At 43.5% G+C, this 476,127-nt stretch overlaps 1 protein-coding gene and 1 pseudogene across 1 annotated transcript; one reads left to right on the forward strand and one right to left on the reverse strand.

Annotated features, from left to right (window-relative positions):
• The first annotated feature begins 96,407 nt into the window (after positions 1-96,407).
• On the forward strand, positions 96,408-392,320 carry LOC124721738 (dihydropyrimidine dehydrogenase [NADP(+)]). The gene is made up of 20 exons (XM_047246840.1): positions 96,408-96,471; positions 149,830-149,940; positions 176,056-176,226; positions 179,224-179,385; positions 186,520-186,701; positions 206,703-206,829; positions 229,002-229,152; positions 241,185-241,354; positions 257,015-257,225; positions 265,292-265,476; positions 265,981-266,196; positions 274,946-275,110; positions 277,653-277,805; positions 292,235-292,355; positions 294,852-295,114; positions 318,274-318,453; positions 332,819-333,049; positions 370,943-371,100; positions 385,362-385,470; positions 391,788-392,320. Exons 1-19 carry the CDS (start codon positions 96,433-96,435, stop codon positions 385,438-385,440), a joined length of 3,075 nt encoding a protein of 1,024 aa, XP_047102796.1. The 5' UTR covers positions 96,408-96,432; the 3' UTR covers positions 385,441-385,470; positions 391,788-392,320.
• Positions 171,762-171,879, reverse strand: LOC124723658 (annotated as a pseudogene).
• Positions 392,321-476,127: the final 83,807 nt, after the last annotated feature.

Raw genomic sequence — 476,127 nt, forward strand, 5'->3', positions numbered from 1 at the left:
CACGGAAAAATGTAGATAGAGAAGTTCAAATTGACACACATGCTTGGAATGACATGGGGTTTTCTTAGAACCAAAAAAGTTCAAAAAATTGTCCGACAGATGGCGCTTCATCTGATCAGAACAGCAATAATTAGCATAACAAACTAAGACAAAGCAAAGATGATGTTCTTTACAGGAAATGCTCAATATGTCCACCATCATTCCTCAACGATAGCTGTAGTCGAGGAATAATGTTGTGAACAGCACTGTAAAGCATGTCCGGAGTTATGGTGAGGCATTGGCGTCGGATGTTGTCTTTCAGCATCCCTAGAGATGTCGGTCAATCACGATACACTTGTGACTTCAGGTGACCCGAAAGCCAATAATCGCACGGACTGAGGTCTGGGGACCTGGGAGGCCAAGCATGACGAAAGTAGCGGCTGAGCACACGATCATCACCAAACGACCCGCGTAAGAGATCCTTCACGCGTCTAGCAATACTTCGTTTTTTTCTTTTGGTTCTAATAAAACCCCATGTCATTCCAAGCATGTGTGTCAATTTTTACCTCTCTATCTACTTTATTCGTTGGTTTATTAAGTTTTCAAATTTATACTGACATTTTGATCACCTGGTATATCAGAGACCTAAGTGTTTTTTATGTTATCTATACATAAAACTACATTTGCATCTACACTCTGCAAACCACTGTGAAGTGCATGTCGGTGAGTATATGCTGTTGTATCAGCTTTAAGGGTTTTTCCTTGTTCCATTCCCATATCGAGCATGGGAAGAATGACTGTTTAAATGGCTCTGTGCATGCTGTAGTTAGCACATCTAGAGGGTTGGATTCCCTCCTTCGAAGGCACAAGATTCCAGAGCCTGCGCTACCTTCAGGGTGTAATCTACCTCTTCAAAGTGCTAGTTGCTGTTGCTGTTACTGTTGCGTTTGGTGTCTATCTGTCCATCCGCCTGCCTGCCTGCTCGCCGTCCATCGTCGTCGCCGCTGCGTGCTGTCCGTCCATCTATTCGTCGCCGCCACTGCCTGCTGTCCATCTGTCGCCATCCAACTGCCATCGCACATCGTTGCCTCCACCTGCTGTCCGTCCGTCCGTCGCCGTTCGTCCACCACGAGCACTCCCACCTCCACTGTCATCTCATCTACACCTCCCCCTCCCCGTCTTCCACAGTCACTTCCTGGAGTGCCGCCCCTGGCCTTCCTCCTTACACCTCACCTCCCCTTCCCCCACTTACCCATTCCCCTATCTCCTCCCCTGCTGTATACCCACAGCTCTACACCCTTCCTCCAGCCTCCACACCCTCAACAGCTCCCATTACTACCCCCACCCACACATACGCCTCTATTGCCGCCTCTGCTACCACCCCTCAGGTGGTCGGCTTCCCCTCTCTCATCCACTCCGTCATTTCGTCGTCTGCATCTTCCGCGCGCGTCGCGTCGCGCCGAACCACCGTCGTCATCACTGAACCGGCTGCTTCTCCCGGCACCTCCTCTACGCCACAGGGATCTGCCACCCGCCACCTCCCTCTCCTCCCTGTCCCTCTCCCCTCCTCACAACCTCCGGTCTCCAAAAATCCCCAAAAGCGCGTCATTACCGACTCTGCTCCCGCCACTTCCCACAAAAAGTCAACACCACCTCCCCCTCCTCCTGTCGTCTCCACGGACACCACCCCTCCTCCAGCCACCCGTACCCAAGCCCCCACCCTCCACACCTTTGTCCTGTCAAACCCCGATCCTAAGTTCCTCGATGCCCGTACCCTCACAGTGGAGATACAAAAGTATTTACCTGGTGCTCCCATCTCCCAACTCATTCCTCGCAGGGACTCAAGTCTTTATCGAGTCCCTGTCCCCTCCTTTGACACGGACCTCCTCCATAAACTCCCATGAGTTATGTTTGGACCCCATGCATCTTTGACACCCTTCATTTCCTCTCCCACTCTTTGTCAGCCCCAGCCTCCCCCCCCCCCCCCCCACATGCACTGCTGTGTTCACCAAGCTTGCCTGGTGATCACGGAGGATGAGGTGTTGGCAGAACTAAATTCCCACCCAGACCTAGAAATCCATATCCACAATGCCTCTGGTCCCACCTACCTCATGCAGGTCTTCTCTGAGTTCAGCCCCTCCATTGACGATCTCCTCACCTAGGGTGCCTGATTTACCACTGTCGCTACCCTGTCGAATCCTCTAAATCCCCTCCCCAATCCTACCGCTGCAAGCGGTGCCTGATGTACAATGGCCACCTGAGCCCCAACTGCAAAAAGCCCCCCACCTGTCCCCATTGCAAGGCCTCCCACTTTCTTAAGATCTGCCTCAACCTCACTGCTCCTCCTTCCTATAACACCTGCAATGGCCCCATCCCACCTACTCCCACAAGTGTAAAGCCAAACCCCCTCCAGCCACCCCTGAGCTTACAGTCCCTGCCCATCCCGTTGAAACCCTGTCCACCCCAACAATTCCCTCCGTCCACCCTCCACAGCTATCATCCGTATCCTTACCATTGTACTCCAAAACATTGACCCTTTTCGGTGCCCCCACACCTTCCAACTAATCTCCCTTGCCGCTCGCTCTGTTTTCCACCTGAACACCTTTACCACTTACTCCCACAACCAAGCCCACTTCACCTTCACCTGCCTCAACACCCTAGTTTAAGCCTCTTCCCTTCCCTCTCTTCCCCCCCTCTCTCCCCGCCATGGCACGGCATGAGTATCGCATCCTCTTCCAGAACATTTGCTCCTTTTGCTCCAACAAATACCTACTCATGCACACCCTCTCCCACCACCAGGTCAACACCTTTCTCTTAAACCAAACCTTTCTCCAGCCCCACCATTCTATCCACACCTCTCCCTATATCCCCCACCACACTGAAGCTCCTGGTCCTTGTGCGCAGGGTGGAGTCGCGATTAGCCACCTTAAGTATATCCCCGTCCGGCCACAACCTCTCCTCAATGACCCCACTGAACACCTTATCCTCAGTGTCTTCTTCCCCTCCCTCATCATTACCTGTGCCACCATCTATGTCTGCTCCACAGCTCCTCTTCCTTATGAGTTCATCTTGCACATTGACCGCACCTTCTTCACCAATGTGATTGCCGCCGACCTCAACGTCCATAGCCGCACTCCTGCCGCCCTTTGGTGGTGGCATAAGTTTCTCTCCACGATCCAAGGTGACCTTGTTCCTCTTCCCCAGAACACCCGATCCGAAAGCGACACCACCCCAGATATTATCATTGCCTCCACCAACCTCCTTGGGCGTGTCACTGTTGCCATCCATTACCCCACAGGTAGCGATCACCTCCCATCCTTCTCACCATAATGTCTGCTAACCGCCCCCCCCCCCCGGCTCCCCACCCTGCACCCCTTCCCAAGGTCGTCCTGGACTACTACCGTGCCAACTGGGATGCCTACCGGGAACCCATCACCACTCAGGTCGAAAGCCACCCTCTTACCTATCGCCACCCTGACAACCTCATCCATGCCTCGTCCTTCATTCAGAAAGTCATTACTGACGCCGTGGAGGCCCATGTTCCTACTAAAACCATCCATCCCCACCATCCCACTCTCCCTCCATGGGCTGTCCTCCTCCTCCGTGAATCCCGCTGCCTCTATCGCTCCTTCCTGCGCACTCATAACAGGGATACACTCCAACGCCACCGGCAAATACAGCGACACGTACGGAACCTGATTACAGCAACGAAACGCCAATACTGGCGCCAGACCTGCACGTGACTCAATGCCACCCTCCCTATCAACTCCTCCAAGTACTGGTCCGCCTTCTAATGCCTTACTGTTTCCCTTTCCGCTCCTCACCACCCCCTCCTCCATAACGATCATCCCTCTCCTGACAACTTCAGTAAGGCCTACCACTTCGCTTCCCACCTTTCTGAGGTCTTCTCCATCCCCGATGATCCCCACTTTGATTATTCTCTTTTCCCCACTGTCATGGAACGTGCCGATACCTCGGTCGCTCCACTTGTTCCTAGTCTCCAGTACTTGGGGCAGTTGCCCCCCTCCGACATAAACACTCCCATCACAGCACAAGACATTAAACTTATCCTCTTGTCTAAATGCAACACGGCCCCTGATCACGACTGTGTCACCTACATCCACCTTTGAGAAAGCCCCTATTCCTTCCTGACTGTCCTCGCCCATATCTATAACATCATCCTCTCTACTGGCTTCTACCCTGACCTGTGGAAGACCCCCCGGGTCCTCATATTCCTCGAACCCAACAAACCCCCTTCTGCCACCTCTTCCTGTCGTCCCATCTGCCTCACCTCGATCTTCAGTAAAGTCTTCGAATCCATCCTCTCCCACCGTATCCATCAGCATCATATTCAAAACCACCTCCTCCCCCTTACCCAGTGTGGCTTCCGATCCTCCTTCTCCACTGAAGACCAACTCCTTAACCTTGTTCACCTTCTCTCCCTCCAGCTCAACTCCCGTCGCTCCGCCATTTTTGTTTCCCTTCACCTCCAAAATGCCTATGACCATGTATGGCATCCCGGTCTCCTCTTTAAACTCCAAACCTACGCCCTGCCTATCAATTTTCTGTGTCTGGTCCCTTTCTTCCTCTCGCACTGTCCTTCCTATGTCACCCTTCACAACACCAACTCCTGTATCTTTTATCCCACTGCTGGCGTCCCCCAGGGCTCTGTACTCTCTCCTCTCTCCTTTATCTCTTGTATACGGCTGATATGCCCAAGCCACCTCCACCTGCCCACGTTCTCCAGGTTGCTGATGACTCAGCCTTCCTGGCTCTCTATCCTACCCTTGAACAGTCCCAACTTACCCTCCAAACCCATCTTAACCAGTTCACCACTTGGTGTAACCAGTGGTTCCTCCGTCTCAATCCCTCCAAAACCCAGGCAATCATCATAGGCCACACCACACACTCCTTTTATCTCCACGATTCCTACCTCACCCTTTATTGTCGTCCCATCCACCTCACCCCCATCCTGCGATACGTTGGCCTCACCCTCGACTGTCACCTCACCTGGACCCCTCACCTCCAGACCATCCTGCAAAAAGCCCATTCCCGTCTCCGCCTCCTGAAACTCCTGTCTGGCCGGACATGGGGATTGCATCCTTCTACCATCCTCCACACCTACAAATCCCTCATCCGTCCTACCCTCTGTTATGCCAGCGTTGCCTGGATCTCCGCACCCATCCACTTTCACAAGTCCCTTCAAATCCTCGAACACCATGCGCTCTGCCTTGCCTTCTGTATCCGCCTTCCTTCCCCCACACAGCTCTTGCATGAACTCATCCCCTTCCCCCAACTCCTCCTGTTCCCCCAACATCTTCGCATCCTTTACATCGTCCGCAGGCTTGATCCCCCCCACCTGCTGATTTCCTCCTTCCTCTCCACCCCCCGCCTGTTGCTGCGCCTCTATCGCCGTATCCCTCCCTCTCTCCACCTCCACACCCTCCATCTCCTTCATCAGGGCAATTTCCAGCGCTTCCCCTTCTCAGATGATGAACTTCGCTGTGACATATACCCTTCCTTCCAACTATAACCTGGCCTTGTTCCCCCCCTCCCCAGGGCCCCCTTTTTCCTCTCCCCTCCTTCTCCCAGAATGGATTTTCCTCAGTCCCCCCCTGAGACCCTGCACCCCATCCTTGCCTCTTTCCTTTCCACATCCCTCACTACCTGGCCCTCTTTGGCGCGCCTCCCGCCCATCTCCCCCCCCCCCTCTCTTCCCCTCCCTCCCTCCCTTCTTCCGGTCTCTCTCATCTCCTTGCACCTAGCAGATCCTCCATTTTAATCATCGTCAGTGTGCCACGTCAGTGTTGTGTTTAGTGCTGTTTCTCCTGTGCGTCGAGAGGTGTGATTTTAATTGTATGCTGGCCTTGTACTTACATGTGTCACTGTCAGTGTTTGTTATGTGCTACGCCATCCGTCGATACTTTTATGCTTCAGTCATACAGTGCCTTGTATTCTTTTAACTGTCCCAGTGTGTGGTTTTTTGTGTGCGCTACTTTTTTATGGTTTTTATCTCCATTACAGTCGCCCCTTTTTTTGTCTATTGTCTTCCATGATGTTCCTCATTTTTTATATCTATGTTCACCATGTTTTCTCCTTTGTATATTTTTAAATGTCTTCTATTGATTGTTCTATGTCTTTCGGCTGAAGAGCATCGCATATGCTGCTGCCAGCCCGCCCCGATGGGGAACTGAAATATAATAAAGGAAAAAAAAGACTGTAGTTAGTCTGATCTTGTCCTTACGATCCCTAAGGGAGCGATGTGTAGGGATTTGTAGTATATTCCTAGCGTCTTCATTTGAAGCCACATCTTCAACTTTGTAGGTCGGCTTTCTCGGGGTAGTCTACACATATCTTCAGATATCTTTCAGTTCTATTATGTTAACATCTCAGTGAGACTCTCCCACAGGTCAAACAAACCTTTCACCACTTGTGCTATCCTTTCCTGTATACGTTTAGTATCCCCTGTGAGTCCTTTTGGGTTTGGGTCCCACACACTTGAGCAATATTCTAGAATGTGTCGCATTAGTGATTAGTAAGCACTTTGTAGCGTGATTGCATTTCCCCAGTATTCTGCTAAGAAATCGAAGTCTGCCACATGTCTTATCCATGATGGAGATTATGTGACCATTCCATAACACTAGGAAGAATGATTGTTTACCGATTCAAACTGTGACTCATTGATACTGCGGTCGTAGAATACTATGTTTTTTCGATTTGTGAAGAGCGCAGTTTTACATTTCTGAACACTTAAAGCAAGTTACCAGTCTGTGCACCACTTTCAATCCTAGCTATATCTGAACCGTTCTGGGAGACAGCCCAACAGCTAACACAAATTTAGGTAATGAGATATAATTAATACTTTCAGTAATGGAATTAAAGCATGAATTCTTGTTGGAACTAAATTTGGTGCCATGAACAGTCTTCCTCGCAGCGTATTACTGTATATATAATTTTCTGTGGTTGCCGATCATACAGGCTATCCACTAATTCTTGATAATTAGCGTATTAAGACGTCTTGCCGGATGGGAGAAATTACTGCCTCTTCTTATGACTGCAGGCGAAAGTCATGATTTTTTATCACACATATCATTTATTACACATATTGTTGATGCATAAGTAAAAATTACACGTCCTTTTTGTATGAGATCTAAAATCTGAGGCTACTGTTATTATTACCTCAAGGCTTTCAACACACTTCCTTGGGATGCACCTGATGTTACTTCTACATTTGTCGATGGTGCTCCATCCAAAATAATTTGCTGCGTCCTCGCTAACAAAAGATCAGCAATCCAGTCACAAATTTCACATGATTCCCCATACTATCGTACTTTTGATAACAAGTGTACGTACCGAGTCAAATGCTTTTCGGAAATCGAGAAATACTACATCTACCTGAATGGATTTATTCATTGTTTTCAGTATGCCATATGAGAAAAGTGCAAGTTGGGCTTTACGTGATCCACAGTTTCGAAACCCGTTCCGGTTGGCATGCACCAGGTCATTCTCTTCTAGATACCTCATTATGTTTGAGCTCACAGCGTGTTCTAATTTTCTACAACAAATGAATGGCAAGGATATTGGATGGTAGTTTTGTGATCACCTCTGCTATCCCTCCTTGTAGATGGGTGTGATCTACGCTTCCTTCCAGCTACAGAACACTGTTTTTTGTTCGAGGAATCTACGATAGATTATAGTTAACTGAGGGGTTAACTCAGCCACAAATTGGGTATACAATCTGATATGGATTCCATCGGGGATTGGGGCTTTGTTCAATTTTAACGAGTAAGTAAACCCTTTACTGGCTGAAAATGTTAAGCACACAATTTCTCGTAAGATTGATGGTATTGCTTCAAACCGAATTGTACAACAATTGCGTGGAATAACGTCTCCGGTTGTTTGTGTTACACTTCAGCATGGAAATAATCCGTTTGGATATAAGAAATGCAATTAACGCTAGATAATTAATATTCGTTTGAATGAGACAGTCATTTGGCTTCTATGAGGTCTGATTTCAACAAAGGTGGCAGTTTTCTCTTTCGATTTTCTACGAGTTACTTTCTGTTTTGATTACATTGCTGCTTACATATTTAGTAATATCTTCCAGATGTTTTAAGACGTAATATAAACTAACTGAATTCCAGTACTTATTACTGTACTGCACTTCATTTTTATGTAATACACGTCGTGTGTGAACATTAACATTTTTGTAAAAATATTTTAAATTTTGATGCAGTTTAGTTAGCAGCTATCTCTCTCCATGCTTCAGCCGTCTTCAAAATGTTATTATAATCTGGATTGCCTGTATCGTTCAAGAAGCTGCACTCCCTCACTTGTTCGATAAGTATTTGGTTTCCATCATTTGGACCGTGTGCACTACACGCAGGACTCCAATGCTGGCTGAGGCGTCAGTGTAAGAAATATGCCTTCAGTAGTACACAGCCATCGACCGTGGAGGCAGATCTGTATTTTGAGACGGACCGGCGCTCGCAGCAGCGGCTGGCCGGTTGCCGCCGCAACAAATCCGTCCTTTGTGTGAGCGACACGATGCAGTAACATTAATTTTCAATGACGTGCCCACGCCTTACGTCGACCGATTTAAACGTTTTCCACTGTGACCTGTGCTGCGAGAAGTATCGCCCTCAAACAGCTATATTAAATAACTAGCAGGTCTGTACAAACTGTATTACTAAACACAAGGAGAACTGTGTATCTGAGAGAAACACTGATACGTCCATTCACTCTAGAAGCATGTGCAGTTATAAGGCGGATTTCGTATTCCTGTAGAGGAAATAGATCCATTTTGGTAGGGTGTGGCGTGTTTTAATACTGTTGCAAAGATTGAATATGCAAGTGTAACTAAAAATTTAATTGGCATTAAAACTCCCATGTGTCTCTTTTCCATCCTTTTATTCAAAAATTCGTGAAGTTTTGTAGATCCCACCAGTAACTAGAACCTTTGGGGATACTGAACGAGGCATTAACGAAAGGAAAGCGCTTTTTCAAACATTACTTGTAAACTTGACGGGCAATGAATTGTTACTGTGCTGCACAATACAATTTGTGAATGAACCCTAGGAAATTAGCAGGAGGGATGAAGCTTTCAAACACAGTGCTGCCTGCTACCTCCTCCAACATGGTAAGTAACTACTTTTTATCTCCTTACATTTACATGAGTACAATGATATTTTAGAAGAAAATAGTCACCTGCATCTGAAACAGCAGTATTCAGTAACGTTCTACAAGAAATAGAAATCAGTAAGTCTTTGAATTCTCAGAATTCATTAGATTGCGGAACTGACATATTGATATTTGGCGTTTCCCATTGTTGTTGAGATCAGCTTCCATATGAGATGTGAAGTCTAAGTCGTGAAGTCGTGCAGCAGCCGGCAGTTGTGTATGCTGTTTCCCGACACACTTGCGACTTCGACATCAAAATGCTATACGGATAAGTGCAATGCTCGATAGATCAATTCAATAAATTAACAATAATCTCCAAAGCTTGGACATATATTCTGCAATGGAAACACCATCAGAACCAGACAACAAAATACACTACTCGCGATTAAAATTGGTACACCACGAAGATAACGTGCTACAGACGTGAAATTTAACCGACAGGAAGAAGATGCTGTGATATGCAAATGATTAACTTTTAAGAGCATTCACAGAAGGTTAGCGGCGGTGGCGACACCTACAGCATGCTGACACGAGGAAAGTTTCCAACCGATTTCTCAAACACAAACAGCAGTTGACTGGCGTTGCCTGGTGAAACATTGTTGTGATACCTCGTGTAAGGAGGAGAAATGCGTACCATCACGTTTACGACTTTGATACAGGTTGGACTGTAGCATATCACGACTGCGGTTTATCGTATCGCGACATTGCTGCTCGCGTTGGTCGAGAACCAATGACTGTTAGCAGAATATGGAATCGGTGGGTTCAGGAGGGTAATACAGAACGCTGTGCTGGATCCCAATGGCCTCGTATCACTAGCAGTCGAGATGACAGGCATCTTATCCGCATGGCTGTAACGGATCGTGCAGCCACATCTCAATCCCTGAGTCAACAGATGGGGACGTTTGCAAAAATGGTTCAAGTGGCTCTGAGCACTATGGGACTTAACATCTTAGGTCATCAGTCCCCTAGAACTTAAGAACCACTTAAACCTAACTAACCTAAGGACATCACACACATTCATGCCCGAGGCAGAATTCGATCCTGCAACCGTAGCAGTTGCGCGGTTCCGGACTGCAGCGCCTTGAACCGCATGGCCACCGCGGCTGGCCGGACGTTTGCAAGACAACAACCATCTGCAGGAACAGCTCGACGACATTTACAGCAGTATGGACTATCAGCTCGGAGATCATGGCTGCGGTTACCCTTGGCACTGCAGCACAGTCAGGAGCGCCTGTGATGGTGTACTCAACGACGAACCTGGGTGCACGAATGGTAAAACGCCATTTTTTCGGATGAATAAAGGTTCTGTTTACAGCATCATGATGGTCGCATCTGTGTTTGGTGACATCGCGGTGAACGCACATTGGAAGTGTGTATTCGTCATCGTCATACTGGCGTATCACCCGGCGTGATGGTATGGGGTGCCATTGGTTACACATCTCGGTCACCTCTTGTTCACATTAATGGCACTTTGAACAGTGGACGTTACATTTCAGATGTGTTATGACCCGTGCTACAGAAGAATGCTGAAGATAAGGTGGGTAGATCACGTAACTAATGAGGAGGTATTGAATAGGATTGGTGAGAAGAGACGTTTGTGGCACAACTTGACTAGAAGAAGGGATTGGTTGGTAGGACATGTTTTGAGGCATCAAGGGATCACAAATTTAGCATTGGAGGGCAGTGTGGAGGGTAAAAATCGTAGAGGGAGACCAAGAGACGAATACACCGAGCAGATTCAGAAGGATGTAGGTTGCAGTAGGTACTGGGAGATGAAGAAGCTTGCACAGGATAGAGTAGCATGGAGAGCTGCATCAAACCAGTCTCAGGACTGAAGACCACAACAACAACAACATGACCCGTGGCTCTACCCTTCATTCGATCCCTGCAAAACCCTACATTTCAGCAGGATAATGCATGACTGCATGTTGCAGGTCCTGTACGGGCCTTTCTGGTTACAGAAAATGTTCGATTGCTGCCCTGGCCAGCACATTCGCCAGATCTCTCACCAATTGAAAACGTCTGGTCAATGGTGGCCGAGCAACTGGCTCATCACAATACGTCAGTTCCTAGTCTTGATGAACTGTGGTATCATGTTCAAGCTGCATGGGCAGCTGTGCCTGTACATGCTATCCAAGCTCTGTTTGACTCAATGCTCGGGAGTATCACGCCCGTTATTACAGCCAGCGGTGGTTGTTCTCGGTACTGATTTCTCAGGATCTATGCACCCAAATTGCGTGAAAATGTAATCACATGTCAGTTCTAGTATAATATATTTGTCCAATCAATTCCCATTTATCATCTGCATTTCTTCTTGGTGTAGCAATTTTAATGGCTAGTAGTGTAGATATACAGAGAACTAACTATATTAGTTTTGTGTATTGTAGCAAGCCTAGATTTATTTCAGGAGGAAGTCGAGCGGTTACTACGACACACATAAAACATTAGTGATTTTTAGTAAAAGACCTTAAACTCTAATATTTAACTTTCATACATTCCCTGTCCTCTTGAATAACAATATATGTTTCCTTACTGTCGCCGAGTACAAGAATATTGTTCATGGCTTGATTAGTACAGAAGAACGGTTATTTATGAATTTGTCTTTAAACTCTGGTACGAAGGTCTGACTAATAAATCAAGCACTGCTGGATGTAAACTATGTTTGTGATACAGTCTTCACTGACGATCACAGACTGGGGCGAGCGGCGCTGCACTCTGACGCAAGTAGACTTCCGACGGCAGCGGCGACGTAGGGAACCTCTTAAGGGTGTGTCTCCATTGACATCCCTCATTTGCGGCTGCGTCTGGTGGCGACTGTCTCTGGCTTGCGGTGCTGTCGTGGTTACCAACTGTAACATGAGACCTCATTCTTCCGACTACATCACATTTATTATTTGAGGATCACCTAGTCAGGATTAGTTGTAGAGCAATCGAGCTTATAATTGCAAAGCAAATGTCTACTGGAAATTATCGATTTATTTTAATCAAAGTTCTATACAGGGTGGCCCATTGATCGTGACCGGGCCAAATATAAATAAGGGTCAAACGAAAAAACTACAAAGAATGAAACTTGTCTAGCTTGAAGGGGGGGCCAGATGGCTCTATGGTTGGCCCGCTAGATGTAAAGAAATATGAATGTTTGAGTTGGACCAGTTTTTTCGCTTTGTGATAGATGGCGCTGTAATAGCCACAAACACATGGCTCACAATTTTAGACGAACAGTTGGTAACAGGTAGGTTTCTTAAATTAAAATACAGAACATAGGTACGTTTGAACATTTTATTTCGGTTGTTCCAAAGTGATACATGTACCTTTGTGAACTTATCATTTCTGAGAACGCATGCTGTTACAGCGTGATTACCTGTAAATACCACATTCGTGCAATAAATGCTCAAAATGATGACCGTCAACCTCAATACATTGGGCAATATGTGTAACGACGTTCCTCTCAACAGTGAGTAGTTCGCCTTCAGTAATGTTTGCACATGAATTGACAATGCGCTGACGCATGTTGTCAGGTGTTGTCGGTGGATCACGATAGCAAATATCCTTCAAATTTCCCCACAGAAAGAAATCCGGGGACATCAGATCCTTTGAATGTGCGGGCCATGGTATGGTGTTTCGACGACCAATCCACCTGTCACGAAATATGCTTTTCAATACTGCTTCAACCGCATGCGAGTAATGTGCCGGACATTCATCATGTTGGAAGTACATCGCCATTCTGTCATGCAGTGAAACATCTTGTAGTAACATCGGTAGAAGATTTACGTAGGAAATCAGCATACATTGCACCATCCGTCCACGTCGCTGATGTTCCACTTGTCTCAGCCATCGTGGATTTTCCGTTGCCCAATAGTGCATATTATGCCGGTTTACGTTACCGCTGTTGGTGAATGACGCTTCGTCACTTAATAGAACGCGTGCAAGAAATCTGTCATCGTCCTGTAATTTCTCTTGTGCCCGGTGGCAGAACTGTACACGGCGTTCAAAGTCGTCGGCATGCAATTCCTAGTGCATAGAAATATGGTACGGGTGCAATCGATGTTGATGTAGCATTCTCAACACTGACGTTTTTGAGGTTCCCGATTCTCGCGCAATTTGTCTGCTACTGATGTGTGGATTAGCCGCGACAGCAGCTAAAATACCTACTTGGGCATCATAATTTGTTGCAGATCGTGGTTGACGTTTCACATGTGGCTGAACACTTCCTGTTTCCTTAAATAACATAACTATCCAGCGAACGGTCCGGACACTTGGATGATGTCATCCAGGATACCGAGCAACATACATAGCACATGCCCGTTGTGCATTTTGATCACAATAGCTATACATCAACACGAGTTCGACCTTTTCCGCAATTGGTAAACAGTCCATTTTAAGACGGGTAATGTATCACTAATCAAATACCGTCCACACTGGCGGAATCTTATGTGATACCACATACTACGTTTGTGATTATTACAGCGCCGTCTATCACAAAGCAAAAAAACTGGTCCAACTAATACCTTCCTATTTCTTTGCGTACTACACAAATATGTATTAAAAAATGGGGGTTCCTATTAAAAAAAAAGACGCAGTTGATATCAGTTTGACCTATGGCAGCACCATCTAGCGGGCCAACCATAGCGCTATCTGGTTTCCCCCTTCAAGCTAGACGAGTTTCGTTCTTTGAAGTTTTTTCGTTTGATGTTTATTTCGTGAGATATTTGTCCCGGTCACTATCAATGGACCACCCTGTATAAATCAGTGAAAATGACTGTTACGTAGTTACAATAATGCGAAAATCAGTTCTCTGCATATTAATAGCAAACAGTGGCTCACTAGAAGCTGGATTACATCGGAATGTGCCGCTAACACACTGGAGGATACCTCAAATCTAACTGGAAGAGTGCTTGGTAAGAGCTACAAGCCTTCGTAATCTGCACAGTTACCACATGCAACGTAAAGCAGTGCAAGGCTCACGAAGTAACACAATTAATAAAGCAACCCTCGTTATGCACCAAAGCCTACAAATTGTGAGCTGCTAAGTGAAATGACAGCGCTAAGGTGAAAAGCAAAACGTACTTAGAACTCAGCGCACATGCGCCACGACACGCAAGTCTGCATCGAATGAAAACGGCAGAGATGGCGGAAGAAAAGGCAGTCACAGTCGCTTCCTAGATCAGGACATATGGAGACGGCTTTTGCATGCCAAGTCCCGAAGCAGACCGTCCTCTCAACCTAACTCTCTACTTCTCGAAAAATTCAACATGGAGGGGTGGAGGGGAGGGTGGAGGTCTTTCAGGCAATGCCACACTGACCAGCGAGACTTTGCTGCGGCGCGGTTCCTTCCGTCCCTTTACGACGAACCTGCACCTACCTGTGAACATTGTCTCAGCATATCATCAATAGGGAAGCAAAACGAAACCTACTGTACTTCGACGTGAACCAGGCTGCAATTATAGTCACTAATCTCCGTTTCGGGAGAAAGTCTTCACACGAAATGAAAGGTTGGAAATTTTGTCCTTAATTAATATATTCTGAAACTTAGCTGAACAAGTATCACTGCCAAGCCCGTGCTAGTCTTAACACAGTCACTCACAATCCCTTAGCACGTTTATGGTGTTGCATTTCCCGAAAACGTAATAGCTACAAAAATACGGATTGTTTTTGATTGAGAATGCTCGCCAAATATTAAGTCTGTCGGTACCTAATGCAGTCCCAGTTTTTAGCCACCGACCTGCTCAATACGCCACGCGGAATTTACGTCTTTTCTCGTCACAAAATTCACTTAAAAATTCCGAATTTCTACAAACCAATCGGAATAATTATACCGTCACTTTACAACACTTTTGATGTATGAAGCACTGCTAGATCCGGCAACTTATCATTTCCATCGGAACTACTACTACACCTGCCCGAACTGTTTCATGGCTAGGCTCCGACTCTAGAGGTGGCAAAAAATAACGTAACTGATAGAAATAACCGGTTACAGAGAAGTAACGGTTACTGCGATAACCGTTCCTATGATACAAGCAGTTATTTCAAGAACTGTCTAACTCTAAAGGTACGTTTACACTGGGATACATGTATCGCGACATGTATGAGCGACATGTCAATTTGACATGTCGCGATACATCACCTCATACAAAAATTCACGGAACTTGTATGCGGACCCTCCAGCTCATACATGTCACGTATACATTTTGTATATCGCTTTTTGGCCATATACGCAACATGTATGAGCGACATTTGAAGAACTCGCGCATGCGCAGTACTATCATTTCCTGTCGTCTTCTCGACTGCCGCTTATTTCGACGATTAGCGCATGCGTAGTACCAGGCTCTTTGGCGGCTGTTTGAGTTTTGAAGGTGCCGACTGTCGTTTCGACGTTAATGTATCTGCATAGAATATCAAAAAGTGCCATATGCAACATTATTCTTCGTGTTTGCGAGGCCATTGTGCAAGTTTTATCCCAAGAAGTGAAGGTAAAAGGTTTATATATATCAGAGTATGTAATACATTATATAATTTTTTCATGCATCTGGCACGTATATCAATGTTTTGCTATTATTCCGACGGCCTCGCGTGATAATGTTGACAACGGATGCCGACAATCGTGTGTGAGACGTTGGCATTAGCAATCGCGCGACAATGCAAATGTTTTGTCATGAAATCTTCGTTTTACGAGGAATCCCCAGTGGCTAAAAAACGGAGTGTTACTGCCAACTGATCCTCTGGTGGAATCACTTCCCGAAAGTTTGTGTTGGTTTTGGACACAAGAGGAGCCACAAGTGATAACAAACCGCGGAAATCCTCCATACTCATCCTAACACAATTTCTAAAATACGCGCCATCCTCTAGCGTTAATTCGCGAGAAACTCTCAGTGCCACCATCTACGCTTCCTCCGCCTTTTCTTCCTATCATCTTCCAAAAGAGCAAGTGTATCAGCACATAAAAACGTGAAATCTTCCAAATCGTCGTCGGAAGCTATCGCACAGTGATACATATCAACCAGCGTAAACGCACGCTCATACATGTATGAGGTTGATACTTGTCAACTCATACAAGTCGCGATACATGTCGCAATGTCGCATATACATGTATCTCATACATGTGCCGATACAAATCGCAGTGTAAACGCACCTTAATGTCAACAGTGCGTCGCGCCATCTGTTGACCGAAGATCGTACTACGCTTTTCCGTCAAGTCATCGGAGATCTGGCTAGGAACGAAGGAGAGGGTAGACCATTTGGAAGGCGTTCTATAGGCCATGGGAATAACTGTGAGACTGCGCGCCATCTGTAGATAAGAACTGTGTACTATATCGTGCGCCTTCGTTACTTTTAGCACAAACAATTAAATAAAGTTAATGTCCGAGCGGTGGCTGATAGGAGCTGCAGTACAGGCATTAAAAAGTACGGTCGTCCCCTTGAGCCACCGCCTCATATGTCAATTTAGCTTGGACCCGTAGTATAAAGAGAGGCACCATAAGGAATTCGAGCGACTATGGAAATAACTGTCAGAGATCTGTATTTTCGTCTGGCAGTTATCCTTATTGGCTCACAGTTCTCGCACTCTGGCAGTTATTGGGCTTCCATTACAGGTAACCTGGAAGTTGGTAACGGAATAACTGTGTGTCTGTGTTCCTGACACAGTGACTCCAGTCGTTGACCCCGGTGATATTTCAGAGACGATAGTTACTGGAGCGAACAAATATTTACGTACTACTTCGGAAATAGCCGCTGGCCACCGCGAATGACAAATAACGTGTCTCAAAGTATAACATAATACAGTTGAATATAATAATTATTATCCTCATCATTTGTCAGGAGGTTGTCAAAATATGTGAATATATTACAGTAACTGCTAATATTTACAGAATTGATACACTGTCAGAATAAAACACAGTTACGCACTTTTAATAAATTTATCATACACAGAATACCCGATCTTGACTGCTGCAACCAAGTGCTGTCAAAACTGAAATATAGCGGAATTTTTACCTAAGCTGGTCTATCAGTCTTTGTTACGATATTCATGTACAGGGTAGAAGGAGGGGTCGATGGAAGCGTCCGATTCCACCCGTCTGCTTCAATGTACAGGTGTTGTGGTGCGTGAATGTCATTACGGCACGGTGTTTATGAGTTGGTTTTGTGTGTGTGGGGGGGGGGGGGGAGCTGGCCGATCTAGTTATTAGTGCCGGAATTTGCTGGTGGTCATTAATTTTTTTTTTCTAGCTGTGGTGTTTTGTGTATTTATGGAGTATTGAATGTAATTTAATTTATGTAGGGATGATTGATTTGTGGACTTTTGGGATTGTGGTTTTATTTTTCGCAGTTGTAGGTGTTGGTTTTTTCACATCAGTAGCTGTGGTGGAACTATATAGGTCACCGGAAATGACCGATTCCCATTTTCATAGTTGTACGTGTTGATGTTTTGGTATTGTCATCTGAGGTTGACCTATGTAGGTCAAGGGAAATGTCCGATTCCAATTTTCATACTTTTAGTTGTGGGTATTGGTATGGTCACCTATGGTTGACCTATATTGTTCAAGGGAAGTGTCCGATTCCTGCAGATTTTTGTTGGTGTAGCAGAATACTGCATTTCTTTTCTTTTTGTTCTTCATTTTGTGTTTTGGGATCATGGGGTTTTTTTTTTTTTTTGTTTTTTTTTTTTTTTTTTTTTTTTACTAGCTTGTCCTCACCCTAAAACCCCCAACTTCCCGTAGTTGTCACGTTGGTTTGATTGTATTTTTGGTGGGAGATGTTATTGTATTATTTATATGTATCTTCGTGTTTGTTGCCATGTGTATGTAGTGACGTCATAGACACACTTAAAATATCCATTTCCGGCATATTGACGATGGGTGGAATCAGACACTTCTGTATCAAAAAGTCTTTCAAACACACTGTAAAGCGTGCTTTATCTGTAACCAAGTTTTTAATGGTTGCTGACTTGCTGGCAGTGTATTGAAAATGCATGTTCCTAAATATTGGACCCCTTTTGGACCAAGGTAAGTGATTTTAGGTCTTTATGTAGATTGCTGTTCCTATTTCTAGTACTGATATTATGTATTGAGTTATTGATTGGAAATACTTGTAACAAATTTCATTAAGCAATAAATATACTAGGAAGCAGTGGTTAGAATACAAAGTTCCTTGAACAGGTTCCTACATGATGTTCTTCGATTTATACCACAAACGATTTTTATTTCACGCTTTTACATGCGAAAAACTTTTGCTACGTTTGATGAGTTACCACAGAATATGCTCCCTTATGAAATAATAGAGTGAAAAAATGTGGTATGCCCTTCCGAACTGAATTTATTATCGAGTTGTAGTCCCAGAAATGTAACACTGTCAACCTTTTCGATCTGCATGTCTTCATATGTTATAAACATGCTGTAGCTGGAGAAATCGAGCAGTTTCCAAATCTCACATAAAACTTGGATTAGCGTACTCACACATTGCCCAATAGGACTACCTTTTACAGCACAGGAGTAAACGAATGTCACATTACGTATATTTTTTGCTGTATTACAAGGCCGTACACTTTATTCTATTATGTGAGCAGCACAAGAAAATAAGCTTCGAATTTAACCTACAGTATTCAGTTTACATATTACTTCATACTTAAAAACGCACGTTGTTAACATTTTCTTAAACAGTGCTGTGGCGAAGTTCCGCGTACTTTCTGTTGCAGCTGCGAAGATAATATTTCTAATAGCGACCGATAACCTACAAACATATAATATGAAACACTAATAATCGTTCTAACATCAACTAAAATGTACCCGGAGTTAATAAGTTAAGGTTATGACACGATTCATACGACAGTCCTGCCATTTCACACTACTCGCAGTTATACTGATAACTTAACTGATGGATTCCAACTATGTCGTTATTTAACTGTAGCCCCTCGGAGTATTCGGTATTCGCTAACGAAAAATAACTTGGCAGTTATTAATAACCGTTAAAAATAACGGTTATCAAAGAATAACTGGAACTGTGATAACCGTTTGGCCCACCTATCCGTCTTCTCTCTAGAATGCTCTGTCTTCTCTACCAGCAGAGAAAGGCGCGCGAAGAATATTGCTTTACCACTGGTCAGTTTACTCAACAGCCAATAGTAAAACAACATTCTCCCGCATCAGTCCGTGCTTTTCATCAATAATCAATTGCAAAATAGTAAACCTAACGACTACTCTTTTTACAGATGTAATTATATAATATGCTGAAGATTTGTTTATGCGTAAAGTTATTTACTATTGTTATTTATACCTGAATTAACTTTCCCTTTACCATAGACTGACTTTACAAATCAGTTCTACAAAAATCCCTTTGTCTACATCCACACTTCTTCTAAATGTTCCCACACTATATCCCACTACATAACTCGTTTAACAATTATCTTCATATTAACCTTAAACCACACTCACGCATCATTCATACTGTTAAAACACATTTATAACATTTTACATACACAAAAAGACACAATAACACTTTATGAAAATATGAGAACAGTTTATGAAAACATTCTATTACTTTAGTGCACTCTAGTGGGCACAATCGAAACTAAACCACAGTCCCCTATCCAATACTGTCCTCTATCGGCTCATACATAAACTACGAGTGCGTCCAGTCTCGCGTCACCATCTGTCACTATCCAGCTCCGACACATCTCCCACCTAACCGCCTCCAAGGCAGGATCGGTATACGGCGCTACGCCTCAATTTCTGCTTACTTTTCCAGATTACAGGGAAACGGTGCACGGATTTCCCATACATAGATCATTGAATTCATTTTAATATGCAGAGGTTTGGCATCGGCTCTTAGCCAAGTTCCACACATTGCGCCGAAACACGGTGTCGGACAACATTCAAATGATTGGATAACAAGATTTTGGAGCGAAGGCAACGAATTTTTCCGTAGTGGGCTAGCGGTGCTGTTTCTGCCTCTTCTGCAATCTACGTACAAGAAGGTGATTTCGTCAGGCAGAGTTGCACTCTGGGCGTTCGTCGGCTGCTCCTATCAAAGGAGAAAACCGCATTGACAATCGAAGTAGATGACCAGGGGCGCAACGCACACGCTTACGAAAAAAGCAGTCACCACGACATCTACTTCCTTTCACCAGAGCCTTCGTGAGGAACCTCCTGTGCTCAAGCCAGAACTACTATTTGACCACCTGGCTCGCTCGCTTCCAACCAACGCAAACAGGTATCTTTCGCCACAACTAGCCAGCCTTGTGCTCTCCTCAAAAACAGCCAAAAATGATCAAATAAAATGATTAAACATCATAATGCGATATGTGACTGCAACATCGCAATACATGCTTGAAGTAGGTTTATTTTGTGTGTTCATCTGATTGCCGGCCGCGGTGGTCTCGCGGTTCTAGGCGCGCAGTCCGGAACCGCGCGACTGCTACGGTCGCAGGTTCGAATACTGCCTCGGGCATGGATGTGTGTGATGTCCTTAGGTTAGTTAGGTTTAAGTAGTTCTAAGTTCTAGGGGACTGATGACCACAGCTGTTAAGTCTCATAGTGCTCAGAACCATTTGTTCATCTGATTCCACCTGGTCAAGAAAGGACACAGCATCACGATTTTTCACTTCAAACGGAAGTGCAAAGATCCAAGCCGTTTTACACAAGTTTCCTCTGACTGCCCCTAACTAGTACGTTACAGCTCGTCGGCCTGGACTCCCCTTAAGGTTAAGTTCAAATGTAACGCATTTTGACGCACGTTGACTCACGATCGAATTTCAAAAGATGTCAGAGACGAATGGTATAGTGTGTTAGTTGCTGCATTACTCTATGCAGTCTATTTGGGGTTCAGATAACTTGGAAGCGGTTGTTCAATGACGGAGATAAACTATTCATATAAAATTCGCAAAATCTACTACATCTAGAATATGCAAAGTTATCTCGATGAAATTAAAAGATATTGTGACGCCGACAGCAGACGAACAAAAACAGATTGAAATATCTGAAGTGTTTGAATAGCACGCCAAGTTTCCTGACTGCATCAAAGCTCTCAACGGCAAAACTAAAAAAAGACACCGTCGGAACAGGCCATGAAGGCCCAACAGAACCGACCGGCTGCCGTGTCATCCTCGGCCCCTAGGCGTCACGATGTGGATGCAGAGGAGCATGTTGTGGTCAGCACTCCGCTCTCCCTGCCATTGTCAGTCTTCGTGACCGGTGCCCATACTTCCCTGTCGCGTCGCTCCTCAGTTGCCGTCACAAGGGCTGAGTGCAGCCCACTTGCCAACAGCACCCGGCAGACCGGGCGGTGACCCATCCAAGTGCTGGCCAAGCCCGATGGCGCTTAACTTGGTGATCTGACGGGACCGGTGTTACCACTACGGCCATGCCGTTGGCCTATGGTAAAAATACCAGGACACAAAATCTAGAACATTCAGGTTCCGTAGACTTAACTTACAAACAATTTCTTTACTCTAGTGCTGTTTGCTTTGTGTGACTGATTATCGCTGTATGCGGGTCGATATTAACACTTACGTGAAAGACAGACTGAGGAATTTTCGGAGATGCATTCTACATGAAAAACACACTGCAGAATCTTTTGATGAACTGAAATCAAGACGTGTAACAGAAAACCAGTATATGGCACTTCCTGACATGATCGTAGGTGATGAAGCGTTTGGGCTGATGAAAAATTTAATGAGACCCTATGGCAGGAAAAAGCTGATTTATGAAAAAAATTATTTATTTATCCGCTAATTTCAGCATGTAGATATGTTAAGTGCTCCTCAGGCGCAACGGGTAATAAATGGAAAATGTGCCAAACACAAAATCGATTGCACTACTTCCCAGGTATATTTGAATGAGAGATGCATTTAAACAAGAAGTCACCTTTGAATAAAATTTCAGATGTACAAATACTATCCACAATTGATGACCCATTTCATCAGTGGATAAATTTCAGGCTAAATACACCAACTATTTTGTTAATGAAGGTAGACTTCAATGTGCGTATTCAATGATATGAACGAAAGTGTACTTATTAACAATAAAGTTTTCCTTACGTATACTCTTACTTTTTTCTTGAATCATTTCCTTCACACAAGATCAAAATCTATTCTTCCCAAGCTCGCCGTCTCAAAATTTAATTTTTTTCCCAAATGTTTGGCCTTTCTTCCAACTTTCTCAGTTATCAGCTCGATTTCAATATTCTGGCCTTCGGTTTAACTCTTTTTCGCAACGTCCGCCAAAGAAAAAGAAAGAAAATAATAGCAGAATCACCCATTGGACACGGCGGAAACTCGCAGTCAACTGACCAGCATGCGGGTGCTATATACTTTTCTAACCACGCGGCAACACGCGTTCGTCTGCGTCTAGAGTTTTTTTTCCGCGAACGCAGCATTAACGAGCGTTTATATGACCAATTGCGAGTTGAATGTTAGATATCTAAACTCGCAATTTTGAAAAACGCGCGTCACATTTACCTCATTTGAACTTAGCCTAAGCGGCCGTTTAGTGACAAAAGGAACGTCTAGTCACAGATGTGATCCCGAAATCCAAGATGAAGGAATGCCCGTCATGTGCCTACGCATCATCAGTCGGGAAGAGACTGGTGAACGCAGGAGCCGACGCTGACGGTTTGCATATTTTGTTTTATCTTATTCATATACTGTAAATATGCTGTGTTGTTCATTGGTGTTCACAGTTCTGTTGACGATAACTTGACGCTTGACGCTAAGATATCCAGCAGTAAAGACAATTAATCTCATGGTGACGCTGCAAGTAGCTGCTCGCCAGTCGTTTCCAATCGAGTGTAGTGGTTGTTTCTCTGCCGACTAACAATAAGTTATCACTGTCACAATGCACCAAAAAGATAAATTATAAAAACGAAAAATCTTCATTTACGTAGAATCATACCACAGCATAAAACCTTTCACTCTTAAAATGGCATAGGCTGATATCGATTCCCATACTTGCTCTTTTGGGCATGAGATACAGAAAGTAGTAAGCAACGGAGCTCCGTTTGATCCAGAAATGCTTCAATCAATGCAGAACCCTAACCTACGGCCGAGTGCACTAACTTCGATTAAATGTTAACCGCGGTTAAGTCGGCATTTAACCCTGTTCAACGCAAAATCCTAGTGCACAAGTCTCGATCAAAGTTGAAGGAGAGAGTTGACAGCAGTTATATTTGAGCTGGCTCACATCCGGTTTTCTCGAGATGATCAGGGTTTTATAAGCGTAGGTTTTAAGATGGCGGCGAGGAAGAGTTATTATACCTTGACCATGTAAAACGTGACCGAAACTGTATTGGAGTGGTTATGGAAGGATTATGATGACGGGAAGTTGCGTTTGTGTGCGTGAGTCATGCAGGAAGTCCGTTTCGCACTGAGAGTGAGAGACCTACGCACCCCATTCGTCAACGGACAGGGGTTTGTGTATAGTGATTTGTTTAGCAGTAATGGAATCCTCCTGCCCTACGGAATCAATCAAATGATGCTCATCTAGAGGGTGTGACAAGCAGGCCGCTACAAAAGGCGCAGAAGCAGTTTGGTTGGTCGGTTGATTTGGGGGAAGGGATCAAACAGCGAGGTCCCATCGGATTAGGGAAGGATGGGGAAGGAAGTCGGCCGTGCCCTTTCAAAGAAACCATCCCAGCTTTTGCCTGCAGAGGGAAATCATGGAAAACCTAAATCAGGATGGCAGGATGCGGGTTTGAACCTTTGTCCTCCGGACTGCGAGTCCAATTTGCTAACCACTGCGCCACCTCGCTCGGTAGTGGTAGTTTGGGAATCTGAGACGACAGGAGATGTATCCAGTAGAGCCGGGGGAGACAAGTGGGATAGTCAAGCAGATTCCTTAACAGGCAGCCTGCATTATGGGAGAATCACCAGATGACTTATCAGTAACCACCCGATCTGGTGCAGAAACTCCCAAGGCGTCCTCGTCAACGAACTCAGATAGGAGAGGTGGGTCCTTCAGTGGAGGACTACCGAAAGGTCGAGCCAAGGGAGAAGGTTCGTCAACTGTCTCATCGTCCTCGATTCTGCGACGCTCGTGTCGAATAACCGGGGTCGGCATTGCAGGAGCGACGGCGAACATCCCTATGAGTGGTCAATGGGGGAAAATAACGACGGTTATCCCTCAAAGGTCCACTTTTATCCTCAGTAACCGGGGTCGGCTCAATTGCAGAATACTGTGGGAGAAGATCCGCTGTCCGCAAGCGGGTTTTAATACTATCATACGACGCGGACAGTTGGTATGGAGGTGGCCACTTTGATGACAAATAAAGCAGGTCCCTTCCTGGTCAGTACAATTAATACGAATGCGATAACCACATACCTGCAAGTGAGAGGGAATATTTTTGTTAATCATGCTTTTTACCGACCGAACACCTGTAAACGGTGCTGAAAAGACCAGCGTCCTTTTCGAATATGTAGTACATCCCCATAAAGGAGCAGCATGAATGTGAGGAAACTGTCGTCTATTACTGTTATCTACCTCGCACGGAAGATTAAAAACCCGAACATCTGTACAGACCACTTTTGCATTCGCCAAAAGAACCACACTAGTGGAACCGTCACGATGAGTAAAGGGGACCAGAGCACAATGACGTAATAATATCCTGTCAACCTGAAGCGTGTCAAGAAATTTAACACAAAACACGTACAAATACGAATGAAAGACGCAGAATGCTCCTAATCTGTAGTAACCTTCATTTTGTCCACCAGCCAGTCATGTATCTCTAAAGAGCCTCGCTGCGCATGCCACGTGGATTTTTCAAAACACGCTGACAATACCTGCACGAGGAACAGATGTGGGAAGCATGTTGCACAACACAGAGCGTCACAATGCCGCATAAAGGATTGCATAAACACCGACAGTAACAGCGATGTGACGTGCACAAGCACTCACGCGGCACTGAACGGAAACAAGGCAGGCACGTGACACTACGGTAAGTGGCGGAACTAGGGCAACCTACTACACCGATGTGCAAAGCGGGAATGACCACAGCTACGGAGGGGGCCTTCTGGAAGGAAACCGCATAGAACACTGTACCACGAAATATTCTAGCGAGCTGCTCCGGTGATGGGGTTCTTGTCAGCCATTAAAGGAATTCAGAGATGTTGTGTTATAGTCTTAAGAGATCGGGCTACATGAATATGTAACAGAGATAATCAAAGAAGTTATGTGGGGATCCTTTGAAGAAATTCGAGGTTGTTTTTGCGAAATACTGTGAGATGTATTTACAGAATTATTATTCGAGGCAGACTGCACAAAAGTTGTACTTTCTCTACCGTATATTTCTCGTAGCGATCACGAGAGTAAGTTGAGAGTGGTTATGGTGTGTACTTGAAACGGAAGAGTGAGTGGCTCATGTGGGTATGAAATATCCTCCGCTATGTGCTGTACAGCGGCTTACACGGCATTTATGTTCAACAGATAATTTATGAATTTGCACACTAGGGCGAACTGCATAAAATGAAAAGTTCCAGCCGGGGGAAAGTACCCTATACTCTCGAAGATATGGAAATGTTTACGTACTGGAAATGTGTAAATTTGTTAAAAGTAACATAACTAAATGCAGCGAAAATATCAGTGTCTTTAATCATAGAACAAGACAGAAAATGAAACTTTTGTGACGGTGTTCGTAGCGACAAGCAATTCGCTGTAGAAACGGCTTACGAAGTCACCGCCACACTTTTAATAGCGGGCCGACGGGTCCGCTGGAACAGTGAACAGAAAGATGAAAACCCAAACACTCTGATTAAATAAAAGTCGGTACTTATCTTTATTCACGAAGATACAGCAACACAATAGTGAACTCCGTGTCTACAGAAATCTGTCTAGTTCGAGTCGGAGCGGCTAGGTCAGCGTCGGCTGACGACAGACAACAACTCTGCTGCGATGAACACACAACTGACTAGCAAGTACACAATTCGGTGGCGAGTATACAACTGAGCGGCGAATCCAGAACTGTCCTAGCGCTCGCGACTCCAGCGCTTAAGAAGCCAGAAGCCAGCGGTGGCGCGCGCAGACTTGCGGCGATTTCCTGTATCGCTGGCGCTGCTTATGCGGACGGCGTCCGGACTTTGATGCTGCCAACCTTTTGGCAGCGGGCTCGGGTGGCATTACTGGCTAGGATATAACAGAAACTCCATGCTCAGGCAGTGAGTACCTCTACCTTTGAAACTTCATCGTTAACCATATTACTCAACCACTCAACACAACCTGCCAAGAGAGATTAAAGAAAAAAACATAAAGACGGTGTTTGTTTCATAGGAATATGAAAGCGTTCTTCTTTCATACTTGCGGTAGCTAAACATATGTCCATGTATATAAATAAGAAATCAAATTCTGGACAATTTTGTAAAAGGTACAAGAACTAACATAAAACCTGTGCATATAAATGTTTTATCTATATACCATCTGTAGCTACATCAATCTTGTATTTAAATTAGTGTGTGTGTGTGTGTGTGATGTTAAATTATAATAACATTGTAATAAATATTACTGTCTGTACTTCAACCACACTAGTTTCATGTTTTGTAAGTTTTGATCACATTTTTACGGGGCCAGTCTTCTCTGAAACAGTCCCCCAACATATTTTAGAATTTCGATTACTGATGTTGCATGTAATAATACTGACATCGAGATCCAATACCTCCTGTTCATTTTATTGTTTTCTCTCACTTCTCTTTTTTAGTACTGTGGAGGAACTGCACATTTTCCTACGGGCTGGCTAATGATAGGTAAGAATCCATTAAGATGAATTTGCTACCATAACAGTGTTCGAAAGCCGAAGCGAAGTCGCAACTGCAGGTAGGCAAATAAGAATTCAGTTCCGTCTCTCCAGGCAGGATTTGGCACAGTTGCCTTCTCTTGAAAACACATAGTGTTCTTCATAGAAGCCTTTCAGCACGATAAGAGAACTCCAGCCAAGAGTCGCCCCAGACGACCGTGCGATTTTTCGTTACGACACCTCGAAATAACGTTCGGTTTAAACTTTCAGAATCCAGAGTTCTGGTTGTTTCATACTATATTTTTTCGAAGAGAACGCAGTTTCTCCCCCCTGCCTACGTGCCAATCTTCTTGTACGCCATTTTTAATATTGTGCCATGTATGTATGTATGTATGTATGTTAACCGGGGACCCAGAAACGACGGAGAGGCTCCGTCCCCGCCGCAGCCGCAGTGGTCCACAACCTCACGACGACTACTGCAGGCCGGCCGAAGTGGCCGTGCGGTTAAAGGCGCTGCAGTCTGGAACCGCAAGACCGCTACGGTCGCAGGTTCGAATCCTGCCTCGGGCATGGATGTTTGTGATGTCCTTAGGTTAATTAGGTTTAACTAGTTCTAAGTTCTAGGGGACTAATGACCTCAGCAGTTGAGTCCCATAGTGCTCAGAGCCATTTGAACCATTTTTTGACTACTGCAGTCCACTTCACTCCTCCGCCGCCCCACACCGAACCCAGGGTTATTGTGCGGTTCGGCCCCCGGTGGACCCCCCCCCCAGGGAACGTCTCACACCAGACTAGTGTAACCACTATGTTTGCGTGGTAGAGTAATGGTGGTGTACGCGTACCTGGAGAACTTGTTTGCGCAGCAATCGCCGACATAGTGTAACTGAGGCGGAATAAGGGCAACCAGCCCGCATTCGCCGAAGCAGATGGAAAACCGCCTAAAAACCATCCACGGACTGGCCGGTTTACCTCCTCCCCGCCCGGAAAGCCGTGCGTTGGACCGCACGGCCAGCCGGGCGGGCGCTTGTGCCATGTACCACGAGAGATTCTATGGCGCCCTACCCACCTCAGAAGACTATTAATTGAAAATGGTAAAAATCTACAAAAGTGGGTGATTGTTTAACATCTTTACTTACATTTTATTGGACGGAACTGGCAATCTTTGCCATTATTGGCCGGCGAGTTCCTGCTCCGTCGAAAAAGCAACCAAATTACAGAGCGTCCTAAAAGAAAACACTTCTCGTAAGGGTTCTGGAGAGTGATGTGCAAGAGGCGATTATTGGGAGGGAGTAAGTGGAGTTGGTTCTGTGTCAGGATGCACTCTCACAGTTAGCTCCTTGCCAGCTTCCCTCGGAAGGATGGTAGTGACCTGTGGTAGCCGGTAGGCGCAGTGAAAGAAGATTCAGAATTAGTTACTTATTTCCATAGCAAAACAGGTAGCGTCTTGAGTCGTTGTTGGCATCGTCTGTCAATACCCGCTGAGGAATCGCGTCGAAAGCGACCTTCAGCCCGGGTAAGGCAGCTGACACCGCACACTTGGTTCCAGCCAGCTGCTGCAGTAGTGATTCGCCGCGGCACCGCCTGTATAACCGCGACACCGCGGCAGCGAGTGACGGCAGTGCGTGTATTGAACTTACACACGCCGACTTGGGATGTGCTCTGTCCTCTCCCGCCCACCACCCTTCTTCATGCGTCGTACCGCGATGACGATTGCTGGGTAGCCGTGAAGTTGAACGATAGCGGCCTGCCGTCCAGGTAGGCCCTAACCAGTCCGCCAGAAAGTCAGGAACGCTGGTGTCCTGATCCTGGTGGGAAGGAAAGACTTCCACGTCCTATTTGGGTTGGACGCCGACTGTGCTGCTGAACTCAGCGACTGGTGATTATGGCTGTTATTGTACGTAGGTGCAGGAAATGTACAACACAGACATCACTTCACTGCAATCAGGGAATCGAATGCGAACGTCATGTACGCCATCGACCCACGTGAATGACTGGCTTACTAGCTTAACTGCTGGGGTATTTATGGAGCGAAGTAGTAGCTAATGTTTTCCCGACGTCATTCGCCATGTTCGCATAGGGCTTGCAATCACGAAGGTATCTGTGGTATTCTTTGTCCAGTGCTTCCTTAACGAATTTGTTATAATATACACAACTGGACATTAAAATTGCTACACCACGAAGATGACGTGCTACAGACGCGAAATTTAACCGACAGGAATAAGATGCTGTGATATTCAAATGATTAGCTTTTCAGAGCATTCTCACAAGGTTGGCGCCGATGGCGACACCTACAACGTGCTGACATGAGGAAAGTCTCCAACCGATTTCTCATATACAAACAGCAGTTGACCGGCGTTGCCTGGTGAAACGTTGTTGTGATGCCTCGTGTAAGGAGGAGAAATGCGTACCATCACGTTTCCGACTTTGATAAAGGTCGGATTGTAGCCTATCGCGATTGCGGTTTATGGTGTCGCGACATTGCTGCTCGCGTTGGTCGAGATCCAATGACTGTTAGCAGAATATGGAATCGGTGGGTTCAGGAGGGTAATACGGAACACCGTGCTGGATTCCAACGGCCTCGTATCACTAGCAGTCGAGAAGACAGGCATCTTATCCGCATGGCTGTAACGGATCGTGCAGCCACGTCTCGATCCCTGAGTCAGCAGATGGGGACGTTCGCAAGACAACAACCATCTGCACGAACAGTTCGACGACGTTTGCAGCAGCATGAACTATCAGCTCGGAGACCATGGCTGCGGTTACCCTTGACGCTGCATCGCAGACAGGAGCGCCTGCGATGGTGTACTCAACGACGAACCTGGGTGCACGAATGGCAAAACGTCATTTTTGTCGGATGAATCCAGGTTCTGTTTACAGCATCATGATGGTCGCATCTGTGTTTGGCAACATCACGATGAACGCACATTGGAAGCGTGTATTCGTCATCGCAATACTGGCGTATCACCCGGCGTGATGGTATGGAGTGCCATTGGTTACACGTTCGGGCACCTCTTGTTCGCATTGACGGCAGTTTGAACAGTGGACGTTACATTTCAGATGTGTTACGACCCGTGGCTCTATCCTTCATTTGATCCCTGCGAAACCCTACATTTCAGCAGGATAATGCCCTGCCGCATGTTGCAGGTTCTGTACGGGCCTTTCTGGATACAGAAAATGTTCGACTGCTACCCTGGCCAGCACATTCTCCAGATCTCTCACCAATTAAAAACGTCTGGTCAATGGTGGCCGAGCAACTGGCTCGTGACACTACGCCAGTCACTACTCTTGATGAACTGTGGTATCGTGTTGAAGCTGCATGGGCAGCTGTACCTGTACACGCCATCCAAGCTCTGTTTGACTCAACGCCCGGGAGTATCAAGGCCGTTATTACGGCCAGAGTTGGTTGTTCTGGGTACTAATTTCTCAGGATCTATGCACCCAAATTTCGTGAAAAAGTAATCACATGTCAGTTCTAGTATAATATATTTGTCCAATGAATACCAGTTTATCATCTGCATTTCTTCTTGGTGTAGCAATTTTAATGGCCAGTAGTGTAGAACTGGTTCGTAAAAGCTCTTGACACCGTTTTTTGCATTCGTCTTAGCCTTTCTCTCGTCACAGAACGAAGGTTACGTGACCTTGTTTGGCTGCTCTGACCCACTACTGCTAAAGTCTGCTGCCTGGCTTGCTAGAAACGCCGATGTTGTGTTTTTCCCTGACTCAGTCTCGGTGGCGAAATGTTTTTATTGAGGCCACCTCATGTCGATATTTGCGTAAAGTAGGGGGATAGTTTCGCCCTGGGACTTTGAAAATTTTACCCGTTTTACTGACTTATATAAGATTTGCATGCGACAGATGACTTCACACTAGGCTACGAAAGAGTAACGATAGAGGTTGGTGAGTGACTTACGAGCCGAGCCTTGCGATCGCAGGGGACTATGTCTCCACCAGAGTACTGAAGGCAGAAAAAGAGCTGAACTCTGAATATACAGCGGCTACTGCGGCTGCCATCCGCATTAGGCTAACAGTATAGTAAGATGCACAATCCCAGTGATTGGCAATTCCGTGGGGAAGCGATACTAGCTTGCTGCCTTCAGGAGCCAGTTATAATCTGCTTTCAATGTGCGTTCTGGCGATCTCACTGGTGTTCGATTCTATTTTTCCGTATTCTTAGTGTAATTTACTAACCATGCTTACAGTCACTGGTCGTATTCGTGTGTTATCTGCATAACCTTACATATTACGTGCCCACCCACCTGTGCAAAGGTTACAGTTCGCTATTAGAATCCCCTTGTCCAGTTATTTAATGTTCAGTTGTTTATATCCGTGGGTAACTCATGTGTTTCATCTTACAGGAATAAATCCGACTGTTTAGTGACCTCTTGTTTCTGTTATAGATTAGACGGTTCCTCCTCTTATTAATATATTTATGTGTATGGTGTGGTATATATAGTATCATCTAATAATTTTCGGGTGTGCAGCCGGATCCCGTCAACCTTCTCCTTCCATATTTGGACCCAGAGACTTCTGGTCGTCATCATGTGAGTAGACAACTACTAAAGAGCTCCTTTTTTGTGGTAGATTGCGGCACAACGTCACCGGTGGATGGCGGTCTTTCTGTCTTGGTGTAGGGGTAAGGGACTTGAAGAAGTTCTTACTACCCTCCGACGGTGGAAGTTCAAGGTTGCGGGAAAGGGGTAACACAACTACATAAGTAGTGGTACAGGTGGCCGTACCATGGATGTCATATATACGAGTGGTCGTATGAAGACTGACACATTACTAATGGCGGTACCAGAGCTATCGTTAGCCATGGTTCGAATCTGATTCCTCGAGGAAGGTAAGAGGAACAGGGTGGCGGCGCCAGTACTGGGTAGGCGTACCGTGTGAACATTTGGAGCCTTCGCGGAGGGCCATTGCTCATCGCGACACATCGCGACAGTAGCACGTCAGTAGGCCATCCAACAAAGAAACTGGATAATAGTTGTCTGGAGGCGTGTAGTGCGATTCGACGAGCCGTCATAACAAATGGAGCAAAGTGTTGAGCATACGGACAGACCAGTGGAACGTTTAACCCTCGTCGAGTGGAGAGTGTAATTCGAGTCAGAGGCAGTTCTGTAACGTTTTGGCGGTGTTTTTCGTACCAGACTTGGGCCCAGTCACTCATGCTGCCGTGAACTTTCACCAAGACGCCTCTTTCAACATACTCGGTATCGAAGTGTTGGCCTTTGTTCTACATCTTCATGCCGAGTATGCTATGGACACTCCCGTCTTACAGGATGACCACAGCCACATTCACAGGGCTGCACGGACGCATTTCTAGTTTGGCGAAGAGTCAGATATGCTGTCGCACTTCGACAGGACCGTTAAATCTCCTGGTCTTAACCCCATAGGCGGTGTTACACGAAATTAGCGTGCTGTCTCCTAGGCATGACCACTACGCAGTTTGTATGCGGCCGTGCTATCTGCATGCTTCCTTGCTTTCAGTCCAATGAACGGGTCTCTCGCTATAAAACTTATCAGGAGGTACAGTGTACAGAACCATGTAACAACTAGATTTCTCTTGGGAGCAATATATAACTGAGAATCGATTGATCACACCCTAAATTTCGAATATATTGCTTCCCCCTACTTATACCTCCCGAGGAGATCACGAATGTAAAATTAGAGAGATTCTAGCGCGCACGGAGGCTTTTCGGCAGTCGTTCTTCCCGCGAATCATACGCGACTGGAACAGGAAAGGCAGGTAATGACAGTGGCACGTAAAGTGCCCTCCACCACACACCGTTGGGTGGCTTGCAGAGTATAAATGTAGATGTAGATGTAAATTTTGTTTCCGAAATGAATCTTCCACTATGCAGTGGAATGTATATCGTAACTAAAGACAATAAGTTCTGTTAGTCAAAGTTTCACTCTGCTCATAAACATCGCCTCTTCGTATTTCTATGCGTAGCGACATAACTAATTACGAGGCAACGTCATAAAATCTGACCTTCATCGTAAGTATTTCTAGTGTCCAGATCTTTATCACCTCCATATATCCATCTGATACTGAGTAAACACTTGAACACGAGCAAGTAATTACATAGCATTTCAGTGCTGATATAATCATTTTGTATCCTGCTGTTCGTGTCTCCAACGATATTCTACGTTTGTATTCTACAAATTGTTATAAATTACGTGGCCCTAAAAAGTCAATGTACCATCTACATGCATGGAGAATCACTCTCTTTGAAATGCGATAATTGCAAATCTTCACAGCTCCTACGATAGCAAGAAAAGAGTGCACTCAAATGTCATTCATTTCATGACTGTAAAAGTTTCTGGCAATTTTCTAAATAACTGTTCGTGAGGAAATCTGCACACAATTAGTCTGCCTGTTATTTTTTAGTTGGCTGCCAGATCAGGTTTTGCAAGTTTTTGTCATACTATCTCGAGATTCAAATATTTTATTTCTTCAGTTTCTTTTTCAGCAGATTTATTTCGTTACTCTCTAAATCAAAAGTAAGCAACAAAAAATATGAAAATATATATCAAAAAGCGGCCCATTAATGTATCGAATATTTCCCCATTTTATTTCGTTTCCGCGAACAGTAAATTATGTGGGTATTGTGGGAAAGTTTGGTAAATATTTGGAGAATTTGTAGATGTAGAGCGATGATAAAATTTAAAAAAGCTAATAAAATACGAACAGCATCATTTATTTTAGGAAACACACGTAAAAGTATGGCTTGCGCATTATATTACTTCCTTGTTTCTAAAACAAGGACAGTAACACCGAATAAGATGATTAGAAAATTTGTTATCAAGGAAAAGACGTATTATTGACAGAAATATAACTGTATATAAATGTAACCATTCACCTGCAAAATATTACTTTATTCCCGTGTATTGTTTTTGTATCATTCTAGGCCAGTCTTGAGATGAGGCATGCAGGAGCTTACGTGCTTACCATCGGAGCGTGATGTTGGCTACTGGAGGTTGATGACCTGTGTCAGGAACACAGGAAACATATTAATGTACACTGACGAGAAAAGACATTATCACTACCCGCTTAAGAATGTGTTGGTCCGCCTTTGGAACGCATTACAGCAGGAATAATGCGTGGCATGGATTCGGCAAGTCCTTGATAGGTTTCCGGATGTATGAGGCGTCTGATGCCAATGCAGAAATCATGCATTGCCCGTAAATCATAAATCACAGGCCAGTGGTTTGTGATTGCGGAACAGACGTCCGATAGCGTCCGAGATGTGTTCCATCTGGTTGAAGTCAGGTGAATTGGTGGCCACAGCATCAACGTGAGTTCACTATCATGTTCCTCAAACCACTGTACGACGATTGCGGCCTTTGATAGGTCAGTTATCCTGGTGGAAAATGCCATCACTGTCGGGGAAAACATCACTCACTAGGGGATACAGATGGTCCACAATAACGTTCATGTAGTCCACAACTATCATGGTGTTTCCAGTTACTTCCGCAGGTCCAGTGACATCTCAGGTGAATGTCTCCCATATCGCGATACTGCTGCCAACGGCTTCCTTCCGTGGCGCAGTTAATGTTTCGAGCAAAAAAAAAAAAAAAAAAAAAAAAAGCTCTGAGCACTATGGGACTTAACTTCTGAGGTCATCAGTCCCCTAGAACTTAGAACTACTTAAACCTAACTAACCTAAGGACATCACACACATCCATGCCCTAGGCAGGATTCGAACCTGTGACCATAGCGGCCGCGCGGTTCCAGACTGTAGCGCCTAGAACCGCTCGGCCACTCTGGGCCGGGCTTCGAGCAACAGTTCGCCTAGATGACGGCGTATGCAGATGCGGCTGTAGCCCTGGTCTAACGTGAAATGTGTTTCACCTGATCAGGCGACAAGTCTCCATTGCACCACAGGGATGATCCCATACCGATTGCAATCGTAACTGACGGTGTCATTGGGTCATCATGGCAACATGTAGCAGTCGCTGGCTGCAGAGCCCTATGTTCAACAAATTACCCTTAACGGTGTGCTCCGAAACAGTTGTGCGTACACCAATACTGTACTCTGACATCAGATTCGCCACATATCGACGTCTATTTTGTTCTATAGTACCTTCAAGCCTGCGAACTCGACTTCCTGGGATGAGGCGTTGACTTACAACACCTTGTCGCTTACTCGTGGTTTCGCCGTTTTTCAACCACTTTCCATTGATTCTGACGACAGTGGCACACAAACAATCGAAAAACTTATCCCTTTTCGAGTTGCACGTTGCCTGGTCCCAGACCATGACAATCTGCTCTTTGTCAAAGTTTTTTATATCAGTGAATTTCCCCATTTTCGGCCTGTATTATCGCTAAAATGATTCCCTATTCGTCCTTGTTCAGCTCCGATATATTCTCACAACACCACCAGGCGGTATTCAATCACGCGGTGGATAGAAGTTATAATGTTTCTGCTCATCAATGTATAACCTTAAGTGGTGAGTGTGTGGTGGTGGTTGAGCTGTTTAGCATAGCTCTAAGATGCTTCATTTCCGATCACTGGTGACCTGCAGGGATGGGGAGCTCCCCATAAAGTCACGCAAATTTGAAAGAAACAGGACGGAATAACATATAACGTCTTATTAAGTGAAAATTGCTAGGGGTAGCCGTATTAAGCATGGAAATGTGGGTATCACATCTCACACAGACGTCAAAGTACACGGGGAAACAAGTGGTCGATATAACAAGCTGGTTTAGTGCCAACAGACATCAAAAACATGACTTACCCACTGGATCAAAAGTATAAAAATTTAATAAACGACAAGGGATAAAAATATGGTTTATTTCCATAAGACATTAAAAACGATTTACCCGCTGAATCAGGAGTATACACATTTAATAAGTGAACAAGGGATGCCTTAGCACCAGTGGATGCATACATAAAAACCTAATCTAAAACTATGTCGTGAATAACGTCAATGGTTGCGAGAAAGTGATTTAAATAAAAGTTCCAGGAAAAGCATGAACGAACACCAGTACAGTAAGTGTGTGATGCGTGCAACTGCCTGGCTGTGAAAATTGGGTCTGCAAAATGAAACTCTGATGAAAATTAACTAATCTTGCACTTCCCTCATCTCTGTAGCTGCAACGACAGCGCATTCTTACCATTCTTAATGTTTGAGTGTAGAAGATGGCGGCAGCAGATGCTGAAAATTCTATCTTCATCTTGGCCTTTGGACTTTGCTCTAAGTCGGAGAAATCTCGTTCTGCAGCTCTCAGACCCATCGTACTGACTCAAGCCCTGGAGAAAGTGTGTTCTATGGCGAGCTAAGGCGAAGTGCGTTCGCATTTTACTCTCTGAAACTTAGGGAGTTCTGCCAGAGTCAGAATCTCAACAACCAACTGTAGCTGACCCTGCAAGTTCCAACAAATAATAATTTTATAAACAAGTTTAACTATTTCCTAATCTTGTGGATTTTGTCATGATTAACCAATAAGGTGCGGCACTAAGAAGACGGCAGAAAATCTCACCCACTAGATGACAGATTGTCAGTCGTGGACAACCAAAAGTCCTGCATGTATGCACGCAAGAGAGCTTGCCTCTTCTACCATGATAATTACTATCAGCGAACCAGAGAACCTCTTACTAGAATTTGAACGAACATTCCAGCAGGTCGCATCGGGGATTAATAGCTCCTCCCCTACCACGAAGGCTAGTGTTTTCACCTGGCCTTCAGATTCTTATTTTAGCTGAAAACGATTCCTTTTTGCTTCGTGCACAAAGCAGTTTTTATAGCGCACCGCACGGCCTCCTTGACGCTCGTGCTGCGCAGACATGGCGGACTGCCTTCCCCTACTCTTACTGTATGAAGAACAGCTTCCAGCATCAAACAACTTTACAACTCTTCTGTTCTCTTAAGACAATTTCCGTTTTAGGAGTCACCTAAAAACCCCCGAGGCTGCTGATGTAACAAGATTCCCTCACTGTATCAGGAGGGAGGAGAAATAGAAATAATTAGTAATGCAATCATTGGCAGTAATTTATATTGTATGCAGTTTTCATGTAGAATTAATGATCTGACTTGAGTGACTATTGGGCTCAGCATAGTAAATTATAAAATAGGTTATGAACAGTTTGGGAATAAACTGGCACATAACGTGGTTACTTGTTAAGATGTCCAAAAGTAGAATTTATTTCCTCAGTGAGATATTAAGGGTGATGTTGGCGTAAAATTCATCTCACTGGTAGCTGCCATTGATATTGCCTTTTAGTCGCAGTATGACATTCTCTTGTGCACCTGATGATAGGTATCTGTAGCTGTACACATAGGTTATAGCTACAAAGTGGCCTGCAATAGGCGCGACTTGCGATTACAAGCCAACTATCCACGAAGGTAGTGTTACGATGTTCTACAGATGTCGGAGGGCCAGCACTAACTTAGCGTCTTCTGCAGATGATTTTGTAATTCATTAGCCTGTTTCACAGAGAAAGCATAGATAGCTGAATCTTCTACATCTACTCTATACTGTCCAAACCACTCTAAAATGCGTGGAAGAGAGTACTTTATATTGTGCCATTTACTAGAAGGCTACTTCCTCTTCCATTCACGCATGGAGTGTGGGAAGAATGATTGTTTAAAAGACTCTGTGTGTACTGTAATGAGTCTCGTCTTATCTTCGCGATCCCTACAAAAGCTATACGTTGGGGATTGTTGTATATTCCTAGATTTCTCACTTAAAAAAATGTTGTGTGACGAGGGCCTCCCGTCGGGTAGACCGTTCGCCTGGTGCAAGTCTTTCGATTTGACGCCACTTCGGCGACTTGCGCGATGAAATGATGATGATTAGGACAACACAACACCCAGTCCCTGGGCGGAGAAAATCTCCGACCCAGCCGGGAATCGAACCCTGGCCCTTAGGATTGACATTCTGTCACGCTGACCACTCAACTACTAGGGGCGGACGATTTCTCACTTAAAGCTGGCCTTTGAAACTCTTTAAGTACCCTGGTGTGCAAAATTAAAGCAAAAAACCGCTATTTCCACGTCCCTGTCTAATTTATGACATAACCATACAAATTGTCGACGGATGTCTGTAGATCGTGTTCTGCACGGAAGATGGCATTTCGGTCATCGGGAAACCACGCCAACAATGACGTCATGGCACCTATCAAACGGACTAGTGTTTGCCGGGTAGTCCCACATCCACGATCGCTGTGTACACAGTCACAGACGATGCAGTATGGCACAGAGAAGACGCCTAGCAGACTCTCTGCGGTAGAGGGCCATGAGAAGAATGGAAGCAGGACAGTCGCAAACTGATGTGGCCCGATGGCTTAACGTGAATCTTTCTGTTGTTTCTCGGCGGTTGTGACAGTTTAGAGAGACCGAAACTGTATCCCGAATGAGACGGCAGGGCCCACCACGTGTGACGTCAGAAAGAGAGGACCGTTATTTGGCTGTAAGGGCACGACGGTACCGCCTTAGTACTACGTAGCAACTGGCATCTGACCTCGCAGCATCCACCGGACGTGTTGTATCGAGGCAAACGGTATAGAGAAGGCTTCGACAGAGTGGCCTTTATTGTCGGAGATCCGCTGTATGTGTGCCTCTGTCACGTCTTCACAGAAGGGAACGCCTGGATTGCAGTCGTTAACATGCCATCTGGACAATCGAAGAGTGGGTCAATGTTCTTTTCACGGATGAATCCCGATTTGGTCTGCAGAGTGATTCTCGACGGTTTCGCATCTGAAGGGAATGTGCAACACGATTTCGAGACCCGAACATTTTGCAAAGAGATCGATATCGAGGAGCATTCCTAATGGTGTGGGCAGGGATTATAATGAGCACTCGAACACCCCTTCATGAAATTGTACGGGTGAATTGGCATGGCTTAACTGCTGACTGGTATCGTGACGAAGGCTTGGGACCTTATGCACAGTTGTTGCGAGGTGCTGTACGCCCAGACTTCATACTGATGGACGATAGTGCTCGAGTTAATAGAGAACGAGTGGTCGATGTTTTCTTGGAAACAGAATATACTGCATGCATGGCGTGGCCTGCTCGCTCGCCCGATTTGAATCCCATAGAGCATGTCTGGGATGCACCAGGGAGACGGGTTGCATCACGTCAACATCCACTAACCACTCTCCAAAACTTGTGAGCAGCTCCTCAGGAAGAATGGGCGTTATTGACTCAACATGACGTTGATGACGTTATTCACAGTATGCTCCATTGTTTTCAGGCCTGTATTGCTGTCAGAGGTGTTCACACCCCATAGTGAACGCATTAACCAATTGTCGCAATGTGTGTGCAAATCTGTCTGCTGCTATGCATGTTGCAGTTGTTCACGTTCTGTATGTTCCACATTGTTTCTACTTTGTTGTCACCAGTTTATACTGTTTTGTGGCCAAATAAAAGCAACCTTGCCAAGTTTCCGTTTGTTGCTTTAATTTTGGACACAAGAGTAGGCTTTCACGGGATAGATTGCATCTACCTGCAAGCGGCTACCAGTTCAGCGTTTCCACAATCTCCGTGATACTCTCTCCTGGACATCACGAGCTGGGCGCGTCAGACGGGGGACGAGAACATCCATTAACATAGTGGTGGACTGGGCGCCAGCGACGTCATACCCAGTAGAGCTGTTATATAAGGATAAGGGCAGAAATAACATGGCAGCCAGTGACCACTTGACAGTGGCCGAGGAGCACCCAGCCAAATTCTCGTGGATTTATAATCACATGACACAGCTGTACGCCTTAGAAAATTTTATCCAGTCATATCGCCTTGGTATCATTTTTTAAATGAATGTAGGATTAATGTCTTACGATAAATACAGTGTCAGAATATTAAAGCTGTTATCCACTGAATGAGAAAAAGTCTTCGTAAGACATTGGATGTGATATTAGTAGTGGGCACACCTCCGTAAGTCCTCAAAGCTGCAGTAAAATGTTGCCGCGCGTATTCTACCAGGTGCTGAAATCGTCCTGGGGAGGTACTGATCCACGTATCTTGCAATGATAGCCATAATTGTTCTTGTACGCACATCAAAAAAAGTATTGCATCACCTCGGTTCCGAGAGTTACGGAACCTGTACAGAAAATTGGATTAGAGATCAACATAAACATCATTCCCGCCCTTTTGATTGCTCATGAAAACCACACATTACATGTTGTACCACCATACAGCGAGACCTTCAGAGGTGGTGGTCCAGATTGCTGTACACACCGTTACCTCTAATACCCACTAGCACGTCCTCTTGCATTGATGCATGCATGCATTCGTCGTGGCATACTGTCCACAAGTTCATCAAGGCGCTGTTGGTCCAGATTGACCCATTCCTCAACGGCGATTTGGCGTAGATCCTTCAAAGTGGTTAGTGGGTCACGTTGTCCATAAGCAGCCCTTTTCAATCTATCCCAGGCATGTTCTATAGGGTTCATGTCTGGAGAACATGCTGGCCACTCTAGTCGAGCGAAGTCGTTATCCTGAAGGAAGTCATTCGCAATATGTGCACGATGGGGGCGCGAATTGTCGTCCATGAAGACGAATGCCTCGCCACTATGCTGCTGATATGGTTGCACTATCGGTCAGAGGATGACATTCACGTATCGTACAGCCGTTACGGCGCCTTCCATGATTGCCAGCGGCGTACGTCAGCCCCACATAAAACCACCCCAAAACAGCAGGGAACCTCCACCTTGCTGTACTCACTGGATAGTGTGTGTAAGGCATTCAGCCTGACCGGGTTGCCTCCAAACACGTCTCCGACGATTGTATGGTTGAAGGCGACACTCATCGGTGAAGAGAACATGATGCCAATCCTGAGCGGTCTATTCGGCATGTTGTTGGGCCCATCTGTACCGCGCTGCATGGTGTCGTGCTTGCAAAGATGGACCTCGCCAAGGACGTTTGGAGTGAAATTGCTCATCATGCAGCCTATTGCGCACAGTTTGAGTCTTAACACGACGTCCGGCTGCACGAAAAGCATTATTCAACATGGTGGCATTGCTGTCAGTGCTCCTCCGAGCCATAATACGTAGGTAGCGCTCATACACAGTAGTAGTAGCCCTTGGGAGGCCTGAGCGAGGCATGTCATCGACAGTTCCTGTCTCTCTGTATCTCCTCCACGTCCGAACAACATCGCTTTGGTCCACACCGAGACGCCTGGACACTTCCCTTGTTGAGAGCCCTTCCTAGCACAAAGTAACAATGCGGACGCGATCGAACTGCGGTATAGACCGTCTAGGCATGGTTGAACTACAGATAACCAGATTCGTGTACCTCCTTCCTTGTGGAATGACTCGAACTGATCGGCTGTCGGAGCCCCTCCGTCTAATAGGTGCTGCTTTTGCGTGGTTGTTTACATCTATAGGTGGGTTTAGTGATATCTCTGAATAGTCAAAGGGACTGTTTCTGTGATACAATATCCACAGTCAACGTCTATCTTCAGAAGTTCTGGGAAACGGGGTGACGCAAAACTTTTTTTGATGTGTGTATATTTAGTGCTGTGTTCATCGAGCATACATGGAAGTCGTCAGCATCACATAGATGCTAGACTGGACTATGACCTGGTGGTCTGGTAAGGTAAGCAACGTTCGTAAATGTAGTTCAGGCTTTATCGCGCCACAAGCGTGCAACCAAAGACCGATGACATCTCACACTGCCATGTTGAAACATGGCATCTCCATAAGGGTCCTCTAATGCCGTAAAGCAAAAGGAAACGAAGGAAAATCAAAGTTTTACCTGCTGTCTACAGCGCGGTTATTAGTGACGGGCCGGCCGGTGTGGCCGTGCGGTTCTAGGCGCTTCAGTCTGGAACCGCGCGACCGCCACGGTCGCAGGTTCGAATCCTGCCTCGGGCATGGATGTGTGTGATGTCCTTAGGTTAGTTAGGTTTAAGTAGTTCTAAGTTCTAGGGGACTGATGACCACAGATATTAAGTCCCATAGTGCTCAGAGCCATTAGTGACGGAGCACAAGCTTAGATTGCAAAAGGATGGAGAAGGAAACCAGTGTGCCCTTTTCAAGGCAACCATCCCGGCACTTGCTTGTAGCGATTGAACGAAATCACGGAAAACCTAACTTTGAATGGCCGGATTGGGATTTTAACTGTCGGCCTCCCCAATGCACCCTTAAAGACATGCAGAGGCTCTCAAGAAAGTCTACGTAACCGACATCTCTCATGAATCTTGCACCCAGAAGGTAGGGCCTAATTGTGATCGTGTTAACTCAGTCCAGACCTCAACTGACTCATCTCCTGCCTGGATAGATGTTTGTTAAAATGCTGGATCCATATCATGATGGGGCATACACCGCACACTCACGCGCCCACCAGCTCAATACAGCTATAAATGGGTTCATGGGAGTGTGCTGCATGCCACCACTGTTTCGTAGACCACTGACGAATTTAATAAATCATTGTGACACATGTAACAAGTGTTACTCTGGTCGATGATTCCTCCAGTCATAGGTGAAGAACAGCTCTCCACAAGAGAAAGTCTGTAAGACCCAGCTTGTCTTTGTGGATATGTGACAGAAAAAAACGATACTACAAGTGATGCTTCACAGTGTTTGATCAGATCAAAATCAGAAAAAAATACATTTAGACCCGGAATCGAATTCGAGTATTGTAAAGCAAAATTCAACACACTGCAACATTTTAGCAGCAAGCTACACAGTCCTCAACCAAGACGATTTTCAGACATGTGATTACATTGTTACCAATTTTCCTTTCTTTAACTTCAAGTTTCTACCAAAAATATGCACGGGGTGATATTTCCTCAGATACAGTTTTTTAGTGTTGGTACGCAAGGAATCTTGCTGTGGCGTCCGACTGCGCGAATTTTGTTTCACCCTGTATATGGAGCATTCCTTCTTCACTACCTGATGATAGTCACGTGCTAGACGCCGAGAAAAGATACCTTCAGTTGTAACTCTTGACATTAAAAGGAACAGTTGCAGCAAGTTGAACAGTATACTATTCACTAAGTACTGACTTAAAACATTCCACTACGTTGTCTGAGGGGAATGATTTCGGATAAAAACACGGAATCCAGCAATGTCGCAACACAAAATACTGTTCTTTCAACGATATAACGATGCACGTGGATACAATGACAGAAACGACGCTCTTTCAAAAATTAACATTATGTTACTAATGCATTTTATTTCGACTCGTAATCGACTCCAACCATATAAATTATTCGAATATGCAAGAGCCATTCAGTGTGCTTAGTCCCATAGAAGAGAGAAAAATTCTTTGTTGTAGTACGCAATATTAATAGATTTACACATTTTTCTACATCTGCATCTATAACCTACGAACCACGGTGGAGTGAACCGCGAGGCCGCTACGGTCGCAGGTATGATGTCCTTAGGTTAGTTGCCGGCCGCGGTGGCCGTGCGGTTCTGGCGCTGCAGTCCGGAACCGCGAGGCTGCTACGGTCGCAGGTTCGAATCCTGCCTCGGGCATGGGTGTGTGTGATGTCCTTAGGTTAGTTAGGTTTAAGTAGTTCTAAGTTCTAGGGGACTTATGACCTAAGATGTTGAGTCCCATAGTGCTCAGAGCCATTTGAGCCATTTGAGCCTTAGGTTAGTTAGGTTTAACTAGGTCTAAGTTCTAGGGGCTAATGACCTCAGAAGTTGAGTCCCATAGTGCTCAGAGCCATTTTTGAACCACTGTGGATTGCATGGAAAAGGGTACGCCCCACTGCAGCAGTTATTAGGGCTTTTTCCCCTTCCATTCGCGTATGGAGAGCGGGAAAATTATTGTTTAAATGCCTCCGTGCCTGTGTGCTGTAATTAATCTAATCTTATCCTCACGATACCCATAGGAGCAAATATAGGGGGTAGGCCCCGGTAGTACTGACAAAACTCTACCATCTGGTGAGCAAGATGTATGAGGCAGGCGAAATTCCCTCAGACTTCAAGAAGAATATAATAATTCCAATCCCAAAGAAAGAAGGTGTTGACATATGTGAAAATTACCGAACTATCAGTTTAATAAGCCACAGCTGTAAAATACTAACGCGATTTATTTACAGACTAATGGAAAAACTGGTAGAAGCCGACGTCGGGGAAGATGACTTTGGATTCCGTGGAAATGTTGGAACACGTGAGGCAATACTGACCCTACGACTTATCTTAGAAAATAGATTAAGGAAAGGCAAGCCTACGTTTCTAGTATTTGTAGACTTAGAGAAAGCTTTTGACAATGTTGACTGGAATACTCTCTTTCAAATTCTACAGGTGGCAGGGGTAAAATACAGGGAGCGAAAGGCTATTTACAATTTGTACAGAAACCAGATGGCAGTTATAAGAGTCGAGGGAAATGAAAGGGAAGCAGTTGTTGGGAAGGGAGTGAGACAGGGTTGTAGCCTCTCCCCGATGTTATTCAATCTGTATATTGAGCAAACAGTAAAGGAAACAAAAGAAAAGTTTGGAGTAGGCATTAAAATCCATGGAGAAGAAATAAAAACTTTGAGGTTCGCCGACGACATTGCAATTCTGTCAGAGACAGCAAAGGACTTGGAAGAGCAGTTAAACGGAATTGACAGTGTCTTGAAAGGAGGGTATAAGATGAACATCAAGAAAAGCAAAACGAGGATAATGGAATGTAGTCGAATTAAATCAGGTGATGCTGAGGGAATTAGATTAGGAAATGAGACACTTAAAGTAGTAAAGGAGTTTTGCTATTTGGGGAGCAAAATAACTGATGATGGTCGAAGTAGAGAGGATATAAAACGTAGACTGGCAATGGCAAGGAAAGCATTTCTGAAGAAGAGAAATTTGTTAACACCGAGTATAGATTTAAGTGTCAGGAAGTCGTTTCTGAAAGTATTTGTATGGAGTGTAGCCATGTATGGAAGTGAAACATGGACGATAAATAGTTTAGACAAGAAGAGAATAGAAGCTTTCGAAATGTGGTGCTACAGAAGAATGCTGAAGATTAGATGGGTAGATCACATAACTAATGAGGAGGTATTGAATAGAATTGGGGAGGAGTTTGTGGCACAACTTGACTAGAAGAAGGGATCGGTTGGTAGAACATGTTCTGAGGCATCAAGGGATCACCAATTTAGTACTGGAGGGCAGCGTGGAGGGTAAAAATCGTAGAGGGAGACCAAGAGATGAATACACTAAGCAGATTCAGAAGGATGTAGGCTGCAGTAGGTACTGGGAGATGAAGAAGCTTGCACAGGATAGAGTAGCATGTAGAGCTGCATCAAACCAGTCTCAGAACTGAAGACCACAACAACAACAGTATGTTCCTAGAGTCACCATTTAGAGCTGGTTCTTGAAGCTCTGTCGGTAGACTGTCTCGGGATCCGTCTATCTGCCAGGTTAGGTCTCTCAGCATCTCAGTGACACCCTCGCGCGGGTAAAACGAACCTGTAACTATTTGTGTTGACCTTCTCTGTATACGTTCAATATCCCCTGCTAGTCCCATTTGGTGCCAGTCCCACACGCTTGAGGAAAATTCTAGGATGGGTCCCACGAGTGATTCGTAAGCAATTACCTTTCTGGACTGATTGTATTTCCCTAGTATTTAACCAATAAACCGAAGTCTGATACCTGCTTCACCAACGACTGAACCAGTGCGATTGTTCCTCTTCATGTTACACTCAAGTATTTGTATGAGTTTACAGATTCCAACTGTGATTCGCTAATACTATATTCATAGGTACTTGTTTTTTCGTTTTGTGAACTGCACGATTTTACATTTTTGACCATTTACAGCAAGGTGCCAACCATTGCACCACTCTGAAATCTTATCAAGGTTTGACACTATTTTTACAGCTTCGTTCAGACTGTACTTTGTTATGGACTACTGCATCATCTGCGAAAAGTCTGAGGTTACTATCAGTCTTGTCCGCAAGGTCAGTAATATACAATGTGAACAGCAAGTGACCCAGCACACTTCCCTGTGGTACATCGGAAGTTACTTCTACATATGCCGACCTATTGGCATTTATGATAACGTACTGCGTCCTTCCTACCAAGAAGTCCTCAATCCCGAGTGAGATCCCATATGACCGCACTACAGATGATAGGTTTATGCGTGATACTCTGTCAAATGCTTTTCGGAAATTGAGAAATACTGCATCTGTCTGACTGTCTTGATCATGGCTTTCAGGATGTCATGTGAAAAGCGTCTGATGTTTTTGAAATCCATGCTGTTTGGCATGGAGGACGTCGTTCTGCTCGAGGTATCTCATTATGATTGAGCCCAGAATATGTTCTAAGACTCTACAACAAATGGTTGTCAAGGATATTAGACGGTAGTTCTGTGAATCACTTCTGCTGCCTGTTTTGTAGACAGGAGTGGCAAGAGCTTTATTCAAACAACTAAGCACAGTTTTTTGTCCGAGGGATCTACGATAGATTATAGCTAGAAGAGGAGAAAAGTTGCGAGTTGGGTATAGTATCTGATAGGAATTTGATCGGGCCCTGGTGCATTGTTCAGTTTTAACGATTTCAGCTCTCATAAGGTGCACCAGACTGCTTTGTTTCCTATATTGTTGTCGGAAACAGGCTTGCGCAGCGACTCTGGAGCTTCACCTTCTTAAAACTGGCAAAATTCTATGCATTCGCTGGGTTGCATCTAGCTTTCGCATTATTTCTACATTGTGACAAGACTCTGAAACCTTCGTCCGTCACTTTCAGGAGGCAAAAGAAGACAGTAAAGGAAGCTAAACAGATTGCTGTTTTTATTGTGGTCTTTTGAGGGAAATTACGTCGCGCGAATCTGTTCCTTAGTTGGGCCTTACGCGTGATTCTCTCCAAGACGTTAGCGAACTAAGTCTACGTCTACAAGGGACAGTTATTTACTTGTACAAAGCACACAGGAGGATAATGAACACAGTCCAAACTTTTGAATTAAAATCTTGGTCCGTATTACAGTATCTCTGAGGAGACTATGAACGTCAAAAGGATTGAACTCCACAAAAATGAAAGACACAGACAGAGCTGCCGTTAGTTCATCTGAATTTTGTAAAAGTCTGAAAGAAGCTATTGGAAAGCGTCTGATTCAAGGGGATGATGTCGATTTACGAGTTAGTCTACAAATTTTGCTTAAATGAGAGAGAAGCAGTTCGTAGTTTCCGTGAATATCTACAAGAATATAAATACCCAGTGTTAAAAGCCTTCCGGAAATCCAGAAATACGGAATCTATTTGAAATCCCTTGTCAAAAGCACTCAGCACTTCGTGCGAGTAAAGAGCTACTTGTGTTTCATCGTGAGAATCAAGGAAATGCTGCGGATGATGCTGCCTGGAAGGTAAGAGCGCACGCAAAGTGAATCAAGAAACATGCTACTTCCTCCATTATGTTGAAAAGAACTAACTCATAGACCAAGCGCTGAGGATGAACAACGCCGTGTCATTCCTCACATAAGGAAAATCCACAGGTCGCTCATTGTGCTCGTTCAGGATATAGAGCGCATTCAGCAGTTTCATACGTATTCCACAGAAGTCTGCTCGTTGAGTCATCCGAGACATATCCATTCCTTATGTGTGTGTCTGGCGTGTTATGCAACAACGTTTGTGTTTCAGATCGCACAGGGTCCAACTGCTACGAGCACTTCATCACGTTGATAAAAAAACACGTGCAGAGTTTTGTGAATTTATTCTCTGCCTGAGGACGGAAAACAACATTCCATTCATGTTTAGTGTTCTGTGATGAGGGTATGTTCAGTTTAAAGCGAAAAGTGAACAGCCACACGATAAGAATGCAGTTAGAAAAGTAGGTACATACCACAGTCGAGCACGAGAGCTTCATGTGTTTTGGGCTATTTCCCGAGAAAGGATTCACGGCGCGTTCTAATTTGCGGAAATGATGGTTACAGGGATCACCGGGATATGTTGGAGGGATGACTTATTTCACAATCGAGAGAACATGCCAAAATTTTCATTTTTCGGCTGTAAGAAACGTATCACATTGTCACCTGCATGTGAAAGCATTTCTTAGAAATGAGGTGCCTCTATCAAGGACCGTACGGTTGGCGCATTACGCGGCCTCCAAGGATGCCTGAGCTCACGGTACTTGGTTTTGTGTGTGTGTGTGTGGGTGGGTGGATGGGTGAGAGAGAGAGAGAGAGAGAGAGAGAGAGAGAGAGAGAGAGAGTGCGCGTGCGTGTGAGGGGAGGGGGTTTCGTAAAGGGCTCCACCATCGTGCTTTTACCTCGAAAAGTTATGGGTGGACTGCGCCGCAACACCAGTGAATCCAGTAGCTCCAGAGATGCTAGCAAAAGAATGGGAAGAGTTTGACGATCGTTTGCATGTTTGTTGTGCATTCGGTGGAGAACACATTGAACATTTGTGAGATGTAAACGGAACTTTGATCCTAAACGAAATTGTAGCAGCGCCACAAGATTATATGCACTTCCATGTAGAATAGATACCATTGCTAAGCACGGTGATTAGTACTGTCCAGTGTTACTAGGTTACATGGATGTCGCCGCATTATTGTGATCCAGTTATCACGGCCATAGAGGCGGGTCCTTATGTTGTAAGTAGCCTGTTACTAGGGAGATCAGTAGACACGTTTATCTGTGTTTACCTACAGGGCAATAATATCTGGAAACACTAAGTGATTTCCGTGTACTTGTTTACCAGTGATGGAAAGCTGATAACAGGCGCCGCACCATCTTACTGAGAAACAGTCAGACAATCTTTGTAAACGTTATTACGAAGGCTATTCATAAACTGAGCTCTGACTGGTTATTATAAAAAGAAAAACAGCTACTTTTTTGTACAAGATGTGTCAAGAGGAAAGGTACATGCTTTGAAGGGTAATAGTATTAAGATTCCTGAACAAAAAACGACATATGAACATGTGTCCAGTTCATAAGTTTCCGTGGAAACGATGAAAACAGTGGGGAACACGACAAACGCCGGTGGTGATAAATGAAACATTGTGATCTAATGAGTTGTTTAATTGTGTATATTTCCTCACAAGAGATGTTCAAAAAGTCCACGGTCAATTGCAATGTATTTTGCAGCTCTTAGCTGCTGTATTGCTGACCTGAACTCATTCGGGAAGGTGAGCCTGTCCTGGATCGAATCCTCATTTACTGGAGCAAACGCATGTGAGAAGTTCCTCCTTTGATTTCATCCTGCACTTGCAGCCATCTCTAACAACAGTAATCTGATGGAGTAAGATCGGCTGACCTCGATGGCCAAGAAGTGGCTCCACGGTCTCGTCGTTAACACACGCGCAACTGAAGTGCACATAGAAATCCTCAATAAAGACAATATTACGCAGCCTAATGTCGCTTTGGGTGTATTCGCATGTAAGTGCTAGTGAAGGACATACGACTGACGCCAGTGATTTTCAAACTGCTGTATGTCGGACACGGTTAAGAAAATAACACATGTTAATTTGAAGTTCTTTATCAGAATCTCCAATACTGTAACCTCTAAAAGCACGTATTATCTATCCTCTTGGCTCACCCTCTATACAATCGTTACTTACAAGTTGACATTACTTGTCCGTATAGTCGCCACCCAAATTCAAATATTTGTCGTTCCACGAAACCTGTTTCCTTGCCATTCGTCAAGGAATGGCACCACCTGTTGCTTTAGCGACTTGTTGATGGCGTCCATGAGCTCACCGTCGGTCGTGAAGTGCTTAGAAGCCTAAGGCTTCATGTTGCGGAAGAGCTGAAAGTTGGTTGGTGCCACGTCCGGACTATATGGAGGATGTAACAATATTCTCACGCTTTATTCTCATGACTTCTGCTATCAAAATTGTTTTGCGATCCCAAAAAACTGTAGCCATAATTTGCGGTTTGACAGTGTCTGGTTGAAGGTTTTGGGCTTATTGGGAGAATGATTGTGCATCCCCTCTACATGGATTCGCCGAAGGAATGTCAAGGACGAAGGTGTATCCTGAGGAATGAGAGACGAGAGAACTCTCTTAGCAAGTTGTAAATCAGTGATCTACGTTTTATTTATATTTGAGAACAAACATAAATTTTATACATTGTGACGTATTTATTTTTTCCAATAAACTCGTTATTTAAAACTCAAAGTTCAGAGCTCTCTTCGCTCTTTAAAAATCTGACGTAACAAATAGGGGTTTTCATCAAATAAAACCAACTTTCAATTGACCTTCGATAATTACCTTTACGATCATTGTTATTGGGAATGGTAAGTGTCCGTATTACCACTAGAACCAATAGAACTAATAAGATATTTCCTTATTTGACCTTCATTGAACCTTGCTATTACCTTGAATGATGTATCATTTTATGCTTAAAATTTACCGTTCTTTTCAAATCAAACATTAGGGTCCCCATTAAAAAAAAATCACTTAAACTTCCAAAACACCACGAAAATCACGTTAAAGATGACGGCCATTAGCCCTTCGGTGGGCGCGGCTTTCGTACTTCCATGAGTGGGCGCGCTGCGGCTTTTGCACTGCAATTAGTTTTACATTTTTAACCTAAGGAAATATAATCATCCCATCAGTAATAAATAGGTAAAATGCATCAGTTTCTTTTTCCGTAATTTCAGCACTTGCTTTTGGACCTGGCAAATATTTTAGGATGCTCTGGGCCTTGGCTTTAGGAGAAGAAGGAAGTGGTTCACTTATCCAAATAGTTTCTTTATCTTTTCGTACGTACAATCGGCACTCCTCTGTTTGTTGTCTCCCCTCTTCAACCAGGTGGTCATCTGTTTCCTCTGTTGATTGTTCGGAGTCACTGCTGTGGTTTTCTTCTTCAATAACTTCCTCTTCCGACTCAGATTCACATGAATCTGACAATTCTTGTAATTCTTCTTCTGACAATTCTCGCAGTACTTTCTCATAGTCTTCAGGACGTACAATTAGACGATGCCTGTCAAACGCCTTCTTTTTCTCCATTTCCACGCTTTTGTGAGACCTAATGAAACACATGTTTTTGTAAAAGTAATATGCTGTAGCAAATCAATATCCAAGACTGTAAAAAGTAATGAAAATTGCATGTGGGAACTTTGATTCAATTCGAATATTCATTATATACTAATATAAAAGAAAGATTGCCTTGAGGCGAAATAAAAACACAAGTATAGAAAATACTTACATCACAAGGCCCGTAGCGGCAAACACACCGCAAACGCAACACTCACGTTTCAAACAACAATAGCGACCAAACTGCTGAAAGCATGACTAGCGCACATATAGTAAGTGGTAACATTCCGTTGAGAATAGCAAATACGTATCTGGACGTGGACGCAACTGTAACGCTATCTGTGATACTAACAGAAAACTAAATCTTGCGGCTATCTGCCACAGGCAAGTCCACCGAAGGGTTAATGTCAATGAATGACCCTTTTTGCAAGCTACATCTTATAATCTAAAATATTTTGCTATACCTCATCTCTACTGCAAGTTGTTCCCCGATATAGACTATAATGGTCCACATATATATGCCTATGTCGGGGTTGCACATAGTGCTAAGGTGGCTCACAGTCAGGTAGTACGCCGGCCGGAGTGGCCGAGCGGTTCTAGGCGCTACAGTCTGGAACCGCGCGACCGCTACGGTCGCAGGTTATACTCCTGCCTCGGGCATGGATGTGTGTGATGTCCTTAGGTTAGATAGGTTTAAGTAGTTCTAAGTTCTAGAGGACTGATGACCTCAGCAGTTAAGTCCCATCGTGCTAAGAGCCATTTGAACCATTTAGTCAGGTAGTACATTGGTAGATCTCAATTTCTTCTGCGGTGGATAGGGAAAAATGTGTGTATGTGTTACACTGAAGCGCCAAAGAAACTGGTATAACATGCGTGTTCAAATGCAGATATATACGAACAGGCAGAATACGTCGCTGCGGTCGGCAACGTCTATATCACACAACAAGTGTCTGATGCAGTTGTTAAATCTGTTACTGCTCCTACAACGGCAGGTTATCAAGACTTAAGTGAATTTGAACGTGGTGGTATAGTCGGCGCACGAGCGATCGGACAGAGCTTCTCCTAGGTAGCGATCAAGTGAGGATTTTCCCATACGACCATTTCACAATTGTACCGTAAATGTCAGGAATCCGATAAAACATCAAATCTCCGACGTCGCTGCGGCTAGAAAAAGATACTGCAAAAACGGGACCAACGACGACTCAATAGAATCGTTCAACGTGACAGAAGTGCAACCCTTCCGCAAATAGTTGCAGATTTCAGTGCTGGGCCCTCAACAAGTGTCAGAGTGCGAACCATTCAACGAACCATCATCGATATGGACTTTCGGAGCAGAAGGCCGACTTGTGTACCGTCGATGACTGCACGATACAAAGCTTTACGCCTCACCTGGGCCTGTCAACACCGATATTGGACTGTTGATGACTGGAAACATGTTGCCTGGTAGGACGAGTCTCGTTTCAAATTGTTTCGAGTCAATGTACGTGTACGGGTATGGAGACAACCTCAAGAATCCATGGCCCTTGCATGTCAGCAGAGGATAGTTCAAGCTGGTAGGGGCTATGTAATGGTATGGGCCTTGGAGTTGGAGGGATATGGGACCCCTGATACGTCTAGATACGACTCTGACAGGTGACACGTACGTAAGCATCATGTCTGATCACCTGCATCCATTCATGCCCATTGTGCATTCCGACGGACTTGGGCAAATCCAGCAGGACAGTGAGACACCCCACACGTCCAGGGTTGCTACAGAGTGGCACCAGGAATACTCTTCTGAGATTAAACACTTCTGCTTGCCACCAAACTACCCAGACATGAACGTTATTGAGCATACTACTGAAATGATAAATTCTAGTCTTAATATAACAATTTATTTGAATAAACCCTGTATGATGAACGTGAACAATAACTAACGTACACAACATCCAGCAGACACACACAAAAATGAAGTGACTCCAGTAAACTGATACTGACTACCTTCTACCTAATTCTGCCCAGTTGTGAACAACACGATATGAGATTCTCTACACGGAATGAATGACTTCGCTTCTGTACCGAAATACCAGATGAATCTACTCCACTCAGTTGACATGAAACCTCACGGCGTGCAGTGACGACTCTCGAAGTACCGTACGCTGCGAGCAAGGCTGCGGCTCCGTAATGTTTACAGTGCTTATTCCTAAATCCTCATACAGCAGGCTACTATCCAGAAACTGCTAAATCCAAGCTCTGTCAAAACAGCTTCACTGCTGACAACCAAAGTAAGACACGAGCCTCCGTCTGGAACCGCGCGACCGCCACGGTCGCAGGTTCGAATCCTGCCTCGGGCATGGGCGTGTGTGATGTCCTTAGGATAGTTAGGTTTAAGTAGTTCTAAGTTCTAGGGGACTGATGACCTCAGAAGTTAAGTCCCATAGTACTCAGAGCCATTTGCACCATTTTGAGCATGAGCCTCCAACCGGGGTAGCCGTGTGGTCTGAGGCGTCACGGTCCGAGCGGCTGCTCCCGTCGGAGGTTCGACTCCTCCCTCGGGCGTGGGTGTATGTGTTGTCCATAGTGTAAGTTAGTTTAAGTTAGATTAAGTAGTGTGTAAGCTTAGGGGCCGATGACCTAAGCAGTTCTGTCCCATATGATCTTATGACAAATTTACAAAAAAATAAGACATGAAATTTCAGCCAAAGAAACGAAATTCAGAAACATCTTAAACGAACAGCAAAGTTTTCTATACGCCCTACCACCTCTGACAGAAGTTCTATCCAGCTCAAGGGCTCTGTAAGAGCTTTGCCCAGCTCAGTAGCTCCAGAACTCTCTTTTCTAAAAACTGTTGGCTCTCCAGGTCATCTCTGGTTACCTCTCCCCTAAGTAGGAGCAGCCGAATCACGGTCATAGTATGCTCTGCTCATACTCCCACTCTCATCACTTCAAAAAGCTCCAAAAAATGTTCAAGTGTGTGTGAAATCTTATGGGACGTAACTACTAAGGTCATCAGTCCCTAAGCTTACACACTACTTACCTAAATTATCCTAAGGACAAACACACACGCCCATGCCCAAGGGAGGACTCGAGCCTCCGCCGGGACCAGCAGCACAGTCCATGAAAACAGCTCCGGCCAACAACAAACTAGACTTTGGTTTCTCCCATCGAACCTTTTAGAACCAATTTCCTCTTCCGTCGCTTCATAAAAATCTACCAACTGTAAAAGTCCGCGGTAAAATCGCGGGAAACGGTCTGGCGGATGTGACTGTCAGCGAACAGCTGGTGACATTGGTCCCTCTGCCCGACACATTCCCTACGGCTTCCGCATTGTCTAAAAAATTAGCTGGTCATCAGTGTATGCTGCTTGTAAGGTGCCTCTTATGTGAGGAAGACATTTTTACCAGTTTTAATAAATTATTGTCTCTCACTGATGTATTCACGAAAGTTAGGAAGTGCTGTAGTCCGTAGCCGGCCATCAATCGGAGAGCATTTCCCACGCTGGCGACCATATGTCGCGCTTAATAGGGTGGGGCTCGGCGCTGGACCTTAGCAACAAGCATTAGCCTGGGAAATATACGTGACGGGAAGTACCGCCATCTTGGCGCCAAAGTCACCGATTTTGTGTATTTATATTTAATAATTAAAGACATTTATGACAACATGAATACTAGGAGGAGCCTTTGGATGTTTAAAACTATTTATCATAATTTTGCCTCGTTAAAATTCACATCCGTTCATTAACAAATGCATATCTTAATAAGTACGAACTTGATCGGAAATACACGAACTGTGACGAAACTAGTAAGAGACACGGACTGCGCGCCAAAGTCGGCAGTTGGCGTTAAGAGCTCTTCCTGTCTTGTTCGATGGTAGCCATGCTCTCAGTTACGATTAGTTTGTGACATGAGTATTTCATTATTGATCTAATAGGAATAAAAGTGATATTACGGCAATCCGAATGTTAATTTCAAGTAAATACACTACTGGTCATTAAAATTGCTACACCAAGAAGAAATGCAGATGATAAACGAGTATTCATTGCACAAATATATTAGACTAGAACTGACATGTGATAACATTTTCACGCAATTTGGGCGCATAGATCCCGAGAAATCAGTACCCAGAACAACCAGCTCTGGCCGTAATAACGGCCTTGATACGCCTAGGCATTGAGTCAAACAGAGCATGGATGGCGAGTACAGATACAGCTGCCCATGCAGCTTCAACATGATACCACAGTTCATCAAGAGTAGTGACTGGCGTATTGTGACGAGCCAGTTGCTCGGCCACCATTAACCAGACGTTTTCAATTGCTAAGAGACCTGGGGAATGTGCTGGCCAGGGCAGCAGTCGAACATTTTCTGTATCCAGAAAGGCCCGTACAGGACCTGTAACATGCGGTCGTGCATTATCCTGCTGAAATGTAGGGGTTTGCTGGGATCGAATGAAGGGTAGAGCCACGGGTCGTAACACATCTGAAATGTAACGTCCACTGTTCAAAGTGCAGTCAATGCGAACAAGAGGTGACTGAGACGTGTAATCAATGGCATCCCATACCATCACGCCGGGTGATACGCCAGTATGGCGATGACGAATACACGCTTCCAATGTGCGCTCACCGCGATGTCGCCAAACACGGATACGACCGTCATGATGCTGTAAACAGAACCTGGATTCATCCGAAAAAATAACATTTTGCCATTCGTGGACCCAGGTTCGTCGTTGAATACACCATCGCAGGCGCTCCTGGCTGTGATGCAGCGTCAAGGGTAACCACAGCCATGGTCACCTAACTGATAGTCCATGCTGCTGCAAATGTCGTCGAAATGTTCTTGCAGATGGTTGTTGTCTTGTAAACGTCCCCATCTGTTGACTCAGGGATCGAGACGTGGCTGCACGATCCGTTACAGCCATGCGGATAAGATGGCTGTCATCTCGACTGCTAGTGATACGAGGCCATTGGGATCCAGCACGGTGTTCCGTATTACCCTCCTGAACCCACCGATTCCATATTCTACTAACAGTCATTGGAACTCGACCAACGCAAGCAGCAATGTCGCGATACGATAAACCGCAATCGCGATAGACTACAATCCGACCTTTATCAAAGTCTGAAACGTGATGGTACGCCTTTCTCCTCCTTACACGAGGCATCACAACAACGTTTCACCAGGCAATACCAGTCAACAGCTGTTTGTGTATGAGAAATCAGTTGGAAACTTTCCTCATGTCAGCATGTTGTTGGTGTCGCCCCGGCGCCAACCTTGTGTGAGTGCTCTGAAAAGCTAATCATTTGCATATCACAGCATCTTCTTCCTGTCGGTTAAATTTCGCATCTGTAGCACGTCATCTTTGTGGTGTAGCAATTTTAATGGCCAGTAGTGTAGATACCCCAAAGTTGACCGACAGCAATTTCAGATAATTAGCTTCCACCGACAGAGACATCCAATGCGCCAATGAAGAATCTGCACGGGACGACGTTTACGAGAGCTGCACCGCGCACAGGTAGGAGGAAATCCGACGACACGACCCACCAAGGCGGGTCAAGGAAGGTCCGACTTACGCTCGCAAATCCCGGGTGGAAATGCAGACCAGTCATACTGTACGTCACATATACCACCCTCTACGGACTAGCGGCTAAGCTGAGTAATAACAGTATCAGTTTAGAAGCGAGGGGATCTTGCATGCTTGTCCTAGCATTCCGTTCCGGCCGCATCCTCGTGTAAGCTGGCGCCATCAGTTTCTCTGGATCGGCGACCACTCGCTTACAATACCAATGTCACTGTTGCATCTTCAGACACCTCCTTTGTGTGCCCAGCTGTCAGCTGACTCCTCACTATCTTTCCTGTTTGCACTCCGGCCAAGGTGTCCTTGTCCTGTTCCTCCACTGAGTCTTTCAGTGCAATGCTACAGTTAAGTAAGTTAACTCAAGATGCAAGTGGGATTCAGCTACTAGTGCCAAGGTGTAGTAGTCGACGTCACTCATATTCTGTACTCGTAATAACGTTGACTTTCATGTCACAATGCGCTTCTAAAGCACTGTAAGGTGCAAAATCTTGCCGCCTACCAAATTTTGTTCTTGTATTTGTAGCCCTGCTATCTTCATGTCAACCTGATTCAGTCAACATAAACTGAAGAGCCAAAGAAACTGGTACACCTGCCTAATATCGTATAGGGCCCACGCGAGCATGCCGAAGTGCCCCAACATGACGTGGCATCGACTCGACTAATGTCTGATTAGTCCTGGAGGGAACTGATACCATGAATCTTGCAGGGCTGTCCATAAATCCGTAAGAGTACGAGGGGGTGGAGATATCTTCTGAGCAGCATGTTGCAAGGCATCCCAGATATACTGAATAATGTTCATGGTAGTGGCAAGTTCCTATGGGACCAAATTGCTGAGGTCATCGGTTAGTGTTCATGTCTAGGGAGTTTGGTGGCCAGCGGAAGTGTTTAAACTCAGAAGAGTGCTCCTGAAGCCACTCTGTAGCAATTCAGATGTGTGGGGTGTCGCATTGACGTGCTGGAATTTCCGAAGTCCGTCGTAATGAAGTATGGACATGAATGGACGCAGGTGATCAGACAGGATGCTCACGTACGTGTCACCTGTCAGAGTCGTATCTAGATGTATCAGCGGTCCCATTTCACTCCAACTGCATAAGCCCCACACCATTACAGAGCCTCCACCAGCTTGAACATCCCCAGCTGACATGCAGGGTCCATGGATTCATGAGGTTGACTCCATACCCGTACACAGACATCCGCTCGATACAATTTGAAACGAGACTCGTCCGTCCAGGCAATTACATTTCCAGTCATCAACAGTCCACTGTAGGTGTTGATGGGCTCAGGAAAGGCGTAAAGCTTAGTGTCGTGCAGTCATCAAGGGTACACGAGTGGGCCTTCGGCTCCGAAAGCTCATATCGATGATGTTTCGTTGAATGGTTGGTACACTGACACTTGTTGATGGCCCAGCATTGAAATGTGCGGCAGCATGGGGAAGGATTGCACTTCTGTCACGTTGAACGATGCTCTCCAATCGTCGTTGGTCCCGTTCTTGCAGGATATATTTCCGGCCGCAGCAATGTCGGTGATTTGATGTTTTACTGGATTCCTGGTATTCACGGTACTCTCGTGAAATGCTCGTACGGGAAAGTCCCCACTTCATCTCTACCTCGGTGATGATGTGTCCCATCACTCGTGCGCCGACTATAACATCACGTTCAAACTCACTTAAATCTTGATAACCTGCCATTGTAGCAGCAGTAACCGATCTAACAACTGCTCCAGACACTTGTCTTATAGAGGCGTTGCCGACCACAGCGCCGTATTATGCCTGTTTGTTTGTCTCTGTATTTGAATACGCATGCCTTTACCATTTTCTTTGGCGCTTCATTGTGTAATGGATAATTCGACTTATTAAATATTTGTGATTATGACATACTGCTTGGTTGACACAGTAACAATGAAATCATAAACCACCATTACAAAAGAAGCTGCCTGAGGTGATGTTGGGCAATGACGGGGAGATAGAAGAAGTGGTTGAGGGGTGACAGAAGATGTATGATGAAACTTTATGTTCGTTTAGTTAATGGTATGATGACAGCACTGATGGTAGCCATATTAGAGTTTTCCTGGCATGTCTTTATGCCTGTGTTGAAAATAAAGAATAAAGAAACATTAAGCAAATTTGAGCTTCATCATGTTTACGCAGTGCCATGAGTCATCCATTAAATTTCGGGCATGCAGCTGCATAAATTCTACTTCTTCTATTATTTCAGTTATATACCGTTCGGCTCTGTTCAACAGTTCTGGCTCTTGTGTTATCTGTGACCGCATGCAAAGTGGCCCAGTCTGTAGGTTAGAAGGACGAGGCGATTGCTTTAGTGTCAGTTTGTCGGCTCACTCTGAAGATGTCCGAAGTTTATACGACCGAAATATTAGGAGCACAACCGGAATTCACGCCGCTGCACGCCCAACATTTAATGGGTCGTTAATAGAGTTTTCCTCTGTTATTCAAACATTATTGCCTCTGACACAAATGAAGTTATGGACTGTAAACAAAAAGGTACCAACAAAGCTAAGTATACGATGAGAGTTGTGAAATTCCATATCTAATAATAGGGTGGATGGGTGGATGTCACAATATGCACTCATGAAGGAAAGCATTATGACCACTACTTTCAAAAGGGCCGCCCATGCTGCGTGCTATGTCGTCCGGAGAGGGCACCTCAGTCTTATGTGTGTGTGAGATCACCGTCGGCGCCCGCCACAAGCTCCAGTCTATTTAAGGCTAGCCGAGCTATGCTCAGCCTCAGGTCTCTATGTTTATTGCTGCAATTCTTTGTGTACGCAATTGGTACCTGCTGAATGTTACTTAAATGATGTGTTCAAGTTGCTAATGCTTCTGTGGGATAAAGTTGTGTTCAGTCTATTTTTGTTCTTTATTGTAATTTCATTCCCCTGCCCCATATGGGCAGGGGAGGGCTGGCAGTGGCACAGTTCACCGCTCTTCAGCTAATTGGCTTTACAAAAATACAGAAGGGTGATTACATAAAAAGGTGGGATAAAAAGGGAGACATAAAAAACACAGTAAATGGAGATGATGGGAGTAAAAATATACACTAAGATGGCGACATGCACTGGGGGACAGTTAAAAAGTCGACATAAAGTTAAAAAAAACATCTGTCAAACCAAAGTGCACTTAAAAAAACACTGGAGGCAAACACAAGTTAAAAGTTAGCCATAGGATACAAATCACACAGAGCACGACACTTAAAAAACCACTGGAAACGACAGAGCACTCACAAAAAGTAAAAAACCGCTGGTAGAGACCTGCTGAGGGACTGGAGGCTGGAGAGGAGGAAAAAGAGGGGAGGAAGGTGCGGTGGGGGGGCTAGGAAGTGGGAGGAGAGGAAAAAAAGGGGCCACGAGGCGGACCAAGGGTCAGGAGATGGGCAGGGCGGGAGATGAAGAGGGAAGACAAGGCAGGAGGAAGTGCAGAGACACTGAAGGGGGGCACAGGAGGGGGAGGGGTGTAGGAGGGGGAGAGCCACTCAGGAGAAGGGAGGGGGAGGAGAGGGAGCCCTGAGGAGGAGGCAGAAGGAAAGTGGGGTTGGAGTTGGTAGGAGGGGTAGATGTCAGGGCGAAGTTCACCATCCAGGAGGGGTAGGTGCTGGGAGTTGCATTGGGAAAGGAGGTGGGGGATGTGGAGATGGAGAGAGGGCGGGACACAACAGTAAAGGTGCGACAATGGGCTGTGGGTGGAGAGGAAGGGGGACACCAGGGGATGGGGGGATCGAGTTGGCGGGCAATATACAGGGTGCGGATGTGTTCAAGGAAAGGGAGAAGGGCCGGCCAGGGCAGCTGAGCGGTTCTATGCGCTACAGTCTGGAACAGTGCGACTGCTGCGGTCACAGGTTCGAATCCTGCCTCGGGCATGGATGTGTGTGATGTACTTAGGTTAGTTAGGTTTAAGTAGTTCTAAGTTCTAGGGGACTGATGACCTCAAAAGTTAAGTCCTATAGTGCTCAGAGCCATTTGAACCAAAGGGAGAAGGTGAGGAAATGGAGCGAGTTCATAGAGGATACGCGTGGGAGATGGAAGGCAGATACGGAAGGCAAGGCAGAGTGCATGGTGCTCGAGGATTTGGAGGGCGTTATAGAAGCTGGGAAGGGTGGAAATTCAAGCAACGCTGGCATAACAAAGGATGGGGTGGATCAAGGATTTGTAGGTGTTAAGGATGGTGGAAGGATGAAGTCTCCATGTCCAGCCAGACAGGAGTTTCAGGAGATGGAGTCTGTTGTGGGTTTTGTATTGGATTGTAAGGAGATGGGGAGTCCAGGTGAGGTGGCGGTCGAGGGTGAGGCCAAGGTATTAGAGGGTAGGAGTGAGATGGATAGGACAGCCATAAATTGTTAGGTAGAAATCATGGAGACAGAAGGAGCCTGTGGTGCGGCCTATGATGAGCGCCTGAGTCTTGGAGGGTTTGATACGAAGGAATCACTGGTTGCACCAAGTGGTGAACTCGTCATGGTGGGTTTGGAGGGTACGTTGGGACTGTTGAAGGGTAGGCAGGAAGGCAGGCAGACGAACAGGCAGACAGGCAGGCAGACCGACAGACGGACAGACAGCAACAGCAACAGGCGCTTTGAAAGCGTAGATTGCACCCTGAGGGTAGCCCAGGCTCTGTAATCTGTCGACTTCGAAGTGAGGGGATCCGACCCTCGAGATGCCGCTCGTGTTGTACTTATACCTAATTACAACATGATTGGCGAAGAGTGTGATCCTGTTCTCCACGCAGATTTCTACATTGGTTGGCCTCTTTTATCTTCACGATTGTTGATGGTGTTACGTGGCACATTTTACGTCGGTTGGTCGAAAAGCAAAAAGCATTCGCCACGGCGTTGCACCACCAATCACAAGCACTGGACAATCAAACTCAGGTACTTCAATCATTGGCTTCTGTTTCGTCTGGTCGACATACTCCTCAATCTGTGTCGCCTACTGTTTTGCCCTCCGCGGCCCCCACGATTTATCCGCCTCCATTTTCTACGAGGGTTGGAATTTTAATTGTGGCAAGTATTTATTTACATTTCGTGCAAAATAGATACGTCTTTCAAAGTTTTACTGACCTTCAAAGTAGTCACCAGCATTGTGTATAACACGTTGCCAACTATGTGGAAGTCGTAGGATACTCTTGGCAGAGAAGGGTTGTGTTGACTGTTCGAGCGGCGCGGTCTATTGCCCGACAAATTTGTAGCAGTTCTGAAGAGAATGCCGTGAAGTGTTTCCTTCAGTTTAGAAATGGAGCAGAACTTACGAGGGCTTAAGTCAGGGGAGCGCGGTAGGTGGTATAGCACTTAGCAGCCCCATCAGTCAAACAAATTAGTAACAGCTTGATCAGTTTCAGGTTTCTTTGTTTGTCTGAACATTTAAGCTGATTTTATCATACGAGAGTTCAGAGATGAACCCTTCGCCTGAAATAATTTTTAATTCAAACTCATCGACAAATTATCTCTGCTTACGCTAAAGAAGCGCAGCTATTGTGTGTGTGTGCAGTGCCTCGTTCTTTATTTACGTTTTCTCACCCTCCCTATTACTGTAACAAGCCGTTCTTGCCATTAACGTCGTGTGATTGAGAACATCCACAGATCCTTTCTTTATACGTCTTGGGCGTATGTATGACCTTGCCATTGGTATAATGTGTCCCCTCGTCGATCGAGAACTGTAGTGTACGACTCTTTACATGCTTGTTCTGTCGTTTGGACTTATTTTACCTGCGTCTTGTACCCATAAGCAAAGAATGAGATGCGTGATTCCTGTACAATAAATCTCATGACAGTTTCCAATGTTTAACTTGTTACCCAATTCCTACCGTGCAGTCCCTAAAATAAATGCTCATCACTGCTTCAAAAGCGCCACACTAACTAATCCATTTAATTTGTTGTTCTTATGGACAAGGAAGAATCATAGTGGTGAAATATATACAGCTGCTGTTAGCTTCATACATTATTCCTTGAAGCCACAATTTGCCTAATAGTGCCCTTTGTCAAGTTCTATTTAATTAAATTGGTCGGTAGCATGCATATCATCTCCACTTACCAGGATTTACTATGAACGAAACACGTAGGCTACAAGTATAGTTTTCTAATACACGCTTCGACAATGCTACTGTGTGATTTCTAATGTTAACTGCGCAGTTTTCAGTAGGATCGCGCCTGGTCTTCTCTTATAACTTGGAATCTAGCAAAAAGCGTTCTTAACCCATCCATCAGACATTCACATAGCTATATGTTTCGCCCAACTCCATTTCATTTTCGTTATAATTATAATTGTCTTCCACAGCATTCCCTCTTGATTAATTTTTTTTTTTCATTCCTGTTTCTCCTAGTAACTCTGACACGCCTCTCAACACATGGTTCAGATGGCTCTGAGCACTATGGGACTTAACATCTCAGGTCATGAGTCCCCTAGAACTTAGAACTACTTAAACCTAACTAACCTAAGGACATCACACACATCCATGCCCGAGGCAGGATTCGAACCTGCGACTGTAGCGGTCGCGCGGTTCCAGACTGAAGCGCCTAGAACCGCTCAGCCACCAGCGGCCAGCGCCTCTCAACACTGGATGCTAACCAGCCCTCTGGTTCTGAACTGTTATCTCGTTTAAGCCTCCCACTCACTGCTGTAATGTACACTGCGTAACAAGAAACGTGAAGCACCAGGAAAACGAAACGAAACTTCACTGGGTGAAACGTTATGTGGTGTTATTTAAGTGATTACAAATTCGAGCCAAACTTACAAAGAAGTTGTCAGTATGAGCCCACTTATCAGTATGGCGTTGTACCACCTCTGGTCTGGATGCACGCACTGATTGTTTTGGGAAGAGTGTCACAAAGCCATTGTATCCTCTCCTGAAGCAAGCAGGATAAAAACTGTCATTAATGGTCCTTGTTGTCGTGGATACTGGCACTGACGTAGCTGGCGTACTAGCTGACCCCACACATGTTCTGTCAGGGACAGATGTGGGGATCTTACCGGCCATATGGGTTCCTCAAAATCAAGCATATAGTTCAAAGAGACACATACCCCATTTGGAAAATGCCACCAGGATAATGTCGCGTTAGATGTAACGTATGAGGACGCAGGATGTCTGTGACATACCATTGTGCCGCCAGAGCTTGTTCAGTCACTACCAGCCGTAACCTGGAATTATATATGATAGCTACACGCATCATAAGTCGGAAGTGACACGGCTATGCCTCTCCAAAACATTATCAGAATGGGACTTTTCCTCAGGTCGCTACCAGACTCGCCAACGATGGTCATCTGGGGAAGTGCAGAACTGCGATTCATCACTGAAGACAGTATTCGTCGCCATTCATCAGCAGTCTGTGCGTCCAAGTCAATGCACCACTCCAAACGCAGCCGTCTGTGTTATGGTGTTAACAGCAGCCTGTTCAGTGGCCGGTAATTCCTGGTTCGGCTGCTGTTTGTCTCCAACCAATTTTGTGGGATGACACGGACGTTGCACGGAGTCCATTGCTTGTTCTAGGATGGCAGGCGCGGATGTGAAGGGGTTACAATGTGCTTGGTGTGCAGCATGACGATCCTCCATTTTGGTGGCTAGATATGGTCGACAGGAACGTTGGCGACGTGCATGCTTACCCTCACATTCCCATACAGTCCAAGATCGGGTCATTCGAATACCCAACAAATCTGGCTATTGCACGATTTGACTGGCTGGTCAAATGGAGACACATAGTGAGCCCCATTCCAAACTCTTGTCAGATGCTCGTAATAACGCAGTTTCACATTAGTACACTCCATCTCCGTGTCTTTCACAGTGGTCACTCAACATCTGACGCTGTTCAAGTCTCTTATATTCCCCGTCAGGCCTAGTAGCAACACTAAACACAAACAATACTAATACAGTCTGGAAGTTGTTCTATCCTTCACAGAGAATTGGAACTCTAACCATTTACATACCCATCGATGGTGTATACGTGTATGAAATTACACTGACTTTTGACCATATCTGCGGGGTGTTCAGCGTTTTTTTACCAGGCAGTGTAATATACACTAATGAAGTGAAACATGATGACCACCTTTGGAACGCAGTGTGGAGCAATTTTGCTTTGCGTCGATTCGATAAGTCCTTAGTAAGTTTCTGGAGGTATGTGGCACAGATACCTTTGAATTTTCTGCAAATTATTGGCCGATAGATTGTGGGGTGGAGCTAGCGACTGATAAAATCAGAAATCTGTTCCATCGGGTTCACGTCAAGAAAATTTGGTGGGTAATTGTAAGAAATCAATATTAGTTCACTTGCGAGGTGCCGGGGCTAGCAGTGTATTTAACACTAAATTCATCTAGAATCTTCATATGCTCTAAGCCCCCCCCCCCCCCCCTATTCTAACTCCGACTGTTGCTGTTGCACATGGATTACAAAGAAACGCGAGCTGACTGTAATCGACCCTAATTAAATAAAGGAAAGTTTCAGTAACATAGTGAGAAATGAAAGGGTTGTTCTACCGATTAACAGAATGAAAGTTCTGTCCAAAATAAGAATTTGATTTATTATGACTAAACTCAAAATAATAAACAAAACACATGAAACATTTACAATACATCAAATTGGATCAAATTGGATACCCAAATAAATGCTGTGAAGGTGAAGTTGCCCATAAACTAGATTGTGACATTTATGACGAAGTGGTATGTGGAGCCAGTTCCTTGCAACTCAAATCTTAAGAGAAACACACAGCCAACCCAACATTAATTGCTGCTACAGTAGTGAGAACTCAGACAATGAACACCCAAGACAGAACAAAGTTAGAAAATCCCTATCTGCCGGTGCTGCGGACATACATTACCAATCTGTCTTCTTAACTGCCAGAACACGATCTGGCGTACCGGAGGCGATGGCTGGTTGCTTCGACGTCGCGTCGTGGTGATGATAATGTCGCGAGTATGTCCTGGTATGGTTGTTCCAGACTAAAGACTTCCTAGCAATACAAATGTGCCTCTGAGGGAGACAAAGAAGGCTCCCCACACAATCACAGTGATTGATTTTAACAAGCGAAGTCACACAGTAACTCCGATACAGTCACCTTTAGCCAAAACTGCTCAAGACAGACAACATAGGCCGCTTGTACGCAGAACGCTCAATTGCCAACTGTACTCGGAAAGTTACGTTGAAGTCGAAACTTCAGCAACTTCGTCAAACAGTTACAATTAAATAAAAGTACATTAGACAGCCAACGGAAGGCAGACTGTTCAGAGCAGCGAGAGCTCAGTCTTGTAACCTACTCCGACCAAAAGGCGAGAGCTGACTACTACAAGAGCACCCGTACAAACCGAACACAGAACATTCCTGCCCCCACGACAGTGGCCGTGGTTAAACGTTCCAACCAGCAACTCGAAAACCGGCGGAAAATTCCGCTCTTTTGCCGAAGCACTACCATTTCACCAATGGAGATTCTTGGCTCCAATTTCTGCGCCGATTTTGCTACATCACGGAGCTATGCCCTGAGCAAGCCAATCACAGTTACGATTTTGCAGAAAACGCGGGAATTTGCCCGCCAAGACTGCTTGGGAACACAAGTCATTCCCACGCCTCGCTGGTAGCCAGCCAGAAAGTGTTTTCGCTAAGTTTCTGCGAAGTAACGGAATCTCTAGCCCAGTCGCTCCTTCAGGCCCCTGCGGACGTCTCTCCGCCGCTATTATATGTCGGCGTCTGGAAAGCATTCATTCGACTCTCTCACACCCGTCGGCTTAACCCTTTCAAGATCAGCAGAACCCGCCTGTCACCGGACCACCCGGGTGACGAGAGACGCTGCGTGGGAAGTCCGCGTGTGAAGGAATAGCAACTTTTCACCGCATGCAATTAGAGAGGAAAATCGAATTACTCAGTGTAAGATAGAAATATGAGAGGGGGCTTCTGCCACCTCTCACACTATCAACCTCCTAATCAGACTATAGCATCGTCTTGTAGTGGGGCATGTGTAGTTATCCTATGGAAGATGATGGGAAGACATCAAGCACGAGAGGATGCAGTGCTCCGCAATAATGTTCACTTAATCCATAGACGTCATGATACCTTCGATTACTACCACAGGTCCCACGGTAGGCCACGTGAATGTCCCGCCACAAGCGACCTGCGTGCTTTGCGCAGTGCATGTTTCAAGCAGCCGTTCGCACAGATGGTGGCGTATCCGGACATGAGCATCAACTTAGTGTAACAGGATTCATCCCACCAGGCGACACGCTTCCATCGATATATGGTCCATTCTCGGTGATACCGTGACAGCTGCGATCGTTATTTTCTGTGTCATTATGATCAACATGGGAACACGTACAAATCGTCTGCTCTGAAGTCCAATGTTCGCAGTGTTTGCTGAACGGTGTACCCTAAACACTTTTACCAGAATCAGCATTGTACTCAGTCATAATATCTGCCCAGATTACAGCCTATGCTACTTTGGAGAGTGGAAAAGCCTCCAAACTCCGCGTTCTGGGATGAGACGTGTACGTCCAACGGCTTGTCGCATAGTCGCGGTTTCACCGTTCTTCAACTACTTTCCATAGAATCTCACGACAGTAGCATGCCAACACACGACCGTCTTTTCCGTTTCTAACATGCTCGTTCCTAGACGCCAGTGCACAACAACCAACCCTTTGTCATAGTCACTTACACCAGTGGATTTCCCCATTTGCGGCCCATATTGTCGCTAAAACGATTCCCCATTTGTCTCTGCTCCGCTTATATACTTTCGTTACCGCGCCACACAACTGCAACGCCACCAGGTGACATTCAGTCTCGTGTGTGTTCTAATTAGGTAGAATTACAACACGACCAGTAGATTGAACCCAACTTTATTCCATGGAAGCATTAACAACTTCAACACAGTGTTTAAGTGACATTTAGCAGGACTCATTTACGTGCAAAAACAGTTGTAGCTATACCATAGGTCAGCTAGCCTCAAATAAGAGTGAGGCCCATGGCGTGCTTTGACGGTGATCTCTCTCTCTCTCTCTCTCTCTCTCTCTCTCTCTCTCTCTCACACACACACACACACACACACACACACAAACACACACACACACACACAGCCACGCGGTCTGAGGCGCCTTGTCACGGTCCGTGCGGCTCCCCCCATCGGAGGTTCGAGTCGTCCCTCGGGCATGGGTGTGGCTGTGTTGTCCATAGCGTAAGTTAGCTTAACTTAGATTAAGTAGTGTATAGGCTTAGGGAGTGATAACCACAGCAGTTTGGTACCATGAGACCTTACCACGAATTTCCAACTTTCCATTAGTTAACTGTCGTCGTCAAAAATCATAGCGTCTCTTGAAACAAATGTTACAAAAGAAAAGTGCCTTGGAAAACTTTTACAAAACATTCAGAAGAATAACAGCAAACGTAAAAACTAAGCGGGAATGGCAGCAATGGAAGCAAGTACACAGGCCAAACAAATTATATTTCAGATTCAAAATTGTATTATAAATAAACTGCAATTATTCAGAGTCTATGAATATAGATTGCTGGTTGCAATATGACGTTTAAATCACGTAGTTTCTTTTAATCTTTAAATTTATTATTGCTGAGAAAGCAGAGAATTTTGCACAGTCGTTTTAAACGTAGTGACTGCCCCGCTGACAGACAGAAATCATGCGAAATGAAAGGAGCTGTCAGAAGGACAATGAGAGATTCTTTTAACGAATTTGAAAGCAATATTTTATCTGCAGATTCTAAAAATAACTCCAAAAAATTTTGGTCGTACGTAAAATCTATGAACGCTACAAATAATTCAATACCTTCTCTTGCTGACAATACGGGTAATGTAAATGATAATGATAAACAGAAGGCCGAAATTCTAAACCTTGCTTTCAAAAACTCGTTTACGGTAGAGGACTGCAAACCATTCCCCCTTTCAATTATCGAACAAACGAAAAGACGGCTGACATAGTGTTTAGTGTATCTGGGATTGTAAAACAGGTAAGATCCTTAGACGCCAGGAAGGCATCTGACCCAGACGGTATCCCCGTAAGATTTTATGTTGACTATGCTACAAAAATAGCACCATTCTTATCCATCATCTATCAGAGATCATTGGAACAGCGGAAAGTTCCAAGGGACTGGAAGAAGGCCCAGGTCATAGCAATCTATAAAAAGGGTAGAAAATCGGATGCACATAATTACCGGCCAATTTCACTGACATCGATTTGTTGTAGAATCATGAAACATATTTTGTGTTAAGACATAATGACCTTTCTAGACTCTGAGAAGCTCATCTGCACAAACCAGTCCGCAGCTCGAGGTCGTGCGGTAGCGTTCTCGCTTCCCACGCCCGGGTTCCCGGGTTCGATTCCCGGCGGGTCAGGGATTTTCTCTGCCTCGTGATGACTGAGTGTTGTGTGATGTCCTTAGGTTAGTTAGGTTTAAGTAGTTCTAAGTTCTAGGGGACTGATGACCATAGATGTTAAGTCCCATAGTGCTCAGAGCCATTTTTTTTTTTTTTTTTTTTTTTTGCACAAACCAGCACGGTTTTAGGAAACAGCGCTCATGCGAGACACAGCTGGCCCTTTTTGTCCATGATATACAACAGGCTCTAGATACCGGCTCCCAGGTTGGTGCTATATTTCTCGACTTACGAAAGGCGTTCGATTCAGTTCGGCACTGTCGCTTGCTACAAAAAGTGCGCGCTTACGGTTTATCCGATGACATATGCGGTTGGATAGAAAGTTTTCCAACAGACAGGGAGCAGTATGTCGTCCTGAACTGGGTGACTTCAACAGAAACAAGCGTAACTTCTGGTGTGCCCCAGGGCAGCGTAATAGGTCCTCTGCTTTTTACGACTTACATAAACGATCTGGTTGATGGTATTGACAGCAACCTTAGACTGTTTGCCGATGGTGCTGTAATCTACAGGAAAGTAGTATCACACGAAAGTTGTGAACAAATCAATGAGGATTTGCAGAAAATAATGCTTGATGTAATGACTGGCAGTTATCTCTCAATATTAGTAAGTGTAACCAACTCCGTATAACAAGGCGAAAATCCCCATTAATGTACGAGTACAAAATAAATGCCCAGTCTTTGGAAGCGGTAACGTCCGTCAAGTTTCTGGGTGTGTCTATTCGAAATGATCCCAAATGGAATGATCAGATTACACAAGTAACGGGTAAGGCGAACTCTAGACTGCGGTTTGTTGGTAGAATCCTGAAGCGATGCAGTCCTTCAACAAAGGAAATAGCTTACAATTGTGCCCTCCGCCACACATCGCTTGGTGGCTAGCGAAGTATATATGTAGATGTAGATGCAGAAAATACGAGAGTTGGAAATTAAATAGTGGCAACTATTTATTCACAACCGATAGAAAAGAGTTACTTGTTTGCACCTGTTACTGTCCTTGAAAGTAGTTAAAAAATGGTTCAAATGGCTCTGAGCACTATGGGACTTAACATCTGAGGTCATCAGTCCCCTAGAACTTAGAAATACTTAAACCTAACTAACCTAAGGACATCACACACATCCATGCCCGAGGCAGGATTCGAACCTGCGGCCGTAGCGCTCGCGCGGTTCCAGACTGTAGCGCCTAGAACTGCTCGGCTACACCCGCCGGCTTGAAAGTAGTCACCAGCGTTGTGTAGAACCCGTTGCCAGCGATGTGGAAGGCGTAGTATACCGTTAGCAGAGCCTGTTCTGTTGATGGTGCGAATGGTGCGGTCTGCTGCCTGTCGAATCTCTGAAACAGTTCTGAAACGAATGCCACGAAGTGGTTCCTTCACCTTCGGAATAAAATCAAAGTCACAAGGACTTAATCCGGGGAGTATGGTGGATGGTACAGTACTTACCAGTCCCATCGACCGAACAGAGCAGCCACAGCTTGCGCTGTATGCGCCCGCCCATTGTCGTGTAAAATGATGGGTGGGTTGCGTAGAAAGTGTCGCCGCTTCTTTCGCAAAGCTGGTCGCAGGTGATCCTCCAAAAACTAACAGTAATACTGTGCATTGACGGTCTGCCGTGGAGGAACGTAATGCTTTAGCATAACACCATCACAGTCGTACACGAGAATCACCATAACTTTCACCATACTGGGGCTCTGACACACTTTCGACTTTCTCGGCGACCCATAATGACGCCATTCGTTGGATTGGAGTTTCAGTTTTGGCTCGTACGATGTGGCCCATGTCTCATCCAGTGTTATGATACAGCGTAAAAAAGCCTCTCATTCGCGCTCATAGCGCTCCAAGTGCTTCTGAGCAGCGTCGTAACGCATCAATTTCTGCATTTCCGTCAAGTGATGCGGAACCCATCGTGATACAATTTTTCGCATGCCCAGGCGTTCCTTCAGGTTGCGAAGCACGGTCGTATGCGTTAATCCGGTTTTGTGGGCGAGCTCACGAATCGTATGGCGTCGATCACTGTCCACTAACGCGGCAACAACATGCACTTCTTCTTCAGAGACGCTAGGACGACCTGCCCGATGCATGTCTGCCACAGTTTGCCGACCTTCGTTGAAAGCTTTTACCCAACGTGCCACTGTTCTGTACGGCAATGCCGATTCCCCGCACGCCTCTTGAAGACCTTGATGACACTGTCGTGCTGTACGACCTCTGGCAAATTCAATCTTGATCCAACTCCGTTGTTCCTGTTTCGAAAACAGTGACACCGCTACGTTAGAGCTCTCGCTCACAAGTTACTGTGTTTCCCCCGATTGTGCGCACGCCGGTGACGTGGGACGGGCGAGTCCATTTGCTGGAGGTTAGGTAGGTACGTCAACAACGTGTGCTATCAGCGACAATAGTAGATTCCATTGCATATTGTCTCCACAGCAGTGTTGCTACTATTTAAGTTCCAACCTACGTATTCTGTAGCATTTTAAAGAGAAGAGGAGACCCTGTGAAGCACATCTTCAGCCTGTCGCTCGTTTAACTGACCCAAAATCCACGTGGATCGTCAAACGAGGAAAGTGCCCCAGAACTTGTAAGCGTCCTGTCAGCCGTGAAAAGTGGATTATCTATGAAAGTAAACCCGAATATGCTCTGATTTAAGAAAAATTCCCCTCTTCATGATTAAAGTTTCAACTCATGAATCAGATTTACTGATGGGATCTGCCTACGAAGAATTACTCGAGAATTACCCTGACAGGGAAAATTTACTTTTTGTGGTGCAATGATTTACGGTAGGAATAGGAAAAGGAAAACTGAATTTCAGTGAACATGAGCAATCTTATCAGGTACCTCACCAAGTATAAAAGTTTTTAAGCAACGTGGCTTACAACCAATTGCAGTGCAAATGTGCATGTGGGCACCAAGCTGTTAGAATAATATGCAGTAACACTCTAAGACAAAAGAAACAACATACCACGAAGGCACTACCTGAATGTGACGGAAATCGGTAGATGTGATGTACATGTACATGTACAGACAAAGAAATGATTACAATTTCAGAAAAACTGGATAATTTAATCAAGAGAAATAGCTTCACAAATGAGCAAGTCAGTAACACGTTGACACCGTCTGGCCCGTATGCAAACAATTATTCGACTTGGAATTGACTGGTAGAGTTGTTGTATATCCTCCTGAGGGATATCTAGCCAAAATCTGTCCAACTGGCGAATTAGATCGTCAAAATCCCGAGACGGTTGGGTGGTGCTGCCAATAATGCTCCTAACGTTCTCAACTGGTGAAAGATCCGGCGACCTTGCTGGCCAAGATAGGCTTTGGCAAGCACGAAGACAAGAAGTAAAAATTGTCGCCGTGTGCGGGCTGGAGCTATCTTGCTGAAATGTAAGAGATCAGGAATATGCATTACACCAGGAGTTCTGCAATGCTAGCTTGTTTTATGAAACTGGCAGGATTTGAATGTAGCCACGAAGATTCCGCTTCATTGTAACAGTTTTTTCGTTTTTTTTTAAGAATCTGCCCAATGACTGTAAACAATGAGTCGTGTGAGAAGAAAATGATGGTATGATTACACCATAATCACGAGCCAGCTGAACTGTCTCTAAATTCTTGGTGTGTGTGCTATGTCCATCTAGTAAGAGCAACATTTGTTTCTGGTCCCTTTTTTCTAGTTTTGTACATTTTATGAAATGTTCTAGCCATCGGACAAGTCGATGTTATCTATCCATTGGTCAGAAAGGTTCGTGGTAATTGACGGAAAGTCGTCGAGTAAAGCATTAGTAATATCTGGCGTTCCACAAGGAAGTGTTATAGGCTCTCTGCTTTTTGCTGATGCTGCTGTCATTTACTGCCTTATTAAGTCATAAGACGGTCAAAGCAACTTGCAAAACGAGCCAGACACGATTCTTCATGGTGCGAATAATGGCAATTGACTCTACATATTGAAAAGTGTGAATTCATCCACATGAGTACCAAAAGGAAACCACTAAATTTCGGTTACCCGATAAATCACACAAATTAAATTCAACTAAATACTTAGGGATTACAATTAAGAGAAAAGTTGGAACGATCACTTGGGTAAAGCAAAGCAAAGACTACGGTTTATTGGTAGAACACTGAGAAAATGCAACAGGTCTACTGAAGAGATTGTCTATACTACGCTTAGACGTCCTCTTCTGAAGTATTGCTATGCAGTATGGGATCAGCATTAGAGAGGATCGGCGGATAAGATCGAAAAAGTTCAGAGGAGGGAGACTGGTTTTTTACTGTCGCGAAATAGGGAAGAGAGCGCCATGTATATAATACGTGAACTGGGATGGCAATCATAGAAACAAAGACGTTTTTCGTTGCAGCTGGATCATCTCATGAAATTTCAATCAACACCTTTCTCCTCAGAGTGTGAAAATATTTTGTTGGCGCCCATCAACATACGGACGAATGATCGTCATAATAAAATAAGAAAAATCAGAGCTCGCACGGAAACATTTAAGTGTTCGTTTTTCCCGCGCGCTGTTCGAGAGTGGAACGGCGGAGAAACAGCTTGAAGGTGGTTCGATGAACCCTATGCCAGGAACGTAATAGTGAATTGCAGAGTAATCATGTAGATGTAGATGCAGATGTCGAGCATCCAAATGCTGTGTTTTGGGGAGCTCCCTGTTTTGAGAAATAATTCATTCTGCTGCGCTTAAATATTAATTTGCTAGCTGTATTCATTGAGTATACACATGCCGTAAGACACATTTCTCCACTTGATGTTTGCGTATCCGGGAAATTACTTTACACGCTTTTTGATGTGTGGATAATGCGGTTTCATTCACGAAGGACAACGTGAGATGATCTTTGATAAGCGTGTTATATAACTTTTTACCGGCTTTTTTGTTTATCGAAGCAATGCGATAGTTGATATTTCTGTTAGCCGAGTTTCCTTAATTCAGTAAAAGTAACTCTGAAGAAATGTGCAGTGCTAATTCATCCTCCATCTCTGCTGTCATATCAGTACAGTTTCCAAATTTTTATGTTTTATGCAAACCCTTCAAATAACGACGCAGTGTAGGCTTTGTTGTATTGTGTTTTCTACATGTTTCATTAAATCCGACTTCAGCATTCCGATGTTGCAGTCAAGCTTCGTCTATATCCTCCTGCTTCCACTAATTGTGCGCTCTCTTCGTCATATTAATCAACTGAAACAAACAATTTTTAATTGTTATGTAATTTCCATCAACGCCTAAGTCGTACCGGTACGATTGACAAATTCTCCACAGGTACGACTTACGCAGTGAAACCTCTACCGTTTCAACCCAGAACTATGGGCATAACCTCATATTTTCTATCGCTCGATTATGCTTAAATGAATGACAGAGAAAATACACTCCTGGAAATTGAAATAAGAACACCGTGAATTCATTGTCCCAGGAAGGGGAAACTTTATTGACACATTCCTGGGGTCAGATACATCACATGATCACACTGACAGAACCACAGGCACATAGACACAGGCAACAGAGCATGCACAATGTCGGCACTAGTACAGTGTATATCCACCTTTCGCAGCAATGCAGGCTGCTATTCTCCCATGGAGACGATCGTAGAGATGCTGGATGTAGTCCTGTGGAACGGCTTGCCATGCCATTTCCACCTGGCGCCTCAGTTGGACCAGCGTTCGTGCTGGACGTGCAGACCGCGTGAGACGACGCTTCATCCAGTCCCAAACATGCTCAATGGGGGACAGATCCGGAGATCTTGCTGGCCAGGGTAGTTGACTTACACCTTCTAGAGCACGTTGGGTGGCACGGGATACATGCGGACGTGCATTGTCCTGTTGGAACAGCAAGTTCCCTTGCCGGTCTAGGAATGGTAGAACGATGGATTCGATGACGGTTTGGATGTACCGTGCACTATTCAGTGTCCCCTCGACGATCGCCAGTGGTGTACGGCCAGTGTAGGAGATCGCTCCCCACACCATGATGCCGGGTGTTGGCCCTGTGTGCCTCGGTCGTATGCAGTCCTGATTGTGGCGCTCACCTGCACGGCGCCAAACACGCATACGACCATCATTGGTACCAAGGCAGAAGCGACTCTCATCGCTGAAGACGACACGTCTCCATTCGTCCCTCCATTCACGCCTGTCGCGACACCACTGGAGGCGGGCTGCACGATGTTGGGGCGTGAGCGGAAGACGGCCTAACGGTGTGCGGGACCGTAGCCCAGCTTCATGGAGACGGTTGCGAATGGTCCTCGCCGATACCCCAGGATCAACAGTGTCCCTAATTTTCTGGGAAGTGGCGGTGCGGTCCCCTACGGCACTGCGTAGGATCCTACGGTCTTGGCGTGCATCCGTGCGTCGCTGCGGTCCGGTCCCAGGTCGACGGGCACGTGCACCTTCCGCCGACCACTGGCGACAACATCGATGTACTGTGGAGACCTCACGCCCCACGTGTTGAGCAATTCGGCGGTACGTCCACCCGGCCTCCCGCATGCCCATTATACGCCCTCGCTCAAAGTCCGTCAACTGCACATACGGTTCACGTCCACGCTGTCGCGGCATGCTACCAGTGTTAAAGACTGCGATGGAGCTCCGTATGCCACGGCAAACTGGCTGACACTGACGGCGGCGGTGCACAAATGCTGCGCAGCTAGCGCCATTCGACGGCCAACACCGCGGTTCCTGGTGTGTCCGCTGTGCCGTGCGTGTGATCATTGCTTGTACAGCCCTCTCGCAGTGTCCGGAGCAAATATGGTGGGTCTGACACACCGGTGTCAATGTGTTCTTTTTTCCATTTCCAGGAGTGTAGATGTATAGATATGAGTCAAAAAATTACTTTATCATCATATTCTTCTCCGAAATTGCTTACGAGCGAGGAAATGTAATAAAAACAGTCAGACAAAGTTACTTGTTTATTATTTTTCTGTCACGACAGCCAGCGATCCGCTCATTGGTTTTTGCTTACTCGCATGACTGTTTGGTTCTGTTTTACACCGCCTGATGTCACATTTTATAAACGTGGGCTCAGATATTATTGCAGTTCGAGTTACGCTGTGGGAAGACTAACGTAACCTTACACCAACTAATGCTTTCAAAGGGTATTAACGCTGAAGAAACGTGACAACAGTTTACACAGGCATTTAGTATGATTCACTACGTATCCTTCAAATTTTTCTGTGCCACTTTTTGTGAATGAAAACCACAATTTCGAATTTTCAGCCTTCTCTGTATGTTGATACCGTCGCCAAAATTCACCCCCACATAACTTTCGACCTCAAATTGCCTTTGTGCCAGAACACATCTCTGTTGTTTCGAGATACATTCAACCAACGTTAGCACAAGAATTTGACCGCAACTAATATTAAAAGTAAAAAGAAAAGCCCAAGTATCAGAATATGCCCTACGCTTTTGAGATGAATGATTGTTTAATGTTTTTACTTTGTTGAACAGCCGGCCGAAGTGGCCGTGCGGTTCTAGGCGCTGCAGTCTGGAACCGCAAGACCGCTCCGGTCGCAGGTTCGAATCCTGCCTCTGGCATGGATGTGTGTGATGTCCTTAGGTTACTTAGGTTTAAGTAGTTCTAAGTCCTAGGGGACTAATGACCTCAGAAGTTGAGTCCCATAGTGCTCAGAGCCATTTGAACCAGCCATTTGTTGAACACTATGTTTAATTTTGCGTCCCCCATAGACAAACGAAACACTAAAAGATCAAAAACACGTGGTTCACGTCCTTGTTAACATTACTAAACGATTTTCAAAGCCGAGATAGGCTACGTGGTCGAATACTTTTTACACTCAGTGCATGTGAAGACGGAGATAGTTAGGTAAAGAAAAAATTACGCAGGGCTTCTACAAAGAAAATTATTCTAATGCATATGATGCTTATGGCAGCATAATAAAAGGTTTTATCTCTAACGAACATATAAAATGAATTTCCACCCCAAGAAATAAGTAGCATGCTGTCGTTATTCAGTCGTAGCTGCACTAGAAAGTCTTGTGTTAACTGATTCTTCCGTCACTGCTTGGTAGAAGAACTTCATTAAATGATTCAAATGGCTCTGAGCACTATGCGACTTTTAACTTCTGAGGTCATAATTCGCCAAAACTTACAACTAATTAAACCTAATTAACCTAAGGACATCCATGCCCGAGGCAGGATTCGAACCTGTGACCGAAGCGGTCGCTCGGCTCCAGACTGTAGCGCCTAGAACCGCACGGCCACTCCGGCCGGCAGAACTTCATTATTACAAACGTACTCCACAAAATTGTGAATGTTTTACATTGAAGGAAAATTTGGAAATTTGTGGTAAGTTCGTATGGGACCAAACTGCTGAGATCATCGGCCCCTAGGCTTACACACTACTTAGTCTAACTTAAAGTAATTTACGCTAAGGACAACACACATACCCATGCCCAAGGAAGGACTCGAACCTCAAGGCGCCTTTGCATTGAAGGACTACCATTTGATGCTTCACTGCCTTGATATATTTCATGGTTGTTCAAATGGTGTATTATGTCCATTGTATTTCGGCTTTCGAAACTAATTCACAGAGAACAAATACGGCATCGCGTTTTACTTTCTGGGAAACATGTGAAATATCCACAGGCCCATGATTTCTTCTTCGTTGCCACAAATATGCAGCACAATATTCTGCTTCAGTCAATCCAAACGAATGATAGAACTCAAACTAAATGATGGAATTTTCCTCCTGTGACCAGGCTGCACCTACATTACTCACTGTGAACAGAAGGCTAGCTCTTAGCCGTACGTATTGATGTCCCTCCGCATGTTGTGTAATGTAATATGCAGACAACAGTGCTCAGGTTTTTGCTGCCGTACAGCCTTATTTTGAACAATTCGGTTTTATTTTTGGTTAACATCCATAATTAGTGTGGTAGCGAGTCTGTATGACAGACATTAAATTTTGAATTTCGAGAGAAACGGTGATGACAAGGGGGGGGGGGGGAGGGATAGAGAGAGAGAGAGAGAGAGAGAGAGAGAGAGAGGGCAGGAGAGTCAAAATAAAGTGCGCTGGTAATTATTTAGGGAGCGTTTCCGGATCCTATGTTAGCCGTTTACAAATTTAGGAAGATTAAGCTGCGATCTAAATTACTGCTGCTGCGTGAGATTAGGGGCATTGACTAAAGGAGACCAGCCTGTAAACAATGTCAAAATTCCATCTGGTAAGCATTTTTGAAAAATTAAAATTGTGGTCTTACTCCTACGTTCACTCGATCTGAACCCATGCAAAATTTAATGTGTTACACGCTGAAAGTACTGTACCGTTTAGCACTCGAGATCTCCCATTGGCAACACCACGACACTATGGTGGCACTGCAAAACGTATGGCTCAGAATTTAAACGTTGGTTTTCAGTTAATCCATCAAATCAGTTGCTGACCTCGTTTACCGGGCTTTTTTTACTTATTTCGGGAGAATGTCAATATGGCTCCTAAAAATGACTACATGCGATTTATTCATACTGCACATTGGCACGTTCAGTTTCTAACGACCTCGATATAGTTGGAAAGTTAATTACATTGCACTTTCGTGCTTGGAAGGACAGTTTGCAACCAACGTTAATCCATATGATTTATATTTTACAAAACTTCCTGGAACAGTTCAGATAGATTCCAGGATGGCCCCCGACAGCTTCACGCTGCATCTGGTCCCCTTGATGCTCACCTTGCCCCATACCAATTCTTACTCGTCTGACAAGGGAAGCACTTCAGTTTTACATCTATGTCTATACTTTGCACACCACTGCGAAGCTGGTGTAGGATCACAAACTTGAGCAATATTTTAGTTACGTAAGCAATCTCCTTTGTAAACGAGTTGCATTTCACCTGTATTCCTACCAATGAAACGAAGTCTACCACCTGTTTCGACTGTTTTACTTACGATTGAGCCTATACGATCATCCTGTTTCCTGTCCCTAAAAGCCCTTACATCCAGGTATTATTACGAGTTGACAGATTACAATAGCTGACATGGCCGCGAGAGCGGTGTACTGAATCCGTGCCCCTCCATTGCGCATCCAAATGATGCCATAAGACAGAGGATGAGCGGCAGTCTGTCAGCACTGGGTGGGCGGACGCGGATCTCGTACTGATTCCAGCTGTGGTTCATTGCTACTTTAATCATAAGCTGCAATGTTTCTGAATTTTGTAAATTGCAGAATTTTACATTTCTATACATTTAAGACAAGTTGCCAATTATCACACTGCTCTGAAGTCTTATCAAGATTGCACTGATTATCGATAACTGCTTCATCGACAAAAAAATCTGGGGCCACTATTAATACTGTCTGCCAGGCCATTAATATAGCATATGGCTATCAAAAGTCTCAACACATTTCCCTGTGGCATGTCTGGTGTTATTTATAAATCTATCGATGATTCTACTTCCAAGGGAACTTGCTGACTCCTCCCTATCAAGGAATCCTCAGTCCAGTCACAAATTCTTTTTGATACCAGCACAATCGTACTTTCGGTAATAAACATTAGTGAGCTACTGTTTCAAATGAAATTCTTTTCGGAAGTAAAGAAACACTTCACCTACATGATCGTCTTGATCCATGGCTTTAAGAACGTCATATTAGTAAACCACAAGATAATTTCGCATGACAAATGTTTTCAGGGTCCATACTGGGTGGCATAGAGGAGGTCATTCTTTTCGAAATCCCTCATTATACAGGGTGTACATTTTAAATTGACAAACCAGAATAACTCGAAAAATAAGCTTCACACGAAAAAATGAGTAGAATCCAAAGTTTATTTTCGAGGGGGACATCTGCTGGTGCTAAAATTAGCCTGCCACCCCAGACCCCGGGTGTGGGGCGGGAGGCAACTTTAAAATTTCAAATGGGAACCCCCATTTTTATTTGCAGAATCAGTGTCTTAAACATTTGTTTTGATTCTTGGTAGTTGGCGCTGTAATTCAAGAAAATCCATGTTCTCATTTTTGCGTGGAAAATGGTTACGGAGAAATAAAAAATACTTATTTGCTTCGTAAATTTTGATTCGCTAAAACTAAAACTTTTCCTCTCTCCCCATAGGGTGGGGTATGAGAAAGAGGAATTATAGTTTTACAAATGTTGACCAAAATATTATTTGTTTCTGCAGACTCGGGTAAGTTTTGTTTGTTTCGTGGTCAACATATGTAAAACTTCATCTAGGCTGTGGTACGAGAATTGAACTGTGGCACTACTGCTGGATTTTCCTTCCAAGAGGACCATTTCAAAGCTGAGTTCGGCATTTCCGCTTTTGCTTTTGAGTTCCTGTGTCATATACGAGTGTGTGGCCAATAACTGTGGTGCCACTGACAACCTTTACATACGACCAGTATTTGTTTGGACTGTGTGAGGAGTCTTTCGATAAGGTTCTGATAATACTAATCAGTTGAAAATCTCACGCTTTACGAGTCTGACAGCCCAAAACGTTTCATTTAGTATCTTGATATCTATACTCCTGTTGTTCGTTTTACATTTATTGTAAAGAAATTTGTTTACAGAGTTTGCAGATCATGGACGATCCCTACCAGCATACGTATCCGTTGCGCAATCAACTATTCTTAACGCGAGTCACGGTTCCTCTACATGTTCTTCCCACAGTTAAATGTTTCATGTACCTCTTTGAGACCTGAAACTACTACCGGTTTCTGAAGTTTGTTGCATGTCTAAATGTTTCTACTTGTGTTACTAACCATATGTAGGGTTGTAATCATAGTTTCTACAAACACCTCAAGGTATCTGATACCAGATTCAACGTGGAGATCCTCAAAGACGCCAGGTCTATTTCCTGACATTAGGTCTAATACACTGGTATGCAAAACTTAAGGACGAAGGTAACTTTCGCACAGTGTTTCATTGCCAAGTTAACATGCCTCCATGAAGCTTGGTCATACATAGAAAGAACTGCTGCTGTATAGTACAGAAGTAACTGAAAGAAATACACAGAACTGACACTTACATTCAAAGACAATAATTACACTGAAGTCTCAGTCGTTTGTGATGATTTCCTGAATATTGTAAAAGGCAAGAAATGGTTCTTAATAGGATGTATGATCACCACGGCCTGCAGTGCATGCCCTGATATGTGCTCCCATACTAGCATCACGGTTGGTAACGAGTTCTTGTGGAAGGGCGTTCCATACCTCCAGCAGCGTGGCTGGCAACTGCTGGGTGGTAGTTGGTGCTTGTGGGTGTGGGGAGACCAACGCATCCCACACTAGTTGGACGGGATTTAAGTCTAAGTAATGGGCAGGCAAGTCCATTCGCCGCATGTCCTCTCGTTCCATGACCTCCTCTACTTGCGCTGTTTGACGTGGTCGCGCATTGTCATAATTAAAATGAAGTAAGGGTCGAATGCGCCTCTGAAAAGACGCACATGAGGAATGTATACATTGTCGAAATAACATTGATCGTTGAGGGCACAGATCATCCCCGTTTTCAAGAAGGGACGACGAACAGATGTGCAGAACCATAGACCTATGTCTCTAACGACGATCAGAAGTAGAATTTTGGAACACGTATCATGTTCGAGTATAATGACTTTTCTGGAGACTAGAAATCTACTTTGTAGGAATCGGCATGGGTTTCGAAAAAGACGATCGTGTGAAACCCGGCCCGCGCTATTCGTCTACGAAACTCAGAGGGCCATTGACACGGGTTCCTAGGTAGATGCCGTGTTTCTTGACTTCCGAAAGGCGTTTGATACAGTTCCCCACAGTCGTTTAATGAACAAAGTAAGAGCATATGGACTATCGAACCAACTGTGTGATTGGATTGAAGAGTTGCTAGATAACAGAACGCAGCATGTCATTCTCAATGGAGAGAAGTCTTCCGAAGTAAGAGTGATTTCTGGTGTGCCGCAGGGGAGTGACGTAGGACCGTTGCTATTCACAATATATACATAAATGACCTTGTGGATGACATCGGAAGTTCACTGAGGCTTTTTGCGGATGATGCTGTAGTATATCGAGAGGTTGTAACAATGGAAAATTGTAATGAAATGCAGGAGGATCTGCAACGAATTGACGCATGGTGCAGGGAATGGCAATTGAATCTCAATGTAGACAAGTGTAATGTGCTGCGAATACATAGAAAGAAAGAGCCTTTGGCATTTACCTTGGGCCGGCCGAAGTGGCCGTGCGGTTAAAGGCGCTGCAGTCTGGAACCGCGAGACCGCTACGGTCGCAGGTTCGAATCCTGCCTCGGGCATGGATGTTTGTGATGTCCTTAGGTTAGTTAGGTTTAACTAGTTCTAAGTTCTAGGGGACTAATGACCTCAGCAGTTGAGTCCCATAGTGCTCAGAGCCATTTGAACCATTTTTTGCATTTACCTACAATATAGCAGGTCAGCAACTGGAAGCAGTTAATTCCATAAATTATCTTGGAGTAGGCATTAGGAGTGATTTAAAATGAAATGACCATATAAATTTAATCGTCGGTAAAGCAGATGACAGACTGAGATTCATTGGAAGAATCCTAAGGAAATGCACTCCGAAAACAAAGGAAGTAGGTTACAGTACACTTGTTCGCCCACTGCTTGAATACTGCTCAGCAGTGTGGGATCCGTACCAGATAGAGTCGATAGAAGAGAGAGAGATGATCCAACAGAGAGCAGCGCACTTCGTTACAGGATCATTTAGTAATCGCGAAAGCGTTACGGAGATGATAGATAAACTCCAGTGGAAGACTCTGCAAGAGAGACGCTCAGTAGCTCGGTACGGGCTTTTGTTGAAGTTTCAAGAACATACCTTCACCGAGGAGTCAAGGAGTATATTGCTCCCTCCTACGTTTATCTCGCGAAGAGACCATGAGGATAAAATCAGTGGGATTAGAGCCCACACAGAGGCATACCGCAAATCATTCTTTCCACGAACAATACGAGACTGGAATAGAAGGGAGAACCGTCAGGTGGCTTGCAGAGTATGGATGAAGATGTAGATACCGTGTTCAAAGATTTGGACGTCAGTACGCTCATGTAACGTAAGGCCTCCCCACACCATAACACTTGCACCACCAAAACTACCATGTTCGACAATTCTGGACGTATCCGCACATGGCGAGACGTGGGAATACGCAATGCACCTAGGAACATTGTCCAAAATGATCGCTTTGGTGGTCCAGGTGTCATGGTGTGGGTACACTCACCGGTGAACGTAATTTTGGCACGGTACTCCTTCCCGACGCGCATATTTTCAGGGGTACATTCGGCCTTCACTTGGTTTTCATGGATGGCAATGTGCGGCCGCATCTTACAGCGCAGTTGGAGCTCTTGGAACAAGAGGGTATTCGGTGAATGGACTGGCTTACCCGCTCCCCCGAGTTAAACTCCATAGAACACGGTATACACGCCAGCCAGCGTTACTGTAGCACAGTACTCCTTCCCTATGTGCGTCCTTTCGCAGGTGAATTCGGCCCTGACTTCGTATTACGCCGGTCTCCCGACTTAAATCCCATAGAGCACCTTGTGGGATGCGTTGGAGAAACGTCCACATGCACCAGCGACCATCTAGCAGATTTCAACCGCGTTGGTAGAGGAATGGAGCGCCCTACCACAAAAACTGCTCACCAACGCTATCGCTGGCAAGGAAGCACGTTGCAGAGCACGGATTGCCGTCCATGGTAAGCGCACACCCTATTATGAACGACGTCCCGCCTTTTGTAATATTCAGGGAACCATCATGAATCGCAATGACTTGAGCCTCATTGTTGTCTTAGAATAGACGTGTCATTTCTCTTCGTCTCATTGCGTATTTCTTTGAGTCATCTTTTGTATTATACTGTAGCAGTTCTTTCTGTGTATGGTCCAAATTTCATACAGCTTTGTTACTTGACAATGACACATCATACGAAAGTTACTTTCGTTTTTAAGTTTTGCACACCGGTGCATATTTAAATCATGATTTGGATTTAGAACTGTCTGCTCTATGCAGTTTTGAGAGAAGGCATTTTGTCTCGTTTCAGAGAATTTCTTATCGCGCACGCCAGTTACTAACGGGCTAGAGTTGAATTTTAAAATTCGGCAACGTGTTTTATCCACCGCAACTCAAGGTCAGTTATGTATAAAACACTGCATTTGTGTACAGAAAATGTTTGAAGACGAATGTTAAGATTAATCACAATTCGCTCAAGAAATAGTACGGTGTACCAGACAATAATGATCAGCAGATTCATAAGGGTCTTAAGTGATGTACTATTTGGGATATATCTAAACATTTGCTTGAAAGAATATCTGGTAACACATGCAGTGCTTACAGTTCCATATTTCCCAAAATAGAAGTTGCTGTACTGTCGCAGATTCTTGTGTTATTCGTCTCTGAAATGCCAATGTGAAGTTTTAGTAAAGCGTTTAAATCGCAGCGGAACGGAGCACTGTATACGAGATCTGCTCTAAAAATTCCGGGACATTCGTAATTTTGCGCCAATGGTGTGTTGGAACCAAATGTGGTTGGCATCCCTGCACACGCCTGTGTTTAATGTGCAACTGCCGGAAATTCCATTGCTCTATGTCTGTTACTTACGCTTCAGTGCTGTATTGAGTAGAAGGTTGTGTCGCACAGTTTGCGAATTTAGAGATAGCACGGTTAGAGGAGCAACTCGTCTGCATTAAATTTTGCGTGAAACTCAAGAAAAACTTTATAGGGATACACCAGATGATGCAGAAAGCCTACGGTGATGAGTGCTTCACCATATTCGGTGATACGGATGGTTCACACGGTTTAAAAACGGCTGCGCGGGAGTTAAACATGACCCTTGTTCAGGACGCACTTCGACGTCTACCGACGACTCTCATGTCAGGAACGTCAACAAAATTGTGCGCGCCAATCGAAGACTGACTGTCCGAGAGACTGCAGAGGAATGTAACATTTCAGTGGATCATTTCATGAAATCCTGACACAGCACCTTGGTACGCATCGTGTTGCCGCCGAGTTCGTCCCACGGCTCATGAGTCAGGACCAGAGAGACTTTCGCCTCGCAATCTGTGAAGAGCTTTTGGATCCCGCAAATGAGAACGCGATGTTCCTTAAGAGAATCATAACTGATAATGAAACTTCGGCCTACGGTTATGATGTTGAGACTAAGGTTCAATCTTCACAGTGTTTCGGGAAAGTTTCTCCAAGACCAAAAGAAGTTCGTCAGGTCAAGTCAAACGTCAAAGCAATGCCGATAGTTTTCTCTGACTTTTAAGAATTAGTTCATCATGAATTCGTGCCACAGGGACAAACTGTTAATCGATGGTACTATTGGGACGTGTTGCGAGGCCTGAGAGAAAATATGAAAAAGAAACGACCTGAAATGTGGTGAGACAATTCGTGGCTCTTGCATCGCGATAACGCACCCGCATATCCATCCCTGTTGGTTCGTGACAAGTGAAAAAAAAAAAATGAAATTACTGTGCTGCCTCAGCCTCGCGCGATCCGACAAGAGGCATACCAAGACTGTTTCCGGAAGTGGAAACGGCATTGGGGGCAGTATATCAATTACGGAGGAGGATATTTCGAAGGAGACCACGCACAATAAGTAAAAAAAAAAAGGTAAGCGTAGAAGAACTTTGAGGACAAGGTTTCGAAATTTTTTAACAGACCTCCTATACTTGAAAAGGGTAATTTATGGACATACTTTTCATTTACGCTGTATCTGTGCTGCAGTAGCCCAGTATTAAGATCCACCATGTTCACATTGTCCAGATGTTTACCACGAGCTGTTCCATTCTGCTACATTTTTATTACTTCATCGAAACTCTCATCTGCACTTCAATGACGGATAAGAGCGAAATGTGAGGCATAACAGCGACTTCAGTTTTGATAAAGACAACTTAGTAAGTATTAAACATACGGCTAGTCATTAAAGTTGCAAAATTGTGAAGGGAGCGTGTAACTGACGTCAAATGTGGCAGAAGTGTACCACAGGCTTGGATATACAAATAACTATCATTTCAGCACGACAGCACAAAGAAGGTAGGGGTTCAAGGATCTACATTCTGTGTACAAGGAACGATTACTCATCGGGTTTCTCATTCAGAAATTACATTAGAATGGTGGTTGTTGATGAGAAGATGGTGCTATGCCTCGTGTAAGAAGGAGGAACGCCTATCAGCATTAGTCGTTATTCGACAGCGGCAGAATCCTGGCCTTTCGAAACTGGGCTTTATCGTTCCGCAGTATTGTTGCTCACGTTGTTCAGGATCCCACGAGTATCATCCCAATATGGAATCTATGGGTTCAGGAGCGCCATACTGAACGCCTTGTGTGTCCCACGCTACTACCACTCAAATAATGAGCGGTCATATTATTAGCTCGGCAGCCGGGAGCAAGGCCGGCTGGAGGAGAGGGGGGGGGGGCGAAGGAGGGGAGGAGACGAACAATGCCACTACCCAGAGTGATTCCAAAAGGACGAATTAAACAAGACAATGAAAGTTTTGTATAAGTGAAGAAGAGTGACAATAAGCTGGAAATACAAATCATTCATAAAGTCTAGTGTCTTTCTAGAAATTGTCTACGGTATCGTGACACAGGCAACAAAGAAGGCACTTGAAAGCCCCTACAAAAGCGAAAAACTTTATAATAATGACATGACGATAAATCTCAGCATATGATGTCCTAAAAACTCCTGAAATACATGTAGGATTGTCGCTGAAAAAAACACTATGTATTAAATAGAGAAAGAATAAGCAAAATATGCAGTTCCCATTACATGCCGTAGTCTTTTGAACCCGAAATTCGTGAGTAAGGCGTCTTTTACACGTGGAAAGATGTATGGCATTCTTTCCCTCACCACTCCCTCTCCTTTGTATGTGCCATTAACACCATTCACATGGCTCATTTTCGTGTCACGCTTCTCTAAATTATTTCGAAAATGTCAAATTATCATCTTGAGCTGCTGGTAAAACACTTTATTTATACGCCCATTTTCAGTCGTGTGACCATCATCAAAGTAGTCACAGTATCATGTTAGGCGAAATATAAAACCCTCATCGTAAGATGATAAAAGCTTTAATCACTGAGTGTGGGACCCCACCTCTTGAAAATATATTCTCTAACTAATTTTATCTGCTTTGTCTGTATCTTCCTTCCAGTTTACCCTCATTGCCTTTTTTTCCCTCTGTGTTGAAGCCATAATCAATAGGTATTAACATTGAAGATGACGCGGGCAAAAACCTTTCAAACCTCAGTTTCGTCGTATTTCACAGTGTTTGCGTTCCAGTAACTTTATGTAGCATGTAACTGTTATTTTTCACTACAATAAACGAAAGTGCTTTCACAACTGCTTGTTTTGAGTTGTCGGAAAGGACACCTTCTCGATATTCGGCCATAGCTGGTTTTCCTTTATGTACCGTACTACAGACAAACCAAATAGACACTATATAACACTACTGTCCGCTACTGCTATACCATAGCCTTAAAGCTGGAGGCAGTTCGTACAATGGAATTATTTTTATTCAAGCAGTTATGGTATAGAGCAACAGAGCAGTGTTACCCTTTGAGAGGAATTTTGTTATGTTGACCGTGTTGTATCTAACGGAGGTGGCTTATCGGAAGCGAAAGTCAAAATTACGTAAATGTTTAAACAGTAACGAACAATGTTTTACCTATTAACACTGTTCAAAGAATAAAGGAAACGGTCGCCAGCCTAATTAAGCAAGAGAATGAGTAACCTTCTTATTCAAGAACTGAAAATAAGTATGAGTAACTTTAATGGACAAACACAACACTTTGCCAAACGCGGGTGCAATGGATTCTGGCACCTGAATACAGTACGTTCACGTTAATGTTGGAGCCACCAGATAAGAACAAACTATTTGCATAAATGTAACAGATAACAAAACACACTATTACCTTGAGGACTTAGTTAAACTGAATAGTCTCAATAATGTTACTATTAATATTCACTGCAGGATCGTAAATTGGGCATAGGCTCAATATTACTTTTCAAACATATTCCTTTCTGACATGAAATATGGATATGGTTCACAGCAAAATTAGCTATTGTGCATAGATTAAGTCTCTCAATACTAAACACCTTTCTGCTTAGAATGAAAATTAAATGGAGTTCACTAACAGATTACTTCTCACTGAATTTTGAATAAGAAAAAGTTACTGTTTTCATAGGTAGTGGTCTTTTTATTAATTGTTATTTATCATGAGCATAAAGGATAAACTGTGGATCCTGTTACGCTATTAATATGCACTTTCAATACACCATAGGAACCCAATATTGTACAGAATTAGACTTGAATAGGAAGAATAATTAAAACTTTCTGTAATTAAGTAACTTGGTGCATTTGTACTACTTTAATTGGAGGGGGGCCCTTAATCTTGACCACTGTAGCAGAGCAAACTAAACACACTTTCAATACTCTAGAGAAACAAGTACTTAACAAGCATGAACATATAACTCTCAACAGTTGCAGTTCTGAACTTTTACTTCAGTGAAACACAAATTTGAGATATCTGTAAGATCCTTTCAACAAACAATATTAAATTTAGCGCACTCTATTGCCATATTAATTTTAATATGCTTTCAATAAGGGGCACTCGGTAATCACTTTAGTTCAAACGGAGAGGAACCTGAGAATTGTTATGATAAGGAAAAAATCAAGGTAGGTACACAAATTCATTTATAAATTACCTTATATTTGAGTACACCATAACGTCCTATGAGCTGATCCTTCACTGTACATTACTGTAGTGTTCCATTACAGTGATTGGCAAAGTGGTGGCGATTGCATGTTGGTAGGTGGATTTGCAGGTAGAATTGCTGGGCTCTGTCATTTCTTGGTGGCGATGATAGATACAAATTTCAGAACAGTTCCGGCTCTTTATCCATCCATCCGAGGCATTGGAAAGCGTCAGGAAAAGCCCTTCTCGCAACCAGCACAATACACAACTTTTACACGAGTATTTGATAGTTTGGTAGCTCGTCCCCGACTGACTGTTTGTTCCACCTTTCTATCCATGCCAACCACATTTTGCGCGCGCTACTAAGTTCCATTCCGGAGGAGAACCACACCATCGTTTACATATAAAATAACTAAGAATCCTAAGTGAAGATCTGCAGTTTACATAACAGCAACCAAACATATCAAATAAAATAGAACATTTGCACATATGGGTAGTTCTACACAAACTTATTTAAATATAATTATTTAATTTTAAAGATAACCAAAGAGATTATATGACAAAGACAAAACATATAATTTGCTCATATTGTACATATTACAGAGATTACACTTCCTACACTCTAAAAGACATCAAAGTTTTACAAAGAAAGGAGTCTACAATTTTGTGTTATCGATTCAATCAAACACATTTACAGAAGCTCGACGATGTAACGTTAAATAAAACAAAAGGCAAAATAAATCAGTAGAGCATTAGAGCTATGGTGTTACAACTATTAACACACTTTTTTGCAACGAATGAAACATTTATTTGTAAGCCACTCTCTGTCCTATAACCTTCCACTTTGTACAGCAGAAGCGACGAGATACCGTCGACAATGTAGTATACAGCTGAGTTAGTTGCTACGCACGCCGCCTCTGCTCAGGGAACGAGAAGAAAACAAAAATGTTCAAATGTGTGTGAAATCTTATGGGACTTAATGCTAAGGTCATCAGTTCCTAAGCTTACACACTACTTAACCTAAATAATCCTAAGACAAACACACACACCCATGCCCGAGGGAGGACTCGAACCTCCGCCGGGACCAGCCGCACAGTCCATGACTGCAGCGCCTTAGCCCGAACGAGAAGAAGTGAACGGATTTTAGTTACATACTCTGGGAGTGACATAGTAGTTTTGGTTGCGTAAATAATGTTGAAGTTATAACTCAAAATGCGAGTATTTTACTCTCTATACGTTGCACTTCTGTTTCACTGACTGGTGACCCATACCTGGCTATGGGTTTAAATACGTATACACCTCAAGAAGACGCATGAGTAAGCGTAATGCGTGAAAAAAACGTCATAGATGAATGACATTGTGTAAAAGGCTGCCTTGGTCAGAAAATAAATTGGGGTAGGAGGACACTTGAAAATTCCTCACGGAGTGGCAAATCCCTGGAGCCGGGCCTTCTCAGCAGTGCAGCACTTTACATTCAGATAACGTACTTGCCTTGTTTGCAGCACGCTTTTCAAGTGTACTTAGTGCTCTGTTTCGCTGTGGCTTAATCACTTTACTGAAACGTCACATTTGTACGTCAAAGACGAATAAGACAGGAATGTACTGCAACACAGAAACTTGACGCCTGAAGCACCATGGATTGTCGGCACGACGACCACTGTTGTGCCTCCGTTCAAGCGGCAACAGGGAGAGATGGCGACTTTCTAGACGAGTCCCGGTACTACATACAGCATCACGATGGACTTATCCGCGTTTGGAGGTTTCGAGGAAAATAAACGTTGCCAGATTACATTTGTAATTTTCATGCGGACGCAGCACCATGCGCGTGGTATGCCTTGCCACTGGGTACGAACATGATCACCTGTGGTTCGCCTATCGGGAAACTTGGACAACGTGTGTTCGACTATTGCTCCAACCAGCAGCTTCTCCACATCTCTCACCCACTGAAGACATCTGGCCGCGGGTTGCTGAGACGCGCCACCACCGACCAGCCACTGTAGTTGGTGGGCTACTGCACAGTGTCGAAGCAGTATGGAATGGCGTACCCGTATCAGTCACCCAAGCTCAGTTCGAAATGGTGCAAATGGCTCTGACAAGGGAACTTCCCCATCACATCCCCCTCAGATTTAGTTATAAATTGACACAGTGGATAGGTCTTGAAAAACTGAACACAGATCAATCGAGAAAACAGGAAGAAGTTGTGTGGAACTATGAAAAAATAAGCAAAATATACAAACTGAGTAGTCCATGTGTAAGATAAGCAACATAAAGGACAATTATAGTCGATGAGCGCCGTGGTCTCGTGGTTGGAGTGAGCAACTGCGGGACGAAAGGTCCTTGGTTCAACTCCTCCCTCGAGCGAAAATTTTACTTTCTTTATTTTCGCAAAGTTACGATCTGTCCGTTCATTCATTGACGTCTCTGTTCACTGTAATAAGTTTAGTGTCTGTGTTTTGCGACCGCACCGCAAAACCGTGCGATTAGTAGACGAAAGGACCTGCCTCTCCAATAGGAACCGAAAACATTTGATCGCAAGGACGTAAGGTCAACCGATTCCTCCACAGGAAAACACGTCTGATATATTCTATACGACACTGGTGACGGCATGTGCGTCACATGACAGGAATATGTTGTCGACCCACCTAACTTGCACACTTGGCGAATGGGTAAAAAGATTCTTCTACCTTGCCCGATATAGGTTTTTTTGTGGATGTGATAATCACTCCAAAAAAAGTGATGAAAACATAAGAGTTTGTCACATAAACTGCATCAAATGAATGCAACAGTTTCAGAGTCGCATAGTTTTCCCTGTGCTCTGTCAAAACATATGTTTTTTTACGTTTTCAAATGTTTCCGTGCGTAGACCGTCAAATTCTCTATATGTCAAAGTAAATCTGAACATCTCCTGGAATTTTGGAGAGTGAAGTTGATTATGTGTGAGTGCCTGAACTTTGATAATTATCTGAAAATAAAAAATTAAAATTTTCATCCGATAGAAGACTTGAACCAAGGACCTGTTGTTCCACGGCTGCTCACGCTAACCACGGCACCACGGCGCCCATAAGATAACACTGTCCTTGATGGTTGCCTACCTTGCGCATGGACTACTCAGTTTGTATATTTTGCTTATTTTTCTCATAGTTCTACACAACTTCTTCCTGTTTTCTCGATTGATCCGTGTTCAGTTTTTCAAGGCCTATCCCTGTGCCAACTTATAACTAAATCTGAGGGGGGTGCGATGGCGATGTTCCCTTGTGAGCACTATGGGACTTAACTGCTGAGGTCATCAGTCCCCTAGAACTTAGAACTACTCAAACCTAACTAACCTAAGGACATCACACACATCCATGCCCGAGGCAGGATCCGAACCTGCGACAGTAGCAGTCGCGCGGTTCCGGACTGAAGCGCCTAGAAGCGCTCGGTCACCGCGGCCGGCGCTCAGTTCGACTCGATGGCTAGCCCGTACCCGCCAGGGTACGCCGGCCACGAATCGAGTCCGCCCGCTGGATTAACGACGAGTGTCGATGTGGTGGCCAGCCTGGATGCGGTTTTTAGGTTGTTTTCCACGTCGCGCTAGTTTAATACCGCGCTGGTTTCCATGCTTCTCCTGAGTGACAAGTTACGCAAACATTTAAGGCACTTTCTCACTCTTGCGCGCAGGATTTTCTCTATACACAGACAGAATCTGCACACTGCTTCTGTTCTGCAAAGTGAATAGGAGACAGATGACCTTAGCTGTGTAGTCTCCTTAAACACATACTCAACAGCAGCCTAACCGGGTTACAGCCGTTGCTGCTGCCAGCGGTGTCAGCCCTGTCTGCTAACTTTCGCACCGTGCATACTCCCAAATTGCGCACCAGTTTGATCACGTATTCTTCCTATTATACTGTGTACGTACAATACTTGAAGTTTATTTACTTCCCGTTATTTCCCATCCATCTTGGTATTGCAGCTTTAGTGGCTAGCAATGTATATTGCTACACGAACATGTTTAGCTTTTACAAAATAAAAGCCGGCCGAGGTGGCCGAGCGGTTCTAGGCGCTGCAGTCTGGAACCGCGCGACCGCTACGGTCGCAGGTTCGAATCCTGCCTCGGGCATGGATGTGTGTGATGTCCTTAGATTAGTTAGGTTTAAGTAGTTCTAAGCCCTAGGGTACTGATGACCTTAGAAGTTAAGTCCCATAGTGCTCAGAGCCATTTGAACCATTTGAACAAAATAAAACTTCATTTACGACTCTTGTGAAGTTTCCGGTCATAATTTTCTGTTACATGGTATTGTCTGTTACATGGTGTTGTCTGTTACATGGTATTGTCTTTTAGATTATAGTGTCTGTTACATGATATTGTCCCTCACATGGGTCTTCTTTATCAGCGACTTGTGCTTCTGGAGTCTTTACTTTTGTAAGCCTTCAAGCATCGAGTGTTCAAAGATGAGGAGTTTTATAGATAAATGACCAACACGGATTCAGAAAATATCGTTCTTGTGAAAAACAACTAGATCTTTATTCTCACGAAGTAATGAGTGCTATCGACAGGGGATGTCAAGTTGATTTCACATTTGTATATTTCCAGGAAGCTTTTGACACCACACCTCACAAGCGACTTCTACTCAAATTACGTGCCTATGGAATATCGTCTCAGTTGTGCGGCTGGATTCGTGATTTCCTTTCGGCAAGGTCACATTTCGTGGTAATTGACGGAAAGTCATCGAGCAAATCAGAAGTGATATCTGACGTTCCCCAAGGAAGTCTTATAGGGCCTCTGCTGTTCCTGACGTATGTAAACGATTTAGGAGGCAATCAGAGAAGCTCAGATTGTTTGCATATGATGCTATCATTTACCGTCTTGTAAAAATATCAGATGACCAAAACCAATTGTAAAATGATTTAGACAAAATATCTGTGTGGTGCGAAGAGTGACAATTCACTCTAAATTATGAAACGCGTGAAGGGATTCGCATGAGTATTAAAATGAAGCCACTAAATTTCGGTTATACGTTAAATCACGCAAATCTAAAGGCTATGAATTCAACTAAATACTTATGCATTACAGTTACGAATAGCTTATCTTGGAAAAATCACAGAGAAAATGTTGTTGGGAAAGTGAACCAAAGAGTGCGAATTTATTGGCAGGACACTCAGAAAATGCAACAGGTCTATTAAGGAGACTGGCTACACCAGCTCGTCCGTCCTCTTCTGGAATACTGCTGTGCGGTGTGGGATCCGCATCAAGTAATTAAGATTGGCGCACGACATCGAAAAAGTTCAATGAAGGGCAACTCTTTTCGTACTATCGCGAATTTGGCGAGAGGGTGTCTAGGATAGGATACGCGAATTGAGGTGGCAGTTATTAAAAGAGGTGTTTTTGAACTTTTTCCAGTTCATGGCGGGATGATACAGCAAACAGTGATAAATTTTCCGAAGATACCGACAGTCTCAGCTGCAAAACAGGCTTTATTATTTTATGTTTTGCCAATAACGCGTTTCCCCTTGTTTAAGGCATCTTCAGATTGGCTGGCACAACAGGTGTTAAACGCAGAAGCTGCCGTCGATGCGCTTCTGTAGGCCTGATCCCGTTTTTGGCATCTCTTGGACTGCGCTACATTCAGAGTGCAATGGCACCGCGCGAAGTCTCTTAAAACTCGACACAGAAGTGATTTCAGGCGTTCCCCAAGGTAGTTTATAGGCCCTTTGCTGTTCCTTGTCTATATAAACGATTTGGGAGACAATCTGAGCAACCGTCTTCGGTTTTTTGCAGATGACGCTGTAATTTATCGACTAATAAAGTCATCAGAAGATCAAAACAAACTGCAAAACGATTTAGAAAAAAGTATCTTAATAGTGCGAAAAATGGCAGTTGACCCTAAATAACGAAAAGTGTGAGGTCATCCACATGAGTACTAAAAGGAACTCGTTAAACTTCGGTTACACGATAAATCAGTCTAATCTAAAAGCCATAAATTCAACTAAATATCTAGGTATTACAGTTACGAACAACTTAAATTGGATAGAACACACAGAAAATGTTGTGGGGAAGGCTAACCAAAGGCTGCGTTTTATTGGCAGGACACTTAGAAAATGTAACAAACCTACTAAGGAGACTGCCTACACTACTCTTGTCCGTCCTCTTTTAGAATACTGCTGCGCGGTGTGGGATCCTTATCAGATAGGACTGACGGAGTGCATCGAAAAAGTTCAAAGAAAGGCAGCACGTTTTGCATTGTCGCGAAATATGGGAGAGAGTGGCACAGAAATGATACAGGATTTGGGCTGGGAATCATTAAAATAAAGGCGTTTTTCCTTGCGACGGAATCTTCTCACGAAATTCCAATCACCAATTTCCTCCTCCGAATGTGAAAATATTTTGTTGACACAGACCTACATAGGGAGGAACGATCACCACGATAAAATAAGGGGAATCAGAGCTCGTACGGAAAGATATAGGTGTTCATTCTTTTCGCGCGGTATACGAGATTGGAGTAATAGAGAATTGTGAAGGTGGTTCGATGAACCCTCTGCCAGGCACTTAAATGTGATTTGCAGAGTATACATGTAGATGTAGATGGAGATGCAGACAAGGGCAACTACCCACTGAGTCTTTTATGTACCAGGTGATCAAAAAGTAAGTATAAATTTGAAAACTGAATAAATCACGGAAGAATGTAGATAGAGAGGTACAAATTGACACACATGGTTGGAATGACATGGCGTTTTATTAGAACCAAAAAACTACAAAAGTTCAAAAAATGTCCTACAGATGGCGCTTCATCTGATCAGAATAGCAATAATTAGCATAACAAAGTAAGACAAAGTAAAGATGATATTCTTTACAGGAAATGCTCAATATGTCCACCATCATCCTCAACAATAGCTGTAATCGAGGAATAATGTTGTGAACAGCACTGTAAGGCATGTCCGGAGTTATGGTGAGGCATTGGCGTCGGGTGTTGTCTTTCAGCATCCCTAGAGATGTCGGTCGATCACGATACACTTGCGACTTCGGGTAACCCCCAGCCAATAATCGCACGGACTGAGGTCTGGGGACCTGTGAGGCCAAACATGACGAAAGTGGTGGCTGAGCACACGATCATCACCAAAGGAAGCGCATCGGCCGGACATTTTGTGAACTTTATTTATTTTTTTTTTGTTCTAATAAAACCCCATGTCATTCCAAGTATGTGTGTCAATTTTTTCCTCTCTATCTACATTATCCCGTGGTTTATTAAGTTTTCAAATTTATACTGACTTTTTGATCACCAGGTATTTTAAACGTGACTTCCGATGTACTCAACACTATTTTATATCAGGGCAATGTTCTTAAAACATTAGCAATGTTTTTCGGCTGTTAAGACATTTGCATGGAGTGCAGCCTATGTGTTTAACACCTGTTGTGCCAGCCAATCTGAAGATGCCTTGAACAAGGTGAAACGCGTTACTGGCAAAATATAAAATAATGATGAAGCGTGTTTCGCAGCCAAGACTGTTGCTCCTAAAGGCGTTTTTCGTTGCGGCCAGATTTTTTCACGATATTTCCGTCTCCAGTGTCCTCCTTCGAATGCGGAAGTGTTTTGTTGGCTCCCACCTACATAGGAAGAAATGATCATCGTAACGAAATAAGTGAAATCAGAATTCACACTGGAAGATTTAAGTGTTCGTGTTTCCCGCGCACTGCTCGAGAGCGGAATGGCAGAGAATTAGTTTCAAGTGGTTCAATGTAGCCTCTGACAGGCACTTGATTGGAGAGTAATCATGTGGATGTTAATGTAGACTAGTGGCACATCGGACACGTCTGCGTATCCTTATGTTATTTTTGCCGTTCTAGCTTGGGTACTTTTCTTGTGAATCATACTGAATCTCTAATGAGCACGATGTTGTCGGGATGTTTACCTCTAACTTTCACTTTACAAAGTCTAGAGTCTATCAGTCTCGTACCCTGACCGGACGAGGAATATTCGCATTAAGCGGCTCGCTCATCCGCTTCTTGAGTCAGCACCAACTCCATCCGGTCAAGCTAGAAGCTCTACTCGACAACGTGTTTAGACCGTGACTAGTTTCCTGTCGGCGTTTATCGGATGGTGTAATTTGGAGCTGTTCAAGGTGCGGGGGTTGGGAGGGGAGGAAGCGGGGAGGGGGGAGGGGGGGCACTATCGCGGCGGCTCCGGCTGTCGTGCCGGCAGTGAGCTGCGTGCAGCGTGCAGTGAGCAGTGCGCCGGAGACCATGGCGGCGGTCCTCTCCAGGGACTCTCGCGACATCGAGGTAGGTCGCCAGTCGCCAGCGCAGATAAGCCGCCGCTGCCCAGTTGCCGCTCTCAAGGTCGACTGTAATCGCTAGGGATATCTTTTAGGTCGCGAATCGCTACTAAAGTAGATCACCTGCTGCTGGTCGCCCTGGTGCTAAGTACAACGGCAAATGTCGTGGTTAATTTAACAACGATCTGAGGTATTCCACACCTGTATTCCCCTCACATCCTTCGACCAATCGATCGTAGCTTACGGCCACAAATCGGCACAGTTTTAGAAAGCATCGCTCGTGTGAAACTCAGCTTGCCCCTTTTGTCACGGGATATACTGCGAACTATGGATGAAGGGCAACAGACAGATTCCATATTGCAAGATTTCCCAAAAGTATTTGATACGGTACCACTGCAGGCTGTTGACGAAGGTACGAGCACGCGGAATAGGTTCCTTGACATGTGAGTGGCTCGAAGACTTCATCAGTAATAGAACCCAGTTTGATGTCCTCGATGGCGAGTGTTCAGAGAAAACGACATCGTCAGGAGTGCCACAGGAAAGTGTGATAGGACTGCTATTATTTTCTATACAGGGAAATGATATGGCCGACAAGATGAGCAGCAATCTATAGTTGTTTGCTGATGACGCTGCGGTGTACGGGAAGGTGTGACTGTACGATGACACAAAATAACTTAGGCAAAATTTCTAGTTGGTGTGATGAATGGTAGCTGGCTCTAAATGAAGAAAAATGTAAGTTAATGCGGATGAGTGGGAAAAACAAATCCGTAATGTCCGGATTCGGCAATAGTAATGTCTTGCTTGAGACAGTCACTTCGTTTAAATATCTGGGCCCAACGCTGGGAAGCGATATGAAATCGAACGAGCATGCGAGGATTGTGGTAGGGACTTTGTGGTGGGGACTTTGATTTATGGGGACAATTTTAGGGAAGTGTGGTTCATCTATAAAGAAGATCGCATATAGGACGGTATTGCGACGAGTTCTTCAACACTGTTCGAGTGTTTGGGATCCCCAGCAGGTGTGATTAAAGGAAGATAGCGAAGCAGTTCACAGACAGGTTGCTAGAGTTGTTGCCGGTAGGTTCGAACATCATGGAAGTCCTACGAAGATGCTTCGGAAACTCAAATGGAAATCACTTCAAGGATGGCGGCGTTATTTTTGAAGAACACTATTGAGAAAATTTAGAGAACCGATATTTGAAGCTGACTGCAGAACGATCCTACTGCCACCAACATACGTATTGCATAAGGACCACGAAGATAAAATATAAAGAGTTAGGTCTCATACGGAGGCATATAGACAGTGGTTTTTTCCTCATTCTACCTGCGAGTGGATCTGGAGAGATGTAGATATTAATGAGCGATGGTCGAACAGTTATTTCCTATACACTGGCCACCTCGAAACGGTAATGTGAACTTCAAATTCGTTATTAATGAGCTGACATCTATATTAGCGGCCGAGCACTGATATGTAAGCGTAATAATTTTGCCATGACGGGTGATAAAGCGTCTGCGACTGTACTACGGAATTTGGTTCGTTATGATGTTACCAGGAACCTAGTACTACATAATTTCTTGTTACCTATCCCTTTCGTTTAAAAAAACGTAGCACGTTTCAAGACTGAGCTCGGCTACAGATAACTATCCAGAGTAGGTTACCAAATAATTGAAAAAAAAATCTGATAAACTGTAATATCTTAAATTTAAAATATTCTGAAATATTCTTCTCTCTGTTTCGGCAATAAAACGTGCTACCATCTCGAGGTGACAGACTAATACAGAGCTGACAGCCTAGCGTGGTAGAAACATTGGAAAAGCATTTGAATTGGTTAAAAAGTTAATTTGCGAATTATTTAAGATCCATCGTTGCTTGCATAGAGGTAATGGTGCTGCGTTACGGCTGTAGGAAATGTCTCCAAGTCCGTAAAATAGAATTCTATCAACTACAGAAGTCTTGTGACTGCACGTGGTTATGTTTCGTCACGGTTCGCATCAAATCTGTGACTTTGTTAGACTCAGCACTCGTAACGGTTATACACATCCAATTGACTGACGACGTATTCTAAACTGCTGCCTGAAGCTGAACGTAGATTAAAAAGAAGCTGAGAAATTTTGCAAAGAAAAGGTACGTAGCATAAAACTGCTTTATAAACTGACTAGTACCAATATACATAACGATCCTGAATGTTTATATCCTGATGTAGAATTCACGTCATTGCCTGCTGCCTCTAAAGCCAAGGTGATATTCTTATGTATTTTACGCACGAAAAGGACGTATGATTAACAGATGCATATCAGCTCTTGACATAGACGATACAACATTACTGAATCGGAAAAGAAAAAAGTTTAAGGGTAGGGTTTGTAGCAGTTTGTATATTACAATGCAACCTGTTTAAAGTTTCGTAGAATTCTTGCTGACTGTATACGCCAGATTCTATAATGTATTTTCCCTGAATAACTAAGCGTTTCAATATTTTATTAAAAATTTATTGTAGCTGTCAATACAGAAGACCGGAACCTACGAATATTCTTAACCTCCTGACTTCTCACTAGTGCGGGTATTCTGTAGATAAAAATCGAAATAACAACAGCTTGCGCAGAGACATTCGATAAACACACACACTGAACACTGAGTTGTGGAGGACAGTTGTCGATGCAGTAGCGCAGGCTCCTTAGTGGAAGATCCCAGGTTCAGTCTACGAAGGCTATGGGAGATTCCAGTTAATTGTTGTTTCCAGCTTGAGTTCCAAGCGTTTCAGCGGGAATTGCGGGCTTACCACTCCGTATGTGAGTCTTCTGGGTGGGCACAAGCCCTACAAGAACGATGTATCATTTATCACTGATGTGTGCCATGCTGCTGACGTAGTACTCAGAGTATAATATCTGCAGAGCGCAATGAGTATAAATTCCTGCTTCCCATGCGTCGAAGCGACAACAGAAATACACAGGCTGTTTCTTTTTAATCTTTTCGGAAGAATATCTTGAGAAATATATTTCTTACATCAAAAATGTTTTCAGATAAAATTGTTGCAGACAAAGGGAGCCGCAAAATAACAGTATTAGATTCGTCCTAAGTTACACTACAAAGAGTGAAAATGCAGTCAACTTCATTTTTTAAATGGGAGCCCGCATTTTTATTGCGCATTACGATTCTATTCCACAAGCCTAAAGACTCTGTCAGAAACTTGTTCTCATAATCCCACTAGAGGGCGCTCTAATCAATGCTAATACACTACAATTTTTAATATGAACTACGAAGTTTGATTGTATGTGATGATTCTACAGAAAATATGTGCCCATAAAAAACAATCACGGAACTATACTTTAAAAATGTAAACTGTCGTCCTTACTTTGCACGATGTGCACCATGAGAATCTTGCTTGAGCGGCCATCATGTGGCGTTGATAAAACTCATTTGATTTTGACTATGTACCCTTCTTTGCAGCTAATACCTACCACACCCATTCTAAATGAAGGCTCTAAGCCACCCTTGCCTTACCTTCCCACTCATCTCCTGCCACCTATCACTTCGTTCCTACACAGACATCCAGCATCCTTTTCCACTTAAAATCGTCATCAACACATCTCCCATCCAAATCGCTGCTTACATTCCCAGGAGCTCCCATTATATCAGCCTCATAATGAACAAATTGTACGTCACATCACCATCATTGTGTCATAAACATCGCTTATTTCACTTCATTAATCTTTTTAAAAAAATGATTAGACTGTAAATTACACTGATCAGCCAGAACATTATGCCCACCTACCTAACAGCCGGTATGTCCACCTTTGGCACGGATAACAGCGGTGAGGCGTCGTGGCATGGAAGCAATGAGTTCTTGGTTGGTCGCTGGAAGGAGTTGGCACCACATCTGCACACACAACTCACCTAATTCCCGTAAATTCCGGGAAGGGGGGAGATGAGCTCTGAGGCCACGTTCAATTACATCTCAAATGTATTCGATCGGGTCCAGATCTGGTGAGCTGGGGAGTCAGCACGTCAATTGGAACTCGCCGCTGTGTTCTTTGAACGGCTCCATCACGTTCCTGATCTTGTCACATGACGCATTGTCATGCTGAAAAATGCCACTGCCGTCGGGAAACATGATCGTCATGAAGGGGTGTACGCGGTCTAAAACCAGTGCACGATACTCCTTGACCGTTATGGTGCCTTGCACTTGCTCCACTGGACCCATGGACGCCCAAGTGCACCTTTCCCAGAGCACGATGGAGCCGCCGCCAGCTTGTCACCGTCTCACAGTACATCTACATCTACATCCATACTCCGCAAGCCACCTGATGGTGTGTGGCGGCGGGTACATTGAGTACCTCTATCGGTTCTCCCTTCTATTCCAGTCTCGTATTGGTCGTGGAAAGAAGGATTGTCGGTATGCCTCTGTATATGCCTCTGTGTATTCGCAGCACATTACACTTGTCTACATTGAGATTCAATTGCCAGGTGTCAAGGAGCTGTTGCCTGGGAAGACGAAGTATTCGCGCCCTCCCATCGGCATGATGAAGAAGGATAGGGATTCATCAGATCATGCAACGCTCTGCCACTGCGAGAACGCCTAGTGCCAATGGTCATGTGCCCTTTCCGTCGTTGTTGCCGGTGTCGTGGTATTAACATTGACACATGCTTGGATCGTCGGCTGGGGAAGCCCGTTGTTAGGAATGTTCGGTGCGCTGTGTGTTCAGACAAAACTGTACTCTCCCCAGAATTAAACTCTGATGTCAGTTCCGCCACAATCCGCCGCCTGCCCTGTTTTACCAGTCTGCCCAGACTACGACGTCCGACATCTGTAACGAGGGGTGGCCGCCCAACCCCACGATGTCTGGGCGTGGTTTCACCTTGGTTTCGTCAGGTGTTGAAGAAACTCGACACAGCACTCCTCCAACACCCGCCAAGTGGTGCAATTTCTGAAATGCTCGTGCCGAGCCTCTGGGTCATCACAATCTGCCCTCGGTCAAATTCAGACAGATCGCGTGCCTCCCCACTCCACACTCGGACAGCACGCTCACTGTTACTATACATATATCGTGCGTGTGTCTAGCAGTCATTCCTCGCCAGAAGGCGCTGCTATTGCCTGGACGAGTTTCTAGCGATAGTAGGTCAGTGTTCATAATGTTCTGGCTAAGCAGTGTATATCATCCAGTGGTTGAAGAGAGGCAATTTGGCCGCTTCCAGTCCTATCCCAGTGTGTGGAATGTAAATAACAGTTAACTAAAAATATATAAATATGTGAGGTTTCGTCTACACACTGTTTCAAAGACGTTCAAAATTACAACGCTTTTCTGACAACGTAGTACAATCTTTTAGTTATTTGTAACATTGTAGGTTTTATAGGAGCACATATTCTTCTTAATCTTCTTCTGTAGTGGTCAATCCAAGGATTGGTTTGCAACAGCTACAATGGCAGCTTGTCTCCATTCTGTGCGTCTTTCAGCTTTTCTCTTCATTTCTTTATAGGTGTTACATCCCACATCTTTCACGATTTGATCCATGTACCTCAGTCGTGGTCTTCCTCTTGGTCTTTTTCCCTCGACATATCCCTCTATGATTGTGTTCAGGAGTCCTTTATGTCTTAATAGATGGCCTGTAAATTGCACTCTTCTTTTAACAATGAAACTCCAGAAGCTTCTCTTCTCACCTGCTCTTTCCAGAACCACTTCGTTTGTGACCTTGTCGATCCATTTTATTTTGAGCATGCGTCTATTGCACCACATTTCAAAAGAATTTAGCTTCTGCTGTTCCTCTGTCCCGAGAGTCCATGTTTCACACCCATAGCATGCCACACTCCACACATATGATTTCAAAAATCTTTTCCTGGTTTCAAGGCTGATGCTCTTAGATGTTAATATGTTTTTCTTCTTGTTAAAAGCAGCCTTTGCTTGAGCTATTCTACTTCTCACTTCTGCCTTGCTCCTTCCATCCCTGGGAATATTACTGCCCAGATAAGTAAATTTATCAACTTGTTCAAGCAGTTCATTGCCTACATGAACTTGGACTTTCACTTGATCTTCTTTGTCGCATGCCATTACTTTTGTTTTTGTTTTATTAATTCTCATATTATATTCTTCACCCATAACTTTATCCATTCTATTCAGTAGGACTACTAGATCTTCTTCACTTTCAACCAGGACAGCTATATCATCGGCATATCTTATCATATCTATTCGTTGGCCATGAATCACTACACCCGTCTGTGAATTTTCCCTTACTTTTTTCAGCGCCTCTTCAATGTATACGTTAAAGATAACAGGGGATAGTGCGCAACCTTGCCGGACACCTTTCCGTATCTGCACCTCTTCTTGTTTTGTCCGTCCACGGATAACTGTTGTCTCGTTTTTGTACAGGTTCCATATCATTTTTCTATCTTTATGGTCTATTCCTACTTTTTTGAGTACCTCAAACATCTTATCCCATTTAACATTATCAAAGGCTTTCTCTGCATCTACGAAAGCTATGTATGTTTTCAGGTTCTTATCTAGTCGTTTCTCTATTATTAGTTTTAGAGCAAATATTGCTTCTCTGGTTCCTCTATCTTTCCGGAATCCAAACTGGTCTTCGGAGAGTGTAGCTTCGACTTTTTGTTCTATGCGTTTTAGGATAATTGAGGTTAATATTTTAGAGGCGTGAGTAACTAGGCTGAGTGTCCTATAATTTTCACATCTTGTAGCATTTGCCTTTTTTGGAATGGGGACCATTCTTCGTAATAAGATTGTATTATTTAGCTGCGTGTTGTAGTGTGCAGACGAACGCTCACGCAGTCAAAAACTTCAAGGTCACATGATATTCAAAGATCGCTTGTGCTGCATAAAACTGATGCCAACAGTCCGCAGTTGAAACACGTGCAGATCCCTAAAAGTTTGTATTTAAGGATTTATTTTTATGTAAATAACAGCATGTAGTAACTACTATGACATGAAGATGTTCAAACTTGATCGAAACCGTTTACTAGTGCAAGCTAGTAGGACGTTAGACTGTAATTCAACTGTCGCGGGCTTCTCGACTTGTGAATATGTCGAGTCTTGAAATTACAATGAAATGAATACCCCTAGCTGCACACAGGCGTTGATATAAGTCAACGGGGACAGTTGAAAATGTGTGCCCCGACCGGGACTCGAACCCGGGATCTCCTGTTTACATGGCAGACGCTCTATTGCGCGTTCTGTATTAATGTTGGACCATGCGTCTTTAGGCAGTTTGTAGTTTTAGTGTGTTCCGAAGAAGGCGTGTTCATCCGCGCCGAAACCTAGGTCACTATCCGGTTTCAGTTTTGCAATCGGGGCGGATTTTTTATAATCATTAAATTATTCACGATTGCTGAGGCGCTGCAATGTTAAAAGTTCTTATGTTATGATTTAAGTAAGACACCTTGTACTATAGTTACACTCTTTACCTCTATTTCTTAAATATACGGGTTTGAATCTTTGTGTTACTTCTCTAACTTTACTCATGTGATTTTATAGGCAAAGAATCACCCGTCATGTAACTGTGATAGAGTTTTATCATGTATGCTGTTCAAAATATTTATATGCTTTGCTCACGAAAGGCAAGTATTTGGGTTCGGGTTCCAGGGTGGCATATTATTTTATGGATCAGAACAAGATGTGATAGCTCATATTCAGCATAATGAATCGAAGAAACAGAATGATTAGTGGGATATTAGGACGTGAATACCGTTAGTGAAAGGATGGTGGAAGGAATGAATCACAGAAGCAGGTCAGGCTTTTGCCTGCGCAAGGCAGAGTGTTGATACAGTAGGGTGAAATGTGGAGGAGATCTTGCACTGGGCAGGAGTGGAGAACTGTGTCAAACCAGCATAGGAGATGGCCATACTCACCCCTGGAATGAATGTTTCATTCTGCAGTTAGCTCTGGGGCATGCCTAAGTCATTTTTGTCGGTGTGTTAATCAGCATCTGCTGGGAACGGCTAAGAAGTTTCAGTAATACAGAGTTACTGGCACGCTCGAGTTCTCAGTTGGATCGGAAGAAATGGTCGGATGGTTCAAAAGGTAGAATAAAGATTCGGGTTCAGCTCCCAGCCCGCGGCAATCTTTAAAAATCAGAAATGTTGACGGTTTATGAAGTTGATGTTTATTTACAGGATGGAACGACAATGCGGAATTGTGCCGAATGCCTTCCAGAAATCAAGGGTCACTGTGTCAACCTGGGCACCGTTGTCCATGACGATTTAGATTCAATGGAGAAACAGAACGAACTGTTTCACAATATTACTGTTTGCTAAATCCTTGTTGACTTCGATTTTCGTTGTCCAAAAATGTCATAATTCGTGAGGATAAAATATGTTCCAACATTCTCCAGCAGATACAGGCTTATAATTATGTGCTTCCATCCGACGACGCTCCTTACAAACATGAATGAACTACACATTTTTTCCAATTGCTAGGTATGCTTCGTTGTTCCGGTGATGTCGTACCTCAGTTGCAGTTTCTGCGATTTCGGTGTTCCTAAGATGACTAAAAGAAAAAACCATATTACGTTCTTCCACGGTGAAACAATATCGGATGATCGAATTCAGTATTTTCACCTTCTCTCTATTATCTTACTATCTGGTGCAGTATGGTCACGAAGTGACTGAACAGATGATTTCAAACAGCTTACTGTTTTTAAGTAAGACCAAAATGTCTTGGGATTTTTAATCAGATCGATTGACAAAAGCTTGACTGCGAAAGAAAATCTTTCAATATTTTGATACTGACGCAGCGGAACGGTGAGGTCATTGACAGCACGCTGCAGTTAGCACCGGGAAGCCACACGCCTATGGATTGAATTGTTTGCTTGACATGTATCTACTAGAGTTTCTCGCTTGGGTTTTCGCTATGTCTTACAAGATGGCTAGGAGTAAGTGGGCACTATTTCCCGCTGGAATGCCAATCAGATTCTATACATATTCACGGCTGAAATAGCCTCCCTTTTAATCACAATATACTGTACATCCAGCTAATAAAAATCTGTGCCTAGTAGTTGTAAGAAGGAACAGGCCACAGCCGCTACAAGAAGAGCACCAGACTTGATCTATAAATCTACCGTCCAATTGCTGCGACGCCAATTTGTAGCACAATCTTAGAACATATTCTGAGCTCAAACGTAACGAGGTGTCTGTAATGAAATGACCCCTCCATACCTCCATGTCAACCTCTCTGTATCCCGAAAACATTCGCTTTTCTCACATGACTATCATGAAAACCACGGATTAAGGCAGTCAGACTAATGTAGCATTTCCTGAGTCACCGAAAAGCATTTGACTCAGTACCACATCGACTCTTCTTAACGAAGGTACTATCAAATGGGGTATCAAACGATATTGGTGACTGAACTGAGGACTTCTCGGTACAGAAGATACAGCATGTTGTCCTGGGAGGGAAGTCATTCACAGATGTAGAAGTAAGTTTAGTGTTACCACAGGTAAGTGTGTTAGGACCTTTGCTATTCATGTTGCACTCAACGATCACGTACGCTTCACCGTAGATAAAGTAATTGGCAGATTTCGGTCCATTGTTAAGATGTTAGAAAACGCAACCGGTCTGGAAAGAAAATTGCTTATACTACCCATCCTAGAATATTGCTTAAGTTCAAAAATGGCTCTGAGCACTATGGGACTTAACTGCTGTGGTCATCAGTCCCCTAGAACTTAGAACTACTTAAACCTAACTAACCTAAGGACAACACACACATCCATGCCGGAGGCAGGATTCGAACCTGCGACTGTCGCGGTCGCGCGGTTCCAGACTGTAGCGCCTAGTAGTTCTAAGTTCTAGGGGACTGATGGCCATAGATGTTAAGTCCCATAGTGCTCAGAGCCATTTGAACCATTTTTGATTCATGAAAGGTATAGGGTATTGTTAGTCAGGGCCATTCTTTTGTAGGGATTATTGAAAGTCAGATTGCGTTGCGCTAAAAATATTGTGTGGCGGTTTAGTGTTGATCAGAATAAGTAAGAGCTGTCTGAAAATCAAATAACGTAGAGGTTTACCAGCACAATAATTTATAATTTTCCAAAGGGGATGTTTCAGGCTATACGGAACGTACACAAAGAAGGGCCGCACGCATGGTTTTTCGACCCACGGGAGAGTGTCACGGAAATTGTGAAAAACCTTGAATTACAGACGCTTACAGATACACGCCAATAATACCGCGAAAGCCTACTTACAAATTTACGATCCAATGGGCCCACAGCTTTGAACATATCTCTTCCAGACACTATATAATGAAATCCAAACTGCTGCTGTGGGAATTTAGTGTTTTACTTTGATGGATCCATTTCGGCTAGATTGCCATCTTCAGAGCATGTCCATGTATCAGAAATGGTTGCTGTCACTCTGTATTCTATTACAGCATTTTGTAGATTTAGGACTGTTATGTCATAAGCTGTTTTGAGGTTTGATGCTTTTGTTAATCGCCCTGTCTCCCACTTTTCTATAACATGACGTAACATTATAGAAAATTGAGAGAAAGTACGAATAACAACAGCAGCAAACCACAACACAGCTTATAACAAAAGAGTTACAAATCTACACCATGCTGTAATAGAATACAGAGTGACAGTGACCACTGATGATATATGGACATGCTTTGAAGATGGCAGTCCAGCCGAAATGGATCCATCAAAATAAAACACTAAACTTGTACAGCAGCAATTTTGATTGCATTACGTACTGCCCTTCTTACAAAGTTTCGAGATCCAGCATTAAGCGACGGCCGGCCGGGGTGGCCGAGCGGTTCTAGGCGCTACAATCTGGAGCCGCGCGACCTCTACGGTCGCAGGTTCGAATCCTGCCTTGGGCATGGATGTGTTTGATGTCCTTAGGTTAGTTAGGTTTAAGTAGTTCTAATTTCTAGGGGACTGATGACCTCAGAAGTTAAGTCCGATAGTGCTCAGAGCCATTTGAACCATTAAGCGACGGATCTAGAAACATACTGCAACCTTTTAAGTATATCTCCTACAGAGACCGCAAAGATAAGATTAGACGAAATACATCGCGCGAAGAGGCATTTAAGCAATCACGCTTCGTACGCCTCATACGTGAATTGAACGGGAGCAGCTTTAATACGTGGTGCAACGCGAAGTACTCTCTGTCATGCAGTTCACAGGGGTTTTCAAAATATAGATGTATTCCGTTTTGTGCCGATAAGATGACATGGAAAGTATCGGCATCGCAATAAGGACCAGGTGTCGTGTAGTCAGCATCGCAGTAATGGCAATGGAAAAAGTTAAACGTTTCGTGGACTTCGAGGTCACCACTGAAAGAGCACCCCTCGGCTGCAGTTCGACGCAGCCTGCTTGGGAAACCATCTCGATAATCTGCTCTAGTGATCTGGGAATAGCCCGGAATAAGGGAATGAACTCGGCTGCTGCAGAGTCGATACACCGACCCCGCAGCCGTTGGCCAGACGCCGTTGTGCCAGCCAGGCGAAGCGAGCTATCGGAGCGAACGGCAGCAACCGCGACAAACAGCCGGCACGTGTGACTGCCCGCAGCTTATCTCCCAGATAGAAAACTTTATCTGCAGCTTTTAATCACTCATTTTTCTCCCAAGCTATTATTAGGCTTTCAGCCGATGTAATTCAATACGATGCGTCGTTTCCCTTTTACGTTATCAACCACATGGAAGGTCACAGAATAGCAGGCTGGATTGACGATTGTCCCTGTCTTTTACAGGTATCGCAAGATTTTTTATTTCGCTGCTTGTGGCCGACAAGATCACCTCCAGCCGACCGCTTATTAAAGTGTCAAAACAAGCTTTGATGCAGTTATTACAACACTCTGAGACTATACTCTATTAATGTATTCTTCTGTTTACTCGACGATGTTTTAGGAATGCAGCCGGTCGTGGTTGACTACCATGTACGATATTTCATTTGGCTGCCTGTCAGACATCTGTAAGTAAGCCCAAAAAGACTATGCAGATGTACGTGAGGTGTCAGAATGAAATACCGTGTGTGGTAGTGGCTTACTACGGCTGCATTCCTGAAAAATCATTGAGTACCCAGTACGCCGGGAAAATTTCAAGCTCCACATTCTTCGGTTTTGTTCTTCGGATTAATCTGCCCTCATTCGCAACACATTACGCACATATCCGGACCAATATTTAACATCGACAGAGATGCAACAGCGGCACTTATCCCTCATCAGAGCTTGTGCTCTATCTCTACATCTATATCCACGTGGATACTCTGCAAATCACATTTAAGTGCCTGGCAGAGGGTTCATCGAACCACCTTCACAGCTCTCTATTATTCCAATCTCGTATAGCGCGCGGAAAGAATGAACACCTATATCTTTCCGTACGAGCTCTGATTTCCCTTATTTTATCGTGGTTATCGTTCCTCCCTATTTAGGTCTGTGTCAAAAAAATTTTTCGCATTCGGAGGAGAAATTTGATTATTGGAATTTCGTGAGAAGATTCCGTCGCAACGAAAAACGCCTTTCTTTTAATGATGTCTAGCCCAAATCCTGTATCATTAATGTGACACTCTCTCCCATATTTCACGATAATGCAAAACGTTCTGCCTTTCTTTGAACTTTTTCGATGTACTCCGTCAGTCCTATCTGGTAAGGATCCCACACCGCGCAGCAGTATTCTAAAAGAGGAGGGACAAGCGTAGTGTAGGCAGTCTCCTTAGTAAGTCTGTTGCATTTTCTAAGTGTCCTGCCAATAAAACGCAGTCTTTGGTTAGCTTTCCCCACAACATTTTCTATGTGTTCCTTCCTATTTATGTTGTTCGTAACTGTAATACCTAGATATTTAGTTGAATTTACGGCTTTTAGATTAGACTGATTTATCGTGTAACCGAAGTTTAACGAGTTCCTTTTAGCACTCATATGGATGACCTCACACTTTTCGTTATTTAGGGTCAACTGCCACTTTTTGCACCATTCAGATATCTTTTCTAAATCGTTTTGCAGCTTGTTTTGATCTTCTGATGACTTTATCAGGCGATAAACGACAGCGTCATATGCAAACAACCGATGACGGCTGCTCAGATTGTCTCCCAAATCGTTTATATAGATAAGGAACAGCAAAGGGCCTATAACACTACCTAGGGGAATGCCAGAAATCATTTCTGTTTTACTTGATGACCTTCCGTCATCGAGACCTTCCCATCGATGGGCCAGTGAACGCTGTTTTTGTATCCTTCGTTCCTTCCTCGCTATTATGCAATTTCACAAACAGGAACGCTGTTGTTGGTCTTGCTACTGTTTGGATTTGTAACACATGTTCTACGTTCCTAGCACCAATTAATATTTTTTGTGGATGAGTAGCCTTCAGAATAAACAAAACCTGTTCTACGACTTCGTAAAGCAACACTAGTAGTCAATGGATAAAATAATTGCCAACTTACGATCCAATACTGATATACATGCTTTTAACACTGCGATTGGTTAACCAATAACAAATAAACTGGGAAAGAATCGGCCATTCTGGCAACTGCTTAACACTTGTGAGCCTGAGCTGCTCAATCACTCTCGCTTTCGCTCTCTCCCTCCCTCCCTCTCTCTCTCTCTCTCTCTCTCTCTCTCTCTCTCTCTCACACACACACACACACACACACACACACACACACACACACACACACACACACTGTCTCTCTCTCACTCAGTAACGTGCACACGTTCATTATTTAAGGAGTCTTCTAGAATCAAAAAATAAAATATTAAAAAGGTGGTAGTACAGTAAGATCAGTTAATCACAGCTACCTTTCGCTGGCTAATCACTAACACAGAAAAGTGGGAAAGAAAAAAAAGTTACAATTTTTGGCTTTACGACCTACGGAAGAATCGTGATAGCTCACATCATTTTAAAATCCGCACTCGTTCAATCGCCACGTAAAATGCTTCCTTTCAGCAAATAAAATAGAATCACTCGAAAGTCGATATTATTATCACCGAGACCGTAATTTGCATCAGTGTTTATTTAAATCACTGTCGGTCAACTATGGGTACATTTCCATTTTCACAAGAACCTAAGAAATTAAATCAAGTGGAACATACATTCTGTTTTTACAGAGCTTATGGTTGTTATAAATTTAAAGATTAAAAGAAACTACGTGATTTAAAAGTCATATTGCATCCAACAATCTATATTCATAGACTCTGAATAATTGCAGTTTATTTATAATACAATTTTGAATCTGAAATATAATTTGTTTGACGTGTGTATTTGCTTCCACTTGATTCACGCTTAGTTTTTACGTTTCCTGTTATTCTTCTGAATGTTTTGTAAAAGTTTTCCAAGGCACTTTTCTTTTGTAACATTTGTTTCAAGAGATGCTGTGATTTTTGACGACGACAGTTAACTAATGGAAAGTTGGAAATTTGTGGTAGGGTCTCATGGTACCAAACTGCTGAGGTCATCGGTCCCTAAGCCTGCACACTACTTAATCCAACTTAAACTAACTTACGCTATGGACAACACACACACTCATGCCCGAGGGAGGACTCGAACCACCGACCGCGACCGCTACGGTCGCAGACTCTAATCCTGCCTCGGGAATGGGTGTGTGTGATGTCCTTAGGTTAGTTAGGTTTAAGTAGTTCTAAGTTCTAGGGGACGGATGACCTCAGATGTTAAGTCCCATAGTGCTCAGAGTCATTTGAACCATTTTTTTGAACCTCCGACGTGGGGAGCCGCACGGACCGTGGCATGGCGCCTCACAAGGGAACCTCCCCATCGCACCCCCCTCAGATTTAGTTATAAGTTGGCTCAGTGGATAGGCCTTGAAAAACTGAACACAGATCAATTGAGAAAACAGGAAGAAGTTGTGTGGAACTGTGAAAAAATAAGCAAAATATACAAACTGAGTAGTTCAAGGCAAGATAGGCAACATTAAGGACGATGTCAACGTCGGAGCGCTGTGGTCTCGTGGTAACGTGAGCACCTTCGGAATGAGAGGTCCGTGGTTCAAACCTCGCTTCGAGTGAAAAGTTTAATTTTTTATTTTCAATTTATGTGACAAACTCTTTGTTTTCATCACTTTTTTGGGAGTGATTATTACATCCACAAGAAAACCTAAATCGGGCAAGGTAGAAGAATCTTTTTACCCATTCGCCAAGTGTACAAGTTAGGTGGGTCGACAACATATTCCTGTCATGTGACGCACATGCCGTCACCAGTGTCGTATAGAATATATCAGATGTGTTTTCCTGTGGAGGAATCGGTTGACCTATGGCCTTGCGATCAAATGTTTTCTGTTCCCATTGGAGAGGCACGTCCTTTCGTCTACTAATCGCACGGTTTTGCGATGCGGTCGCAAAACACAGACACTAAACTTATTACAGTGAACAGAGATGTCAATCAACGAACGGACAGATAATAACTATGCAAAAATAAAGAAAGTAAAATTTTCTATCAGGGGAAGACTTGAACCAAGGACCTCTTGCTCTGCGGCTGCTCACGCTACCACGAGACCACGGCGCACTTGTGCTCCCGTGCTCCATTATATTGCTTATGTGACCTATTGACTACTCAGTTTGTATATTTTGCTTATTTTTTCACAGTTCCACACAACTTCTTCCTGTTTTCTCAATTGATCTGTGTTCAGTTTATCAAGGCCTATCCACTGTGCCAACTTATAACTAAATCTGAGGGGGGTGCGATGGGGAGGTTCCCTTGTCAGTAACACATGTGTGATGACAGCCTTCTAAAACGAAAACACTTTAACAAGAAAGTAAATACAGGAAAACTGGCACAATTGTGTTTTTCATTTTTCAGTAGAAACTAGTATTCAGAACTTTAAATAAAAAAGAAAACAGAGTGGAAAACGGTTTAGTAGAGGCAGAATATCTGCAGTTTAATAACGATTTGAAGCTATGGAAATACATCGAATTTCCTGTACTGTGTACATATTGGGTGATTTAGGACTAAAACAGATACCTATCATTGTACAGACAATAACGAACTAAGTCCGTCATTAGTCACGGTCTGCATGAACACAACGTTGCACAGAGAAAGGCAAATATTGAATCACAATTTATAATTATTGAACCAAATTTTCTTTTAATGGTGTCAATACCAGAAGTTACCCCAGAAACAGCTATGTGAAATAAGTGTCAAGAGAAATACACGCACTTATTAAACTGAATGATTGTGAAAAACTGCGAAACAGGCGATAAGGGAATAATAATAAAAGTTTCGGTGCACTTTGTAACTCATCAACAATTTAATTGAGAAATTTCATGCTATTACATGTTACGAATAATATAACTGAAATGAATAAACACTACAAATTCTCAAGTATTTATTCCGGTATTGAGGAACGCATTTTGTGCTCAGTTATAGTGGCAGTCCTAACGGCTAGAAAAATGCCCCACTGGAATCGTTGCCGATTTCAGACTTAAGCACTGTGGAAGATTCCACTCGCGCTTTCGGATGGCTGTATAAAGCGACACTGACGCGTTTCTTGATGTCTCGAAAGCTTTCGACCGGAGCCATAATGAGAAGTTTAATGCAGAATTCTGTGCCTAACTAGTGCCAGATAAGCTGTTTGACTGAACTAGGAGAGCCAATTTTGTGAAGGAGAGTGAGTGGAAAGGCACTTACGTCGAGCGCATCTTAGGAAGTGTTCTCACTTCTACACACTGAAACGATTAACGTCGAAGCCTGCAAGCCTCGGCAACATATGTGATACCGGTAGTATGGCAATGCTAGAATGGTTTCCATTACTGAATTTCCTCAACTGAACGTTTATTACACGTTTGGATGTTGTCGGAATAGAACTGGAATAACGGCCTTTTGCGGGTCCAGTTGAGCCATCCAAACATTCCTCCCAGTCATAAATAATCGTAAATGCTTAACCTAACTAACGCTTAAATATTTTTAGTATTGGTTGCATGTAAATCCCATTTTACCATATACTATTATGTGACGTAATGATACAAACAGAACATTTGTCGGCTTCAGCGAAAGATGTTATTCCATGTATGCAGCGGAGTTATATGAAACTATACACGGTGAATCCGAACTCCAAAGACGACAACAAAATTTCAGTGTTTGTTCAGAGATATTTATTGAGAGTTTTGTATAAGAGACCCATGGTCTATGATGTCTCCTTACAGATTAGTTGCGTTTTGTTTGCATTCTTAACCGTATTTATCTTTGTATCTGTCAATCACTGAAAATATCCGCACAAGAGTGCATAGGTCTACGGTATGCAGTGAGTGTATTGTTAGGAACCGGAGTCCAAGACTTCCTTATACTAAGAGAAGCAGAAATTATCCTGAAAAAAACTCCAGAGTTTTTATCAGTAGGAGTTCGGGTTCACCATGTAGATGATAATGTTATGCAAAGTTGACCTCCGTCATCACACATGTAAATTTAATTATTATTCAAGAATGTTTGTCTTCTTTGTAAAATGAAATGGTTGGTAGATATTATTAAGTAGGACGACAGTGACAAAGAAAAGTCAAGTGACGCGACATACTATGTGGACTCGCTGGCCCAAGTGCTGGAAAGAGAGAGAAGGTCAGGGAGAAAGAGAGACAGAGAGATACGTGGTTTTGTATCGTACCAGAACGTGCTAGAATTATACACAGCGGCTAAGAAGACGTGCAGAACTTACGTTTAAGAAATACTACAAATTGTAGCCAGAAAGATGACTCCCTATTCGTAGAACTTTGCCCGACAAGTTTGGGCTAAGGAAACGCTGGTCATCACAATTTTTGTGCTAAGATTGGATGGCCTCGCGGAAAACATTACTTTCTGCAGATAACTAAAGCTATGTTTAAGGAAGGTGTCACATAATTACAACAATTATGTGTTTCAAAATAAAAAATGTGAGTTTCGCTGATTTGCGTTGTTATTTTTCGACTTCATCTACATCTACATACATACTCCGCAATCCAACATACGGTGCGGGGCGGAGGGTACCTCGTACCACAACTAGCATCTTCTCTCCCTGTTCCACTCCCAAACAGAACGAGGGAAAAATGACTACCTCTATGCCTCTGTACGAGCTCTAATCTCTCTTATCTCACCTTTGTGGTCTTTCCGCGAAATGTAAGTTGGCGGCAGTAAAATTGTACTGCAGTCAGCCTCAAATGCTGGTTCTCTAAATTTCCTCAGTAGCGATTCACGAAAAGAACGCCTCCTTTCCTCTAGAGACTCCCACCCGAGTTCCTGAAGCATTTCCGTAACACTCGCGTGATGATCAAACCTACCAGTAACAAATCTAGCAGCCCGCCTCTGAATTTCTTCTATGTCCTCCCTCAATCCGACCTGACAGGGATCCCAAACGCTCGAGCAGTACTCAATAATAGGTCGTATTAGTGTTTTATAAGCGGTCTCCTTTACAGATGAACCACATCTTCCCAAAATACTACCAATGAACCGAAGACGACTATCCGCCTTCCCCACAACTGCCATTACATGCTTATCCCACTTCATATCGCTCTGCAATGTTACGCCCAAATACTTAATCGACGTGACTGTGTCAAGCGCTACACTACTAATGGAGTATTCAAACATTACGGGATTCTTTTTCCTATTCATCTGCATTAATTTACATTTATCTATATTTAGAGTTAGCTGCCATTCTTTACACCAATCACAAATCCTGTCCAAGTCATCTTGTATCCTCCTACAGTCACTCAAAGACGACTCCTTCCCGTACACCACAGCATCATCAGCAAGCAGCCGCACATTGCTATCCACCCTATCCAAAAGATCATTTATGTAGATAGAAAACAACAGCGGACCTACCACACTTCCCTGGGGCACTCCAGATGATACTCTCACCTCCGATGAACACTCACCATCCAGAATAACGTACTGAGTTCTATTAATTAAGAAGTCTTCGAGCCACTCACATACTTGGGAACCAATCCCATATGCTCGTACCTTAGTTAGGAGTCTGCAGTGGAGCACCGAGTCAAACGCTTTTCGGAAGTCAAGGAATATGGCATCCGTCTGATACCTTTCATCCATGGTTCGCAAGATATCATGTGAAAAAAGGGCGAGTTGTGTTTTGCAGGAGCGATGCTTTCTAAAGCCGTGCTGATGCATGGACAGCAACTTCTCTGTCTCAAGGAAATTCATTATATTCGAACTGAGAATATGTTCGAGAATCCTACAACAAACCGATGTTAAGGATATTGGTCTGTAATTTTGAGGATCCGTCCTTCTATCCTTCTTATATACAGACATCATCTGTGCTTTGCCGGCCGAAGTGGCCGTGCGGTTAAAGGCGCTGCAGTCTGGAACCGCAAGACCGCTACGGTCGCAGGTTCGAATCCTGCCTCGGGCATGGATGTTTGTGATGTCCTTAGGTTAGTTAGGTTTAACTAGTTCTAAGTTCTAGGGGACTAATGACCACAGCGGTTGAGTCCCATAGTGCTACACCAAGAACATACGTACAACACTCTAATCTTACTCTGGTAATTACAATCAATCCCCTCTAATATTACAAGTGTCTAGTCCAAGGCCTAGGCCCATAAACAACAGAGAAATTGTGCATTTTCTGTTTTGAAGAAAACTGGTAACCTACATCTTAAAATAGTGGTATCCCGCCCTTTATATACTCACAAAGCCGCCGGCCGGTGTGGCCGTGCGGTTAAAGGCGCTTCAGTCTGGAACCGCGTGACCGCTACGGTCGCAGGTTCGAATCCTGCCTCGGGCATGGATGTGTGTGATGTCCTTAGGTTAGTTAGGTTTAATTAGCTCTAAGTTCTAGGCGACTGATGACCTCAGAAGTTAAGTCGCATAGTGCTCAGAGCCATTTGAACCATTTGAACTCACAAAGCCAAAACACACCACAATACGCTGTTTCGAGATTGCTAGCCAACGTTTCAGAGACGTTTCAAGCTCCTTGCCATCTCGTTTGTTTCTTCTTCTTTGGTTTCGATTTTTCTTATTTTCTTTTCTTGTTTTTCCGTTACTATAACATAACAATTATTTCAATATAAATTTATTATTAGTCTCATGCATTGCCATTTCAAAGCAACAAGCCATAAAAATAAAGAGCACATAACTGAAACTCCTTTGAATAATGATGGGATCACGTTGCCGGATAGGAAAACAAATAAAGATATCGGGAAAGACTGAACATATTTAATCTAAATGAAGAAATCATAAAATACAGGGGCAAATGAAAATAAAGCGAGAAATGATCGGATTGTGTCAGAATACCAAAAATAGCGATAAATCACAAAAAAATCATAATTAGGAATATTGTACACCAAAGAAAAGAATGTTCGACCAGGACATTTTAGGGAGAAAGGAACATGAAATTATTTATTCGTGGATGACTGTGGCATACATTGGCGTTTAGATTTCTTTATCATAAATCTTCCCAACTTTGAGAAAGTTATGTAAGATTACAAATATCAGCCTCCGAGGCAAAACAAGTGACACAGCCGCGGGGGAAATCTCTCAGTTGAGGACGTTGTCTTATCGTCAGAAGCTTAATGTAATTCGCACCTCGCAGCGATAAACTGATCCGTAAGAAGTTCGTTGTGCCATTGTCATGCAAATTTACCAACAGCGTTGTACCACTCACCGATTTAGTGCGAAGCATTTTTCTCTCAGTTTGTGTCACAGAAAATATAACGAGAAAGCCGGATGTGTATCAAAAGGCTCAGCCTGCAGTAAATTTATGATGGTTCCTTATTTGTTTCACGAGTGAAATTTTTCAGGCACCAAGACGCTGCTAGTTGTAGCGTCCTGTTGGCAATTATACGGCTTTGCGTAGTTCCTGACTGAGAACTAATAACAGGTAGTTAATCGTAAGAGGTGTACAATTTTAAATTGGGCCGAAACTCGGTGTGACTCTGCTTTCACATGTACGGAAAGTACTGTAGCAGGAGAAAAGTTAGCCGCGCTGGATCAGCCGAGCGGTCTTAGGCGTTGCAGTCATGGACTGTGCGGCTGGTCCCGGTGGAAGTTCGAGTCCTCCCTCGGGCATGTGTGTGTGTGTTTGTCCGTAGGATAATTTAGGTTAAGTAGTGTGTAAGCTTAGGGACTGATGACCTTAGCAGTTAAGTCCCGTAAGATTTCACACACATTTGAACATTTTGGAGAAAAGTTACAACAAAAACCTGGTGTCAATTCAACCATTTTGGGTGAATGAACTAAAAGTAGCATAAATGTACTAGCAGTGTTCTACATCCGCTTATTTTTCCTCCCATTGTGTAGGATTTTGTTTTCTTTGGACTTTACTATAAGCTGTTATAACTAATGAATGGACGAAAGACGTGGTGCAAGTCTTTTGCAGTTGGCAGTTTGCACATCAGATGGCATAAGGATACTTCCGTGTGAAGATAACTGCAGTGGACCGTGATGCTGGCAGAAGGGAGAGTGTGTCGGCACATAGCCTACTTTTCTCTAAAAACACCAACGGGGCCGCCAAGCTTCACATCCCCATTCGATGGACCGGTCACTATCAATTGTGTCGCATCCTCTCAGTCTATGAGACACTGCGGAGAAATTAGGAATTTAATTCAAGATTTTGGAGTGGGGTCTGGTGATCTGGAACTGTGCATCACTACCTCTCCTCCTTTTGTCGGCTAAATACCCGAAAATGTTTTCACCATCTGGATTCGAACTGGCCACCTCAGAGTTTAGCGCCAATGTCCCTGTTTACGTTAGTGCCCCCGGCTACACAGCCGTAACAGTAGGCATCACGTAATCAGGAAGTGTTGTGAACAGCCATCCACAAAAATGCAGTGCAATTCAGAGCATTAGATTGCCGAAGGACAAGTACATTACAACGCACAGCCATACCCATAGTGACCCTCGAATCAACGAACTATCGCTTAGCCGCAACTTGCCTTCGTGACTACAGTTATCTGGCCTTGAGAATTGCTTTCGCCGAGGAATTTGCTCGGCAGTGAGATGAGAGGAACGGCATACAGTTCCTGATCTCCAAGTGGCATGTCAGAGTGTCTTCAGTGGTAGCACCAAGTTACAACACATAGTGTCTTCCTTAACTCCTCCTTTCACATGAAACGTGTCACAGATATCTACATTGAACGTATGTGTTGCCGCTACTCCTGATATCATTACTGAACATGAATGAAATTGGCTACGTGGCGTGTATATGTTAGATTGAACATTCTCTCCAGAACAGGAGTAGACGTAGATTTCTTATGATTCGCCAACAGCGGCATCCGAGCTGCACTTCTGGCGACTCCTTGGCAACCTTCCCGAAACCGCAAAGTGTCACACGTGACTTAATTCTCTGTCAGTCATGACTGAGGGTCTCCTTTTATGTTAGCTAGACTCGCAGAGTTTGCTTGCACACATCCCAGTGAGCTACACTGTGCAGACACGCTTAAGAAACAAGACTCACATATTGCTACCATAGGCGTCCGCAAGAGCGTGGGGTGGGAGTTGTGTGTGTGGGAGGAAGGGGGGGGGGACAAGAAGGTGCAATTACCGTCCCTTCCCCTGGAATCTGGAGTACAGAGTTTTTTATTCATTACAAAATTCTCATGCACCGTGGACAACCATCATTTATTTGGTATATAATAAGCTTTTTGTGCCACCTACAAAATTTAGTTTCGTAGCATGACACGTCTCGAAACTAATCAACACATTTATGTCAAAAATGGCATATTTAGTCTCGTCCCAATGCCCCCACCTCCTGGATAAATTTTTGTGGAAGCCCATGATTTCTACGGAAAGGTGCCAATATCCGTGAAGCAACAAAGACTCTCTTAGTAGGCCGCGAAACAACTTATCGCCGTGCCCGCGGCAGCTACGTCATACAGATCTTCCTTGTTACTAGGGTTTTATTCTCATTGTAACGCCATAAGTGTAGGGAAGATCGAAAGAGAAATTTCCTCACACACTCCCGACACTCTGCGAGGCGCTTTTTGAGACTGGGTATGTTTAAATATGGGAAATCTACAACTAGGTCATTCCGCTCAGCAGTGCCGTAGTCATGACACAGTTCGATAAGTAACAAAACCAGTCTCACGAACCACGTCAACGCTTGGCGACGTTTCGCAGATTTAGATAAAACGAACGAGGCTTAAGTGATGACTGCAATCTGTAGATAAAACAGAACGAGGAGAAGCGCGTGTAGTATTGCGGTCCAAGCCCACTAGGTAACTGTCTGATCGCAATACTTACCGCTCAACTGGGAGGGACGACATGTTTTTCAGGGAAATGTTATTTCAGTATGGGAACTGCGTACGTGAATTAACATCGTTGGTAGTGGGTAGATCTACAAAATTGTACAGAACAGGAACAAGGTCGATGTGATGGAAGTAATTCAGTTATTGTCTTTCATACAAACAATCAAACACACACATACACACACACACAAAGAGAGAGAGGGGGGGAGAGAGAGAGAGAGAGAGAGAGAGAGAGAGAGAGAATATTTCGAAGTCGCATAACATGAAAAGAAAGCGAGCTCTTGACATGTACGGAGCAGTACAGTCCTGACCATTTTTTAGTGATCAACACATACTTTGTTGTTCAAGCGTTAACTGAAGACTGTTTCCCATCTTGCATACGTTGAGCGGTGTTACGAGTCAAGTGTGCTTCAACTGAGAAGCTAACTAAATAAATATAGAGCCCGTCCTGAAGTAATGTTAAAGCAGTGTTGTCTATCAGAAGCATCGAAGGTCATGAATGACTGGCTTTCATTTATCTTTTAATACTTACATAAATACGGCAAGTGGATAAAATTGACCACATGCTACTGTTATCGCACTTCAGATTGTGTAAAATAACGAGAGTTATAATAACATCAAACATTATAATAACATCAAACGGCCGGCCGAAGTGGCCGTGCGGTTAAAGGCGCTGCAGTCTGGAACCGCAAGACCGCTACGGTCGCAGGTTCGAATCCTGCCTCGGGCATGGATGTTTGTGATGTCCTTAGGTTAGTTAGGTTTAACTAGTTCTAAGTTCTAGGGGACTAATGACCTCAGCAGTTGAGTTCCATAGTGCTCAGAGCCATTTGAACCATTTGAACATCAAACGCATTAAACTGGCAATTGAATCAAAGAATTGTGCTACGGAGAATGAGGTCTTCTGAAGTTTGGTTCAAGAAAGGTTAGGACTCGTAAATATGTGCCTGTCATTTCAGCCAACTTACAAGCGATAAAGACATTTCACGCTTAATCGGCTCGTAGATGTTTCAAAATAGCTCCAGAGATGGCATGGATGTGTGTGCTGTCCTTAGGTTAGTTAGGTTCAAGTAGTTCTAAGTCTAGCGAACTGATGGCCTCAGATGTAAAGTCCCATAGTGCTCAGAGCGATTTGAACCATTTGAACCTCCAGACAAAATTTGTCTTTCCGTTTAAGACTGGAATTTAAGGTCCTGTCAGTGCTATTCGTGTCAAATTGTTTCTGAAATAATGTAACATCTAAATAAAGATAGGTGGATATGGATAGAAACCACGCTCAAACAGAATATGATTGCATTGCATTAACCACACGGCCGTTCAAGATTACGTTACATAGTAATCGTTTTGTTCATTGCTTTCTGGGAGTTCAGCCACTTAATTCAGTTTTAAAACATTTACCAAAAGTGTATTAATTAGACGAAATCTAGCTAAAAAATAGAAATACTGAGAAGAACATTAAATGGCAACTACCTAAACTTGTTCTTGGTGTGGGTAGCCGGGATGAATTTGACTTTCCTCTTGCCTGCTGCGCCATCTGCTAGATCCTACCAGCCCCCATTAGGTTTCACTTTGTCCATCGTCGACGAGACTATCTCGGAAGTCGCGAAGTCGAGAGTTGTAGAATTTTCTCTCGTAGAGTTCTCGAAACACCTTTCTACACCGATCGCTACATCTATACTCTGCAAATCACTGTCACGTGCATGCCAAAGTGTCCTTAACATTACACCACGTATTAAGGACTCTCGCTGTTCCATTCGCTTATGGAACAAAGAAAGAATGGCTGCTTAAATACATCTGTGAGTGCTGTAACTGGCCTCATCTTGTGTTCGTGGTTCCTACGGTGCGGTATTAGGAGCTGTAGAATATTCCTACATTCTTCACTTAATACGACTGTCTTCATAAACTTTCCTGGGTTGTGGGTGAGGGACACTGCTCTTAATTTTAAAGATACGATGCGGTCACTAGGCTTTGACTGTAAACTTAAATGGTTGCCATAACTTAAGGACCTGGAAAGACGGTTCCCAAAAGCACACCGTGTTCTAAAATGTCTTAGCCACAATTCATTGGTAGCAGACGGAACTTGTCTGCTCCAGTTTTACAGGACCTTCTTGCGATCTCGGCTTGATTATGGGCGCGCGGTGTATGGTTCTCTACAACCCTCTTATTTAAGAATATTGGACATAGTGCACCATGAAGGAATTTGACGGGTCGCTGAACCAGTCTTTGCACTGAAGCTAGCGAGCAGCCGCTTCACATGAGGCGACAACGCCTCATAGTGCGACAGGCCTATAAAACACTGCCCACGCCATACACACCTGCATACCACACCGTTTCTCCGACAACAATGGAAAAGCTTTTTCATAATCAACAATAAGCGATGAGGCATTGTGGGATTCGCGCGAAGGGTTGTCTTTTGGAGACGGCTTTGGCTGGTTTTAAACTTTTACACCAAGGTTGAAGTAGATTTCCATTATGTCTCCTACAGAGGTCTACAATTATAGACTTGACTCACTATAAGAAAGGTTGCACTCCAGACTTTGTATTTCAGTTTTTGCGTTTTAGTATTTTAGATAAGCACCATAATTGTAAATTTGTGTACACTGATAGCTCCACACAAGGGAACTCCCTTGGCCCTTCAGCAGGGGTCTCCGTTTTGCCCGTCAATACATTGTATTTCTTCCAGAACTTCACGCTATCCTAAAGGCACTCGAGTGGATGAGGCGTCTTCAGGGCAGATGGCTCCTCATGTGCTCGTATTCCTTTAGTGCCTACAATCACTGCAGCTCATATACCTAACGGAGAAACTGGTCCAGCTAATACATGGCCAAATAGACTTCCTTTAACGGTAGAGGAAACAGGTATCATTCTGCTGGGTACCGGGACACGAAGGAATTTGGAGAAATCAACAAGCAGACAGAGCCGCCAAGGAGACCTGCAGGAAACGTGATGTGACACAGTGTTCCATTCCCCTGTAAGCTGTCATTTCACTGTTGCGTTCGAGATCCATCCAATTCAGGGGAGAGGAATGGCTGGCAATGAGGACCAGTAAGCTGCCATCTGTGAAGCCGGCTATCCAGCCGTGGCATACCTCATGCTGCCCACTCAAGCGGAATGAAGTGAATCACCTCCGAATTGCCTGTGGTGTGCAAATCACTGTACGCCACATATTTAGTGTCAAATTTTTGCATAGTGATGAGAGGGCAGAAACAAATTTCGATGGGGACCTGCCCTCTATTTTAGCTGATGAAGAGACGAGTATGGCAAAGATTCACAAGTTTTGTGAAGTGTCGGCACTCCAACCTAATCTTACTTGGGGAACGTCCGATATCACTTCTGTTGCATTCGATGACTTTCCGTCGATTACTACGTACTGCCACCTTTTTGACAGGAAATCACGAACCCAGTCGCACAACTGAAGCGATGCCCCATAAGCACGCAATCTGATTGGAAGTCTTTTGAGAGGAACGGCGGCAAAAGCCTTCTGGAAATCTAGAAATATGGACTCAGATTGAGATCCACTGTCGACAGCACTCATAATTACGTGCGACTAAAGAGCTAGTTGTGTTCCACAAGAACGGTATTTTCTGAATCCGTGCCGATTATGTGTCAATAGACCGTTACCTGCAGGGTAATTCATTATGTTCGAACACATATAAATTCAAAAATCCTACTGCAAGTCGACATTAGTGACATTGGTCTGTAATTCAACGGACTACTCTACTTCCTTTCTTCAGTGCTGGTGTGACCTGTGCAGCCTTCCAGTCTTTGGGTAGAGTTCTTTCGTAGACCAAGCCCCTGTATATGATTAAGTAAAGAGGTGCTGTTGCAGCATACTCTGAGAGGACTTACCTTTATTAAGTGTTTTAAGCTGTTTTCCTACACCGAGGATATCTTCTTCTAAGTTAATCACGTTGGAAACAGTTCTTGATTCGGATTCTGAAATGCTTATTTCATCTTCATTGGTTAAGGAATTTCAGAAAATCATATATAGTAACTCCGCTTTCGTGGCATTGTCATAGCTAACATTACAATCGCTATCGTGCCGTAAAGGTATTGATTGTGTACTGCCACTGGAGTACTTCATATTCGGCCAGAATCTATTTGCATTTTCTGCAAGATTTCGAGACGGACTTTCGTTGTGGAAACTATTAAAAGTATCTCGCACTGTAGTTCGCACCAAATTGCGGGCTTCTATAAAACTTCCCCAATCTTGGGCATTTTTACGATATTTTAAATTTGGCATGCTGTTATCGTTGTTTCTGCAAGTGTCTTCTTATCTGTTTTGTGTCCCATGGGGGAGGGGGTTGAGGAGAGGGCCAGTCCCGTCTATTATTAATTTATTTGGTATAAACCCCTCTATTGTTATCGACAGTGTTCCCTTGAATTTAAACCACATACGGTCTACACTTTCGTAGCTAGTTCGGAAGGAATGGGGGCTGTGTCTTAGGACGGCGTCAAGCGAGCTTTTATCTGCTATTTTTATATAAATATATTTTGCGTTTGTTTTTGGTAGGTTTGGGTGTTATGTTTTTCAGTCTCGCTACAGCTACATTTTTCTCCCTAATCCCTGTATTCCTCATAACGCTACCTATTTGTTCGGGATTATTGGCTAAATGGCTCTGAGCACTATGGGACTTAACATCTATGGTCATCAGTCCCCTAGAACTTAGAACTACTTAAACCTAACTAACCTAAGGACATCACACACATCCATGCCCGAGGCAGGATTCGAACCTGCGACCGTAGGCATCGTGTGGATCGGCTACTCAAACCCAACCACATCCACCACCACCGTCACCACCACAACCAATTATTTATTACGTAGTGTTTACAATTTCTGGATGGTTCTTGAAATACCTTATGTCTTCATATTCTGGAATATTCGATGTTTGTCTGAATACCAGCATTCTGGAACATTTGTACTTCGTACAAACAGCTGCACTTTCCATGTAGGCGTTCAGTGCTGTTCTGGTTGTGCACTAGCATTAGTAACAAACCAGCTTTATATGTTAAGTGTTGTACTTCATTAACGACCTGCCTTCGGCTTTGGAATTGAAAGTGGTTTCGACGTAACAATGTACAACTGATTTCAAGCCCTTTGCTCAAAAAAGTGGTTCAGATGGCTCTGAGCACTATGGGACTTAACATCTGAGGTCATTAGTCCCCTAAAACTTAGAACTAATTAAATCTAACTAACCTAAGGACAACGCACACATCCATGCCCGAGGCAGGATTCGAACCTGCGACCGTAGCGGTCTCGTGAGTCCAGACTGAAGCGCCTAGAACCGCTCGGCCAAACCGGCCGGCTGTCTCTGATAGAACTACAGCGTCATCGGAATACTTTAACGTTTTACTTCTTCTCCGTGGGATACCGTAAAGATCTGGATAAGATCTCAGACCTTTCTACTGCATGTCGTGGAATGACGGCTTATGAGACCGTTCATCTCGGCTGTCACCATGGTACTATTCAAGTGGAGTAGGCTATATGCCGACATACGTTAATACAAGAGATGTTCGTTATAGGGGTTCATAAACATCTCACCACCCCCACCCTCCCAAAAAAATCAGTAGTAGCATTTATTTTCTTATATACATCAGTTTTCAATTTCGTAGCTAATTTTATGAGAATAAAGTAGCAGGAAAACTAAGACTTTCGAAAACAGCTAGCAGTTATAGAATTTACATTAACACAGGTTATTTTTGAGTTGCTTGTATGAAAGCCTGCTCACGGATGTGGGCTTACAGCCTGTCCGGTAACACTCTACTCAAGTAAAGGCGTACGTCCACAGCCTGACAATACCTGCGGTCAACAACAAATCCGACAAAACCCGTGCACCAATAGATAGAACCGGGCAAAACATTGAAATCTGAGTAAGACCCTCTACTATGAAAAACAAAAAAACATAAAGACTGATTCCCTGGACGGAGGCGAAAACGACCGAATGAAACAGCGTTTCCCTCATCAACACGCTCTCTTACCCATAACGTACAGACCAGTCTCCGCAATCGCGGATCTAAGTCAAATACTGATAATGGTAAGTGTACACTTCGATTTTACACTATCCAGTCACATTAATATGGCCACCTGTCAAAAGCCTGAACAACCAGCTTCTGCAGTGCGAGACGTCCAGGAAAAGACTCAGTGAATTTCTGGAAAGTACCGACAAGGATGCAAGGATGTGGAATCATGCCAACTCCAGTGCAATGTCCAGCTGCGCTACGTTTCTCGGTTGAATATTCGTGGCTCGAAGAGCCTGGTTAAGTTGGTCCCATAGAGTCTCGAATGGGCTTAAATTTGGGCGGTTTGATGGTAAGAGGAATACGGTGAATTACTCCTGCTGCTCTTCGAATCACTCACGTACACTGCGAACTGTGTGACAGGTTCCACTGTCCGGCTGGTAGATGCCATCGTGCCGACGAGGAAGAAACTGTATGCAAGGGATGACATGGTCCCCAAGGGTAGATGCATACTTGTGTTGATACACTGTGCTTCCCAGAATGACGAGAATACCATGGGAATGACGCGAAAACATTTCCCAGACCATAATGCTCCCTCCTACGGCCTGTGCCTCTTCCGGTGATTGTTACAGGACCGTACAGGCCAACTGACATCTATCTGATAGAGCATAAAACGTGATTCATCTGAAAATGCCACCTGTCGCCGTTCAGTGGACGCCCAGTTGCCGTATTGGCCGAACCCTGGCCTGTGTTCTGGAGCCTTCTCCCTTCTTCATCATCAACACGAACACAGCAGTAGACTCCACTGACACTTATCACAATCATCTATACTAAACAGACCCGCTCAACACGCAACACGAGCACCGGCAAGGAATAGCGCCGATGTGTGTGAAGACTGGAGCCGTTTCTGGCTACCGGGGTGAGCGACCCTTCGGGCTGACACAAGCAACATCATGAAGCTGACGCATCTCCATGTGCGCCGCTCTCGCAACACGCCTGCTTACGTTGGAAACAGCCGCGTTCTGAATTTGAGAAGGGCAGTGGAGCTATCTGTGCTTGTTTGAGGTCAGTGCCGTCAATTGCGGTCGACTCAGCCTTCGTGCGACACGCGTAGCGTTTCGCAACAGATCTGCGCTGTTCCTGTCAAGGAGCGTGTCCCAGTAAACCTGACATACTGCTTGTCGCTAGGCAGTTTCCTCCGAGCAAGCGGTTTCACGCTAATCCCGGAGTGTCCGACCGTTGCAGTCAGTTACGAACGAACTCCAGTTCATTGGAGTGCGACTGAGTGAGTGTTAAAATTTGCGCGTAAATATGTCATAGAAACGTCATACTATGGAAGCAGCTTAAAGTTTAATGGTATGTAGACTGCGAGTTCATTAGAGAAGAAGCGCCTGCTAGGCTGGAATGAACTAGGATAGTGAAGGAAATCGATCGCAGTTTTGGTTAAGGAACGATCACAGTCTTAAGTAAAAAATTTTTTTTTTCTTTTTAAAATTCAGTCTTGATCACACCACGTATGCTACAAGAACATAGGTGACCGGTTTCGGTCATATCACATGACCATCATCAGACTCATGGCATCCTTCGAAGACGGTAGGTGGAGCACTCTTCTCAGCTGCTGTGAAGTCAACTGACCAGTTCTGACCAGCTGACATCACAGCAGCTGAGAAGAGTGCTCCACCTACCGTCTTCGAAGGATGCCATGAGTCTGATGATGGTCATGTGATATGACCGAAACCGGTCACCTATGTCCTTGTAGCATACGTGGTGTGATCAAGACTGAATTTTAAAAAGAAAAAAAAATTAAAAATTTTTGATCACTGTTCCAAAACTGTTTATTAAAATTGTTCACAGTCTTAAATGATTTACGAAAACCTAAATCAGAGTGGCCAAACTGGGATACGAGCCCCGTTCTTTCTCAATACGAGTTCAGAGCACCAAAAATAGTCAATAAAATACCACGTATACGAAATTCTCAGGCAGATTAAAACTGTGTGCCGGACCAGGACACGAACTTGGAACATCCTGGTTATAATCTCTTAGGCTGTGGCTAAGCCAGTTCTCCGCTATATCCTTTCTTCCAAAAGTGCATGTCATGCAAGGTATGCAGGTTAACAACTGTGAAGTGGAGAGAGCTACTATAAAGCATTGAGGGTGGGTCCTAAGTCGTGCTTGAATAGCTCAATCGGTAGAGCACAGGTCCCAGGTTCGAGTCCCGACCCAGCACACAGTTTTAGTTGGCCTGGAAATTTCAAACAGTGTGCCCCCCGCTGTAGGGCGTAAACTCATTCTGGAAAGTCATGTATACGGGTTGCCCTACTACCTAGGAAATCCTGAATATTTAATAGACACTATATGGAGACGAGGTTCTGACGAATGAGAACACACAAAAAGGTGAGTTTTTTACTGTTTGGTTAATCCTCGTAGTTTTTTTATGTATCAATATATTGAATCGAACATGGTTTTCAAAACTGGAAAGATATACTTTTTTGTAATAACATTCAGTAACAGCTGAAAAGTAGAGTGCGTTGATTGAACTAAATGTGCGGCCGAAGGCTATTTCAGGTCCGTTACGCTGTTTATCTGGCACTGAACATCACAGTGCGCTGTGATGGATGCTCCTACCTTACATATAAATTTCATCCCGTTTATTTTTGCCAAAAGGTTCACTGTTCGTTGGCATGTATCGTATTACCGCTCTGCTATTTCACGAGCTTTTGTCGACGTTTTAAAAAGTAGATAAATCTGATTAAGGAAACATTCTTGCTTCAGCATTTAAGTAGATATTGTCACGAATACGAGCTATTCAGATAAATAATTTCCCGCTTCCGGACAGTCGCTTGCTCTAACACTTATTCCGATACGTTGCACTCTTTTTGAAATATTGTTAGAACGGGCATCCCGTACGAATAAGGGTAGAGTATACTACTGTTAGCTGTTTATTCTCCATAGCTCGTTCGTAAAGTTACATTCCACATGTCAGATTAAAACCGAGTGAAAAAGAAAAAAGGTTACATAAAACATTGAGTGATGAGGAAGAAGATGTGGGGCACAAATGTAAAAACTTCAGAAGCATCGGTCAATATGCCTTAGGTATATTCCGAGAAAAGTCTTAAAGGATGGGAAAGACCCATCGTGATTTAATAGCCGTGTTAGAAAATCGAGACAAAGAGAGCTTCACCTCATAGTCAAGAGAAACCTGTATGACAAACAACAGCTGATCGAAGCGAAAATCAGTGCAAGGAGAGCAACGAGAGAAGCGTTCAATGACTTTCCACCTGAGTAAAAACGGTAAGAGGTTTTGGTGTTATGTAAAATCAAGTAAGCGATTCAAAATCATCTAATCATTCACTCAAAGACCATACTGGCATCGAAGCGGAAGAGAAAAGAGAGGCTGAAATACTGAATTCAGTCTTCCTAAATCCTTTCACAGAGGAAGATCATAGCGCGGTCCCTCCTCTCAGTCATCTTACGAACGTCGAAGCGACAGATATTGAGATAACCGATCCCGGAATAGAAAAGCAACTACAATCGCTTAGTAGCAGAAAGGCATCAGGATCAGATGAAACACCTATAAGAGTCTACAAAGCTTATGCAAAAGAACTTGTCTTCCTTCTAGCAGCAGCTTATCGTAGTTCGCTGGAGCAGCGAAGGGTACCTAGTGACTGGAAAAAACCACAGGTCATACCCGTTTTCAAGAACGGCCGTAGGACAGATGCACACAATTATAGACCTATATCGTTGACGTCAATCTGTTGCAGAATTATGAAACATGTTCTATGCTCAAGAATTATGATGACTTTGGAGAACGAAAGATCTGCTCTGTAAAAATCAGTATGAATTTTGCAAATAGAGATCTTGCGATCAGCTCGTTCTGTTCCTCCATTGGATTCATAACGCAATAGACAACGGCGCTCTGGTCGATGCCGTGGTTCTTGACTTCAGGAAGGCATTTGACACCGTCCCGCAATGGCGTTTACTGAAAAAAACACGAGCTTAAAGAGCATCGGAGCAGATTTGCCACTGTATTCAAGACTTTCTTGCTGATAGAACTCAACACGTCGCTCTTAACGGAAGAAATTCGACAGACGTAAAGGTAATTCCCCAAGGAAATGTGTTAGGGCCGTTACTGTTTACAATGCACATAAATGATCTAGTAGCAAGTGTTGGATGTTCTTGAAGACTGCTCACAAATGATGCGGTTGTTTATAACAAAGTAGCAAAACAGAAGACGGTATCGATTTGCAGAATGACCTGCAGAGGATTGATGAATGCTGTAGTCTCTGGCAGTCGACCCTGAAAGTAAATAAATGTAACGTATTGTGCATACACAGGAAAGGACGGCCACTGCTGTACAACTACTCTGTTGATAAGAAACTGCTGGAAAGAGTAGCTGTCATAAAATATCTAGGAGTAACTATCCAGAGCGACCTTTTAAGTGGAATAACCACATAAAAGAAATAGTAGGAAAAGCAGTTGCCAGACTGAGAGCCATAGGAAGAATCTTAAGGAAATGTAACTCTTTCACGAAGGAATTGGCTCATAAGGAGCTTGTTCGATCGATATCTGAGTACTGTTCATCAATATGGGACCCTTACCAAATAAGAGTGATAGAGGAGATAGAGAAGATTCAAAGAAGAGCGGCGCGTTACGTCACTGGATCGTATCGTCGGCGCGAAAGCATTACAGAGATGCTCAGCAATCGTCATTGGCAGGCATCACAAGAGCGGCGTTGTGCATCGTGGAGAGGCTTAGTGCTGAAATTTCGAGAGAGTATTTACCGTGAAGAGTCGGACAACATATTACTTCCTCCCACACACATCTCGCGTAATGACCACTACGAGAAATTTCGAGAAATTAGAGCAAATACAGAGACTTACCGAAAATCAGTCTTCTCATGCGCCATTCGCGACTGTAACAGGGTGGGGGGGGGGGAGGTGAGAGGGGGGAGGCGAGGGAGCGATCCGCTAGTAGTACCAGAAGTACCCTCCACCATACATCATTTGGTGCTTCCGGAGTATGATGTAGATGTAGATGTAAATTTACTCAGATCTAATCTGATAACTTTTGTACGTTATGTACAACGTTCTTTGTAAGCTCACCAGGCAAACAAAATATTAGTCACTTACCAGGTGGTCATGTGAGCCACCAACGTTGCCGTTATGCCAGGGCAGTGAAGTGGTGTGAATATGCCAGTCGGTTGTATAGAAGCAGCACAATAAGATGGGTCGAAGTGGAGACGTGACAGAATGGCAGAGAAGAGGTGTCGTGTTTGGCCATGTACATGGCTACACCGTGAATAAAGTTGCCGAAACTGTTAGTATGTAAACCATTCTCAGCCACGTAATATAGCGAAAAGGCAGTGGTCGTAAAAAGATCTTATCTAATATGGAGACAAGTGACACGCATTGTCAATGACAATCGGCTTCAAATGCTACAGGAATTGCTGCTATCAGTGAACGCAGAGCCAACTCAACCAGCTCCCGAGCAAACATTACGAAGGGAACTGTGTGCAACGGTCATTTGGAGTCGGGCACCTCGCAATATGGTTTACTTACAGCAGCACATGAAGCTGCACGCCGTGAATGGGCCAGACAACATAGCTACTGTACGGTAGTTACCTGGAGGCGTGTAGTGTGATCGGGCAAACTGCGATTTAACTCTTTTTCAAATGATGTAAGACGTGATGTCAGCAAGTGCCTCACGAGGCGGTAAAGCCGTAGTGTGTAGATGCTGTGGTTCAGACCAGAGGTGATTCTGTGATTTTTGGGGTGTGTTTTCGTATCATGAGTATGGCCCACTAAATCTGGTTACCCTGGAAAGGAGCCGCGATGTTTAATTCAACATTCTGGGTGATAGAATGTTGTTCTTCCTCCTACAGCTTCGTGATGAGTATGTTGTGAACAGATGATGACAACAGTCGCCTTACAGGGCTCGAAGCATACGTTGGTTGGTTGTTTTGGGGAAGGAGACCAGACAGCGTGGTCATCGGTCTCATCGGATTAGGGAAGGATGGGGAAGGACGTCGGCCGTGCCCTTTCAGAGGAACCATCCCGGCATTTGCCTGGAGTGATTTAGGGAAATCACGGAAAACCCAAATCAGGATGGCCGGACGCGGGATTGAACCGTCGTCCTCCCGAATGCGAGTCCAGTGTCTAACCACTGCACCACCTCGCTCGGTTCGAAGCATACGTTCCTGTGGTGACGATTACAGGGTACCCTAACGCACCTCGACTGATCCGCTAAACCACTCAAACTTAATCCCACAGAAAATGTGTGGGGCGATTTGGAACAGCTGGCGAAACATAGCAATGAACCTCCCCGCAACGTGGTAGCTCTACGGGATCTAATCATCAATGAGTGACTTCAGCAGGGTACGGCATGCCTGAAGAAACTTGTCAACTCTCTTCCTTGTCGGACGAAGTCCGTTTTGATCACCAGAGGCAGTATTACACGGTATCAGCGAGCTGTATCCTGGAGGTCCGATGTGCTTCTATAGCAATGTTACAACAGTCGTTAATATCCTTCCACTACTCATTGCGCACATTGTACACATTGGCCACAGTACACACACATATTTATAGTGTGATAGGACAGCTGTTGTTCTCTATGTACATAAATGGTTTGGCGGCCAGGGTGGGCAGCAGTCTGCGGTTGTTTGCTGATGATGCCGTGATGTACGGTAAGGTGTCGATGTTGAGTGACTGTAGGAAGATACAAGACGACTTAGACAAAATTTCCAGTTAGTATGATGAATGGCAACTAGCCCTAAATGTGGAAAATGTAAGTTAATGGGGATGAGTAGGAATAACAATCCTGTAATGTTCGGATACAGTATTACTAGTGTCTAGCGTGACACAGTCAAGTCCTTTAAATATCTGGGTGTAAGAGATATGAGGTGGAATGAGCGTGTGAAAACTGTGGTAGGGAGGGCAAATGGTCAACTTCGGTGTCTTGGGAGAATTTTTGGAAAGAATCGTTCACCTGTAAAGGAAAACGCATATAGGAAGCTGGTGCGACCTATTCTTGAGTACTACTCGAGTGTTTGGGATCCGTACCAGGTCGGATTGAAGGGAGACATCGAAGCAATTCAGAGGAGGGCTGGATTTGTTACCGGTAGGTTCGAACAAAACGTGTCAACGAAGATGCTTGGGGAACTCAAATGGGAATCGCTGGAGGGAAGGCGGTTTTCTTTTCGTGACACACACTATTGAGAAAATTTAGAGAACCGGCATTTGCAGCTGACTGCCGAACGATTCTGCTGCCGCCAACACACATCGCGCGTAAGGACCAAGAAATTAGGGCTCATATTGTGGCGTACAGATAGTCATTTTTCCTCGCTCTATTTGCGAGTGGAACAGGAGCGGAAATGACAAATAGTGGTACAGGGTACTCTCCGAAACGAATACTGCTGTTTTTGTATTACGGATGTTTTCCCTTGCCTTAAGGTGACAAATACAGTATCATTGTAAATGTGATCTCTGGACAAATAAATTACAATACTACAAACTGAGCTGACGAAGGGCATGGGATACCTCCTAATATCGTGTTCGATCTCATTTTGCCCGGCGCAATGCAGCAGCTTGGCGTGGCATGGACTCAATAAGTCACTGACAGTTAAACAGGCTGGTCAGAAACAGTCTGAAGAACTTGTAAGGATATTTCAGGGTCAGTTGTGCTGACCGGCCGCGGTGGCCGTGCGGTTCTGGCGCTGCAGTCCGGAACCGCGAGGCTGCTACGGTCGCAGGTTCGAATCCTGCCTCGGGCATGGGTGTGTGTGATGTCCTTAGGTTAGTTAGGTTTAAGTAGTTCTAAGTTCTAGGGGACTTATGACCTAAGATGTTGAGTCCCATAGTGCTCGGAGCCATTTGAACCATTTTTTGAAGTTGTGCTGAGAAACAATGTTAAGAAAAAAAAGTTCACTACATTGTGCCGTTTCCGAGTTAATTAACATTTTACTTACCCAATCAGGTCGTTGTGCGCGCAAATTCAAGTGACCCGACAGATAATCTTAGTGTCAGTTGGTCTCATACGTAGACGTCAGCGCACGAGACTGCAAGGCCTTTAGCCTTTAGACTCGATCGTCAGAACCGCCCCATGTCCAATTTTTGTTTCGCTCCCTTGTTCGGTTTTAGGAAACCAAACGAAGAACACTTTTGGCGACACCATCTCCGGCCTGTCGCTTGAAAGTGCGCCCACAGTGACCTGATTGGCTGACTTCAATGCTAATTAACTCGGAAAAGGCGTAACGTATCAAATTATTTTCTTAACAATTATTTCTCAGCACAGCCTACCCTGCAACACACTTGCAAGCTTTTCAGACTGTTCCTGACCACCCTGTATAATGATAGCAGAGCTCCAAGGAGGCCATAGGGGACTCTTTGCTAGCAGTTTTGTGTGTTCGTTACACTTCATCTCAAATCCATACCACCCCTAAAGCTTGGTGTCTACGGAATACCGCGTACCTTTACTTTCACAGCGTTATTTTCCTCTTAAATCTCTTTATGTTCAAATTATTTCTAGTATGTTTCTTTATGTTCAAAGTTAGTTTATTGCATAGTTAACAAGTTTAACTGACGTGTAAGTGAGAAAAGAGCCTTCACTTCGCAGAAAACCTTTTTATGTAAAGGTGAATTGCTTCTCTGAAATTATCATAAGGCTGTAAAAAGATTTACTATATATGATCACGATTGCACTAAAATGAAGAAAAAAAAGTTCGTAAACGAAGCAACAAATACCTATTCTTGTAGCTAAGAAGGAAAGTAACAATTACATTTGGTCTCTGATTACTGAAACCAGGAGGCGAACACATATTTACTAACATTAAGGTAAGAAACACTCATAAATCGTTGCTATTCGCAAAAAGAAAATTAAATTTTTGACTTTGTTAAATCGGGCGAGTGATATTGATTGGCAATTATTTGTACAGTTTCATAAAATATCTGTTTATCTGTGACAGGAAAGGCTGTTGCTGCTTGTAACGTACGCACTTCTAAGACATTTCGCTGTTCCGTTCTGTTTTGTTGGATGCAATGTAGTGACATATTTTTCGTTACAGATTCGTAGCTCCTCAGAATTTTCGAAACTTGTCGCATATCTGTGCTTCGAAATATTGATAACACTCTTTCTAAGAAGTAGCGGAAGTGTCATATAGTTATACATGACGAATGACTACGGCGGTGTAGCAGTATACGTACGTTAATCTCTGTGCTACGTGAATGCAGTTGGAAAGAGATTCACTTGCCTATGGTCAAATCGTTAACTCGTCCTCAACTTCAGTAGCACTGGAGAAAACCACATGACGGGCACTGTTTGGAACCTTCGATTCACCTTTCAGGTAACGGTGTCTGCTGACATTTCAAACGTACGACCAAAGTTTATCATTAAAAGCTGAACTACAGTACTTACAGAAATTACGTAAGCGTGTACGGTCTATGTGAAAATTTTCTGTGTTCGTACTACGAAGGAGTCATTTCCGTGTATAACGAGTACGTAAGGTATCATAACGACATTTCATTTTTTTAAACAATGAGTGCCGTGGTTTTCGTAAAGTCAATGTATCTAATCACCAAAATGATAGTGCACGACCGAACACACCACATGGCAACAGGAGAACAAATAATAATTGATCTCCATGTAGCAGTCACTGCGTGAATACGATTCTGTGCAAAGGCACCTGCAATGGAGGACATGCTTTTGAAGCGCATAGATGCAATCAAGAAGTGACAATAAAAAGTAACGGATACATTAAAGCATTTTTGTCACTTGAAGAAACAGTCACGGCCCAGAAAGTCTGCAGAGGTTATTATACACAGGGTTTGGTTTCCTCAGTTCTCTTAAATCACTTCAGGCGAATGATGGAATGGTTCTGTCAGCAAGACCACGGTCATCCTTGTGCACATGTTCTAGTGCTGTATCGTTAATAACCTTCCTGTTGGTTGGACGCACAACTGTTTCCTTCTTCTTCTTTTTTTTTTTTTTTTTTTTGAAGCAGCATGTCTTCATGTACTTGAGGCAGTTTCATTAGACTGTCCGACTGACATGAAAAACCCTAGGAACCTAATAGAATGTTGTGAAAAGGGGGTGCGCGGCTAAGAGATGACGATTGGTCCTATCCGGACAGACTTAATGTGAGACTGCTTCAGTGTAACACATTCGCCAACATTTGTTTCTGATATTCGTCAATGACAAAGAACAGCACAAAAAATATTTCAGAAATGTTTCTTGGGCATGTAATTTATGCACCAGCATCAAGGGCAACGAACAATACTGGCATTCTAAGATACCATGAACACTATAGCACGGAAACATCTGAGCATACGGTAGTAGCAAGTGGTGACTTTAACCTGCCCAGTAGCGACTGGGAAAACTATGCATACATTATTGGTAGTAAAGACAAAACAGTATTGCTAAGTAATACTGAATACATTGCCAAACAAGGGCAACACGTGACAGAAATATTTTAGTCCTCCTGGTCACAAACAGGTTGGATGTTTCGAAAGTGTTACAAGTAAGATTGGAATTAGTTACCTTCTTGGTATTACAGTAACGAAGGCATAAATGTCATCAAGTAATCTGGAAAAGTATTTCTGTTTACTCGAAGTGATAGACAGTCGCTAACAACCTATCTAAAAGGTGAACTGATCAAATTCAGATCCGTATACGTAATAAAATTGCGGTTAAAGCTGAAAAACGGTATAAGTCGTGGTACCAAGTAAATTAACAAAGACCTATCTTGGTTTAATACCACCATGCGGACAATGTTCCGGAAACTACAGTCTCGCTTCGAAAGATATTTCAGGTAAGCTGATAGGGAAAACATAATGGGAACTCTTGCATGCGTAAGAATGGTCACAGGCGAAGCCTACAGTTATTTCCACAGTTAAATAGTGGTGGAAAATCTGACAGGAAATCTTAAGAAGGTTTGGTTGTATGTAAACCTTTCATTTAATCTATCGTGGGTTCGTCTGCTGATGAAACTAAAGACAGCAGGAAGAAAGCAGATATGCGAAATTCCACATTTGAAAATGTATTTACACATGGCAGTGATATTGCGCCAATGTTTCACTGCCACACAGACTCCCGAATATAAGACATATACAAAGAACCTCTGGTATTGAAAAACAGTTAACACTACTCAACGCTGACGGGGCACCAGATCCAGTTGAAATTCCAGTGAGATTTTATACTTAATACGCTGCGGAATTATCCCGTTTCCTCTTGCGCAGAGAAGAATGGTGCATGACTTGAAAAGAAAGCAGGTCACTCCTCTGTTCATTAAAAGTAAAATAATGGCTTCACATAATTACATACCGATAATGCAGATGTCCATCTGCTGCAGTATCCTAGAAATTATTCTAATCTCAGCATTTATGGCGTTCATGCTGGAAAAGGAGCTTCTCTCAAGTAATGAACACGGTCTTATTCATACATGAAATCTTGCAAAGAGTAGATGCAGGTGAACAAATAGATTCCGTTTTGCTAGATTTCTGAAAGACGTTCCACACTGTGTCATATTTTACACCATAATCCAAGATAGGATCATACGGGGTATCGTCGCAGACGTGCAATTGACTCGACGAATGTCTGACTAATTCGTAAGACACTGACGTGATAAAAATCGTGGGATACCTTCTAATATTGTGTCGGATCTCTTTTTGCTCGACGTAATGCAGCAACTCCACGTCGCGTGGACTCAACAAGTCATTGGAAGTCCCCTGCAGAAGTACTGAGCCCTACTGCCATATTTCCGGTGCAGGATTTTGTGAACGAACTGACCTCTCGACTATGTCCCATAAACGTACGATGGGATCCATGACAGACGATCTAGGTGGCCAAACCATTCACTCGAATTGTCCAGAATGTTCTTCAAACCCATCACGAACAACTGTGGCCCGTGACATGGTGCATTGTCATCCACAAACATTCCAGCGTTATCTGGGAACATGAAGTCCATGAATGGCTGCAAATGGTCTCCAAGTAGCCGAACATCCAGAGGACCCAGTCCATTCCATGTAAATACACCCAAAGCACTATGGAGCCACCTCCAACTCGACAGTGCCTTGTTAACAACCTGAGTCCATGGCATCGTGGGGTCCGAGCCACACTCGAACCCTACCATCAGCTCTTACCAATTGAAATCGGGACTCATTTGACCAGGACACGGTTGTCCGTCGTAGGGGCCAAGCGACATGGTAACGAACCCAGGAGAGGCGTTGCAGGCGATGTCATGCTGTTAGCAAAGGCACCTACGTCGGTCGTCTGCTTCTATCCTATTAACGCCAAATTTCGCCGGACTGCCCTAACGGATACGTTCGTCGTACGTCCCACATTATTTCTGCTCTTATTTCACACGGTGTTGCTTGCCTGTTAACACTGATAACTCTACACAAACGCCGCTGCTCTCGGTAGCTAAGTGAGGGCCGTCGGTGACTGTGTTGTCGGTGGCGAGAGGTAATGCCTAAAATTTTGTGTTCTCGGCACACTCTTGACACTGTGGAATTCTATATATTGAATTTCCTAACGATTTCCAAAATGAAATGTCCCTTGCGTCTACCTCCAACCACCATTCCGCGTTCAAAATCTGTTATTTCCGTCACGTAGCGGTACTGGCGTCGGAAACCTTTTCACGTGAATCGGTTGAGTACAAATGACAGTTTCGTCAATGCTCTGCCTTTTTGTACTATGTGTACGCGATGCTAGTGCCATCTGTTTTTGTGCACATCGCTATCCCATGACTTTTGTCATCTCAGTGCACGTTATACTACACGGCGGATATTCAACTGAAACGGAAGTAAAACATGTGGTGTGCCCTAAGAAAGTGCGCCGGCCTGGGTGGCTGAGCGGTTCTAGGCGCTACAGTCTGGAACCGCATGACCGCTACGGTCGCAGGTTCGAATCCTACGTCGGGCGTGGATGTGTGTGATGTCCTTAGGTTAGTTAGGTTTAAGTAGTTCTAAGTTCTAGGGGACTGATGACCTCAGAAGTTATGTCCCATAGTGCTCAAACAATGGTTCAAATGGCTCTGAGCACTATGGGACTTAACACCTGAGGTCATCAGTCCCCTATAACTTAGAACTACTTAAGCCTAACTAACCTAAGGACATCACACACAGCCATGCCCGAGGCAGGATTCGAACCTGCGACCGTAGCGGTCGCGCGGTTCCAGACTGAAGCGCCTAGAACCGCTCGGCCACAAAGTGCTCAGAGCCATTTGAACCCTAAGAAAGTGTAATAAGACTTTAAATTTCTGAGTACAGACCTAAAGCTTCGTGTACTCAGTATATTCAGTAGCGACCGGCCACCGCGTCATCCCTTCACACTGGTGTATAGAGGGATGTGGGATCAGCACACCACTCTCCAGGTCGTTGGCAGCCTCTTAGACGTTGGAACCGCTACTTCTCACTCAAGTAGCTCCTCAGTTGCCATCTCGAGGCTGAATGTACCCCATCCCAGCCACAGACCGAGAAAAAAATCCCTGTAATACTGAAACGTCCCCTTAGAACAATTATACATGACTGTGCTTAAACTGACACACAATTTTTTTTTTTAGCGCAACGCAATCTGACTTTCAAAAATCCCTACAAAAGAATGGCCCTGACTAACATTAACCTATAAGTTTCACAAATCACTTACCTCACAAAAATCTTCGCTACTCAAGCTACTGCAATACAGCGAGCGCCACTACTGCCAGCTAAATAAAAGATTCAAACTACTGAAGGCACTAACTACTGATAAGGATAGTTAGCAAATGAAAGATATTAATAGAGAACAAACAATGTATTTACCTTAATATCATCACAAGTCATAATATATATATCAGTTCATGACAAATTACAAATCTCCGCCATCTCTCTCCCCACATCCACCACTGCTGGCGGCTCACCTCCAACTGCGCAACGCTACGCGCTGTTCACATCCAGCTGCCGCTGCCCAACACAACAATGGCAGACAACAATGCAAAGCAGCCACAGACTGCACACAGCACAGCCAGTGATTTTCATATTGAGCGCTACGTAACATTGCCAATAAGAAAACATAAACAGCCTACTTACATAGAGAAAACATAAACAGCCTACTTACATAGCCCCCATGCTCCCCACAAAAAATTTTACAAATTGGGTTGGGCAGTGGCCAATACAGATTTGAAAAAATTTTTCATAATTGCAATAACAAAGATATCAAATGCACACACTTATTGATACAATGTTGGTCAAAAGCTAAAAATTTCTCACAGTCCATAAAGATAGTCCAGATTGTTCATCACAGTAAAAATGCAGAGTTTTTCTCGAAGTCTGAGCAGTAAAAGAAAATGCACACAGAAGTAGTGGATTTCCATGCAGTCTTGAAGAAGTAGTGTTGTCCTTCCAACAGAAAGACAGTGCTGACTCGACATGCAGACAGGTAATGGGCCACAACAGAGTAAACCCACAGCAGAGTCAGTCGACGTTTTGAAGAATATTGGTAGTTAGGTCATCACAGAGCAGACCCACTGGAGTCCTGGTAGAGATTGTGGTATTGGTGGGCCACCAGAGGTGCAGACCCACTGTAGTCCTTGTAGAGATAATGGTATTGGTGGGTCATCAAAGATGCAGACCCACTGTAGTCCTTGTAGAAATAATGGCGTTGGTGGGTCATCATAGATGCAGACCCACTGTAGTCCTTGTAGAGATAATGGTACTGGTGGGTCATCAAAGATGCAGACCCACTGTAGTCCTTGTAGAGATAGCCAGCAGCCATCTGTTGTGACTGTGCAGGTGCACAATCACCATTGAAGAGTCTTGCGGATGATATAGCAAGTCCATAACCACCACTTGTGCACTCACAAAGTTTTTGGAATTGTCCTTAGAACCAGCAATGCTGTTATCCAGTCCCTTGCTGAATTATTAACACACATGCAAACACTAACAGTCCCTACTTCTCACATATTGTCCACATACTATGACCAACAGAAATGTGTGCAGTGAAATGTAACTTACAAGTTAATAATATGATGAATGATGACAATTACAATTTTATAACACAAGAATACAATTACAAAGATACAGAAAAAATCATTAAAAACATAATAATACAGATAACATTTGTAGCAATACAGGCTTTACAAAAGAATCGAAATAACATATCCATCAGAGTTACAGGAATTATGACATAAGTAAATATATAAAATAATGAGAATAGTTTTCGAAACATTAATTTCACACATGAACATTGAAACAAAACAGAATTAATAATGTGTAAGCATATTTATAAGGTAAATAACATATTATTAATGCCAATTATATTCGAGGATAACAGTATTCCTCATCATAGTGAATATAGCTTAGTACTAGAAAAATTCTACAACATAAATCGTATTAGCTACACACATAAAGACAGGAAAAACACAAATACACAAGGGAACACAAACATATAGTGGGATAACACAAAAGGAAAGGACAGGGTTTGTTTCATTGCAGTATATTGCAAACAAAACTTTCTTTGCTTCTTGGAGATCTCCCTTCATTCATCATTATTCCCAAAAGTCCTATCTATACCTGCTTTCTGTATTCTATTCATATTTTTTTTTAATATAATTATTTCTCAGTGCACAATACTCATTTTGGCCCAAGTCTGTTTCATATAACTTCGCAACGCATTCTTTACCTACTCTCCATAGTCAGTTTCTTATATAGTCTACCCCTCTTCAGCTAACTTAAATCTACTGAGCTCAGATGCTAAACTAAGGGACGAGGCAATGCAGCAGCACATAAAACAACTAATATAAACAGCAATGAAAAAAAATGGAAAATCGCAAAGCAAGCTACAGTAAATCTAAATTACCAAGCAAATCTACATTACAACTAATATGAGCCAATGTACAGTAGCAAGAAAAATAAGTCAGTAGTAAAACTAGCTTAACAGAGTAACACAATTTAAAATTCAGTAGCACTATGCCTGGCAAACAGCAGCAGCAAATATAAAAAATATAAAAAATATAAAACTTATATCTATACATGACAAAGCTCAAGCAGAAAAGATATTACAGTAAAAACAACAATGCAGATAAGGGAAGTGTATATTCACATCTTAATGTCTATGTAAATTAAAGTGGTGCACCACAACAACTTATTATAAAAAAAATATTTCCATGAACTTGAAAAGAAAATTATGTATGCAGTTACTGTTACTAGTCCCTTCTTATTGTTCTTTCCTTTCCAAGTGCACCTTTTTTGAAGAATGTGGATCACAAAATTATTATTTAATAGATCTGTTGACAGAAAGTGTTCACATTAGCAAAGGCATTTCATTTTATAAAAGCAATGCTGCAACACAGCTGGAAAACAGATTTCAAATGAAATAAGCAATTACGCAAACCAAAGCATAAAAATATCATTCAATAGTCATGTGGCATTTCGTAAGTCAGTAGCTCTCAACTCTCATAGAAAGACACTTGTCATAATCAGGTGTGCAGATGTACGAATATTTCCCATCAATTCATAAGCATTTCAGTAATTAGCACAAAGTACGAGTAATCATATGTTTTCAGGCAATGAGCGTGTAATATTTGCGATGCTTTCTACAAAGGAATGTCAATAGCAAGGTTAATGGAAGTAATGAGGGTGTCGCATTTGTAATATTTTCTCTAAAGGAATGTTAATGGCGAGGATAAAGGCCTGCCTTTTTTTCTTTTTTTTTTTTCCTACTTGTGCTTCCGGAAAGGCACACCCTAATGGCTTGTTCTCCAGGTATTAGACACAGCTGCGTGCCCACAACGCATTACGTGCAGGTGGTCACTTAACTTTCTTACGGAAATATTTACGACAGCAGTTTCCGCTACAGTGACATTCTCACATAAAAATATTTCACAGGTCAAGAATTAGCGTTGCAAATCTGTAGAAACAAAATCCTATGAATATAACAGTGTCCAAACAAATTTTCAGTGGCATTGTGATACATTCACACATGATTCACACATGTACACACATTTCATAATTCTAAAGTATGATTCTTGGTTTCCAACATCCTTTTCCATAAGTCAGAGTCCCTAATCACTATTCATTACTCCTTACCTTATTACACATATATATATTCGTCGACACGTCAATCTTGCGACGGCACTTCAATATTTCATCATAATAAATACATAGCATAACCAAATTCCTCATATAGCATCAGCTTATTGATCATAAACATACCTCAACAGCATAATACACATCGTCGTCGTAAAAATAACATCATAACACCTCAGTCAAATCTCAAAATCGTCGTAGCTTCCTCCAATAATTAAAAAAATTGTCTGCTCATGTCAAAAGTGTCATCTGCCTCAAACGTACTTTAAAAATCATGAATCCATACCAAATACATCATTCAAAGCTCTCATAGTATCACAATGGTTCCGAAAATATATGAACAGTTCACAAAGTACAAACAACATACAATTTTGTAAGTGTGAAGTTATCCAACGGTGTAATTACGTAAACGCCTGTCAGTGATGTAATAAAATAAATGCTTGTCTCTCTCAGGTAAATAATCAGACAGCTGTGTAATTTGTGTGTTAGAGAAATATGGTACCGATGTGTAAAGTTGTATAAGCAAATACCATATTAGCTAGGGTTCCTTGTGGTTGCCACACACATGGTACACAAAGTAAGCATGTACCCCCCTGAGGATTAATGTAATTATACCCTCAGGTGTTACAGATTACAGCAATGAAATGAAATGTATCACTGAAAACCTTTGTATCATTGTACTTCAAATATCTTTAACAATAAATGTTTTAAGTACAAAATTAATCACTCAAATGCGTGTCCTGTAGCGCTAAATGTGCGTCTTGCTGTAAGATAATTCTGTGGAAGTGTCGTACTTATCGTCCTCCGAAAGCTAAGCTCTGCAGAAGTCAATGTACTTACCTCATGATAAACAAAAGTGAAATGCTTTATGTATAGATATCTTAGTTATTACGCTTATTGCCATGATGAAGAAAGTACTGTGCTGTAACGTATTGTTGTGCTACGGAAAAGGCAATCTCATTGTAGCTATACCACAAAAGTTACTACTAAAACATGTTTTACTTTGCAGAATAAAACAGAAAAACTGTGCAGAAATAAAACAGAACACTACAAAAGCAACATTGTAAATTGTCACTCATTAGAAGCGTCGTGATAAAACCGTGTAGTTGTCACTTAAACTAACCACTGTGTCGTCTGGTATCTCACAGAAAGTACATTAAACCCAGAATGTATTTTCAAGTAAACCAAAATGTTGCATTAAAATCTCATTAGCAGTACCAGTATGTGTCCTAAGTATGTAAGCCTGATAGTCGTTACGTAATCGTGCAACTAACAAGCAAGAATGTACAAATACAACGCTGTGTCGTCTGTTCATTATAACAATGCATTCGTAATTTCTGTTTAAAAATGTTCCCTAGGTTCTAGACTGGATATTTAACTTCAAACATTCTTACATGTTAACAGATTCTAAATCTGACAAAGCATACTAGAAATGTGAAGTGAAAAGTTTTATGGCAAAGACAAAGTTAAAAAGCAGATTATCTTTCAACAAACGGTTTTATATGTGAAATATGGTGTAAACCTTTACTCTTCCTAGTACGCAGAGTTTCAACTTCAACGCAATTATCATGTGGTATACGTCGTTAAAGAATACTGGAATTTTTCTTAATGTTAGCGTCTATGTTATTTTTTCCTGAGCCAGCCGGCGCAGGTGGCTGCCTGCGGCGCGAGTCATTGTCTGCCTCTTTGTTGGCGCGCGTCGTTATTGGGATTAGGAGACCTAACTTCTACAAATTCGCCTTGCCGAGAGGGCCCAGCTCTGTTAGAGTCCCGCCAGTTCTGATGAAATTCACGTCTATCGTTATGATTATATCGTCTGTCGTCATGTCGGTAGTTCCTGTAGTTTCTTTCTTGTCGGTCATGTGGTGGAGAATTTCTCCCTGAATCGTAACTGCGCGCTGGACCGTTGCGTCTGAAATTATTCTGTCTCCCTTGATAATAACAGTTCTGGTTACCATATTGTCTGTTTCTATGATTGTCTCTGTCATATTCATTACTACGGAAATGCGATCTTTCTCTGTAACTATTATTACTCTGCCAGTGGTTGTCATATGGGTGGTGTCTGTTTTGGTCACGATTTGCGTTGTAAAAATAGACTTGTCGTGTCCAGTTATTGTTTCTGTCGTCACGGAATGGTGACGGATGTGTCCTGTAGTGATTGTTTTCCTGTTTTCGCATCCCGCGACTGTCTGTGTCAATTTCTAATTCTTGTAAGAGTCCCTGAAATGCTTCAATGTCGTCTTTGCAACGTCCTGCTAAAATAATATGTCGTAAATGTTCAGGCAATTTGAGTAAGCAAATGCGGATGAGTTCTGAGGGGCTGTATGGGTTTGAAAGATACTGATTCTTATGCAACATGTCTTCAAAATATTTCACAAGACTGGAAAATTCAGATTGTTCAAAGTGTTTCATCATCATGATGCTATGTTTTTCACGGTCTTGTGTAGCTTGAGACCAATATGCTGTGAGGAAGGCATGGTAAAATTCTCCTTCACTGTGGCAATCGTGAATGACCGATCGCATTCTTACAGCTGGTTCATTCTCTAAATAGCCACACATGAATTCTAATCTGTGTTCTAACGACCAGTTGGGAGGAAAACAATGAGAGAATTGATGGAGCCATGCTTGTGGATGAATGTCGTTGCCAGAATTCTTAAATGTTTTGAATTTACGTGTAGTAATGAACAGCTTATAGTCAAAATCATCATGTCGCCGAGTCGCATATCGGTCATTGTTAGGTCGTGTCGGCCGTTGCATCTCAAAATTCGGTGCACATTGCCAATTTCTTTCATAACTTCCGAAATGCCCTGTGTTATTATTTTGTGGCTGTTCCGTATTTCTGTGTCCCTCTTCCCGTATTGGGGCGCGAGTATCCTCTGAAATACGTAATTCTTGTATTACCTGTGTCAGCTGATCTTGTACTTCTCGGATTTCTCTTTTGTACTGTGTATTGATTTGATTTTGATTCTGTTTGAATTTTCTAATTTGTTCATACTCTTCTGTGTCAGTGAAGGCTACAGGTCTTGTGTCATTCAGATCATCATCTACCTTTGTAGATAAGTTAGTGACCTTATCCGAAAGTTCGGCTACTTTCTCCGATAGTGAACACATTTCCTCAGAGTGTTTTTCTGAACCAAGTTTCAGAGTGTCCATTTGTGTTGAAATCGTATCTACTGTGTCCTTTAAGTTTTCCTGAGTTTTTGCAAGTTGCGTAACCGAATCGGTAGATGCAACTGAGTCAATTTTAGGTTGCAAGGTGTTGTGATTTTCATGAACAATGGTTTGCAGTTCTTTTATGGCTGCTTCGTGATTCTGTAATACATTTTCATGCCGCGAAAAAATGGGTTGAAAATGCTCACAAATTTGTGTTTTTATGTCATTACAGACTTTTTGACATTTCGATTCAATGTTATGTAACTCACTAGTTAAATCTTCACGTGTTTGTTCAAGTGTGGTGTCTAACTTTTGAAGATTTTGTCCCATTGCGTCTAACTGTTGCTGTGTTTGTCTCTGGTGTTGTTCCATTGTGTCTAACTTTTGAAGATTTTGTTCCACTGTGTCTAACTTTTGCTGTGTTTGTCTCTGATTTTGTTCCATTGTATCTAACTTTTCAAGCTTTTGTCCCATTTGTTGCATTAATTGTAATAACAATGCACTGGTGTCTGAAACATGTTCCTCAGTGCTTTTCGGCAGTGAATTTGCACCGGCAACATTCACATTTTGACAAGCGGAAAATGTGTCTTGACTCATTTGAGAAAACGGTGAGAACCCAAAACCTGAGTCTGCAGTATTTGCAATATTTTGTTCTGTCATTCCCGATTCCTGAGGCGAGCTGTTGCCGACCAATCGATCGATAACGCTTCCCTGTTCACTACCTGTTTCACTGTCTACACCATTGTTTGCCGCCCGCTCCATTTCCCTGTGCACAGTTACCAAATTACTACTTTGAACATTAGTTAATTCATTACCCAGTGGTGCTGGCAAGCTACGCTCGTCGTCACTATCATTTCTCAATTTACTTTGGAGCCTAGTGTTACGTTTTTCGCACGCCATAATTGTCACAATATTTCACACGATAACACAGAAAAGCACAATTTGAAGTGCAAAAATAGAAGAACACATTAACATAGCACTGAAAATAATATCTATTTAATTGCAAGCGTAGCTGCGAAATACTTGGTGCAAATCTATATGCATGCCACAACTGTTTTACTGTACAACAATGAAAGGCTACAACTACAAAGGGGATTCTCTCTACAATTACGCGCTAGCAATAAACAAAAGCTACACTAAATACACAAACTACAAGAAAAAATCAGAAGATTCCAGTGAGGTATCCTAGGCTAAGGGTCGACATATGAAACGTCCCCCTTCAACAATTATACATGACTGTGCTTAAACTGACACACAATATTTTTTTTTTAGCGCAACGCAATCTGACTTTCAAAAATCCCTACAAAAGAATGGCCCTGACTAACATTAACCTATAAGTTTCACAAATCACTTACCTCACAAAAATCTTCGCTACTCAAGCTACTGCAATACAGCGAGCGCCACTACTGCCAGCTAAATAAAAGATTCAAACTACTGAAGGCACTAACTACTGATAAGGATAGTTAGCAAATGAAAGATATTAATAGAGAACAAACAATGTATTTACCTTAATATCATCACAAGTCATAATATATATATCAGTTCATGACAAATTACAAATCTCCGCCATCTCTCTCCCCACATCCACCACTGCTGGCGGCTCACCTCCAACTGCGCAACGCTACGCGCTGTTCACATCCAGCTGCCGCTGCCCAACACAACAATGGCAGACAACAATGCAAAGCAGCCACAGACTGCACACAGCACAGCCAGTGATTTTCATATTGAGCGCTACGTAACATTGCCAATAAGAAAACATAAACAGCCTACTTACATAGAGAAAACATAAACAGCCTACTTACAATACCGCGAAGCGTACCGGGATCCTCCGGATAGCAATCAGACAAGGTGACCACAGAGCTATAGAGGCGGTCTCAACATACATACATTACTTATAAGATGTGGTTTAATCACTATTTAATTGTTCGCAGCTCTCTTTAAATATCGATAAGTGTAAGATAATGCCTATAAGAACAGGAGTACCCCACACTAGCCGATTATGCCAACCTTATCAGTATTTAGGAGTAGTGCTGGAAGTAACATCAAATAGAACGAACACGTAAAATAAGTATTGGGCAAGGCATATTGAAGAGTGAAATGAACTGAGAGGCTTCTGTGAAAGTACAGTGCTTTCTTAAAGGAAAACGCATACTAGACGCTACTGCGATCAATTCTAAAGTAGTGTTCCAGCGTTTGGGTTCCTTTCAAGCAGCGCTGTTGGGTAAATTAAGAGAAATGTTTATTCGAAGAGGTCTGTGCTATCAGCTTACTCTCATCACCCTGTATCTCGAGTAGAGCTGATGAAAGATAAGAATGATTTAGGCACCAACGCAGCTATGTAGTTCGTCGTTTTCCCCTCCATCAATAGATCGTTGGAAGAGGACAAAAACACACTAACATTAGTGCGAAATGTATTGTATAATGGCTTACGAAGTATATGTGCAGATCCAGACGTGTAAAATGGCTTACGGCTCATAGCTTTATGTTATGCATATTCTGCATATTTGTACTGCCGTAGCTGCTGATACTTTAAGGTGCAAGTTAATCACCAATGTCTGCGATTTGACGTTTTGACGCCTTACTGTCACATTATCGCAAAATAATTGTGTGAAGCTTTATTCGCTTTTTAAATCTTTAGGCTTTAACTCTTGAACTTCATACGTGCAACACCTTGGACCAAGGCGATTTTTCTTTTATAATGAAAATACTGTCCACTGTTAACGGGATTGAGCAAAAAATTGTTATCACATTCCGATTAAACTGTGATAGCAAGTGCTACTACATGTATGTGTATATTAATCTTTGAAGTTAATTCTTCATGGTTAAGTATCTTGCGTTTTGTCATACCACAATGTTAGTCTTATGTTCCAATTTCTGGGCTTGCCTGGAAAAGCAAAGTAATCACTCAATATTCAGTCAACATGCACTTGTGTTGTAGTTCCTTACTCGCAGAGCAGTAACCAGGTAATTGTTCTGCAAGATTCAGTTTCAACAGTGTTTTCATATAAACAAACAAAACAACAGCGATACCTCCAGTTTTCATAGCCGTATTCAAAGTTTTCTTATGCCAGAGTTAGTGAATACACAGAACTTTTCACAATTTCTGTATAATACGAGGAAGTCTTTTCTGAAAGTATTTGTATCGAGTGTAACGATGTATGGAAGTGAAACATGCACGATAAACAGTTTACACAAGAAGAGAATAGAAGCTCTCGAAATGTGGGCTATAGAGGACTGCTGAAGATTAGATGGGTAGATCACGTAACTAATGAGGAGATACTGAATAACCGGTCGCTGTGGCCGAGCGGTTCTAGGCGCTTCAGTCCGGAACCGCGCTGCTGCTACGGTCGCAGGTTCGAATCCTGCCTCGGGCATGGATGTGTGTGATGTCCTTAGGTTAGTTAGGTTTAAGTAGTTCTAAGTCTAGGGTACTGATGACCTCAGATGTTAAGTCCCATAGTGCTTAGAGCCATTTTAACCATTTGAAGATACTGAATAGAATTGGGGAGAAGAAGAATATGTGGCGCAACGTGACTACAAAAGGGATCAAGGGATTACTAATTTAGTATTGGAGGGAAGCGTAGAGAGTAAAAATCGTAGAGGCAGACAAAGAGATGAATACACTAAGCAGATTCAGAAGAATGTAGGTTACAGTAGTTACTCGGAGATGAAGAGGCTTGCACAGGATACAGTAGCATGGAGAGATGCATCAAACCAGCCTTTGGACTGAAGACCAGAACAACATAATTCTCTGTTGTCAAATGGAGTATGTACTCGTATGCTGTTTATATTCTCTATTATTCTCTGTTGCCAAAGGAAGTGTTTATTCTCTTTACATTCTCTAATGAATAACGGATTAAACAAAAATAGCAGTATTTTCAATAATCGACAGCAAGACATTTTGCTGGTAAGAGCAAATTTTTCAAAAATCTGCTGCGGAGTATGCTTTAGCACAAAATTTATTTACTGTGATAACTTCTGATACCACTAATGCACGTCTTAGTTGTTATTTTAAAATTTCACTTTTGTAACATCAGGTACACTATTTTCTTGTCTTAGTACACTTTGAAACTGTAAAAACATAATTTATCATTTCAGAACCTACTGGCTCTCAACCCAAAGATTTCTCCACACGCCACCGTGGTGCCAACGGTAGTGACGAAGAAAAACAAACTGAAGTGGAAGAGAAATGCCAATAAATCATGTGAGGTAAGTAGCTGTACCTAACACAGATTGCGAAACATAGATTATAAAGAGTACGCTTGCGACTTTCCTTCTCGGCCTCTCGTCAAGGGGAAATCGCCAAGGAGTGACAGCTCCCTTCTTCCGTGCGGTCATGGCATTGAGCCTCGTATGCGGTTTCAGCACACGAAGTTAGAGATTAGAGAGGCGATGCTGTCGTCTTCGGCGGTGATTACTGACTGCGCTCAGACGGAAGTAATCGAGCTAATGCGTTGGCGTATGGGAACTCTTCTGAGCGCTTGTACGCCACCGTCTCCCATCAGTCGCTGCTTCTGGTAACAACCTTGTTTACTTGTGGTTTCGTCGCGAGATACCAATCTTGCCGTGGAACTTAGCTCTTCGGACAACACTACATCTAGTATAGAAGGTAACTGAAAAAAATACGCAATGAGACGAACAGATATTACATTTTAATTCAAAGGCAATAACCATACTGAAGTCACTCCGATTGACGATGGTCTCTGGACCTTACAAAGAGGTGGTACATGGTTCTTAGTAGTGTAAGAACCTGGCCTATTCCGGGCCGCTATGCGTCAGGGTGGGTGGGAGAAATGATGAGGGAGAGGGCAGATTCACGCTGGGGTGTGTTCATTCAAGTAGCCTCATACAGTACTCCGGCCAGCTATCTACATCTACTACATCTACATTTATACTCCGCAATGGTGTGTGGCGGAGGGCACTTTACGTGCCACTGTCATTACCTACCTTTCCTGTTCCAGTCGCGTATGGTTCGCGGGAAGAACGACTGCCGGAAAGCCTCCGTGCGCGCTCGAATCTCTCTAATTTTACATTCGTGATCTCCTCTGGAGGTATAAGTGGGAGGAAGCAATATATTCGATACCTTATCCAGAAACGCACCCTCTCGAAACCTGGACAGCAAGCTACACCGCGATGCAGAGCGCCTTTCTTGCAGGGTCTGCCACTTGAGTTTACTAAACATCTCCGTAACGCTATCACGGTTTCCAAATAACTCTGTGACGAAACGTGCCGCTCTTCTTTGGATCTTCTCTATCTCCTCTGTCAACCCGACCTGGTACGGATCTTACACTGATGAGCAATACTCAAGTATAGGTCGAACGAGTGTTTTGTAAGCCACCTCATTTGTTGATGGACTACATTTTCTAAGGACTCTCCCAATGAATCTCAACCTGGCACCTGCCTTACCAACAATTAATTTTATATGATCATTCCACTTCAATCGTACCGCATGCATACTCCCAGATATTTTACAGAAGTAACTGCTAGCAGTATTTGTTCCGCTATAATATAATCATACAATAAAGGATCCTTCTTTCTATGTATTCGCAATACATTACATTTGTCTATGTTAAGGGCCAGTTGCCACTCCCTGCACCAAGTGCCTATCTGCTGCAGATCTGCCTGCATTTCGCTGCAATTTTCTCATGCTGCAACTTCTCTGTATACTACAGCATTATCCGCGAAAAGCCGCATGGAACTTCCGACACTATATACTAGGTCATTTACATATATTGTGAAAAGCAACGGTCCCATAACACTCCCCTGTGGCACGCCAGGGGTTACTTTAACGTCTCTAGACGTCTCTCGATTGAGAACAACAGGCTGTGTTCTGTTTGCTAAAAACTCTTCAATCCAGCCACACAGATGGTCTGATATTCCGTAGGCTCTTACTTTGTTTACCAGGCGACAGTGCGGAACTGTATCGAACGCCTTCCGGAAGTCAAGGAAAATAGCATCTACTTGGGAGCCTGTATCTAATATTTTCTGGGTCTCCTGAACAAATAAAGCGAGTTGGATCTGACACGATCGCTGTTTCCGGGATCCATATTGAGTCCTACAGAGTAGATTCTGGGATTCCAGAAATGACATGATACGCGAGCAAAAAACATGTTCTAAAATTCTACAACAGATCAATGTCAGAGATATAGGTCTATAGTTTTGCACATCTGCTCGACGACCCTTCTTGAAGACTGGGACTACCTGTGCTCTTTTCCCATCATTTGGAACCTTCCGTTCCTCTAGAGACTTGCGGTACTCGGCTGCTAGAAGGGGGGCAGCACCGTGTGTGTGTGTGTGTGTGTGTGTGTGTGTGTGTATATGTGTGTGTGTGTGTGTGTGTGTGTGTGTGAATGCAGCCGACTGCTGAATGGGCCTGTGATGCCCGTTGACCTGGGTGGCGGCCGGCAGCTACCGTGGTGCCGTGTGTATACGCCAGCTGTGAAGAACAAGCGCGGCCACCCAGATCCTCCAAAGCGTGTACTCGTGATTCTCATGTCGAGCGATTGGGTGTGACCTTACTTGTTTGATGCCGGGCGGCAGTGCCCCAGTCATTCCCAACGTACTACCAGGACGATGGCCGAAGACGTCTACGCTGCAAGGGCGTTGGCGATTGGCCGCAATCCAGCTCTGCGCAACGGTGACATTGCCCAAGTCCCACGCTGTAGAACCACATGCAGCCGCCCCAGCTCGGATATGGCGAGCGTCGTGCTGGAACTTGACGAGTTAATCAGGGGGCAGGCAGCCAGCAGATCATCGTCACCGAGGATTAGCCGTGCTTTGTTTGAAACACAAAAGACCATTACTCTCTCTAACTCGAAAGCCTTTCATTCTCTTTGGTTCAAGATGCAGACAGAATGGTGGCACGACTAAATACCTTGAGCCCCTACGCTCGATTATTTATACCCTTATAGCTATGCTTCTTATGTAGTCCTACTGGCGGGGGAGGGGGGGGAGGAGGGAGGATGAATGGGTTTTCATGTGTTTGTGCTGCTGTCAGCCTTTTCTAGTTCGCTCTGCACCGAGCACGGGTTGCCAGGTCTAGTTAAACTTGCGATGTGTGAGTTTGTACGTAACACACAAGTGTAATATTACTTCACTGATGAGACCTGAGTTTCTCCTGGCGTATACAACTTTCAAATAACTTCCGGGAATTCAGCCAGGTAACACTTTCAGCGACCGCCGTTATTTCGGCGGGAGAACACCCCGCCATTTTCAAGGCAAACTGCAACGGACAGGCGGCGTATATGCAAATTTAAAACTTCGGTTCTCGGACTGAAGCAGGAAAGATAACACACACACTGAGCACTAGTGCCACCAATGATGACCAAAGTCAGAGCTGTCGATAGTGAGACTATGAATTCGCAGGTGAGGTAGCACTGACTCTATCAGGACCGTGGAGGACCGATGTACTGACAAGGGAACCTCCCCATCGCACCCCGCTCAGATTTAGTTATAAGTTGGCACAGTGGATAGGCCTTGAAAAACTGAACACAGATCAATCGAGAAAACAGGAAGAATGTGTGTGGAACTATGAAAAAATAAGTAAAATATACAATTTGAGTAGTCCATACGCAAGATAGGCAACATCAAGGATAGCGCGATCTCAGGAGCGCAGTGGTCCCGTGGTTAGTGTGAGCAACTGCGGAACGAAAGGTCCTTGGTTCAAGTCCTGCCTCCAGTGAAAAGTTTAATATTTTATTTTCACTTTATGTGACAAACTCTTATGTTTTCATCACTTTTTTGGGAGTGATTATCACATCCACAAGAAAACCTAAATCGGGCAAGGTAAAAGAATCTTTTTACCCATTTGCCAAGTGTACAAGGTAGGTGGGTCGACAACATATTCCTGTCATGTGACGCACATGCCTTAACCAGTGTCGTATAGAATATATCAGACATGTTTTCCTGTGGAGGAATCGGTTGACCTATGACCTTGCGATCAAATGTTTTCGGTTCCCATTGGAGACGCACGTCCTTTCGTCTACTAATCGCACGGTTTTGCGGTGCGGTCGCAAAACACAGACACTAAACTTATTACAGTGAACAGAGATTTCAATGAACGAACGGACAGATCATAACTTTGCGAAAATAAGAAATTAAAAATTTTAACTCGAGCGCGGACTTGAACCGTTGACCTTTCGTTCCACAGCTGCTCACGCTAACCACGGGACCACGGCGCTCGTGGACTCAGATTATCCTAGATGTTGCATATCTTGCGCATAGACAACTCAGTTTGTATATTTTGCTTATTTTTTCATAGTTCCACACAACTTCTTCCTGTTTTCTCGATTGATTTGTGTTCAGTTTTTCAAGGCCTATCCACTGTGCCAACTTATAACTAAATCTGAGGGGGGTGCGATGGGGAGGTTCCCTTGTGAGCATAAACGGCACACACGATGACAGCAGCCAAGTAGATCTGCTATTGCCGAACATTGCTTGGATATTGGTCACCCCATGTTATATAATAACACCGAGATACTGACATGCACGTCCAGCTATTGGGACAGTGTTATAAGGCAGGCAGTTGAGATTAAATTAGCGAGCAACCTCGTTAACAGGGATGGAGGTTTCTGTTTAAACTCTGTTTGGAATCCGGCTCTCTCCCTTGTCAAAAAACAGAGGGACGGAGTCAATGCTACCTCACCTGCGAATTCATAGTCTCACTATCGACAGCTCTGACTTTGGTCATCATTGGTGGCACTAGTGTTCAGTGTGTGTGTTATCTTTCCTGCTTCAGTCCGAGAACCGAGGTTTTAAATTTGCATGTACGCCGCCTGTCCTTTGCAGTTTGCCTTGAAAATGGCGGGGTGTTCTCCCGCCGAAATATCGACAGTCGCTGAATGTGTTACCTGGCTGAATTCCCGGAAGTTATTTGAAAACACTTCACTGATGCTCACCCTGAGTTACGGCGTTAGCAGTTCTATGCGCCTCGGCCGTGACCGGTGTCGCAAATCCCGTCTGGACAGAGTGTTTTGAAGCAATGGCAACAATACTGTCAATGGCTTACTCCATTAGCAACGTCGGCCGAGCCGGCCTCTACTGCCTGGTCGCGACTGAAAAACCTTAAAAAATGTATAGTTCGGGCGCTGACCTTTTTCTTGGTGCAGTAGGCCTTCCCTCTTTCGAAACATTGGTTCATAATCTTCCAAGACGAGCCTTCCCTTAAATGTACTCTTAACCAACGGAATTCCGTCTCGTGCAGATGACAATACCCGGCTATTATCATGATCTGTTTCACATGGGCTTCTTCCTTATGCACTAGTATATGAGCTTGCTCTTAAAGTGCAGTTTCCAGAACATTAATAAAATACAATCGTTAATCTAATTTTTATACTACTTAAATATAGTAGTTTTGCTTCCATCAGCTGTTCCTTCGGCCCATTCGTGCTAACGACTTAATTTCAACTGTGCCAGTGGATCTGTAGACCGTAAACGTCTGTGTTTATTCCAGTAATTAACTATGCAGATACCTAGCACAAACACGCCACAACTGGTACCTGAAATACTTGTCGATATAATGCTGTGTTGGCGATTTCTTTCAAAATTTAGGACATCTGCTCCATTAAAATTTTCTCGTGCTGTGAATCGATAAATTTGTCTAAAGAATGCATAATTTCAGGGTTGAGGATGGCATTAAGGTAAGTTACATTTTGGGTAGGTAATACCCTTGGTGACCCTCCTGGCCAATACAACGCATTCCGCCACAGTGCCATATACCAGACAGTATAGCCAGAAGACGAAACTCGTTCCCAGCGATCTCACATAATGTTAATGACAAAATTGTTTCCTTGCAACTCTAATTTCAACCCCTCAGGTGTCCCTTTTTCATAGCAGTTTGTCAACATACACTACTGGCCATTAAAATTGCTACACCACGAGGATGACGTGCTACAGACGCGAAATTTACCGCCACGAAGAAGATGCTGTGATATGAAAATGATTAGCTTTTCAGAGCACCTACAACGTGCTGACATAAGGAAAGTTTCCAACCGATTTCTCATATACAAACAGCAGTTGACTGGCGTTGCCTGGTGCAACGTTGTTGTGATTGCTCGTGTAAGGAGGAGAAATGCGTACCATCACGTTTCCGACTTTGATAAAGCTCGGATTGTAGCCTATCGCGATTGCGGTTTATCGTATCGCGACATTGCTGCTCGCGTTGGTCGAGATCCAATGACTGTTAGCAGAATATGGAATCGGTGGGTTCAGGAGGGTAATACGAAACGCCTTGTTGGATCCCAACGGCCTCGTATCACTAGCAGTCGAGATGACAGCCATCTTATCCACATGGCTGTAACGGATCGTGCAGCCACGTCTCGATCGCTGAGTCAGCAGATGGGGACGTTTGCAAGACGACAACCATCTGCACGAACAGTTCGACGACGTTTGCAGTAGCATGGACTATCAGCTCGGAGAGCATGGCTGCGGTTACCCTTGACGCTGCATCACAGGCAGGAGCGCCTGCGATGGTGTACTCAACGACGAACCTAGGTGCACGAATGGCAAAAAGTCATTTTTTCGGATGAATCCAGGTTCTGTTTACAGCATCATGATGGTCGCATCCGTGTTTGGCGACATCGCGGTGAACGCACGTTGGAAGCATGTATTCGTCATCGCCATACTGGCGTATCACCTGACGTGATGGTATGGGGTGCCATTGGTCACACGTCTCGGTCACCTCTTGTTCGCATTGACGGCACATTGAACAGTGGACGTTACATTTCAGATGCGTTACGACCCGTGGCTCTACCCTTGATTCGATCCCTGCGAAACCCTACATTTCAGTGGGATAATGCACGACCACATGTCGCAGGTCCTGTACGGGCCTTTCTGGACACAGAAAATGTTCGACTGCTGTCCTGGCCAGCACATTTTCCAGATCTCTCATCAATTGAAAACGTCTGGTCAATGGTGGCCGAGCAACTGGCTCTTCGCAATACGCCAGTCACTACTCTTGATGAACTGTGGTATCGTGTTGAAGCTGCATGGGCAGCTGTACCTGTACACCCCATCCAAGCTCTGTTTGACTCAATGTCCAGTTGTATCTAGGCCGTTATTACGGCCAGAGGTGGTTGTTCTGGGTACTGATTTCTCAGGATCTATGCACCGAAATTGCGTGAAAATGTAATCACATGTCACTTTTAGTGTAATATATTTGTCCAATGAATACCCGTTTATCATCTGCTTTTCTTCTTGGTGTAGCAGTTTTAATGGCCAGTAGTGTAGTCCCTAATGAGAAGACCTAGTACAGCCAGTTCATCACAGAATATAAATATGCAGGAAGTGTCTTTAATATTGAAAAAGGACAAGAGTGAAAGTATACGATAATAAAAGTAACAACGTCCCAGTGCACCCCGGTCCGCAAACGAGTCGTTAGTAATTGTGAATGTGTGGTTATGAGCGGCCACTGAATTAAGTATCAAATACAGTCCAAGACAAAACAAACCACTCACCACGAAGGAATTATTCGAACGGGAATGATATCGGTAGATGTAATGTATGTGTACAACAAAAACAAAAAGAGAGAAGAGAAAAAGTAAAATTGGATGATTTGTTCAAGAGAAGGAGCTTCACAAACTGAGCAAAAGTCAATAAGGTGTTGGTCCTCTTCTGGCCCTTATGCAAGCAGTTACTCGATTTCACTTTGATTAGCAGCGTTGTTGGATGGTCTCCTGACGGATATAGCGCCACATTGTGTCCAATTGGCGCGTTAGATGGTCAAACTTCCAAGCTCATTGGGGGGCCCTGCCCATAATGCTCCAAACGTTCTCAGTGGGGAGAGACCTCTTTGGCCAAGGTACGGTTTGACAAGCACCAAGACAAGCAGTAGAAACTCTCACCGTGTGCGGGCAGCCATTATCTTGCTGAAATGTAAGCCCAGGATGGCTTGCCATCAAGGGCAACAAAACGGGGCGTAGAACATCGTCGACGTGCCGCTGCGCTGTAAGGGTGCCTCGGATGACAACCAAAGGGGTCCTGTTGTAAAAATCAATGGCACGGTACACCACCATTCCTGGTTGTCGGGCTGTATGACGGACAACAGATAGGCTCGGAACCCACCGCTGTCCGGGACGTCACCAGACACGTCTTCGCTGGTCATCGGAGCTCAATTCGAAGCGGCACTCATCACTGAAGACAACTCTACTCCTCTCAATGAGATTCCAGGCCGAAGACGTGTCTGGAGACGCCCCGGACCGCAGTAGGATACTTCGTTACTGCAAATGTATTAGAAACTTAAACTTTTCGATTAAGTCCTCATCTAATTGGGTTCAAATTTAACCTATGGTCTACCTTCACAAGAATATGATACCAGTTCTGCACATTAAATGCTACGGTTTACTGTACACTTGTATCTGTTAAAGGATCGTCTTGTAAATATTGACAAGAGTGTACAGTTAGTTCCTACAGCTCTTCAGTTGTATCAACCGAAGTGGGGGTTGGGGTTGTCTCGGGGAAGGAGACCAGACAGCGAGGTCATCGGTCTCATAGGATTAGGGACGGACAGGGAAGGAAGTCGGCCGTGCCCTTTGAAAGGAACCATCCCTGCATTTGCCTGGAGCGATTTAGGGAAATCACGGGAAACCTAAATCAGGATGGCCGGACGCGGGACTGAACCGTCGTCCTCCCGAATGCGAGTCCAGTGTTTAACTCAACCGAAGTGCTGTACACCATATTTTAGATGACCCCAGACAGAAAAATCCAAGGATTAATATCAGATGATCCTGAAGGCCAAGGAACAGGCGCTGCTCAACTTATCCATCTTGAACCACGTTAGCACGGTAGATGCCGTCTTCGATAAGCAGTAAAATGTAGGGAGACTTTAGTACCTTGAGAATTGTATTCCTAGGAAGTAATGTGGACAAGGGACTGTCACAACCTGTTCTCGGCTTATTCAATTGTATTTGCTGAGAGACATGACGTTGTATTTTTTGCAGCATTTGTAAACATTTTTAATTTGCTGTTTAACATATTACGGCTATTTTGAAGACATTGTTAATTCTTTGGGAATAACATTTTATAGTGAACAAAATTCCATGTACTTTAAAACTAGTTACGTAACGTGTGGACAGTTACACCATACTTCGTCGGTCATGCACCATCTTCTACCTTGAAACGGAAGAACGTCTGTCTACGAAATGGAAATTTCTGTTTGTTTTCAATAACCTATATTTTAAAATGTTTTTAATTTGTAACTGGTTCTTAATAATTCTTCGTCTTCATTCGTTTTCACTTAATGATACGCAGTAAATGGTTCAAATGGCTCTGAGCACTATGGGACTTAACATCTGAGGTCATCAGTCCCCTAGAACTTAGAACTACTTAAACCTAACTAACCTAAGGACATCACACACATCCATGCCCGAGGCAGGATTCGAACCTGCGACCGTAGCGGTCACGCTGGTCCAGACTGAAGCGCCTTTAACCGCACGGCCGATACGCAGTAGAGTAACAACGTAACAGAGCGATTATTAAATAGAGTATTGACAAGATTTGTTCAGTTGCAACACTTTTAAAATTCAATAGAATATGTGTTTCTAGGTACATGGCCTTGTTATATCTTGGAACATTTTTTCACGTTTGGAAAAAACCTTACTTTTCCAGAGTAATTTTTGTAATTTCAGAAAAAGACCTCAGCGAACGAAAAGTTAATGCTGTCATTTAAGAATGGAATAAGGAAAGGTAAACTTCTGTTACAGAGATGGTTAGAGACGAAAGTCTGAAAAGTGTTCCCAAGGTGCAACACTTCCCTTACTGGTCCACATCATTAATGTACCACATTCCTCAACCAGGGGTCATGAGTGAAATTTGAGGCCAAGTACATGGAGACTAAATCGAAACGTTAATATTTAAAATACATGTGTGCTAACCAGGACAATATTTTATCCCGAAGCCAGCGGCAGCCCGTAAATATAGATTTACAATTACCTTGGAGATGGCGCGTTTCCAGACCAACGTTAACTGGAATGTTTTTACTCCTATTATCGCACACTTCCACCCGTGTCAGTCTTGGCTCTCAATTATGAATCATCTTGTGTACACTCTAAGAGAAAAAACGACGCACCACGTAGGAGTTATGCAAATTAGTCGCAAATTCATATTCATACATGCATCGAAACGAAAATGCAACACTGGGAACATTGGCGGCTGATTGGTGAATGTGCGACGTTGCAGTACAGGTTCACTGCGCAGCTGGCAAGGATTGTAAACAGGGGACATATCGATTCCAGGGCATAAAGTCATTGCGAATTTCATTCATTGTACTCAGTTGGACAGTAACTATGCCTCGAAGACAGCCGCTTGAACAATGCACGCAGATGTCAGCATTTGAGACAGAACGTGTAGTTGGCCTCAAAGAAGCCGTTTGGAGTTATCGGCAAATCTCTCGACATTTGAATAGAAGCGATGCTACTATTAGAGGATGTTGGCTGGAATGGGTGAAACCTGGCCGACGGCAGCATTAGGAAGAAAGCAGTCGATCTAGGGACACGACAGGACGTGAGAAACGAGCAGTCGCCACAGAGGCACACATAACCCCTGGTTCGTCGCTGTCGTCGATGCGACGTGCAGCTGGTGCTTCAGTGATCACAAGTGCCATTAACAGATGACTCACAGAAAGGGGTCTGAGCTCAAGGCGCCAATTCCGTGGACTACCAGGACTACCATTGATTTCTGTACCCTAACAAATCCGTTTGCAGTGGTGTTGGGAACAGTATGGCGATGACGAATACACGCTTCTAATGTGCGTTCACAGCGATGTCGCCAAACACGGATGCAACCATCATGATGCTGTAAACAGAACCTGGATTCATGCGAAAAAATGAACTTTTGCCATTCGTGCACCCAGGTTCGTCGTTGAGTAAACCATCGCAGGCGCTCCTGTCTTTGATGCAGCGTCAAGGATAACCGCAGCCATGGTCTCCGAGCTGATAGTCGATGCTGCTGCAAACGTCGTCGAACTGTTCATGCAGATGGTTGTCTTGCAGACGTCCCTATCTGTTGACCAAGGATCGAGACGTGGCTGCACGATCCGTTACAGCCATGCGGATAAGATGCCTGTCATCTCGACTGCTAGTGATACGAGGCCGTTGGGATCCAGCACGGCGTACCACCGATTCCATATTCTGCTAACAGTCATTGGATCTCGACCAACGCGAGCAGCAATGTCGCGATACGCTAAATCGCAATCGCGATAGGCTACAATCCGACCTTTATCCTTACACGTGGCATCTCAACAACATTTCACCAGGCAACGCCGGTCAACTGCTGTTTGTGTATGAGAAATCGGTTGGAAACTTTCCTCATGTCAGCACGTTGTAGGTGTCGCCATCGGCGCCATCCTTGTGTGAATGCTCTGAAAAGCTAATAATTTGCACGTCGCAGCATCTTCTTCCTCTCGGTTAAATTTCGCGTGTGTAGCACGTCATCTTCGTGTTGTAGCAATTTTAATGGCCAGTAGTGTATATGTGTGAAAGTGTTGTACGTTAGAAATTAATTGTTCTCTTTCACGAAAACTGTATTTCACTGGTCCTCTGGATACTTTCTCCTATACAGGATATACAGGTTCTTCCACCACTCATCCACTTGACTTGAGTGCTGTGTCAGTGGTAGGTCTAAGTGCCCTGTGTAGAGGAGCGAGGTACCACACGTAACTCAGGCATCCAACAAGTTTGCGATACTGTGTCCTACTGAATCTGAATAAAGTGAGCCAGTGAGACACACTTCACCTGTTGGGAAGCCTGCTGTGTCTCCTGTTAGGGGGAGGCAAGTGTGAAAGAGTAGGGATCTGTTAATTCTCGTTAGTTCGAGCTGTCCCTTAGAGAAATGACAGCAAGAGACGGAAGGATAAACATGTACAGTCAGTGTGTATGCCTTGAGACCAGATTCAGCAAGTTGAAGAGCCTATTCCGTCTGCCAGTGAAGGAACAGGACACAATCAACTTCAGACTGTGACGCACGTTGGAGACAACGATGCCTGTCGTCATATTCTGATTTTTCCAGTGACTGACAGTGAAGGTTGAGAAGACTAGCCTTGCTCACGAAATTTCAACTAAGCTTACAGTTCGCAGCATTGTCCCCAGAACTGATCGTGACCCCTCGCTCACTGCTTGGGTCAGAGTTTCGAAGGTTCTGTGAAAAGCTAAGCTATGACTACCTAGACTTGCGCCAAAGGATTGGGAATTGCAGGGTGGGTAAATCCCTAAATTAGTAGCAGTGAGGTTATTGAAAAAAATTTAAGTGTATATCAAAATGACAAGCTAATGGGAATTAGGGGTGTATTTCTCGCAGCAGATAAGAAACTAAAATCCACTAAGAAAAAAATTAAAGTTGCCTGCAAAATTCTTTGAGTAATTTTATGTATCAGCATTTGAGATTTGCAATGGCTTATCTCGCGCTTACATTAACCTCTGATCTTGCAATGTAAATCACTTAAATATGATGCCTAGTCAAACGCATTCCCGAAATTTCATTACTCTACATTGATTATTTTTTGATGTCGCGATTTTTTTCTGTCAGTGTAGATAGAGACACGTCAACTGAAAGAAAAGCATTTGAGTGTCAAAAAGGTTAAAGAGTGAAGCCTTTAATGACTAGCACAGGAGAATCTCAAAACCCTACATAAATGCTCGTCATACGTAGAGGCTCACAGTGGGACCAAAGTTAGCGTCCAGACACTCCTAAATGATACAGGACCTGAAACTGAGAGTATCAAACCGAAAAAGAAATTCTGAACTCCTTACTACTCAAGTTTACTTCCCGCACGACAGCAAAAATTATTGGTATATAAGGGGCAGCCAAATGAAAAAGAGACGCATGGAAAAAAGTAAAGTATTTATTATTTCAAGAGTTACCACCATAACTGTGAGAGAAGACGTCCAATGCCTTTATGTAAAAAACTTTGCGGTTTCCTCTGAAACTATGATTGTACCCAGGCGTACATCTCTTCGTCTGAAACAAATCGACGGCCATGAATGTCATTCTTCCGGACTCAGAAAAACGGAAATGCGTGGGAAGAGTCCGCAGCTCGTGGTCGTGAGGTAGCGTTCTCGCTTCCCACACCCGGGTTCCCGGGTTCGATTCCCGGCGGGGTCAGGGATTTTCTCTGCCTCGTGATGACTGGGTGTTGTGTGATGTCCTTAGGTTAATTAGGTTTAAGTAGTTCTAAGTTCTAGGGGACTGATGACCATAGATGTTAAGTCCCATAGTGTTCAGAGCCATTTTTTTTTTTTTTTTTTTTTTGCATGGGGAGATATCGGGACTGTATGGATGATGTGTAAGGGTTTCCCAGTGAAACTTCTGCAGCGTAGTCGAAACAACATTGGCAACATTCATTCGGTTACAGGGTAATGGCTCAATCATGATTAACAGGTCTGTTTCATATTAGTGACAGGCTTCTTAACTGGACGTTGATAAGCACGATTTTGACCGCCTTAAACAAACATCAACAGCTACTAAACGCTTGCAAGTCACTTATTTCATTGGGCCCTGCTGTAAATTTGATTTGAAAGTACTGACACTGCCTAGGATTTTGTGAGTACTCAAGTTTGGAAAGTAGATTTTTCGTAAACTTTTTTGTTCAAATGGTTCTAATGGCTCAAAGGTCGCAGGTTCGAATCCTGCCTCGGGCATGGACGTGTGTGGTGTCCTTAGAATAGTTAGGTTTAAGTAGTTCTAAGTTCTATGGGACTGATGACCTCAGATGTTAAGTCCCATAGTGCTCAGAGTCATTTGAACCAGATAGCGAAACGAAGTTTTCGGCAAGTGATTTTACGCTAAGGGACAAGTATTTTGGTGTGTGATAAGGAGTCTTATCTCTTGTACCGATTGCGTTACTGAAGCAAGTATAACCTTTTTAAATGGAATGATATATTTTTTAACGGCATCCGAAAGCGTTTGAAAAGTCAAGTACCATGCGATAATTGCTTGTTTTGAAACTATTCGCAAAATACTCTGACAAATGTACTAAAATTGGAAAGCACTGCGGCCAGAGTCCGCTATTGCCGTGTAAAGACCGTAAAGGAGAGCCCTCATACCTGGCTCCGCTGTTATATGCAGTAAGACAGTCCTACACTACTAAGAAAACCTCATTTCCTATTGAAAGAGACATAGAGCAGTTACGATTTTTGAGTATGGATCTGCGGCATACGGTAGCTTCTGGTGGATTAAATGGGGCTTAGGAAAACTGTTTCATATGTGTGTACGCGTCCAGGTTTTTGTGGAAACAACTATAGTTTCGTCAGGCTGTTTTCCTTTTAAATCCTCCCGGTCGTTGCATACTGTTCAAAGCCAAAATAGAAACGTTGATCTTTCGTACTTGATACTGATAAACAGCCCTATTCACAGAAAAAATAAACTGGTTTATTAACTTTCTTAGATTCTTTGTCTGGAGATGGCTGAATGCTTCGTAAAATCCCCACTGTTGGACAAATGTGCCTATAGATACTACACCAAATTGCAATTAGACGGAATGCACTTTAAATAAACCAAGCACTTTATTCAGAATGACTGACGACATGTCACCCACAAAATAAATACTTTTCTTAACGGAACTTAGTTTTACACTTTACTTTAGCATGTGCTAAATCGCCGTTCGAGAGATATGCCGTTGCATGCTGTGACGATTCGATGGCGCATATTCTCTGCCGTACTTCGGGCTTCATAATATACTACACATTTCAGTGCTCCCCACAGAAAGAAATCAAGAGGAATCAAACCGAAGGATTTGGCCAACCATTGTGCTGAAGCATTCCGTCCTACTCACGGGAAACTTTTTATTCAGTATTTGTGTTGCAACACAGAAAGAGTGGGCTGGGCAGGCGTATTGTTGGAATCGCATACATTGTCGCTTATCCAGTCGTAAGTCTTCCAGAATAACAGGCCGAAAGTTCGTAAGAAAGTGTGTATACGTATTTCCATTTAACACTGCTGGGATGAAATAACGTCCCACAATGGAATTTCCTATACCGCCGCAACATTTATGCTCCACGGTAGTTGGTGTTGTACCTGACGAAGCCAGCGTGGATTGTCAACTGCTCAATAGCGCATGTTAAGTAAATTTACATTACCGTGCTTCATGTTAACTGAATCTTGCGTCGGTTCTTGGTAGAACAACATTATAATAAATGAAAATCGATAGTTTGCTTTTGTTCTACAGTCATAGTTTATTGTATTAACAGGTTTTCGGCTTACGTAAACGTTGCTTCGTCGGTAAGGAGCACACGTTAGTGTCGTCTCCCAAGCACTGCAGAGCAAACCTACAAAATTCTATACGACGTCTGGAATTACGTCTTCTGAATGCCTGATGTAGTGGCAGATGATAAGCGTGGAATTTATGTCGGTGCTAGACACGAATGACAGTCGGCTGGCTGGTCCCACATTCCTTGGAAATACGTCTCGTGCCACCGAGCGGATAGATAAACGCTGTAGTTGTAACAGCTTCTTCGTGTGCTCTGCTGTTGCAGCCTTCGTCCTCATGCTCTGGCGTTAAAGCTGCCCGTTCGCACTTGTGACCTAATAATTCGAGCAATTGTCTGACGTGGTGGACAGCGACGATCGTGATAGACATCTCTATACCGCCGTACCGTTGCGACAGTTATCCTTCGAGATTCGCCTATTACAATTGGCATGTCAAACTTCGCATTGGTGTACATACCTGCATGCAAAGAATATGGAAGGAAAAATGACTTTCCGATAAACGACGAATACGAGGATCCTCGAACGTAAAAATTAACAAGCATTGAATCATTATACTCGTCTTTTCAAGCCTTTCGGATGCCGCTAAAGAAAAGGATATCACTTCATTTAAAAATTCATATTTGCTTCAATAACTCGATCGATACAAGAGTTAAGACGTTATCACAGACCACAGTACGAACCCTTTTGCGTACTACCACTGCCGAAAACCTCATTTCGATATCTGGAACCGTTCACAAAATACGTGACTCACCCTGCATATTTTGGAATTAAGACATTCTTTTCTCAAAAACTTATATGAAAAATATTAAATAAAGTTACTTCTTGAATATGTTCCATATGACGAACATTCTTCCTGATCTTCAGACACAATACATAACTAAATAATTTAGTATGTTTTTAGAAAGTTTTAACTGCATTTTACGCGTAGAAAGAAATAGTCCTAAGTCGTTGTTGAATCGGAAGTCCTCAATGGTTGATCAGCCACCTGGATTTTCTTCCTCCATACTTGAGCAATTTGCATGCGGTGTGCTTTTGTTGGGTAATGAGTATATGTATTGAGTGTGAGTGACTGTAATGGGCGGGTGAATAGTGTGGTGTCATGTTTATATGGTATGACGACGAGAAAAGAGTATGTGCGAAACCTGGCGGCGGTACGTAACCTTCTCTTGAGTAGCACCATGAGGCCCGACGGGCTCAACACCCCTCCCGCTATACAGATCACCATCAACAGTGTCACATGTCATCACACCATGAGACACCGCGGAGAGGTTCGGAATTTAATGTAGGACAATGGTGCAAATTCTGATCAACAGGAACCTTAGGTCCATCAGTTCTCCTGCCGTTATCGCTCAAATAATGAAGATAAAAATTACTTCTTCCAGCAGGATCAAGACAGGGTACCTCTGAATCGAGTGCCACTGCACAGGCGAGGATCAGCGACCTCGGCTACGGAGGTGATAATTTTGTGCGTCATTTCATTGTGGCCTCATTCATTGTTCCAAAACATTCTTAAGACTAAAAGTCACGACGCAACTTGGGGAGTGGTCAAAAACTGCAAATTTTAACGCTAACATATGCTTTCAAACAGTTATTAAAACAATATGAAACTGTGACATACATTTTAGAAAGTGCGCGGACGACTAATTTTAACATTTCGTCGGCCAAAAGTCAGTTTCGGTTATTCTTCGGACATATACTATCGAGTTATACACGATAATACACTGAAGAACCAAAGGGTACACCTGTCTGATATCGTGTAGGGCCCCCCCGAGCACGCAGAAGTGCCGCCAACACGACGTGGCATGGACTCGACAAATTCTGAAGTAGTGCTGAAGGGAACTGACACCATGAATCCTGCAGGGCTTTTCATAGATCCGTACGAGTACGAGGGGGTGGAGATCTATTGTGAACAGCACATTGCAAGGCATCACAGGTATGCTCAGTAAGGTAGGAGACGAGGTACTGGCAGAACTGAAGCTGTGAGGACGTATCGCTAGATCGCTAGTCGCGCTTGGGTAGCTCCGATGGTAGAGCACTTGCCCGCTAAAGGCAAAAGGTCCCGAGTTCGAGTCTCGGTCCGGCACACAGTTTTAATCTGCCAGGAAGTTTCATGCTCAATAATGTTCATGTCTGGGGAGTTTGGTAGCCAGCGGAAGTGTTTAACGCTTAACTCAGAAGAGTGTTCCTGGATCATCCACTCTGTAGCAATTCTGGATATGTGGAGTGTCGCATTGTCCTGCTGGAATTGCGCAAGTACGTCGGAATGCACAGTGGATATGAATGAATACAGGTGATCAGACAGGAGTCTTACTTACGTGTCACCTGTCACTGTCGTATATATACGTATCAGGGGTCCCATATCACTCCACACCATTAAAGGGTCTCCACCAGCTTGAATAGTCCCCTGCTGACACGCGGGGTCCATGGATTCATGAGATTGTCGCCATACCCACACACGTCCATCCGCTCTATACAATTTGAAACGAGACTCGTCCGATCAGCCAACATGTTTCCAGTCATCAACAGTCCAATGTCGGTGTTGGCGGACCCAGGCGAGGCGTAAGGCTTTGTGGCGCGCAGCCATCAAGGGTACACGAGTGGGACTTCGTCTCCGAAAGCCCATATCGATGATGTTTCGTTGAATGGTTCGCACGCTGACACTTGTTGATGGCCGAGCATTGAAATCTGCAGCAATTGGCAGAAGGGTTGCACTTCTGTCACGTTGAACGTTCTCTTCAGTCGTCATTGGTCCCATTCTTGCAGGATCTTTTTCCGACCACAGTGATGTCGGAGATTTGATGATCTACGAGATTCCTGATATTCAGGGTGCGCTCGTGAAATGGTCGTCCGGGAAAATCCCCACTTCATCGCTAACTCGGAGATGCTGTGTCCCATCGCTCGTGCACCGACTACAACACCAGGTTCAAACTCACTTAAATCTTGATAACCTGCCATTGTAGCAGCAGTAACCGATCTAACAACTTGTTGTCTTATATAGGCGTTGCCGACCGCAGCGCCGTATTCTGCCTGTTTGCATATCTCTGTATTTGGATACGCATGCCTATACCAGTTTCTTTGGCGCTTCAGTGTATATCCTCTCCTTTAGGAAGTCTTTTTTCATGTATGTTTGTCCAACAAAAAACGTAAACCTTTTGTGTAACGTAGTTTACAATACAGGATAGATATCGCGTGAACAGGCAGGTTCATAAACTGATCCTGCTTACTTATCCATCTGTCGTGCTAAATATTTCCTGGAGTATCTCGAACAACGCGAATAAAATGTGCTGGATCCAGTTATGCATGAACCAAACGATTCTTCTTATTGCCAAAAGTATATTCTGTAGGAGCTCTGGAAGGATTTACCAGTAGAGCGACTTTCATATCACTTTTTAATTACTATTAAAACACAAATCAGTTCCCAATGTAAATCTACATGATACAACCTTCTCGCTTTTATCTGGGGACAATCCCTAACACTTGCCAAATGCTTTTGATGGATCTCGTGTACCCTCCTCGCCAATGCACATCCTCTAACAAACAGCTAGGGAAATGCGTTGATGAAGTGATGTCTGCGAACTGGTAATAATGATGAGGCTCGGCACTAGAAGTGTACGACATTGCGGAGTCTTCCAGTTCGTTCCTCACTTGCCTCAAACTACTTCTTCTTTTTCGGCTTGGTTATGAACGGACTTGGGACGCTTAATTTAAGGGGTGCCCGAATGCTGTTCCTGTCGTCACCGCACTACGAAGTATGTATACCCAAAATGTATGCGTCTATTCATGTCAAAGTGAGCGAAACTTTTCTAAATGTTTGCGAATTGTGTAAATGACGCAGGACTTGGGTACGAGCGGGGTATTCACCTAATGGTATGTTGGAAACCGCATCCAGTCTGGCTGACATACCGACGCTCGTCGCCTTAAGAAGCTTCGCAAGTCCGGGACCTGAATTAGGGCGACAACTAATGTAACTGAGTCAAGAAAACGCGCTAGAGGTGACTGTCCCTGGATTCCATTCCTCTGTAAGTTATTCCTATGCATCTGGCGCAGGATCACTAGCTTAATATTAGCTTCAAAAAATAACTGTGCTCTATTTTCAAATAGAAAAGTCACAAATACGGCCACGAAGCCATTCATAAACAAGTACACGTTTCTGACACACAGTTCAGAGTACAAATGTTACTGATCATCTATTCCATCACTATTGATTTCACTCGTACTAGACAGTAACACTAACAGTCAAGTTGGACGAAGACCTTCCGATTATAAATCACGACAAATTCGGTTAAATAACAGTCATTCACATAATGTTCAGTTACTTGTAATACCCAGAACAAAACAAAGATCCTTGCTTATGGAGGAATTAGTGTCTCTAATCAAGGTTGCATGGTATTCCACGCCGTTTTGCGATACTGGATCAGTACAGGAATAGGTGGGTGCTGCAACTGAGAGCAAAATAATGAGAAGCAAACGTAATATGCTCTTCACACTACCGAGCGAGGTGGCGCAATGGTTAGCATACTGGGCTCGCATTCGGGAGGACGACGGCCATCCTGATTTAGGTTTTCTGTGATTTCCCTAAAACGTGGCCGCGCGTGGTAACCGCGCGGTCTCGGCGCCTTGCCACGGTTCGAGCGACTTCCCCCGTCGGAGATTCGAGAGTCCTCTCTCGGGCATGGGCGTGTGTGTTGTCCTTAGCGTAAGTTAGTTTAAGTTAGATTAAGTAATGTGTAACCCTAGGGACCGATGACCTCAGCACTTTGGTCCCATCGGAACTTACCACAAATATCCAAATATATCCGTAAATCGCTTCAGGCAAATGCCAGGATGGTTCTTTTGAAAGGGCATGGACGACTTCCTTCCCCGTCCTTCCCTAATAGGACCGATGACCTTGCTGTCTGGTCCCTCCCCCAAAATCAACCAAAACTTCAGTTCAGCAAGTCCTATAGTATTCCAAGAGTTCCTTGACTCAAGCAAGTTCGCCTTAGATAACAGCTCAGAGAGGTGGGGCTAACTTGTAGGCTTCGAATGCACCGAGTGAACTCTGCTATCCCACTGGAGTGGCGTCGGTGCGGCGTTCTCTTATGTTGGCACGGTGGTGACACTGCTCACATGTACAGGAGTGGATGTGTCTTCGAGCCGGGCGCGGATTGGCAGGGCAGTCACACGAGTTACTGCCAATCTCTTCTCATTGACTGCCTGGCGTGGTGTCGATAGTGCACCACATGCAAAATATAGTAGAAAACGGAATTTTCACTTTCTACATCTACATCTACATCCATACTCCGCAAGCCACCTGACGGTGTGTGGTGGAGGGTACTTTGAGTACCTCTATCGGTTCTCCCTTCTATTCCAGTCTCGTATTCTTCTTGGAAAGAAAGATTGTCGGTATGCCTCTGTGTGGGCTCTAATCTCTCTGATTTTATCCTCATGGTCTCTTCGCGAGATATACCTAGGAGGGAGCAATATACTGCTTGACTCCTCGGTGAAGGTATGTTCTCGTAACTTCAACAAAAGCCCGTACCGAGCTACTCAGCGTTTCTCCTGCAAAATCTTCCACTGGAGTTTATCTATCATCTCCGTAACGCTTTGGCGATTACTAAATGATCCTGTAACGAAGCGCGCTGCTCTCCGTTGGATCTTCTCTATCTCTTCTATCAACCCTATCTGTTACGGATCCCACACTGGTGAGCAGTATTCAAGCAGTGGGCGAACAAGTGTACTGTAACCTACTTCCTTTGTTTTCGGATTGCATTTCCTTAGGATTCTTCCAATGAATCTCAGTCTGGCATCTGCTTTACCGACGATCAACTTTATGTGATCATTCCATTTTAAATCACTCCTAATGCCCACTCCCAGATAATTTATAGAATTAACTGCTTCCAGTTGCTGACCTGCTATATTGTATCCAAATAATAAGGGATCTTTCTTTCTATGTATTCGCAGCACATTACACTTGTCTACATTGAGATTCAATTGCCATTCCCTGCACCATGCGTCAATTCGTTGCAGATCCTCCTGCATTTCAGTACAATTTTCCATTGTTACAACCTCTCGAAATACCACAGCATCATCCGCAAAAAGCCCCAGTGAACTTCCGATGTTATCCACAAGGTCATTTATGTATATTGTGAATAACAACGGTCCTACGACGTTCCCCTGCGGCACACCTGAAATCATTGTTACTTCGGAAGACTTCTCTCCATTGAGAATGACATGCTGTGTTCTGTTATCTAGGAACTCTTCAATCCAATCACACAATTGGTCTGATAGTCCATATGCTCTTACTTTGTTCATTAAACGACCGTGGGAAACTCTCAGAAAAACTATACAAATCGGAAATTAATGATAATTTCCGCTTTATACTGTTCTCTATCACACCATTCCTCGACAAACAATATTGAACATCTTACTGAAAGTGTCAGAAGCACTACAGACACATCCTTTCTCTATGAAAACTAGATCCCGACTCCTCGACAGTTTAGCCTGCACAGTCAAGTTACTGGCTTCAGGCTCTTATATGGATGGATGAGACAAAATATGACCAAAGAATGTTGTAGCTGCTCCCGTATAGCTAGATACTTTATCTACTTAACCAACCATAAAAACTCTCCTACTCCCGAACACGCCATGAAGGTCCAACGGTATCGACGATACCGACGGTACCGCCTGGCCGCCGTGTCATCCTCAGCCCACAGGCGTCACTGGATGTGGTTATGGAGGGGCATGTGGCCAGCACACCGCTCTCCCAGCCGTATGTCAGTCTCTGAGACCAGAGCTACTACTTCTCAATCAAGCAGCTCCTCAGTTTGCCTCACAACAGCTGAGTGCACCCCAATTGCCAACAGCGCTCGGTAGACCGGATGGTCACCCATCTAAGTACTAGCCCAGCCCGACAGCGCTGAACTTCGGTGATCTGACGGGAACCAGGGTTACCACTGCGGCAAGGCCGTTGGCGACCAGTCATAAGCTTTTAATGAATTTGTGTATTCTGTCAAAATACATTCTCTCAAAATACCGAACTTTAAATAACAATATCTTTATGTGTTCGAACGATTGAAGTAAAGATATTATTCTTCTGATCAAAATACCGCCTGCTTTTTACACTAACGCCTCTCATACAGTGCACTTGATCCGTTATATAGTTCTGCAGCATTACGTACAGGTTCATACAAATTATTTACTATTTTAAGGTCTATTTTTGATATAACCCTGCATTCGAAAATGGCTCAAATGGCTCTGAGCACTATGGGACTCAACTGCTGAGGTCATTAGTCCCCTAGAACTTAGAACTAGTTAAACCTAACTAACCTAAGGACATCACAAACATCCATGCCCGAGGCAGGATTCGAACCTGCGACCGTAGCGGTCTCGCGGTTCCAGACTGCAGCGCTTTTAACCGCACGGCCACTTCGGCCGGCCTGCATTCGTTCCACCATACATTCTGATAGCATAAAAGTTATATATTATTAACCAAAAACAACTGGAAGTGAAAAGTAAAGTTCTGACAATATTTAAAACAGCACCTGTCCTACTTTTGTTGTTAAAAGCTGTGTTCTGATTACTTGACAATAAACTGTTTGCTTTGAGGTCCTGTACGATATGTATAAAATGTCTTACGAGAGTATCAGGAAACTAATCTTTACACAATACGGAAAATTTCGAGATTTAATTAATTTTCTATGTCTCATCAAATACAAGGCTATTCAAAAAGAGGGAACAGATTTCAAACATTTATCGCTTCCAAACCACAAAAGATAGAAACACAATTCCAACGTTCCTGGAAAGAGAAAATTTCAAAATTTTATGCATTATATGTGAGCACCACGTGTTACACGACAAATATCAAACCGGTGGCTCATATCCAGCCACACACGAAGCAACTGGTCTCTCGTTATCGAATTCACAGCTTCAACAACGCGATGTCGAAGACTTTCAAGATTGTCAGTTACGGAGGGGATAAAAACGCGGTCTTTTACATAACCCCACGGATAAAAGTCATAAGGTGTGAGGTCTGGGACGTTGGATTGGAAGAGGAGGAACACAAGATGAACTTCATCGCCGGTGGCCTCCCAGGTCTCCAGACCTCAAACCTTGTGACTTTTATCTGAGAGGTTACGTAAAAGACCGCATTTTTATTCCCCCCTATGCCTGACACTCCTGAAAGTCTGCGACATCGCATTGTTGAAGCTGTGAGTTCGATAACGAGAGACCAGCTGCTTCGTGTGTGGCAGGAAATGAGCCACCATTTGATATTTATCGTGTAACACGTAGTACTCACACTGAATGCACAAAATTTTGAACTTTTTTCTTTCCAGGAACGTTGCAATTGTATTTCTATCTTTTATAGTTTGGAAGCAATAAATGTTTGAAAGCTGTTCCTTCTTTTTTAATAGCTCTGTATTTAATTAGAGTCGCACCGCCCAAAATGGCAAAATTTGACATTTTTACTTGTATGCAAATTATGAAAATATGGATGTTTATGCTTAATTTGGTGTTGGTTTTATTGAAATATTTGATTATTTACTATTTTAAATAAATATTTAAAAATAATCATGCAATGACATTCCCGAGAATTTTGTTTTCCGTCATTTCGCATATTGGCATTTTTCTCTGGAACTGTGTAGTCTAGAAGGCTGTGGTTTCTTTTGTTTTCTACAGAACTGTCCGTTTCATAAGTTGCCTACACTGGCGGTACTTCGCAGTATACTCTTTGAATTATACATTTGTTTGTGTTTGACAACAACAGTTATCCACTAGCCGCGTTTTGGTTTCTGTGTTTCCTGTGATAGTTTTCGTCATGACTAAACCAAAAGGAGTGTTTAAAAAAAAACGAAACAAACGAAACAGATACTACAGAACAAATGCAGCAGCAGTAAAAAGAGTGGTTAGCGCCGAAGGGCGTGATAATTTGGTTGTAAATAGTGACAGTCCTTCTATTCCTCCGAGTGCTTCCAAGAAAAAACTGCTGGGTAATGATGTAAAATACAACGCAGCTTCAGACAGTGAAACAAACTGCAATATCATTATTAATCTTCATATACTTATTTCAGCTTTGTGTGAAACAATGTGTTGTCGTATATGTGGAGGGGAAACTGAAATTTCTGAAAAGCTATCTCAACACAATGATCTGGTGTGCACTTTACAAATAATGTGTCTGAACTGTAAAAGCGAAAAGACTTCCAAGACTTCAGAAGTAAGTGTAAAGAATGGACTTTTTGACACTAATCTAAGATACTTCTATGGACTTAGATGCATAGGAAAAGGCCATTACGCTGATAAGGTTCTTTGTGGCTTGCTGAACCTTCCTAGTCCCCCCACAAATTTTATAAAATACAACTCCATAGTAAGAAATAGTGCCAAGGCGTGTGCTATGGAGTCAATGACTACAGCAGCAGAGCAGGCTGTAGCAGAAAATGGTAGTTCTGACATAGCAATATCATTAGACGGATCCTGGCAAAAAAGAGGTTTCCAGTCAAAGAATTCATGTGCATCTATTATCTGCATCGACAATGGGAAAGTGTTGGATGTTGATATGTTGACCATGTACTGTCAGGGTTGTGGGCAAGTGGGCAAGAGTACTGAAAAGCAAACTAAGCATGAAATGAACTTTCAGAGAAACTATGAAGGAACTAATGGAGGGATGGAGGTTGCTTCTGCAGTGAAAATCTTCCAACGTTCCCAGCATGACCGTGCTGTTTGCTACATGAGTTTTCTTGGGGATGGAGACTCACGATCGTATAAGGCAGTGGTGGAGAGTAAACCCTATGGTGATTTGTCAATTACAAAACTAGAGTGCATTAATCATGTGCAAAAGGGGATGGGCACGAGACTACGTAGACTCAAACAGCAGTTGGGAAGTACCAAGTTATCTGATGGTCTAAGTATAAGACGTCGACTGACTGATAAACAGTAAATACTTGAAGGCAAAAGAGGAGGGTAAAGTAGACACTTTCTCGCATAAAATTACTATACCAAATGCTGTTATGCTTGCCATTAAACCTGTGTTTCAGGATCTTGCAAAACTAGAGCTGTTGAAGAAATGTCTCAAGGGCAAAACACAAAATGCGAATGAATCATTTAACAATGTTGTGTGGTCAAGGATACCAAAAAATGTGGTTGTTGGAAGGTCAGTCTTTGAACTTGGTGTTTTGGATGATGTTCTTACTTTTAAGTACGACTATTCTGGAAGACTACAGGTTTTGGAATATCTTGGCATTCATAAAGGTTACAACACCACTAAAAGTGTGATGGACTTGGACTGACTGCGAATCATGAAGGCAGAGATTGCAACAAACAATTTTTCAAAAGAAGCCAGATCCAAGAGAAGGATGGTAGCACTGGGTGAGGAAGATGAAGGAGGAAATGAGGACTACCATCCAGGAGTATTCTAACATATTTTTTATGTATCAGTTGGCTGTATATTAAATTTTTTTCTTTAAACGCAATTTTTTCAACATGACATTTTTCAGTATGAAAGCCCCTTTTTCTCAGAAACGTCTGAATCTACATCAATGAATTATTTACCACATAACATAGATAGTACAATGATGTTGTAGCTCCACTTTGGTAGTATTTACTGTAATAGTTAAAATTAAAGAAATTAAAATTGTGAAAATTTACACCAAAAAATTACATGTTTAGGGAAAAAATCATAACTTTTTTTCCAGTAGTTATTTTAAAGTGATTGTAGAGCAATACAGTCACAAAACATGGGAGAACATGTGATAAAAACACCACATTTATATACTCAACAGTTCCTGAGAAAACGGGGCATTTATATAGCCAATTTAACATTGTCGAGACAGGGCGGTACGACTCCCCTTAAGATATCAACTTGCAAATGGAATGGTGAAGTACTATTGCTATTTAAGTGTTACACAAAGTTTCATTACAATCGGTGTACTGAATGAGAAGTTAATTGGCAGGTTGCTGTTTGATTTAGCGACTAGATAAGCTCATATACTGGGGTACGTCACGTGGGACATGCATACCACAACAGTCCTCTCTTACCAGTGCTAAGACCAGCTACCGAGATTGTTTGTAGATAGAGAGTTAATGTAGTAATAGATGCCCACGCCGTGTGCAACTTGTGGAATGTGTGAAGAGTGTATTTGGTTGTGCGTGTTTTAGGGTTGCAGGCCGCTGGAGAAGAACTTCGACGACATCAAGCACACGACGCTGAGCGAGCGTGGCGCACTCAGGGAGGCAGCCCGCTGCCTGAAGTGCGCAGACGCGCCCTGCCAGCTCTCCTGCCCCACGCGCATCGACGTCAAGAGCTTCATCACCAGCATCGCCAACCAGGTGCGCACCAATCTTCACCCACTACCCTGCGGAAACGTATTCTCAGGTCCACTAGACGTTTTCTGCGCGCATTGCTGTAGCGGCATGTCACCGTCAGCCTTCTATCGTACACCGCTGTGTCTAGGTGTCTCCCAGAGCTCCCCAAACTCTGTAATTGACGGTTTAAAGTACAGTGGTTATCTGTTACAGAGCGAGACCAGTCAATAAAACATTCTGCGTGCGACTTGTGGCTGTCCTCAAAAGCGTAATTTCAACAGTCGCTGTTTCTCCCGCAAGCAATGCCTGATCTCGAAAAGGGCGTGTATTTATTGTGTTTAAAATATTTGACTATGGAGTGGAATATGGAGAGAGCATTAAAGCAGACAGAGTTTTATAGTGAACAGGAATGTTTATGGGCCCCTACGAGCTGCGATAGTAAAAACAAACTGAAAAGACTAGACGCTTGGAGGGAAATAACTCAGCTATAAGAAAGTGATATGCACGGCGTGAAAAAGAAAATTGTGCCCTTATTAACATCTTTTCGCTGTCAGCAACAAAGAGAAACAAAGTGACTATTAACTTTCTGCTGCAGGTACATCTCTTCTAAAAGAAGTGCTATCTTTGGTAATTTTAGAGCATACACAATTCAATAAGAATTCGAAATCTGTAGTCTTCATTAAGGGAAAAAATTATGAAATAGCCCATACTCCAGTTCAGCTTTATGGTAGACAATTTTGTCCCACTACTCTGCTCCCTGCTTTTTAAAAGAGAGGTCGGCCACCAGCGTAGTTCCTTCTTCTTCTTTTTCTGATGATCTGCTTCCTGCAGTAAAATAAATTCAGCACATGCGTCGACTGCTAAATCCTCTTCTTCCCTCATAATATCGGCCGGTGAAATTGCAGTTAAAACGCTACTTCATAACATTAACAAACCGGGGGCAACGCTGGCAAGTTATCAGAGCCAACTGCAATTCCGCATGGGTGAATCGTTTGGCCGCAAGCTCTTAGTTTGGTGTGGCTGGGAAGCCGAACGCCAGTGCATTGGTGACCAACGTTCGCCGAATCCAATCTCTGTGGTTTGTTGGCCCTCGTTGGCTATAATGGCGCGGACACGCTATGTCCACAAAGGCGAACGACAACCAACCGCTTCGTTGGTCGAGATTTGCTTAGTGTGTACCGGCGGCATAGTAGAGCCAGCGAAGCAGTTGGTCTTGGTTGTAGTTCGCACATCCGGCGGTAATATCAAAACGTTGGCGGTGAGTTCACCTCCGGACCCCTCTCCTAGGGAGGACACAGATCGAAAGTTCGTTGGTTCAGTAGCGATTTGTCGTGTCTCTTGAACGGGTGTGTATTAATTGTGTTTAAAAATACATTAAACTGGCATATGAATCCCCAGTAGCGAAATATCTCAAATGACCATTAATCTTCGTAAAGGAAGTGTCATCTTTGGAAATTTGAGTGTACACAATTAAATAACAGTCCTAAATCTCTAGATTTCATTCGGAAAAAAAATATGAAATAGCCCACATTCCAGTTCAGCTTTAAGATCAGAAATTAATTTTGTCGCATCAAACAACTTTTTTTTTCTTTTTCCGACGATCAACTTCTTGCAGTAATATAAATGCTGCACACGCGACGACTACAAAATCCTCTTCTTCCCTCTTAATATCGACTAATGAAATTTTAATCAAAACGCTACTTTACAGCGATAACAAAATGGGGTCAACATCGACAAGTTGTCAGAGCAAGTCGAGGTTTCACATGACCGAACCCCTTCCCCCAACCCCTTAATTTGGTGAGGATGAGAGACTGGACGCCAATGCGTTAGCGACCAATGTTCAGCCGAATCCATTGGCTGTCGTTCTTTGACGCTCGTCGGTTTAGTGTGTACGCGCTTTTTACTATGATCTCCAGTTTTTCGCACAGACGCTTGTTTTATCGTTTACTGACGTCGTGAATACATTTTCCAACAGGTCGTCCTCTAGGCCTTTTCTTATCACGACGAATCGACCATAGAATCTCCGTAGTCCATCTCCCATCATTTCGTCTAGCTATATGCATGGTCCATCTCCATTTCAGTTTCTATCAGTCACTATGACTTCCTCAATTCCTTTTTTCTTTCTCTTATCCATTTTTTTTTACTTGTGTTCCTTCTTGTTATGCCCAACATACATCTTTCTATTGCTCGTTGGCCTGTTTGTTTAATGACCGTGGTGGATTGAGAATTTACTTGTGAACACAGCATTCAGTTTCCAAAATGAACTCCAGTCCTTTTTTATCTTCCACTTTACTTCTCTAAGTGCCCATCCGCTTGTTCTTTATAGCTGTCCTAATTATGAAGTTCATCATTTGTTTCTGTCGATTCATAATTAGTATTTACTGATCTACTATTGGTGTTCTGGTTGTACATTCTCTGCGTCTTCACACCGAAAGTGGTTCAGATAAGATTCGTTTTGTGTATTCTTCCTTCAAGGCTGCAGAAAATAGTTTGGGTGATATAGAGTTCTCTTGCTTAACTCCTTTCTCAATTTGATACTTTTTTACTGTCTTCATGTAATCGAAAGCAACCTGTAGCTTTTTATGTACTCTTCAACAAACTGATTTCGATAAATGCTATTTCTTCGTGCTCAAGTGGTGCGAGCACAGGTTTTATTGCGGAGAAGTGGCTTAACTGCTACCTAACGGATTGTTTCCAGAATGAATCTCTCACTCTGTAGCGGAGAGAAAGGTTTATTCTTTAATTAATCAACTGGTTATCGTCACAGACTGTAAATTTTGAAGAAGATAATTAAACAAAAAATGTTCTATGCAACAATAAATATCTCAACAATGGAGGCAATCGTGTGCAAAAATAGTTGAAGGTATGTTTTCGAATGTACACGAAACTATTATTTGCGACTTTTTGTTTACATAGCACAGGATCCTGCTTCCTAGACCTCTTAAATTAAAGCATATTGCAAATTAACATCTTTGGCCTTACTTGTAGTCGGTGAACAAAGGAAGTGTCGGGTGTTTCCAGAACTACTACGGCGCAGCGAAGACCATCCTGTCCGAGAACCCGCTGGGGCTGACGTGCGGCATGGTGTGCCCCACCAGCGACCTCTGCGTGGGCGGATGTAACCTGCAGGCGTCCGAGGAGGGTCCCATCAACATCTCCGGCCTGCAGCATTTCGCCGTCCAGGTACTTGTATCGCAATACTCTAACTTACACTCCTGAAACCACATCTCTGCTTTCGATTTTGCTTCACAGTGCATCTGTTGGTATAATGGTCCCAGTGAGAGCACGCAGAGAAAATGTCTCACTTTAGTCTTGTAAGATGGAAAGATTTAGATTTTCACGTTTCGCTTACAAACGCTGAATCGACGATGATCGACCAGGAAGATCGCCAGTTAGAATCCCATGTTGAAGAAATTTCCGTCACCATAATATTTTCAGTGACAGAAAGAGAAGTAGTAGATTATAAATGCCGAACACCAAATTGCACGACAAAGTCATGGGTTAATTTGCATACGTCTCCCCAGTACCTTTCACAGTGGACGATAAGACTGCTCATAGTGAGCCGTTTAGTGGACAGGGACGCTAAGTTATATACAGCTACATCCACCATGCCTCGCAGGGGACTTTCAGCGACTTGAGTCCCTGTTACGTTGAGGTGCTGCACTACGGCGGGCGAAAGGAGATTCGACACGATATTAGGAGGCACCCCATGGCTTTTGTCACCTTAGTGTAGCTGCAGCTTAAATTTGTTCTGTGTTATTGTTCTCCCTAGAAATCCCATACCTTTTGTGTTAATGAACAACGGCACTTTGTAGAATAATTGGAGACAATTATGGACCTTCCTAGAATTATCTTGTTTCGTTCTACTTTGGATTTAGTGGCTTCCGTCTTTTTCTTCAGCGTTTCTAGCCAGTCAGTCTTTCGCCTAATTTGTACTCTTTTTAAGACCGTGTTTACTATTCATTGGTGTTCCCAGTCGTATGTACAAGGGGAGAGACCCTCAGTGGGGATTCATACGTCATGTATAAATCCATTTGAATTGGCTCCAGGTTCGATGTAGTCTCCTTCCCTGCTCCAATACTCCGTCTAATACACTCCTGGAAATGGAAAAAAGAACACATTGACACCGGTGTGTCAGACCCACCATACTTGCTCCGGACACTGCGAGAGGGCTGTACAAGCAATGATCACACGCACGGCACAGCGGACACACCAGGAACCGCGGTGTTGGCCGTCGAATGGCGCTAGCTGCGCAGCATTTGTGCACCGCCGCCGTCAGTGTCAGCCAGTTTGCCGTGGCATACGGAGCTCCATCGCAGTCTTTAACACTGGTAGCATGCCGCGACAGCGTGGACGTGAACCGTATGTGCAGTTGACGGACTTTGAGCGAGGGCGTATAGTGGGCATGCGGGAGGCCGGGTGGACGTACCGCCGAATTGCTCAACACGTGGGGCGTGAGGTCTCCACAGTACATCGATGTTGTCGCCAGTGGTCGGCGGAAGGTGCACGTGCCCGTTGACCTGGGACCGGACCGCAGCGACGCACGGATGCACGCCAAGACCGTAGGATCCTACGCAGTGCCGTAGGGGACCGCACCGCCACTTCCCAGCAAATTAGGGACACTGTTGCTCCTGGGGTATCGGCGAGGACCATTCGCAACCGTCTCCATGAAGCTGGGCTACGGTCCCGCACACCGTTAGGCCGTCTTCCGCTCACGCCCCAACATCGTGCAGCCCGCCTCCAGTGGTGTCGCGACAGGCGTGAATGGAGGGACGAATGGAGACGTGTCGTCTTCAGCGATGAGAGTCGCTTCTGCCTTGGTGCCAATGATGGTCGTATGCGTGTTTGGCGCCGTGCAGGTGAGCGCCACAATCAGGACTGCATACGACCGAGGCACACAGGGCCAACACTCGGCATCATGGTGTGGGGAGCGATCTCCTACACTGGCCGTACACCACTGGTGATCGTCGAGGGGACACTGAATAGTGCACGGTACATCCAAACCGTCATCGAACCCATCGTTCTACCATTCCTAGACCGGCAAGGGAACTTGCTGTTCCAACAGGACAATGCACGTCCGCATGTATCCCGTGCCACCCAACGTGCTCTAGAAGGTGTAAGTCAACTACCCTGGCCAGCAAGATCTCCGGATCTGTCCCCCATTGAGCATGTTTGGGACTGGATGAAGCGTCATCTCACGCGGTCTGCACGTCCAGCACGAACGCTGGTCCAACTGAGGCGCCAGGTGGAAATGGCATGGCAAGCCGTTCCACAGGACTACATCCAGCATCTCTACGATCGTCTCCATGGGAGAATAGCAGCCTGCATTGCTGCGAAAGGTGGATATACACTGTACTAGTGCCGACATTGTGCATGCTCTGTTGCCTGTGTCTATGTGCCTGTGGTTCTGTCAGTGTGATCATGTGATGTATCTGACCCCAGGAATGTGTCAATAAAGTTTCCCCTTCCTGGGACAATGAATTCACGGTGTTCTTATTTCAATTTCCAGGAGTGTATTTCGTCCCGCAGATAGTGCATGGCTTGTGAATTCTAAACAAAAGTGTCTTTTATTGTCGGAAGTGGACACATTTATTAAATTACAGTACTGTACCTACATTAAATTGTTATACATTCACCAAAGCCTGGTACATATTTATTTTTCTTCTTCTTCTTCTTTTAGAAATACTTTCACCGTATAGCTTCGACACTATTCGGACGGCTTTGTTTACATCGTGTTATTCTGTTATTTTAAAATATATATGTATCGAGTTAATTGATGCAAGGATGTGAAGTGATGGCAAAATTTTCACCGGTTTTCGCAATCGGCTTCACTTAAGGTCATTACTGATCAACGTAGATAACATAAACGACAGTGGGAAAAATTATCAGACTTTCCCGTACTATGGCGGTGTATTTCTTATCGTTGAAGATACTGTCCACACCTTCTACCTTAATACGACTATGCCAAGCAGCTGGGTACCACCTCTGGACTTGAGAACACCCATTAGTGTTGATGAAGTATACCTTCTTACAAATTATAATTCTGAAGTAATAGCATAAATGATGCAATATGAGAATGATTAGAATGACGTCTGCTTGTGAGCACGAACGACACAAACTAGCAGTTGCTGCGGTTTAGATCGAATAATTCTGGATGGCTTACGACAGTCCATCCCTGCTGTTTGTGACTATTACTGTACAGCCGGCTGATACTGTTTGCACGAGTGTGTACCAGATGAAACTCACGTGACGCAATCTACTAAAAGTAAGAATTCCTGAAACAGTCTAATTCTTAATGTGGCCTCCTCTCTGCCGTTAAGTTCTTGGAATTTGTCCCGCAGAGGATATTACTGTACATTGATAAACATTTTTTACTGTGGTGTGCCGACACGGTTTGGATGTATACAATGAAAGGTTCTATGATGAACGCCAGTCTGGGATGCCAACAACCATACTGGCTACGATATTCAAGTCGTTAATCTCATCTATATACTCTGCCCAAACAATTTAAACAATAATTAACTCACTTGCATACATCGACGCGCAAGTCGCCGAAGTGGCGTGAAATCGAAAGACTTGCAGCGAACGGTCTGCCCGACAGGAGGCCCTAGTCACCCGATATTTACATGTTTACTTGCATACAAATTACATCGCAATTACTGCGTCGCAGTCAAACAGTTATGGCTTGTTTAGGATCTTGGAGTTTACTAAAATACTGATAGAACACTTACAGTCATGAAAAATCTTGCCGGCCGAAGTGGCCGTGCGGTTAAAGGCGCTGCAGTCTGGAACCGCAGGACCGCTACGGTCGCAGGTTCGAATCCTGCCTCGGGCATGGATGTTTGTGATGTCCTTAGGTTAGTTAGGTTTAACTAGTTCTAAGTTCTAGGGGACTAATGACCTCAGCGGTTGAGTTCCATAGTGCTCAGAGCCATTTGAACCATTTGAAAAATCTTGTATAATTGGCCACTATCAGCCTTCTGTATAAACGGCATGTCTAATCATTTGTTTGTTATTTAGTATGCAAAAGACTTACATTGCTAGCAATTTAAACGCAAACTTGGCAAATAAAATATTACATGCTTGGATATCTATACGGTAAACATTTCAGCACAGAAACACGTAGTAAGTAGGAGCAACGTCATTTACATTCTTTATTTATACAGAAAAATTGCGCAGCATATTTCTCATTGGATATCTCTTTTAAATGTTGTTTGTCTGTGACAAAATCACAAAGATGGAGAAACTTATACCAGCAGATGTTGGGATTCGACAGTGGCGGGATCATGCCCTATCGCGATTGCTGTTTAAGGTACCGTAATATCGCCGCTCTCGTTGGTCGGGATCCCACGACTATCATGCAGAAACTCAACCGTCTCACACAACTAGTTCCCGATAGGACAGACACTGTTCATTCGGCTGTGCAGGACCGCTCAGTCCCTTCAAGTATTTTAAGTCAATAAACGCCCTTGTTTGCAGCAAGACAGATATCCTTATGGACAGTGTGACGACTTCTGGAACACTACTGACTGAGCATACGGTAACCACTGTTGTCGCTTCCCGAGAGGCGGGAGTAGAGAGTCTTCCTACTATACCGTAGGCGCGCAATAAGTAAAATTTCGTTATTTTCTATCCTTCCTGGTGTTGCAATTTTAATGATCAGTGACGAATAAAGTACGCCAAATGAAGATTGACTTATCTAGAGGCTTTTTCATGTGTCCAGGTTGTGAATGATTTTGGTTCGGTATGAAAATTACACTCTCTGATCAAAAGTAACCGAACACCTAGTAGCCCAGCCGGCCGCCTTGGCCGAGCGGTTCTAGGCGCTTCAGTCCGGAACCGCGCGGCCGCTACGGCGGCAAGTTCCAATCCTGCCTCGGGCATGGATGTGTGTGATGTCCTTAGGTTAGTTAGGTTTAAGAAGTTCTAAGTTTAGGGGACTGATGACCTCAGCTGTTAAGTCCCATAGTGCTTAGAGCCATTTGAACCTAGTAGCGCATATTGACATGGGGTGTGTCCAACCTTATGATGACCTGAACTCTGTTAGGGACATTTTTACCGAGTGTCTAAAAGTCCGTGGGGGAACTGCAGCCCATTCTCCCTGAGTATCTGATATCAGAGAAGTTAGTATCGTTAGACGCTGAGGTCTGGAGCGAAGTCGACCTTCTAGCTCACCCCAAAATTGTTCTATTTGGTATAGGTCGGGATTCTGGGCAGTCCAGTCCATTTACTGTCCACGAACTATTGCCTTACAAAATGATATTTTATAGCAGGGTGCATCGTCATGCTGATACAAACAATCATCATCTACGAACTGTTTCTCCACTGTACGAAATACATAATGCTGAAAATGTGTTCATATCCTGTCGCATTTAGCGTTTCCATTAGCCAATAAGGGGACAACACTCTGACCACTAAAAATACCCCCCTACCGTAATACTACCTACTCTGTACTTCACTGTTGGCGCTACACGTAATAGCAAGTATCGTTCTCCAGGTATTCGTCAAATCGAAACCCTTCCACCGGACTCCCATATGGTATAGCGTGACTCAACAATCCAAATCACTCGTTTCCGGTCATCCACTCTCCAGTGGCGTCAGTCTTTACACCACCATGAGTGTCGCATGGACTTCTGAAATCTGTGGCTTATGAGGCGTTGTTCGACCACTGTACCCCATTCTCTTTAACTCTGTACACACACTCATTGTGCTAGCTGGACTGCTGGTAGTACTTTGGCACTCACGAGTGACTCCTTCAGCTAATTTCATGCGATTCTTTATAATAACCCTCCTCAATGCTCAGGGATCCCTTTACATCAGTACATGAGGTCCGCCTTGTAAGGGTATGGCTGTGGTTTTTCCTCCCACTTCAAAGACACATAATCAAAAACTTTCCTGGGTAGTTTTGGGTCAGTTGAAAAGTTCTTGATGGATTTGTTATTCAGGTGACATCTAATAACTAGTACACGATCAAAGTCACTGAGCTCCCCTAACTGACCCACTCTGTCGTTACTGCTTCTCTACTCACAACAGAAAACTACACATCTCCTTCAATAATGGCGGGTCCGCATCTCGTGAGATCTAGTGGTCAACTCTGTACTGGCGCAAGCTATCGCCAGCACATCGGTCGGCAAAGATGCAGCGCGAAGATCGATAGTAGGCTTTGGACCAAGCACGCCTATCACGAGAGAGGCCAGAGACACACTGACAAGCAACACGCCGCCAGCGCCCTCTGGACAGCACGTATTTAGGCCGCTGCCACTGACTGGAGGGCCTCAGTTACTCACACTCCTGTTGACTACTGTCAGTATCTTCGCAGTGTGGGCTCAGTTCAAAAATGGTTCAAATGGCTCTGAGCACTATGGGGCTTAACTTGTGAGGTCATCAGTCCCATAGAACTTAGAACTACTTAAACCTAACTAACCTAAGGACATCACACACATCCATGCCCGAGGCAGGACTCGAATCTGCGACCGTAGCGGTTGCGCGGCTCCAGACTGTAGCGCCTAGAACGGCTCGGCGCCTCAGTTCACATCGCGGGTTATGACAGTACATAGCGATCAGATTAGTGCCTATAGCGGGACTAGCAGAGAGACTGAAGTTTGTAATAGCAAGATTACCGATATTGTCTGCAAGAGGACTATTACTGATGAACATGTACTACAACATGTTCACTCTATTCAAGTTAAGTAACAACATCGTGTTCGTGTAGATAAAGAACCGCATTAATCCACATGTGCATTTGTGTTGTAGAAAGAGGATACTGGCCACTCATAACAACATCCTCTCCCTTGCGATGCAAGACACTAGACACTAGAGTGACGATTAGGAAACTACAATTCCATATTACATAGGGATGCCCAGATACTTTTGATCGTACAGTGCATATTAATTTATTAATTTGGTGGCCGAAAGTCATACTCTCTGGCCTTGAATTGACAGCGTCTGGGCTAGAAATGGTCGGCCTTGCGCTGCTGGGATTCTCATTCAGTGGAACTGTTCAGGTTTTCCCGCACACACCAGTCTCCAGTCCTAGAAGAAGGTAGTTCTGCTAATAACAGTCCTGGCATGCGGTGACTGCAAATCTAATTGACACACAGTACAAACTAAATGACATAACTAACCGAAAAGTTGAACAGTAAATTAGTCGATGTAACCGAACAATCCATAATGTACTCGTGGAATGGTCGCAAATTTCAGATCATTTTCTTTAATTTTTTTATTTCCACAAGGTCGTTCATGATGGCTGTTGCTACTTTTCTTCTGTCCAATTCTGGGATGCAATTTGCTTTCATTCTTTCGCTGCGTGTGTTGCAGGTATTTCAAAAGATGAAACTGGCTCAGACGAAGGCCCCTGGGCAGAGCGTGAAATTCGCCGACGCAAAGATAGCACTCGTCGGCGCCGGGCCTGCATCTCTGTCGTGCGCCACCTACCTGGCCAGGATGGGCTACAACAACATCACCATCTTCGAGAAGCAGAGCTACACCGGAGGCCTCAGGTAATTTGTACACCTTTGTCAAAATCCACGTCACGTAGCTGGCTCCACACACAAGCTACACTGAAGAGACAAAGCAACTGGTACATCTGCCGCGAGTACGCAGAAGTGCCGGAACACGGCGTGGCATGGACTCGACTAATGTCTGAAGTATTGCTGGAGAGAGCTGACACCATGAAATGTACAAGACAGGCCATAATAGCACGAGCGGTTGGAGATCTCTTGTGAACAGCACGTCGCAACGCATCCCAGATATGCTCAATAATGTTCAGGTCTGGGGTGTTTGGTGGCCAGCGGAAGTATTTAAACTCATAAGAGTGTTGCTGGAGCCACTCTGCAGCAATTCTGGACGTGGAGGGTTCACGTTGTCCTGCTGGAATTGCCCAAGTCCGTCGGAATGCACAATGGACATAAATGGATGCAGGTGATCAGACAGGATGCTTACGTACGTGTCACCTGGCAGAGACGTATATAGACGTATCAGGGGTCCCATATCACACCAACTGCACACGCTACACACCATTACAGGGCCTCCACCAGTTTGAACAGTCTTCTGCTGACATGCAGAGTCCATGGCTTCATGAGGTTGTCTCCTTACCCGTACACGTCCATCCCCTCCAGACAATTTGAAACGAGACTCCGACCAGGCAAAATGTTTCCAGTCATCGACAGTCCAATGTCGGTGTTGACGGGCCCAGGCGAGGCGTAAAGCTTTGTGTCGCAGTCATCAAGGGTACACGAGTGGGCCTTCGGCTCTGAAAGCTCATATCGATGATGTTTCGTTGAATGGCTCACATGCTGACACTTTTTTATGGCCAAGCATTGAAATCTGCAGCAATTTGCTGAAGGGTTGCACGTCTGTCACGTTGAACGTTCTCTTCAGTCGTCGTTGGTCCCATTCTTGTAGGATCTTTTTCCGGTTGCAGCGATGTCGGAGATTTGATGTTGTACTGGATTCCTGATATTCACGGTACACTCGTGAAATTGTCGTACGGGAAAATCCCCACTTCATCGCTACCTCGGAGATACTGTGTCCCATCGCTCATGCGCCGACTACGACACCACGTTTAAACTCACTTAAATCTTGATAACCCGCCTTTGTAGCAGCAGTAACCGAGCTAACAAATGCGCCAGACACTTATCTTATACAGGCGTTGCCGAACGCAGTGTCGTATTCTGCCTGTTTGCATGCTTATACCAGTTTCTTTGGCGCTTCAGTGTATTTCACAATAGGTCGAAAAGTTCCCGCATTTGTTGACTCTAGCATCAGCGGTAAGTCAGTGGTCAGTCTGTGTGATCATTATATTGGCACAATATGGTACGATCACATGAGGAAGGCACAGTAGTCTATAGGCTGGCGACATCGAGATGATCAGCTACTGATGCCAGCTGATTCCAAACACAAATAAATGTAATGTAACGCGTGTAAGTAGACAAAAAGATTTGAATTCATTTCACTATGTGAATGGCGATCAGCCACTGGAATAAGTTACTACTGTGAAGTGTCTAGGAGTTTCTGTACCGAGTGATTTCAGGTGGAACGACCATATATATCATTCGGTGGTGAAGTCACATCCAGGCTTATATTTATTGGGAGAAGTCTAAGATAGTGTAATTCATGCACGAAAGAGGTCGCTTGAAAATACTTGCCAGGCAATACTTGAGTATTGTGCATCAGCCTGTAACCTCCCCCTCACTTATCGACCTTAATGACAGTGAAAACTTAAACCGCGTGTACCTAATGGAAATTTGGGAAAAGCAATCGTCACCGAAGTTAATCTGTCGGTAAAGAGGGAGGAAAGGGTTACATCTAAATGAAAGGAAAAATGCAAATGAAACTGGTGGAAATTAATTTTGAAAAGGGGTAAAGTTAATGAAGAAAGTAAATGTGCGGCCGTTACGTTAACAATTAACTAGCGGTAATTAGATATTTGAGATTTGGGGGAAATTACGGTCGCCAGTCCTAAGGACAATTACTATAGTAACTGAAAAAGAAAGGTAATTACACATATAATTAGCACTAGAAGCGTGGCAACTGAAGGTTGACACGTGTAGTGTGAAAACTGAAAGTTTGTCAGAAGTAATAACTTTCGCTGCACTCTGGCTTAATTTAGCAAAAGAATTAATAAAACCGGAAAACTGAAAGTTAATTTAGTGACTGAAATTAATAAGAAGCTTTCTTTCTTAAGCACATTGAAATTCAGTAAAATACGGTTAGTCTTGGACTAACTCAACACTCATTTCAAAAGCTACTTGAATCTACGCAATTTAGAAATAAGAGATTTAGCTTTGAACTTGAATTAAATGATTCTGAACAATTAACAATAGTAAGATTTAGTACGTACCAAGCTGAGCTGCAGTCACAGGTAAGCTAAAATACGGTAACAAAACTCGCACTCTTAATTTGTGCTTGCGTAATCTAAATATTGTAGCCAGCTATGAATACTTAAACTGAACTTTGAAATTAAAGCAGTGAAATGGAATGATTGTACTTTAATGCTGGCGTCTGAATTTCAAAGACACTCGGGTTAATTTCGGAAAAGGAAGGGACCCTGCTTGGTAATGCAATTGGGACAATGAGCAACAAAAGTTCATGCTAAGTTGCTGTAATTTTGCGAGGCAAATGGAACAGTTTGAAAAGCTGAGGTCTGCCATACAGTTCTGAAACTTTACGTGCTTTTAGTCTTCCTTGTTGATTGATTGAAGGTTTGAAGTCGTCGATCGAGGAGGTGGCGACAGTCACTCATTGTCGGCCGCCGCTGTTGCAGAAGCTGGATGTTGGCGCGCCTTCTTCTCGACACGGTCCCCAGACGAAACGGGCTCTTGATGTGCGCCAGCTAATGCTTCCCGTCCGCGACACCATGTCAGAAACTATCATCGCAAGTCGAGCGCAATTACATGCTGCCAAACCCCGAAAGCGCGGCAAACAGTAAAACAATTACAATATATAAAGAGACAGAAATGTCATATCTTGAGGTAACAAAACAAGGAAAAAAAATAATAGTACAATAGATGGAAATAAGAGGATATGCATTTCCGGCGTTACACGTCTGAGGATGTTCGTGTAACGTAAACAGACTCAGAAAATGTCCCAAAAAAGAAACAGCGGAAATGCATATGCTCAAAACATCAACAAAATTTAGCATTCGTCTAATTAACCATAAATCAATTTTTAGACCATAATAATTGAGTGGAGACACTCCTAATCTTAGTCCACTCTGTCATCTTGCACAAAATAAAACAGGTTGACAACATATTAAAATTCATAGAAAATATAGAAAATGGTTTAGCTATTCCAAAATCGTCAAAATCCGTAACACTATCAAGAAATGGAATACTATTTACAAAATTAATCAGAGTACATGGTCATAAAAACAGGTAGATCAAAATACGCAAATTAATTATTAATTACATAGAATACACATTTTATATAACCTTTTCGTAATTAATACTCTTGCCATGAGAGTCCACTTAATGCTAAACAAGAAAATAATATTCAGCAGATCGAAAAAACCATAAATATTGACAGTACAATTCTTTCAGCAGTCCAGGAAGAAAAACAATTCCGCATTCCGTACCCGCAAGTACAAAGAGAGCCGACAGCGGCACAAGAGCCGACAGCGGCTTCGCCTCGCAAGTATTGTTGCGCCCGCCTGTGCGGCACGCTTGATCTCACTCGCCCTTGTAACGGCACTTCCAGAACGTCTGTTTCACTGAATTCTTTAGGAAAAACTCACTCCCGAGTAATCTCAAGGAGTCCCTTAATACTATCACAGTGGATAACTCAACACTGTCCATCATCACACGCATGTACTAGCCTGAAACTTAAAACAGCGTCTAAGTACATCGGCAATGACTAATAAAACACACATTCATGAAATCTGACAGCTAGTTACAAAAGCATATTTACATTCCTTAATCTTCTGTGACTCAGCTGAAAACTTAAACTAGCAGCTTGGTTTTAAAATTGATTAATATTCAGTAACTCTTAAATCATTTAATCAACATTAATTACTTATTAATTACAACTTCTTTAATGACCTCTAGGTCAGGCAAAAGCATCGCAACATGGCACATCTTTAAATCTTACACTCTATATTTACATAATGTACAAATTACCCTTTCTGTGGTATTAATCAATCCTTGGTTGGTACAATTTCAGGTCTACAATGTTCCGTATACCTAATAGCTTTCCAGAGCTTGGATACTCTAAGCAATAAGCATTTGTGTGAGGTATACCAATGACTTTATATGGTTCATTATAAACAAACTTAAATTTAGGGATTTCATGGTCTATCTCGCTCGATTTCTCATGAGCTTTTACAAGTACTAAGTCTCCGATTGCAAACTTAGCAAAACGCGCTTTAGCGTCATGACGACGTATGCGAGCATCGGCTTTTAGCTTCATTACTTCTCGCAAACGATCTTTTTTCACACCAATACTAATGTCAATCCGTGGAGGGAATTTGATTATCTCTTCCACTAGTCCCGGTTTGTCTGAAAACACACTCTTATTCCTCATTATTACTTCATACAGGCCTCGTCTTTGTTCGTGTGTTACGTTTGACACACCGTCTACAATACTTTCCAATTCACTTTCTACTCTATTGTCAATGCTGAGATTCCTCACGTTACAGCAGTTCAAATTCATTCCTGCGTCAATGTCATCCGGCCAGTTAACAATGTGTACAGGCTGGTATTGCCTACGCACACCGTTTCCTGCCTCGTCAAAGCTACCTACTATTGTTTTATCTTGGGACGTACATGTCAAAGTTTTGCTTTCGCAATTAATCACTGCACGGTACTTTAATAGCCAATCTAACCCGATAATTACTTCCGCAGTTAAGTCTGGCACGACGACAAACTCTTGTTCAAATCGTGCCCCACATATCTCGAAGCTGACAAAAATCTGTTTTGTGACCGGTTTACTGGCCTTCCCAGTAGCACCGATAATTTTCACTCCTGTTACTGGCGTAACTACGATGCCGGGTCTGTCTTTCAGTAACTCAAATATGTTCCCAGATACAGCACTCAATTCTGCACCGGTGTCAATCAACACGTTTAGTTGTAGGTCGTGCATATTAACAGACACTACTATCTGTCTACACTTGTCCTCGACTGTTTCATTATTTTCCCACAGTAAATCCTCGTCTATATCCAGGTCATTCCAGAAAATACCATCCGGCTTTGATCCTAAATTCGGCTTATCTGGCGGCTTTTTCAGCCTCTGTTCACATACAGTTTTAATTTCAACACGTTTGTCCTGAGGCTTAGTCTGTAGCTTCGCCTCCAATACCGAAACCTTTTCCTGTAACTCGTCAACTAGTGAGTGTTGCTTTGCTATCAATTCACTAATTGTCACCTTTGTTGATTCCTCTTTGGCCAGATTGATCTCATCTGCCAATCTACCTGGAGAAATGTACCCAGTAGTATCTGCAATTACTTCCTCTAGATCTGCGCAACCCACACTGTTATCGTCTGACCCTATAATGTCAGCTCTAACCTCATACACGCTGTAATCTATGTGCTTTCCTACCAATCGTGTCCTGCTATCACTAAAATTTTCGTAATCTTTCTCCTTAATACTCTCGCAATGTTTAAACTGGAGGTTTGCGTCGGATGGGTCGGCTACTTCTACCACTACGACTTTCGGTAAGGTCTGCCGGTTAAGGCCAGAACTTTCCGTTACTACTTCAACATCCAACTCTTGCGTTACGAGACACGACGAATCTTGCTCGTGCTCCCCATTAACATCAACTATTTCTAGTAAAGTCTGCCGGTTAGGGCCAGAACTTTCTATCATTTCACAAACACTATCTTCCTGCGGGACGAGACGCGGAAAATCCTGCACGCGCTCCCCATAAACACTTCTCCCATACAGGCCCCTATAATCTCTTAGTTCGTCGTATAAGCGACCGAACTGCCTTAACCAGACCTCATCCCTCTCTGCATCCCCTCGCTCGATGACGGACGTTTTATCCGACATCTGATCTTCTCTCAACACTTGCGAATCATTCTTAAACTCAATCTCCAGTTCCGCTGTGGGTATTACACCTGCCACTTTATAATAGATTTCCGGAATACTACTTAAATTGTTCTCACTGACAGTGAATGTATTTTCTACTGCCGTGTATACAGCTGATCTACTACTTGTGGGCGCACTCCTTTCTCTTAACACTGGCACACTCTCCCGCCGTTGATTATTCCATACGGAATTTTCATAACGACGACACCTGGGTTTTCTCTTGTTATTGGGCCGCCAAAATTTCTCCACACCCGGTCGGCCCCTCACCGGCGCGGCTAATGGTTTCCGTCTCGTCCCAGCAGATACGCTCCCCGGATGCTGCTGAGGCGGCTGATCACACCCTCTGGCGTTATTACTATTCTGTGAAGCCCGTATCACGTTAGTATGATACTGGTTTCCGTCATTCCTGTTATTATTTGCATTGTACCGATTGTTATTACGGTCCGAACCATTATTGTTATTGCTGCCATGGTTGCGGTATGCATTATTCCCATGGTTATCGTTGTTGTGGTTGCTGTGGTACCCGTTGTTGTTACCACAGCCTCTACCACTGTCGCGATTATTGCGCCAATTGTCCTCGTCCTCCACTCTTTCCAGGAAATCATTTATTGTCCTGTAATTGCTTCCTACGTAGCGTTTTGTATCATCTGGAAGCTTTTTGTAGAGTTCCCAGACTATTTCGGATTCCGTGCGGCGATCGCGCAAATATTCCAACTTGCGGATCCAGCCCTCACAAAACTTCTTCATCGAACCGCGCGAATTCGCATCGAAAGGCCTCGATACGACAAATTCGCGCCAGACACTTTGCTGTTTTTGTTCTGACCAGTATTCAGCCAGAAACAAATTTATAAATTCGTCAAAAGTCAGGTTCGTAATGTTGAGGTTTAAGCCCCAACGCTTGGCATCACCAGCCAACACATCAATAATCGCATTAATTTTTCTCTCATTAGTCCATGATCTGGGTAAAACCCTTTCACAATTCTTAATGAAATCCATCGCGTGTATACCGCCTTTTTTCAAGGGGTCGAACCGCTCCTCTTTCGTCAACAATTCCGAACTATGTGCATAGATTGGCACATAGCTCTGTTTTTCGTCAAGTTTCTTTTCTAATTCCGACACTCTCGTAATTACTTGGCAAGTGGTTGTCGCAAGCGTTTCTACTTCCCTTTTTTTCTCTTCGCAGGTATTAGCCTGCTTCGTCACTTTGGTATCTACTTCGGATACTAAAGCCTTTAAAGTTTCCACCTTCTTTTGATCCTCTTTTTTCACTAATTGAATTTGTTCCGTCACCTTATTCTCGATGATCGGAGCAACTGATTCTCCTACACTTTTCTCTATTCTGCTAATTTCGGAATTAAAACGAGTATTTATGCTCGCAATTTCCGCCTGAACGCCTATCATTTCCTGTTTAAGATTACCGATTTCGGTATTAATTACAACAATATCTTCTTTGATTTTATCAACTTTTGTGTTAACAACTCCAACATTGTTGTTAACAACGTTAATAGCTTTGTTCTGATTGTCTAGCATCCGTTCAATTTTTTCAGACTGAGCTTCTTGCTTGGCAGCTTGAGCTTCTTGCTTGGCAGCCTGCGCTTCTTATTTTCGTTAATCAAAACATTCAATAAATGAGTTAAATTCCCGGAAACTACCGGTTTTACTTCCGTACCGGCTTCCTCTTTAATTTTCACTACGTATTCGTCATCACGGGATTCAGATTTGATTTTCACTTCCGATTCCGAAACATTTTCTAAAGTTTGGAATTCCATTTCTGCTCTTTGTTGCGTTTCGGCGGTCGCGTCTTTCATGCTCGCCGCCTGCCCCTGAACAATGGGTACCGCTGTGCGCGTTTCCCACTGTTCGACCGATTGTTCCGTATCCAAGTCTACCAAATTTTGGCAATTGTTGCCTTCACTCATTTTAATAATTTTCAATATAAATGCCAAATCTCAAATATAGTTAGGATTACTCCCACTACTTATTCTCGCTGACGCAACGGCCTGTACGTAACCAGTACTTTGTTACGAGATTTGCACCATACAAAATTCGTGTCCAGAACAACCTCAAAACTGAAGATTGTCCTGTCACCAGGTCGCCACGTGTAACCTCCCCCTCCCTTATCGACCTTAATGACAGTGAAAACTTAAACCGCGTGTACCTAATGGAAATTTGGGAAAAGCAATCGTCACCGAAGTTAATCTGTCGGTAAAGAGGGAGGAAAGGGTTACATCTAAATGAAAGGAAAAATGCAAATGAAACTGGTGGAAATTAATTTTGAAAAGGGGTAAAGTTATTGAAGAAAGTAAATGTGCGGCCGTTACGTTAACAATTAACTAGCGGTAATTAGATATTTGAGATTTGGGGGAAATTACGGTCGCCAGTCCCAAGGACAATTACTATAGTAACTGAAAAAGAAAGGTAATTACACATATAATTAGCACTAGAAGCGTGGCAACTGAAGGTTGACACGTGTAGTGTGAAAACTGAAAGTTTGTCAGAAGTAATAACTTTCGCTGCACTCTGACTTAATTTAGCAAAAGAATTAATAAAACCGGAAAACTGAAAGTTAATTTAGTGACTGAAATTAATAAGAAGCTTTCTTTCTTAAGCACATCGAAATTCAGTAAAATACGGTTAGTCTTGGGCTACCTCAACAATCATTTCAAAAGCTACTTGAATCTACGCAATTTAGAAATAAGAGATTTAGCTTTGAACTTGAATTAAATGATTCTGAACAATTAACAATAGTAAGATTTAGTACGTACCAAGCTGAGCTGCAGTCACAGGTAAGCTAAAATACGGTAACAAAACTCGCACTCTTAATTTGTGCTTGCGTAATCTAAATATTGTAGCCAGCTATGAATACTTAAACTGAACTTTGAAATTAAAGCAGTGAAATGGAATGATTGTACTTTAATGCTGGCGTCTGAATTTCAACGACACTCGGGTTGATTTCGGAAAAGGAAGGGACCTTGCTTGGTAATGCAATTGGGACAATGAGCAACAAAAGTTCATGCTAAGTTGCTGTAATTTTGCGAGGCAAATGGAACAGTTTGAAAAGCTGAGGTCTGCCATACAGTTCTGAAACTTTACGTGCTTTTAGTCTTCCTTGTTGATTGATTGAAGGTTTGAAATCGTCGATCGAGGAGGTGGCGACAGTCACTCATTGTCGGCCGTCGCTGTTGCAGAAGCTGGATGTTGGCGCGCCTTCTTCTCGACACGGTCCCCAGACGAAACGGGCTCTTGATGTGCGCCAGCTAATGCTTCCCGTCCGCGACACCATGTCAGAAACTATCATCGCAAGTCGAGCGCAATTACATGCTGCCAAACCCCGAAAGCGCGGCAACTCGCGGGAGCTTCTCACAACACACCTGCTTCACTCGCTACTCCAGCCAGACTCCCCCATGCTCTGCCCGCGCTCCACGCGGCAGAGTTAACACTACCAAAGATCCTACACACTTTGATTCTTCACACGACCTATCGATGTAATCGTTCGATAGCAGTTTTCCCTAGGCAAGACCCAGCGTAAAAAGACAAATAATATTTACGAAACAAACCAATTATACATCGACATAAGTGCATAAATATATATATATATATATATATATATATATATATATATATATATATATATATATATACAAACAGTATATATATACAAACAGTAAAACAATTACAATATATAAAGAGACAGAAATGTCATATCTTGAGGTAACAAAACAAGGAAAAAATATAATAGTACAATAGATGGAAATAGGAGGATATGCATTTCCGGCGTTACAAACCTGTGACACCAAGTGTTACTTGAATGACAGAATAGATGACACTAGGAATCCTTCTTTCTGTGAATGGAATCGGAAAGGGGCACACACTAAGTAACCTCCATACACACCGTAGGTCCCTTGCAGACTACACTTTTCGATTTAGATAGCGTTCTAGTGTGCCTTCTTGGAACTCATCGAACAGTCAACATAAGCGGGTTTTTTTTCTTTTTCTGTATTGATCTTCTCATTTCTCATTCAGACAGACGAGCTGTCAGTTGCCATTGTGCTCTTCAGTCTACTTGAATTTTCAAACTTATTCGACTGTTTTAAAATAATAAATACCGTTTAGAAATGAATGATTAAAATATATAAAAATCAGTTAAATGTGAAGATGTATGCTTTTCAGTGGCTGTATACTGCAGACGAATGTTGCTAAGTTTACATGGATGGCCACATTTTTAGTTTACGATGTCTGTATGTTATTATATAATGTACTTCAGACATGTATGCAAGTTTTAAAGAACAGGCACTACTGACGATCCCCAGCTGTATTAAATATTATAAAATTTATTCGCGAATTGCTAAGTCAGTGTGACGTCGGCTGTGCTATTTGTTAGTGAGATATGAAAATCTGTGCCAGACCGGTGCTCGAGCGGTCGCCTTAACCACTTCGGCTACCTGTGCACGGTCCATGGACTGATCCAAACCTCCATATACCACACTGGCCACATTCCCGAATGCTCGCACAGTATGTGATTTCCTCAACAGGAAGAGAAAATGTTATCTTTGTTTTTAACCTGTCGATGTATGTCTGTAGGGCATCGTATAATAAGATACAGATATTTTAAACACAAACATTGTGAACAGTAGTGGATGTGGATAGTGTGACGTATGGAGGCCTTGGAGTCGGTGATGAAATGCCTGCCGAAATTTAAGATAGATCAGTCACATTATTCTCACAGAATGTTCGTGCTTGCAGGTTAGGAACAAGTAAATATATATTAGTAAACCGCAAGAGCATCCATGGTAAAGTTCCAGAATTGTTATCACTTGTTGAAGGTAGGAATGCCAAGAAAGTATGAGGAACCGAAAGGTGATTAAAATTCTAAATTGAAATTGAAATACACACTCTAAGACAAAAAAGAAAAGAAAAAACTTTTTACCACGTAGGAATTATGAGAATGGGTCCGAAATCGGTAGATGTTATTTGCATGTGCAGACAAACAATTGACTGCAATTTCAGAAAATTTGGATCATTTGTTCAAAATAAAGAGCTTCACAAATTGAGCAAGTTAACAACGCGTTAGATCACCTCTGGCACTTATGCGAGCAGCTATTCAGCTTGGCCTCCTGAGGGACATCGTGGCAAATACTGTCCAATTGGCGCTTTAGATCGTCAACATCCCGAGATGGTTAGAGGCCTTTACCCATAATGCCTCAAACGTTCTCAACTGAGAAGATATCTGGCGACCTTGCTGGCCAAGCAGAGAAAACTCTCACCATCTGTGGGTTGACATTATCTTGCCTAAATGTAAACCCTACCTGGCTTGCCATGAAGGGCATTGAATATCGTCGACGTACGCTGTGCTGCGAGAGTGTCGCGGATAGCAACCAAAGGTATCCTGCTACAAAATAAAGTGGCAACCCAGACCATCACTCCCAGGTGTCGGGGCAAACGACAGGCGACAGTCAGGTTGGTAACCCACACTGTCCGGGGCGTCTCCACTCAGGTCTTCGTTAGTCATCGGGGCTCAGTTCGAAGCGGGACTCATGGCTGAAAACAGTTCTACTCCATTCAGTGAGTTTCCCGGACAATGGTGGGATACCAACGCGACTGTCGCCAGCCATAAGGCCCGACTACAAGGAGTGATGGTCTGAGACGCCATTTCATTTCATAGCAGAACACCTTTGGTTATCATACGCGGCACTCTTACAGCACAGCGATGCGACGGTGATATTCTATATCTCTTTTGGCTTCCCTTCATAGCAAGCTATTCTGAGCTCACATTTCAGCAAGACAATGCCCGCCCGCATAAGGAGAGAGTTTGTACTGCATGTCTAATTCCTTCGTGGTGCGTCTTTTTATGCGGTATACTTTTTACAGTAAATAATTCAGTAATATATAGTTCAATTGTTACAGATTCCGAATGTGAAGTAGTCTGGGTAAAAAGAAGCATCAAAAGTGCGTCAAACACAGTAACATGATGAAACTTCCTGGCGCTGATATGAAACTTCCTGGCAGATTAAAACTGTGTGACGGACCGAGACTCGAACTCGGGACCTTTGCCTTTCGCGGGCAAGTGCTCTACCATCTGAGCTACCCAAGCAAGACTCACGCCCCGTCCTCACAGCTTTACTTCTGCCAGTACCTCGTCTCCTACCTTCCAGACTTTACAGAAGCTCTCCTGCGAACCTTGCTGCAGAGTGAAAATCTCATTCGGGAAACATCCCCCAGGCTGTGGCTAAGCCATGTCTCCACAATATCCTTTCTTTCAGGAGTGCTAGTTCTGCAAGGTTCGCAGGAGAGCTTCTGTAAAGTTTGGAAGGTAGGAGACGAGGTACTGGCAGAAGTAAAGCTGTGAGGAGGGGGCGTGAGTCTTGCTTGGGTAGCTCAGATGGTAGAGCACCTGCCCGCGAGAGGCAAAGGTCCCGAGTTCGAGTCTCGGTCGTGCACACAGTTTTAATCTGCCAGGAAGTTTCATATCAGCGCGCACTCCGCTGCAGAGTGAAAATCTCATTCTGGAGACAGTAACAGAATGCTTCTATAGACCACTTGAATCTAGATCTTCAGTGACAGAGCGTTTCAGAGCAGTCTTCGAGAATATCAGGAATAAGTTTCCTGGTCATGCTATTATAATAGAGTTCAACTTGTCATCTGTAGAATGGGAGAATCAGACGACTAAATTGGTACGAAATCAAAAATGTTCGAATGTGTGGGAGTTCCTATGGGACCAAACTGCTGAGGTCATCGGTTCCTAGACTTACACACTACTTAAACTAACTTACGCTAACGACAACACACACACCCATCCCCAAGGGAGGACTTGAATCTCCGGCGGGAGGGGCCGCCCGCTCCGTGACGTGGCGCCTCAAACCGCGCGGCAAATTGGTATCACCGAAATGGATTCGTGTGAGACTTTTCTGAATGTCTTGTCCGAAAATCACTTTGAGCAGATAGTTGAAAGAACCTACACCTGAGTGTAATGTCTTAGACCTCCTAATAACTTAACAGATCCGAACTTTTCGAATTAGTTAACGATGAAAAGGGAATTAGCGATTATAAGGCTGTGACAACAGCAATAAGTACTGATTTTACATGGAATTTTTGAACAGGTGGGAAATTATCTTTGGTTGGCAACAGTGACAGGAGAAAAATCGCAGAGTATCATAGTACTAATCATCAAACATTTAACTCAGAGGATGAAGATGTAGAGCATTTGAGTAAAACTCGAAGGTATTGTACAACATGCCTTAGACAAGTATGTGTCAAGCAAGGTTGTGAGGGATGGAAAAGATCCACTGTGGATGAATAGGCGTGTTAGAAAGCTGCTGCGAAGAGCACAGAGAACTTCAGCTCCGATTTAAGTGAAATCAAAGCCTGGTAGACAAATAAAAGCTAAATGAAGCCAAAATGAGTGTGAGGAATGTGGTGTGAGAAGCATTCAATGAATTTAAAATTACGGTTTTTCCAAATGAACTAACTAAATCTTAATAAGTTTCGGTCTTGCATAAAGTCAGTAAGCGAATATAAACCATCTACTAAATCGCTAAGTGACCATAATAGCACCGAAACGGAAGACTACAGAGAGAAGGCCGAAATATTGAATTCGGTCTTCCGAAATAGTTTCATTTAATCAGCAGATGGGATCTTCCGAAATTGTTCCTTTTAATGGTTCAAATGGCTCTAAGCACTATGGGACTTAACATCTGAGGTCATCAGTCCCCTAGACTTAGAACTACTTAAACCTAACTAACCTAAGGACATCACACACATCCATGCCCAATGCAGGATTCGAACCTGCGACCGTAGCAGCAGCGCGGTTCCGGACTGAAGCGCCTAGAACCGCTCGGCCACAGCGGCCGGCTTCCTTTTAATCATCGGATGGATGCCGAAATGGCATAAATCGATCACGGAATAGAAAGTGAGTTAACAGTGTTGACCAATGGAAAGGCAACTGTACCGAATGAGATACCTGTGAGGTTCTGCAAAAGAACTTGCTCCCATTCTAGCAGTAGTTTTTCGTGGGCCACTGGAGCAACGAAGAGTACTTCGCAATTGGAAAAAAGCACAGGTCATTCCCGTTTCAAGAAAACTGTCGGACCGACCTATATCGCTGATATTTATCTATTGTTGTATTATGGAACATGTTTTATTCTCACACATGATAGCCTACCTGGAGAACGAAGCTTCTTCTATAACAATCAACGTGGATTCCACATATAGTGATTTTGCAGAAGTCAGCTCTCTCCGCCCACCCATGAGGAACGCTCAGGTTGATCGTGTTTCTTGACTTTAGAGAAGTATTCGATACAGTTCCACACTATCGTTTAGTGAATAAAGTACGAGCTTACTGAGTATCGGACCAGATTTAAGATTGGTACAGAACTTCCTTAGGACCCTCTAGTAAGCCTACTTAGCTGAACAAATTCGACAAATGTGAACGCGTTTCCGCTAGTACACCAGGGAGTGTTATAGGACCACTATTGTTTACAGTTTTTATTAATGATCTAGTGGATTACGTTTGAGACCCCATGAGGCTATTCGTGGACGATTCTGTTGTCTATAGGAAGCAACAAGAGTGGCGGGATGTTTCTAATGCGACAACACAGATGACAAATGTAATGCTTTCCTTAACACATCTCTCATGCTCTTAAAAGTTCTTCTAAATAGGGAACTAGCAGTAAAAGGCAGCCTGGGTAGCTGACAAGTGTGTTACGTATATCATGTACAACAAAGTGAGAATTATATCAAAATGTTAGAAGTAGTCACATTCGAGCTATAGTAGCCCATTACAAGATGTACTTTAAGGTGCTTAAAAATGTTACTAGTAGGGCAAAGAGTATGTGGTACGCAAATAGAATAGATATTTCACGGGATAAAATTAAAACCATATGGTCAGTCGTGAAGGAAGTGTCTGGTCAGCAGCACAAGGTCGAGGGTATAAAGTCAGTACACGGTAAAAACGTTTCTGTTACTGATAAGTCAGATACATGTACAGTATTTAACAATCACTTTCTGAACATTGCTGGTGAATTAAATAAAGACTTAGTTTCTACAGGGAATCGTGTAACTCTCTTGGAAAATGGCTTTTTCGAGACTGATATCTGAAATATTCATTTGTGATACTGACAATGGGGAGAGTGAGTCAATAATTAAATCACTGAAGACTATGGACTCTCATGGATATGGTGGAGTATCTAGCAGAATACTAAAGTACTGTGCTTTACATATTAGCCCTGTGCTTAGCCATATTTGTAATTTTTCCTTTGGGAATGGTCAGTATCCCGAATGATTAAAGTCGTCAGTAGTAAAACAACTTTATAAAAAAGGAGGAAGGGATAACGTAGACACGTTTAGACCTATTTCTATTCCGTCGTGTTTTTTAAAGTTATTGAAAAGGCTGTGTATGTAAGGATAATTGATCAATTTATTCCTCATGATTTGCTATCAGATGTACAGTTTGGTTTTAGAAGTGCTTTAACAACTGAAAACGCTATATTCTCTTTCCCCTGTGAGGCACCGGATGGATTTAACAAAAGGTTTCGAACGCTAGGCATCTTTTTTTATTTAAGTAAGACGTTTGATTGGGTTGATCACAAAATAGTGTTCAAGAAGTTGCACCATTATGGAATACGGGGAGTAGCTCACAACTGGTTCACCTCTTAGTTTAAAAACAGACAGCAAAAGGTCATTCTCTTCTGTACTATGATGTGGGGTCCGAGTGGGGCACGGTTAAATAGAGGAGGGGCGGAGTGCCCCACGGATTTGTGCTGGGGCCACTCCTGTTCCTTATTTATATAAATGATATGCCCTCTAGTAGTGCAGGCAATTCTTAAATATTTCTGTTTGCTGATGACACTAGCTTGGTAGACAAGTGTGTTGTGTGCAACGTTGGCACTGTTTCAAATAGCTCAGTTCAAAACATCAGTGCTGTGTCGTCCGAACAAGACACAGCCAGGGCAAAAGCACGGCAGGTGCAAAGACGCGAGCTGATGCCAGTGCCGTTGAGACTTGCCACTTGCGCGAGGAGCAAGATATCGACTTCGCCTCGGCCAATTGCCGGCCGAGTACAATCCGCCAATGAGCGGACGACAACGGACAGAAGCCTAATCGACAGATAGAAGAGCAGCTCTCGCCCACTTAGCTATAGATTTGCGTCCATGGCTGACTTAGACAGGGAGCGTCGTTTAGTGACCTCTTGGAAATGAACAGACAGTTGTAAATTGCATTCGCTATGTACTGTGAAGTTTACCAACGATTATTTGCACTTAGCCATTGCTATACGTATTACAAGTAGTGTTGCAAACTTCATTATTCGACAAGTCACAAAGATAAGTAAACCGTTTTAACTCATTTTTATGACTTTGTTACTAATTTGTTGCAGCGTTGTAGAACCTTCGTTCTCCTATCCTGTTACCTGACCCTGGAGCATCGGTGTATAATATTAGCAGGGAGAAATTGTCTTAGCGGTGTACTGCGCCAGAAGCCGTTTCAAGAACTCACAAACTCGGCCTACCGTACCAACAGCGGCAACTCGGCTTCCACAGCCGTAGCGACGAGGCCTTTACAAAACTGGCGAAGAGGGTCTACAAAAATAAGTTCATGGCTTGTAGAAAATAAACTAACGCTAAATCACAGTGAGACTCAGCTTTTGCAGGTTGAAATGATTATTAAATCGACACCCTAGCTGCAAACATGTGTTGATATACATCATTGGGGACATGTTGAAAATGTGTGCTCCGACCGGGGCTCGAAACCGGGATCTCCTGCTTACATGGCAGACGCTCTATCCATCTGAGCCACTTTTACAGTTTCTAACACACAATTCAACAAAACCCGAAGTTTTAATTTCACGGAATGGGCAAACACTATGTGATCAAAAGTATCCGGACACCTACTGAAAATGACCTACAAGTTCGTGGCGCCCTCCATCGGTAATACTGGAATTCAGTATGGTGTTGGCCCACCCTTGGCCTTGATGACAGTTTCCACTCTCGCAAGTATACGTTCATTCAGGTGCTGGAAGGTTTCTTGGGGAATGGCAGCCCATTCTTCACGCAGTGCTGCACTAAGGAGAGGTATCGATGTCGGTCGGTGTGGCCTGGCACGAAGTCGCCGCACCAAAACATCCCAAAGGTGTTCAATAGAATTCAGGTCAGGACTCTGTGCAGGCCAGTCCATTACAGGGATGTTATTGTCGTGTAACCACTGCGCCACAGGCAGTGCATTATGAACAGGTGCTCGATCATGTTGAAAGGTGCAATCACCAGCCCCGAGTTGCTCTTCAACAGTGGGAAGCAAGAAGGTGCTTAAAACATCAATGTAGGCCTGTGCTGTGATAGTGCCACGCAAAACAACAAGTGTTGCAAGCCCCCTCCATGAAAAACAAGACCACACCATAACACCACCGACTCTGAATTTTAGTATTGGCACTACACACGCTGGCAGATGGCGTTCGCCGGGTATTCACCATACCCACACCCTGCCATCGGATCGCCACATTGTGTACCGTGATTCGTCACTCCACGCAAGCTTTTCCACTGTTGAGTCGTCCAATGTTTACGCTCCTTACACCGAGCGAGGCGCCATTTGGCATTTACCGGCGTGATGTGCAGCTTATGAGCGGCCGCTCGACCATGAAATCCAAGTTTTCTCATCTCCCGCCTAACTGTCATAGTACTTGCAGTGGATCCTGACGTAGTTTGGATTTCCTGAGTAATGTTCTGGATATATGTCTGCCTATTACACATTACGACCCTCTTCAACTGTCGGCGGTCTCTGTCAGTCAACAGACGAGGCCGGCCTGTACGCTTTTGTGCTGTACGTGTCCCTTCACGTTTCCACTTCACTATCACATCGGTAACAGTGGACCTAGGGATGTTTAGGAGTGTGGAAATCTCGCGTACAGACGTATGACACAAGTGACACCCAATAACCTGACCACGTTCGAAATCCGTGAGTTCCACGGAGCATCCCATTCTGCTCTCTCACGATGTCTAATGACTACTGAGGTCGCTGATATGGAGTACCTGGGCGTAGGTGGCAGCACAATGCACCTAATATGAAAGACTATGTTTTTGGGGGTGTTCGGATACTTTTGATCACATAGTGTATGAGTAGCGAAACTAAACAGTTCAAATTTCTAGGTTTTCAGATAGATACTAAAATATCGTGGAAATCTCCCGTTCAGGATCTTGTTCAAAAACTTAATGCTACCATTTCTAATATTAGAAGAGTATCTGAAGTAATTGATAGTTCGACACGTAAAGTCGCTTATTTTGCTTATTTTTATTCGCTTATGACGTATGGTATCATGTAGTTTGGGGTAATTCTTCCCATTCTCAAAGGATATTTTTGGTTCAGAAACGGGCAGATCGGGCAATGAGTAGTGTAAGTTCGCGAACCTCTTGTCGACTCCTGTTCATTATCCTGGGTATTCTGACGGCCTCTCAATATATATATTCCTCACTGTCGTTTCTTGCTAACAGTATTAGCTCATTCCCAAGAATTAGCAGCTTTCACTCAGTCAATACTTGGCAGAAATCCAATCTGCGTTTGGACCGCACTTTCTTGACTCTAGTGCAGAAATGCGTGCAGTATTCTGGTGCATCTATTTTCAATAACCTACCATAAGAATTCAAAAATCTTAGCAGTAATCCACGCGCTTTCAAATCTGACCTGAAGAATTTCCTCTTATGGTATAACTTCTATTCTCTCGAGGCGTTCCTTGAAAAAGTAGGCTGATTCCTGTGTTATATTGTTGACTACGTTTACATAAACTTATAGCCTGACGTCTTGTTAGGATTCATTAACATTTTATTTTATCTGTTATTACTTTCCTGCTGTAATTTCATGTAATAACACGTTCCATGACCATGGGGATTTGCTACTCAGTTTGGTCCTACGGAACTACACGTATAAAATAAAATAAAGTCCAGCACCAGGAGACTGTCGCGAAATGCAGGAAAATCTGAACAGGATCGACGATGTGTGCAGGGCTGGCAGTTGACCCTGAACGTGAAGAAATCCAACGTATTGAGCGTAAATAGGCTAAGAGATCAACTACTGTTAGATTACACTATTAGCGACTCTTTACTGGGAACAGTAACTTCCGCGAAATACCTACGACTGACCATCCCGAGCGACATTGACTGCATTAAACAAACAGGAGGTAAAGCAGATGCCAGATTGATACTCACTGAGAGAATCTTAAGGAAACGTAATTCATCCACGGAAGAAGATGCTTGCAAACCAGTCGTTTGATCCATTATTGAATATTGTCTATTTATCTGGGACCTTTATCAAGTACGATTAATAGAACAGTTAGAGAAGATTGTACGAAGAGTAGCGCGTTTCGTCACAGGGCCGTTTACTTGGCGGGAGAGCATTACGGTTCAAACGGTTCAAATGGCTCTAAGCAATATGGGACTTAACTGCTGAGGTCATCAGTCCCCTAGGCTTAGAACGACTTAAACCTAATTAACCTAAGGACATCACACACATCCACGCCCGAGGCAGATTCGAACCTGCGACCGTCGCAGCAGCGCGGTTCCGAACAGAGCATTACGGAGATGCTCAACAAACTTCCATTGACAGACGCTACAAGAGAGGCAATGCCTATCACGGAGAGGTTTACTGTTCAAATTTCGAGAGTTTACGTTCCAAGAAGAGACTGACAACATATTACTATCTCCTACATACATCGCGCAAAGTGATCACAACGAGAAAATTAGTTAAACTAGATGTCATGTGGAGTTTTACCGACAGTCCTATGCGCCAGTTATAAACAGAACAGGGGAAAGGGGAAAAGTTAGTGCTACCAGGAGTAACCTCCGCCATACACCGCAAGGTGGCTTGCAGAATATACATGTAACCGTAGTATTTGTAGATACACTAATCTTATGACTATTTGCAACATCTGTGATAAAGAATGTGCAGGTTTTCCTGTGGGTCAGCTCATTTGCTCATTATCTCGGTGTTCTATCTTTTTGCAGTTCCTCCGAAATACCACAGTACCGCCTGCCGTACGACGCCGTTATGTTTGAAGTGGAGTTGGTCAAGGATCTCGGAGTAAAATTTGAGTACAACCGGGTGCTGTCTACCAATGATCTCACATTACAGGTAAATATCTTTCACTAGGTATATATTTGTGCTATAAATTACTCTCACGTATTTTCTTGCAGATAGCATTAATCCCACAAAGCGCAAGATGAACGATAACAAAGCCAATACAGGGTGAGGCAAAGAAAACAATAATAGGAGGAAGAAGATATTGTACGAAGAAGCGCTGAAAAATAATGCTGCCCAATTTTTTATGTGAAAACTCTTCAGACTTTTTAAGTAAAACAAACGTTATTAACATTCTACATCTTAATTCTTCAGGTTGGGGGAGGGGGGGGGGTTGTTTTTGGGAAGGAGACCAGACAGCGAGGTCATCGGTCTCGACGGTTTAGGGAAGGACGGGGAAGGAAGTCGGCCGTGCCCTTTGAAAGGAACCATCCCGGCATTTGCCTGGAGCGATTTAGGGAAATCACGGAAAACCTAAATCAGGATGGCCGGACGCGGGATTGAACCGTCGTCCTCCCGAATGCGAGTCCAGTGTCTAACCACTGCGCCACCTCGCTCGGTAATTCTTCAGGTCTGCATATACGCAGCCATTTGCCCCTGGAGGGCTTGCAACATGGCAGTGTGTAACGTAACTATGTAGGTGCGTGAGAAACAGCGTGCTGCAACCGAGTTTCGAATTCGAAGACTTCGTCAACATGATAATGCCAGACCACACACGAGCGCTGCGACATATGCCACATTCCGACGCCTTGGGTCCAATGTCATTCATCATCCTCCATATCGTCTCGACTTAGCCACATCCGATTTTCACCTGTTTTCAAAACTTAAAGAACACATTCGACAACTTCACATTGATAGTGATGAATAGGTGCAAGCAGAGGTGAGGTTGTGGCTACGTCAACAAAATCAAACTTTGTACGGAAAAGGTATCTGTATGATGCGAAAAGTGGCTATTGACTCTAAATAATGAAAAATGTGAGGTCATCCACAGGAGTGCTAAAAGGAATCCATTGAACTTCGGTTTAGCCTGCCCGGTTGGCCGTGCGGTCTAAAAGCACGCCTTTCCGGGCGGAAAGGAGCGCCGGTTCCCGGCACGAATCCGCCCGGCGGATTTATGTCGAGGTCCAGTCAGCCGGCCAGTCTGTGGATGGTTTTTAGGCGGTTTTCCATCTGCCTCGGTGAAAGCGGGCTGGTTCCCCCTATTCCGCCCCAGCTACACTATGTCGGCGAATGCTGCGCAAACAAGTTCTCCACGTACGCGTACACCACTATTACTCTATCACGCAAACATAGGGGTTACACTCGTCTGGTGTCAGACGTTCCGTGGGGGTCCACTGGGGGCCGACCCGCACAATAACCCTGGGTTCGGCGTGTTGCGGCGGAGGGGTGAAGTGGACTGCGGTAGTCGTCGTAGGGTTGCAGACCACTGCGGCTGCGGCGGGGACGGAGCCTCTCCGTCGTTTCTAGGTCCCCGGTTAACATAACATAACATAACATAACTTCGGTTACAGGATAATCAATCAAATTTAAAGGTTGAAAATTCAGCTAAATATCTAGGACCTACAATTACGAACAGCTTAAGTTGGAGAGAACACATAAAAAATGTTGTGGGGAAGGTGAAACAAAGACTGCGTTTTATTGGCAGAACACTTCGAAGATGCAACAGATCTACTAAGGAGATTGCCTACACTACGCTTGTCCGTCGGACATGTCCGAAAAAACGGATACCACCTTCATATACAGGGTGAGTCACCTAACGTTACCGCTGGATATATTTCGTAAACCACATCAAATACTGACGAACTGATTCCACAGACCGAACGTGAGGCGAGGGGCTAGTGTAATTGTTTAATACAAACCATACAAAAATGCACGGAAGCTTTTTTAACACAAACCTACATTTTTTTAAATGGAACCACGTTAGTTTTGTTAGCACATCTGAACATATAAACAAATACGTAATCAGTGCCGTTTGTTCCATTGTAAAATGTTAATTACATCCGGAGATATTGGAACCTAAAGTTGACGCTTGAAACCTCCGACGTTCAGTTGCGTGTTGTAACAAACACGGGCCACGGTCGACGAGCAGCATCTGCAGGGACATGTTTACGATGACGACCGTGTTTACGAGTGTGGCTGTAGTGCACTGTTGTGGTTTGGTCTAGCTGTCGCAGTGTCCGCATGTAGCGCTTGCTGCTATTGTTATTCTGCATTCGTCTCCGCACGCAGACCAACTGTAGTACACCGTGTTACCAGACGTCTGTGATAGTGTAGTGTTGTAGGAACTGTGACCATGGTGTATTCGAACTCTGAAAAGGCGGAGATGATACTCATCTATGGCGAGTGTCGACGATATGCAGCTGAAGCCTGCAGGGTGTATGCAGAACGGTACCCGGACAGAGAGCATCCAACGTGCCGCACATTGCAAAACATCTACCGCCAACTGTATGCAACAGGTATGGTCGTAACACGCAAACGGGTCCGTAACAGGCCCGTCACAGGAGAAGCGGGTGCAGTTGGTGTGTTAGCTGCTGTTGCCATGAACCCACACATGAGTACACGGGACATTGCGAGAGCCGGTGGACTGAGTCAAAGTAGTGTCATGCGCATACTGCATCGTCACCGCTTTCACCCGTTTCATGTGTCGCTACATCAGCAATTACATGGTGATGACTTTAATCATCGAGTGGAATTCTGTCAATGGGCATTAACAGAGAATGCGTTGCAGTTCTACCTGTTTACCGATGAAGCGGGTTTCACAAACCACGGGGCAGTGAATCTACGGAACATGCATTACTGGTCCGTGGACAATCCTCGCTGGCTCAGACAGGTAGAGCGACAGCGACCGTGGACTGTAAATGTATGGTGCGGAATCATTGGCGACCACCTCATTGGTCCTCACTTCATTGCAGGGGCCCAAACAGCTGCAACATACATCGCGTTTCTACAGAATGATCTGCCAACGTTGCTCGAAAATGTCCCACTGGAAATGCGTCGACGTATGTGGTATCAGCATGATGGTGCACCTGCACATTCCGCAATTAACTCTAGGCAGACCCTTGACAGGATGTTCGACGGGCGTTTCATAGGACGTGGAGGACGCATAAATTGGCCAGCCCGTTCTCCTGATCTTACACCTCTGCACTTCTTTCTGTGGGGTACGTTAAAGGAGAATGTGTACCGTGATGTGCCTACAACCCCAGAGGATATGAAACAACGTATTGTGGTAGCCTGCGGCGACATTACACCAGATGTACTGCGGCGTGTACGAAATTCATTACGCCAGAGATTGCAATTGTGTGCAGCAAATGATGGCCACCACATTGAACATCTATTGGCCTGACATGTCGGGACACACTCTATTCCACTCCGTAATTGAAAACGGAAACCACGCGTGTACGTGTACCTCATCCCTCATGGTAATGTACATGTGCGTCAGTGAAAAAGACCAATAAAAAAGGTGTTAGCATGTGGACGTAATGTGCTGCTCCAGTCTCTTCTGTACCTAAGGTCCATCACCGTTCCCTTTGGATCCCTACGTAATTCGGTGCTCTCCGATACACACGATCGAACAGCGGAGGAGTGGTACTCAAGCGTCAACTTTGGGTTACAATATCTTCGGATGTAATTAACATTTTACAAAGCAACAAACGGCACTGATTACGTATTTGTTTATATGTTCAGATGTGCTAACAAAACTAACGGGGTTCCATTTAAAAAAACGTAGGTTTGTGTTAAAAAACATACTTCCGTGCATTTTTTTATGGTTTGTATTAACCAATTACACTAGCCCCTCTTCTCACGTTCGGTCTGTGGAATCGATTCGTCAGTATTTGATGTGGTTTACGAAATACATCCAGCGGTAATGTTAGGTGACTCACCCTGTATACAGGGTGTTACAAAAAGGTACGGCCAAAGTTTCAGGAAACATTCCTCACACACAAATAAAGAAAAGATGTTATGTGGACATGTGTCCGGAAACGCTTAATTTCCATGTTTGAGCTGATTTTAGTTTCTTCCACCTACGCTCAATGGAGCACGTTATCATGATTTCATACGGGATACTCTACCTGTGCTGCTAGAACATGTGCCTTTACAACTACGACACAACATGTGGTTCATGCACGATGGAGCTCCTGCACATTTCAGTCGCAGTGTTCGTATGCTTCTCAACAACAGATTCGGTGACCGATGGATTGGTAGAGGCGGACCAATTCCATGGCCTCCACGCTCTCCTGACCTTAACCCTCTTGACTTTCATTTATGGGGGCATTTGAAAGCTCTTGTCTACGCAACCCCGGTAGCAAAAATAGAGACTCTTCGGTCTCGTATTGTGGACGACTGTGATACAATACGCCATTCTCCAGGGCTGCATCAGCGCATCAGGGATTCCATGCGACGGAAGGTAGATCCATGTATCCTCGCTAACGGAGGACATTTTGAACTTTTCCTGTAACAAAGTGAAGTCACGCTGGTACGTTCGGTTGCTGTGTGTTTCCATTCGATGATTAATGTGATTTGAAGAGAAGTAATAAAATGATCTCTAACATGAAAAGTAAGCGTTTCCGGACACATGTCCACATGACATATTTTCTTTTTTTGTGTGTGAGTAATGTTTCCTGAAAGTTTGGCCGTACCTTTTTGTAACACCATGTATATATATAAGGCTCACCGGCCATTTGACCGTCTTCTTCTGTGTGGATGCACAAACAGTGTCCGAACTTTTACGGGATTCGGCGGTACAGCCGCGAGTAATGAGTACGATAGGCAGGGGCACTATGAATATAGTGCGGGACGATAAGTTGCGAATGTGGGTCTCACGGGAGGCGTGCCAGAGATAAATTCGTGCAGTCGCACTATCCTCTGTGTCCTGGGTGAGTCAGATGGATAGAGCGTCTGCCATGCAAGCAAGAGATCCTGAGTTCGAGTCCCGGTCGAGGCACACATTTTCAACTGTCCCTGATGACTCATATCAACCCCTAAGGGTATTCATTTCATTGTAATTTCATTCTAACGAGCTGCATCTCACCGACTGTATCTGTTCTTTCGGACATGTCCGAAGGAATAGATACCATCTTCATATATAAACGAAGAAAAGATCTAGCGAAACTGCAGATGTATGGTGAGGAGTCGTCAAAAGTTATGGGGACTCACTGTGTGTGATTTAGGTCGTCGACATTTGTTTCAGTATGGTTATGGCTGAAATGAGTTCCCGACGCCCCGTATTCAAATCGACGGGCATCTGACTCAAAACAGATCGTCTATCGCGCCGTATGGCTCTGAGGAGGCGAAATGACGTCCATTGGGCAAACGCTTGTAGTTATCCTGTGCGGCGATCTACGCGTTTGAAATCTGTGTCTCTCCGATACTGAAGATCCACCTTAGACACGAAGTCGGAAACCCGAGTTCTTGTATGATCTCCGATATCCTGTGACCCATGCGTCTTGCACGGATTATCATCCCACGTGCAAAACCGGTAACTGTCGTGTTTGCTACACACCTTTCTGTAATAGGCTGCTCTGATTTCTGGTCCATACTCGCGCCATATGCCGCATCTACCCGCAACCTCTGGGTACCACACACGGTACCTCTTCTCATGACTTTTGGCTAGTCAGTTTATAACATGTTGTTCAAGAGAATAGTGCTTTAGAAACCAGTGGTGAAGAATCGTGAGAGTAATACCAATAGATTCGTTTAGACAGCGCGAGAGCGCATCATTGATGATCATCCAACTTCAGTAGCAGCCGCTACGAGACAGGTACACTGTAGAGAGATTTATAACTAAAATTACGATAACGCCCTTTAAAAGAAGAGTCAAGCTGCACTCTGAATTCTTTCACATGTATTTTACGAATTGAGAATGACTATAAAATCAGAGTAACTGAGTATTACATCAACAAATAAATGTGTTCTCTGCAAACGACAGTGAAGTGCGTGATGGAAAGTACTTCCCATTGCACAGGTTGTTAGGGCCTCTTCCCGTTCCATTCACCTACGAAGCGGGCGAAGAATGATTTTTTACAAGCCTCTGTGTGCACTGTGATTAGCCTGATCTGGTCTTCACGATCCCTACGGTAGCGATATGTAGAGGGCTGTAGTATATTCCTAGGTCCCTCACTTAAAGCTGTTTCTTCATACTTTGTAAGTAGGTTTTAAGGGGTACTTTGCGTCTGTCTTCAAGCGTCTGTTCTTTGACAATCTCCCTGACGCTCTCCCGTTGGTCATATAAACCCGTGGCGGTTCGTGCTGCTCTTCCTTGAATACTTTCAACATCCCCAATTATGTCCTATTTGATATGGGTCCCACACACTTGAGCAATAGCTTAGGATGTGTTACGCGAAAGTTTTTTTAGCATTCTTCATTGCAGTCCCATTCGATTCTCCTAGTATCCTACCAATGAACCGAACTCTACTACATGTTTTACCTAAGACTGAGCCAACTTAATCGTTTCATTTCATATCTCTAAAAATTATTACATGCAGTTATTTGTTTAAGTTGACTGATTCTAGTTGTACCTCTTTGATGTTGTAGTAGTAGGATACACAGCTTTTTCGTTTTGTGAAGTGCGTAGTTTCACATTTCTGAACATTTAAAACAACTTGTCAGTCTTTTCACGACTTTGAAATCTTACCGCTATCTGACCGAATAATTATGCAGCATTTTTCAAACCGTATTTCATTTTAGATAACTACATTATAGGCAAAAATTATGAGATTACTATCAATGTTGTCACTAATAATGTCAGTATAGAAACGGGGATCAGCGATCATGATCTCATTATAGCAACTACGATTACAAAAGTTAATAAATCGGTGGAAAGACTAGGAGAGTGCTTCTGCTAGACAGCGCAGATACGCAGTTATTAACATCTCACTTAGACAGTGCATTGGCATCACTTAGTTTCAGTAAGATAGCTGTATAGGAATTATGGGCAAAGTTCAAGCAGATTGTAAATCGTGTTCTGGAGAATTATGTGCCTAGTAAGTGGATAAAGGATGGAAAAGACCCACCATGGTTTATCCGGCGGATGCTAAGGAAGCAGAGGCTGTTGCACTCTAGGTTCAAAAGGGGACGCACAAATGACGACAAGCGAAGGTTAGTAGAGATTCCTGCGTCTGTGAAAAGATTTATGCGCGAAGCATACAACTGCCACCGTCTCACCTTAGCAAAAGGTCTGGCAGAGAACTCGAGAAAAGTCTGGTCATATGTAAAATTGCTGAGAAGACTTCCATTCAGTCCCCTGTTGACCAGTCTGGTGTGGCAGTTGAAGATAGCCAAAAGAAAGCCGGAGTTTTAAATTTCACGTTCAAGAAATCGTTCACAAAGGAGAACCGTACAAACATACCGTCATTTGAGCATCGGACAGACTTCCCTATGGACGACAGAAATAAGCATACTTGGCGTAAAGAAACACTGAAAGATTTGAAAACAAATAAACCTCCAGGTCCGTACGGAGTCACAGTTCGTTTTTAAAAAGAATACTCTACGCATTGGCCCCATACCTAGCTTGCATTCATCGTGAGTCTCTCGCCCAAGACAAAGTCCCAAGCGACTGGAAAAAAGCGCAGGTGACACCAGTATATAAGAAAGGTAAAAGAAAGGACCCGTAAAATTACAGACCAATATCCCTAACTTCTGTTTGCTGCACAATCCTTGAACATATTCTCAGTTCGAACATAATAAACTTTTTTGAGACTAAGGAGCTTATGTCCACGGATCTTCTCAGGAAACAATATTGAAAAAATTTATAGAACCGGCATTTGAAGCTGACTGCAGAATGATTCTACTGCCGGAAACATACATCGTGCGTAAGGACCACAAAGATAAGATACGAGAAATTAGGGCTCATACGAAGGCGTACAGACAGTCGTTTTCCCCTCGGTCTATTTGCGAGTGGAACAGGAGGGGAAATGAGAAGTAGTGGTATAGGTACCCTCCGCTTGCGGAGTATCTATGCAGATGTAGATGTAGCTGTAATATACAAGGTAGACGAAATAAAACTGGACCACCCACGGCCCACGGTGAAGGAATTATCCGAATCGGACAGAAATCGGTTGATGTGGTTTACATGTACAGACAAACAAATGATTACAAATCAGAAAAATTCGATGACTTATTCAAGAAAAAGAGTTTTACAAATTCAGCAAGTCTATCACGCGTTGGTACGCATCTGGCCTTTATGCAAGCAGTTATTCGGCTTGGCATTAATTAACAGAGTTGTTGGATGTCCTCCTTAGGGATATTGTACCAAATTCTGTACGATTGGCGCGCTAGGCCGTCAAACTCCCGAGCTGGCTGGGGGTCCGTGTGCATATTGCTCTAAACTTTCTGAGATGGGGAGTGAACTATCGAACTTACTCGCCAAGCACGAAGACAAGCAGTAGAAAACCTCTCCGTGTGCACGCGACCATTGTCTTGATGATGGCTTGTCGTGAAGGACAACAAAAGAGGGTGTAGAATATCGCGGACGTAGGGCTGTGCTATAAGAGTGCTGAGAATGACTACCAAAGGTGTCCTGATGTGAGAAGAAATCACGCCTCAGACCATCACTCCCAGTTGTAGGGCCATGTGGCGGGCGTCACGTTGGTATTCCATTGCTGTCTGGGGCGTTCCCAGGCTAGTCTTTGCTGGTCATCGGGGCTCACTTCGAAGCGCGATTCATCACTGAAACAATTCTACTCCAGTCAATGAGATTCCAGGCCGAAGCCGTGTCTGGAGACGCCACGGACAGCGCTAGGATGTTAACCTGACTGTCGCCATCCATACAACTCGACAGCCAGTAACGTTGGGCTGGGGTGCCATTTCTTTTTATAGCAGGACCCCTTTGCTTTTATCTGCAGCACCTTTACAGCACAGCGATTGGTCGACTATATTCTACGCCCCCGTTTTGCTGCCCTTCATGGTAAGCCATCCTGAGCCTACATTTCAGCAAGATACTGCCCACCCGCACACGGTGAGAGTTTCCACTGCTTGGCCAACGTGGTAGCCGGATATCCCCCCAATTGAGAACGTTTTGACCATTATGGGCAGGCCCTCCAACCCTCTCGGAATTTTGGCTACCTAACACACCAATTGGACAGAATTTAGCACGATATCCCTCATGAGGACATTCAGCAACTCTATCGATCAATGCCGAGCCGAATAACTGCTTGCGTAATTGCCAGAGGTGGATCAACGCGTTATTGCATTTCTCAACTTGCTAAGCTCTTCCTTTTGAATAAGTCACATCACATCTTCCGATTTCCAAAAGCGGCGTGAGTGTTGAGGCAATCATTGTACCGACGCACCGGGTTGAAGATACCCTTTTGATCAAACACCGTTTCCTGGTGCTTGAAGAAATCTGTAACTGCTTGTTGCACATCGTCGTCCGACAGAAATCGTCGACCCTTCAAGGATATTTTCAAGGGAACTAAAGGGTGATAATCTCATGGGGAGAGATCAGGACTATACGGTGGCTGTTCGAGTGTCTTCCAGTTCAGTTGGCGTAACTTCTGCGTTACGACATTTGCGATATAGGGACGTGCTTTATTAAGAAGCAACAGCACCATTTCACGATAGTGGTTTTTGACAGACATATTACCCTATATACATTCTTCATTCTCCGATGGATGTCTACCGATGTTTGTCCTTCGGCAGCCAAGAAAAGAATTATAGCACATTAGTCCCGTTTGGGCGCATTTGGTAATAACGCAGCCATAGCCCACGTCGCCGATTTTTTCGCACACACGTCGGAAAGACATGAATGCCACACTAATCCCTTGCCTGCATGTCGGTGCTTATATACCCGCATCGGAGTCGCGCTATGTTGCATATACGCAAGCAGCAACACCCTCAAACACTTTTTGATCGCCCGAGATATTTTCCGGACCCGTTTTGTTCTGAAATGTATTCCTGAAATCCGGCTTACCTAAAGAGACATACGAAATTTTTTGCCAGACAGGGACTCGAACCCGGATTTCCCGCTTATCGCGAGCAGTCGCCTTAGCATTTGGATATCCGAGCTCGCTTCCGAGACAGTCTCATATGTCGCTTTAGGTAGTACATCTATTCAAGGATCCTCAGGAAACGTAGTCCACCCACAGTGGAGGTAACTTACAAAGCCCTCGTACTGACAGCACTTGAATATTGCTCGTCAGTATGGGATCCGTATCATATAGGAATGAGAGAGGAAATAGGAAAGGTCCAAAGAAAAGCGGTGCCTTTCGTTACAGATTCCTTTAGTAAGCGCGAAAGCGCCACGGAGATTGTCAGCCAACTGCAGTGGCAGAAGCTGCAAGAGAGGCGTCCTACATCATGGTGTATTCTGATAAATATTCCGAGAGTGTACGTTCTTTGAAAAATCAACCAATACATTGCTTCCTTCTACCTACATCTCGTGGACAGACTATTAAGATAAAATTAGAGAGGTTCGAACTCACACGGAGGTTTACCAGCAATCATTCTTCCCGCGAACCATCCGGGACTGAAGCAGCAGAAGAAAAAGGTGACCGTAAGATGGGCTGCGGACCAAAGATGTAAATGTAGATGTAGATTTAGGTGAAGGAATTTGCGCAAAATTGCGACACGAAAGAGATCTGAGGAGACAGAATCAACAAAAAGTGGGATAGCAGAAGGCAGTTATTTGTTCACAGTCTGACGGAACAGTACATGTAGCCTAGTCCTGATTTACAGAACTTCTGTTAAGTGATATTCACTTGTAATTATAAAGGACCAAAGAGTGTCTCTTGAAATTAATGACGTAAGATTCAGTGTCAACCACGTCGTTCGTTAAATTCGTTCCCTTTTGCTTTACATCACTTTTGAATAGATGACGTTAGACTAAATAAATTAGAGTTGTGTAGATTATAGGTGTGTGAGTTTTATGCCATACTCTGAGACATGTTCCCTTGTCGAATGTTTCATCTCTCAATGCTGGCAACAACCTCAGAGGCTATAAAGACGTAATACGTTGCCTATACAAATCAGAAAAGCCCAGCAAGCTGACTTGTTTATATGTAACCGGCCAACAGCTAGGTGGTGACGTCATCCGACCTCTGCTACAGATCGCGAATGAGGCGAAAACAGGAAGGAATGAACAAGTTTGATTATCCCTTGTTTTTAACCTTGTTTGTAGATTTTAAACGTCAGAATTTTAGAATTTAAATTGTCAGTTACTTTTTACTCTGAATAACTTATACGGGGAGAACACTAGCCAGTCCAACGAAAGGACTGAAAGATTTTTGAGTGAGCGTCTGAAAGGGCCAATTAATCAGTAGCTATAAGTTACTTCATCGAAATCATGGGATCAGGAGAAACTGGTGACCATCTACCAACGTATTAATTGAAACTAATATTTATAAACTACTAGCGAAGCTATATTTGTTCCAGAGCGCAGTAGAATATTTGCCGCGTCATTAGACTTCCTCAGGGCAAGCAAAGTCAGTGAGCGCACAGCTAAATCGGCGCGCTGCAACAGCAAGTCACGTTAGGACGAAGTACCGCCGTCTGTTTCACTCACTGATCGCTCACTGAGGCCCAATTCATAGTCTGCACGCCGCTCTGGTCCAAAAGAGTAACATATGTCCGCATGTGCGAACCCGCTCTTATCGTTCAAAAACAATATATTTCGTAAACGAAGAATCTGTCTAAAATGTCTGCTGCACTGACCACCGAAATCATAATTATTCTATATTTATTGCTTCACAGCGAATCTGAGATGACCTAGATATTTCTGAACGGACGGTAACCACCAGGCACTCTGAAAGGCCAGTAACAGTGGCAATGTCCGTACAGTAGCACCTAAGATATCAGAACTGAAACACTTATAAGATTCTCAGCGCACAATAAGTAACACTTCAAACTTCTACTGACCGTTGACAATGGACTATCCCGTCTGCATCCAGATCGTGAGTACAGACTGTGCCGCGGCGTGCTGACTGCCTTTAGGAAATATTCTCTGACAGAGGCACTGTAATTCACCGGTCAGTGATAAACAAATTCACGTTGGACCACTCTACTGTGATCTACAAAACACGAGCTTAATGTATAATTTCTTGGATCGGCATAGAAAAGACTCATTTTCAGTCATGCCCTACATACATTGACGAATCCCTCATCGCTCAATGATTTCATTCTTGTAGGAAGTTGCACCAACAGATATAAAGCCAATCCTACAGCACTGATCTTAAGCGCGTTAACACTAGGATCCAGTTGGCTCCACTTCTTCTACAAGCTTTCTATAATAGCGGTAACGACTCGTTGTTCAATGTTCACATTCAGCGGGTATTTCACCGCAGGATCAAGCCTCCCCATATAATCGTTCTCTATGGACTGCTGCCAGTTAGATTAGATTAGATTAGATTAATACTAGTTCCATGGATCATGAATACGATATTTCGTAATGATGTGGAACGAGTCGAATTTTCCAATACATGACATAATTAGGTTAATTTAACAACATACTTAAGTTAATATAACAACTTTATTTTTTGTGTTTTTTTGTTTTTCTTTATTTTTTATTTTTTTTTATTTTTTTATTTATTTATTTTATTTTATTTTTTTTATTTTTTTTCTTAATTTATATCTAAAAATTCCTCTATGGAGTAGAAGGAGTTGTCATTCAGAAATTCTTTTAATTTCTTCTTAAATACTTGTTGGTTATCTGTCAGACTTTTGATACTATTTGGTAAGTGACCAAAGACTTTAGTGCCAGTATAATTCACCCCTTTCTGTGCCAAAGTTAGATTTAATCTTGAATACTGAAGATCGTCCTTTCTCCTAGTATTGTAGTTATGCACACTGCTATTATTTTTGAATTGGGTTTGGTTGTTAATAACAAATTTCATAAGAGAGTATATATACTGAGAAGCTACTGTGAATATCCCTAGATCCTTAAATAAATGTCTGCAGGATGATCTTGGGTGGACTCCAGCTATTATTCTGATTACACGCTTTTGTGCAATAAATACTTTATTCCTCAGTGATGAATTACCCCAAAATATGATGCCATATGAAAGCAATGAGTGAAAATAGGCGTAGTAAGCTAATTTACTAAGATGTTTATCACCAAAATTTGCAATGACCCTTATTGCATAAGTAGCTGAACTCAAACGTTTCAGCAGATCATCAATGTGTTTCTTCCAATTTAATCTCTCATCAATGGACATACCTAAAATTTTGGAATATTCTACCTTAGCTATATGCTTCTGATTAAGGTCTATATTTATTAATGGTGTCATACCATTCACTGTACGGAACTGTATGTACTGTGTCTTATCAAAATTCAGTGAGAGTCCGTTTACAAGGAACCACTTAGTAATTTTCTGAAAGACAGTATTGACAATTTCATCAGTTAATTCTTGTTTCTCAGGTGTGATTACTATACTTGTATCATCAGCGAAGAGAAGTAACTTTGCCTCTTCATGAATATAGAATGGCAAGTCATTAATATATAATAAGAACAACAAAGGACCCAAGACTGACCCTTGTGGAACCCCATTCTTGATAGTTCCCCAGTTTGAGGAATGTGCTGATCTTTGCATGTTACGAGAACTACTTATTTCAACTTTCTGCACTCTTCCAGTTAGGTACGAATTAAACCATTTGTGCACTGTCCCACTCATGCCACAATACTTGAGCTTGTCTAGCAGAATTTCATGATTTACACAATCAAAAGCCTTTGAGAGATCACAAAAAATCCCAATGGGTGGTGTTCGGTTATTCAGATCATTCAAAATTTGACTGGTGAAAGCATATATGGCATTTTCTGTTGAAAAACCTTTCTGGAAACCAAACTGACATTTTGTTAGTACTTCATTTTTACAGATATGTGAAGCTACTCTTGAATACATTACTTTCTCAAAAATTTTGTATAAAGCTGTTAGAATGGAGATTGGACGGTAATTGTTGACATCAGATCTATCCCCATTTTTATGCAAAGGTATAACAATAGCATATTTCAGTCTATCAGGGAAAATGCCCTGTTCCAGAGAGCTATTACACAGGTGGCTGAGAATCTTACTTATCTGTTGAGAACAAGCTTTTAGTATTTTGCTGGAAATGCCATCAATTCCATGTGAGTTTTTGCTTTTAAGCAAGTTTATTATTTTCCTAATTTCAGAGGGAGAAGTGGGTGAGATTTCAGTTGTATCAAATTGCATAGGTATGGCCTCTTCCATTAACAGCCTAGCATCTTCTAATGAACACCTGGATCCTACTATATCCACAACATTTAGAAAATGATTATTAAAAATATTTTCAACTTCTGACTTTTTGTACGTAAAGTTTTCATTCAATTTGATGGTAATACTGTCTTCCTCTGCTCTTGGTTGACCTGTTTCTCTTTTAATAATATTCCAAATTGTTTTAATTTTATTATCAGAGTTGCTGATTTCAGACATGATACACATACTCCTGGATTTTTTAATAACTTTTCTTAATATAACACAGTATAACACAGTCTCCAACAACGAACCATAGAAGTACCTGGCATGGTGTGTTATGCAGTATCTTAGTAAGTTAGTTAGCCCCATGTTTCATTCCATGACGTTTCAGCCAAGGCTGTGGATAGGAATCGATAGTTAGGTAGTTAAATATTCCGCAGATCATTTCTGATGTGGTGCGGAACTCGTCGGTTGAGAGACTCTTAACATAATTAAACATGGATAAATGCTTCCCCTTTAGATTTAATCTCTTCATAGTGGAAGGTGCTGTAGCTAACGACAGCAGATGTCTATGGTTAAATTTTATGTCTCCAAATAAAGTTCATCTGTGGAAAACAATTATTAGTTCAGAAGAAATATTTCCTCTTTGATATTCATTTTTCTGTCTTGTATGGATCTGACGTGATTGGGAAGGCGAACAATCATTCTATAGCAGCATAATTCACTTCTTTTATCTGCCGAAATCGTCTTTCAAAAGATATAGCTAATGCTACATTCCACATAGTGCAGTAACTGTGGAGTGTCAGTGGCTTTGCGAACTCCTATGAAATATTTACAAGTTTCATTGAGCAAAATTATTTATTACGAACCCGTAAGTAAAATATCTCAAACCTTAAAGAGGTGCCTGCGAGATGGTTGTAAATACTACTGTTGTAGTATTTCTATGCGTAATGAATTCGTTCTTTCTAAAACTGAAATATCACGAAATATTGATTAATACGTCACTAGCCTATTCAAATAAACGAAAAACCAACTTATTGTTATCAAAGATGTTCAAACGTGTGTGAAATCTTATGGTACTTAACTGCTAAGGTCATCAGTTCCTAAGCTTATACACTGCTTAACCTAAATTATCCTAAGGACAAACACACACACCCATGCCCGAGGGAGGACTCGAACCTTCGCCGGGACCAGCCACACAGTCCATGACTGCAGCGCCTAAGACCGCTCGGCTAATCCCGCGCGGCTTATTGTTAGCCTTTTGTCTCTGGTACAGGACTATTCAAAAAGAAGGAACAGATTTCAAACATTTATTGATTCCAAACTACAATATATATAGCCGGCCGCGGTGGCCAAGCGATTCTAGGCGCTTCAGTTCGACACCGCACGACTGCTACGGTCGCAGGTTCGAATCCTGCCTTGGGCATGGATGTGTGTGATGTCCTTAGCTTATTTAGGTTTAGGTAGTTCTAAGTTCCATGGAACTGATGACCTCAGGTGTTCAGTCCCATAGTCCTCAGAGCCATTTGAACCATATTTTTTACAATAAATATAAACACAATTTCAACGTTACTGGAAAGAGAAAAGTTCAAATTTTTATGCATTCAATGTGAGCACCATGTGTTACACGACAAATATCAAAACGGCGGCTCGTTTCCTGCCATACACGAAGCAGCTGTCTCTCGTTATCGAATTCACAGCTTCAACAATGCGATGTAGCAGGCTTTAAAGAGTGGGGATAAAAACGCTGTCTCTTATGTAATCCCACGTATAAAAGACAAAGTGTGAGGGGTGGAGACCTGGGAGGCCACCGGCAATGAAGTTTATCTTCTGCTCCTTCTCTTCCAATCCAACGTCCTGGAATGGTGTCATTCAGGTAACGCCGGGCATGCTTTGAGAAATGAGGCCGGACACCATCTTGCGTGAAGATGAAGTCATCTGAATCATCTTCAAGTTGTGGAAGTAACCAGTTTTGAAGCGTGTCTAGATAGGTTAGTCCTATCACAGTTTCCTCCATTAAGAAGAAAGAAACAGTGCCAATCCGGCCGTGATTGGGGCGTCTACCTGGACTGCTCAAATTTTAAACTGTTGCTGTCAAGGAACGTTGCTACTTTTGTAATTTGGAAAATATAAATGTTCGAAATCTCTTCCTTCTTTTTGAATAGCCCTGTACTTGCAGTGACACAAAATGTACAAATTTCGGAACCTGATAATAAACGCCTAATGCGTTTCTGCATACTTGAACGCTTCCTGTATTTTTATTCAGAACTGCATAGTGTCGTAAGCAAAAATAACTATACTCTGTGCCACGAGTAAATACAGCGGTGTGCAAAACGTAAGGGCGAAAATAACTTTTGCATGATGTGTCAGTGCCAAGTAACGTAGCTCAATGAAATATGGACGATACATAGAAAGAACTGCTTCCGTAAGGTGCAGAAGGCAACTGAAGGAAATAATGAGACGAACATAAATGACACTTTTGCTCAAAGACAATAATTTCACTGAAGTCGTCACTATTTATGATGGTTCATTGGATGCTATAAAAGGCGGGCCGTGCTTCTTAATGGGGTGCATGTTCACAACAGACGGCAACGCATGCCGCGCAACGTGCTCGCATGCTGGTTGGCCACAAGGTTGGTAAGGTTGGGCGTTCTTTGCCTCCACCAGCGCAGTTGATAACTGCTGGATGCTTATTGGTCCCTGTGGACGTGTTGCAATACGTCTAATGTTCAAGTGTGCGTCAATTCCTAAGGGACCAAACTGCTGAGGTCATCGGTCCCTAGACTTACCCACTACTTAAACTAACTTATGCCAAGACTAACACACACACACACACACACACACACACACACACACACGCACACACACACACACACACACACACACACACGCGCCTGAGGGAGGGCTCGAACCTCCGGCGGAAGGGGTGCAATACGTCTTCTCATCACATATCACTGTGCTCGATGGGATTAAGTCGGGGGAACGGCGGGCCCATCCATTTGTCAAATATTCTCTCGTTACCAGGACCTCTCCACTTGTGCTGTTCGGTGCGGTCGCAACTGTCAGCAATTAAATTGGAGTCAGAGCTGAACACACACCTGAAAAGTCGCACATGGAGATGGAGTCCAGTGTCAAGAAGTTGACTGGTGAGTATACCGTGTTCAGAACTTTGAAGGTCATGCAACATTATGCCTACCCACACCATACCAACTGGACGATCAAAACTATCATGCTCGACAACGTTCCTAGGTGCATTATATGTTTCCACCTCTCGACATATGAGAGTGCGTGCAGCATACCTAAATGAACGATTTGATCATCCAGGTATTATAGTGTGGGGACGTATGTGCATGGGCGTACTGACCTCCAAATCTTTGAACACGGTTTACTCATCCGTCAACGTTATTGTGACACTGAGCTCCTTGTCCATATGCATCCTTTCTGGGGTGTTTTCGGTGCTCAATACATTTTTCTGTATTTCGATTCGCTACGGCATCGAATTTCGCAGGTGGAGGAGGTCTTGGAATGAGGAAGTATTCGCTGAATGGACTAGCCTGCTTGTTCCCCCGACTTAAATCCTTTCGAAAACGTGTGGGATGTGTTGGAGAGAAATATTCCAGCACGTCCAAATGCACCAATAGCTAATCCAGCAGTTTCCAATCGCGCTGTTGGAGGAATAGAACGTCCTACCTTCTGGCCATCATGAGAGCATATTACAGAGCATGTAATGCTGTCCGTGGGCCGGCCATGGTGGCCGAGCGGTTCTAGGCGCTACAGTCTGATACAGCGCGACTGCAACGGTCGGGCTCGAATCCTGCCTCGGGCATGGATGTGTGTGGTGTCCTTAGGCTAGTTAGGTTTAAGTAGTTCTAAGTTCTAGGGGACTGATGACATCAGCAGTTAAGTCCCATAGTGCTCAGAGCCATTTGAACCATGTTTGGTGTCCGTGGTGGTTACACACCCTATTAACAACCGTGTCCCACCTTTTGAAATGACCAGGGGACCATCATAAATCCCGGTGACTCCAGTGTGATTACTGTCTTTGAATAAAAGTGTCATTTCTGTTTGTCTCGTTGCGTTTTTCTTTCAGTTACCTTCTTTAATATGCTGCAGCGGTTATTCCTGTGTATTGTCCAAGTTTCGTCGAGCTGTGTTACTTGTAAGAAAGGAAGGGAGATTAGAGTTTAACGTCCCGTCGATATCGAGGTGATTAGATACTGAAACGTCTCTGTGAAGTTGTTTCATAAGACGCTTTCCGAATTCGGTACAACTTATTCACTTTTCTACCTGATTTTAGCTCAATTCATGAACTCTTCCAGAATGACTGAGCACTCAAATAAGGCCTATTGAATATTATATGTGTGTTTTAATGTGGGGTTTCGGTTTTGTTCTGTGTGAAACGCTGAATGTTGCTTCTCGTTCGAAGGAGAGCACAGGATGACCAATTTAGGTTTCCAATACCTGAACAGAGAGGTTTACTCATCTTAGTCGAAGGCTGTGTCGAAAGCTGTTTTTGTGTGTGAGGTTGGGGACGGAGGGCTACCCCTCTGGTAGCTTCCGCTGCACGGGGAGCTAGGTAATCTCGAAAGAGAATGCGGCACTCTTCAATGAACGCTTGGTGAGTACTGATCGTAGCTCTTAGGGGGGTTTCGGGTGGTGGGAAGCAGGTTGAGTTAGGACTTCGTTATCTTTAACTGTTGAAATATTTAAGAACTCCAGCTTAACTGAAGTGTGTGAAGCGAGTTATTTTTACGAATGTGCCATAATTATATTGCTTTAAGTAGGCGATTTTTGGGTGTTTGAGTTAAAAGTTTGGAAGTTAATTTGTTCATTTTGAACAACAGTGAAGTATAATTTCAAACGGTAAATCTGATTAGTAAAAGCTGATTAGGATCACTTCAACCATGTAATAGTGTGTCGAAGCGAGTATCATTTTTAATGATTTTTAATCTTGTATTTTGTGGAAGTTGCTTTTGTCTTTGTGTGTCGATTTTGTGCCACGTGTTTGGTAATCAATGACCCTTCTGGTCCACCACGGCACCGCAATAGGCTTTATTTTAACAGTTTGCTTGTTTAATGAGCTATAATTTCTGCGAGAATATCTGTTCTTTCGTGTGCTTTCTACAAAGCGGCACGACAGTTTGATTCGGACTGCACCACGTGCTCTAGTTCGGTCGTTTGCAAGCAGCAGACGCAGTTAGTATGTTCAATAATTATCGCACAACCTCGTGCATTGTTTAAACCTCTGTCCAGAATAGTGCATATGTAGAATCGTAATGCAAATCCCACTGAGATATTTTTATTGCATGAATGCAAAGGAGATGATAGTATCATTGTCTCCCACCTCCGTTTTCTGTGTTTCTTCTTGCTGTAGTTAAATTGTGCTCTGTTACATGCTCACGTAATTCTTACTTAAATGGTTCAAATGGCTCTGAGCACTATGGGACTCAACTGCTGAGGTTATTAGTCCCCTAGAATTTAGAACTAGTTAAACCTAACTAACCTAAGGACATCACAAACATCCATGCCCGAGGCAGGATTCGAACCTGCGACCGTAGCGGTCTTGCGGTTCCAGACTGCAGCGCCTTTAACCACACGGCCACTTCGGCCGGCTCTTACTTAAATATTTCTAGTGAGGCACCAGTTATGTGTGGTTAGGATGTGCAACAAAATACACTCCTGGAAATTGAAATAAGAACACCGTGAATTCATTGTCCCAGGAAGGGGAAACTTCATTGACACATTCCTGGGGTCAGATACATCACATGATCACACTGACAGAACCACAGGCACATAGACACAGGCAACAGAGTATGCACAATGTCGGCACTAGTACAGTGTATATCCACCTTTCGCAGCAATGCAGGCTGCTATTCTCCCATGGAGACGATCGTAGAGATGCTGGATGTAGTCCTGTGGAACGGCTTGCCATGCCATTTCCACCTGGCGCCTCAGTTGGACCAGCGTTCGTGCTGGACGTGCCGACTGCGTGAGACGACGCTTCATCCAGTCCCAAACATGCTCAATGGGGGACAGATCCGGAGATCTTGCTGGCCAGGGTAGTTGACTTACACCTTCTAGAGCACGTTGGGTGGCACGGGATACATGCGGACGTGAATTGTCCTGTTGGAACAGCAAGTTCCCTTGCCGGTCTAGGAATGGTAGAACGATGGGTTCGATGACGGTTTGGATGTACCGTGCACTATTCAGTGTCCCCTCGACGATCACCAGTGGTGTACGGCCAGTGTAGCAGATCGCTCCCCACACCATGATGCCGGGTGTTGGCCCTGTGTGCCTCGGTCGTATGCAGTCCTGATTGTGGCGCTCACCTGCACGGCGCCAAACACGCATACGACCATCATTGGCACCAAGGCAGAAGCGACTCTCATCGCTGAAGACGACACGTCTCCATTCGTCCCTCCATTCACGCCTGTCGCGACACCACTGGAGGCGGGCTGCACGATGTTGGGGCGTGAGCGGAAGACGGCCTAACGGTGTGCGGGACCGTAGCCCAGCTTCATGGAGACGGTTGCGAATGGTCCTCGCCGATACGCCAGGAGCAACAGTGTCCCTAATTTGCTGGGAAGTGGCGGCGCGGTCCCCTACGGCACTGCGTAGGATCCTACGGTCTTGGCGTGCATCCGTGCGTCGCTGCGGTCCGGTCCCAGGTCGACGGGCACGTGCACCTTCCGCCGACCACTGGCGACAACATCGATGTACTGTGGAGACCTCACGCCCCACGTGTTGAGCAATTCGGCGGTACGTCCACCCGGCCTCCCGCATGCCCACTATACGCCCTCGCTCAAAGTCCGTCAACTGCACATACGGTTCACGTCCACGCTGTCGCGGCATGCTACCAGTGTTAAAGACTGCGATGGAGCTCCGTATGCCACGGCAAACTGGCTGACACTGACGGCGGCGGTGCACAAATGCTGCGCAGCTAGCGCCATTCGACGGCCAACACCGCGGTTCCTGGTGTGTCCGCTGTGCCGTGCGTGTGATCATTGCTTGTACAGCCCTCTCGCAGTGTCCGGAGCAAGTATGGTGGGTCTGACACACCGGTGTCAATGTGTTCTTTTTTCCATTTCCAGGAGTGTATTTAGATACCGTAAATAATCTACGTGAAAGATAAATTCTGTGGTGTTGATCTTACCCACTTACTCCGATTTCCAATCCTGAATTAATCAAGTTGCTTCATGCACGACATGAAGTGCTATTTATCTGGCTACTTAAAGAAATTTGCATACTTGCAGTTAAATTATTAAAGTAATTAAACTAATAATTTTCCAGCTCAGTTTTTTTCTAAATGGTTAGGAAGGGCTTGGGCTGGTGGCGACCCAGAATTTCCGAACTTTTGTCAATATTTGTGTGAACGAAGCAGTTAGAAATGCGAGATAACGTATATGGCTCGATGAGAAACGTCGTAAAAATAGTAATACGTTACAATACTACGTTACTTGGTAGTGACACATCATGCGAAAGTTGTTTTCGTCATTAAGTTTTGCCCACCAGCGTACTTTACTAAATTATATTCTCTTGTCTCCACTATTTTTGCTTGTTGAAATTTTCTGAAACAGCAGAGCAATAGACCAAACCGAAGAAGACGTAATTTTTTTCATTACAGAGAAATTATCGATAGTAAAGGCTGTTACTACGGAAATAACAATAGCTGTTTCATCTCCCTTGACTGCCTATAAGAAGATGACAGAGGTATCACATTCTAATAACTAGTCAACAGGTGCAAAATAAACATGCACATATAATAATATTATTGTTTAAGTTATCTTCTTTAGAGCTAATGCCAATTAGTGCACTAGAAACACAGAAGAAATGTCACCTACATTTGCATGTTATCTCTGTCCGTCCACTCAATCTTTGGCCTTTAGCGCATCATCTCTCATGTCTTCTAGCTGCAAATCATTTGCTTTCCTTTCCGTAGCTGTGTTACGTCCGAAGCAGCAATCATCGCAGCACTAATTAATTAAAACCTTAGAACTGTGTAGATTTTAAAGCTTTTTTATTGGACACGACAATTGCTCTTACTTGAGTTATAATTAAGGCCAATTTTCGTTGAATATGTTGCAGAAACTGAAATCTGATGGATACGAAGTGATTTTCCTGGGCATCGGTCTTCCACACCCTAAATTGAGCCCCATATTTGAGGGTCTCACGGCGGATATGGGTTTCTTCACTTCAAAGGACTTCCTCCCTGCAGTTTCCAAGGGAAGTAAACCAGGTCAGTTCTTAATTTCATATTTCTAAACCATACACTGGCTATTATCAAGAGATATATCACAAGTAAAAAAGAACCTTTTGTAACTGCGTCACCTGCTCACATAAGGAGAAACTGAGTGGTGTTCAATTTCAGTACGAGCAGTACGACTCCGGATTCAGTAATACCAACCAAATATCTCACCGAAAGATTCTAAAGCTGTAAGAAGTCGCATGAATACATAAAATCAGCATCCGGGAGAACAATGAAATGCCTCTATCTATAATGAGAATTGCGGCGAAGTGGGACACATCTTTCAGAGAGGCCCAATATAAGACACTCGTGGACAAACTGTAGTCTCTGTGACCCCCAGCATTTGGGACGGAAGCTTGAGACCAAAGGAATCCTGAGATGTCGTGCTAAAGTTGCAAACATCATTTTCAGTCAGTTTAAGAATTATGTAGAGATTTTCAACGAACTTACATGGAAACAAACAAAATTCGACCATTTTCTCGTTAAAAGCAGCTGAATAAATTAAGAAAGTTAGTATAGACTGTATAACGATTTTTCTGTTTTGTGTTTCTCTTCCATTACGTTAAAATAAATCGTCGAATTGCCCACACCTGCATTGTTATTTGTGAGTCTTGACTGTTTTTGCTGCTCAGGTAGATCCTGATCCTCACATTTTAATCGTTTGTGCCATTACTGAATGACGTTTTCAGACATGAGTTCTTATACTATCTTTCTTCATCCAGGCATACTCTACAACACATCGAAGCTTTTCGATATCATTTTGAAACCGTGTACAATCATTCTCAGTGGATATTTACGAAGGCGCATATTTTTAAATCAATACGTATTCTAATATTTTTGCCAAAGTAGCATCATGTCACCTCTATCTAGTATTTTTTCACGTGACTGTCAGGTGAATTAAAATGAAAGCGTTTTACATATTTTTATAGAACGGCGAACAGTCAACGAGTTTCACACTTAAGTCGAAAAAGTAACTAGCACGTTTTCTGTTTAAGTGCTGACGAATCATAACTGTATCAGTATCCCAGAAGATTGGACGCAGGCTCGGCTCTGCGTCCAGCCTTCTCCCTCTTTTGCAGGAGAGGGCAAAGAGATTTTGCCAGTCATCACTTGTGTGAAGCCACTGAGACCTCGAATAACATCTCTGATCATGTTGTATAACGAAGCAGTGGTCTGCGGAACAAGAGGAACTGTAATAACGTGTTATTAGTTTTTTTAAAGTTGCTTAACAAGCGCACTGGTTTTGTTTTGGTTTTGTTTATTAGCCTGTTTCCTTTCAGCAGAACTGCTGAGCAAAGAGAACGCCATCGCCATGTTTGTGTTGCCTCTGTGGTGGCACGTCGCTACAACTGCGAATTTCATGGCGCGGGGTCGACCTTGAAAATCAATCTGCGCTGGACGACACGCGCTCCAGAGAATAATTACGTTATTAGAACTGCTGTTAAGGCGAGCCCTCGCAGTACAGTTCGGATCATGGGATACTCAGCTGTCGTGGACAGCAATTCTTTTATAACACAGAACTCCGGCGACTATCGCGGATTTTGAGAGCAAGTCAGTAAGTAAGGCAATTTTTTCTGCTCTATAGGTTGCCAGCACAGACTCAACAATGACATGTCCTCACCTCACTGTTGATCTTGCGCGGTAGCTTTGTTGTTTCAGTGAATAGCTCTATTCACAGTTATTTCAAGGCATTGTATTATGAGCTCTCCGTTTCCCGTAAGCACCAAGGAAGAAAGGGAGCGAGTGATTTGTTTTCCGACTTCTAAAGGAGCAAAAACCGCGGAGATTATTCACAGTGTAGCTGCTGTATGGTGACACTGAACGAAAAAAAAATTAGTAGTGGATAAATCGCTTTAAAAAACGACGTGTATCTGTCTACCAAGGAGAGCATTCGGGAGGCCATTCGCATTGAAAATGGACATTGTAAAACCCCAGTTCGTCTAAGCACCTTTAGTTAGCCTTAAACTGGTGTTACTTCTCGTACCCTGAGCAAGCTCACAAAAGCTTTTATGAGCTTGGTTAAGCAGCTAAGACTGCAAACTTCAACGGGAAGAAACAGGGTCGCCACCAGTATTTCTCTTCCTAGATTTTCTAGAGCGAACTGGAATTCGTCAGCTAATCTGACTGTTGATTGAATACTTAATACATAGCATTCAACGCGACAAGGGAAGATAATACACGTACAAAAATTCATTCACACCACACTCACACCTAATCAATATAACTACTAATATACACTCCTGGAAACTGAAATAAGAACACCGTGAATTCATTGTCCCAGGAAGGGGAAACTTTATTGACACAATTCCTGGGGTCAGATACATCACATGATCACACTGACAGAACCACAGGCACATAGACACAGGCAACAGAGCATGCACAATGTCGGCACTAGTACAGTGTACATCCACCTTTCGCAGCAATGCAGGCTGCTATTCTTCCATGGAGACGATCGTAGAGATGCTGGATGTAGTCCTGTGAAACGGCTTGCCATGCCATTTCCACCTGGCGCCTCAGTTGGACCAGCGTTCGTGCTGGACGTGCAGACCGCGTGAGACGACGCTTCATCCAGTCCCAAACATGCTCAATGGGGGACAGATCCGGAGATCTTGCTGGCCAGGGTAGTTGACTTACACCTTCTAGAGCACGTTGGGTGGCACGGGATACATGCGGACGTGAATTGTCCTGTTGGAACAGCAAGTTCCCTTGCCGGTCTAGGAATGATAGAACGATGGGTTCGATGACGGTTTGGGTGTACCGTGCACTATTCAGTGTCCCCTCGACGATCACCAGTGGTGTACGGCCAGTGTAGGAGATCGCTCCCCACATCATGATGCCGGGTGTTGGCCCTGTGTGCCTCGGTCGTATGCAGTCCTGATTGTGGCGCTCACCTGCACGGCGCCAAACACGCATACGACCATCATTGGCACCAAGGCAGAAGCGACTCTCATCGCTGAAGACGACACGTCTCCATTCGTCCCTCCATTCACGCCTGTCGCGACACCACTGGAGGCGGGCTGCACGATGTTGGGGCGTGAGCGGAAGACGGCCTAACGGTGTGCGGGACCGTAGCCCAGCTTCATGGAGACGGTTGCGAATGGTCCTCGCCGATACCCCAGGAGCAACAGTGTCCCTAATTTGCTGGGAAGTGGCGGTGCGGTCCCCTACGGCACTGCGTAGGATCCTACGGTCTTGGCGTGCATCCGTGCGTCGCTGCGGTCCGGTCCCAGGTCGACGGGCACGTGCACCTTCCGCCGACCACTGGCGACAACATCGATGTACTGTGGAGACCTCACGCCCCACGTGTTGAGCAATTCGGCGGTACGTCCACCCGGCCTCCCGCATGCCCACTATACGCCCTCGCTCAAAGTCCGTCAACTGCACATACGGTTCACGTCCACGCTGTCGCGGCATGCTACCAGTGTTAAAGACTGCGATGGAGCTCCGTATGCCACGGCAAACTGGCTGACACTGACGGCGGCGGTGCACAAATGCTGCGCAGCTAGCGCCATTCGACGGCCAACACCGCGGTTCCTGGTGTGTCCGCTGTGCCGTGCGTGTGATCATTGCTTGTACAGCCCTCTCGCAGTGTCCGGAGCAAGTATGGTGGGTCTGACACACCGGTGTCAATGTGTTCTTTTTTCCATTTCCAGGAGTGTATCAAGCCCACCTAACGCCAACTAATCCTTTCCGTCGCTCTGTCTGGAACTAGGAAGTTTCGTTCGGTGGGGTAGCTCTAAGATATTCATCTGGAACTACGAATTTCGACTATTTTAGGTTTGAATACTAAATCTTCAGTTAATCTGAAGTGACGTAAATATTTCACTATGAATTTACGTTATGCTCAGTCCTGCCTAACACAATGCTCTAAGCAGAGCGTTCCCTTAACATGGGTACTCACCAGCCTCAGAACGGACAACCACTACTGGCCACGCCCCCGGTCTCAACAAAACCGACGCTACCCCTACCCAACGCCGGAACCAGTCAGAGGCACAGCTTCTTCGACCCCATGGATGGGGTGTCCTCTTTGTAGATGCTACTGCGCTTGGGACTCAGATTTTAGGTAACTGCGAGCTTGCCCACTACTCGTACCACCCTCTCGGCCTCCTCGACCAACGTGACAATAACACCTGAAGCTTGAAAGGGGTAGACCTCTCAGTCCAGAACGGAGAAACTGAGAGACGGAAAGTTGGCCATCTTACACCAGAGCAGAAAATGATAAATGGAAATGAATGTTTGGCGTCATTGGCCGGGAGACCCCTTACGGGGCAGGTCCGGCCTCCTTCGTGCAGGTTTCATTACGTTCGACGCCACACTGGACGACCTGCGCGCCGGTGGGGATGAAATGATGATGAAGACAACACAACACGCAGTCCCGGAGCGGAGAAAATCCCCGACCCAGCCGGTAATCGAACCCGGACCCGTAGGACGGCAATCCGTCACGCTGACCACTTTTTTTTGATATATTGTTCGTTGTTCGTCGTTGTGTTTTGTCGTGGCGAACGCCACATGAGATCTGTTCAAATTCGTTTGTTGATCCTTCCACTCACTTTTTTATTACAGTTATCTGGGCGGTCACCAGAGTAGAAGAGAAGCAGCTTGTGTGTTTTGAAGTTACTGGTAACCGTTATTAGTAGTGGTTGTGGATACAGAGTCGTCTGCCCAGAGCAGTAATAATTACGGCTAACAGTAACTTCAAAACACACAATAAACTAATCATTCATTCTCAAGCCATACATACCCACTAACACTCAGACAGGAGGGAACATCTTGTTGTTGTGGTCTTCAGTCCAGAGACTGGTTTGATGCAGCTTTCCATGCTACTCTATCCTGTGCAAGCTTCTTCATCTCCCAGTACCTACTGCAACCTACATCTTTCTGAGTCGGTTTAGTGTATTCATCTCTTGGTCTCCCTCTACGATTTTTACCCTCCACGCTGTCCTCCAATACTAAATTGGTGATCCCTTGATGCCTCAGAATATGCCCTACCAACCGATCCCTTCTTCTAGTCAAGTTGTGCCACAGATTTCTCATCTCTCTAATTCTATTCAATACCTCCTCATTAGTTATGTGATCTACCCATCCAATCTTCAGCATTCTTCTGTAGCACCACATTTCGAAAGCTTCTGTTCTCTTTTTGTCTAAACTATTTATCATCCACGTTTCACTTCCATACACGGTTACACTCCATACAAATACTTTCAGAAACGACTTCCTGACACTTAAATCTATACTCGATGTTAACAAATTTCTCTTCTTCAGAAACGCTTTCCTTGCCATTGCCAGTCTACATTTTATATCCTCTCTACTTCGACCATCATCAGTTATTTTGCTCCCCAAATAGCAAAACTCCTTTACTACTTTAAGTGTCTCATTTCCTAATCTGATTCCCGCAGCATCACCCGATTTAATTCGACTACATTCCATTATCCTCCTTTTGCTTTTGTTGATGTTCATCTTGTATCCCCCTTTCAAAACACTGTCCATTCCGTTCAGCTACTCTTCCAGGTCCTTTGCTGCCTCTGACAGAATTACAATATCATCGGCAAACCTCAAAGTTTTTATTTCTTCTCCATGGATTTTAATTGTTACTCCAAATTTTTGTTTTGTTTCCTTTACTGCTTCCTCAGTATACAGATTGAATAACATCGGGGATAGGCTACAACCCTGTCTCACTACCTTCCCAACCACTGCTTCCCTTTCAAGCCCCTCAGCTCTTATAACTGCAATCTGGTTTCTCTACAAATTGTAAATAGCCTTTCGCTCCCTGTATTTTATCCCTGCCACCTTCATAATTTGAAAGAGAGTATTCCAGTCAACATTGTCAAAAGCTTTCTCTAAGTCTACAAATGATAGAAACGTAGGTTTGCCTTTCCTTAATCTATTTTCTAAGATAAGTTGTAGGGTCGGGGAATATATATCTACAGAATTTAATTATAACATGAAATTTATACTTGATCATTGGGTAACGTTCACAAACGGCAACCTACACTGGCGTCAAATATGAACAGTCTCATCTAATGCGTCCTGCTCAGCCTCCTCGAGGGAGTGCGAGGAACATTCAGTGAAATAAGACATGGAAGGTGTGCGTGACACACCGTCGCTGGACTTTATGGAGCGACCCATTGAATCGTTTCAACATGAACATCGAAGCAGTTGCTCGAAGCATGGAAGAAGGTTGCCGGTACTTAGGAGTCGCGGTAAACATGGCAATATGCCGATGGTGTGTTATAAGCTGGTGGAGGTACGTGTACACAACATGGAATTACAGAATATTGCATATGAGTTGAACATTAGCTGTGGTTCAACATTTGCAATCATTCCTGATTCTTCACACCATCGAAAGTTTGTACTCCATGCGTACCACACCAGCTGACACATACAGACAGGATCGTTTGGAAATGTCGTTATCAGTTAAAGGTGTTTTGAACATGAACAAAAAGACTTTCTCAGTCACATATTAACCGATGATGAGACATGACTCAAACATTAAGAATTACAGATAATCGGGAGAGGATGATGTGGAAATATCCGTCTTCGCCTAGAGCAAAGAAGTTCAGAAGTAAAGCTTTTGCAGGAAAGTTGAGGATGACAGTGTTTTGGGATATGTAAGAGCCGCTGTTGATGCATTACTCTCCCAAAAATCGATCAGTGAACAGTTACAGCTAATGTGAGCTACTGCGAGATATGAAGACCAAAATCAAAACGAAGAGGAGAGGGTAGACTTATGAAGGGGTGATATTCCTATGGGGTAATTCTCGATCTCATACAGATGGGGAAACAATCTGTTGCACTACAAATCTTGATTTTGTGCTACTGAATCACCCACCGTACAATCCTGATCTATCTCCAAGTGAGATCCACCTTTTTGGTCCGACGAATTAGTTCCTACGTGAATCCAAGTTTTCATCGGATGATGAGTTTGTGTAGGCAATACAAAAGTGGATGTGCATGATGCCACAAATTTTTTTACAGGGTGAATTTAGGAAGATTGTCAAGAGGTGGGCCAAGAGTTTACAGGTTGAGGGAGATTGTTTGGAAAAATTATGTTACCTGCAGTGATTTTTTCCAAATAAAACGTTTCTTTTTAAACATCGCCTTTACTTTTTGAGTTCTCTTCGTATAACAGCGCACAAATGTTCCACACAGTAGAAAATCACTCGTCAGTCTAGTGCTGGATACTGAATGTTGATCAAACTCGCGTCCGACCATCCTGATTTAGGTTTTCTGTGATTTCCCTAAATCGCTTCAGGCAAATTCCGGGATCGTTCCTTTGAAACGGCACGGCCGACTTCCTTCCCCATCCTTTCCTAATCCGATGAGACCGACGACCTCACTGTTTGGTCCTCTCCCCCCTCCCAAAACCAACCAACCAATAAATGCTGAGAAGTCATACCACCCCAGCGCACCGCCCATACAAGTACAGGGCTATTACAAATGATTGAAGCGATTTCATAAATTCACTGTAGCTCCATTCATTGACATATGGTCACGACACACTACAGATACGTAGAAAAACTCATAAAGTTTTGTTCGGCTGAAGCCGCACTTCAGGTTTCTGCCGCCAGAGCGCTCGAGAGCGCAGTGAGACAAAATGGCGACAGGAGCCGAGAAAGCGTATGTCGTGCTTGAAATGCACTCACATCAGTCAGTCATAACAGTGCAACGACACTACAGGACGAAGTTCAACAAAGATCTACCAACTGCTAACTCTATTCGGCGATGGTATGCGCAGTTTAAAGCTTCTGGATGCCTCTGTAAGGGGAAATCAACGGGTCGGCCTGCAGTGAGCGAAGAAACGGTTGAACGCGTGCGGGCAAGTTTCACGCGTAGCCCGCGGAAGTCGACGAATAAAGTAAGCATGGAGCTAAACGTACCACAGCCGACGGTTTGGAAAATCTTACGGAAAAGGCTAAAGCAGAAGCCTTACCGTTTACAATTGCTACAAGCCCTGACACCCGATGACAAAGTCAAACGCTTTGAATTTTCAGCGCGGTTGCAACAGCTCATGGAAGAGGATGCGTTCAGTGCGAAACTTGTTTTCAGTGATGAAGCAACATTTTTTCTTAATGGTGAAGTGAACAGACACAATGTGCGAATCTGGGCGGTAGAGAATCCTCACGCATTCGTGCAGCAAATTCGCAATTCACCAAAAGTTAACATGTTTTGTGCAATCTTACGGTTTAAAGTTTACGGCCCCTTTTTCTTCTGCGAAAAAAAAAAAAAAAAAAAAAAAAAACTTTACAGGACACGTGTATCTGGACATGCTGGAAAATTGGCTCACGCCACAACTAGAGACCGACAGCGCCGACTTCATCTTTCAACAGGATGGTGCTCCACCGCACTTCCATCATGATGTTCGGCATTTCTTAAACATGAGATTGGAAAACCGATGGATCGGTCGTGGTGGAGATCATGATCAGCAATTCGTGTCATGGCCTCCACGCTCTCCCGACTTAACGCCATGCGATTTCTTTCTGTGGGGTTATGTGAAAGATGCAGTGTTTAAACCTCCTCTACCAAGAAACGTGCCAGAACTGCAAGCTCGCATCAACGATGCTTTCGAACTCATCGATGGGGACATGCTGCGCCGAGTGTGGGAGGAACTTGATTATCGGCTTGATGTCTGCCGAATCACTAAAGGGGTACATATCGAACATTTGTGAATGCCTAAAAAAACTTTTTGAGTTTTTGTATGTGTCTGCAAAGCATTGTGAAAATATCTCAAACAATAAAGTTATTGTAGAGCTGTGAAATCGCTTCAATCATTTGTAATAACCCTGTACTTTTACTCACCGCTTGCCACATGGTAAAAAGACTGCCATATACACTGAACACCACCACTGGATGCTCGAAGCATGGATGAAGATTGCCAGTACTTACGAGTCGCGGTAGACATTGTAATATGCCGATGGTGTGATACAAGCTACATGAAATGGGCCACCTGATGCAGCTTTACAGCGTCCCAGATTTTCTCACTAGGGTTAAGGTCATGCGACTTTGGAGTCAGTAGAAACACAGTCATGTCCGCGAAGTGATCCTCAACTTATCTTGAGAAACTTGGCAGTGATGCTCTGTAACTGGTGCCAAAGGCCGGCGGCAGAATGCACATTATCGATCAGCAGGCTCCTGTTCCGCTCGTCGGTGAGAGACACTAGCAGCCGATCAGGGACTCCACGGCTTCTCACGCAAACATCGCCTATCCAAGGAAACTTCAGCACCTACTACTTGGCGTCACCTCATATCTTACTCTACGTAATCGAACCTAGACAACAATTTTTACTATGTCTTGTCAGTCTGGCCAACCTTTTGGCACGTTTCGGAAGTCCAGCACTGGTGTTCCTAAGACCATTCTTATCTGCGTGACGTGTGGTGAGCAGACGTGTAAACCTGGGGTGGTGGGTTATCTACCCTATAACATGTTGAGTGTTAGCGTGCCATGATTATTCACCGGTTCTTGTTACTCAGCAATGAATTATCGAGTATTTAGCTGCACCGTAGCCCGTCTGTGCGATTGTACGGTCCGTGATGCCCGACTCATTCATCAGCTCCTTTAGATGACGGTGGAATTGCCTAGATGTCGGTGGAACTGCCTAGAGAGGAAGTGCTTCCAAATCACAACATCTGTGCGACCTCTGCAAATGAGTGTCCTATAGTTCAGGCACCAACATCTGTTATTGTTGTGATCCTGGTTTGACGCAGTTCTCCATGCTCGTCTGTACTGCGCAAGTCACTTCACCTCTGCATAACTACGGCAAACAGTCTATTTGAGCCTGCTTAATGTAGTTGACTTTGGTCTCTCTCCACAATTTTTACCCCCGACACCTCCCTCCATAACAAATTAGATATTCCTAGATGCCACAGGTTGTTTCCTGTTAACCTATCTCTTCTTTTAGACAAGTTTTACCCCCGAATCGATTAAGCACATCTGCATTGGTTATCCTTTCTACCCATCTTTTTTTTTATCGTCAGCATTTTTCTGCAACGACATGTTTGAAACGTACCTATAATCTTCTATTCTCTAATGTTTATCTCCCACGTTTCACTTCCATATAAGGACACACTCCAGACAAATACTTTCAGAAAGCCTTACTAACACTTAAATTTATGTTGGATATAAACATTTTTCTCATTTTCAGAGACGTTTTCCTCACTATTGCCTGTCTACACTTTATACCCTCTTTACTTTTGCCATCGTCAGTGCTTTTTGCTGCCCATTGCTAAAACTAGTCTGCTGCCTTTAGTGTCTCATTTCCTAACCTAACTACATCAGTACCACTTGATTTAATTCGACTGCACTACATGACTTGCGAATGGCTTCCAAGTCCTTTGCCATCTGTGCCAGCAATTTGGGTGCATAGATCCTGAGAAATCAGTACCCAGAACAACCATCTCTGGCCGTAATAACGGCCTTGATACGCCTGGGCATTGAGTCAAACAGAGCTTGGAAGGTGTGTACAAGTACAGCTGCCCATGCAGCTTCAACACGATACCACAGTTCATCAAGAGTAGTGGCTGGCGTATTGTGACGAGCCAGTTGCTCGGCCACCATTGACCAGACGTTTTCAATTGGTGAAAGATGTGGAGAATGTGCTGGCCAGGGCAGCAGTCGAACGTTTTCTGTATCCAGAAAAGCCCGTACAGGACCTGCAACATGCGGTCGTGCATTATCCTGCTGAAATGTAGGATTTCGCAGGGATCGAATGAGGGGTAGAGCCACGGGTCGTAACACATCTGATATGCAACGTCCACTGTTCAACGTGCCGTCAATGCGAACAAGAGGTGACCGAGACGTGTAACCAATGGCACCCCATACCATCACGCCAGGCGATACGCCAGTATGGCGATGACGAATACACGCTTCCAATGTGCGTTCACCGCGATGTCGCCAAACACGAATGCGACCATCATGATGCTGTAAATAGACTCTGGATTCATCCGAAAAAAATGGCGTTTTGCCATTCGTGCACCCAGGTTCGTCGTTGAGTACACCATCGCAGGCGCTCCTGTCTGTGATGCAGCGTCAAGGGTAACCGCAGCCATAGTCTCCGAGCTGATAGTCCGTGCTTCTGCAAACGTCGTCGAACTGTTCGTGCAGATGGTTGTTGTCTTGCAAACGTCCCCATATGTTGACCCAGGGATCGAGACGTGGCTGCACGAGCCGTGACAGCCATGCGGATAAGATGCCTGTCATCTCGTCTGCTAGTGATTCGAGGCCGTTGGGATCCAGCACGGCGTTCCGTATTACCCTCCCGAACCACCGATTCCATATTCTGCTAACAGTCATTGGATCTCGACCAGCGCGAGCAGCAATGTCGCGATACGATAAACCTTGTGTGAATGCTCTGAAAAGCTAATCATTTGCATATCACAGCATCTTCTTCCTGTCGGTTAAATTTCGCGTCTGTAGCACGTCATCTTCGTGGTGTAGCAATTTTAATGGCCAGTAGTGTTTGTACCAGACTGGGACATCAACGAAGAACCTTTCTTCTCATGGGTAACACTCTTAGCGACTGAGCATACGCAGGTACGACTTCCGCCAGTACCTCTCTCCTACTTTACAAACTGTCAGATCTGTCGATCTAGCGATAAAGCGCGTGCCTGGAAATTCAGCGATCGCGGGGTCGAATCGTAGTCGGACCACGGAAAATTTTAGTTTGCCCTTGGCCTTCAGCTCGCAACAATTTGAGGAGTCGCCAGGAACGAGACATGGTTTGTATTTAATGTTGTTCCCCTTCCCCCGAATGGGTAACTTGTGTAGATCTGGGATACACAAGCAGCTGAAGTGGCGTTCAATTGAAAGACTTGCATCCGACCACTGAGGAAGACTTTCCAAACTTTGCATAGCAGCGATATCACTCTTCGTGTGCTCGACTGCCACACCTATGACCAGTGGAAGAGGAGACTAGGTCCAGTCACGTGACATGCCGAACTGTTGCATACTCTGTGCTGAGAGGAGAGCTGCTCCCCAGTACAGTGATCAGTGCACTCGCTCCTTTACTCACCCTCGCTGGCCGTTGCAGGAATGTGCTGCCAGGGAACGCGCCTGCCGGAGCTGCGGGGCGTGGTGACGGTGCTGGGCGCCGGAGACACAGCCTTCGACTGCGCCACCTCCGCCCTGCGCTGCGGCGCCCGCAAGGTCTTCGTCGTCTTTCGAAAGGGCTTGCGCAACATCCGAGCCGTGCCCGAAGAGGTAAGTCCGAGCACAATTCCCTACCTTGTACTTAAAAACGAACACCGATTGGGAAACTGTCGATTATTGATTGGTGGAATAAAGAATTTTAGGTCTTTATGACTCAGTACCCGCTACGGAACCAACATTCTCCAGACACCCGCTGAAAACGCAGCGTATGCACCTGAGAGTCTGTAACAGCAGGAACAACACGTCAACATCATCGGCTCTGAGCACTATGAGACTTAACTTCTGAGGTCATCAGTCCCCTAGAACTTAGAACTACTTAAACCTAACTAACCTAAGGACATCACACACAGCCTTGCCCGAGGCATGATTCGAACCTGCGACCGTAGCGGTCGCGCAGTTCCAGACTGTAGCGCCTAGAACCGGTCGGCCACCCCGGCCGGCAATATATCCACAAATAGTGGTGTACCACCAGCGTGAGGACAGTGATCATAAAAATATTCTAGCCGACAGGAACTAAGAAGAGTGCCAAGCTTGTCAATGACAAACGGTTTCAAAACCGACGGGAATTGCTGCTCTCGGTGAATACAGGGCCAACTAAACCAATTCCCAAGCGAACACTGCAGAGGGAACAGCATGCAATGGTCAGCTGGTATCACATACGTAACAAACGACCTCTGATCGTAGCAGCACATAAAGCTGCAATTCTTCAACGGAACAATCAACGCAGAAACTAGATAGCAATTTGCTGGAGGAGTGTAATATGGTCCGAATTAGCCTTTTTTCAAATGATGCAAGGCGTCGAGTGCACAAATGATGCAGTGAGAATATGATTTCAGAAGCTGAAACCTCGTTCATTCTGTTAGAAAAATTTCATAGAAGGTGCTCCGAATAAACTACCGCCGCAAATAAATCAAAACCTGACGTGAAAATTATGTTTTCTTCCACAGCAGCCGGCCGGCGTGGCCGAGCGGTTCTAGGTGCTACAGTCTGGAACCGCGCGACCGCTACGGTCGCAGATTCGAATCCTGCCTCGGGCATGGATGTGTGTGATGTCTTTAGGCTAGTTAGCTTTAAGTAGTTCTAAGTTCTAGGGGACTGATGACCTCAGATGTTAAGTACCATAGTGCTCAGAGCCATTTGAACCATTTCCACAGCATGAAAACATTCTTTGTGTCTTTCGAACTAAGCACACCAGAAAAAAAAATTAGTCACCACCAGTAGACATGACGCTATCACCGTGTAACAGTGTCTCTAGACTTGATAATGGCCTCAGTTCGGCGAGGAAGAGATCCATGAGACTTTTTTCAGGTATGCCACATCCAACGGAACCCGCTCTTTGGCGATTAGATCCTGTAGATCAAATTGCGGTGATGTTTATCGCTACGTTTCACAAGATGTTCCAGGTAGTCACAGACTAAGATCGCGTGATTTGGAGGTTGCGATGGAGTGCCTGAGTGTTCGTCAAGCTAGGAATATACAGGGTGCGTTCCATAAGTAATGCGACCAAATTTATAAAAAATCATTTATTGAATATATTTGTTCCAATAATCAAAAATTTTCAAAATAGCACCCTCTTGCTTCGATACACTTCTGGAGGCGGTGTTTCCATGCCTGAAAGGCATCCTGGAATGCCTTTTCCGGAATGTCCTTTAGAGCTGATGTAACATGCACCTGGATGCTTTCAATCGTGTCGCATTGTTTTCCTTTAATGACTCCTTTTAGCCGAGGAAACAAAAACGAGTCAGCAGGAGCCAGGTCAGAACTGTAGGGACGCTGGGGAACCAATGGGGTCTTGATCCTGGCCAGGAAGTCGTTGACAATGAAGGCGCTGTGACTCGGCGCGTTGTCGTGGTGAACTTTCGACGTGTCCTTGACGATGCTTCGGCAGCGCGAGACCCTCGTTTTCAGTCTTTTGAGCACTTCCAAGAAGAAATCTGAGCTCACTGTAGTCCCGGTAGGTACGAATTCGTGGTGGACAATGTCTCTGACGTCAAAGAAGACAATGAGCATGGTTTTGATCCTGGACTTGCTCATGCGTGCCTTCTTGGGACGGGGCGACGATGGGGTGTGCCACTCTGAACTCTGCCTTTTTGTCTCAGGGTCGTACTCAAAAATCCACGACTCATCACAAGTGATAACTGAGTTTAAAAAAAATGAGGTTCATTTTCACACATTTCCAACATTTCTCCGCACCGAAGCACTCGCATGTGCTCGTGTTCGTCGGTCAACACTTTTGGGACGAGTTTGGCACACGCCTTCCTCATGTTCAAATCTTCAAAAATGGTTCAGATGGCTCTATGGGACTTAACATCTGAGGTCATCAGTCCCCTAGAACTTAGAACTACTTAAACCTAACTAACCTAAGGACATCACATACATCCATGCCCGAGGCAGGATTCGAACCTGCGACCATACCGGTCGCGCGGTTCCAGACTGAAGCGCCTAGAACCGCTCGGCCACCACGGCCGGCTCAAATCTTCGGTTACAATGCGGAAAACGGTTGTTTTTGACATGTTTAGCGTTTGTGCTATCAACTGAAGGCTCAGCCGTCTGTCAGAGTTCAAACAATCGCGCATACGCGCCACATTTCCGTCGACTCGTGCGGTTGATGGCCGTGCACTGCAAGCTTCGTCGGAGATCTCCTCTCGGCCCTCCATGAACGACTTGTGTCACCGGAAAACTTGTGCTTTGGACAAACAATCATTCCCAAAGGCATGCTGAAGTAATGGAAACGTTTCGGTGGCGGACTTCCCTAGTTTAACGCAAAATTTGATAGCGTACCGTTGCTCTACAGAATGATCCATTGTGCCGTGTTACACGGGGTTGTTGACGGAAACGCACGTCCTGACTCTCCATCAGCTCGTAGCCGAATGAAGCTGACACCCCCCCCCCCTCCTTCCACTTAGCCCAGCCGGTTACAACACGCTGTGGTGTACCGTTGCGTCAGAAAAAAGTTGGTCGCATTACTTATGGAGTGCACTGTGTATGTTTGTTGTTGTTATGTTAAAAGACTGGAGTGTCCACTGCTTACTCATAATGAAGATGGAAAAAAAGGCAACACTTGGTCACCGAGAATGCTGAAATAAGCATCCTGGTTCATGGTCATGATAACCTGAAGAAATGGGCCCAAGTCACGGAACGAAAAACACCTCCCTGACCTACAAACTGAGACATCTCACTGCATCCTCTGTGAACTCGACGCCTTGCATCATTTGAAAAAAGGCCAATTCGGACCATATTACACTCCTCTAGCAAATTGCTATCCAGTTTCTGCGTTGATTGTTCCGTTGAAGAATTGCAGCTTTATGTGCTGTTACGATCAGTGGTCATTTGTTAGGTATGTGACGCCAGCTGTCCAGTGCACGCTGGTTCAAATGGCTCTCAGCACTATGGGACTCAACTGCTGTGGTCATAAGTCCCCTAGAACTTAGAACTACTTAAACCTAACTAACCTAAGGACATCACACACATCCATGCCCGAGGCAGGATTCGAACCTGCGACCGTAGCGGTCGTGCGGTTCCAGACTGTAGCGCCTTTAACCGCTCGGCCACTCTGGCCGGCAGTGCACGCTGTTCCCTCTGCAGTGTTCGCTTGAGAATTGGTTTAGTTGGCCCTGTATTCACCGAGAGCGGCAATTTCTGTCGGTTTTGAAACCGATTGTCATTGATAAGTTGACACTCTTCTTAGTTCTTGTCGGCTAGTAACATTTATGATCACTGTCCTCACACTGTGTACATGGCTGTGAGTGGTACACCATTATTTGTGGATATATTGGACAGTCTACGATGATACACCAATAATTCGGGCAGCTTCAACCACAGCACGTTCATATATGGTAGTTCCTTTCTTCCTTTATCTTACGTCTCTACGTCGACCCATCTTGCACTGACTCCTTACAGTCGACTGGCACATATGCACCACTTGACTACCATAACTTGTCGTCAGCGATGAAGCGTCACATTCTGGCCTGGTACCACTTTTGAATTATCTACAGCGCTCCAAAGCCACCCATGTGCTCTTTTAAGGGGGCAACTAATATTTTGTCCATTGAGCTGGCAGTCATGAGTAGCTGAATTGGAGAACAAATACCTAGTCACATGAAGGGATTGTCTCCCACTTTCACTAGATGGTGGCGGTGACTATTCATGTTTTGGATTCCGAGAGACACCGAAATTTGGCCAGCTGTGCTGATCCATAACCACACAGATGCCGAGTAAAAGGTACTGATGATGATGATGTCCCATACTCCGAGGAGCATAGGGGACGATGCGGGAGAGTCGCAACGCCGACTAGGCAAGGTGCTAGCGGAGGTGGTTTGCCATTGCCTTCCTCCGACCGTAATGGGGATGAATGATGATGATGATGAAGACGACACAACAACACCCAGTCATCTCGAGACAGGGAAAAATCCCTGCCCCGCCGGGAATGGAACCCGGGACCCCGTGCGCGGGAAGCGCGAACGCTACCGCAAGACTACGAGCTGCGGACAAAGTGAGCACTGAGTGGTCCTAAATCCGTAAATGCCCTCCCAGATGTGTTCAGTAGGAATGAGCTCAAGTGATCTGGGGTGCCACACAAGCAAACTCAATAAGCGGAAAGCGCATCAAAGCATTCTTCCTACGGTAAAAATAGCAGGAACCTCATTTCAGCTCACGTAAACATTCCCCACGCGAGAAGAATTCCGTCAATTTCCTTTACAGTGCACTGTTGGGGAACTAGATGAATCGCCTCTTGTGGTCGTCAACGAACTTCCATTCGTCTGCGTGTATCGCGGATCATCAGTCTAGACGATGGTCCGCCCAGCTCCGAGCGCCCAGCAGCGGTATTCTAAATCATGCTAGTCTCTACGGTCTGCAACGTGTGGTAAGCGGAGGTATCTCATAGCTTGTAGATGGTTCGGGATGAAACCGCTGCGCACCACTTTATGTTGCCCAACAACGACATGTGCAGTGATTGTTTGCACTGTGGTCCGTGTATTCGCTGTTATAACCCGAGATATTCGCAGACGATACACATCATGTACAAAGTCTGGCGACATCTCAGTCGCGAACCACGCCGAACCACAATGGTGTGCAAAACTTAAGGACAAAAATTTCGCATCATGTGTCAATGCCAAGCAACATAGCTCAATAAAACTTGAACCTTGCGTAGAAATAACTGCTACAGTACAATATACACTATTAGCCATTAAAATTGATACACCACGAAGATGACGTGCTACAGACGCGAAATTTAACCGACAGGAAGAAGATGCTGTGATATGCAAATGATTAGCTTTTCAGAGCAGTCACACAAGGGTGGCGACACCTACAACGTGCTGACATGAGGAAAGTTTCCAACCGATTTCTCATTCACAAACACTAGTTGACCGGCGTTGCCTGGTGAAACGTTGTTGTTCAAAAATGGTTCAAATGGCTCTGAGCACTATGGGACTTAACGTCTAAGGCCATCAGTCCCCTAGAACTTGGAACTACTTAAACCTAACTAACCTAAGGACATCACACACATCCATGCCCGAGGCAGGATTCGAAACTGCGACCGTAGCGGTCGCGCGGTTCCAGACTGTAGTGCCTAGAAGCGCTCGGCCACCCCGGCCGGCAAACGTTGTTGTGATGCCTCGTGTAAGGAGGAGAAATGCGTATCATCACGCTTCCGACTGTGATAAAGGTCGGATTGTAACCTATCGCGATTGCGGTTTATCGTATCGCGACAATGCTGCCCGCGTTGGTCGAGATCCAATGACTGTTAGCAGAATATGGAATCGGTGGGTTCAGGAGGGTAATACGGAACGCCGTGCTGGATCCCAACGGACTCGTGTCTCTAGCAGTCGAGATGACAGGCATCTTATCCACATGGCTGTAACGGATCGTGCAGCCACGTCTCGATCCCTGAGGTAACAGATGGGAACGTTTGCAAGACAACCACCATCTGCACGAACACTTCGACGATGTTTGCAGCAGCATGGACTAGCAGCTCGGAGAACATGGCTGCGGTTACCCTTGACGCCGCATCACAGACAGGAGCGCCTGCGATGGTGTACTCAACGACGAACCTGGGTGCACGAATGGCAAAATGCAGGTTCTGTTTACAGCATCATGATGGTCGCATCCGTGTTTGGCGACATCGCGGTGAACGCACATTGGAAGCGTGTATTCGTCATTGCCATACTGGCGTATCACCTGGCGTGATGGTATGGGGTGCCATTGGTTACACGTCTCGGTCACCTCTTGTTCGCATTGACGGCACTTTGAACAGTGGACGTTACATATCAGATGTTTTACGACCCGTGGCTCTACCCTTCATTCGATCCCTGCAGAACCCAACATTTCAGCAGGATGATGCACGACCGCATGTTGCAGGTTCTGTATGGGCCTTTCTGGATACAGAAAATGTTCGATTGCTGTCCTGGCCAGCACATTCTCCAGATCTCTCACCAACTGAAAACGTCTAGTCAATGGTGGCCGAGTAACTGGCTCGTTACAATACGCCAGTCACTACTCTTGATGAACTGTGGTATCGTGTTGAAGCTGCATGGGCAGCTGTACCTGTACACGCCATCCAGGCTCTGTTTGACTCAATGCCCAGGCGTATCAAGGCCGTAATTACTGCCAGAGGTGGTTGTTCTGGGTACTGATGGCTTATGGTCTGTTGTTGTTGTGGTCTTCAGTCCTGAGACTGGTTTGATGCAGCTCTCCATGCTACTCTATCCTGTGCAAGCTTTTTCATCTCCCAGTACCTACTGCAACCTACATCCTTCTGAATCTGCTTAGTGTATTCATCTCTTGGTCTCCCTCTACGATTTTTACCCTCCACGCTGCCCTCCAATACTAAATTGGTGATCCCTTGATGCCTCAGAACATGTCCTACCAATCGATCCTTTCTTCTGGTCAAGTTGTGCCACAAACTCCTCTTCTCCCCAATCCTATTTAATACTTCCTCATTAGTTATGTGATCTACCCATCTAATCTTCAGCATTCTTCTGTAGCACCACATTTCGAAAGCTTCTATTCTCTTCTTGTCCAAACTATTTATCGTCCATGTTTCACTTCCATACATGGCTACACTCCATACGAATACTTTCAGAAATGACTTCCTGACACTTAAATCAATACTGGATGTTAACAAATTTCTCTTCTTCAGAAACGATTTCCTTGCCATTGCCAGTCTACATTTTATATCCTCTCTACTTCGAACATCATCAGTTATTTTGCTCCCCAAATAGCAAAACTCCTTTACTACTTTAAGTGCCTCATTTCCTAATCTAATTCCCTCAGCATCACCCGACTTAATTAGACTACATTCCATCATCCTTGTTTTTCTTTTGTTGATGTTCATCTTATATCCTCCTTTCAAGACACTGTCCATTCCATTCAACTCCTCTTCCAAGTCCTTTGCTGTCTCGGACAGAATTACAATGTCATCGGCGAACCTCAAAGTTTTTATTTCTTCTCCATGAATTTTAATACCTACTCCGAATTTTTCTTTTGTTTCCTTTACTGCTTGCTCAATATACAGATTGAACAACATCGGGGAGAGGCTACAACCCTGTCTTACTCCCTTCCCAACCACTGCTTCCCTTTCATGTCCCTCGACTCTTATAACTGCCATCTGGTTTCTGTACAAATTGTAAATAGCCTTTCGCTCCCTGTATTTTACCCCTGCCACCTTTAGAATTTGAAAGAGAGTATTCCAGTCAACATTGTCAAAAGCTTTCTCTAAGTCTACAAATGCTAGAAACGTAGGTTTGCCTTTCCTTAATCTTTCTTCTAAGATAAGTCGTAAGGTCAGTATTGCCTCACGTGTTCCAGTGTTTCTACGGAATCCAAACTGATCTTCCCCGAGGTTGGCTTCTACTAGTTTTTCCATTCGTCTGTAAAGAATTCGTGTTAGTATTTTGCAGCTGTGACTTATTAAGCTGATAGTTCGGTAATTTTCACATCTGTCAACACCTGCTTTCTTTGGGATTGGAATTATTATATTCTTCTTGAAGTCTGAGGGTATTTCGCCTGTCTCATACATCTTCCTCACCAGATGGTAGAGTTTTGTCAGGACTGGCTCTCCCACGGCCGTCAGTAGTTCCAATGGAATATTGTCTACTCCGGGGGCTTTGTTTCGACTCAGATCTTTCAGTGCTCTGTCAAACTCTTCACGCAGTATCATATCTCCCATTTCATCTTCATCTACATCCTCTTCCATTTCCGTAATATTGTCCTCAAGTACATCGCCCTTGTATAGACCCTCTATATACTCCTTCCACCTTTCTGCTTTCCCTTCTTTGCTTAGAACTGGGTTTCCATCTGAGCTCTTGATATTCATACAAGTCGTTCTCTTATCTCCAAAGGTCTCTTTAATTTTCCTGTAGGCGGTATCTATCTTACCCCTAGTGAGATAGGCCTCTACATCCTTACATTTGTCCTCTAGCCATCCCTGCTTAGCCATTTTGCACTTCCTGTCGATCTCATTTTTGAGACGTTTGTATTCCTTTTTGCCTGTTTCACTTACTGCATTTTTATATTTTCTCCTTTCATCAATTAAATTCAATATTTCTTCTGTTACCCAAGGATTTCTACTAGCCCTCGTCTTTTTACCTACTTGATCCTCTGCTGCCTTCACTACTTCATCCCTCAAAGCTACCCATTCTTCTTCTACTGTATTTATTTCCCCCATCCCTGTCAATTGCTCCCTTATGCTCTCCCTGAATCTCTGTACAACCTCTGGTTCTTTCAGTTTATCCAGGTCCCATCTCCTTAAATTCACACCTTTTTGCAGTTTCTTCAGTTTTAATCTACAGGTCATAACCAATAGATTGTGGTCAGAGTCCACATCTGCCCCTGGAAATGTCTTACAATTTAAAACCTGGTTCCTAAATCTCTGTCTTACCATTATATAATCTATCTGATACCTTTTAGTATCTCCAGGGTTCTTCCATGTATACAACCTTCTTTCATGATTCTTAAACCAAGTGTTAGTTATGATTATGTTGTGCTCTGTGCAAAATTCTACCAGGCGGCTTCCTCTTTCATTTCTGTCCCCCAATCCATATTCACCTACTATGTTTCCTTCTCTCCCTTTTCCTACACTCGAATTCCAGTCACCCATGACTATTAAATTTTCATCTCCCTTCACAATCTGAATAATTTCTTTTATTTCATCATACATTTCTTCAATTTCTTCGTCATCTGCAGAGCTAGTTGGCATATAAACTTGTACTACTGTAGTAGGTGTGGGCTTCGTATCTATCTTGGCCACAATAATGCGTTCACTATGCTGTTTGTAGTAGCTTACCCGCATTCCTATTTTCCTATTCATTATTAAACCTACTCCTGCATTACCCCTATTTGATTTTGTGTTTATAACCCTGTAGTCACCTGTCCAGAAGTCTTGTTCCTCCTGCCACCGAACTTCACTAATTCCCACAATATCTAACTTCAACCTATCCATTTCCCTTTTTAAATTTTCTAACCTACCTGCCCGATTAAGGGATCTGACATTCCACGCTCCGATCCGTAGAACGCCAGTTTTCTTTCTCCTGATAACGACATCCTCTTGAGTAGTCCCCGCCCGGAGATCCGAATGGGGGACTATTTTACCTCCGGAATATTTTACCCAAGAGGACGCCATCATCATGTAATCATACAGTAAAGCTGCATGCCCTCGGGAAAAATTACGGCTGTAGTTTCCCCTTGCTTTCAGCCGTTCGCAGTACCGGCACGGCAAGGCCGTTTCGGTTATTGTTACAAGGCCAGATCAGTCAATCATCCAGACTGTTGCCCTTGCAACTACTGAAAAGGCTGCTGTCCCTCTTCAGGAACCACACGTTTGTCTGGCCTCTCAACAGATACCCCTCCGTTGTGGTTGCACCTACGGTACGGCTATCTGTATCGCTGAGGCACGCAAGCCTCCCCACCAACGGCAAGGTCCATGGTTCATGGGGGGGCTTATGGTCTATGCACCCAAATTGCGTGAAAATGTTATCGCATGTCAGTTCTAGTATGATATATTTGTCCAATGAATACCCGTTTATCATCTGCATTTCTTATTGGTGTAGCAATTTTAATGGCCAGTAGTGTAGTATAGCATAGTATAGTGAAGAAGGTACGTGAAAGAAATATGCAGTGGGACGAACAGAAATGACTTTTTACTCAAAGACAATAATGAAATACACGATTTATGGTCGCCCCCTGCATATTTCAGAAAGCGGAACTTGTTTCTTCACCACGGACGGTATCGCATGCTCAGCAACGTGCTCCCATCCTCGCCACGATGCTGGTAAGCATTACTCCACCAGCGCGATTGACAACTGTTGGATGGTCGTTGGAGAATGTGGTATTGCAATACGTCTCTCCAACGCATCCCACACGTGCTTGATGGGCTTTAAGTCGTGGGCACGGGCAGGCCAGACCATTCCCCGAATATCCTCTCGTTCCAGGAGCCCCTCCACCTGCTCTGCTCGATGCGGCAGTGCACGGTCGTCCATAAACCTGAAGTCAGGGCCAAATGCTCCCCTGAAAACACGGTCACGGGGAAAGAGTACAGCCTCACAGTAACACTGACCGGTGAGTGTATCGTGTTCAAAGATCTGGAGGTCAGTAGGTTCATGCAAAATTATGTCACACCGTAACAAATGGACCACTAAAACGATCACGTTCGATAATGTTTCCGAGTGCATAACGTGTTCCCACCTCTGGCCATATAAGGATACGCCCAGTACTGCCGAACATGATCGTTTGTCCGTTAGCTGACAGTCATGAGCAGCTGAATTAGAGAACAATACCTTGTCGCGTGAAGGAACTCTAGGAACTGCTCCCTCCTTTACCCAAATGAGGGTAGTAGTAATTCTTGTTCTGGGTTCCAAGGGGCACCGAAATCGTTGACCAATCATCCTGATCCAGAACTGGTCAAATTCCGCCGAAAATGTTGTAAGGTGTCAGGCAAATCCAACACCTTCCATGAAAACCCTGACATGATAAGCAAATCCATTAGTATGTCACATAGCTCCGAATAAATCGTGACATTAAATTAACCAAAGTAATACGAGTAACGAGTGAGCAAATGGAATACCACAGACTAACACAAGAATGCCTAAATGCATGTCATACCTTCCCACCGCGAGACAGACGCAGTTCCGAGGGGAGAAACGAGAACAGAAGCCGAGAGCAGAACCGTGTTAAGCGAGAAGGCCCTACGATAAGGGACGGACACTCACGTCGCCAGATAACCGCTACGGCCACACCACCCGCAAGTTTTTAGCGTGAGACTTTTTCGCGTCTCTGTTACGTTAAGACCACCCCCCAGCCCATGTTAAAAGCTAGAGCCCTCCAGAAGAACAGTATAGATCTTACGATAACACAAAAAGGGCCACACCACCCGCAACTTCTAGCGTGAGACTTTTTCGCGTCTCTGTTACGTTAGGACCACCCCCCAGCCCATGTTAAAAGATAGAGCCCTCCAGAAGAACAGTATAGATCTTACCATAACGCTAAAAGGACCACACCAGCTGCAAGTTTTAGCGTGAGACTTTTTCGCGTCTCTGTTACGTTGCAAACTTTAAAAACATTGCCCCACCACGAAAAGTATAACGTTTCTCATTGGATAGACAGAATTTTTGTAGGCGGAGCTTAAGGTTAACATTGAGACCCTGGTTGGTCAGATGAAAACACAGCCAGATAGTTTTTTTTAAACCAACTTAGGTAAATTGTAGTAAGGAGAAGTTAGGAGAGAGTTGCTTCGGAGACGGCGAGGTGAGCGGAGCTGTGCTGCACGGCGCCCCCTGACGAACACCGACAAGGTAATGAACGCACGCCATGCCGCATTTTTGAGCGCATAAGGCTTCACTCAGAACTGCAGAAGTCTCATCTGTTACATCCCCTTTTTGCGTAATACTAGTGTCGATCGTCAATTAAAGCTCATGGTGTTCACATTTGCCACTTGAAGTAAAAATCTGAAACGCGATGATTTTTCTGTTATATAGTTATTGAGATGCCACATCAGCCACTGTAATTTACGACAAGTTAGATAAGTAATTAAAGATAATTGAGGGTCACTGTAGACCATTTTGATAGTTTTCTCTCTTGTGAAACTTAATTTAAACCTAGATTATAGATGTGATGTGGCATAGGTCATCCTTCGATGCATTGTAGAACTTGGAAACCCATTCAGGGAATATTCGTTCACATTTTTTGTTGAACGCAGTTGGTTTTTACCATCCTGTAATAAAACATTTCCTTTTATCAATAGTGCAATTTATAAACGATGTTTTGTGAGTAGAATAAAATTTCCAATGGTAAACTTAACTGCTTTTTCGACGTTATTTTGCCAGCTAACTAAAAATAGGAAAGCCTTGAACCCCTTCCACTAAATTTAGTTAGTATTAAGATTCCTTTACAGGGAGTGCAGTGGAGCTGACGCTGAAATCATTAAGTATTTGGTTATATCATCGCTAGTCTCACTGAACTCTTCTGAATTCTACATGTCATGTGTGGTCTGACGTCTCCTTATCAGCAACAGGTCCCAGGTTCAAGCTAGTCAATTCCCTAAAAAACACGCTCAGAGCGTCGTTGTGCAAAAGTGGTTGGGAGACAAGATATAGAACAAACAGACACCACGCAGAATGTTTAGAATGTGCACAGTGTTTCATAGCCCCTCTGACAATGAGATGTAGTGTAGTGTCAATGGCACACCAGATCAGTTTATCCAAAACCCCGGGAACAATGATTTATAATGTCTCTGGAAGAATGAAAACAACTGTAAAGAGTGGATATTTTCCTGGTTGGGGAGAATCATTCGTAGAGTTCCACGACATTGAATATTAGGCCCACTGCAGTTTCTCATATATGTACATGACCTTCCATTCTTTCTGTGTATAACAGAAGCAATACATTCAATCCCAATAGCTTGTAGCAGTATAGGAAATTATATATAATGTCTTATAAATAACGACAAATTTGTTGTATTCAAATTCCCTCTCTATTAATCATAAACAAATCAAAACATATTCAATTCCGCACACCAAAGGACGCAACACCAATGATAAATTTAGATTGTAGGGGAGATTTAGTATGTAAATAAAATCTTCAAAATATTCAGTGGAAACTATTGTTGAGAATTTAAATCGATGAAAATACTGGAGTTCTTCTTAAACAACTTGACTCACTTTTTGATGCAATTCGTGTCATTGCAAGCCTTGGAGAGAAATAAATCAGTAAGTTAGCTAGCGTTCTTAGATTATTTTCAGTCAGTAATGTCTCTTGAAATTATGTGCTAGAATATCTCGTAATTAAGAAGAAAACCGTTATTACGCAAAAGTGTACCATAATAATAATAAAAATAATAATATGTGGTGATCAGCCACAATCATTTTGTAGACAAATCCCTAGGTAGATAACAAATTTGCCAGCAGCAACGTGGTGCATACATTCTCCGATGAAATTTGTAATAAATAAGCCATTGGACCTCATAAGAAGTAACGGCACTCATAACAACGATAGCAGAAGAAAAATGACTTTTATTAAAAGTGATTTTCGATCAGTAGTGGCGAATAATACTGACCACTTATTCAGTGATATTATAGACCCTAGAGATAGCAAAGCTAAATCTGAAAGTCACTGAAAAAGTTTCTTCTGGGTAACATCTTCTGTCACACAAAATTATTTTTATTTAGAAACTTTAAGTTAATTTGGTGAAAAAGTATTACATATTTACTTATCTTCTTAAATGAGGCGTTATCTTCTTTTACATAACCTTATATGTAATTAGTCAGCATGCAGTCATATTTAAATTCAAGTTAAATTAATAACCTGTAAATAGACTCGTTCCATGTTATTACGACACATCGCGCATGTGACCAAACTGACTTAATGTGTGTTTGAACACATTTGGCCTTATTGTGTACCTGACAAGGAGGTGGCCTGTAACGGCATAAATGCAAGTAAAGTCGTCCACCTTTTTTCCCTATGAAACCAGAATGTTCAACTGCGAGACTCGACAAATTTGGTTACTCTACTCGTTGGCGCCTCCCCTCCGCGAGATGTGAGCGACGATTGTTGAGTTTAGAAGCTCAGAGTTCATGACTGCGAGTTCACCTCGATTACAATGCAGCCGTTTGAAATGCAAAGCGTATGGGGCAGTACAAGTGAATCCCAGTATGTACTCTGGTCCTCTCGAAAAAACAAATGTCCCTCTTCCTGTAGTAAGTAACAAGTCCACTGGGTCATTGTCAAACAACGCACATAAGCAGAAGGGCATATAAACTCGCTCATAGAAAAAAGCGAGTAGATGCGTTTGATTTATTTGGAGATTTATGGATTGCAGTTGCAAAGAAGGACGCGTGAAGAACGCTCGTGCGACGTACTCTTGAGTGTTCCTGGGTTGTGTGGAGCCCTAATGAAACCGGCGTTAAAAAAAGTTGGAGAGAATATGAAATAATTTAGTGGCAGGCTTCGATTCTTTGCTGAAAAACTGCAGTTAGCATTCACGAGAGACTGTTTGTGAAAAGCGACTCAGTTCCCGTAAGCGAGGTTCGCATCATTTTGTACTAACAGAAGATCTGCCAACTTTATTTACAAAGGGCAGTCAAATGAAAAGAGACAGATGAAAAAAAGTAAGTAGACTATTTATTATTTCAGAAGTAATCGCTTAACTGTTTATACATTTATCTTACTATGAGACAAGATGGTCAACGCCGTAATGGAAAAATGTTTGCAGTTGCCTGAAGAATAATGATTGTACCCAGGTATACACCTCTTTGTCCGAGGCAAATCGACGGCCAACACTGTCTCTCTCCAGGACTTCAAACATATGACAATTGCATGGGGAGAGATAAGAGCTGTATGGAGGATGTGTAAGGCTGTAGCCTCGGTAAGGCCCGTCCAAACGGTGCCAAGGTTGTATAGAGTACGCTACAGAAGTTTCACAGGATCGCCCTTACACCTTAGGCGCAGACCTGAGTACAATCATAGTTCCGTAGGCAGGCATGAACATTTTACCATGGTCAAACCATCTTGTCTCACAGTGGAATAAATGTATTAACAGTTATGGCGAATACTTTTGAAATGCCGGCCACTGTGGCCGAGCGGTTCTAAGCGCTTCAGTTCGGAACCGCGCTGCTGCTACGATCGCAGGTTCGAATCCTGCCTTGGGCATGGATGTGTGTGAAGTCCTTAGGTTAGTTAGGTTTACGTAGTACTAAGTCTAGGGGATTGATGACCTCAGATATTAAGTCCCATAATGCTTAGAGCTATTTGAACCATTTTTTTGAACTTTTGAAATAATAAACAGTTTACTTACTTTTTTCCATCTGTCTCTTTTTCATTTGACTGTCCCTTGTAAACTCGATAACACGAACGGACACGTGCGTTTGACTTTCAGAAGTCTGGTTAGAGAAACACTATTTATGGAGACGCTCGAAGTGGGATAGCCATCATCTTACAAAAACCTCGCGACATTTCTAGAACCTTAGCATTTTATAAATACCTATCTTTTTCTACATGTCACTCCCTTAGGGACAGTGAAGAAAACGTAATATCAATGACGATTCTTGGTGATTAATTTGATTTTCATGTTTCATTCCGTATTGGAATGGGAAGTCATGTTGCTAGAATGTAAAGCAGCCTCTTCAGAGCCCTACGGGGATTTGTAAATGCGGGAACGCGAGTTCTAAATATGATGTAAAGTGTTCACTGAAGCTACAGCGGCTTTTCATTCCTCTCCAGGTGGACCTGGCCAGAGAAGAGAAGTGTGAGTTCATCCCTTTTCATTCGCCGAGAAGGGTGATAGTCAAAGGTGGCAACATCGTCGGTATAGAATTCTGCAGAACTGAGCAGGGGGAAGACGGCACGTGGATAGAGGATGAAGACCAAATCATAAAACTCAAGACCAATTTTATAATTTCGGCCTTTGGCTCAGGTCTCTATGACGAAGACGGTAAGCAATTACATTAATTTTCTTTTTTTCTACTATGTCTCTTGAAATCAAAGTCATCACGAAATTTCCTGAAATTTTAGATTCAAACTAATCTTTTTTAAGTAAGTTCACTGCATTGTTTTTAATACACTGGTGACGAACGTACAATTGCATATCAATAAGTAAATTTTACTGTTCTTTTCATGACTAAGATACCTGAAAAAGGACATTCGGTGTTTTCCTGATGTTTGGATCCACAGCCATCAAATATCGACTAAAAGGAGTCACGATGTTACTGAGACTCTATACCATCTGAATCAGATTGTTTATTCACCACTATTGGCCTGTTACTTTGAAGTCCGTCATTAGTGGTGCATAAACCATTTTATTCAGTTAATATACACTGAAAAGCCAAAGAAACTGGTAAACCTGCCTAATATCGTGTAGGGGACCCGCGAACATGCAGAATTGGCATGTATTCGACTAATGTCTGTGGTAGTGGTGGAGGGAATTGACACCATGAATCCTGCAGGACTGTCCATAAGATGAACAACACGCTGCAAGGCATCCCTGATACGCTCAATAATATCCATGTCTGGAGAGTTTGGTGGCCAGCGGGAGTGTTTAAACTTAGAAGAGTGTTCTGGAGCCACTATGTAGCAATTCTTGACGTGTGGGGTGTCGCATTGTCCTGTTGGAATTGTGCAAGTCCGTTCCGTTGAGCGACATTATTATTCTTTTAATTAATTTACATGACCATATGGGGTGCTTCCTTTCTCTGTGGGTCACCAGAGATCGGAATTAGGCATCATAGCGGTATGCACGCATATAACCAGAATCTTGAAATAAGTAAAATGCAATAAAAATGAGGATGGGGAAGACGAGGCAGAAAAATCACATATCGTTTAAATAAATTCCTCCGTGTTGCGTGACCAGGAACAAAAACAGGAGAAGTATATAAAAGTAAATACTAGCCGTCAGTACTAAGGCCGCACACGACCCATAGCGCAGGCGCGGTATGAAAATGACATGTGATTGATAAACTATTTAAACTGGAAAAGCGGAAAGTAACAGCAGAGAGTAGACGGAACCATCACAACATTAAGAGGGAGGAGGACCTGTACACAAAAAATCAGCTAAAGGATTCCCCTCCCCGCCCCCCGCCCCCCGCCCCCCCCCCCCCCCGCCCCCCGCCCACTCTCTTCCCCGAAGTTTTCACCGCATTTTACGTATTTCAAGATTCTGTTGACTTTTTGTGTCCGATCATTACGTCAGTGTTTTCGAATTTCTCTAAGTCCTTTTTATACTTTTGATACGGAACCTTTAGCTGCATGACAACATTGGGGTGAGGAAGTGTACACAATAAAAGATTGTGCATTAAGCAACTGTTGTGCGGTTTTTTCATTTTACAAAATGGACTCATGTAGTTGCGGCTGCCCCATAAGAAGAACTCTTTGTACTCATGCTAAGGTCTACGGTTCGATCCACACTCAGTTTTAGAATATTTATCTGTCATTTATCACTTCTTTCATCTCTGAGAATGTTTGTTAATATGAAGAAATGCTGTTCAGAGTCCAGGTTACATTGTAAGCCCTTCTGAAACTGGCTGGATTAGTCAGTTTAAAGGGCGAAGCAAGGCAAGGGCGTACCACTTCCAATAGGACCATGCCTAGCAAAACACAGTGGTCTTCGAACCGACCCTCAGAATGATTACAGATTACCTATTTTCATGAATTTTTAATGTATATGTTTTGGGTCCAATGTACTTTATTCTACATTTTAATGTTCATTCGTTATATGATCTTTGAAATTTCGTGCATTGATTACTGGTTACGGTTTTGGAAGTATTCATTCTATGAATTAGAACTGTAGTAATCCAGTGCAAACTCTCTCAATCATTGCCTTACCATTATTTTGCACAACATACATATAGTCTGTGACACTTGTGCTAAAAGTAGTGACTATATATTCTTTGTCATACAAATTAAAGCCTATGTAATGTTTATACTGACATTCAGTGTATGTTTATCCCTCATTCAGTGATGATCATTTGCACATGATTCTATATCCACCATCAATTTTATTTCCATTTTGCAACGTGAATTAGGTAAACACTACTAATGAGTAAATGATGTTTTGTTGTAGAAAAATTAGACGCCTAACCCTTGTTACAGGCTTCCTGTATGATATTCTCTGCCTATTATCATAGACTCTATGCACCTGTAATGTCATTCAGGGATTGGGTTTTTAGCACACTAGTTTCTGTGTAGACACCACTCAGTGGTTTTACGATGGAGGGCTGGTTAAAATGGCTCTGAGCACTATGGGACTTAACATCTGAGGTCATCAGTCCCCTAGAACTTAGAACTGCTTAAACCTAAGTAACCTAAGAACAAGAACCGCTCGGCACCCGCGGCTGGCACGATGGAGGACTAATGAGCTGAAACGCGGCAGGTAGTAAACAAAAATTTGTGCAACAAAACACAATGTGTGTGCTTTTTATCCTTGAAAATGAAATTGTTGCACCACGAAGCCACAGAAGAAATCCTTAAGACGATATTAAAAGATTTTATTTTTTCAGTATATTGCATGAGACGTGAAAAATTTTGTCATTCTTCATGTTTAAATGACGAAATAATGAGAAGAAATGGACTCCAAAGTTAAATATGACAGCTAATTCCCATTTAAATACACAACAACTGCTAGAAAGTAACGTGCTCCTAAAATAGCGTGAACATCTTGTATTTATGTTATGAGCGTAACATGGTGTCATAGGAGCAACGACGTACATGACATAATTTACTACTAAAATCATCCATAAAATACCTGAAAATGGCCTGAGGCCGAAATTGTACAATCGTACATTAAATAAAGGGAATGGCAGCTGAAGGCATCAAGAAAGGCTGGGGGTGAAAAAGAAGCTTAGCTCATGACGCGTTAATAGCCAGACTGTATTCATCCAGTATTTGAGAATGAGAGTTCTAGTGGAAAAATTTGGAAATTTGTGGGGACCGAATGAGATTTTCACTCTGCAGCGGAGTGTCGCTGATACGAAACTTTCTGGCAGATTAAAACTGTGTGCCGAACCGAGACTCGAACTCGGGATCTTTGCCTTTTGCGGGCAAGTGCTCCACCATCTTTTTTTCCCTTCATTTTGTTCGATATAGTTCGTTGCGTTTGGTCTGGGCGGACGTCTCAAGACATCCGTTCAAGTTGATCGTTGATTCCTTGACTCAGTTTTTTTTATTACAGAGAGCACTGACCAAACACACTGAGCTACCGTGACGGCAGGCCATCTGAGCTACCGTACCGTCCCGTCCCGTCCTCACAGCTTTCAATTTGTAGAAAGTTCCTATGTGACCAAACTGCTGAGGTCATCGGTCCCTAGACTTACACACTACTTACTCTAACTTAAGATAACTTACGCTAAGGACAACACACACACCCATGCCCGAGGGAGGACTCGAACATCCGACGGGACTTGCAAGAAATTTTACGACACTTTCTCGCTGACACCCCCTACAGAATGATGAAAGGAAGAAAGTTTATCGCATATTATATTTTGGCTGTCCATGAAGTAAAACTGACGCATCAGACATGATCTTTAAACTTACTATTTCTTTACTGCTATCTCTATTTGCAACACATTTCGTAGACAGTAGACATGAAAACTGAGATGCTTGAAAAACTGGCGCATCTTGCATGACGTTTAGTTTATTATTTCTCTATTACTAACACTGTTCGCAATACATTTCACAGACACTATCAAGATATACCACTGGACGTACCTGCAAAATTATATCATTGCACGACACGTAGTTCACTAGATATGACGCCATATACATTGAGCTGGGTGAAAACGAAACTGCACGGCGAAATTCGCTTGAGTGGTGAAACAAATGTATAAATATGTCCAAAATATGTTAAATGCACGTGACATGAGCGTACGCCGGGAAAGCCTCTGGTAAAATTCTCCTCCTAAACCTCTGGATCGGTTTCAAACAAACTTGATACACATATTCCTTACTGTCTGGAAAGAAATACTGCAGGGTTAAGAAGGAGCAGCCTGCTACCGGGATGGTGATGATAACTTGGAGAGAGAAGGGGAGAGGAGGGAATGGACACGCAGGAAAGCGGAAGTGGGACACATATAGGGGGAGGAGGGGATGGGCAGAGAGAGGGGAGGGGAAAATGGACAGAGAACGGGGAGAGATGAACAGAGAGAGGAGGGAGGTATGGGGTGGGGGGGGGCTTATTTCTCCCAATTGGGAATTTATTTATTTTCAGGAATCGAGCTCGCGGCCACAGATCGTATGTGCCTGGCGCGCCAAAGTCCATGGCAGTTTCCGGGGCAGTTCTCCCCTTGTTACCTGCAACGGTCGTTCGATGCAGCACCGCTTTCTTCTTTCTTGTTGAAGCTGTTCTCATGTTTGTGTATATTTCTATAGCCTCTCTGAACAAGCAGGTGTGATAGCGCTTCTCTACAGTAGGAAATTCCATGTCGACGAATTTTACTATGTTGGTGGTTTCACGTACCGCTTATGTTCTGTGATTCTGCGGAGGAGATGGGCAGACAGAAGGGATGGAGAAGATGGACAGGAGAAGGAAAAAAAGTGTGTGAAATCTTATGGGACTTACCTGCTAAGGTCATCAGTCCCTAAGCTTACACACTACTTAACCTAAATTATCCTAAGGACAAACACACACACCCATACCCGACGGAGGACCCGAACCTCCGCCGGGACCAGCTGCACAGTCCATGACTGCAGTGACTAGACCGCTCGACTTATCCCGCGCGGCGGAAAAGGAAAGATGAGAGATAGATTAAGAGTGGTGGGAAGAAGAGAGGTGGAGGAGGAGATGGACAGAGAGAAGGGGAATAAGGAGACGGACAAATGGAATTGGAATTAATACGTTCCCTGGCAACGGCAGTTACTCAGTTAGTAATAGCTAAAGCAAAACACTGAAACTACTCCATTTTGTACATCGCTTCGTCCAGCAGCCCGAAAATGAATAATAAGAATAACAATAATAATAATAATTACTTTAGTTTTAATACTTACGGTGATGCTATTCCTCAGTAGAGTAAAATGATGTAATTCGCTGTTACATTCCACCGTATAAGCCACAAGGCATCTGTCTGTCTATACATATACAAATTAAACTCCCCAGCTGCAGTTTATGTCTGTATATTCGGGCTGTAGCAACTATCATATCGTTTCCATTAATAGATAGACTGATTCATGAGGCAGGTTTGTGTACATAATTTATAAATATTTCGTGCAAATTTCCTCAACTGTGATGAATTCAGTTCCCATGCTGCTGTGAAAACGATGCCACTGCCGTGTAGCGGTGAATGGCAGATCTGCTTGGAATCATCCATACATACACTATGTGATCAAAAGTATCCGGACACCCCCAAAAACAAACGTTTTTCATATTGGGTGCATTGTGCTGCCACCTTCTGCCAGGCACTCCATATCAGTGACCTCAGTAGCCATTAGATATCGTGAGAAAGCAGAAAGGGGCGCTCCCCGGAACTCATGGACTTCGAATGTGGTCAGTTGAATGGGTGTCACTTGTGTCATACGTCTGAACGCGAGATTTTCACACTCCTAAACATCGCTAGGTCCATTGTTTCCGATGTGATAGTGAAGTGGAAACGTGAAGGGACACGTACAGCACAAAAGTGTACAGGCCGTCCTCATCTGTTGACTGACAGAGACCGCTGACAGTTGAAGAGGGTCGTAATGTGTAGTAGGCAAACATCTATACAGACCATCAGACAGGAATTCCAGACTGCATCATAATCCACTGCAAGTGCTATGACAGCTAGGCGGGAGGTGAGAAAACTTGGATTTCATGGTCGAGCAGCTGCTCATAAGTCACACATCAAGCCAGTAAATGCTAAACGACACGCCACTTGGTGTAAGGAGCGTAAACATTGGACAACTGAACAGTGGAAAAACGTTCAGTGGAATGACGAATCACGGTACACAATGTGGCGATCCGATGGCAGGGTTCTGGTATGCCGAATGCTTGGTGAATGTCATCTGCCAATGTGTGTAGTGCCAACAGTAAAATTCGGAGGCGGTGGTGTTATGGTGTGGTTTTTCATGGAGGGTGCATGCAGCCCTTGTTGTTTTGTGTGTCACTCTCACATCACAGTACGCCCCCGGAAGCTGAGTGGTCAGCACGACAGCATGTCAGTCCTAAGGGTCCGGGTTCGATTCCCAGTTGGGTCTACCCGACGGGAGACCCTAGTCACACGACATTGACATTTATCACATTACAGGCCTACATTGATGATCTAAGCACCTCCTTGCTTCCCACTTTTGAAGAGCAATTCAGGGATGATGATTGCATCTTTCAACACGATCGAGCACTTGTTCATAATGCGCGGCCTGCGGCGGAGTGGTTACATAGCAGTAATATCCCTGTAATGGACTAGCCTTCACTGAGTCCTGACGTGAATCGTATAGAACACCTCTGGGATGTTTTGGAACGCCGACTTCGTGCCAGGCATCACCGACCGACATTGATACCTCTCCTCAGTGCAGCACCCCGTGAAGAATGGGCTGCCATTCCCCAAGAAACCTTCCAGCACCTGATTGAATGTATGCTTGTGAGAGTGGAACCTGTCATCAAGGCTAAGGGTGGGCCAACACCATATTGACTTCCAGCATTACCGATGGAGATGAACCTGTAAGTCATTTTCAGTCAGGTGTCCTCATACTTTTGATCACATAGTGCATAGTAAATTAAAGTGCTTCGCCGCTTCTGTCTCTCTATATGTGAAGACTAACCTCAGAAACTATTATAGGTCTTTTGATAAGATTTCCACTGATAGAGTGATTGACAAGGAAGGTGCGTGAGTACAGGAGATAATTGCCGACAGCAGCTCCTGGGGGCCGGTGCTAGCTACCGCTACTGGGAGGTTGGCAAGAACTACTGCTAGCGGGACGTTGGTGCTCACTACCACTACTAGGAGGACGGCGCGACTTCTTACATGCCCTGCGATGCAGGAAGTATTAAATAATAAGCTGATAAGAACAGATTTTTTTGGTATCGAGGGATCTAAAGGGAATGATGGAAACGTTTACACTAAAATGCCGTTCGCACTGTCCTAGCGTTGCAGTTGGGCAGCTGTCACTGCCATGAGATGTCACTTCAGACACCAGTTAAGTATAGTACAATTAACATTCGTGTCTCCTGATAAGTTTCCTGGCGTGCGCTGCTTAAATCTAGGTTATATGAATGTAGTGATATTCTGTTACCTAACCTTGTTCTCTGAATTTTAATCGTAACTCTAAACAGTGGCCTTTAAACAAAATTAACGCTATGCCATACAAAATGTCCAGCCTGAGATACTGAGTAGAGCCTGTGCGAAGCACGGGTGGGTCACTAGTTTAATAATAAATGTGTACCCACGTATTTAACTTACGTCTTTACTAATATACAGAAAGAACGTCACTTCATACGTAAGTAGAGGGTTGCCATTCCACTGGTTAAAATGTAGTAACACTGAAATTTGACATTGCATGTTGTAAGTCTGTAACTAAAAATCGAGAAAAATTATTGTACACTATTCCCTAGCACAAAAATCGAAGGTTTACTTGCAATACAGCTAAGTGGTGGCCTGGAAAGTGGGCAGTCATTACCACTCTCAACAAACCAACTGATTTATTTAAAGTTTGGGTTAAATGACAAACAACAGCCATTAAGTACTTGAGAAAATGCATTATTAACCGTCAGCTCTTAAAAACCCACATGTCTATTGGTTTCGCTCATAAACCATCATTACAGGACGTCTGCCAACATCAAAACTGAATACATGTAAGGCACACGAAAATAATGTAACATTTTTAAAATGTATGTATTTCATACATATATGTACTTACAAGGTGAAAACAGACCAGGTGAAGACACATTTCACTTCCTTATTGGCTCATATAACATCAAACTTATAGTAAAAAATCACATTTGCAGTAGTAACACATTATCAAAGTGATTAATACCAAAGTGACGAAAAGCATGGTGGAACATCAATCCATGAAATAAGCAAAGAAAATCGTCTATAATTTCAGTGAAGAAGGCAATGTCTCCTCTGAAGTGGACAAAGTACGGGCTGCCAGAGGTGGATTACAGCACCATGGCCACCAGCGAGCCCGGAGTATTCTGCGGTGGAGACCTGTCGGGTGCCACCGAAACCACTGTGGAAGCTGTCAACGATGGCAAGACTGCTGCCTGGAGTATTCACAAGTATATACAGGTACAACACTACCACCTGCCACAGCTATACGCATACACGTACAACACTCTAGCCTGCCACATCCATCAGAAAATATAGGCACAACACTATCGCTGGCATATTCACAGGTACATACAGGTACAACACTATCTCTACCACATCCACAAGTACGTACAGATACAACACTGCTGCTTGCCACATCCACAACCATATATCTGAACAACACTGCTACTTCCATGTCCACATGCACAAATGCACTCCGTTGTAGCCTGCAACATTCGTCAGAATGTATAGGTACAACACTATGTCTGCCACATCCACAAGTACATACAGGTACAACACTATCCCTACCACATCCACAAGTACGTACAGATACAACACTGCTAACTGCCACGTCCACAGCTACACAAACCTACAACCTCGTCATCGACTGGACGTGAAACCACAATCTTCCCTCCTTTTTGAAACAACTACGTAGAGATGTTGTCTAGGTTCTTCCGCTACCTTGTAACGCGGCATCCACAGGAGCGGCGCGGGGCGGCGGTGCCAGGCGCGGCGGTGTTGCCGCGCTTCCACAGCGCCATCGACGACGTGGACGTGAGCGTGACAGTGTGCGGCCTGCGCTTCCAGAACCCGTTCGGGCTGGCGTCCGCGCCGCCCGCCACCACCAGCGCCATGATCCGCAGGGCCTTCCAGCAGGGCTGGGCCTTCGCCGTCACCAAAACCTTCTCCCTCGACAAGGTACTGCTCAACAGATTATACTAACACCCACACAGTGTGGTATAGGGGCCACAGTTTTCTTCCAGAAATGCCGGAACTGTCGTGTGGACTGGTGCACGTAAATCGCGAATTGTGGTTAAGCTAATATTATGTCGATTTTCACACAGAAATTGTGCCAATTCCGTGAGATAGGTAGGAGTATTGTAATGGGCCCTTAGAAGATATGTTTTATAGCATCTAGACTGCTTGTTCCTTGGGAAAATGAACGGCTTCATCCCAAGCATCGAGAGTGATGTGTTGAGTTCTACTCTGGCGGTCAGTAAAGTATGATTAAGGCCCATTTACAATGGAGTCAGGTCACTGTACGAAAAACAGTGATGTGTTCACACGAAACGTCTATGCTTTGTGACTACCCACTGCCCTTCACTGAACTCGTTTTATGAAAAGCCGGAATATTGTTTCAGCTTTTAGGAGCTTGCTTTGTAGTAGAATTTGTTAATGACCAAAGAAAAATTGGGAATGGATGTCCTTATGGAAGACCGTGTGATGAATTTAGTGCACTGCTGAAAGACTAAGAAAAGAATTCTAAAAACATTTCCAACGATTAACATTTACCTGATCCAAAAGTTTTAGTCTGACTAACAGTACGTCAGTACTTAGTAGGCGGTACATGCTGCCCTTTCGCTTTATCTGTGCCCCTTTTCCCGTCTTCGATCATTCGTTGTTGTACTCGTCAGACCAAAGACTGGTTTAATGCAGCTCTGCCCGCTAGTCCACCTTCCCCAGGTCTTTTCATAAACCTTTGCACCTGCTCCTCTCCCCACTCCCCCCCCCCCCCCACGCCTCCGCACAAAAAAATGGTTCAAATGGCTCTGAGCACTATGGGACTTAATATCTGTGGTCATCAGTCCCCTAGAACTTAGAACTACTTAAACCTAACTAACCTAAGAACATCACACACATTCATGCCCGAGGCAGGATTCGAACCTGCGACCGTAGCGGTCGCGCGGTTCCAGACCGAAGTGCCTATAACCACTCGGCCACACCGGCTGGCCCTCCACACAAACAAACTTCCCTTCATTACCAAATTAATGTTTCATGGTGCCTCAGAATGTTTTCTGTAAGTCTATCTTTCTTGTAATCAATTTGTACCAGACAGTTCTTTTCCCCCATTTCTGCTCAGCAGATCTTCATTAACTACTCGGCCTATCCATCTAATCTTCAACATTCAAAAAATGGTTCAAATGGCTCTAAGTACTATGGGACTTAACATATGAGGTCATCAGTCCCCTAGACTTAGAACTACTTAAACCTAACTAACCTGATGACATCTCATACATCCTTGCCCGAGGCAGGATTCGAACCTGCGACCGTAGCAGTAGGGCGGTTCCGGGCTGAAATGCCTAGAACAGCTCGGCCACAGCGGCCGGCTCTTCAACATTCTTCTCTACTATTGTGCACAGTTCACTTGCAGGCCTCTGGTCCTGCAATAGTACATTTATGTTTCGAGCGTGTAGTAGAAGAGGACTCAGTGTCCTCTCCTCACTTCCACTCACAATAATTAGACCGAAGACAACCATTTTGATGTATAAACACTTAATTCCGTATTACTTTACAGGCGTTATTAAGCAATGTCTAACAAGTGCACAAGGTGCGCGCGAGCTGCGGCCCTTGGCTGGACGAAACATACGTCTGCTCGCTGCAAAGCCTTGTGGCTACCGGCTGGACGAAACATACGTCTGCTCACTGCAAAGCCTTGTGGCTACCTGCTGGCCGCTTGCCAATAGCTGACCAGCTTACCTGCGTGCACAAAGGACCTGGAAGTCCACTTCCGCACACACAGTTCAGTGTTTCCTGAAAGGGGCAGATTACACCGGACAATCTGACCTGCCCAGTTTTTAAACTGCCACTAGAAAGCTCTTACAGTAACAATTGAGTTATGAAACTCAAACTGTTTATCGTCCACTTATCACTTCCATATAAAAACAAATGCGACCAGAAAAAGTTTCTAATACTTGCATAATACATTATGATATTTCTGGATTTCAGGAAGATTATCTTCTCATTGCCAATCTATATTTTATATCCTCTTTACTTCTGCCATCGATCTATAAAACACTGAATTAGATAAATAGTTAAATTGCTGAATGTCTCCTAGCAAAAACTACGGCATGAATTTACTTTTACTTTTGGAAAACTTTTGCTAACTGACTACACATCAGCTTACCGATCAATGATAATGTAATGTATGTGGGACGACTCTGTAAGATAATTATCCCTTCCTGCAACACTAGTATTTCATTATCAGATTATGTGTAACAGTATTATGAGCTATAAGTATCCATAGATCCATCAAAGATTAACCGTTGTGCAACAGAGTTCTGTTGTCGTTTAGTGAGAGGCATTGATTTTGTAAGTCGTAGAGCAGAGACAGTTCCGATTCCAAAATTACAGAATTAAACATAACTTTTCGGCAGTGCTTCTGCAGAGAGATTTAAAATTTTGAATCTGGCTTCTCTTCTTCTCTCAATACATAGATGTTGCATAATGAATTGTGTGACAGCTCAATTTAAAGGTCAGTCAGTGGAAGAAGATAATGTTCCTAACCAAACGAAAATACTTTACCCTATTCAGATGAATGCTATGCCCTTCATCATACAAATTAACTCTGTGAAATGACATGAAATGGAGTGAACACACAGAGTTATTTACAGGGTGAGTGGACAGCAGGCTTTGGTTTTATTTCGAGAATTCTGGTTAGGGACAATGGAAACAGCACACGGGTTTCTTGTGCAGGCTAGCTAGATATCTAGCACATTACAGCTGGACGGCGTGGTCAAAACTTAAAGGTTTCTGGTGATATTGACAACGGCTGCGGAAGCCTGTGCTGGTCCACTGACGGAAATAAAAGTGTTACGCCATGAAACACCAATCCTGTATCAATCAAAATTTGTGGAGAGGTTTAACACATAACAGGTACTAAATGATTAAACATTCATTCCATTCGGAATTGATATCTATCATCAACATCATTGCTACGAATACATTGTTGTGTTCGTTGTAGCGTGGAAACAAACAGCCTCCGAATATCATCTTGGGGAATTTCTTACCATGCTTGAAAAATATCCTGTGTCAGTTCATGAAGACTGCTCGCTGGAGGCTAGTATGGAACTGTAAGTCTTTCCATCGGATCCCAGATATGCTCTATAGCTGTCGAACCAGGGAACTGTTCAGCCCAGTCAAGTATCCGTACAGGTCTCATGTGTTTGTGGTGTGAACTGCTGTGTGGGGGCTTGCTTTATCCTGCTGAAATATCCCATTTGGTACCCTGGTCATGAAGGGTACGACAATAGGCTTTAATATGCCTCCCACATACTGACGAGCATTCAGTCTCCCTTCAACAATTACGAAATCAGTCCTGTTATCACATACAAAAGCTCCCGACACCATTATTCCACAAGCTGGAGAGTCATGGTTATCGAGATTCGCTGCTCCCTGTGACCTTTCACCATGTCGTCTACCAAAACGTTGGTGTCAGTATAGTCACCAAAAACAGAAGCGAGGATCACCACTGAACACCACACAATGTCGATCAATATTCTAGTCGATACTGGCTCTACAGCACACAAGTACCTGTCGGTTGCGGTATGGTGGCAGTGGTCATCGAACTGTGGAATCTAGATATCTCAGAGTAGCCTAATGTAATCTGTGCTCGACGGTTCGTGGCAAATTTTTGCTGTTGTCATCCATCTATTCATCAGAACCAGTCGAACAATCCTAGATATTCACGTGGTGTAGTCCTACTGGAAAGATGATGATGATGATGATGTTTAGTTTTTGGGGTGCTCAACTGCGCGGTTATCAGCGCCCGTACAAATTCCCAACCTTTGTTCAGCCCAATCTCGCCACTTTCAGGAATGATGATGACATGATGAGGACAACACAAACACCCAGTTATCTCGAGGCAGGTGAAAACCCTAGACCCCGCCTTCTGGAAAGACCGTGCCTCTCCTCCTTGCACTCCGTTGTCGTGAATCAACCTGGTCGCCATTCTTCCTACAGTCGTTGCACTACAGCCAGCTGACTGTGACATCTGTCAGTTTGATGCTACCACGTCCCTATAGCCAAATATTCGACCTTCCTCGAAGTCCTAAAGCTGGTGATAAGCTGCACGTGCTGTGCTCTGATCTCCACCTGTAGATTTTCAATAATAAATGAAAAGCACCAGTTTGCTTTTGTTCTACAATATTATTTTTATTGCTAACCGGTTTTCGGCTTACCAGGCCATCTTCAGGCATTTACTGAGTATTATCACCAAAGAAGTTAAATGTTAGCAGACAACACTGGAAGAGAAGTAACACATCTAGAGTGAAGTAGAAACATACAGTGAGTAACATCTTTGCAATGAAATAGTAAAAACTGAACAGTACATAAATAACAATGGAGTTGACAGAAAAACATTTAGCACAATATAAGAATAACATGCCTACATAACGGTATCTATTGATAAACAAAACTATTGAAATAAGATAAACTTAGTACTAGGCAAGGCTGCATCAAGAGGTATGAAACATGGAGAGTGATACACAACCAATTAAAAAAGAAGAGACAGTTGTCAATGTAAATACAGAATACACGAAGAACTTAAGCTATATCAATACGATAAACAGAAATTAATAAATGCAGGAAAACTGAGGTGTTTGAGGAAACCTACAGTTTGAGAGTGTGGTGGTACTGCATTTTAACATTAACTTTATAATCAAAGCAGTGGCTGTATACCAGTTTACATTAAATAAATGAGCAAAGTAAAATATGAACAGTATTTGATGAGACAACTACAAGGGGAGTTAAACATGGACAGTAATACAAGTACAAGTTAAAAGCAAACCCTTAACTATTGAAACTACAGCATATGTGGAATACAAAGACAACTGCAACAAATAAAACAACTTAATGACTACAGGAAAATGGGAATATGTAGGAAGAGAGGGTGTGGGAAGTAATGAACAACAAAGATGATTATATGAAGTTTAGGAGAGGGGAAGTGTTGAGTTGTGTCTGGTCATTTAGGATGAGATCTGGACTGTGAGCAAGATGTTTGTTAATTTCCAGGGCTTCCAGCAGGTTGAGTTTATGGCCTTTGTTTGCTAAGTGAAGTACATGGGACACTGGCTGGTAGTTGTGACCCTCACTCAGTACATGCTCAGCAAATGCAGAGTCTGAATTCTGCAACCTCCAGCTGCGTTCATGTTCAGCCAGCCTAGTTGATATGTCTCTGCCTGACTGACCAATGTAAAATTTGTCACAATCAGAACAGGTGATTTTGTATACCCCACTGTTGGCTAATAACTAGATCTTATCTTTGCTATTAAAAACACACTGGGCTGTAGTGTTCCTGACATAGTAGGAAACCCTATACTTGCAGGATTTCAGTGCTTTGGCTATAGTCTGTGATACCTTACCTAGAAATGGTAGAGTACACCATTTCTTGCAGACAGTGGATGGGGAAGCAGGTGGGGCATAGAGGAGGGGTATAATTTTCCGTTTTTGTTTCCTGTGCAAGATGTGGTCAATAAGAACTGGATTGTAGCCATTGGCTGAGGCAATAAATTTTATTGTATCTAACTCTGCTTTAAAATCATCTCTGGACATGGGGATGGATATGAGACGGTGTACCATTGAGTGGAAAGCTGCATGTTTGTGAGCTATGGGGTGTTGTGAGCAAGAAGGTATTACTGTGTCTGTAGTTGTTGTTTTTCTGTAAATTTTGAAACAATGTGTGTGTGTACTGATGTCAATGGTGAGATCTAAGAAGTTTATGGATTTGTTGCCAATTTCCATAGTGAACTGGATATTTTTATGTTGACCGTTTAGGTTTCTCAAGAATGTGTTGAGTTGTCTTGTAGTACCAGTCCACATACACAGGACATCATCTACATATCTAAACCAGTATTTGATGTTTGCACTCAAAGGTTCTGTTTTTAGAAAATTTTGTTCAAAATGGTCCATAAATATTTCAGCCAACAGTGGACTAAGAGGGGAACCCATAGCTAAGCCATCTAATTGTTTATAAAGAGTGCCTTGGAACTGGAAATAGTTCTGTGCAAGGCAGGTCTGTGTGGCAAGTCTCAAGTCATTCAATTCCACAGGATTGACATTAGACTTGTGCATCAGCTCTGTCAGAATGTCTATACATTCTACTACTGGTATGTTAGAAAACAAACTGCTGACATCAAAGGATACTAATTTATCACTGTGTGAGACAGATATACCTGTTAACTTGTTTACTAGGTCCACAGAGTTTGAAATGCCATGCTTTGGTTTAAATTTAGTCTTGCTCTTAATTAGGACATCAAGTTTACTGGCTAGTTTGTAAGATGGAGCAGTGAATGATGATACAACTGGACGAATAGGAATATCTTGTTTATGCAGTTTAGGAAGGCCGTACATTCTAGGAGGCATTGGGTTCATGTTAGTTAACAGTTTTACTTCAAATTCAGAGAATATGTTTTTGCATGAAATGATTGCATATTTAACATCCTCTTTGAACAATTTAGTAGGGTCTTTAGGACAGACTTGGAAGCCTGTGGTATTCAGAAAATCATTAACTTTATCCACATAATCACATTTGTTCAAAAGCACAATGCTGTTGCCTTTATCAGATTTTGTGGCAACGATACCTTGGTGTTGTAATTTCTGTTTTAAGGACTTGAGGGTGTGAAAGTCAATAGACCGTGGGATGTTACACACGAATTTGGTTTCGTTCTTTAGTGCATTGGCAACTATATATTTTGCAGTGGTGTCTTTCGTTAAGGCATATTCAATATCAACTTTCATAACATCCAGTTGTTTTTCTGATGGAGGGTGGGGAGGAGCATATTTAAAACCTTTTTCAAGCACTTTTTGTTCCTTTGGGGACAGAACCAAGTTCGATAAGTTAATTACACGTTGCGAAAAATTTTGTTTACAGTTTGAGGTTAGAGGTTCACTCACCTTCCTAATCATAGATAATTTCTTGTTCTGACGCAAAAATACGTCGTGAATAAGATCACTTACACTTTGACGAACTTCTCGATCGAAAACATCGAACTCACACGGGTGTAACTTAGATGTGATTGCCATATGTACCACTTTTAGATGTGTACACACGTTGTCACGAACACGATACCATTTCTTCATTTCTTCCTTTATCCACGTGTATCTTGCGACGTCAACGGCTTTGTTTGCTGCAGCGGATGTTCCTCTTGACTTTATGGAGACGTATTTTGGCGTGATTTTGCGTTGCAAACACTGTTTGTTAAACCAAATGTGTTGTGTTGATTTAGCTTTTTGTCTCAGTAATCTACTATAAAAGGTGGATAATTGTGCTGTTGTGGCACATTTTATCATATTAACAGAATCTTCCGTCGGTTCTTGGTAGAACAACATTATAATAATAAATGAAAAGCACCAGTTTGCTTTTGTTCTACAATATTATTTTTATTGCTAACCGGTTTTCGGCTTACCAGGCCATCTTCAGGCATTTACTGAGTATTATCACCAAAGAAGTTAAATGTTAGCAGACAACACTGGAAGAGAAGTAACACATCTAGAGTGAAGTAGAAACATACAGTGAGTAACATCTTTGCAATGAAATAGTAAAAACTGAACAGTACATAAATAACAATGGAGTTGACAGAAAAACATTTAGCACAATATAAGAATAACATGCCTACATAACGGTATCTATTGATAAACAAAACTACTGAAATAAGATAAACTTAGTACTAGGCAAGGCTGCATCAAGAGGTATGAAACATGGAGAGTGATACACAACCAATTAAAAAAGAAGAGACAGTTGTCAATGTAAATACAGAATACACGAAGAACTTAAGCTATATCAATACGATAAACAGAAATTAATAAATGCAGGAAAATTGAGGTGTTTGAGGGAACCTACAGTTTGAGAGTGTGGTGGTACTGCATTTTAACATTAACTTTATAATCAAAGCAGTGGCTGTATACCAGTTTACATTAAATAAATGAGCAAAGTAAAATATGAACAGTATTTGATGAGACAACTACAAGGGGAGTTAAACATGGACAGTAATACAAGTACAAGTTAAAAGCAAACCCTTAACTATTGAAACTACAGCATATGTGGAATACAAAGACAACTGCAACAAATAAAACAACTTAATGACTACAGGAAAATGGGAATATGTAGGAAGAGAGGGTGTGGGAAGTAATGAACAACAAAGATGATTATATGAAGTTTAGGAGAGGGGAAGTGTTGAGTTGTGTCTGGTCATTTAGGATGAGATCTGGACTGTGAGCAAGATGTTTGTTAATTTCCAGGGCTTCCAGCAGGTTGAGTTTATGGCCTTTGTTTGCTAAGTGAAGTACATGGGACACTGGCTGGTAGTTGTGACCCTCACTCAGTACATGCTCAGCAAATGCAGAGTCTGAATTTTCAGTACCATTAGACTCACGCAGTCAGTATCATATACTCACACCATCGTTCATCTGCATGAAAGGCTTTCTTCTTTTCTGAAAATGCTGGAAATATGGTCACGTAAAGGTAAAATTTTTGTCAGCATATCGCACAGGCAAGAAAATACTGGAAAGTCAGCCCGATTCACTCCATACGTTCGCGTTGTAACACCTTTATTTCAGTCAGTGTAATTAGTCGAATGCCTGACATTCCCACCAAACTAGTCTCACGAGATATGAAGTGAGTGATGTTGAAGAGGTTGGCTTTGTGTGAGGAGTGTTTGCGTGTGTTGAGCAGGACTGCGTGACCAACGTGTCTCCCCGCATCGTGAAGGGCACCACGTCGGGTCATCACTACGGACCACAGCAGTCGTCGTTCCTCAACATCGAGCTCATCTCGGAAAAGTCGGCAGCCTACTGGTGCCGCAGCATCACCGAGCTCAAACAAGAGTTCCCAGAGAAGGTAAGCCCACGTGCCCCGGTATGTATCTGCTGGTGACTCAGTGGCTGCTGAAGTTCTCGGGTACCGCAGCCCCTATTAGACATACATCCAGTGAGTCACCAGCATAATACCACAGAATACATTTGTCTGTCTTTTGTCAAGAAATATATCATATCATTCTTTCTATTTCAATGTAGGAGGGCAAATGTTCTGTGCCTAATGAAGGTCCTAGCAACTCAACAAATTAACGATAGTCTAGTTAATAGTGTTTGTGGTGTATATTATATTCAAGTGATTTGTTTATGTCGTGAATTTAAACGTTGTGGCTGATGGCGGTACATACATATACAGGGTGGTCCATTGATCGTGATCGGGCCAAATATCTCACGAAATAGGCGTCAAACGAAAAAGAACGAAACTTGTCTAGCTTAAAGGGGGAAACCAGATGGCGCTATGGTTGGCCCCCTAGATGGCGCTGCCATAGGTCAAACGGGTATCAACTGCGTTTTTTTTTTTAATAGGAACCCCCATTTTTTATTACATATTCGTGTAGTACGTAAAGAAATATGAATGTTTTAGTTGGACCACTTTTTTCGCTTTGTGATAGATGGCGTTGTAATAGTCACAAACGTATAGGTACGTGGTATCACGTAACAGGTATTTGCTTCGTGATACATTACCCGTGTTAAAATGGACCGTTTGCCAATTGCGGAAAAGGTCGATATCGTGCTGATGTATGGCTATTGTGATCAAAATGCCCAACGGGCGTGTGCTATGTATGGTGCTCGGTATCCTGGACGACATCATCCAAGTGTCCGGACCGTTCGCCGGGTAGTTACGTCATTTAAGGAAATAGGAAGTGTTCAGCCACATGTGAAACGTCAACCACAACCTGCAACAAATGACGATGCCCAAGTAGGTGTTTTACCTGCTGTCGCGGCTAATCCACACATCAGTAGCAGACAAATTGCGCGAGAATCGGGACCGAGCGAGGTGGCGCAGTGGTTAGCACACTGGACTCGCATTCGGGAGGACGACGGTTCAATCCCGTCTCCGGCCATCCTGATTTAGGTTTTCTGTGATTTCCCTAAATCGTTTCAGGCAAATGCCGGGATGGTTCCTTTGAAAGGGCGCGGCCGATTTCCTTCCCAATCCTTCCCTAACCCGAGCTTGCGCTCCGTCTCTAATGACCTCGTTGTCGACTGGCCGTTAAACACTAACCACCACCACCACCACCGAGAATCGGGAATCTCTAAAACGTCGGTGTTGAGAATGCTACATCAACATCGATTGCACCCGAACCATATTCCTATGCACCAGGAATTGTATGGCAACGAATTTGAACGTCGTGTACAGTTCTGCCACTGGGCACAAGAGAAATTACGGGACGATGACAGATTTTTTGCACGCGTTCTATTTAGCGACGAAGCGTCATTCACCAAGAGCGGTAACGTAAACCGGCACAATATGCACTATTGGGCAACGGAAAATCCACGATGGCTGCGACAAGTGGAACATCAGCGAACTTGGCGGGTTAAAGTATGGTGCGGCATTATGGGAGGAAGGATAATTGGCCCCCATTTTATCGATGGCAATCTAAGTGGTGCAATGTATGCTGATTTCCTACGTAATGTTCTACCGATGTTACTACAAGATGTTTCACTGTATGACAGAATGGCGATATACTTCCAACATGATGGATGTCCGGCACATAGCTCGCGTGCGGTTTATCCGGTATTGAATAGCATATTTCATGACTGGTGGATTGGTCGTAAAAGCACAATACCATGGCCCGCACGTTCACCGGATCTGACGTCCCCGGATTTCTTTCTGTGGGGAAAGTTGAAAGATATTTGATATCGTGATCCACCGACAACGCCTGACAACATGCGTCAGCGCATTGTCAATGCATGTGCGAACATTACTGAAGGCGAACTACTCACTGTTGAGAGGAACGTCGTTACACGTATTGCCCAATGTATTGAGGTTGACGGACATCATTTTGAGCATTTATTGCATTAATGTGGTATTTACAGGTATCACGCTGTAACAGCATGCGTTCTCAGAAATGCTAAATTCACAAAGGTACATGTATCACATTCGAACAACCGAAATAAAATGTTCAAACGTACCTACGTTCTGCATTTTAATTTAAAAAGCTTCCTGTTACCAACTGATCGTCTAAAATTGTGAGCCATACGTTTGTGACTATTACAGCGCCATCTGCCACAAAGCGATAAAAGTGGTCCAACTCAAACATTCATATTTCTTTACATACTACACGATTACGTAATAAAAATGGGGGTTCCTATTTAAAAAAACGCAGTTGATATCCGTTTGACCTACGGCAGCGCCATCTAGCGGGCCAACCATAGGGCCATTTGGTTTCCCCCTTCAAGCTTGACAAGTTTCGTTCTTTGTAATTTTTTCGTTTGATGCTTATTTGGCCCGGTCACTGTCAATGGACCACCCTGTATACTTTATTATAAAGCTAATCGGCCAACACGGCTATTGATTGTACGGGTAAGTGGTGGTGATCAGACCGTGTGTCTGATGTTGGCAGGTGGTGATCGCCAGCATTATGTGTAGCTTCAACGAGAGCGACTGGACGGAGCTAAGCCAGATGGCGGAAGCTTGCGGCGCAGACGCCCTCGAGCTCAACTTGTCGTGTCCACACGGCATGGCGGAGTCGGGCCTGGGGCTCGCCTGTGGCCAGGTCAGTGCAGCACTGCAGGACGGCACCGTTTCTAACCAATGTGGAATCTATTATCACCAACTATCAATACGCAAAGTACCGCTATTTGCAACACACATGAAAGGTCTCTGTTGGATTCCTTTCATGTTTAATTTCTTAAATCTGTTGTCATTTACGGCATAAATTCCTCTTCTAAATTTACTGTGGCGTTTCTGACTATCTGGAAGGAGACTGAGTAGTGGAACGTGTTACTTTTACACATAAACAAGAACGATCTGTCACACTACTACACCTTAAAACACAGTTTATATGTAATTCATGTCACACAGTCTCATACGGAACCTACATCCGCTTTCTTTTGTATACTGTATATGATAAGATACTGTCATCCCCCTTCCCTTCTGTGTGAGAGCATGAATGAGCAAATGTATTTCTAGTTGCATGCTTGAGGGTAGCAGACAAGCCTGTCTGCTAGAGAACAGTAGGACCAACGTCGGAACAGGTAGCTACGCTTTCTAAAAGCAGAGAGGTTTCTATCCTTAGTATGGTCCTGTCCGTCCGTTGTCATGTTGGTATAGGAAGCTGCCCCTCTGGCCACTTCCGTTTGTATTTGTGAGCCACCCCTCAGGAAAGTGGTAAGATCTCCGGCTAAGCGCGTGTCTGCTAAGTCCGTAGGACAATGGATTTCTTAAGTTCAGCCTAACTGAAAATTTAATCACCTTTATTTCAGGTTTAGCTCTAAAATATCTAATGTTATCTTAAATTGCAGCGCAGTGTAATTCTCGTGTGGAGTTCAGAATATATTCCGGCAGTTGCTTTGTCACTACTTTGCGAGTAAAGTGGAACCACGTGTTGATCAATAACTCTAACTAAGTTCATCAATCTTAAATGCGAACGTGCGTGAGATTATAACGTCTCGTCTTGACAATAATTTTCAATACAGCAACTTTTCTTTATGTTCAACCCACGTGGGGTGTCCCTTGTGAGACCAGTACCACGTGCTTATATAATTGTTTGAACCATCAGGTTAATAGTAAGACGTTAGTAACCAGTTCGAGGTTTTTCTTTTGTAAATTGCTTTTCGATCTAATTTATTTTAATTATCAAAATTATTGTGGAGTTACACGCTTTGTGTAAACCAAGTTGACCACGTGAAGCATGTGGTGTAATCATCAAAGTAGCCCTCAGCCATTCTTTTTGGGAAGATTTCACAGAGAGTTAGCATGAATTTAGTATACCAGTGTGTGGTAATTACACGACGGACAGGATTGTGCTACGAATGTAACTTTTTTGAGTGAAAATTGAATCGGTTGGTTGTGGTTAATTTTCTCGTGCATATGTTCCAACGTTCTTCATGTGTTATTTTATGAATGCAGTGTTGTACGCAGTCTCCCAATCTTGGCCCCCTATTTCATGTGTTCCGTAAGAGTACAAACTCACATTTTCACAATCCTAAATAAGGCACCAGCTCAGTTATGACTCACGTTTAATATGCTGAAATTTCAATGATCAATGTTAAAATAAATTTCCAAATATAAACTGATTTATTCCTTTTTATTTAAATTCTCTTATACACTCCTGGAAATTGAAATAAGAACACCGTGAATTCATTGTCCCAGGAAGGGGAAACTTTATTGACACATTGCTGGGGTCAGATGCATCACATGATCACACTGACAGAACCACAGGCACATAGACACAGGCAACAGAGCATGCACAATGTCGGCACTAGTACAGTGTATATCCACCTTCCGCAGCAATGCAGGCTGCTATTCTCCCATGGAGACGATCGTAGAGATGCTGGATGTAGTCCTGTGGAACGGCTTGCCATGCCATTTCCACCTGGCGCCTCAGTTGGACCAGCGTTCGTGCTGGACGTGCAGACCGCGTGAGACGACGCTTCATCCAGTCCCAAACATGCTCAATGGGGGACAGATCCGGAGATCTTGCTGGCCAGGGTAGTTGACTTACACCTTCTAGAGCACGTTGCGTGGCACGGGTTACATGCGGACGTGCATTGTCCTGTTGGAACAGCAAGTTCCCTTGCCGGTCTAGGAATGGTAGAACGATGGGTTCGATGACGGTTTGGATGTACCGTGCACTATTCAGTGTCCCCTCGACGATCACCAGTGGTGTACGGCCAGTGTAGGAGATCGCTCCCCACACCATGATGCCGGGTGTTGACCCTGTGTGGCTCGGTCGTATGCAGTCCTGATTGTGGCGCTCACCTGCACGGCGCCAAACACGCATACGACCATCATTGGCACCAAGGCAGAAGCGACTCTCATCGCTGAAGACGACACGTCTCCATTCGTCCCTCCATTCACGCCTGTCGCGACACCACTGGAGGCGGGCTGCACGATGTTGGGGCGTGAGCGGAAGACGGCCTAACGGTGTGCGGGACCGTAGCCCAGCTTCATGGAGACGGTTGCGAATGGTCCTCGCCGATACCCCAGGAGCAACAGTGTCCCTAATTTGCTGGGAAGTGGCGGTGCGGTCCCCTACGGCACTGCGTAGGATCCTACGGTCTTGGCGTGCATCCGTGCGTCGCTACGGTCCGGTCCCAGGTCGACGGGCACGTGCACCTTCCTCCGACCACTGGCGACAACATCGATGTACTGTGGAGACCTCACGCCCCACGTGTTGAGCAATTCGGCGGTACGTCCACCCGGCCTCCCGCATGCCCACTATACGCCCTCGCTCAAAGTCCGTCAACTGCACATACGGTTCACGTCCACGCTGTTGCGGCATGCTACCAGTGTTAAAGACTGCGATGGAGCTCCGTATGCCACGGCAAACTGGCTGACACTGACGGCGGCGGTGCACAAATGCTGCGCAGCTAGCGCCATTCGACGGCCAACACCGCGGTTCCTGGTGTGTCCGCTGTGCCGTGCGTGTGATCATTGCTTGTACAGCCCTCTCGCAGTGTCCGGAGCAAGTATGGTGGGTCTGACACACCGGTGTCAATGTGTTCTTTTTTCCATTTCCAGGAGTGTATAATATATATATATAATCACCGGTTATCGTATGCCTATTAAAAGATTATAATTCATGTTAGTCTGGTTGGGAATTTGGCAAGCTAAACTGGATACCTGGTGAAACAGTTGCTCAGTAATTCAAGGTTAACTTCCCCAAACAGCTCACAGCTTTTAATCCGCTTTTATTGTCTATCACCACCGCTTTCATAGCAAATTAAAGTAACAACCTTATACACAAGGTGGGACTTTACAAGGAAACATCACCAACTCAGTCTTGTATTTTAAGCAGAAAATAAACCGTACGTGCAAGATATCATTCCCAGCAATCGATCCCGCGCGAAAATTTGGGCCATTATTCTGACAGTATCCAGTTATGACCTTATGAACATGCAGCTTTAAAAAAAAAGTGAGTCTATTGTTTTTCACTCTCTACGTCCAACTATTCCCGCTAAATGCCCGAGCACGAAGTGGAGCGGGTAAAGGGTTTTCATTTGCAATGGATCAACAAGTAATAGTGCAGGTTTCAGGAGTGGCACGGAATAACGGTCAAATTGCCACATTTAAACTTCAAAGAACGAGAGCTCCTGCATGTGGTGACTGGTAAGCATCACTATGTGTGGCTAGTCGACTAACTCTTATACAAGGCGAACGAAAGCTTGTTGTTGTTGTTGTGGTCTTCAGTCCTGAGACTGGTTTGATGCAGCTCTCCATGCTACTCTGTCCTGTGCAAGCTTCTTCATCTCCCAGTACCTACTGCAACCTACATCCTTCTGAATCTGCTTAGTGTATTCATCTCTTGGTCTCCCTCTACGATTTTTACCCTCCACGCTGCCCTCCAATACTAAATTTGTGATCCCTTGATGCCTCAGAACATGTCCTACCAACCGATCCTTTCTTCTAGTCAAGTTGTGCCACAAACTTCTCTTCTCCCCAATCCTATTCAATACCTCCTCATTAGTTACGTGATCTACCCACCTTATCTTCAGCATTCTTCTGTAGCACCACATTTCGAAAGCTTCTATTCTCTTCTTGTCAAAACTAGTTATCGTCCATGTTTCACTTCCATACATGGCTACACTCCGTACAAATACTTTCAGAAACGACTTCCTCACACTTAAATCTATACTCGATGTTAACAAATTTCTCTTCTTCAGAAACGATTTCCTTACCATTGCCAGTCTACATTTTATATCCTCTCTACTTCGACCATCATCAGTTATTTTGCTCCCGAAATAGCAAAACTCCTTTACTACTTTAAGTGTCTCATTTCCTAATCTAATTCCCTCAGCATCACCCGATTTAATTTGACTACATTCCATTATCCTTGTTTTGCTTTTGTTGATGTTCATCTTATATCCTCCTTTCAAGACACTGTTCATTCTGTTCAACTGCTCTTCCAAGTCCTTTGCTGTCTCTGACAGAATTACAATGTCATCGGCGAACCTCAAAGTTTTTACTTCTTCTCCATGAATTTTAATACCTGCTCCGAATTTTTCTTTTGTTTCCTTTACTGCTTGCTCAATATACAAATTGAATAACATCGGGGACAGGCTACAACCCTGTCTCACTCCTTTCCCAACCACTGCTTCCCTTTCATGCCCCTCGACTCTTATAACTGCCATCTGGTTTCTGTACAAATTGTAAATAGCCTTTCGCTCCCTGTATTTTACCCCTGCCACCTTCAGAATTTGAAAGAGAGTATTCCAGTTAACATTGTCAAAAGCTTTCTCTAAGTCTACAAATGCTAGAAACGTAAGTTTGCCTTTTCTTAGTCTTTCTTCTAAGATAAGTCGTAAGGTTAGTATTGCCTCACGTGTTCCAACATTTCTACGGAATCCAAACTGATCTTCCCCGAGGTCGGCATCTACCAGTTTTTCCATTCGTCTGTAAAGAATTCGCGTTAGTATTTTGCAGCCGTGACTTATTAAACTGATAGTTCGGTAATTTTCACATCTGTCAACACCTGCTTTCTTTGGGATTGGAATTATTATATTCTTCTTGAAATCTCAGGGTATTTCGCCTGTCTCATACATCTTGCTCACCAGATGGTAGAATTTTGTCATGACTGGTTCTCCCAAGGCCATCAGTAGTTATAATGGAATGTTGTCTATTCCCGGGGCCTTGTTTCGACTCAGGTCTTTCAGTGCTCTGTCAAACTCTTCACGCAGTATCTTATCTCCCATTTCGTCTTCATCTACATCCTCTTCCATTTCCATAATATTGTCCTCAAGTACATCGCCCTTGTATAGACCCTCTATATACTCCTTCCACCTTTCTGCTTTCCCTTCTTTGCTTAGAACTGGGTTTCCATCTGAGCTCTTGATATTCATACAAGTGGTTCTCTTCTCTCCAAAGGTCTCTTTAATTTTCCTGTAGGCATTATCTATCTTACCCCTAGTGAGACAAACCTCTACATCCTTACATTTGTCCTCTAGCCATCCCTGCTTAGCCATTTTGCACTTCCTGTCGATCTCATTTTTGAGACGTTTGTATTCCTTTTTGCCTGCTTCATTTACTGCATTTTTATATTTTCTCCTTTCATCAGTTAAATTCAGTATTTCTACCGTCACCCAAGGACTTCTACTAGCCCTCGTCTTTTTACCTACTTGATCGTCTGCTGCCTTCACTACTTCATCCCTCAGAGCTACCCATTTTTCTTCTACTGTATTTCTTTCCCCCATTCCTGTCAATTGTTCCCTTATGCTCTCCCTCAAACTCTCTACAACCTCTGGTTCTTTCAGTTTATCCAGGTCCCATCTCCTTAAATTCCCACCTTTTTGCAGTTTCTTCAGTTTCAATCTGCAGTTCATAACCAATAGATTGTGGTCAGAATCCACATCTACCCCTGGAAATGTCTTACAATTTAAAACCTGGTTCCTAAATCTCTGTTTTACCATTATATAATCTATCTGATACCATTTAGTATCTCCAGGATTCTTCCAGGCATACAACCTTCTTTTATGATTCTTGAACCAAGTGTTAGCTATGATTAAGTTATGCTCTGTGCAAAATTCTACAAGGCGGCTTCTTCTTTTATTTCTTCCCCCCGATCCATATTCACCTACTATGTTTCCTTCTCTCCCTTTTCCTACTGGCGAATTCCAGTCACCCATAACTATTAAATTTTCGTCTCCCTTCACTACCTGAATAATTTCTTTTATCTCGTCATACATTTCATCAATTTCTTCATCATCTGCAGAGCTAGTTGGCATATAAACTTGTACTACTGTAGTAAGCATGGGCTTTGTGTCTATCTTGGCCACAATAATGCGTTCACTATGCTGTTTGTAGTAGCTTACCCGCTTATTCATTATTAAACCTACTCCTGCATTACCCCTATTTGATTTTGTATTTATAACCCTGTATGCACCTGACCAAAAGTCTTGTTCCTCCTGCCACCGAACTTCACTAATTCCCACTATATCTAACTTTAACCTATCCATTTCCCTTTTTAAATTTTCTAACCTACCTGTCCGATTAAGGGATCTGACATTCCACGCTCCGATCCGTAGAACGTCAGTTTTCTTTCTCCGATAACGACGTCCTCTTGAGTAGTCCCCGCCCGGAGATCCGAATGGGGGACTATTTTACCTCCGGAATATTTTACCCAAGAGGACGCCATCATCATTTAATCATACAGTAAAGCTGCATGTCCTCGGGAAAAATTACGGCTGTAGTTTCCCCTTGCTTTCAGCCGTTCGCAGTACCAGCACAGCAAGGCCGTTTTGGTTAATGTTACAAGGCCAGATCAGTCAATCATCCAGACTGTTGCCCCTGCAACTACTGAAAAGGCTGCTGCCCCTCTTCAGGAACGACACGTTTGTCTGGCTTCTCAACAGATACCCCTTCGTTGTGGTTGCACCTACGGTACGGCCATCTGTATCGCTGAGGCACGCAAGCCTCCCCACCAACGGCAAGGTTCATGGTTCATGGGGGGGACGAAAGCTTATGGGGCTTATTTTATGCTATTATTTACACCTTTCAGTGTCATTGCAGAAATAATAGACAACATTACGAATGAAGACGTGCTAGATATAGAGCAAAACAGTGGAATCACGTTCGCTGCTTATTTACTAGAGGATGACGATGGCAGTAATGCTGCTGCACTCCGCCACAGGCCGTGCATTATGAACAGGTGCTCGCTCGTGTTGAAAGATGCAATCGCCATACTCGAATTGCTTTTCAACAGTGGGAAGCAAGAAGGTGCTTAAAACATCAATGTAGGCCTGTGCTGTGATACATCAGCTTGTTGATCATTTTGTCTTATTCACTGAAATAATTATATCAACAATATATGTCGTGTGACTTATTAAAATGGCTCTCACTCATAAAGGAATTCTTCGATGCATATTTCTCGGAGATGGCAGAGCGTTCTACACTTAGGATCATTAAAACTGTCTCAGCGTACTTCGCATGCTTTGTGTCGCATTTTTTTGTCTGTGATTCCCCTGAGACACCAGTATTAATCGCACACTTTAAGGTGACCTTTTTCTAATCATTGAAATTCGGCTGACTCTGAGTTGCTACAGAATATTCACATTCGTTGCCAACGTAATAACATTGTGCGCCGTAGCATTAAAGTATCCGTTGGAAAATCAGTGTTAACTCATGAATGGTGTTCCGTGTTGTGATTATTATTATTACATAGAAAAAAGAGTGGAGAGGCTGTACCTGGTCCTTCTAGCGCCTCACCACCGACTTTTGTGTCACTTCTACGACACAATAACCCATCACATGTTCCTTTCTTTTAACTGTCCGGTCGTATTAATGTGACCATCTGTCTAAAACCTATTAACCACCTTTTGCTGTGCAGACCACTCCAATACGTGCACTAACAGGGTCAATGAGGTTTTGAAAGGTATCAACAGGGAGTGGAGCCATCCCGACACCAGTGGCGTAACCATCTGTGCTAGGTTTCTCAGTTGAGGAGCCAGGGCACGTACTGCCCGACACAGGTGGTCTTACAGATCCTCGATTGTTTTTTACCCCAAGGAGGAGTATGGTAAACTCATCCTGGTGCCCTTCAAACCACGGATGGTCAATGCGAGCTGAATAACACGTTGCATTTTCCAACTGGTAGATGCCATTGTGCCGAGAAAAAAACTGCATGTAGGAGTGGACATGGTTCCCAATGATAGATACATACACTACTGGCCAATAAAATTGCTACACCACGAAGATGACGTGCTACAGACGGGAAATTTAACCGTCAGGAAGAAGATGCTGTGATATGCAAATGATTAGCTTTTCAGAGCATTCACACAAGGTTGGCGCCAGTGGCGACACCTACAACGTGCTGACATGAGGAAAGTTTCCAACCGATTTCTCATACACAAACAGCAGTTGACCGGCGTTGCCTGGTGAAACGTTGTTGTGATGCCTCGTGTAATGAGGAGAAATGAGTACTATCACGTTTCCGACTTTGATAAAAATCGGATTGTAGCCTATCGCGATTGCGGTTTATCGTATCACGACATTGCTGCTCGCGTTGATGGAGAGCCAATGACTGTTAGCAGAATATGGAATCGGTGGCTTCAGGAGGGTAATACGGAACGCCGTGCTGGATCCCAACAGCCTCGTATCACTAGCAGTCGAGATGACAGCCATCTTATCCGCATGGCTGTAACGGATCGTGCAACCACGTCTCGATCCCTGAGTCAATAGATGGGGACGTTTGCAAGACAACAACCATCTGCACCAACAGTTCGACGACGTTTGCAGCAGCATGGACTATCAGCTCGGAGACCATGGCTGCGGTTACCCTTGACGCTGCATCACAGACAGGAGCGCCTGCGATGGTGTACTCAACGACGAACCTGGGTGCACGAATAACAAAACGTCATTTTTTCGGATGAATCCAGGTTCTGTTTACAGCATCATAATGGTCGCATCCGTGTTTGGCGACATCGCGGTGAACGCACATTGGAAGCGTGTATTCGTGATCGACATACTGGCGTGTTGGTATGGGGTGCCATTGGTTACACGTGTCGGTCACCTCTTGTTCGCATTGACGGCACTTTGAACAGTGGACGTTACATTTGAGATGTGTCACGACCCGTGACTCTACCCTTCATTCGATCCCTGTGAAACCCTACATTTCAGCAGGATGATGCGTGACCGCATGTTGCAGGTCCTGTACGGGTCTTTCTGGATACAGAAAATGTTCGACTGCTGCCCTGGCCAGCACATTCTCCAGATCCCTCACCAATTGAAAGCGTCTGGTCAATGGTGGCCGAGCAACTGGCGCGTCACAATATGCCAGTCACTACTCTTGATGAACTGTGGTATCGTGTTGAAGCTGCATGGGCAGCTGTACCTGTACACGCCATCCAAGCTCTGTTTGACTCAATGCCCAGGCGTATCAATGCCGTTATTACGGCCAGAGGTGGTTGTTCTAGGTACTGATTTCTCAGGATCTATGCTCCCAAATTGCGTGAAAATGTAATCACATGTCAGTTCTAGTATAATACACTCCTGGAAATTGAAATAAGAACACCGTGAATTCATTGTCCCAGGAAGGGGAAACTTTATTGACACATTCCTGGGGTCAGATACATCACATGATCACACTGACAGAACCACAGGCACATAGACACAGGCAACAGAGCATCCACAATGTCTGCACTAGTACAGTGTATATCCACCTTTCGCAGCAATGCAGGCTGCTATTCTCCCATGGAGACGATCGTAGAGATGCTGGATGTAGTCCTGTAGAACGGCTTGCCATGCCATTTCCACCTGGCGCCTCAGTTGGACCAGCGTTCGTGCTGGACGTGCAGACCGCGTGAGACGACGCTTCATCCAGTCCCAAACATGCTCAATGGGGGACAGATCCGGAGATCTTGCTGGCCAGGGTAGTTGACTTACACCTTCTAGAGCACGTTGGGTGGCACGGGATACATGCGGACGTGCATTGTCCCGTTGGAACAGGAAGTTCCCTTGCCGGTCTAGGAATGGTAGAACGATGGGTTCGATGACGGTTTGGATGTACCGTGCACTATTCAGTGTCCCCTCGACGATCACCAGTGGTGTACGGCCAGTGTAGGAGATCGCTCCCCACACCATGATGCCGGGTGTTGGCCCTGTGTGCCTCGGTCGTATGCAGTCCTGATTGTGGCGCTCACCTGCACGGCGCCAAACACGCATACGACCATCATTGGCACCAAGGCAGAAGCGACTCTCATCGCTCAAGACGACACGTCTCCATTCGTCCCTCCATTCACGCCTGTCGTGACACCACTGGAGGCGGGCTGCACGATGTTGGGGCGTGAGCGGAAGACGGCCTAACGGTGTGCGGGACCGTAGCCCAGCTTCATGGAGACGGTTGCGAATGGTCCTCGCCGATACCCCAGGAGCAACAGTGTCCCTGATTTGCTGGGAAGTGGCGGTGCGGTCCCCTACGGCACTGCGTAGGATCCTACGGTCTTGGCGTGCATCCGTGCGTCGCTGCGGTCCGGTCCCAGGTCGACGGGCACGTGCACCTTCCGCCGACCACTGGCGACAACATCGATGTACTGTGGAGACCTCACGCCCCACGTGTTGAGCAATTCGGCAGTACGTCCACCCGGCCTCCCGCATGCCCACTATACGCCCTCGCTCAAAGTCCGTCAACTGCACATATGGTTCACGTCCACGCTGTCGCGGCATGCTACCAGTGTTAAAGACTGCGATGGAGCTCCGTATGCCACGGCAAACTGGCTGACACTGACGGCGGCGGTGCACAAATGCTGCGCAGCTAGCGCCATTCGACGGCCAACACCGCGGTTCCTGGTGTGTCCGCTGTGCCGTGCGGGTGATCATTGCTTGTACAGCCCTCTCGCAGTGTCCGGAGCAAGTATGGTGGGTCTGACACACCGGTGTCAATGTGTTCTTTTTTCCATTTCCAGGAGTGTATATTTGTTCAATGAATACCCGTTTATCATCTGCATTTTTTGTTGGTGTAGCAATTTTAATGGCCAGTAGTGTACTTGTGTTCATCAATTGTGCCTTCCAAAACGACGAGATCTCCCTGGAAATGCCACGAGAACATTCCCCAGACAATAACGCTGCCACCTCAAGTCTGGACCCTTCTGATGATTGCTGCAGAGCGATGCAGTGCTCGTGTTATCCAGAAGTGTGACGTAATGTACCTTCGTACATGCATGCATGCAATATTGTGTTTATCTGCCGACACCGGGCAAGCGACTTGCAATGAAGATGTCTCCACTGCACTGGAATATGCAGAATGAATGTATGAGTGCAGGTTGTAGACTCTTGGTTAATGACATATGGCCGTGAGATGTGCATAGATACCCAAATGGTAAGGCGACCGACCGCTCGTGATAAGCGGGACATCTGGATTCGAGTCCTGGTCTGGCACAAACTTTCGTTGTCATCATTTCATTATAAAGCTGATGTTTTTCCATATTCACAACTGCGAATACATTGTATGTATTGTTGCATGATGTTTGCTTTCAGACATTTCACGCCATACACGCAAACGGTCATCTGTCTGATGGAACACTAAACGTGATTCATCTGAGAAAGCCACATGTCGCCACTCAGTGGACGTCCAGTTTCGGTACTGGTGTGCAAATTCCAGCCTGCGTCACTGATGAACAGCAGCAACAACCAAGAACCAGGCACCTGCTGCAGAGAGCCACACGCATCAATGTTCGCTGAATGGTCTTTGAGGAGACACTGTTGGTAGTCGCTTGGTTCATCTGGGCAGTCAGCTGCTCAACAGCTGCACGTCTATTCGCCCGTACACATCTCCGTAGCCGTTTTTCACCCACGTCATCTATGGCCCATGATGCAGCACAGTTGGCTGATTGGCTGATTTGGTGGAGGAGACCGGACAGCGAGGTCATCGGTCTCATCGGATTAGGGAAGGATGGGGAAGGAAGTCCGCCGTGCCCTTTCAAAGGAACCATCCCGGCATTTGCCTGAACCGATTTAGGAAAATCACGGAAAACCTAAATCAGGATGGCCGGACGCGGGATTGAACCGTCGTCCTACCGAATGCGAGTCCAGTGTGCTAACCACTGCGCCACCTCGCTCGGTTGCAGCACAGTTACATCAGCTCCAGTTGTGGACAGCGTCATTTTGCCATGCATGGTGCACTTTAACAACGACAGCGCTCGAACAGTTTACGAACTAAACTGTGTTGGAAATGTTTCCAGCCTTGGCACGAAAGACAATGATCATGCCCATTTTGGATGTTAGTTAAATTACTCAGTTTCTGCATTATGATTATGACTGTACTGTTTTCGGCGTCCCCCGATACTTATTACATACCCTCCTCTGCTAGTGCTCCCACCTGCCGTCTGTGAGCTGTTACTGCACCTTGACGTCGAACATCTTACTGGGCCGTGTATAAGGTTATCTGGCTGTTCTGGGAGGAGGTGGGGCTTGTTCCAGCAATCAGTGTGCTATGAGCCGATCGCAAGGTTTCGCTATAGCATCAATCCCAATAGGGCCATCTTAAAGTGTGCGATTAGTACCTACCTAACGAGTGGCCGCACTTCCCCCGTCACCATGTAACACGCCCGGAGTACTATTGGGTGGGGGTGGTACCTTAAACTGGTTGTCGTTTCGTGACCGTTGCTTGACCGTGCTCCCTGTCCACACCACGTACCTGATAATCCCGCGGCAGTCGTACTGTTCTGCCCCACACTGCTGTTGGCTTGCCAGAAAGTATCTATCGAAATATGAAAGCGGGTTTAGGGGAGCCACTCAACGTTAAAACACAACACTGTCCTATGTCTGGTATGAACATCTATATTCTGACACGATATGGAAACCACAGGTTGCACTGTTTACACTCTATATCGTAAATGTCTATCCCAATTAATGATCTTGATGATTAACAGTTCAAAAAGATCATTCGGACGAGCGTACTCGTAACCGACACGACGCGGGTGATAGTTGATGATGCGGAAGCCGAATGATCGAACGAAAGTTCTTACGCTCGTCACACATAGAGATATCTGGAAATAGTCCTCCTTGTCACTAGTGATGATATAACACTGTTCGTAAAGCTAATTTTTCAGTTCTCAGTTCTCACTTGTACGAGCGTGCGCGTAACCGTCGCGGCGCGATTGATTGTTGATAATGCGGAAACGCGATGATCGAAGGCACGTCCTCACGCTCGCTACAAGACACTGGCACTTGACTGCACTCTTTTATGGTAACTAATTTCTACTGATTCACATCAGTTCATTCTGGGAGGCCGAACACGGCGCGGATGATTGATACTGTGCCACACGCAGCGAGTGGATACACAAATACGTTCTCGGCGGCACTGCTCATTTTTTATTACATCTTGACGCACTTTCCTCTGAATTACTTCCATATTTAATCACTTTACTGTAACAGCACTTGTAGCAACACTTCAACCTGAATACTAACAATGCTTCCTACATGCAGAGCTACACACTACACAACATAACAGTTTCGTGTCCCATGCTCAACTCTCTACAGACGCGGCTGCCCGCAAAGATACTCCACAACTAAGCCAGCGATATGACAATACGCTTACAACCATCAAGCGACGTCATACTCATCGCCACCTGTTGTTCTTAATGAGCAATACCTAGGAGCGCTTTGCCAACACCATGCACAGTAACTGCTCTTGTGCCGCCAGCTGCGTCTGCCAGCTGCTGTAGCCCATAACAAAAATCAATAAAAAATTACTTATGTGCGAGTAGTCGTATCCTGCCGTCATCTTGTATCAACATGCATCAACCCTCATCAATCCATACATTGACACGAATTCAGTAAAAAATGGTTGTCTCAATACCACACTACACTTTCCGATCTTTAAACACTCAGTCGCGAGTATTTCAGACTACACATATGATTTGAATATGACTGAGGTCACACCTGGCAGACGCACAGTGAAAATTAAGTGCCCAGATGACATGAATTCGATTATAATTAACTGATATGCTACGTTTTTTATGTAAGTGACGAAGACTCACTAGAGAACGGCAAAACAAACCGAAATCTGGGTCATGAATAAATACATTGAAAAACTGCCCAAGAGGGAACTGTTACATTATAGAAGAATGAGTGAAATCCGATACACCCATGTTAACTGTCTCTCATACTAATTCGCTTCATACGGCCCGGTTCAAAACTTATCTTGCCTGAACACAGAACTGAGAAATGTGACGAGTAGATTAAGACACTGGACTCCATTACAGTGGAGCGGGATTCAAATCCCTGCCTATCCATAGAGTATTAAGTTTTCTGTGATTTCCCTAAATCTGTTATGGCAACTCCCGTAATACGTGTGAAAATGACACATCTGATTTCCTTACCCAGTCCGAGATTGTGCTCCGTCTCTAAAGACCTTATCGTCAACAGGACATTAATCCTTAATATTCCTTCTTTCCTTTTTATTTTACTTCTTTATTTATTTTTTACCAACAACAATTTTCCACTGCTGGGCAGTGAGCCAGCTGAGTGACTGACGCTTCTCTACCGCAGGATCCGAATCTGGTGCGCAGCATTGCTACGTGGGTGAGAGCCGCTGTGAAAATTCCGTTCTTCGTCAAACTGACGCCCAACATCACCGACATCGTCAGCATCGCCAGAGCGGCTTACGAAGGTATGTCATTTAGACCGTAATTCGTCTGCATACAGCTCTTTGCTGGAACGTGGTCTGTGTTGTAAGGTACGCAATGTGGACTGAAGTCTCGGGAAACGATACTGAAAACCTTACGTGTGATGTCGGACCAAGTGTAGAAAGCTATACACGATGTTCCAAATACGTAGGACTGAAAATATACGGACTGTGAAGGATCCTAATCTCAGTATTTTGTGATACCAATGCTTGGAAAATAATATTACAGTCGGTACTGGCTATTGAATGCAAAATACGTGCGAGCCATGCTTTAGAAACTGTTTGTTTCTTAACAAATAGCTGCTAAACGGTTTACAGTTTGTGAATGATTCTCGAATCTTGATCATTACTCGTTACAGGAACCCGCAGACATACGTGGGGCGTAGGGATGCAGTGCCTGGGAGTCGATCGGATGCAAAAACAAAAGTCCCGCAAAACTTTAATCGTCGTGCGTGGAAATTTACGACAGACAACATCGTTAAAACCGCAGAGAAATGGCGAATAATCTCGAGAAGTAAGGGTTTGCTTAGTAAAATTTGAGGATATGTTGTTGAATCGCGATTTAGAAGATTCGTCAATAAGCCTGTAAAATGCTCACTTTCGAAGATCAAAGAGTAGAGTGTGCTGGAGGTGAAGCAATTATGCCTAATTCATGCTAACAAAATACTGTAACATTGAAAAGTGTGCAATGACAAACACGCGAAGTTCGTTCAGATAACTTACTGGAATTCAGCCGGGTGACGCCGTCGAACACCCCAATATTTCGACAGGTGACCACCCTGTCGTTATCAAGACAAAACTGCAGCAACTGAGCTCTGTGCAAGTGAATTTAAAACCTCGGATTGCACAGCAGTTCCGGAAATATACGCACACACACACACACACACACACACAACTGTAAACACTAGCGCCACCACACAAGTAAGGCACCCAAGACCGCACGGCTACCCCCATCGGACGTTCGAGTGCTCCTTCGGGCATGGGTGTGTGTGTTGTCCTTAGCGTAACTTGGATTAAGAAGTGTTTAAGCTTAGGGACAGATGACCTCAGTAGTTCGGTCCCATAGAACTTACCACAAATTTCCAAATTTCCAATCGGACCGTGCTCTCTGCGGTATTCAAACCGAGCTTCAGACTGACCACAGCCTTACTAGGTTGGTTAGTTACTCCGTGTCATACTTCTTTGCTTCAAGTTTTACAAGGGGAGGCCGCCAATTGTGAAATTCAGATTCGATTCATACTGCGCATAATAAAAGCTCATGGCCAGAGGTGTAATGTGGCAAAGCACCAAGATGCACTTCTCAGCCGTTGTCGAGAAAATCGACAGTTAAAAGAAACCGTTGCAGTGAAATACTCTCTACGATTGATAGTTCTCTACAGCGTCGTGGCGCAGCGGTAAGCGCTCGGGTTCGTAATCCGAAGGTCGCCGGATCGAATCTCGCGCTATGCAACCCTTTTTTTTAGTATTTGTTTTTTATAATTCAAATATATATATATATATATATATATATATATATATATATATATATATATATATATATAATTCCCGGCAATCAGTTGCAACAATTATGCATATAATAAGTTGTTGAAAATCGTCTGTCGTGGAAAAACTGGCGACTTCGAACATCATTATGTTTTCCGCAAACAAAGTTGTATTTCACAAATGTTATTAATTGTCTTCATAATGTTGACCACGTATAGTTAACGGAAGACGTAGAAACGATATTCCGAGACGAATACGTATAGCGTAAGTCAAACGTTCGAATTAGAATAGAGACCCCACGAACACAAATTTGCTGTGGCAGGTATGAAATATAGACTCCGTTACTCGCTCGTTACACTTGAATGACAGATGTTGAATGGGCCGAAACGAGCCGCCGCATAGCAGCGTAGTTGCCTGCTAACTTCGAAAGAAGGTAGATGCGGTCCCTAGCGCAACTTATAACATTGTCGAAAATCAGTGCGGACGGGAGAGCTTTGGTACACCCTGTTAAAAAAAAACGGAAAAATGGAGGCGGTACAATTGGAGAGCGATCCGCCTTCATCAACATGCATAAGCAATTCATTAATACTTATATATATATATATATATATATATTTGAATTACAAAAAACTAATAATAAAAAAATTGCATGGCGCGACATTCGATCCGGCGACCTTTGGATTACGAACCCGAGCGCTTACCGCTGCGCCACGACGCTGTAGAGAATTATTAATCGTCGAGAGTGTTTCACCGCAACGGTTTCTTTTAACTGTCGATTTTCTCGATAACGGCTGAGAAGTGCATCTTGGTGCTTTGCCACATTACACCTCTGGCCATGAGCTTTTATTATGCACAGTATGAATCGAATCTGAATTTCACAATTGGCGGCCTCCCCTTGCTAGTGGATAGACGGGTAGGAAGCAACTTGGACGGCACTGCCCTACCGTCCCAGCACCTGCGCTGCTGCCCTACTGAAACTGTACTGGTGGTCCGACACAGGCAAGGCGGACGGGGTGTCGGCGATCAATACGGTGTCGGGGCTGATGCGACTGCACGCGGACGGGTCGCCGTGGCCGGCGGTGGGCTCGCAGCGGCGCACCACGTACGGCGGCGTGTCGGGCGCGGCTACGCGGCCCATGGCTCTGCGGGCCATCTCGGCCGTGGCGCGAGAGCTGCCGGGCTTCCCCATCCTCGGCATCGGCGGCGTCGACTCTGCCGACACCGCCTTCCAGTTCCTCAGCGCCGGCGCCTCCGTCGTCCAGGTCAGGCTGGCTTACCGAGCCCCTCCGCCTTCTGTTCCTTTCATTTCTCCTCAACTACTACCGAGCACTGATGCTACTTCTTTATCTTCTCGCCTTAAGACCTTCTTGGGGCCACGTTCCAATATTAGTTTTTTAATGCCTTCTTGTTCTTTCCTTTCCTTTCGATATGCCTCCATTGTTTCATTATACAGGGTGATTCAAAAAGAATACCACAACTTTAGGAATTTAAAACTCTGCAACGACAAAAGACAGAGCTAAGCACTATCTGTCGGCGAATTAAGGGAGCTATAAAGTTTCATTTAGTTGTACATTTGTTCGCTTGAGGCGCTGATGACTAGGCGTCAGCGTCAGTTGATGCTAAGATGGCGACCGCGCAACAGAAAGCTTTTTGTGTTATTGAGTACGGCAGAAGTGAATCGACGACAGTTGTTCAGCGTGCATTTCGAACGAAGTAAGGTGTTAAACCTCCTGATAGGTGGTGTATTAAACGTTGGTATAAACAGTTTACAGAGAATGGGTGTTTGTGCAAAGGGAAAAGTTCTGGACGGCCGAGAACGAGTGATGAAAATGTAGCACGCATCCAGCAAGCATTTGTTCGCAGCCCAGGAAAATCGACTCGCAGAGCTAGCAGAGAGCTGCAAATTCCACAATCAACTGTATGGAGAGTCCTACGAAAAAGGTTAGTTATGAAACCTGAACATCAACTACCCGAGGCGATGGATCGGCCGCCAGGCAGCCCGTGACAGAGCACTTCATCACTGGCCTCCAAGAAGCCCTGATATTACCCACTGCGATTTTTTATTATGGGGGTATGTTAAGGATGTGGTGTTTCGGCCACCTCTCCCAGCCACCATTGATGATTTGAAACGAGAAATAACAGCAGCTATCCAAACTGTTATGCCTGATATGCTACAGAGAGTGTGGAACGAGTTGGAGTATCGGGTTGATATTGCTCGTGTGTCTGGAGGGGGCCATATTGAACATCTCTGAACTTGTTTTTGAGTGAAAAAAAAACCTTTTTAAATACTCTTTGTAATGACGTATAACAGAAGGTTATATTATGTTTCTTTCATTAAATACACATTTTTAAAGTTGTGGTATTCTTTTTGAATCACCCTGTGTTTTCGTTTTCCTGTCTTCAAATCACTTTCTCCCAATTTTCTTTTCTTTCTTGCTTTCTTTCGCTTGTGCCGTTGTTCCCGCGGAGAAGCAGGGTCGGCACGGTTGATCGGATGTGGCAATGTTAGTTGAAGGGGTGGCCGGATGCCCTTCCTGCCGCCACCCCGTACCCCCCCCCCCCCCCCGGGAAGGAATTAATGTACGCCAACTGTCTGCGACTAGTGTAATCCGTGGAATAGTGCGAAAGTGTTCAGATGTCTGCGAGCCGTGTAATGAGGCGGGATGTGAGGACCAGCCCGGTATTCACCTAGGGGGATGTGGAAAACCGCCTAAAACCACATCCAGGCTGGCCGGCACACCGGCCCTCGTCGTTAATCCGCCGGGCGGATTCGATGCGCGGCCGGCGCGCCTACCCGAGTCCAGGAAGCAACGCGTTGGCGCGCTCGGCAAACCTGGCGGGTTCCCAATTTTCTTTTCTAAATGTGTTAAATGATTTCATCTTACTTTTAGCTCTTAGTGTTTTATTTTACGATTGCAGTTTCGGTATTTGTGCCATTTTCAAGCATCTACATAACGTAATACAACGTATTGAGAATAATGTAAAGTGCGGTTAACGGTACATACAGCCAATTTTGTAGTTTGTTGACATTCATATTCTTACAAGATTTCTGACATAAGTTGATGTTAGGTAGAGATGACAATGAATATGCACATGAAAGAACAGCTAGTCAGCGGTACCAGTCAATATTCTCTTTTATGTCCCTCAATTTCGAGTGGATTGTATATAACACTACAGTTTGACTATCTAAGAGTGTGCACTTGTAATATATTAGAGTAAATGTCTAAAGCAGGGCTTCCCAACATGTGGTCCACGGACCCCTTAGGGGTCCGTCGGCTCTTTCTAGGGGGTCCGCGGCCACCTTTCACCAAATCGTGTAAAATAATGAATAAAATTATTCAATAAAAATTTGAACAAATTCATCACTTCTTTTCGTGTGAAAAACATGTGTACTTTTACTTCAGGTCGTATTCCCAAGCAGCCTTTGCGGTTCCTAAATGAGAACGCATACACAGTTTAGTGCCTGAGCCGGCGGGTGTGGCCGTGCGGTTCTAGGCGCTTCAGTCTGGAACCGCGTGACTGCTACGGTCGCAGGTTCGAATCCTGCCTCGGGCATGGATGTGTGTGATGTCCTTAGGTTAGTTAGGTTTAATTAGTTCTAAGTTCTAGGGGACTGATGACCACAGATGTTAAGTCCCATAGTGCTCAGAGCCATTTGAACCATTTTTTAGTGCCTGAGAATGCGGCTTCTCTGATCGACTCTTTCGCAACAATACGGGGGTCGTTTGAGCGCCGGCTCACGGCGCTGGATGCGCTGAAACCTTTTACGCATGAGCGGAGCGAGCTTTGTCGACCAATTACAGCGCTCGCTGGCACGTATGCGGCCCCAGGCATCATTAAGTGTTAAACTTGCTTTGTCAGTGCACTACCTATTTCATAACTCGATTTTTGACCTTCAAGTTTTTTCATTTATCTCTAAACTAAAGACTATTAATACTTAGGGGGGGGGGGGGGGGGGGTCATTGGGAACATGGCACTTACATTAAGAAGCTTTCAGTTCCCATGCTTTAGCTCTGAAATTTAAAGTTACTGTGCTCTTGACTGACTAGGGGTCCGCCATGGATTTTCGACTGAAGAAGGGGTCCGCCAGCTGAAAAGGTTGGGAAACCCTGGTCTAAAGCAACCGAGAAAATTTTTGTTTCTGAGGACCGTTTGTTCATTACGTATGTATTGTGGTTGTTCATTGAATGCGCTATAAATTCCAATCTTTTCTACAGCCATTAACGATTAAGGATTCCTCGATGCTTCTGGTGTTATGATCGTAGTTTCGTATATGTGCACTAAATGAAGATTTACAGTTTTCGCTTATATTTGTGTGCTCCCTCAATCTGGTGAGGAAACATCTACCTCTTTGCCCCACATAGAAACTTTCACGTTCACCACATCTGATTTATAAATACCTGATTGTGTAAATGGTTTTGTTTTGTGGGTGGTGTGTCTGACTAGTGTCAAAATTGTTCAAATGGCTCTGAGCACTATGGGACTTAACATCTGAGGTCATCAGTCCCCTATAACTTAGAACTACTTAAACCTAACTAACCTAAGGACATCACACACATCCATGCCCGAGGCAGGATTCGAACCTGCGACCGTAGCAGTCGCGCGGTTCCGGTCTGAAGCGCCTAGAACCGCTCGGCCACCACGGCCGGCTGACTAGTGTCCCTACTTTGTGCGGACGCCGATTCGCACATTAGCTTTGCGAAAATTATTAACTGTTCTGTCTGATATGGCTCAATAATGAGGTAAAGCAGTGTATTTCGTTTTTTCTGGCGCTTCTTCTCTTTTTAATGTTCTTTCTTTATCTATATTGTTGCTTTTGTTATGCAATTTTTAGCATACATTTTGTCTACGATATCAACAATATTGGTTACTATATGTTTTCGTAAACACAACTCTCCCGTAATTCCGTTCTGTTCTAATGGGAGGTTAATGATTCTGGTTCTCTGATGTGTATATTACGTTCTTATCTCCGCCTAACGTCAACCTGTATGACAAAAACTTTGAAGCATAGACAGAGGTGACGAAAGTCATGGGATAGCGATATGGACATGCACGAATGGCGGCAATACAGCGTACACAGTGTATAAAATGGCACTGCGTTAACGGAGCTTTCATTTGTACTCAGGTGATTCACGTGAAAAGCTTTCCAATGTGATTATGACCGCAAGACAGGAATTAACAAACTTTGAACTCGGAATAGTAGTTGGAGTTAGACGCATGGGACAATCGATTTCGTAAATCGTTAGAGAATTCAATACTTCGAGATCCGCAGAATCAAGAGTGTGCCAAGAATACCAAATTTCAGGTATTACTTCTCACCACATACAACGAAGTGGCCGACGACCTTCACTTAACAACCGAAAGCAGCGGCGTTTGCGTAGAGTTGCTGTGCGAGCAGCCAAGCAACACTTGAAACGTCTCTGTGGAGTCGTTTCATAAGACGCTTGTCTCACTGGATTCTGTGCATCTTATTCTGTCCACCGCCTGATTGCGGTTTAATTCATTAACTTTCCCAGAAAGACTGAGCAATCAAAGTAAGGCTTATTAAATGACATTATGTTTGATTTTCTTTGTGTTCCATAGGAAATCATGACCTGTATTTATTACGTTTTTCCCTTCACCCTATCCTATGTGTGCGTAAATGTGACTGAATGAGTGTTTTTACGTGTGGTTTCGGGTTTCTTTTATGGGAGACACTGAGTTGTTTGACGTCTGCTAGGAGCAGGTGATGTTTGCTTCTCGTTTGGAGGGTAGCACAGGATGACCAACTTAGGATCCCAGTACCTGGATAGAGAGGTTTACCCCTTTTAGTCTGAGGTTGGTTTGTCTGTCAGGTTGGTGGCAGAAGCCTACCCCTTTGGTAGCTTCCGTTGCACCGGTAATTAAGCGAAGCCCGGTGGAGAAAGGACACTCTGCAGCTAGCGGTTGGTGAGTACAGTTCGTAGCTCCTAGAGAGGGTTTCTGCCTTGCCGAGTTAATATAATTTCGTGACGGCAAAATCATTCTGCTATTGCACCATTAAAATTTCTTACATTTGTGTCTGATTTAATGTCTAATTTCTCAACAGTTAACTCGTAATCAAGTTTACCACGTGCTGAAGTTCGGCCGTTCGTAAGCGGCAGGCGCGGATTCCATGTCGTATATCTACTATACAAACCTTGCGAATCGGATAGACCTATTTCCAAGCTGGTGCATGAGCATAATGGTGATAGGTATCTCTCTGAACTATTTCTGTCTTGGGTATGTAGATGGATTATTGAATTATTGTGTTCCAATTCCCTTTTGTGTGTTTTTCCTATTTAATTGCGCTATTCTACCATTTTTGGCGAATTACTTAGTTAAATTTTTCATTCAGACACCACTCATGTGTATTCATAGGGTGTGCATCAAATTCAGTAATGAAATAAATGTGCTACGTAAAAGATAAACTCTGCGTCCTTTATCTACATCTACATCTACATTTATACTCCGCAAGCCACTGTCATTACCTCCCTTTCCTGTTCCAGTCGCGTATGGTTCGCGGGAAGAACGACTGTCTGAAAGCCTCCGTGCGCGCTCTAATCTCTCTAATTTTACATTCGTGATCTCCTCGGGAGGTATAAGTAGGGGGAAGCAATATATTCGATACCTCATCCAGAAACGCACCCTCTCGAAACCTGGACAGCAAGCTACACCGCGATGCAGAGCGCCTCTCTTGCAGAGTCTGCCACTTGAGTTTATTAAACATCTCCGTAACGCTATCACGGTTACCAAATAACCCTGTGACGAAACGCGCCGCTCTTCTTTGGATCTTCTCTATCTCCTCCGTCAAACCGATCTGGTACGGATCCCACACTGATGAGCATTACTCAAGTATAGGTCGAACGAGTGTTTTGTAAGCCACCTCCTTTGTTGATGGACTACATTTTCTAAGGACTCTCCCAATGAATCTCAACCTGGTACCCGCCTTACCAACAATTAATTTTATATGATCATTCCACTTCAAATCGTTCCGCACGCATACTCCCAGATATTTTACAGAAGTAACTGCTACCAGTGTTTGTTCGCTATCATATAATCATACAATAAAGGATCCTTCTTTCTATGTATTCGCAATACATTACATTTGTCTATGTTAAGGGTCAGTAGCCACTCCCTGCACCAAGTGCCTATCCGCTGCAGATCTTCCTGCATTTCGCTACAATTTTCTAATGCTGCAACTTCTCTGTATACTACAGCATCATCCGCGAAAAGCCGCATGGAACTTCCGACAGTATCTACTAGGTCATTTATATATATTTATCTTTCTCATTGATGCCAGTTTTCAAATTAATTTTCTATTCCTGATTTTTTTAAAGTTTATCTGCTTGCTTGTGATGAACAAAAATGGGAGAAAATCAATTTAATTAAACAAGCTCATTGATATACGACTTATAATGCTGTTCATCTTGTTAGTGACTTTAAAAAATTACATGCTTATAATTAAATTCTTAATTTAATTGAACTGATAATTTCCAATTCGATCTTTTCTTAATTGTTAGGAAGGGCTTGGGCTGGTGGCGACCCTGTAATTTTTAAATTTATAATTCTCCTTGTGAGGTGGCTTAACCAGAAATTGCGCACAAGGCTTACATATCCACTATTCCTGGTACGTCACGTATGTCGAGCCTTGGCTAGGATCCGTTTAGAGTTCTACATACATACTTTACACAGTACGTCAAATAACAACAGAAATCAATGTGGGATGTATGACGAACGTATTCGTTAGGACAGTGTTGCGAAATCTGGCGTTAACAGCCTATGGCAGCAGACGACGGAAGTGAATTCCTTTGCTAACAGGACGACATCGCCTCCAGAGCTTATCCTGAGCTTGGACTCTAGACGACTGGCAAACCGTAGCCTGGTCATATGAGTCCCGACTTCAGTTAGTAAGAGCTGATGGTAGGATTCGACTCTGGCGCAGATCCCACAAAGCCGCTGACCCACGTTGTCAACAAGGCACTGTGCAAGTTGTGGTTACATGGAATGGACTGAGGCCTCTGGCTGTTCGGCTACTTGGAGACCATTTGCACCCATTCGTGGAGGTCATGTTCCCAAACAACGATGAAATTTTTATGGATGACTATGCACCATGTCACCGAACCACAATTGTTCGCAGTTGGTTAAAAGAACATTCTGAACAGTTCGAGCGAATAATCTGGCCACCCAGATTGCCCGATATGAATCCTAGCAATCATTTATGAGACAATAGAGAGGTCAGTTCCTGCACCAGCTACACTTCCTCAGTCGTGGAGGGCTATAGAGGCAGCATGGTTCAGTATTTCTGCAGGGCACTTCCAACGACTTGTTGAGTCCATGCTACGTCCAGTTGCTGCCCTACGCCTGGCAAAAGAAGGTCCGACACGATATTAGGAGGCATCGTATGAAGTTGTCACCTTAGTGCGCCGGCCGCGATGGTCTAGCGGTTCTAGGCGCGCAGTCCGGAACCGCGCGACTACTACGGTCGCAGGTTCGAATCCTGCCTCGGGCATGGATGAGTGTGATGTCCTTAGGTTAGTTAGGTTTAAGTAGTTCTAAGTTCTAGGGGACTGATGACCACAGATGTTAAGTCCCATAGTGCTCAGAGCCATTTTTTTGTCACCTTAGTGCATGAATTCAAGAAACTACAAAATTGGCTGTGTGTACTGTTAATTCCACTTTACATTGTTCTCATTACGTTTTTCATATTTTGTGGATGCTTGAAAATGGCAAAAATATTGAAACTGCAATCGTAAAATAAAACACTAACAGCAAAATGACATCACTTAAAAAATTTATACAACTGAGGACTCATATTACAAGAAAGTAATTTTCTTTTCCCTCCTGCTGGCAACTCTCCCAGGTTTTCCCGAAAAATCTCTGTTTCCAGCACTTCTCTTACGTTATTCTTTTCCATGTTCATTTCCTAACGTCTTGAAAACAGGTGGTTGTTAATTACTTTTCCCTGAGTTGTTTTAAGATCTGCTTGGTGGGTCTATTGTCATTAACTCTGTAAATTTGTTCAAAAATATAGTAGTAATCTCCTCTTCCTTGCTGTTTTTATTTGTTTTCTGTGTTCTGATAAATGTCATCGTTACTTATTAGTTTCCAAAGTACTGCATTTATTTGAAGACCTAACATTTATTATTGCTTCTAATCCTTCTAGCCGCGCGGGATTAGCCGAGCGGTGAGCCGGCAAGGTAACTCAGCGTGTTCGGTCAGAGGATTAGCTGCCCTCTGTAATAAAAAAAACTGACTTAATGGGTCAAGCCGGCCGAAGTGGCCGTGCGGTTAAAGGCGCTGCAGTCTGGAACCGCAAGTCCGCTACGGTCGCAGGTTCGAATCCTGCCTCGGGCATGGATGTTTGTGATGTCCTTAGGTTAGTTAGGTTTAACTGGTTCTAAGTTCTAGGGGACTAATGACCTCAGCAGTTGAGTCCCATAGTGCTCAGAGCCATTTGAACCAGCCATTAATGGGTCAACGACGAACTGAAACTGGTGTCTTGCGACGTCCGCCCCGAGCAGATACAACGAACGAAAACGAACAAAATGAGATTTAAAAAAAAAGCAGTCTAAGGAGATACAGTCATGGACCGTGCGGCTTGTCCCGGCGGAGGTTTGAGTCCTCCCTCGGGCGTGGGTGTGTGTGTTTCTCCTTAGGATAATTTAGGTTAAGTGGTGTGTAAGCTTAGGGACTGATGACCTTAGCAGTTAAGTCCCAAAAGATTTCACACACATTTGAACATTTTAATCCTTCTAGTTTTCGAGCTCATAATTTATTACTAGGCATTCGCTAGCAAGCAGACATTCTGGTTTTACTGATGTGTTGTCGTTCTTTAATTTAAGTTTTTTGATAAGCACTTCCTGTTGTAAGTATTCTTAGTTATACCATTCGCATTTTCCATCTGGTTTATCGTTTCCTCTAAAGCAGATTTTTCTAAACCAATTTCTCGAATAGTCTCCTCCAAATATTTACATTTTTTACCTTTTCTGGTATTTAATGCTACATTATTAGCATTGCCACTTTTAAGCTACACAGCTTTAGACTAGTAAAACAACAAAATTTAAAGTAAGCGATTGTGTCTCCAGAGACACAAAAGTTATTTGTATGGACGTACCGTTTATACATTAAACAAAGGCAATTTCATTTTCTTACATGAAAGGCTATATCTTAATCTACCCAAAACTATTTTCTGCAGCCTTAAAAGGGTTCTTCAGATAACACAAACTGTGTTTAAGAAAGAATTAGCATTAATGGATCTTATCTGAAACACCTTCGATTAATAGATGACGCTGTTTTGCTTGCTTCTTGATCCTGAAGAACATCAACAAAGAATGAAGAAGCTGAATAGAGCAACTAAAATCACCGCACAATTTATTTGTCACCCCTTGTATTGTATTGAACTGGGGACCTAGAAACGATGGAAAGGCTTCGTCCCCGCCGTAGCCTGTGATACACAACCCCACAACGCCCCCCACCAACGTCTCACACCAGACGAGTATAACCCCAATGTTGGCATGGTAGAGTAATTATGGTGTACGCGTACGTGGAGACAGTGTTTGCGCAGCAATCGCCGACATAGTGTAACTGAGGTGGAATAAGGGGAACCAGCTCGCATTCGCCGAGACAGAAGGAAAACCACCTTAAAAACCATCTACAGACTGGCCTGGGACCGGCACGCCTTCCCGCCCGAAAGCAATGCGTTAGATCACACGGCTAGCCTGGCGGGCTGTCACCCCTTAAAAGTGCACACTGGCCGCTTAGGAACTCTGTAGATGGTGTAGAACTGGTATCAGGCAGTCATGTGATCATCCAACGCTGACTTAAGTCGTGGCAGTCAAGTGATGCGTATGTGCCAGTCGCCTGTATGGAATTAGCCGAGTAAGATGGGTGGACATTGGGACGTGACAGAATGGCAGTAAGGAACTATCATGTTTCGACGTGCGCCTGACATATGTGAATGAAATAGCCGATTTGTTGCTGCAGCGCCGCGGACTGTCCAATGGGAAAAAATTAAAAAAAAAACTAACTGACAGACACAAGATACGATTGTTTCGCCTTGTCAAAGACAACTGCCTCAAACCTCACAGAAACTGTTACTATTCAGCTCAGCCAGTTTCAGAGTCAACATTGCGAAGAGAACTGTATACGATGAACTTTTGGAGACTGGTATCTCACAAAAGACCATTGCCCTTGGCAGCGCATAAAGCTGCATATCGCCGATGCGCCTAATAACACACAGACTGGTCAGTTTCTTACTGGAGGCGTATGATGCTGTCCGATTAGTCACGATTTTGCCATTTTCCAAATGATGAGAGGTATAGAGACCACGTGTGGTCCAGTGGACTATTTAACGTGCAGTGCGTGGAGGATGAAGTTCACGCTAGATGGGTTTGTGTGACGTAGTGGGGGTGAAACTTCCTGGTAGATTAAAACTGTGTGCCGGACTGAGACTCGAACTCGGGACCTTTGCCTTTCGCGGGCAAGTGCTCTACCATCTGAGCTACCCAAGCACGACTCACGCCCCGTCCTCACAGCTTTAGTTCTTCCATTACCTCGTCTCCTACCTTCCAAACTTCTGCAAGGTTCGCAGGACAGCTTCTGTCAATTTTGGAAGGTAGGAGACGAGGTACTGGCAGAACTGAAGCTGTGAGGACGGGGCGTGAGTCGTGCTCGGGTAGCGCAGATGGTACAGCACTTGCCCGCGAAAAGCAAAGTTCCCGAGTTCGAGTCTCAGTCCGGCACACAGCTTTAATCTGCCAGGAAGTTTCATATCAGCGCACACTCCGCTGCAGAGTGAAAATCTCATTCTGTAGTGCGGGCGTTTCACAGGCTATGAATTGCGCCCACTCACTCAGGTTTTATTTCTGTTACATCTGCATTATTGGTGTGCTGTGTACACTCCCATCTTCCAAGATGGCAACAGCCATAACCATAGTACTGAAAGCATAGATACTGGTTTAACCCTTTCATGTCCGAATTATTTAAAATTTCGCATTCAGTGCGAAAATCGGTTTGCTTTTGGAATGGGTACTGAGTCAGGCCGTATTTCTAAATTTCGATTGTTGTTTATAGTTTTACAATCATTTTAAGTGGGACATACATGTCCTTTGGACACGAGGAAGGACAAATAGTTCCTTAAATTTATTCCTCCTAGAGATCAGTGGGATATAAACGTTCAACTTCAAATATTACTTTTACTAGGGGTATGTGCCTGTAAAAAGAAGAAAGTACCATTATTATGATAAACAAATTTATTTATTCATAGTTTAACATTTTATGAAATTTTTCGAAACATGGCTGAGTACATAGTGGCACTTTGTACTAGTTTCATGAGAAATTAGCTCTTATCTATTGCTTCCATGTGCTGCATTCTCTGCGCCGCCTCCTCATGTTCCTTGCTGGAAAAAGTTTACCAACTGTATAGTAAAATGGCAAGATAATAAGTCAGTTACAGTTTTGTCAATTGTTCTCCACCCAAAAAATACACTATGTCACCAAAAATATCCGGACACCTGGCTGGAAATGACTTACTAGTTCGTGGCGCCCTCCATCGGTAATGCTGGAAGTCAATATCGTGTTGGCCCACCCTTAGCCTTGATGACAGATTCCACTCTCGCATGCATACGTTCAATCAGGTGCTGGAAGGTTTCTTGGGAAATGGCAGCCGATTGCTCACGGAGTGCTGCACTCAGCAGAGGTATCAATGTCGGTCGGTGAGGCCTGGCACGAAGTCGGCGCTCCGAAACATCCCAAAGATATTCTATAGGATTCACGTCAGGACTCTGTGCAGGCCAGTCCATTACAGGGATGTTATTGTCGTCTAACCACACCGCCACAGGCAGTGCATTATGAACAGGTGCTCGATCGTGTTGAAAGGTGCAATCGCCATCCCTGAATTGCTCTTCAACAGTGGGAAGCAAGGAGGTGCTTAAAACATCAATGTAGGCCTGTGAGGTGATAATGCCTTGTAAAACAACAAGGGGTGCAAACCCGCTCCATGAAAAACACGACCACACCATAACACTACCGCCTCCGAATTTTACTGTTGGCACTACACACGCTGGCAGATGAGGTTCACCGGGCATTCGCCATAACCACACCCTGCCATCGGACCGCCACATTGAGTACCGTGATTCATCACTCGACACAAACTTTTTGCCACTGTTCTATCGTCCAATGTTTACGCTCCTTACACCAAGCTAGGCTTCGAGTAGCATTTACCGGCGTGATGTGGGCTTATGAGCAGCCGCTCGACCATGAAATCTGTTTTCTCACCTCCCGCCTAACTGTCATAGTACTTGCAGTGGATCCTGATACATTTGGGAATTACTGTGTGATGATCTGGATAGATGTCTGCCTATTACACATTACGACCCTCTTCAACTGTCGGCGGTCTCTGTCAATCAACAGACGAGGTCGGCCTGTACGCTTTTGTGCTGTATGTGTCCCTTCACTTTCCGTTTCACTATCACATCTGAAACAGTAGACCAAGGGATGTTTAGGAGTGTGGAAATCTCGCATACAGATGTATGACACAAGTGACACCCAATCACTCGACCACGTTCGAAGTCAGTTGAGTTCCGCGAAGTGCCCCATTCTACTCTCTCACGATGTCTAATGATTACTGAGGTCGCTGATGTGGAGTACCTGGCAGAAGGTGGCAGCACAATGCACCTTATATGAAAAAGTGTGTTTTTGGGGGTGGTTCGGATACTTTTGATCACATAGTGTATAAGATTCGTCGCACGATAAAACAGACGTGGTACAACCTCAGGTATACCTTGTCCTGCATCCAAAGCAGAGTACACAGCTGTATTGGGAGTCGTAGACGAGTTAGACCAGAGGAAAAGATATGCTACGGCCAGTAGGTGACTCAAATTGTGACATCATTTTCTTTTGGGTGTTGCAATAGAAACGAGTTTCATCATGAGGAACCGTAATAACCGAGGAAAATGTCACCAACTTTCTTTTCACCTTGATCTCGGTAAGGCAGCTTTCAACTGGGTGAAGTATAAAGGGCATTCATCACAAAAAACAGGAGTTTGTGGAATTTCCGTTCCTTATAAAAGCAGCGGACATAAAATAAGATTACAGCACCGAATAAAATATATAATGTAAAAATTTAGCCACAAATGTGAACGATGGGCGCAAACAGAAATTCTCTACACATAACTCAAAACCACTAGACGCTTTCAAAAGTAATTTATAACTAAATTTGTGCACAAATCTGTATATTTCTTGCAAATAATGTAAGAAAGACAATAAGTACCTTTAACGAGCTTATCTGTTGCACACAAGTGCAAAATTACATAAAACCGCCAAAACACAAGGCACACAGTGCAGAACTGAAACAGTTGCGCGATACCTCGCGCGCTGGGTGGCAAACAATGAGTTTGTTGGCTATGAACAGTTGATACATTCAACACTAGATCGCAGCACCACACAGATATGAGACTCTGATATCCTTGTGAACTCAGGGAAATAAACTTCGATGTGGAATACGCATGTCCTGCAGGTCACAAAAGGGTTAAGGAACGCTCAGGTATTCTAGCGTACCTCGACTGGCCCGCTAAATCATTTCATTTGAAGGCCTTATTTAACTAATGTGGACTTTTACCCTTAATTTATAAATCCTAAGAAATTTTAATATTAAAGGGAAACACTATAGCTGCATTACGGCAAATTTATGCTGGCCCACGGCATTCACCTGAGTTTTGCGTCTCAGGTACTGCTAAGGTAACAGACCTACAATGAAGAGCCGTGGCTATTCTTTTAAATCGCATTTTGAGTGCTGGTGCGATTGTCAGCGACTGACGCATCGATCTGTCAGAGGTAACTGGCACGAGCCGTTACGGACGCTAAGGCAGAGCCTACCTCCGTGTCCAGAGGGGATCTTCGTTCTCCTCAAAGTAAATACTGAATGTGAAGCTAATTGGATCTAGCAGTAAACATGCAAATATTTTAAGCCCTCTGTTTCTTTACTTGATATAAATTAACTAAATGATGTACCTCAAAATTAATTGTGTTCCGTGTTCGGACCGTAGCTGGTCCAGAATGATAGTTTTATTAAACAGTTACATTGCAATAATCTCGCATACGAATATGAGTGTTTCGAAGAGATTCATTCAATTTCAAAAAACTACTAGGATCTGCTGGAAAGTAATGCCTCCGAATTTTTTATCTGAAAGCTCTTAAAGCTTTTTAAATAAAACGAACATTATTGACATTCTACATCTTTATTCTTAATGTCTACATACTTATTTCTCAACATAGTCATTCTAGCGACGAACACATCTCTCCCAAAGAGAGACCAGTTTGTTGATACTGTCACAATCTCAGCATGTGGCTGAAATTATTTAGGGAAATCCGGAAAACTTAAGCCAGGATGGCTAGATGAAGATTGGAGCCTCCACCCTCCCGAATCGGTTTATCCCTAGTATATATTTACAAATGAGTTGTTTGATCATGATGAAAGCCTAATGCTACGCTGTTCATTCATTTCTCACTCTCAGTCACTGACCACATTACACACATTGTGCATACATTTTTTCATAGCGCTACACACACTGTCAGCTGAAGTCAGGACCATATGGCGCACCGGAATATCCCTTTTGCCAGCCGTAAAAATGAGTCATCATCCTTCTACACTCCTGGAAATGGAAAAAAGAACACATTGACACCGGTGTGTCAGACCCACCATACTTGCTCCGGACACTGCGAGAGGGCTGTACAACCAATGATCACACGCACGGCACAGCGGACACACCAGGAACCGCGGTGTTGGCCGTCGAATGGCGTTAGCTGCGCACCATTTGTGCACCGCCGCCGTCAGTGTCAGCCAGTTTGCCGCGGGATACGGAGCTCCATCGCAGTCTTTAATACTGGTAGCATGCCGCGACAGCGTGGACGTGAACCGTATGTACAGTTGACGGACTTTGAGCGAGGGCGTATAGTGGGCATGCGGGAGGCCGGGTGGACGTACCGCCGAATTGCTCAACACGTGGGGCGTGAGGTCTCCACAGTACATCGATGTTGTCGCCAGTGGTCGGCGGAAGGTGCACGTGCCCGTCGACCTGGGACCGGACCGCAGCGACGCACGGATGCACGCCAAGACCGTAGGATCCTACGCAGTGCCGTAGGGGACCGCACCGCCACTTCCCAGCAAATTAGGGACACTGTTGCTCCTGGGGTATCGGCGAGGACCATTCGCAACCGTCTCCATGAAGCTGGGCTACGGTCCCGCACACCGTTAGGCCGTCTTCCGCACACGCCCCAACATCGTGCAGCCCGCCTCCAGTGGTGTCGCGACAGGCGTGAATGGAGGGACGAATGGAGACGTGTCGTCTTCAGCGATGAGAGTCGCTTCTGCCTTGGTGCCAATGATGGTCGTATGCGTGTTTGGCGCCGTGCAGGTGAGCGCCACAATCAGGACTGCATACGACCGAGGCACACAGGGCCAACACCCGGCATCATGGTGTGGGGAGCGATCTCCTACACTGGCCGTACACCACTGGTGATCGTCGAGGGGACACTGAATAGTGCACGGTACATCCAAACCGTCATCGAACCCATCGTTCTACCATTCCTAGACCGGCAAGGGAACTTGCTGTTCCAACAGGACAATGCACGTCCGCATGTATCCCGTGCCACCCAACGTGCTCTAGAAGGTGTAAGTCAACTACCCTGGCCAGCAAGATCTCCGGATCTGTCCCCCACTGAGCATGTTTGGGACTGGATGAAGCGTCGTCTCACGTGGTCTGCGCGTGCCAGCAAGATCTCCGGATCTGTCCCCCACTGAGCATGTTTGGGACTGGATGAAGCGTCGTCTCACGTGGTCTGCGCGTCTGCTGGTCCAACTGAGGCGCCAGGTGGAAATGGCATGGCAAGCCGTTCCACAGGACTACATCCAGCATCTCTACGATCGTCTCCATGGGAGAATAGCAGCCTGCATTGCTGCGAAAGGTGGATATACACTGTACTAGTGCCGACATTGTGCATGCTCTGTTGCCTGTGTCTATGTGCCTGTGGTTCTGTCAGTGTGATGTACCTGACCCCAGGAATGTGTCAATAAAGTTTCCCCTTCCTGGGACAATGAATTCACGGTGTTCTTATTTCAATTTCCAGGAGTGTACAACGACTGACATGTTGTGGTCATCAAAAGGATAAGGTGTTAGTATTACACAGTGCATAGCTTTCGGAGTAAGTTCTCCCAGAAAAGGAAAAAAATGGCTCTGAGCACTATGCGACTTAACTTCTGAGGTCATCAGTCGCCTAGAACTTAGAACTAATTAACCCTAACTAACCTAAGGACATCACACACATCCATGCCCGAGGCAGGATTCGAACCTGCGACCGGAGCGGTCACTCGGCTGTAAACTGTAGTGCCTAGAATCGCACGGCCACTCTGGCCGACCAAAAAAAAAAAAAAAAAAAAAAAAGAGGTGGGGGGGGGGGGGGGGGAATATAGCGTGAAAGTGTTATGTGGAATGTAAGATGTTTTATTATACACTGATGGAAAAAAATCGCAACACGAAGGAGGAGATATGCTACATAAACGAAAGATTATAGGAGTGTTTCTACATTTTAAAGATGACGTCTGTTCAAACTTCGCACCAGTCGCATTAGAATGGCGCTAGTAGCGCCATTGTGATGATGCAAGTCAGGTTTGCTTCAAATACACGCTCTAATGGTCATGACGGTTAGTCACCTTTGAGACTGCACGTGGTGAATTGATTAGTCAAGAATGTCCTTAAGGCAACGAAGACGCCATTGTCAACATTTCACTGAGTTTGAACGAAGTCATGTAATAGGGCTACAAGAAGCTGGATTTTTCTTCTGGAATATTCCAGAAATACTTGGCAGGTAAGTAGCCACTGTACATGACTGGTGGAAGCGGTGGTCAGCAGAATGTACGGTCGCAAAAAGACCGGGCCGCGGACAGCCACATGGCACTACCGAGAGGGAGGACCATCGTGTTCCGAGTGTGAATCTGGCGCATCGTACTGCATCTGCAGCAGCAGTTTGAGTAGCAGTTGGAACCACAGTGACACAACACACTGTTCCAAATCAGTTACTTCGAGGACACCTACAAGCCAGACGCCCTGTAGCGTGCATTTCACTAACCCCAAACCATCACCATTTGCAACTTCAGCGGTGTCAAGCGAGAGCTCATTGGAAGGCATGATGGAGATCTGTTGCGTTTTCTGATGAAAGCTGGTTCTGCTTCGGTGCCAGTGATGGCTATGTGTTGGTTAGAAGAAGACCAGCCAGCTCAGGGCCTGCAACCAACCTATCTCCGTGCTAGACCGACTGGACCTCCACTTGATGTTATGGTCTGGTATGCGATTTCGTGACAGCAGGAGCACTGTCATGGTTATCCCACACACAGTGACTGCAAATCTGTACATCAACCTGGTGATTTGACCTGTTGTGCTGCTATTCATGCACAGCATTCCAGGGAGGAGGCGTTTTCCAACAGGATAACGCTCGCCCACATACCGCTCTCTAGACTGTCGACATGTTGCCTCGGCCTGCTCGATTACTAGATCTGTCTCCAGTCGAGCACATATGTGACATCATTGGACGACAACTCGAGCGTCGCCACAATCAGTATTAACCGTCCCTATACTGACCGACCAAGTTCAACAGGCATGGAAGTTCATTCCGCAAACTGACACCCGGCACCTGTACAATACAATGCATGCACGCTTTGCATGCTTACATTCAGCATTCTGGCGGCTACACCGGTTATTAATGTACCAGCATTTCCCATACGCAATGGCTTGTTTCGCACTAAACATTAACCTGTGATGTTTACAGCAAACCCACGCACACAGACCGTTACCTACACCGGGATTCGAACCACCACCCACAACAAAAGCAAGGCATCAAAAAAAATGTTGGAGGATATGATTCAAATGGCTCTGAGCACTATGGGACTTAACATCTGAGGTCATCAGTCCCCTAGAACTTAGAACTACTTAAACCTAGCTAACCTAAGGACATCACACACATCCATGCCCGAGGCAGGATTCGAACCTGCGACCGTAGCGGTCGCGCGGTTCCAGACTGAAGCGCCTAGAACCGCTCGGCCACACGGGCCGGCTGTTGGGGGATAGAGCAAGGAAAATCTGCGAACCAGAACTGCTTAACGGCGTTAAGACCACCGCGTATAAATCATAACGATGCTCAAGCGCCAGTGAAATCGAATATTTTCCTGTCTTTCATTAAGCAAGTTACTGACTGCATATGAAATATCTTGAAAAATCGGAACATCGCGGCAATCTACAAATGTGCCCGGAGATACAAGATCACCTAAATTCGACCAAGGATGCTAGCCAACAGCTGGGAAAATAGAGGAATTTCTAGATTCCGTGTAGTTGTGGGTAGATGTACGTGGGTCTATAAAAAAAAAAAAGAACGACCAAAAAACGGCTAGAAGAGTGCAAGGGCAATTGCAGAAGAAGGCAGATTGACAGGTCAGCTGTTGAGGAACATACTTTGAAGCCAGAAGACAGCGACATTCATTTTGATAGGATTCAAGTACTGACAGCCACTAGCGGATACCTTGAAAGGCTATACAGAGAGGCCATAAAGATTCTAAAACACCCCAGGAATTTCTGCAGGATGAGGAGGGTGTTCCGCGAGGGATTAGCCGAGCGGTCTGAGGCGCTGCAGTCATGGACTGTGCGGCTGGTCCCGGCGGAGGTTCGAGTCCTCCCCCGGGCATGGGTGTATCCGTTTGTCCTTAGGATAATTTAGGTTAAGTAGTGTGTAAGCTTAGGGATTGATGACCTTAGCAGTTAAGTCCCATAAGATTTCACACACATTTGAATATTGAGGAGGGTGTGAAACTGAATGACATCTGGATTCCGGTGCCGAAGAAGATGTGTACGAGTCTTCGACCACGTGCCGATAGCAACAGCGGACGATTCAAAACACGTGACGTCACGCCGCTGCGCGGAACACGCAAAAGCGGAATTTTGCTGCAGTCAGTAGCGAGCTAGGGTTTGAATCGGATAGGTAGGACGGTCAAGGAAGCTACAATCCCCCTTCAAAATGTCCTCCGCAGATGGGGCGAAACGTTGCGTTTTATTGTGAAATCCATTTGACTACGACATAATAGCTCGGATCTTGTATTAATTGTAATAACTTAAATATGTTACCTTGACAAATGTATTCCCGAAAGTTCATTGTTCTACATTAGCTATCTTTTTGGTGTTGCGATTTTTTTCCTTCACTGTAGTTTTTATTTATGTTACATTTTTCACCAAACCCTACTTTGTGTTATCTAAGCAAATCTTCAATGTAATAATTGCCTGGGTTAACCTGTACTTTCTAACTGTCCTTCTAAATAAGTTTGTTGCAGCAATTTCTTCAATCTCCTTTGGTAGTTTATTGCACAGTTTTATTCTTTGGTAGAAAATGCTGTTTTGGGTTTTATGTTTATTCTTTCTCTCTTTCAGCCTGGATCTTGTTCCATGATCAACGACAGAAATGTATCTCCAGTAATCGCCAACATTATTTTTTATGTATATAACTGTTTGTTAAGTGTATTCACACGGTGCTGTTAAAATCCCCAGTGGCCTGAACACGTCTTTAAGATAAGCTCGAATACTGATTTTTTGTTATTGTTCTTAAGGCCCTTTTCTGTAATTTGAAAGTGTGTTCGTATTTTGTCCATTTAATCCCCAGTAATGAATGCCATAGCTAGTAACTGAGTGTACGTGTGAACAATACGTGACTAAAAAACACTGATTATTATGCACTGATGAAAGGACATAACGGCGTAATATGCTTATGACATTCTGTCTGCAAGTATCTTTGTGTGTTCACATCGCTTCAACTGAGAGTCAATAGTCATTCCTAGAAATTTTGCATTTATTACCCTGCCTTTAGAAGTGCTGTCTACGTTTAATTTAATAGTGTCATTTTCCCTCTTCGGATTAAAATTCATAACGTTTGTTTTCTTCATATTCGGTGTCATTTTATTGCTTATTGACCTATTGTTGATTTCCTTGAGGGTTTCATTTGCTTTTTCTGAAAGGAGTTCTCTTGTTTTCTCAGTGACTATTGCTGTCATCAGCAAAAAAAATTTTTCCTCTACGACAAACACAAGTGGAAAAGTCATTTATGTATATCATGAACCGTACTGGTCCTAAAATGCTACCCTGAGGAACCCCCTTATTAATTTATTTTGGCTCTGATAATTGTGTCACTAAAATTTTAGATTTATTTAAGGTATATGATATGTCTGTTCTTTGTACCAAACTCGCTAAGTATGATCAGAACTGATCAGCGACACATTCATCACTGTTTCCGTACTTCTGCCACTTCGGAAACCAAACTGTCATTCACTTAAAACGTTGTATTTATTCAAGTACCTCATTAACCTGTCTTTCAAAATTGATTCTTTTATTTTTGAGAATAGTGACAGCAGGGAAACGGGCCATTAATTTTCTATGCATTTGACTGCATTACCTTTCTTTAACAGAGATATAGCTCTTGTCTGTTTAAATACTCAGGAAATTTCCCTGCTGTATAGGATTCGTTTACTCTGTTTGTTAAGGGAGGTTGTATGCTTTCTATGCATTGTTTCAGTACACATGTAAGTACTTTATCTAAGCCTACTGACTTTTTATTTTTTAGTTTTTGTACAGTTTTACTGATTTCGTGCTCTGTGGCTGGTAGCAACATCATTGCACTTAGTACCTAATTATTTACAGATGTTATATATGTTATAAATGTTTTTGAAAATTGATGCTGTAACTTCTTTGTAATACTTGAAAAATGGTCATTCACATTGTTTGATAGGTGGTGTTGATCAATGATTACTTTATCCCCCTTCCTTATCAGTATGTTTTTCTGCCTTTATTTGTCTCTCCCTATTTCCTTTTTTATGACTCCCAGACTCTTTTCCTTTTATTCTCTGCATTCTATATTATTTTGTGATTATATGACATTTTTGCAGCGATCAGTAGCTTCCTATAAATCTTTTCTACCTGTGATAGAAATTCAAGAACTCTGGCCCATTACGAATTTTTTTCATGGAACGGAGGTGCTTAAGGGTTTGTGTGGACTTCTTACGTAACACCTGCCGTTACCCATTTGGTTTTTTTTTTTTTTTTTTTTTTTTTTTTTTTTTTTTTTTTTTGAGGCATTGATACATTTCGAAAAGTCTTTTCAAAGTTCAATTTCAATAATGCTGTGAATTTAGAGAACTCCATGTTTATATTGGCTTTCCTATGCACTTCATCCCAGACTTGATTTGCTAGTTCTTTACAAAAATCTTTTATTTTGATTTCTCATAAACGTCATTCGTAAGCTTACAATTTACAGTATTTTTCCACACCCGATTTTACTGTTATTGTTTGACAGAAACTGTCTGATAGTCAAAGATCTTCTACAGCTACTTAACACTATTCCTGTCCGTATTTGTGACCACATTGTCAATTACTGATGCAGTAGATGTAGTAACCCTTGATGCACTACTGACCACCAGGGCGATGCCAAAACTCTGAAGAACATTTGTGAGAGTGCTACTAGATTCATTTAAAGTATTTGTGTTTGTATTTGTTCCTCAACACAAAATTACGTTGACTTTTGTACTTGAGATTTAATCTAAAACGGCTGTTCATTCATTAAAAAACGTGCCACACTGCCACTGGGAGCTCGTTACAAACACAAAATGATTAACTTCTTAGTGTTATCAAGCACTGTTAATTCAGTAGCTGATGTTTAAAAGTGTCTGTCTTCACTTACTGCAATATGGTCATATCTTGATTTGAACTGTGTTCCTTTTCTGATACAAATGCATGATCCTCCGTCCTTTGAAATAGGCCTACAATAAGTGTCTGTCCTTTCGTACAATGATAATATTATATGTTAGATTTCTGTGTGTCTACACCAGTGTCCGGAGACGTAAGCTACTGAGTAGTTCAAAAGTTGGAAAAAATTATTTGGAAATTTGTGGTAAGTTCCTATTGGACCAAACTGCTAAGGTCATCGATCCCTAGGCTTACACACTACTTAATCTAACTTAAACTAGCTTACACTAACGACAACACATACACCCATGCCCCAGGGAGGACTCGCACCTCCGACGGGAAGAGTCAAAAGTCTGAGCTCAGGTTCAAATTTCTGTATTTTATTTTTTATTGAGTATATGTTTTGATGAAGGATTGTTAAGCCTGTGATATGTCCCATGTTGCTTTTTCCAATGATTTCTTTTTCTTTGTGATATGTAGTATGTGTGTCATTTGGTGTGTTAGGACGTATCTAGTGAGTGTTTGTTTTAGAATTTTTAAGCTGCTGGAGGTAATCTTGAAGCAAGGGAACCTGCTGTTTGAAGTCATCCTAAAAATGATCTATTTCTCTTAGCTGTGACAACAGGTATTTGGCCATGCATGGTCCGAGATCCACCCCCAGTACTTTGATGAATCAGCGGTACCAATCTTTCCTTCCCAGTCCTATTTAGGTGTAGGTCATGCCTAGTGAAACGACATCCATTGATAGTCCCGATAGGCATCAGAGTAACATGGCGAAGTCGGCTGCCGTCAGTGTTCTCTGTAACTCCACATTAATCAACCTCACAGCTCCATTAAACTGTGGCCGTGAGTCAGGGAAGCTCCCTATGTCATATGCTCCATCCCTGTCCAAATGAATATTTTACAAAAAAGATGTCAATACGCGTACGTTAAGAAATCTTTCTGAAATAGGACTGTTACACATCCCTTGAGGTCTTTCAACTAACAGTGTTCTCCGTTCATGTCGTCTTCGCACGAAATCTGTCTCCAATCGATGGCAGTCGTTTTTCTCCACCATTCTCATCGCGATCATCTGAAACAATTGGCACTTACATTCTTGTAGGACTTGTTCACATAAACCAGCTTTTCCGGCTCTTTGGAGAATTATTGCGTTGGATAATCTGTCGGGTTGAGGTGTCGTATAACCACATTTCAAAGACGTTACCACAATTGATTGCTTTTAATCATAACGTCCGGGTTTCCGTCTGCTTTAGGGGTACTGACCATCCATTGACGCAGCGCCATGTTTATCACTGCAGATCAGATTTGATATACGTGCGATGGCTTTAAAAATGGAATCTCTCAGGCTAGATGATGTGTTTAGTCATTAACCAGCTAGATTTCCCTACCATTACGCACACGTTGAAGTATTTTGATGTACAAAATGCCCGTTGCCTACCGCTGCAATAATTATCACAATGTAATGTCATTATAAAAAAATAAATAAGTTCCATGCAGTCCTTATTCATCTCGGTAATACTTACAAGGCTTACAGTTTCTTGTAAACTGAACTCGCAGACTATTCGGAGGGAATCTAGTTCTTGAACGACAGGTGAGGATTGCATTGACGCCTTGCCAGGGGAGAGATCCTCACCGTTCTTCTTTTTCGCTTTCAGGTGGGAAGTGCTATACAGAACCAGGACTTCACCTTGATTGAAGACTACGTGACGGGCCTCAAGACGCTGCTCTACCTACGCTCCATAGAAGAGCTCAGCTCGTGGGACGGCCAGTCTCCTCCGACGGAAAAACATCAGAAAGGAAAGCCGGTCGTTTCTCTCCAGAACATCCTCGGAAAGGTACTTTCGTCTATAATTCGTATCTGCGACGTTGATGGGCAATATAATATTATACGTACGTATACTGTATCCGATTTGTAAGAAATAGACTCATTTTGCGTGCCGGTGATGCTACAGGATAGTCGTTGCATCATAACACTACTACGAAAACTCTTAGCTCTGCAGTCCTCTTTTTCCCGTACCAGAAAACGATGTCTTACTTCCGTTAGATTGGAAAATACCGTCCTCTGAATCACTGTTCTTTCTTTCTTATTGGGTTGAGGTATTACCAAATACGCTGCCGGGAATGGTACTTGCTATACCATGAAGCATGAATCAAATATTTATCAAACGTGATGTAGATGTTGACCATAATACGATTTCTAAATAATCAAGCTTTCATTCCATTTGGAATTAATGTGCATCCATGCCAGTAACAGATACGACCCCCCAAAGACATGTACTCTTATACTAATTATAAATGAAGAGCACAATATTATGTATGTTCAACAGCATTAACTTATTCTGTAAGCCGATTTTCGGCTTCCAGAACCATCATAAAACTTTAACTGACTATCGTCGTCAAAGAGAGTACAGTAGTTAAGAGAAACATTGAAAGAGATATTACACATCTAGAGTGAGATATGAATCCACAGTAAATATCACCTTTGATAGTGTAGTGGTAATGCAGTTAAAACGTTGAAGTTAAACATTAAAAAAATATAAAGGGAACAAACCAGAAAACATCAACACTAAACTAAACGGTGCCCATAAAACAATTTAAATTAAATCAACAATCGCAATAAAATAAAATAGAGCACTAAAGAACAGCTTGAAGAGGTGTAACATATAGAAGGTGATACAGAAACGACGTGAAACATTGAATTGACATTTGTAAAGACAGAATATAAGGAGTAAGTAGACAATCATAATAAAAAATAGGAACAGGAAAAATGGAGGAGTAGAATGGAACAGACATTGTGGGAAGCGTTAGAGAACTGTAAAGATTTAGTGAAATTTAGATGAGGGGAAGTATTGAGCCCTGTTTGGTGGTTTAGTATTAAATCAGGACTGGGGGTCAGATGCTTGTTGACTTCCAGGGCCGACAACAGATTACGTTATTTGCCTTTGTTCGCTAAGTGGAGGACATGGGACTGTGACTGGTTGCTGTGGCCCTCACTCAGTATATTCTCAGCAGATGTTAAGTCACAATACTGCACCTTCCAACTACATTCGTGTTCTGTCAACCTAGTTGTTATGTCTCTGCCTCAATGACCAACATAAAACTTATCCAATCAGGATAAATAAATTTGTACTCCTCGACTTCCATTTACAATTCTTCTGCAGGCTATTCCTCAGTACTCTTGTCACACGCTAAATTTATTTTATTAGGATTGTTAATTTAAATCGTTCTACAGGCGCTGTTTAGATTACTGTTAACGTTTTCATGGTTCGTTTCGTTTCTATTTATTTACTGTTTAACATTTTAGTTGCGTTAGCACTGGACTGGCAAAGATGACAGTTACTCTGTGTTGGTATCTCTCTCTGGATATGAAATATTTTTCAACGCTGTTCTTGAATATTGTGTCCTCTTTGACGACGCCAGTGAATTAAAGTTACGATGGCCTTGTAATCCGAAAAACCGATAAACAAAATAAATTAATTCTGCAGAACGTACACAATATTCAGCTTTTCATTTACAATTATGAAGTTTTTCTACCAAGAATCGACGGAAGAATCAGTTAATCCTGTTATATTCGTTGTGGCATGGAAGCAAGAGGCCTCCAAATGTCATCTTAAAGAATATCTTGCCACGCCTTAATTACATTCCCTTCTAAGGTCACGCAGATTGCTGGCTGGAGACTGATGTGAATATATACGTCTATGTAACGTATCCTATAAATGCTCTATGCTTGACAAATCAGGGCATTGGGGATGCCTTCAAGGATCCGTACACTCTCCTGCGGTTTGTGGTGTCGACTACAGTTCGAGTTCTTGCATTGTCCTACTGGAATATGCCATTTCATACCAAGGTCACGATGGGTAAGTCATCTAGGGTTACGATTCGTGCCACAACATACTGGCGAACATTCTGCCTCCCCTCTACAATTTCCAATCAGTCCTGTTGCCATAGCCCATATCATGATCCAAGGAGTTGCTGAGATATGGACCTTGAGAATCGCTGCTTCCTATGACCTTTCATCAGGTCGTCTACGGACACGTTGGTATCAATACGAATACTAAAAACAGAAGAAGGACCCATGGCTGAACACTACAGAATGTCACCCAGTGACCTAGTTGACTATGGCTGTACGCCATGCAAGTCTCTGTTGACCGTGGTACGGTGTCAGCGGTAAACGACGCCTGGCTACTTCAAATCTCAATCCAACTTCAAATAATCTGGTCACGACTGTTTACGATGCTACTCTGCTTTAACCTCTTCCCGGATATCAGCTATTGTCACCCGTCTATTCGTCAGAGCCAGGCGACAATCCTACGATCTCGTGCCTCCTCCTGTTGCCACACTGCCATCCTGAGTACACGCCGTCTGCCCTGCAGACACTGCACTGCAGCCAACTGTCTGTGCGAACCGTCGGTGTGATGCTACCAAGTTTTTCATGCCGATGATTCGACCTTCTTCAAAGTTCGAAATATGGTCCATGTGCATGTTCTCTGGGCCTGCTGCGTTTCGATCTTCATCTAAAAAACTGCAGTAACGTTAACCACGTCCATTAGCCATCACGCAATCACATCTTCATCTTCCTGCAACGTCAGCCATGTTCAATAGCCATCACGTAATCACATCTTCTTCATCTGTAGGCACGACACTGTACTGAAAAAAAACTGAAAATAAACTCACATAAGAATGAAATTTGAATCAACACATTCAAAAAAATGGTTCAAATGGCTCTGAGCACTATGGTACTTAACTGCTGTGGTCATCAGTCCCCTAGAACTTAGAACTAATTAAACCTAACTAACCTAAGGACATCACACACATTCATGCCCGAGGCAGGATTCGAACCTGCGACCGTAGCGGTCACGCGGTTCCAGGCTGAAGCGCCTTTAACCGCACGGCCACACCGGCCGGCTCAACACATTCAACAAGCATGGAAATACTGGAGTATCTGTTTGGTAGCGTTTAGTCAAGGTGTTCATCACGTAACAGTTTCCATTTCCGTCAGTGTATTTGCTTGAATTAAGATTTTTACGCAAAAAATAGCTCGTTCCTATTCCCCATAAGAACTAATTTTACTCCATTTGTCAGTTAACTACAACATTAAATACACTACTGGCCATTAAAATAGCTACACCAAGAACAAATGCAAATGCTACACGGGTATGAATTGGACAAATATATTGTACTAGAACTGACATGTCATTACCTTTCCACGCAATTTGGGTGCATAGATCCTGAGAAATCAGTACCCAGAACAACCACCTCCGTCCATAATAACGGCCTTGATGCGCCTGTGCATTGAGTCAAACAGAGCTTAGATGGCGTGTACAGGTACAGCTGCCCATGCAGCTTCAACACGATACCACAGTTCATCAAGAGTAGTGACTGGCGTATTGTGACAAGCCAGTTGCTCGGCCACCATTGACCAGACGTTTTCCATTGGTGAGAGATCTGGAGAATGTGCTGGCCAGGGCAGCAGTCGAACATTTTCTGTATCCAGAAAGGCCCGTACAGGACCTGCGACATGCGGTCGTGCATTATCCTGCTGAAATGTAGGGTTTCGCAGGAATCGAATGAAGGGTAGAGCCACGGTTCGTAACACATCTGAAATGTAACGTCCACTGTTCAAAGTACTGTCAATGCGAACAAGAGGTGACCGAGACGTGTAACCAATGGCACCCCATACCATCACGCTGGGTGATACGCCAGTATGGCGATGACGAATACACGCTTCCAATGTGCGTTCACCGCGATGTCCCCAAACACGGATGCGACCATCATGATGCTGTAAACAGAACCTGGATTCATCCGAAAAAATGACGTTTTGCCATTCGTGCACCCAGGTTCGTCGTTGAGTGTGCTCCCTGCCGCCGTTGGATAAGCAGCTGCAGCAGCAAGTCGTATACTCCTAGCTCACTCATTTGTTACATAGTTTAATTCTTAATTTCTTTGCGTGTTTTTGGTACTTGCATTGTTTAATTCATAAATTTCGGGCGTATTATAGTATTTGAGAGTTGTAGCATCACGTTTTAGTACCTGAATAGTGTAAAATCGCGTAGTCTCCTTCCGCCGCCGAGCAGTGTCAGCATTGCGCAAATAGCAGCATTACTGCATTAATTAGGCAATCTTGTATTTTAATAACCGTTTAAATTTTGTGTCGATTGGTTTGCGCTCTCTGTAGATTAGTTCAGACTTTCTTTGCACAACAGTTTTTAGCATGGATAGGGACTGCAACTGCTGTGTTCGGATGCAGGCTGAGTTGGCATCCCTTCGCTCCCAGCTTCAGGCAGTGTTGGCTTCGGTCACACAGCTTGAGGCTGTTGCCAATGGGCGTCACTGTGGGGTTCCGGATGGGGGTTTGTCGGGGACGGCCAGCTCGTCCCACGCATCCCCCGATCGGACTACGACTGTGGTTGCCCGGGATACTGCCCGCATTGAGGCTGATCCCTCACCTGTGGTAGAGTGGGAGGTCGTCTCAAGGTGTGGCAGGGGGCGAAAGACATTCCGGAGGGCTGAACGGAAGGCCTCTCCAGTTTGTCTGACGAACCGGTTTCAGAATCTGTTTCAGGCTGATACTGATCTTCGGCCTGACATGGTTGCTTGTCCTGTTCCAGAGGTTGCCCCTCAGTCTGCAAGATCCAGGCGGTCGCAGAGGGTGGGCTTACTGGTAGTCGGGAGCTCCAACGTCAGGCGCGTAATGGGGCCCCTTAGGGATATGGCAGCAAGAGAGGGGAAGAAAACCAATGTGCACTCCGTGTGCATACCGGGGGGAGTCATTCCAGATGTGGAAAGGGTCCTTCCGGATGCCATGAAGGGTACAGGGTGCACCCATCTGCAGGTGGTCGCTCATGTCGGCACCAATGATGTGTGTCGCTATGGATCCGAGGAAATCCTCTTTGGCTTCCGGCGGCTATCTGATTTGGTGAAGACTGCCAGTCTCACTAGCGGGATGAAAGCAGAGCTCACCATCTGCAGCATCGTCGACAGGACTGACTGCGGACCTTTGGTAAAGAGCCGAGTGGAGGGTCTGAATCAGAGGCTGAGACGGTTCTGCGACCGTGTGGGCTGCAGATTCCTCGACTTGCGCCATAGGGTGGTGGGGTTTCGGGTTCCGCTGGATAGGTCAGGAGTCCACTACACGCAACAAGCGGCTACCCGGGTAGCAGGGGTTGTGTGGCGTGGGCTGGGCGGTTTTTTAGGTTAGATGGCCTTGGGCAAGTACAGAAAGGGCAACAGCCTCAATGGGTGCGGGGCAAAGTCAGGACATGCGGGGACCAAGCAGCAATCGGTATTGTAATTGTAAACTGTCGAAGCTGCGTTGGTAAAGTACCGGAACTTCAAGCGCTGATAGAAAGCACCGAAGCTGAAATCGTTATAGGTACAGAAAGCTGGCTGAAGCCAGAGATAAATTCTGCCGAAATTTTTACAAAGGTACAGACGGTGTTTAGAAAGGATAGATTGCATGCAACCGGTGGTGGAGTGTTCGTCGCTGTTAGTAGTAGCTTATCCTGTAGTGAAGTAGAAGTGGATAGTTCCTGTGAATTATTATGGGTGGAGGTTACACTCAACAACCGAGCTAGGTTAGTAATTGGCTCCTTTTACCGACCTCCCGACTCAGCAGCATTAGTGGCAGAACAACTGAGAGAAAATTTGGAATACATTTCACATAAATTTCCTCAGCACGTTATAGTCTTAGGTGGAGATTTCAATTTACCAGATGTAGACTGGGACACTCAGATGTTTAGGACGGGTGGTAGGGACAGAGCATCGAGTGACATTATACTGAGTGCACTATCCGAAAATTACCTCGAGCAATTAAACAGAGAACCGACTCGTGGAGACAACATCTTGGACCTACTGATAGCAAACAGACCCGAACTTTTCGATTCTGTATGTACAGAACAGGGAATCAGAGATCATAAGGCCGTTGCAGCATCCCTGAATATGGAAGTTAGAAGGAATATAAAAAAAGGGAGGAAGGTTTATCTGTTTAGCAAGAGTAATAGAAGGCTGATTTCAGACTACCTAACAGATCAAAACGAAAATTTCTGTTCCGACACTGACAATGTTGAGTGTTTATGGAAAAATTTCAAGGCAATCGTAAAATGCGTTTTAGACAGGTACGTGCCGAGTAAAACTGTGAGGGACGGGAAAAACCCACCGTGGTACAACAACAAAGTTAGGAAACTACTGCGAAAGCAAAGAGAGCTTCACTCTAAGTTTAAACGCAGCCAAAACCTCTCAGACAAACAGAAGCTAAACGATGTCAAAGTTAGCGTAAGGAGGGCTATGCGTGAAGCGTTCAGTGAATTCGAAAGTAAAATTCTATGTACCGACTTGACAGAAAATCCTAGGAAGTTCTGGTTTTACGTTAAATCAGTAAGTGGCTCGAAACAGCATATCCAGACACTGCGGGATGATGATGGCATTGAAACAGAGGATGACACGCGTAAAGCTGAAATACTAAACACCTTTTTCCAAAGCTGTTTCACAAAGGAAGACCGCACTGCAGTTCCTTCTCTAAATCCTCGCACAAACGAAAAAATTGCTGACATCGAAATAAGTGTCCAAGGAATAGAAAAGCAACTGGAATCACTCAACAGAGGAAAGTCCGCTGGACCTGACGGGATACCAATTCGATTCTACACAGAGTACGCGAATGAACTTGCCCCCCTTCTAACAGCCGTGTACCGCAAGTCTCTAGAGGAACGGAGGGTTCCAAATGATTGGAAAAGAGCACAGGTAGTCCCAGTCTTCAAGAAGTGTCGTCGAGCAGATGCGCAAAACTATAGGCCTATATCTCTGACGTCGATCTGTTGTAGAATTTTAGTACATATTTTTTGCTCGAGTATCATGTCGTTTTTGGAAACCCAGAATCTACTATGTAGGAATCAACATGGATTCCGGAAATGAGGAAAGTTTCCAACCGATTTCTCATACACAAATAGCAGTTGACAGGCGTTGCCTGGTGAAACGTTGTTGTGATGCCTCGTGTAAGGAGGAGAAATGCGTACCATCACGTTTCCGACTTTGATAAAGGTCGGATTCGCGCATATCGCGATCGCGGTTTATCGTATCGCGACATTGCTGCTCGCATTGGTCGAGTTCCAATGACTGTTAGCAGAATATGGAATCGGTGGGTTCAGGAGGGTAATACCGAACGCCGTGCTGGACCCCAACGGACTCGTATTATTACCAGTCGAGATGACAGGCATCTTATACGCATGGCTGTAACGGATCGTGCAGCCACGTCTCGATTGCTGAGCCAACAGATGGGGACGTTTGCAAGACGACAACCATCTGCACGAACAGTTAGACGACGTTTGCAGCAACACGGACTATCAGCTCGGAGACCATGGCTGCGGTTACCCCTGACGCTGCATCACAGACAGGAGCACCTGCGATAGTGTACTCAACGACGAACCTGGGTTCACGAATGGCAAAACGTCATTTTTTCGGATGAATCCAGGTTCTGTTTACAGCATCATGATGATCGCATCCGTGTTTGGCGACATCGCGGTGAACTCACATTGGAAGCGTGTATTCGTCATCGCCATACTGGCGTATCACCCAGCGTGATGGTATGGGGTGCCGTTGGTCACACGTCTCGTTCACCTCTTGTTCGCACTGACAGCACTTTGAACAGTGGACGTCACATTTCAGATGTGTTACGACCCGTGGCTCTACCCTTCATTCGATCCCTGCGAAACCCTACATTTCAGCAGGATAATGCACGACCGCATGTTGCAGGTCCTGTACGGGCCTTTCTGGATACAGAAAATGTTCGACTGCTGCCCTGGCCAGCACATTCTCCAGATCTGGTCAATGGTGGCCGAGCAACTGGCTCGTCCCGATACGCCAGTCACTACTCTTGATGAACTGTGGTATCGTGTTGAAGCTGCATGGGCAGCTGTACCTGTACACGCCATTCAAGCTCTGTTTGACTCAATCCCCAGGCGTATCAAGGCCGTTATTACGGCCAGACGTGGTTGCTCAGGGTACTGAGTTCTCAGGGTCTATGCACCCAAATTGCGTGAAAATGTAATCACATGTCAGTCCTAGTATAATACATTTGTCCAATGTTTATCATCTGCATTTCTTCTTGGTGTAGCAATTTTAATGGCCAGGAGTGTATATTCGCCGCAATCTTCTATTACTCCCATATTCATTTATATGATTCGTTCTTTAGGGTGACTCATATGTTCTACTCTCTTTTTATTTAAGATAAATCTCCAGCATTCTCTTAGATATTTTTTAAAATATTGTATTGAACTTACGTCATAATGATTCTCCCCGTATGATGTTGTATATTATTTCATTCCCTATTTCAACTCTTTCGTACTACACGACGTCTCTGAAGTGAATACTTACAACAAAACGCTCGTCTTGACCGCAAGTATTTATTTTATTTCTCTCATCATTAATCGTTTTAGCATTATGCTGCCGGCCCATGTGACCGAGAGGTTCTAAGCGCTTCAGTACGGAACCGCGCTGCTGCTACGTTCACAGGTTCGAATCCTGCCTCGTGCATGGGTGTGTGTGATGTCCTTGGGTTATTTAGCTTTAAGTGGTTCTAAGTCTAGGGGACTGATGACCACAGATGTTAAGTCCCAAAGTGCTTAGAGTCATTTGAACCACTTTGGCATTATGCCTTTACGCCATTCTCAAGGAACAACATCGTGTTGATACAAAGTATCGTGTCCAACTTAATCGTTTGCTTTGTTACGTGCTAGCACCACTCCCTGACGCCAATGTTACGACGCGAATCTGGAATCGCTTTGTAATTGGGAAGTCAAGCGAAGTGTGAGTGTGAGTAGCCCAGTGGTCCAGAGGTGTCAGTGACAGAGCATTATCTGTAAATACGTTTATTGGTCGAGTAAAGTGTACAGAGGCTTAGCTTCTTCAAAGCTGCTGGCAGCAGCCGAGCACGGGGAGCACGTAGCGCGAAGGAATGCTGACGCCTCGTCAGCACGCCGTTGCCGCCGCTCGCTGCCCACACTGCGTGCACAGCTGGCCAAGGCAAGCTCAGTCCGCAAGATGTACACTACTGGCCATTAAAATTGCTACACCACGAAGATGACTTGCTACAGACGCAAAATTTAACCGACAGGAAGAAGATGCTGTGATATGCAAATGATTAGCTTTTCAGAGCATTCACACAAGGCTGGCGCCGGTGGCTACACCTACAACGTGCTGACATGAGGAAAGTTTCCAACCGATTTCTCATACTCAAATAGCAGTAGACCGGCGTTGCCTGGTGAAACGTTGTTGTGATGCCTCGTGTAAGGAGGATAAATGAGTACTATCGCGTTTGATTGTCTTTCTCACTGGTTCTTCGACACGGACTTCCTCCGAAAGTTGCGTTTTTCATAGGAACCGAACTCCCACCTATGAGCCAGTGGCTCTGAGTACAAGAGCTTGTTTGTCCCCATTTATCGGACCTGTTAGCGCCCCTTGCCTTGCTGTGGTTATTCCTGTAATGAGTCGAGGTCGTCGAGCTCGATCTGCTGTCAACGTTTGACTTTCTAGCGGTGCTCAGATGCGGAACTACATAATGTTACGACACAGTGCATTGCTAAGTAGCCCAGAGGTTTTTGCGTTTTTGCCTATCCTGTTCTCGAAGTCTCTAACTTTGGAGATAGCCTATACTGATATAATGATTGGCACATCAGTTCAGCTCCAAACTACTCCGTTCTGAGCTTGTCTGGCGGAATTTTAATAAAATTTTAAGCTTGTACAATAAATTTATTCCGCTGTGCAGCAGCGTTTACCATTAATACGATTATTTGGATGCGATAGTTTGCATCGACAGGAAACGCGTAAGGCTAAAAGAAATAAAATAAAACGAGCGTCTTATTATAAGTGCAAAATATGACCACCACGTCTCACAAGGCTTTTATGCAATACGTATCGTTAAGTGAATACATTGGCGAACAACATGGTCCACTGTTCCAGTTTCTCCACAGAAAGCTACCGTTAAGTCGTCGTCCTATATTATCCAGATGCATAAGATAAGGCCCATCCATGACTTACAAGAAAATGGATCACACCTCTAAAGGGTACGATTTAATTACTCTTATGTCTCCCCTTAATATAGGGAAAGAACTCATAGACCCGACGACCCGTTGTACCTGGATTCCAGTCCTCCTGTGATTCTATCATAATGCACGGAGCGATTTCTTTCCTGGGGTTCGCTCTTTTCCCTAATATCTTGGACAATTTTTCTGTTTGTCTTCTTCGAAACCAGTATTGCGCTCCCTTCTTTCTAACTGCCGGGTCTAAGAGACATTATTCCTAACATGATGAAAAGAGCTTCCGCAGAAGTGTTCCTGTATACATTCTGTAAATCGTATAAATATGCCCCCTGCACTTTGCGTAGGGCTTGCTTAGGTTCAACTAGTCTTATCTAATGCGCCCACGTACTTGAAGTGTAATCTACAGTTGAGTCAAGAATAGTATCATGATGCAGTCTGGTATTTTTTAAGCGTAGGTGGAACTTACGCAGGTGAATTTCTGCAATTTTGTTTACGAGGCTAAGAACTCGTTGGCAGACAATTTTGAAATGTGTGTGAGTGTTTTACGTACAACTCAAGTACCTCGTTACCGCATATATGTGAACCAAATTATTGGTTTTTCTTATTGTTGGATTTCTTATCCATGACAGATACCCTTGGAGCACAATGTATAACGTTTTGTTCCTAGCTATTTTCAGTTTTTTCTGAGCACCTAGTATGAATCAACGACACAACACATTGACAATTTTCTTCTAATTTTGACCTGCGGTTTCTTGTTACTACTGTCAAGTCGTCTGCGTGGGCCATGAATCCTTTTGATAGTTCGCCTACTTTCTGTAATAGAGTTTCCAGACAAATATCCCAGAACACTGGTCCATACAAAGAGCCCTGTGGGAATCTTTAGTTAGATGCTGGGCAGGACTCTGCTCTATAGTGTTTTGATTTTCCTTCTGTACTAACTTGTTACTAAAATTCTGTTCATTGCCACTTGTATGGCATCTACGAGCTCTTCGTCATTTTTGTTCACAAAAATACAAGTACAATCGTACTCCATCTGTCTGCCGTATCTTGAACTCAGAATGCAACAGTTCCCAGTTTGCTTTCCGTAATTTGTAGCTGCGCGTCGTTGTATTATAATCTTCCACGTTATGCTCCTCATTAGATAAATTCAACTATCAAAATTTTCTAACAGTACATTTATAACACTCATGTGTCTTTTATTACATCCATACGTTGTTTTTTGACGTCCTCGTAGTAATCTTCTGCACGCGTTAAGCTGGTGTACAGAAAGAACGATTATATACGCTGGGAAAGCCACAGATCAAAAATTACGTTCCTTCACTATTGCATGCACTGTGCGTTGGCTGTTACACCAGTCAAGTGTCTGACCTTGCAGATCGTTACGGAATCCAGTAGCGTAACCTCCACCAACTAATAGCGTCGTTTCTGGATTTCCTTAGCGCGTGGAGGTGGTTCGGCGCTTATTGGCGATTCCCACTTCTCTCTACCACACAAACCGAATGGTCAACGCACTAACCAGTATACTTTTAATTTGAGGGCGGCCATCCAATTTTAGTCACAGAAAACGTCTGTTAATTCACTCAATCATATCCCTACTACATCGATTCTAACACATTAGGATGCCATCGAGCAGTAATTTTTTTACATATGACTTAACCATAGCAAATTTGAACGGGCGAGTGACCACAGTATGGATTCTTCAGAAGATTGTTTCTTCTCTCCTGCATCTGCGAATTCCACCAGAGTTTGCTCTAGGGATTGTCAGTATTACCGCTTGTTGTACGTGACTCAGCTCTACGACGTATTTTCTGTTCGATCAACATCTTGGTCTTTGTTCTTTACAAAATGCCTTAAATGGTTATGCTTTAAATTGGTTATTAAAATGTTTCAGAGGCCAACCCGATACTGCCTTTATAAACAGCTACGGAGTACAGGCTGTATCAAAAGGAATCATCCGATTTTTAAAAAATCATAATTATTATGTTATTTGAGATATGTGCGTGAAAAACGTACCGTTGGAAAGACAAAGCTCTCGAGGTTCGCATGGTTCCCGCCACAATGGCACCTGGAAGTGCGGGAATTTTTAAATCAAAGGATTACTGAACGATGCATCGGTCGCACAGGACCAAATGATTCAGCCTTACATTACTGGCCTCCAAGGTCACCGGACTTGACAGTATGTGATTATTTCTTGTGGGGAGTTTATAAAAGACTCTGTTTATGTGCCCCCTTCTGTGGTGACGTGTGGGTGCTATTCTGTCATTCTGCGCAATGGATTAATCTGAGATGTACCCTTTACCCTGTGGCTCCTGCAAGACGCAATTTCCACCCCCATACTACTACAGAAGTCAGACAGACGCTCCTAACGTTCTAAAGAGAAATGCCTGAAAAACTTTCAGCAATAAATATCTTCTAGAGTCGTCCGCTGTAAGGAAATGACACAAAAATTCACAAAATTTCTTACGTAACTAATGGGATACTTGGGTACTGGAGTAGTGCTAGTTAGTGTAAGAAAAACACGAAGCTAACGAAAATTATTATTTATTTTGCAAAAATTCTGAGAAATTACAATGGCACTTTTAGTTATGAACTGAAAAAGTTATTTCGGGGTTCTTTTCGGAATGTGAAGTTACCTCTTAAGGATAGGATTCGCCAATGAAATTTCTATACAAAGTTTAAGATTGTTATTGACTTGTCAGAATGGCTGAGAGCTGCCCTACTCAACTTGAATAATTATCTGTTAGAATGTTGCTAGGTACGGTCGAGGCTGTCGTGTGTGAAATGCTGTGAAGTGTACTGTTGTGGAGGAAATATGGGGCTCGCAAGAGCTGTAGCGCACAATACTGTAAGCTGCGATGACTGCTGTCTGCGCCGCTCGCTGCTGACATATAAGATAACTCTCATTCTATCTGGATTGACCTTCGCCAATCAAACTCTCCCTACGCCTTGATGAAGTCAAGGACTCTTACTCGCCCCTAGTCTAACTATTGGCGTGGTACACCGGTCAGATAACCAGTCCACTGCGATGCCACTCAAAAATTCGCTCGCAGTCGTTTAACTATAACTCTGTCCGTTCACACCGCACAATAAGTGTGGCAGCCAACACAATGAACAACGCTTAATCGCAAGGACTCAATACAGAGTCACACTCTGATTCGCTCTCGACAGAAGTGCTCTCCCAGTGAAGTACTGAGGAGACACTTGTTCCTCGCTCTTTGAGTACACGTACGAGCTCGCACGCTCTCGTTACGTGTTCTCGCTCCAAGAGCGACAATGGAACGGCCCCTCTCCACGCCAGACGTGAAGGGGTATATCTTTCAGTCTCTTCCATTACTCCTTCAGCTCAAGGCATCAGAATATCGTCTGCCAATCAGCATTGCTCTTCTAAAACGGGAGAATGACGTTTCGTTTAAGGCGACCAATCCGGAAATCTGTAGCATCGGCGTTTGGCGTTTGCTGTCTCCCTGTGAAAATCTCTGAAACTACGTGCTATATTTGTAAAGAATGTGCGCTCCCACACAAAGTAGTGGAATTTGCTTTTATGCCAAACACGAGGTCGTTCTTCCTTTCACTCGGGCAAATGATGTCTGCTCCACAGGCGGTCGAGGTTGACTCGTCCTCTGAAGGGACCGGTCTCCCAGCGTGTGGTCTGCCTCTCTCGAACTAAAAGCTCTTGTGATGGTCGTGTCTGGAATGTATGTGTGTACGCCACCCTCGAGTATTTCAACCACGGTGCGCTTACTTGTTATTTGCATATCGTTTACATGAATTCATACAGCACTGACTTTATCTTATCGAGTTTGGGTTCGAATGAAGCATCTTGATGTGCGGAATATGATTGTGAGGGTGGAATATGTAAGCAATGAAGGTCAGGAGACCACGATGTCTTACACCCTTACCAACAACAATGAACAAACTGAGACATCGCATAACAGCAGCTGTGGAACTGTAGCTCAAGACATGCTCGCTGCAGTATGGGAACATTGACATATGGTGTGCATCTCAAGAGGGGCATATTGAACATCTATGAGACTGTATGAAAAAAAATTTTTTTGAGTTTCCCATTCATCAAGAAACAAAATTCTTTGTATACGTTTATTAGTTTCAGAAATATAGTCGTGCCAAGTCGGATGATTCTTTTTGATACATCTTGTTCATTTGCTGCTTGCAGAATTTGCCTCAATTCGGCGAGCATCTACAGAGACGAGAGGAGATCATAGCGGAGATGAAGAGGAAGCAGGAGCCCCTGGGTGCAAGCAAACCCTCCGAGCCGCTGAGGCCTGCGTATCAGCCGCGTAAGCCGGTGCCCAGCGTCCAGGACATCGTGGGGCAGGCGCTGCCACACATCGGCGCCTACAAGGCTCTCGACAACACCAAGCAAGTCGTCGCCGTCGTGGACGAGGTGAGAGGCAATCTTCTACAAGCTAACACGTTGGAATCATAACGTGTAGGCTTCCACGGCCTGCATCTTCATTAATTAAAACTTCCGAGCTAAGATGCCGTGGTCGAACAGTAGAAATTCTTCCTCCTGACGTTTCATTGCCAACATCTCCCGAGATTAGCCAACGACTGACTGCTAGGCCGGGACCAGATTCATCAAACACGTCGAGGACTGGCGGTACCTATCAGTCATCTGTTAAATCTCCATTTATTTATTAGCGACACAGTACAGTTTTGTGATTGGAATAAGGTGGATAGGCAAACATTTAGATTTATGGAACGTAGTGCAGAACTGTCTTCTAATAGGCAGAAGAAAAAGTTTGACAATTTATAGAAGGACAGACAGGAAACACCGGTTACAGACAATTCCCGTAGGTCATTAATTTGTCCGGAAAAGAACTATCTAAGGAAGACGTTTCTGTTCTCTCAAAAGGAGGAAATTTTGCAATTACTCCACTGAAGGTTCCCACGGAGGATACTGTAGCTAATATAAAAGCGGGAATTTGTCTGTAACCATCACATTCTGCCGATGAAATTAGGGTAGAAACAGCGAAGATGCTAAGTAAAGCTTAGCCACCTAGCAGTAATTTGTCTCAAGGAGAAAAGAATGAGTTACGGAAGATTGATGAGCACAAGAATATTATCGTACTTACCGCTGATACGGGCAGTGTTACCGTTGTGTTGAAGAGTGAAGACTACCACAGTAACGTCAGTGACCTCTTGGATCCTACCACTTATAAAAAGTTGAAAAAGGATCCTGTTGTTGTTGTTGTTGTTGTTATTGTTGTTGTGGTCTTCAGTTCAGAGACTGGTTTGATGCAGCTCTCCATGTTCCTCTATCCTGTGCAAGCTTCTTCATCTCCAAGAAACTATTGCAATCTACATCCTTCTGAATCTGCTTAGTGCATTCATCTCTTGGCCTCCCTCTACGATTTTTACCCTCCACGCTGCCCTTCAATACTAAATTGGTGATCCCTTGATGCCTCAGAGCTTATCCTACCAACCGATCCCTTCTTCTAGTCGAGTTGTGCCACAAATTCCTCTTCTCCCCAATTCTGTTCAGTACCTCCTCATTAGTTACGTGATCTACCCATGTAATCTTCAGCATTCTTCTGTAGCACCACATTTCGAAAGCTTCTATTCTCTTCTTGTCTAAACAATATATCGTCCATGTTTTACTTCCATACGTGGCTACACTCCACACAAATACTTTCAGAAACGACTTCCTGACACTTAAATCTATACTCGATGTTAACAAATTTCTCTTCTTCAGAAACGCTTTCCTTGCCATTGGCAGTCTACATTTTATATCCTCTCTACTTCGACCATCATCAGTTATTTTCCTTCCCAAATAACAAAACTCATTTACATCTTTAAGTGTCTCATTTCCTAATCTGATTCACTCAGCACCATCTGATTTAATCTGACTGCATTCCATTATCCTCTCCGGCCGCTGTGCCCGAGCGGTTCTAGGCGCTTCAGTCTGGAACCGCGCTGCTGCTACGGTCGCGGGTTCGAATCCTGCCTCGGGCATGGATGTGCGTGATGTCCTTAGGTTGGTTAGGTTTAAGTAGTTCTAAGTTTAGGGGACTGATGACCTCAGATGTTAAGTCCCATAGTGCTTAGAGCCATTTGAACCATCCATTATCCTCGTCTTGCGTTTGTTGATATTCATCTTATATCCTCCTTTCAAGACACTGTCCATTCCGTTTAACTGCTCTTCCAGGTCCTTTGCTGTCTCCGACAGAATTACAATGTCATCGGCAAACCTCAAAGTTTTTATTTCTTCTCCATGGATTTTCATTCCTTCTCCAAATTTTTCTTTTGTTTACTTTACTGCTTGCTCAATATACAGATTGAATAACATCGGGGATAGGCTACAACCCTGTCTCACTCCCTTCCCAACCACTACTTTCCTTTCATGATCCTCGACTCTTATCACTGCCATCTGGTTTCTGTACAAATTGTGAACAGCCTTTCGATCCCTGTATTTTACCCCTGCCACCTTCAGAATAGAGAGTATTCTATCTGCGGAGCTGGTTGGCGTATAAACTTGTACTACTGTGGTAGGCTTGAGCTTCATGTCTATGTTGGCTACAATAATGCGTTCACTATCCTGTTCGTAGTAGCCTACCTGCGATCCTATTTTTTATTCCTTATTAAACCTACTCCTACATTACCACTATTTTATTTTGAATTTATAAGTCTGTATTCACCTGACCAGAAGTCTTGTTCTCCTGCCACCGAACTTCACTAATTCCCACTATATCTAACTTTAACCTATTCATTTCCATTTTTAAATTTTCTAACCTACCTACCCGATTAAGGGCTCTGACATTCCACGCTATATAAAAAATATCTTTGCAAAACGGAAGCTTACCCTTCCAGATTATAAGGGCTGCCTACCTAAGATTCATAAGCCTAATGTCCCACTGAGACCGGTGCTATCGGATCCGCTGGCTTTATTCCGACCCGTGTGGATTTCTTTATAGGTTTTTGAGACTAAAAGTAGTAACGAGACGACAGCACACTGGCGTCAGCAAGAGAATTAGAAACTCATGTAAACCTAAATTTTAGAATAATGAACTAGAATCAAGTTCTGCTTCGCCTAACTGCTTTAATTGATTAAACACATGTTACCTTCATGTTAATAACTCATCAGACCCAGACGTCGTTGTTGGAAAGCGGAAATGCTTGATGACACAAGACCGTGTTCATGTTTAGTTTCAAGGCAATGAAATAATTTGCAAGATAATAGCAGTTATAATCGGACTTCGTAGAGTACATTAGAGTGCAGGCTAGACTTGTAGAAATGAAAATGCATAAACGATAGCGAGCGAATGTTGCGTTACCAAACCAGCGACTTCCAACGAATTTAAGATTCTGAAACGTTAACATAAGTTTTACACATAATTAGTAAAAGGCGTCAATCACATTATTAGATAATAAAAACATACTTAAGCTCATATCTGTTAGTATTCAAATAAGGTTACAGAACGTAAAAGACACGTGACCTTACAAGATGGCGGTCGGAACAACAAGAATCCACATGAGTTCCAAAAGAAATCCGTTGGAATTCGATTACTCGATAAATAGTACAGTTCTCAAGGCTGTCAATTCAATTAAGTGCCTGGGTGTAAAAATTACGAACAACTTCAGTTGGAAAGACCACATAGATAATATTGTGGGGAAGGCGAGCCAAAGGTTGCGTTTCATTGGCAGGACACTTAGAAGATACAACAAGTCCACTAAAGAGACAGCTTACATTACACTCGTTCGTCCTCTGTTAGAATATTGCTGCGCGGTGTGGGATCCTTACCAGGTGGGATTGACGGAGGACATCGAAAGGGTGCAAAAAAGGGCAGCTCGTTTTGTATTATCATGTAGTAGGGGAGAGAGTGTGGCAGATATGATACACGAGTGGAGATGGAAGTCATTAAAGCAAAGACGTTTTTCGTCGCGGCGAGATCTATTTACGAAATTTCAGTCACCAACTTTCTCTTCCGAATGCGAAAATATTTTGTTGAGCCCAACCTACATAGGTAGGAATGATCATCAAAATAAAATAAGAGAAATCAGAGCTCGAACAGAAAGGTTTAGGTGTTCGTTTTTCCCGCGTGCTATTCGGGAGTGGAATGGTAGGGAGATAGTATGATTGTGGTTCGATGAACCCTCTGCCAAGCACTTAAATGTGAATTGCAGAGTATTCATGTAGATGTAGATGTAGATGTAGATGTAGAAGGAATAGCAACAAGAAGAAGACTTATCGTACTTAGCATTTTCTATTAAAAAAGTATACAGAATTGGAAAAAGATATTAATTCGTCACATAGAGATACATTCTGTTTCAGGCATAATAGTTCTACCTTTGACATAGCGGAATGTAATGATTCGTTACAGTCGAATACGTCCATACCAACTCAGCCGCTGCAAGTTTATTTTATCTTGAAGTCTTAAAACTGGACCTTGTTTTGGATTTCCACATTTCTGATTCTGTCCTTCCGTGTCTTTCAGCCCATGCTACGTACAAACCTCATCTCAGCTGCCTGAATTCTGCTGGTGTCTTTACTTGTGATGGTCCATGCTTCACAATCATATGTCAGAACCGGACTGTAATAGGTTTCATAGATGACTCTCAGAAATTTTAGTGGTACTTTCTTGTTCCATATCATATCTTTAACAATTTGATAGAAGCTACTACCTGCTTGGATTCTCTGGGCGATTTATTTCTCTGTGTAACCAGTAACGGAGACAACACTGGCAAGATATTTGAAATGATGGGTCATCTGTAGCCGATACCCCTCCATTTCGACATGTCTCATTAGTTGTCCACTGTGTAACCAGTAACGGAGACAACACTGGCAAGATATTTGAATTGATAGGTCATCTGTAGCCGATACCCCTCCATTTCGACATGTCTCATTAGTTGTCCATACCTCTTCATGACAATTACCTCACTTTTCTCTTGGCTGAAAATGAGATCACTTACTTCAGCAGGTTCTGCCCAGGTGTTTATTGGATCTTGAAGGTCTTCTAAAGCGTCAACTCATAGACATATGTCATCAGAAAACAACATAGATTTCACGTTTTCACCTTCGGTTGTTTAGTGTACTTTTCCCTGGATCTCGTTCAACACAGTAATGAAAAGGGGACAGAACTCCACCTTGCCTTAACCCACATTTCATGTCAAATGTTACAGCGATTCCTACAGATGTTTTTGGCCTTGCTATGGCTGTCATCGTACAAATTCTTGATCCTGTGTAACATGTCATCCTGTATTCCAATTTTCTTCTGTGTTTCCCACATTTTTCTCTGTTCCAAGCATCAAAAGCTTTCGTTATGTCCAGAAAGGCTATCCACAGGTCTCTGTTGTGTTCGTAGCATTTTTCCATTAACTGGAGTAGAGCAAAAATTAAATTAACTATTCAGCTTCCCTTCCAGGAGTTTCATTCAATCAGTGGTTTGATATTAAACTCTATAATTCTTTCATAAACTTTATCGTCTTGAGGTGTTAAAGTGATACCTCTACAATTACAGCCTTTCTTCCTGTCATTTCTCTTGAAAGTTGGGATCATGATGCCTATTTTCCTAACTCTTTTTTCCATATCTTACAAAAGTGTCTGTAGATCCATTGTTTTCCCGCAACTTCCATGGCTCTGATCATTTCTCCGGTTATTTCATCAACACCAGCGGATTTTCCTGTTTTGATATATTTCCAGGCATGTTCAAACGCGTTTCCAAGTTATGTCAAATGGATGTTATACAACACTGTCTTCTTGTGTACGGTGTACGAGGTTTGTTCAAAAAATTTTGGAACTATGTCCACAAAATTTTTCTACGATTACCTTTTACTTACTTCACTAATTCCCACTATATCTAACTTTAACCTATTCATTTCCATTTTTAAATTTTCTAACCTACCTACCCGATTAAGGGCTCTGACATTCCACGCTATATAAAAAATATCTTTGCAAAACGGAAGCTTACCCTTCCAGATTATAAGGGCTGCCTACCTAAGATTCATAAGCCTAATGTCCCACTGAGACCGGTGCTATCGGATCCGCTGGCTTTATTCCGACCCGTGTGGATTTCTTTATAGGTTTTTGAGACTAAAAGTAGTAACGAGACGACAGCACACTGGCGTCAGCAAGAGAATTAGAAACTCATGTAAACCTAAATTTTAGAATAATGAACTAGAATCAAGTTCTGCTTCGCCTAACTGCTTTAATTGATTAAACACATGTTACCTTCATGTTAATAACTCATCAGACCCAGACGTCGTTGTTGGAAAGCGGAAATGCTTGATGACACAAGACCGTGTTCATGTTTAGTTTCAAGGCAATGAAATAATTTGCAAGATAATAGCAGTTATAATCGGACTTCGTAGAGTACATTAGAGTGCAGGCTAGACTTGTAGAAATGAAAATGCATAAACGATAGCGAGCGAATGTTGCGTTACCAAACCAGCGACTTCCAACGAATTTAAGATTCTGAAACGTTAACATAAGTTTTACACATAATTAGTAAAAGGCGTCAATCACATTATTAGATAATAAAAACATACTTAAGCTCATATCTGTTAGTATTCAAATAAGGTTACAGAACGTAAAAGACACGTGACCTTACAAGATGGCGGTCGGAACAACAAGAATCCACATGAGTTCCAAAAGAAATCCGTTGGAATTCGATTACTCGATAAATAGTACAGTTCTCAAGGCTGTCAATTCAATTAAGTGCCTGGGTGTAAAAATTACGAACAACTTCAGTTGGAAAGACCACATAGATAATATTGTGGGGAAGGCGAGCCAAAGGTTGCGTTTCATTGGCAGGACACTTAGAAGATACAACAAGTCCACTAAAGAGACAGCTTACATTACACTCGTTCGTCCTCTGTTAGAATATTGCTGCGCGGTGTGGGATCCTTACCAGGTGGGATTGACGGAGGACATCGAAAGGGTGCAAAAAAGGGCAGCTCGTTTTGTATTATCATGTAGTAGGGGAGAGAGTGTGGCAGATATGATACACGAGTGGAGATGGAAGTCATTAAAGCAAAGACGTTTTTCGTCGCGGCGAGATCTATTTACGAAATTTCAGTCACCAACTTTCTCTTCCGAATGCGAAAATATTTTGTTGAGCCCAACCTACATAGGTAGGAATGATCATCAAAATAAAATAAGAGAAATCAGAGCTCGAACAGAAAGGTTTAGGTGTTCGTTTTTCCCGCGTGCTATTCGGGAGTGGAATGGTAGGGAGATAGTATGATTGTGGTTCGATGAACCCTCTGCCAAGCACTTAAATGTGAATTGCAGAGTATTCATGTAGATGTAGATGTAGATGTAGATGTAGAAGGAATAGCAACAAGAAGAAGACTTATCGTACTTAGCATTTTCTATTAAAAAAGTATACAGAATTGGAAAAAGATATTAATTCGTCACATAGAGATACATTCTGTTTCAGGCATAATAGTTCTACCTTTGACATAGCGGAATGTAATGATTCGTTACAGTCGAATACGTCCATACCAACTCAGCCGCTGCAAGTTTATTTTATCTTGAAGTCTTAAAACTGGACCTTGTTTTGGATTTCCACATTTCTGATTCTGTCCTTCCGTGTCTTTCAGCCCATGCTACGTACAAACCTCATCTCAGCTGCCTGAATTCTGCTGGTGTCTTTACTTGTGATGGTCCATGCTTCACAATCATATGTCAGAACCGGACTGTAATAGGTTTCATAGATGACTCTCAGAAATTTTAGTGGTACTTTCTTGTTCCATATCATATCTTTAACAATTTGATAGAAGCTACTACCTGCTTGGATTCTCTGGGCGATTTATTTCTCTGTGTAACCAGTAACGGAGACAACACTGGCAAGATATTTGAAATGATGGGTCATCTGTAGCCGATACCCCTCCATTTCGACATGTCTCATTAGTTGTCCACTGTGTAACCAGTAACGGAGACAACACTGGCAAGATATTTGAATTGATAGGTCATCTGTAGCCGATACCCCTCCATTTCGACATGTCTCATTAGTTGTCCATACCTCTTCATGACAATTACCTCACTTTTCTCTTGGCTGAAAATGAGATCACTTACTTCAGCAGGTTCTGCCCAGGTGTTTATTGGATCTTGAAGGTCTTCTAAAGCGTCAACTCATAGACATATGTCATCAGAAAACAACATAGATTTCACGTTTTCACCTTCGGTTGTTTAGTGTACTTTTCCCTGGATCTCGTTCAACACAGTAATGAAAAGGGGACAGAACTCCACCTTGCCTTAACCCACATTTCATGTCAAATGTTACAGCGATTCCTACAGATGTTTTTGGCCTTGCTATGGCTGTCATCGTACAAATTCTTGATCCTGTGTAACATGTCATCCTGTATTCCAATTTTCTTCTGTGTTTCCCACATTTTTCTCTGTTCCAAGCATCAAAAGCTTTCGTTATGTCCAGAAAGGCTATCCACAGGTCTCTGTTGTGTTCGTAGCATTTTTCCATTAACTGGAGTAGAGCAAAAATTAAATTAACTATTCAGCTTCCCTTCCAGGAGTTTCATTCAATCAGTGGTTTGATATTAAACTCTATAATTCTTTCATAAACTTTATCGTCTTGAGGTGTTAAAGTGATACCTCTACAATTACAGCCTTTCTTCCTGTCATTTCTCTTGAAAGTTGGGATCATGATGCCTATTTTCCTAACTCTTTTTTCCATATCTTACAAAAGTGTCTGTAGATCCATTGTTTTCCCGCAACTTCCATGGCTCTGATCATTTCTCCGGTTATTTCATCAACACCAGCGGATTTTCCTGTTTTGATATATTTCCAGGCATGTTCAAACGCGTTTCCAAGTTATGTCAAATGGATGTTATACAACACTGTCTTCTTGTGTACGGTGTACGAGGTTTGTTCAAAAAATTTTGGAACTATGTCCACAAAATTTTTCTACGATTACCTTTTACTTATCGTGCATGGTCTACTCCGAAATATTCTCCTCCACAATTGATACATCGCTTCCAACACCGTTTCCACTTCCGGAAGCAGTCTTGGTACGCCTCTTCCTGGATCGCGCGAAACGCCGTCCGTCAATTTTCTTTTATCTCGTCTATCGTTTCAAATCTTCGTCCTTTCAACGGAGTTATCGACTTTGGAAAAAAAAAGTCTGGAGAGTATGGAGGAAGGCAACATAGAGATTTCGTTTTTTCTGCAATAGTCACACACCAAAACCGATGAATGTACGGGCGCGTTATCGTTATGCAAGTCATGAATTGTCTCGCCACATTTCAGGCAGTTTCCTTCTCGCGTTTTCTCGCAACCGTCGCAACACGTCCCGATGTTACCGTCGATTAACAGTTTGTCCCAGTGGCACGAATTCCTGATGAACTAATCTTTCAAAATCATAGAAATATATCAGCATGTCTTCCACATTTGACCTGACCTGCCGAGTTTTTCTTTGTCTGGGAGAACCTTTCCAGACCCAGTGTGAAGATTGAACCTTGGTCTCAACATCATAACCGTAGACCGATATCTCATCGTAAGTTATGATTCTCTTAAGGAACATCTCGTTCTCATTTGTGCGATCCAAAAGCTCTTCGCAGACTAAGAGGCGAAGGTCTCTCTGGTCTTGACCCATGAACGGTGGGACGAACTTGGCGGCATCACGATACACTCAAAGATGCTGTATCAGGATTTCATGATATGATCCAACTGAAGCGTTACAGTCTTTTGCCATCTCTCGGACAGCCAGTCTTCGATTGGCACGCACAATTTCGTTAACGTTCCGACAAGAGTGTCGTCCGTAGACGTCGAAGGGCGTCCAGAACGAGGGTCATATTTAACTTCTGTCCAGCCATTCTTAAACCGTGTGAACCATTCGTAACACCGAGTACGGCTTAAGTAATCATCACCGTATGCCTCCTGCATCATTTGCTGTGTCCATGTAAAGCTTTTCTTGAGTTTCACGTAAAATTTAATGCACACGCGTTGCTTCCCTTACTCCGCCGTTTCGGAATTCGTAAACTGAGCTACACAACGTTCTACTCAATACAGCACTGAACAAGAACTAACAGACAAACAGCAGTTACACATTAAATACAAGCATGTGTAGGGATGCCAACCGCATATCGCTCCAACACACCATTGGCGCGAAATTACGAATATTCCAGAATTTTTTAAACAGACCTCGTATATAATTTACATGCAACAGCTCATCAAATTAAGACTTCCAAGTTTCTTAATCATACCACCATATGTGATGAGATTCCCGTTATTGTCCGTTAGGTACATGAAATGTTCCTGATCTCTCTTTCTGCTTTTCATCATCCTCTTTGAGTGCATCATTCTACTTGTTAAATCACTTCTCTCGTTCTTCTGTAACAACTAGCGTTGCTTGAGTCTTAGCAGTTGTGTATACTTCTTTATGAATCGACACATATTCGAATAAACTCCTAATGGTGGTCAATAATCTTTTATAAAATTCTTCATAAAGAAACAGTTTTAATTCCTTGAGAAATGCTGAGGTGGTGTAGTGAACAATTAGTTGTTTTCCGATCGAAGATCGCAATAGCTCGAAAATATTCACATCCATTGAGTTCAGAGGCTTCAGGACGTCTATTGTTTCATACTTCCGAAACCAACATTTTTCAGTTGCCTATGTATGAGCATAATTACGTTGATGGATGTACTCCAGTTTTGGGAACAATCTTTAGTTATTGGATCAACTTGGTCGCCTAAACTGAGTTCACAGTACTGAAAATGAAATGATCGTATGGTAGTGATGGCCAGGACCCACCTGGGAAAGTTCGGCCGCCGAGTTGCAAACCTTTTCAGTTAACGCTACAATGGGCTACTTGCTTGTGGATGATGATGAAATGATCTTGAAGACAACACGATACAACACCCGGTCCCTGGTCGGAGAAACTCTCCGAACTGGTCGGGAATCGAACTCGGGCACATTGACCATTCAGCTAAGAACGGCGCACTTCACAGTAATTATTAGTTTTCTCTCCGCTTACTGCGACCATAAGACTTTCTAACGGTCGCTTTACAGAGGAAAAGAACTGCACCAGTCTTCTTCTTTTGCATTTCGGCGCTTCGTCTACAGGGTCGGCATTGTTATACGTGTTGAGGCGATATTAAAGTGCGCGTCATTTATGACGGCGGCCGAGTTTAGGTTCGTTCTGCGCATCTGACGTCACAAAACACAGTCAGCCAATGAACAGAGAACGACGTTGCCAAAGCTGGATTGCAGTGCAGAGCACGGACGAGTGCCTTCAGTTTTAGAAACCTTCAGTCATAAATAAAGTAACTGAGCAAAAGCAGTGTCTTGATAGCAGACTTTCTTTAACAGAAAGTTTGGAAAAAGCATTCTTTATACCAATTGCTTCATATTCTATTAATTAATTAAACCAAACAAGCAATAAGCCTCCTAATTCAGGCGATAGCAAGAAAAGGTGTTTGTATCATTCTCACAAACCGCTTTTTCGCAATAAAGAACAACGGTGATTGTTTATTTCCTATTGTACTTCGACGAAACGTGAATAATTCATAGTCATACCAACAGTGTTTGTCGGTATTTTGCGTGATATGTTGGGAGATATATTGAATGACGAGCTGCGTTAGCGTAATGGTTAAAGTGTAGGGCTGCCAAGCCAAAGGTTCTGAGTTCAAGCCTTGTTCAGTACTAAATATTTTCTTTATTTAAAAACAATATCGAAGTGTCTTACTTCATGAATTTTATTCGTTTGAATGTAATTTTGTGAAATTTCTAGTGACAACTAAAATCGACTATACGGACAGTATACGCTATGGACTTTTACCTCTGCAAACTCTTCAAAATTTCGTGCAATGGTTTACTACATATAATGCTGCTCAATAACTGTGTTGAACTTCGGAACAAAATTAAGTCATTAAGGGGGGGGGGGAGGTATCAGTCAAGAAGATGTGTAAAAATCAAATTTTTGGGCCAAATAGTTCTTGTGAAATCGAATGATAAAGTGTGTCACAGCAGTCGAAACAGCATGTGTCTTGTCTGCACAGGCGAGCAGTGCAATGATGACAAAATCGCGCACATCGCGGAATGCGGGGAGCACGTCTCTGTAGCAGCGAAAGGTTTAATGCGGCCGTGGTGACTTTACTTCATAAACTGCGCACTCCCCCCTAAACGTAAGTTTGGGAACTATACTATGGCGCTTCTTCTCTTGGCGCGTACAACTGGCAACGCAGCAATCACCCGCGTCTGGGTGGGCATGCGCGAACCGCCAAGATAAATGAATTGAACTATAGTGGTATTTGGTGGCCGGACGCCATTCCCCACCACTCCTTCCGGGACGCAATCTGTGTACACCATTTGTCTGCGTCTAGAGTAAATTTATGTTCAAGTGTGAGAAGTTTCCTAAATGTTTGCATAGCGTGCGTCTGAGAAGAGCGTGGACTCTCTCGGCCCTGAGCTACTCTAAGCCAACAACGCAACACTTCGCTCTGATTGGGTCCTGCGAGCGCTATCAAGGTGTCAGCAGAGGTGTAATCGTCTAACAGGAGGCAAAACGCACAAGACTAAAGCTACAATCTCGAAATGATAAGAACTCAAAAATGGTTCAAATGGCTCTGAGCACTATGGGACTCAACTGCTGAGGTCATTAGTCCCCTAGAACTTAGAACTACACTCCTGGAAATGGAAAAAAGAACACATTGACACCGGTGTGTCAGACCCACCATACTTGCTCCGGACACTGCGAGAGGGCTGTACAAGCAATGATCACACGCGCGGCACAGCGGACACACCAGGAACCGCGGTGTTGGCCGTCGAATGGCGCTAGCTGCGCAGCATTTGTGCACCGCCGCCTTCAGTGTCAGCCAGTTTGCCGTGGCATACGGAGCTCCATCGCAGTCCTTAATACTGGTAGCATGCCGCGACAGCGTGGACGTGAACCGTATGTGCAGTTGAAGGACTTTGAGCGAGGGCATATAGTGGGCATGCGGGAGGCCAGGTGGACGTACCGCCGAATTGCTCAACACGTGGGGCGTGAGGTCTCCACAGTACATTGATGTTGACGCCAGTGGTCGGCGGAAGGTGCACGTGCCCGTCGACCTGGGACCGGACCGCAGCGACGCACGGATGCACGCCAAGACCGTAGGATCCTACGCAGTGCCGTAGGGGACCGCACCGCCACTTCCCAGCAAATTAGGGACACTGTTGCTCCTGGGGTATCGGCGAGGACCATTCGCAACCGTCTCCATGAAGCTGGGCTACGGTCCCGCACACCGTTAGGCCGTCTTCCGCTCACGCCCCAACATCGCGCAGCCCGCCTCCAGTGGTGTCGCGACAGGCGTGAATGGAGGGACGAATGGAGACGTGTCGTCTTCAGCGATGAGAGTCGCTTCTGCCTTGGTGCCAATGATGGTCGTATGCGTGTTTGACGCCGTGCAGGTGAGCGCCACAATCAGGACTGCATACGACCGAGGCACACAGGGCCAACACCCGGCATCATGGTGTGGGGAGCGATCTCCTACACTGGCCGTACACCACTGGTGATCGTCGAGGGGACACTGAATAGTGCACGGTACATCCAAACCGTCATCGAACCCATCGTTCTACCATTCCTAGACCGGCAAGGGAACTTGCTGTTCCAACAGGACAATGCACGTCCGCATGTATCCCGTGCCACCCAACGTGCTCTAGAAGGTGTAAGTCAACTACCCTGGCCAGCAAGATCTCCGGATCTGTCCCCCATTGAGCATGTTTGGGACTGAATGAAGCGTCGTCTCACCCGGTCTGCACGTCCAGCACGAACGCTGGTCCAACTGAGGCGCCAGGTGGAAATGGCATGGCAAGCCGTTCCACAGGACTACATCCAGCATCTCTACGATCGTCTCCATGGGAGAATAGCAGCCTGCATTGCTGCGAAAGGTGGATATACACTGTACTAGTGCCGACATTGTGCATGCTCTGTTGCCTGTGTCTATGTGCCTGTGGTTCTGTCAGTGTGATCATGTGATGTATCTGACCCCAGTAATGTGTCAATAAAGTTTCCCCTTCCTGGGACAATGAATTCACGGTGTTCTTATTTCAATTTCCAGGAGTGTAGTTAAACCTAACTAACCTAAGGACATCACACACATCCATGCCCGAGGCAGGATTCGAACCTGCGACCGTAGCGGTCTCGCGGTTCCAGACTGCAGCGCCAGAACCGCGCGGCCACTTCGGCCGACTGATAAGAACTCGATTGGACACTTAAGAGAAGCTGAAGGTGCTTCAAGAGAAGATCTTGGTTTCATATAACAAGTTTTAACATACCAAACAATGATTACATTTGGATTTAAAATGATTCTTATGTAGTCTTCAGTCTTAGTGCTCCATTTTAATTACATGACATGTTTCGACCTCCCTGGATGATCCTCAGATAGGAGCAGTTGTGTCAGCAACCCATCTTGTCTATGTCAGAACCTCATGGACTACTTAGAGCTGAAGATGGTCCAGAGAGATGGAAACGTACCACGTAATTAAAAAAGTGCAACTGAGACTGAAAAATAAATGAGAATTGTTTAAAATATCAATACAGATCCTGATTCTGGCTGGACGAATATGTCTCCAGTACTGATTACATTTGGGTGCACTTATTCGACCTACGACGAAGTTAAGAACTGAAAAGAAGAGTGAATACATTCATAAATGCAGTGCGTTCAGTAGACTAACAACTGGAACAAATTACGATTGAAACTAACTGCTATGTACATTCAGTGGACTTCTGAAATACACGGGAAGACTTTGATGGGCAGCACGGCTAATCGTTTACTAGGGCAGATTCGTAAGTTCTCATCTAGACTGTAGTTAATCACGCCATGCTTTGTATTCACTACCCACAAACTAGCTCTCGGACCGCCAGTCTGCGCCTTATATACTACTCTGCTTGACATCAGACATGCCCTGTACCAGATCACGAGTTGTTCGTAGTTCGTATTAACCAAACACCTCGTGGCATCCTGAATATTCTCCTCAAAGTCACTGGTTTACATCACGTACCTCCTCTGCCAACTTGGCATCTTTGTTTGATACATTATTTTATTTCCCAAGTCTGCGAACACAGAAGCGGTGCTTCTGTCGATAGCAGTATTACAAATACAATTCAACCATGAGCTTATTCCGGAACACTCAATGAATGACTACAGCCTTTTGGCGGAGCCTTAGGTGATGTTATCTCCGAATATACAGCTCATAGCCCGCACAAGCGCTAGTACTAACTAATGCCTGACACTATTAATTTTGTAGATACGAATATGCTGGGTGTTCATGACGGGGTACCAGGTCAGTATTTACGTTATTGAATGTGGGGAATCACCTAAAAACCATATCCATGCTGGCCATCTTACCAACCCTCGTCGTTTATTTGCGAGGCGGATTCGATCCAGGGCAGGCCCGTCTACCCATATCCCTGAAGCGGCCATTCAATGCACTCGGCTATCCGAGAAAATAAAAGAATTTCGCCAGCGATCTTTTTTTAAATAAAGTTCCATAAAACCTTTACCGTTGTAGAGGGGCACTTTTATAAAACGTCTCACAAAATTTGAACCATATCAAAGATGTTTGACTTCATAATGTGGGCCTTAAAATAACGATATGGCACCCCAAAACCTTTACAGAATCTGCATCATGTTTTCATGTGGGAAGAACGCTGCTTTACACGTATAAAACGAAAGAAGGCGAGGGCTTCATATTCCGTCGACGACCAGGACATCAAACACAGCACAATCTTGGATTGGGCAGTGTCTGAGAATTTTACGGCATCTTCTTTTACAAAATTTTGGCCGTTGCCCTTACTTATTATAGGGATATTTATTTTGAGAAATTTACGGTATCTTTTTTACAAAGTCATCAGACGCAGAAAAAAGGCATTAATTGGGCAATGTTCAAGAAGAAAATCGGCTGTACTCTCTCCGAAGTAACTATCCCACCATTAGCCGTAAGTAATTTAGGAAAATCCACGGAAAGTCTAAATCTGGATGGTGCGACTGGGATTTTAACCCAGTTCGTCCTAAATGCGAATCCAGTGTATTAACCGAAAATTGTCTTCTTTCCATAATGGTCTCAATAACACACAATGCTGTAGCGAACACTGTGATAGCAGACTCGTCGGAATAGAGTCGGTATTTCAGGTTTGGGCTGTTTGTGCCCCTGAAGTTCTCCTTTGCATTTCATTTGGTTTACAAGAGATTTGACTATAGAAGCTTTCACATGAACGTTTTGTTTTGCAGTTCCCACTGGATTGTTTGCCTGGGATTATTTTCTCTACATGCACATTCAGATCAGTAGTTACTTTCGAAACAGCTTACTCCGTTTAGAGGTTAGTGTGCTCTTTCATGGCCTTCTTTCTGTAAGAGTAAATTTAATTTCGATTACGAATTGTCCCTTGAATTCTAAATGCTATCGTGCGAATAGATGCTCTTAATTTGTGACTGCTGTCACGAACAAACAAACTAAGCAGACATTGACAACTTGTCTTTAACATACAGTGTGCCGGGAGGCCACCACATCAACAGCTATTGTACTACAGAGGAAGATCAACAGTCGTCACTGTTTTACAGATAAGTTAGAAAACAGTCTCTGCAGATGTGATTGTAATGAGATGTCCATATTCTTTTATATAGCCTCACTGTCGGGATAATGATGCCTTTCATTCCACTGTTGAATTAAGGCGAATCATTTCGTATCTCTTTGTCGCTGGAACATACACTCCTGGAAATGGAAAAAAAAAACACATTGACACCGGTGTGTCAGACCCACCATACTTGCTCCGGACACTGCGAGAGGGCTGTACAAGCAATGATCACACGCACGGCACAGCGGACACACCAGGAACCGCGGTGTTGGCCGTCGAATGGCGCTAGCTGCGCAGCATTTGTGCACCGCCGCCGTCAGTGTCAGCCAGTTTGCCGTGGCATACGGAGCTCCATCGCAGTCTTTAACACTGGTAGCATGCCGCGACAGCGTGGACGTGAACCGTATGTGCAATTGACAGACTTTGAGCGAGGGCATATAGTGGGCATGCGGGAGGTCGGGTGGACGTACCGCCGAATTGCTCAACACGTGGGGCGTGAGGTCTCCACAGTACATCGATGTTGTCGCCAGTGGTCGGCGGAAGGTGCACGTGCCCGTCGACCTGGGACCGGACCGCAGCGACGCACGGATGCACGCCAAGACCGTAGGATCCTACGCAGTGCCGTAGGGGACCGCACCGCCACTTCCCAGCAAATTAGGGACACTGTTGCTCCTGGGGTATCGGCGAGGACCATTCGCAACCGTCTCCATGAAGCTGGGCTACGGTCCCGCACACCGTTAGGCCGTCTTCCGCTCACGCCCCAACATCGTGCAGCCCGCCTCCAGTGGTGTCGCGACAGGCGTGAATGGAGGGACGAATGGAGACGTGTCGTCTTCAGCGATGAGAGTCGCTTCTGCCTTGGTGCCAATGATGGTCGTATGCGTGTTTGGCGCCGTGCAGGTGAGCACCACAATCAGGACTGCATACGACCGAGGCACACAGGGCCAACACCCGGCATCATGGTGTGGGGAGCGATCTCCTACACTGGCCGTACACCACTGGTGATCGTCGAGGGGACACTGAATAGTGCACGGTACATCCAAACCGTCATCGAACCCATCGTTCTACCATTCCTAGACCGGCAAGGGAACTTGCTGTTCCAACAGGACAATGCACGTCCGCATGTATCCCGTGCCACCCAACGTGCTCTAGAAGGTGTAAGTCAACTACCCTGGCCAGCAAGATCTCCGGATCTGTCCCCCATTGAGCATGTTTGGGACTGAATGAAGCGTCGTCTCACCCGGTCTGCACGTCCAGCACGAACGCTGGTCCAACTGAGGCGCCAGGTGGAAATGGCATGGCAAGCCGTTCCACAGGACTACATCCAGCATCTCTACGATCGTCTCCATGGGAGAATAGCAGCCTGCATTGCTGCGAAAGGTGGATATACACTGTACTAGTGCCGACATTGTACATGCTCTGTTGCCTGTGTCTATGTGCCTGTGGTTCTGTCAGTGTGATCATGTGATGTATCTGACCCCAGGAATGTGTCAATAAAGTTTCCCCTTCCTGGGACAATGAATTCACGGTGTTCTTATTTCAATTTCCAGGAGTGTATTATCAAGAGTGGTCTACATCTGCTCAAACGGTTGCGGAACTGAATAAGTTTGTTCATCCTACTTAAACTTTCCAAAGAATAAAAAAGTCATTCTGAACGTTAACGCAACTGTGTCAACTACTAACAGATTGATTTAATTCAGTCATAAATCTCCGACGGAGGGCCACTTCAGACTGCTTATCCATAGAAAAACGTTTTTTATTTTCGGTTACATATACACTGACGGAAGAAAAATTGCGACACCAAAAAAATTAATGTAGAGTAATCAAATTTCGAGAGTTCATTTGTCTCGGTAACATATTTAAATGATTATCGTTGCAAGACCACAGGTTAATATAAGCGCGAGATAAACCATTGCATATGTGAAATGCTGGTACACCAATAATCGGTGTAACTGCCAAAATTTTAATGCAAGCATGCAAACGTGCATGCGTTCTGTTGTATGGGTGCCGGATGTCTGTTTGCAGGATGAAGTTTCAAGCCTGTTGCACTTGGTCGGTCAATACAGGCTCGGTTAATCCTGTTTGTGGATGACGCTGGAGTTGTCGTCCGATGATATCCCATATATGCTCGACTGGAGACAGATCTGGTGATTGAGCAGACCATGATCTGTAAGGCATGATGGGTTACAAAAGCGGTATGTGGGCGAGCGTTGTCCTGTTGGAAAGCACTCGCTACAATATTGTCCATGGCAACACAACAGGTCGAACCACCAGACTGACGTACAAATTTGCAGTCAGGTTACGTGGGATAGCAACTAGAGTGCTCCTGTTGTCATACTGTATCGCACTCCAGCAGGTGTGTGCAGCACGCAGACAGGTTGGTTGCAGGTCCTCAACTAGCCTCGTTCCAGCCAACACACGGCCATTACTGGCACCGAGACAAAACCATATTTCACAAGGAAACGCATCAGACCTCCGCCCTGCCCTCCAATGAGCTCTCACTTGAATCCACTGAAGTCGCAGTTGACGGTGGTTTGGGGACAGTGGAATGCACGCTACAGGGCGTCTAGCTCAGAGTTGTCCTTGAAGTAACCGATTTGTAACAGTTAGTTGTGTCACAGTGGTGCCAACTGCTACTCAGATTGTTGCTGCAGATGCAGTACGATACACCAGAGCCATACACCGAACACGATAGTCTTCCCTCACGGTATTGCCACTTGACCATCCGGAGCCCGGTCTTCTTGCGACCGTACATTCCCATGACGACCGCTACCATCAATCATGTACAGTGGCTTCATTCCTGCCCAATCTTTCTGCAATATCGCAGAAGGAACACTCAGCTTCTCGTAGCCCTATTACAAGACCTCGTTCAAACTCAGTCAGGTGCTGATAATACCGTTTTTGTCGCCTTAAAGGCACACTTGACTAATATCAACTCACCACGTCCAGTCTCAAAGGTAACTAACGCTTACGACCGTTACAGCAGCTATTTAAAACAAACATGCTTTGCATCCTCATTGTGGCCTTACTAGCGACACTCTTACGCGACTGGTGCGAAATTCGAATAGACATCATCTTTCAGTTGTCGAAACACGCCTACAATCTTCCGTTTATGTCGCAAAACTCATTCTTACTGTTGCGATTTTTTTTTTCCGTCAGTGTGTTTTGTACCTGCTCGTACAGCGTAACGCGAAGCGTGCTGGCTTGCAAGATATGAAAGTGAGCCACACCAGATCGAGCCAGTGCTGCGGATTAATGGCCATGACTGGTGCACCGGTCAGCCAGAATGTGGTTTTTAGGCGGTTTTCCACACTCAGGCCAATTCTGGGCTGGTCCCCAATTTCTGCCTAAGAAAATACGATACATAAACAGTTAAAATACCGTGACACATAGAACAAAGTTTACACATTTCAGACAGGAGGCACAAACGATTTCTCTCCTTAGGTAAGTGACTACTGCGGCGACAGAAAGGGCATCCAGGTGCAAAGTTAGATAAAAATAAATATATTAAATCTTGAGTACAGCAGACCGCATACTAGACGGGAATACCTCTAAGTAAAAAGAGAAGTTACATATATTTTTGTAAAAGTTGAGTATTTAGTACGTATATTGAACACTAATGGCTTATAGACGTTTTGGAAACCTTACGTTATATAAAAGGAAAAAGGAAACCCCGCGATCAGGCCCTGAAGACCACTCGATGGTCTACCGACCGCTGTGTCGTCCTCAGTCATTCATCATCGAATGTGGTATGGAGGGTTATGGGGTCAGCACAGCGCACTCCCGGCCATTGTCGACGTTTCGGCCTAGGAGCCTCTAACTCAGTCAGATAGCTCCTCAATTGGCAAGACGAGGTTGAGTGCACCACTGTTCAGTCCCACCAAGGAAAGATCCCCGGCAATCAAACCAGGGTCTCTGTCGCACTGACCACTCGGCTACAGAGGCGAACTTTGGGTCATATGATGGTAATAAATGAATTTTTGGAACAGTCTTAGAAATTCGTGAATCACTTATACCTAATGCGCTTTGGGGCCGATAATTTTAGGGGATAACATAGTTGGTGACAGATTTGACAGCTTCAGTAGATGCACTATAACACGATAGTTACGCTATTGATTTGTATAGATTGAAAATAAAACATTGTTTATTGAAATTACCGGTGTAGTTTCCATACAAAAATGCAATAATGTCAAAACAGAATCTCTTACATGCGTAGATATTGCTGAAAATGTATTTCTTTACGAAAGGAATGGGGACAGGTTTCACTCATTCCGTCGTTGAAGTTTGTGACTTTAGTATGGGAACACAAAGAAAGCCGCCAGTCTGCTTTCTGACTCGCAACACTGTTCAGCTCAGTTACATACAGGGTGTTACAAAAAGGTACGGCCAAACTTTCAGGAAACATTCCTCACACACAAAGAAAGAAAATATGTTATGTGGACATGTGTCCGGAAACGCTTACTTTCCATGTTAGAGCTCATTTTATTACTTCTCTTCAAATCACATTAATCATGGAATGGAAACACACAACAACAATGTTATGTGGACATGTGTCCGGAAACGCTTACTTTCCACGTTAAAGCTCATTTTATTACTTCTCTTCAAATCACATTAATCATGGAATGGAAACACACAGCAACAGAACGTACCAGCGTGACTTCGAACACTTTGTTGCAGGAAATGTTCAAAATGTCCTCCGTTAGCGAGGATACATGCATCCACCCTCCGTCGCATGGAATCCCTGATGCTCTGATGCAGCCCTGGAGAATGGCGTATTGTATCACAGCCGTCCACATTACGAGCACGAAGAGTCTATACATTTGGTACCGGGGTTGCGTAGACAAGAGCTTTCAGATGCTCCCATAAATGAAAGTCAAGAGGATTGAGGTCAGGGGAGCGTGGAGGCCATGGAATTGGCCCGCGTCTACCAATCCATCGGTCACCGAATCTGTTGTTGAGAAGCGTACTAATACTTCGACTGAAATGTGCAGGAGCTCCATCGTGCATGAACCACATGTCGTGTCGTACCTGTAAAGGCACGTGTTCTAGCAGCACAGGTAGAGTATCCCGTATGAAATCACGATAACGTGCTCCATTGAGCGTAGGTGGAAGAACATGGGGCCCAATCAAGACATCACCAACAATGCCTGCCCAAACGTTCACAGAAAATCTGTGTTGATGACGTGATTGTGGATTCTCGTCAGCCCACACATGTTGATTGTGAAAATTTACAATTTGATCACGTTGAAATGAAGCCTCATCCGTAAAGAGAACATTTGCACTGAAATGAGGATTGACACATTGTTGGATGAACCATTCGCATAAGTGTACCCGTGGAGGCCAATCAGCTGCCGATAGAGCCTGCACACGCTGTACATGGTACGGAAACAACTGGTTCTCCCGTAGCACTCTCCATACAGGGACGTGGTCAATGTTACCTTGTACAGCAGCAATTTCTCTGACGCTGACAGTAGGGTTATCGTCAACTGCACGAAGAATTGCCTCGTCCATTGCAGGCGTCCTCGTCGTTCTAGGTCTTCCCCAGTCGCGATTCATAGGCTGGAATGTTCCGTGTTCCCTAAGACGCCGATCAATTTCTTCGAACGTCTTCCTGTCGGGACACCTTCGTTCTGGAAATCTGTCTCGATACAAACGTACCGCGCCACGGCTATTGCCCCGTGCTAATCCATACATCAAATGGGCATGTGCCAACTCCGCATTTGTAAACATTGCACTGACTGCAAAATCACGTTCGTGATGAACACTAACCTGTTGATGCTACGTACTGATGCGCTTGATGCTAGTACTGTAGAGCAATGAGTCGCATGTCAACACAAGCACCGAAGTCAACATTACCTTCCTTCAATTGGGCCAACTGGCGGTGAATCGGGGAAGTACAGTACATACAGACGAAACTAAAATGAGCTCTAACATGGAAATTAAGCGTTTCCGGACACATGTCCACATAACATCTTTTCTTTATTTGTGTGTGAGGAATGTTTCCTGAAAGTTTGGCCGTACCTTTTTGTAACACCCTGTATACCTACAGAGCACACAGAAAATGCTGGTTAACCCAGCTGTTTGTGCAGCAGTACTACTGCACTAACAATGCATTGCATGCACACTGGATCATTTGCGTTCTTTCTCAAACAATTTTACATAAATTAATCGGTAAAATGTTTCTTTCGTTAATTAGTGCCTTACATGTCAGCTTCGTAGTAGACTACCTATACTTTCGTTAATGGTCATAGGTATTGTGATACTTCCAAACTAAGTAACCTATCACAAGAATTCGAATAGTTTGCAATGTAAAATAGAAGTAGCTATTGCTTTGCATTTGGCGCACGTTAGGTCATAGATTGCTGCTTGTGAAACGTAGGCTTGCAAAATTGGAAACTTGTGGTAAGCACTATGGGACCAAACTGCTGAGGTCATCTGTCCCTAAGGTTACACACTACTTAGTCTAACTTTAACTTACGTTAAGGACAACACACACACCCATGCCCGAGGGAGGACTCGAACCTTCGACGGGGGGAGCCGCGCGAACCGTGTCAAGACGCCTCAGATCGCACGGCAACCCCGCGCGGCATAGGCTTAGGAGGACCTCTATATCTCTTTCCAATCTCAAGAAAATGGATTTTGTAGGCAGCGCACTCACTCATTTCCACCCACACGTGCTGCAATACAGCAAAAGTAAATTATTCTTAAACGTACCATATTTCACAAACACTTAAAGATATCGAAATGAGTGTTTAGCAAATGGTAACATGTAAATGGGAGAATATTTTGCCATTTGTTTCGTATGCAAAACTTTTGTATACATCGTAATAGAAGTACCAGTAGATTTTTCAGTGGAATAATTTAATTTTTAAGGGCTGTTTATAGTCGCTAAAAGGAGAAAAATGTGTGGACTTACAATAACATAACCGAAGAAATTAAATTTTCTTATACTGATAATGAATTCCTTATACGTTAGTAAAGTTAAACTGGGTAAACACTATTATAATTTGCTACAACAAAGCAAATTTTATATAGCAACAAACAGAAATGTAGTTGTTGCTTAGAACTCGCCACCGCTGAACCTTCTCTGGAAAAAAAAACACAGGCTTAAAAGTCGGACGGAAATAAATCACCTACTCTGTTGCAATTTTGGTGCAATCGCGTAACCTAACCTGCCTTTAATAAAGAACAGATGGGATGGAAACCCAGCAAAGAATTTTCTCCCCCCATTTCAACCATCTGAGAAATACGAAACAATTCGTACCAAATTGTGTACTATATCTTTGTTCACATCTCCATTCAGAGTGAAATACTAATTGTTTTCAATTTTTATGTATAGTGTGTAAATGATGGCCGTTTACAAAGTACCGCAGTGGTGTAGATGAATTCGAGACGAAACAATTCGTGCGCGGCATTTGCGGTTTAACAAGCAGAAACTAGCCTCAAATTTGCCTACAAAAGCCACCTGAGCGACAGCGCATGCACTCTGCGCGAGATTTGGGTTAAAATCATTCTTCAGTATTAAAAACCACTTGTTCTTCCACTTACAAACTGTTAAATTGACGTTTGTGTAAATTTCACCTCAAAATATTGTGTATTTTAAAAGTATAAAATTAACAATCAAATCGTTTTGTTTGTCTGGCCTTCTTACTTCGAAATTACTTTGCCTCTGAGGGATAACTGATTCAAATGGCTCTGAGCACTATGGGACTTAACTGCTTAGGTCATCAGTCCCCTAGAACTTAGAACTACTTAAACCTAACTAACCTAAGGACATCAAACACATCCATGCCCGAGGCAGGATTCGAACCTGCGACTATAGAGCCTAGAACCGCTCGGCCACTCTGGCCGGCTGAGGGATAGCTGAGATCGAATTATAAATGTAATTAGTTTCACAAAAGCCTTTAACTTCCATTACCCTCATGAGAAAGTATAAATTAATAATATTAACGAAATAGCAGATTAAGTCAGAGGGGTCAGAAAGCGAGACGATATTGACAATGTCATGGCGCACAAATTTTGTAGTGTGGGTGACTTTTTTAGGGCTATCTGGGTTTGTCCTAGCTTGACAGACCACAAGTGCCTTATATCAAATTGTTCGTCTCAATTTCTGCTACAGCATTGTGATACGTTGTAAAAAGTTATCGTTTACACCATATACAGGGTGTTACAAAAAGGTACGGCCAAACTTTCAGGAAACATTCCTCACACACAAAGAATGAAAATATGTTATGTGGACATTTGTCCGGAAACGGTTACTTTCCATGTTAGAGCTCATTTTATTACTTCTCTTCAAATCACATTAATCATTGAATGGAAACACACAGCTACAGAATGTACCAGCGTGGCTTCGAACACTTTGTTACAGGAAATGTTCAAAACGTCCGCCGTTAGCGAGGATACATGCATCCACCTTCCGTCGCATGGAATCCCTGATGCGCTGATGTAGCCCTGGAGAATGGCGTATTGTATCACAGCCGTCCACAATATGAGCACGAAGAGTCTATACATTTGGTACCGGGGTTGCGTAGACAAGAGCTTTAAAATGCCCCCATAAATGAAAGTCAAGAGGGTTGAGGTCAGGAGAACGTGGAGGCCATGGAATTGGTCCGCCTCTACCAATCCATCGGTCACCGAATCTGTTGTTGAGAAGCGTACGAACACTTCGACTGAAATTTGCAGGAGCTCCATCGTGCGTGAACCACATGTTGTGCCGTACTTGTAAAGGCACATGTTCTAGCAGCACAGGTAGAGTATCCCGTATGAAATCATGATAACGTGCTCCATTGAGCGTAGGTGGAAGAACATGGGGCCCAATCAAGACATCACCAACAATGCCTGCCCAAACGTTCATAGTAAATCTGTATTGATGATCTGATTGCACAATTGCGTGCGGATTCTCGTCAGCCCACACATGTTAATTGTGAAAATTTACAATTTGAATCACGTTGGAATGAAACCTCCTCCGTAAAGAGAACATTTGCACTGAAATGAGGATTGACACATTGTTGGATGAACCATTCGCAGAAGTGTACCCGTGGAGGCCAATCAGCTGCTGATAGCGCCTGCACACGCTGTACATGGTACGGAAACAACTGGTTCTCCCGTAGCACTCTCCATACAGTCACGTGGTCAACGTTACCTTGTACAGCAGCAACTTCTCTGACGCTGACATTAGGGTTATCGTCAACTGCACGAAGAATTGCCTCGTCCATTGCAGGCGTCCTCGTCGTTCTAGGTCTTCCCCAGTCGCGATTCATAGGCTGGAATGTTCCGTGTTCCCTAAGACGCCGATCAATTGCTTCGAACGTCTTCCTGTCGGGACACCTTCGTTCTGGAAATCTGTCTCGATACAAACGTACCGCCCCACGGCTATTGCCCCGTGCTAATCCATAAATCAAATGGGCATGTGCCAACTCCGCATTTGTAAACATTGCACTGACTGCAAAACCACGTTCGTGATGAACACTAACCTGTTGATGCTACGTACTGATGTGCTTGATGCTAATACTGTAGAGCAATGAGTCGCATGTCAGCACAAGCACCGAAGTCAACATTACCTTTCTTCAATTGGGCCAACTGGCGGTGAATCGGGGAAGTACAGTACATACTGACGAAACTAAAATGAGCTCTAACATGGAAATTAAGCGTTTCAGGACACATGTCCACATAACATCCTTTCTTTATTTGTGTGTGAGGAATGTTTCCTGAAAGTTTGGCCGTACCTTTTTGTAACACCCTGTATACGAGGACTATTTGGAATGTAAGGAATGATCGGTCGTGAATTGGAATATACAGTGCAAATCCGATGAAGCTTTGCTCAGATCTGTTGGTCAGTGCTTCGAGTGTATCCGTAGACAGCGTCACGTGATCTTCTCAGTTCTGAGCGCACTATGGGGACAAAGATACCTAGCAAATAGTGTCTCCCGCGAAGTATGGGTGCTTGCCGCGAGATTTTGCCTGATTTCATGCAACCTCACTGTTCACAGTTTATGGACGCGATCTCTTTGCCCGGCGTCCAGTACGGTTCGTTCTATTGACGCCTGCACTTCAATAGCACCGTTTGCTATGGTGCCAAGGGCACAGGGTCTGGACTAATGAGGAGTAGAGTAATGTGTTCTTCTCGAATGGGAGCAGATTCAGTCTGAGTAGTGATTCTGGATGTACCCTCACATCGCGAGAGGTAGGAACACATAATGCACCCAAGAAAATTGTCGAAGATGATCGCTTTGATGGCACAGAGGTTACAATGAGGGGAGACATAATGTAGCATGGCTGTACTGGCCTCCCAGTCTTTGAACACAGTACACTCGTCGATCAACATTATAGTGACATTGTACTTTGGTCGCCATGTGCCTCTTTCTGGGGTGCATTCGGCCCTGACTTCATTTTTATGGATGACAATGGCCAACCGCATCGAACTGCAGAGGTGGAAGAACACCTCTTGGGATGGGAGGATATTCAGGGAATGGACCAGCCCGCCTGTTACCTTGACGTAAGTCGCATTGAGCATGTGTGTGATACGTTGAGGAGACACGTTGTAGTGCCCGCTACCATCCAGCAGTTAACTGTCCTGGTGGAGGAATGGAATACTCTACCACAACAACTCTTTACAAACCTTGTGGCCAAGTGGTAGCACGTTGCAGAGCACGTACTGCTGACAATTGTGATCACACACCCTATAGAGAACCATGTCATGACATTTGTAATTTCCAGGGTGCCATCAAAAATAAAAGTGTCACTTCCGTTTCGGCTCATCTCATTGTATATTTCTTTCAGTAACCATCCATACTGTACTGTACTACAGCAGATCTTTCTATGTATGGTTCAAGTTCATCTACATTTACATCTACATCCATACTCCGCAAGCCACCTGACGGTGTGTGGCGGAGGGTACCCTGAGTACCTCTATCGGTTCTCCCTTCTATTCCAGTCTCGTATTGTTCGTGGAAAGAAGGATTGTCGGTATGCTTCTGTGTGGGCTCTAATCTCTCTGATTTTATCCTCATGGTCTCTTCGCGAGATATACGTAGGAGGGAGCAATATACTGCTTGACTCTTCGGTGAAGGTATGTTCCCGAAACTTTAACAAAAGCCCGTACCGAGCTACTGAGCGTCTCTCCTGCAGAGTCTTCCACTGGAGTTTATCTATCATCTCCGTAACGTTTTCGCGATTACTAAATGATCCTGTAACGAAGCGCGCTGCTCTCCGTTGGGTCTTCTCTATCTCTTCTATCAACACTAACTGGTACGGATCCCACACTGCTGAGCAGTATTCAAGCAGTGGGCGAACAAGCGTACTGTAACCTACTTCCTTTGTTTTCGGATTGCATTTCCTTAGGATTCTTCCAGTGAATCTCAGTCTGGCATCTGCTTTACTGACGATCAACTTTATATGATCATTCCATTTTAAATCACTCCTAATGCGTACTCCCAGATAATTTATGGAATTAACTGCTTCCAGTTGCTGACCTGCTATTTTGTAGCTAAATGATAATGGATCTATCTTTCTATGTATTCGCAGCACAATACACTTGCCTACATTGAGATTCAATTGCCATTCTCTGCACCATGCGTCAATTCGCTGCAGATCCTCCTGCATTTCAGTACAATTTTCCATTGTTACAACCTCTCGATACACCACAGCATCATCTGCAAAAAGCCTCAGTGAACGTCCGATGTCATCCACCAGGTCATTTACGTATATTGTGAATAGCAACGGTCCTATGAGACTCCCCTGCGGCACACCTGAAATCACCCTTACTTCGGAAGACTTCTCTCCATTGCGAATGACATGCTACGTTCTGTTATCTATGAACTCTTCGATGCAATCACACAATTGGTCTGATAGTCCATATGCCCTTACTTTGTTCATTAAACGGCTGTGGGGAACTGTATCGAACACCTTGCGGAAGTCAAGAAACACGGCATCTGCCTGTGAACCCGTGTCTACGGCCCTCTGAGTCCCGTGGACGAATAGCGCGAGCTGGGTTTCACACGACCGTCTTTATCGAAACCCGTGCTGATTCCTACAGAGTAGATTTCTAGTCTCCAGAAAAGTCATTATACTCGAACATAATACGTGTTCCAAAATTCTACAATTGATCGACGTTAGAGATATAGGTCTATAATTCTGCACATCTTTTCGACGTCCCTTCTTGAGAAGGGGGTTTACCTGTGCCCTTTTCCAATCCTTTGGAACGCTACGCTCTTCTAGAAACCTACGGTACACCGCTGCAAGAAGGGGGACAAGTTCCTTCGCGTACTCTGTGTAAAATCGAACTGGTATCCCATCAGGTCCAGCGGCCTTTCCTCTTTTGAGCGATTTTAATTGTTTCTCTATCCCTCTGTCGTCTATTTCGATATCTACCATTTTGTCATCTGTGCGACAATCTAGAGAAGGAACTACAGTGCAGTCTTCCTCTGCGAAACAGCTTTGGAAAAAGACATTTAGTATTTCAGCCTTTAGTCTGTCATCCTCTGTTTCAGTACCATTTTGGTCACAGAGTGTCTGGATATTTTGAGTTGATCCACCTACCGCTTTGACATAAGATCAAAATTTCTTAGGATTTTCTGCCAAGTCAGTACATAGAACTTTACTGTAGAAATCATTGAACGCCTCTCGAATAGCCCTCCTCACACTACATTTCGCTTCGCGTAATTTTTGTTTGTCTGCAAGGCTTTGGCTATATTTATGTTTGCTGTGAAGTTCCCTTAGCTTCCGCAGCAGTTTCCTAACTCGGTTGTTGTACCACGGTGGCTCTTTTCCATCTCTTACGATCTTGCTTGGCACATACTCATCTAACGCATATTGTACGATGGTTTTGATCTTTGTCCACTGACCCTCAACACTATCTGTACTTGAGACAAATCTTTTGTGTTGAGCCGTCAAGTACTCTGAAATCTGCTTTTTGTCACTTTTGCTAAACAGAAAAATCTTCCTATCTTTTTTAATATTTCTATTTACAGCTGAAGTCATCGATGCAGTAACCGCTTTATGATCGCTGATTCCCTGTTCTGCATTAACTGTTTCGAATAGTTCGGGTCTGTTTGTCACCAGAAGGTCTAATTTGGAATGTAAGGAATGATCGGTCGTGAAATGGAAACTACAGTGAAAATCCGATGAAGCTTCGCTCAGATCTGTTGGGCAGTGCCTCGGATGTGTCCGTTGACAGCGTCACGTGATCTTCTCAGTTCTGAGCGCACAGTGTAGGCGTAAAGATGCCTAACAAATAGTGTCTCCTGCGAAGTATGGGTGCTTTCCGTGAGATTTTGCCTGATTTCATGCAACCTCACGGTTCACAGTTTATGGACGCAATCTCTTTGCCCGACGACCAGTACGGTGCGTTACACTGACGCCAGCACTTCAATAGCACTGTTTGCGATGGTGGAAAGGGCACAGGGTCTGGACTAATGAGGAGTAGGGTAATGTGTTCTTCTCGAATGCGAGCAGATTCAGTCTGAGTAGTGATTCTGAACGTACCCTCATATCGCGAGAGGTAGGAACACATAATGCACCCAAGAACATTGTCGAAGATGATCGTTTTGGTGGCTTAGAGGTTACCCTGAGGGGAGACAATGTTGCATGGCTGTACTGATCTCCCAGTCTTTGAACACAGTACACTCGTCGATCAACATTATAGTGACATTGTACTTTGGTCGCCATGTGCCTCTTTTTGGGGTGCGTTCGGCCCTGACTTCATTTTTATGGATGACAATGGTCAACCGCATCGAAATGTAAAGGTGGAACACCTCTTGCAACGAGAAGATATTCTGCGAATGGACCAGCCCGCCTGTTACCTTGACGTAAGTCACATTGAGCATGTGTGTGATACGTTGAGGAGACACTTTTTAGTGCCAGCTACCATCCAGCAGTTAACTGCCCTGGTGGAGGAATGGAATACTCTACCACAACAACTCTCTGCAAACCTTGTGGCCAGCATGGTAGCACCTCGCAGAGCACGAACTGCTGACAATGGTGCTCACAAAAAATGGTTCAAATGGCTCTGAGAAGTATGCGACTTAACTTCTGAGGTCATCAGTCGCCTAGAGCTTAGAACTAATTAAACCTAACTAACCTAAGGACATCACACACATCCATGCCCGAAGCACGATTCGAACCTGCGACCGTAGCGGTAGCGCGGTTCCAGACTGCAGCGCCTAGAACCGCACGGCCACACCGGCCAGCTAATGGTGATCACACACCCTATAGAGAACCATGTCCTGACTTTTGTAATTTCCAGGGTACCATCAATAATAAAAGTGTCATTTCCGTTTCTGTTCATCTCATTGTATATTTCTTTCAGTACCCTTCCGTACTGTACTATACTATAGGAGATCTTTCTATGTATGTTTCAAGTGTCGTCGAGCTACGTTAATTAGCGCTGACGCATCATGCGAAAGTTCCCTTCAACCTTAAGTTTTGCACACCATAAGGCTTTTCCCCACAGCTTCATCCCCGTATGTGTTCAGCAGATATATTACACTCTTCTCCTCATTCCTTCTCCTCTTCCGCACTCTGTCCATCCCATTCTGCCCCTCTTCTCTATCCATCCCTTCCTGCCCCCATTTCTTTGTTCGTCTCCTACTGCCCCCCTTCTCTCTGTCCATCCCCTCTGCCCCCTCCTCTGTATTTATCTCCTCCTGCCCCCCCCCCTTTCATATCCATCTCCTGCTCCCCACGCCCTATTCATCTCCTCCTGCCTTCCACCTTTCTCTGTCCATCACCTCTTGCCTCACTCTCTCTGTCTATAGCCCCCTAACCATTCCCCCTTATGTCCATCTGCTTCTGCCCTCTCTCTCTGCCCATCCCCTGCTCGACGCATCTATGCTGATACTTGTGAAGTTTTCTATTTGTGTACGAATCAGACTGTGGTTACTCCATTGTGGTTTTACTGAAGTGTCGAACATGCTTCGGTATCCATTGTGACTGTTATCGGAAGGTGAGTAAAGAGTGTACAAATGAAATGTTTTACAAGTTTTGTTTGTTGACCATTCTTCCTTTCCGGAATTGCTACTTTGATATTTCGGTTCCTTATTACAGAGCACTAGTGCACATTGAAAACCAAAGTTATGGTTTTGACCGAAAGCGTTCGCTTTTATTATAAAAACATTATGATTGTTCACACTGAATGATGTAGTGCAGTACTCAACAGCTTGTATAAAGTTTGTATACATAATAAATATTCGGTAAAGTTTTACTAAAAGTCCTGCCATGGTGTTGAGATTAAATATCCATAGTGTATATACACTACTGACCATTAAAAATGCTACACCACGAAGATGACGTGCTACAGACGCGAAATTTAACCGATAGGAAGAAGATGATGTGATATGCAAATGATTAGCTTTTCAGAGCATTCACACAAGGTTGGCGCCGGTGGCGACACCTACAACTTGCTGACATGAGGAAAGTTTCCAACCGATTTCTCATACACAAACAGCAGTTGACCGGCGTTGCCTGGTGAAACGTTGTTGTGATGCTTCGTGTAAGGAGGAGAAATGCGTTCCATCACGTTTCCGACTTTGATAAAGGTCGGATTGTAGCCTATCGCGATTGCGGTTTATCGTATCCCGACATTGCTGCTCGCGTTGGTTGAGACTGTTAGCAGAATATGGAATCGGTGGGTTCAGGAGGGTAATACGGAACGCCGAGCTGGATCCCAACGGCCTCGTATCGCTAGCAGTCGAGATGACAGGCATCTTATCCGCATGGCTGTAATGGATCGTGCAGCCACGTCTCGATCCCTGAGTCAACAGATGGGGACGATTCCAAGACAACAACCATCTGCACGAACAGTTCGACAACGTTTGCAGCAGCATGGACTATCAGCTCGGAGACCGCGGCTGCGGTTACCCTTGACGCTTCATCACAGACAGAAGCGCCTGCGATGATGTACTGAACGACGAACCTGGGTGCATGAATGGCAAAACGTCATTGTTTCGGATGAATCCAGGTTCTGTTTACAGCATCGTGATGGTCGCATCCGTGTTTGGCGACATTGCGGTGAACGCACATTGAAAGCGTGTATTCGTCATCGCCAAACTGGCGTATCACCCGGCGTGATGGTATGGGGTGCCATTGGTTACACGTCTCGGTCACCTCTTGTTCGCATTGACGGCACTTTGAATAGTGGACGTTACATTTCGGATGTGTTACGACCCGTGGCTCTACCCTTCAATCGATCCCTGCGAAACCCTACATTTCAGCAGTATAATGCACGACCGCGTGTTGCAGGTCCTGTACGGGCCTTTCTGGATACAGAAAATGTTCGACTGCTGCCCTGGCCAGCACATTCTCCAGATCTCTCACCAATTGAAAACGTCTGGTCAATGGTGGCCGAGCAACTGGCTCGTCACAATACGCCAGTCACTACTCTTGATGAACTGTGGTACCGTGTTGAAGCTGCATAGGCAGTTGTACCTGTTCACGCCATCCAAGCTCTGTTTGACTCAATGCCCAGGCGTACCAAGGCCGTTATTACGGCCATAGGTGGTTGTTCTGGGCACTGATTTCTCAGGATCTATGCACCCACATTGCGTGAAAATGGAATCACATGTCAGTTCTAGTATAATATATTTGTCCAATGAATACCCGTTTATCATCTGCATTTTTCCTTGGTGTAGCAATTTTAATGGCCAGTAGTGTACAGGGTGAGTCACGTAACTTACCACTGGAAACAGCTCCCAACCACAACAAACACTGAATAACCAATTCCACAGACTGAAAGTGAGGAGAGAAGCTGGTTAATACAAACCATTGAGAAATGCACGGAAGTATGATTCTCAACACATACTTACGTTTTTTAAATGGAAACCTGTTATTATTTTTAGCACAACTGAAAATAGAAACCAATTCTTAATCAATTCCGTTTGTTACATTGTAAAATGTTAAGTACATACGGAGTAATTTGTAACGTAAAGTTGACGCTTGAAACCTCAGACGCTCAGTCGCGTGTTGTAACAAACAATAACTGTAGGGGTATGTTTACGAAGACTACGATGTTTACGAGTTTGGCTGTCTCAGTGTCTCAGAATAATTGTAGTACACTGCGTTACCGTACGTCTGTGACAGTGTACTGTTCACAAGTAAGAACCGAAGTACGCACAGTAGGAACGTGAGAAGGTCGCAAGTGCAACAGTGTGTACAGTGTCGTAAGAACTGTGGATATGGTTTTTTCTAACTCTGAAAAGACAGAGATGATACTTATCTATGGCGTGTGTAGACAAAGTGCAGCTGCAGCCTGCAGGTTGTATGCAGAAAGGTACCTGGACAGAGATCGCCGGCCGGAGTGGCCGTGCGGTTCTAGGCGCTACAGTCTGGAGCCGAGCGACCGCTACGGTCGCAGGTTTGAATCCTGCCTCGGGCATGGACGTGTGTGATGTCCTTAGGTTAGGTAGGTTTAATTAGTTCTAAGTTCTAGGCGACTGATGACCTCAGAAGTTAAGTCTCATAGTGCGCAGAGCCATTTGAACCATTTGAACAGAGATCATCCAACGCGCCGCACATTTGAAAACATCTACAAACAATTGTATGCAACAGGTATGGTCGTAACACGCAAACGGGTCCGTAACAAACCCATCACAGGAGAAGCAGGTGCAGTTGGTGTGTTAGCTGCTGTTGCCGTGAAACCACACATGAGTTCACGTGACATCGCTAGAGGCAGTGCAATGAGTCAAAGTAGTGTAATGCGCATACTTCATCGTCACAAATTTCACCCGTATCAAATGGCTCTGAGCAGTATGGGACTTAACTTCTGAGGCCGGCCGAGGTGGCCGAGCGGTTCTAGGGGCTATAGTCTGGAACAGCGCTACCGCTACGGTCGCAGGTTCGAATCCTGCCTCGGGCATGGATGTGTGTGATGTCCTTAGGTTAGTTAGGTTTAAGTAGTTCTAAGTTCTAGAGGACTGATGACCTCAGCAGTTAAGTCCCATAGTGCTCAGAGCCATTTGAACCATTTTTTTTAACTTCTGAGGTCATCAGTCCCCTAGAACTTAGAACTACTTAAACCTAACTAACCTATGGACATCACACACATCCATGCCCGAGGCAAGATTCGAACCTGCGACGCAGCGGTCGCGCGGTTCTAGACTGTAGCGCCTAGAACCGCTCGGCCCCGTATCATTTGCCGCTGCAGCAGCCGTTACATGGAGATGACTTTAATAACAGAGTCAATTTCTGTCGATGGGTTTTAACAGAGAATGCGTTGCAGTTCTACCTGTTTACCGATAAAGCAGGCTTCACAAACCACGGTGCAGTGAATTTACGAAACATGCATTATTGGTCCGTTAAAAATCTTGGCTGGCTTCGACAGGTAGAGCGACAGCGACCGTGGAATGTAAATGTATGGTGCGGCGTAATTGACGACCATCTCATTGGTCCTCAGTTCATGGAAGACACCCAAACAGCTGCAACATACATCGAGTTTCTACAAAATGATCTGCCAACGTTTCTAGAAATTGTCCCGCTGGAAGCGCGCAGACGTATGTGGTATCAACATGATGGTGCTCCTGCACATTCTGCAATGAACGCTAGGCTGACACTTTGACAGAATGTTCGACGGGCGTTTCGTAGGACGTGGTGGACACATAAATTGGCCAGCCCGTTCTCCTGATCTTACTCCTTTAGACTTCTTTTATGGGGTACGTTAAAGGATAACGTGTACCGTGATGTGTCTACAACCCCAGACGATATGAAACATCGCATTGAGGCAGCCTGTGGCAACATTACATCGGATGTACTGCTTCGTGTAAGACATTCATTACGCGGTAGATTGCAAATGTGGGCGGCAAATGATCGGTACCACTTTGAACATTTATTGGCCTGAAATGTCAGGGCACACTCTTTTACATTCTGTAATTGAAAACAAAAAAAAATGTTTAAGTACATTCTCATGTTAATGTTCATTTTCTTCTAACAGATCAGTGCCGTACAGCATTTTTCAGAGAAAAAGACTGATAAAACTGTTAGCATGTGGCCGTAACGTGCTGTTCATGTCTCTTCTGTACCTACATTACATCACTGTTCTTTTTGTATCCCTAATTAATTCGGTTCCCTCCGATACACAGGTTTGAACTGCTGAGGAGTTCCTCAAGCGTCAACTTTACGTTACAAGTTACTCTGGATGTAATTAACATTTTACAATATAAGAAACAGCACTGATTAAGTATTTTTTTCTATTTTCAGTTGTGATAAAAATAATAACAGGTTTACATAAAACAACATAAGTTTGTGTTGAAAATCATACTTCTGTGCATTTCTCAGTAATGGTGTAATTGGCTAATACAAAACAATTGCACCAGCCCCTCTCCTCACTTTCGGTCTGCGGAATTGGTTATTCAGTGTTTGTTGTGGTTTGTGAGCTGTTTCCAATGGTAATGTTGTGTCACTCACCCCAGGTTCAATTAGTGATACTGCCAAGTGTGTTTCCTTGGTGGGAGTACTGTAACGTAGAACACTCAGTCTCGTGGGGCCGGTTGAGGAGCTACTTGAATGAGAAGTGGCTGCTTTGGAAAAACCCACGTCCCTGCATACCATACCCAAATGACGTAGTATGGCAGAGGCTGGCAGGCTGACCGGTTGGCGTCGCATGGCTCACTTTGAGTTTAATTCTTTTTCCAGTTCATTATATTTTCCTGCAATCTGCACAGTGAAGCAGGCAGCTCCTTGTGAACGACAGCTGTCGTATCACCCGAGAATGTACATTTTCTGCTGTCTACCTTCGACCACATAGGAAAAAGTTATATAGTCGAGCCACGAATTCGTGTAACTGTTTTGTGTACCAGTGGCGGATGAATGTACTTTCTTATAGCCCAGTTCGAAGAACATTGGACTCTATCCATGTTAGAATTACACGTATCGATGTATAACCACCGCCCTACACAATTAATTAAACCCTGGCACAAAGATGTAGGGCTAAATAACCGACACTTTTTCACGTGTTCTTGCTGCATTCTTCTAGAGCATATGGGTATCAGGTGACCTTAGTCTATTCTGCTGTTTAATTCTGATTTTTACGATTCAGAGACAATGTGCGATTCTGCATTAGACCTAAAATAATCACTTAAACTGGTCAGAAAAATTGTGTAACGTCTCTCTACCTAAAGTACACTACTGGCCATTAAAATTGTTACACCAAGAAGAAATGCAGATGATAAACGGGTATTCATTGGACAAATATATTATACTAGAACTGACATGTGATAACATTTACACGCAATTTGGGTCCATAGATCCTGAGAAATCAGTACCCAGAACAACCACCTGTGGCCGTAATAACGGCCTTGATATGCCTGGGCATTGAGTCAAACAGAGCTTGGCTGGCGTGAACAGGTAAAGCTGGCCATGCAGCTTCAACACGATACCACAGTTCATCAAGAGTAGTGACTGGCGTATTGTGACGAGCCAGTTGCTCGGCCACCATTGACCAGACGTTTTCAGTTGGTGAGAGATCTGGAGAATATGCTGGCCAGGGCAGCAGTCGAACATTTTCTGTATCCAGAAAGGCCCGTACAAGACCTGCAACATGCGATCGTGCATTATCCTACTGAAATGTAGGATTTCGCAGGGATCAAATGAAGGGAAGAGCCACGGGTCGTAACACATCTGAAATGTAACGTCCACTGTTCAAAGTGCCGTCAATACGAACAAGAGGTGACCGAGACGTGTAACCAATGGCACCCCATACCATCACGCCGGGTGATACGCCAGTATGGCGATGAATACACGCGTCCAATGTGCTTTCACTGCGATGTCGCCAAACACGGATGCGACCATCATGATGCTGTAAAAAGAACATGGATTCATCCGAAAAAATGACGTTTTGCCATTCGTGCGCCCAGGTTTGTCGTTCAGTACACCATCGCAGGCGCTCCTGTCTGAGATTCAGCGACAAGGGTAACCGCAGCCACGGTCTCCGAGCTGATAGTCCATGCTGCTAGAAACGTCGTCGAACTGTTCGTGCAGATGGTTGTGTCTTGGAAACGTCCCCATCTGTTGACTCAGGGATCGAGACGTGGCTGCACGATCCGTTACAGCCATGCGGATAAGATGACTGTCATCTCGACTGCTAGTGACACGAGGCCGGTGGGATCCAGCTCGGCGTTCCGTATTACCCTTCTGAACCTACCGATTCCATATTCTGCTAACAGCATTGGATCTCTACCAACGCGAGCAGCAATGTCGCTATACGATAAACCGCAATCGCGATACGCTACAATCCGACCTTTATCAAAGTCGGAAACGTGATGGAACGCATTTCTCCTCCTTACACGAGGCATCACAACAACGTTTCACTAGGCAACGCCGGTCAACTGCTGTTTGTGTATGAGAAATCGGCTGGAAACGTACCTCATGTCAGCACATTGTAGGTGATATTTTTTTAATCTTATGGGGCTTTACTGCTAAGGTCATCAGTCCATAAACTTACACGCTACTTAACCTAAATTATCCTAAGGACAAACACACACACACACCCATGCCCGAGGGAGGACTCGAACCTTCGCCGGGACCAGCCGCACAGTCCATGACTGCAGCGCCAACCTTGTGTGAAAGCTCTGAAAAGCTAATCGTTTGCATATCACAGCATCTTCTTCCTGTCGGTTAAATTTCTCGTCTGTAGCACGTCATCTTCGTGGTGTAGCAATTTTAATGGCCAGTAGTGTATTTCAATAACTAAAAAAAAATCAACGATGAGACAAAGTACGATTATCGCTGAAGTTGTGGCAAAGCTGTAGTTTTTTATACCGGCATGTGATGTGTTTTCCAGGACCTGTGCATCAACTGTGGGAAGTGCTATATGGCGTGCAACGACTCTGGCTACCAGGCCATCCAGTTCGACCCTGAGACGCACATGGCGCGGGTCACGGACGACTGCACGGGCTGCGCCCTCTGCCTCTCCGTCTGCCCCATCATCGACTGCATCACGTGAGTCCTACTATAATGTGCTCTGTGTAACTTAGTGGAATCAAGAAAAGGGGGCTATTGCGAACTTGTCAGACATGTGAATGCGTTAGTAGTGGTTATTCTGTTTGCCACGTCATGAACACTATCGTATCACCAAAAGGTGATAAAAAGACAAAAAGAGTGTCGTATGATATTGTTAACTGGGAGACGCTGAAGTGTTGTTCGAAGCCTAAGTGGAAAGCGTTTTCTCCCACAACGCACAATGGCTCATTTTCACACTGTGTATGAGAGGTGCGTTTTAAGCGTGTTGGTGACTTCAATTGGTATGTGTGTGTATATCATCGTGTCACTGATGTCTTGTATAATGATGATCGCCCATACATAACTTACTCCTCTTGAACAGCACCAAGCGGACTGCCTTGCTTAACTTTCCCATCTGACGGAAGGACCACCATTAACAGTATAACACGGCCTCACTTCATGAGACACTGCAGAGAGGTTGGGACTTTAATCCGAGACATTCGTCCAACGTTTGGTGGACAGGAACGTTACGCCACCTTGGCGGCCAAATACTGGTGGTGAAAACTCGAATTAGTTACCTCCTAATCGAGCGTCACCACACAGTGGTCCGTTAGAGACATCGGATACAGAGGAAGGCACCAAAAGCTAATAGTATGGGGAACTGATGCAACTGATTTTCTATTCCCTCCTGCTGTAAAAACTTCCTGCTGTAACCTTCATTCACCCTTAATCTTTGTGCCCACTTAGTTCTCCTGTAACGAAGTACCCCTACCTCATGGTTGTTCTAATGAAGAGAGTTGATGCTTAGCTAACAGCAGAGGAGGCTGAGTGAGAACTCGACATCAACCTCAATTTCCAGTTCCAAAGAACCTTCTCATCTGCAGTAGCCCTAGTCCCATATTTGTCTAAATACTCTCAGAACCCTTTTTATCGATTACCCAATTACTAATTTACCCAATTACTGATTTACTACCAGAGACATAACGCTGAATCTTCCTGACCAAACCACACAGTTGTCTGAAATGCTTAACGTACAGGGACCATCTGACCTACGATTCTACAAATTGCCCCCTTGTCCCCATTGCAAAGTCAGATCCCCCATGGAACAATTTCCCAACCTGCAATCCCCACCCCAATATAATATCTGTTACCTATACGACCCTACCTTCCCCCATTAATGTAAGGCAACGTTTCCCCCAAAAATTCTGAGTTGCTGTCCCCATCTGCCCTCTCGATACGACACTCCATCCAAACCATTCTGTAGTAACGCACTACCCAGATGTGGGATTACCATGTGGCCTTTAGGATCTAGTGGTCGACGGCGAGGATAGTGCACAAACCCGAAAGGACAAACCGAGAGTATTCCAAAACACGAAAGCGAAAAATCGTCAATAGCGCACAAACTAAGCCACGATAGCAAACCGAGAGAAAAACCAAGAGCAAGTGAGTAGTTAAATGCGAAAATAACGTCGGCAATTGAAAAGCATCGGAAAAATTGACACAACTGGATTAGGAAGTGCGCACACGTTCCTCGCAGCTTATGCTGCCTGACGGTCTTCCCAACTGACACGAAATCCATGCCACCCATGGATGGCCAACGCTGGTGCGTCAATTTCCGTCGTGATATTCGAGTCTGGCGAGGATACTAAGCATTCATGATGCCGAAGATATTCATTTTGTTAACATCGATCTGCAAAATATCCAGACCTATACCCTTCAACAAGTCACGCTGGCCGCCTGTCATGAATTTCATCTAAATTCTTTCGCGACAGACTCCATTTCCTTTTCTCGTGTCTATAGTCCTTGTCTAATCCAATTCCCATTCTACTGTGCATAGCAGAACCCCATCCAGCCGCATCTTGTCCCCTCTGCAGGCGTGGCAAGATACTTTGCCTTCACTTTATGAAACATCCCCTTAGAAAAATTAATGAATTACTGTGCTGATAAACCTCTTATGTTATTTGATTTTCAAACAGCTGAGCAAAACTGAACGTACCCAGACATTTATCTCTTTACTTATTCTGATCATCACTAAACTGACACACAATATTTTTTTAGCGCAACGCAATCTGAGTTTCAATAATCCGTACAAAAGAATGGTCCTCACTAACAATAACCTATGCCTTTCATGAATCACTTACCTCACAAAAATCGTTACTCAAACTACTGCAATACAGCGTGCGCCAATACTGCCAGCTGAATAAAAGATTCTAACTACTGAAGGTACTAACTACAGATAGGCATAGTTAGCAAATGAAAGATTTTCATAGAGAACAAACAATGTATTTACCTTAATAATGTTCAAAAGTCATCATATATATATCAGTTCATGACATCCAATATTACAAATTTACTCTTTCTGATGGACACACGTCCTGATTGTCCCTCTTAAAATTCTGCCATCTCTCTCCCCACATCCACCACTGCTGGCGGCTCACCTCCAACTGTGCAACGCTACGCGCTGTTCACATCCAACTGCCCAACACTACAATAGCAAATATTCCAACTGCCCAACACTACAATAGCAAATATTCCAACAACGCAAACCAGCCACAGACTTCACACAGCACAGTCAGTGATTTTCATATAGAGCGCTACGTGGCGTTACCAACATAAAAACCTAAACAGCCTACTTACAACTTCAACCCTCAAATATGCCCCCCCCCCCCCCCCCCAGCAAACTCATTCCTCCAACTCACATCCACTATATTAGCTCCGAATCCTCATTCTGCTTCCACCTTCCTACTCATGTGTCCATTCCTCCGCAGTATCGATCCAAAGTTGATCACCGAGCTCCAGACAATAGTCTCGTTTCGGTCTACAACACCGCCTGTGAGAGTACAGCTGAGCTTTAGACATACCCGTGTGGATATCGAAATGGTCCATATCTTCTGGACTGGCCGATAGTCAGGTCACTCTCCATGTACTCATACACATTTAATAAAAGATGTCGTGCAACGGACAACGGATAACTACTAGGACAGAGGTGGCAAACAGGGTGTTCATCTAACTGTGAAATAAAACAATGGTCCATATTAATTCCTGTTTGTTGTAAAGCTCCCTGCTAACATATGCATGAATAAGAAGTCATTACAAGATTTTTTTCGATCTCAACAAATGCAGACAATACGAAAACTGCCAATTACTGACATGGGACGGCTCTAATCTAATACTTGAATGTCACGGTAAAGACTGGATAGTTTAGGTGAATAGGATAAAACCGGAATCTGCCAATGAGTTATGGGATGACAAATCCGCAGTGGACACACAGTGATTGAATCTGCCAGAAGAATCGGAAAATACCACAAACAAATAACATCAGTGATCAAGACACGAATGAGCCTTCAGTCACTCGAGGAAAGGATAAGATTTGCAGAACGTAATCGATCCTAACAACACGACTATCAGTTTCCGGTAATTCTCATATCTTACTCGCCCAAGCTGCGGCTTCTCAACACATTCTGCACTCAGTGGCGTGGCACGTTGTGGGGGCCGTCATCTGCTACGGACTGCAACACATCAGCTGTTGATCGCTAGTACAGCACTTCCCTACGTCTGCAGATGCCGCGCTTACTTCCGTGTCCCCAGATCAAGCGTATCATTCTGTGTCCGCAGCTGAAGCGCATCGTTCCGAGTCACCAGCCGAAGTGTTCTCTACCAGCACCGAGATTTTCTCCTCTCTACATGCCCACCCCAGTTCCCATGCGTCAGTGAAAAAGGCTCCGAAAAATGCTGGCTACTGCTGTTTTTGTCAATAAGACAACACACTCCCCTCGTAGCAAAAGTTTTATAACGTTAACCGACTGTTTCATTACGATGCACGAAGTTCTCAGACGATCCTAACAAGGGAACCTCCCCATCGCACCCCCCTCAGATTTAGTTATAAGTTGGCACAGTGGATAGGCCTTGATAAACTGAACACAGATCAATTGAGAAAACAGGAAGAAGTGTGGAACTGTGAAACAACAAGCAAAATATACAAACTGAGTAGTCCATGGGCCACATAAGCAACATCATGGACGAAGTGTGCTTAGAAGCGCCGTGGTCCCGTGGTAGCGTGAGCAGCTACTGAACGAAAGATACTTGGTTCAAGTCTTCCCTCGACTGAAAATTTTACTTTCTTTATTTTTGCATGGTTATTATCTATCCGTTCGTTCATTGACATCTCTGTTCACTGTAATAAGTTTAGTGTCTCTGTTTTGCGACCGCACTGCAAAACCGTGCGAATAGTAGACGAAAGGACGTGCCTCTCCAATGGGAACAGAAAACATTTGATCGTAAGGTCATAGGTCAACCGATTCCTCCACAGGAAAACACATCTGATATATTCTATACGACACTGGTGACGGCATGTGCGTCACATGACAGGAATATGTTGTCGACCCACCTAACTTGTACACTTGGCGAATGGGTAAAAAGATGCTTCTACCTTGCCCGATTTAGGTTTTCTTGTGGATGTGATAATCACTCCCAAAAAAGTGATGAAAACATAAGAGTTTGTCACATAAACTGAAAATAAAAAATTATAATTTACACTTGATGGAAGATTTGAACCTAGGACCTTTCGTTCCGCAGCTGCTCACGTTACCACGAGACCACGGCGCTCCTGCATTCCAACCGTCCTTATTGTTGCTTATCTTCCCTTGAACTACTCAGTTTGTATATTTTGCTTATTTTTTCACAGTTCTACACATCTTCTTCCTGTTTTCTCAATTGATCTGTGTTCAGTTTTTCAAGGCCTATCCACTGTGCCAACTTATAACTAAATCTGAGGGGGGTGCGATGGGGAGGTTCCCTTGTAAGCTGTATTACCACTCCTCAGATAAGTTTTCCACTTCAGGAAATATCTAATCTCCACATCGTATTTCTCGGAAAGTGGTGCCCTGACTTCCTCTTCTCTGCTATTTTTTAAGATTAACCAATGTAGAGCCCGCTTGTGACTTTTTAGGCAAGATTGCGTTCACCCCACGTGAAGCGAAGCCAGAAAATTGGTCCATCCATTTACAACGAGAAAAGAATTCCTGAACTCAATCCAGCTCTTTTGCTTCTTACGGAATGCAGAGATCTCTATTTGTTACTGATTTCCCCTTACACAGCGTTCTCGAAAGACTACCCGTCGGTGCAATATGGTTCAAATGGCTCTGAGCGCTATGGGACTTAACTTCTGAGGTCATCAGTCCCCTAGAGCTTAGAACTACTTAAACCTAACTAACCTAAGGACATCACACACATCCATACCCAAGGCAGGATTCGAACCTGCGACCGCAGCGGTCGGGCGGTTCCAGGCTGTAGCGCCTAGAACCGCTCGGCCATCCTGGCCGGCGTCGGTGCAAAACAAAGTTCCTTTGAAATGTGTTTTGGCCACACGGCACTGGTTCTAATAACTAAGACTGTGCCTTTTATGAAAAAAAAGAAAGAAAATATTCTCAGGATAAGATTCTCAGAGCAAAATACATATTCTGAAAAGGTTCTCAGTTTCGTATAGAAAAAAATTCCAAGCATAATCTCTGACGAGGGAGTTCTTTGTCATGACGTCCCCTCCTTGAGAAAGTTCTCGGTGTGTCTCGTCTGCCGCGACTGGCACAGAACCCATGGATAGTCTTAGATTCCATTAATCTCACTCAAACAGGGCAAACTATTCAATGCAAAAATATGGAATCGGCATCAATGTGTTCTGGAAGAGTTGCATTACGTTTCGGGTTTTCTTTTATGTGCGGCAGCAAATTATTAAGACGATCAAGGACAGTTTACGAAAATGTATTCTCTGGCGATCGACGTATGGGAAACTTTTTCGTTATTGAAGTTAGGTGAACACATTATGCGAACGAAATCTTAAGACATTTTCATCTAGCCTTCTCGAAACCTGAACCCTGTCGGAGATTTTTAACACGAGATAATTTTTGTTAAATGTGACGTATAATGATCCTTCGATAAGGATTGGAGCTGAAACAATGAGTTTGTGCCACGGTTCGCGCGCCAAGTACTTAAGTGGTCGCTCGGTCAGTTTTGTTACGAGAAACAGATCGCTAGGTTTGTAATATGCCAATTATTAATTTTTCTGATCCACTTATTTATTTCTAACATAACAAAATATAAGGTTTATGCTGTGACAAAACATGATGATGAACATCTGAAAACGTCAGTGACACAGTTGTTTGGTGTATACCTAAGTCATCTCCTACACCAGTCTACAAACCTGGGTCTGCTAAACAGCACAAAAATTGTTTCATTTTTCCTCCGTTTGAAAAGTTGCCCCCCTCTTCTTTCATTATTTTCGGGAAGGAAGTTTGCCAGCCAAATAATGTTTTTAATGTTAAGCCAGTATGAACTTCTACACTTTCTCACTTTAGTATTTCGTCGGGCTACGTAGGTCTTTTTTGCCTTCGGAGTGATATAAATTTTGCCATTTTTACTAAAAAACAAACTAGGTAAAACTTAACCTCAACAGAACTTACTCAGCTCGAAGTATTCTACAGACCTCACGTCAAAAAACGGGGACTGTTCCCCACTTGTGAGGAACTTCTCTAATTTTATTCATACGAAATCAGAGAAAGTTCTTCGCCTTGAGCAACTTCCCCCACCCTTTTACTTAAGCTGAGAACATTCTCAGGTGAAGTATATTCTCCGACTCACTTTATTCATGCGAACCTTAGAACGTTCTCTGAAATGCGGAGAATAAAGTACATTCTCCGTTTTATTCGTACGATTCTCTGTGTGAGTGCAGGTGTTCATCACGCTATGTCATATGACTTCTGTGAAGGTAGGCATGGACCCCAAACTGCACAGGGTGCGTTGTGTGAAAAATTCCAGAACGCGGTGCCCAGACGCCCGGCCCAAAGAATGCTTGTGTTAAGGCGTGTACGAACCATTAGTAGACTCATCGTTGTCAGCCCAGTCCCTTTCGCCTCTCAAAGCCAAGTCGAAACTCCCAGGAGCACCCGCCGGCCGCTGTGGGCGAGCGGCTCTAGGCGCTTCAGTCTGGAACCGCGCGACCGCTACAGTCGCAGGTTCGAATCCTGCCTCGGGCATGGATGTGTGTGATGTCCTTAGGTTAGTTAGGTTTAGGTAGTTCTAAGTTCTAGGGGACTGATGACCTCAGATGTTAAGTCCCATAGTGCTCAGAGCCATTTTTTTGTCACCTTAGTGCATGAATTCAAGAAACTACAAAATTGGCTCTGTGTACTGTTAATTCCACTTTACATTGTTCTCATTACGTTTTTCATATTTTGTGGATGCTTGAAAATGGCAAAAATATTGAAACTGCAATCGTAAAATAAAACACTAACAGCAAAATGACATCACTTAAAAAATTTATACAACTGAGGACTCATATTACAAGAAAGTAATTTTCTTTTCCCTCCTGCTGGCAACTCTCCCAACCGGACACCAAGTCATTGCCCTGTGCCTCTCTCAGGACCTTTACTCATCATGGACCCAGATAAACTACGGAAAAAATCATATGCAAAACAGCCTCTAGTAAAGAGAAGGAATTACTATGAAAGTAGACTACTTAACCGTAACAATCACTGTCGGTACTTATTTCAAGCGTTGAACATTTTATTAATTGACAGGAATAGAATTCAGATAGTAATGACTGTAAATCGATTATGAATGACACAAGAAGTGTACCAGTCCAGCAATGGACAGAGCCAACATCGACCTACCCAATATACGCTGTGGTGCCAAAAGTCACAGGATACTCCCTAATTTTACATCTACATCTACATCTACATTTAGACTCCGCAAGCCACCCAACGGTGTGTGGCGGAGGGCACTTTACGTGCCACTGTCATTACCTCCCTTTCCTGTTCCAGTCGCGTATGGTTCGCGGGAAGAACGACGGCCGGAAAGCCCCCGTGCGCGCTCGAATCTCTCTGATTTTACATTCGTGATCTCCTCGGGAGGTATAAGTAGGGGGAAGCAATATATTCGATACCTCATCCAGAAACGCACCCTCTCGAAACCTGGCGAGCAAGCTACACCGCGATGCAGACCGCCTCTCTTGCAGACTCTGCCACTTGAGTTTGCTAAACATCTCCGTAACGCTATCACGCTTACCAAATAACCTTGTGACGAAACGCGCCGCTCTTCTTTGGATCTTCTCTATCTCCTCCGTCAACCCGACCTGGTACGGATCCCACACTGATGAGCAATACTCAAGTATAGGTCGAACGAGTGTTTTGTGAGCCACCTCCTTTGTTGATGAACTACATTTTCTAAGGACTCTCCCAATGAATCTCAACCTGGTACCCGCTTTACCAACAATTAATTTTATATGGTCATTCCACTTCAAATCGTTCCGTACGCATACTCCCAGATATTTTACGGAAGTAACTGTTACCAGTGTTTGTTCCGCTATCATATAATCATAAAATAAAGGCTCCTTCTTTCTATGTATTCGCAATACATTACATTTGTCTATGTTAAGGGTCAGTTGCCACTCCCTGCACCAAGTGCCTATCCGCTGCAGATCTTCCTGCATTTCGCTGCAATTTTCTGATGCTGCAACTTCTCTGTGTACTACAGCATTATCCGCGAAAAGCCGCATGGAACTTCCCACACAATTTATACATATTGTGAAAAGTAATGGTCTCATAACACTCCCTTGTGGCACGCCAGAGGTTACTTTAACGTCTGTAGACGTCTCTCCATTGAGAACAACGTGCTGTGTTCTGTTTGCTAAAAACTCTTCAATCCAGCCACACAGCTGGTCTGATATTCCGAAGACTCTTACTTTGTTTATCAGGCAACAATGCGGAACTGTATCGAACGCTTTCCGGAAGTCAAGGAAAATGGCATCTACCTGTGAGCCTATATCTAATATTTTCTGGGTCTCATGAACAAATAAAGCGAGTTGGGTCTCACACGATCGCTGTTTCCGGAATCCATGTTGATTCCTACAGAGTAGATTCTGGGTTTCCAGAAATGACATGATACACGAGCAAAAAACATGTTCTAAAATTCTACAACAGATCGATGTCAGAGATACAGGCCTATAGTTTTGCGCATCTGCTCGACGACCCTTCTTGAAAACTGGAACTACCTGTGCTCTTTTCCAATCATTTGGAACCTTCCGTTCCTCTAGAGACTTGTGGTACACGGCTGTTAGAAGGGGGGCAAATTCTTTCGCATACTCTGTGTAGAATCGAATTGGTATCCCGTCAGGTCCAGTGGTCTTTCCTCTGTTGAGTGATTTCAGTTGCTTTTCTATTCCTTGGACACTGATTTCTTGCCGGATCTCCTTTTACCCAACGTAGTGCAGCAACCCGACGTGACAGGGACTCAACAAGTTGTAGGGAGTCTCCTGCAGAAATACTGAGCCATGTTACCTCTATAGCCGTTCATAATTGCGAAAGTGTTGCCGGTGCAGGATTTTGTGCACAAACTGATCTCTCGATTATGTCCCATAAATCTTCGATGGGATTCACGTCGGGCGATTTGGATGGCCAAATCATTTGCTCGAATTGTCTAGAATGTTCTTCAATTCAATGTAGAACAATTGTGACCCAGTGACATGACATCGTTGTTTGCGAAGATTAAGTCCACCAATGGTTGCAAATGGTCTCCAAATAGCTGAACATAATCATTTCCAGTCAGTGATCGGTTCAGTTAGACCAGAGGATCCAGTCCATTCCATCTAAACACAGCCCATACCATTATTGAGCCACCACCAGCTTGCACAGTACCTTGTTGACATTTTGGGTCCATGGCTTCGTGGGTTCTGCGCCACACTCGAACCCCACCATCGGCTCTTACCAGCTGAAATCGGGACTCATCTGAACAGACCACGGTTTTCCAGTCGTCTATGGTCCAACCGATATGGTCACGAGCCCAGGAGAGGCTTTGCTGTAACCAAAGGCACTCGCGCCGGTCATCTGCTGCCATAGCCCATTAACGCCATATTTCGCCGGACTGCCATAACGGTTACGTCCCATATTGATTTCTGCCGTTATTTGATGCAGTGTTGCTTGTCTGTTAGCACTCTACTGCTGCTCCCAGTCATTAAGTGTAGGACGTCGGCCACTGCGTTGTCCATGGTGAGAGGTATTGCCTTAAAAATTTGGTATTTTCGGTACACTCATTACTCTGTGGATCTCGGAATATTTAATTCCCTAACGATTTCCGAAATGGAATGTCCCACGCGTCTAGCTCCAACCACCATTCCGCGTTCAAAATCTGTTAAATCCCGTCGTGTGGCTGTAATCAAGTCGGAAACCTTTTCGTGTGAATCTCCTGATTACAAATGAGAGCTTTGCCAATGCACTGCCCTTATATAACTTGTGTACGCGATACTACTGTCATCTGTATAAGTGCCACCCCTATCCGATGACTTTCGTCTCCTCAGTGTACATGTATCAACTCTACGAAGATCACAATGGTAGTCTTTATCATCATCATCCAACCGAGATCATATATTTCCAAAATACTACATCAATATTTATAGCTTTTTAAATACTTTAAGAGGTGTAGAAGAATGAAACCGGAATTTGGTGGCAATAATTACACGTCTGTTGTTTGAAACTGATAAACAATATTTTACTAAAAATAATCTCCATTGCTATTTATAGATTTTTCCCTTCTCTCCGTAGGCTATGAGTGCCACGCCAAAATACAGTTCTTCTTTTGAAGCGAACCAGTCAGCGAGCCATTTTTGTACATATTCATATGAATTGAAGCGTTGTTCAACGTATTCATACGAACTGAAACGTTGTTCAGCGAGAGCGTGTCCCAGTAATGCAAATAGATGATAATCGGACGGAGCCAAGTCTGAAGAGTAAACCTCATGCCCTAGTATTTCCCAACTGAACGCCTCGATCGTTTTCCTGACCAGTTTTGCTGTGTTTGATGGGGCGTTGCCATGGAGCAATATGCCTTTTTCCATATTCTGGTCGTTTTTCGCGTAATGCTCGATTTGAATCGATAATTTGCTGTTGGGAGCGAGCAGCGTTATCGGTTTCACCGGGTTTTAGCAGCTCATAACAGATGACACCCTTCTGATCCTACCAAACACAGAGCATTGTCTTCTTTCCAAAGCGATTTGGTCTTGCAGTGGATGTCGATGGTTTGCCTGGATTCACCCATGATTTACGACGCTGAGGATCCATTCTTCATCACCTGTCAGTATTCGATGGAGAAACGACTTTATTCTGTGTCTGGTGAGCAGCATTTCACAAGTGGTCTTTCGATGTGTTTGCTGTCTTTCATTCAGTTCATGCGGAACCCATTTTCCCACTTTCTGCATCTTTCCCATAGCATTCAACCGAAGAGAAACGGCTTTCTGCGTCACATTCAGTTGTTCCGCGAGTTCCTGTTGAGCTTGAGTATCATCGTCATCCAATAAGGCTTGCAATTCGTTGTCTTCGAACGTTTTCGGTGGTTTCCCACACTAGTCGTTTCTCACGTCAAAATCTTTTGAATTTTTTGAACCACTCGAAACACTGTTTTCCCTAGAGCACGCTCGCCGAAAGCTTCGACAAACATTCGATGCGATTCTGCAGCAGTTTTCTTCAAATGAGAAGAGAAAACCAATGCTGTCCACAAATCGTGATTCGTAGGCAAAAAAACTCGACATGTTTATGGCTTTGAAACAGATACCGGTGTATGGAACTTGGGTTACTGTGTGTTGACATTCGTCGTCGGCCGTTGCAGGAAGCAAATAGTGCTGCAGACGCGGTCTCACGGGCCCTACGCTGACGGCTAGCACCTTCTATAGGGAAATTTCGGTTTCATACTTTTACACCTGGTATATTCATTGTAAAAAAAAATTTCTGTGTGGCTGAAAAGCACACACTTCGTTGCTGACTTTTCTCCGTGACACGTGTATAAAACCAACAAGGTAAAAAATATGCTCATCCAATAAACCCCCGCCTCAAACTGACACGCACTATACCAGCTTCGAAGCTGCATATCACTTCCACCATCATGCTCTGGGAGGGCAGGACGCTTCAACACTCGTCTAACAAGCCATCGATTTTTTTCATCCACCTAAATAGCTACACACACACACACACACACACACACACACAAAAACACACATACACACGCACGCACGCACGCACGCACACGCACTTGGATGACAAGTACACTGTTGCCCCAGTAACAAATTAAAATAATTTGATCACCCTGGTATCTAACAGTTTTCTTGTGTAAATTTCGCTTGCTTGTAAGGCAAATGCCAGAACTGGAAATCCCTGTCAAATATTCCCAAATCGGAATCTCTCCCGCAATACGCCCACCTTTTTTCTATAATAAGTCTTGAACAGCCTGTCCTATCCGACTGCGTAGAGTATGAGAGGCATTGTAAAAGTGCAATTGAGTTGGTGCACTTGTCTCAACCAGGAAGCACTCCAGTGTTCGTTATGAAGAATATCTAGTGCTGGTGCCTAGAGATGAATCACGGGCAGGACTTGAGTGGTGCTGATCGCACGTCAGTCGGGCAACCAGAACTAGAGTAGGTCACATTGGACAATGGGAACCAGAGTGGGTCAAGTGAAATTCAATGTGAATATAGGCATAGCGTTCAGTTTCAGTTTCGTATCTGCTGTAAAACAAAATAAAAAGTTTTCACTTAACGTGATTTTACCTACATGGAAAAGTGGTATTGCGGGATACCGCAGGTTATCAGCAATCCTTGCAAGGACGTATTTCATTGAATTTATATGGATATGGTTTGTTCCCCAAAAACATATGATAATAGAATGAGTATTTCGATATATCATGCATGTTATATGAATAATCAACATCAATAAAGTGCAGCCTAAGGAAATCTGTAATATCTCGCGTAATAAAAAGCTTTCTAAATCTTCAGTACACATTGACACACGAAGCACACATTTATGTGTGGCTCATCTGAGTAATGGAACTATCTACGGAGTGTAATGCGCAAGTTAATACATCCAGTATTTAAGAAAAAGAAGAAGGAAGGAAAGAAAGAACGTCCCATCGACAATTACGTTTAGAAGACGGAGCACAAACTTGTATTGTACACGGTTCTGAAAGGGAATAGAGTCCTTCCCAACGTAACCATCATGACATTTTCCTTGAGCGATTTAGGGAAACCAAGGAAAGCCTAAATCTGAATGGCTGGATGGGGATTTCAATCCCAGTCTTCTACATCTACGTCTAGTTCTACATACATACTCCGCAAGCCACCGTACTGCGCGTGGCGGAGGGTACCCTGTCCACTACTTGCCATTTGCTTTCCTGTTCCACTGGCAAATAGAGCATCTTAATCCAACATCTCAGCCACTGCACCAAATCGCTGGGTAAACGGTTCAAGATATTCTGAGGGTGAGGAATGATCTTTGATTCGACTTTTGAAATAACATGCACGGATAAAGATTCAGCTGGGAAGGGAAAAGTGACGAATTGTCCAGCTGGCACCGTCGCGTTGTGCATAAAGTTACCAACCAGCCGTCGTCCACGCTTATATTTTCCGTGATTTTCCTAACTCACTCCAACTGGGTAAGCCACGCTCCATTTCCTTCTCGGTCCTTGTCCAACTGAACAACCGTTCCGTCTATAGCCTCCCGCCATCGCTGAGACGTTAAAGCGTCATCGTTCTGGCAAATTCCTCAACAATGGCGACCCTACCAGAGCGTGCAAAGTGTGCTCTGCACCCGGGCATCGGCTCAGGAGGGTCGTTCAAGGCTGAATGCATGATCCACCACTAGGCTAACTATTAATTTGTACACAAAGCTATCTGTTACTAATTTTATTTCACATACAATCATGATTAACAGATCCGTTTCATATTAGTGACAGGCTTCTAAACTGGGCGTTGATAACCACGATATTGACCGCCCTAAACAAACAACAACAGCTGCTAAACGCTTGCAACTCACTTATTTCATTGGGCCCTGCTGTAAGTTGATTTGAAAGTACTGACACTGCCTAGGATTTTGTGAGTACTCAAGTTCTGAAAGTAGATTTTCCGTAAACGTTTTTTTTTTTTTAATTGATTAATCATATGTTTCAGTGTTTTTTGTGTGTTAATAAACGTAGGTTCTACAAAAAGTGTTTCCAAATAAATCCTAAAACAAAATTAATATCTCAGTATATTTTTCAGTACTAGAGCTGGATTAGGTGGTTAGTCTAACTTTAAAATTAGATGTGGTGGCGTCAAGGTAGTGCTCGCAACCTGGCTATAGCTAGATATAGGGTAGAGCCGTCTCTATTGCTTCCCTTAGCTGGTTGTAAGTTATAGAAATTTACTGCGACAAAATAAAGTGCCTGACGTGAATGTTACTTGTCTTTTGCAGCATGGTTCCGAGAACAACACCGCACATAATCAAGCGTGGTGTGCCTTTCGCAAACGGGACACTCGAGCCAGTGTACTGACAAATTGGTGCATCGCAGTCCTTACAGCAGGTAATCGCCTTTGTATTTACAGCATAGTTACGCCACTTGCTAATTCAAGTTATGTCTCGTGTCTCAGTAGGTTTCTCTACTAAATTTTCCGTTCGTTTCTGGGGAGCCGTATAAACGTGGGTAGTTCTCTAATTGTCTTCTACAAGAATTCCTTAAATGCTGACTTTTATTTTCAGACCACCTTTGCAAGAAAGTTAGTGAGCAAGACATTAATAATCACCAACCAGTCTTACTACTACCTCCATTTCCAAGCAACTACAAAAACATGAAAGTTTTATAACATACATCTTTCATAAATGATTTAGTCTGTCTCAATTTGGATTTCAAAAGGGTCTCTCCACAGATCACCTTATTTTTTCCATTCACGGTTCATACTCTACAAAATTTAAATGAAAAAGAATGTTGCCAACTGTTATTTTCTGTGACTTGTCCAAAGCGGTCAAATGTGCAGTCCATAATACGATGGCTATTCGGAAAGTAAGGTCCGATCGGGCGCGAAAAGGAAACCACAGTGAAAATCCGATAAAGCTTTGCAGAGATGTATTGGGCAATGTCTCTAGTATACCTGTCGATCGCGTAAAGTCGCTTTTTTCAATTAGGAGTGCACAGTGTGCACATAAAGACGCCTAGTTAAACAGTGTCTTCCGCAAAGTACGATGGCCAAGTGAGAGATTACGCCTGATGTCATGCAGCCCACATAACACAACTGTCATGCAGTTCCTTCTTCATGGCAATTTCCGAACGCACTCGGCAGGGGCAATGAAGATGCTCCTGCAACGTTTTCGATGGGAAGTGTTTGATCATCCACATTACAGCCCGTAACTGGATGCCCCTGAGTTTTATCACCGCTCACATGAACCGCTGGTTTTGAAGACAACTTCTTGGCACAGTGAATGAGCTGTAGACAAGCGTAGAGAATTGGCGGAAAACAAAGGCGGCTGCCGTCTATGACAGGGGTACTGGAAAGGTGGTACTAAGCTAGGACAAATGTGTAAGTTGGAGCGGCGACTACGTAGAAAAGTAGCTGGAAGGTGTAGGTAACTGTAGCAAATAAAACATTTTCAATTCTCAGGTTGGCTTCCAATTCGCGACCTATCGGACCTTACTTTCGGAATAGTCCTCGTATTCTCCTAGAGAAGCTCAGATGTTATGGTATCAGAGGCCCTGTTAGTATCTGCTTTTCATCCTATCTAACTAAGAGAATGTAAAGTGTTGCATTAAATAACTTAGGAATAGTGCACAATGAAACAGCGTCTTTAGCTGGAGAATAATCACTAAAGAAATATCACAAAGATCTATGGTGAGTCCACTACACGAGGGTAAATCAATAAATGAAACAGAATTTCTAAACTCGAAGTGTTTGTACTGATAGGAATCTGATCTGGAAGTCACATGTTTCAGACCTTCTTAAACTTCTTTTTCGATAAAACGAATATCGCGCTAGACTAATTTGGCACTGCTTTAGCGAATGCGCGCGTAAACAATTTTGTTCGTAACGAGAAATAAACCGACGTTTTCGTCGACACTGGACGTCGCATGAAAGACGTGATGAGGAGTATTTGGTTGGGCTGACTCCAGCTACATGTCGGAAAAATTAAATTGCGAATATCTGCCGCAACAGCAGAGAAAATAGGCTGCCGACTCTTAGGAGGGAAAGCGGTACATACAGAGTATTACAGAACGTAGTTTTAAAATTTTGGGAGATGGTAGTATATGAAATTCAGAACATCTTGCAACAAGGAACCTATAGCCGGAAATGTGAAATAAAGTTTCTAAAGCACTATGCACTTTCTACACATTCGATAGGCTAAATGAAACACAGTAATACTCTAGTCTGCAAAAACGTTTATTGACAGTAGAGTACAATAAAATACTGTAAACTGAATTTGCTGCTTTACTACTATAGAGCAAGTGTTCAATGTGACGACCATCAGCACCGTTACATAATGTGCAATGACAAACAATGTTTTGTCTGATCCTCTGTAATATCCGCTCTTCCCTCTGATAGTATCAAACGCTGTAAAGGTGCACTCAATAACCTCAGGTGCTGTTCCTACTCGTACTGAGTATATAAGGGACTTTGCATAGCCCCAGAAGATAAAGTCAAGAGAGATGAGGTCAAGGGAGTGCATTGACCGAGAGACTAGGCATCCCCTTGTAATGTTGTTACTTTAATTTGCTATGAAAGCGGTACTGATAGACAATAAAAGCGGGTTAAAAGCTGTGAGCTGTCTGGGGAAGTTAACCGTGCATTACTGCGCAACTGTTTCACCAGGTATCTAGTCTAGGTTTACCAAATTCCCAAACAGACTAACATTAATTATAATCTTTTAATAGTCATACAACAACCGGTAATATATATATATATATATATATATATATATATATATATATATATATATATATATATATAAGAGAATTTAAATAAAAAGAAAGAAATTAGTTTATATTTGGAAATTTATTTTAAGATTGATCATTGAAATTTCAGCATATTAAACTCGATTCATAACTAAGCTGGTGCCTTATTTAGGATTGTGAAAATGTGAGATTGTAATCTTACGGAACACATCAAATATGGAGCCAAGATTGGGAGACTGGATACAACACTGCATTCATAAAATAACACACGAAGAACGTTGAAACATATGCAAGAGGAAATTAACCACAACCAACCGATTCAATTTTCAACGAAAGAAATTAAGTTCGTAGCACAATCCTGTCCGTCATGTAATTACCACACACTGGTATACTAAATTCATACTAACTCTCTGTGAAATCTTCCCAAAAAGAATAGCTGAGGGCTACTTTGATGATTACACCACATGCTTCACGTGGTCAACTTGGTTTACACAAAGCGTATAACTCCACAATAATTTTGATAATTAAAATTAATTAGATCGAAAAGCAATTTACAAAAGAAAAACCTCGAACTGGTTACTAACGTCTTACTATTAACCTGATGGGTCAAACAGTTATATAAGCACGTGGTACTGGTCTCGCAAAGTACACCCCACGTGGGTTGAACATAAAGAAAAGTTGCTATATTGAAAAATATTGTCAAGACGAGACGTTATAATCACACAAGCATTCGCATTTAAGATTGATCTTAATTAGAGTTACTGATCAACACGTGGTTCCACTTTACTCACAAAGTAGTGACAAAGCAACTACCAGAAAATAATCTGAACTTCACACGAGAATTACACTGCGCTGCAATTTAAGATAACATTAGATATTTTGGAGCTAAACCTGAAATAAAAGTGATTAAATTTTCAGTTAGGCTGAACTTAAGAAATCCATTGTCCTACGGACTTAGCAGACACGCGCTTAGCCGGAGATCTTACCACTTCAGAAGCTCGCCACGGACGGACTGCCTGGTTCCTTCCTGAGGATGGCTCACAAATACAAACGGAAGTGGCCAGAGGGGCAGCTTCCTATACCAACATGACAAGGGACAGACAGGACCATACTAAGAATGGAAACCTCTCTGCTCTTATAAAGCGTAGCTACCTGTTCCGACGTTGGTCCTACTGTTCTCTAGCAGACAGGCTTGTCTGCTACCCTCAAGCATGCAACTAGAAATACATTTGCTCATTCATCCTCTCACACAGAAGGGAAGGGGGATGACAGTATCTTATCATATACAGTATATAAAAGAAAGCTGATGTAGGTTCCGTATGAGACTGTGTGACATGAATTACATATAAACTGTGTTTTAAAGTGTAGTAGTGTGACAGATAGTTCTTGTTTATGTGTAAAAGAAACACATTCCACTACTCAGTTTCCTCCCAGATAGTCAGAAACGCCACAGTAAATTTAGAAGAGGAATTTATGCCGTAAATGACAACAGGTTTAAGAAATCATACATGAAAGGAATCCAACAGAGACCTTTCACCCTTCCATTTTCATTTTGCCTGAAGCTATCTGTGAGATATAGCCTGCCTCTACGATGAAAGTGCGCTGGAGTATCGTCATCCTGAAACCACAAACTAGAGCACAATTGCAAGGATACGTCCTCCAGAAATTTAGGCAAAGCATTCTCCAGAAAGTTCTGCGGAAGGGTGCTATCGGATGTGGATACTGCCAGTGAACTAAGTGTATTGAGCACATTAATAAACTTACTACTGCTCACTTCATCAGACCACACATTTATACTGCATTTTGTGCTACATGACATGCTATACGACGAAGACAATATATGACGCAGCAGCAGGTGCACACTGCCAAGTAAACAGGCGGTCGAGTGGACACGTAGTGAGAATGAGCAAAGCAAATTTAATGGCACATAAAAGCAAAGACATACAAAGATCATGGCTCACACGTGTCCACAGACTTTCATCTGAATGCTTTTGACTAAACTCAACAAGCTAACATAAAAACATTCAAATGATTATCTTAAAAATATCTTGGTCCATACAGTTAACAAGGAATTGAGACGCTTAAAGTAATAAATGAGTTTTGCTATTTGGGGAGCAAAATAACTGATGATGGTCGAGGTAGAGAGGATATAAAATGTAGACTAGCAATGGCAAGGAAAGCGTTTCTGAAGAAGAGAAATTTATTAACATCGAATATAGATTTAAGTGCCAGGAAGTCGTTTCTGAAAGTATTTGTATGGAGTGTAGCCATGTATGGAAGTGAAACGTGGACGATAAATAGTTTAGACAAGAAGAGAAGAGAATAGAAGCTTTCGAAATGTGGTGCTACAGAAGAATGCTGAAGATTAGATGGGTAGATCACATAACGAATGAGGAGGTTTTGAATAGAATTGGAGAGAAGAGAAATTTGTGGCACAACGTGACTAGAAGAAGGGAGTGGTTAGTAGGGCATATTCTGAGGCATCAAGGGTTCATCAGTTTAGTATTGGAGGGCAGCGTGGAGGGTAAAAATCGTAGAGGGAGACCAAGAGATGAATACACTAAGCAGATTCAGAAGGATGTAGGTTGCAGTAGGTACTGGGAGATGAAGAAACTTGCACAGGATAGAGTAGCATCGAGAGCTGCATCAAAGCAATCTCTAAACTGAAGACCACACACACAGTTCATAAATTCATAATGTTCGTCTTTTTTTATCGCTTTGTCATTATGTCTACTGGCATATCACTTGTTTGTAAGTACAATGTTTTTACAGCTGTGTTAGAAACAACTTCGCTTGTATAATTATATCTAACTAACATCAGTATGCTGTGACATTTTATGATTTGAATGAATGACAGACAAATTTAATGTACTCTGAACATCATTAAATTTAGTTACACGCTTGTTATAGCCTCTGAATTCATGCAATAAATTCTTTAAATAAATTGTCTCATGTTAAGCCTCAGAAAGAGCCATACACCCAGCCTCTGTGCTAGAGATAGCAACAGTTTCTGCTTGGCACTTTGCCATGAAATTACAGAGCCACAGAATTTAAAAATAAAACCAATATATGACTTCCTTCCTTGGGGCCAATTTTTCCACTCTGGATCTACAGAACCACATAATTCTAAATCTACTTCAGACAATAAGCCTTAGCCTCCTTTAACGATCTCAAAATTCTCTTAGCACATTTTCAATCCTTGTTAGAATATGAATTAATTCAACTGGCTTAAATAGCTGACACTGATTGAAATATCTGATCTCGTAAGTATAGACAAATACATTGAACTACCTATTAGAGCTTGATAAGGAACATCATCTACTTTATTTTCTTTTTCACTTAGAAAATCAAATTTAGTTCCAACATCAGTTTTTACAGTTTTGCAGCGATACTGAATCTTTCCAACTGCCAATCAATATACTTCTCTTGATTCAAAATCAACATTCCATTTATCTTTTCATATTTGATTTTCTACATGTCAACGACATCGCTGTCTGAGACCCTTGGTCTGCCAACAAGAGGTGTTAACAAAACTAGGTAAGCTCACTGGGCTATTATTGTCCTCTGCGGAATAAAAAACACTTAAAAACAATTAAAAAAACAATTTCTATAAGTCCAAATTCAGTACGTCATTTGTGAAAGACAAGTACTGGGCAGGACCTAGCCCTGAGCCTTGCAGGACCTCACCTGTAACATTGTTGATCACTTTGAATGTTCTGTCTCCTTATCCAGAAAAATTTGTCTTGAGACATATGATGAAAAGGATTGCCACTGTAATAAGTGGACTATCAACTGTTTTCTAAAGATGAAAATATCTCTACTACTTGACCCACAGAGAATCGTTATCTGTAGCTTCCATGCATCTAAAGTATACTCTAATAGTTAATACTGCACAAATACTCTAAATATTACGTGTGAAGTTAATAGTAGTTGTTGAATATTTTTCCTTTCCTTTACAGGTTTCGTGATTCACAAGCGAGAAAGTTCAGCACGTCGGCCACCATGCTGCCATGTCCACAGTGCGCTGCTGTACTGTTATCTTCGAATGAACTTCGCACGTTACCAGGAGCTGTCGGCGGCTGCTTTCAGATTCCATAACATTTTTCTTCAAAGCAACAAAAACTTCCAGAAAGGATCTCCTTTCATGTCTCCAAGCGTGAAATTGCGACAAACAAAACCATACCGGCTCTCGGAATCTGGTTTCGCGCAGTGTGACATGAAAAAGTATGTGTCAAGCAAATTTAAGAAATCGGCAGCTCAGATCGTGAAAAATGCTACGTGGTGCCAAACAGAAGTTTGATCACTCAAGAAACAACAACTGCTCATTTACTTCTTAAAAATCTTAACCTTTTCATAAATCTTTCTTTCCTTTCAGTTTCAAATATAATAAAGTTTGTGAACGTATAGTGTGTATTATAAACAAACAGTGTAATACAAGTGTATGTCTGGTAAAAAATTAAATAAAGAATGTATTGGTTGTGGAAATACGTAATAGATGTCATCTTATGAACAAAGGGAATATTCCTGGAGACTGCACTGATAAAGCTGAACATCCATATCCAGGTCTCAGACCAGCCACTCCAGACTCTTACGCAAACGTCTCCTAGCTTGCTCCGTCTCAATGTGCGATCAAAATTCAGCTGCTGTGGGTCCTTCAGTACTCCGAAACAGTCTCGGAAGTGAGACCGAGTGAAAATTCTAAGAAGGGTGTCTAAATCGTAAAAAAAATGTTATGTTGCTAAAATGGTAAAATGTATGGGTAACGTCAAGCTTATACAAACTGTCGCTTCGTTAAAGCATAGAACTCTGACGTTCTCTTAGCATTTCCTCTCCTAAGACCAGATGTTTGACACTTTGACGCTACCATACACGCTTCAAAGTGTATTCTACCTCTCCGGGATAAGATAACAAAACTGGCAACTTGACCATCTATTACAGGTACATGGGTTGGTTGCCTACTTATTCTGATATTGCATATGGTATCCTTAGAACTGGTTTCATTTATTTTTCTTTGTTCTCGGAGCAGAGACTAATACGAGGGCTACTTTTTCTTCAAAATCCGACAGGCCGCGAAATGGAAACCGTATTAAAAAATCAAAAAAATGGTTCAAATGGCTCTGAGCACTATGGGACTCAACTGCTGTGGTCATAAGTCCCCTAGAACTTAGAACTACTTAAACCTAACTAACCTAAGGACATCACACACATCCATGCCCGAGGCAGGATTCGAACCTGCGACCGTAGCGGTCGTGCGGTTCCAGACTGTAGCGCCTTTAACCGCTCGGCCACTTCGGCCGGCTTAAAAAATCAGAAACGTTTTATTTGCACCATATAGTTACATCTTCAAGCCACTTCTCTACTCTCCGACTTCGACATTTGTCGTAGCACTATACCAACTTTCCAATGCCCTTTTCATCATCAAAGTGTGCTTTCGCCAATTCTTTAAGCTGGTGTGCAGCTCGTTGTCTGTGTCAATATGCTGTACTCATAGCCAGCGGTTCATGTGAGTACAGGAATAAAAATCAGAGGAAACCAAGTGCGGGCTCTATGGCAGGTGGTCAAACGTTTTCCATCGAAAAAGCTGCAGGAGCATCTTTCTTGCAGCTGCAGCGTGCGGCAGAGCATTGTCATCAAGAAGGACAATGCCTGATGACAATATTCCTCTTCGCTTATTGGCTCTGAGCACTATGCGACTTAACTTCTGAGGTCATCAGTCGCCTAGAACTTAGAACTAATTAAACCTAACTAACCTAAGGACATCACACACATCCATGCCCGAGGCAGGATTCGAACCTGCGACCGTGGCGTCTTCGCTTATTCTGAATTTCCCTTCGCAGATGATTTTCTCGATTCGCGTGATACAGTCGGTGAACAAGATCATCAGTTGTGATTCTTCAGTTTCTCCAGGCGTATTTCTTGTCCAAACAGTCCACTGGTGTACTGCCGGTCCATAGTGTCCAACGGGTGCAACATTTCGGCGATCAGACATGTCGCCATCGTCAGGTGCGCTGACGAACTGAGCTCCTGAGGGCGGACGATTCCCCTCCCCCACCCCGCAGTCCGCGGCCGCGGCCGCGCGTCGGCGGTCGCTGAGAGGCTGGCGTCGGCGTCTATGGTGGCGTCGGAGTAATTGCCTCGTCCGCCCTGGTCACCAGTTCCTTTTCTTTGCTGAGCGTCTTTTTAATTAGACTCAATGCTGGTCCCCATGCCTTGCTGAGATAATATCCACAATCTCGGTTGATGAGTCCGTTCCTGGTACGAATTTCGATAGCCTCTCTAACGACGCTCGCCCGCATCTCGTGGTCGTGCGGTAGCGTTCTCGCTTCCCACGCCCGGGCTCCCGGGTTCGATTCCCGGCGGGGTCAGGGATTTTCTCTGCCTCGTGATGGCTGGGTGTTGTGTGCTGTCCTTAGGTTAGTTAGGTTTAAGTAGTTCTAAGTTCTAGGGGACTGATGACCATAGATGTTAAGTCCCATAGTGCTCACAGCCACTTGAACCATTTTTTTTCTAACGACGCTCTCTGTGCCAGGATCCTGGTATGTTGGTAGTCCATTTCGTGATTTTCGGACAAACAGTGCTCTGCGACCGCCGACTTGTTGGGCTACCTAAGTCGAGTGTGCCTCTGATGTTCTCGGCAATGATCTTCGATGGTGCGCACTGTCTGTCCTATGTAAGTCTTCCCACACTGACACGGAATCTGGTATATATGCTCGTGTTTTATTGGGGGTTTCCTCAATATTCGTCCTATTTTCCCCGATAGTGCGCCAGTATACGGTATATAGGCAGTGGCTATCTCTTCCTCCCTGACTTCTTCCATCTCCACACGCTGTACTGTAGAGGTGGGGCGGAGAGCGCGTCTGGTAGGCCATTCCGAGTACCCGTTTTTCCGGATTACAGTTTTGAGGTGTTCCAGCTCATGGGGCAGGTCCTCTGTGTCAGAGAAGGTGCGCGCCCTCTGCACCAGTGTTTTTAGCACCCCATTCCTCTGTGAAGAGTGGTCGCAGTTATCTGCATGAAAATACAGGTCAGTGTGCGTTTTCTTCCTGTATACCCCGTGGCCCAGGGTGCCTTCCGCTCTTCTTTTGGCCATGACTTCCAGGAATGGTAATCTTCCTTCTGCTTCGGTCTCCACAGTGAATTTGATGTTCGGATGTATGGAGTTCAGGTATGTAAAGAAGTCTAGGAGTTTGTCCCTTCCATGGGGCCAGTTCACGAACATGTCATCGACATAACGGAGAAAACGAGTAGATCTAGATCTAGATCTACATGACTACTCTGCAATTCACATTTAAGTGCTTGGCAGAGGGTTCATCGAACCACAATCATACTATCTCTCTACCATTCCACTCCCGAAAAGCGCGTGGGAAAAACGAACACCTAAACCTTTCTGTTCTAGCTCTGATTTCTCTTACTTTATTTTGATGATCATTCCTACCTATGTAGGTGGGGCTCAACAAAATATTTTCGCATTCGGAAGAGAAGGTTGGTGACTGAAACTTCGTAAATAGATCTTTGCTTTAATGACTTCCATCCTATTTCGCGTATCATATCTGCCACACTCTCTCCCCTATTACGTGATAATACAAAACGAGCTGCCCTTTTTTGCCCCCTTTCGATGTCCTCCGTCAATCCCACGTGGTAAGGATCCCACACTGCTCAGCAATATTCTAACAGAGGACGAACGAGTGTAGTGTAAGCTGTCTCTTTAGCGGACTTGTTGCATCTTCTAAGTGTCCTGCCAATGAAACGCAACCTTTGGCTCGCCTTCCCCACAATATTATCTATGTTGTCTTTCCAACTGAAGTTGTTCGTAATTTTAACACCCAGGTACTTAATTGAATTGACAGCCTTGAGAATTGTACTATTTATCGAGTAATGGAATTCCAACGGATTTCTTTTGGAACTCATGTGGATCACCTCACACTTTTCGTTATTTAGCGTCAACTTCCACCTGCCACACCATATAGCAATCTTTTCTAAATCGCTTTGCAACTGATACTGATCTTCGAATGACCTTACTAGATGGTAAATTACAGCATCATCTGCGAACAACCTAAGAGAACTGCTCAGACTGTCACCCAGGTCATTTATATAGATCAGGAACAGCAGAGGTCCCAGGACGCTTCCCTGGGGAACACCTGATATCACTTCAGTTTTACTCGATGATTTTCCGTCTGTTACTACGAACTGAGACCTTCCTGACAGGAAATCACGAATCCAGTCGCACAACTGAGACGATACCCCATAGGCCTGAAGCTTGATTAGAAGTCGCTTGTGAGGAACGGTGTCAAAAGCTTTCCGGAAATCTAGAAATACGGAATCAACTTGAGATCCCCTGTCGATAGCGGCCATTACTTCGTGCGAATAAAGAGCTAGATGCGTTGCACAAGAACGATGTTTTCTGAAACCATGCTGATTGCGTATCAATAGATCGTTCCCTTCGAGGTGATTCATAATGTTTGAATACAGTATATGCTCCAAAACCCTACTGGATACCGAAGTCAATGATATAGGTCTGTAGTAGGTTTCCATTTGGATGACGCCTAAGCTTCTTCCTCGATGTACTCCATATGGAAATTCGCGAGCACAGGTGAGAGTGGGCTCGCCATTGCGACGCCTCCTGTTTGTTCACAGATTAAAGAGAAAATATGTGGAGGTCAGAACGTGCCTGAGAAGATCGGTCGTCTTCTGGTCAAATTTCTTGCAACAACCTCAACTGACTCTCGAAGAGGCACCCTGGTGAATAATGAAACAACGTCAAAACTCACCGGGATATCTGAGTCTTTCAGCTTGAAGTTGTCGAGACGTTTTTACGAAATCCACAGAACTACGAACGTGATGAGCACATTTACCCACATAAGGGCTTAGTAATTCTGCCAGGTATTCGGCCAGCAAATATGTAGGTGCCCCAATGTTGCTGACAATTGGGCGTAACGGCACGCCTTCCATCCCTGACCGCCTGCATCATGTATGTCTGTAGGTCCTGCATCAAAGTTTCTGCCCCATTGCCGCACTTTGCTGTTACACATTTACCCACATGAGGGCTTAGTAATTCTGCCAGGTATTCGGCCAGCAAATATGTAGGTGCCCCAATGTTGCTGACAATTGGTCGTAACGGCACGCCTTCCATCCCTGACCGCCTGCATCATGTATGTCTGTAGGTCCTGCATCAAAGTTTCTGCCCCATTGCCGCACTTTGCTGTTACACATTACAGTTACGTTACGTGGGCTACAAAAAATCAGGCGGGACCCCTCAACATGAAGAAGTCGAATAACAGCGCGCACTTCACGTTTGGAGGGAAACTAGGCGTCTTTACTTTTTCCGAAGCTTCCTAGTATTGTCACTATGGTTTTAATTTTGCGATCAATCGGAACTTGAAAAAAAACCTTGTACATTTTCATTTGTTCTGTACTAACTTCGAATACACCGAAGGAAACGCAAACCTATTCAGAGTCAGGTTTACTGCTTCTAAAGTTCACAGTCACTCTTCTGAAACTCCGTCTCCGTCCGATAGATAGTAAGCTGTTGTGGAAAGCCCATGTCCAGGATCTTGTTCAGAAGCTAAATGCTGCTTTATTTACCATTAGAACAATATCTGAAATAAGTGACACTTCAACACGAAAAGTAGTCTACTTCGCATATTTTCATACGCTTATGTCGTATGGTATTATTTTTTGGGGTAATTCTTCTGATTCAAAAAGGGTATTTTTGGCTCAAAATCGGGCTGTTCGAGCTACATGTGGTGTAAGTTCGAGAACCTCTTATCGACCCCTATTCAAAAATCTGGGAATTCTGACATTGCCCTCACAGTATATATTTTCTGTAATGTCGTTTGTTGTTAGCAATGTTAGCCTATTCCCAAGAGTTAGCAGCTTTCACTCAGTTAATACTAGGCAGAAATCAAATCTGCATGTAGAATGCACTTCCTTGACTCTTGTGCAGAAAGGAGTGCAGTATTCTGCTGCATCCATTTTCAATAAGCTACCACAAGAACTCAAAAATCTTAGCAGTAGCCCAAACACTTTTAAGTCTAAACTGAAGAGTTTCCTCATGGCTCACTCCTTCTATTCTGTCGAGGAACTCCTGGAAGAGCTAAAAAATTAAGCAAATTTCAGTGTTACATTGTCGATTTTCTTAATTTAAACTCACGACTTGTCACCTGAATATGTTTTTTTATATTTCATTTTATCTGTTTCTAATATCGTGTTATAATTTCATGTACTGACTCGTTCCATGACCATGGAGACTTCTCCTTAATTTGGTCCCACGGAACAATAAATAAATAAATAAATAAAATAAACCATCGTTTCCGGTCTCTGCTATGCTCAACGGTTTGTGCGGCACCATTATTGCCGTGTCCCTTGAACCTTGTGGACGAATATTTTCATTCTCCTCTACCACCGTCCTTCTTATCTCGATATGCGTTAACGTTCATGCTCTAACACGCATCGAACGTCGTAATATTCATCAATGGAAGTCTTCTTGACCAGTAGAATCCAATACGAAATACTGGACGGTGGATCTAAAATAGAAATGAAAGTAGCATCGGATGTATCCCCAAGAAATCGTAACAGGACCGCTAATGTTGTGAATATACATGAATGATTTATCAGATGGATTAAGGAGCACCATAACGTGATTCGACGACGATATTGTTGTCTATGGTAAAGTACCATCTCTGAAAGACCTAAGGAAATGCAGGACGACCTAAGTAGTATTTTCATTTGGAGTATCAAAAGGCAGCCCTCCAGAATGAATCTTCCACTCTGCCACTCTGCAGCGGAAAGTGTGCAGTTTCGAGACTTTCTGGCAGATTAAAATTGTGTGCTGGACTAGGACTCGAATCAGGGACCCACAGTAACCAGAAATAAATAACACATCTCTGTATCACATGAGTAAACATAAATGTCTTATATGCTTCCAAAAATCAACTCCGTGTCCCACAAATAGTAAATAATGTGTAATTCGCTGAGTAAGTAGGTGCATCTAAACCAAATCAAGAAGTTTTGACGTTACAAGCAGTTTGTCCACAATGCGATTGTGTTTAAAAAAAAAAAGGGTGTTTGATTGAGCGACACGTGGCTGGCAAGTTCCCATGTAGTGGCTGGGCCAGGTAGGTGAGTGAATTCTGAGCAGCGTTCCGAGGCATTGAAGTGAACTGTGAGAAAAGCTGGGGAGTACATATTTGACTGGCCGCAGCGCGTTTGCTGCTAGGAAATCCCATGGTGATTGGAGCAAACTGTGCCACAATGTACTTACGGGCACAAAGAAAATTGGCCATATTCTGGCTGTTCTAAAACTGAAGCTTCGAATATTCACTAAAAACACAAAACCACTTCCAAACACATTACAGACAATCTAAAGATAGCGTTGGAATTGCAATAAAGATACGAACTCAAAAAATTATTGCCATGTACATGAAATAGTCTTTAACAAAGTTATTAATATTTATGCTGAAAATTGCTTATAAGATTATTATCAGGTGGTACAGACATGCCAGCTATCTTTATAGCACCCATTTGGATAGGGCTTGATGTCACCCAAAGAATTATCATTGTTGAACAAACACGCAAATCGTTATAATTACGTTACAGATTAATTCGTGAAATAATGCCAAAGCCACATGTACACTGTCAGCATGAGTGATTTATCGCATTATCCCAATTTTTATTTTTGGAGAGGGCCTGTTTTAAGCAAAACACAATTTTTCTTTTTCCTTTTATCCCCCAGACATGTTTCGCCGAACTTTCAGCATCATCAGTGGGTTTTTTGTTATCTTCCTGTTGGCACATGTTGTGGGTTTCCTGGATTTTATGTAATTTAATGCAGATGTTTTGTTTCACAGTTTGTCATTTTTGCTGGTTTCCCCTTTATCTTCACTGTGAAGGCCTGCACTAAGTAACTTTTAGTGTCACTGTTTCATGTTACTGTTTTTATAAACAGGAAACCAATAGTAAATCACATGCTTCCCAAAAAGAACCTGTGAAGTCGACGTGCACCCTCTCCTAGGGGTGTTCCAGCCCAAGGAGGAAACATACGGCAGAGCTACCTGGTCCTATGCAGAGGCCACGCAAAACCACACACGATGTTAAGAGTCACAATCGACTGCCAGCCAGTAGACACGTCACCATGGCAAAGACTTCGTACGAGATATATATGATATATATCCCAGCGCAACACAGGCAGCACCCGGCGTATGTGAGGACACAATGACAGAGGGACGACTACTCGACATGTTTGCTTCTCTGTGACAAGCTTGAGGACAACCTGGAAGATGCTGAGTTGATCGTGTGGCAGGGAAAGTGTACGCCGCACTGAATCCAGTCCCACAGGAGGCAGTGGGGCCATCCCATCTGGACTGTAATGATGATTTTCCAGAGAAGTGGCTCCTCCTGCACAGTCCAAGGAAAATGCACCACTGTATGCTACTAGGTATCACCTAATGCAAGAACAAGCGTTCTATCGATCGAACTCTGGATCAGGTCTGACTAGCAACTGAGATAGAGCATCTGCATTACTGTGCTAGGCAGTGGACCAGTAACAAATATCATAATAATTGAAACTTCCTGGCAGATTAAAACTGTGTGCCCGACCGAGACTCGAACTCGGGACCTTTGCCTTTCGCGGGCAAGTGCTCTACCAACTGAGCTACCGAAGCACGACTCAGGACCGGTACTCACAGCTTTACTTCTGCCAGTACCTCGTCTCCTACCTTCCAAACTTTACAGAAGCTCTCCTGCGAACCTTGCAGAACTAGCACTCCTGAAAGAAAGGATATTGCGGAGACATGGCTTAGCCACAGCCTGGGGGATGTTTCCAGAATGAGATTTTCACTCTGCAGCGGAGTGTGCACTGATATGAAACTTCCTGGCAGATTAAAACTGTGTGCCCGACCGAGACTCGAACTCGGGACCTTAGTTCTGCAAGGTTCGCAGGAGAGCTTCTGTAAAGTTTGGAAGGTAGGAGACGAGGTACTGGCAGAAGTAAAGCTGTGAGTACCGGGCGTGAGTCGAGTCGTGCTTCGGTAGCTCAGTTGGTAGAGCACTTGCCCGCGAAAGGCAAAGGTCCCGAGTTCGAGTCTCGGTCGGGCACACAGTTTTAATCTGCCAGGAAGTTTCATATCAGCGCACACTCCGCTGCAGAGTGAAAATCTCATTCTGGGATCATAATAGTTACTACTGAGAAAGAGTGCCCACCTCTGCCACTAATGAGTAGTCCTATCTGGTAGTTTAATATGAGGGATGAATAACGAAATAAGTGGCTTGTGATCAGTAATGAGTAGGAACTTTACTTCTTAGAAGGAAACATGAAGCTTTTGAATCCCGAAAATGGCAGTCACTACATCGTTTTCCTCCTGCCAATAGTTACATTACACTGCTGAAGTCATCTTCAATGCGGAGCAAAGGGCTCCTCAGTACCACCTGGGTACCAAATGACAGGACCACACCAATGCCATACTGAGATGCATCGAGTCAGTGGCGAAGGTTAATGGCTTACCTGGTGTAGACGGGATGCGGAGCATCAAATACTGCTTGAGGGGCTGAAGAGTCTGTTGACAGTCCACAAACTATACGAATTTGGCACCCTTTTGGCAAAGCTTAAGAGGATGGCAGATGTGCGCGGCGTGTGGAATAAACTTAATAAGAAATTTTGTCTAAAAAGGATTGGAGCTCCTTCAGGTTCTTGGGCGTTATCAGGTTGATAATGACCTTGATGTGCTCGTCCATAGGGACGAGGTCAGCTTTGCTAAGCACATATCCCAAGAAATGCACCGTTAGCGTAAAAAACACGTTTTTCCAATTTGCAACAAAGACCGTTCGCCGAGGACAATGGAAAATCACCTGCAGGTTTTGTAAATGCTCGTCTAATATGTTGCTGTGAACAATATGGCATCAAGGTAGTTGACAAAACAGGGAGTGTCCTCGTTGTGTACATCGCTAGAGGTACACAGCAGTACCATAAGAGGCTGCCACTACACAGGCACATCATTCCCCAGGTTCTATCTCAGTTCCGAGCAACAGCCTCCAAATGACACTCGCCAATCGAGATTACCTTCTGCTTCAGCCGCCAGGTCCATCAGTGCATTGTGTTTCTCTGCCAGTTGTGTTTCCAGCCACCAGATAGAGCGCTGTCAGTAGCGGACTACTTTGCTTTCATCTAGAACTGGTGTGGATGCAGATCTTTCTGAAAACAGACACAAAAATCTATGTACCACAGACACTCCCACATTCCTGTAGTTCAAGCATTCCTATGCTATGGAGCACAGTTCCGTGAGTTCTGTTCAGAAAATTACAGTTCCGACTTAGCAATTGCTATTTATGAATCAACTGATATAGTTGATTGTGAGTGCCTGCGTAATACTTTCAGTCGGAGTGACTAAATCATGGACTGTCAAGACGCAGCAAAATTATTTAGATTTAGTACAATTTGTATCATTACTATTAATAAATGTATTTCATTATTTCTTATCGGGTTTTGCGACAGGTCCTAACAGTTACTGCTCACAAGGGAACCTCCCCATCGCACCCCCCTCAGATTTAGTTATAAGTTGGCACAGTGGATAGGACTTGAAAAACTAAACACAGATCAATCGAGGAAACAGGAAGAAGTTATGTGGTACTATGAAAAAAATAAGCAAAATATACAAACTGAGTAGTCCATGCGTAAGATAGGCAACATCAAGGATAGCGTAGGCTCAGGAACACCGAGCAGCTGCCGAACGAGATGTCCTTGGTTCAAGTCTTCCCTCGAGTGAGAAGTTTACTTTATTTTGGCAAACTTACGATCTGTCCGTTCGTTCATTGACGTCTCTGTTCACTGTAATAAGTTTAGTGTCTGTGTTTTGCGACTGCACCGCAAAACCGTGCGATTAGTAGACGAAAGGACGTGCCTCTCCAATGGGAACCGCAAACATTTGATCGCAAGGTCATAGATCAACCGATTTCTCCACAGGAAAACACATCTGATATATCCTATACGACACTGGTGACGGCATGTGCGTCACATGACAGGAATATGTTGTCGACCCACCCAACTTGTACACTTGGCGAATGGGTAAAAAGATTCTTCTACCTTGCCCGATTTAGGTTTTCTTGTGGATGTGACAATCACTCTCAAAAAAGTTATGAAAACAGAAGAGTTTGTCACATAAATTGAAAATAAAAAATTTAACCTTTTATTCGAAGGAAGACTTGAACCAGGGACCTCTCGTTCAGTACCTGCTCACGCCAACCACGGGACCACGGCGCGCCTTCGCTCATATTATCCTTGATGTTGCCTATCTTGCGCATGGACTATTCAGTTTGTATATTTTGCTTTTTTTTTCATAGTTCCACACAACTTCTTCCTGTTTTCTCGATTGATCTGTGTTCAGTTTTTCAAGGCCTATCCACTGTGCCAACTTATAACTAAATCTGAGGGGGGGGGGGGTGCGATGGGGAGGTTCCCTTGTCAGTAGCTGAGCTTCTAAAGAGCATCCTGTAAGAGCAGACCAGTTGCATCTTTACCTGCAGTTACTCGTACTTTAGGTACTTAGGCTATGCACTGTTCTGTTTTAAAAGAACAGCTCAATGTAGTCATAGGCTCGAGCTGCACATGTCTGCTATCATGCCCTGCAGCTAATTCGCTGCAAATAATAATCTGCAGTCAAATAATCTATGCATTGGCTAGAATTGTGAGTTAATAAAATGCAGAGAAATAGAAAATAAAAGTTAAATGGATAATTTAATAACAGGGGTTCTATTCTGACACCCGTAATTGATGTAGCAGACAGAGAATTACGTTGAATAGCGTTTATTCAAGGAAGGACAGCTCAAGCAAATGGGAAGTGACCATACTATATTCAATTAAAATACAGCAAAAAAAATACACTTATCATATGCAGTAAAGTTGTGTTGAGAACATTACAGGAATGGTAGCAAAGTCTTCAAAATAACCAGTCATCAAAGATATGCGAAAATTAGTCAATTTCATAATCACAATACACGAAATATTCACCAGCTAGAAACAGGTCAGAGTTGAACAAGATGAGTACAAGTTAGAGGCCTTCTCTGGAGCACATACAGACTTATCGAAATGTAAAGTCCCTTGAGATGTTAAAGTATGGTACCAGCTGTTCGCCACCCAGTATCAAAGACCCACATGACCGAATCATGCATGTTACCACAGGTAGGTCTGTGTTCTTCCAGAACGAACATTAAAGTATCCAGAATCGCTCCCTTGAACTCGTCATTCGAAAAGTCGTAATCACCACTTGACTCCCATAGTGTTCCGCTGCTGTCTGTGTTTCCATTGGCTGAAGGCTGTCCCCACCAAAAATACATTATTCTTAAGCTCTACAGACGTGGTTTGACTCAATATGATCACTTCCCACACTAAACTGACATATTACAATAATATTTAAATAAAGAAATGTTATAAATATTCAGTCACAGTTCATTCACAATAATTACAAATAGTAGTATGTTCATAAGTAAATAAGCTAGTATTCTTTTGCAAGTGCGCTCACGTTAAATGACAACGAATTGTCGTCAAATTTTGTTTAAGCAATTATTTACGCCTTCTTGGTGCTCTTTTCCATTGTGGTGTCCAATAACACTTTTAAATTAGCACAGTTTTGCAGTCAACTTTTGAATAAAGTTATTGGCAAAATAGTTAACTGTTCATTAAGTAAACACATAAATATGACAAAGTATGAGGTATTCGTGCTGCATTCATTTGCTGTGCAACTGTGAAGAATACCATGTTCTGACAAACATTTGCATAACAAAAAAACATACTAAAGACGTTATAAGTCAACATATAAAATAGATATAGGTGAATGGCTTTCAGTGATAATAGCTATCAAGTACGCTATTGTTGTGTCCTTGTACTGTAAGGAAGTAAGGAACAGGATATTGTTATGGGTGGTCGTTATCCTCTTTCTACAACAAAAATGCACACGTGGATTAATACGGTTCTTTATTTACATGAACTTGAAGTATTTACTTATCTTGAATAGAGTCCATATGTTGTGGTAGAGGCTCATAAGTAATAGTCCTCTTGCAGACAATATCTTTAATCTTGCTGTCGTCACAATTCTGGTCATTATGTACTATCATAGGTTGTGACCCGCTCTCTGAGTGGACTGATAGACGTCAAACTGAAGTGCGAGTTAGTGAGGCCCTCCGGACAGCGGCGGCGGCCTAGATACTAGCTGTCAAGAGGGCGTTGGCAGCACGTTGCTTGCGAGTGTGTCTCTGGTCTCTCTAGTAATAGGCGCGCTTGATCGAGCGCCTACTACCGATCTTCGCGCTACATCTTTACCGACCAATGCGCTGGCGACAACTTACGCCAGCACAGCTATCATCTGATATATTGTTTGTTGAAGTCACATGAAGGGTTTAAAAGTTGTTAATTCAGTGATTCAATGTGAAAATATTTAGTCATAGTAAATTATTAACTTTTGTTGCTTTAAAGATATTGAAATTATTGTTGTGTCATTGGATGTGCCTCATTTTTTTGAGATTGCATTTACTATTTTACTGAATTATTGTCGAATGTCAAACAGCTGTAGTAAGCCATCTTTCAGTTTGTCTGAAACTAGGCCATTGCTGGAGCACAGCCGGCCCTCTTCAGCGATCGATGCATTATCCAAATTCCCCATAACGGGATTTTCCTCATTTTTGGCAAAGCCTTTGTATCTGTACCTGGGCACACCAGCAACAGTCGTTGCCTCTTGACTGGCTGTGGCGATTTGGCAGCTATGGGGCTGCCTAGCCTCAAAAGCAAACTCACCTTACCTTGTAACAACTCTAGGCGGCTGAATCACTCACTTACATACGAGTAATGTTACAGTTGTCACATTTCTGCTCTAGTGCCGCCCTGTGAAGCAAGTATTAAGTAAATTTTAACTATCGAGATTAGTGTTAACTTTCTAGTGAACTACAGTGCAAATACGTTTACTGCTACTGCACATGTTTGGGCTGAATTGATAGTAACGTTCATTTCTTACAAACCAACACTCCCTAATCACATGCTCTGCAAAGCTTTGATAAATTCCTGTTGCATAAAAAGTTCCAAAGGGCAAGCGATTGCAATAACAAAGACCAAACATCGTGCTGAGCACAAAGACACGCTGAAAAGCACATCAGTTCTCTGGCTGACTTGTTTCGTATGATAACATTTTGCACCACTCAGACCACAAGAGTAAATATGGAATGAGCCAAGTATCAGGGACAGTTGCACAAGTCTAATAGGAATACCCCTGTTACCTCTGTCTTCCCACAAAACTTAGCTGAATATACAGGTAGAGGCATCACATGGACAATCTTTATTCATTGTTAATAAGGGAACAAGTTTCCAAGTTGTAACTAAATAGACACCTTTGTCATGGACTACCCTCGCCCAAACTCCTAGCAAATGGGTGGCCCATTGTAAGGTTACGTCAAAGGAAACGTTTTACCCTCATGAGCATGGACATGAAATGTATGCCACACGCCCCCCCCCCCCCTCCACGCCCGCCCATCACAAACCCTGTGAAAGGGTGGCAGGTGAATGGCAGTGGCCCACCGTGGCGCTGAGTGTCCTCCTTGAAATAGGCCGTTTGTTTCACCTTCAAATTCCTTGCAGCGAAGAGGTCTGAAAAACAAATAAAAATGCTTCAGATGGTGTGCTGTTTGGCGCAGGAAAGATGAGTGCCAGCCTGAGGAACGTGTGTAGTGAGGTGTTAAATCTGTGAATGGCTTACATAATGTTACGTCGAGACGAACTGTTGCTGCGCCGTTCGCTACCGGCTAGTTTCTCCGTCATTGTAAAATCTCGCAAGCGACGCCTTTGAATAGCGGGGATTGGGACGCAACTTGTCCCTCGCTGAAACCTATTTCTTATGTCAAGATAGAGGCGTTTTCTGGTGGCGCTGCAAAATCGGGCACGTGTGACCAGGGACGAGGTCCTTTTCAGTTTTGCCGGCACAAACGGCCAGAGAAATGCTAAGGCTCTCTGAACACCAGAATGTGGCGACATTTTGTCAACATCTTGGCTGTTTAAACAGCTCTCTCTCTCTCCCTCTCTCTCTCTCTCTCTCTCTCTCTCTCTCTCAATTTGTCCTTCCTTGTCATAAAATTTCCACTGTGACTTTTTTTCTTGAAATTTAGGTATAAGGGGGCTTAGCAATCCCAATCTCTCCTCATCATTGACTGACCACGAGTTAGAAACTTTGACTGGCTAAAGAGAAGTTTAGGGCGATTTCCCTACCGGAGATGCTATGGACACTTCATAGATGAAATTTTAAGAACATTCTGTTTTTAGTTTCCGACAAGAGCACTCTGGTAGTACGGTATGGTATGGTATAGTATGTTAACTAGGGGCCTAGAAACGACAGAGAGGCTCCGTCCCCGCCGCAGTAGCAGTGGTCCACAACCCCACGACGACTACCGCAGTCCACTTCACCCCTCCGCCGCCCCACACCGAACCACTCTTTCAAGTTTATTGTACAGTTCACGGCTAACCGGGTGGGCACTCTGGTATTAGTTTTCGAGAAGATTGCTCGGGTTTCAGTCTTCGAAATGAACACTCAGTTTGGGCTGTCTCGGACTAGATTCCTGGGCATGCATATGTTTGCTCTCTGGTGCCAGGCCACAATGGGAGAAGACTTTGCCTCCAGCACAAGACCTTGACGGACACATTCGTTGCCTTCGGGTCCCTGCCTTGCACCTAGATTGTTGTAGATTCAAATGACTGGGATGTGAATCGAAGTTCGTGTTATAAATATCACGAGGCATTTTATGCGACATATGTGTGGTGGGGTAAACGGAGTACCACCCCAATTTTGATATCAAATTGATATACAAATTAACTAATTGATCAATTGATTGTACCCAGATGACATCATGGGTTTTCCCCAGCCTGCATATGGGTCTCTGACCCCCTTCTCCAACCCTACTCCTCCCCCTCCCTCACCTGTAGTTTTGGCACGAATTTCGAATTTTGGTTGGAAAATTCAAAATATTATGAGAATTTCAAAAATAGTGGGAATTTCTTTGTCCCAAGCCTTTGCTGACGTACCACACCACCCCCCACACCGGGGCATTGACAAGTAATACAAACTGGTGGGCGCTCTTTCCGGGACCATAGCCCCAGTCCTGGGCAGAAAGTCCAAGTGAACTAGCCATACACACGGTAACGGTCAGTCTTTGTCGAGCTGCAGGAGAGGAAGGTTAGGTTAGTGTACTTTAATCATTTTGGGTGGGAAACTGAAGTAAACATTGGCCCTAATTACGTAATTAATAATAAAGATAAGGCCTAATTACACATCTATTTGCATCTTGCTATACAAGGTGCGCCTAAAATCGCAGTACAGTTCAAAACTTGACGACGTCATACAACTGGTATTATTTCTGCTGGGAAAAAATTTACAATACCACTGGAAACTAGTGTCAGACGTACTCAGACTAGAATGATCGCTTTACCTACAAGTAAAAATAAATCTCTCTGCTCCAACTGCGAACTGGCGGAAAAAAGGCTGGAGTCGAACGTTCCATACTTTTGTCAGGAAATCTGCTCAACTGATGAGATGTTAGTGTTGGACCCAGAGGAGTTTAATAAGTGTATTACCTGTAAGCATACAGCTGTGGACTTTGTCTATAGTATCTTACACAAGAAATGAAAGGAGGTAATAATGGATGAGTGTAAGGGGAATAATTTTCAGTAAATACTGTTGATGCAGCGGGCAGGACTGAAGATGCATTTCACAACTCATAGAGACTATTGACTGTGCTGGAGCTGTTTGTGTTTCTGAAATGGCCAGTCAATCCATAGTGCAGGAGATGACTTCGCGCGCCCTCCGCCATTCCCTTTTAGCAACAGCGAGTTTGTCTTGCTATTTGAAGTCGCTACAGACGCCTCCCGCTGCATTGCTTGACGAACACCCTGATGCGCGAAATTCAAATAAACGGTGCTTTCTTTATTTCTCAACAACTTCGTCCTACTCCACTGCCCCCGTGACATCACCCTGGTACAGCTGTAGCAAACTATCACTGAAGTGTTAGCAAGGCCAATACATGCTATCACAACTGATGGAAAATGCTTCACTGTTCTAATTACACATCGAAATTATCGTGAAAAAACCAACACTCGTAAACAACAGATAGTAATGTAACACATGTACTGGGAATTGAGAAAAATCGTTATAATAACACAACTACTTCAAAAATCGACCCCAAAAGACCTCACCAGGAGACGGGGTTGGCAGCTGCATGTGTGTTCTCCTCGATATGCAGTCACGAACTAACCAGCTTAGAGCTAGTCTTATCTCCCTCGCGGCGCGGGATTAGCTGAGGGGTCTTAGGCGCTGCAAAATGGTTCAAATGGCTCTGAGCACTATGGGACTCAACATCTTAGGTCATAAGTCCCCTAGAACTTAGAACTACTTAAACCTAACTAACCTAAGGACATCACACACACCCATGCCCGAGGCAGGATTCGAACCTGCGACCGTAGCAGTCCCGCGGTTCCGGACTGCAGCGCCAGAACCGCTAGACCACCGCGGCCGGCTTAGGCGCTGCAGACATGGACTGTGCGGCCGGTCCCGGCTGAGGTTCGAGTCCTCCCTCGGGCATGGGTGTGTGTGTTTGTCCTTAGCATAATTTAGGCTAAGTAGTGTGTAAGCTTAGGGACTGATGACCTTAGCAGATAAGTCCCATAAGATTTCATACACATTTTACCTCCCTCCTACCTCCCCTCAATCCTCCCTCTCCTCACCGTAAGTAGGGATAAAGGCATGTTCTATCCTGTTGCTGGTGGTCCACAAATAGATCCATCTGGTGGCAGTGATATTCTGTCTCTGTCTGTGTAAATCAATCACAAATGGACAAAAGACTCAAGAACAGGACGCTTCCTGCAAGTTGCTAAACCTATGTGTCTGAATGACTGGAACTCCCCCGCCCCCTCCCCCTGGGAACAACAACAAAATTCTGGAGAACTCCCCAGGAAGCTTTTTCCTAAGTCTGCTGTCGCCCGCCACCGCCATCCACCACCCGCTGTTAACTGCCATAGCTGAGATCACGGTCTTCGGCCAGCCGTAGCCAGAGAGATCGTCTCTGGCAGAGCACGTGGTTGGGTCAGCAGACCACAGAACAAAACTAGACAAATGACAGCTATCCCGAACAAAGATGGCCGTGTGTTGTTTGTCTGAAAGTGACGCTGTGGCAGCACTTCCCTTGCTGTGACCGATTCCTTCTGCTGGCGTTTAACGTTCTGCGAGAAACAATTAGATTTGACGTCATCTATTAAAAGAACACAGTCGCAACAAAAATAAAAAGCAGTCTTGTTTCCTCGAAAATAGGCGCAGTCCATTTTCTCTTAATTCTATGACCAAAATTGGTATAGTTTGAGAGCATTCCTTATGATCAGATTACAAATTGTCATGACCGTGGGCACTACATTCTTCTCAGACAACTGAATGATCAATATAGAATGGCACCTATACAGCCATTCCCTTACGTTGAAGTTCAGGATACCAGTCACATCTCACTCTCCCTCTCTATGCCTCCCGTTATTTTGTGACATTAAACGACGTGAAAAAATAACTATAACTTTGCCGCCGGTTACAGATGACCAAACTGCAGAGGCTGGAGCTCTATAGCGATACATCTGACAGATGTATTAACTTATCTCACATCTCTTATACATGTCCACCCTGTGTAAGATTGAAAAAACATCCACTCTCTTGCTGCGAAAACTACTGATCACTGCAGAATGTTCACATGATATCGAAACTTTCATCATAGCAAAGAAAGAGTGAGAATTTAAACTCCGAAGAAAAAAGAACATACAAGAAGAAGAAGAAGAAGAAGAAGAAGAATCTAACGGAACATCTATGTTAACCGATTTCTTTCAGTTTGATGAACAAAATTACATGTTTTGAGAGCGTCACTGGCGTTAAAATTAATTTCTGTAAATAAATTATCATGCATGTGGCTATTACAAATATTTAAGACACATGAAATAACATTACCGATTACAGTCTATCATGCAACCTGTTCACATGTCGGGAAAACACAATCATTTTACGTTCAGCAACAATAAGCTATAATCCAAGAGGACACTTTTGTTTTGTACACGATGACAGGTCCCGTTTTATCAGTGCAATGGTATAGCATTTACGAAACAAAAAACTAATCGCCAGAGCATGCCTTGTAATAGAACCTCCTGACGTCACCTAGTACAGAACCCTATTATATTCCGTCTGTACAAGGAAAACAAATACCATCTGCATCCTGTCATCTGACATATTTGCTCCATAACTCGCCTCTACCGATCTGTGTGTAAAGTTTCTGTCACCCAGCAGACCATCATTCACAATAGCAGCAGATTATTGTGTTGGTTTCGTAAGCAATTTGGCCACAACAGAACGACCTGTTTCACGCAATCTACTCACATGCCGGGAAAGACACTATCATTTCTAAGTTCCACAACGCGATATAATTCAGTTAGCGGATATTTTACAATTAGAGATTATGAAATATGAAATAACACATATTTTTAAACACACGGTCAATATGATACTAATAAAAACAATCACAATTCCATGAGAACAGACTCAGTCAATTTCTGTCAGTTTTATGAGTAAAATCGGTGTAGTTCGAGAGCATTCTGCATGTTCACATCACAAATTGTCATGCGTGAGGGCACTCCATTATTTTCAGATGTACGAAATACCGATACAGATCAGCATTTACACAATCATCTATTACGTTCAAGAGTACTCCTCCTCCTTATTTTGTAACACTCAGAGTAGGTTGTTAGACACAATTTCTTCGGGTCTAGTTGTCCCAAAGATTCTGTATCTTTTACTCTCCAATGCCATGTATTCGAAGATTAGGTGTGATACAATTTCTTCACCCTCATCACAGATCCTACATTTAGGATCCTCTTCCATTATACCCATTGTGTGTAGGTGTTTTTTTGAAATTCCCATGGCCAGTCATCAGTCCAGTCTTGAGTTTGATCTCTTCCCTGTTCAATCTCAAGATTACAGAGCTTCTTTTAAAACATGGCTTGGGCATCATTACCTTACCACGTTCTTGTTTGTGGATCTTGGTCCAATATCCTATGTGCTGTTTCCTAAGGAAACTGTGTAGTTCCAATTTGATCATAGCATTGGTGATTGTCAGTACAGGTTCCGGTCCAATAAATGGAGTTGTTGCCCCCATCCTAGCCAATCTGTTCATTGCCACAGATCCCTGAGTGGCCAGGGACACACACTAGGTTTACCCTATTGCTTCCCCCTAGCTCCACCAGAGCCCTGTGGCAATCTGCAACAATCTTAGATCTTGTTGCAGGAGCTGCCAATGATTTCAGGACTGCTTGGCTGTCTGAATAGATGCATATGCTACGGTCATTGTAGCACCTACGCATATTCTCCTTCACACATGCCCTGATTGCAGTAATTTCCACTCGGAATACAGAGGCCAGTTTCCCTAGAGAGATGATGCACTCCAGTCTTGGCTGAACTCCGTACACCCCTTCCCCAAACCGTTGGTCTGTTTTCAGCCCATCAGTGAACCAAACGATGTCCCCCGTATGGTGTCGAACTATTTTTACCACTGCTTCCTACTTCCAATTATTATGTTGCAAAGCTTGTCGAAGCAGTTGGAAGTTATGATATAGTTGGCAGGCATTTCCCCAGCCATTCCTATATTTACCTCATTCACAATGTTAGTGTGTGATTCTGGATATGCAAATGAGACCCAGTTTTTGCCGGTTTTAAGTCTGTGTGCCCCAGCTGCTGCCTCCATCTTCACCCAAAGGTGAAGTGGAGGCATATCCAGCATGGCTTCCATTCCTGCAGTTGATGTGCTGCCAATTCCGCCAGTCATGGCTAAGCAGGCCAATCTCTGCACCTTAGCAAGCCCCTTAGCATCAACCCGCTGTTCTACCTTCTTCCACCACACTACGGCCACGTAGGAAATCCTAGGTCTAACCTCTGTGGTGTATATCCAGTGCATACCCCTGGCGTTTAGGCCCCATTTTTTGCCACAAGCCCTCCTAGTGATCACTAGAGTAATTTTTGCCTTGGAGCAGATGCTCTTAATGTGAGGGGTCCAAGTTAGCTTCTCATCCAAGGTTACCCCTAGATATTTCACTATCCCCTTCACAGGTAGAGTTTCATTGAAGAGCTTTATATTTCAACTTGCATGTTGAATATGTCTCTTTGTAAATGGTAAATGGCACCACAACAATCTTCTTAGGATTAACTCTCAGATCCTGTTTAATGCACCATTTCTGCACAATGTCCAATCCTCCTTGTGCCATATTCCTGACTGTGTCAGTGAATTTGCCAAGTATTACTATGACAAGGTCATCTGTGTATCCTTGGCAGAAGCATTGTCTGGAACTAAGTTCCTCAATGAGTTCGGTCGCCAGTAGATTCCACAACAGAGGAGATAAAACTCCTCCTTGTGGGCAGCCTCTAGTGGTCTTAATTTCCATCTTTTCATTTATCATGGTAGCCTCTACCTTCCCTCCACTAAGCATGGCCCTGGTCCACCTGCATATAGTGGTCCCCAGTTCATGCACCTCTGCTGCCCTTACCATGGAATTGAAGGTCATATTACTGAAGGCTCCCTCGATATCTAGGAAGATGCAGAGGGCTATTTCTTGGAAGTGAAGTACTTTTTCCACCTTCCCAACAAGTTGGTGGAGAGCTGTCTCTCATGATTTACCTGGTTGGTATGTATGTTGGTTTGGGTGTAGAGGGATCCAACTTAACCTTCTCTCCTCAACATATACATTAACCAGTTTTTCCACTGTTTTGAGAATGAAGGACAGACTGATTGGTCTCATGTCCTTAGCCTTGGTACGATCAATTCTGCCTGGCTTTGGAATGAAGACAACCTTCACTGTCCTCCAAGCACTGGGAATGATTCCTACTGCTAGGCTAACCCTGAAGAGCCTGCATAGGACTCTTATGAGCTTTCCTCCTGCCTGGCGCAGGAGAGCTGGAAAAATTCCATCTGAGCCAGATGACTTGAATGGTTGGAATGTTCCCACTGCCCACTGGATTTTGTTGAAGTTCACACACTCCTTGGCCGATTCCCAGTCCTCTCTTCGAGTGCTGAGAACCATTGTCTCTCTGGGGTCACATACTGGTTTGTGTTGTCCGGCAGAGCACATTGAGGAAAGTGAGTTTTGCGAAGCAATTCCATCGTCTCATGTGCTGTCTTTGTGTATTCCCCATCCTCCTTCCTCAACGTACCTCCTGGATTGGTTGGTACTCTAGTGAGAATTTTGTGAAGTCTGGCTAGTGCAGCCATGCCCTCCACTTCCTCACAGAATGCCTTCCAGGATGCCTCCTTTGCTTGTCTGATTGCAAGATTGTAATTGACAAGGGCCTCACGATATTTAGCCCCTTGTCCAAACTGAGTAGTCCACGCGAAGATAGGCAACATCATGGACATTCCGAGATAAGGAGCGCCGTGGTCCCGTCGTAGCGTGAGCAGCTGCGGAACGAGAGGTCCCTGGTTCAAGTCTTTCTTCGAGCAAAAAGTTTAATTTTTTATTTTCAGACAATTATCAAAGTTCAGGCACTCACGCATAATCAACTTCTCTCTCCAAAATTCCAGGACCAAATTTGCTTGGACATATGCAGGATTTGACGGTCTACACACGGAAAAATTTGAAAACGTAAAAAAAACATGTTTTGACAGAGCACAGGGAAAAGTGTGCGAGTGTGAGACTTTTGGATTCATTTGTTGCAGTTTATGTGACAAACTCTTATGTTTCCATCACTTTTTTGGGAGTAATTATCACATCCACAAGAAAACCTAAATCGGGCAATGTAGAAGAATCTTGTTACCCATTCGCCAAGTGTATAAGTTAGGTGGGTCGACAACATATTCCTGTCATGTGACGCACATGCCGTCACCAGTGTCGTATAGAATATATCAGATGTGTTTTCCTGTGGAGGAATCGGTTGACCTATGACCTTGCGATCAAAAGTTTTCGGTTCCCATTGGAGAGGCACGTCATTTCGTCTACTAATCGCACGGTTTTGCGGTGCGATCGCAAAACACAGACACTAAACTTATTACAGTGAACAGAGACGTCAATGAACGAATGGATAGATCATAACTTTGCTAAAATAAAGAAAAATTTTTCGCTTGAGGGGAGACTTAAACCAAGGACCTCTCGTTCCGCAGCTGCTCACGCTAACCACGGGACCACGGCGCTCCTTGTCTCGAAATGTCCATGATGTTGCCCATCTTCGCGTGCACTACTCAGTTTGTATATTTTGCTTATTTTTTTATAGTTCCACACAACCTCTTCTTGTTTTTTCGATTGATCTGTGTTCGGTTTTTCAAGGCCTATCCACGGTGCCAACTTATAACTAAATCTGAAGGGGGTGCGATGGGGAGGTTCCCTTGTAAGTTGTTAGTTAAAAGAAATTCAAGAAGGTACTCACCTCTACTGTTGGTGCCCTTGCTGCCTCACACTTGGTTGTGGGCATTGGCGTCGCATCCCACAGCAGTTGATCACCTTGCCAATGGCAAGTCTCTACCAGTCTCCTCACCTCCAAGGGAGGAGAGCTGTCTTTGTAAGGAAGGTATGCTGAAGCCAAAATAATTTCCCTGATGATACCTTCCTCACATTGCTGCATTTTAATGGTCACTAAGTCACTAGAGCAGAAATCCATCATTGGCGTGAAAGAAATTCCGTTTCTTACATAGATGCATGTTCTGGAGTTTCTTAGATTCCTAGCGTAAATCAGCTTACGTCCAGTGTCCCTGAGGCTCGATACACCGCCTTTATATAAATAGGGTTCTTGTATCAGGACCACGTCCACTTCCTGTCTCCTCAGGCAGCGACTCAGGGCAGCAGAGGGTCCTTTACTGTGCTGCAGATTAATCTGCAGCACTTCCAGGCTCCGTCTTGCTGCCATCTTTGACGTCTTTGAGGACCCTGACGGTGACCTGTGAGATCCCTAAAAACAGTTTCAGGTCCTGCTCCCGCATCGCCTTCAGAGACTTCTCACCAACCTCCACCACCAGGGTTCATCCTTCTGGAGCAACCTTCTGGTTAATCACTCTCCAGTCTTCTGTCGAGACTTTTGGGCTCTGGGCCCCTATTTTCCCAGAGTGTTGGGAGAGACTTCCTTAAGGATCTGCAAAAAGATAACCAGGTATCAATCAAATAATAATAAAAAAATTCAAGTGTGTTGGGAAATATCTTGATGGTTGGTGCAAGCATACGCGCACTTGTGCGCATGTGCGTTTGGTGTGCATGAGAGAGAGAGAGAGAGAGAGAGAGAGAGAGAGAGAGAGAGAGAGAGAGAGAGAGAGAGAGAGAGCTCATGCAAAATATAGCATTGCCTTTGAGTATAGAACGGAAGAAAAAAAAATCGCAAAATGAAACGTGTTATAACTTCAAGTTGAACAAATATATTTCAAGGAAGACGCAATACATGAAAGTCACAGATCAAGTAAACAGAGTAAGACGTGTGTTCACTTTAACAGTCAAATCATATCTGAGTCCGAGTCTAGTGGCCACTGGCTGGCTGGCCGCTTAGGTGGCGCTGCTGCTGCATGGCTGGCAGACAGCGCCGCATGTAGAGGACGCGCGTAAATGCGCGGCGGCACTTTGAAAGATCGGCGAGTCACAACTCTTTTCCCCCCTTTGAAGTTTTTGCACAGGTCTTGATAGAGGTGGTCTGTAGATTGCTAACGTCCATAGGTGTTGTTCGACTGGCCGTAAAGTCTCGAGGAGGAGTCTTCCGGTAGGACGGAAGTGTCCCCGATGATAACGGGTCGAGATGACAGGAGACGTGGTGGTCGTATCTGCTGGGGCCCCGTGCACCAATCTGCCTGTTGCGGCAAGTCCGATTGTTATAACAGGAGACATGGGCGATGTGTCCGCGTCCGTAGGAGAAGGAGGCGAGTAGAGTTGCTCCGACAGATGATGGTCATCTGGTTCCTGCATAGGCACGTCTCCTGGTGGAGTCAGTTCTTGTGCTGGCACTGATACGATGGTGAGAGGACTGCATTGTGAGTAATGAGAGATTGCAGTATCCCGAGCATCAGGTAGAGCCGAAGGTGGTGTAGCGGCATTCGGAACAGGCGTTGCCGGCACACGAGGCCGAAGCTGGTCCGAAAGACACGCTGCAACACCCATGTCCGTCTGGATTTCATACAAGCGTTGACCACAGTATCGTAAGATGCGGCCAGGACTCCATTTTGGCCGCCTGCCGTATCCCCGTACCCGTACAAGGTCGTCGGCGGTGAACCGGCCAAGCGAAGGCACCCGCTGCCGTGAGGTAGAAGGCCGCAGAAGATGAAGTAGCGTGTGGGGCTGTCGGCAGTGTAAGAGCTCAGCCGGGCTGTGGTCGCCCATGAAGGTGAAACGGTAAGAAGCCAGAAATTGGAGAAGCGCATCAGCAGCAGCAGCAGAAGTCAGGAGTTACCCCATCTGAGCCTTAAATGTGCGGACCAGTCGTTCAGCCTCACCGTTTGACTGTGGATGGAACGGAGGGGCCGTGACATGCATGACGCCGTGAGGGGCACAAAAATCCACAAAATCGGAAGAGGCAAATTGTGGACCATTATCAGTAACAAGAGTGGAGGGAAGGCCTTCCAAAGAGAAAATGCGAGCTAGAACATTGGTGGTTGCCGCGGTGGTAGGTGACGCGCAACGGACAATCAAAGGCAAGTTAGAGCAGGCGTCAATAACGAGAGGCCAATAAGTACCTAAAAAAGGTCCCGCGAAGTCAGCATGAATGCGCTCCCAGGGCGTCTCAGGCGAAGGCCACGGTGACAAAGATGACTTCGGGGCGGCGGCCTGTGACGCACAAGGGCCGCAGGCAGCGACCATGTGTGCGATTTCAGAGTCGATGCCGGGCCAGTACACATGACAGCGCGCCAGAGATTTCGTGCGAGAGACACCCCAGTGCCCTTGGTGAAGGAGGCGCAAGACCGAAGCATGCAAAGACGCAGGTACCACAACACGCGGCGAAGCTTTTTCGATGGAAAGGAGGATAACACCATCCCTAGCTGTGAGGCAGTAACGCAAAGCATAGTAGTTCCGCAACGGATCAGAAGTCTTAGCGGACGGACGATCTGGCCAACCCTTCTGAATACAGCGTAAAACCCAGGAGAGGGTAGGGTCAGAACCCGTAGCAGCCGCCAGCCGGTCCCCGGTGATGGGGAATCCATCCACAACCCGCTGCTTGGCAACATCCAGGTGGAAACACAAACGTTCGTCCCTATCGAATGCCAGATCAGGACCCATGGGAAGGCGAGACAGTGCATCAGCATTCGCATGTTGAGCCGTCGGCCGGAAATGAATCTCATAATTGAAACGAGACAAGCAAAGAGACCAACGCTGGAGGCAGTGTGCAGCAACGCTGGAGGCAGTGTGCAGCGTTGTCGGGAAGTGACGTTGATGGACGAAACAAGGAAACGAGTGGTTTGTGATCCGTAACAAGATGAAATTTGGATCCATATAGAAAAACACCAAACTTATGAAGAGAATAAATAATGGCCAAAGCTTCTTTTTCAATTTGAGAATACATGTGTTGGGCATCCGTGAGCGTTTTGGAGGCATAAGCAATGGATTGTTCAGAACCGTCAGAAAAACGGTGCGCAAGTACTGCACCGACCCCATATTGAGAGGCGTCCGTGGCAAGAACAAGATGTTGGCCAGGTCGATAAGTAGCCAGGCACGAGGCCTGTTTCAGCATAGTCTTCAATTTCTGGAAAGCCGCATCGCATGACGCGGACCAGTGAAAAGGCATGTTTTTATGCAACAGGTGATGCAACGGCTGAGCCACCGAAGCACCAGACGGTAAAAACTTGTGATAGTATGCTATTTTCCTTAACAGATGTAGGGTGAGGAAGGGCATCGATCGCAGCGACAGTTTGCTGAAGCGGACGAATACCATCCCGAGAGAGTTGAAACCCCAAGTACGTGATAGATGCCTGAAAAAATTTTGATTTCTGAAGATTACACTTAAGACCGGCAGTCTGTAGGACATGAAAAAGTGTGCAGAGATTTTGAAGATGTTCGTCAGTGGTGGAGCCAGTGACAACAATGTCGTCCTGGTAATTTATACACCCAGGGACAATGAGCAATAATTGTTCCAAGAATCGCTGAAAGAGAGCAGAGGCGCTGGCAACCTCGAATGGCAATTGTTGGTATTGATAGAGGCCGAAAGGCGTGTTAAGGACCAGAAACTGCCGGGAAGCAGCGTCTAGAGGAAGTTGATGATAAGCTTCTGACAGGTCAAGTTTAGAAAAATACTGGCCTCCAGCAAGTTTAGTGAACAATTCTTCAGGTCGACGAATAGGGTAAGTGTCGATAAGGCATTGAGCATTTACAGTGGCTTTGAAATCGCCACAGAGACGAAAATCACCATTTGGCTTAGCAACGACGACGACAGGAGAGGACCACCCACTGGAAGTGACAGGAAGCAAGACCCCTGAAGCAGTGAGACGATCCAGCTCCCGGTTGACCTGATCACGAAGGGCCACAGGAATGGGCCGAGCTCAAAAAAACTTAGGCCGAGCAGTGGGTTTTAGTGTGATATGAGCTTCAAAGTCGTTTGCACGGCCTAATCCAGGAGAAAAAAGGGACGAAAATGTTGTCGACAAGGAATCCAATTGAGCATAAGGAATAGCATCAGAGACGATATTGACAGAGTCATCTATGGAGAACCCAAAAACGCGAAAGGCATCGAAACCAAAAAGATTCTCCGCGTTACTATGGTCGACCACATATATGGGAACAGTGCCAATGACAGATTAGTAAGACACCTCAGCATCAAGTTGTCCCAAGAGAGAAATCTTCTGTTTATTGTTCGTCCGTAATTGCCGAGTGACAGGTGACAGGAGTGGAGAACCCAACGTCTGAGATTAGATTAGATTAGATTAATACTAGTTCCATGGATCATGAATACGATATTTCGTAATGATGTGGAACGAGTCAAATTTTCCAATACATGACATAATTAAGTTAATTTAACAACATAATTAAGTTAATACAACAACCTTTTTTTTTAATTTTTTATAATTTTTTTTCTTTTTTTTCATAATTTATATCTAAAAATTCCTCTATGGAGTAGAAGTAGTTGTCATTCAGAAATTCTTTTAATTTCTTCTTAAATACTTGTTGGTTATCTGTCAGACTTTTGATACTATTTGGTAAGTGACCAAATACTTTAGTGGCAGTATAATTCACCCCTTTCTGTGCCAGAGTTAGATTTAATCTTGAATAGTGAAGATCATCCTTTCTCCTAGTATTGTAGTTATGCACACTGCTATTACTTTTGAATTGCGTTTGGTTGTTAATAACAAATTTCATAAGAGAGTATATATACTGAGAAGCTACTGTGAATATCCCTAGATCCTTAAATAAATGTCTGCAGGATGATCTTGGGTGGCCTCCAGCTATTATTCTGATTACACACTTTTGTGCAATAAATACTTTATTCCTCAGTGATGCATTACCCCAAAATATGATGCCATATGCAAGCAATGAGTGAAAATAGGCGTAGTAAGCTAATTTACTGAGATATTTATCACCAAAATTTGCAATGACCCTTATTGCATAAGTAGCTGAACTCAAACGTTTCAGCAGATCATCAATGTGTTTCTTCCAATTTAATCTCTCGTCAATGGACACACCTAAAAATTTTGAATATTCTACCTTAGCTATATGCTTCTGATTAAGGTCTATATTTATTAATGGCGTCATACCATTTACTGTATGGAACTGTATGTACTGTGTCTTATCAAAATTCAGGGAGAGTCCGTTTACAAGGAACCACTTATTAATTTTCTGAAAGACATTATTGACAATTTCATCAGTTAATTCTTGTTTGTCAGGTGTGATTACTATATTTGTGTCATCAGCAAAGAGAACTAACTTTGTCTCTTCATGAATATAGAATGGCAAGTCATTAATATATATTAAGAACAACAAAGGACCCAAGACCGACCCTTGTGGAACCCCATTCTTGATAGTTCCCCAGTTTGAGGAATGTGCTGATCTTTGCATATTATGAGAACTGCTTATTTCAACTTTCTGCACTCTTTCAGTTAGGTACGAATTAAACCATTTGTGCACTGTCCCACTCATGCCACAATACTTGAGCTTGTCTAGCATAATTTCATGATTTACACAATCAAAAGCCTTTGAGAGATCACAAAAAATCCCAATGGGTTGTGTTAGGTTATTCAGATCATTCAAAATTTGATTGGTGAAAGCATATATGGCATTTTCTGTTGAAAAACCATTTTGGAAACCAAACTGACATTTTGTTAGTACTTCATTTTTACAGATATGTGAAGCTACTCTTGAATACATTACTTTCTCAAAAATTTTGGATAAAGCTGTTAGAAGGGAGATTGGACGGTAATTGTTGACATCAGATCTATCCCCTTTTTTATGCAAAGGTATAACAATAGCATATTTCAGTCTGTCAGGGAAAATGCCCTGTTCCAGAGAGCTATTACACAGGTGGCTGAGCATCTTACTTATCTGTTGAGAACAAGCTTTTAGTATTTTGCAGGAAATGCCATCAATTCCATGTGAGTTTTCGCTTTTAAGCAAGTTTATTATTTTCCTAATTTCAGAGGGAGAAGTGGGTGAGATTTCAATTGTATCAGATTCCATAGGTATGGCCTCTTCCATTAACAGCCTAGCATCTTCTAATGAACACCTGGATCCTACTATACCCACAACATTTAGAAAATGATTATTAAAAATATTTTCAACTTCTGACTTTTTGTTCATAAAGTTTTCATTCAATTTGATGGTAATACTGTCTTCCTGTGCTCTTAATTGGCCTGTTTCTCTTTTAATAATATTCCAAATTGTTTTACTTTTATTATCAGAGTTGCTGATTTCAGACATGATACACACACTTCTGGAATTTTTAATAACTTTTCTTAATATAGCACAGTAAAATGTTTGATAGTTTCTGGGTCACTACTCTTTCTTGCTGTCAGATACATTTCCCTTTTCCAGTTACAAGATATTTTTCTACCCTTAGTAAGCCATGGTTTGTTACATGGTTTCTTACGAGTACATTTAACTATTTTCTTGGGGAAGCATGAGAGGCTACCACATGCGTTTGCTTTTGAAAATAGACGGACAGAAGTGAGCACATTTCAGCAAAGGACAAAGTCACAGGATCTTTCAAAGGAGCCAATTGCGACAACAACCGATACATTTGAGGTGAAATCCATGAAAGGAACAGAGACTTACATGTTTGTTCGTCCGCGACATGAAATGCCAAGAAGTGCTGTCGAAAACGTTTTTCGTAATCAGACCAGTCTTCCACCGTCTCGTCGTAAGGAGGAAAAGGAGGTAGAGACAACGACGAGAGACGCCCCGCATTTGATGCCGCGACGAAATCACGAATCGCATTTGTGAGAAGCGTTTGCTGTTCTATGAGACCTTGCAATAGTTGCTCTAAAGTAGCCATGGAAACATGTGGGTCAACGATGGAAAAGAAAAATCACTACCTCATCGCCAGTTGTTATAACTTCAAGTTGAAGAAACATATTTCAAGGAAGACGCAATACATGAAAAGTCACAGATCAAGCAAACAGAGTAAGACGTGTGTTCACTTTAACAGTCAAATCATATCTGAGTCCGAGTCTAGCGGCCACTGGCTGGCTGGCCGCTTAGGTGGCGCTGCTGCTGCATGGCTGGCAGACAGCGCCGCATGTAGAGGACACGCCTAACTGCGCGGCGGCACTTTGAAAGATCGGCGAGTCACAGCAAAAAGCTGACAAATAGCCTATTCCTCTGCTATTAGCAGCCTTTATTCTATAAAACAGAGTATATAATGTGAAACAACATGAACCGGCTATAGTCAACCAATTCATGATGTACACTCTCAGTAGGACCTTTTGGCACTAGACTTCATCATATTATTATCATTCCCCATTCTGGCTGATAAGGAATTATTTTATGTTTACAGTGGTATAGAAAGAACTGTATCCCAAATTCTGTTTGTAAGTCTAAATAGCATTTCAGCTGAGCCCTACAAGTACATTGTACACAGCTGTCCATTAAAACTGCAACACAATGAAAGTTATCAAACAATGAAATTTTACTTATTGTTCATATAAAGTATAGTAGGAACAATACATGATTAAGTTTTAAGATTTGGGATTGTACAAATTGCAAAATTTAGTACACAGGGCAGTCACATTTGGTACGAACAATGGCCATAACCTGACTGGGAATCAAGTCAAACTGAGGTTAGACGACTGACACAGGTACATCATACTGTGCTATTTCTACTCTATGCCAGAGTTTGTCAATCATAGTGGCTGATGAGTGGCAACATGGCTGTCTCTCAGAAACACATGAGCAGATGTTTCCAATCGGTGAGAGATCTCGAGAATGTGCTGCCTACCTTTGTATTGAGGTAGGTCAGGACAGCACAGTCAACATTCAGTCTTTTGCTGAAAATAAACCTGCTGTATCCTGCTACTAGTGCAAGTGAGAGTAAATGCACCAAGTGTAGTGTCATCATCCTTGTGTACTTAAATCAACTGCCAGCTGTATCAGCATGAATCAGCCTCAAGAGGCTGCCTTTAGGAAGCATGCACACAGCACAGTCTCCACTGCACTGTCTACCAGTGACTTGTGCCTATATGCTCGTGGAGCAGCACTGACTCATTCTCATCATGTTCTTTTAGTCTGTACCACTCACATCAGTTGTTCTGTGTATTGCTTATGTTGCACCTTCTGTATGATACTTTTGTCTTGTTACATGCGGAGTCACAGGAGGCTTACTTCCATTATTGTTCAGAGGTTTACGAAGAAAGCCATATTTGTGTTACTGGGATTCGTTTTGTGTATTACTTGGCTACTACAAAGCTCATTTCCTACTTAAAGGCACATGATACGGTTGTACAATCTCATGTCACAAGCAAACGATATGTCAATTCTTTTTGGAAATATTTTTGTTCTCTCAGGTGCTAATTGCCTGGGGTTGTTGAGATCCTGCATGGCATTACATGTAGCTCTCCTACACCCATTGATTCCCTAGCCATGTGACAACTGTGGGATCCAGACCGACAATGGCAGTAATACCAAGTAACAATAAAGAATAGTCTCGATAGCCACAATCCTGGTGTTGTTGGATTACAACATGTACTGGTAGATGTTTTTTCTTCTTACACAAAGCATAAAATGATCTACTCATCAACAAAAAAGTGCTGAAATGCAATATCTGAATGAGCAACCAGCTGTACAATCTTTCCTTATATACCAAATGTAGATGGCATTACTCCTACCTACTATTTGTGGTTGTGCTGAAATGATAATCATGTATGTGTACAAGCATGTAGCACAGTTCTTGCCAGTTTGACATTTGTTGCATGTGGTCCTCATGTGGTTGCAGTTTTAATGACTAGCAGTGTAACTAAGTTGACTAAGCAGATCTTTTCCCTGAAATTTCCCTCAAGATATGCTGACCCATGAATTCACAATGTTCAGTGCTAAATTACATGCAGTTTTGAAGGTATTGGATCAATGAGGTATTGTCATACTACATCGTTATTCATCTACTCAGATTCCATGGTACTCTTCGAGCTATTCAATTCATGTCCCCAGTTGATAAACATGTTCAGATTGTCTAGGACTCTTCTCACCATACAGAGGCATGTCTCATATGTGTGTGTGTTAAGTGGGTTCCTTGGCATATCAAAGTTGGGGCAAGAGATACCACAAATGAAACAGTTATGCATGTCTGAATGAGACAATCTGTGGCACATTGTGTCAGCCTCCAACAAGCTGTCTTTTTGCTGCTGAGACACAGGATCTCACTTGAGTGGAAAGGAGAGTGGCTGAGGTGGAGGAAGAAGAAGTTGCCATTGGTGAAGCTAGTGACTCAGACATGGTGTTCCTACTCCTGGCAATAAAGATAGGAAGCAGTAACCCGCCTCTGGATGAGGCAATAGCCTGTAATGCATGGGAACTATCTACAATGAAAGGACCCACACACATAGGGTGCTTACAGCACATAAATTTCTTCAAGCCACATTTTCATGGAATAACATTTGTGTGTGTGTGTGTGTGTGTGTGTGTGTGTGTGTGTGTGTGTGTGTGTGTGTTATTTAAACCAGGACATTGGCACAAGGTCTGGTGATCAGGAACTTTATACCACCACCTCTCCTTCCCTTGCCAACTAAATAGTGGCAGTGAAATTTGTTTTCACCACCAGGATTCGAAGCGGCTTACTTCTGGGTTAAGATCTACCAGACAAGCATGCATTAGTAACCTCAGCCACAGAGGCTAGTTGGTTTTCCCTGTGTTTTATTGAATGGTAAGATGAAAGTGATTAGATTTTATGATTTTGTTTAGTGGCTGACCTTCTGAATACTCTGTTAGGTAGGGCAATGCAACAGATTTTCAGGTGCCAAGGCTCATCCAATCTGTTTTCCAAGCTTTCATAATTATCTACTTTTGAAGAACATTATGTGTTAGGAAATTTTTTGTTTCAAACTCTTATTCCACATAACCATGACATGTTATAAACCATAATTTCATCCAGAGGAAAAACAAAAAGTTGAAATTTTTGTACAGTGCTCTCATTGTAATTATTTTATACTGAAGTCTGCATCAAGACCAAGTTTAATCTACATCCAATTTATTGGGAAATGTAAAACTTTAAATGTAAAATTTAAAATGTAGACTATTAATAATGTACTATGCCTTATTATGGTGATTTTATATGATTTACTTGGTGGAAGCCACATTGCTCAATTGCTTATGAGCCAATGTTAGTTACAATCAGTTGGGAGTTTGTCTGTTTTTCTCTGTGTCTCAAGAGATGCTGGAGTTGGCAGTTGTGTTTGCATGAGGTGTGCTTGCTTGTGTATGTGAATGGTGTGTGTCTCTCTTTTACTGATGAAGGCTGGCTGAAAGCTATATGACGTGGTCAGAAGCAAAGTGATATAAGTGCAATTCAGGTATTTTTTAGATAAATGGCTTTGAATTTCACCTGGTTATAAGGAAACAGTTTCGATGGTACAACATTGTAACTTACAAAGATATACTATTGAATTTAGGTGTTCTTCTGACAAAAGATGACACAAGTTCATACCACCATTCTGGGTGAGCAAAGGGCATAAAATCACTTATATTATTTTGATATGGAAAAGGTTTAGTAGAAAAGTAATACAGATGCATGTGAACACATTAATAATTTTATTATGCAGTAATTATTACACTTTTGAACATTTTAAATAACGTAGGGTAACATTTTAGTCACAGTCACTGTCCAGAATGTCACTAGCAACATCTGTTAAATCTTCTGTGCCTGCTGTTGCTTTCCTAGGCCTATCAACACATTCTTCTTCATCATGATGACGTTCTGCCTCTCCATGTTGTCCTGCCCCTCCTTGTCGTCCTCAATATCCTGAGCTGCTTTTACTTGAAGATGGTTCCTCATATTTCAGAATATCAAAGAAAGCATGGTGAATAGGGGGAATGAAGCATTTCAGCTCTTGCAGGTTCTTCCACTTAGCAAACATTATGGGTAACTGAGCACTGTACAGTGTATTCAGTGTAATCTGTGGGGGTCTCCCACATAGTGGATTGGAGAAGTCAGCTGTATAAAATTCAGCATCATCATTGAAAGAAATCTTAAAATGCATGATGACTGGACATTCCTTTTTTACGCGAATCCATCTAATTGACTGCCAGGAAAATGCATTCCCTTCGGTACCTCCTGTAACGGATGACTTGGTCAAGAGTTTCATGTTAGCGATAGCTACAAAATCTGCCTGATTCATTTTGGTAACTGTTAATTGTTTGATGGACCTTTTAACGATGCCTACCCTATCCTGAAGCACGTACACATGAGTTTCGCTCCTCTTGCATTTCTCAATAAGACCAAAATCTTCATCACACTCGTTGAACATGTGCCCAGGTTCTAAGAATTTGTGATGGACTGTTTCAATATGTGTGTGAGAAACAATATGTATCCAGTACTTGACAATATTTTCATTGATATTTTGTCCAGAACAACAATCTGAATGAGCTATGATGTGCTTAATGTCACAATCCAAAGATTTCACAAATTTCAACAAACAAGAACTGAGTCCCTGTGAACATCTATGGGCAGTGCTTTCATCCCACATATACATATTGACTTTGCCAGACACTATGTTGTGAATGCCAAGATTATAAGTCCACAACTGATGAAGATAGTACCCTTTGTTAGTAAAAAGGCATGGACAAGTCAAAGTTTTCTGTAAATCAAAACACATCACCACAACATTATTCTTGTTTGACACTCTTTCTTTGTCAGATTTGTTTTCTTGTCGTGCACGTTTGGCCTTGCAGTGATGGAGCATCTGTTCTTGCTGCACTTCTTTTGCCTCATCACTATTATGGTCACAGCTGCATAACAAATTGTCATACTTGCCACATTTATCGCATGTATCAGTACTAGGACAGCGGAAACCCAAATTAAAACGGTTGTTGAAAACATGTTGGTATGTCCATTCCTTCTCACAGGGTCTTCATTTCTTTCCACACACATATCTCTGTAAAGTTGGTACATTGTGGAAATATTGAGGCTTTCAGCAAGGTATTTCTTGTTAGGGTTCTGAATCCCGCTGTAATGTGAGATGTAAGTGGGAAATGACGGAATATGTTCTTCAACAACCTATAGTTTAGCAGCAGGTATTTTGTTTGATGGTGCACTTTGCCCCGTCTGGTCCTTTGGTGATACTCTGCTGATAGATTTATTGGACACAACTCTACTGAAGTGAACATTTGATATAACAAATGTCATTAGAAGAAACTCTTTACAAACGTGTACACTATTAAGTTTTATAACAGTACCTAGTTTCCTTTTTGTGACATTTCCCCATCTTCGCTTTGGTCCTTTCAGTTCAATGCAGCCTCCAAGAAAAAAAGTTTATATAGTCCATGATCCAAGTGCCCAATATGCAGTAAATAGCTCTTCATGCTTTCTCTCTGAAAAATTGGCGTTAAATTGATATCAACACTTGTGATTGAATGGTCTTACATATTTCGCTTCATGTTCTATTCCTCTGTGTCCAACATAGGATTTCTCAGCATTTCATAGCAATTTTACGACCTCACGCCTATGGTTAGCTGGATTTTGTAAGCATTTTCTTCCCCTTTTATTAGAATTATCATCAGTTGGTGAAGTACCATTAACAGAAGATGAGATTTCTTCTGATGCAGAAGAATCTGCAGACAAAGTACTTCTAGAATGCATAAAACCTGAAGATTGAGATGATGCTGATTTTACTAGTGATTCATCATCCCTCTCACTACAATCCCAATCTGATGGCCTGAAGTCACTATCATCAGCAGACAGATGCGAAGAATCGGAACTGGATTCATCTACAATAAAACAAACACCATTGTGTCATTTTCATCTGGTATTTAATTACGCAATAAATCACATAATATGACAATTTAGTGTACATCACAAGCTGATAAAACTATCACTACTTCCTAGGAAAAATATGCTTTTTTCGTATAACCGCACACTATTTTAGGAGAAGTATGTGTTTCCTGCATTGGATATGTAGATGTACACAGTACATCACTAAACATTGTCCGAAATCGAATCACAACCTCACACATAACCACACAAAGCAAACTTGCATCATTGTACAGCTTTTCCTACATATTCACAATCTATTTACCGAATATGTTCACTCTATAAGATACTTACTTCGTATAATTAAATCAACAATAACTCACCCTGGTTCATTATAGCAAATAAATGCATGAACAGGGACAAGGAGCAACACAACAAACGTAAATAATGCACTTGTATTGCTTTGCCTTGGAGTCAAAACCTCAGAGCTGAAGTAGTACATGTATTCAGACACCGAGTGCGAATGGAGCATCTCATATATTACTTTTCCTCACAACAAAATTACTGTTCTAGAACATATATGTGCACTTATCTCATTTTCTTCAAAAGTGTCACTTGTATCTCTTTGTTTCTGACCCCCTCCTATGTAAGTATCTAATAGTGCCTGTCTGCAATTTGACAGTAAGTAGTAATCTGTCTTTTTCCTACATTGTTTCTGCAAATATTAAAATTCAGATTTGAAGAAGTGTTTCCAAAAGTACTAAGAGTAATGAAAGTGCAAAACAAAAGTATCTAGGTGACCAGCAGGATAATAAAATCCTTTGTAACTCTCAAGTACCTTAGCGGCTTAAAAAATCATTGAAATAATCTTGTTTTTCAAAATTACTACCATACATATAGAAACCTGTATGGGAAAGTATTATCAGCAGCAAAGTGATAAATTTATAGAAGAGCATCAAAGCAGCGTGGAATTTCACCAAACAGAAGAAAAAATCGAGTCAACATAAAATTATACTGTATTGTATCGTATTTATTCGTCCTGTTGTCTACAAAAGATCGTTTGCACAAGACAATGGACAAGTCAAGTTATAAGTACGCTTCTGAAAGTGGTTTCTAGGCATACTGCCGTCTGCTTCACGTCTGCTGTGCAGCGAGCTACGTTAATTTAAGTATTAATTGTAGTTTTTTTTTTTACTTGTCACTTCTTCTTCCGTGTGTTTTTGCTTTTAGGAAGCTTTAATTGTCGATAATAGTGTTCCATAGATTTTGTGCTTGTTTTGAATACAGTCAGAGAGAGTCCCTTGAGTCAGCCATAGTGCCTGTAGTGTCAGCGTCATCGTGACTGCCATCTGTGTCACATCTCCTGTGCAGCGAGCTACGTTGATTTAAGTATTAACTGTATTTTTCTTACTTGACACTTCTTCTTCCGTGTGTTTTTAGGAAGCTTTAATTGTCGAGTGCTAGTAATAGTGTTCCATAGATTTCCTGTTTGTTTTGAATACAGTCAGAGAGAGTCCCTTTAGTCAGCCATAGTGCCAGTAGTGCTAGTGTTTGTTTTCAATACAGTCCAGAGACAGGAAGTGCTATTTTCATTGTTTTCTACAAGAAGTGTCTAGTAACCACAGTTTAGTCAACTATCAGCTGCCTTTAGTGAATTAGCAGTCTAGTGAAAAGTTGATTAACTCTCTACAGTACATTGATTTCTTAGCATGGTTAGGATGTGTGACTGCTGTATACGGATGCAGGAGGAGCTGGCCACTGTTCGCAAACAGCTGAACGTGTTGATGGCCACAGTCAGCCGTCTTCAGGCTGCTGCCTTGGAGTATAGCGGGAGTGGGGAGTCTGGTGCGTCGCATGGTACACCCCAGGTGTTACATTCTTCACCCACTGTTCCTGCTGTCGGTTGGACCACCCTCTCCCCAAGGGGAATGGCGGGTTCAGCGATATTCGCGGCGCACGAGGCGGAGGGTCAATGTGGAGGCTGGCCATGTGGCATCGCCCGCTCTGCCTGTGAGTGGACATGTGGCCGCTCCTTCAGCAAGGTCCGAGCAGGCACACGGGGGGAGGGGTTTATTAGTTATTGGGAGCTCCAACGTTTGGCGGGTGATGGAGCCCCTTAGGGAAATAGCGGAAAGGGGCAGTATGCCTAGAAACCACTTTCAGAAGCGTACTTATAACTTGACTTGTCCATTGTCTTGTGCAAATTCACTCTGTCTGCTTGCCGGGGGGTCTCATCCGAGATGTGGAGGAGGCCCTGCCAGCGGCGATAGAGAGCACTGGGTGCACCCGACTGCAAATCGTTGCTCATGTCGACATCAATGACTCCTGCCGTCTGGGTTCAGAGGTCATCCTCAGTTCGTACAGGCGGTTGGCGGAGTTGGTGAAGGCGGAAAGCCTCACTCGCGGGGTTGAATCTTAGCTAACTATTTGTAGTGTCGTTCCCAGAACCGATCGCGGTCCTCTGGTTTGAAGCCGAGTAGAAGGCTTAAACCAGATGCTCAGACGATTTTGCGGAGATCTGGGGTGCAAATTTCTCGACCTCCGCTATTGGGTGGAGAAATGTAGGGTCCCCCTGAATAGGTCAGGTGTGCACTACACGCAGGAAGCAGCTACAAGGGTAGCGAAGTACGTGTGGAGTGCACATGTGGGTTTTTTAGGTTAGAGAATTCCCTCCCTAGGCCCGACAAGACACCTCCTGAGATGCGGCGAGGTAGGAGTGGGCAAAATGCAACAGAGAATAACAATATTAATGTGCTAATAGTAAACTGCAGGAGCGTCTATAGAAAGGTCCCAGAACTGCTCTCATTAATAAACGGTCACAATGCCCACATAGTACTAGGGACAGAAAGTTCGCTGAAACCAGATGTAAACAGTAATGAAATTCTAAACTCAGATTGGAATGTATACCGCAGAGACAGGCTGGACAGTGAAGGGGGAGGCATGTTTATGGTGATAAGAAGTGCAATAGTATCGAAGGAAATTGACGGAGATCCGAAATGTGAAATGATTTGGGTGAAGGTCACGGTTAAAGCAGGCTCAGACATGGTAATTGGATGTCTCTATAGGCCCCCTGGCTCAGCAGCTGTTGTGGCTGAGCACCTGAAGGATAATTTAGAAAATATTTCGAGTAGATTTCCCCACCATGTTATACTTCTGGGTGGAGGTTTTAATTTTCCAGATATAGACTTGGAGACTCAAACATTCATAATGGGTGGCAGGGACAAAGAATCCAGTGAAATTTTTTTAAGTGCTTTATCTGAAAACTACCTTGAGCAGTTAAACAGAGAACCGACACGTGGCGATAACATATTAGACCTTCTGGTGACAAACAGACCCGAACTATTTGAAACACTTAACACAGAACAGGGAATCAGCGATCATAAAGCGGTTACTGCATCGATGATTTCAGCTGTAAATAGAAATATTAAAAAGGTAGGAAGATTTTTCCTGTTTAGCAAAAGTGACGAAAAGCAGATTACAGAATACCTGACAGCTCAACACAAAAATTTTGTTTTAAATGCAGATAGTGTTGAAGATCAGTGGGCAAAGTTAAAAACCATCGTACAATATGCGTTAGATGAGTATGTGCCAAGCAAGATCGTAAGAGATGGAAAAGAGCCACCGTGGTACAACAACTGAGTTAGAAAACTGCTGCGGGAACAAAGGGAACTTCACAGCAAACGTAAACATAGCCAAAGCCTTGCAGACAAACAAAAATTATGCGAAGCGAATTGTAATGTGAGGAGGGCCATGCGAGAGGCGTTCAATGACTTCTAAAGTAAAGTTCTATGTACTGACTTGGCAGAAAATCCTAAGAAATTATGGTCTTATGTCAAAGAGGTAGGTGGATCAAAACAAAATATCCAGACACTCTGTGACCAAAATGGTACTGAAACAGAGGATGACAGACTAAAGGCTGAAATACTAAATGTCTTTTTCCAAAGCTGTTTCACAGAGGAAGACGGCACTTTAGTTCCTTCTCTAGATTGTCGCACAGACGACAAAATGGTAGATATCGAAATAGACAACAGAGGGATAGAGAAACAATTAAAATCGCTCAAAAGAGGAAAGCCCGCTGGACCTGATGGGATACCAGTTCGATTTTACACAGAGTACGCGAAGGAACTTGCCCCCTTCTTGCAGCGGTGTACCATAGGTCTCTAGAAGAGTGTAGCGTTACAAAGGATTGGAAAAGGGCACAGGTCATCCCCATTTCCAAGAAGGGACGTCGAACAGATGTGCAGAACTATAGACCTATATCTCTAACGTCGATCAGTTGTAGAATTTTGGAACTCGTATTATGTTCGAGTATAATGACTTTTCTGGAAACTAGAAATCTACTCTGTAGGAATCAGCATGGGTTTCGAAAAAGGCAATCGTGTGAAACCCAGCTCGCGCTATTTATCCACGAGACTCAGAGGGCCATAGACGCGGGTTCCCAGGTAGATGTCGTGTTTCTTGACTTCCGCAAGGCGTTCGATACAATTCCCCACAGTTGTTTAGTTAACAAAGTAAGAGCATATAGACTATCAAACCAATTGTGTGATTGGATTGAAGAGGTCCTAGATAACAGAACGCAGCATGTCATTCTCAATGGAGAGAAGTCTTCCGAAGTAAGAGTGATTTCTGGTGTGCTGCAGGGGAGTGTCGTAGGACCGTTGCTATTCACAATATACATAAATGACCTTGTGGATGACATCGGAAGTTCACTGAGGCTTTTTGCAGATGATGCTGTGGTATATCGAGAGGTTGTAACAATGGAAAATTGTACTGAAATGCAGGAGGATGTGCAGCGAATTGACGCATGGTGCAGGGAATGGCAATTCAATCTCAATGTAGACAAGTGTAATGTGCTGCGAATACATAGAAAGATAGATCCCATATCATTTAGCTACAATATAGCAGGTCAGCAACTGGAAGCAATTAATTCCATAAATTATCTGGGAGTACGCATTAGGAGTGATTTAAAATGGAATGATCATATAAAGTTGATTGTTGGTAAAGCAGATGCCAGACTGAGATTCATTGGAAGAATCCTAAGGAAATGCAATCCGAAAAGAAAGGAAGTAGGTTACAGTACACTTGTTCGCCCACTGCTTGAATACTGCTCACCGGTGTGGGATATGTGATAGGGTTGATAGAAGAGATAGAGAAGATACAACTGAGAGCAGCACTTCGTTACAGGATCATTTAGTAATCGCAAAAGCATTATGGAGATGATAGATAAACTCCAGTGGAAGACTCTGCAGGGGAGAAGCTCAGTAGCTCGGTACGGGCTTTTGTTGAAGTTTCGAGAACATGCCTTCACCGAGGAGTCAAGCAGTATATTGCTCCCTCCTACGTATATCTCGTGAAGAGACCATGAGGATAAAATCAGAGAGATTAGAGCCCACACAGAGACATTCTGACAATCCTTCTTTCCACGAACAATACAGGACTGGAATAAAAGGGAGAACCGATAGAGGTCTTCAAGGTACCCTCCGCCACACACCGTCGGGTGGCTTGCGGAGTATGTATGTAGATGTAGATGTACTTATTTAAGGTTACAATAAAACATATTAAGCATTATATATTTATATAGCACGTTTTATAAATTTAAATTTTCTTCAGTGGGGTAAAAGCAGTGATGCCATAAATATGACTTTAGACATTTTCCAAGGGTTTTGACCTCAGTAATAGCTTTCATGTTTTTGGGAAGTTCGTTATAGGGTTTAATTCCCATGTGGAAAGTACCTTTATGGCACAATGATCTGTTGATTTGGGTTATATGTAAATTTTTGTTTTTTCTGATAAAATGATCATGTATATCACAGTTTTTTTTGTAGTCTGCAGTCATTACCTATTACATTTATTTTAATGAATATACGAGGGGGACCCAAAAGAAACTGGATTGTTGTCATAAAAATTTTATTCATGAACCTTTTTACAAAATTACTTCAGTCACTTTCAAAATACTCTCCATTACATACGATGCACTTGTGAAGTCTCTTTTCCCACTGTTGGATACATGTTTGGAACTCTTCAAGTTTGATATTGTCAGTGCCCTTTATGAAGCTGTTTTTACCGCCTCCACATAGTCATAACGCTCCCCTTTTAGCGTTTTTTTCATTTGTGGAAATAGGAGAAAGTCACACGGGGCTAGGTCCAGCAAATACAGAGTGTGGGGAACAACAGACCCAAATAGTGGGTCACTCGTAAGGCCATGTGTGGTGGAGCGTTGTCGTGATGCAGAAACCAGTCACCTGACTGCCAAAGTTCCGGGCGTATCCTCCTCACATCCTCTCGCAGATGCCTTAAAACACCCAGGTAATAGTGCTAGTTAACAGTCTGGTGGCCAGAGGGTACAAATTCCCGATGCACAATTCCACGAACTTCAAAAAAGACGATGATCATCGTCTTTACATTTGACCTCACTTGCCTTGCTTTTCTTGGTCTGGGAAAGTTGGGAGTCCTCCACTGGCTTGACACTTGCTTGGTTTCTGGATTATACCCATAATACCAACTCTCATCCCCTGTAATGACTTTGTTCAAGAAGTTTGGATCACGTGCAATATCTGTTTTCAAGTCCTCACACACATTCATGCGGATGGTTTTTCGCTCCTGTGTGAGAAGGCGTGGAACTAATTTAGCAGCAACACGTCTCATGTGCAAATCCTCACTCAAAATCCACTGGCACGAGCTCCAACTGATTCCTGTCTCTGCTGAAATTTGGTTGATCGTTTGGCGACGATCCTCATTCATCTTTTGGCGGACCTTTTCAATGTTCTCCTCATTTCGCGATGTTGAAGGGCGTCCAGAACGAGCTTGGTCTTCAACAAACATCTCACCACGTTTAAAGCACTCAAACCACTCGAAAACCTGCGTGTGGCTCATAGCGTCCTCCTGGAAAGCTTCCTGAAGCATTTAGTGCGTCTCCATTGCAGCTTTTTTTAAGCAGGAAACAAAATTTCACACACACTCTTTGTTCTTTCAAAGTTGCCATAACGACTTTGCAGAGGTAATCCGCCAACAGTCAGAGAAACACAGTACCACACTTGCACATTCATCTCTACACTGACGCCGTCTGCACAGCTGTTTCATGGAGGTCTCTACTAACACCATCTAGCGTGAGAACCTTGCACTATGTCTATGAGTGGCAGTGTCCTCGGAGTCCGGTTTCTTTTGGGATGCCCCCTCGTAATGGTTCCCATAATGTGTACACATGGCAGTAGAATAATACCAGATATCTTAAACAGAGGTTTGCAAGAGTCTCTAGGTTTGCATACAAACATGATTCTAATGGCCCTTTTTTGTAGTTTAAAAGTGCTGGGAGCTGTCTTAGAGTTTCCCCAGGAAGTGACTCCATATTTAAGGCAAGAATGGAAGTAGGCGTGGCATACATTCATTACTGTTTTCTCACTACACCATGATTTTAGTGAGTGCTGCTCAGTTCTCCATTAAGGTATTCTGTATGCTTATTCCATTTAACATTGCTCTACAGCTAACGTCCTAGGAATTTTGTTTCAGTACTGTTACTAACTAGTTCATCATTGATAGAGACCAAAGGGACAAACATGTACTTGTTTGGAGCATTATGGAATTTTAGTGCAATTTATTTTTTTTTTTTTTTTTTTTTTTTGCTATTTATTATAAGTTGATTTTTCTGACTCCAGCTGCTAAGTTGTTTTGTAACAGTGTTAACTGATTCCTGTAATTGGACTTTACTGTCACTTTGCAGTAGAATTTTGGCAACATCTGCAAATATGATTGTTTTATGTGCCTCCACATTTGATATATATATATATATATATATATATATAAGGAACAGATGGGAGTCCATTACTGATTCTTGGGATACACCATATTTAATTTGTTTTATGTCTGATAAGTCTTCAGATACAGTTTTTAGGTGGATATTTGTGTGTTTGATACAAACTGCTTGCTTATGATTGCTCAGGAAGGAACTGATCCAGTTATTGGACAGACCACGAAAGCCATAGTTTTCAAACGTTGACAACAGAATCTGCAGCGGGGCAGGTTAAAAAAAATCGTTTGTTGTACTGTTCAAAATAAATGTCCACCTACCTCAGTACGGCTCCTGCTCGACGTCCCTTCACTCTGCAAGCGTAGATACTTAATGGCAAAAAAGTAGTGTTGAAGAAAACACCACCTAATATCTGTCCTGCAAAGTCCACATAAACTCTAGTAGTATTTCAGTTCCTGCATCTCACATATATCAAGATTTCGGGTAGTGAAGTGGTCCATTTTTTTCTCACAGTAAATGATCAAAAAATTTGTAGACAAGCCTTTTTTCTTGCTTCTAGCACAAATGAAAATGGGCTATCAAGACTGAATTTACCTAACTAATGTATCTATAGTTCTCTGTTCACACTTCATGCAACCAATTTCACACACAAAGCAGCTAGAAATTTACACAAGTCCGACCCGATTGATGGCGCAATCTCACAGTTACAGATCCGCTACTATAAAGGAGTTTCACAGTTGGTCCTTTTCAGTGGGTTTCTTTAAAAGAAACTGCTCCCCAAATTCTCCGTAACTGAATACAAAATACACCACATGGAATTTTCATAAAGGCCGAAAGTTCACACGCGTCTAACTTTTCAACAAAACACACCCGTAACATCAAACTTTCATCAAACTGTTCATAACTACATCACCATTAGTCACGACACGTACTAAATGCGAGGAACTCAATATTCCTTCATTTTACACATAATGAGAATAATCTCATTTAAAATGTCCTTCCGCGTCTGAAACTGGCGTGCAACTCTCTCAATACTGCCTCTCTCACAGCGTATCTAACTAGCTGTGCGCAGGAACTACTTAATTCTGATTGGCTGATCAGTCTGACGGACCAATCAGAATGATCCTTTGAGATCATTCTCGCGGCAAAACTCGCCTAAGCCAATCACTGTTCAATAAGTAATTTACGTCATCCCAAAATGCAAATACTTGCACAATGTTTAATAAAACAAAACAAAATTAAATTAATCATGATAATAATTTAGAAAACAATTGCACTTTAAACTGATATTCTGGCTGCCTTCTTACAAAAGCAATCACCCCTAGACATGTGTCATCAGTGATGTGGGTAAATTACATCTTTCCCACGTTCCAAATACGTAAAGTTGTACATAATATAATAGTCAATTTTTTTTGATGCAGCTCTCCATTCTACTCTATCCTGTGCAAGCTTCTTCATCTCCCAGTACCTACTGCAACCTACATCCTTCTGAATCTGCTTAGTGTATTCATCTCTTGGTCTCCCTCTACGATTTTTACCCTCCACGCTGCCCTCCAATACTAAATTTGTGATCCCTTGATGCCTCAGAACATGTCCTACCAACCGATCCCTTCTTCTGGTCAAGTTGTGCCACAAACTTCTCTTCTCCCCAATCCTATTCAATACTTCCTCATTAGTTATGTGATCTACCCATCTAATCTTCAGCATTCTTCTGTAGCACCACATTTCAAAAGCTTCTATTCTCTTCTTGTCCAAACTATTTATCGTCCATGTTTCACTTCCATACATGGCTACACTCCATACAAATACTTTCAGAAATGACTTCCTGACACTTAAACCTATACTCGATGTTAACAAATTTCTCTTCTTCAGAAACGCTTTCCTTGCCATTGCCAGTCTACATTTTATATCCTCTCTACATCGACCATCATCAGTTATTTTGCTCCCCAAATAACAAAACTCCTTTACTACTTTAAGTGTCTCATTTCCTAATCTAATTCCCTCAGCATCACCCGACTTAATTCGACTAAATTCCATTATCCTCCCTTTGCTTTTGTTGATGTTCGTCTTATATCCTCCTTTCAAGACGCTATCCATTCCATTCAACTGCTCTTCCAAGTCCTTTGCTGTCTCTGACAGAATTACAATGTCATCGGCGAACCTCAAAGTTTTTATTTCTTCTCCATGGATTTTAATACCTACTCCGAATTTTTCTTTTGTTTCCTTTACTGCTTGCTCAATATACAGATTGAATAACATCGGGAAGAGGCTACAACCCTGTCTTACTCCCTTCCCAACCACTGCTTCCCTTTCATGTCCCTCGACTCTTATAACTGCCATCTGGTTTCTGTACAAATTGTAAATAGCCTTTCGCTCCCTGTATTTTACCCCTGCCACCTTCAGAATTTGAAAGAGAGTATTCCAATCAACATTGTCAAAAGCTTTCTCTAAGTCTACAAATGCTAGAAACGTAGGTTTGCCTTTCCTTAATCTAGCTTCTAAGATAAGCCGTAGTGTCAGTATTGCCTCACGTGTTCCAATATTTCTACGGAATCCAAACTGATCTTCCCCAAGGTCGGCTTCTACTAATTTTTCCATTCGTCTGTAAAGAATTCGCGTTAGTATTTTGCAGCCGTGACTTATTAAACTGATAGTTCGGTAATTTTCTCATCTGTCAACACATGCTTTCTTTGGGATTGGAATTATTATATTCTTCTTGAAGTGTGAGGGTATTTCGCCTGTCTCAGACATCTTGCTCAGCAGATGGTAGTTTTGTCAGGACTGGCTCTCCTAAGGCCGTCAGTAGTTCTAATGGAATGTTATCTACTCCCGGGGCCTTGTTTCAACTCAGGTCATTCAGTGCTCTGTCGAACTCTTCATGCAGTATCATATCTCCCATTTCATCTTCATCCTCTTCCATTTCCATAATATTGTCCTCAAGTACATCGCCCTAGTATAGACCCTCTATATACTCCTTCCACCTTTCTGCTTTCCCTTCTTTGCTTAGAACTGGGTTTCGATCTGAGCTCTTGATATTCATACAAAGGTCTCTTAAATTTTCCTGTAGGCAGTATCTATCTTACCCCTAATGAGATAAGCCTCTACATCCTTACATTTGTCCTCTAGCCATCCCTGCTTAGCCATTTTGCACTTCCTGTCGCTCTCATTTTTGAGACGTTTGTATTCCTTTTTGCCTGCTTCATTTACTGCATTTTTATATTTTCTCCCTTCATCAGTTAAATTCAATATTTCTTCTGTTACCCAAGGATTTCTACTAGCCATCGTCTTTTTACCTACTTGATCCTCTGCTGCCTTCACTACTTCATCCCTCAAAGCTACCCATTCTTCTTCTACTGTATTTCTTTCCCCCAGTCCTGCCATTTGTTCCCATACGCTCTCCCTGAAACTCTGTACAACCTCTGGTTCAGTCAGTTTATCCAGGCCCCATCTCCTTAAATTCCCACCTTTTTGCAGTTTCTTCAGTTTTAATCTACAGTTCGTAACCAATAGATTGTGGTCAGAGTACACATCTGCCCCTGGAAATGTCTTACAATTTAAAATGTGGTTCCTAAATCTCTGTCTTACCATCATATAATCTATCTGAAACCTTTTAGTATCTCCAGGGTTCTTCCATGTATACAACCTTCTTTCATGATTCTTGAAACAAGTGTTAGCTATGATTATGTTGTGCTCTGTGCAAAGTTCTACCAGGCGGCTTCCTCTTTCATTTCTTAGCCCCAATCCATATCCACCTACTACGTTTCCTTCTCTCCCTTTTCCTACTACCGAATTCCAGTCACCCATGACTGTTAAATTTTCGTTTCCCTTCACTATCTGAATAATTTCTTTTATTTCATCATACATTTCTTCAATTTCTTCGTCATCTGCAGAGCTAGTTGGCATATAAACTTGTACTACTGTAGTAGGTGTGGGCTTCGTATCCATCTTGGCCACAATAATGCGTTCACTATGCTGTTTGTAGTAGCTTACCCGTATTCCTATTTTCCTATTCATTATTAAACCTACTCCTGCATTACCCCTATTTGTTTTTGTGTTTATAACCCTGTATGCACCTGACCAGAAGTCTTGTTCCTCCTGCCACCGAACTTCACTAATTCTCACTGTATCTAACTTCAACCTATCGATTTCCCTTTTTAAATTTTCTAACCTACCTGCCCGATTAAGGGATCTGACATTCCACGCTCCGATCCGTAGAACGCCAGTTTTCTTTCTCCTGATAACGACATCCTCTTGAGTAGTCCCCGCCCGGAGATCCGAATGGGGGACTATTTTACCTCCGGAATATTTTACCCAAGAGGACGCCATCATCATTTAATCATACAGTTAGGCTGCATGCCCTCGGGAAAAATTACGGCCGTAGTTTCCCCTTGCTTTCAGCCGTTCGCAGTACCAAAACAGCAAGGCCGTTTTGGTTATTGTTACAAGGCCAGATCAGTCAATCATCCAAACTGTTGCCCTTGCAACTACTGAAGAGGCTGCTGCCCCTCTTCAGGAACCACACGTTTGTCTGGCCTCTCAACAGATACCCCTCCGTTGTGGTTGCACCTACGGTACAGCTATCTGTATCGCTGAGGCACACAAGCCTCCCCACCAACGGCAAGGTCCATGGTTCATGGGGGGAGGTAACAACATAATAAACAGATATTAATTTGTTCTCAATTTTTATACTACAAAATGAAGAATAATTAAAGTTTTGAAAATAAAAATCCAAACTAATTGATTTGATATATTAAGAACTCTGTAAATGATTTCAAATGGTAAAAAAAGACAAAATGTAATCATTCCTAACTGAATTTTTCATCCTGAGTGTCGGTTTGGTGGGTTTTAGGTAATTTTTTGAATCTCTTAAACTATTATATATACAGCTACGAAATTTGGAGGAGAGCTTCTTCTGAATAACAGAAAATAATATACCAAGTTTGAAACTAATTGGTTAATATTTAATATGTTTTATTTAGATTCATAGGAGGTCTGAATATACTGTCATTCTAAGTAACACAGAAGCCCATTCTCACGCTGGCTAGCAGTGACAGATGTGCTATGAGTCATGGCTAAGACACTTTAAGTTTGCAGCCTCCTGTATGTTCAGCGTGCTCCATGCGTAGATATCTTACTGCAATAAATGTTATAATGTAATAACTTGCAACGCCACACACCCCCTAAGACCCTAAAATTGCACCTGAGTATATTTTACGGTTCGTATCATGTTAGGTTATTATTAATGAATTGTTTAACTATATCAACACCGTAACTATGGGATGTTGTAATGAAAATTTGCTTTAACTGAAATTTTTTTCAAACAAATAAAAATTCTAAAACTACATGACAACATCATATATTGTTACATCGAATGTCAAGGCTAGGCCTTGATAGTATACAATCAAATTAATTTACAAAAATTTCTTTTCTTCAAACTCCCATCTTCCTAACAATTTTCTTTTTCAATCAAAATTTTTTTTCCAAATTGAATTAACAAATTAATTAGATTAGTCAACACTTTAGTGTTTTCTTAAAACTTCAATTTTTCCAAGACCCAAAAAATTTTCGGTCTTTCACATGGAATTCTACATCTACATCTACATCCATACTCCGCAAGCCACCTGACGGTGTGTAGCGGAGGGTACCCTGAGTACCTCTATCGGTTCTCCCTTCTATTCCAGTCTCGTATTGTTCGTGGAAAGAAGGATTGTCGGTATGCTTCTGTGTGGGCTCTAATCTCTCTGATTTTATCCTCATTGTCTCTTCGCGAGATATAAGTAGGAGGGAGCAATATACTGCTTGACTCTCCGGTGAAGGTATGTTCTCGAAACTTTAACAAAAGCCCGTACCGAGCTACTGAGCGTCTCTCCTGCAGAGTCTTCCACTGGAGTTTATCTATCATCTCCGTAACGCTTTGGCGATTACTAAATGATCCTGTAACGAAGCGCGCTGCTCTCCGTTGGATCTTCTCTATCTCTTCTATCAACCCTATCTGGTACGGATCCCACACTGCTGAGCAGTATTCAAGCAGTGGGCGAACAAGCGTACTGTAACCTTCCTTTCTTTTCGGATTGCATTTCCTTAGGATTCTTCCAATGAATCTCAGTCTGGCATCTGCTTTACCAACAATCAAATTTATATGATCATTCCATTTTAAATCACTCCTAATGCGTACTCCCAGATAATTTATGGAATTAACTGCTTCCAGTTGCTGACCTGCTATTTTGTAGTTAAATGATAAGGGATCTATCTTTCTATGTATTCACAGCACATTACACTTTTCTACATTGAGATTCAATTGCCATTCCCTGCACCATGCGTCAATTCGCTGCAGATCCTCCTGCATTTCAGTACAATTTTCCATTGTTACAACCTCTCGATATACCACAGCCTCATCTGCAAAAAGCCTCAGTGAACTTCCGATGTCATCCACAAGGTCATTTATGTATATTGTGAATAGCAACGATCTACATCTACATCTACATTTATACTCCGCAAGCCACCCAACGGTGTGTGGCGGAGGGCACTTTACGTGCCACTGTTATTACCTCCCTTTCCTGTTCCAGTCGCGTATGGTTCGCGGGAAGAACGACTGTCTGAAAGCCTCCGTGCGCGCTCTAATCTCTCTAATTTTACATTCGTGATCTCCCCGGGAGGTATAAGTAGGGGGAAGCAATATATTCGATACCTCATCCAGAAACGCACCCTCTCGAAACCTGGCGAGCAAGCTACACCGCGATGCAGAGCGCCTCTCTTGCAGAGTCTGCCACTTGAGTTTGTTAAACATCTCCGTAACGCTATCACGGTTACCAAATAACCCTGTGACGAAACGCGCCGCTCTTCTTTGGATCTTCTCTATCTCCTCCGTCAACCCGATCTGGTACGGATCCCACACTGATGAGCAATACTCAAGTATAGGTCGAACGAGTGTTTTGTAAGCCACCTCCTTTGTTGATAGACTACATTTTCTAAGGACTCTCCCAATGAATCTCAACCTGGTACCCGCCTTACCAACAATTAATTTTATATGATCATTCCACTTCAAATCGTTCCGCACGCATATCCCAGATACTTTACAGAAGTAACTGCTAGCATTGTTTGTTCCGCTATCATATAATCATACAATAAAGGATCCTTCTTTCTACGTATTCGCAGTACATTACATTTGTCTATGTTAAGGGTCAGTTGCCACTCCCTGCACCAAGTGCCTATCCGCTGCAGATCTTCCTGCATTTCGCTACAATTTTCTAATGCTGCAACTTCTCTGTATACTACAGCATCATCTGCGAAAAGCCGCATGGGACATCCGACACTATCTGCTAGGTCATTTATATATATTGTGAAAAGCAATGGTCCCATAACACTCCCCTGTGGCACGCCAGAGGTTACTTTAACGTCTGTAGACGTCTCTCCATTGATAACAACTTGCTGTGTTCTGTTTGCTAAAAACTCTTCAATCCAGCCACACAGCTGGTCTGATATTCCGTAGGCTCTTACTTAGTTTATCAGGCGACAGTGCGGAACTGTATCGAACGCCTTCCGGAAGTCAAGAAAAATAGCATCTACCTGGGAGCCTGTATCTAATATTTTCTGGGTCTCATGAACAAATAAAGCGAGTTGGGTCTCACACGATCGCTGTTTCCAGAATCCATGTTGATTCCTACATAGTAGATTCTGGGTTTCCAAAAACGACATGATACTCGAACAAAAAACATGTTCTAAAATTCTTCAACAGATCGACGTTAGAGATATAGGTCTATAGTTTTGCGCATCTGCTCGACGACCCTTCTTGAAGACTGGGACTACCTGTGCTCTTTTCCAATCATTTGGAACCTTCCGTTCCTCTAGAGACTTGCGGTACACGGCTGTTAGAAGGGGGGCAAGTTCTTTCGCGTACTCTGTGTAGAATCGAATTGATATCCCGTCAGGTCCAGTGGACTTTCCTCTGTTGAGTGATTCCAGTTGCTTTTCTATTCCTTGGACACTTATTTCGATGTCAGCCATTTTTTCGTTTGTGCGAGGATTTAGAGAAGGAACTGCAGTGCGGTCTTCCTCTGTGAAACGGCTTTGGAAAAAGGTGTTTAGTATTTCAGCTTTACGCGTGTCATCCTTTGTTTCAATGCCATCATCATCCCGGAGTGTCTGGAAATGCTGTTTCGAGCCACTTACTGATTTAACGTAAGACCAGAACTTCCTAGGATTTTCTATCAAGTCGGTACATAGAATTTTACTTTCGAATTCATTGAACGCTTCACGCATAGCCCTCCTTACGCTAACTTTGACATCGTTTAGCTTCTGTTTGTCTGAGAGGTTTTGGCTGCGTTTAAACATAGAGTGAAGCTCTCCTTGCTTTCGCAGTAGTTTCCTAACTTCGTTGTTGTACCACGGTGGGTTTTCCCGTCCCTCACAGTTTTACTCGGCACGTACCTGTCTAAAAGGCATTTTACGATTGCCTTGAACTTTCTCCATAAACACTCAACATTGTCAGTGTCGGAATAGAAATTTTCGTTTTGATCTGTTAGGTAGTCTGAAATCTGCCTTCTATTACTCTTGCTAAACAGATAAACCTTCCTCCCTTTTTTTATATTCCTACTAACTTCCATATTCAGGGATGTTGCAACGGCCTTATGATCACTGATTCCCTGTTCTGTACATACAGAGTCTAAAAGTTTGGGTCTGTTTGTTATCAGTAGGTCCAAGACGTTATTTCCACGAGTCGGTTCTCTGTTTAATTGCTCGAGGTAATTTTCGGATAGTGCACTCAGTATAATGTCACTCGATGCTCTGTCCCTACCACCCGTCCTAAACATCTGAGTGTCCCAGTCTATATCTGGTAAATTGAAATCTCCACCTAAGACTATAACATGCTGTGAAAATTTATGTGAAATGTATTCCAAATTTTCTCTCAGTTGTTCTGCCACTAATGTTGCTGAGTCGGGAGGTCGGTAAAAGGAGCCAATTATTAACCTAGCTCGGTTGTTGAGTGTAACCTCCACCCATAATAATTCACAGGAACTATCCACTTCTATTTCACTACAGGATTAACTACTACTAACAGCGACGAACACTCCACCACCGGTTGCATGCAGTCTATCCTTTCTAAACACTGTCTGTACCTTTGTAAAAATTTCGGCAGAATTTGTCTCTGGCTTCAACCAGCTTTGTGTACCTATAACGATTTCGGCTTCGGTGCTTTCTATCAGCGCTTGAAGTTCCGGTACTTTACCAACGCAGCTTCGACAGTTTACAATTACAATACCGATTGCTGCTTGGTCCCCGCATGTCCTGACTTTCCCCTGCACCCGTTGAGGCTGTTGCCCTTTCTGTACTTGCCCAAGGCCATCTAACCTAAAAAACCGCCCAGCCCACGCCACACACCTGTGTAGCCGTTTGTTGCGTGTAGTGGACTCCTGACCTATCCAGCGGAACCCGAAACCCCACCACCCTATGGCGCAAGTCGAGGAATCTGCAGCCCACACGGTCGCAGAACCGTCTCAGCCTCTGATTCAGACCCTCCACTCGGCTCTGTACCGAAGGTCCGCAGTCAGTCTGTCGACGATGCTGCAGATGGTGAGCTCTGCTTTCATCCCGCTAGCGAGACTGGCAGTCTTCACCAAATCAGATAGCCGCCGGAAGCCAGAGAGGATTTCCTCGGATCCATAGCGACACACATCATTTGTGCCGACAAGAGCGACCACCCGCAGATGGGTGCACCCTGTACCCTTCATGGCATCCGGAAGGACCCTTCCCACATCTGGAATGACTCCCCCCGGTATGCACACGGAGTGCACATTGGTTTTCTTCCCCTCTCTTGCTGCCATATCCCTAAGGGGTCCTACGACACTTCCCTGCGGCACACCTGAAATCACTCTTACTTCGGAAGACTTCTCTCCATTGAGAATGACATGCTGCATTCTGTTATCTAGGACCTCTTCAATTCAATCACACAATTGGTCTGATAGTCTATATGCTCTTACTTTGTTAACTAAACAACTGTGGGGAACTGTATCGAACGCCTTGCGGAAGTCAAGAAACACGACATCTACCTGGGAACCCGTGTCTATGGCCCTCTGAGTCTCGTGGATGAATAGCGCGAGCTGGGTTTCACACGATCGTCTTTTTCGAAACCCATGCTGATTCCTACAGAGTAGATTTCTAGTTTCCAGAAAAGTCATTATACTCGAACATAATACGTGTTCCAAAATTCTACAACTGATCGACGTAAGATATATAGGTCTATAGTTCTGCACATCTGTTCGACGTCCCTTCTTGAAAATGGGGATGACCTGTGCCCTTTTCCAATCCTTTGGAACGCTACGCTCTTCTAGAGACCTATGGTACACTGCTGCAAGAAGGGGGCAAGTTCCTTTGCGTACTCTGTGTAAAATCGATCTGGTATCCCATCAGGTCCAGCGGCCTTTCCTCTTTTGAGTGATTTTAATTGTTTCTCTATCCCTCTATTGTCGATTTCGATATCTACCATTTTGTCGTCTGTGCGACAATCTAGAGAAGGAACTACAGTGCCGTCTTCCTCTGTGAAACAGCTTTGGAAAAAGACATTTGGTATTTCAGCCTTTAGTCTGTCATCCTCTGTTTCAGTACCATTTTGGTCACAGAGTGTCTGGACATTTTGTTTTGATCCACCTACCGCTTTGACATAAGACCAAAATTTCTTAGGATTTTCTGCCAAGTCAGTACATAGAACTTTACTTTCGAAGTCATTGAACGCCTCTCGCATAGCCCTCCTCACACTACATTTCGCTTCGCGTAATTTTTGCTTGTCTGCAAGGCTTTGGCTATGTTTATGTTTGCTGTGAAGTTCCCTTTGCTTCCGCAGCAGTTTTCTAACTCGGTTGTTGTACCACGGTGGCTCTTTTCCATCTCTTACGATCTTGCTTGGCACTGATCCTCAACACTATCTGTACTTGAGACAAAACTTTTGTGTTGAGCTGTCAGGTACTCTGTAATCTGCTTTTTGTCACTTTTGCTAAACAGAAAAATCTTCCTATCTTTTTTACGGCTGAAATCATCGATGCTGTACCGCTTTATGATCGCTGATTCGCTGTTCTGCGTTAACTGTTTCAAATAGTTAGGGTCTGTTTATCACCAGAAGGTCTAATATGTTATCGCCACGAGCCGGTTCTCTGTTTAACTGCTCAAGGTAGTTTTCAGATAAAGCACTTAAAAAAATTTCACTGGATTCTTGGTCCCTGCCACTCGTTATGAACGTTTGAGCCTCCAGTCTATATCCGGCAAATTAAAATCTCCACCCAGAACTATAACATGGTGGGGAAATCTACTCGAAATATTTTCCAAATTATCCTTCAGGTGCTCAGCCACAACAGCTGCTGAGCCAGGGGGCCTATAGAGACATCCAATTACCATGTCTGAGTCTGCTTTAACCATGACCTTCACCCATATCATTTCACATTTCGGATCTCCGTCAATTTCCTTCGATACTATTGCACTTCTTATCGCTATAAAGACGCCTCCCCCTTCACTGTCCAGCCTGTCTCTGCGGTATACATTCCAATCTGAGTTTAGGATTTCATTACTGTTTACATCTGGTTTCAGCCAACTTTCTGTCCCTAGTACTATATGGGCGTTGTGACCGTTTATTAATGAGAGCAGTTCTGGGACCTTTCTATAGACGCTTCTGCAGTTTACTATTAGCACATTAATATTGTTATTCCCTGTTGCATTTTGCCTACTCCTAGCTTACCGCGTCTCAGGAGGCGTCTTGTCGGGCCTAGGGAGGGAATTCTCTAACCTAAAAAACCCACATGTGCACTCCACACATACTCCGCTACCCTTGTAGCCGCTTCCGGCGTGTAGTGCACGCCTGACCTATTCAGGGGGACCCTACATTTCTCAACCCGATAGCGGAGGTCGAGAAATTTGCACGCCAGATCTCCGCAGAATCGTCTGAGCCTCTGGTTTAAGTCTTCCACTCGGCTCCAAACCAGAGGACCGCGATCGGTTCTGGGAACGACACTACAAATAGTTAGCTAAGATTCCACCCTGCGAGCGAGGCTTTCCGCCTTCACCAATTCCGCCAACCGCCTGTACGAACTGAGGATGACCTCTGAACCCAGACAGCAGGAGTCATTGGTGCCGACATGAGCAACAATTTGCAGTCGGTGCACCCAGTGCTATCTATCGCCGCCGGCAAGGCCTCCTCCACATCTCGGATGAAACCACCCGGCAAGCAGACAGAGTGAACACTGGCCTTCCTCCCCGACCTTTCCGCTATTTCCCTAAGGGGCTCCATCACCCGCCTAACGTTGGAGCTCCCAATAACTAATAAACCCCTCCCCTCGTGTGCCTGCTCGGACCTTGCTGAAGGAGCAGCCATATGTTCACTCACAGGCAGAGCGGGCGATGCCACACGGCCAGCCTCCACATTTACCCTCCGCCTCGTGCGCCGCGAACGCCGCTGAACCCGCCATTCCCCTTGGGGAGAGGGTGGCCCAACCGTGCCCGGCACCCGCGAAGATGTCTCGACAGCAGGGACAGTGGCTGAAGCATGTAACACCTGGGGTGTACCTTGCGACGCAACAGACTTCCCACTGCCGCAATACTCCGGGGCAGCAGCCTGAAGACGGCTGCCCACGGCCATCAACACGTTCAGCTGTTCGCGAGCCAGCTCCTCCTGCGTTCGTACACATCAGTCACACATCCTATCCATCCTAAGGAATCTATTTACTGAAGAGAGTTAATCAACTTTTAACCAGACTGCTAATTCACTAAAGGCGGCTGATTATTGACTAAACTGTGATTGCTAGCCACTTCTTGTAGAAAGCAATGAAAATAGCACTACCTGTCTCTGGACTGTATTGAAAACAAACACTAGCACTACTGGCACTATGGTTAACTAAAGGGACTCTCTCTGACTGTATTCAAAACAAACAGGAAATCTATGGAACACTATTAATAGCACTCGACAATTAAAGCTTCCTAAAAGCAAAAACACACGGAAGAAGAAGTGACAAGTAAGAAAAATACAGTTAATACTCAAATTAAGGTAGCTCGCTGCACAGCAGACGTGAAGCAGACGGCGGTTAGGACGACACTGACACTACTGGCACTATGGCTGACTAAAGGGACTCTCTCTGACTGTATTCAAAACAAACACGAAATCTATGGAACACTATTAATAGCACTCGACAATTAAAGCTTCCTAAAAGCAAAACCAACTATTTCTACTTCTTGTTCTTTTTGTTTTTTTCCCCGCTTTATCAGCATCCAAGAAATTCACTACACTATGGTTTCGGCACTGTGGACTATTTCCTACAATATTACGTTTCTTTCAAATTGATATGAATAGCATCCATAAATTCTAACAAAATATATAACTCACTATGAATGTATGAATGGCGTCTTTTTATGTATCACTTTTTTTCCCAATACTCTGGGATTCTAATAACTGTCTCTGATGAAGCAAGAGGGGTTCTAATGTCTTTTGTTCAACACTCACATATAGGTAGCATTATGGGCTTGTCACTGGGATACAGTGTCCAGTTCTGTCTCAAATCGGGTTACTCGCTGTCTCGTATCGGATTCTTTACCATTTTTTTCATACTTGTAAAACATAGTACGTCCAAGTGTCCATTCTTAATATCTACATCCTACGCCAACATAAGTTGGCACTATAACTTTACTTTTTTTTCAACAAATCATTTTAGGCCTTAAGCAAGTTCCTGTTGAAAGCATTGCTTATTCAAAAAGAGTATACACAATTCCTTTCTTAACTTTTTTTCAGCAAAAAAATTTCTTCTATAGTTACTCTTTAAACTTCATGACTTTACATAAAATGAGCTTTATACATAAGGAGAATAAAACATTATTAAACACACTGAAAATCATTTGTGCCAACTTCTGTGGCTGTGCAAAACATCCTATACACATTACATAAAGAGAATATAAAATTATTAAATACGCTAAAAATCATTCAGCCCACCTTCTGTGGTTCTGCAAAACATCTTATACACATTACATAGAAGAATACACACTTCCCAGAAAATACTGAAATTTCTCACGTCAGCTTTGGTAGCTCTGAAATACACATCTTATACAAAATTCACTTACCAACCTAGCAGACAACTCTCTCCTGCCTCTAACACAACCACCTCATTGCAATATTTTTTACAGGTTCCAAAAGTTTGGAAAACTAGTCACATACAGTATTCTTCTCTGCGGCACTTTCATTCTGGTTAGTTTCCTCTTAGTCATATTACTTTCAATTACTACTTTCAAATTTATCTACCTTAAATTTCTTTATTTAACTACATCTACTACATACTTTTTTCTCTCAGTGTCTACCAAATTACTTTCCGCTAAATCATAGACATCAAATATAAAACATCCAAGTTTCTTTTTATGAACTCTTAACAACTACTACTTACACTATTTACAATAATAGGGAAGAAGGAAAGAAGATAGCAAAAGTTCTGAACGATGAAAAGGGAGGTTGACAATACGAAATGAAACAGAAGTAGTATAGCCAACAACTCAGGATGCCTGGTGTTCATTAAACACCTGACAATGCAAAGAACGTGCATCCCTTGAGGCTTCCTAGTTACTGCTGTCAACTTGTTCTTTCAATATGTACCTATTTAAATCAACAGTGTTCCTCAAACCAAATAATTTGTGTGATTTTACATACTCCAGTTTGTATGCATTGGCATGAGGCTTAGCCACAATCCTAAAAGCCCCCACATACTTATCAGTAAATTTCTTCATTTTAGCAGTAAGCTTTTTCAATTTCTCTTTGGTTTTTACAAGCACTAGGTCACCAATTTGAAAACTAGTTGGACTTGCCCTCACTTCATGTCTCCTTTTCCTCTCCAGAGCCTTTTTTCTGATATTTGCTTGTGCTAATTTTTTCTTTTGCTCCATTGCTAACTCAGTAAGATTAGGGAACTCTACCAGGTCAAATAAGAGGTTATTAGGTATGATCCCACACACTGGGGCAAAACCAGTGGCCTCATGTTTTAGATGGTTAATCACTTCCTCAAAATATTCTATCAAGGGAACCTCCCCATCGCACCCCCCTCAGATTTAGTTATAAGTTAGCACAGTGGATAGGCCTTGAAAAACTGAACACAGATCAATTGAGAAAAGAGGAAGAAGTTGTGTGGAACTATGAAAAAAATAAGCAAAATATACAAACTGATTAGTCCATGTGCAAGATAGGCAACATCAAGGATAATGTAGGATCTAGAGCGCCGTGGTCGCGTGGTTAGCGTGAGCAGCTGCGGAACGAGAGGTCCTCGGTTCAAGTCTTCCCTGGAGTGGAAAGTTTCCTTTTTTTTATTTTCGCGAAGTTATGATCTGTCCATTCGTTCATTGACATCTCTGTTCACTGTAATAAGTTTAGTGTATGTGTTTTGCGATCGCATCGCAAAACCGTGCGATTAGTAGACGAAAGGACGTGCCTCTCCAATGGGAACCGAAAACATTTGATCGCAAGGTCATAGGTCAACCGATTCCTCCACAGGAAAACACGTCTGATATATTCTATACGACACTAGTGACGGCATGTGCGTCACATGACAGGAATATGTTGTCGACCCACCTAACTTGTACACTTGGCAAATGGGTAAAAAGATTCTTCTACCTTGCCCGATTTAGGTTTTCTTGTGGATGTGATAATCACTCCCAAAAAAGTGATGACAGACAGATAATAATTGTCTGAAAATAAAAAATTAAACTTTTCACTCGAGGGAAGACTTGAACCAAGGACCTTTCGTTCCGTAGGTACTCACGCTAACAACGGGACCACAGTGCTCCTGAATTCAGACTTTACTTGTGTTGTCTATCTTCCTCATGGACTACTCATTTTGTATATTTTGCTTATTTTTTTCATAGTTCCACACAACTTCTTCCTGTTTTCTCAATTGATTTGTGTTCAGTTTCTCAAGGCCTATCCACTGTGCCAACTTATAACTAAGTCTGAGGGGGGTGCGATGGGGAGGTTCCCTTGTAAGTAATTGGCCCAAGCAGAGTGCTTCGTGTGACAGTATGTTCTACAGAGACGATTTAGTTCAGCACCCCAATATTTACAAAATAATCTTTCTCTAACTTACTCACAATAACTTTAGAGTTGGCCTTTTTTTACTGGATAAAACCTCACATATTTTATGAATCCATCTACTAGTTCAAACATATATTCGCATCCTCCCCCTTGATATTGGCAAAGGGCCAAAAAGGTCCACAGCTACTAAATCCAACCTATTCTGAGGTTCCACTGAATTACATCTGTCCCTGAAAATTTTATTATTAGTTCTTACCTTTTGACATCTGTCACAATATTCTAGTCTTTTCTGTACCCTACACCACATGTTGTCAAAAATCACTACCTCACTTAATTTTGCAATACACTTCTGTGCCCCATAATGTCCATAATTCCCATGTATATAATCAATTAATAAATCCATGTGTTGTTCTGGGAAACAAATACGCCAATTATCATCAGTGTTCTTTCTTCAGCCAAAAACAACATCCGTGTATATCTGGTAGTATTCCGCCAATTTTGGAAAATCAGGATGACCTATCCTGCTTTTTACCAATTTAAGATTGTCATCTTGGTTATGTTCCCACCTGAGAATTTTACAAATGCATAAATTTCCTATAACTGAATGTATGTGAGCAAAATATTATCACAATCCCATATTCCTAAGGGACCCGTTCCCCGCTCGTTCTCCTTCACGTTTCTTGATAATGCATCTGCCACAATATTTTCGAAACCTTTTATGTGTTCTACGCGAAGATCAAATTGCTGGAGATACATGGACCACCTCCCCAGTCTGCTGTGTTTAAGTTGTCATGTCTGCAAATATGTTAAAGCACTATGGTCAGTGAAAATTATAACCTTATGGCCCAACAGGTATTGTTCAGATTTTTGTGATCCAAAAATGACTGCTTATGCTTCCAATTCTGAAATGCTATAATTCTTTTCTGCTTCTTGTAATGACCTACTAGCAAAAGCTATTGTTTTGTGCTCCTGATTCTCTCCTACTGTTTCAGTCTGGAATAATTCCACCCCCACACGCATCAGATCCCAGACAAAAGGGCTTGGAAAAGTCAGGATGGTTCAAAATTTGACTATTCAACAGTGGCCCCTTTAAGTTCTTCAAATGCCCTTTGACACTCATTAGCCCATTTATATGGTACATTTTTCTTTAAAAGTTCCCTCAGACAAGGTACATTAAATAATTGCCGAGGCACAAATTTACGATAGAAACCAAAAAGTACAGACATCCTTTTAACTCCTTTTGGGTGGTCAGTCCTATATAATCCCTAATAGCTTTTATCTTTTCTGGATTGGGCATAATTCCATCTCCACTAACTATATGTCCCAGAAATTTAATTTCTTTCTTTACAAATTCTGTTTTATCCTATTTCAATTTCACTCCCCCCCCCCTCTTCTAATTGCCTCTAATACTTTACCTAATAGCATGCAGTGCTCTTCCAAAGTGGGAGTTGAAATCAGTACATCATCTACACAAACTGTAATTCTCCTAAGCAGTTGGTCTCCTAGAACCTGGGACATTGCCCTAACAAATGCACAGATGCTAATGTTTAATCCAAAAGGTATCACCTTATATTGATAACATCTCCCTTCAAACAGGAAAGCGGTGTACTTTCTAGACTCTTTTGCCAATAGTAAGTTCCAATAACCACACGTTACATCCATGGATTTGAAAAATTTAGTCCCTTTAAATTTTTGTAATAACTCCTCTATGTTCTCAGGCCAGTCACTCTCTGGCACTACAGTTTTATTTAACGCTCGGGCATCTAAAACAAGCCTAATAGAACCATCCTTCTTAGGTACTACAACCAATGGGTTACTAATTACACTAAGTGCCCTCTCTATGATTCCCCATTTGGGCATTTTCTGAATCATATCCCAAACTGCTTATTTATGTACTTGTGGTACAGCAAATGGCTTTTGGAAAAAATGGGCATCCTCTTTTACAGTTAAATAACATTTGTAATTCCTAACTAATCCCAGTTGGTCTGAAACACTTCATAATGCTGGTTCAAAACTTGTCTCAAGTCATCCTTTTGTACATCAGTCAAATCCATTAATTCCTCTAATTTTTCTTTGATCCTAATTCTGACATTTTCTATCTCTGAAGGATCCATTTCCTTCCTTTCACCACATTCATTATAGCCCTTGATCATCTCTGTGATCCTACAGTATTGTATTGGAATATCATTTTGTTCATTGTCTTCATAATGTCTTTCGCCAACAAAAGGAATAGTTACCAGTTTTCCATTCATTCTAATCATCGCATCATTAGTTCCAAAATTGACCCACCCTTTGTATATAGTTAAGAAATCAGCCCCTAGTAACATCTTTACACTTAGCCCATTAATAATCAAAAAGTTTTGTTCTATTTGTACCCCACCTAGAGTGATTAGTAACATAATTTCTTTTTTAACTGCCTTTTTGCTTTCTCCCGTAGCTACAATAACTTTTAATCCACTCACTGGCATGATAACTACTGCTTTACTTTCAGCTAGGGCATTTACAAAATTTTGTGACACTGCACACATCTCAGAACCACTATCTGTCAAACAAGGAACCTTTTCTCTAAACACCATTACTTCAGTTATAGGTTGTCCGATAAATATATTTTCTGACTACAGACTCAGGTTCATCTAGTAAATCCCGCACTACTTCAGACCTATCAAAACCTACCCCTTCTGTGGAAAGTACACATACCTTAACTGGGTCCTCATCCACTTCATTACTAATGGCAGATTTCACTAAACTGCTCAACATTGAAAAAACGTCACATTCCTCTCCATCCTCATCTTCTGAAATAACCTCTGATTCTGCAACCTTTCCTTCGGTGTTGTCAGAATGATCTATTTTACCCCCTTCTTTGTACTCTTCTGTTTCTTCTTCCTCACCTTCTAAAATTACTCCGCTTACTACATTCAAAAATTCCTCAGCTCTATCAAACTGTTCCTCTGTTATTTATGATACTGTTTCCACTATTATGGTAATAATTCCACAGTCTATGGGTAGCCCCTCATCTGTTTCACAGCACTGATTCACCCCCACCTCCTGATCTAAATCTTTACTTTCCATCACCTGTTCCTCATTAACATGGTTCTTATGATCTTTATTTTGACTTCTCATCTCACTAAATGCTACTTTATTTCCTGGATAAACAAACTGTTTTTTAGTGTCACTCTCCTCTGCCTTCCTGGTTTCTATATTACTACCCCGACCCCCATCCCCCACCCCCAAGATATTTAGTAAGTGCCCTTCTCACAAATGATTTCGCTAGCGGGTTTAACTTACCGATTTCAGTCTGTAAACGCTGGTGCCATTACAGACTGGCTTCAGTTTCCCTCCTGTATGCGGTCATTGCCCCCGACATTCCCGCCATCTGGCGGTCTGCGCCAATCCGTTACGTGAGCTGATGGCTTCTGCCGGCTGTCGCCGTATCACTCTCAGTCATTGAACCGGCTTCCAACAGTACCTCCTCTCCCTCAGTATCTGCCTCTATAACTGTTTGTTCTCTGTACACCTATTCTGTTTACATTGACTTCAACTCTGTTGTCATTTGGTCTAGCAGGAGGCCTATAATCTCTCCTAGCACTTTCCTCCTCTCTTAAAATATTTTCTACCCTTTCAAGATAGTGAGTAAATCTGTCAATATCATCCTTGGGTGCCAAAATTATTTTGTTCCTCCAATACATTGGCAACTTATTTTCAATTGCCATAATTATTTGCTCTGTTTCCACTTTAGAATTCAAATAGGATAAAGTAGTTACCCATTTCTGTACAAATCTTTTGACACTTTCCTTCTTAGGATCATACTTTTCCCTTGACCAGAATTTATTCAACACTTCCATTTGTTTCCTCTTTCCCCAATATTCTTCAAAAAACGCCTGCTTGAAATCCATTACTCTGTCATATTTACCTCCAGCCAAATTACCCCAATTCTAGCTTCTCCCATTAAATTTGATATAATGAAACCTATCTTTTGTCTATCACTCCAAGATTTGGGTAATACATGCTACTTGATTTCCTGGATAAACAAATTGTTTTTCAGTGTCACTCTCCTCTGCTCTCCTGGTTTCTGTATTATTACTTCCAAGATATTTATCACTCAAAAATTCCTTTGGATGCACATTTTTACTAGGATCAAATCATAAAAATTGGTGACGAGTAACATAGGCATTTTCAGATGATTCTATTACACCATTAGATACTATGCAACCACTATTGTTACTAATATTTTGCTCTACTGGGCTTAGACTACCCTCATGCTCACACAATTGCTCATTCACATTGGTATTGAATTGCTGGATGTTAGTTTCATGTTAGTAATTTTACTTGCCACCTGCACACCAAACTTTGCATATGTCTTTCCCGTCTTTAATTTTATTTTCCAGTACAACATGGATCTCCTCACGCTGTTTTTCCTACACCTATGACTTGTTCCTGAATTATATCTAGTTCTGAATGTACCAGTTGTTTTCATTGTTGGTTTCCTCAGCAACTTGCTCAGTTTGCAATGTTAATTCAGTTTTTACTGTTACAACAGCAGAATTACATTCTTGTTTAACCCGACTAAGCTCATTTTTAATGTTGTTACTAAACAGAGTCAATTCATTTTTCCAAGCATTCCTCAAATTCGAAATATTATATTCCATTTTGGATTCCATTTCAACTGACAAATTAGCAAACCCCTAATCAACTTCAGTATGTAACTCATTTATTTCAGAACTTAAGGAAGTTTTTTATATCTGAACCCATTTTACTCATTTTATTGTCAATATCAGAACTTAATGATGTTTTAATTTCTGAACCCAGTCCATCCATTTTCGAAACACTATCCTTTGGTTCACAAGCCATGGACACTGGTTCCTGTTCCATATTAGTAACAGTAACAGGTATATATTTAGCATCGGCTTCCACCATGCTCAGTTAATTTTCTATTCCATAAATAGCAAACACTGCATCAGGTAAACCACTATCATTAGCTTGTGATGCATCAAAACTAAAATTAGCAATCATCAAATCATTTTCATATTTTATATTCCCAAAATCTACCCCCAGTCTCTCCTTTACGGCCTCCTGATTTTTATGTTCTGCCATGTTGCAAAGTTTCTTGGGACATGCACACAGACAATGGAGTAGAACATTATTTAGGCCGAAAGTTCACACGCAACTAACTTTCCAACAAATCACTCCCGAAACTCCAAACTTTCATCAAACTGTTTGTAACTACATCAGCATTAGTCTCAACAAGTATTATACACTCCTGGAAATTGAAATAAGAACACCGTGAATTCATTGTCCCAGGAAGGGGAAACTTTATTGACACATTCCTGGGGTCAGATACATCACATGATCACACTGACAGAACCACAGGCACATAGACACAGGCAACAGAGCATGCACAATGTCGGCACTAGTACAGTGTATATCCACCTTTCGCAGCAGTGCAGGCTGCTATTCTCCCATGGAGACGATCGTAGAGATGCTGGATGTAGTCCTGTGGAACGGCTTGCCATGCCATTTCCACCTGGCGCCTCAGTTGGACCAGCGTTCGTGCTGGACGTGCAGACCGCGTGAGACGATGCTTCATCCAGTCCCAAACATGCTCAATGGGGGACAGATCCGGAGATCTTGCTGGCCAGGGTAGTTGACTTACACCTTCTAGAGCACGTTGGGTGGCACGGGATACATGCGGACGTGCATTGTCCTGTTGGAGCAGCAAGTTCCCTTGCCGGTCTAGGAATGGTAGAACGATGGGTTCGATGACGGTTTGGATGTACCGTGCACTATTCAGTGTCCCCTCGACGATCACCAGTGGTGTACGGCCAGTGTAGGAGATCGCTCCCCACACCATGATGCCGGGTGTTGGCCCTGTGTGCCTCGGTCGTATGCAGTCCTGATTGTGGCGCTCACCTGCACGGCGCCAAACACGCATACGACCATCATTGGCACCAAGGCAGAGGCGACTCTCATCGCTGAAGACGACACGTCTCCATTCGTCCCTCCATTCACGCCTGTCGCGACACCACTGGAGGCGGGCTGCACGATGTTGGGGCGTGAGCGGAAGACGGCCTAACGGTGTGCGGGACCGTAGCCCAGCTTCATGGAGACGGTTGCGAATGGTCCTCGCCGATACCCCAGGAGCAACAGTGTCCCTAATTTGCTGGGAAGTGGCGGTGCGGTCCCCTACGGCACTGCGTAGGATCCTACGGTCTTGGCGTGCATCCGTGCGTCGCTGCGGTCCGGTCCCAGGTCGACGGGCACGTGCACCTTCCGCCGACCACTGGCGACAACATCGATGTACTGTGGAGACCTCACGCCCCACGTGTTGAGCAATTTGGCGGTACGTCCACCCGGCCTCCCGCATGCCCACTATACGCCCTCGCTCAAAGTCCGTCAACTGCACATACGGTTCACGTCCACGCTGTCGCGGCATGCTACCAGTGTTAAAGACTGCGATGGAGCTCCGTATGCCACGGCAAACTGGCTGACACTGACGGCGGCGGTGCACAAATGCTGCGCAGCTAGCGCCATTCGACGGCCAACACCGCGGTTCCTGGTGTGTCCGCTGTGCCGTGCGTGTGATCATTGCTTGTACAGCACTCTCGCAGTGTCCGGAGCAAGTATGGTGGGTCTGACACACCGGTGTCAATGTGTTCTTTTTTCCATTTCCAGGAGTGTATGTGAGGAACTCAATATTCCTTCATTTTACACATAATGAGAATAATCTCATTTAACATGACCTTCCGTGTCCGAAGCTGGCGGGCGACTCTCTTGATACTGCCTCACTCACAGCATGTCTAACTACCTGAGCACAGGAATTACTTAATTCTGACTGGCTGATCAGTCTGATGGACCAATCAGAATGATCCTTCAGGATCATTCTCGTGGAAAAACTCGCCTAAGCCAACCACTGTTCAAAAAGTAATTTACGTCATCCCCATTCTCACACTGGCTAGCAGCGATAGATGTGCTATGAGTCATGGCTAAGACGCTTAAGTTTGCAGCCTCCTGTATGTTCACTGGGCTCCATGCCTAGGTATCTTACTGCAATAAATGTTATCCTGTAGTAACTTGCGACGTCACAAATCTTATGGTCTACCACATCAAAAAATTGAAAGGTGTTTTATGGTATGATTGGAGTTCATACAAGGGGTCTCCACCCACTTCACTCTGTTTTTCAGGTATTAATGAAACCATTTATTTGTTACCCCTGTTATTCATAGTGCACCCAGTTTAGCTGTGAGAATTGTGTGGCTTACTGTACAGAATAACACTTGTAAATTGAGATCTGGCTGATCCTATGCTTTTAGCAGTCCTTAAACCAAACTGTTCTTTACACAGAAGATTGTACTTTATGTACTCCATGAGTATATTTTTCATTTTGGTTTCTATTACTTCCAAAAACAATGAGAATAATGAAATGGGCCTGTACTTTCCTGTATTTACTGGGTTATCTTTCTTATGTATAGACAGAACTTTTGTATATTTCATCATTCTATGGAGCAACCTGTGGCGAAGGCTTCAGTTATGATGTGCGTTAAAGAGTCTTTGATACTGTCCATACAGTCCTTCATTAGGCACACAGGCACTTCATCTATACTTGCTGAGGTTTTACTTTTTAGGCTTCAAACAGTAGTGCTTAGTTCTTCTGCAGTGGTGGGTCACAGCATTGTTGTGCTTCAGTAAATAAAATGGATTGTGAGTTTGATAATCTGTGGCGACTTCAATATTGATTTCCTCACAAACAGTAGCAACAGAGAGGCCCTTTTGAACCTCGCAACATCCTTTAACGTAATGGCTTAAGTAAAAGCTGCTACCTGAGTAACAGAAACTAGTAAAACAGCTTTCAGATCAACTTCTAGTCACGAAAAGTTTACACAGTTATTTGCTAAAAATTTTCAGTGCACTATTTAGTGACCATCTTGCTCAAATATTAAGCCTAAAAATGAAAAGCAGTATTATTAACAACATGTCTTGAAGAACCACAAGTAGAAGGTATAATCAGGATAATGTAAACTATTTCAATAGCTTATTTCAAAAAGAAAATTGGTCACAGGTTTACAAAATTAATTATGTCGATGAAAAATTCAACATTTTCATTGACACATTAACCCATTTCTTTTAAACTGCCTTTTCACTGAAAACTGTAACCATAAGGGGGAATTCTAGAACAAACAGCTGAATCACAGGGGGAGTAAGGGTTTCATGCCAGAAAAGAAGACTACTCCATGAAATGTGTAAATAAAAAAATTCCTCACTTGAAACTCACGTACACTACAAAAAATACTAAAAAAAAAGTAATAAGAGCAGCAAAAATAATGCGCAATGACAAATACATTAATAGTTCAGACAATAAAGTGAAGGCTGTGTGGAGTATTATAAAAAAAAGAATCTGATGAACACACATCACCCTGCAAAAATATAAGACTAGACAAAGAAATAAAAAGTGACAAAACCTTTAAAAGTAGCCAACACTTTTAACAATTTTTTCATAGATGTTGTGGAAAATATGATACAGTCAGACTTACATAAGATCACCCAAACCAATGAATACAAAATAAATTGCATTACCTGAAGCAGGTAATGCAATAAAAAGACTAAAAAATTCCAACTCTGCTGCAAGGATCTTGAAGAAGAGTGCATAAAACCTAACTGAAATATTTACACATTTATGTGACTGTCCACTTCAGACAGGAACTTTCCCTAATGTATTGAAAATCTTTAAAGTCATTCCAGTATATGAAAAAGACAATAAAGATAATGTAAATAACTACAAACCTATCACAATATGCTTCTGTCATCTCAAAAGTATTAGAAAAAATTTTATTTGTGAAAACCATATAAAATCTGTAAATGAAAACAATATCTTATGCAATGGACAACATGCATTCAGAAATAAGAGGTCAATGAAATCTACTGTTTATTAATTCATCAGTTCCATAATAAGCCTGATGGATAAGAAACAAGAATCAGTAGCAGTATTTATTGACCTGTCAAAAGCTTTTGACATGGTAGAATGTATTAGTTATAATGGAGAGTATTTTGAAGGAGATAAAGCTGTTCTGTAAGCAATTTGGATATATGAGTCTCAAAGTGGACTGAATAAAAAAGCTGAGTAAAAACTCATGCACGTATGCACGTGGATAGACAAAAACAAATTGACACTAAAAAAGCTTTAGTTTCCACATAAGCAGAACAATACAACACTGATTTTCTAAAACTAAAAGACAAGCTCATAAAATGTGTATCAAGAACAAACTTCTTAAGGATACATTTTGACTTGCAACTAAAGTGGACTAAGCATATTACAGCAATTGGGACGTGAATAACTTCAGAACACTATGCACTTAGAATAATAAATTCAGTGTGTAGTAGCTCATGCACCAGACCAACGTGTCAATAATTAGTTACAGCATCAACTTGAGAGGAACAAATCAGCACAATATACAAACAATCTTTAATCTACAAAAAAGGATCATATGAATTATAAAATAAAGTAACAAGAGAATTCACTGTGCTGAGTTTTTTTAAATCTTTGGGAATTATGAGTTTTCCATGTGAACACATTTTGGAAACAGTGTACCACATAAAGAAAGATTTCAACCAGTGCCCAACAAATGGGTCTCTACATGAATGTTTAACCACTTAAATCTCAATGGGAAATACAAAAGAAAAATCCAAAATAATGTGCTGTATAATGGAATTAAATTATACAGAAAATTTCCACTAGTGATCAAAGACAAAATTGAGATACATGGCTTCACAAATATCCTAAAAAGTATCTGTTAAAAATGTGTTTATTGTGTCAAGGATTACCTGAAATAAATTATGCTGGCAATTATGCTAATGATTAACTGCTGTGATTAAGAGGCATTTTACAATATTGTCACAGAAGAAGCTACGTAGCACCATGGTGTAGTGGTTATTATACTAAACTTTTGCATGGAGGGTCGACAGTTCAAAACTCACCTGGACTGTACAATCTTAATTTCTATATTCGATTTGAGTACATTCCAGAAGTATCCACAAATGTCAAGATTCATTGTACTGGAATGTTCTGTAGCTGTATATATATTGCATGTGTTCTGGCAGGAGGCAGTTCGTTCCGCGCTCTTGTATGGGAAAGTGCTGAATAAACCTTCGTTAAGTGAAGTTAGTGTTCGTCATTCATCTAATTACACCTTCTTCTACGTGACATTATTCTGCTGGAGACGCTGGGTATTGGAACTTGTGATAGCACACATTATCAACAACACAGTGGCTCCCATCAGGGCACGACAGAGCCACCATTGACGTGGTGAGAAACCTGAGTTCGAGTCATATTCAACAGATCGCAATCTATTGGAGATGGAAGAAGAAGATTGTTGTTGTTGGTTGGTTGTTTGGGGAAGGAGACCAGACAGCGTGGTCATCGGTCTCGTCGGATTAGGGAAGGAAGTCGGCCATGCCCTTTCAGAGGAACCATCCCGGCATTTGCCTGGAATGATTTAGGGAAATCACGGAAAACCTAAATCAGGATGGCCGGATGCGGGATTGAACCGTCGTCCTCCCGAATGCGAGTCCAGTGTCTAACCACTGCGCCACCTCGCTCGGTGGAAGAAGAAGAGAACATTATGATGACAGCAACTGTGTGCCACCACATGAGACATCCTTCCGGGTTCTCTGGTGATGATGGCCAAGATCAAACAAGTGGCTGAAGGTATATGAGTGTATAGCCAAATTTAACAAGTGGGATGACACCAGGTTATTTTTCTATTTGGAGGGCACGGCCAAGCAACGGTATGAGAACAATGAGGAGAAGTTCACAAGCTGAGAAGTACTCCAGGTGGAACTGTGCAAGTATTTCGGTGACACACAATGACAGAAGCACAAGACTGAAGATAAATTAAAGTGCAGGGCACAGCGTCCAAGAGAAACTAAAGCATCCTACATTCAAGACGTCTTGGAGTTGTGTAAATTAGTGGATCCTAGAATGAAGGAGGAGGATAAGATTGCATATCTCATGAAGGGTGTTGCTGAGGACATGTATCAAGCCCTGCTCCTGAAGGAGGTTTAGAGAGCAGACGACTTCACAAAATGGTGCCAGTATATCAAGACAATACATCAAAAAAGAATTACATGCAAGGAGTTTGAACGGCTTTCAAACATCGTATCAATGTCTGTGATGGAGGAAGAAACTGACTTCACAAGTGTTCTTTGGCAGATAGTGAGCGAGGAAGTTCAGAAGGCACTTGGACTGCACGGTGAGCAAAAAACTGAGACACTTCGATAGGTCATAACACATCTGGAGGACCCAGGATAACCAACCAGTATATTTCCACTGTGGATGACTGGGACATGTAGTGTGCTATTGTTGAGAAAGGTGGCAGATATTTGATGACACCCGCGCCAGAAGACAGCAGACTGGTCTTAGCCGACGCCTACTACGGAATGGCGAAGATGAATAAGAAGATGTGGGTGCAGGATGACGTAGGTCACCATCGCCACAAGCTAGCCGCTGGAGAGGACGCTCCCCAACACACCAATCAATGTCTCCATCTCCGTTTAGAGGCTCCAGCTGATCACCTAGCTGCCGCAACCTGGAAAACTAAAGGGTGCAACCTACCTCGAAGGTGAGGCTGCCAAAGAAAAAAAATCCTCCACCGTCAATCACTACAAAAATGATAGGAAACTTTGTCGATATCCTCATGGATGGCCGACCAGCCAAGCTCTTGTGGACTGGAGCAGCATATTCAGTCATTTCGGAAAAGTGCTGTCGCCAGTTGCAGACAACCATATTCGTCGACAGCAAAACATCTCTGCTGAATGTGGCCAATGGGAAATATTTAAAACCTACAGGAAGATGTACCATTCATGTGGGAATAAGTGGCCATACACAGCACTTAGAATTCATCGTCTTACAAGAGTGTAGTCAAGACATCATTCTCGGATGGGGAAAAAAGCTTCACAGGCAATTATAGATAGTGGTCGCTCAAAGATTATCCTAGATGAAATGAGATACTGTGGACAGGAAGATGTGCATCCGAGTGTGTAGAGGCTCCTTGTGCTGGATGAACTGATCATTCCTGCAGTCAGCGCTAGAAAGGTAACTGTCACGTGTCATGTCATGCATCAACCTATGAATCTTGTAGTGGAATGTAAGAGAAGCATACCACTGAAGAATAACTCGGACATCCCAGCCTCTGTCATCTCGTTTAAGAATGGATTCGGTGAATTGTGAATAGTTAACTGTCGCCGAGAACCGCAGATCCTTCCAAGATGCATCTGTGTAGCAAACACTGAGCTGTTAACTGAAGAACAGTTGAGCATCATAGAAACTTCCCATGCCAAGTCTGTGGGCAAAATGAGTGCTACCACTATGAGACAAGATCTTCTAGCTCGACTATCACCAGATCTCACTCAGGAACAACAGAAGAAGCTACTTGCCATTCTTCAAGAGTTCTCTGAATGCTTTAATCCACAGGTGAAGAGAAAATTAGACAAATTGATGGTGATGCACCAGATTAGCACTGGAGACCATCAACCAATAAGCCAGAGAGCAGCAGAACATCGAATAATTCACGATGAGGTAGAAAAAATGATGAAGAGTGACATCATTCAGCCTTCGCAGAGCCCATGGTCGTCACCAGTGGTCCTCATCAGGAAGAAGGATGGCAGTTGGCACTTTTGTGTTGATTACAGGAAGCTTAATAAGATTACTAAAAAGGACGTTTACCTTTTTCCATGAATTGACAATACACTAGATTGTCTGAAGGGGGCTAAGTTTTTCTCAACCATGGACATGTACTCGGGGTACTGGCCAATCGAAGTAGATGAGGCCTGATCGTGAGAAAACTGCATTCATCACCCCTAAGGGCCTGTATGAGTTTAAGCTAATGCCGTTTGGTTTATGTAATGCACCAGCAACTTTTGAATGGATGATGGATAATCTTCTAAGGCAGCTGAAGTGGACGATTTGCCTTTGTTATTTAGATGACATTATAGTGTTCTCAGAGACATTTGATGAACATGTAAAAAGACTGAGGGCCTGTTTTAAGTGTCTCCAACAAGACGGACTGAAACTTAATCAAAGAAAGTGTCTCTTTGGAGCAAAAGAAATCAAAACACTTGGACACCTTGTGTCAAATGCAGGTGTGTGGCCAGAATCAGAAAGGTGAGATCTATAACAGAATTTCCTATTCCTAAAAGTATTAGAGATGTGAGAAGCTTCCTCGGATTATGTTCTTATTACCATCATTTTGTCAAAGACTTTTGTATCAAAGACAGGCCACTCCAATAGTTGTTAAAAGCTGATGCTAAATTTACCTGGGGTGATGCTCAATAAGATTCTTTCGATGTGCTGCGAAAAGCTCTGACGACTGACCCTGCACTTGGTCTGTATGATGAGAGAGCACCTACAGAACTACACAAAGATGCCAGTGGGTATGGGATTGGTGCTGTTCTGGTGCAAATTTCGGATGGAAAAGAGCTTACAGCCTATGCTTCTAGGGCACTTACAAAAGCCAAGAGAAACTACTCAACTACAGAAAGAGAATGTCTTGCTGTGATCTGGGCCATGTGCAAATTTCGACAGTACCTCTATGGAAGGCCATTCACAGTTGTTACAGACCATCATTCACTTAATTGGCTAACAGGTCTTAAGGATCCAACAGGACAACTCGCCAGGTGAGCCCTACGTCTTCAAGAGTATGACGTTACCACAGTGTAAAAAAGTGGAAGAAAACACTGGGGTGTCGACTGTCTCTCAAGGAACCCTGTGCAAGACCATAAAGACTTTGATGAAGGTAGTGACTGTCTCACTGCACTCCAGGATCTCTCTGCCGAGCAGAAGAAGGATGCCAAGATATCTCAAATTATGGTTGCCTTAAATCAGTCAGAGGATGTGAAAGGACAGTTTAAGGTATTTAATGGATTACTTTGCAAGAAAAACTTTTGACCCATTTGGAAAGAGGTGGTTAACAGCCTGGTGACCTCGTCTCAATCTTCATTCCCGTTTAGAAGGTTGGCCTCTATGAGAAGCTCCTCAGGCACTACCTTGGACCTTATAAGGTTGTAAGAAAGTTGCCTGATGTTACTTATGAAGTTGAAGATTTTGACCCCAACACAAGATGACAAAAGATCAGAGATACGGCCCACGTCCTTTGAATGAAGCCCTATAAGGATCCTGCAACTATGGTAAATTAAAAGCTCCAGTGACAGGCAACGAGTGGAAAGATGATGAAGAGTGTAGCAGCAAAAGAAGTTCTAAGAAGATCACCACCAGGGTGAGAATCAGTCATCGGGAGTCGGAGTATGCAGGACCGATGACTCGTTCCCGGACTAGGTGGACGTAACACCAAGACGCTGTTCTCTTAAGGAGGGAGCAATGTCGCAGAAGAAGCTAAGTAGCACCATGGTGTAGTGCTTATGATACTGAACTGTTGTATGGAGGGTCATGAGTTCAAAACTCACCTGGACTGTACAATCTTAATTTCTATATTTGGTTTGAGTACATTCTAGAACTATTCACAAATGTCAAGAATCATTGTACTGGAATGTTCTGTAGCTGTATATATACTGTATGTGTTCTGGCCGGAGGCAGTTCGCTCTGCACTCTTGTATGTGCAAGTGCTGAATAAACCTTCGTTAAGTGAAGTTAGTGTTTGTCATTCATCTAATTACACTTTCTTCTACGTGACAATATATTTAACAGAACAGCAAAGTATGATGCACAAACAGGTAACATAGTTAAGCAAAAAATGTATGTATCTGTTAATGTGTCTGCATAGTGTACACTTATGAATTCACAACATCCTTACAATTCATATTGTATACAGATGTATAAATAAACAAATGTTCCCGGACAGACCATTTTCCAATCCATATTGAGATTAAGTATCTTATTTTTTGAGGGGGTGTTACAGTTTTTGTAAACATAATTTTTCCTGTACCTCTGAGAATGAGGTAAGTAATGAGACTGAGTGGTAATTATTAATAACCACCTTACAACCTTCCTTATAAAGAAGTCCGACAACAGTATATTTCAGTCTGTGTAGAAATGTCTCCCATGATAGGTGCATTGCACATGAATGAATACACTGAATATGTGTGGATTTTAGCACTTGCTTGAGAGTTTATACACTCCATGGTAGTTTTTTGACTTCAGAGAGATAATTACATTCTTAATTTCTTAGGTAAAGTGTGGAGTAATACTAATTTGGCTGCATGTATGGGGCATGCTTCTTCCATTTGTTATATTATTTTATCCCTTGAACTGCCCATGCCAATAATCTTATGAACTACTTCAAGGAAGTGATTATTAACTATACCAACTGCCAGATGGTCATCATTTATTATTTGTCTGTTTTCTTCAGGAACAAAGTATTCATGTTCCTTAACTGAGTTCCCAGTTTCTCTTTCCACTAGCATTAATTTTAAGTCTCATTAGTACCATACTTTATTGTTTTCTTGGGAAAGTAGCTCTTAAAGATTGATACGAACCCATCTATAAATACAATTTGGGACTGACATTGTCATGATACACACCTCCTTGTAGACACTTTCCTCTATGACTACCTTGAAATATTATGTTGTCTCTTCATTAATTACTCCATTTTCCTTAAAACCACTTCATTGTCAGCATATATGTTGTTTCATATGGTTATTTATGCATCAGAACCAGAGAGGCCAATCACTACTGCATGAACATTCATATTACTGATTAAGTGTTCATATACAATATACAAATACATTATTTATTAACATATGGCTCTCCTGTGTAACCACAGAATGTATGTTGTAAATGTTAAGAAACATTTCCAAATTGTTCCTTTTACCTGAATCTTTCAGAAAACATTAAAACCTACACAGCCCATCATTTGCTTTCTTTTTTTCTGCTAGGTGGCATAATAGTGACTTAAATTTTTGTATAAATACTTGTAAATTTTCCGGTGGGGATCTATATACTGTAACAATGATAAAACTCTTCTAGTACTAGCTAGTAATTCACAAAAACAGGTTTCCAGTTGTTCATCTAAGCAGAAAATCTGAACTTGATTTTATTTTACACACACATGGAAACTCCTTTTTCTACATTTTCCCTACAGAAAGGGGTGCTACATCCACATCTACACGACTGTTCTACAATTTGTGTATAAGTACTTATCAGTGTGTTCACAGAACCAGTCAGACTATATCTCAACTGTACCATTCTCAAATAGAAATTGGGAAAAATGAACACCTAAATCTTCAATTTTTCTCATTTTACCATGCTGGCCACTACTCTCTACCTAGGTGAAAGTCAACAAAATATTTTGGCATTGGAAAGAGAAAGTTGGTAATTGAAATTCCATGAAAACGTCTTGCCACAGTGGGAAAGCTTTTGGTTTAACAATTGCCACTCCAAATTGTGTAGCATATCCTATCTCACAGTAATACAAAATGAGCTGCCTTTTTTTTAACTTTTTCAATGTCCTTCATCAGTCCTATCTGGCAAGAATCCCATGTCGCACAGCAGCATTGAAGTAGAGGAAGGAAAAGCATAGTGTAGATAGTCTCTCCAGTACATTTGTTTCATCTTCTAAGCATTCTGTCAATTAAACCTGGTCTTTGGTTCACATTCCCCACTACATTTTCTATGTGATATTTCCAGTTTAGGTAGTTTGTAATTGTAATCTCTAGGTGTTTAGTTGAATTGACAACATTCAAATTCATGTGATTTATCATGTAAGTGAAATGTGATATTTTTTTAGTACTCATGTGGAGGAACGCACTTTTTGTGGTTTAAGGTCAATTACCACTTTTGCATTAGTTTTAAATGCATTTTGGCCTTCTGTTGACTTTACTAGATGTTAAATGACAGCATCATCTGCAAACAATCTAAGAGGGCCACTCAGACTGTTTCCCAAACTGTAGCACACAGAGCACATGGTCACATGTCTTTATGACTTCATACTTGGACACACCATTGGTGGTTATGCAAATGATTAGAGTTGTAACCTTCTGTGATGGTTAGCATGGCCACCTGAGTGCATTAATGTTGTTCATGTAAACAGTGTTGTTACCAGGTCAGGTTGGATATATAAGGGATAAACAGCATTAGATTTTGAGTGATCACAGTGAATGACAAGGAACTTTGCATAATTGTATGAGACATTGTTGCCACCAAGTAACAGTGTTTTAAAGGGACTTCAATGTGGGTCTCTATCCGGCCCACTGATCAAATCCTGCAATGTTCAGAATTGTGTGGCATTCAGACGTGACAGTGGCTCAGTGCTGTCCTGCATGAGAATATGAGGACAGGCATACTTTCCGTCAAGATTCTGATTGACAACATCTGTCCACTACACAGTAGGATCACTGTTACTGTGCACAAAGTACATCAGAACTCCTTTACATCTGCATCTGCCATCTGAGAACATGTAATGGACTCCTTGCAACATTCTGTGTCATTCCGCACCATTAGTCGGAGGCTATCAGCAACCAAGACTAGGGGATTATCGTCCCATGCATAGGCTCCTGTTAACACCACGACATAAATGGCTGTTTTAGAAGCGGTACCATGACCAGAAAGCATGGACTGCTGAGAATGGTATAGCACTGTGTTCAGAGATGAATTGCAGCTCTGAACTACCATGGATGACCATTGATGTTGATTATGGTGGTGACCTGGGGAGAGGTCCCATTCTTTCAATGTTTTAGAGGGTAATAGAAACTCCTGGCACCGTGGTATGGAGAGCTATAGGGTGTGACTTCAGGTCATGGGTGGTAGTGATTGAGTTACTTCACATGCAAAATTATTGTGGTGCCAATTTTTCAACAGGACAATCCTCACCCATACGTCTATGAGCTATGAGTGATGTTGAGTACTCCTGTGACCAACAAGATCCCTAGATCCATCCACGACAGAACAGTGTGGGACCAGCTCAAGTTCCATTTTGTTTCCTCCTCCCCTTCTGTGTGCTTCACTTTTTTTGTCAGCAATGTGGATTAGTAACAGCAGGGGGCCTGTATCACTTCTGTTTCACTCTATGGCTCCTCTAACTTTCTGGCAGGAAATCACAAATCCAGTCACATAACTGAGATTATACTCCATAGGCAAACAGTTTAATTAGAAGCCACTTGTCAGGAGTGGTGTCAAAAACCTTCTGGAAATATGGAAACAACTTTAGAGCCACTGTTGATAGCATTCATTACTTTCTGTGAATCAAGAGCCAGATGTATTTCATAAGAACAATATTTTCTGTGCTGGTCATGAGTCACTAGGTCACTTTTGTTGTATATCATAATTTTTGAACACAGTATATATTATAAAATCCTACTGCGAATTGTTGTCAATTATATAGGTCTATAATTCAGCAAATTACTTCTGTTTCCTTTCTTGTATGTAAGTGTGACCTGTGTACAGTTTTTAGCTATGTATCTTTCATCAAGCTAGTGGCTGTATATTATTCCTAAAAATGGAACCATTTCATCTACAAATTCCAAAAGGAACCTACCCGATACAAAATCTTGACCGAAAGACTTGTCTTTCATACACAATTTAAGTTGCTTCACTATTCCAAGGATACAGTGACTGGTTCTAAATTACTCACATCATCAGCAGTCCTCAGATTGTACTCTGGCACATTTACTGCATCTTCTTTGGTGATGGAATGCCAGAAAACTATGTGAAGTAACTCACTCGTCATCGACGATACCACCTTAGCTATCCCTCAGGTAAGATATTGTCTCTTGTCACTGGTATACTTTAGGGACCAGAATTTCATTGTGGAAACTATTAAAAGCATCTCACACTGAAGTTCATGCTAAGTTTTGAACTTCTGTAACTTTGAGATTTTGATTTTTTAAGAATCTAGGTGCTTTTTTCATTCATTCTCCAAGAGTGTCCTGATCTCGTTTGTTACTGGGATCTGTTGCATCTCTTATTAATTTACTCGGTAAAAACACTCAATTGATGTCAAACACTATTTCTTTGAATTTAAGGCATGTATGGTTGACAAGGTAAGTTTGGAAGGAATGGAGCTTGCCTCTTAGGAAGACATCCAGCAATTTTTTATCTGCTTTCTTAAATAGACATACTTTACTGTTAATTTATAGCCTTAAATGTTTAACATATACACTCCTGGAAATGGAAAAAAGAACACATTGACACCGGTGTGTCAGACCCACCATACTTGCTCCGGACACTGCGAGAGGGCTGTACAAGCAATGATCACACGCACGGCACAGCGGACACACCAGGAACCGCGGTGTTGGCCGTCGAATGGCGCTAGCTGCGCAGCATTTGTGCACCGCCGCCGTCAGTGTCAGCCAGTTTGCCGTGGCATACGGAGCTCCATCGCAGTCTTTAACACTGGTAGCATGCCGCGACAGCGTGGACGTGAACCGTATGTGCAGTTGACGGACTCTGAGCGAGGGCGTATAGTGGGCATGCGGGAGGCCGGGTGGACGTACCGCCGAATTGCTCAACACGTGGGGCGTGAGGTCTCCACAGTACATCGATGTTGTCGCCAGTGGTACATCGATGTTGTCGCCAGTGGTCGGCGGAAGGTGCACGTGCCCGTCGACCTGGGACCGGACCGCAGCGACGCACGGATGCACGCCAAGACCGTAGGATCCTACGCAGTGCCGTAGGGGACCGCACCGCCACTTCCCAGCAAATTAGGGACACTGTTGCTCCTGGGGTATCGGCGAGGACCATTCGCAACCGTCTCCATGAAGCTGGGCTACGGTCCCGCACACCGTTAGGCCGTCTTCCGCTCACGCCCCAACATCGTGCAGCCTGCCTCCAGTGGTGTCGCGACAGGCGTGAATGGAGGGACGAATGGAGACGTGTCGTCTTCAGCGATGAGAGTCGCTTCTGCCTTGGTGCCAATGATGGTCGTATGCGTGTTTGGCGCCGTGCAGGTGAGCGCCACAATCAGGACTGCATACGACCGAGGCACACAGGGCCAACACCCGGCATCATGGTGTGGGGAGCGATCTCCTACACTGGCCGTACACCACTGGTGATCGTCGAGGGGACACTGAATAGTGCACGGTACATCCAAACCGTCATCGAACCCATCGTTCTACCATTCCTAGACCGGCAAGGGAACTTGCTGTTCCAACAGGACAATGCACGTCCGCATGTATCCCGTGCCACCCAACGTGCTCTAGAAGGTGTAAGTCAACTACCCTGGCCAGCAAGATCTCCGGATCTGTCCCCCATTGAGCATGTTTGGGACTGGATGAAGCGTCGTCTCACGCGGTCTGCACGTCCAGCACGAACGCTGGTCCAACTGAGGCGCCAGGTGGAAATGGCATGGCAAGCCGTTCCACAGGACTACATCCAGCATCTCTACGATCGTCTCCATGGGAGAATAGCAGCCTGCATTGCTGCGAAAGGTGGATATACACTGTACTAGTGCCAACATTGTGCATGCTCTGTTGCCTGTGTCTATGTGCCTGTGGTTCTGTCAGTGTGATCATGTGATGTATCTGACCCCAGGAATGTGTCAATAAAGTTTCCCCTTCCTGGGACAATGAATTCACGGTGTTCTTATTTCAATTTCCAGGAGTGTAGAATCATATTTATGTAGCGCTCATAAAAACGTATAGAAGCTTCCTTTCCAGCGTCTAGATCATGCAAACATATAAGGAGCTTATCAGCTTTGTTGTTTAGTCCTCTAACATTCTGATGCATAATGGTGACAGAGTTGCTGCTGACTTTGGGTGGAACTCACATGCTATTCATATGATTTCTTTCGTGCATAATCCTTCAATTACTGCACCTCTTTTAAGCAGTCTGAATGACACATTTAATCTAAAAAAGGCTTACCCCCTTACATTTTGAGCTATTAGTTCAGCTAATCTGTCTTTCACCTCCTTGTTAATGTGTAGGTCATGCCTTATGGATCAGCATCTACCAACAGCAGTAATTGACAACACAAATGTGAGTTCCACCCAAAGTCAGCAGCAACTCTGTCACCTCCTGGTTAGCTCACCTAATGGCTTTGTTCATCTATGGTTGATTGTACCACTGCAGAACATCAAAAAAAACAATATTTTGGTGTGGCGTTGCTCCACTAAGTGTCTCCAGGTCACCCGATACTGCATTCTCCATTCTTGGTCAGGTTGAAGACTGCTTCCCAACTACCAATACCTAGTCCTCCTCACTCTGATCCATAGTCTGTGCCTCAGTTTTCACTAATTACCTGGCCAAGGCAAGCACTAGGTTTTACACATACTTGTGACCTGGTAACCTCATCCTACTTTAGCCAGCCTTAACAATGGAATTATTCTATACTGTTTTTCCTTCCCTTATATATGTTTTGTTGAATGACACACTGTTCAGTAAAACCATCTAAATACATAAAAAAACTCATTTTACAATTTTAAAATGTCAGTCAGCCATCATCTGAACAATTGCAAAATCAAAAACTCCTTTACAGGTCCCAGCTGATGAACTGAATGAATTTTTCTCTGCACCTGCCAACCCACAAGTGGCAAAGAGCTGTTGCCCGCAAAAATTTCCAATACCTAACCAACCACAACACTTTCCACCCAAAACACATAACACTAAATACAACAAGAAAAGCAAGAATGAGAATCTCATTGGGAGTGATAGGCAACAACAGTATCAGCATACCCATGATAAAGAATGTCACCGATAGCTTACTGCCTGTCTTAACTGACATTTAATTTTTCTCTTGTGACTGGAACATATTCCAGAAAAGAAGCTCAGTCCAAAGTATCCCCAAGATCAAAAAGCCACACAATTGCCATTCAATTACCAACAATTAGTGTATTACCTTGTATTTCCAAAGCCCTGGAATATATTATTAGTGACCAAATTACTGAACACTTGTGTGAAATCAACCTACATGACAAATGTTAGGCCAGCTTTCATAAGCACCACAGCACAACATTCCACTAATTAAAGTATCTGTTGAACTGAAATATGCTATGTATAACTAGGAGGCACAATACTGACACTGCTAGACTTCTGCAAAGCTTTTGATACTGTCACTTTGCCATAAAGCTCAGAAAAATGTGTACTTTATATTTCTCAGGTGTGCAATGAAGTGTTTTGAAGGTTGCCTGAAAAACAGACAACAATGAGTTAATGTGGGATGAAAACTCATTCTTGAAACACGTCCTCTGACAAGTGCCACAAAGGTCAGTCTTAGGCCCACTTTTGTTTCCCTCATATGTCAATGATGTTTAGTCAATTCTGTCCTCCTATAAATATAATTTCCATGCTTAAGATCTCCAGCTTCATGTAAGTGCCAGACATGAAGCTATAAATACTGTCATCAGCCAGATCGTCTTTTGTGGTAATATGGGTGAAAAACTTAGAGCTTAAACTAAATAAATAAATAAAAACCACACATAATCTTACTATCAGAAATTAAGTTCAGAATTCTATGAAAAATTGTCTCTTATTCTGCTTGACGGTATTCAAATACAGTCTCAGGAAACAGTGGAGAACTTGGGTGTTACTTTGGATGAGCATCAAAATGGTGCAGAGAATACTGCCCACATGTGCTGGAAAACTTCCATTTGCCTCTATGTCAACAAAAATTTTGGGACATATTTCCACAGGATGTGAAATGTAACTGAACTTTTACAACTGTGATGTAATTCAACATGGCACAAACAGTGAAAACACTTGACAGAACCAACCATGAATTCTTGTGTGTGTTACCTCTGCGGAATTTGCCAATATGATCTGGTTAGTGCCTCATACACCTAGTTACAATGGTTGCAGCCTGACAAATTACGAGACTCCCACATTACGTCTACTTTGCCGACTCCTCAGTGCGTAAGTGCCCCAGTACCTCATAAGAGATTATACGCCTTTCAGGCCATCATAATTTAAACACAAGGTCCCACGTATATACACTGAAGAGCCAAAGAAACTGTTACACCTGCCTAATACGACATAGAGCCCCCACGAGCACGCAGAAGTGCCACAACATGGCATGGCATGGACTCTACTAATGTCTAAAGTATTGCTGGAGGGAAATGATGCCATGAATCCTGCAGGGCTGTCCATAAATCCGCAAGACTATGAGGGGATGGAGATCTCTTCTGAACAGCATGTTGCAAGGTATCCTAGATATGCTCAATAATGTTCATGTCTGGGGAGTTTTGTGGCCAGCAGAACTGTTTAAACCCAATAGAGTATTCCTGGAACCACTCTGTAGCAATTCTGAGCATGTGGGGTGTTGCATTGTCCTGCTGGAATTGCGGAAGTCCGTGTGAATACACAATTGACATGAATGGATGCAGGTAATCAGACAGGATGCTTATGTATGTCTCACCTGTCAGAGTCTTATCTAGATTTATCAGGGATTCCATTTCACTCCATCTGCACACACCCCACACCATTACAGAGCCTCCACCAGCTTGAACAGTCCCCTGCTGAAATACAGGGTCCATGGATTCGAGAGGTTATCTCCACATCCGTACACATCCACTTGCTTGATACAATTTGAAACGAGACTCTTCCTACCAACCAACATGTTTTCAGTCATCAACAGTCGAATGTCAGTGTGGATGGGCCCAGGCAAGGCGCAAAGCTTAGTGTCGTGCAGTCATCAAGGTTACAGGAGTGAGCCTTCAGCTCTGAAAGCCCATATCAATGAAGTTTTGTTGAATGGTTCGCACCACTGACACTTGCTGATGGACCAGCATTGAAATCTGCAGCAATTTCCGGAACGATTGCACTTCTGTCATGTTTGAATGATTCTCTTTAGTCGTCATTGGTCCCGTTCTTGCAGGATCCTTTTCCGGCCTCAGCAATGTCTGAGATTTCATGTTTTACCGGTTTCCTGATATTCACAGTACACTCGTGAAATGGTCGTACAGGAAAATCCCCACTTCATCGCTACCTTGGAGATGCTGTGGCCCATCACTCGTGCACCGACTATACCACCACGATAAAACTCACTTAAATCTTAATAATAATAATAATAATAATAATAATAATAATAATAATGTCATGTGATGAGGGCCTCCCGTCGGGTAGACCGCTCACCTGGTGCAAGTCTTTCGATTTGACGCCACTTCAGCAACTTGCGCGTCGATGGGGATGAAATGGTGATGATTAGAACAACACAACACCCAGTCCCTGAGCGGAAAAAATCTCCAACCCAGCCGGGAATCGAACCTGGGCCCTTAAGATTGACAGTCTG

This window comes from Schistocerca piceifrons, chromosome X (assembly GCF_021461385.2).
Source record: "Schistocerca piceifrons isolate TAMUIC-IGC-003096 chromosome X, iqSchPice1.1, whole genome shotgun sequence".
In the NCBI taxonomy this organism is placed as follows: domain Eukaryota; kingdom Metazoa; phylum Arthropoda; class Insecta; order Orthoptera; family Acrididae; genus Schistocerca; species Schistocerca piceifrons.

What these genes read in the sequence shown, in the direction of transcription:
- LOC124721738 (XM_047246840.1), top strand. Translation starts at nt 96,433, where the DNA reads ATGGCGGCGGTCCTCTCCAGGGACTCTCGCGACATCGAG. An exon ending in AGCTACACCGGAGGCCTCAG is followed by an intron (nt 186,702 to 206,702) that starts GTAATTTGTACA and finishes ATCTTTTTGCAG; the next exon opens with TTCCTCCGAAATACCACAGT. An exon ending in CCCATCATCGACTGCATCAC is followed by an intron (nt 371,101 to 385,361) that starts GTGAGTCCTACT and finishes TGTCTTTTGCAG; the next exon opens with CATGGTTCCGAGAACAACAC.